The sequence below is a fragment of the Heloderma suspectum genome, chromosome 1, assembly GCF_057233095.1.
Source record: "Heloderma suspectum isolate Gila_16-S chromosome 1, 16-S_ref, whole genome shotgun sequence".
NCBI classification, from domain to species: Eukaryota; Metazoa; Chordata; class Lepidosauria; order Squamata; family Helodermatidae; genus Heloderma; species Heloderma suspectum.
This window is the reverse complement of record NC_139458.1, coordinates 325,488,544-326,065,259: the sequence shown is the minus strand read 5'-3', so window position 1 is coordinate 326,065,259 and position 576,716 is coordinate 325,488,544. Positions and strand designations below refer to the sequence as shown.

The window sequence follows — 576,716 nt, the reverse complement described above, 5'->3', positions numbered from 1 at the left end:
ACCCCTATACAAAGGGAGCTGCAGTTGTTTTGTTATATTGTGTTTTTATTATTATTTTTTTTTACCTTAGCACAGTTTCCTTTATATATTGTAGGGCCAGGCTTCTTGCCCAGAGAGAGAGCATCGCTAGTAAGAGACGGAGCAAACGCGTTCTCGCTGCTAACTATGATCGGAGTCCCACATTCTACTCATATCATTGTTAAGTCTTATTTTTTAAAGCTTAAAGTCTACCCTTGCAATGCCAAAGACAAAGAGGTGAAACTGCAGTTTTAATGACGATCTCCAAAAGGAATTCAAATTTATTAAAACGGACAAACTGTAATGATGGAACAAAAGTGGTATGCCAGTATTGTAATGTCCATTTTTCCATTGCTCATGGAGGTTGAAGTGACATCAACCAACATCTAAGTAGCCAGAAACATAAGGATGCTGAAAAGACTCTGGCTTCAGTTAAAAACATCAGTTCGTTTATGAGACATGATGGTGACAGTGAAAGTGATAAAATTGCAGCAAGTGAAGCTCTTTTTGCTTATCATACTGTGCGTCATGGCCAAAGTTTTTGCGCAAATGATTGCTTGTTGATGACATTGATAAAGAAAATTTATGCACCAAAATTTTCTTCAGCACGTACCAAATCAGAAGCAATAATTGTTGTTCAGTCATTAAGTCGTGTCCGACTCTTCGTGACGCCATGGACCATAGCACATCAGGCCTTCCTGTCCTCCGCTGTCTCCTGGAGTGTGCTCAAATTCATATTCATTGCATCGGTGATGCTATTTAGCCATCTCATCCTCTGCTGTCCCCTTCTCCTTTTGCCTTCAATCTTTCCCAGCATCAGGGTCTTTTCCAGTGACTTTTCTCTTCACATTAGGTGGCCAAAATATTTCAGTTTCAGTATCTGAACGTTTTATCACCATACATATTGGGCAAAGTAACAGAGGATTTGAATGAAACAAAAAGCATTACAGTCAGTTTAGATGCATCAAACAAAAAAGACATCAAACTTTTTCCAATCGTTGTGTGGTACTTTTTGCCAAATTGTGGTGTTCAAGACAAAATTATAGACTTTGTTTCCTTACCTGGTGAAACATCCGATCTACAGTGTGCTATGTTGAAGGAAATAATTGACAAATTTGCTTTACAAAACAAGATTGTTGCTTTGTGTGCAGATAACACGAACACCAATTTTGGTGGTTGCAAAAGACTTGGCAAAAATAATGTGTGGCGAAAACTTGAAACTGAACTGAAGAGGCCGATTATCGGTATTGGTTGCGGGGCAGACATTATACACAATTGTCTCCAGCGTGCTGTCGACTGTTTACCAATTGATATTGAATGTTTTGCAGGGGAAGTATACAAATACTTCCATATATACACAGTTAGAGTTGAAAAACTGAAAAACTTTTGTGACTTTGTAGGAAACAATTACGCTACATTGTTAGAGCATGGAAATACAAGATTTTTGTCCTTGGGTCCATCAATTGACAGAATTTTAAGCATGTTTGATGGGCTTAGTTCTTATTTTCTTTCTCAAGAAAAATGCCATGTTATGTTGCAAGACTGGTTTGAAAATCCCTGTTTGAAATTGTGGTTGTCATTTGCAAGAGATCAAGTGTCTACATCCCAAACTCACATTAGTTTAATTGAAAAAGATAGTATTTCAGCTACAGAAGTAGTCATAAACATTGAAAATCTTGTAAACAATTTAGAGTCCAGAAAAAGTGAAGTGTTTGTAACTACTGATGTCAAAAAACAACTGAAAATGTTAGTAGATTCAGGAGAAATTAATGAGGCTATGTTTTTTGAAGTAGTTGAGAATTTCTATGAAACCAGCTTAGAATATATCAACAAGTGGAAGTGCAGTGTAGGAAACACTGAGAAATTCAAGTGAGTGCTACTAAGGAAGACACCTGAAAGGAAAGAAATGCAGGACAGCCTGAATGAGGAACTCATCACACACACAGAAACAGAAGAAACTCATGTATTCGATCAGTGGACTCTCATAAAATCTACAATTGTGAGGCAGTTGGATACATGGAATAAAGAAAACATTTCTGTATCTGATAAATGGGTAAAGATTTTTTCTGAAATGAGTGAAAAACGCCTAGACTTTCAAGACTTTTGTAATATTGTAGGGTTTATTCTTTGTCTTCCAAGAAGTACAGCACCTGTCAAGAGAATATTTTCTGTTATGAACAGAATGTGGTCAAAGGAGAAATCTAGATTAAGTGTTGAGACAATGAGAGCTATGTTAGTTGTAAAACAAAATTGTCTCATGGAGTGTGAGAAGTTTTATGATAAGGTGTTGAAAGACCGAAATTAGCTGCATAGGATTACTTCATCGGAGAAATATTCATGGTACGATCGTGGTGAAATACAGTCCCCCTCTACGTCTACCTAAATTTTTGTATGAGTTCTGTCACTGAAGAATAATTGTTAGCTCAATATATTCATGTAATAAAACTTTTGTTATCTTCTAACTTTTTCATGAATATGGAATATTACATAACCCCATCCCGTTGTTGTCATCCCAATATGCCGTTTTTGTCTCAAGGAAATATGGTCAGCCTAATACATGCAGACCTCTTCACTGAAGAACTCATGAACAGGGGTTATCCAAAACATGTCATCGCATCATTCTAGATCAAGAACGAACATGATCAGTAGATCGTCTTTGTTTGAGGCCTGCACTAGAGCAAGGACGAACAGATTGATTTGGTATCTAGAATTTAATCATCTTTCACAGCAAATCAAATCTATTATTTACCAACATTGGCATTTGGACCAGGATATACCGGGACGTAATAGCCTTCCACTTGTGGGTTTTCATAGGACCTCAGATTTGGGTGACAGACTGATCCACACAGACACTTCTCACAGCATTTTCCGCTCTCACGGTGTCAGTGGCTATTGTAAGTGTGGACACTGAATGTGCTGTCCACAATCTCTGCAGATCAAGGAGTTGTGCAATCCAGTGGGCAATGAGAAATACCATTTAAGAACATGTACTAATTGCAGTTCAGAGCACGTCATTTATGTCATCATGTGTCCTTGCCCTAAGTTCTATGTGGGTCAAATTTCTAGACCTCTCAGGCTACAGATGACTGAGCATAAAAGCAAAATACACAGAATGTGGAAGCTTCATTGACCACTCACTTCATGCAACCAAGTCATCCACCTGATTTGTTTAAAAAAAAAAAATTGCTTCGGACAACATACAGCAGATTCCTTTTAGACATACTGTGTGGGCAGAGACACTGGCTAAGAGGGAAACCTTCTGGATATATAAATTAAATTCTATGGCCCCAATGGGCTAAATTACAAGTTAGATCTGTCTGTTTTTCTGGGATTGAGCGTCTTCTTCACCTTTTCCCCAGCCATTATGTTTCTGTGTTTCCCTCATATGAATTGGACCTCATTTCACAGATATAGCTAAGACTGTATCTTAAACAGCAACTGGTCTCTTTAATTACTTTTCTCACGTCACTGCAGCTGCCTCTGATTACACCATATATACACTCACTTGAGGGTGTTTTCTTTTGCACAAGCCACAAATACCCTCCCACATGCTCAGTGTAACTGTTCGTGTTCAGGAACATGAAAGAGGATGGAGGAGTTATACTGTGTGTGTGTGTGTGTGTGTGTGTGTGTGTGTGTGTGTGGGGATAATGTTGATTCCCTGATGTATACCACCAGGCTCCACCTGCCAATATAAAGGTTATGTAGTGGAATGTACCAAAAGACAGAAAAGGAACATAGAGATGGTAATGGTATCCCACGAAGATAAAAGAAGAAGTACCAGATTACAAAGCCTCATCTACAACGAGACTAGGATCCTAAATATGCTTATTAGGAAGTAAGTTTTTCCAGACTAAACAGGCACAGGGATCAGGCTACAAGAATTCCAAAATAGTCTGCAGCTACTTTAAAACTTGAATTCTTTCTCAGAGAGACATGCTACTATTAAGGGTCAAAACAAATGCCGTGGTGGTATAGTCATGTATCATTATTCCATCACCAAAAATTCCCTGTAAAGTGGATTATAAAGTATAGCAGCTGGGGAAATTATTTTTCCTCAGCCGCTTTTCTCCCTGTGTGGACTCCATGACAAGAAGTAATTGCCCGCAAGGAAAAAAATTGCTGGACAGCAGCTGCTTGCCTGCTTCAAGGAGAAAAGTGTAGGGATGGGAAGATCCCCATGCTTTAAGTTTTCCCCACTCTGCTTTGAAGGGATTTTGCACAACTCTCTGGCTTGGGTAGTTCTGCTATCATACCTAGTTGCTCCCTCAGATGCTGACAGACAGCTGGTGCCTATGGAAATTGTGGTGCCACCAAGCACAGGAGCTGAGAAACTTCTTCCCCTTTCCAGGACAGAAGCTTTTAAATATAATATGACATTGGAATCCCATGCCCTCACATAGCCACATAGAAACATTTGTTTGACCGTTTCCAGTTAGCAATGCCTAATGATACATATGGGCATGGCAAGAGGCGACAGAAGTAAATCTGGGTTAATTAGTACAATTAGGCTACAAGATGTGCATTCTTACTTCAAAATAAGTTCCTTCCAAATGAACATGGCTGTCTTAGACTATGCAGCCCTAATCCTATTGTGAAATGCGGCTTTCAATTTACCCAGGACCACTCAGTTGATCAGGCTGAGAGGTTTGGGATCTTATGACGTGGAGAAGAACATGCACACAACCAATGTAGATGAAAGAAAAGGAGATTTATTGAAATAAAAGAAATAAGCAAAAGTAGAACCTCCCCAGAGAGTTGCACGCTCTCTGAGGCTGAAGAGGTTACATGCCTCTCAGGTACAAACTTAGTTACAAAGACTTGTCTTGGGTCTGTTGTATTGTCTATAGTATTAGACAATACAACACTATGCATGGTTATCTAGGTAAGCTTAATTGAACAAAGTTGGATTTCAGGGCACACATGCATAGGATCCTGCCCCAAGGATATTTGCATGCCTTTCAGGATAATCATACCTGATCAAAGAAAGAAGCCAATAGATCTCTCAGACCAGCTTAGTAGGGAAACATTTAGTTCAGTTGGCTGGAGCTTTGCTTTGAGATTAGTATCTTATATTTATCTATCTATATGGAAACAGTATCTATCTATATGGAAACAGTATCTATCTATATGGAAACAGCATGGGAAATGCTTTCTGGTAATATCCGGATTTTCATGAAATCGCTTTGGTCCATCAGGGGCACATGAAGCAAGAAAAGCAGAATATACACTATCTAAAAACCCACTTTCATGGGTCACACAGCACTTGAAACCCCCATACTTTGGGGGTTTCATGGGCAGAGTAGAACTGAACATCATCAACCTCGTAAGTGCTGCTCAGCAAATGAGAAAGGCTTGTTCCCCACCCCTGTCCACACTCCCTTCTCAGGGAAGTTTACTAGAAGCACTGAATTAAGCCCCTGTGGTTTACCCCACACCTCTCCCCTCTCATCCACCATTGGGATATTGTGAAAGATTAAAAGATAATGTGCTATTGTGAATGGAAAAAACAGACTACATAATCTGAATGGGTGAAGCAGCTACTGCGCTATTGTGAAAGCTTGAAACAGCGCTACCGTGCTATTATGAATGGGAAATACAGGCTACAAACTGTAAATGGATAAAGCAGCTAGTCTGCTTTTGTGAATGCCTGAAATAGCACAACTGCACTATTCTGAATAGGAAATACAGGCTACATTCTGTGAATGGGGAAAGCAGCCACTCCGCTATAGTGAATGCCCGAAACAGTACAACTGCAATACTGTGTACTGTGAAAGGGAAAAAGAGGCTAGATATTGTGAATAGGAAAGCAGCCCTATGGCAAATGGAGGGAAAGAGGGAATGGGGGGAAAGGGAGGTCACAGCCAGGTCACAGAGGCACGCCCAGGATTTAATGTGAGGGGACAGGGCACACTGCAGCGGAACCACACGCATTTAAGGAAAAAAGTCGCACTAAAAGGACTTTCCAAAAATGCACTTTTTCCAGAGGGAAGCTGCAGGGTGGCTGTGGATTGGCAACAGCGTCATCTGTGGCGAACGACCCTGATGTGCTCTCGCTCCTCACTAAACTGGCCATGCAGATTGGGCCCAGGCCATACAATCAGATTTATATATGTCTGACATAATTAGACTTTTAAAATTTTCTGCTCTTGCTTGCCTTGGCTTCTTGCAGTGAGAGCAGCTATTAGGCATGTGATTTGCAACCTTTGTTGTCTAATGGATCAGTTACTGATCTGAGCCAGGTTGTTCTCTTATGCAGGCTTGAGTTCTTGCCAGACACATTTCCCTTTGAAGGTTTGAAGCATAGAGTAGGAGGAGCATCAGCAAAGCAAATGCAGGAGGTGTAGCACACAGAGCTCATTTACAGTCAGAGAGTGGCACTGGCAAGGAAACTTCAGCCACGATAAAGGAAGACATGCAGTAACTGAATGAGAAAATGCTGCCTGAAGGAGAAAGGATATAAACAGAGAATAATATAACCTGCCACTGTCCTAGAAAAATGTCACGGCCAGCAAACAGAAGATCAGAGAACCCCAAAATAGTAAGCCTTTAAATATGTAAAATGCTATTAAATATAAAGTTATTCTTGGTATTTTAAATTGATGCACTGCTCTGTTTGGTATACAGTATAAATCTATCTTACAAGCCAGAACATATAGCAAAGAATTTAATGTCAACATTTTGGGGTATATGGATGGCAGTTTCATATATTATTTTGGAACAATGCCTCATCACCCAACAGTGAGCATTTCTGGCTCAAGTATCAGTGCTTGTGGTAGCTGCTGTGATGATTTCCCACAAAACAGATCTTTAGAAAACCCATCAAACCAGTGGCCATTAAGGGGCTCTGATTGTGGCATAAAATGCTGACATATCACACCTTCACCGTCTGTGTCCAGAACACTTTCCTCCTTGCTCCCCACATATTGGCAGTAAGGTAGCATCTGTCTGTCTGTCTGTCTGTCCGTCCATCCATCCATCCATCCATCCTGTCTTGTCTTGTCTTGTCTTTTCTCTAAGGCAGTGGTTTTCAACCTTTTTTTTTATCTGGTTGAGAAGCCCCTATAACATGTCATGGTATCTCGAGAAAACCCATCTCCTCTCCCTGACCCCATACACAAACTGTGACATCATTTCACACACTTTGTGTACATACACATGCACACACTGAGTAAACATTACTAATAATTTATTTTTAAATTACAAAATTTAAGCCAGACAGCTTTGACTATTGAGTGGTATAGAAATGTAAAAAATAAATAAAATAAAAATGCAATTTGAACATTCAAGAGGGAAGTGAGATGGGAGGTTGTACAATTCACCAGGTATAAACTTCCATAATACCTAGGTGGAAAATAACTGCTTTTAGTGATAAGGGGAAGTATATATTGGGTACTCTTATTTTATTCTCACAGTAACCCTGTGAGGGAATGTTAGGCTGAGAAAGAGTGCTTGTCCAAGGACATCCAATACACTTTCTTCATGGCTGAGTAGGGATTAGAACCAAGACCATATAGCCATAAATATATTTTCTCAAAGGTTATTAAACTATGATAACAATGAGGATGACACACAGTATTTAGCATCGCCAGAAGGAAATAACAAGCCAAGCATTTTGCTGTTCTATGTTTTTATTTTTATTATTTATGCTGGCACTTGTTTGCATGCTTCTATTTCATTTAACTAATTCATACGCTGCTATATTACTGTACACTATATTAAGATAAATGAAAGTTTGAAAGTTACTGTATACTTCTCAAAAAGGCTAATGTGTTGAAAAGATTGGATACTGAAATTGTTCTGTGTCTATATTTGAAAGATTTGAGGAGAAGCTTTAATGGTTTTTTAAGCCACTCCAGTTTTACCAAAACCTTTCTCTTCACCTCACCAACCCATGCCCAAGTCATTTCCCACTCCCCAAATCCTGAACAGTTGTCAGCACAAGATGGCAGCACAGTTAATGCCAGTGCCACTAGCTTTTATGCAGAACTTAAACTTTGGCCATTTGTATCAATTTATCTTCCTAAGATTGAAGCAAACATTATACATGAACACTCACACTGTAATATATTCCCCCAAAGGCAAGTATGTGATTACGAGCTTTTCTACATGAGGCTGTTAACTGGATGATAATCTGCTGTATCTACCTTCAGTTTTGTAGAACTGAGATCCCAGCATTACAAGAGGAGTGTTACTTTTCCTGTTTTTTCTGCTACACAACCTCTAGGTGACACTGTGGTATAGCAGAATAGCACAAATACACAAGAGGAAATCACACACACTTTCTTTCCCTTTCACAATTAAAAGCCACATATTCCCCCTGCCCCCCCCAAAAAAAAAACTTGCCGAAAGAGCTGGTTAGCCACAGTGAGCATAACACACTTTAGACAACATCGTCTAAAGAACATGTAAACAACCATGCATAGGGAATGACAAGCACACCATAAACGCCTCATGTACAAAAGCCCTACTGTACAGTTGAGCAGTTCTTATATGACACCAAGAAGTGAAAATAATTGCTTCCAAACAGTTTCTATAAAACTCCAAGATGTTTCTAAGATTTTTTTTCTTTTTAAAGAAGTTGAGTGTATAGGAAATAGCACTGCTGACTCTAACATTGTAAGAGCGCAATCCTAAGGTCCCTAGTCAGCTCCCGGCTATTGGGTGGTATAGAAATGAAATAAAAAAATAAAAAAATATCCAGCATCTGGAGGGCCATAGGATACTTCAGATTCCTGGATCTGAGCTCAGAGACAGTGCTCTGACCTTGGACCCAGGAATCCGAACTCCTTGCCCTTCCCCCTGCCCCCTCACAGCTGGCATGGAGAGAACCACAGCAGCTGCCTCTCTGAGATTGCAAAGGAAACCTTGGAGAGGACAGAAAAGGGGCATGGCAGTGGGCAGGGAGGGGAGGGGCCTGGGGAAGCAGGGATCCAAGCTATCCCCAGCCTTCCCTAGACTCCTTCCCTCCCCATCCCTGATGCCTTAGCTAGAGTGGCAAAAATACCTGTCTAGCTAAAATGAAGTCCAGAGGGAGCGTGGACGCGAAGATTGCCTCCGTGCTCCTCCCACTCTACATGAGATCCCCATCAGCCTCCATGTTCAGAGGCTGATGGGAGTTCCGATAGGATTGTGCCCTAAGACATTATACAGAAGTATCTAAACCATAAATGTCTAAATGTGTCCTTAGCTTGTTCCACTCACTTCTGTGTAAATGTAAAACATCCCCTGATTATCTCTTACAAACCATATAAAATTTGAGACTAAGGCAGTAGTTTTCAACTGTGTCCCAGTTAATCCTGGATTTTGTCAGACGTTTATCAAGCAGCTAAAAGTGAAGCCCAGTGGGCTTGCCCAGAGTTCCATGTGAATGAGTGCTCTGCATGCTGTAGCATCTTTGGCCAGGCTGTCTCTCAGCAGACAAGTAAACATGGAAAAGGATCCTTCAGGGTAGGAAGCTTGAATACTTTAGAGCTAAAGAGACAGGAGAACTCACTAAGTATTTGTGCTCTCCCACACCCCCATGCGTTTCAATGGCACACGTACAGGAGCCATGTGTGAGTGCTTGGTTGATGATTTTTACAAAGGCTACAATCGTATGCACAATTACTTAGCCTAGGCTGGTTTGCATAGCTGCCATCCACATCCCACTGAAGTCAGTGGCAGAATTCTGGATTGTTTTGTTGCTGATGTGTGTTTGTTTTGTGAGTGTGAGGGGCACTGTAAGGCTGTGGCATGCACACTAGAGAGACCTGCATGGGCGCAGATCTCTCTCTCTCTCTCTCTCTCTCTCTCACACACACACACACACACACACACACTTTCATAGCAGTAGGTCTACCTTCCTGTTTTAAACTTGGTGGAGTTTCAAATGCGGTTATTCTTTCAGTGGAAGAGGAGGCCAGTGTGCTGCTGAAGGATTTTAAAAACTGCTGATTCAGCTTGTGAATCCTTCTGGTTATTAAACTGCTTTTTCATTTCATCACATTTTATTCCTTTTTTAAAAAAGCTTTCTAGCAAAGCAGTGTAAAGAAGTGTGTGACTGTATTCTCATGTCCCTGCCCCCTTTTACTTCTCTTTATGTTGCAGGACTGGCATTTGCCCGCCATTTCATCCTCTGCATCAGCACATCACATGGTATGCAGAATGACTGCTGCATCTGTGCTATATGTTTCTCCTGGGGTACTACGGGGCTGTTTGGGGGATTCATGCTGGGCTTGGCCAAGATGGTTCCAGTTTTTTGACAGTATGGGTAATTATGCAGCCCAGTGTTCATTGCCTTTTCATTACACAAGATTTTTACCCGAGAACTTGGGGATGGGGTGGAGAGTGTTTTTTTAACCTTCTGATTTGGTATGTTCCTAATCCATATCCTTTACACAGAATTTTCTGTAATTGGCAGAGCAGAGAGCTTTTTGTGCTCACCTATGGTGCCTTGGTTGCCCAGCTGTGTAAGGATTACGAAAAGGATGAAGATGTGAACAAATATTTAGACAGCATGTAAGTAGCAAGCATATATCCAAGCAGAGCTGGCGAGCACCCATGATTTGATCCAAAATGCATGAAATTGACTCATTAATCTGAGGAGAAATGGTTTTTTGAGATGGCTCCCCTGTCTTGTTTAATTGATTCATTTTGCTAATGCTTTAGCACATCTACTTGGGAATAAGGCCCATTGAATTCAATGGGCTCTACGTCTGATTTGAGATGCGTAGGATTGCACTGTTCATTTCTTATTCCCTCCTCCCTCGAATATGGGACCCTTGGGTCTGCTTTTGAATAGAACATCTTTGGGTTTTTGCAAGACATTCTTACTTATCCCCCCCCCCCAAAAAAAAATCCCAACCCATTTCGACGTGAAACAGTTCCAAAAATGATTTCAAGACAGCCCTTAAATGGAAATAATGTCCATTTAACTCTCTGATTTTCTCATACTCATATTGGTATGAAAAAGTCAAAATCCAATAGATAAGAATATATATGGTATGTAATTGTGGACATCATGTTTATGCTACAGCCAGACAGTTACTTTGTGTTTGTGAAAGCAGAGAACTGTCCCCTAGCAGAATAGCAGACCGGTTCAGCTGGTCTGTTCCTGGAAGTTCATGGACCCTTTTTGTCAGGGATGTTTATTTTATTTTTCAGTTGTATTCCTTTATGTGCCATTCTTCATCCTGTCAGGATTTCAAGGTGGTTTATATCACAGAACTAGCATATGGACCTAGCTTTGCATGGGCTGGAACAGCCCTTAGTTTGATACAGCTGCCAGAGTTGGACACATTATGTCTGCCCTGGTCCCTAGGCACAGCCCCTGCCATAGTGACCCCTGTAGCCCCTTCCATTGAAGTAGTACATCTTTAAAAAATTTAATTGCCCACCATCTTGTTTCAAGATGGCGGACTAAATTTTCACTCTGCCTAAAACCATTCCAGATAGAGGTACAGCAAATCCTAAAAGTTTAATAACAATCGGAGGTACAGTTTTTGAGTCAATCAAGGACATACGAACACTTTCTTTTATTTATTTAGAGAAGATAACAGCAGATAAAATCCTTAGCCATTTAAAAAGTTGACAATGAATTGAAATGCCTGGGTGAAGAACATTTCCCTGGCACTCAGAAGATTGCAATGTAGGTGCCAGGCAGGCCTCTTTGGAAAGGGCATTCCAAAACCAAGCTGCCAGTGCCAAGAAAGCCCTTGCCTTTGTTGTTGCATAACACACCTCTGATAAAGGAGGCACTTGGAGAAAGGCCTCAGCAGCATATCTTGAAGCACGAGCTGGTTGATACGGGAAGAGACGCTCCTTCTAGTTAGTGTACCCAGGTGTCCTCTTTTACAGAGAACAGTCCTCTATTTGAAAGCATCCTCTATATGAAGGCCTGTCCAGTCCAAAGCTGGTTTAAAGATAAAGAGCTGTATTAACTGTTGTCCATCAACAATTAGCACCTGGGGAGCAGACTGAACAGGCAGGCACACAGGACACCTGGTCACAGTCTTCCACTCAATGGTGAGTGGACTGTATTACTATTTAAATTATAATAATAATTTCTAAATTTGCAGCTGTATGTGTAAATTAGCATATGCAAATTTATGCAAATTAGTGTCCTCTTTTGTCTTCTTTTTTCTGATGCATTAGTGGCCACCCAATTTCTAGTATTTGGGATGTTCCTGAATGATTCTGATGGTGGTGATTCTTTTGAACCTGCTGTTCTAGCGTATAAGCGTGAACTGCAACAAAATGTTGCAGTGTGAAGTGCTACTGTTCCAGTCAGTCAGCCATGCCCTCTTTCATGATACCCCATTCCATTTCCCCTCTTATCCAGTTTTCTGTGCCCCCCCCCACTTCAACAATCTGTCAGTATTCTGTGGCTGCTGAGTGTGTTCAGTTCTCATTGGGATGTCTTTGGAGGGCCCCCCCCCCTTTTGGAGTCTTTTTTTCCCTACAGACTTTTTGTATTTTTGCAAACCTTGTGGTCACCTTGAATTGTTTCTGAAAGACAATAAGAATGTGGAATGCTGGTCGCATGGTCGATTGCCATGTTCTACACCAGCTGAAGCTTTCCAGCAGAGATCAAAGTCAGTCCCACATAATAGTACAAAGTAGCACATAGAGCATCTCTACACTATATTTAAAGCAGCTTGAAAGTGTTTTAATTGTCCCAGCTTCCTCTAAAGAAATCCATGCCTCTAAAGAGCAATAGTGACTGTAGCCTTTCAACAACACCGGTGAGCATTTTTCTAGGAAATCTTCAATCCCTCCATAGAAAGAAATATACTTGCCATGTTACCCAAACTGAAGAACATGTTCTCCCTTGAATCCATAATTGCTTTACTTTTTTATGAACATTAAAATAATGTGAGCATTTCTTTAGTGCTTGGAAGATGTACATATTTGAACATCTGCTGTTCAGATAACTCAGTGCTGCTGCTAATGCTGAAATTTGTTTTAACATTGTCTCAAATGAACAGCTATTGCCCCAACTTGATTCATTGCATAATGTTGCTTTGAAGCTTAGTCTGCAAGAAAGCTTTGCATTATATAAACACCGCAGCTATTATAATCTGTTTTGGCTTTGTGTCATATAGTCTGATCCCGTATTACTTAATGCTTTCCCATTAACAGCAGTTGCTTTTCCAGTCAAGTCCGTTGTGAATAGTGACCACAAAATATTAAGAGGGAGTGAATGTAATTGATTTTTTTTCTGGATCAATTTAAATCCTTTCAGTCTTGCAAATGTGCCACTTTGTTACATCTATTTTCTTTTTATGAAAGTCCCCTATACATTATTGGGAATTCCTTAGCAATCATTCTGCATTTAATATCCAATATCTTGCACACTTTTCAACTTGCACACTTTTCAACAAGTCCCACACACCCGCTTATAAGGAATCTTTAGACATTGGCAGATAGAGCATTTATGGCTAAGAAGGTGATTCCCACCCAAAGAGATCCACGCACAGTCTGTTGAAGAAAATAACACCACAATGGCACATTTATTGAGGTTCACAGAGATTCAAATGCACAAGCTGATTTGGGGGGAATTAACTGTGCAAATGGGTTTGTTAACACTTACACCAGTTGGAGATGCTCCAGCCTTCACCGAGAGTTAGGCCTTCATTGGGAAATTAGCTGTACTCTTGGCGAAGAGGCCTAAAAAGTAGGCTCCAGGCCTAAAAGTAGTTTTTGAGACCATGAGAAGGAGTCTCTCTGTGACTTGAAGCACACAGAGAGAGAGAGAGAGAGAAAGGGAAAAGAGCAGGTGGAAGCTACAATTTGTACCAAGAACCTCCAAGAGCAATATACATTTCCCTGGGCTGAAGCCCTTTTCTACAGTCAAGAACTAGCAACTGTTGCAACTCCTGGTCTCAGGTGAAGAGGAAGCAAAACAGGAAGCATTGACTATGGGAGGCAAGGTACCTAATGATGGCACCTTGCTCTGGCAAGCAAGGAGCCGAGTGATTTCAGTGGGAAAGAGGCTAGTTCTTCTGTGATTTCAGCATGGAGCCTTTCCTCTGGGATGAGAGACTCTGAGTGATTTCAGCAGCAGCATGGCACCTTACCCCTGAGGGGTGAGGCACCTAGTAATTTCAGCAGGATGGTCCCATGCCTCAAGGAAAAAGGAACCTCGCTGTCCCAAACCTGAGGATGTTTATATAGTTCAAAGAAAGGCTGTGATATCACCACTTTAACAAACCGGATAAAGGTCACAAGTAGTAGGAATGGTGATACTTGCTAAGGGACAAAGACTGAGCTGCCCCTTCATCCCTCATAACAAAAGAGGGTGCTTGGGGATGATTGCTGTTCTTACTGGAAACAAAAGACCCACTGGGTCCTTCCTGTTAACAAAAGATGACCTTTCACGCTAATGACTGTCTTCATGACTGGTGTCAAGGCTGGATTGCAACAATGGCAGCACAGTGCAGCTCCTTGACCAGGTAATTTACCAGATATGACTCTTGTATTCAGCACATTCTTGTTATGCACAATTTTTACCCCCACTTTTGCCTTTGAGGGATGCATTTTAGGAAGTTCATTAGAGGATCTAGTCTTACATGATTGCTCTCAACCCCGTTCCTGTGCTTTTCTCCACCTTAATAAAAGCTGGAGATGAAGACGCCTGGCTGTTTGCCTGTGTCTCAAAATGGAGTCAGTACTGTTCACTCAAAACACAGCCATTTCATAACAGTTTTCAACTTATGAACCAGATCCTTTTGCTCTTGTTATAGCAGCCATTTGATCTGCAACAATTAGCAGTGATAACAGCTATGGTTTTCCCAGTAGCAACGTATGGCTGTGAGAGCTCAACTATAAGGAAGGCTGAGTGCCGAAGAATCGATGCTTTCGAACTGTGGTGCTGGAGAAGACTCTTATGAGTCCCCTGGACTGCAAGGAGGTCAAATCAGTCAATCCTAAAGGAAATCAACCCTGAGTGCTCATTGGAAGGACAGATACTGAAGCTGAAGCTCAAATATTTTGGCCACCTAATGCGAAGAGAAAACTCTCTGGAAAAGACCCTGATGCTGGGCAAGATTGAAGGCAAAAGGAGAAGGGGACGGCAGAGGATGAGATGGCTAGATAGCATCACTGATGCAATGAATATGGACTTGAGCATGCTCTGGGAGAGAGCGCAGGACAGGAAGGCCTGACGTGCTATGGTCCATGGGGTCACGGAGAGTTGGACACGACTTAATGACTGAACAACAACAACATTTATTCGCCTTATCATGAAAAGCTTCAGCTGCTCATTCTTGCATATTATCAAGCTGCTTAAGGCCTAAGAACAGGCTAGGCTGGGGGGTTTCGGAGAGGTGTGTGTATCACATTTTTTTGGTCAGTTTGCAGCCCTAATTTCAGCCTATCAAATGCAGCGACAATAATGCAACTAGATACCTGTCAGAAAAGGAAAAGCTAGTAACATTCTGTACCTGTTCAGAATGTGAATTTCTTTTATGAAGAATATGAGAAAGATGTTCAGAATTTCTGTTCTAATTTTCACATATCCATAATTTTCATAACTTGGAGAGTTTTCTAGATAAATAGATGAAATTTGGCGGCTGCACATCAAATGTGGCTTACGGGATTTAAGAAGTGGAATGGAAAGATCAAAGAGAAAAGAAGGATTTTAAAAAATCATTAAATTTTTAAAATTAAAAATGGCCATGATGCTTGGGGATGATGGAATCTGTAGTCCCACACATATGGGGTGTGCCTGGCTGGGATAGGCTGCCCTATATCCTGAAATAAAAAAAACAGAAGAGGGAAGTAAATGGAAAATATGAATGGCTACAGCTGACTTCTGTTCTGTCTTTCTGTCAGGGGATACAGCATTGGCGTAAGGTTGGTTGAAGACTTTTTGGCTCGCTCTGCCGTGAAGAAGTGCCGGAGCTATTCGGAAACTGCAGACATAATTGCACAGGTACAGGAAGATGCTGACACTGCCTGGAGGTGGGAAAGGAAGCTCCGAGTTTATCTGGGGTCCTGCACTTAGTGTAATCATTACACCAGCTACTCTTCAAGCAAAAATGCAGTTTCCAGGCATATACTTGAAGGAAACACATGGCTATTTTCACAAATAACTATACACACCATGTGCATATATGTTGGAGCACTTCCAATCCAGCTCTTTTATAGTTCTGCCAGTAAGTGACAGTGTGGGAAGAAAAGTAAGTGTGGATACAAGATGGAGAATTGGCTAAGGATGGGGGAGAATGAAAGCGTAATTTCCCATCATTCTCAGCCAGCAGGGCCATTGGTTGGCACAGTATGTTTAGCCTGCCCTTACTTTCCAGCTCGAGCAGATGCTGAGTGAGAGCAATCTTCATAGGTGCCACTTCCAAATCATGGCTTACTCTCCCACTGCTGTCTCCCTTTCTCCTGTGGCCTGTGGCTATCCTGCATCCCGCAGTTTCACTGAGCTTGTGAAGACCAGCTACAGAGGAGACATGAATGTGGATGCTGCAGCATTTGAAATGGCATTCTGGGGCTCAAGCCCAAGATGGCTTGGGACCCAGTAGGGCTGGTCCTACCATTATATAGGGGTGTCATGAAAGGGCAGCAAATTCTTGTGTCATCATCATAATAATATTTTTACTCCCAGGGAGAAGATCTTATAGGATTTTCTGCCTCAAGTGACAAAACACCTTGGCCACCCTTGGATATTATGCATCTTGACTTGGGATGGGGGGGCGCTCATGTGCTGTTCCATCTCCTGCAGCAAACTATCTTGTGCTGGCCCAGTGGCTACCTGAATAGCCCCCTTCTATCATGGCAGCCTGCCTTAATTCTTTCTCTTGTGAATCCTGCCACTTTCTGAATTTAGACAGATGGTGACTGGGGAGAGGCCTGCCTTGTCATGGAACTCTGTATATGAAAGGGCTTGATGGTTTGGGACTAGGAGTGTACAGATTTGTTAAGTCCATTCTGTCTGTGTTTTGTGGATTGTCAGGCGTCCTTTCTTCCATCATCTGTTCATAGAGAGAATTAATTTTTTTAACCAGAATTTTGTTCTACTGCTAATTTGCAGTTGCACTAATGTGCACTTGCACTAATGTGCACTTGCACAAATGGACTAATCCACATTAGTTAATCTGCATTAAGGCTAACGTGAATGAATTAGCGCAAAGGCGCAAGCCCTGCTGCACACATGTGAATTAGCACAGTTCCCCACTCCCACCCCCTGCTGGTTGAAAAACCAGTCCACATGTCTGCAGAATCCACATGACTCAGATAAAGCTGGTCGGCTGCGGCATCCACAAGTCGAATTCAGAGAAATCCAAATTCATTTGAATCCATTGTGGATTTCTCCAACATCCCTGCTTAGGACCCAGTAGGGCTGATCCTATCATCCCAGAGAAGTGTTCCTGGTGCCATCCTCAATTAATTTTCACTGCCAGAATATATGGTAAATATTTCTATTGGTATTTTTGTTCTGTTAAATTAAACTGTTGTGGTTGTTACTTGTGTTACACTTTCTTTTATTGTATCTGTTTGGTTCCTTTAGAACCCCTCTTAGTAATTTTATACTGAAGTGTAGCTTATACATTTGTTAAACAAATAAATGTTGGTGACATGAAACTTTAGTACATGTGGGGTGGTCTACCTAGTTCACACATTCACACTACTCAAAATGCTACTGCTATTTAGAAAATATAGAATCATAGGGTTGGGAGGGGCCTACAAGACCATCTAGTCCAACCCGCTGCTCAGCGCAGAAAGCCTGATTTCCAGGTGGTCTCCCATCCAAGTACTAACCAGGGCTGACCCTGCTTAGCTTCTGAGATCATATCCTGTCAGTTTACACAAATATATGGCTTTTACGCACATATATATATATATTCTGGCAACAGGCCAGTTGTCAAAAAACAATAACTGCCATGGATGTTTCTTGGCAACCCCAGAGATTAGGAATATGGGACGTGTTGTACAAGTTTCCTATGTAACATTTAAAGTGTGGCATGGCTGTGCCACGTAAGGAGATTTTTCAGGGAGAATGAGGGGACGGAGTTTGGATTTCATTGCTTGGGTTGTTTTCTTTGTATTTTTGCATGACTAAATTTCCATACAATTTCAGAAAGCAAAAGATCCAGTCCACAAGTCTGCGTGACTATGAAAAAGCCAGTCCACTGAGGATTGGATTCATAGAAATCCAAACTGATTTGAATCAGTTGCAGATTTCTCTGACATCCCTAAGTGCTCCTATGAAGACATTGGCAACCATTCTCCATCCCACCATTCTCCATCCCTTCATTCTCCCTGAAAAATCTCCTTATGTGGCAGAGCTTGCTACTTGTGGATGCAAGCAAATGAGCTCTGTGCCATTGTTACTAATACATGTATCTATTTTGGGCAGCCAGCCCCAGTCTGGTGAAGGGACCATAACTCAGTGGTAGCGCACATGTTTTGCATGCAGAAGGTGCAGGTTCAATCCCTGGAATCTCCAAGCAGAGCTAGAAAAGAATCCTGCCTGAAACTCTGGACATCCTCTGCCAGTCAGTGTCGGCGATACTGAGCTAGATGGACCCAGGGTCTGACTCAGTATAAGGCAGTTTCCTATGTTCCTATATGGTGCCCTCCAGATGTGTTGACCTACAATTCCCATCATCCCATGTTGGCTGGCTGGGGATACTGGGAGTTGTAGTCTGACACATTTGGAGGTTGGAGGAGGCTTGTTTAGGGAAAAAGCCCAGGCTCCAGATTACCTGGGATCCTCTTTGCACCAACACCTGGGAGGCTGGATGAGGAGGAAGAGGCTGCTTTACATCTCGGGCTGCATGGCTGTCCAGTAGACAGGCTGTCTACTGGGATGTCTGGGATGTGGCATAGGGTCTCTGTGAGCAGGGAACTTTGAAGAAGCCAGTCAGCAATGGCTTCCCCTGAGAGGGGGATCAGAGAGAGGAAGTTCCTTCATTCCCTGGTCCTCTCTCAGGGAATAAAGGACAGGCATCTGCATAGGTCCACTCTCAGGGAATAAAAGTGATTTTGGACTTCCCTGACTCACCCTCCCCAAAATGATTGTATTTCCATGAGCTGTTGGTTAACCACTGGTTGATAGGGCTGGGGAGGAATTTTACCTGGGATGTACAACTGGCAACTGCCTCCCGCAACCCCAGGTTTTTGCCTTCCTCACTGCAATACATTGGCAAGATATTACAATGTCTTGCTTGTTTGTAGTTGTCTTGTTCCACTGTCACAACTGGTAAGATGGGATGTGGTAGGCATTGGGCTGGATCCAGTTTTTGGGACATGCTGGGGGTGGGCACTCCGTACCCCAATAAAAGGGGTGTCCCCATGTGGCGAACCAAAGGGGGGGGACAAGGCTACTGCCCACTTGGGGCTCTATGCTGCTCCCACTCGGGTGCAAAAAAAGAGGGTCATACGAATGGTCCACCCCATAGCGGGACCCCACTCTCCTGACTCCCACTAGGTTACCCAGCACATGGGCTGGAGAACAATTGGCAATCAGGTGAGCTGACTGATTACCTAGTCCGTGCCCTTTGCCATGCTAAGCTCCTTGAGCTGCAGCCAATAAAGTTGTGGCTGTATTTAGCCCATATAATTTGACTCAGTGTGGTTATTTTGCCTCCCTCACCGTCCACCACACAATAAGCGCTGTTGGAGCAAGTTGCTCCCTTATGCCGGTATGGAAATTCCTGTGCCCAGTCCTGCAGGCCACTGCCTACGCACTCTAGTCGGAGAACTGAGCTACAAGAGGACATTTCCTTTCTTGGCTTGGATCCCAAAATGCAAGTGTGCAGCTGTGGGTGGTACACACACTTCTCTGCTTCTGCCTGCCTATCAGTCAGATGGTCAGTGACAGCAGCTTTGACTGCGCCAACTACCTATTTAGACTGGAAGGAAAGGTCTAGATTCACTCCTGCAATCCTCTACCTTTTCCTTCGGCTGATTGACACTGGCTGGGTTTGGACAATCAGCAGGGAAAAGAAGCTACCGTGGCTGCTTTTCCCCACCCTGCACGTGCCACTCACATGCTCACCATTTCCCTAAGTACCCATGCCACAGTGTGGGTTGCTGTGTTGTCCGAACCCAGCAAGGTGCGTGGCAGGGGTGACTTCCAAACCACCCCACAACCCACAGCTTGTTCTAGGGTTTGTGAGGTGGTTTGGATGCCAACCCTGCCACACACCTCACTGGATTTGGATGACACGGCAACCCACGCTGTGGCACGGGTAATTTGGGAAATGGCAGATGTGCGAGTGGCATGCAGGGTGGCAGGGAAAAGAAGCCACGGTGGCTTCTTTTCCTCCACTGATCATCTGAACGTGGCCATTGTCAGAGCAGACAGTAATTTTTCTTATGGGAGCTAAATGTTTGTCCAGTAGCCAGAGCCAGATGTGCAGCCATGGGAGCTGGATGCATGAGAATGGGAATTATTTATACAGCCCCTGTGTGCACACACCATTCCTGATCCAGCAGGTGAACCACGTGCGGTGTAAAGTTAGAGGGTCAGGAGATCCAGATTCTAGTCCCTACATGGCCATGACGCTCACTGGGTGACTTTCGGCCAGTCACTGTCTAACCTACTTCACAGGGTTCTTGTGAGGATAAATAGAAAGGAGGAGGAGGACCGGGTAAGCCGCCTTGGGTTCCTCGCAAGAGAAAAAAAGCTGGAATATACATGTCATAATATTAAAAAACCTCTTTGTATGTGGATATTCCATGCTAGGACAAGAAAAACACCTTTTGCTAGTTTCCGTTTTTTTGTATATGATCCTTTTGGCAGTGGCAGGTAAGCAATACTACCAGATCCCACTTCTGCCACCTCTCCACCTACATCCAGCATGAGTGCAAATTCAATCTTCCTTCCTACTCCTCCTTCCCTCGTCTGTCACATGATCATCCTCTGCTGTACTGCATGACAGATACACCAGACCTCTTTCTCTCTCTCTCATTTTCTGTTACACCTAAACAAAAGCCATAAAACTTTAAAGACTCTTAACCTGCTATACAAGGCATGTTAATGCCTCATGAAGGTGCGGGTAACATATGCTATTGTCAACTTGAACGTCTTGTTTTGATACTACTTTCTGATATAATTTCCCCAGCTGGTGTGAATATGCTGGCCAGATGTGTCATGCATGCTTCAAAGTTATAATGCACAAAAGAAAATGTCAGATGAACCCCTTATAAGATTGCTCCAAGCAGAGAGAAGGCAACCTTTAATGAAATCTGATGAGATTATGAAAAAAAGGAACCAAAGGAAGGCACATATGTTTTTTAAACAAATATATCTACCCAAAAGGGCCCCCACAGCAATTTATTTATTTGTTTATTATTTACTATAAAGTCCCATACCCAAAAGTCTCTGGGCAGTTCACAAACCTAAAACCACAAAAATAAAAACATGATAAAACATAACATAAAAAGCTTGAAAAGTTTAGAAAAGCATACAACTTTAAAAATAAAACAATCACATTAAGAGCAGAGCAAGCTATCTTTAAAATATCCAGAGAGCAGAATAAGACTTTAAAATCCATCATTTATTTAAGAACATAAGAAGAGCCATGCTGGATCAGACCAAGGGTCCATCTATTCCAGCATTCTGTTTACATGGTGGCCAACCAGCTGTCGACCAGGAACACAAGCAGGACACAAGTGCAACAGCACCCTCCCATCCATGTTCCCCAGCAACCGGTGTACATAGGCTAACTGCCTCTGGTACTGGAGGTAGCACATAGCCATCAGGACTAGTAGCCATCGATAGATTTCTCAAGGAATTTCTCTAACCCCCTTTTAAAGCCATCCAAATTGGTGGCCATAACTACATCTTGTAGCAAATTCCATAGTTCAGCTATGCACTGTATGAAGAAGTACTTCCTTTTACCTGTCCTGAATCTCCCACCAATCAGCTTCATGATTGGTGGGAGATTCCCACCAATCAAGGCCCACGTTCTAGTATTATGAGGGAGAAAAATGTCTCCCTATCCACATTCTCCACACCATGTATAATTTTGTACACCTCTATCGTGTCTCCCCTTACCCTCCTTTTTTCCAAGCTAGACAATTCCAGCTGTTGTAATCTTCTCTCACAGGGGAGATGCTCCAGCCCCTCAGTCATTTTAGTTGCCTTTTTCTGCACTTTTTCCAGCTCTACAATATCTATTTTTAGGTGTGGTGACTAGAACTGTACTTAGTATTCTAAGTGTGGTTGCAGCATAAATGTGTATAAAGGCAGTGTGATATTGGCAGTTTTATTCTCAGTTCCTTTTCTAATTATGCCTAACAAGCAGTTTGCCTTTTTTACAGCGGATGCACACTAGGGATGTACGAAACACTTACCAGGGTTTCGTCCAGGGACATCCCAAGTGCTCCGTCCCTCCCCTCAAAATCCTCCCTGGCTGGCTCCGCTCCGCAGCAACTCCGTGGAGCAACTGGCCGGGGCCACCTGCAGCTGGACATCCGGCTGCTGCTGGGCTGCGCAAGGATGCAAATTGCGGCCACTGTAGCTGCCGCCATTTGCATCCCTGTCTTTTGCCATGATTTACGTAGCCTATTACAGCAAAAGGCAGGAACGCAAATGGCAGCCGCTACGCCATTTGTGCCCCTGTCTTTTGCCGTGATAGGCTACGTATATATTTACATAGCCTATCATGGCAAAAGACAGGGACACAAATGGTGTAGTGGCCGCCATTTGCGTTCCTGCCTATTGCTGTGATAGACTATGTATATATTTACCTAGCCTATCATTAGGGATGTACGAAAGGGACTTACCTTGTCCCTCAGCTTTTTTCACGGTGGGGGGGAGGCGCTTCGCTTCTCCCCCTGAAGTTCATGCGAGCGGGGGGTGTCTTCCCGCCTCGCCCGGCTGAAATTCAGGCTGGGGGGGAGGCTTCCTGCCTCGCCCCCGGCCGAAATTCAGGCCGGGGAGAAGCGCCCTGTCTCCCCGGCCGCGAACTTCAACAGAAAAGTTAAAAAAAAAAAAAACGCCCCCGTGATAGGCTACGTGACGATTAACGTAGCCTATCACGGCTAGATTTGCAAAGTCAGCCGTGATAGGCTACGTTAATTGTCACGTAGCCTATCACGGGTGACTTTAAAAAAAAAGCGCGTACGCAAATGGCGGCCCCCATAGGGAGCCACCATTCGCGTTCCTTATTTGGTCGCTGTAGTCTACGTAAAGATTTACGTAGACTACGGCGAAAATAAGGGCAACGCAAATAGCGTTGCCCTTATTTTCGCCGTAGTCTAAGTAATCTTTACGTAGACTACAGCGACCAAATAAGGAACACGAATGGTGGCTCCCTATGGGGGCCGCCATTAGCCGTACGTGCTTTTATTTTTTTTTTTTAAGTCACCCGTGATAGGCTACGTGACGATTTACGTAGCCTATCATGGCTGACTTTGCAAATCTAGCCGTGATAGGCTACATTAATCGTCACGTAGCCTATCACGGGGGCGTTTTTTTTTTTAAACTTTTCTTGGAATGGCGGCGGCAGCAGCCGGTTGAAAGACTGGCTGCCGACCTCGCCCCTGTCGAAGCCCTGCCGAACCACCGCTGCGACCCGCCACCGGGAGTGACATTCGGGAAAGGTAAGTCCCATCCCGGGGGGGGAGGCGGGGGGGAGAATTTCTCCCCGAAACTACTTCGGGGGGCCGAATACGTTGGCACTCAGCCCCCCGAAGTTTCGGCGAGAAATTCTCTGACACCCCTACCTATCATGGCCATTCGGGGAAGGCGAATGGCGGCTGCAGACGCAGCAGCCATTCGCAGAGCACTGGTTGGCCGCAAACAGGTAGGCTCTGTTCCGGGCCCATTTCGGGGGGTGGCGGGGGGGGTTGCTTCATTCTGCCATGGATTCCAGGGGGCTGAATGCACTGGAATTTGGCCTCCCTGGAATCCGTGGCGGAATTCTCCAACATCCATCTTGCACACTGGTTTTCTATCACAACCCCAAGATCTCTTTCTTGGTCGGTCACTGCTAGATCAGATCCCACCAGGTTATACTTGAAGTGGGGATTTTTGCCCCAACATGCATCACTTTACACTTGTTTACATTGAACTGCATTTGCCATTTGGATGCCCTTTCTCCCAGTTTGGAGAGATCCTCTTGGAGCTCTTCACAATCCCTTTTTGTTTTAACCACCGCAAATAGTTTGGGGTCATCAGCAAATTTGGCTACTTCACTGCTCACTCCTGATTCCAGATAATTTATGAACAAGTTGAAAAGCATTGGTCCTGATGGCTGATATAGATCCTGTGGGACCCCACTATTTACTTCCCTCCACTGGGACAATTTACAATTTATTCCTACTGTTTTCTGTTCTTTAACCAGTTACTGATCCATAAGACGACCTCTCCTCTTACTCCTTGACTGCTAAGTTTGCTCAGGAGTCTTTGGTGAGGGACTTTGTCAAAAGCCTTTTGGAAATCCAAGTAAACAATATCTACTGGATCACCCCTGTCTATATGTTTATTGACACTCTCAGAGAACTCTAAAAGGTTAGTGAGATAGGACTTATCTATATGAAAGCCATGTTGATTCTTTTTCAGCAGGACTTGTCCTTCTATATGCTTACTAATTTCATCTTTAATAATGGTTTCAACCAATTTACCCGGAACAGGTATTAAGCTAACCAGCCTGTAATTTCCTGGATCCCCCCTGGATCCCTTTTTAAAAATTGGTGTTACATTGGCCATCTTCCAGTCCTCTCGTACAGAGGCTGATCTTAGGGACATGTTGCATATTTTGGTTAGAAGATTAGGAATTTCATATTTGAGTTTTTTAAGAACTCCAGGATGAATACTATCTGGGCCCGGTGATTTATTTACTTTCAATTTGTCAATAAGGTTGAGAACTTCATCTTTTGTCACCACTATTTGACTTGGTTATGAACTTGAGCACACTCTGGGAGAGAGCGGAGGACAGGAAGGCCTGGCGTGCTATGGTCCATGGGGTCACGAAGAGTCGGATATGACTTAACAACTGAACAAATTTGACTTGGTTTCTCAGACTCCCTTCCTGAAAACATCAGTTCAGGCACAGGTACCTATCCTGTATCTTCAGCAGTGAAGACCAATGACAAGAATTTGTTCAGCTTCTCTGCAATCTCCTTGTCCTCCTTTAGTACTCCTTTAACTTCATTGTCATCTAACGGTCCAGCTGCCTCCCTAGCTGGTTTCCTGCTTCTGATATTTTTAAGGAATCCTTTCTTGTTGGCCTTGATACTGTTAGCAATATGCTCATCAAAATGCTTTTTTGCGTCTCTTATTGTCTACTTGCATTGCCTTTGTGCCTGCTTATGCTCCCTTTTGTTTTCCTCACTTGGGCAAGACTTCCATTTTCCGAAAAAAGCCTTCTTTTGTCTCAGCTTCCTTGACGTTGCTTGTTAACCATGCCGGTGACCTCTTGGACTTGGTGCTACTTTTCCTAACCTGTGGTATACATTTTAGCTGAGCTTCCATCATGTTTTGAGTAACCTTCAAATAATTTGAAGGAATTTAACCCTCTTGACTCCCCCTTTCATCTTCCTTGTCACCAGTTCCCTCATTTTAGCAAAGTTTCCTCTTTTGAAGTCAAATGTGATTGTGTTGGTCTTTCTGGGCAATTTTCCACTTAAATATATGTTCAATCTGATAGCACTGTGGTCACTGTTTCCAATTGGTTCACCCAAATTTACATCTTGTACTAGATCCTGGGCGACACCATTTAGGATTAAATCCAGGGTCACCTCCCCTCTCGTCGGTTCCATGACCAACGTTCTAGGGCATAGTCATTTAGGGCATCAAGAAATTTAACCCCTTTGTCATGAGTGGAACATGCATTTATCCAGTCAATATGGGGGTAATTGAAGTCACCCATTATTACAACACTTCCTCATTTGGAGGTCTCCCTGATTTTGCTTTCCATCTCAAGGTCTCCCTGAGCATTCTGGTCTGGGGAATGATAGCATGTTCCCAGCACTAAATTATTTATTTATTCATTCATTCATAAATATAAAACCCATGAAAAGCCAGTCTAAATAAAACAGACTTTATGGCCCACCAAAAGCTCAGCCAAAAGGAGGCAGTTCCATAATTGGGGAGCTGTCCCATGTGCTCAGCAACATAAGCTTGGTGGTGGGACATATAACAGGGCCTCTGAAGATCATAACTTATAGGCAAGTTCATATGGGAGGAGGCAGTCTTTCAGATATCCTGGCTGCAAACAGTTTAGGCTTTTATAGTTAAAGACCAGCATCTTATTTATATAAATAAATAAATAAATAAATAAATAAATAAATAAATAAATAAATAAATATCTTGACTGGAAACAAATCGGGAGTCAGTGGTATAAGACTGGTGTTATATAGTCTACAAAGTGCACACCAGCAGCAACTAATCTGGCTGCCACAGTTTGCACTAGCTGCAGTTTACAAATACTCTTCAAGGGCAGTCCTATATAAGGCACATTGCAGTAATCTTTGCTTAAGGATTCTTTGCTTAAGTACACATTTCTGTAAATGGCATTGCAGTTCAGGTGCAGTCAGGATTTATTTGCTTTTGTTAGTTCTCTTGCTTGTCCTTTTTAAACAGCAAATGTAACTATTTGCCAGGATTGATAGCAAAATGCACAGAGCCAAGACATGCATATGTTACATATTTGTGTTTATTTGAAATGATTTATAACTTTTCTGTTTTTAAAATTTGAATTTTTAAAATGGTGGGAAATTGACAAGTACTTCTATAGTGACATGTTATCCATATGTACTTAGATTTAAGGCTTTTGTTTCTGTTTTGGTCCAAGAGGGGATGGGGGTAGATGCTGGTGTCAGCTGTGGTGGGTCCTCCAGGGCCCCGATCATGTTGGACTACAATTCCTATCAACCCTTTACCATTGACCATGTGGCTGGGGCTGATGGGATTTGTAGTCCAACAACATCTGGGGACCCAAGGTTGGGAAAGGCTGCAAGCTGTTAGGAGCTCAAGCGAACAAATTCGCTCACCAACCCTTTTCTTTCTTTTCTTCGTTCTCAGCATTCTGTAGGTCTTGGAAACTACTGAACAGTCTTGGGCAAGCCATTGATGGGTTTCTACAATTACCTTTTTCCTTTAAATTCATAAACCAATGTACTTCTACATCTCTGGGGAGTCCCCCGAGTGTGTAGAAATTTTGGAGTGGCCCCATTATGTTGATAAACATTCAACCACCCATGTTACATATTCGAAGGATAGGGATGAGGATGATACAGATCTATTTCAATAAAAACCTGACCCCTTGCTGGCTTCTGTAATTTAGTCCAGTTGGATAAATTGAAGAAGTTGACAGGTCTTATCCATGACTTAGTAGCCTTTCACCCATTCATGCATGCATGCATGCATGCATGCATGCATTCATTCATTCATCATTCATTCATTCATCCAGTAGTACCCTACTGTAGATTGGAAGGCAAGTGTAGGACCATGGCATGCTTAGCCTTTTCCACATTAGTACGGTTATCAAAATGAGGTGAATGCTATCTGCTTGCACAAACATAGACATACTTGCACACAAAATTCATCTATCAGGTATCACAGAATGAGATAACAGATAATGAGATAACAGAGTCAGACTTGCAAAGAACCTCAGATTAGAATAGAGGAATAAGTATGGGGTGATGTTGTTAATGATGACCTGGGACACCAAGACCAGGGACACAAGATATCACAGCCCAACTTGAAAAGAGTAAAAGTCTGGACTTGGGACTCTGGCATAAGCAAATAAACCCTGCTGAATGTAATTCAGGCATATCTACTCTTCAGACTTAAATTTCACTCTCCCAATGAAGAGTGGGAATGGTAGTACTATGTTGGGGGCTTTCTAAACCTCTGACCAGTCTGCAAGTCCCAGGACCTTTTGGGAGAAGCCATTTCAGTAACTGGTATAAAACTGATAAAAATTTGCAGTGTCTCAAGCGGATGGAAAAGTGTAATGTTAACTACATGAATGCAAATGAGAAATCAGTAGCGGTGGAGACATACCCATAACAATGCAGCAGGTCAAATTTTACATTTGCTAAATTCATAAATTCATAAATATTCACATATTTACATCAGTGGTCTTCACTGTTTTTCAAGTGGGAGATGCCACTTTGAATATATATATTCAGTATGAGAGCCACATTACAAGAGGGTAACAGATCCGCTCGCCAGTCCTGCAGGGTGAGCTCTGCTAGGCTGAACAGTTCCATCCCCAGCATGGTGGCAACCACAGAAGGAAACAGAAAGCTCCGTTTGCAGTCAACATTTTCTAAATGTTCTTGGGGTTCATCACACGGAGCTTTTATCCTGCTATTGAGATGGCTCGCTCTTGAAAGTTTGCGGGCTCTTTACATGATGCATGTTAACGTCCAAGGCGCCTCCCGCAATTTTCCCCAGCCTATCTTGTGTTTTCCCCAAACGCAAAAAAAAATTATTTTTCCCAGCCCATGGAACAGGAGCGCCATAACCTCCCCGTGAAATTCTCCAATAGTGGAAGAAACCTCTGTGTCTGCCTGCTGTGGGGGTTTGTTTTCAGTTGCTGGGGGTGCAGTCAGGATGACGAAGGCATTCAGGATGGGAGCGCGGTTGCATGGAAGTAGACACGAGCAGATTTGACAGGCGTGAGGGCAAGAATCACCTGCCGATTGTGACTCCTGCCTCTGCATTTCTCAGTTGGAGGGAGAAGAGGGTAAAATGCCTCCCTGCAACAAAGGGAGACACATCTGATCCCCCACCACACCAAGCTCAGAAGCAGAGTTCTCTGTTTCAGAGCACTCTGTTAAGTTCAGTAGGGCTTACTCCCAAGTAAGTGTGCCGAGGGTTGCAGACTTACAGGGTGCTCTTATGTCTACTCAGAAGTAAATCCCATTGAGTGCAATGTGGCTTACTACTACATAAGTGTGCCAAGGGTTGCAAACTTACAGCACAATCTTACATTTTATGTCTACTCAGAAGTCAGAGGTTTCCTGGGGGCTGCGAGAAAACAGTACAGCAGAAGTTAAGCTATGAAAATGAGACTCCCCGCCCCCTTTGCACACATGCCAAGGAGGGAGGCAGGCACTCCCTCAGTTCAGACCACATGGCTGCCATGTAAAGAAGCCCTTCCTAACCCCGCAAAGAAACCGAAAGCAGGAAGCTCCAGAAAGGATGTGTTTTTTGGTGGGTTTCTTGCATAATGTAGAGTCACCCCTTATCGCTATAGAATATTAAAGAAACTTAGACAATAGCAAACAGAAACTATGAAATAGGGCTACAGCTTTGCCTGGAATGGATGCAAACACAGTCAAAGTAAAGTGATCACATTACTTTTTTTGGAGCTTCCCCCACCCCCCAATCCAGTAAGAAACCACCCCAGATTGTGCCTGGCTTGCTCATTCTTGACCTGAGTCCTTGTTGTCCTTGGTTGGTTGGTTGGTTGATTTTTAAAAATAAAGGACTGTGGATCCATGTTTTCCCTGTGTCAGCATAAAAAAGCATTGCATCTGTGATTTTCATGGTTCAATCTGTGGAAGCAGATGTAGGGATGGCGGAGAATTCCGCCACGGATTCCAGTGAGAACCCGTGGCGGAATGGCCTCCTGCCCCCCGACCCCTCGCGGAATTCCCCCTAGAACAGCACTTACCAGGGGCGGATTCGGCAGCGGCGGCAGTGGATTCGGCGGCGGCAGCAGCAGCTGATCTCCTGGCCAGCCGCAGCAGGGCTGCTGCCACCGCCATTGCCGTCCTTGCACCGTGATAGGCTACGTAAGAATTTACGTAGCCTATCACAGCTAATGTAAAAACAAACAAACCATGCAGCGTACGCAAATGGCGTACGTGGCCGATTTTTCGCCGACTTACCTTATGTAAATATTTACGTAAGATAAAACGGTGGGGAAAAAAGGGGAACGCAAATAGCATTTTGGACACTATTTGTGTTCCTTTATTTTTTGCTGTTCTAGCCTACATAAATATTTACGTAGGCCAGAACGGCGAAAAATAAAGGAACACAAATAGCGTCCACTACACTATTTGCGTTCCCCTTTTTTTTCGCCGTTTTATCTTACGTAAATATTCATGTAAGATAAGTTGCCGAAAAATAGGCCACGCAAATGGCGGCCGCCATAGCCGCCGCCATTTACGTCCGCTGCGTGGTTTGTTTGTTTTTTACGTTAGTCGTGATAGGCTACGTAAATCCTTATGTAGCCTATCACGGCTGTCTAGCTGGACGCAAATGGCGGCCACTACGGCGGCTGCCATTTGCGTCCGCACCAGGCTATCCGCAGCTGGAAATCCAGCTGCAGACGGCCCTGGCCGGCTGCTCTGCGGCCTGGCCGCGGAGCAGAGCCGGCCATCGAGGATTCCGGGGGAGAGGACCGGATCACCTCCCCCCCTGTCAAGGATTCCGCAAGGAGGGACGGAGCAAAGGTAAGTGAGTTTCGTACATCCCTAAAGATGTGCTCAGTAATTGGATGGTGGTTTGGGGGATTTTTCCTGGCAAAATGCAGAGGATCCATGAGGATCCATGTTTTAGAGTTGTGGTGGCACCAATGAGTATTGGATCTGTGAATTTCATGGTTCAGTCCATGGAGGCAGAAGTGCTCTGTGATTTGATAGTGGATTGGAGGATTTTGCCTGTAAAAATCATGAGGATCCATGCCTCAGATCCATGTTTTTGAGCTGTGGCAGAGCCAAAGAGTGGCGGAACCATGATTTTCCTTGTTCGGGCCATATAGGCAGATGTGCTCTGTGATATGATAGTTTGCGGGATTTTCTGTGAAAAATCATGAAGATCCAATCCATGCCTTGGATCCATGTTTTTACACCATGGAGGCGGTGTAAGCCACAGATCCACAATTTTGCACTGTGGTGGCACCAGCAAGTGGCATATCCATGATTTTCGTGGTTCAGTCCATAGGGGCAGATGTGTTGCTGGTTTGAGGAGTTTTCCATGTAAAAATCATGAGGATTTGTGCCTCGGATCCATGTTTTTATGCTCTGGAGATGCCCACTAGTGGTGGATCCGTGATTTTTCTGGTTAGTCCATGGAGGGAGATGAGCTGTGTGATTTGATTGTGGCTTAGGAGTGTTGTGTTCCCTTTAAAAAGCAGATGAACTCATGAGGATCTATGCCTCGGATCCATGTTTTTGTGCCATGGCAGCACCTACAACTGCCAGGTCTATGATTTTTATGGTTCAATCAGCGGAGGCAGATGTGCTCTGTGATTGGATTGTGGTTTGGAGGATTTCCCCTTTAAAAATCATTTGAAATCATGAGGATCCCTTTTTGATTTCATGGATATGGCTTTTACATTCTTCCAAGGACCGCTGCTGCTCTTCCTCCTGCGCTCTCTGTCTCTGGGGATCTCTACACCTCAAGTTTACTGTGCATTCACGGTTGCTCACTCACTGAATTGTGTGAGTCCATTACATGACGTCGTCGTTGTCCAGTCATTATTCCACTATTTCCTCCCTCCTATCCCAAGTTTTCCTCAAACGGAAAAAAAATGGGTATTTTTCCAGATATGCGCAAACAGAGCACCATGTCCTCCCCGCGTATTTCTCCCGTAGTGTGCATGAAGCACTGAGTACTGTTGTTGGGGGCGTGGTCATGATGTCAAAGGCGGTGACGAAGGTCTGATGGGAGTTCAGCCTTCCCGCGCCTGAGCCATTTTGGCTCCTCGCTATGTTCAGCCTGCTTGTCCAAAACAGAGCGGCAGAGCAGCACGGACTGGCCAAAAGTATGGAAGAGGGAGGCGGGGCCTGGGGAGATCAGTGGGGGGGCGGTGGCCACATGTCAGTCCCCACCCACCAGTAATGTGCAAGGGGAGGGAAAGGGGCAGGCACCCAGGAGCAAGTATTGTTGAACCTGGAGCGTGTGCAATGCCTCTTCAAGGAAACATAACGCTATGGGCCATCTGCAGAGAAGGAAGCGCCGCGTGTAAAGGGAATCAGTTGTGATCCTGCATTTAAAACGGAAGCGGAAAGCCCCGTTTTAAATGCAGGAATTTAGGCTGGTGTAGAAATCCCCTTTTTCTCCCTCTCTCTCTCCTCCCCCACTTCTTCTCTCTGCAAACAAAATCAGCTGCCGCTCTCCGGTGAAGTTTCTGATCCCCCCCCCCCCGGCTGGCTTCTCCCTGCCTGGGCAGCTTCCTCGTTGACCCAGTAGGTCGCCCAGGGCGCCCTACGGGAAATCAGCCAATTTTTAAGTGAAAAATCTGGACACGGCCGGTCAGCACGCAAGCGCGCTTTGCTCGCTGAAATCAGCCGCGCCGGCAAACAGACGGGCGACTCGTGAGAAAGCGCGGCAGTGGCCAGGGCAGCAGCGCGCCGCGCTGGAAAGCCCAGCAAGGGAGAGAGGAGGAAGGGGCGCAGCGCACGCCGTGGAAGCGGGGCCGGGGGTCTGGGGGCGCCCTGCCCGCTCTCTGAACAGATCTGTGCCTGAGCCAACAATCAGCTGCAGCGCCCACAAGGAGGGCGACTTTTAGCGGGGTCACGATAGGTGGCGGAATAGGCGGGGCGGTATAACCTTCCCTTCCCCCCTTCCCAGCTGTGATCCTGACAACATCCCCACCCCACACGCTGCAGTTAGTAGAGAAAAAGTTTCCTTCGGCACTTCTTTCCTAGGGCTAATGGCGGCAGGGGGTGAGTGATTGTTATCGGGATCGTGGCTGGGGAGGGAAGGGTTAAACCTCCCCGCACACTGCGGTCCTGATGGAAATTGCTTCCACATCCAGAATTAATCGAAATAAAGTAAAACTCCAGCGGTAGTTGCTAGCCACACGTTCAGCCTAACATTGATGCACGCTTACTTTCCCCCCTCATTTCCAGGTTGCCTTTAAGATGTATCTGGGTGTCACGGCCACTGTGACTTGCAGTAACACCAGGAGAAATGAGTTCTCCCTCATTCTGGGCAAGAATCCCTTAGTGGACTTCGTGGAGGAGCTGCCGACAGGTCGATCTTCACTGTGCTATTGCAGTCTCCTGTGTGGTGCCATTAGAGGCGCTCTGGAAATGGTGAGGAACTGTAGCCTGACGCTCCCTCCTCCGCACACACAGAGGATTCTGGCCTATGAGGCTGGCGTCTGGCTCTGTCCAGCTTCTTGGCTGCATTGCAAACACTGGTTGGCCCTTGCAAAAAGGAGTTGTGTGTGATTGTACTGGTTTTTTTGTGCCTTCCCACAAGTACTGTACAGAAGAGGGTGGAGCACACTATCTCCAAATAAGTATTTTTTTTTAAAAAAAATAACAATGTTCAAGGTTCACAAAATGGCAGAGCAGAAGGTACTGGTTTATGTCATCCATGATGAAGTGTAGATGTTACCCATGTTTGGGTCTTGCCCACCATCTGAGGAGGTCTTTGTATGTCTGTGGGAGCCCTGTACAGGTTAGAACCCTAAGCAATCCAGATTCTAAGGGTTAAACAAAACGTTCAGCTAATCACACGTAGTGGAGTTATGTGTGGTAGTTTTTCTTACTCTCCTGCAAGCGTGTGTGGCTCCAATTTGCATCAGGACCATGGTGCTCTGAGAAGGGGGTAAATCTTCCCCCCACCTGTTGTCCCCCCCCCCAAATTCCTGCCCAGTGAGAGTCAGTGGATCCTTTTTTTATTCTAACCCCTTTTTTATATTGTTGTTGTTGTTGTTGTTCAGTCGTTATTTTTTGCAAGGGGGGACAGAGGGAAGGTTTAAGTCCCCCCTCCTGGAGTGGTGTAATCCTGATCCAAATTGGGGCCACATGCACCTACATAAAGGTAAAGAAAATATCACCCACTGAGGGTTTAGTTTGGCCCTCTGTCTTGTGGGAAGCCTCCATGAGTAGAGCAGGCTACCTGCTGCAGTGGAAGGCTGTGCGACTGTCAAGAAGAACACAAACAGAGGAACAGGCCCAATGAGCACATCCCCACTGCCTCCCTTCGCTCAGTAAGGAATGCCCGGATATGCCGAAAGCCTACACTTCATCATGGATTATATCAACCATTTCCCCACTGCTCCACCATTTTGAGAACCTGTAAGGTCGTTTTTTGAAAACTTATTAGGAAGTGTTGGTTTTTTGTTTTCAACCTGTGTGGTTTTATTCTGTAAACTACCCTGCAACGTTTTGTTATAGGGCAGCCTTGCGGGGGAAATATACATACATCATGAATGTCAACACAGGGTTTAGAGTGTTTCTCTTGTACAAGGCTTTTAAAAAAGAAATGAAGAAGAATGATATGTTTTCTTTCACTCAGTTAGCAAACTTATTTCTTTTCAGTTACGCCTAGCTGTTGAAGTTACTTTCATTCAAGATGCTTTGAAGGGAGATGATGTCACAGAAATTGGAATTACATTCTTAAGGAAGATTGAAACGAAGAAACACAAAAGAAATAAGTGAAACCAGTATCTGAAGTAGCTATGTATGGATAGCTAATATTGTGACCCTTTGTTACCTGCCTAGAAAAAGAATCTTCCTGATCCAGAAAGCATGATCCACAAGGAACCAGGCTGTGGACAGTTCTCCTTCTGGATCATGCCCTGCATGCCCAGCTGTTTATTATGAGGAGCAAGAACTCTGCATCCACCACCCAAGATGGATATGAATGGTGCTCCCTGGTATATCAGCAGCAGCTGGATCCAGTTGTCGGAATTTCTGTGCCCTCAAGAATATCCCTGCATGCTTATGTCATGTGATATGGCTCTCTGCTCCACATGTTTCAGCCAGATAAAGTTAGGCAGATGGCTAAGAAGAGCGGGGCTTTATTAGTAGAGGTACCCCGTGGTGGAACTCCCTGCCTACGAAGGCTCTTTCCTAATTTTTAGAAGGCCTGACAAGACATTATTATTCTGTAAGGCCTCTGAAGGCATTGGCTAAGTATTGATCTATCTCTGCTGATGCTAGATATTCCTGGATTTCTGATTGCTATTTTGTTTTATTTATTCTTTGGGTTTTAATGTGTGGGGTTATTTTAAAGATAAACAGCAAAGATTCTTTTATAGGTATTTGAATTAAACTTTTATGTGAGCCACCCTTGGAGGATGGTAGAATATAAACTAAATAATTAAATGCATCAGAACCACCGGTATGCTATTATCTGAGAATGAGGGGAATGCTTCCTGACAATAGTAGCATGGGCAATCCCAGCCAATTAGGAATGATATAATGAACAGGATGATGTCACTAAAGGCAATGAAAATGAAGTCAATTCAGAGTGAGGGCAATTGCTTTCTGAATTGGTGAATACTTTTCTTAGCAATCACCATAAAATTGCTAAAAGGTGGTTGGCATTTTTCAGTGTCAAGCATCTCCCTAAGTAGGCTTAGTCTAACTTGGGATATTTGTTTTATTTTCTGTTTGTTTTCTTTCATATCAGAGAGTACTATAAGTGACTACTTTCATAGGATGTCAACACCCCATCAGGCCTGCACAGCTGAGCCCAACATGCCTCTGGTTTTATAGTCAGGGAAGGCAGGAGGCACTTTGGGGTTGCTTGAAAATCACCCAGTATGGCCATCCAGTATGGAAGTAATGGTCCCTCCCCTACCACTGAACTACCTGATAGTTCAGTGGTAGAGCATCTACCTTGCATGCAGAAGATCCCAGGTTCAATCCCCAGAATCTCCAGGTAGGGCTGGGAAAAAGCCCTTCCTGAAACTCTGGAGAGACGCTGCCAGTCAGTGTCAACAATGCTGGGCTAGATGAAGCAATGGTCTGACTCAGTATAAGGCAGGCTGCTATGTTCTTGTTGTGCAGAGGTATCCAAGACTTGATTGTCATCAGCAAATATCTACCCAGCCAAGAAGCAGTGGATGCTGGGCTCTAGCTTTACATGTATGACAATGGCAGTAGCTTTTTCCCTACATCCTAGGAAAAGGAAAGGAATGTTAAATACCCTAAGAGGGTGGGAAAAGGAGTATCTCACTAGCTTATACCGTTTGTGAAAAAATCTGCTATGAAATAACAGAGAGGATTTGGTTTACACCTATGAGGAGGAAAACAATGGGATAAGATAAGGATTTCCTAAGTAGGAACTTTCTGTGTTGCATGGGCTAATTTATCATGAACAGTGTAACTGTGATTCTTCTGATCTGTTCGAGATCATGTCAAACATTCAAAAGGCAAGTATTTTCTGCTTAATCAGAAAATGTCATTTCTGGTGAAAGTTTTATTGGCAGATTGGTCCGTGCACACTAACTCAGTTCAGATGTTGTGTTTCCAGTCCTCCAGACCATGATAGTATGGAAGCTGGAAATGTGCCAGGAGCTTCCACCTCCGTTCTCATATTCATGTCTCTCCACCTTCTCCTGGTTTGCATAACCATTGTTTGCTGTGACATGTGAATTGAGCAAACAGTGGCTAATGCCTACAAACCATGATTTTAAACCAGGGGGGTGCCTCCATGAGTGATTTACTCTGAGCTGGCTGTGTTTGGAGGTCATTAGGGATACATAATGTCGTGCCCATACAGCAGCCACCCTGGAGCTTATCAGGGATTATCAAGATTTCCTGAGACTGCTTAAAATAGGATTGTTTTACTTAAGTTGGGTTCTCCCTGGTATGGTTTCTATGTGCCCCAACCCCTGCATTTACCTTGGGTATGCTAGCCCTGCCCAGAGGGGGGCCTTGCACTGTGACCCTGGTCAAGGGGTGTTTCTTGTGTGTTTCCCGTCCCTGCACAAACCAATTAGGGTCTACTCAGAAGTAACTCCCAATGTGCTCAATGAGGCTTGTCCCCTGAATGTCCACATCAGAATTTATAAAGTTCCCCCTCAATTGAAATGGCACAGTTTAAAGCCCAATTCCCTAAGTGCTGTGAAGCGCAATCTTGAGGCGCCGATTCTCCATTGTTTGGCTTATTGCCTTAGTAACTACTTCACACCTTCATTATAGAGATCCTGGGCAGCATCAGGTTAGAAATGGGGCTAGTTTCCCAGCCTTGTGTGTCCCCCGCCTTTCCCAGCACAAGCATATGTGTGTTTACTCAGAAGTAACTCCCATTGTGCTCTATGAGGCTTGTCCCTTGAATGCCCACATAAGAATTTACAGAGATCCCGCTCAACTGAAATGGCACAGTTTAAAGCCCAGTTCCCTAAGTGCTGTAAAGCGTGATCTTGAGGGTCCAATTCTCCATTGTTTGGTTTATTGCCATAGGAAGTATCTACTTCAGCCCTTCATTATAGAGATCCTGCACAGCATCGGGTTACAATGGGGGCTGGTTCCCATCTTTGTGTTTACTGCTCTCTTTCCCACAACAAACCCATTAGTGTCTCCTCAGAAGTAACTCCCATTGTGCTGAATGAGGCTTGCCCTCTGAATGCCTACATTAGAATTTACAGAGATCGCCCTGAACTGAAGCTGAACTGATTCCCTGAAGCCTGTAAAACGCTTTACTGAACCTGCAGTTCTCCTTGGCTTGGTTTATTGCCTTAGGAAGTAACTACTTCATACCTTTGTTGTAGAGATCCTGTGGGTTAAAATGGGGGCTGGTTTCCCATCCTTGTGTCCCCACGCCCCCTTTCCCAGCACAAGCATATGTGTGTCTACTTGGAAGTAACTCCCATTGTGCTCACTGAGGCTTGCTCCTGAAATGCAGGTGTATCTGGACTCTCAAGGAGAGCAGACGGGGGTGGGGGGGAGCTTCTCTTGTTGGTTGACCAGTCCTTGCCAGTCAGATGATGTTCACTCCAACCCCCACCCCCACCCGGAAGTATGTTCTGTGAAGGGATCTTTATTGGTGTGGAGCACTCACTTGTGGAACCCTGCATTGACCAAAGCGCAGCAAAACTGATTCCTTTTAAAAAATCTGGTACTCCACCATTCACTTCTCCTTCCGTTGTCGTGGAGGCACGGTCCAGGGATCACCACAGTTTGCCCACTCAGATGTCATAACAAATGATCATAATGCAAACCAGGAAGGAATCCATGCACAAGAGAGAAAGGAGGAATGATAAACAAATCTGTGGCACATTCTCAACCCTCCAAACAGACATGTGGCATCTGAATAGACACTCTGTGTGCATGTCTGTAATTTTTTTGATAATGTGAAATACATTTTCTGGTTTTTTATTAACTTTTATTATTTTTGGTATTTATATACCGCTGTACATAATAAATCAGTGGTTCACAATATTAAAATGCAATATTAAAATACAACGTTAAAGCACAGCATTAAAAACACTACCAACCACAGTAAAAAAAATCAAGGAGTGGTAAAATGGAGTGGCATAATTAATACGCAGCCCAGGGAAAGCCTGAGTGAACAAGTGTGTTCTCAGGAGGCATTTAAAAGATGTCACATTTTCTGCCTCCTGAACTACACAAGGGTTTTCCAGAGGGTGAGTGCCGCTACAGAGACGGCCCGCTGTCTGGGTACTTTATGATGACATTCTGTTAGTTTTCTGATCAGTGTTATGTAGAAACTAAATAAAGTATTTTGTGGTTTAAATAATACCTTTTATTATAACTCTTTTTGTGATGGTGGCTTGTCAAATGTTTTCATTTGAGATAGCTGTTCCCTTCCTTTCCCCATGGAAACATACCTGGTTAATGATGGTGGCAGTGAGAAGGGCAACTACTGTGATTTCATCAAGCAGCATCAGCAGAAGTACTGTGGGTAATATCCAATGGTGTCGTTCCACAAACTCAAATAGCACTAGCAGAGCTCTGCTGACTCTTTCTGTTGTGCAAGCAGTTGCCCATTACTGGCAAGAATTATGCACAACTGGTTGCACAAGCACAATGAACAACCCCTTGCACTCCTGTGTAAACAAAACCTTAATTGGGGCCTTCTCTTGCGCATAGTTCAGAACCTAGTTTCCGCTAGTTCAACGTCATTTGTGCTAACAGAATGACACAGTTGGATACTGGCCTGTGAGTCACAAGGCTCCTGAAAAATGTAATTTCCTAGGGCTTCTGGGTCCTTAGTAAGTACTCATAAGCCCTAAGAAACTACAATTCCAGGGAATACAAATGCCCAGGCTGCTTCTCTAAGCATGCTCATCAGAAGCTTGGATTCTAGGATCCTTGAGAATTCCTAGGGATTATCACTAAGAGGTCCTTGGAAATTACAATTCCCAGCAATCCTGACTCCTGGTACATTGTTGCTGCAATATTCAATGGACTGAGTAAGACATCCAGTTATGCATGCATTACCCCAAGAGACACTAAGGGAGCAATCCTATGGCTGCTAGTCAGCGGCTAAGCGGCCATAGGATATGTGGTGTTCTGGGAGCCGACCTTGGAGCCCATGCTCTGAGGTCGGTTCCCAGACAACCGACCTTCTCGACCTTCCACGCTGCCTCTCATGCTGCGCAGAACAGCCCCGTGCTCCGCTCTCGGAAGAGGAGAGCGGAGCAGCCAAAACGGGGCATCCTGGGTGGGGAAGGCGGAAATGCCGGTACAACACATCCTGTCTGGCAGCCTCCTCCCCCGCTCTACCTTCCCATGGCTAGACAGCCAAAATTGGCTGTCTAGCTGCAAATGCAGCGCAGGAGAAGCACGGAGGGAACGATCTCCTCTGTGCTTCTCCTGCCCTGCTTTGGATAGGCAGTCACCTCCGAGTTCGGAGGTGGCTGCCTATCCCCGTAGGATTGCACCCTAAGGGGCTGTTTTAGGAAATCTATGATTTCAACTTCTAGGATTTGGATGTGCGCAGTGTTGCTGGGACATTTGTCAGTAAGACACTACTGTTCTTCTTGTTCATCAACAAGAGTAGGTGCAAATTTACAAGTGCCCACCCACAGGCTAGCAATATTTTCTCAATATGTGCTGGAGCATGTTTATTCTTCGGGATGGATTATACAGCGCAGCTGCTTTGAAGAACAGACAGCCTTTGGAAGGCTTTCAAGGAGCCTCCCATGCTTGGAAGCTTTCCCAATAAAATGTGCTAGCCTTCATGAAGCACAAATAAGCAGAATAGCAATCTACATTATTACAAAGTTTAAGGTATCTCTGATGCCTGGGGGTGGGGGTGAGGGCAAGTCTTTTGTGGAATGGGACTGGCCGTTCCGGGCCCATTCCTAGTCTGGGATCCAATACATTGTAGAGGAGGAAACCCCTCCTGAGTGCACTGACCAATGAGCTACTCTTGAAAAATGGGTTTCCTTGAAAGAAGAGTTCAGGAAACGTTGGGTCATACATGGAAGCCCCAGTACATCGTATGGATGTGGCCTATGAATCTGTCATTCCTATTATAGGCTCAACCTGCCAAACGGAAATTTGTCTTGAAAAGTCTCCTAACATTCATATAAGTAATGGTCTTATGAACTGACGATTATTTAAGAGCGCAACCAAATGCTTTAATGCTTGGATTTAAAAAAAAGGGAAAATAGCAATGCAAAGCCCAGATTCTGTCTGACACAATTACACAACCATGCTCGGTTAAAGATCTTCTTACCACATAGGCTGGCGTGCTAAAAAAATTTCATTACAACACTTGAGCCTCAGCACCTCCAGCAGCATCCACAAACATCAGACAAGTGGGAAATGTATCTCCTTCAGCAGATCTAATGCTGCCGCTTTTGGTTTTGCAGGCAACATACTTATGCATCATACTGTAGTAATGCTCTTCAGGATTAAAAGCAAACAGGGAGGAAACACCATGCCAGGCATTGGGGCTTGGAGTGTGAAACGGTTCCAGCTCCGCAGAGCCAAAGAAGCCATTGAGATTCCTCTCTGCCAGTTGAGCTGCATGTTCTTTGGCCTTGACCTCAAAAAGCTGCTGCTCTTTCTCCATGTACATTTTCCAGAATGCAAGCTGAAGAATACTGACGGGAGAACGGCAGCGGGAGATACAGGTGGCAACTAGGACCAATGTGAAGACACTGGTGATCAAAATCCATCCTGCCACCTTTGGGAAGAAGGAAGTATAAGAGTGATAAGAACAATGGTTGCCTCAAGGAACCTCAGACATTCATGTCTAGAACAGGGGTGGGCAGACTTCAAGCTTGTCTGGTCTACCATGTTTTTTACTAGAATCCCAAGATCCACCAATCAGAGCCAGGTACAAAAGACAGAACAGCTTTCCCCCACCTGGTGCCCTCCAGATGTGTTGGACTGGAACTCCCAGAATTCCCAGCTAGCATAGCTATTGCTGGCTAGGAATTATGGGAGTTGCAGTACAACACATTTGGAGAGTGTCAGCTTGGGGGAGGCTGATTTAGAATTACAGAACATGGTGCCTCAGAGCACATTCTGAGCTTAGGAAATTGTTTTCAATGCCAGAACTGAACTGTGCATATGCAAATTCCATTCCTGTTTATCCCCAGCTTTCTTCATTGCAGTAGTGGAATGTAGGTGGGAAAAATCATGTTGTTATTGCTATTATTGCACAGGTGGGAGTCTTCAGATCTATTGCAAATTACCCAGAAATTACTAGTAGATTCGGCCCTTTGCCCTATCTAGATACAAAATTAACTTGGGGTGGTGTTGTGCCTGTATTAGCTGTTTCCAAGACATGACAGGAACAGATGCAAGACACTGTCTCATAGCTTAACTTACCTGATATGGGTGGTTTATTTATTGATTTATAGTATTATAAATATTATATTTAATAAATTAAGAGCACAGCCCTGAGGCAGTGTGGAGGTGTTCCTCTGCTGGCATAGAAGATCTCTGCTGACAGAGGGAACAGCTGCCATGGAAGCTCCCAAAGACATCCACAGAAAGCTCTGCAGGTGTAGATCTACTGCCAGTAATGTTTCTGCCAGTGACAGGCCTGAAAACTGGGCATTCTGGGGCATGTTGGGGGCAGAGCATTCAGAGACAATCCTTGATCCACTGGATCCAAAGTCCCTTTGTTCCCCCAAGAAGTCCCAGAATCAGGCCCATCAACAACATCAGGGGTCCCCAACCTTTTAGGGCCCATGGGAGATCAACTACACTGGTGGAAGTGGACTTTCCCATCCCCTCCTTCCCACGGCAACCCCTCTAGACCCTTCAAAAATACTACACAGAGAGCTGTGTGTTGAATGGGGGAGCTGTGGTGTTAGGGGAGGGGGATCCCCAAATATTGGCTAAATAGACCTTATATGAGTGGATCCCTTCCTCTCACAAAATGCAGTTCCTAGATCCAACCTTTGGAGTTTTGAGAAAGTGCCATGGGCAGCATCACAAAATGGCTGGCATGGGATATGTGGCCAATCAGAAAATCTACTACTGCAACAAAACACCTATGTTATAGTAAGCCAAAACACAAAACCGCAGATTTATGCTCCAGCAGGACACCCAATTCATAAAAAGGCAAACTGCTGAGGCTAAAAGTCAAGTCCCCTGCCCAGGAACCTAAGCCCAAGGCAGAATGGGCTCTAACCTCCAAATACCATGCCACATCTTTGCCTGCAGAAAGCACAACAAAATACCCATTCCACAGAAGGGCAATGGGATAATCAGAGAAACAAGCACAGTCAAAAGAATGCATCTTTCCAACCCACAAACCCAGATCTCATGAAAAAAACAACAAACTTGAACACAAACATCCAGGCCAAACACACACTCTACCAACCACTTCAATACATACCCCACCAAAAAGGAACCCACAAGCACACAGAACTGCCCCCAAACCTCACAAAAACACAGGCAAAACACACACTCCCACCCCTCCAACTAATTAGGAATGTCTTGATGCTGTGGCAGATGACCCTCCCTAGGCAAGGAGTTCCAAACTCTGCTTGTGACAACACCTTGTCTCAACCAAACGTGGGCTTGGAACTGATACCTTAAAACAAATGCTTAAAACAGCAGTAAATTAGTAGAAACAACAGATGCAATTCAAAACAGCAGCATCAAATTAAACACTAAAAGCCTAGGCAAAAAGAAAGATCTTAGCCTAGTACTTGGAGTTCGTTAAATGGGGCATCAGGCAAGCAGCCCTAGCAAGAGCATTCCAGAACTGAGAAACCACCACCAAAAATATACCCTTTTCCCAGGCACCAAGCGCCTAACCACTGGCGGTGGGTGTATTTGCAGAAGCACATCTTGTGGTGATTTTTGCAAACAGGCAGTTTAGCGAGGGGCTCTCCCCCATCTCCAAATAAGCCCCCACCGGCAGCCTGCCCTTCAAACTGACAAGCCATAATTTAGTGAGGGTAACAGAACCTGGAACGCGCTATACCAACCTGAGACTGTGCTCGAAGACTTGTGAGCATATCGTACAGCTCCTGGGGAGAAGAAGCACTCTGACAGGGCGCTTGAAGCACAGCCTGAGCGCACTCTTCCCTTTTGCCTTTGCACATGTACCTCTGCAGTACTGAGCTCCCAGTAGCAGCGCATTCATAGAAGTTGCCTCCCAGTAAGGCCACAGCAATCCACGTGAAAGGAGCCACAGCAGCACCAACCATCACCAGCCACAGCACTTGCAAGGAGCGCCAGAGGCGACTGCCATGAGGGCGCTTACACAGCCGGCCAGGGGCACAGCATCCGGTGAGCACCTTCCAGGACCGGATGCTGAGCAGCAAGCCAAGCAGAAACAGGATTAGGGCTGGCACCAACAGGAAGACAGCGCCATAGAGCATATTCCAGGAGTTGCACGGGCATTCGAACACCACGACAGAAAAGATGCGCTCACTGCCAAGAGTCAGCAGAGACACCGCCCCATAGCCCAGAGCCTTCTGGTGACTCAGGCAGAAGTCCAGCACCGTGCGAAACTTTTCCATCCTTTGGCCTGGGGCACCAGCGTTGTTTCAGATGTGCCCTCTGATGTGTTTTCCCTCCTTCATGAGCAAGAAAAATCTGACTTTTGGGAAGTCCGTAAAGAGAAGAGGAAGAAGTACGTTGGAAGTTTAAAGCATCTGCTGAGGAGAATGAAAAAGGTTTCACTTCCCTTCTTTGAGTGTGAGAACAAGAGAAGAGAAGATATAGAGACTACTAAAAACAATCATGTTAATAGATCATTTCCTGGGTAAACCACGCCTCATATACCCAAGTAAAAACAGCAGAAGAAATCCTCCTGTAAACATAGTTTACAAAATCCTTTTTTCTATTTTATTGTTGTAACAGTAAGTTGGGAGATAGTGAATGAGCAAGACTTCCCAGTGCATTTAATGGATTTTCTGGGAAGACACTGCCAGTCAGTGTTGACAAGACTAGTTTAGATTGACTAATAGTTTGACTTGGTATAAGGCAACTTCCTTTGTTCCTGAACAGAGTGGCTGGGTGACCAGCCAGATGGGCGATTAATAAATTTAATAATAAATAAAAAAATAAAAAATAAAAAATAAGGCACACTCTGCAATAGAGATGCAAGGTCTGGATTTTTGTTTTGCTTACATGAATTATTTCACACTGCATTGAGTGCTTGATACAGGAAAGGGGTACAGCCAGAAATATGTGGCATGTGAAGCCTCTTCAAAGTAACATCTTGCTTTGCTCCGTAAAGAGGCCACATCGATGTGGTTTATTCTTTCTCCCATAGGGATTGCTGCTTCCATCCCCCCCGCCCCCCATTTCCTGTGGCATTTATCACAAAAATCCAACAGGTGAAACTCCCCCCATCTTTGCATTGCCATGTTGGGGGAGTTGCACCTGTTGAAGTACTGCCTGCCATGAAGCTGTTAAAAGCATAGGAAGGAACCCTTCTGGCAGAAAGCGCGAGTTCTGGGGGAGGGAGAAGTGACATCCATACTCCACCTTACAGCTCCTGAAAGCTGTCAAAATCTGGTACATAAGATAGTAAATTCTCTACAAAATATTGAGACAGCAGGCCCATAAATGCTTATGCAAACCTCCATCTTTAAAAAACAGGAACATTTTTGGCTTAAAAAAAAACCTGTTTATTTAAAGTTTTAAAACTCTTCAAGTACAAACACAAGCTGCCCCCCCCTCACCTGCCCTGAACCCCTTTCTTCTTACCCAGGGCAACTTCTGAGATAAGAAATAGTTAAATTCATACTTCTACTGTCTGCTGTGGTTGTAAAATTTTGAATGATCAACCAGGCTGGCCTGATGTTTAGCCACTAGGCGGCAACATACATAAATTTCATGTAGAAAGAAATCAGAATGTTTATAGGAAAGCAGACAAATCAGAACTAATGGAAGGATTTGATGTTAGACTTCCTGTTGTGGAAGGGAAGAATGACTAATAGGAAAAGTGGTGATTGTGGTTCAAACAACGAAACACTGGCATTTACAAAGCACACATAGTGCTCAAGAGCCCTGAAGAACTTTGTGATAATAATACAAACAAAAATTTTATATGCAAAGGTTGCTAAAAGTGTATGTGTGTGTGCGTTGCATGCTTGATAACAACTAACAGTGTTGGGTTTCTGATTGGCTTTTGCGTTCCACTAGGTGGCTCTGGTGTGCCATAAAAGTGTGTTTCAATCCACTTTCAAATGAACAGTGATGCCGGACTACATTTTATAAACTGTAGGTTTAACTGTGGCTGATATTTCTACGTTGTAAACTGCTTTGAAAGGGCTTTGCCATAGAAAGCGATATAAAAATATTTTAAATAATGTAAACCTCGGGAATGCTCAAATAAGATGAAAAATGTGCACTGGACATGTGGAAGCATAGGACGGAACTGGTGATGATACCAGGCAAATGCACTCTAAGCAGTGGGAACCAAGTACACAAAACAGAATTATATAACCTATACAGAACTGTGTAAAGATTTGGCTCATTTGTTTCACATATTTTTTTAACCCCTACATGATTTTAGGCTGTTTTCCCCAAGGATATGGAAGATTGCAACACTAGTAGGGACAAGATATCCCTTGGTGGGAAATTGCCAAAACTTTGGATTGATTCAGTTAAGGGATTAGACCTGATAGACAGACTGCCTGAGGAACTATGGATAGAGGTCCGTAACATTGTTCAGGAGGCAGCAACTAAATCCATCCCAAAGAAAAAGAAATGCAAGAAAGCCAAGTGGCTGTCTGATGAGGCTTTACAAGTAGCTCACGAAAGAAGGGAAGCGAAAAGCAAGGGAGAAAGGGGAAGATATATCCAACTGAATGCAGAGTTCCAGAGAAGAGCAAGGAGAGACAAGAAGGCCTTCTTAAATGAACAATGCAAAGAAATCGAGGAAAACAATAGAATGGGGAAGACTAGAGATCTTTTCAAGAAAATCGGAGATCTCAAGGGAACGTTTTGTGCAAAGATGGGCATGATAAAGGACAAAGAAGGCAGGGACCTAACAGAAGCAGATGAGATTAAGAAGAGGTGGCAAGAATACACAGAAGAACTATACAGGAAAGATCTGAATGTGCCTGACAGCCATGATAGTGCGGTCACTGAACTTGAGCTGGACATCCTAGAGAGTGAAATCAAGTGGGCCTTAGGAAGCATTACTAACAACAAAGCTAGCAGAGATGACAGTCTTCCAGCGGAGCTATTTAAAATCCTAAAAGATGCTGCTGCTGAAGTGCTGCACTCGATATGCCAACAAATTTGGAACACTCAACAGTGGCCACAAGACTGGAAAAGGTCAGTTTACATTCCAATTCCAAAGAAGGGCAACACCAAAGAGTGTTCAAACTACCGTACAATTGCGCTCATTTCACATGCCAGCAAGGTTATGCTCAAAATCCTACAAGCTAGGCTTCAGCAGCATGTGAACCGAAAACTACCGGAAGTACAAGCTGGGTTCCGAAGAGGCAGAGGAACTAGAGATCAAATCGCCAACATTCGCTGGATCATAGAGAAAGCAAGAGAATTCCAGAAAAACGTCTATTTCTGCTTCATTGACTACGCTAAAGCCTTTGATTGTGTGGATCACAACAAACTGTGGCAAATTCTTAAAGAGATGGGAGTACCAGACCACCTTACCTGTCTCCTGAGAAACCTGTACGAGGGTCAAGAAGCAACAGTAAGAACCAGACATGGAACAACTGATTGGTTCAAAATTGGGAAAGGAGTACGACAAGGCTGCATATTGTCGCCCTGCTTATTTAACTTATATGCAGAGTACATCATGAGAAACACCGGGTTGGATGAATCACAGGTCAGAATTAAGATTGCCGGGAGAATTATCAACAACCTCAGATACACAGACGATACCACCCTAATGGTAGAAAGGGAAAAGGATCTAAAGAGCCTCTTGTTGAGGGTGAAAGAGGAGAGTGCAAAAGCTGGTTTGAAACTCAATATTAAAAAAACGAAGATCATGGCATCTGGCCCCATCACTTCCTGGCATATAGAAGGGGAAGAAATGGAAGCAGTGACAGGTTTTATTTTCTTGGGCTCCAAGATCACCGCAGACGGTGACTGTAGCCCTGAAATTAAAAGATGCTTGCTCCTTGGGAGGAAAGCTATGGCAAACCTAGACAGCATAGTAAGAAGCAGAGACATCACCTTCCTGACAAAGATTCATATAATCAAAGCTATGGTTTTCCCAGTAGCAATGTATGGCTGTGAGAGCTGGACTACAAGGAAGGCTGAGAATAAACAAGAATAAAAAATAATAAAATAATAATAACAAAAGAGCTGCAATTCCCTGTTGTAAAAATTAAAGCTCCTATTGTATATCCTATTTCCAGTAAATATTGTGGGCACTTAAACAATACATATGTTGTCAAAGAAGCCTCTTACACAGCAACAAAGTTAAATTCAAATGGGGGGAGAAAAAGATTGAAAAATTGTGAAGGCTTTGGCAAATAGTAAGGGAACAGACAATCAATCAAGTTTTTGAGCCAACACATCAAAAAATGCTACTGAAATGCAGCTGCTATTTTGATTTATAGAGAAGACTGTAGCCCAGCAAATTAATTTGTTCTTAGAAAAAATCTAAAAGCAAGGAAGTTTACCAAGCTGGAATACTTAAACTTTCACTGACCTTACATTGCCTTATACAAAAATTATTTAAGAGAGTTGGATCAGGAAATATTTTTGCTTTTCTATTAATCTTTTGGGCAACCAACTGTTTTAAATTAATATTAACTTGCAAGCACACCATGATTCTAGAGCAGGGTTGTCTGCGGTGTCTAACATTTAGGGAGAGGTTTGCTGGGTTCATGTTCATACCTCTAATTTGAATGCACAATATATGTTAGCTACAGTCTACAACAGTGCCAGTGGAGGTTTCTCTCCTGATGCAAATAACAGCTGGGTGGTGGTGGTGATGGGTTGTTTTAGGTGGGACCAGAGCAGGAGGGAAAGGCTTAAGTTCCTTATCCCCACCCCTTTCAATCTTGATGCTGCTCAGGGACCTCTGAGGCTACTTACATTTTTAAACACTGTACGCTAATGGCTTTCACGGAACTAACATCATATCTAGTTTGGCTTTGACTCAGTAGGACAGCTCCTGATGTCCCTAAGATTATCCTCAATCTTTTTAAAATGTCCATTTAAAGTGAGGTTCTGGCCTTTGCTGTGGATATTTGTTTGCCAATCCATAAGGAAGATTGTTGTTGTTTATTGGCTCAGTCGCTTCCGACTCTTCGTGACTTCATGGACCAGCCCACGCCAGAGCTTCCTGTTGGCCGTCGCCACCCCCAGCTCCCCCAAGGTCGAGTCCGTCACCTCCAGAATATCATCCATTCATCTTGCCCTTGGTCTTCCTAAGGAATCTTTGGTCTTCCTAAGGAAAATTGCCTGGCCCTAATTACTCTGATGATGTCCAAAGTGACAGTTAAACTCCTAAAGATGTGTTTCAAACCTGGGGAAAAAAGACTGCCTTTTACACAATAACAACAAGCTAAACTTAAAACAAAGTGAGCCTCCACAAGAGGTGAACTAAAACCCCACCCTCAGATTGGGAATTTGGGAGCCAATTTTGGGGTGGTGACTTTTGGCCAAAATACGTTGCTCCTGGGCCCCAACGTCACTAAGTCTGACATAGACCAAGACACCAGGCATTTGCACCGACTGCTGGCTTCCTACAGTGATTTCATTTGTGAACTGGTGTGTTGGACAAGATGGTACTGCCCAGCGAGTGTTGCTAGGTACTTACATTTTTAGAAACCCATGGGACACATATTTGCATTCAATCTGCATATGCCTTTCTTCTCCCTGCAATTTTTTGGTCTCCTCCTACTGACATATGTAATCTGAAAACTCTTTCTAAAACCAGCCATTTCCCAGTGGAGGCTGGTGGCACCGATTTCGGTGGGACTGTGAATCCATTCCGGGTTTCAGTCAGAACCAGACAGAGCTCATAAGGAGCTATCCGAAGTGCTGGACCCCGTGGTTCAGCATCTTGGATAGCTCCTTTACAGCTCTGGCTGGTTCTGACTGAAACCCGGAATGGCTGCACAGCCCCACTGAAATCAGAGCCACCAGCCTCCACTGCCAGTTTCCAAGTACAAACGCCTCCCTTTCTGCCTCCCGAAAACTTCTCCTTCCAGATCCACAACTCCAGACTTATTTCGGGGAGTGCCTCACAGATGAGTCCAGCACACATGCAATGCTTTCCCCTCCTATCTTCTCTCAGAGCTCTTCTCTCCCTGCTCAGATGGGAGAATCTAAGGGACGTTGTGAGAGAACCATGAAATGACTTGCAGGTGGGACAGCCCTCTCCAAGGAGCTCTGCCGCTGGCCAGCGGATGCACCATGGACGCCATGATGGGAAGGCAGACTCAAACGACGCTGGGAAATTAGTCGGTTTCCAGGGTTGTTGTGTGAAAAACAACAACCCGGGGTCGCTCTCTGCATCAATTTGCGCTGTGGTGCAGCACGGCACCTTCAGCCTCGCTCCCCCCTCCCCCTGCCTCGCAGCTTATTGGCAGGGCTGCACTGCTCTCTTGTCTTGCGTTTGGCTCCTGGAAGTGCCAGCCCACACCTGCCACTGACAGACCCAGCACATGGAGACATCCAGACTTTGTGCCATGAGTGTGCCCAGCACTATTATAAGGAGCCTCCCCAGTGAAGCTACCGCTAACAGAGAAACACCTTATTGGAGCCATCCTTGGAGGGCTGCCTGACACCACGTTTACTTCCCCACGCATTAAGATCTTCAATGGCTCCTGTGACTGGCTCCACCAACGGAAGAGAGGCAGGTGGTCTCCAGAGAAAACAGCTTCTCAGTGATGGCACACCAGTTGCAGTACCCTCTCTCCAGAGGCGTCCCTGGCGTCTATCAGGACTGGCGTCAAGGGGAGGTATGGTTGGGCACCTGCCAAGGGCTGGTACCCCAGTAGGGGCCCACTAACAAGAGTCCCCTGGAGCTGCTCCTCCTCTTCACCGTGACAACCTGCTTATTCACCTGCCAGTTGCTCTGGCCCATACAATGGTGGAGGGAGGAGGAACAGTAGAAGCCACAGCCTACTTGTTCACTGTCTGCCTGTCAAGCAAGCATGTGGTATCAACGATGAGAAAGAAGATGAGGAGCAGTAGCAGCTGGTGAGAAGGTAAGGCTCACTGAGGAAAGGGGGCTATTGCGGGTGTCTTGCCCAAGGGGCCTCAGAAACCTGGAGCTGGCACTGCATCTATTTATTGCTCTTTTCACAGCAAAGACCATCCTATTTTCCTCCTTTTTAGGTGCAATTTTAATCCTGCTGACAGTTTTGTTCTGCTTCAGTGATGTTGTGGCTTTTATTTTTTGTATTTACATTTTGTGTTATTATTTTTGTATTCCATCCTGGAAATGTGATTGAAGGGTAGTATAGAATACTTATCATACATAAATATAAAATAAATCAGGTGTGGGATAGTAGTGGCACATCGCTTAGCCTTTTTGCCATGTGTACTGATACTTAGTGGCCCAAGGTCCAATTTTCAGAGAACTGCTGTTTATCTGAAGCCTTTTTGGTTGGAGAGTAAGGGTCTGACTGACATGTTAAATATAACCATTCTATGTATACTATAACACTATGGGTGGGTCTGTGGGTGGAAATCTGAAAGTGTCTCCAATGCTATTTATAACATGAATGGAAAAGTCTCCACCCTGTCTTTGGAACTGCCCAATTGACCATAACAAATGAAGCATTCAGAACTGCCATTTTGTCAGTCACTCTTTCCTGACAAGCTTAGAGGATTTTGTATATGTAATGTTTATCTACACGAAAGAAGAGTGCCACCCGAGGCTTTCGGGGGGGGGGGATTGCACTTTTACCAACCAGAAGGAAATTAACAGCAGTTAATTGGTCCGTTCCAAAGGTAGCTGTCTTTTTCCAAAGTAAATTTTTAGGGAGAAGACAATTTAATCAGGAAGCTCCAGTTTGTCAAGGGAACTGATGGGTGACTAGACATTACTACAAACTTTTCAGCACACTTCACATAGGGTCGGCCTTACACATACCTATTACCTCACATTTCCATGTGTACAGAACAAAATCCTCCTCACTGGAATTGCTGGTGGTTATTTTTTTAGACTCAAGAAGGTGAACAGAATGTTCATGTGTGATGCCAGTGTCTCATTCAAAGCTGGATATTGTGGCCTTATTTCCACACATGAAACTAGAAACATTTCTCATATTTACTAGTCATGCTTTAATCTGGCATCAGTTCTGAGTAGAAAACAAAACCTCTGCACGTTGCATTTTAATGGGCAGCTTTCAGTGTTACATTTTCTCACGTTCTGAAAATATGTGGAGGGGAGTGGACACTAAATGGCTGCAGGCTCATCTCTCTCTCTATTGCACTAATGGCCAGACACAAATCTTATGAGTGTGAATGAGGGAGAGACCATCCTAGCCTTGATCAGACTTGCATTAATGCATTGCAAATGCACACTGCAATTTTGCATTTCTTCTCTGCCCGTGGACTGGCATCTCCTCTCTCTCACACACAGTGGCATTGGTCTCACAGGAAATATCCTTTAGGTCCCATTCATATGTTCTTATTTTAATGCTTTGTTTTGGAGCACTTTGAAACTGTAATGTTTCAAGCACAAGTCTTTCAGGATATGTCACGAACAGATTTGCTGGAGAAACCGGGCCAGTTGCTGCTCAGATGCACCTGTTTTTGTAGAGTAGACCAATGGCTGTGTATGTGTCCCCAAAACTGCAGTTTTAGTGGATACAGAACATATGTCTGCATTATGTGAAGCGATCTGAGAATCATTTCAGTACAGTCCTGTGTGAGAGGATTGTTTGGAGTTAAAAGCTGCTTTTCCTGTCCTGTCCCAGATTTCTCCCTTCCTCAGTGATTTCCATTGCTTGGGGTAACAATCCTAACACCAGAAATGGTGGGACTTTATTTCTTTATAGCATTTTGATCCCCTCTTCAGCCAAAAAGGCTCTGTGAGTGGCTTAAATGAAACAAAACAGTCCCTGCCCACAGGCTTACACTCTAAAACACATGACACAAAAGAAAAAAGAAAAGGTGAGAGAAAGGGAAAAGTAAACTCAGGCACTATTTCTTACATTACAAAGTTCTTTGTACAACCACCTTGAATGGAAACAGCTTGGGGAGGGGAACACCCAATGGAGCTGGTGTCTCTGCAGAGCTGATGGGGAGGCCCTGCAGTCCCATATCTTCCTCTGTTACAGCCTGATGGAAGGGCTGCTGCTAGATGACAGTTGAGGGAGGAGCCTGCTGGAGCTAGTCTCTTGGCAGAGCTGAGGGAATGTCCCTACAATCTCATCTCTCCCTCTGCTGCAGACTTCTGGTGACCATTGTTGATTTTTAAAAACAAAATACTGGTACTCATCCCTGAATGCACACTTAACACTAGTGCAGGAGGTCCAGCTATGCCTTATGCTGGCTTGTCTTATGTGCCAATATTATGCAACATGAAGGAGTTACCTGATCATGAGTCTCTATTTTGAAATCATTGTGTGATATCCAGATAAGTCACATATACTACTAAAGGATATACAATTACTGTCATCAGGTTATTACCAAAGTCAATTTCAAATGGACTGGATTGCTTATGTGTGTTTTTGTTGTTGTTCAGTCGTTCAGTTGTGTCCGACTCTTCGTGACCCCATGGACCATAGCACGCCAGGCCCTCCTGTCCTGCGCTCTCTCCCGGAGCGTGCTCAAGTTCATATTCATTGCATCGGTGATGCTATCTAGCCATCTCATCCTCTGCCGTCCCCTTCTCCTTTTGCCTTCAGTCTTTCCCAGCATCAGGGTCTTTTCCAGAGAGTTTTCTCTTCGCATTAGGTGGCCAAAATATTTGAGCTTCAGCTTCAGTATCTGTCCTTCCCATGAGCACTCAGGGTTGATTTCCTTTAGGATGGACTGATCTGACCTCCCTGCAGTCCAGAGGACTCATAAGAGTCTTCTCCAGCACCACAGTTCGAAAGCATCAATTCTTCGGCGCTCAGCCTTCCTTATAGTCCAGCTCTCACAGCCATACATTACTACTGGGAAAACCATAATTTTGATTATGTGTGTTTATTCTTGCTTTAATCACTTCAGTGACAAATCCATCTCCGACTTATTTTTCTCTCCAGTCAAAATGAGTGCTTGCTATGAAAAACCAACATATATTTTTGTCCATTCCTCACCAGAGTTTTATTAGCAAATATAGTATTAAACATCTTAGGAAAACAGAGCCTTAGAAAAGCATGTGATCAACAAATGTATTGTGCTAGAAAATGAAAGCATCACATTCCACACCCTGGTGTGTATATCCTTACGTTTCCTGTGTGGGCCCAAACACACTCTCCATTCTTTTTTCATAATGAAGTCAAATCAGATGTGATGGGAATATCTTCCACGTGGCTAACAGGCATTTCAGTAATAAGTTTATTCTGTGCTTAGGGCTGCCTTCCCCAAGGTGCCTTCCAGATGTGTTGGACTGCAACTCCCATGCTGGCTGGGAATTCTGAGAGTTGGCCATGCTGCCTGGGAATTATGGGAGTTGTAGTCCAATACATCTGGAGGGCACCAGGTGCAGGCAGCTGCCTTAGGGTGAGCCAAATAAAGGAAACATGTTAATTTCTACGATAAGACAGGGTGAGGTGGCCAACCTCAGTGGTAGAGTAGAGGTTGAGACACCTGTAAAGATAATCTCATTGTTCATAATTTACAGATTGTAAATTATGTAACAATTATGGAAGGTGGGGAGAGGCAGGCAGTGAAGTGAAGCCCTGTTAGCTTTCACCAACCTGGAAGGTGAACAGGGGGCAGTTTTATTTTCTATACTGCCCAATAGCCAAAGCTCTCTGGGCAGTTCCTGGAATTCTCTGGTAGGTCTTTTTGTTTTCCAATCCCCCCATCCTGTTAGTTTCAATGGGAAGGCAATTACCTGTGCTAGCTTGAGGCCCAATCCTGGGGCCTATTGAGAGAACTTTGGATACAGCAGATCCAAGGCTCTACCCAACCATTTCTCTGGAATGCTGTTTCAGGGCCTACTGCTAGGCGACATACCTGCCCCCCACCCCCGGTCTTCTTCTCTGCTGACAGAGGAGCACATGCACCCCATTCTCACCTCCTATCACCATGCCCCCATCTAATGTCATTTGGATTTCTTGCTTCAGGGACTACAAATTCTTGGACTCTGGTACAGCCCAGCCCATGCATTGTGACTTCAGGAACTATTACAATTTGGGGTCTGGTGCATATACACATCATGAATGCATCTAGCCGCTGGCTGGTATGAGTAGAATGTTACTGTATATTCTAAAAAGCTTTGACAGCATCAGGGTGAGTCTCTTAATGCAAAAATAAAAAATCAAGATACTTTTCTATGATAGTCATCATCTTGTGGAGCCAGGTTGTCTGAAGTTCTCACACAGCCATCAAACTTTCCACAAGCTACAGAAGGATAACAGCCACGAGGCCAATAGTAAGTTGGAGCCCTTCAACCTTAAGCCAAAGAACCACACTGAACAATGACCAAAGAATTCAGCATCATGATGTGGGTGGGTCAGATTATGGTCATGTGAATCATCCAATAGCTGGATGATAGCTACCCTGCCTGTATAAATGCACTTCCACACACGAGCATCTGTAGAAAATTAAAACAATACTGGTGATGAGGCATAAGGGAAAGATACTGTGGTGTTCCTGTTTGCTTTTGCACACTCCTTGTATTTCCCTTGGAAACTTTGGATTTCACTGCATTAACAGAATATTATTTTGAATTTTAAAAACATGTCTATCTTTATATACTTGAAACAAAGGTCTATTTCCAGGGAGGAGTATAGTGTAGTTTAATACAGTCAGGGCCAGGAATATTGGAATAAGGATATCTGTTTTGGCAGTTGGCCTCTGTATATCACCACATTGAAACTGAAAGGAAACACACCCAGATGGGAGCGAAGTCAGGACTTTCAGCTGTAACTCAAGGGGTTTGACAAAACTGGGGTACTAACCATTCAGGAAGTACAGCCAGCGGCATACACACACACACATCATTGGTGGCTCATAAGTAATGGAACAAACCAACACCATTTCAAACTTAAGGATCACCTTTAATACCTGGATGAAAATCCTTTGCAGTCAATGACTGCCTGAAGTCTGGAACCCATGGATATGACCTAATGCAGAGTCTCCTCCCTCGAGATGCCTTGCCATGCCTTGACTGCAGCTGCCTTCAGCTGCTGCTTGTTTGTGGGTCTTTCTGCCTTCAGTCTTGTCTTCAGTAAGTAAAAAGCATGCTCTATTGGGTTGAGATCAGGTGACTGACTTGGCCATTGAAGAACATCCCACTTCGTTGCCTTGAGAAACTCTTGGGTAGCTTTTGCTGTATGTTTTGGGTCATTATCCATCTGCAATATGAAGCGGCGTCTTATCAGTTTGGCAGCATTCAGCTGAATCTGAGCAGAAAGTATAGCCCTATACACTTCAGAATTCATGCTGCTGCTTTTCTCAGCAGTCAGGTCACCAATAAACACCAGTGACCCGGTTCCATTGGCAACCATACATGCCCATGCCATAACACTGTCTCCACCATGTTTGACAGATGATGTGGTATGCTTTGGATCATGAGCTGTTCCTGTCCTTCTCCATACTTTTCTCTTCCCATCATTCTGGTACAAGTTAATCTTGGTTTCATCAGTCCAAAGAGTCTTATTCCAGAACTGGGCAGGCCTTTTTAGGTGTTTGCTGGCAAAGGCTAATCTGGCCTTTCAGTTCTTGAGCGTTACCAGTGGTTTGCACCTCGTTGTGAAGCCTCTGTATTTACATTCATAAAGCCGTCTCTTGACTGTAGATGTTGCCAATGACATACCTACCTCTGCAAGAGCATTCTTGACCTGGCTAGATGTTGTGAAAGGGTTCCTCTTCATCATGAGCAGAATTCTGCGGTCATCCACTTTAGTTGTCTTCCATGGTCTTCCCGGCCTTTATCTGTTGCTGAGCTTGCCAGTTAATTCCTGCTTTTCCAGGATGTTCCAAACTGTTGTATTGGCCACTTCCACTGTTTTTGCTATCTCTCTGATGGGTTTATCTTGTTTCCTCAGCCTAATGATGGCCTCCTTCACTCGCATGGACACCTCTTTGGACCTTATGTTGGGAGTTCCAGTGAACAGCTACCAAATGCAAATATAACACTCAGAACCACCTCCAGGACTTTTATCTGCTTGATTGGTTATGGGATACCCAGGAAACAGGCCACACCTGGCCATGCAGCTGTTTGTCAGCCATTTGTTCCATTACTTATGAGCTACCAATGATGGGGGGGGTGTATGCCACTGGCTGTACTTCCTGAATGGTTAGTGCCCCACTTTTGTCACACCCCTTGAATTACAGCTGAAAGTCCTGACTTTGCTTCCATCTGGGTGTGTTTCCTTTCAACTTCAATGTGGTGGTGTACAGAGGCCAACTGCCAAAATAGTTAACCTTGTTCTGCTATTTCTGGCCCTGACTGTACATTTGAGATATGTCACAAAAAAATAGATCCAAGTGCTGGTAAATATATTCAAGGAAGTCAAATGGAAACCGATCCCCTTCCCGCTGTCACACCAGCAAAACCTGCATTCTAGTAACTAAAGATGCTGCTAGCGTTAGTACTGCCATTAATCTGTAACTCCAAACCTCCACAAACGTTCAAATGAAGCAGTACCTTATTTACTCACCTTTGTAACATATATGATTTGCATTTTCACATTTACAGGAGGGCGGAAACTTGAGGCTGAGGGATAGTGATATATCCAAACCTGTCCTATGATTAAAAGCTAAGATGTGAACCATGTTTTTCGTGCTGTACTTCAGAGATAGGGCAGTAACCAACGGAGTCATTCCACAAACTCAAACAGTGCTAGCGGAGCTCTGCCAAATCTTTATGTTGCACAAGAAGCTGCATGTTGTGCATAATGCACAACTGGTTGCACAAGTGTAATGCACAACTGTCTGCACAATCACACTTGCACAAATGTAACTTTAGCTGGATTTTCCTCTTGCGCATAATTCAGAACCTAGTTTCCACTAGTGCAACATCATTTGCTCTAGCAGAATGACACAGCTGGACACTGCCCATAGCCCCCTCCATTTTTGTGGAAATAGACACTAAAACTTCACCTGCTATGACGGCAGACTTGAACAGTATTGCCTAACTTGCCTTCTTTAAACCCCCTTTAATGTGTCTACATCTGCTTTACTGTTCTCCTTTTATAATGTATAGGAATAAACTGACCTCATAGTAATAATATGTATGGCTGTTCACCTGCTAAATCAATCACTAGCAGAAGTACTCATAATTGTCCTCTAGAGTTTTTAAGACATCCTTTAGTGGAAAATAACAGAAAACATAAATTGCACTCTAGCAGTCTGCACATTACCAACATACCAGTAGATTCAAGAAATGGCATTTAGATATATTGTTAAAACAATACTCTGGTAGACTGTTTTTCAGATCTTATTCATTGAGCAGGATATAGTCTATGCAAGGATTATTTTTACAAATGCCCACTTCTGTACCCATTAAGCAAATGTACATATATTCAATTATGTTTTTCATAGATTTGCATAGCACAATCCTATGCATGTCGTCTTGAGTTCAATGGGACTTCTTCATATGCATGTATGCATGGATACTATGCCCCTCTGGCCCTGCAGCCTCTACCAATCAACAGCTGATTGGAGATTAAGTGTTTCCCCCTGCTAAACTCTGAGAAAGGGAGACTTTTTAAAATTCTATGCAGGGGAAAGCACTTGTCTCTGATCAGCGATAAGAGCTTTTCCCTCCATGGCAGAGGTGGTGGGGCCAAGGGAAGAAGCCGCCAGGCCAGATGGGGAAGTGGAACCCTCACAGGCCTTATCAGGCTGGTGGGCTGGAGGTTCCAGATTGCGGAAAATACGAGACTGCAGTATCCAAGAACATTTTTTTTTTAATTTTTGCAACGACAAAAGTAACACAGCATGAAAAAGAGGGAAAAGCTGGAGAGCAGTAAGAAGCAGAGGATATGTAAACCCAGGGAAGAGAGAGCCATTGTGTTCATGGCAATCTACTTGATCATAGTGGGAAACTTGCTCACAGATATACAGATGTTTTTGCATAGTCATAAGCGATTTTTTAAAATCATTTTTTAATTATTTTAAAAATGTCAAAGTTGTGGGAGGTTTTTAAAAATATACTTCGTGAAGTCCATAGGAAAGGAAGCAGAAGATACAGGTTCCTCATTACATGGATACATAACAAAAGTAGAAAAATAATCAAGAGAAAGATTTGCATAACTGAGACATTTATAATCTGTTTATTTAGCAAAATGTATTTGAGACAATGCTTTTTATTTCTTCAAGGCATACAATAATAAACCAGTTCTTCAGCTGATTCTTATTTTCCAGGATTCCTAGGATTTAAAAATCAGCCCCATGATTGTTGCACGCAGGAGTGACACATTCAACTCTCGTAGAAGCAGTGTTATTTCTTGTTTCAGGAATTTCTAGGTATATATGGGGCTGATGTCCCACAACTGGCAGGGGCCTCATGTATCAACTATTCCCAGTTAGTCTCGCCTGAGACAGATATTCCTACCTAAAATCTCTTGAACAAACATGTACATCATCTCACACCCCCAGTACACAAACATACCTACAGCTTCCTCCGTTGTCTCATTTCTCTCAATCCTGAACAGCACTGTGGTGCTGATGAGGCGGAGTCTTATCCACCCTCCTAAGATGCAACCCTGGCTTTTTCAGACAAACTAAGATCTGGTTCACATATTTTAGCCTTCCTCAACCTGGTGCCCTCCAGATGTTTTGAACTACAATTCCCATCAGCTCCAGCCAGCATGGCCAATGGTCATGGATAATGGATGTTGTGGTCCAAAATATTTGGAGGGCACCAGTTTGGGGAAAGTTGACCTATTTGGTGACAGGCAGAAGATTGTGAGAACTGATTTGACTGAAAAGCACTTCAGGGGCCTACAAAAGTTCTATCTGTGGCGTTAGACTGGTGATGGCTTGTTCTATATGTTACAATATGCAAGTCATCACTGGATGCTGCAGCCATTTAAAGGATGACATGCATGTACAGCCCTTCATTGCCCCACTGGAGAATTTCTTTATGGGTGCAACTGGCTGTGCATGGTGCTGGCCAAGTAACATGGAGTCACTGCTGTTGCCCCCCAGCATAAATGGGAAAAAGAACAGGAGGCAAGGGGAATACCTGTGGAGGCTTATGATATTATCGTTCACCATTTAAGGATAAGCACACTTCCGCTCTTGATGCTCCAAGAGCTCTCAGGCAGTCCAAATTGGCTTTCTACCTTACAACATCACAATGGAAGGGAGAAGGATCCCACATACTACTGACGGAGGGTGGAGGCAAGGCAAGGCATCTCTTAGTGGTGACCGAGAGGAGACAATAGATAGCCAAAGTGACGGAAAGTGCTATTTATCGCACTACCAGTGTTTTAAGACAGACAAGCGGTGACATGAAACAAAGAATCTGCAGCCCTCATTGTCACACTCTCTTCATATAATAATTTCTGTCAAAAGGATAAAAACTATTGATCAAAATCGTAATTGTGTGTGTCAACAGCCAATTAAGACACTTGTTAAAACATTTCCATCCCAGTTGTGTATTTTTAAAAAAAAATAAATGAATTATGAAACAACTCAGTAAGAGAGATTTTTTCTTTTAAATAAGAAAATGCAATGCCACACATTTGAGTTCACAACTTGACATTCATTCATAGGACAAATCCAACTTGACCTGTATCTAGGTGGTACTTTTAGAAATGTTTCCAATGCCCCAATGCCCATTAATTTCACTGTCTCTGACTGCAAGAATTCAATAATTCCACAGCTGTTTCCTGGAATGTGTCAGAAGATAAACAAAACATACTCTGGCCCTATTAGGGTTAATGCTTTGCATAGACGTATCTAACCATAGAATGGTCAAGCAGCCCTCACGGTCTTTTTTGTTAGCATTGTGACTGGGAACAAGAAGAATACAGCCACAATAATACACAGCTGTCAATTAGTAAGATTGCATAAAGACATCTTTGGGCATGCAGGCTCTTAGCTTTCTGGAGCCAAGTGAGTTGCATTGCCAGCATGACAAAGAAAATAACTATGTTCAGAACGAGGAAGAGTCGGGTGTAAGATGCTGACTTGGAAGGAGCACTACTTCGAGCAGTTGCCAGCATTTGTGCCAGACCAGATCGGCCTTTGATGAACACACTGTTTTTGTGTTTCCCGTAGGTAATATCTGCAAAATCCAGGAGATCTTTCATTTCCTCATCTTCATCCACAGGCAATTCCTTTTGAGCCAAAGTCTGTGCCTTTTGCCGGACTTTTTTTTCATTAACTTCAATCTGTGCAAAAATGTCAGGGCCAGCATCAACGAACTTATAGCCTTTCACCACCTTTCGGTTCCTCTTTGCCCTGCCTTGTTGCTGCGAGATTGCAAATATCCTGTCGATGGCCTCCTCCGTCTGCCTTTTATCTGAAAACCGCAGCAGGCGCTCAGCTGTCTTTCTGAAGCTGTCTGTGTTCCGCACGTGGGAAAGGATCTGTTTCTCTAGCTGCTGGAAGACAGGCTTGAAAAGCTGAAGGTTCTTTTCTACTATCCCACTGTAGTCTCTGACTTCTGATACTGGGGCACTCCTGATGGCAGAGGCCCGGTCGAACAGAACTTTTTGGCGGTCTGCAATAACTTGTGCAAAGACAGAGTGACTTTTATCCTCACCAGTCCACAAATAGACAGCATAGGCGTGCTCGCCGGTGGTTATGAAAACATCCAATTGCTGGGAATCCCCATGGACACTGAAGCTCTGGACATCTATGGAAGGTCCAATGAAGAGGTACACAGCTCTGGTGATTGGGCTACGCAGGCGAGTAGTGACGTTCACATAGTTAGTTCCATTGTAAGGGTAACCTCTGGGATACATTCTTGAGGCAAGGACAGCTTTTTCACTGTAGCCAGTGTCATCCATCCAGTACATCTTGTACATCCCATCCCGTTGCCTAATAAAGGCCCCGTGGACATCATCAATAACAGTTTCTTCAAAAGGCACATCCACATTGTGGAAGAAGCTGGTTGCCATCTCCAATGGACTATCATTGTCAAGATGTATTTGGTCCACTAGCAAGAGAAGCTGGGGATGTATAAGGAATAGGTTTCTCTGCAGGCTTTTCAACTTTAGTTTGGGGTTATATGCACCCACTCCTTCACCCCTGATAAAGATGATTCCACTTCTTTCCATAGCAGCCACCACTCTCCCTTGGCAATCCGCAGCCAAGTCACGTTTATATTTCAACCACTTTGACGAGCAGTCTTCAGTAACTTGCCCTTCCCACGGGTAGAAGCAGCTCTTTGATGCAGCTGGAGAAAACATCAGCACATTGTTTAAAAATGTATATTTTGGTCCATACAGAGCTTCTGTTATGAAAGGTACACCATTGGGGGCAAAAGTGAAGGAGTTCTGATCTGGGTGTTCATGGCCGGCATTGAAGTTCCTCCAGCCTTTGATCCAGTCTCTGTACTTGTTCCGATGAACAATGTCATATATTGCACGTCCTCCCAGCTTTCCTGATTTGAAGGAGAGGAAAGGTCTGTTGATTTCAGCGGGCAGTGCACTTCCATATGTGACCACTCCCCAATCCTCAAAATAATGCAGCTTTGGAATACCATAGTCTGGTGGAGGTACAAAACCCAGGCTTGAGTCGTACCTTTCAAAAAAGAAAATGTTTTTATGTTACGACAATAGTTGGCCTTAATTATTCATCAGTTTTTATGATCTCAGAAGTCAGATCATTCTTAAGAGTTAAATATTCGTACAGAAGAATATCGTAGTCTTTAACAGCGATTAATTAAGCAAACTTTCTTGCTTATGCAATAGGCAGGGGGGGACTGCAGTACCTTGCACTACAGCAGGGGTGCAGAATCTCTTTCAACCTGAGGGCCAAATTCAATTTCAGAGAAGCTCTCGGGGGCCAATATTCCAGTGGTAGACAGGGCAAAAGGGGCAGGGCTAAAAATAGCGGCATGTTGCAGCTTGAAGCTCTTACTGCCCGTAACTAAGCCTTAGGAGAGTAATTTCACTCTTTTAGAATGGGTGGATGGGGGGAACTGTTCAAAAGCTGGAAACCACCAAACGATGGGGCTTGGAGGAAGGGGGGTGGAGCCGGGGGAAGGCAGTGGAGCCTTCTGAGAAACCCCAAGGGCTGGATTTGGGCCCTGAGCCTGATGTTCTGCAGTGGGTCAGGCTGAAAAGCTCCCCTCAAAAGTAACTAATCCTATACTCACTTACCTGGGAGCCATATTGGACTCAATGGTACTTACTTCTGGGTAGACATACATTGGACTACACCGTTAGGCTTCAATCGTATGTACCTTTTCCTGAGAGTGAGCCCACTGGACACAATGCATAGGATATCACTGCCAGGACCCATTTATACAGCACTATCAAGTTGTAAACCTTTTCCTAGGCTACTGTACTTAATTCCCATGTAAGATGAATGTGCACAGAAAACTAGCATTGCAGTGAGAAGAGTTCAGCCTAGCCTTTTCCTAACATGCTGTATTTCTAAATGCAGGGAAATTGTTCTTTTTTGTTTATATTGGGCTTAATGTGGCAAGATGCAAAAGAGGACAAAGCTCCTGCCCTTTTAATAGTTGGGTAGAAGAGGAAGAAAGTGTAGCTTGCATGACATGCTACACTTGCTGAAATTCTCTCTTCTGCATAGCTATCAAAAGTGCAGGACCTCTTTTGCATCCGGCTACCCTAGGATATTCCAGTTTCCCCATACCCCAATGGCATTTTGTTACTACTTGCAGATGGAAGTCTCTAATGCAGAGCTTCTACTATTATTGCATTTTAAAAATAAACAATATTGTTTTTCTTTTCAAACAGAAAATATATATTTTCCCTCATCTCCTCCTTTATTATTTATTTTATTTATACCTCACCTTTCCACCAAGAAAATGCTGCCCTACCAGTCTTAACCATGGATGCCTGGTAGAAATTTCACACTTTCAAGTGAATTATTTGCTAATTATTATTTGTACATAATTAAGACTTTAATCCTCTGCATGCTTTCCTTGGAGTAAGGCCTTTGAACTCAATAGGAGTTACTTCTGAATAGACTTGCATAGGATTGCACTGTTTAGTGGACTGAAACAGCAACGTGGCAGGAAGTTTTGAGTCCTGCACGAGTCGATATATATACTGGTCTCTGTGGTGGGCTCTCCTGAAGGTTCTGGGTCCCAGCTTGAGATGCTGAGAAATCCGAAACGGACTCAAATGAGTACGTATTTCTTGTAATCTGGTCTGCAAATTCCTTGCTGGAACATTGGTCAGGCAGATTCCGGGCACATGCGACTTTTTTCTTTAAATTTACAGAAGCAGCAACTTCCTTATAAACTCAGTAGCGTATTTGTGTGCTTGTTTTCAGTGAAAACCCTACTCTGATGTAATGTCTCCCATGTTGGTGCACTACCTGGAATTCCATTAAAGGACTCTAGTTCCTTTCATGGGCATTCCGGAAAAGTTGCTGGCTGGGAGGTTGTCTGCACAGAGGGAAAGCACTCATTGATAGCATTCTTGCCTTCAATCTTATACACACTTACCTGAGAGTAACTCTCATTGAAATCAACTGGGCTTACATTTGAGTAGACACGCACAGACTTGCGCTGTGAATTAGTTAACCATCCCTAAGGCTTCTCAGAGATCCCACTGAACACAGCAATGCTTACTTCTGAGTAAACACATTGGCTGTAAGCACATTGAGTAAATACACTGGCTGTCTGCGTGGATGAGGGAGTCTCCTTTTTCAGCCAAGCAGAAAGCCTTGAAAGTTAGGATTTCACTGGCTATTTAAAGTGCCTTTCCCCCCTCCCTGAATAAATTCATCATGAAGAGCTTGGCATGGTCATTTTTAAAAGGTCTTTTAGAGGAATTGCTTCAGATAAGACACTAATGCTTAGGTGGGGAAGGCAGTCTCCATCACCTGCAAATCAGAAAGAGACCTTGAAGGCAAGTTCCTTCAACAGGCTCTCCCTCCCTCTTTGAAAAAAAGCAGGCACAGGCAAACTCAGCTCCCAGGTTTGCGAATTGCGGACCTGAAAACATGGACTAGATTAAATACACTCCTAACATCCCTACCCCCTTCATGGATCACTGCCTTGTTGTGGCGAAGGGGCTTGCGTAACTCAGTGAAGCCATAAGCTATGCCGTGCAGGGCCACCCAAGACGGACAGGTCATGGCAGAGAGTTCTGACAAAATGTGGTCCACTGGAGAAGGAAATGGCAACCCACTCCAGTATTCTTGCCAAGAAAACCCCATGGAATGTATCACAAGGCTAAAAGAGATGACGCCGGAAGATGAGCCCCTCAGGTCGGAAGGTGTCCAATATGCTACTGGGGAAGAGCAGAGGGTATTTCCAAGTAGCGCCAGAAAGAGTGAAGCGGCTGGGCCAAACCCGAAAGGACACTCAGCTGTGGATGTGTCTGGTGGTGAAAAGAAAATCCGATGCTGTAAAGAACAATATTGTTTAGGAACCTGGAATGTCAGATCAATGAACCAAGGTAAGCTGGAGGTGGTCAAACATGAGATGGCAAGATTGAACATCGACATCTTGGGAATCAGCGAACTAAAATGGACAGGCATGGGCGAATTTAATTCAGGTGACCATCATATCTACTATTGTGGGCAAGAATCCCTTAGAAGAAATGGAGTAGCACTCATAGTCAACAAAAGGGTGGGAAAAGCAGTACTGGGGTACAATCTTAAAAATGATAGAATGATCTCAGTACGAATCCAAGGCAAACCATTCAACATCACAGTAATTCAAGTCTATGCCCCAACCACTGAGGCCGAAGAAGCTGAGGTTGATCGGTTCTATGAAGACCTACAACACCTTCTAGAACTAACACCAAAAAAAGATGTCCTCTTCATCATAGGGGATTGGAATGCTAAAGTAGGAAGTCAAGAAATCACTGGGATAACAGGCAGGCATGGCCTTGGTGTACAAAATGAAGCAGGACAAAAGCTAATAGAGTTTTGCCAAGAGAACATGCTGATCATAGCAAACACTCTTTTCCAACAGCACAAGAGGCGACTCTACACATGGACGTCACCAGATGGTCAATATCGAAATCAGATTGATGATGTCCTTTGCAGCCAAAGATGGAGAAGCTCCATACAGTCAGTAAAAACAAGACCTGGAGCTGACTGTGGCTCAGATCATGAGCTGCTTCTTGCAAAATTTCAGCTTAAATTGAAGAACGTCGGGAAAACCACTAAACCGTTCAGGTATGACCTAAATCATATCCCTGATGAATATACAGTGGAGGTGAGGAATAGATTTCAGGGATTAGACCTGATAGACAGAGTGCCTGAGGAACTATGGACGGAGGTCCATAACATTGTTCAGGAGGCAGCAACGAAATCCATCCCAAAGAAAAAGCAATGCAAGAAAGCCAAGTGGCTGTCTGATGAGGCTTTACAAGTAGCTCACGAAAGAAGGGAAGCGAAAAGCAAGGGAGAAAGGGGAAGATATACCCAACTGAATGCAGAGTTCCAGAGAATAGCAAGGAGAGACAAGAAGGCCTTCTTAAATGAACAATGCAAAGAAATCGAGGAAAACAACAGAATGGGAAAGACTAGAGATCTCTTCAAGAAAATCGGAGATCTCAAGGGAACGTTTTGTGCAAAGACAGGCATGATAAAGGACAAAGAAGGCAGGGACCTAACAGAAGCAGATGAGATTAAGAAGAGGTGGCAAGAATACACAGAAGAACTATACAGGAAAGATCTGAATGTCCCTGATAGCCATGATAGTGCGGTCACTGAACTTGAGCCAGACATCCTAGAGAGTGAAGTCAAGTGGGCCTTAGGAAGCATTAGTAACAACAAAGCTAGCGGAGATGACAGTATTCCAGCTGAGCTATTTAAAATCCTAAAAGATGATGCTGTTAAAGTGCTGCATTCAATATGCCAACAAATCTGGAACACTCAACAGTGGCCACAAGACTGGAAAAGGTCAGTTTACATTCCAATTCCAAAGAAGGGCAACGCCAAAGAGTGTTCAAACTACCGCACAATTGCACTCATTTCACATGCCAGCAAGGTGATGCTCAAAATCCTACAAGCTAGGCTTCAGCAGTATGTGAACCGAGAACTACCGGAAGCACAAGCTGGGTTTCGAAGAGGCAGAGGAACTAGAGATCAAATCGCCAACATTTGCTGCATCATGGAGTTATTCAAGGTTACCCTTGAAGACGGTTCGGAAACTGCAGCTGGTACAGAACGCGGCGGCTCGCCTGATTAAAGGCAGCCGCCGGCGAGATCACATCACTCCAGTGCTGAAGGAGTTGCACTGGTTACCAGTTGTTTTCCGGGCCAAATTCAAGGTGTTGGTTTTGACCTTTAAAACCCTATATGGTTCCGGCCCAGCCTATCTTAAGGAGCGCCTCCAGCAACACCAGACAGGCCGCTTAACAAGATCAGCCTCGGATGGCCTTCTCTCTGTCCCATCAGCCAGGACAGCTAGACTGGTGGGGACGAGGGAGAGGGCCTTCTCTGTGGTGGCCCCCACTCTGTGGAACTCCCTCCCTAGGGAACTCCGTCATGCCCCCTCTTTAATGAGCTTCCGTTGTGCATTAAAAACGTGGTTGTTCAGGCAGGCATTTGGGGTGGGTTAGGGTATTTTTTTAAAAAAAAATTTATGGTAAAATTTTATTGTTTTAAATTGTTTATGGTGGGTTGTACATCGCCCAGAGTGGCTGGGTGACCAGTCAGATGGGCGATTAATAAATTTAATAAATAAATAAATAAATAAATAAATAAATGGAGAAAGCAAGAGAATTCCAGAAAAACGTCTATTTCTGCTTCATTGACTACACTAAAGCCTTTGATTGTGTGGATCACAACAAACTGTGGCAAATTCTTAAAGTGATGGGAGTACCAGACCACCTTACCTGTCTCCTGAGAAACCTGTACGAGGGTCAAGAAGCAACAGTCAGAACCAGACATGGAACAACCGATTGGTTCAAAATTGGGAAAGGAGTACGACAAGGCTGCATATTGTCACCCTGCTTATTTAACTTATATGCAGAGTACATCATGAGAAATGCCGGGTTGGATGAATCAGAGGTCGGAATTAAGATTGCTGGGAGAATTATCAACAACCTCAGATATGCAGACGATACCACCCTAATGGCAGAAAGCGAAGAGGATCTCAAGAGCCTCTTGTTGAGGGTGAAAGAGGAGAGTGCAAAAGCTGGTTTGAAACTCAACATTAAAAAAACGAAGATCATGGCATCTGGCCCCATCACTTCCTGGCATATAGAAGGGGAAGAAATGGAAGCAGTGACAGATTTTACTTTCTTGGGCTCCAAGATCACCGCAGACGGTGACTGTAGCCCTGAAATTAAAAGACGCTTGCTCCTTGGGAGGAAAGCTATGGCCAACCTAGACAGCATAGTAAGAAGCAGAGACATCACCTTGCCGACAAAGGTCCGTCTAATCAAAGCTATGGTTTTCCCAGTAGTAATGTATGGCTGTGAGAGCTGGACTATAAGGAAGGCTGAGCGCCGAAGAATTGATGCTTTCGAACTGTGGTGCTGGAGAAGACTCTTACGAGTCCCCTGGACTGCAAGGAGGTCAAATCAGTCCATCCTAAAGGAAATCAACCCTGAGTGCTCATGGGAAGGACAGATAATGAAGCTGAAGCTCCAATATTTTGGCCACCTAATGCGAAGAGAAAACTCCCTGGAAAAGACCCTGATGCTGGGAAAGACTGAAGGCAAAAGGAGAAGGGGACGGCAGAGGATGAGATGGCTAGATAGCATCACGGATGCAATGAATATGAACTTGAGCACGCTCCGGGAGAGAGCACAGGACGGGAAGGCCTGGCGTGCTATGGTCCATGGGGTCACAAAGAGTCGGACACGACTGAACGACTGAACAACAACAAATGCGAAGAGAAAACTCCCTGGAAAAGACCCTGATGCTGGGAAAGACTGAAGGCAAAAGGAGAAGGGGACGGCAGAGGATGAGATGGCTAGATAGCATCACGGATGCAATGAATATGAACTTGAGCACGCTCCGGGAGAGAGCACAGGACGGGAAGGCCTGGCGTGCTATGGTCCATGGGGTCACAAAGAGTCGGACACGACTGAACGACTGAACAACAACAAATGCGAAGAGAAAACTCCCTGGAAAAGACCCTGATGCTGGGAAAGACTGAAGGCAAAAGGAGAAGGGGACGGCAGAGGATGAGATGGCTAGATAGCATCACGGATGCAATGAATATGAACTTGAGCACGCTCCGGGAGAGAGCGCAGGACAGGAAGGCCTGGCGTGCTATGGTCCATGGGGTCACGAAGAATCGGACACGACTGAACGACTGAACAACAACAACAACATCCCTACAGATGATGGAACAAAAGATGCCTGACAAGCCACAAAACACAGACGGAAGGGATTTAACAAAATCTGTACATCCCCGGTCCCAGCAAATGCCCCACAATGCCACCCTGTAATACCGAGGCTTTTTGTTGACTTCAGTGGATACTGCCTTCACAATTTCAAATTCTGTTCTTTAACATCAGGAAGAAATTTGAAGGTTGCTAGAAGTTTGCCTTTTAAAAACAACATCAAGACATTAATTCCATGCCAGAGCCAGATTTTGTCTGGTTCATAAATAAGAGTACAAATGCTCCTACATATATGGCAGAGGACTCTAAAAACACCTCTGTATAGGTCACTGATTAAGGCTTTGTTTGTCTCGTACCAGAGAAATTCAGTGTGAAGAGTGCACCAACGCTGTCCTTTGGATGGTGTCCCTGGGCCTTCGAGTACCCTGTTCCTTCTGATCTGGTCTGCCAACCAATTTCCGCTGCCATTGCGCATAACAAATTTGTCTAAGAACACCAATTGGCTCTCTGGGCCATAAAACCAGTTGTAGTTGGAATCTGCAATAGCAACCGTCCTTTGGAAGCCTAGGAGGAAAAGTTAAACACAAACATATATGTAATAAATAAATTACGTAACACTGTGTATTTAAGTCCAGTGATAGAATTGTCCACTAGAGTTAAGGGCAGTTATAATAAGGTTTTATCTAGCTATGTGCTAGACCCCTAATAAAACACAGGAGTTTGTTCTTGAACTCACAGCTAACATCTTGCTCAAGTATCAGGCCATGAAGTATCACTTTCCTGGTTAGATTTACACATTAGAACATCTGTAGAAGGATTTGTATTAAGAATAGCTATCTGGTTTAACAAATTACAGCCCAGGTGATAACTGTAGTAGGAAATGCACAATGTCCCTCTTTAGCATAAAGTAATAATAATACTATGGACTCAAAGCATTCTTCTTGAGCTGTCAACTAAAGTGCATTTTAATACATGAATCTTAAAAGGGGCCCTTGCTTCAATTGGTTTGTAATGCATGTGCAAAACATATATTTGCTGGAATGCTCATTCACATAACAAGTGGGTTTCCTTTACTTTTATTTCTACATAAACAAAGGGACAAAGGCAATTTACATTGCAGCTATAAACTACAGATCCACAAGGGTGTGTGTGTGTGTGGCCTGGTTCGTATATGCTGGGGGATGAGCATAATTACCCCCAGCAGCGAAGGTTGGCTTGTCATGAGAACCTGTTGCTGTGTATAACTTTTGAGCTATTGCAGAGTTCTTGGTGGCTTATTACCCAAGGCAACAAGCCACCAAGGCTGGGTTTGCATGACAAACTTTGCTTGTGAGGGTAATTATACTAATTTTCCAGCATGTGTCCAGTGGTTAACAAGCCAGCTTGGCTTATTAACCATCCTATCGTGTGAACTAGGTCTCTGTGTGTATGTGATTGGGTGGGGTGGAAGTACCCACTGCCAGCAGAGAGGAACTCTGCTAAGAAGTATGTGAGTGCATCTCCTGGAGACCCCAGTATGCCTACGGAAAACTCAGTGGGTATACATCTACTACTGGCAGTTTTTTCGCCAGTCGTAGGGGCACTCCAGGGGCATGTAAGGGGCAGATTTGAGTGAACTTGGATCCACTGTTCCAAAGCCCTTTCCTTTCCCTGACTTCAAATGATTCTTTAAAATGAAGGAAATGCTATCAACAGGTAAGACGAAGCTTGTCAGTTTTGTTTGTAATATGTATTTGGGGCTTTGGGGGTGACTTAGACCTGATCTGTGTAGGAGGGTAAGAAAGGGGGTCACTATAAATGTAGAGCTAGGCTGAGCATGTTATGGCAGTGGGAGGTATCAACATTGGGTGAGGGCAAGGCGACTAAAACATCTGTCCCCCCCAGCCTCAATAACTTTGGTGGCTTGCTGTAGTCCCCTCTAGTTTGTAAGTGCTGCTGAGGAATGCCAGGTTGGCTAATGGGAAGGGATATATTATGTTGCAGTGGTTGAAGAGACAAAGGAGACAAAGGAGACAGAGGCTAAGAGGTAAGTGGGCTGCAGGAAGCCCAGGGGGCTGCCCTTTATCCTTCTGAGAGGCTGTGAGCTCACCAGGTGCTTCTGAGAGCTCCAACTGAATTGGGTGTGTGTGGCCTGAGTACTCCCAGCAGCTGAGTGGGCGGGAAGCTTCAGTCTGTTTCCCGCCTCCTAGCTGAGCAGAGCAGAGCAGAGCAGAGCAAGCTGCTCCAGGGACTACAGAAGCAAGCAAGCTCCCAGAGAGCGAGCGGACAGGGGGAGCAGACAGGAGTTGGCCAGGGGAGTTCGGCAGGGGAGGTCAAGGGGGAGGCCCTAATATTTTTTTTTAAACTAACTTTTTCCCATTTATTTGTCTTGTAACACACACTTTCACACAAGTGGGACTCTGCTTTTAACCTCTACTGAGTAGAGGAGCAGGCACAGGCTAGTCTAGAACAATCACAAAGCTAGACACAAAAAGGGGAAAGAGGCTATGGAAGGACAAGACTCTCCAGTGGTGGTGACCTGCAAGGTGTGTGCAATGTTTGTTTTCTTGCCGGAGAACAACATGGCCTACACCTGCAACAAGTGCAAGTTGATCACGCTGCTGGAAGAAAAAGTAAGTGGACTGGAGCGGCGACTGTCAACCCTCCGGGGAATAAGAGAAAATGAAGAGTTCTTGGACAGAATGGGGGAACTACAGCAGCAAAGGGAAGACCAGAAGCTTGAAGAGCAACAGCAAGATGAGGCAGTGGGAAATGCTGAGGTGAAGAAAAATGGAGTAGAGGATACTCCTTGGAAAAGGGTGACAGTTAGGAGAAGAAGAACTAGACGCCACTCTGCACCAGTGGAAGCAGTGGAGCTGTGGAACCGATTCCAGGTACTTGCGGATGAGACTGGAGGACAGCCTGCAGAGGAAGAATCACAGGGGAACCTGCATGAGAGTGAGCAAGAGGCTGAAGGTCAGTCAAACAGAGGCGATGAAACCCAGGCCTACAACAACAAGAAAAGAGTGGTAGTAGTGGGAGCCTCCTTGCTGCGTGGGATCGAGACCCAAGTATGTCGTGAAGACCCGTGGACTCGCCAGGTATGTTGTCTCCCAGGAGGACGAATTAGAGACGTGACTGAAAGGTTGCCTGCACTCATAAAGCCCCCTGACAGGTATCCCTTTCTTCTCATCCATGTGGGAACAAATGATACCGCCAAGCGGAGCTACGAACAGATCACGTCAGATTTTGAAGCTTTGGGAAGGAAACTCAAGAACTTTGGGGCCCAGATAGTTTTCTCATCCATCCTTCCAGTAGTTAGAAGAGGGATAGAAAGGGAACGAAAAATACTCCGGGTGAATGACTGGCTACGAAGATGGTGCCTACGAGAGAGATTTGGATTCTGGGACCATGGGCTATACTTCCTGGAAGATGGGCTGTTGGCTAGGGACGGGTTGCACCTCACAAAGGATGGGAAGAATGTGTTTGGCCACAGCATGAAGAACTTCATCAGGAGGGCTTTAAACTGAATCCTATGGGGAAGGGAGATGTAATGTTGGGGGTAACAGTGGACGTAGGCGCATGCACTGCAGCTCTGATAGCGCCCAATAATAGTCTTCAGACACATGTAGGAAGAAAGCCAGACTATGAAGCACATGGTCTTCGATGTCTATATACTAATGCCCAGAATATGGGAAACAAACAGAACGAACTCGAACTCTTAATACAAGAGGGAAATTATGACCTGATAGGTATAACTGAGACTTGGTGGGATGACTCTCATGACTGGAATACAGCAATGGAAGGATATAACTTGTTCAAAAAGAACAGGAGGAACAGAAAGGGAGGTGGGGTTGCACTGTATCTGAAAAATACATATCTCTGCACAGAAATACAGGAGGAGGAGCTTGGTAGCCCCATCGAGAGCATCTGGGTTGAAATAAATGGAGCAAAGAATAAAAGGAACCTGGTGGTCGGAGTCTACTACCGGCCACCCAATCAAGGAGAAGACGAGGATGAAACTTTTGAAAAGCAAATAGCCAATGTTTTAAGGAAGCATGATGTAGTAGTAATGGGGGACTTCAATTTCCCCGATATTTGTTGGGAGACAAATTCTGCAAAACATGGCCCCTCCAGGAAATTCCTGACTTGTGTGGAGGATAACTTCCTCCTACAGAAAGTAGAGGAAGAAACTAGAGGATCGGCTATCCTTGACTTAATCCTAACCAACAGGGATGACTTAGTGGATAAAGTAGCAGTTACAGGAACTGAAAGCGACCATGTTGTACTTGAGGTCTTGGTTCTAAAGGAAGCAAAAGCTGAGTGTAGTCAAACGCGTACCCTGGATTTTGGGAAAGCTGATTTTAATAAACTCAGAACAAAGATCAGTAAGGTCCCATGGCAAGCGACGCTAATGAGAAAAGGAGTCCAAGATGGGTGGGAGCTTTTAAAAAAGGAAATTCTCAAGGCACAATCACAAACAATTCCAACAAGAAGAAAAGGTGGAAGACAACAGAAGAAGCCAATGTGGCTTCACAAAAAGCTTAGGGATGACCTGAAAACAAAAAAGGACACATATAGGAAGTGGAAAGAAGGCCAAGTAACAAAGGAAGAGTGCAGGCAGATAGCACAGAATTGCAGGCATGGTGTCAGGAAGGCTAAAGCTGAGAATGAGCTGAGGTTAGCAAGGGATGCTAAAAACAACAAAAAGGCTTTCTTCAGCTACGTGCATAGTAAAAGGCAGAGGAAAGAAATGGTGGTTCAGCTATTAAATAAGGATGGCAAAACGATAACAGATGACAAAGAAAAGGCAGAGGTGCTCAATTCCTACTTTGGCTCAGTCTTCTCCCAAAAGAGGGTCTATGACCCCCCTGGCAAAGGCGAAGTACAGGCTGAAGGGGTAGGATTGCAGCTTGAGATCGATAGGCATATGGTCAAGGAACACCTAATTCCTTTGAATGAGTTCAAATCTCCAGGGCCAGATGAACTGCATCCTAGAGTAATCAAGGAACTGGCAGAAGAACTCTCAGAACCGCTGTCTATTCCCTCTGAGAAATCATGGAGGACGGGGGAAGTGTCAGATGACTGGAGGAGGGCTAACGTTGTCCCTATCTTCAAAAAGGGTAAAAAGGAGGAACCTGGGAACTACAGACCAGTCAGTCTGACATCAATCCCTGGGAAAATTCTGGAGCAGATGATAACGGAATCCATCTGGAAGCACCTTGACAACAATGCCGTGATTACTCGAAACCAACATGGATTTGTCAAAAGCAAGTCCTGCCAGACAAATCTGATCTCATTTTTTGATCAAGTAACCTCCCTTGTAGACAATGGGAATGCTGTAGACATCATATGCCTCGACTTCAGCAAAGCTTTCAACAAAGTGCCCCATGATATCCTGATGAGCAAACTAGCTCAAAGTGGGCTAGATGAAACAATGATCCGGTGGATCCACAGTTGGCTACAGAATTGGACTCAAAGAGTGCTTATCAATGGGACCTTCTCAAACTGGGGAGAGGTAACGAGTGGGGTACCGCAGGGCTCAGTCCTGGGCCCAGTGCTCTTCAACATTTTTATTAATGACTTGGAGGAGGAGGTGCAGGGAATGCTGATCAAATTTTCAGATGACACCAAATTGGGCAGGATAGCTAATACTTTGGAAGACAGAAACAAAATTCAAAGTGATCTGGATAGACTGGAACGCTGGGCAGAAAACAACAGAATGACATTTCATAGGGATAAATGCCAAGTTCTGCACCTAGGAAAAAGAAACCGGGATATTGGTGTATTGGCTCAACCACACTACAAGCGAGAAGGATCTTGGAATTGTTGTCGATCACAAGCTGAATATGAGCCAACAATGTGATGTGGCTGCAAAAAAGGCATATGCTATTTTGGGCTGCATTCATAGAAGCATCGCTTCCAAATCCCGGGAAGTACTAGTTCCCCTCTACTCAGCACTGGTTAGGCCTCATCTGGAGTACTGTGTCCAGTTCTGGGCACCACACTTTAAGAAGGATTCAGACAAACTGGAGAGGGTTCAGAGGAGGGCAACAAAGATGATCAGGGGACTGGAAACAAAGCCCTATGAAGAAAGACTGAAAGAACTGGGCATGTTTAGCCTTGAGAAGAGAAGACTGAGGGGAGATACGATAGCAGTCTTCAAGTACTTGAAAGGTTGTCACAGAGAAGAAGGCCAGGATCTCTTCTTGATCATCCCAGAGTGTAGGACACGGAATAATGAGCTCAAGTTGCAGGAAGCCAGATTCCGGCTGAACATGAGGAAAAACTTCCTGACTGTAAGAGCAATACGACAATGGAACCAATTACCTGGGGAGGTGGTGGGCTCTCCCACACTGGAGGCCTTCAAGATGTGGCTGGACAGCCATTTGTCAGGGATGCTCTGACTTGGATTCCTGCATTGAGCAGGGGGTTGGACTTGATGGCCTTGTAGGCCCCTTCCAACCCTACTATTCTATGATTCTATGTATTTTACTTAAGGAATTTCTGTACCACCTTTCTGAAACACACCAAGCCAGTGTACAATTAAAACAACACCCGGTAATCAGAAAAACACGTCACAAAATAATAAAGAAATCTCTGACTTAGTTGTAGATGAACACACTGATCTGGCTTGTATCACCAACATTTGGCTGCACAAACAGGAAGGAGATAACCTCTCCCAAATGTGTTCACCAGGATTTCTTGTGCAACACCAGGCTCACCTACAAGGACATGGAAGGGGCGTCTATTGGTGTATAGGGGTGTCAACTCCCTGGTCAGGTACCCTATCCAACCATCATCCTGGTGTTGGGAACCTGAGACAGGACTGGATTTCTGTTGCTGTACCAACGACCCCACTGCCTAACAAGCTCCTTGCCTTAGCTGATGGCACTGGTCTTGAGTATGGTATTGAGGACCACAAGGTCTTGGGGACTTCAATATCTATACCAAGTCTAACTTGTTGTGTGTGGCTCAAAAATTCATGGCTGCCATGTAAGGCATGGGCCTGTCTCAATTAATATCTGGCCCAACACATGTGGCAGGACACTTTTTGGATCTGGTTTTCTGTATGGAATAATCTGTGGGTGGAGGAGCCTGTAGTGGCTCCATTGGTATGGACATATCATTTACCTAGAATCACAGAATAGTAGGGCTGGAAGGGGCCTATAAGACCATCGAGTCCAACCCCCTGCTCAGTGCTTCGGGCTGCCTGTAAACTTGGGGGACGGGGGACAGGACCAAATTTGATGGTCTGGCCCTGGAGGCTGATGAATCCAGGTGGTTTCCTGAGGTGTACTGGAGACTTTCGTGCTGGTTTAGCTGGTGGTCCTGCCAAGGCCCTGGTCTCCACTTGGAATGAAGGGATGACCCAGGTCATTGATAATGATCACTCCCAAATGTCCTCAACCCAGTCATTGAGCTATTGCAGCAGAAATGGTTGAAGATTTGTGACAATATGACTGAACAAAGATAAGAATCCATCTTGGAACTCATTCTGTAGTGGTGATGGCAAAGAGATCTTACCTCTCCACTGCTAATGTGTCTTCTCAGTGTCATACTGAAGAGATTTTTCAGGAGGTGGGCTCCTTGAAATAGGCTCATAGGCCCATTGTGACCAGTTTGCTGGACGTTTTGTGGATAAAATTGCTGACTTGAATGCCATTGTTTTGAGAGAGTCAAAGATGAATGGGGCTAATGCACTCTCTGGTCATATTATTAGGGATACTTTTCAGCATGTGCAATTTGAGGACATACACAACCTGCTTGGAGGATTGAAGCCTCCAAATGGAGGTGCTGTGGGTAGGGAAACTGTTCTGGATGGAGGTTTACAACAGAGATGAGGTTGCACTCCCCCTGCCTAGTGCAGGTTAGCTCTAACAGCACTTGACACTTGTGGGATACAGCCTGCTGTTGTATGTAATGATCTCACAACTGGGGCCCTTGTACTAAAGATAGTAGTAACTGACTCTGAAATAGAATGAACTGAGCTACTCACCTGGAAGAACTGTCCTATACATAAAAGCAAAATGTTGTTTAAGCCAAGGGTGTTTAAAGTGGTTGATGTCAAAGTGCCTTTGGACAAGAAACATGTACTGGAAAAGAGATCTGGTGGTATAGCTGCCATAAGCTACTCCTTCGTACAGGGATCCATCCGTCACTTCTTGCAGCAGAACTATAGACTTCTCCATGATGGTTAGGACTTGCTTAGTCCACAGGTATGCTTCCTGAAGATAACCTGGAAGAAGAAAGACAGGTATAATATTGTCAATAGAATCCCAAACAGCTATTTGATCCATAAAATATGACCTTTTAAAATATGGATGTAAACTTACATATCAGTTTATGGCTGGGATTGCAAGTACCCTATATCAAATCCAAACTGGTAGATGACAAATAATTCATTAAAGAATTCATTATCCTCTAAATTTGAGCTTTCATTAAGGGGACACCACCACCCCCCAATGTGAAACCAAATGCAAGGGCATGATCCGTCCTCCTATATATGTGTGCAAGTAACTTGTGCTCTGAGCAGGAGTTGCCTAGATGCAGCCATGGTGAAGAGCATGTAAATTGGATCTGAAGCATGCAAGGGCTTCTCATAACATTTAATGCCCAGGCTCCTGCCAAGTGATTCTGCCTGGCCAATAACCAGTGGCTGACAGTCACTGAGAGAGTTTGGGTTTATGGTGAATGGTATAATGAGAAGATTAATTCAGTGTGTAGCAGTGGTGAAAAAAGGTAAATTCCATGCTAGGAATTATTAGGGAAGGGAATGAAAATAAAACAGACAGTATTATAAAGGCTTTACACAAATCTTTGGTGTGGCTGGATTTGAAATACCGGGTAGGTTCTACATAACAAGAAGCCAGAGCGGGTGAATTTGCCCATGGGGCTTCTTGTTGTGGTGGCCACCGCCACTTCGAATAGTCAAGCCAAGGTGGGGCATGCAAATTTGTTACATGCAAACCTGGTGACAATGGCTTGTTGGGGTGGTTAACAAGCTATGGGCTTTCTTACTTCAGAAAACAGAGGCTAAGGGAGAATATAGCTTTTAATATTTTAACTGTTTTTATGTATTTTATTGCTGTAAGCCACCTTGGGAGGACTTCTGCCCTGAAAGGCAGCCAAGAAATATTTTAAATGTTCTGGCAGGCCTTTGGGGATAGATGGCCTGGACCTGTGAGAATATGATGGATTGGTACTATTGTTTATATTGCTGTTCTTAGAATTCTGATATTTTATACAATTTTAATATTATTGATGATTTAATTATATTTTTAACTTTTGTACATTTCTATTTATATGTTTTAACTGTATAAGTTTTAATGTTGTAAAGCCGCCTTGAGTCCCAGTATTGGGAAAAAGGTGGGATATAAATATAACAACAACAACAACAAAAGATAGTGGTTTATGCAGTTATGTGTGGTGTGGAGAACATGGAGAGAAAGATTTTTTCTCTTCCCCTCTCATGATACAAGAAATTGGCATTAATAATGAAATTGTTTCGCAGAAGATTCAGGACAGCAAAAGAAAGTACTTTTTCACATAATATGCAATTACCTTATGGAATTCCCTGCTATGAGATATGGTCATGGCCACTGCTTAGAGAGCTTTAAGAGATTACACAAATTCAGTGTCTATTAGCCATGATGACCAACATGGAGCCTCTGTCTTAGAGGCAGTATGTCTCTGAATATATGTCACTGGAGGACAGACAACAAGAGAGAGCTTGTGCCTTGATGCCGTTTGTAGGCTCCCTAGAAGCATCTGGCTGGTCACTGTTTGAAACAGGATGCTGGACTAGGTAGACCTATGGCAGCATTCCCCAAACAGGTGGCCTCCAGATGTGTTAGACCACAACTCCCATCATCCCCAGCCTTCCCCACCAGGTTGGGGAAGGTTGACCTATGGTCTGATTCAAAAGTGCTCTACTTATGCTTTTATGATAAAATTATCTCCCACTTTGTTTCACAAGTATCTAGAACAGGGGTCCCCGACCCCCGGGCTGCAGACTGGTACTGGTCCGTGGCCTGTTAGCAACCGGGCGGCAGTAGGGGTGAGTGAAATGGATTAGGACTGCTGAGCTTGTGCAGTGCTGTACCCAGCGTGGCATGTGGCTGATGAAACCAAGCGGTAGGGTGCTGTGCGCCTGCGCAGGGCAGCGATGGGCGGAGAGGAGGGCGTCCACCTGGCTAACGGTGGAGCCGCTCAGGGCATGTCTCCTTCTCTCTCTGCTCTCGCGGCCCCACGCTTTCACAGAGCTGGGTTGGAGCCGGCACCATGGCCGGCTACAGCGTGGAGGAGTGCAGCTGCCCCAACAGCCTGGACTACAGGCTTTACTTCAGTGGGGCCGGGCTGGCGAGAAGCAGGGCTGAAAAGCCTTCCCACCAAGGGCGGCCCCTGCACTCGTGTGAATGTGAGTATGAATGAAAGGGGCGGAGCAGTGTGCCTCTTCCTCAGGAGGCTGTTCATGGGGCAGCAAGCAGCCAGCCTGGGGAAGCTGCTGCCGCCGGGCTTCTCCATATGTGCCATGGCTGTGCCTGGAGCCTCCTTGTTTGAAGAAATGATAACAAGCCAGGATCATAAAAACGTAGCAGTGTCGAGCTTTGGCGTTATTGATGATGATGAAAGTTAAAGTAATTCCATAATAGTAATATGCAATCTTAAACGTGCTGGGGAGTTAAGCTGCATTGATCACAGTGGGATGTATTTGTGGGCAATAATAATAACTTTATGTTATTAATGTCAATTGTTATTTTATATTAATGTCAAAGGTCAGCCCTGGAAAGCTTTTATAATGCTGATTCATAATTATTTAATCGAGCAGGTTCTGGGGCATGGCCAGTAGTTGCTGTGGATGTTAGACTTTTATTTCTGGTGTTGGAACTGCTGTAGCTTAGTGACTGTGCAATCCTGTACATATCTACCCAGAAGTAAGTTGCACTGCTTTCAGTAGGGTTTCCTCCCAGGTAAGTGGGTATGGGATTGCAGCCCAAGAGACTTGCAGCATAGTCCTTTTGCATCCCTGTTCTTCAAGTAATAGGCTACGTAAATCTTTACATAGCTGATTACTGCAAAGAATAGGGATGCAAATGGCGTCCCAATGGCCGGAAGTCCACCAGTGAAATCCCCCCACCCCCCCGGTCTGTGGAAAAATTGTCTTCCACGAGACTGGTCCCTGGTGCTAAAAAGGTTGGGGACTGCTGATCTAGAATACATATTCTCTAGTGTAAATAAATGGTTTGCAGATGCATTTTGAGAATTAAAGGCTAACATTCATCTAGCAGCTAACTTATTCAATCACATTTCTAAGTTTAATGTACTGACAACCTAAATAGTGTACTGACCATCTAAACTAAATCAATGCAAGTGGAAGACAGCTGCATTATAGTTGGTGCCAGCCTCAATATACCCTTGTTTGCATTAGATCAGCTTTCCCCTCCAGATGTTTTGGACTACAACTTTCAGGATTCCTGGCCACTGGCCATTTTGGCTGCGGCTGGTAGGAGCTAAAGTCCAAAACTTCTGGAGAGTCCGAAGTTGGGAAAGGCCGCATTATATGTTGACTACTAACATGTATCAAGCATCTGTATCAGCTTCTGAAACTCTTTTTACAACTGGCAAATGCAAATGATTTAAATATGCTTTAAAAGGGACTCTCCAATTGTTTAGCACATACCTTGATTCATTAGAACCAGGCTTCCTGCCAACAGGGCCACACAGTTGGTAGGCTGATGGTTGTGTAGGTACTGGAAACCCCATCCACGCCTATATGATGCATCATACATATATCCTGAGGCGTTGGCAATTACTTCGAGAAATTTTTCCTGCTGAGACTTGCTAAGATAGTTGTACAAAAAATCATAAGCAGTGGCAAATCCAACCAGAGAATGGGCAAGAGGGACCTCGTCCCATGGTGCATCTTTTACTAACCTGTCAAAGAGAATAGAAGTGTCAACTCTATCCAATTTACCTGTATAGTAGATATCATATTAAAATAATTCTGTTCAACTTTGAAGATTTTAAAATAGAAAACTGAATTAATACACAGATAATACAGGAGGATAGTTGGAAGATATTCCAAGATCAGCATCTCAAGTTGACTGACAAATGGCTCTGAACCTCAGGGGAATGTCTTGGGTGACCTCAGTTGGAGAGATGAATTGGTGGAAAGAAAAAGTGCAACACATTCTTGATTGTGCTTCTGGAAGCCTTTGCACGTGCGTTTGTATTGCAGCCTACAACTCAACTGCACAAATGCCCTGACTCAGAATCCCGTATGCTCTCCAAAACATGCATTCAGCTCTTGTGCCTGCAAGCCGCCCAGTTCATTTTAATAGAAGCAGCATTTGTGGGCACAAACAAATCTACACACGGTTTTATTGCCTTCACTGAAATGAAAGAGGCAGCCCTTGTGTATTATCTGTGCTCCCATGCTCAGAAGCCCTGCCCCCCAACATATCAAGGTGCTTATATAGAGTTAGAGATGTGGGAGTCACCAGTGGCTCACATTGGATTGGATTGAGAATAAGGTGAGCCTTCCCCCACCCCCATGAGGAAATGGTCTGGCTCATTTCCAAGCAAATCCGTATTTTTACCTCCTACCCCAATTTGAGAGTCAGAGATTACTTGCAAGCCTCCCATATCCCTGCCTATCAAATGACAGATTTGCCTGGCCACGTGAGATCACTCCTGGTCACGTGAGATCACTCCTGGTCACGCAAAGCATTTGAGGTAAACAAGCTGCACCCATGAAAACTGTTGGTGTATGAATGTTCCTGGGGCAAGAGGGTCTTTGGGGGGGGGGGTCAGGTTTCACCTATGCAGCCTCTTTAAATCTCCCCCCCTTCAACTTAATGAAACCACATGACAATTTAAAGAAGCTGCACCCACAAAAACTGTTTGAGGAAAGTCCACGCCCCGCCGAGGATCCTCTTCACTCAAACATCCTCTGCAGGGGAAATACACATTCTCCCCCTGCCCTATTAGTGGTTCTCTCAGGTGCAGCTGTCAAAGCCAGGGAGGGAATGTGGGAGGTTTTTAAGCCTCCTCAATCCCTGGCTGCCTTTCACAACTTTGCAGGGCCAGGAGAGGTTCCCAGTGAGGCTTCTCCTGGCTGTACAAAGCTGTCATTTTGGTGCTTAGTGCTGGGAGGTAAGGCAGGAAATTGGATTTTAATCCAAACCCGAGAAGAATTTCAGGGTTTGCAAACTTTTCTGAGGTGAGCATTATGGATTCCATAAATTTGTATCCAGGCTCAAGCCCAGCAAGCTGTGCCCAAAATTTCTATATAGAATTCAACCTTCTGTTGAATATATAAACTACAGAGTTAGACAAATAGGGATTGGAACCTGAGAAATAATATGGTTAAAACGGTAGTAACTGTCTGTGGATTTTTAAAGTCATGCTGGATTGGACTTCCATGTTTTTAAAGTGATTAGGCATTTAGTACTACTAAGAGTATATAGAGACATGCAATGTCTTCTTTACCATTTTATAACTACAAAAATGTACACAATCCAGCTAAAGCACCTTTAAGTTTCATTGATTTCAATAGGTAAGATCTAAATCTCTTGCTTAACCCTCTAGGCACTGACACAGTGGATCTTAAAAGCTATTCATTCTGGCTAGATCATGCTTGGTACACAGAAAAAAGCATGCATGAAACAACCAGAAAAGAGGAAAATGCTATCCTGTGCCTCCATGAGTATGATAGAGAGACACTTAGATCATACATGGCCAACAGCAGTATCCCAGTGTAAGTAAAGTAAGTATGCAAGATGCAAAGAATTTATGCAAAATCCATTTCCAGGCAGGGAGAGGGGGGTATGGAATTAGAGCAAAAGCTATCCATAAACGAATGTACATTTCCAAGTTTCCTCTTCATAATAAGCAGGGTATTTTGAAACTAGGAGTTGTATTCAATTGTGCCCCTCCACTGACAAAAAGCGTGCAGAAGCTTCGAATGCAAAGGGGAGGGAAAGACGATTTTCACAACTTCACCCTTTATTCCTCAGCCCCCAGCAGCACCTCCCATGCTGTTCCGAAGGGTCCTGCAACTTTCTGGAGAAGATTTGGGAAGAAAGGGCAGAGATTGCAGAGGAAAAGGAAAATCAGTAAAAAAACAAACAAACCACCTTCTCCCCCTTTCAGTTCATGGACATCTCTTCAAAGAGCCTTCTGTTAACAGAAGGGACACAAACAGATACAACCCATAAATCCTTTACAGAAGTGAAAAGTAGAAATACCTATAAGCTTTCATTCTATTAATTTTCATATTAGCTATATAGTATGCTGGCACATAATAAAATGAAAAATTTTTTTTGCATAAATCTTTTTGAGACTCTAGCTCTTCACAAATACCAAAGTAAACCACTAATGATGCCATGATTAAAAGGAACTATGCATACATTCATATATTAAGACTGTGGAATCATTTATTTGCCTCCAGGACGTATTACTGGATCACTGGTGTCAAGCTCAAAGAAACAGTGCTAAGCACAGCCATACCAAAGCACTACATCTACTGAGAAAGCAGGGGGGGGGGGATTGGCCAAAACATTCTCTCTAGATGCACAAACTCGAATGAACTTAGTACGTTCTAGCTTGGATTAAACCTTGAGCAAATGAAATGGTCACTGAATCAGTTCATAACAATTATCTATCATCAGTCTCACTTTTATCCATCACTTCCATTCCCCTTCATATTAATTTCATTTTATAAAAGGCAGTATCACAAAAACTAGCCCTTGTTAGCTACTTCCAGCTAAATTTGGAACTGCTCCACATTTTTTATAAATGACTGCCCAGAGCCATTCCATGTTTATCAAGAAGCAAATATTTTAGACCTCACAAAGTTATCCGCAATAAGTTCAGCATTTGGTGAGGCATTAATTGCTTAGTTTCTGTACTTAAAACTGCAACCCCACACAGGCACAAAGTACTGATGAGGGATTGCTCAACACATGTGAGCTACTAGAGAGAATTTCACTCTCTGTTCAATCAATCTAGGACTCTGTTTGGCTGTGTGATAAGTCCCTTTACAAAGTGAGAAAGGACCTTTGGTCCCACCAAATGTGAAAAAAGCTTAAATAACATTTCTTTTAAGGAAAAAAAAGATGCTGGAAAATTCTAATCAGAATATTTGACTGGTGCCTATCATGCACTAACATGGGTGAATGGAAATGCTTACTTATTTTCCAGTGGTGTCACTATAACAAAACCAGAGCTGAGTGGACAGGTATGCAATGGCATGGTAAAGCTATCAATCTTTTGAGTTTATTGGGAAAAGATCCTTTTCAATATAAAAGTGCTTTCAACAAAATGTTCGGATGCTTATGCTCTGAAAAGCCCCTGAATCATTCCAATTTGCAGAGGTATTTTACTACCACCCTTCGAATTCTGCATCTTCACATAAGAACAGCTGTACTGGATCAGGCCAAGGGTCCATCTAGTCCAGCATTCTGTTCATACAGTGGCCAACCAGCTGCCCACAGGAAACTGACAAGCAGGACATGAGTGCAACAGCATCCACCCACCCATGTTCCCCAGGAACTGGTGCACATAGGCATACTGCCTCTGATACTGGAGGTACCATAGAGCCATCAGGACTAGTAGCCATTGATAGCCTTCTCTTCCATGAATTTGTCCAATCCCATTTTAAAGGCTTCTAAATTGGTGGCCATCACTACATCTTGTGGTTATGAATACCATAGTTTAATAATATGCTGTGTAAAGAAGTACTTTCTTTTATCTGTCCTGAAGTTCCCACTAATCAGCTTCATAAGATGACCCCAACCACTTTCTCTACACCATGCATAGTTCTATAAACCACTTTGACATCTCCCTTTAGTCACCTTTTTTCTAAGCTAAACAGTCCCAGATGTTGTAAGCTTTCCTCATAGGGAGTTGCTCCAGCCCCTTGATCACTTTAGTTGCCCTTTTCTGCACTTTTTCCAACTCTACAATATCCTTTTTTAGGTGCAGCAAACAGAACTGGTGTTTATAATAGTAGCAGCATTAGGATAAAGAGATGAGAAGGAAAGAGGCAGGCAGGAAAAGGGAACAAACCACATTTTAGAATTTTGTTACATGTTAAAGATCAGAGTGTATACACTTTTATCCCATAGCATGTGAGACAGCCAGTGATGCATGGCCTTTGATCCTTGGTGGATAACTCACGTGAAGCCACTTAGCATCCTCTGGAACAAAACAGAGATGGACTGCCTGTTTCTAGTTTTGTTTCCCTTTCTGTCAACACCCTTCCTTCACAAACAAGATCTCACTTCCTACTTTAGTATCAGTTGCTAAAATTATTTCTAAGGTTTTTTGGTGCCTTTTCCCCTCAGCCTATAACTATAGTATATACGTTCCCTCAGCCTATAGTGTATATATAGCCCATCTCATAGCATGCCTTTCTTTTCCATACCAAACCCCCAAAAGAGTAATCAAAAACATTACTGCTGGTTTCGAAACGATTTGGTTCTAAAGCCAGGTTTGCGCACATTTCTATCCAAGATCATCAATCCTATGCATATTTAGACAGAAAAACATCCTACAGCTCTCAGCATTCCCCAGCCAGCAATGCACCTTAAGACACTAAACATTACTGGATATTTATTACAAGTACCAAGCTCCCAGTTGGGCTGCTTCATACAAAAATTGTTTTCCTACACAGATGTCACTACATAAGGAAATCACACATACACCATGTATGAGAAAGATTAAGTCCTAGTCTTCTCCCTGAGAAGACTAACTGGAAGGTGGAGTGCTAAATGGGATCAATGGGTCATACCTCATAGGTTTCACTGTGAACTGTGCCACTAGAGAATTTTTGGCACGGGGAAGAACTGAAGCGCTCAATCCACCACCTACATTCTGCTGAAGTGGTGCAGTACTAGGACGGCTGTACCATGTGATTTTTCTGTATACAGCAGCTCAAAGATAGAGGTAGATAACACTGTTAAGAACTGTATCTATGCAGGTTTCATCTAAACAATTTTATGCAAAAGATGAACAAATCATTGTCTTTAATCTCAAGAGAAGGTATCAAGCACAAGATGACTCAAACGTAGGAAGACTGAACTGTTTAAAATTCTACCTTGTTGAAAACTAATAATTATTTTCATAGCACTTTTCCTGATGATCTCTACCAGAGAAATTAACCATCAATCTTGCAGAAGTCCATCTGGACACCCATTAAAAAAAGAAAAAGGGAAAAAAATTTAAAGCCTGCTGAATCATTTTGGCAAGATGGAACTTCCAAAATCTGTCAACCAGGTGCGCAGTTTCTTAAACGCTAGCTGGACTGACTATCCACTTTTGCCTGAAACATAACAAAGTAACACTCACTGCCAGTAGCCTGAAGCAAGGCATATAAATAATTGTAATAAATAATAAATATTTAGCACAGGCCAGGCATTTGTAGAGATTTACCTACAAAACAATATGTTTTATATCCTAAATATACAATATAACCACATATATCTTACTGTCCTGATGGTCATGGAATGTCCGCAGTGACTGGCATATAAAAAGATTTACAGAAGGGTAGTCACATTAGTCTGTTGCAGAAAAACAGCGAAGAGCCTTGTAGCACCTTAAAAACTAATAAATATATTAGGGCATAAGGTTTTGTGGACTACAGTGCGTGACATCAGATGCCTGAAGATACATCTAACGAAGCAGACTCTTAGTTCACAGAAGCCTTTGTCTTTAAGGTGCCACAAGGTGTTTTGGTATATTAAAGATCTATAGAAAGTCTGTATGATGAAGCCACAAAGTATACTACTTAGAGCAGGGGTGAGCAACTTATGGTCCTCCAGATATTAAACATAAGAACTTAAGAAGAGCCCTGCTGGATCAGACCAAGGGTCCATCTAGTCCAGCATACTGTTCACAAAGTGGCCAACCAGCTGCCCACAGGAAACCCACAAGCAGGACATGAGTCCTGCCCATGTTCCCTAGCAAATGGTCTATACAGGCATATTGCCTCTGATACTGGAAGTAGCATATGGAGGTAGCATATAGCCATATTGTTGGACTGCAACTCCCATCATGCTTCACCATTGGTTATACACCACTTGCTATGTAGGAAAACAGCTGGCTAGAGCAGATGAGACTTCCAATCCAACAACATCTGGAAGGTCACAAGTTGCCCATCCCCAACTTAGAGGGATTAAAATATTCATTTTACTTTATAAATGCCAGAACCATCCAGAGTTCTGGCAATGGTGTGGGAAAGAAATCTAAATGAGACAGATAAGGTCATAAAAAGGGAGTGAATGGAAGAAGTAAACTCGGGAAGTCAGTGCCTGCAAAAGTTAACTGATGAGGTCACTGAGTGACAATGCCGCCTTGTGGGTAGAGGATTAGTCTTAGTGGCACATTTCCCAGCCACTGCAATTGTGGAAATTGCCCCCAGGACATTTAGGCTGTGTATATGGATACTCTTGAGTCATACAGTATATTTTTCATACAGCTACATCCATAGAGTCAGGCTGAATGCAACTGTGGAGGTTCTTCTGGATTCTATGAACGAGCCCTAAGGGTGTATCTCATGGGTGAGTAACTGGTGGCCCCCAATGTTTTTGCCTACAACTCCCATCATCCCTGACCATTGGCTATGGTGTCTTGGGATGATGGGAATTATAAGCAAAAACATCTGGAGGGCCACAAGTTGCCCAACCCTGGACAGTGTCCAGACTGGCTTAAAAAAATACAGCCTTCCACCAATTGGGTGTGCCCAGATGTACAAAATTTAGTAGTGAGCCTGCTGTGGAAGCACATTCACTAGACTTTGCTCATATATACAAACGTCTCCCTCATATCAAGCTTAGAAGAAACCTATTCTACTAGTTTGCAGTGAAAGGGCTGTGCACAGTGTTAATTGGCTGGCCCTTTTGTCAATAACAAAGCCACCTCCCTGATTGGCTTTTCTAAAAATGATCATATAAATATGCAAGGTCCTTTGAAGATCCCTCACTCACGCATTGTTTAACCCTCATGAAACACAGAGAAAGAGCAAAGAAGAGGCAATCTGCATTTGTTGATGGACGAGAATCATTTGAAGAATATAGGGCTTCTTCACATGGAGCTTTTATCCTATTGAGATTGCTCGCTCATGGACGTTTGCGGGTCCTTCTCATGAAACTGTCTACCTCCAAGGCACATCCAGAGGTATTTCCTGGTAATTCCATGTTAAGAAGATCTGGAAAAAACGAGGTATCAAAAAAACTCAGATTGTTACGCTATTAAAACAGCCACTAGATGGTGCTGTTTCATTGAGTTCTATGGAACCTTGAAAGTTAAAAGCTTCCCCTCTCAGCTATCATGTGGTCGCCATCTGGAAACCCGTTGTAAACACGGAAAGGCTCCACAACAGTAGGACTGCAGATATTTTCTTTAATGTAAAGGTAGCCCTAAGCAGTGGGAAGCAGAGATCACCCAGTAGAAGAAAACCCCGCATCCAATCTTGTCTGACCCAGTACGTAGCCATTTTTACCATTGACCACTCCACTTGCTGGTAAAAATTTCTCAGATGAAAACTTGCTCTTTGTTAAAGAGGTAGCTCCCTTCCTGCGATTGTCTGGATGGAAGTCTTATTCTCTCCTTTCTCCCCCCTCTCCTCATTCATGATGATCAAATATGCACCATTGCACCTTATTAATTTTGTCTGCTACATGTTTCATGATCACCTCCTTTTTATGACACAATTTTGGACACATTGCATCTCTGACTCATTCCTTATCTTATATTGGCAGCATAGGTGCTGCTGCAGTGGCCTCCTTTCTAAACCAGCGGGTAAAGTGAGAAGGTGAAGACCTCATAGAGGAGTAGCCCATGATGTGGCTTTTCATCATGCTAGCATTTCTTAAGGTTGATATTGGTGTGGGGAGACACAGAATAAGCTCTTCCCATGCAGCCAAGGACTTCTCACATTACTCAGTGCAGGAATAAGCAATGCTGTTGCAACTCTTACATTGCAAGGAAATATATGAACTCTTTCTACTCTGCAAGAATATAATTCAATTATATAAATTCAGGATTACTTTAAAAAATACACTCCAAGGAACAACCTCCCCCAAATAAGTTTTGTTTTGAAATTCTAGGAAGAAGCTCAATTAAATAAAAAGTGTGTGAAGGTTAGTATAAGAGCATTAAAGTTTAACAATGAAAATTGAATGAAAAGTAACAGTATTGGCTTGGACATATCCTGAAACTGACCATCTAATACAGCCTTCTCCAACCTGGTGCCCTCCAGATGTGTTGGACTTCAACTCCCATGCTGCCTAGGGATGATGAGAGTTGTAGTCCAACAGATCTGGAGGGCACCAGATTGGGAAAAGCTCATACAACACCTTCCAAAAAGGTGCTGAATATGTCCAGCTTTTCAAAGAATGGCACAGAAGCCAAAGGTAAAACCAAGGATACAAGAAAGATATACTTGCACATTCATTCCTAAGTTTCCCAATGTGTTTCAAACACAGAAATTCTTCCATAGGGGAATTTACTCAACAATTCGGGGTGGGGGACAAATCAGTGTCCTCCAGCACAGATGAACTAATGCAAACAATTTTCACAATTGTAGGAAACAAACAAGAACAGGAATGAAATGGCATTCACATTTTGCTGGTTATAAAGAACCTGCTCTTCAAGCATAGCTAGGCGGGAGTTTGCATTAGATCTGAATATCGTTTGAAAATTGTTGAATAGTTTTCACTGAGGAAAATTTTGTGCTTGAAACACATTTGATTCTGTCTACTAGCACCTGTTCCGCCTAAACACAACTTCACCACCAGTTTGGAAATTGAAGTCTCTATTGTCTCTACTACTTTCTTCTGTTTATGAAAATAATATTGAAGTCATAAATAGGAACAGGTTTTTTTGAGCATCTATAGAAAACGTCTCTCTTTTCTATTATTCTGCTTTTGATGCAGCCCACCTTCTTCTGGTTGTTGCTTTTCAAAGTGATATTATACCTTGGCAACATAGTAGTTGGTAACTGTTCGGGTGTCACAATCCATGCCTTCAGCTGAGTATACCAACTGCCTTTGATAGATGAAGAAAGGAAGCTCTTGAAATTATTGTTGCTGCACCATGTATCACTATAATGTTAAGCTTTCCTTTAATCTTCTCAAAGGAAGGAGATTAAGACATTTTCTAGAGTACTTAATGGTGATGGGGATTAGATGAGAAAATATTCAAGCTCTGAAAACAAATCTAAATAATTGCTACTACAGAGGTGATAAAAGGTTATTCATCTACTTTCTGGTAACAATCCACAGACCCCGAACTCACTGATTCTGGTGCAATTTCACTGACTTTAAGATGAACCAGTCAAGCGAAAAAGGGGGTGGGTTGATGCACCTATAACATTTGAGCCAGAGATGGCGGCATGTGGCTAAGAGTGGTTGAGGTACATTCACTCTTCCAATTATGGTTGAGCATAGGTGGGTTACAGCTTCAGTCAAGTCAAGTCCTGCTGTGTATCCCATACTTTACAATAGACTTTCTCAACCCGGTGTCCTCTAGATGTGTTAGACTACAACTCCCATCCTCCCCAGCCAACAGGTTGGGGAAGGCTGCTTTAGCATAACCTCAATTGCTAAGTAATGAGAATTTTTAACTGTTAACCAGTTTTTAGATATGTGAAAATAGTAACAAAAACAGTTGACAAACCATTTTAGTAGATCATCCTTCAGCAACTGCATGGCTATTACTTTTTCCCTGTAGTGTCCCATTCCCACCATCCAGTTTTATATAATAAAATGTAGGTCGTGTTAGAAGCTGTGTTTATAGAGGTCAATAAAAATGATAGTCAAATATAATAAAGTTGATTTGTAAAGGCGGTAAGGAAAAAGGATACACATTAAGAGTTTGTCCTTTAAATGTATCTAAAGAAGAAAACTAGGAACGAGCAAGGATCCGTATCTGTAGTAACTTAATTGTTGTTGTTGTTGTTCAGTCGTTCAGTCGTGTCCGACTCTTCGTGACCCCACAGACCATAGCACGCCAGGCCCTCCTGTCCTGCGCTCTCTCCCGGAGCGTGCTCAAGTTCATATTCATTGCATCCGTGATGCTATCTAGCCATCTCATCCTCTGCCGTCCCCTTCTCCTTTTGCCTTCAGTCTTTCCCAGCATCAGGGTCTTTTCCAGGGAGTTTTCTCTTTGCATTAGGTGGCCAAAATATTGGAGCTTCAGCTTCAGTATCTGTCCTTCCAATGAGCAGTCAGGGTTGATTTCCTTTAGGATGGACTGATTTGACCTCCTTGCAGTCCAGGGGACTCGTAAGAGTCTTCTCCAGCACCACAGTTCGAAAGCATCAATTCTTCGGCGCTCAGCCTTCCTTATAGTCCAGCTCTCACAGCCATACATTACTACTGGGAAAACCATAGCTTTGATTAGACGGACCTTTGTCGGCAAGGTGATGTCTCTGCTTCTTACTATGCTGTCTAGGTTGGCCATAGCTTTCCTCCCAAGGAGCAAGCGTCTTTTAATTTCAGGGCTACAGTCACCGTCTGCGGTGATCTTGGAGCCCAAGAAAGTAAAATCTGTCACTGCTTCCATTTCTTCCCCTTCTATATGCCAGGAAGTGATGGGGCCAGATGCCATGATCTTCGTTTTTTTAATATTGAGTTTCAAACCAGCTTTTGCACTCTCCTCTTTCACCCTCAACAAGAGGCTCTTGAGATCCTCTTCGCTTTCTGCCATTAGGGTGGTATCGTCTGCATATCTGAGGTTGTTGATAATTCTCCCAGCAATCTTAATTCCGACCTCTGATTCATCCAACCCGGCATTTCTCATGATGTACTCTGCATATAAGTTAAATAAGCAGGGTGACAATATGCAGCCTTGTCGTACTCCTTTCCCAATTTTGAACCAATCGGTTGTTCCATGTCTGGTTCTGACTGTTGCTTCTTGACCCTCGTACAGGTTTCTCAGGAGACAGGTAAGGTGGTCTGGTACTCCCATCACTTTAAGAATTTGCCACAGTTTGTTGTGATCCACACAATCAAAGGCTTTAGCGTAGTCAATGAAGCAGAAATAGACGTTTTTCTGGAATTCTCTTGCTTTCTCCATGATGCAGCAAATGTTGGCGATTTGATCTCTAGTTCCTCTGCCTCTTCGAAACCCAGCTTGTGCTTCCGGTAGTTCTCGGTTCGCATACTGCTGAAGCCTAGCTTGTAGGATTTTGAGCATCACCTTGCTGGCATGTGAAATGAGCGCAATGGTGCGGTAGTTTGAACACTCTTTGGCGTTGCCCTTCTTTGGAATTGGAATGTAAACTGACCTTTTCCAGTCTTGTGGCCAATTCCTCACTGTAATTCTATCATAGCAAGGAACTGCTTGACTGACAACTTTAGGTAGGATTATGGGATTTCCAACGAGCAGGGATTGTTCAAAAACAGACAAAATAAAACTACAAAATATTATTTATCTTCTCTTTTCACTACCATGTTTTTAAAAAACGTTATTTAAAAATAAATTATTCTGAAGGAGATTGTTGCTCCTGATATTAATACCATATAGTCACAATGAGAGAAGCTACTCATTTTTTTCTGTAGTCCTTATGAATGAAGGCAAAAAGAATGTTTTTATCTTTCCATCTTGTCAATTTATTGCTGTAATAGCACTAGAAGAGCTAACCTGACTTGTATCTTTTTGCCATACATGTTCTATTAAAATATATTCCAACAAAGGAAAGAACATAATATAAATCAAACCCAAATCTGAGCAATTTCAAGGTGTTCACTGCATTGTTAAAGAGTTCATGTTTTAGGTTTCATATACAGCACGTTATATCTTTCTTTTTGCTCGAATATAATTGTATGCCATCACAAGCATCATACATAATTCACTGATGCAACAAAGGTTTTAAAATATAATTGTTTCAGATTTTGCTTCTTGTAGACCTGAATCTTAAAATTACTTGATACTTGAGATAATTTCTTTAGTGCCAAAATCATCTCAGTGGAATGTGAATCCAAACACACCGTTGACCCAATCAAACTCCCAATAAAGCTTTATGAGAAAGCCAGATGTGAAACCTTCCATCTCCTGAAATGAGGTGGAATGATACAGCTTTCAAAAAACAAAACAAAAATAGACCCTGCTTTCTTAGAACTTTAAAATCAGTGGGGTTATGCTAACACATTGATAAAAAGGCAACATTTTCTCCCACACCCAAGCAAGCAAGATGGACACTTTTCTAGAGAAGACACTTAACCTGTTGATCTACTAGGGCTGCACCAGGATCTCATAAAGCCAATATACTTGAGTAGGTGTTATGCTTGTATAACACAAGGTCTTCAGGCCAGTTGTGGCAACCTCTTTATTTGCATCCCCCTGGCAGGAACTTGAAATATCCAGTGTCTGTGGCCTTTTTGTGGGAAAGCCCATCAAAAGTGAGTGAGAATGCGAATGGGAGCATTCCACATTGTTCCTCCTTACCACACTGCTTCACTATTCCATTCAACTGCAAGGTTTGGAACTGTGTGACACACTTTATATCCTATGTCTTAACTTGTCAGGACATGGAAGGCAGTGCACATCCAGCTGATTTAAAGATGCCCACCAAGCAAAGGTTTTAATTTCATTTTTTTTAATGTTTTTGTCGTTGCTGTATCTCTGTCCCTTCAAATGTCTACTCAAAATCCACATTTTCCATGAAAATCTCTGGCTTCTTCTTCAATCCTCACCCCACTCTAAACAAACCCTCACAGTGCAATCCTATGCTTCTTTACCCAGAAGTAAGTCCCACTGTGTTTAATGGGGCTTATTCCCAAGTAAATGTGTTTAGGACTGCAGGTTTAGTACATCCATCCCTTGTTATCCTTCCATTTCCCTCTCTCCCACCCTCTCTCTCTCTCTCTCTCTCTCCTGTAGTTTGTAAACTGCTTTGGATTTTATGCTGCTATGTGATGACACTGTTGTTATTATTCTACAGTGATAATGATGCAACATGTACTGGTTCCCAAAAAATCATAAACTGTATGCGCGGGGGAATACAATAGCCTTTAACTGACAATATAAATCAGTCAGATATGCTCTGTTTCGAAAGAGGCAGCCAAAGAGGCACTTAGTGGAAAGGATATACCAAGCTCAACAACTAAAAAAATCAATTTCAAATGCAAGATACGCAAGCAGAAGATAGGATTTCAAGCTACATTCCAAGTGCGAGAAACAAAACATTATTTAAATCAATGAAACACTTTATAATACAAGTGATCCAGCCTAGATAAGGTTAAAGAAAACAAAGTTTACTTTCACACTTTACAATAATAGCATTCTAAAAGCCCGATAACTGGAACCAGGGCTGGGCAATTATTTTGTTACAGCTGAGTTCAGTAAGCATGGGAAAAGGTGAAAATCAGACATAACAGCAGTAGCTAGGTTCTATCTGCAAGCCTCACAGCAAAGTTTGAACACTATCATGGCCTAATTTTTCTTTCCTCCCACTCCATCTATCACCCAAATTTCAACATTTCCTGTTGCGCACTTGTTGAAAGACTTGCATAATTGGGTTGATCCAGTTTTGTAAATTTGATTAGTTTTTATATAAAGATATCTGTCAGGATCTAGTTACTTTACTAGAATTGTATGAAGGCCAAGGAAGGAATTAAAGCAGCATGACAAATGGAAACAAGAATATCGAACTATTTCTATCAGCCACTTCCAAAAGCTTTCAACACAGAAGGGCCACTCCATGCAAATATGGCAACGATGGCCATCTTTTTAATATTTCAGAAGTTGTTTTTTTTTTTAATTTCTTTTCCTGATTACACAGTTCAGTGGTGAAATATGCCTGAGGGGTAAGGGCTGTGGCTCAGTTGTAGAGCCCCCTGCTTAGCATGCAGAAAATCCCAGGTTCTATCCCCAGCATCTACAAGTTGGGCTGGAAAAATTCCTGCCTGGAACCCTGGAGAACTGCTGCCAGTCAGTGTCAACAATACTGGGCTAGATAGACCAAGGGTCTGGCGCAGTATAAGGCAGCTTCCTATATTCATATGTACCTACAATCAGCTGATGTGAAATAGCAGCCATTCTGAAATTAGCTACTCATAAACTATGTAACATTAACCACTGTATCAGTAATTTCAGTCTGGTTTCATGCCAGGATACAGCACTGAAATGGCCTTGGTTGCTCTGACTGACGACCTACTCCAGATGAAAGACAGGGGGAGTGCTGCCCTGTCAATCTTCTTGGATCTCTCAGTGGCTTTTGACACCACTGATCAAGGCATCTTACTGGATCGGCTCTGCGGGATGGGAGTTGGGGGCACTGCACTACAGTGGTTCCGCTCCTACCTGCAGGGCCGATTCCAGACAGTGGTATTGGAGGATTCCTGTTCTACCCCATGACTATTAAGCTGTGGGGTGCCACAGGCTTCTATCCCCCACGCTGTTCACCATCTATATGAAGCCATTGGGGGACATCATTAGGAGTTTTGGGATGGGGTGTCACCAGTATGCTGATGATACTCAGCTCTATTTCTCCCTGTCGTCAGTCAGCTGAGGCAGTGACGGTGCTGGATCAGTGCCTGGAGGCTGTGATGGGCTGGATGAGGGCCAATAAACTGAAGCTAAATCCTGACAAGACGGAAGCTCTGTGGATTGGTGGTTCCCAAGTCTGGGAATTGGGTAAGCGACCTGTTCTGGATGGGGTTGCACTCCCCCTGAAGGAGGAGGTACGTAGCTTGGGACTACTCCGAGATCCATCTCTGTCACTGGAGCCCTAGGTGGACTCTGTGGTACTTGGGGCCAGCTTCGGCTGATCCGCCAGCTCTATGGCCTTTCCTGAACAGGGATAACCTAGTCACAGTAGTACATGCACTGGTAACGTCCCGATTAGACTACTGCAATGCACTTTACATGGGGCTGCCCTTGAAGATGACTTGGAATTTGCAGCTAGTGCAAAATGCAGCAGCTAGGTTGCTGACTGGAACATCTTAATAAAAATCATATAACACCAGTTTTGAAGGGACTGCACTGGCTTCCAAAATGCTTCCGGTCAGAATTCAAGGTTTTGGTGATGACATTTAAAGCTCTAAGAGGCTTGGGACCTCAATATTTGAGGGAGCGCCTCTCCCTATATATACCTGCCCAAGAACTGAGATCTGTTGGAAGGGCCCTCCTCTGCGTCCCACCAATGTGAGACATACGCTATGGTGGAATGTGGGAGAGGGCCTTCTCTGCTGTGGCACCCTGGCTGTGGAATGCCCTCCCCTTGGAGGCCTGATTGGCACAGACATTGGTCTCATTTTGGCACCAAGTAAAAACATGGCTTTTTACCAAAGCCTTTGAGGGCAAAATGCATTCCCTGAAGTAGCACACTGTTTTATTGTTTTAGATTTTAATTGGTATTAGCTTTTTTAATGGTTTGATATGTTTTTAGTTGTTTATATTATTTATTGTTTTATACTGTTCAAATTGATTTTATCTGTACGCTGCCCTGAGATCTTAATGATATAGGGTGGGAAACAAATGTTATTTTTTTAAATAAATAAATAAATATATAAAAATAAAAAAATAAATAAGGGCTAGGAGTATGTTCCAGACTGGGTGCCCAAGGCGGCTTTTTCTCTGAAATAGAAATATCCAGCTTAAGCAAGTATAGTTTGGAAAAAGCTATAAGCATTTGTCATAGGTGTTTTGGGTATTGTCTCTGAAAAATGCGTGCCCATGAAAACAAAACTAGGAAAGGCGCCCAGAACTTTCTACCTATTTCCTTGCTAACTCTTCATATGAATTAGGTTTGAACCGATTTGTACAGTAAAAACAAAGACAAAAATCTACCAACTAGGCTGAGCTGCCATTCTTTCCATGTAATCTTTGGCCATGTTGATGGCTTCCATGTTCTCTGGATAAAGTATGCAGAACATCGCCAGGGCACCCAAGTTGTTGCCATAAATTTCATTCCATCGAGCACCGAAGTCTTTGGGATCCCAAGGAGGAAGGTACTCCAAAGGACTTGATAGCATTATCTGTACAGCCTCCATCAACCGAGCTGCGATGTGTTGGTGTGTAGTGGCTGCCCTGAATCGCAAATCCTGCATCTCTTCTCTGGAAAAGTAGAGCATCGGGTAGCTATTGTAGTTGGCATTGACGAAAGGAACCACAGTGCTTGGATTGTTGTCGGTGCTATGAACTAGTGCGAAGCAAACCATATGTATGAAAAACACACTAGGAGCCCCCCGTGTGTAAGTCCTCATTGTGGCATTAGAGCTCCAGGTCTCAATGGCAGCCGAACCATCTTTGAAGGAGCCTAGGCAGCAAAAACAAAAGTGAAAAGGTTATTAATCCCAAGTCAAAGGAACAATGGCTGGAACAACTGACATGGAAATCGATGGGATGTGTAGCGAATTCAAACCCTAACTCATGTCTTATTTGTAAATAGTTTTAGTATCTGAGCTTTCAAACATAGACAACACACTTACAGGTTGTTCTCACACACAGAAGTTTACACATCATACATATCTCACAATAAAAAGGACAATGTGTGTCTGTCTGTCAGCACCATAGCACCAAGACAGTGAAACCTAGACATCTGAAAGTTGGCATACATACTAAGGGCACCCTGGGGGTGTGCACCTCAGGGTTATTTTGTTTTTAAAATGCATTAATTAATTTAAATGTGTCTGCGTCTTTGAGGCTTGCAGTAACATCTTCAGTCACTAGGTGGCAGACTTTCCTAACCAGCACATAGCTTTGCAGTTGATACAGTTCGAAGCTACAGGAGAGTAGAAAGCCAAGGGACAGAGTTATATAGTTACCACCTCCTCTCCTGCTATGGGGCAGACCCCTTCAGGGGAATGAAGTGAGTAGAACCCCCCCTCAGGAGGCTACGGGGGTGCCAGAAGGCAGGCCTTCACTCAGACAGGGTAGGCACAATGTGTTGAACTCTGACAGCTGTATAAATTTGCTTAAAAGTTTTGCTAAGGGGGATTCCAGCCTGTATAAAGCTGGGTCCATTGCTAGTTTATCTCAGCTCCTTGCACTGCCTAATTTAGCACTTGATATCATTAAACAGAATCCTATGCACTACTTTTTGTGCTTACATGCTAATTGTTGAAGCCCCAATACATGCAGTTCTTAAAGCTCACACCCCTCCAGAAAAAAGAAATCTTAATAGGTAGGTGTGAGTGTGTGTATGTGTGTGTGGGGGGGGTGACATGCAGGCAGGGCAATTATACGGCATTGGTATGCTGGGCAGCTAGTCCACCAGGGCTAATGCTGGCATAATGCTGCCATGCTCAACCAGCAGCAGATGACACAATGGACCAGCAAAAGCTGTAGAAACAAAAGCAAATGTAGCACTGGAAGGCACCTACAACATCCCTCTAAACTATATCGACAATCATGATGCTACACACATAAAATGTACCCCCCGCCCCTGGCCACACCATCTATATATGAAAAGAACCAATCAATCCATTACACAGACACATATAATGTAACCAGGAAGCCAGAAAGATAACACAGAACCTCCCCATCAGGTGGTGATTCCTTGGCACTGTGGATAGAAGGCAGGCATAGAGAGCCAGACACAGCCAGGAACTATTGTTTCACCTTCACACAGACAAATACTACAACACTGTACAGCACTCTGTATTGCCCCCATCTGAGGGGAAGCAGCATTTGACAGGGGAGTGGGGGACATGAACATGGAAGAATGGAAGCTTACAGCAGGCAGCACTATAGGCTGCCTGGTAGTTCAGTAAGAAAGGGAACGGCAAAGGACACTGGAGTTGAGGGTCTGAGTATCACCCTGGGAGACCTGACTATGACTTCCATAAAAGTATTGGATACACTGGTAGTCTCTTGCCTGCCAGTGCATGGATATCTCTTTGCACTGAGTGGCATTGTGCTCTCACAGTGCAGTTTAAGAGCGATCCAATCCCACCCATTGTAGGTAACTAGGGCAGTTCTTACACAGAAATGTCTAATTAATTAAGCACAACTAAATACTTAAAAAAAGACATCTCAATGATCAAAATAATGAGGACTGCCTAATGTAAAACATTTCTTACCATACAGATTGCAAAAGGGAGAAGGGGAGAGAGGGAGGGAGAGAGAGATCAGTCAAGACTGTGAATGTTGAATTGGCTGATGTTCACAGCTGTGGAGTAAAGGATTTGGAATGTGGGAGGTTTGTGCAGGGGTCATTTAGAATAGCGTGTAACGCCTCCGGTTGTGACACGTCTTTATTAAAAGAAGAGGAAAAAAACTCAGCAGAATAGAATCCTGGAAATGTATTTGAAATAACTGGCCTTTGGGGCATGTGTGTTTTTTCTTATTAGGTTAAAAGAACCCTTCCATTTTGCATGTGGAGATTTACAGCCTGCCACTTAAAAAGCTAAATGTTAAATAAAAGTGTATATTTTCCTAACTGCATGCCTGTTTTAAAAGGGTTGAAAATGGCAAACTCTATATGAAAGTAAGAAAAAATAACTGTTTAAACAGTCATTAGTTCCCTCCCCACCCCCTTTCAAAATTACCAAGCATTTCAACCTAGGTCTCAGATAAAAAAAGGCTAGGATTTCTCAGAGGAAAGTCAGAGAATTCCTGAAATTCTCAAGAGGGGAAAGGTTAAAGAAAGCAAGACCAAGATAGATGGATTTATGTAAATAATGAACAGTAGTTTTCAATTATTAAAACCAGAAGTAGGCCGAGGGCAAAAAAATGACATCCAAAATCTACTATACCATCAAATTTTTCCTGAGGAAAAGCTGTTTCATAAGTTTCAGAAAGGGGGAAAAGCACATAAGAAGCTAAAATAAACAGAAACCACACACAGAGACCAGATTTTCCAGACTAGGGGACCAAAAATTAGACTAATAAATTAATGTCTGAGTACAGGAATAAGATTTCAAGCAAGAACCTTACGCACACAAGTAAATAGACTGCCTATGGTGTTACTGCATGGCTGTAGAGTGTTGAACAGAATCCTAAAAGCCTGACCTGGTGGAAACTGTATTATTGCTATACTATGTAGTTAATACATAGGATATGTGTAAGATTATTTCCTTTCATGAGGTAAGCATAAAAATGGGCAGAGATGTTCTTGTAGATATTATGAACAATCGTACACATGGTGCCATAATAAGTTCTGATTTTTTCTGGTCATTTTTAACATGGCTGCCGAACTGAATTCCTTCGAAAGAACAAAATTAATATCCCATCAATACGGAATATTAAGAAGTTGCTCTAGTGACATCTTGGCAACAGAAACTGTTTTTCTACTATTTGGACATGCATATCATGATTGGAACATGACTCAAAGATAGTGGCTTGATAGCAGTCCTACCTCACACAAGCCAAGACTGCATCACCTGTGATGGCCAATATTTTTGAAAGGTGTCCATATCAAAAGAATAAAGCTGAAGTTAAAAGTGTGCATCTTGAACATTTTGTTATATTATGAAGTATATCAAGTTGGCAATAAACCTGTTCAGTTCAATGAGTGGTACAAGATAAAAGCTTAGCAACATGTTCCATTTCAGTTTCAGATTTCTACACCACACCAAAGCTACTGTGGCTTTTGTATTTTAGTCACACTACAAGAGGGAGATTTCATATAATGTCAAGAAGCCTTTTCCAAAGTAACACCCTGGTTTTTCAGTCTTGACCATCAAAACTGCAGACATATAATTTACTTACATCAAATGCTTATATTGCCAAAACCAAACTGATCTGCTGCTGAGCAATCTGACCACAGAAATTTTGTTGTGCGTAAATTATAAAACCTGTTTTCAGCCACTGACATTGACCAAAAGCAAAATAATGCCCTTTTAAGTAACTGGATGATTGCAAGGCTATGTGAAGAATTTTAAGACATTGAAGAGAACTGTGCTAATAATGAAATAATTAGTGCACATTACAAGCAAACAAATGGCTGTCAGACATCATCTGTATTGTTTTAATACAATATACCTGCAGTAAAACTAGGGTAGATACTGTAAAACAGTGACATTCATGCCTAGATTGTACAAATTTTATGAATGAGCCGTTCTCTTGCATAGGATATTGTTCTGAATGTATGTATGTGCGTGTAATCCTGTCATTTTTGGTGCATAAAGTTTCAGAAGAATTACTCTTCTTGTGTCTATTGCAGCCATACTGAAAAATTACCAGTACTATTCAAAGATGGTGTTGGCTCTGCATTTCTGAGATTGTTTACAATCTACCAAGTTTCATCTTTGTGTTCCAACAAATATGAAACCTGATGAAAATGGGTGCATATCATCTCCACTAACTTTGATTTGATCTAAACTGGCTGTTAGATCAAAGGCTTTTTCTGATGTGATTTAAGTGATATGTTATGCTAGGGAAGTGGGCCAACCCCTATACAGTCACTGTTCCTGTTACCGCAGGCATACTATTGTATCGACACTGGAGTAGCAGTAGCACAGGTTGCAACAGTTCTTGCTGTCTTGCCTCACTCTCTGCCTCTGTCCCGAAGAATTGCCTTGTTTTACAATCAGCTGTGGAAAACGTGTTACTGTTGGGGCAGTGCTAGAACAACAGTGATGCCTCTGCATCCAACAGTGATGCCTCTGCATCCAAAAAAAGTCTGAATTTGGGTCAGTGCTAGAACAACAGGAATATTTTCCCTGTCCAGTTGTAATGGGTGGAACCTCTCTGCTGAATCCTGTGTGTCACTATTGTTTAATATACTCACTGGTGATCTGTACTTTGAGAAATCAAAGGATTGTGTTTTTATTATTTAGGGGTATTATTTTTAGCATGAACTCCAGAGACATCTCCAGAGAAGATGTCAACCCAGTGTGTGGCCTCTGTAAAAAAAGGCAAACTCCATGTTAGGCATAATTAGAAAAGGAATTGAGAATAAAACTGCCAATATCCTACTGCCCCTATACTAATCTATGGTGCAGCCACACTTGGAATACTGTGTACAGCTCTGGTCACCACACCTAAAATATATATATATTGTAGAACTGGAAAAAGTGCAGAAAAGGGCAACTGAAATGATCAAGGGCCTAGAGCATCTCCCCTATGAGAGAAAGTTACAACAGCTGGGATTGTTTAGCTTGGAAAAAAGGAGGGTAAGGGGAGACATGATAGAGGTCTACAAAATTATGTATGGTGTGGACAATGTGGATAGGGAGACATTTTTCTCTCTCAGTCAAAATACTAGAACCCGGGGTCATCCTATGAAGCTGACTGGTAGGAGATCCAGGACAGAAAACAGCGCATAGTTAAACTGTGGAATTCGCTACCACAGGATGTAGTGATGGCCACCAATTTGGATAGCTTTAAAAGGGGGTTGGACAAGTTCCTGGAGGAAAACGTTATCAATGGCTACTAGTCTTGATGGCTATGTGCTAGCTCCAGTACCAGAGGCAGTGAGCCTATGTATACCAGTTGCTGGGGAACATGGGTGGGAGGCTGCTGTTGCACTCATGCACTGCTTGTGGGTTCCCGGTCGATAGCTGGTTGGCTGCTGTGTGAACAGAATGCTGGACTAGATGGACACTTGGTCTGATCCAGCATGGCTCTTTTTATGTTCTTATGCCTAATTCCAGGCATTCAAGTTTGAAATGATTGGTCACTGTATACTCTTAACTCAATATACCTCCACATTTAAAGTAATACTGAATTACACAGTATAACCATCCTTCTACAGACAGCATACTCCTTCTTCCTAAGACAGAGAAACAAAAGGAGAAAAAACACAGGCACTGCTATTCTCTATCTCTAGTATTGCACAGATGGAAGAACAATTCAGCCACTGGCTGCTTAAGAAAGACTGTGCAAATCCCTTTATTGAAGGGTTTCCAGGAAATTCTGTTAGGCATCTATCTGAGATATTTTAGATATAGTATATTCTGTCACCAAGTACAATTATACGACTGTCTGATCTAACAAAGATTGTGAGGAAATCAGTGATGCAATTACTGACCCTTGCCACCCCTCCCGCTCCCCAATTTACAGAACTGTTAGATTACGGACTAGTTACAAAAAGTGAAACAAGGAATCTAATCGTCTCAAGGAAAAGAGTTAATGTCTAAGAAAGTAGTATTTAGAGTAAGACATTCACAGTGCTGAGCCAAAACCTTTTTCCATTGTCAAAACCATAACTTTTCACACGTTCTTTAACAAATTCTGTTAATCAAAAATGAAACAGAATGCAAATATACTCTCTCTCTACACACACACACACACACACACACACACATTCCCTCCAGGATCAACTTCTACATTTATTGTGACTGAAAAAAAACAAATCAAAGCTTTTCACTAAATACAAGAGGATTTTCTATACTCATAGAAAATTTGCACTTTCATAATGAACTAGGAATTTCTGGTAACTGTCCATTTCAAGAAGAGGGAAAAGTGCCAACTGATGAACTATCATGTCAACTTGACTGAAAAGAAAAACAACCCATTGTCAGTGCTCCAGCCTCTAATAAAAACTCCCAACACTGACTACACATGCAAAGAGTTTGAGAAAAAAACAACTCTAAAGAATAGATTGCTTCAAGAGAACATGCCATCATCCATGTCTCCAAATGCATGGTAGGACTTTAACTGTTGTAGTTAAACTGTTAACTGTTGCAGATCAAGGAAGCAGCCCAGGGAATGGGGCTGGAGCGGCAGAAGCTGGAGCACGACAGCCAGGGTTGAAGGAGACAGGAGCACCATGGAGGGCACCAGGGTCTTGAGAGAAGAGACTGGAGAGGTGGAAGATGGGGAGGGGAGGATGGAGAATGGCAGAAGGAACACTGGGTCCTGCAAAGTTCTGGGCTTTCAATTTCTCTGACTAGTCACATGTGCAATGACACAGGCTAGACAGGACTGTTGTTCTAGGCTTATGTGGTGGTGGAGTTGGGCCAAGCAAGGCAGAGAGTTAAGAGAGAAAAACAATATAGCAGTATGGATAAGAATAGCTGCTTAAAATAAATCCAAACAATTAGATTTTTAAAAGAATGGATTTTTTTCAACCCAGTTTCTAGCAAACCTTGCTTCGACCTATCAGTCATAAGCACATTGTTTTTGTTTGCCACTGTGTGTGTGTGTGTGTGTGTGAGGGCAAGGCTGGGCCAAAGTGAAACAGAGAGGAGAAACGCTGGAAAGAAAACGAGAAGACAGCATTGTCCAGTGTGCACCTTCCTGTGTTCTCATACTAAAGCTGCAATCCTATGCCCACTTATCTGGGAGTGTACCTCACTGAATTCAATGGAACTTATTTCTAAGGAGACATGTATAGGATTGTGCTGTTAACTTCAAACTGTCATGTCATAAGGAATATCTTATATGGAAGTATTTACACATTCCCTCCATAGGAATGTGTAAAATACTGGTTACCAGTTGTTTTCTGGGCCAAATTCAAGGTGTTGGTTTTGACCTTTAAAACCCTATATGGTTCCGGCCCAGCCTATCTTAAGGAGCACCTCCAGCAACACCAGACAGGCTGCTCAACAAGATCAGCCTCGGATGGCCTTCTCTCTGTCCCATCAGCCAGGACAGCTAGGCTGGTGAGGACGAGGGAGGGGGCCTTCTCTGTGGTGGCCCCACTCTGTGGAACTCCCTCCCTAGGGAACTCTGCCATGCCCCCTCTTTAATGAGCTTCCGCCACGCATTAAAAACGTGGTTGTTCAGGCAGGCATTTGGGGTGAGTTATGGTATTTTTAGAAATACGATGTTTTAATGTGGAATTTTATTGTTTTAAACTGTTGTATTATTGTACATCGCCCAGAGTGATTGGGTGACTGGCCAGCTGGGCAATTAAGAAATTTAAGAAATAAAATAAATATAGGTAAAAAAGAAAGCTTGCAAAATATATATAACAAGACGACGAGATGCAAAGTTTGCCTGTAAGAATGAAACTCTGTAAATAATATTCTATTTAGTTGTAAATTAACATGGTTTAGAGTCCTCAGATTTGCACCATTGTTCAGGAAATTCTGTTTGGATGTGTTATATGTCAAGGCAGAAACCACTTCATGCCATAAGGTTAATGAGGCAAAACTGAACTGCACTGTTTCCATCCCAGCTAGTTGTTGTGAAAACTCTGTAACTGGCTTCGGACAATCACAGCAAGGGAAGCAGCCATTGTGGCTGCTTCTCCTGCCCCATCATTTGCATTATTCCCCACACTGCAGCATGGGTTGGCGCGTAGTTCAACCCTGGTGCATGGTGCAGTGGGGGTTCTTCTGCCCTACAACCTCTACAGCGTGTTGTGAATGGTAGGGTGGGTACGATTCCCTTCCCCCCACATGCTGGGTTTGGACAACATGCCAACCCACACTACAGCATAGGGAATAATGCAAATAGTGGTCATGCGCATGGCATGCTTGGGGGTCAGGGGAGCAACCACTATGGTTGCTTCTCTTGCTGTAATGGTCTGAGCTTGCCTTGTAACTTTAAGAACTATTGTCTAAGCTTGCCTTTTCCCCTCTTCCATTCCAGTCCCCTGTTCCTTTGTCTTTCAGCTGAAAGCCTGAGGTCAGGGATTGTCTTGTTTTTTTTAACTGATCTGTTAGCCACTTTGGGAGCCTTTTGAAGAGGATAAAAATACTTTAAATGAAGAACAAACAAACGAACACTGGGCAACGCTGCTTGTATCATTCACATTTAGGTCAAGCGTGGTGACCAGCAAACTAAAACTAAAGAGAAGGCGTAGATGGACCTACATCAAACTATACAATCTGTAAAGGGTTAAAGCAGGGAAAAAAATATTGACGGGTAAGGAAGTTGTCTCTTTGGCCCTCATCATTATGTCATTGTCATAATGTTGTCATTTAGCCCTCGTCACCACAAGACATATGAGCTGGAGGAAGGCCTCTTTCCAGATCCTCTTTATTAAGGGCTAACTCACATTTTTGAAGACTCTTAATGATGATTGCTGAAAGCACATAATGTACCCTACCAAATAAAATCAGTATGCCAAATTATCCTATGGCTTATGAACAGGCACCCAGAAACTAAGTGCAGAGCATTGAGCAATACCACAAGTGGCCGCACAACGTAAGCCTAATTATTACGTATCTCCAAAACAATTACATTGTTTAGCTCTCCTTAACCAGCCTTTATAAAATGCATTAATAATTCTCAGCAAGCCTCTGTGTCAACGGATTTCCCACATTCTTTTCTTTGCTACAAAATTACATCCCTGATTGTCCAGAGAAAATCACGTAAGAATGCTTTATTACTTAAATTGTTAAAGACATTCCTTCGATCACACGGAACCATGACTCTTGCTTTTTCTTGAATAATGTCCCCTTGCACCAACTTCTGAAATTTCAAGGTCTCCATCAGACTGCTTTTAATGTAAATATGATTCCCCGCCACCCCCTAAAAGGTAAATACTTTTAGTAGTGAAAACTTCTGCTTTTCAAGTATAAAATAAATTCTTTCAGACCCCGCCCGCTAACCTTGCATTATCCTTTATATATGCATGTTATACAGCAAATACATAATAGTATACATCACTGAAAAAAAATGACAAAACATAAATGGCTAAAGCAAATACCCAGTCACTAAAAAAAGAGATTTACTAACTCTGAGAGATATATTCTGACAGAAGTGCTTTCTAGTTAGTTACCCGACATTAGATTGGGCCAAACTACACAGTGTTCACCAATGAAATAGAAAGGCATAAATAATAACCTTTTGTTTTGCTTATGTCACCTTAGAAAATTTTTATCCCCCACTCCCTAAAGTGCAACTATTTCATAGTAAGTTAAATGTTAAAAGCTTCCTCAATAGCTTGCTTTTGGATATTTGCCTGCCCTTTTCAACAATTTAAACAGATCTTTGTAGGCACATATTTTTCATCTTTTCTGTTTATGATTATGATAAAAACAGATGTAAATTCTCCACCTCTTGCTAAGTCACAAGCTCAGAAAGACCGCTCGCTTCTTATTGTTTTTCTAGAAAAGTGTCTACTGTAGATTTCAATCTGGAATTGTAATCAATATCATCGATCTTCGTCAAATGGCCTTTGACAACCAAAAAACAGAGTGACAGAGAAATTCTGTTCCTGGGTTACACCTGCTGGGTCACACGGGATTGGTCCTAAATCCTACTTGTGCCAGCGGAGCACAATGCTTCATAGCAAGGATGGGGAACCTCTTCCTGACTGAGAGCTGAATTCAATTTTGGCAAAATCCCTGGAGCATTCCAGTGATGGGTGAGACCGAAGGCAAAAGGGGCAAGGCTAGAATACCAAAAATAACAGCCTATTTTCACTTCAACATCTTACTGCCAGTAACTAAGCTTTAGGAGAGGTATTCTAGCCTTTTAGAATGGGAAAAGAACTGCAGAAAAGCTGGAAAACCACAACATGACTGGTGGTCAGGGGAAAGGAGGTGAGGCTAATGGAAGAAGGTGTGGCCAACTGAGAAACCCTGGAGGGGCAGATTTGGCCCGTGGGCATACAATTGCACACCCTGGCTTCATGGAAAAAAGTAATGCCAGAATAGCAATAAATGTATGCTGGCATTCCTGTAAGAGGCTACAACTGTCTTGACTAATATGCTGATGGAACTACAGAGAGTTGGGGCCATAGCAGGAGAGAAGCTGAAGTACAGAACCCTATGCTCACTTACGGGTCAGTCCCACTCCCCCAAATGGTGTAATACTACATGTGCAGAAGAATTGGCAATGAAAGAACGTAGGTGATGGTCATCTGTCCTCTGTCTCTGTGCCCCAGCTCCAGGGAGAATATCATCTGACCAACTCTACAGGCAATCACAGCACATCATCACAGATCTTATATGTATACCAAGCTGTGCCATATGGCACTGCACCACTCTGAATTTAATCTGTGTGGCCCTCCAGATGTTGTTGGACTGTATCCCTCACCATTGACCATGCTAGCTAGGGCTGATGGGAGTTGTAATTCACCAACTAATTGTAATTTCTAATTAACAGCCTCAGATCTTGTTCTTTTTTTTTCTCAGCTCGGCCTTGAGCTTTTTTGCTGTTTCCTCTCTCTATTCTGAATCCTTTTATTTATTTATTTTTAACATACATCCCAAGGGGGTGCAAGTCTTGCTTCCCCCAACTCCCATAGCCTCCCACTTAAGATGAGGATGGACACAAAGAGGGAAGGGGATTGGTCAGCGAGTAAGGGGTCTCACTGGCCGACACAAGAGGAATTTTTACACCATGCACTTCGCTACTAGCCTGGGCACCCGGACGATCAACGGTATGCGACAGGAACCGCAGTAGCCACTCACACAATTTTTCAACACTTCATTTATACGTTCCTGCCTCCCACTATCCCACTTTTTCCACTAGAGCCAAGCTGTTTCCTCAGCGCCTTGCTGAGTACTAGGGCTTGCTCGGGGAGTGATCAAGTCCCCCTTCCACCCCAACTGGGTTGGTTCCCCTTGTATACGTATACTTACAGTCGCCTTTCTCCTAATGGTGGGGTCCAATTCCACACTTGCCTTTCCCATGAAGGCAGGGCCCTATTTTTTCCTCATATGCTTGCCTATATCCCGTAGGCTGCAATATGGGCTTCAACTCAATTTCAACGTCAATGTGGGCTGGGCTCAAGTTCCTTCCTTCGCTGTCTGAGGTTCTGTTGACGCTCACAGCCGTTCAGGCAGTGCCGGCGCAGGCGGTCTCCCGTTCACCCGACAAAAAGGTCAGTGGCGCCAAGAAAGGGAGACATGCGCCGAGCTCTCCCTCCCGGCGCGGCAATTAAGAGCAGGCAACTGCCACCTCTCTGTCTCAGAGCCTCCCACATCCGAATCATGGCACCATTTATGTTGCAGAAATCAGAGTCAGAGAAACCACGGAGTGAAGGAAAAAGAGTTCTTCTTTATTAACGCGCGGGCTTTATGGCTGGGATAACTCCCAAAGTGCCAAAAGCCCTGAGGTACATCAGCAAATTGTTTTTATAGACATTATGACACATAGGAAAAAAACTCCCCCTCCCCTTTCTGTGTGGTTTTGCAGTATTCAGCATGTTCTCTTCTAGTGTGTTTATAGCACAGGAAATGAGTTATAGGGCATGATAAGCAGAGAACATGATAACTCTGACCTTAGCCTTGTTGACAAGATAAGAAATTCCTGCATCTCTTTAGCTTGCAAAATGTATTTGAGGGAGAAAGAGCTCAGCAAAAACATGAGGCATGAGGCTACTTAGTCTGACCCTCTACATTGCTAGTACAATTGGGAGGGCCACACATTCCCCAGACCTGCTCTAGAGAAGTAAGAGCACAAGGGGGGAATGATGTTGATCACTTTGGACAAATACACCCCTAATAACCATGGAAAAACAAAATAAACGAAAGGCTGATGAATATAACTCCTCTTCCCAGAATCGTATGGATACCCTGCCTCAGGACTCCAGATACTAACACCCACTTGCACCTTCACTCTACTGTCTAACAATCCTGGTAGGAGACACTGATAACAAGGTGTCTTGGGACAACTATCAGAAAATACTGGCAGTCAACCAAATGCAGATGGGGAGGGGGTAGATGGATGGCATGAAGGAGGCCAGGCTAAATAAGTCATCCTGAGGCATGAAAGAGTCACAAAATTATCTAAGTAAGACTACTGGTTCATTTGCCAATCATGGGGACTGGCTTGTACACTCTCAGACATATGTGTATCTTCTCAGCCCTTTCCTCTGAGAAATTTTAGCCAGGAATCAAACCCAGGACCTTATGTATGCTAGGCCACTGAGCTATGTCTCGACCGAAAAAGTCAGGTTGCTTACCTGTAACTGTAGTTCTTCGAGTGGTCATCTGTGCATTCACACATACGGGCTCTGCGCCTGCGTGGAGACTCATTCGAGAAACTTCCAAGCTGCACAGATTTTTGGCGGGAACCCCTCCCCCACCATCTCTGGCATATATAGTGTGGGTTCCTGCCTTCCCCTCAGTTCCTTGAGACTGCAAGTAGACCCAGACCGAGGAGGAGAACACCTCAGTACCAACAGTACAGTTGACACCGAAGTGTGTGTGTGTGGGGGGGTTGTGTGAATGCACAGATGACCACTCGAAGAACTACAGTTACAGGTAAGCAACCTGACTTTCTTCTTCGTGGTCTCCGTGCATCACACATATGGACGAGTAACACGCTAACTTACTGGAGGTGGGTCGGTGTCTCAATGTAGTACTGACAAAAGCACAGCCCTGCCAAAGGCACAATCCGCTCGAGCTCGGATGTCCGGTCTGTAGTGCTTAATAAAGGTAGAAGGCTTAGACCAGGTGGCCGCCTTAGACAAGTCTACGATGGGAACCCCTATTGCAAAGGCAGTGGAAGTCGACACTCCCCTTGTCGAGTGTGCTTGGATTCGAGTCGGTAGGGGTTTCCCAGCGACCTCGTACACCAGTCCAATGGTGAGTATGATCTAGGATGCCAGCTTCTGAGGGGAGACTGGTGAGCCCTTACTGGTTCCCCCATAGCATAGGAAGAGCCGTTGGGAGTTGCGGAAAGGCTCGGTCCATGACGTATAGAAGGCCAGTACTCTCTGGACATCTAGAGTGTGTAGCCGTCGTTCCAAATCAGAAGTCGGGGATGGAAAGAAGGCAGGGAGAACGATCAGTTGATTAAGATGGAAGTCCGTGACTACCTTCAGGAGGAATGCTAAGTTCGGCTGCAGGACCACCTTTTCCTTGTGAAATACAGTGTAAGGTAAGTCTATTCTCAATGCGGAGAGTTCACTCGCTCTCCTCGATTTCGTAACGGCTATCAGGAAGGCAACCTTCCAAGAGAGCAGCCTCAAGTCCACAGCAGCAAGTGGTCCCAACAGTACCGACGTGAGGGTGTTGAGTACCAGAGTTAAGTCCCACTGAGGAACAAAGTCTCTCAGTGGAGAAGCCAAGTTTCTGAGTTCTCGCAGAAATTGCTTGCATAAGGAGTGGCTGAATATGGAGCACCTGTAGGGATGTACAAAATACTCACCTCCAGGTCCGAGGGGGGGGGGGCAATCCGTCCCTCCCCCCGGAATCCTACCTGTCTGGATCCACTCCGTGGCGATTCAATTACGGCTGCATTTACCTTAATCTAAGACCTTTACGGTCACAAAGGGCGTACTGGATGCCATTTGCGTCCGAAGGCAGTCCCCCTCAGCCAGCGATACGGCAATGGTGGCCGTATTGCTGGTGCTCCGGAGCTGGCCAGCGGCTCCACAGGATCGCCATGAGGAAGATCTGGCTCTGGATGGGTCCTCAGGAAGGCGGAGGTGAGTATTTGAAGGCGGAGATTCCGCCATGGACTCCGGGGGGAGGGCGGATTCTTTAGAATCTGGTCACATTGGGGTCCGTGGCAGAATTCTTCGCCATCCCTAATCACCCATCAATGTTGCCCCTCATAGCAGAAATCACTGAAGCATACACCCTGATGGAGGAGTACTTCAGGCCTTTGCTGAACAGATGTTGGAGGAAAAACAATATGTCCACTAGACAACAATATGTCCACTAGTTGTCGGTCGTGAACCAAAGAAACACCCATTTTGCTGAGTAAGAGCGGTGCGTGGATGGTTTCCTCGCCACATCAAGTACAGCCTGCACTGTCGGTGGAATCAGTGGGGAAATGTATGTGGTGGGTATTCAGAGCCGTGAGGTTCAGAGTATGGAGATCAGGGTGAAGGATCTTGCCCTGGTCCCAGGAAAACAAGTTGTCTATCCGCGGTAGTGGTAGGAGGTGTCCATGCGCTAGGCACAACAGCATCGTGAAGCAGGGTTGTCTGGGCCACCAAGGGGCAATCGGGATGCAGTTCATGGCATCCTATCTGATTTTGGAGATCACCCTTGTGAGGAATGGGAATGGAGGGAAAGGCTAGAACAGGTGCGCCTTCCATACCAGGAAGAAAGCAGTGCCTAGCGAACCTTGTCCAACCCCAGCTGTGGAGCAGAATTGTCCACAAACTGTATTCTCCGGAGGCGTGAAGAGGTCAATCTGTGGTCAGCCCCACTGGATGAAAATTAGCTGTAGGACTGTCCTGGCCAGCTGCCATTCGTGAAAGGACCGGAGGCGGCGGCTGAGGGTTGTCCTGTCCTGCAATATGTAGAGCAGTCAGGCGAATGTCCTTGGCGATGATCCAGTTGTAAAGTGTAGAGTGAGAGAAAGGAGGCGGGAAGAGTGCGCTCCGCCTTGTTTATGTACTAGAGAACTGTGGTATTGTCTGTGAGGACCTGGATGTGTCAATGTTGGAGGCACGGTTTGAAGGCGCAGAGAGCTTTCCAAATCGCCAACAGCTCCAAGGAATTGATATGGCACCGTGTTTCCTTGGGGGACCAGAGACCTTGTGCTTGAAGGGGGCCGCAATGTGTTCCCCAACCTAGGAAAGAGGCGTCTGTGGTGAGAACCCTGGATGGAGGAGTGGGAAGGAATGGCATCCCTTGGGTCAGATGCCTGGAGTCCATCCACCAGTCCAGGCTGAGAGCAACGACCTCCGATATCGAGAGTGTGACAAAGAGAGGGTTGCGGGTCAAGTCGAAGTTCCGGATGAACCAGTGTTGAAGTGGTCTCATTCGTAGCCGAGCCCATTCCATGACCAATACCATGGCTGCCATGTGGCCAAGGAGGCATTGCACGTTGTGTGCCCTGATACGGCGGGCAGAGAATATTGACGTGGCTTGCATGACAAGGTTTGTGACACAAGTTGTTGGGAGGTATGCCCAGCCTGATTTGGAATCGAGGATGGCCCCTATAAATTGAACTGTTTGAGTGGGGGTTCTCCTTGTTGATTTGTAGTCCCAATGCCCGAAGATCCAAGACAATGACAATATCGTGCAATAGAGCTTCTCGGGAGGAGGCCACCAGTAGCTATTCTAGATATGGGTAGATTTCTACTCCCTGAAGATGGAGGTAAGTGCAGACCACAGCCATGCACTTGGTAAGACGTTGGCAAGACGCTGAACTGGAACAGTTCTGCTCCGATCGCAAAGCAAAGGAACTGTGTGAGAGTACTATGGCTACGTGGAAGTACGCCTCCTCGAGATCGATCGTGGCGAACCCAGAGTCCTTCTGTAGGAGTGGGGGAATTGTAGCTAAAGTTGTCATCCTGAACTTCTTGGGGGTGACAAACTTGTTCAGGTTGCGAAGGTCGACCTGAATGGGCTGAAGGCCTCCGTCCTGTTTCGGTACCGTGAAGTACCTGGAGAAGAACCCCTCCGTACCAACGTTTGGATGAATGTATTGAATGGCGCCCTTTCATAAGAGAGATTGAGTTTCTTTGTGGAGGACCTCCGAAGGCGGAGTGACATGGACTGAACCCAAAGGTGGGGGTGTGTTGAATTCTATTCTCTATTTGTGATGGACAATAACTAGTACCCAGTTGTGCGATGTCACTCTTGCTCACGCCAGTCAATATTGGCTCAGGAGGTCTCTGAAAGGTGGACTGTAATTGTCGGTATAGAGGGGGATGGAGCTGAAGTCAAAGACGACGTTTAGAGAATCCTTCATCCTTCGCCTTTTGTTGGAACCTGGGGAAGGAGTAGTTTTTACTCTACTGCTGCTGTTGTGGGAATCTGGATGTCTGGTCCACAGATTGTCAAGGTGGATAGGTCTGGTGTCAGTACCAGCAGCACTGATGGTACGGAGCATGCTGCTACTGTTATTGCTGGGCTTGACCGATGCCCATCTTACGAGCAGTCGTTCTGGCTTTCTGCATGGAGTTCATCTGGTCATCTGTGTTGGCGCTGAATAAACCCTTGCCTCCGAAGGGTAAGTTTTCTATCCGCGAACGGGTGTCAGGAGTTAGGCTCACAGAGCGGAGCCAGGCATGCTGCCTTAGGACAACGGATCCCATCATGCTCTTAGCACTGCAGTCTGCTTGATGACGGGCAGTGCTGATCCACATGAAACATTCTAGCTAAGTCGTGTTGATCCTCAGGGAGGTGTGCGATGAGGGAGTCCATTTTCTCCCAGAGGAAGAGCTGATACCTGGCCATCATCGCCTGGTAGTAGGAAATTCTAAGTCCCAATGCCGCTGAGGAGTAGAGATGATGTCTAATGTTATTAAGTTTGTGACCCTCCTTAGCCACAGGCAAGACATGTGCTTTTTGCGAGCAACCTTGGGCAGACTTCACAATTATGGAGTTTGGTTTCGGATGTGAAAAGAGGAAAGATGCGTCGGTCTCTTGTACCCTGTACATTGATTCCAGACTCTTTGACGTCAGGGTCAAGGACGAAGGTGCTTTCCATGACTCTTTGACTGCACTCTGCAGGGCAGGGAGAAAAGGAATGGTCACTGGTGTGGACAGGTCTGTCGCAACAGCTTCAAATACCAGATCAGGAATTTGTTGGGGAGGTTGTCGCACCTCGATGCCCAACGACTGCACCATTCTCAGAACTTGTTCGGAGAAGTGGCCCATGTCTTCAGAAGGCGAGGCTCTATCTTGTGTCCCGATGACATCGTCTGGTGATGAGGTAGATGTAGGGACCAAGGAATATGAGGAGGAGTTGGACTGGTAGTCCTCCCTGGATTCCTGTGATTGAGTAGGTTGTTGAACTACAGTGGAGGCATGAGATGGAACAGGAGGTGGAGGGGCTTGATGGTCCTGACTGGTTTGGTGTATTGCTAAGGTCGTCAAGCGCCTTGATACCGGAGGAGGAGGGCAGAAAACGTCCTGGGTGTTGAAGCCGGAGGATTGCCCAGACTGAAAGGGAGCATGCAATAGTGAAGTAGCTCCTAGGTAGCAGGAGCGATCAAGGAAGAGATCACGGTCCCTACGGAGCCTCCAATCCGCATCCAAATGCTGTTGGTGGGGGCGGGGGGGGGGAGACGATGAGGCTGAAAAATGGTCCCAATCTCGGGATGGAGAATGTGAGTGATCACGGTCGTATCATCCCGTCCAATGATCCTGACGGTATTGATCCGGAGAACAGTATTGAAAAGGCTGTCGAGGGGAAAGTGCGGGTCAATACCGAGGTGGCTGGGTGTCATAACGACATGGTGTTGGAGACCTGGATCTCCGTCCCGTGGCTGAGTTGGGCGGGGTGGTGGGGTTGGTGTATCCCTCAACTCACCCTCTGAGACCGTAGAGGCCAGTTCCAGAGTAGTTGCGTGTGTGGTGGGCACAACATGAATAGGAGAATCCAGTAAAGGATGAGGGGGTGGGAGACCCACTCCTTTTCCTGTTATTTGGAGGATTTCTTTTTCCTCTTCTTTTCTGGTGCATCTGTCGCCGGTTTAGGGCGTTTTGCCTGTTTTGAGAGCTTTTTTGCCTCCGAAATGGCTATGCTCCTTCTCAGAGTAGGTAGGTGTACTCGCACCAGCTCAGTGGTGAGCGGGAGACAGGGAAGACTGGGTCACAATGACTGCTTCTGTACTTGTAGAAGGGACTGCGGAGGGCTGGTCCCTGGGTGTTTGTGCCTTAGGCATGTTGACAGCCTGAAGGGCCCGTTGCCACAGGATTGCTTTTAGTCAATTGGACCTGTTCTTGCGAGCCTGTTTTGATAGCGATTGGCAGTGGTGGCACCTTGTGGGATTCCCCCAAGCAAAGAAGACATAAGGAGTGGCCGTCCGAAGAGGGCACCTTACTGCCACAGGCCATGCACCGTCTAAACAGAGGCTTTTGGGCCACAGGCCAAGGAAGAAAAAATGCGTCACCGCTGAGGTGAACGACACTCCCCAACACCACCAACCATCTCCGTCTCTCTCTTGTTGTCTCTCTTCACTGCTCTCTTTTTTGATTTGAAGATAAAGAAGAAAAAATAAGATGAAGGAAGAAATGAGGTTTAGATAAGATAGAAATGCAGCGTGACAGAATGTCGAAAGTACGAACTAAGGTGGTCGAAAAGGAACTGAGGGGAAGGCGGGAACCCACACTATATATGCAAAAAATGGTGGGGGAGGGGTTCCCACCAAAAAAATTATGCTGCTTGGAAGTTTCCCGAACGGGTCTCCATGCAGGCGCAGAGCCCATATGTTTGATGCACAGAGACCATGAAGAAGAACTTAATTCACTACTGATCTATGTGGCTAAATCCACATGGGGCTACGTGGGAGGAAAAAGGACATGTTTGGCCCCTGGGATATTACTAGGGTCCTAGCATTATTCTGTCTTCTCTCTGTTTCTGTGTGGCTAATCCCACTAGGACTCCCTTTTCCCGTCTACATTTATTGCTGCTGTCAGGATGCCAAAACTGTGCTCTGCCTTATGGAGACCACATGTGCATCTCCCCAGGATGGACTCAAACACTCATGTCCTGTCTCCTCTTGCATTTCCCTTTCCCACTGAGCTACCAGCCAGCCTTATGTGAAATACTTGTTGCCTTCTTTGAGTGTATGTCCCTCAAATGTTCCCTCAACAAAATACTGGTTCTCTTCACATAGATAGTAGTGCAAATACATTGTGTGCAGACTTACGGAATTTGTCTGCAAGGAGGAATTATTCCCCCAACAGGATTACATCCATCCTTCCAGAATAGCTCTGGGTTGTTCATGGAGGTTTCTTACTCAAGCATCATCGAGTCTTATGCAGCGGGAAGTGCTACGGTCTCTTTCTGGCTGACTGGTTGGGGATGGGATATTCATGTACCGTGTTGGGTGAAGTCCTAGGGTCATTCATCAATTACCATTTGCTAACTGGTGAGTTCCATGCATTGGGTAATGTGGAGGTTTCACTGGTGCATAACCTTGAGTGGAGACTCTTGGAAGTGTTACTAGGTTTGGAAATGTCTACTAGTGTTGCTAAACTAGTTTTTCTTTTCCACAGCTATTGTGCTGTTGAATCTGCTACTGAACATGAATAGAACTTTGATTATGCTACACTGGTGTCAGCCCTCGTAAAGTGCCTGCTTGCATAGTTGGACCATATAATTGTCCTGATCTTTTCAAGTTGATACATACAGAACTGTTCCTATTGCTTTGCGTCTATCTGCCTATGGACATTTGAGGGTAAAATTTGGTTTTAAAAAAAGTTAGAGAAGTATTGCACTATAAAAATTTCAGCATAAACAATAGAGGTATCACTAATACAGATGAAACACAGTATTTTGCATTCATTAAAGAATTCAAAGCAAGGAAACAAGCAAAATCCACAGGCACATAATTTTAATGTGTCAGTGCATCTACTGGACTTCTTCCAATATAACTCTTACCGATGTCAGAAAGATTGAGACTACATCTTAAGAATTGTACAAAATTACTACTTCCTATATCTAAAACCATCAAACATGACTTTAACCACTATGTGCTTATAGCACACGTATTGTGCTGTACCTTAAAAGCTTAGAGGTTACATGGAATATCAATAAAATTAAAATATAAAGTGTAAAAATCAATGCAGGTAAATATCTTCATATTGATTTTTATCTTTTGTATTTGAGTTGTACTGATATTAGGTTGCATCCAACAAAAGCCTCTGAGAAATGGAAGGGCTTTTGATCCATTTGGGTTTTTCTGCTGAACAGGGGAAGAGGCAATGTTGGCATTACCCAAAAAAATCTGCTCCAGAGGTAGCACTGGGGGCTACAAAGGGAGGGAGGAATCGGCAAAAAATGCCTTCCCCCACTTTTTACCAGTGAGAGCATTCTAAGCATAACTCAGCTCAGGGATGCTCCCACTGGTTGAATAAAAACTCTGGATCCAACACTTTCTATATAGTGGGGGACGGGGGAGTATACAGTCCAGAAAAACCTGTAAACCTATTCATGCTTGAAAGCAAGTCCCATTGAACTGGTGCTTTTGAGTAAACATGCATAGGATCCATTGGCATACCTCACTGCAACCAATAAGTACTTGCTGTGTGTTTAAGTATTTCCTCCTATCTGATATTGCTCAACACCACATGTTCTTAACTACAGTGTTATGATTTAGCATTTTTTCCTTTTCCGTATTTCTACCAATCCAGGAGATGCAATTACAGTTCTACACAACTGAACCGAGTGAGCCTAAATATAGATAAGGGGGAAGAGATGATAGCTGGGTCTGCAGAGAGACTCACCCATATCATACCTTTTCCCAAAAAGAACTATATGCACATACATTTTCTTACTCTTTACAAGACTGTTTACAAGACTGTTATCAGTATTATTACCCTACATGATAGGTGGGGAACTAAGAAAAGTAGATTCTTAGTACAGTCATAGCTGTCATATTTGCAGCTACCAGGATTACAGTTTCACTGTTTACAGCTTATTCCAGCCTTCTGCAAACTGGTGCACTTAGATGTATTGCACTACAATTCCCATCCAGTCAGCACAGCCATTCCTGGGAATGATGGGAATTTTAGTCCAAGATAACTGGCAGGCAGACTAGTTCATTCTCTTGAACATTAGGCTACACTCACTCAAGAAATTTCTTTGCCTCTTCTGCTGCAGACTGGCACCCTGGCTGTGCTTCTGGACCTGGCACTACTTTAGTTGATGTCTATGGCCAGGAATAACTTGAGCACGCTCTGGGAGAGAGCGGAGGACAGGAAGGCCTGGCGTGCTATGGTCCATGGGGTCACGAAGAGTCGGACATGACTTAACGACTGAACAACAATGGCCAGGAATGCTTTCTTTCAGTTACATCTTCTTCATATACAAGAGACAATAGGACTCCACATGTACTTAATTAAAGCAAGTCCAAATTATAGCTTCCATTATCAAACCAATGCTTTCACAGCATGCAGGCTGGAGCTTAATGCATGACATGGCATATTCTCAGCTAATAAAAAATTTAAGATTTTTTTGGGAGGGCTGTGGTAGCTAGAAATACAATAAAAAACCCAACACCTTTAAATTCATTTATTATGACTTCTTCCCTCAGCATATATTGTTTAAATCAGGAGTAGGCAACATGCAGCCCCTCGGGTGATTCTGCAGCTCCTACTGCCTCGCTGTTGTGCTGCCAAAATTCAGTGTCACAGTGGCAGGGTGGAGGTGGGAAGAACAGGGAGCCAATTTCTCTTTAAAACAAGGTGTGCGCTCCCTGCACCTTATTTTAAAGGGCACTTGGCAGGTTTTTCCCACCACCAAATTTCGGCAGCAAGGCAGGATAAATTTTTCTCCCTCATAGTACTAGAACCCGGGGTCATCACATGAAGCTGATTGGTGGGAGATTCAGGACAGTTAAAAGGAAGTACTTCTTCACACAGTGCATAGTTGAACTATGGAATTCACTGCCACAAGATAAGTGATGGCCACCAATTTGAATGGCTTTAAAAGGGGGTTAGACAAATTCCTGGAGGAGAAGGCTATCAATGGCTACTAGTCCCGATGGCTATGTGCTAGATCCACTACCAGAAGCAGTGAGCCTATGTACTCCAGTTGCTGGGGAACATGGGTAGGAGGGTACTGTTGCACTCATGCCCTGCTTGTGGGTTCCTGGTCGACAGTTGGTTGGCTACTGTGTGAACAGAATGCTGGACCAGATGGACCCTTGGTCTGATCCAGCAGGCAGGGCTCCCACTGGTTTCTGGGGGAGGGAATTTGGCCCCCAGAGCTGTGCAGGTTGGCCACCCCAGGTCTAAGTGGTTACAGTAGTCTGCATCACCCACAGTGATATAGGTACTCAAAATAATAAGCATAGTAAGCAACATTTCATAAACTTGCAATAATTATTTTTAATATCAGAATTCAATATCAAAGTCTATTTCCAATTTGATCATTGCTTTATTCTCACTTTTGCAGATCAGCAATATTGAAGCAAGATTTCAGGCAGGATGTGATATAAGCTTTTATACAACTTTTGAGGGTTTTAAACACAAATTGGGAAAATCTCGCTAGTGAATGCATGGTTATTACTTTTAATTTAAAATCAAGATGAAGTAAATAAATGAGTTTTTTTTCCCCTGTTCATAACTCTCAGATATGGTTACTCTGCTTTAAGAAATCAAGAGTAGGCTTTTAACTCCTCTAGTTATCTTCAAAGAGAAGGAGGTGCCTCTATCCTGTATTCCTAAACTGAGTGGAGAAGAGGTCTTGCCATTAAGAATGCTTGCCAGATGTAGCCCTAAGCTCCTTTCCCTAATGCAGCATGAAGGAGAAGAGTGTAGGTCTAGCTATTCCTCTACCCCAGGATTTCCAAGTGGAAGCCTTCAGTAATCCAACTGTTTGGTTTTTTCTTTGCGCACTGCCAGATCCAGCAGTTCTAAAGTGGGGTGAAGAGAACATGACAGATGGAATACCAAGAATAAATATTGGGAGTGGGGGAGTGAATTGGACAGATTAAGGATACAAATTTTGATACTCAAGCCTGGAACAAGATTTTTCCCTTAGGTAAAAATTCTGCTGGTAATCATTAGTATGGGAACATAGGATAGTTTAATTTACTGTGCCACTCAATTCTTATTCACTCTGCTAAGGCTGTCAGTAAGGTGGAAGCCTGGTAAGTGGAAGGTGTACCCCAGTGTGTGATGCAAGAAAGCCATAAAATATGTGTGAAAAAATGGCAGATAATGCTGATACTGCGTTCTCTTTCACAGTTGAATTGGATGGTGTTTGGTTTTTGCAGTGAAAGCATTAGGGCTTTGAGTGCTTTGATTTAGTGTGATGTTGGTTCACCTAATGATGTGAGGAGACTCTCTTGTGAAGTGGGTCTGAAATGTGAATATTTTCATCAGTGCAAAACAGTTTAGCAAAAGTTCCATCTGAAGAAAGTACAACATAGCACAGAGCAGCCCTGCTCAGAGCTCATTCGCTTAACAACTCTGCTGCAACAGGGCTGCAATCCTATGCACGCTTTACTGAGAAATACCTATGGAGGTAAGTGGGGCAGATTTCTGACTGAACCTGAACAGCATTGAGTATAAATGAGATATAAGCCTATCAAATCAAACACACATAATACAAGGAACTTATACTAATGTATTCATGTTCACACTATTCAATTTGTGCAGGGCTACTTCACAAAATATTGTTTTCCTGGATATATTCCCCCCAGCCCCCTCCGCAATACAATGTGCCAGGTAAAAACGGAAGGTCTTTGTTTCATGTGTTTTTTGCTATTTTCCAGAAACTTTTCATTTGAACGTACACCAAAAGAATGGCTCCTTGTCCATGGCGCTCTCATACTCACATGTGGAGCTCCCACACACATCTCTACACTCACAAAGTGTGTTCACAAGAGCACAAACAGAACGTTGTACTGCGATAATGAGAGCAATCCACAAGTCTCACCAAAAACAATGCTACGTATTCTCAGAGGTAATTCCCTCAGGGTTCAATGGGACTTTTTTCTAGTTAATATCCCTAAGATTGCCTTAACATCCCTTAAGCTGAATTTTCTCTGTACTGGCCCCAATTTCTGCAAACATAATAGGCAGAAAACAATCCACACATTTAAATGTTGCGATATTTCTGATAGCTTTAATACTCTCTCTACACATGCAGGCACTGAATTTTACCTATCCTCTTGTGAAGCAAAGAAGTTTAGTTATCCAGTACTAAAGGACAAAAAAAGACCCCAGAGAGGGGGAGGGAAAGAGAGATTAAGCTCCACCTACCTGTCAAGGGCCATACCGCAAGGCTTGAGATTGTTAGGAACAGATCCCAAATGATGAATGGCTGCCCTGTTTCTGCATGCCTTTATCACCAGGGTTCCCTTCCTCTCTGAACCCTTTCCTGTATGATTCAGTGCCAACCTGTTCAGTGCTAAGCAGCGCTCAAATCTTAAGATCTAAAATGGTTCTGCTCAGCTGTCACAAAATATTAATGATGTCAGGGGAGAAAAAAAACACTTACTACACTTCTTCCTCCACTCTTTCTATACACATGTGCTTTGTGTGATTTAACACTGACAAACACTGTGAAACGGAATGCTGAGCTTACAAGCTCAAATTGCTTGGCTAAGAATGCTTGCGAAGGTTTTGTATTTTAACAAGTGCAGAATAAATTCAGGGCATTACAAAATGATGCCTACATTCGAAGTCACTGTTATATGCAGCACAATCCTACACAGGTGTATCTGGAAGTAAATCCCATGGAGTTGATGGGCTTGGTCCCAGATTGCAGCCTCAATGTAGGAATGCTTGTACATCTTCCATTATGCAAAGCTGTCCTCAAAGTCTGGATGTATTTCATTATACTGCTACAGATGTGTTTTGATAATTGAAAAGAACCAGAGACCAAAACTCCCCCACTTTGGGCGCAATCCTATGGCCTCCAGTCAGCAACTAGACGGCCATAGGATGGGTTGGTTCCTGGGAACCAACCTTGGAGCCCATACTCCAAGGTCGGTTCCTGGAGAACCGACCTCCACCCCCTCCCGTGCCGCCTTGTAGGCAGCATGGATCGGCTCTGCACTCGTAACGGCAGTGCGGAGCAGCGAAAAAGGGGCGTTCCTGGGGGTGGGGTGATCAGAAATGCCAGTACGACACATCCTATGTGTCATCTGGCTGCTAGCCATGAAAGCAGGGCGGGGGGAGCAAGGAGATCCACTCTTCACCATTCCTCCCGCCCTGCACTGGATAGGTGGTTGCCCCCAGGGTCGGAAGCGACCATTGACCCACACAGGATTGCTCCCTCCCTTATAAATGTTTGCTTTGTTTTCAATCAGTTCTCATTTTGAAAGATAACAGAAGCAAGAGGTTGCCAGGATTGTGAATGACAATCAATACTTTTTAAAGAGTAGTTTGAGGGTGGAATCCTACACCCACTTACCTGCGAATAAGTACCATTGGATTAAATTATGCTTACTTCTGAGTAGACATGTGTACTTCAATAGAATTGCACTGTAAATTGCACACAATGACTGGGTTCATACAACACGATAACCCACATTCAGCAGTTGGGGTTGTTATTGAACCATGGGTTGTTATTGAACCATGGGTTAGCATGTGGTCTGAACCCAGTGCATTTTCCACAGGGTGGCTTGTTAACCACAAACAATCCTAATGCTAAAAACAACAAAATGCTAAAAACAACAAAAAGGCTTTCTTCAGCTACAAAAGGCAGAGGAAAGAAATGGTGGTTCAGCTATTAAATAAGGATGGCAAAACGATAACAGATGACAAAGAAAAGGCAGAGGTGCTCAATTCCTACTTTGGCTCAGTCTTCTCCCAAAAGAGGGTCTATGACCCCCCTGGCAAAGGCGAAGTACGGGCTGAAGGGGCAGGATTGCAGCTGGAGATCAATAGGCATATGGTCAAGGAACACCTAATTACTTTGAATGAGTTCAAATCTCCAGGGCCAGATGAACTGCATCCTCGAGTAATCAAGGAACTGGTAGAAGAACTCTCAGAACCGCTGTCTATTCTCTTTGAGAAATCATGGAGGACGGGGGAAGTGCCAGAGGACTGGAGGAGGGCTAATGTTGTCCCTATCTTCAAAAAGGGTAAAAAGGAGGAACCTGGGAACTACACACCAGTCAGTCTGACATCAATAGCAGGGAAAATTCTGGAGTGGATGATAAAGCAATCCATCTGGAAGCACCTTGACAACAATGCAGTGATTACGTGAAGCCAACATGGATTTGTCAAAAACAAGTCCTGCCAGACAAATCTGATCTCATTTTTTGATCAAGTAACCTTTCTTGTAGACCGTGGGAATGCTGTAGACATCATATACATCGACTTCAGCAAAGCTTTCGACAAAGTGCCCCATGATATCCTGATGAGCAAACTAGCTCAAAGTGGGCTAGATGAAACAACGATCCGGTGGATCCACAGTTGGCTACAGAATCGGACTCAAAGAGTGCTTATCAATGGGACCTTCTCAAACTGGGGAGAGGTAACGAATGGGGTACCGCAGGGCTCAGTCCTGGGCCCAGTGCTCTTCAACATTTGCATTAATAACTTGGAGGAAGAGGTGCAGGGAATGCTGATCAAATTTTCAGATGACACCAAATTGGGTGGGATAGCTAATACTTTGGAAGACAGAAACAAAATTCAAAGTGATCTGGATAGACTGGAGCACTGGGCAGAAAACAGAATGACATTTCATAGGGATAAATGCCAAGTTCTGCACCTAGGAAAAAGAAAACAAATGCACAGTTACAAGATGGGGGGATACGTGGCTCAACCACACTACAAGCGAGAAGGATCTTGGAATTGTTGTCGATCACAAGCTGAATATGAGCCAACAATGTGATGTGGCTGCAAAAAAGGCCAATGCTATTTTGGGCTGCATTCATAGAAGCATAGCTTCCAAATCCCGGGAAGTACTAGTTCCCCTTTATTCAGCACTGGTTAGGCCTCATCTGGAGTACTGTGTCCAGTTCTGGGCACCACACTTTAAGAAGGATGCAGACAAACTGGAGAGGGTTCAGAGGAGAGCAACAAAGATGATCAGGGGACTGGAAACAAAGCCCAATGAGGAGAGACTGAAAGAACTGGGCATGTTTAGCCTTGAGAAGAGAAGACTGAAGGGAGATATGACAGCGCTCTTCAAGTACTTGAAAGGTTGTCACAGAGAGGAAGGCCAGAATTTCTTCTCAATAATCCCAGAGTGCAGGACACGGAATAATGGGCTCAAGTTATAGGAAGCCAGATTCCGGCTGAACATCAGGAAAAACTTCCTGACTGTTAGAGTGATACGACAACGGAACCAATTCCCTAGGGAGGTGGTGGGCCCTCCCACACTGGAGGCATTCAAGACGAGGCTGGACAGCCATCTGTCAGGGATGCTCTGACTTGGATTCCTGCATTGAGCAGGGGGTTGGACTCGATGGCCTTGTAGGCCCCTTCCAACCCTACTATTCTATGATTCTGTGAATCCACAGTTAACAACTCAACAACAAACCATGGGTTCTCAAGGTGGCTCTTTCAAGAAAAATAAGCCACCCTGCAGAAAATGCACTGGGGTCAGAGATAACCCATGGTTCACCTACAACCCATGGTTCAACTACAACCCACACTCAACTTCTGAGTGTGAGTTATCGTGTTGTGCGAACCCAAGTTGGAAGCAGCTCAGTGTGGGAAAGCAAAGGCAGCACCAGGTGAGCATGTTAGCTTTTGCTACTATATTCCTTTATCCTTTGCTCTACTTGCAGTAGGCATTCTTTCCGCTCCTCAAGATCTCTGCAAATCTACTTGCAAATTCTATTACAATAGACTCCACTCTTAAAGGGTCAAAAGACACGGTAGTACATTTTTCTAACTTTTAGAATAGGACACTGACCTGTTAATAGTGACCAAAGAGATGCTTCTATAGAGGGAAGGAGGGGGAGGAAGGGAATGCTTTTCAGATAGAATACAGGCAACACAAAAATTGCAGGAAGATTAAAATGTGATTATAAATCCACCTCCCTGTGCTGCGACTGACTTCAAAATCAGATATATGTGCATTCAAAACAGAATTTTGAGGAATATATACCTTCCTTATTTATTGGAGGTAGTGGTGGTGTGTGTGGGGGTAGAACTCCTCTATTCCTGCCTTTCATTCATGTACACATCTCCCCAATGGCAGAGATGCTCATCAAAGGGGCTTTAAATGGCATATGGAAAATCTGAGACCTTGGAACATGTAGATTAAGGGTAGGCTCAAGTCCACTTAAGAAAGATTAAACTGTGCCATCCTATGTCTGGCTATTCAAAATAAAACCTATTAATTTCAATGGGTCTTACTCCCAGTTAAGTGTATATAGGATTGCAGCCTTAGTTTTCCCCCTCAGCATCACCCAGAGCTTTTCATTGGCCTTTGTTCATGCAGTCAGGCTTATTAGAGTCATAAATTATAGATTCTTCCTACCTTTTCAACGCAATAACTAGTTTATATTTGTGATTTTTACAAAATTAGAATGGCAGCTATTTCAGTTGAACAGAATACCGTTCTGAATAACAAAGGGTGAGCACACTAATACAGGAGACCTGCTGGGCCTTTCCACAACAGTTCATGTAAGTGGTCACATCAGCTCACAGATTTTTAAAGCCAAATGAAGCAAATTCTGACCTCTTACATGAACCTACAAATGCTGCAATCCCATCGGTACTTATTCCCAAGGATGCATGCATGGAATTGGGTTGCAAGGGTGTTCAAACTGCAAAACACCTAAATTGGCTAAATTCAGATTGTACATTTACAGGGCAATCTAATGCATGTCTACTCAGGAGTAAGTCCCATTGAATTCAATGGAACGTACCCCCAAGTAAGTGTTATACAACTGCAACCTTTATTTTTTGTGGTTTGTCCCACAACATTCACACATAGCACAAATGGGGCAAGAGGATCAAAATGTTTTTGCTTTTTAGCATCATGTGTGAAAATGGACTAAGACTGCAATCTGTGGCATACTTACCAGGGTGTAAGTCCCCTTCACCGCAACATGACTTACTCTGGAGTAGACATGCATAGGACTGTGCTATAAATACCTATGGAATGGCTGTAAATTACACCACAATCATCTTTGCGGAGGCCTCATTACAAAAACGAGAGCAAGGAGTTCTCTTGGTCTCTCAAAAAAAGTTCAAATTTCTAAACGCCACAGTAAGTTGCTAGTCCTTGCTCTTATTTTTGTTCTTGGCGCCTGGTAGGCAGACACGACTGAGTGCAAGAATCAAAGTGAACCAGTCAGCGCATCAGTCGCGCTGCCACACACACGCACGAACCAACTCCTTGCATTCTTTTCATAATCCCCGAGACTACTGGGATCAAGTGGTTGAATAACTGGACACTGCGCGGAAGCAGCGTGGATTTCCCTCTCATCTCCCAGGGCAAACTTTGCTCGGAGTTACAACCTCATCCCAGGCATGTGTGGAAATGGTCTAAGACTGCAATCTAAGGCAGTCTTACTTAGAATGAGTAACTCCCGTTCACCTCAATGCGACTTACTTCGGAACAGACATGCATAGGGCCTACTCATAAGTAAGTTCAACCGGGCTTTCGCTCAAGTCAAAATGCACAGGATTGCAGGTCTAGTTCTGACGTTCTTGCAGTTCCCTACTCCTCGCCAGGTGGGGCTGAACCCAGGGCGCAACCCCACTGCAGGGGTCATCATCTACCAAACCACTCCCTGTCAAGATAAAGTGTCTCTGGGCGTCTGCATAACGCGCTGACCTCGCTCCCGAAGATGCCCCGCTGTCCTCCACGCATCTGCAGCAGCACCCCTTCCTTTCTCCAACCCCGGCGATGCTCCCAAACCTCGACCTCTAAGCACAGGGCCAAGAAAAGTTTCCTGTCCGGCCGTCGGGACGTCCACGCCTGGGTGGAAAAAGAAGCTGCTGTCGTCGACCTCCTCCTCCCGCCCCCGCGCCCTCGTCCTTACCTCTCCCCCAGCTTGCTGTTGCGCAGACCTACTCACTCCATGGCGGCAGGAGATCGTGCCGCCGGAGTGAGGGAAGCCGCCGCCGCCGCGTCTCCTGCCGCCGCCCGCGGTCATGCACCCATTGTCGGCGGGCGAGGCTTTGGCCACTCGGCACCGATGGATGCTCGCTGGGATGGGTGGTGGACGGATGAAAAAGGCAGGGGCCGCGCGGAGCGCAGAAGGGCTTCTGCAGGCGCCGGAGCTCCGCCAGAGGGAGGAGACCACAACGTCACCGGGGAAGGGAACAGGGCGAGGAGCCCCTTAGTCCCACCTCCCTCCCTTTCGGCGTTGTGGTTCGCACAGGCTTCGCACACGTCTCAACGCTCCAAGTTCGACTCTCCTTTGAAACTGGGTTTCCCGCCAAAGGAGCAGAGCGCGAGACGTCTCCGGGTGTTTGCGGGGGCTTGGAGTGCTTTTTCCACGCACCCCCTCGAGGGACCGGGGGTTTCCTCCAGCCCCTTATCCGGGGGGAAAAAAAGAATTCACTTCACAACCTTTTATTGTAAATCTGGGTCGCCACCTCCACAGGCCTGTAGCTTACGCACCTCGTAAGGCTGGGGTCGTCAGCGGCTTGTTCGACAAGGACGTGATAGCTGGAAGAGGAAAACGCGGCAACCCCCCCCCCGACTCCCACATACCCCAAGTCAGGGCCCAACTACGTGTTACGTTAAGCATACTTTTGGAAAATAAACGAACAGCGGCATTTTTATTTTGGAGGGGAAAGCAGCAACCCACCAGCAGCTCTGCTTCTCGTGAGAACAGGCAGTAACAGTACATAGCAAGCTCTCCTCCCCATGTCCTGGAACTGGCTGGAAAAAGAGTGGGCGGAGGGGAAGACCAGGCCAGGAAGGAAAGTCCTCAGGACCCCTTCCTTGCAGCGCCTCTTCCTCTGAGCTGTGACACTTGTGGTAGTGTCTCAGGGAAGTCTACAAGCCAGAAATGGTCGCGGCTGTTGCTTCCTCTTTTCTTGCTCCCGCTCTCTCGCCACCAGGGCAGGATGGTGCTCCGTCTGGAAGAAATCTCAAAGGCAGCACTGTGGCCTAATCCATGACCAACACCGACCCCCTTAGGCCGCACCACCCAGAGAGAGATTGCATCCGACCTGCTCTGCTCCCCCTCCGTGAAGCAGCTTAGCCCAGGAGAAGAGGGGGTGGTAGGGCTTTTTTTGAAGGAATCTTCGTGATGGGTCTCTCTCCCCCCCCCCCCCGTTTTCCAGCCTCTGCTACAGCAGGAGGGAAAGGAGAAGATTGCTGGATTGCCTTATTAGCAACTGGCTACTATTTCTCCAAAATAAAAGCTGCAAGCATGCTTTTTATGTTTACATAAAGTGTAGGTTAACTTCAAGTCCCAAACTTCTCCGAACATATTTTCCTGCCCAAGGAGCAATCTTGGTGTTTGGGTGCGGTAGAGTGCTTTTTCCACTCAGCCCCTCCCGGGACTGGTTAACCGCCCGCTATAGAGAAAAGGGCTCCCTCACAACCACTTTTCGTTGGTAGGGGCAAGGGCGTGCAACTGCCTCCACCTCTGGATTCCAGTCATGACATCATTCTAAGAGCGGCAACAGCGGCCGCTCGTCCTGCGCCTCCCCTATCTATTTCTACTTTCAGTTTCCAGCTGTACAAGGCAAGGCACAGGACAGGAGGTCAGTAAATTAAACACAGGAGGGGGAATGCCCTCGAGTTTAACCAGTGCTGCGGGGTGGGGGTGGGACCTCATAAGGCAGCAGCACGACCGGGCTCCTTCGTGCCAGACTAGCTCCATTCTGAGAGCGGCAACAGCACCTCATGCTGCACATGCTTGCCACAACATAGGCAGGCGAGGCCCAGCCAGGGGAGGCCAGTAAAGTAAAATCTGGAATGGGGGTGGGATTCCATTGAGCTCAGTTGAGAGTGGCTGCAATGCAAATGGTGGAATGTGGACCTGGAAGGGGTAGTGAGGCCAGTTTTCTGGAGGCCCAGCCAGGCAACACCACGGCCTGTTAGGCCTTTTGGTTTTGTAGCCTGCAGGAGCTCGTTCCTCACTGACTGTGACTAGGGGAATCACTGACTTCCCATCCTGTTCCACCTGCCATTGGCCACTGGCTGAGTTCACCTTAAATTAACTAATGAGTTGTTTCCCGGCCCACAGGTGAGGTGGGGGAGAACACTGCATTGCTGCCCATCTAGGACGTGTGCGTGGGTGAGAGTTGCTTGTAAGGACAATCGCTGCCCGCTCTCAGAATCACAGTGGAAGATGCATTCCTTATGTACACTGGGTTTTTGTGGCACCTCCGCCCTACTGCTAAAGACACTCCCCACAGACTCCACTGCTACTCTCTAGGGCTACCTTCCCCAACCTGATGCCCTTCAGATGTTTTAGACTTCAACTCCCATCAGCCCCAGGCATCATGGCCAATGGTCTGGAATGCTGGATTGTGGTCCAAAACATCTGGAGGGCACCAGGTTGAGAAAGACTGTTCTAGAGAGTGTTCACCAATGTTTCCAAGACGAAGGAAAAAATTCTAGGATGAGTTATGTGAAATTGTTAATATTAAGATAAGGGCAGTGATGCAATAAAATAGACGATATGACATTCTTAAGACAGCTGTACTTTGGGTTTTTTCTGTTGTTCCTAGATTTTTTTTAATCCCACATTCCAAATAAACTTTGGTGGAGTTTATTATGCTTCTTAAATATAACACTCTTTTGCATTAGTCTATTCAATTCCCAGGACCTTCTACTACTCTGTGTAGACTTCTGAATATCATAGAATGTGAGGCTAAGCAAGAAAAAGCACTCACAAGGAAAATGCACAGGTGTGTTGTAGCAGCACGCCCTGTGCTCGTGAATTACAACTATAAACTGCTGTATAGGTCCCCACCCAAAAAAAATTCCAGCAGATGCCCATGTCTTATTTAACTGTGGTTTCCAACTCCATCGGCCTGTAGCTTAGCAGGGGGGAGGGCAGGGAGAGCTGCCCACCTTCTACAACCATAGTCACACTAAGTGTCTAGAAGGACCACTTTGACTAGCACAGCTAGCTCAAGACATTTTGCTGCCTGAGGAAACCGACAAGATGACGCCCCACCATCCCCAGTACAGAAGCCAATAGGGCTAGAAAATGAAACTTATGTCAGCGTTGGTGATGGGAAAATGTCCACTGCACCTGAGGGCAGCAGGCTGGCTTAGGAGATGTAGGACAAGGCACATGAAGAACATTGCCCTAACTACTCACCATCACTCTCCAGCATCCAGCTGTTGAGATGATCACCTAACTCTGCCTAATAGTAGGGCCATCTCTGTTGAGAAGGCCTCAACGCCCACGCCCAAGCTAGTCTGCAGTGAAGTCTTGTTCCCAGATATATAGCTTCTTCATATTGCTTCCACTACACCCATAACTTATCTCTGGATTGGCAACAGGGTTGGGGGTGGGAATAATTTTCATGGGCCAGAGTCTTCTAATTGTTAACACATCTTTTAAGATGTATTCCATGGATTCCACTTCCCAAGCCATATGAGCACAACCACAGAATGCTTACATTTCAATCGTATCCATGTTTACACAGAAGTAAGTCCCACTAAGTTCAGTGAGATTTCCTTACTAAATTTGTTCCATGGACAGTATTGCCAAGAGCTGCTGTGAGATCAAAGCTTCAGGCTCAAATTCTGAAGTGGAAGCAACCTTACAATGTAGATTAGCTGTGTGGAGGAGAGGTTTGAGTGTTTTGTGTTGGGCTGGGGAGGGATCCAATGATGGTCACTTGCCTAGGATCCCATAAAAAGCTAGCATAAAAAACTTTGAACAAATCAAAGTAATAAAGAATATATATGTTAAAGACAACTAAATGTAACCTAAGTCCAGGAGCAATCTACCGATGATGATAATGGATGTTTGTTGCTTTGTACACTTTCCTGAAGCATCTGAGTGACCACAGTTGCAACCAACACTCTTGATTAGATGGACTCTTAGGCTCTCTCTACATGAAGCTAAAATCCTGCAACTTTACCGAGGCTTCTGCTTCCGGGTTCCTTGCAAGATTATGATTGGCTCTTTTCCATGTTTTCCTTTTTTGTTCTTTCTGGACAAGTGCTTTATAATAAAACAAAATACTTGTTTTATTATAAAGCCACTAGATGGCGCTGTGCTACCGCTGTGATGGAGTGCCATTTGATCAGTACACCATAGATTTACCATGGTTCATAGTGGGAGGAGGGAAAATGCTGGACTTTCGTTGTCATGAAAAAAAATGTGATAAAGCTTGCAAAGAGTGGGACATACTCTGGAGGATGACAACATCGTATATAGGACCTGTGAACTTCCGTGAGTTACCAGTCATGAGTGTGTGATAACTGCCTCTTATGGCCTTAGTCTGATCTGGCAGAGCCGCTCTTAACCTTTCTACTGACCCTGGTGATAAGGCATATAGGTGAGGAAGTAAGCAGATTGATTTGTGCAGCATTTTCCCCTTCTCTCTGAATTCCTCTGTTTTGAATATATTTTAATACAATATAATTATATGGCATTTATAAATTATAGAAACAAACATAAATAAAAGAATGTGTCCTTAGAGGAGCAAAGCTAGGGAGAAACTGAGTTTGTCCCCAGAGGTCTGTATGTATTCTAAGATAACCTTGTCCTAGCCTGTTGATGCTAGTTAAAGGTTAAAACAAACACTTTGAATTGTGCTTGGAAATTAATTAGCAGCCAGTGTAGCTGCTAATTTCAACAACAACCTTATCAATTCACTTATGCTGGTAAGCATGCTGCAGATTTTTAAAGGTCTTATGGGGTTGGAGAGGGAGAATCATGAACATATTGAAGGGACAACCTCTCCCATCTTTTTCATGTTGATTTTTAAAAGTATGGAGCTCTTGGGGGCATTGACTTGGAAACAGATTACACATGACATTAATTATATAGTGTATAGCTGACCCTTCTCCTGCTTTCTTACTCAGAGTAAGTTTGCACAGTCCAGATCCAGATCAGGACTAGTGCAAACCAGGAGGGGAGGATAAAATCCCCCCCCAGCCATTTACTTCCCTAAAACCTCCCTCCCCCGTGTGGGGGTTTAAAAAAGAAAGAAGCCTCCATTGAAGCCAATTAAGTTTTTTTTTTTAACCCCCGTGCACATGGGAAGAATTTTGGGAGCATATGTCAGGGGGGAGGTTAATCCTTCTCTCCCAGTCAGTGTGCACTGGTCCCAGTCTGAATCAGGGGACCAGTCTGAATCATGCACACTTATTTTTGAGTAAGAAAGCAAGAGTGGGGTCAGCTACCTGCTACATAATTAGCATAATGTGTAGTTTGACCCTTGGTGCTGAGGGTGTTCCTGAGAAAGTGAGGGATGTTCATTCTGGTATGGGGAAAAATACTATTATGGGATATGAAAAGTTTAGATCTTCAAGCAAAGACAGATTAGTAGCATGAGAAAAATTCTAAAATGTTTTAAATGTAGAACAGATTCTGCTTATATTTAGGGGTTTTAACAGTTTGCGACTCTTTTCTAGATGTAAAATATTTGCATGAGAAAATGTTTCCCCCAGAATCATTTATTCTCTATTACTTCTTATTTCCCCATTCCTGTCTTTCTATTTTTAAGTCTGTGTCATACAGTTGGCAGTTGCCACAATCCTTATTACTTCTTATCAGTATTTCTTCTGTACTTATTTCCCTGTGCATCACTACAATCTGCTGTTGTGTATGAATGCAATTATACTGCATCTTTCCACTTACATGATGTTGTAGCATTCAGGCATACACAGCTACTTATGCTGGTACCAATCTGCATGGGTCAGGTAACAATCTCCACTGCAGCCCATTGCAATCCACTTCTGTCTCCTGACTCATCTTTTGCATGACATGATCACTCTAGTATAAATTATTTATTAAAATCTTTGCATTTGGGGGGGGGGGGCATCTTAAAGCCATTTTTCTACACCATCCTTATCTGAACTTCTTTCTCCCTTGTAGAACTGGCCTTTAGCCATGATCATCCTTACCTACTTAAGCTGTTTTAGAGCCAGTGTGGGGTAACGGATTAAGCATTGGATTGGGGGGGGGGGTAATAAAACAGCAAAATGCTAAAACCAACATAATAAAAAATGGTAACATCAATAAAATTTACAAACCTGGAGCCAGTTTTTTAAAAAACTCAAACCACAAGGAACAGATATCTTTAAAAGTTCAACTCAAGATGCTATTTAAATGCAAAGAATGGGGCAAACTTTGCATGGCACCTAAGAGATAACATAGGCATCAGGCCACCTCTTTACAAAGGAAACTCCATAATTTGGGAGCCATCACTGAAAAGGCCCTTCCTTCAGGTTCACCTGCCCAACTATAGAATGCAGGGCACTTGGAGAAGGGCTTCTGAGGAAGTTATTCCTTAGCAATCATGTTCATGAGTGAGAGCAATCATGTTCATGAGTGAGAGAGGTGATCCATCAGATATTCCTACTTAAGGTCATTTAAGGCTTTAAAGGTTAAGGCCTATATAATCACTGCCTTAATTTATAGAGCTATAACTGGAATTAACTTGCCCTCCCTAACACTTTCATATCTAATATCTCTGTTTCTAGTGTGTGATTCAAGTTCATCTAGTCATACGGTGGCACAGACTCTGAGATCTTGCCTACATTTTCACCAACACATACTCTTCATACTTTCATTATTCCCTGCAGCTTAGTTTATTCTGTCCTGCTGTAGAACAGAAATAGTGGTAAGTGCAAGAAAAGTCTGAAGCAGCTTTCCTTAAGGCCTCTTCTTGTGAAATTTAACCCAATGATTTACATTCCCCTCTGGGTTCTTCCCCCAGCCTTCTTCTTCTTCTTCTTCTTTTTTGGCTCTCTCCCCCAGCTCCTTCCTTTCCCACTCTGTCTCAGCAGAGTCTAAGCCGGAGGCCAACAGTCAGTCAGATGGAGCAAAATATCACAGCACATTTTTGCAGGCAAGAGTAAACTGCCACATCAGCAAGCTCAGTAAATGGAGGAAGGTGAAAACACTTAGTGAGCTCTGGCAAAATATCCAGCTCCATTTCCAAAGAATAATGTTTCAACAGCTGGCATGAAGACAGTCAACATAAAGTGCATACTGAAGCTTTGTTCCCTCATCGCTTCTTATTTCATGATATGAAATAGGAAACAGGCTCTAAGGCAACTTCTTGGTATCTCATGATCTCTGTTGTCATAAACCACTCCTATATTATTAGCCATTGGTAAGCTGAAGCGTATTGATAGGCCTGAACTGTCGCCCTGGATGACGACTCCTAAACTTGAGGACTGTTTCCATGACAACGGAAGGAGAAGCTGGAGGAGTACTGGATTTTTAAAAAGTTATCAGCTTTGCTGCGCTTTGGTCCATGTAGGGCTCCACGAGTGAGTGCTCTGCATCAGTAAAAATTGCTTCACAGAACATGCTTCCAGGTGGGGATAGGGGTTGGAGTGAACGTCATCTTACTGGCAGGGGCTGCTCAACCAATTAGAGAGGCTTCCCCCACCCACGCTCTCCCCGCCTTTCTCCTGTCCTCTGAAGCTCCAGATGCACCTGCATTTCAGCAGCAAGCCTCATTGACCACAATGGGAGTTACTTCTGAGTACACACACATATGCTTGTGCTGGGAAAGAGGGGCAGGAGAGAACACAGGGATGGGAAACCAGCCCCCTTTCTAACCCGATGCTGCACAGGATCTCTATAATGAAGGTGTGAAGTAGTTACTTCCTAAGACAATAAACCAAACAACAGGGAATCAGAGCCTCAAGATCACGCTTCACAGCATTTAGGGAATTTGTGCTTTGAACTGTCATTTCAGTTGAGGGGGATCTTAATAAATTCTGATGTGGGCATTCAGGGGACAAGCTTCATTGAGCACAATGGGAGTTACTTCCGAGTAGACACTAATTGGTTTGTGCAGGGGCAGGAAACACACAGGAAACTTCCCTTGACTGGGGTCGTGGTGAAAGGTACACCCCTGGGCAGGGCTAGCATACCCGAGGTAAATGCAGGGGTTGGGGCACACAGAAACTATACAGCAGAGAACCCGACTTAAGGAAAAGAATCGTATTTTAAGCAGTCTCAGGAAATCCGGTTTTTCCCTGATAAGGTCCGGGGTGACTGCTGGATAGCCACGACGTTATATATCCCTAATGACCTCCAAATGCAGCCAGCTTGATCGCTCATGGAGACATCCCCTTGGTTCTCCCACTCACGTTTCTATGCCACCCTCTGCAAGCAATGTTTGAAGGAAGAGAGGAATGTTTCAACCCCTTCTCATCTCTGGACCTCGCTTTATGAGGGGATGAGCAAAGCAAATTATAGGAGAAGCATGTATTTATTTGTATGTTTGTTTGTTTGTTTGTTTGTTTATGTAAAACACTTATATATAACCTTTTAACAATAATTTCAAGAAGCTTTTAAAAAATGAAAGCAAGTAAAACAAATTCATATAAAGCAACCAACAGATAGAAGTGTATGTGCTTAGAGTCAGAGGGGCTGTTCACATTACACGACAGACCACCATGGGTTATTTAAAATGTGTGGCCACCATTTTGAATATGCAACCCTGTTTAGGGGTTGTTGTGTCGTGCAAAGTGATCCGAGTGAACGCTGCCAGTCAAAACTCTGGCCTTTGCATTCTGCTCTAACCGAAGCTCCAAAACCGTTTTCAGAGGCAGCCCTGCATGTACCATTGCAGTAATCCACAAAGGAAGTTCCCGGAGTATGGATAACTGTGGTCGGAGTATGATTGACGGGGAAGGCAATGCATTATTGACGCACTGCCTCCCGCATTGTTCCCCCAAGCAGTTCCCTCGTTAATGTTTCTTTATCCTAGTGGTAAACCCGTGTCTAGGGTGCAGCACTTCAGACTGAAGGTTAGAGTCATACAACTGAATATGCTTCGGTATAACAACAGCGACAATAATAAAAATCCCTGCACTTAAAAAGCTGGCAAAGTGAGGGAAACATTTAAGGAAGAATTCTTCTCTCCATTGGGATTTTACCTTGGCTGCGTGGGCCTTGCCACCTGTGAACCAAAGTCTGCTTCAGCTTTTAGTAAGCATAATGTAGAATCCAGTACAGATGGCTGCCGTGGGAGCATATCTCTATTCAACTTCTCAGTTAATTACAGGCAAAAAGAGGTAAAATCTGAAAGAATAAGTATGCCTTATCAAACAGCTGCATTTCAACCATTAGCTGATTTCTGAGTTATTACTAAACAAATCTTTCAGGGGAAACAAGCTAGGGGGGAAGAGGACTGTTTAGGGGAATGGTTCAGCTCTCCGTGTCTGCCTAAGAAAGCAGAGCTGAAATGCCCTGGGTTGATGTGTTAATTATTTATGGGTTAGATTCATTTGTCAGAACTAAGTAATTCATACTGAGCTTAGTAACCATTTCCCTGTTTATAACCTGATACACTAGCGAAAAGGCTTTGCTCATGTCAACAATGTATTTTATTGCCTAGAACTCTTCTTCCACACATGCAATGGTCTTTCTTTGCTGAACACTTTCTGCCTGGTCTGTTCATACTTCCAGAGAATCTTGTAACCAGAAAACTCCAAACTGGCAACAACTAATGCTACAGAAGGAATTTGGGACTTCGTCTGGTTCCTTGCCAGGGAATAGCCGCTCTGTTTTTACAGCCTGTTACACTTTCTTCCTGGACTTTCCATCAATTGGACTAACGAAATTCTCTCTTTCCCCTGGACTCTTCATCCACTCTGGACCATTGTCTGTTGAACCTTGTATCAATAAAACTTGCAGTGGAATATAAGCCCGTCTCCTCATAAACCATGGATTATTGATTGCCATGAACTTTCGTCTTTGATTGCCCAGAAAGTCTGGATTAGTAGTGACTTTTAAGACTGTTGTTTTGCCTTGACACCTGTACATTAGAAATTTCCAATGCAGGCTGTGTTGTTGAACCTGATCTCTGCCTACGTGCATGTATTTCTAGCCTTCTCTGATTTTAGGCCTGTCTCCTAAACCAAGATCTGCCAGGACCCCTTTTCGGTAGAAGCTCTGAGGGGAAAACGTCTCTACTGCTCGGGACTCCTTTTTGTCTAGTTAATTCCTGAATCCCTGGATTTAGTTTGATTTGGACACCAGCAATGTGAGATCCTGAAATATGGCACATCTCTAATCAGCTGGGATTCTGCCTTGTCATGACTTATTCCTGTATAATCTGACTCAGTTTGGGGCTTCTGTGTGTGGAAATCCTGCATTTAGGACTGTTTCTGTCACCTAGGTCTCTTTGGCCTATTCTTGAATCCCTGCACTTAGTTTGGCTGGGAGTCCTGCCGTGTAGCAATCCTGTCAAAGGATCTCCTCCGACAGCAGGGACTCTGCATGGCTGCAGCTATCCTTGACGGTGAACCTGAGTTGTTTCAGGGTCCTGAGCATGGAGATCCTTGCTTCTGAGAAGTTTCCATTTTTGCCTGGGCTCTAGCTGTGACTCCTCTTGAATTGTGAACCATAGCCTGTTATTGAATCTTGTAACATGAAGCTGGATCTCTAAGTGCTTTGAACCCCTAATGTTGTTCTAAGGGTTAGATTTCTATGACTATGTATTTGCTTCTAGAGTGCTCCATCATCTAAGCCATGGGCCATTAGCTCTCTAGTTAACCGATTTGTAACTTCTAAGATTAAGTGCTGTGACTTCTGAAGTGTGATTTGTGTCATGTGATTCGCCTTTAAATAAAGCTAAGGGTGCAATCCTACGGGGATAGTCAGCTGCCTCCAAACTTGGAGGCAACTGACTGTCCAATGCAGGGCAGGCGGATCACAGAGGGGATCTTCTCCTCCGCACTCCAGCCACCCTGCATTTGTGGGTAGACAGCTGCTTTCAGCTGTCTAGCTGGAGTGGCTCGGAGTGTGCAGGGGAGGCCAAATGGCGCACAGGAAGTATACTGGTGCTTTCACCCTCCCCACCCCCGGGAATGCCCCCTTTCCCCCCACTCCATGCTGCTATTCTGAGCGCGGAGCTGGGGACAAACCAGTGGGGGACAGGGTGGGAAGTCAGTTTTCTGGGAACCAACCTCTCCGAGGTCGGTTCCCGAAAACTGAAAAATCCTATGACCGTCTAGCCGCTGTCTAGTGGCCATAGGATTGTGCACTAAGTCACTGAATCTGTGTCTCTGACATCCTGTCCTACAGTGAAGAAACTTGGCCCTCCTGACACTCTCTGACATCTAGAACTTTTCTGCACGAGGCATTTATTGTGCACTCATCACTCCCAACACATGGTTGTTTACAGGTTCTTTAGATGATATTGTAACTCTCCAGTTTTGCTTCTGTTTTTAAACAGCACTTTTGGTGAGTTCCTTTAGAGCAGGAAAAATGCAGTATTATTTGTGAAAGTGAATGAAAATGCTTTTTCTTGTTGTTTATTTGCGCTATTCCACTATAATACAGTGCCACCTAGAGATTATGTAGCAGAAAAGCAGGAAAAGAAATGTTTTCATGTAGTACTCGGATCTCAGTTCTGTGATGAAACTGAAAGTAGACACAGTGGATTAACAGCCTCGTGTAGAAACGTTCCTAGTTCTTTATGTGGCATTTTGTGTGTGTGTGGAAGGGCATTAACTCACACAAATCTCCTCTTGCAGTCTGAAGTGATACAGCCCAGATACAGGTGATATAGGAGATCCGTTACTGGCTCTCCTCATGCCTTTTTCTTTCCTTCAAAGCAGCTACGAGATGGCTGCTGCTGATTTGGTCAGGGAACCATTGGTGTGGCTAACAGCAGTTTCTGAGTTGGGAAGTTTTAAATAGGCAAGGGGGATGGAGGTTAACTCTCCTGTAGGGGGAAAGGGCTAAGTCTCCTAGAACTGCTTCTCTGCTCAAATTAGCATGAAGTGGAGAAAATGTTGTTGGGAAATCCGATTACGAATCTCCTGCTTTATGTGTAGTTTGGCCCTGAGAAATACGAGAACATAAGAACCCCACTGGATCAGAACAAAGGCCCATCTACTCTGGAATTCTATTTGTACAGCAGCCCAGCTGATGGCTATGGAAAGCCCACAGGCACGACATGCATGTAGTAGCACCTTCCCACTTGTGTTTCCCAGCAAAAGGTACCGAGAGGCATATTTCCTTTGATATTGGAGGCAACATATAGCCATCATGACTAGTAGCCATTGAAAACTTTGTCAGGACAACTCTGGAGCATGGCATAGATCTCCAGAATGGCTTTTGGGGGGTTGTTTTATCTAGGAACAATGCTGCAAGGTTGAAAGGAATTTCTTTTTCTCCCTTTTTTTAGTATCGCTCATTATCCATATCAGCACTTATCTGCTGCAATAGGATAACTACATTTCTGTGGAAATGATACACACTACATTTTGTAAGAGTACCCAGTTGAAATTGCATTGTAGCAATTTCTGTCACAGTTACAACACAGAAAAGCACATGCTGTGGCTCCACATAGAACATGTTCATATACATGCTCATCTTCGGAAGCAGCGTAACTTGCTTTGGTCTCTGATATTTTAGGCAATTAAAAGACTGAAGTGTGATGAAATAAAAGATTGTCAGGATAATTAGGGAGTCTTGTTTAATTTGAGCATGAATGTTCATGGAAATTGTAGCTGGCTGTTTTGGGTACACAGAAGTGAGTGGGGTGCACAACAGACTCTCTGTGACATGAGAATGACTCAAGGGAATAAGGAAGCACGTGGCTAAACAGCTTGAGATTCCCTAACCAAATTATCCTGCATGGAAAAACCACTCTGAATACAATCCTGATCTTTTTATATAAACTAGTACACACATTTACCAGGCAGCAGTCTTCAAGAATAGGGCAGAGGGAAACGGTGCACAAACAGTGCTCAAATTATGGGGAGCTCCCCACCATTTACTTTTTGTGACAGCCCTCTCAGCTGCTGTTTTAAGAAGGCTATAGGTGGATTGTAGGAGGAGTTAGGAGTGGGACGCATCGATTTCATTAAGCCCCTTGCCTTTCACTCCATAACTGAAGCACGGCGTACAAACCCTCTTGTGAAGAACATAAATTGGCTTGGTAACTGTATGAAGCATGCCTAAATTTCTGTTTTTAACATGGAATTTTATTTTGAAACAAAGTTAAAAGTACAGGCATCAAAAAAGAGCATACAACAATACAACAAGATCACTAATTAGGGCAGACAGAAAACTCACTGATTACAATCCTTAGTATATCATGGGTAAGTTTCTGGGATAGAATAAAGCAGTCTAAGGATAAGCACACTGTTGAGATAGTTTGGATGTATAATTTATGTAGCTAGATCATAGTATATATGTATGTATTATGTATGTGTGTGTGTGCGTGCGTGCGTGCGCATGCATGCGCTTGTGTGCCTGTACTTGATTGGAATGTCAACAGAACTTGTAGGCCTTCCATATAGGAGCCTAAACGGAAACCATGATGCTATAACATCTTTCTTTTTTAATGGAATTTCTTGCCTGTTGCCCATGCTAAATTTGTACATAATCATGGTCTCCAAAATTAATTTTATCAATTCATTGCTGTGCAGAAAGTTGCTTGGAAGACTTTTGATTATGTGCAATACACAATGTTGCTGCTGTATATAATTATTAAGGAAAGTCTTTATGCAGGCACCCAGGGTCATTAGGTTCCAAATGATGAGGAAGCATAACTTTAGGAGTTACTTGCAGTCTAATGTGGATAAATTCTTTGCAGTAATCAGTAACCATATTTCAGAAGACCTGCATTGTTGAACATTCTGTCCAAAGGTGACAGTATGAACCATTCTGTTCAACCTCACTTCCAGCAAAGCCAACTATAGTTGGGTGTATTAGGTGAAGCCTTAGAGGGGTAATGTACGAACAACAACTGAGAACTTTGTATTGTGCTTCCTTTATATTTGTGTTGCAAATAAAATTGCAAAAGAGGACCAGATATAACATCAAATATCTTCTTCCAAAGACTCACCTAAGATACATCTGTAATATGATTAGTTGTCATCCAAAAGTGGCATATGGATGATGTTATAGATGGTATCTTTAGCCAAAGGAGCAACAGCTTCTGTGTAGGATTCAGAAGAGGTGAGTGGGTACTTGGCTGTCTACTAGATGCGAGATTAGGTAAGAAAGTGACATTATTGCAGGTACTGATACCAAAGCAGTGGGCAGGTTCACACGTCACTTTAAGCCATGGTGGTTTATAAGCTGTTCACAGTAGTTTATTTTGAAAATAAGCTACTGTAATCCCTCACATGATCAGACAATTAAGCTACGCAGCTTGGTTTATTCCCCCCCCTCGCCCCTCCTCCCTCTATAGTCCTCCCACTTGACCAGGATGGTATCCCAGCTTCCTTTGCTCTGGTTGCCATATCCTGCCGAAGCTTGTGCTGAAGCTACGTCACAGTCCTCTCTCCGATTGGTTGGCTGCACGGCGGGGGGGGGGGGTCTTCTTGTGTCTTCTGTCTTGGCACCAAAAAGGGAGTGAGGGCTCTAACTCCTTAAACGTTTGCAGGAAGGGGTGAAATTTACTATGTGGTGTCTCCTCAAGGGGAGCCACCACATGTACTACTGGATAATGGTGCAACTTTGCTTTTTCACAGGGGGTATTCACACCCCCGAGCTAGCTGCGTGTTGAGGTCGTTAGGGATAGATGACGTTGTGGACATCCAGCAGCCACCCCAGAGCTTATCAGGAAAAAACTGGATTCCTGAGACTGCTTAAAGTCTGATTCTTTTCCTTAAGTCAGGTTCTCCCCACTATAGAGGCAGTGTGGTGTAGTGGCAAGAGTGTTGGACTAGGAGCTGGGAGATCCGGGTTCTAGTCCCCACTTGGCCATGGAAGCTCACTGGGAGTCTTTGGACCAGTCACACACTCTCAGCCCAACCCACCTCACAGGGTTGTTTTTGTGAGGATAAAATGGAGAGGAGGAGGATAATGTAAGCCACCTTGGGTTCCTTGCAAGAGGAAAAAAAGGCGGGGTATAAATGCAATAGATAGATAGATAGATAGATGGATGGATGGATGGATGGATGGATGGATAGATAGATAGATAGATGTCATATGCCCCAACCCCCACATTTAGCTCGGGTATGCTAGCCCTGCCCAGGGGTGTACCTTTCACCATGACCCCAGTCAAGGGGTGTTTCCTCCCATTGTGCTGAATGAGGCTTGCCCTCTGAATAATCACAGAAATTACAGAGAACCCCCTCAATTGACATGGCACATTTTAAAGCCCCATTCCTCAAGTGCGATTAAGCACAATCCTGAGGCTCTGATTTATTGCCTTAGGAAGTAACTACTTCACAGGTTTCTTATAGAGATCCTGTGTGTTAAAATGGGGGCTGATTTTGGTCTCTTTCCCACAACAAACCCATTAGTGTCTCCTCAGAAGTAACTCCCATCGTGGTCAATGAGGGCCTGTGGGTTAAAATGGGGGCTGGTTTCTGTCTTTGTGTTCTCCCCCGCCCTTTCCCAGCACAAGCATATGTGTGTCTACTCAGAAGTAACTCCCACTGTACTCAGTGAGGCTTGCTTCTGAAATGCAGGTGCATCTGGACTTTCAGGGGAAAGCAGAAAAAGGGGGGAGGGGGAAGCCTCTCTTATTGGTGGAGCAGCCCCTGCCAGTCAGATGATGGTCACTCCAACCTCCACCCCCACCAGGAAGTATGTTCTATGAAGCGATTTTTACTGGTCCAGAGAATCTGCTCATGGAGCCCTTCTCACAGCAAAGCTGATTCGTTAAAAAAAAAATCCGGTACTCCTCCATTAGCTTCTCCTTCCGTTGTCGTGGAAACACGGCCACAGAAAAGTGCTCTGAAACAAACTGTTTGCTCCCCTTCCCTTCCACCCCCTCTTCCCCTCCCCTCCCCTCCCCTCCCCTCCCTTCCCCACTTCTTATTCCTGTCCCGCAGCCCCAATGTCCAAGCCTTTCCCCCTCTGCCTGGCAGCAAACAAACAACACAGAAATAAAAGGAAACTGTTTATTGGCATACAAAGCAGCTTATTTGGCTTGCTTAAAACTAGGCTTGCTTTGAATCTACTAAGGCACTTTGCACCCCAAAGGAGGTAGCAGCGCTAAACGCTTGACAGTTTGCATCACTGGAGCCAAATTCCACACACAGGTGCCTGTCGTGGGGTTGCATCTGATCCACAACAAAAACCCTGCGCTGCTCTGTCTCTGCATCAAAATAGGGGTGGTGGCTCTAAACCCTTGAAAGTCTGCAGGACTGGGACAAAATTTCACACACAGGTTTCCATCGTGGGGAGGCACCTGAGGCAGAACTAAAATGCTGTGCAGCTATGCCTCTCTATGGGAAATGTGGGGGTTTGACACTTTGGAAGTTTGCAGAATGCACCGCTGAGGGGTGAGGGTGGAGATGAGCGGCGAGCACAAACTATTGCTAGGCAGATCTTGGACACAGATTGCCTGAGAGGAGCAGAGCGGCGGCAGCGGTTTTGACCACTCTTGTCAGGCAATTCTGTAGGTGATGTGCTTAAGCCACTTTGAAGCGCTAGATGATGCACTAAACCATGATGGCTAAAATAAACCTCACTGCAGACCGTGGCTTACCAGGGTGGCTTATTCTGGCTAAATAAAGCACCGTGGGTGGGAAAAACGTGCACAGACAACATGCTAAGCCATCATGGTTAATTCAGAAAAATAAACCATCATGGCTTACTTAACGTGTCATCTGAACACAGGCAGTGAGATTGGTTCAGCTTTGTTCAAGACAGCCTGCATAGGAGAATAATTGCTACAGGATTGTTTGATTTATTGGATAAATAAACTGGATACAGTATTGTTATTTACTATACTTTATAGTATTATTTATTTATAGTCTTACTTATTTCCAATTTATAGTATTATTATTGGATATAGTAGCTTTTATGTTACTGTCGAAGCATGAAAGCTTTAGGGATTGTTGTGTAGCATACATTAGTTTCCTGGGTCAAAAATATTTTAAAAATAATTAAATAAATAAAAATTCTCTTTAACTTGCTGGCAGAGTACACTTTGTTCAAGACTGCTTCTGACATACTTTGCTGCCACTGGTGCCTTTCCTATTTTATTGTAGATGGATCCCTCCCATAACTTGTTTTGTACAACTTGCTTGCTTATTTAAATTCCATTTTTAAAAAATTTACCTAAATGTCTCTATGAAAATAAAACTTGCCATTTTCCTAATAAACTAGGCAACCCTTCTTCTATTCTCCCAAACTGTAATTTTTGATTCAATGAAGTGTGTTGGACTGACTGGTAAAACTCAAAGGTTGACTGGCTTAATGCAGTTTTGAATCGTGAGATGACTTCTTAAAGTACCATGTTGGCTTTTAGATCTCATTTGTGCAGTGGTCATTTTGGGTGTTCTACCCTTTAATTTGGCCAAGCAACCTAAACCGTAAAAGTGTTTAGAAGTGGTTAGCCTGGTTTTCATCTCTCCAGCAACAACAAATATGCGAAATTCACTTGTTGGGAGACCTACGTTTGAACTTGGGATAGGGAAAGCAGGAAAGCCTTTAGCTTGATTCTGTTGAAAATGCTTTTGTTATAGCACTGACACAGCTTCAGATGTTTTCCTCTGTGAACAATAACATCTGTTCAGACTTTAAAACAACAACAACACCCCTCTGTGGTCTTGCACTGGAGCTTTCGTCAAAGGAACGCTATGAGGTGCCTATAACATTCTAACTAAATTTCAACAGCACCTTATCCATTGGAGGCATACTATACACAGAACTTCTTTAGTACTTTTTGAGCTGCTAGGGGAAGAATCAGTATTGTTTAACCATAAAGACATTACTCGAACTGTATACTGGGAAAGCTTTGTTTCACAATGATGGTACAAGAGACTCTCAGGCCTCTGACAGTTTATCTTATTTTTTGGGGCTGCTCTCTCATATTCTGTTTTTAATAACTTTTAATATTTTTTCTTACAAGTAGTGCAAAAATACAAAATAATACCATGTTTACACTGACTGTTCTGTGATCCACTTAGAGCTGAGATCTGCTTTCTGGTGTTCCACTGACTCACAAGTGTAATTTATTACCAGCAAAGAAATGGCTCAAGGGTTTGGAAATTTATAGTAGAAGCTTTCACCTTAGAGACCTTCCTCATGTGATGGTAGATGGGGTCTTAGTTCATTTTTTAAAACAAACAGGTGTCTTTATGACATGACCCATCAATTAACAATCGAAGTAGGCACTAAGAATGGGATGACATTATATATAACTACATAACCCTTCAAGGATTGAAACTTCAAAGTATTTCATTTCAGACCGTGGTAGCTTTTTTTCCTTTTTTTTTTTTTAATGCTCAGCATCATTTATTGACTTTTAAGTTGATCAACAATTTAAGCTATGGATTTTAAGCCACTTTGATCCAATGAAACCAACAAGATAAAATGTGGGTCAATCACAAATTGTAATGACTTATAGATTTTAAGTTCTGTCTGGCCAGGTTCAGACATCACAATAACACATGGTGGCTAATAAGCTACTTACAGTAGCTCATGTTTTAAATAGTTCACAATGTGCCACCACACAACCAGGGCAATAAGCTGCTGTGAGTAGCTTAATAAGCTACTGTGTATAATTGACATGCACGCACACAGCTGTCCTGCTGCAGTCCTCCCGCTGGAGCAGTGGCGCTGTTTCACCTCTAAAGCGCTGGAAGATTGCAGGATCCAGACAAAACTTCATACACAGCCTTCCCCAGTCAGGAGTCACCCGATCCACTATCAAAACCTTGTGTGATCACTCACCAAGCAGCAAAACCCCCAGGTGCAGCAAAAAGGGGGATGTCGTTATAGAACCTTGGGGGTTTGCAGGATCAGGACCAAACTTAACACACAGCCTCTCCTAGTTGGGAGGGACCCGATCCACCATCAGACTCCTGTGCAATTACCCCAGAGGAGGGAAAATCCCAAGTGCTGCAAAAAGAAGGTGCTGGCTATAACACCATGGGGGTTTGCCAGATTGGGACCAATCTCATAGCCAGCCTCTCCTACTCAGGAGGCACCTGATGCACCCTCAAAGCCAAGCAGCCTGACATCTGACAGCAGTGAAAATCCAAGGTGGCTATAAAACCTTGGAGGTTTGCAGGATCAGACCAAGCTTTGTAGAGTTGTAACACATTTGATAAAGCAGAATTCTTCCCATAGCCATTGCTGACAGAGGCTTTAACGACTTCCCAATACTGCAATTGTGGTTTTTGTGCTGCTGTCAGGGCACTGGGTTTTGATGATGCATTGGGTGCCTCCTGAGGAGGGGAGGCTGGCTATGAGGTTTGGTCCTGGTCCTGATCCTGCTCATCCACCCCCCCCCCCCATTTTCATTGCTGGCTTGGTCGCTTTAATGTGTTCCTAAGCACTATGTCAGCGAAGAGCAGAGCAGCAGCAGTTTTGACTGCTGTTCCACACAGCTCTGTAGCCAGCCAAAATAACCCACAGTGACCACCAGATGACATAATAACCCATGATAGGCTAAATAACTCACTCTGCAGACCGTGGGTTATTTTGGCTAAATAAACCATCGTGGGTTAAAAAAAAAAAAAAGTCCACGAGATGACACAATAACCAACAATGGGTTAATTAAGCCATTGTGGCTTAATTAACCCATCCTGGGCTATCATAAGGTCCAAACCTAGTCTCTCTTACATCTCATTTGCACACCGGCATGCTTATGCAAGTCACAGAGCCTCTCATGAATAAAGTAAAATAAAATATCTGGCAGCCTTGGTTGAATTTGATGTGCAATCTATGTACTGGAGTAGAAATTCACGTTGCTAGATTGCAACTCTGAGATTCTTGCTTTAAAATTTCAATCTGCTCTTTAATCGGGAGATGAAAACACAGATGTAACATCTGGCTGTGCCACATGGCAGGTAGGAGGAGTAGGTGGGCAAAACAGCCAGGGAAAAATGGGCAGCAGTAGGTGCAGGAGGGAATGTAATACTACACCCATATTCATCAGTTATGACCCAGCAACCCTGCTTCAGATGGCCAGGCATTTTTATGTTGTCTCTTACAGGGATTTCTGGTGGGACATCTGGTAAAAATGCCTGCATGCAAGAAAAAGTCTGGGCTTAGAGACATGCAATCAGTCAATGACTTCAGTACACACTAAAGCTCAAGGCAAACCACCACTCTGACCTTAACAGGACCTCAAAGTGGAGGAAATTAAGTCATTACTTTGAATTTTGCTCTTCTTCCTTTTGAGGACTGAGTAGTGAATTAGTGTAATTAGTGTTCATATTTGTCTCACTCCACAGGAGGGACAGATCTGCCAATTGTGGTTTCTTTCTCTTAGTTTCTCACTTTTCCAATCTTAAGTTCATTTCTTCCCATTTCCCATTTTACTTTAAACAAAAAAAAAGTCTGCATGATAAATCACATACATTTTCATGTGCAATTCTCCTAATATACATGTTTGTATGGAATTTTGCCTAATATACACATTTTTGGTTTCTCCTCATGCATTTTTGTACATTACTTCCAATAACTTGCACATTTTTGTATGCATTTTCCCCTAATATATGCATTTTTGTACACATTTTGATAGGAGAACTGCATAGCAAAATTCAGGGAAGTGCAAATATTGAAGTATAACTCCTAGTCCACAGTGAAGAATTTAACTTCTTGAGCATTTTAGGAGAAACTGTTTCATCATCCTTTTCTTCTGCAGAACTGTGAGTAACAGAATCCAGAGCTTCTCAGGAATAAATAGCCTTTATTTTAAACTTTGCACAGATGAGCATTGCCAAAGCAGATGGGAGTCTTTAGAAGTTTTGATCAGTTTATACAACCAGAACTTTGGACTGTAAGTATTATTACAACATATCACCCTTTCTGTGGGAGAAGTAGTCCACATGTAAGACAGGTTGTTTGCAATCTGGCATATCTTGGTTTCTTTAACTATGAAAACAGTGCACTGATGTATACATTGGCTCACTTACAGCCCAATCCTATGCATATGTACTCAGATGTGAGCACCATTAAGCTCAGGGGACTCACCCTGAAGTGCACATAATATTGCAGCCTTAAGTTGCAAACCTATAGCCAGTTAACTGGGAATAAATACCATTGACCTGAATGGGATTTAAATGCCAAGTACACGTGCATGCAATTGGGCTGTTAAGGATTTTGCATCCATATAGTAGTAGAAAGAGGTCCAATGCCAGCTTTTTAGCCACTTGTAAGACAACCAAAATCATTTCACAAACCCAGGATTCCTACTCTTCTAAACAATTATGCAGGTTTCCTTTTATGACAAGGACTGAGATATAAGGGAGGGAGTAGTCATACTGGGAGAAAATCTCACCAAGAGATGATGCAGGATTTATTTGAAGCAAACTGTCCAGGCTGTATTTATCAGAATACATACACCCAGTCTTGATGAGCAAGTTTTTCTAATTTGGTCTGGAACAAATTTTTGATGAAGTAGTAGAATTTATTTCTGATTTAATAGGACTTAACATCAAAGCATTAAAGTTTAATGTGAAATTATGGGCCAATTACTACTTAGCTGAGTCCATCCCCATTGTTGAAGAGTAGCTGTGTCCCCCCCACCCTGATCCTCAAATTCTGTGTTTCATTCATACATTTTCCCTCCCTTTTTGAGTGAGAAGAACCATGCAGATTGAACTATCTTGCAAGGAGGTGTGTGGTGGTGGTGAAGAGAGGCGTGTATATGATCTTGCACTATGGGAAAAGACATCATGGTGGCCATGTAATGTATGAACTGGATAAAGATGTCAAAGTGTTTATATAATGAACTTAAAACTCTGCAGCAAATTCCCAACAGGTAGAGAAGACATTCTAGACAAATACTTGGGACTCATGTATTACGGTCACTGGGGAAAATAGCTAGGGCCTATTTTGGAGGGGGAATCTTTTGCATTTAGGTAGCATTTCATTTGTATGTTTCCCAATTCACAAGTGATATATTCATTTCAATATATTCATTTCAATTTGGTCATGAACCGTAATAAACAGGTTTGATTTGATATATTCATTTAAGCAATATAAAGACATCTGGATTTTCTTTTCCTTAGAGATGATTTATTTGGCTGCCATTGGCTCACCACTTGATAATAAAGATCTTGGAGGTTTGGGATAGTAACCAGCAGTTATTGAGCTATTGGAAGAAAATCTGTTGAATCTGTAATCCAGAGGTAAATCTGAAAGAAACAAACATACCATGCCTTGATTAGGTATGCAGCTCACATCACATCTAAACAAACTCAGTAAGCTAGGAAGAGGAGCATTTTTCTTCTTTAAGCTCTTTATCTCTGTGCTTATTATTGTAAGAATTTAATCAGACCACATGATTACATGTGGCGTATAGGGTTTATGATTAAGTATAATACCAATACTTTGGCTTATCCTACTGGGGATGCCAAATGTTGTTTAAAATAGAACAAACGTGCCTCCAAGTTACTTGATTTAGAAGCAAATTACAAATGTATTTTGTTACATGTGTAAGTATAACATAAGCCACTACTTACCAATAATAAAGGCTATACATGCTAGCATATCAGAGCAAACAAGAAAAGAAAAAAGCTTTGTACTTTCACTTTACACATTCTACTTTGAATCCACCATTTAATGTGAATAAAAATAAGAACAGTGTTTCCTGTAATCATGCCATAGTCTTGTCCTTGTACTCTCTCTTTTCATCATAAAAATATGAAATAGCAGTGGCATAAAATAGTAATTTGAGATGCACAAGACTGTTGTTTTTGCTGCAACAGATTAACATGGCTACCCTTCTGGAAATGGAATGATGTGGGCAAAGAAACAAAGGTATTTCATTGTATAGTTCTGTTGATATTGTGGGAAACTTTCTGAACCATTTTATGATGTGCTATTGAGTCTCAAACAGTATGAGTGGCTACAGAACACCTAATGGTAAGTAGGACAGGGACAGATTTCAAATGTGATTGCATACGAATTGCGCTGCAGTTGTATACCCGAAGGCACAGAGATCCTGCATCAAATTCTCTTTCAGATAACTAATGTCAACATTAAAGAAGATAAGCCCAAACTTGCTTTCTTGCAGGAATAGCTACATATCACAACCAGCCGCATAATGGAAGAATGTATTATCCACTTTCTGATTCCAAGCCAACACCTACTACTTTCAAAGGAATACAAATGCTTTGTTGAATGTCAGGCATTGATAACTTCCTCTACCCATATGATTTAGTATTTAGTATTCTGACTGGACAGAGACACCTCTACTCCACCCACGCCGTCTTTGTTAGTTGGTAGGCATTATCTCTCTCTATATATCTACACCAGGGATGTACACCCCATGGCCCAGCAGCCTCATGTGCCTCCCCCCTCCCATGGGACTAGCGTTTTCTCCACCCCGTCCCCCAGAGTTCCTGATACCGATCTCTCTTTTTGTTGCCATTGCTACCAGCAAGGAAAGAGCGATCAGTATCAGGATTTCTGGGGATGGGGTACAAAAAAGCTCTCCACTCCCTCCCCCAGTGATCCTCAAAAGATTTACTCTTTCCCCACTCCTGCCATCAGGATTGGTGGGATAAATGTGTATGCACATACAGGCAGCCCACGAACGCTGAGACATGTGACCCTCTGAGCCAAAAAAGGGGTCCTGATACACACACACACACACACACACACACACACAACTCTGTAAGATTTTTTATGTGCATAGCACATATTATTCTGAAATTTCATTATTATAGCTAATACCATTAAAATTTAAATTTGGCCTGCCATGTTTTCTCTAATACTTTGACTTCCAGGCTTCAGAATAAATTGCTTGTTGATTCAGTTATTTTGCACCTCATTTCCTACTACTTTAACTCCCTGTGATGCTCGGATGATAAAATCTCACAAAGTAAGTGGTTACCATCATGGAGTCATCTCACGAAGTAAATGGTTACCATTATGGGGACTATGACTGTATTTGGACAATCATGGGAGCGAAAGAAGCCTCCTGTCCCTGCGTGTGACTGTGATCTCCATAATTACCTGTGATGCAGTGCAGGTTGCCATGTTGTCCAAACCCAGCATGGTACACAGCAAGGCTGGCTTCTTACCAATGCCACAGCCCCTACTACAAGCCATACGTTGTAGCCTGGGTATGATGCTACCCTTGCTGTGCACTGCGCCTGTTTTGGACAACAACCTACGCCACACTGTGGGTAACTTTGCAAATTGTGGTCACAGGGATGGAGAAGAAGCCATGATGGCTTCTTTTGCCCCCGCGATCATCCGAACCCGGTCTATGGGACATATCCATGATGTTATTTCAGAGTTCTGACTCTTCACAGTTTCCATCATTATGGTTCTCAGCTAGTACTGGTCCTGCAAACATCAGCACTGCAGTCAAGATGACAGTGGGAGCAACCTAGCTAGCACATGCTGCTCACCATCAAGAACAATGCCAGCCCACCATCAAGAACAATGCCAGCATAAGCATTTTCTCCTGGGACATTCTACAAGAACAACTGATAAAGCTCTATATTCTCCTGCTTCTGGTCATAATAAAATTTGACCAGAATTATATTATTATAATTAATTATAATAATTAATTATAATTATATTATAATTATTATATTATTTATATTATAAAATTTGACCAGAATTATATTATTATAATTATTATAATTATAACCAATAATTATATTAATATAATTATTATAATATTATAATTATAATTAATTATTATAATTAATTATAATTTAATTAATATTAAATTATAACCAAGTCATAAAAACTTGGTTGTTCAGGCAGGCATTTGGGGTGGGTTAGGGTATTTTAGAAATATTTTTATTGTAGAATTGTATTGTTTTAAACTGTTTTATTGTACGTTGTACATCGCCCAGAGTGGCTGGGTGACCAGCCAGATGGGCGATTAATAAATTTAATAATAATAAATAAATAAAATCCCTGCCCATATAGTTTCAGATACTGTCTTATAGTGTGTGTGTGTGTGTGTGTGTATACACGCACGTACACACACACACACACACACACACTTGTGCAAATGCACATTCCCAGCAAAGCATCAAGGTGTTTAAGGGCTCACAAAAACTGCTCTTGTGAAAGCACAATCCTGTTTTTTTCTTAAAACTATATGCAGTCGGCATACAACACACACATCCTGACCCGCACATAAGGACAAAGAAGTAGTAGTGGGAAGCCAAGTCAGTGAAAGAGAAATCAATACTTGGACATTTAAGAGTGTTATGGATGTTAAGGGAGATGCACTTGGCAAGGTTGAGAAATACATTAGTTCCTCTTTAAAAAACAACAATTTGCAAAAAAGGACATGGAAAAAAGCTGCTAACTGAGAATGGACATGCGATGCAGGCTAATCCTAGTAAGTGCAGCAACAAAATGCATGAAAAGAGGTGGAAAACACAGTCAGGGGCACTTTTTTCTTTGCATCCTTCCCCAACCTGGTGCCCTCCATCAGTCCCAGCCAGCATGGCCAATGGTCAGGGATGATGGCAGTGTTAGTACAAAACATCTGGAGAAAGGGAAGGCTGGCTTACTATCACAGAAACGATGCTAAAGCCCATCTCTGCCTGGTCATTTCTTTCATTAACATTTTAATAAACTTTAAAGCTCTTGATATGCATTTTACACTTTTTATCTTATTAGGAAAAAGCCACACTCTTTAAGTTTATCTTCCCTTCCTATCTTCCATCCCTGTTAGTTCTTCTTTTCTCTTTTTAGTATAGTAAGGGCATGCTGCCAGGGTTCATCACTTCCCCCACAGCACTGGGAAGGAATGTTCCATTCTTGCTGACGTTGGTGTTTCCGAAGTTTTGTTATGACATGAGAGACATCTGATCCGCAATTTGCAAGACCCAACACTGGAGGCCCACTGCTGGAAAAAAAATGCTGAGATCAAATCAACATGTTTCTGATCTTGCTTTTTATCATAATAAGCACCATGCTGCATGCCTGAACTCACAGAGGGGTTTGACAATTTGAATGCCACAGTTAAAGATCTTTTGTTCAGGAATGGGAAGGAGGGGGATTTACACTTCCACCGTGTGCATACATGTGTTCTGTACATAGCGAAACAGACAGCGAGCTAATGTTGTCAGGGCTGAATTCACCAATGAAGAAGGTAGTCCTGCATGGGGACACTGAATATTTTACTTAAACATTTACGAGCCACTCTTCAGCCATGGCTCTCAGAGCAGCTTACAAATTAAATAAACAAAATACAAAAACAAAACAATGATAAAAAACATATGCTACAACAGGCAGTTGACCACCTTGGAAAAACTTTTATTCTAAAGGCAGAATACAAATAAATAAAGAAAAATAAGGATTTAAAAGAATTTAAAATGTTGTTACCTGGAGCAAAAAAGAAAATAAAAGAAGGTGCAAGGTAAGGAAGTTCCATAAACAGGGTGCTTCAACTGAGAATAGCCATCTGCCTGCTATTCTGCCATTTATTAATGGTATAATTTAGGACTCCTTCACACTGAGCTTTTATCCTGCGATTGAGATTGCTCCTTCACCGAAGTCTGTGGGCTCTTTACATGATGCCGTGATCATTCAAGGTGTCTCCTGCACTAAATGCCCTTTGTTCCGTTTTTAAATAGATAGTAGATAATGAGCTATCAAATTACCCTGTTGTGTTCCACTTCAGTTTCCTCAGTGAAAAGAAGAAAAGTGGCAAGAAAAGGAGCAAGATCAATGAAAGATAATGGAAGACTCAGATGCAGGGGGCGGGGGCGGGGGCAGGGGGGGAGGGGAAGGAAGCAGGTGAAAGAGGGAGTCATGATCCTGCATTTAAAATGGAAGCAGAAAGCCCCATTTTAAATGTAGGATTTTAGGCTGGTGTAGAGATGCCCTTAGAATTCTTGCCATTTTGGTGGTGAAGAGATAAGCAAGGGCAGTTCTAGTTCATAACTAGGGAATATCAACTGTAATGGCATATTGGGAGAAGTAAGGAGGAAAGATGAGGAGCTTTGGCTCCATCCACACCGCAGAGCTTGTTAGAACTACCCCTAGCTGCTTTAAAGCAAATATAAGTATTTTCCAATCATAGTATCTCAAATCATAAACAAAGTAGAATCTCTGAAATCCTCGAGTAGCAAAGGAAAAGAAAGTGGTTTTCTTCCTTTATTTTCTATTCCTCTTTTCTCAAGAGACAAAGTGCTGCAAAAACTAGGAAAGATATAAATTTACAGCAGAAACCTAAACCCCAGATCCGCTGGCTGGAGGGGATTAGGGTAGGGTGTAGGTATGCCTCCTGCAGTGGGTACAGATTTACCACTGGTAGAGTCCCTGCCAGTGATAGGCCCCCGAATGGGGTGTTCTGGGACGGGTGCAACTTTGGAACCACTGGAAGCAAAGCCCATCTGCTCCCCTGAGAGGCTCTGGACTGAGCCTCCCAGTTGCGACAGCCTAGCTAATCCTCCCACCCAGCCCCAGTTTCAGAGAGAGAGAGAGAGAGAGAGAGAGAGAGAGAGAGATTTCCCCAAAATAAAGATCTACCCATCCTAGTCAGGGTGAGCTGCCAGTGCTTTCGTTAGCGGCAGACCATTTGGATTTACTTAGGATTGCACTTCCCGTTATTATTGGTCCATCTGCACAAGTAAACTGTTTGGACATTTTAGTAAAAGATTGTTTTTGTCTTGGCCGTTATTATCTGTGAAGAAACCCTTCCCATTTGAGGAGATTACACGGATTACTTTGTTTGATATTCTATAAAGCCCTGAGAATATCTCAGAAAGGATTTAGATATGTCTTCTGTTTGGATTAGATTATAATTATCTAAAATTATTTCCTGGAATGTTTGACTAACCACCAACTTGTTTCTGAGTATTACATTTTGATAAACAGCTTGTACCGCTAATCTGTTTTAATGTTTTTGCAACATCATCAGTCCACATAGAGAGACCAGCTCCAACCATCCATGCTTACTGAATATTCATTTTTTAAAAACATTTATTCATTAAAAAAAGCAGCTTGGATGTTTCTACAAACTGGTAGGAAAGAAAGTTCTTGTATAGTGGAGATCGAGGTACATCAAATTATGGGTGGTGTGGAGAAAGTGGACAGTTATGAACTACAGTTGCCCTTGCCTTTCTCTTCACCACCACAATATCAGAAGCTAGGGTCATACAATGAAGCTGAATGGCATAAGATTAATGGCAGAGAAAAGGAAGTACTTTTCACACACTGCATATCTAAACTATGGAATTTGTACTGCAACGTGTAGTGTGGTGAGAGCCAAGAGGTATCTCCACAACAATGGAAGGAGAAACTTAATGGTGGCTTACCCAGATTTTTTAAGGAGCGGGCTTTGGTCCACACAGGGGTCCACAAACGAGTACACTGCATCATTCTAAATCCCTTCACAGGAACATACCTCTGGGTGGGGTGGGGGGATTGGAGTGACTGGCAGGGACTGATCAACCATTGTGAGAGGCTTCCCCTATCCTTCCTTACAGCTGACAAAGCTGTGAACAATAGAAGCTTAAAGCTTCACACTAATTACTCCAAAGCAAACAATAAAGAAACACAGGTGCAGCCTTCTTTCTCCCCTGAAGCTCTCTACAATTGCTGCAAACAATCGAAGCTTTGAAGCTTCGCATTAATTACTCCCTTAGAGCTGAGAAAACAGCAGATCATAGTGCTTCACAGCCTTTAGGTGAGTTAACCCTCTGAATACTTGAATCATCCTGGCTCCTTTCTAATCCCCTTTCTCCTTTCTGCTGAAGCTCCTGATGCTGCAAAGGATTGAAGGTGAGAATTAATTACTTCTGAAAAGCAAGGAAGCAAACCTCAAAGATACGCACCTTTGACATTAAGGCTCCAAAATGTGTTATTATGATGCATGGGAATCTTGGTAACGTCTGGAGTGTGCATTTTGGGAACAGGCCTCATTGACCACAATGGGAGGTACTTCTGAGTAGACACACATATGTTTGTGCTGGGAAAGACAAGGACGGGAAACCAGCCCCCTTTCTAACCAGATACAGCACAGGGTTGAAGGTGCGAATTAGTTACTTCCGAATGGCAATAAACCGAACAATGGAGAATTGCAGCTTCAAGATAGCGCTTTACAGCCCTTATGGAAGTGGTGCTTTAAAATGTGCTGTTTCGATTGAGAGAGATCTCTGTAAATTCTGAAGTACACATTCAGGGGATTCACAATGAGAGTTACTTCTGAGTAGACACACATATGTTCGTGCTGGGAAAGACAGGGATGGGAAAGACAGGGACAGGAAACACCCCTTGACCGAGGTCACAATGAAAGGCACACCCCCTGGGCAAGGCTAGCATACTTGAGGTAAATATGAGGGTTGGGGCACACAACAACTATATTGCAGAGAACCCAATTTAAGGAAAAGAACTGGACTTAAAGTAGTCTCAGGAAATCTGGTTTTTCTGTGAAAAGCTCCAGGGTGGCTGTGGGATGACCATGACGTCATGTGCCCCAAATGACCTTGAAATGGAGCCAGCTCTCAGCAAATGGACTGTGGAGAGACCCCCCTCCCCCTGGTGTGTTGTAGTAGTTAGGGTGCTGTGTTGGGACTCAGAAGACCTGGGTTCTAGTCCCCACTCAAAGTCAGCCATGAAACTCACTGGATGACTTTAGGCCAATCACTGTCTCTCAGCTTAACCTACTTCACAGGGTTGTTGTGAGGATGAAATGGATGAAGAGGATCATATATGCCACCTTGGGCTCCTTGGAGGAAAGGCAGGCTAGAAATGTAACAAATTCTAAAAAACAGTGATGGCTACCAACTTGAATGATTTTAAAAGGGGATTAGACAAATTCTTGGAAGATAAGGCTATCAGTGGTTACTAGTCATGATGGCTTTATATTAGCTCCAGTATCAGAGGCAATATGCCACTGAATACCAGTTCATGAAGAATGTAAGTGGGAGGGTGGTATTGTATTCATGTTTTTTGTGGGCTTCCAAGGGCATCTGGTTGGCCACTGTGAGTGAGAATACAATAGGCCTTTGGTCTGATACAGCATATGTTCGTATATTCCCAGATGCAACCAAATATGAGGGAGAATAATCTCCCTTTCTGTGATCAACTTCAGAATCATCATTTTTTACTCGAGTTATCAGGAAGAGAATCAGGATTAATTGCATCAGAACCAGGACCAATTAGACAGTTGTAAATAAAAAAGACTCCCAGAATGCAGAGTAAAAATGTTCTTATGAAAGAGTAGTTATATTGATGGACAATATTGAATAAATATAGCATGAAAACTGTACCAAAATGATTGTACAATGGTATTATCTACCAGATAAGCTAGCCAAGATGAATGCCAACTGCTTTCATTTGTGCTGGAGCTGTGATAAATTGAAATAAAAGGGGATTTTCCTCCTCCTGCTGGTAGTTTTGTGAAGAAGCTAGAAAATGCTGTGTGTGTGTGTGTGTGTGTGTGTGGCAAAGTTTAGTAGCAATTGATAGTATCTTGACAGAAAGACTTTATCTAGACTGTAAAATGTTTTAACTAACTTTTCTAAAGGGCAAAGTGCCTAAAACGAAATAATACTGCTGTTCCACATGATAGTAGCAGCTAGACTATTATATGCTAACTATTGGAAGAATAAACAAACCCTAATAGTGGTATGTCAGACTGTGGGATATAGGAATCTTGAATAAACTAACTTGGTCCATTTGGATTAATCAAGGAGTATGTTGTACAAATAACTCCAGGACAGAACAGAATGCTAGACAAAATACAGTAATTGGTAATCATTTTTCAGATTCCATGTATATGATGTGTGTGTTCCTGTTATTTTTGTTGCTTCTTGTTGTTGTTCAGTCGTTAAGTCGTGTCCGACTCTTCGTGACCCCATGGAACATAGCACGCCAGGCCTTCCTGTCCTCCGCTGTCTCGCGGAGCGTGCTCAAGTTCATATTCATTGTATTGGTGATGCTATCTAGCCATCTCATCCTCTGCCGTCCTCTTCTCCTTTTGCCTTCAATCTTTCCCAGCATCAGGGTCTTTTCCAGGGAGTTTTCTCTTCGCATTAGGTGGCCAAAATATTTGAGCTTCAGCTTCAGTATCTGTCCTTCCAATGAGCAGTCAGGGTTGATTTCCTTTAGGATGGACTGATTTGACCTCCTTGCAGTCCAGGGGACTCGTAAGAGTCTTCTCCAGCACCACAGTTCGAAAGCATCAATTCTTCGGCGCTCAGCCTTCCTTATAGTCCAGCTCTCACAGCCATACATTACTACTGGGAAAACCATAGCTTTGATTAGACGGACCTTTGTCGGCAAGGTGATGTCTCTGCTTCTTACTATGCTGTCTAGGTTTCTCATAGCTTTCCTCCCAAGGAGCAAGCATCTTTTAATTTCATGGCTACAGTCACCGTCTGCGGTGATCTTGGAGCCCAAGAAAATAAAATCTGTCACTGCTTCCATTTCTTCCCCTTCTATATGCCAGGAAGTGATGGGGCAAGATGCTATGATCTTAGTTTTTTTAATGTTGAGTTTCAAACCAGCTTTTGCCCTCTCCTCTTTCACCCTCAACAAGAGGCTCTTTAGATCCTCTTCGCTTTCTGCCATTAGGGTGGTATCGTCTGCGTATCTGAGGTTGTTGATAATTCCCCCGGCAATCTTAATTCCGACCTGTGATTCATCCAACCTGGAGTTTCTCATGATGTACTCTGTATATAAACTAAATAAGCAGGGTGACAATATGCACCCTTGTCGTACTCCTTTCCCAATGTTGAACCAATCGGTTGTTCCATGTCTGGTTCTTACTGTTGCTTCTTGACCCTCATACAGGTTTCTCAGGAGACAGGTAAGGTGGTCTGGTACTCCCATCTCTTTAAGAATTTGCCACAGTTTGTTGTGATCCACACAATCAAAGGCTTTAGCGTAGTCAATGAAGCAGAAATAGACGTTTTTCTGGAATTCTCTTGCTTTCGCCATGATCCAGCGAATATTGGCAATTTGATCTCTAGTTCCTCTGCCTCTTCAAAACCCAGCTTGTATTTCTGGTAGTTCTCGGTTCACATACTGCTGAAGTCTAGCTTGTAGGATTTTGAGCATAACCTTGCTGGCATGTGAAATGAGTGCAATTGTATGGTAGTTTGAACACTCTTTGGCGTTGCCCTTCTTTGGAACTGGAATGTAAACTGACCTTTTCCAGTCTTGTGGCCACTGCTGAGTGTTCCAAATTTGTTGGCATATTGACTGCAGCACTTTAACAGCATCATCTTTTAGGATGTTAAATAGCTCAGCTGGAATACTGTCATCTTTGCTAGCTTTGTTGTTACTAATGCTTCCTAAGGCCCACTTCACTTCACTCTCGAGGATGTCCAGCTCAAGTTCAGTGACCGCACTATCATGGTTATCAGGGACATTCAGATCTTTCCTGTATAGTTCTTCTGTGTATTCTTTCCACCTCTTCTTAATCTCATCTGCTTCTGTTAGGTCCCTGCCTTCTTTGTCCTTTATCATGCCCGTCTTTGCACAAAATGTTCCCTTGAGTTCTCCGATTTTCTTGAAAAGATCTCTAGTCTTTCCCATTCTATTGTTTTCTTCGATTTCTTTGCATTATTCATTTAAGAAGGCCTTCTTGTCTCTCCTTGCTATTCTCTGGAACTCTGCATTCAGTTGGATATATCTTCCCCTTTCTCCCTTGCTTTTCGCTTCCCTTCTTTCGTGAGCTACTTGTAAAGCCTCGTCAGACAGCCACTTTGCTTTCTTGCATTTCTTTTTCTTTGGGATGGATTTAGTTGCTGCCTCCTGAACAATGTTACGGACCTCTGTCCATTCCTCAGGCACTCTGTCTATCAGGTCTAATCCCTTAAATCTATTCCTCACCTCCACTGTATATTCATAAGGGATATGATTTAGGTCATACCTGAATGGTTTAGTGGTTTTCCCTACGTTGTTCAATTTAAGCCAAAATTTTGCAAGAAGCAGCTCATGATCTGAGCCACAGTCAGCTCCAGGTCTTGTTTTTACTGACTGTATAGAGCTTCTCCATCTTTGGCTGCAAAGGACATAATCAATCTGATTTCGATATTGATACATGGTGATGTCCATGTGTAGAGTTGCCTCTCGTGCTGTTGGAAAAGAGTGTTTGCTATGATCAGCGTGTTCTCTTGGCAAGACTCTGTTAGCCTATGTCCTGCTTCATTTTGTACACCAAGGCCATGCTTGCCTGTTATCCTGGTGATTTCTTGACTTCCTACTTTGGCATTCCAATCCCCTATGATGAAAAGGACATCTTTTTTTGGTGTGAGTTCTAGAAGGTGTTGTAGGTCTTCATAGAACCGATCAACCTCAGCTTCTTCAGCCTCAGTGGTTGGGGCATAGACTTGAATTACTGTGATGTTGAATGGTTTGCCTTGGATTCGTACTGAGATCTTTCTAGCGTTTTTGAGATTGTACCCCAGTACTGCTTTTCCCACCCTTTTATTGACTATGAGTGCGACTCCATTTCTTCTAAGGGATTCTTGCCCACAGTAGTAGATATAATGGTCACCTGAATTAAATTTGCCCACGCTTGTCCATTTTAGTTCCCTGATTCCCAAGATGTCGATGTTCAATCTTGCCATGTCATGTTTGACCACCTCCAGCTTACCTTGATTCATTGATCTGACATTCCAGGTTCCTAAACAATATTGTTCCTTACAGCATCGGATTTTCTTTTCACTACCAGGCACATCCACAGCTGAGTGCCCTTTCGGCTTTGGCCCAGCCGCTTCACTCTTTCTGGCGCTACTTGGAAATACCCCCTGCTCTTCCCCAGTAGTATGGGACACCTTCCGACCTGAGGGGCTCATCTTCCGGCGACATCTCTTTTAGCCTTGTGATACGTTCCATGGGGTTTTCTTGGCAAGAATACTGGAGTGGGTTGCCATTTCCTTCTCCAGTGGACCACATTTTGTCAGAACTCTCTGCCATGACCTGTCCACCTTGGATGGCCCTGCACGGCATAGCTTATGGCTTCATTGAGTTACGCAAGCCCCTTTGCCACAACAAGGCAGTGATCCATGAAGGGGATTTTTGTTGCTACTATTCTTGTATTCAGCCATGTTTGTTTTCTACTGAAAGCTTAACAATTTCAAATAATACTTATTAAAAATGAAAAAAATCAGTGGGCAGAAATGACATATCAGGGATTTCTTTATACTCAAAAACTGTTGTGTTTTCTGGACTCAGGGGACCTCAGCCCACTTCCACTCTTTCTCCCCTGCCATGACATCATTGCCTGTGTCTGACTGAGGAATGGAACTTTTAGACTTCCCTTCTTAGCCATGTAGTGTGTGGGGAGCATCCAAAACAAGGGCCTGTGGGACAAAATAATTTAATGGATATGAAATCAAAGCTTTCACTGAAGAAATACCATCAAAAAGGCAATGGCAATGACCATGCTGGACTAACGCGCTGCTTGTGAGTTGGCCCCTTAAGTCTATGAAATGTGGTGAAATTTGACATTTCAAGGAGCCATTGAAAAAAGCGGAAGGAACACTTTTGTTAGTCACTGATAAGAATATAATACCTTGGTCTCTACTTGATTTGGCACAGCCACTACACTTCTATCCTGCTCCTTTACCCAGATTCAAAGTGTCAGTAGAGGAACCTTTCCTTCTCTCACGTGAACTGTCATCTGTTGGGATTTACAATATAATCCTATACATATTTACTCAGAAGTAAGCCAGTGGGAAGCCAGTCAACTATAGTTCAAGACTGGGATAATATTTTGAATTCTGGATATCTGTATTAAACTTAACGCATCTAAATTGATTAATATTAACTGTTCAGGATTTTTCATAGATTGACTCAAGATAATTCATTCTTACCTGCTATTGCTTCAATACTTGGGATTGTGATGGTGCTGTAAGCACTAACACATTTGCAGGGCCATGTATTTACTAAGGTTTCATCTGTGCCTTTCTTTCCTGAAATGGTATCCACAAAGAAAGAACCCCATTGTTTAGAAACAGAATGAAGAGCTTTTGGATGATGTCCCTGAAATACAAATAAATATGAATATAAATACAAGTGCCACATGTGTTCTAATAAATGCATGGAATTCTGTATGAATGAGGTCTTCATTGATTTCACACATCTTCACAAATACAGTGGGAATTATTGACCAATGACAAATGCCCCGTGTCCCAATACCAAAGTCAGTGAAGAAGCCCTTGAGTTCTCTCTCCCATGCACTGAGGGCGTAACCAGTTCCAAATTCTGTTGTTCTTAGTGGAACCAAAGGAGCTGTAATGGAATTAATAAATCTTGACCAAAACCATTCTTTGGTTCTTAGAATACCCAAATGTTATGTAACCACAATTAACCTATGGATAATTTACTTCGTTCTGTTTGTTTTTGTTTTCGCCAAGCTTGCAGGACAATTTACAATCCAGGCTATACCACTAAATATCACATTTCACTTTAGAGATCAGAGTGGGGGAAGATCCTCATTAGAGCTGAGTGGTATTTGAAAGCTTGCAGAAGATTTTTAAACCACTAGAAATGTTCTCATAAAATGATTATGGACATAACTCAGCACCAACCCACTCCTTCCACGCAGCTCTCTTCTGTAAAGGGAAGTGATTCATGCTCTTGAGTTTTTTCACAGAAGAGGAAAGAGAAGTTTTCTGCACATGAGGAACTCAATACACTTATCAGAGCCCTCATGTGTCTGTGCTGGAACTTCCACATAGTAGTTAATACAGTTACCCATTTCATGTATTTTCAGGTTAGGTAGTTCTGAGGGGAGCAGGCTTTAAATAGAAATAGTGGCATAGAATCTATCCGAGTATGTATCGAAGTGAGAGTATAAACTTCAAGGGCCACAGAGTCCTATAAACCGTAAGGTCTATAAGGCACAGGCAGATCTAGGCTATATCATATAACACACTGTGTCTTATTGTATATCATACAATAAGACACATACAGATTAGGTTGTATCATACAATGGCATCCGGAGCATTGTAATGAAATGTGACACTAGTTGACTCTGCCTGACATTCACACTGGCTGATTTTTTGCTAGTCCATGGGGTGGGGTGGGGGGATGTCCTTTCTTCACTCTTAATCTCATAAGATTAAACCAGGGAGGCTGATGGGATAATTTTAAAATAACCTATAACTCTGTATAGGAGTCAGAAGAAAATCCTTTTGCAACAGTTTTACAAATTGGTTTATTCAGTTGTAGGGATGTAGCAATTATGGGCTGTTCTGCTGTGAAAAGGAACATAATGAACTAACTTCTCTGACCTAGCATAGCCCCACTCAGTTCAGAATCTTTTGATCAAGCCAATTGTCTTCTCCTCTGCTTGCTTCCTGTCACTGGTGGTGGATATAGCAACTAGATGCAAGCCTCTTGCAGAAGTACAGAAGATGGCTGGGATGAACGAAAGTTCTTTAAGCATACACCATGTGCTTCCAGTAAGAGATCAGAGGGCAACATCCAGGACATCATAATACCTCCCTTAAAATGCATGAAGGATCTACCAAAACTACCATTTCCTGTGCTGGTTCTGCTGTGCACACCAACAATGAAAGCACAGGGAGGAAAAAGTTGTATATTTCAGAGCTTGCATGTGTCCTGTATAGTCGCTAGTTTTCTGAAAACTATAAATATATATTGGGTTTTAAATCAGTTCATTTGTCTGAACTACACAAAGAACCATTTCTGTGTGTGTGTGTGTGTGTGTTTGGAATAAGAATAATAAGAGCGTGTTTGTCTTCTTTCCTGTCTTTTCAAAACACAGGAAGGAAACCACAGTTGACCACACTTGATCTGTCTTCTGACTTTGATGTACTATTCTAAGCTTCAAGAAAAAAAAAAGGGGGGGGGAATTATAATAACACAAAATGCAAATAATACCTTAGTATTATTCCTATTAATCATTATCTATTAACACTTCAGTGTGTAAAGTGCTTGACAATCTTTTATTTATTCTACCATTTTGTGAGGTCATAAGTATCCCTAATTTATAGATAAAGAATTGAGACTGAGGGATAGTCTAGGCCACTCAGTGAAATTAAAGGATGAGTAGAGATTGGAATGCAGATCTCCTAAACCCAAGTGGACCACACTGATTCTTAATTTATTCATCACGTTCAGTTGAGCCATTCTCTTGTACCATATCAAAAGCATCAAGTCTATTTTAAAGAAAAAGTTCCCTTTGAATTTTACGGTCAGAAAATAGGAGCATACAAATGGCATTAGCACTTATTTATGCCCACAGGCAGGCACAACACAACATTCCTTACCCCAGGAGAATAAATGTTAGTGCAAAACATCATATTGCTACACACGCTTATATGGAAAATTAATCATGGCAAGTTCCTGGCAATCTACCAGGAAATTCTTTGGTCCAAATTCCATTCAAACAAAACTATAATGCTGTTGCATTGCTTCCAATAATTGCAGTGGGGCTTGTGAATATATGTATATATATGTGTCATGCCCCGACTGGAATAGGCCTCCTCAGAGGCGGAACTAGAGGCCCCAGAAGCCCAGGATACCCCGGATCAGGGACTGCCACCAAACCCACAGCAGCCCGTACCCTCGGGGAAGTGGCTGCAGAGCCATCCTTGTCAGGAGAGAGGGACTCTGCCTCTGAGGCAGAGGGTGGGCCACCCCCGATCCCTGGGAGCGCCGTTGCCTCAAGTGACAGGCTAGCAGGGCTCCTGTGCGAAGAAGTGCTCACCTCCAGAAAAGGTGTCCTCTGGAGAAAGGGACTCAGGAGTAGGCTCTGGAAAGGGAGCTCTGATTGCTACAGCTGAGCTCTGGGTGGGTCTGGCTGGCTTTGAGCTTAAAAGCCTTCACTAGAAACCCAGCCAGTGTTGGAACAACTTGGTCCTTCCAGCCTCTGCTGTGTACCTTGCCACCTGAATTATGCCCTGTATCTGATGCTCTGTTTCCTGACCTTTTGACCCTGCTTCTGGACTGTGTAGCATACCTGACTATTTTACTGTGTTTCACCACTTGCTTGTGATCTTGACTATTCCTGCTGCCGCCTGATCCTTGTTGCCTGCCTGACTGCTGGTGTTCTGACCTCTGCCTGGATTTTGGTTGCTCCCGCCTTAGCTTAAATCTCCTTGGACTGAAACCTGTGTGCTTGACCATTTGCTTGCCACCTTGACTACTCTATTGCCTCGGTCCCTTATGTGCTTGCAAAGAGCCAAGACTGGCTCTACAGCAGGACAGTATGTGGATGAATAATGGAGATGGGGCAACTGAAGGTCTATCTGTGTTGTGTTGCTTTCAATAAGATGTGCTTTTGAATACACATTTCCACCCACATTCTGACACAACTAGTCATATGTAAATATCCTTCAAAGTGCAATTGGGATGAAAATGTTAATATTATCGCCTAATTTCGGTGTGCACATTATGTATGTATAGATCAGAAAGCAATGACATGTTCCATCTCTTGTAGGTGGAGATGGGGTTCCATCAGACCTGGGTATTCAGTATCCTTACCTCATACTTTCCTTTCTTCTCTAAGGGCTCAAACGCCATCTCTGTAGGCATCATAACATAGTCCCCTCTAAGCTCCTCTAAGATGAGGACAGTCTCCCAGTTATTATAGTGGTGGGCTGAGAAAATATCCGAGTGCATGCTGTCACCAAAATAAACAACCTGGAAGTGAATCAGCAATATAGTTGAATTCTGAATACAAGAATAAGTGTAGCTGTATTTGAGCATTCAAGCCTCACACAATTAGAATTGCTTGAGGAAGAGGAGGGCAGGCCACATTCATTGGCCCCACCAACTGCATATCTGTTGCTGGCCCTGCTGCCCTCCACACATTGGAGGAGAAGAAGGCCTGAAGCAGGGAGACTGGGTTCGATGCATAGGCTCCCAGCATGATTTAGTACCTTGCATAATCAGGTCTCTGGGTTGCGTGGAGAGCCAAGCAACCTACTTTGGACCTTCTCCTCCAACACATGAAGGAAGGTGGGGCTATGCAACGGGGACACAGCCAACTAGTACAAGCTCAATCTCCACCTTATGTGATTCTCATCACATGAGCTTTGATTGCTGAAGAGAGCCCATCACAACAACCCAAGGTTTTTTTTAAAGAGGCAAAGCAGCCAATTAAAAGGCATTTAATTTTATTATATCTCCCCCCCCCATTCCCACCCTAAAGCCATAGTATATTATCACGAGGTAGCTTGTACACAGGACAGAAAAGTCTGGAAATGCCAGTTGGCATTCCTAGTATATTAGGCAGAGGGAAATTAATAGCTAAGCTAAGTGAGGCTTACAGGTAAAACTTTAATGGAAAAACAAGTTTCTATTAATGTAGAGTTTTCCTTTTTACATGCCCAGACTTTCCATACACTGTATATGCAGAACAGTTTACTTACATCCATGTATGCAATTAATCTATATCTACACATTGCATGAACTTTAATATGAAAAGTACAAAACAGAAGTAGAGTTAAGAACAAACATATATCATACAATCTGTATAACAAAATATGTATTTTAAAGAAATGGTAGTGCTACGAATTGATCTTGCAGATGGTCAGCTAGTAGCCTGCAAAGCAATTTTATTTGGCCCACCAGATTTTAATCAAGATGTTATTTAAAATATTGCCCATAGTTTTACTTATAAGAAAAAGCAACCTTATTTTCAGAAGTTGTGCAAGTTCAATATTGCACATCTCTTTGGGTTATGTTTGTAATATCCAGCCATGTAATCCATACTGCTGTACTGGTAGGTAGCACCACCTTTATAATAAAGCCTGACCAGCTGTGATGGGAGGTCAGGTCACATGGTAAAATACTCTTCCTGCCTTTGGAGCTGGGTTGGGCAATCTAGCCCACCAAAAGTTGATGAACTATTACTCCCATCCTTCCTCACCAGGCTGGCTAAGGCTGATGGGATTTGTAGTCCAGCAACACTTGGAGACACAGGTTCCCCAGCCCTGGTCTGGATAATACAGTAGCTTCTGAGTATACAGATGCCACGGTGGCTTAGTGGTTAAGACGCTGAACTGCAGACTGGAAGGTCGGCAGGTCAGCAGTTCGAGACCCGAGTGCCGCGTGACGGAGTGAGCTCCCGTCTTCAGTCCCAGCTCCTGCCAACCTAGCAGTTCGAAAGCAAGAAATTGCAAGTAGATAAATAGGTACTGCCTCGGCGGGAAAGGTAACAGCGTTCCGTGCACCTCGGTGTTCAGTCATGCCGGCCACATGACCACGGAAGCGTCTTCGGACAGCGCTGGCTCTTCGGCTTAGAAACGGGGATGAGCACCGCACCCTAGAGTCGGACACGACTGGTTGGGGACACCTTTACCTTTACCTTTTAACACTTGGAGACACAGGTTCCCCAGCCCTGGTCTGGATAATACAGTAGCTTCTGAGTATACAGATGCTGAATATTCCTCATATAGATTATTCTAAAAGACCATTATTTTATCTCTAAACTAGAATTTTTGGCATGTTGGATCCACAGTGATTGAAGAAATACTATATTTAAATAACTTTAAAAACCATGGTGACAATAACTATGGCAGCAATCTAATGCACAATGACTTGAGGGTAAGCTCCAATGAACACAGTTGGATTTCTTTCCAAGTAAATTTTATACGATTGGGCTGTCAACATCTTGAAACAAACTGAAAGAAAATGTGTCACATAGGTTGCTTATCTACATTGTTCATGGGCCAATTCACATCTAATATTGCTACCACTGGTTTACACTATTGAGTCTGCTTCCTCTGAAAAATTAGCCAGCTGCACTAATATGTTCATGCTGATGTTGAGAAAGCAGCTCCATGAGGTCCTGCTATTATACTTTATCTTTTTCTAAATACCTTTGGTTCTACTTTTCCAGTCATCTTCTTCAGCAACTCATACAAATGGGTTGAGTTACCTTGGGAGTACCAGCCAGGTTTGTCCAAGGCTAGGAGGACCTCTTGTTCCTCGTCATTCTCTGAAGAAATAAAGCAAATTCGCCTACTTTAGTGACAACCCAAAGAAACCAACCACCCTGGAACAACTGGTACAAAGACAACTAGGAGGATGTTACTGAGCATCCTTGTCAAGGCACTGGAGTTTGCCCCAGTGCCTCCCATCTTCTTTGGAGACACCGGCAACTTCAACAATGTATTTCAGAAAGCTCTAATGAAAGTCTCCCAAATGACAAACACAGTCTCGGTCTGTTTGTGCAGTTGGCCTGGAAGAGACCTTCATTCTACTTTTGCCATAGTATTCATTTTTTATTTCTTGGAAAATACCATCTCACAAATATCCTTGGACAATATTCCATCAGACACTAGTGCTAATGTAAATTACGTTGTGCAAGTGTAAAAAGGATCTCTAGCACAACGCCAGTAGCATTACCTGGTGTAATGGGTTTTCCATGACTTCCCAAGGGCTTGATACCTCCACTCTCTGGTTGCATAACAAGCCCAATTAGTTTTAGTTGCATCTGTTGGCTTTCACTCCTCCACTAAAATTGCTCTAAACCACAGAAGGCTGGTGTTCTGCCTGGTAGCTTTGCTACCAACTTCATCCAGATCGTCCATGTCTCCTCATCGAACCCCCCCCCCCTTCAGCAGAAGTGGTGGCCCGCCACTAGCCTTGCCCAAAGTCTTTGCTCTCTTTTGCCACAATATCAGGAGTTTCACCACCCCATCTCCATTTCCAGGAAATATCTATCTTTAAGCCCCTTTTTAATCTCCTGGAAGTCTTTCCATCACCAAATTGTAGCCTTTACCTCTGTACTCTCTTTTCTATTGTGTGTTTGTGCAAGTGTGTAGCAATTTGGTTTACTAGATAACTTGAAGAGGAAGCTATAGGAAGTGAGTTGGACACAAGGCACTGGACATCATGTGAATATGTTTTAATATCGCTACCCAATTCTTTCTGTCGTTTTCTCTTGAATTAGCCTTGATGCATCACCCAGGGTCAGAGACAAATCTCCAAAAAGTCTTTTCTTCTGCACGCCCCCCTCCCTTCCCAGGCCTCTTTCCTCTTTCTCTCCCAGTTAGCTTTATGGTTCCCGATGTGCATAGATCTAACCATTGCAACTTCTCAGAAGCACAGACCAACCCCTTAAAACCTGGACTCTGCATGCATGTTCATGGCCAATCCAAAGCAGGGTCCTGCACGCTTACACTAAAATAAAAAAAAATGTTAGGAGCAGCTGCACAGTATTCACATAACATAGCATGTAGTTTAGCCCTTGGGCTGCAATCCTATACACAGTTACGTGGAGTAAGTCCTATGGGACTTATCAAGTAAACACGGTCAGGACTGCACTATGAATCTATGGGTAGTATCCAATGTTAGTCCTATATAAGGCAGAACCATTTCAATAAATGAGTGTTAAGTTAGTCCTAACTTAGGACTTTTAGTAGGACTAACACTGGTTGCTACCCTTTGTATTTATTTATTTTTAGGCAACCTTTCAAGGTGGAACCCTCGCAAGGAGCAGGAACATTCTCAAGGTGGTGATCAAGTGTTGAAATGAAAGCACAAATGATGGAGGAATCATGTTCTCGACCTCTCAAAGCATATCCTGCACAGAAGCCATTCCACAAGGCTATTGAGGGTGATCTTCCTGCCTGATAACCAGCTCCTCACCAATGGCCTAGCAAGCTCTTTCACAAGGGGCATCTGTGCATATATTAATGCTGTCTAGTGTCTACAAGGAAGAACAAATAAAATTGTTCTAGTTCCCCTTAGGGACCTGCCAAACTGCCAACAGGTGATCTGTGTTAATGCTTTCACAAGGCTAGCCAAAGGTGGGCTCAAACATGAATGTATAGTAGCATTTTTTTATTTATGAAAAAAGGTTTACTTCTAGACAAAATAGCTATATATTAGGGATGCTCTATAAAGTGGACAAAAAGAAAGGAAACCCCAAATAAAAAACAAACTCTGTAGTCCTTCATCGATGCAGAAATGCTGTTTTCCTTCCACGATCTTTTGCATACGCAAACAATCAGTAATACAGACAAAGTAAGAGTGTTATTAATTTACTATTTCTGGGTTTATTTTTCAGATTCGTTCAAAAACATCAAGTTCCTCTGATTGTTCTTCTTGGTTTTGTAAATATCCTTCCTATGTTAAGACACTTTGTTGTTGGAAGCTTTGAAAACGTTTCAATAAGAAATACAATTTTAGGTTCCTGCCTGACACCCATTTCCAAATAGAATAGCAAACAGGTAAATCTCATATTCCAGATGCACAGCATGTCCAGAAAAACAGGAAGTTATTCTATGCAGTTTTCAAAGGCTTATTAAGGAAGAAAAGCAATTCCTAAAAATACTGGAGACGCAATTCATCATTGTGTACCGGCCCTCTTGACTTCAGGTGCTCCAAGCGTGAGTAGCCTATGCATGCAGCCCTGTGGTTAAGCAGTGTTGCTAGATCTACATAGGGGAGGTACATATGGGCCTTTCCTGGCAGATAATAGCCAGTACAGGTATGTCCTTATCTGCCTGCCAACAGCGTGGCAGGGGAGGGTGGTCCATGGTGTCCTATGAAGATTGCCTTAGTTCATGTGGATAATGCTTCATATTTGCGTAGAAACACAACAAACAATTTTAGGAAATTACAGTAGTTAAAAATCACAAATCTATCAGCATTGTTTTAATTACATTGGATATATTCAGCTCTTTATATTGTGTCTGTATTTAAAAGCCAGTTCTGTGTCTCTGTCATGATCTGGCATGACCACAAAACAGAATCCAGGGCTGTACAGGGCAGGGCAATGCAGATAAAGTAAAGCAGGACAATGCAGATAAAGGAGATGAAGCTATGTGTGTTGATTTTCTTGTTGCCGTTGAATTTATGGGACAAAGTAAACAGGATTCAAGAATCTTTGGCGCCCTTGTGCTTGATAAAACCTGCTCCCTTCCCCAGATGTTGTACCAACATGGCCTGGGGCAGGATGGAGGCTCTCTTCCAACCATGTCCCCAAGTACCTGCCATTCATTCTTGGGGGGTGGCAGGATCTGATTTTAATATTTCTCCCTCCCACTGACTTGGAAACAAGAGACCTAGCAAGGGAGCTTTGCAAAGTGATTTAAATGTGCACCTCAATTTCTCCATCTGTGAAGACAGTATTTATTATTTCAGTGGAAGACAACATTGCCAAAAATAATACATAGCTATACAAAATCCTTGGATTTATGCTCCTGTTCTGAGAAATTATTATAAACATTCTTTCCATCAGGATGACAATGGGGATAATGAGCATGGACCTGCAGATAATGTTCATACAGACAGTACTCTGAAATGATAATTACTTATCTACTGATGGATGGTGGTCACATCCACAGACAACTTTGAAGATACATATACCTTGGCTTGGAGCCCAAAGGACCCTGTGGGGATATCTTGCAGTACTCTTTCCTACTACAGTACTCTTTCCTTTACTGGGGCTTCTGGTTCCAGATTCTTTGCAGGATTAAGATCGGCTCCTTCACACACATTTCCTCTCCCCCCCCCCCATTGCCTTTATCTACAAGTTCTATATGTTTCATTATAAAGCTACTAGATGGCACTACTATTATAGCACAACTCTGTCATTACATGTTGAAATTCAAATCAATTCAAACTGCCATTTTTTAAATAGCTTATTATCCCCAGTACAAATAAAGCTGCAGAAATAGTCACAAAGCATGGGTGAGGCCTTGGACGTTGACAATGTCATGTAAAAGATCTGCAAACTTCCGTGAGTAACCAATCTTGATCACAGGATAAAAGCCCCATGTGGAGAAGCCCCAAGTGTTGCTTCCAAAACTCAGGGGAGCTTCTGAGATGGAACACATGAAGCGATCATCAGAACAGCAAAAGGGAGACGTTCCAACATGTGCTTGGGTGTGTGCTTAAGTCAAGAGCCATTGTGCCCACACAGGATACATTGTTATCAGGGCAAAGCCTTAGTCCCAGAATGGATTCTGAATACTAGAGCTCTATTCTGAAACTTCTCTATTCTGAGATAACAACAACTCTCTATAAACAAGGGCAAAACACTCAACACTGAGTAACTGCAGCCTCACACACCATTGTGACTGGGAAACAGATCATTGTATGGTCCCAAGGCCTGCTTGAACCCTTGAAAAAACTAATAATTAAGAAGTTTCATCACAATATGCCAGTAAGTTAAGAAGAAATTAACAGTATTATACATAAAAATGACCTTTCTTGGTGCCTCTCAACCTCCAGTAACTCCAAACTTACTCCTTCCTTCGTCTCATTTGCACGTGCAATGATGTGACAATAGTCCTATGTATGTGCTTTTTTTAAAACAAAAACAAAAAACCAGGGGAGTGGACAATGAGTGATAACACAAGGGGAATGGAAGGTGAGTGCCTATTAAGGGGAGATTAGGTCAGTTGAGCCCTTCTGGGAGGTAGGAATCTGACCTCCTTTGAACTTGCCTAAATTAGCACTTTCTTAAACCTACATCCTGTTTTGTTTTTTTTAACTGAACTAAAATCTGAAAGTAAGTGCCTATGTTTCTTTGTGGGATTTCAGTGATTCCTGTTATTTGGCAGTTTCTGAAGTTTGTACTTTTTCCCTGTGGTTCTGTGTAACAGCCTGTACTTCCTGTTCACAAGGGATTGTCTTTTTCATGGTCAGGGACAGTCCAAGGAAATAACATGGAAAGAATTTGGCCATGACTGCTGCATGTACAAATGAATAATTATAAATAAAGTAATGGAAAAGATGAAACTCTACAAATGTGAAGGGGGATAAATGTATCCAACCCTGGCCATCCACCAACAGAACAGAAACCATTGGCAGAATGGATCTCCCTGCTACAGCACCCCACATGACCCCTAAATCTGGTCCAGAGAGTTGGAGGACTAAATATGTTTCAGAGGGTTGGGGGATATTCTGGAGCCGATTTGCAGGGGCATGGAAGGCTCAGAGGGGAGAAGACCAAGCAGAAGTCTCACTGTGTGAGCAGGAGTCTGCTCGCATAACAGTGAATTTAACCCAATGGGCATAATGTTCTTGGTGATTCGTACAGAGCACGGGAAGCCTCTTTGATTACTCTAATGTTTCTCTGAGATTCCTTGATGAAGGCAACAAAATGTGCTGCAGCAAGGATCATGATTCCTAACATCTTTTTTTAATGACACATTCTTAATGTGTGACAATACATCCCCCCACCCACAAGACTACTAGAGGCACAGAGTTTTTGTTGACATTTACTACAGGTTAATGACTTTTTCATAAAAGTGGGAAGTTGGCTTGCAGGGTTGAATGACATTTGACAGACTGCAGTGCCTTAGGAGGAATGGGAACTGAATTCTGTCTCTCTATTTTTCTTTTGACATGATGAAATATTATAATCAGGGTAGGCTTGAGAAACAACCCTAACATGTTGGCTTTATTTCTCCCAAGAAAGGCCCTTAACCAGCAAAGCTTCTTTTCATATTTAAAGGAGTGCTACCCTTGAGATCACCTTTCACAGGGTACATTTTTTTTAGGTGTAAACCTAAGATGCTTTAACAGTGCAATCCTTTACACACTGACTAAGAAGTAAAGATGGGGGAGAAATTAGTTTGGTTTGTATTTTAATATGAAGTTACCTAATTTGTACTACCCGAACTAAAACACAGTTATAGTTCAATATTTGCACTTTTCTGAATTTTGCGATGCAGTTCTCGAGTTAAAAAACGCGTTAACATTCCTTGAGAATTGCTTGCAAAAATGCATATATTAGTGAAAATTGTATACATAAATATATAAGGACATCTTTAAAATTTCTTTGGGGTAAGCTGATGTGGAAACAGGTCAAAACGTGCTTATGTCTTGAAAATGTAAGGTTAGTTTTAACCTTTAACACCCTAAATAGCTTAGACCTGGCTGTGTAAGGGAGTGCTTGTCTTGTTATGAGCCTGTCTGGTTATTAAGATCTGCAAGAGAGGCTGTTCTGAGGATACTGCCACTTGCAGAGGTCAGCTTGAGGGCACACGAGGGGGCTTTCTCCTGTGTTACTCCGAAATTGTGGAATACACTCTCCTCGGAGCTACAACTGGCCCACTTTCACTGCTTTTAGAAAAGGTGTCATGACACATCTTTTTAACTTGGCATCAGGACAACTCTTTTTAACTTGGTGTTTTAAATTGCTCTTTTTAATGATGTTTCATTGTGAGTTTTAACATTTTTATGACGTTTTTATTATTATCTCTTTGTTGTACACTGCCTTGGTGGATCTTATGGAAAGGGAGTATTAAATACTAAAACTAACTAACTAAATAATAAAATGAGAAACTGAGTGAAACCGAAATGAACAGCTTTGTCCATCCCTACTAAAAAGTAAACCTCATTGTATTCAATGGAACTTACTCCAATGTAAGTGTGTATAGGGCTGCAGCCTACTTGTAACATCATTATCATCTGCCTTTTTTCCCAATACAGGCACTCAAGGCGGCTTTACAACATTAAAACTTGTATAGTTAAAACATATAAATAGAAATATACAAAAGTTAAAAATGTAATTACATCATCAATAATATTAAAATTGTATAAATATCAGGAACGTTTTGCAAATACATGTATCATATGGGTGCACTAATCGGAGAGCTTTGACTGTTTGCAGCTCATTGTTTATGGGCTCCCCATGGCAAATCGGTATTTGCTTCTGTGTAATGTGTAAAATTGCCATGATGTTATAGGTCTTCAGATCTGTGAAGCAGTGTAAAATGAGGATTAGGATGAATTTATCATTTTATATTAACCTATGCTATATTTAAGTACAGGTATCAGTAAATTAACTACAAGAACAAAGAACAACACACACACTCTGGGAAAAAAAAATCAAAAGCACAGCTATCAAAGGTGATTTACTGGTGATGGAAAGCAGTGTTACAGCTAATTCAGTTAAAAGTCTTCCATTGGTACTTGATTTCCATGTAGATGAATAACTGATAAGCAGATACTGACAACTAAAAGGCTATTGACCCTCCTACAAGAGTGCTAAATTCCTGAACTGATTACTCTGCAAAGGAATATTCCACTGTTTGGTGCAGGATTGGGTCAGCATGTGTCTTGTAAGGGGATAAATCAAGTTTTTTATTTGTATTTACTGAATGCTGTATTTCCCAGATGCATTTAGACTACATACTGCAGGTTGGTTATGGGGTAAGTCAAATTCAACTCAGCACTGATCCTCAGTAGACTAGTAGAGGAGGCAGCCACTGTGAGTTATGGGCAGGAGTTTAACACTTCCTAATCTCTACACTCAGATTGTTGCCAAAATATGATGCTCCCTCTGGCCGTGTTTCCACGACAACGGAAGAAGAAGCTAATGGAGAACTACCAGATTTTTTTAAAGGAATTGGATTTGCTGCGAGCAGGGTTCCATGAGCAGATTCTCTGGACCAGTAAAAATCGCTTCACAGAGCATACTTCCAGGTGGGGGTGGGGGTTGGAGTGAACGTCATCTGACTGGCAGGGGCTGCTCCACCAATAAGAAAGGCTTCCCCCCTTCCCGCTTTCCCCTGAAAGTCCAGATGCACCCGCATTTGAGGAGCAAGCCTCACTGAGCACAATGGGAGTTACTTCTGAGTACACACACATATGCTTGTGCTGCAAAAGAGGGGAGGGAAAGAACACAAAGATGGAAACCAGCCCCCATTTTAACCCACAGGACCTCATTGACCACAGGAGTTCCTTCTGAGGAGACACTAATGGGTTTTTTTTTGTGGGAAAGAGACCAAAACCAGCCCCCATTTTAACGCACAGGATCTCTATAAGGAAGCTGGGAAGGAGTTGTGTCTAAGGCAATGGATTGGGGCCTCGAGATCACGTTTAATAGCATTTAAGGAATTGGGCTTTGATATGTGCTGTGTCAATGGAGGGGCATCTCTGTTATTTCTGTGGTCATTCAGAGGGCAAGTCTCATTCAGCACAATGCGAGGAAACACCCCTTCATCATGGTGCAAGGCACACCCCTGGGCAGGGCTAGCATACCCGAGCTAAATGCAGGGGTTGGGTACAATAACTATACCAGGGAGAACCCGACTTAAGGAAAAGAATCGGACTTTAACCAGTCTCAGGAAATCCAGTTTTTCCCTGATAAGCTCCGGGGTGCTGCTGGATGGCCACGACATCATGTATCCCTAACGACCTCAACACGCTGCCAGATTGGAGTAAATCATTGGTAGAAACACCCCCTCTGTCTTGCAGGTTACATTCCTTACCAGAAAGTCTTAGAACTAATTATAATATGCTTAAAATAACTGACTTGATATTAATGGTAATAAAAAGAAGAATGTGTTTCCTATGAAAAATAGTTTATCTTAAGGACTAACCCTAGCTAAAAAAAAAAAAAGAAGTGGGGTTTTTTTTGGAGCACACACAAATGAACAGTGAAGCTTTTAATGAGAACCAGCACACACAGATGCATGGAAACTATGTCTAAAGGAAGCTTTTTGGCAGTTGCTGCCAAACTTGAATCTGTAAGGAATGTAGTATGCAAAACCTTTCATTTTAGTTCTCTCATTAATAGTTTCAAGTCCCAGTTTGCAAATCCCACTACTAGCTAGCTGTAAAAGTGATGTAATTGTGTTTTAGGAGCTTTGACACATCATCTAACATTTACAGTAAATTACAATAATACGTAAAGGGGGAAAAAAGATATGAGTCTTTAATAAGTTCACAAATGCGATGTCTATCACATTTTCTTCTTTGTAGTTTTTCTTATGAAAGTATGTGTCTGTATCCCCACCCCCCATACAATATTTTCCATGCACATTACATTAAAAAATATATCTTGTTTTCTGCTGTACTTTTATAATAACCAGTTTGAGTTGGCTATCAATTCTTTGTGTGTATTTGTTTTATAAAAACCAGTTGTTCATTAAATCCATTAAACTTTTGACAGAACATTCCTATTACTGCTCCTCCCTCCCCCCAGTGGCAAGGAGATGATGTCATTGGTTACCTTTCCTGCACATTGTATTGCCCTGGCTGTGGGCTGCTAAGGTTTGGAGGTGCCGAGATAATGATAAGGCAGACCCAGGTTTGCTTACAAGGAGCCTTTATTGAGTACTTACAGCACACAGGCATACCCAATGGTTGGATCAGACAGTTTCTCTGAACCCAGAGCCATGGGGTAAAATGGGTTTTATACCATACATATCAGCAGTGAGGCAGCATGACAGAAGCACACGTTAATTAGCGTTCATTTGCAACCTTCCCAGCATAGGCTAACAGTGCTTGTGCAGAGGGAAAACAATCAGAACTTTCCCAGCACAGCCACCTGTAACTGGGCATAAACATAGCCTCACTTCTCAGGCACATCCTAGGCCCTGATAAGACACTAGCCTTCATTAGCATGGAATGTGCTGAGGCCTCGCTATCGACCTTTGACTCATCTCACATGCTCAGAGGCCCTCTAGCAAGGGAATTGCACTTATAATGAACCTAAGCCAAGCATTATGGGTCTCTAGGCCCCTCTAAAACTACAGGGGACTTGGTTACACTCCTGGGGCCATTACACACATACACCCTACCTATATTTTAGGGCTGTGCACTGTTTTGGCCCAAACCCCAAAGCAGGTTGGGGTGATTTGGGCCAAAGCGGTCTGGTTCCAGAGTGGGTTGGGAGCAGACTGAAGCGGGTTTGACCATTCCCAAAGTGCTCTGGGACACTCTGGGCAGCTGCTCGCCCAGATGCATAAGCCCCCTGACCCATGGGGAGTGCCCGCACCTATGGCCATCTTGGAAGGAATCGCCATGGTGACTCTTCTTCCGGTAAGTAAGTATTACAGGCATAAATGTGCCATTTGCACCTGTAATATTGCATAGATGGTTCCTTTACAGCCGCAAACTATATACCATTTGCTTACTGGAAGAAGAGTTGCCATTTTAAAAGAAAATGGCAATTCCCTGCAAGATGGCAGCAGCTGCGGGCGCTCCCCATAGGTTCAGGTAAGAAGGAGCAGAGGGTTCGTGCGGGTGGCCAGGGGCTGTCTGTGGGGTCGTGCAGCTAGGCAGGGGTGGGCAGGCAGGCATGGGGCTTGTGCAGCTGGGTGGGGGGGTGGCACTATGGCTGTCTGGATCATGCTTTGGATCTGGAGGCTGAAGCAGGTTGGCCTGGCTCTGGATTGGCCCGAGGCAGGTCGGGGGTGATTTGGAATCTCCAAATCGGCCTCCAGAGTTGATGCCCCCCCCCCCCCCCGCACAGCCCTACTATATTTGTTAATGATAATTTCACGCATTGCATAGCAACAAACCTAGGTTTACTCCATATATACACTCAGGACCACATTATGTTAAATGTGTGATTGCATTTAAAATGTGTCCTTAAAAAAAGGCAGCTGTAGAGATCAGGACTGCAGTGTGTGGAGTATGGGGTCAACTCTTTCTACATCCCATGATCCTGACAAAGACTGCACACCTGAAGCTGCTATCTGCCACGGGACAGGTGGGAGTAAGTTATTCATCAGAACCATAGTGGTAACTCCCCTCCCCACAATCCTAATACTCCCTCCCATGACCGCTATTTAAAAAACACCCCCCCTTACGTATATGTTAAATATGATCACACATTTTGTTATTTATTTATTTCATTTCTATACCACCCAATAGCCGAAGCTCTCTGGGCGGTTCACAAAAATTAAAACCAAACAACACACAATAAAACAATTTAAAATATATAGAACATTAAAACCACAATATAACAATAAAACCACAATAAAACCTAGCAGCAGTGCAGGAGTTTAAAATACAGATTTAAAACAGCAAAGCTAAAAATTTAGAAAGCTAAAATGCTAAAATGCCTGGGAAAATAAAGGTCTTCACCTGGCGCCGAAAGGAATACAATGTAGGTGCCAGGCGAACCTCACTAGGGAGCTCATTCCAGAACCGGGGTGCCATAGCAGAAAAAGCCCTCCTCCTAGTAGCCACCCGCCTCACTTCCTTTGGCAGAGGCTCACGGAGAAGGGCCGCTGACGATGATCTTAAGGTCTGGGCAGGCACATATGGGAGGAGGCGATCCTTCAGGTAACCTGGCCCCAAGCCGTTAAGGGCTTTGAATGTTAACACCAGCACTTTGAGTTGGACCCAGAAATGGACTGGCAGCCAGTGCAGCTGGAAAAGTACTGGTGTAATATGAGCTCACTGGCCAGTCCCTGTTAACAATCTTGCTGCCCTATTTTGGACCAGCTGAAGTTTCCGGACCGTTTTCAAAGGCAGCCCCACGTATAACGCATTGCAGTAATCCAGATGAGAGGTTATCAGAGCATGGATAACTGTAGCTAGGCTATCTCTGTCCAGATAAGGGCGTAGTTGGTATACCAGCCTAAGCTGATAAAAAGTGCTCCGTGCCACTGAGTTCACCTGTGCCTCAAGTGACAGTTCTGGATCCAAGAGCACCCCCAAACTACAAACCTGATCCTTTAGGGGGGTGCAACCCCCTCCAGAACAGGTTGAATATCACCTAGCCGGGCAGACGAACCACCCACTAACAGTACCTCCGTCTTGTCTGGATTGAGTTTCAGTTTATTGGCCCTCATCCAGTCCATTACCGTGCCCAGGCACTGATTCAGAACAGCCACTGCCTCACCTGGTTTTGATGAGAAAGAGAGGTACAGCTGGGTGTCATCTGCATATTGATGGCACCTCAGCCCACACCTCCGGATAACCTCCCCCAGCGGTTTCATGTAGATGTTAAACAGCATGGGGGATAAAATAGAGCCCTGTGGAACCCCATGGCACAATTGCCATGGCACAGAGCAATAATCCCCAAGCACCACCTTCTGGAATCGGCCATCCAAGTAGGAGCGGAACCACTGTAGTGCAGTGCCTCCAACTCCCAACCCAGACAACCTATCCAGAAGGATACCATGGTCGATGGTATCGAAAGCCGCTGAGAGGTCCAGGAGAATCAACAGGGTTGCACTCCCCCTGTCCCTCTCCCGGCAAAGGTCATCCCACAGGGCGACCAAGGCAGTTTCCGTTCCAAAACCAGACCTGAAGCCCGATTGAAATGGATCTAGATAATCCGTTTCATTCAAGAGTGCCTCGAGCTGTCCTACAACCACCCGCTCAAGCACCTTGCCCAGGAAGGGGATGTTGGCCACTGGCCTATAATTGTTAACATCCTCTGGGTCCAGGTTAGGCTTTTTCAGGAGTGGTCTAATTACCGCCTCTTTTAAAGCAGCAGGCACCACTCCCTCTCTCAAGGAGGAATTTACAACCTCCTGGACCCAGCCAGACATCCCCTCCTTGTTTGATGTAATAAGCCATGAAGGGCAAGGGTCAAGCACACAAGTGGTCGATCAGACTTGGCCAAGCACCTTGTCCGCATCCTCAGGCCTCAGTAACTGAAACTCATCCAATAAAACTGGACCAGATGGTTCTCTGAATGCCTCTACCAATGGAGCTGCATTAATGGTGGTGTACAATTCATGACGAATCTGAGCGACTTTATCTTCAAAGTGCCGTGCAAACTTGTCACAGCGTGCTACCAAGGGTTCCACCGTCTCTCTCCCTGGCCCAGAATGTAACAGGCTGCGAACCACTCAGAAAATCTCTGCTGGACGACATTGAGAAGATGCAATGCTGGTGTAAAAGAACTGTCTCTTTTCCACCCTCACCGCCACAGAGTAGGCTCGATAGTGGGCTCTTACCTGTGTTCGGTCAGACTCAGCACGGGTTTTCCTCCACCTGCGTTCTAGCCGTTCTACCCTCTTGCTTCATTGCCCTCAGCTCAGGTGTATACAAAGGAACTGGCCGGGCTCTGCTCAGAGGGAGAGGGCGCTTGGGCGCGATCGTGTCAACCGCCCGCGTCATCTCTGCATTCCACTGAGCGACCTGGGCTTCGACAGGAGCACCAGCCATACCAGCAGGAAAATCCCCCAGAGCCCTCTGGAATCCATTAGAATCCATTAATCTCCGGGGGCGGACCATTTTAATAGGTCTCCCACCCTTGCAGAGGGGGAAGGCTGCCAGGAGTCTAAACCTCAGCAGGAAGTGATCTGTCCATGACAAAAGGACAGATGTTAATTCCTCCACTTTCAGATCACCATCCTCCTGCCCAGTCGAGAAAACCAGGTCAAGCGTTTGTCCTTTTATATGCGTTGGGCCGATAACATGTTGGGACAGCCCCATGGTTGTCATGATGGCCATGAAGTCCCGAGCCGCCCCGGATACAGCGGCCTTGGCATGGAAGTTGAGATCCCCCAGGACCATCATCCTAGGGGTCCTCAACACCAAGTCCGAGACCACCTCCATCAGCTCAGGCAGGGAGTCTGATGGGCAATGGGGTGGGCGGTTCACCAACAGAATCCCTAATCTGTCCCGGGTACCCAACACAAGGTACAAACATTCAAGATCTGCACTCGAATGAGCAGGAAGCCTGGAGAGGGAGATTGAATTCCTATAGACCACGGCAACCCCCCCCCCCCGACCCTCAAGTCGGTGTTGGTGCTGCACCGAGTACCCAGGAGGGCACAGCTGGGAGAGAGTGACCCCTCCCAGTTCCCCCGCCCAGGTCTCAGTAATACATACCAGGTCAGCCCCCTCATCCACAATCAAATCATGGATGAGGGAGATTTTATTTTGGGCCGACCTGGCATTCAGCAGCAGCACCACCAGACCTGAGGGCAGACTGGTAAGGCTGCCAGGAACCATCAGGTTGGGGGAAGAACCAGAAGAGGGGACAGCTGTAAGGTGTCTAGCCCCTCTTCTCCTCAGCAGGCCTGTTAATCCCCCAACGCCATACCTCCCCCTGCCCGTGACCACAGTTATGGTGGCACCTCCCCGACCCCCTGAGTTGCCCAATAGTCCTCCCAGGCACATATTAAAATGTTAGGGTATAAAATGTTCAACAGTGTAAAAGAATATAAAAGATAAAAGAGATAAAAGAGAACAGCAGCTAAGAAGGAGCAGATAAAGTGCACAATTGCCCCTTTCTCCCTCATCTTTAAAGCTGCTGCCCTCTGCTGCTGCTATTTGCTGCTGGTATCTGTGGCTGCTGGTGTCTCTGGAGAGGCAGGTGGGTGGGTCTTCAGGTCCTGTTCTACGCGACTCCAAGTGCGACGCTAAGTGCTCCTTCCCGAGCAGCCTCTGGCAGCCCCGTCTTAAGTACCTGTTTGGGGGGGGGGGGAAGAAGCAGGCTCAGGATTCACCTGGTGCAGCTGCTGGCTGGTCCTCCTTCCCCAAGGCTCCTTCCTTCCACACATTTAACATAGTTTGGCCTGGGGATTTAATATTGGCTCTCTAAAGAATGTACTTATACGATACATGTCACATCCAGACTTTCCATTTTTAGGTGTGTATTTGAAAACTATTAGGTTGCTCTAGATAATAGAAGAAGTAAAAGGAAGAGTTGTGTATATGTGGTAGAAGCAAAGAATGGTTGCTGAATAATGCACATTTCTTTGCTAACACACTAAACGTGGTTACTACCATTAATGTAATCCAAATTCTAAATAAACCCAGATGTTTATTATAATGAGGATTTGATATTGTAGCATCTTCAATGGAGTCAGACATTATTTCCAGAGTGGAACATTTATTTTAGGTGCATTTGGCCGGATAAGCTAGAAACCTTTTCAATCTTCAACAGAAGGAATATTGTGTCCGTCTAGTCTCTAGAGGAAGCAGCACTGGGGCTTTCTTGGAAATGGATTTTGCATAGCTCCCATATCACTTTAATGCCAAATGTAGCATTTAATATCAAAGTGAAGCACAGGCTCCCTATGTCTTTGTTGTGGAAGCCTTGTACTTGCACTGCTGGAGATCTTAGAGGAAGAATATGATACAAAAAATGAAAAACACTTCAATATAATGCATTGGACCTAGAGTTCCTGAGTGAAAATCTGACCATGGGAGGCTCTCACTGGAGGAAGGGGGAGAAGAGGACATTTTTGCCAATTCCTCTTTGCCACTGAGGCCCCCTTAAAAGTGGTTCCGGAAGGCTGGGGGATCCTAGAATTGTGGGGTGCTACAAGGGGGATCAGTGAAAATTGCCCCCTCTTAATACTAATGATACTAAACAGTCTGCACTTTCCCTGCATACCATGAATGGGTATGCCTTCCAAGTCCATCAGCCTTGCAAATCCCAAAAATATCCGGAGAGCCTCTGCTACATCTCAATCCCTTCCACAAATGGAAGGAACCTTTCCATTCACAGAAGGGACACTCTGGATCCAAGCGATAGTTATTTGACTTTTAGTTCTACAGAACGAGAACCAGTGACCCATCTATGGGTTAGTTTCTCATATGACTTTGTAATCTGACAAACCAATCAGTGCTCGCCAATACTACACTGTTTCTCATTGATTAAAAAAATTGTTGCTAAACATAGCAACTTACATCTTCAACATTTGCTTTTTAAAAATAAAAATAAATGAAAAGAACCAAACCAAACCAAAAAAAAGTTCAGTCTGCAACAGAATATGCAGAGTTGGCAAAGGATTAGAGTAGATTTCTCAGCTTCCACAGAGAATTGCTAGAACAGAGACCAGGAAAGTTCGATCTTAAAACTACACCATCAATTTCATTTGATACTAAACATTCTGCATTTTTCCTGCACACCATGATGGAGTACGCCTTCCAAGCCCATCAGCCCTGCAAATCTCAAAAATATCTGGGCACTGGAGAAAGCTCAGCTTACTGCTGTGAGGGGTGGGAGCAGGCACAGCAGCAGTGGGGTGCCAAAGCCCTACTGCATCCCTATTCCCTATCTGAGGGTCGAACTTAATAACACATTGAATGCAGGTATGCATTTACATATCTAATATTTGTTCTTTAAGATAGTAGTCAGAGGGAGCAATCAGGACTGGGAGGTGTTTGGGGAGGTGAGTCTAAACATTTTCCTCCACTTTGCAGTGCAGATGAAAACTGCCCTCCTGGCACTGCTATTAAGCTCCTGAGAGGTAAGCTTCTATTTACCCCTATGGCAGTTTTCCTCCCAGAATGAACAGCAGCTTGGGGGAGGGGCAGTTTTATTGGGGTTGCTGAACAGGGGGAGAGGATTAAACCCTACTTCCCATATGCTGTGGTCCAGATCTTGACTGGGTCTTACGATAGCTGCTTAGATAACAAAAAACAGATGTGTTAAATACATTTAAAGCGCAATCTTGTGCATGTTTAGACAGAAAGAAATCCTATACTCCCACCATTCCCAAGCCAGCATAGCTTTTTTTTCTGTCTGAACATGCTTAGGATTGCACCTTCAATGCATTTATTTAGCATATTTATACCCTGCCTTTCTTCCATCATAGCACTTAAGACAGCATGCATAGGATTCCCAGGTGTTTCCCATCCAGGCACTGACCGGACCCAAATAGGTTTAGGGTGCAATCCTATGCATGTTTAGACAGAGAAAAGGCCTACAACTCCCAGCATTCCCCTTTTCTCTGTCTAAACATGCATAGGTTTGCGCCCTTAGCTCCTGAAGTCATAGCAATGATGTTACTTGTTGAGTAGGAACTGGGTTGGGCAGTGCTGGTAATGCCTGAGGTTGGTCTGGGCTGGGCTCACATTCCTGAATTTCCTCTACAGATGCCTCCATGCTGGAAATGTCCATGTATTCTGAATGTACCCTGCCATGTATGCATGCCTGATTCTTCTGTGGGAACCCACTGACAACTGGGACTTTCCATTTAATATATATGCAATTTTGGGGTGGCAGCCTGGAGATAAGCTGAAAAGCAGGCAGGCAGGAATCGGATGTCTGGGCGTTCAGTCTATGCCTAAATGACAGGCTGATGGCTGAGGAGCCCCGTCAGATGCAGCAGCTCTGTGTTTGCCCCTTGTATTACTTGATCCCTGTTGTGCTGACAGCAGCTATTGTGGCCATCTACCTCGCTAAAAAGGAGGAGGCAACAGACTGGCATAAAATTTGCATGTGCTAATTTATATGGCACTGAAGTATACTAGACAGCAGATCAGTACCTCCCTCTTCTGGCAAGTAACCATGGTAGAGAATAACTTTTGTTTTCGTGTTTGTATGCTACTTCTGGTGACTCATAACAATGATGAATCAATCAGGATTAAACATGCCTGCTTTCATCATATGTGAGAGCGTACAAGTACAAGTAGACATACAAGTTCCTATATAGTCTTGATATCCATGTAGGAAATTCACCACATGGAAGATTTTGTAAATTAGGATGGCAGTATCTCACTTTTCCATAACCCTAGAAACATACCCAATAGTTAACTTAGGGAGAAAAAATATGGTACTTTGAGATAAAAGCACAAGGTCAAGTGCATCAAAATTACACTAACCCTATACTGGTTGCCAATCCTGCCGGGAAAAACCAATGAGCCAAGTGTCAAACAGGTTACACTAACCATGAGATATACATATTTTCATGGGTACACACAAGAAACAAACATAGTTTTGTACAAAAGAGACAAGATTTTCCAGCCTGAACCAAAACAAAAGCAAAATAATAAATTTGAGGCATCTTTTGAGAGTACTGGCCCCGTGTGTCAGACAAAATGGATTTCAGCTATGGTTCTAATTCTGACCTTCAGTTACCTAGCAAAAGGTCAGTACTTGAAATGGTCATGCATTATCGAGGTCAGTTCCCAAACATTTTTCAACAACTTGTAAGTTTAACCAAATATTTGTTGGGAATGAATAGTGAGCTCCCTATGGCTTGTGTCAGGTTGGTTTGTAAATAAGATCACTGCCTTGTTGTGGCGAAGGGGCTTGCGTAACTCAGTGAAGTCATAAGCTATGCCGTGCAGGGCCACCCAAGATGGACAGGTCATGGCAGAGAGTTCTGACAAAATGTGGTCCTCTGGAGAAGGAAATGGCAACCCACTCCAGTATTCTTGCCAAGAAAACCCCATGGAACGTATCACAAGGCTAAAAGAGATGACGCCGGAAGATGAGCCCCTCAGGTCGGAAGGTGTCCAATATACTACTGGGGAAGAGCAGAGGGTATTTCCAAGTAGCGCCAGAAAGAGTGAAGCGGCTGGGCCAAAGCCAAAAGGACACTCAGCTGTGGATGTGTCTGGTGGTGAAAAGAAAATCCGATGCTGTAAAGAACAATATTGTTTAGGAACCTGGAATGTCAGATCAATGAATCAAGGTAAGCTGGAGGTGGTCAAACATGACATGGCAAGATTGAAAATTGACATCTTGGGAATCAGGGAACTAAAATGGACAAGCGTGGGCAAATTTAATTCAGGTGACCATTATATCTACTACTGTGGGCAAGAATCCCTTAGAAGAAATGGAGTCGCACTCATAGTCAATAAAAGGGTGGGAAAAGCAGTACTGGGGTACAATCTCAAAAACGCTAGAAAGATCTCAGTACGAATCCAAGGCAAACCATTCAACATCACAGTAATTCAAGTCTATGCCCCAACCACTGAGGCCGAAGAAGCTGAGGTTGATCGGTTCTATGAAGACCTACAACACCTTCTAGAACTCACACCAAAAAAAGATGTCCTCTTCATCATAGGGGATTGGAATGCTAAAGCAGGAAGTCAAGAAATCACCAGGATAACAGGCAGGCATGGCCTTGGTGTACAAAATGAAGCAGGACAAAAGCTAATAGAGTTTTGCCAAGAGAACACGCTGATCATAGCAAACACTCTTTTCCAACAGCACAAGAGACGACTCTACACATGGACATCACCAGATGGTCAATATCGAAATCAGATTGATTATGTCCTTTGCAGCCAAAGATGGAGACGCTCTATACAGTAAGTAAAAACAAGACCTGGAGCTGACTGTGGCTCAGATCATGAGCTGCTTCTTGCAAAATTTCGGCTTAAATTGAAGAACGTCGGGAAAACTACTGAAACCATTCAGGTATGACCTAAATCATATCCCTTATGAATATCCAGTGGAGGTGAGGAATAGATTTAAGGGATTAGACCTGATAGGGTGCCTGAGGAACTATGGACGGAGGTCCGTAACATTGTTTAGGAGGCAGCAACGAAATCCATCCCAAAGAAAAAGAAATGCAAGAAAGCCAAGTGGCTGTCTGATGAGGCTTTACAAGTAGCTGAGGAAAGAAGGGGAGCGAAAAGCAAGGGAGAAAGGGGAAGATATATCCAACGGAATGCAGAGTTCCAGAGAATAGCAAGGAGAGACAAGAAGGCCTTCTTAAATGAACAATGCAAAGAAATCGAGGAAAACAACAGAATGGGAAAGATTAGAGATCTCTTCAAGAAAATTGGAGGTATCAAGGGAACGTTTTGTGCAAAGATGGGCATGATAAAGGACAAAGAAGGCAGGGACCTAACAGAAGCAGATGAGATTAAGAAGAGGTGGAAAGAATACACAGAAGAACTATACAGGAAAGATCTGAATGTCCCTGATAGCCATGATAGTGAGGTCACTGAACTTGAGCCGGACATCCTCGAGAGTGAAGTGAAGTGGGCCTTAGGAAGCATTAGTAACAACAAAGCTAGCAGAGATGACAGTATTCCAGCTGAGCTATTTAAAATCCTAAAAGATGATGCTGTTAAAGTGCTGCACTCAATATGCCAACAAATTTGGAACCCTCAACAGTGGCCACAAGACTGGAAAAGGTCAGTTTACATTCCAGTTCCAAAGAAGGGCAACGCCAAAGAGTGTTCAAACTACTGCACAATTGCGCTCATTTCACATGCCAGCAAGGTGATGCTCAAAATCCTACAAGCTAGACTTCAGCAGTATGCGAACTGAGAACTACCGGAAGTACAAGCTGGGTTTCGAGGAGGCAGAGGAACTAGAGATCAAATCGCCAACATTTGCTGGATCATGGAGAAAGCAAGAGAATTCCAGAAAAACGTCTATTTCTGCTTCATTGACTACGCTAAAGCCTTTGATTGTGTGGATCACAACAAACTCTGGCAAATTCTTAAAGTGATGGGAGTACCAGACCACCTTACCTGTCTCCTGAGAAACCTGTACGAGGGTCTAGAAGCAACAGTAAGAACCAGACATGGAACAACCGATTGGTTCAAAATTGGGAAAGGGGTACGACAAGGGTGCATATTGTCACCCTGCTTATTTAACTTATATGCAGAGTACATCATCAGAAACGCTGGTTTGGATGAATCACAGGTCGGAATTAAGATTGCCTGGAGAATTATCAACAACCTCAGATACGCAGACAATACCACCCTAATGGCAGAAAGCGAAGAGGATCTAAAGAGCCTCTTGTTGAGGGTGAAAGTGGAGAGTGCAAAAGCTGGTTTGAAACTCAACATTAAAAAAATGAAGATCATGGCATCTGGCCGCATCACTTCCTGGCATATAGAAGGGGAAGAAATGGAAGCAGTGACAGATTTTATTTTCTTGGGCTCCAAGATCACCGCAGACGGTGACTGTAGCCATGAAATTAAAAGACACTTGCTCCTTGGGAGGAAAGCTATGGCAAACCTAGACAGCATAGTAAGAAGCAGAGACATCACCTTGCCGACAAAGGTCCGTTTAATCAAAGCTATGGTTTTCCCAGTAGTAATGTATGGCTGTGAGAGCTGGACTATCAGGAAGGCTGAGCGCCGAAGAATTGATGCTTTCGAACTGTGGTGCTGGAGAAGACTCTTACGAGTCCCCTGGACTGCAAGGAGGTCAAATCAGTCCATCCTAAAGGAAATCAACCCTGACTGCTCATTGGAAGGACAGATGCTGAAGCTCAAATATTTTGGCCACCTAATGCAAAGAGAAAACTCTTTGGAAAAGACCCTGATGCTGGGAAAGACTGAAGGCAAAAGGAGAAGGGGATGGCAGAGGATGAGATGGCTAGATAGCATCACCGATGCAATGAATATGAACTTGAGCACGCTCCGGGAGAGAGCGCAGGACAGGAAGGCCTGGCGTGCTATGGTCCATGGGGTCACGAAGAGTCGGACACGACTTAACGACTGAACAACAACAACTTCCTCAAAAACTGGGAAGACAACTGGAATTGCCCTTCCCACCCCCTTGAGCTCCCTAATTCTGATAGAAAACATCTTTCAGAGAGCCACAGTGCCAATAACACCAAGCTCTATTTTACATTTATAACAGATCCAGGTACAAGGGTACAGGTATTGATCTACTGTCTTTGGACCATATGGAATGGATAAGAACTAAGAAACTGAATCAGGCCAAGATAAATAGTTTTATTTTATGAATTTATATCCTTCACTACAATGTAAAAACATTTCTAGGATGGCTAACACACATTAAAAATTAGAGTAGAGTATAATGGTAGGATGAAGGGCAGCAGTTTAGGTTTGTAATTTTCTTATTGTTGTGTTGTTAGGTTTTCAATGTATGTATGGTAATTTAAATCTACTTATATTGCTTTACATGGTCTTCCATGGATATTTTGTAAGCGACTTTGGATTTCCTCTTTTTTTGGAAGGCAAAATGATGGTTACATATTTTTAAATGTGTCTCTTCTGGATTTCAGCCTTTGTAATTATTACTCAAAGACACCGTCAGTCACTATGAACCAGAAGGCAGTACCTTATAAGTGTCATTCTAAAGTTTACAGGAGAAATCTGCTATTATAGTGCTAACAATCAATTGTTTGTGACTGATTGCCCTACTCATTTTCAAGAAACAAAAGAAGCTCTGTTCATGGCTGAAGGACATTACTCAGGCAATTCTGCTTCAACTCTTCAGTATCCATGAAAGCTTGGGCCAGAATAAATTTGTTAGAGTTTACAGTGCGACAAGACTCTTTGTTGTTTTGTTGCAACAGAATAACTCACCAACCCCTCTGGAAATTGAGCTAGTTAATTTTCTGTTCTACTTTTTACTTTGTCTCAGGCTTGCACAACTTTTAACTACTAAACCAAATGCAGCCCACAAATTATATATGACAATTCTACAGGAGTTTAGTAAATCCAGTTTTGCATCCTGCCTAGATCTGCAGAAACAGGGAAGTTTGTTAAGCACCTAGCAGCTACAAAGTATGAGGAATGGATCAGTAGTTGCGGAGGCCTGCCCAAATTCCATCCTGCACTTTACAAGCCCTTAGATACACAGAATGTTTACAATTGCACAGCGTGGGTCAAATGAGCTGGTGATCAAAGAGATATGTAGGTTGCTTGCCTGTAACTGTAGTTCTTCGAGTGGTCATCTGCGCATTCACACATAAGGGCTCTGCACCTGTGCAGAGCCTCACTCAGGAACATTCTCTAGCTGAGGAAACTATTTTTGGGAGGAACCCTCCCCCACCATCTACTGCGCACATGCAGTGGGTTCCTGCCCATTCCCTCAGTTCCTTGAGACCAACTAATGGCCTCGTTACCAAGGAAACTACCTCACTTCGACATCAACAACAATACTGACATCGACATCGAAGTGGGGATGGTGGGTGGGTTGTGTGAATGCACAGATGACCACTCGAAGAACTACAGTTACAGGTAAGCAACCTCCATTTCTTCTTCATGGACTCTGTACATCACACATATGGGCGACTGACAAGCTTACTTACTGGAGGAGAGTAGAACATTGTCATGTCCTATTGGAGGATCAGTGACAGGACTACATGACCAAAACTGCAGTCCTCTCTTGCCCAAACATCCAGTCTATAGTGCGAGATGAAAGTTGAGGGCTTCAGCTATGTCACAGCCCTACACAAGTCCGGTATCGACACTCCTTGACTGTATGCTGTGGAAGTGGACGCACTTCTAGTAGAATGAGCTTTGACGTCACCGTCAAGGTCCAGACCCGCAAATTCATAAGCTAACCTTATGGCATGAACAATCCAAGAGGCCAATCCCTGAGGAGAAACCTGCAAACCTTTTTTAAGATCCCCATAGCAAACAAAGAGCCTTTGGGATTTGTGAAAGGGTTCCGTTCTAGATTTATAGAAAGCCAGCACTCGACATACATCCAAAGTATGGAGCGTTGTTTTCAACTGAGAGGATGGCACTGGAAAGAAAGTGGGAAGAACAATATCTTGATTTACATGGAAATCGGACACAACCTTCGGGAAGAAGGAGGGGTCAGTTCTTAACACCACTTTGTCCTTATGGAAAATGAGGTATGGCTTGTCGATATGAAGGGCACACAACTCACTCGCCCTGCATGCAGTAGTTACAGCTACTAGGAATGCCACTTTCCAAGACAGAAGTCGAAGACTGATCATCGCTAGTGGCTCAAACGTTTTAGAAGTCAGGATCTTCCACACTACAGATAAGCTCCATTCCAGAACAAGAGGTCAAGAAGGAGGGGCCGAGTTCTTTAATCCTTGCAAAAACTGTCACGTGGTTGGATGTGAAAATATAGTGAAGCCATCTATAGGAATGTGTGATGTTGCGATAGCAGCTAAATAAACCCTAATTGAAGCGAGTTTCAATCCCCCTTTGAAGAGATCACGGAGAAAGGTAAGTATATGTGGTAACGGTACCAAATAAGGATCAAGTCCTCACACAGAAGCGAATGTGGAGAAACTGTTCCATTTACTATCATACGCTCATCTTGTAGATGGTTTGAGAGCCGCATCCAGCACCATTTGAACCTTCACAGACAAGCTTGTCAGACTGGCCAAAGTCTCCATACCATGAGGCGGAGGGTGTCGAGGTCAGGATGGCAGATTCGACCGTGATCCTTGGTTAACAACATCGGAATCGATGGCAGCCTAAGAACTCCATGCTTGAACGATTGAGCAGTGGGGTAAACCACGGTTGCCTCAGCCACCATGGTGTTATTAGGATGCAGTCCATGTTGTCCATCCCAATTTTTTGCAGGACTTTGGGTACCATGGGAAATGGTGGTAACATGCAGAAGAGACCATTCAACCAAAGAACCTGGAAGGTGTCTCCTAGTGATCTCTCGCCCAGACCCCCTCTGGAACAAAAATTGTTGCATACTATGTTCTGGACCATAGCAAAAAGATCCATCCGTGGCTGTCCCCACATCCTGAAGAGCGATCTGAGGATGGGACATGACAGTCGCCACTCATGCAACATCCAATAAGTTCTGCTTAGACAGTCTGCCAGATCGTTGTCCCTCCCAGGTATGTGAACGGCTGTGAGCATGATCCCCCTCTCGATTGCCCACTGGAGAAGTTGACTGTCACATTCATCAGGGTTGGATAGTGAGTTCCCCCATGCTTGTTCAAGTACCACGATACCGTGGTGTTGTCTGTTAATACTTGGACATGCCTGTGAGAGAGGTGAGACTCGAACGCTTGGAGTGCTTTTCTTACTGCCAAGAGTTCCAGTGTGTTGATATGTAGCACCCTGTCTTGTTCATGCCAAAGACCCTGAATCTGAAGAGATCTGCAATGGGCTCCCCAATCCAGGCGAGACTCATCGATCACGACGGTTCGAGATGGTTGCATCAGTACACCCGTGGAGAGATTGCATGGTTGCATCCACCAAGTTAAGCTGTGGGCTACCTCTTCTGGCAGTACCAAGTGCACTTTACTGGCATTGTCCTCGGGATTGAAGGAGTTCAGAAACCACTGCTGTAGGCACCTCATATGGAGTCTCGCCCATGCTACAACATAAACTGTAGAGGCCATGAGACCCAGAAGCCTCTGGACCTGAAACGCTATTGTTCTGCAGTAGTGAAAGATCTTGGAAGCTAATCCCATTAAAGCTTGACATCTGTCTCAGGGTAAGTAACCTCTCGCAGTTGTCACATCCAGGAATGCACCAATGAAGTGGATCACCTGAGTGGTTCCAGTTGGGATTTCTCCTCGTTTATTAACAATTCCAATGAAGTCAATAGGTTTCGGATAAGCAGAACTGCTTGAGTAAGAAGAGATTTTGACGGTGCCACTATTAACCAGTAGTCTAAGTACAGGTATATCTAGATGCCTCAAGTGAGAATGTAAGCACACACCACTGCCATACATTTGGTGAAGATTCACAGAGTGGTCGCCAGACCAAAAGGAAGAATGGTGAACTGGAACATTTGATCTCTGATGACAAAATGAAGGTACTTCTGGTAGTCTTCCCTGATGGCTATTCGGAAGTAGGCATCTTTGAGGTCTATCGACGCAAACCATACACTCTGATGAAGAAGAAGGATAACAGTGGCTAAAGTAGTCATTTGTAATTTTCTTGTCCAGAGGAATACATTGAGGTTTCTGAGATCCAGAATGGGGTGAAGTCCTCCATCCCACTTTGGTACCATAAAGTAACGGGAAAAAATTCCGTTCCTTGTTTGGTATGGGATAATCTTTCTGATAGCTCCCTTCTCTAAAAGTATGGTTGTCTCCAGTTGGAGCGCATCCGAAGGCAGTGTAACATGAACGGTACTGAGTGGAGGGAGGGCTTCAAACTCCAAACAGTATCCAGCGTAAATGATGTTGAGGACCCATTTGTCTGATGTTATTGCCCTCCAATTTTCGTGGAAATGAGATAGGAGGAAGCCAAAAATGGGACAAAAAAAAGGCTGTGATGGATCTGGCATTTGGTGGAGTCAAAGCTGCTGCTTAGAGGAATTGTCCGCTTTGGAGCGTGGCTGGTGAAAACGATGAGCAGGGAGTTGCTTTCTCTATGATTGTTGCTGATAGAACCAGGGGGTCCTATCTTGATATGCGCACGGTTGCTGGAACCGCTGTTGTCGATACCATCTCCTCTGTCTGAATGGTTGTTGAGGATACTGCTGCGAAATTCCTATTTTCTTTGCAGTGCTCTTCGCCTTTTGAATGGCATCCATTGCCTCATCGGTCTTGGAATTAAAGAGGCCCTTTCCATCAAATGGAAGATCCTCTATGCATGACCCTACCTCTGGCATTAAGCCTGCCGATCTGAGCCAGGCATGCCTGTGAAAGGCTAAAGGCCCCACCATCACCTTTCCATCACAATCGCCTCAGTGGCGAGTGGTGTTGATCTGTTGCACAGACAACTTTACCACCTCCGATTGGAAAAGTTGAGCAAGTTCTCTCTGGTCTTTCGGGAGATAGTTGTCAGGGTGGAAACTGAGCCCAGAGAGCCTCAGAGCAGTTCGGATTCTGAGGAGGAACAGCAATCCATGGGACAGGAGCCAGCTCATCCCTCACAGGCTCAGCACCTGGCAGAGATTCCTCCTGCCAGCATTCCTAAGATAGATAGTGACCCTGGCAGTGAGGGAGTGCAGGAGGGGGGCTTCTTAGATGCTCGACACAGACGCAAAGAGCGATGAGCGATGGAGGGCACGGAAAGGAGGCGTAGCGCCCATTTGGCGCGCAAGCAACGGCCGCCTCCCATGGACCCAAGAGAAAGAGGGAGGATCTCTCCCTAGCCCATAAGTTCTGGGTCTTCAAGTGACTCTCTTTCAAATGGGGATCAACTGCCTACTTGAAGCTTAGGCCTCTCTGCTGTTCCTTGCTTTAGTCGCTGGTGATTAGCATCTGAAAGAGTCATTAAGTTGTAAAAGGATTAAAGCTTTGAAAAGAAATCCTTTCGTCTGTGTCTTGAGTTGGCTATTGGAATCTACTGAGAGAGGCCGCCAAGGCACTCCTGACAATAGTCACATAAAGACCCAATTTTTCCCCATAAGAAAAGTTGATACCTCAACATTGTTGCTTGGTAATTCGCCACACAGAGCCCAGTGTAGAGGATGAATAGATTCTTCTGCCCAATAAATCCAATTGCCGCCCCTCCTTATTGGCTGGCGAAGCATGAATCCTCTGAGATTTGCCCTGAGATGATTCTACTATAATAGAATTAGGGTGAGGGTGAGTGAATAAAAACCCTGCATCCTTCTCTCCCAATGTAGAGGGATTCCAGTCTTTTCAACGTGGGTGCCATTGAAGAAGGGGCTTTCCAGCATCCCATAATGGTCTGGAGTAAAGTTGGAAGGAAGGGAATGGAAACTGGAGAGGAAGCCTCTGTGTAGACCACATTGAAGACTGGGTCCTGCAACTTTTCAGTTTGTTGTTGGGTTTTGATGCCCAAAGATTGTGCCATCCGTAATATTTGTTTGGTAAAGTTGCAAAGATCCTCAGAAGGGGAAACTCCCTCTCTTGTACCCACCATATCATCTGGGGAAGAGACTGAAGATGGTACCAAGGATACAGATGTCGAATTTGACAAATAATCTTCAATAGATGGGGGGACATTGCTTCTGCTTGATCCCGATCTTTGTTTTTCTCCTTCTGTGCTGAGGTGGGTGAAGGTGGAAGTGGACGAGAGGCAAATGAAGTTGACAGCCCCCTCAGAGAAGTTGAACGTGGTGGAACCAGAGGAGGATGCAAAAAGGGCTCCTCTCTAGGTGTTCTCGCAACCGAGACTGAAGGCGCCGACCGATATCGAAGGGATGTCGCCCCCAGATACCTCATTCGATCATGGGGAACGTCGTGATGATAATGCCAATCATTGTATTGACAGCATGCTGTAGGCAGAAAAGACCAGTCACCGTATCTGTCCCAATCATGCATCGGTGAATGGGACCTATAGCCAACATCTCTCTCATAGGGATCACGTGGCATGCCAGATCTCCCAGAATGGAATGAGTCAGGTGAAGTATCTCTATGTAGGTGGTCTCTCGCTATCGGCGGAGGAAGCGACTGTTCTTGAGAGGAATCCTGCAAAACTATTGGTGGCGACACTTCCCTGATTGTTCCTTCGGATGTCAAAGCCATGTGTAATGGTTCAGGCAACAGTACCAAGGAAATTCTCAGTACTGATGACGGAACTGAAGGGGCTCTCTGTATCAGAGACTCCAAAAGTGGCAGAGGTGGTGGGATCGGCAATTGGTGCTGATCAACAGAATGAGAAAGGTCAGAACTGTGATCCTTCTTTCTCTTTTTCTTAGGGATCTCAGTCACCCCCTTAGAAGCCCTCAGTGCCTTCGCTTTCTCAGATGGCTTCTTTGCTGTGGAGATTGTCAAAGATCTGCCTGGGGTGGGAGGATCAGTGTGACCCAAGGTCAGAGTTGGAGTCCTGGCCCAATCCATAGATGGTGATTGGAATTTCTCTGCTATTTGAGATGTGGAAGGCTTTGTTGAATCAATGGCTTCCAAGGCTTTCTTCCACAAGATAGCTTTTAAGAAATTTGAACAGTGGCACTTAGTTTGCTTCGTAAAGCGCATACAATGTCTGCGGGTCAGGATGGGTGGATTCCCTACCATTTGTCCTGGCCAGGAATCAGCCCGTGGGGGGAGGCGATCCGTCCCTCCCCCCGGAACCCTCAGGAGCCGGCTCTGCTTCACGGCAATTCTGCAGAGCCGGACTCCGGCTCCGTATCGTTGGCAATACGGGCACCATTCTGTGCCGTATCGCTGGCTGATGGATGACTCTGGATGCAAATGGCATGGTGGACACCATTTGTGGCCGTAAAGCTCTTAGATTAACCTAAATGCAGCCGTAAATGGCTGCAATTAGGTTAAACTAAGGGCATTATGGCTGCAAATGGCGTCCACTACGCCATTTGTGTCTGTGTTTTTTCCTGCGATAGGCTAGCTAGGACTCTAACCATGGTCGCATTGATCCTCCCACCCCAGGCAGATCTTTGACAATCTCCACAGCATGCATCGCCAAACGGCAATCAAAGATTGCAAAAAATAAAAGAAGTAACTAGCTAACCATATATATATATATATATATATATATATATATATCTCAAGAGAGAGCAAAAGAAGAAAGAAGAGCTTCTAACTACCTCAGTGTTTGTTATAACAAGAGAGAAGTCCTAACGAGGCATCCTTACAGCAAGGCGGTTGAAAGAGAAGTGAGGGAACGGGCAGGAACCCGCTGCATATGTGCAGTAGACGGTGGGGGAGGGTTCCCGCCAAAAATATTTTCCTCAGCTAGAGAATGTTCCTGAGAGAGGCTCCACGCAGGCGCAGAGCCCATATGTGTGATGCACAGAGACCCCGAGGAAGAACTAAATATTTAGAACGTTAGGTAGTGGGAAGAAAATATATAATAAAGGGCACACTTGTTGCCTGTGGTGACACAGTGTGATTTTATTTTTCCTATTTTTTTTCAGGTTGTCTTTCTAATGTCTCCTCATATCCACTTATATTTCCCTTATATCTTATATTATCACTTTTATTAATTTCTCTTATTTCTTAAATCCACCTTTACTTGATTTTTGTCAATAAAGATGGCTTCTCTCTATAACTTCTCTCCTTGCTTATAGTAGATAATCTTGTAGACTTCTGGTGCCTGATGTACTCTTATTTTCTTCTGCAATGTAACAAATGTGGTGTGGAAAGAAATAGAATGCAGAGTTTGACCCTGAATACAAGCCTGAATTGTAAACATCCTGAGATGTAATCTGTATCTGAGTGTTAATTAAAACACTATGAAATGTGAAAAGGTCAACATTCTAAACCAGGCCATGTCAGGTGAATAGCCCAGATCAGGAAGTGGAGGTGTGAATGGAGAATGAATGGTTTTATTGCAGGAGGGCCAGATGAGGGTGCTCTGATATGTGCTGAAGATTGCCAAAGTATCAGTTACAGGAGATGGACATGGGCCAATAAAAGAGGGGTATCTGCAGATGTTCTGATAGCAAGGATGGCACTTTATGATCATAGAGATGTTGGGGAGTCAGAAGAAGGTGCCTGGCTGTCTACAACAAATGTCAATCTTGGGAATTGGGAACATGATGTATTATCAACAAAGAACATACTGAACTCCTCTTTGATCTCATGAGCCCCAATGAGGGAAAAAGGGTATAAAACCCCTGAATCTGCCATTGTTCAGGAGGGGCGTGGTTGCATCTCGATCGTTGTATGTGCACATACCAACAGTACCCTCGATCCACGGGACACGTATTGAGTGCTCTGGCCAAGTACTTGATAGTGTTGTGGTATGTGTTGCGTAAAATTCAGGGAAAGGATTTTACTGTCCAGGGCTTAGATAGGGCGCAGCTATCTTTGTTCTGTCATACTCACTGTTGGTTTGGATATAAGACAGCAGGCTTGGGCATGGGCCTGGCTGACACTTTATCTCCATTGTCTCTCAGTGGGCCATTGGCAGCGTTGGGCTGATCTGGAGCTGAGCAACAAACAGGGGCTAACTGTATATTTAGTCATTTAATGCACCACATTTGGGTAACTAAGTTTCTGCCTTAAGAGGCGTGCAACCTCTTGAGATTCAGAAGGTTTGGAACTCTTTGAGATTTTTTTGTAACTAAGTTTGTACCTAAGAGGCGTGTAACCTCTTCAGTCTTGAGCTTCAGACAGCCTGAAACTCTCTGAGATTAGTTTGTAAACACGTTTGCACCTGAGAGGTGTGTGACCTCTTCAGCCTCAGAGAGCGTGCAACTCTCTGGGGAGGTTCTACTTTTGCTTATTTATTTTTATTTCAATACATCTCCTTTTCTTTCATCTACACTGATTGTGTGCGTGTTCTCCTCCTCCTCCTCCTCCTAAGATCCCAAACCTCTCAGCCTGATCAATTGAGTGGTCCTGGGTAAATTGAAATCCATATTTCACAGTGGCTACAACTAATGAACCAGTTCGTGCATGTGCTCACACGTGCGCAAGTACACACAACTTGTGCAACATGTGGCTCCCTGAATTCATTTGTGGTTATATCTGCTCTACAGGCATCATGGTACATCTCGTGTGCTTTTGTGCTCTCCTTGTAGCACTTTGTGATTTAGGTTATATGAATTTTTCAGTGGGAGTTGCTGTGTAGAAAATTTTACCTGGACGAAATGATGGACAACTTTTTTACCCTTCCAAAGTTTCTGGTTTCCTGCTTGGCAAGACCCAGGCTGTCAGCTTGTGACAGAAGCTCTCTGTGTTTGGCAATGGGAACTCGGAGTTATCCTAGTAACTATCAGCGTTCTTCAGAGTCGTACTCTCTGCCTAATGTTCTCAGCTGCCACACTTCAGAACTGGGCCATGTTTCCAGCCAAGGCTCTGTAGTGGCCAACATAAGGTACCCTTATGGGTAGTCTGGTAGGCATTTGCATATATCCACAGTTCCATGGGCCCAACTCCCTTTAATTTAATCAGTGAAGGATGCACATAGACAATTAGATTCTAGCCCCTCTGCAACCCTCCAGGCTCTTCTCATTCCTGGCAGCCTCCAATCCTGTGCTTTGCTGTCTTTCCAAAATAAAATGGATTCCTTAGCCAAGGTTATAGGGTATTGCCAACAAAAGTACAAACCACAAGCTTGTACAGAGAGCTGGCATGTCTGAACTCTTCTCTAACCCACCCATATCACATCTGGATTGATCCCCACAACAAAGCAAATACCAATTTGAGGCGGGTGAATCAGATCTAGGATTCATACTCCCAGATTCCTAAAGTCAAATGCAGGTTAAGTGAAGGTAAGGTCAGGCCAGTAACATCAGCTTCTTGTAACAAATAAAATATGCCAGGCTGATGTTAAACACAGATCCATATGACTCCTTCACCAGCCCCTAAATCCCACAGAAGCTGGATCCTTGCCCTTTGTACACAGCTTTAGTAAAAAGCAGTTTTTCAAAGCCTAGTGACATATCAGATTTCAGTCTTGAGACATTTTTCAGTGTCTTCATTCTTGGAACATTGTGGTTTTCTGCATACCTATTGTTTTACAAGAACCATTAAAATGTTATAAGAAGGCAGGAATTCTAAGAGAGAAACAGAGCAGAGGAAAATGTTCACTGGTAGACTGTAAAGCAAAGTGTGGAATCTCAGGCTTGGGGGCCAAATCTGGCCCTCTGGGGCACCTAGCCTGGCCCTCCAGGATTCCCCAGAAAGCCCCACTCCCTTCCACAGGCCCCACCCCATTCCCCCAATTGTTTGATGGTTTTCTAACTTTTGTGCAGTTCTTTCGCCACTCTAAAAGGTTGAAGTGCCTCTCCTAGGGCTTAGTTACTGGCAGGAAGAGCTTCAAGCTGCAATTGGCTGGCATTTGGGGGGACTGTGGCCCCGCCCCTTTCACATTCAGTCCCACCCACCATAAAATGCAGCCCCCAACAGCTTCTCCAAAATTGAATCCAGCCCTCAGACTGAAAGAGGTTCTGCACTCCTGCTGCAAAGAAATATGACACTGATTGAGAATGACCAGAGGATGGCCAGTTCAACACATGTAAATACATCCCAATAAAGACTGCTTGGTCAAAAGGTAGAACAGCTTGCCTGATTTAGAAATACATAATTTCTAAAAAAAATTAGAAATAATTTCTAAATAATCAACGTGAGGCCATCAGCTTAGCTTTATGAAACATCTGGGTTGGTTTCCATCCAGATAGGTCTAGTTGTGTACTCAGATAATTTCAACCATATTAGCAAAATGCTTCTTTTGTGGGTGATATTCCTGCCTTGATTAAAATTGCCTGAATCACAAGGGGAGCATCTTCATCAAAATAGCTTCCTAAGTGGTTTATATTTCCGTGGGTTCTTCTTACATTATGTGTGAAATCAAGCCAGCAGAACGGACTCCACTGGCCAAACCATTTCCTCCTTGCTCCTACAGTCCCCACCCCTGCGTGCCCCCAAAGCTGCTCCAGAGAGTTGGGGGACCCTCTGGAGCAGATTTAGGGGGTGCATGGCAGGCAAGGAGAGCGAGGGGTAGTCCTGTTGTGCTAATGGACACATTGGGTGTTGGTCTACCTTTTTTGGAATGTACATCTTAAGATTTTTTTTTTTAAGTGTGCACCTAAGAATACTAAGGGTAAATGTGACAAACATTTGTTTGCAAGCACATATCATACAGGTATACTAATTAGAGAATTGTGATGGGCTGCATCTCCTTGTTGAAAGTACAATCACCTGAGTTTGTTTCTCTGTGTAATGTGTGAAGTGGGCTATAGTGCAGCAACTCTATTCTGTTCGTAATATCACAAGACTCATACCAAGATCTGGAACAGTCCCCCAAAGGAGGTCCACCTGGACCCTGCAGTGCTCGCTGTTAGATGGGTTGTAACAACTCTTTTATTACCATGAGTGTTGTAGGTTACCATTCTAAAAATATGACTGAGTTCACTGTTGTGAAATTCTCTGTTTCAGTTCCCCCAGAACAATAACTCATGCCTTAACATCTTCGTTTTTTACATTCTACAGTCTCAATGCTTTTCCTTCCTTTTCTAGAGAATTGACTATGTTTAAATCTTTACCTAAATCTTTACCACTTTACCACTCCTATTATCACAGGCTACTGTATCTTCCAATACCTTTAAAAAGATGTTTGCCCTGGCTTTGTAAGGTGGCTTAAATAATTAAAAATGATTCCAGCTTACCGAGTGTTCGAAAAGGTCTTCGATTTGGTGTCTGAGAGAAGAAACCTGGTTTCAGGGCATTTGTGATTACAATGTCAAAAAGGTCTGCAAAATCATTCCTACAACAATAACAAAAATGCATTTTAAGGCATTAAATAGATATTTTCTACAGCACAAATGACATTTCAAAATTTGTTTACAGGTGTCTAGAACTTTTATGAGTTGTTAGAACATAACACCCTGATCCAGCTAGGGCCTATATGGGCATAGAAACATCCAAACTATGTAAGAAATCACAACCCTAAATAAAGTGCTTTGCATGCAGTTTACAACCCAGTCCAACAGTGGGAAGCTGAAATCCTACCAAACTGTTTTTTGGGGAAAGGTGAGCTAGATTCAGCCCTCCCCTCCAGTTTCCTCTCCCCATGTAAGGGGTGATAGTGGCTCTTAGTGACTTCAGTTGCTGTGCTGACGCACTGATGGATCATACAGAATGAGAAGCTAGAATGCAAGGTTTGGTCAGGATCAGGAAAGCCAGGGCAACCAGGGGACAGGCAAGTTGAAAAGAGATTAACAAAAGGGACAAGACAAGTTAAAGAGGAAAATACATAAACAACAGGTGTCTATGGAGTATGGACCAGCAAGTCGTTTCTTAGCCTATCTGCAGTTCCTTCTTGTTTCCTTTTAAAGGGAAAGGCTTTAGAGCCAATGAGAGTAATTCAGGTGGCCTCAGCTGTACATTCAGTTCATTGCATCAGGGAAGGGCTGACTCCTGACAATCATATTCCTACTTTGGGGGAAAAGGAGGGATGGGGAATTAGACAAAAGTCAATGTCCAGTGAATTCTCTCTGCCAATGACATATCTATCTACCTATTTATCTATCATTCATTAACTGCATTTGTTCCTGACCTTGTTTGGAACTAATAGCTTGGCTACAGTGATCCATGCTCCGGTAACCTCTTGACTGGATTACTGGAATGCATTACACATGGGGCTGCCCTTGAACATGACTCGGAAACTTCAGTTAGTCCAGAATTAGCCTGTAAGAATTCCAACTGGTTTAGCTAGGTGGAGCCATATTACCCCCATTCTTAAAAAAATTGTATTGGCTGCCTATTCATTTTCAAGCAAAATTCAAGGTGCTGGTGCTTCAGCTAGTGAAGTAGGTTATGTCTGTACAAAGGAGAGGGCCTTTTCTTGGTGGTGATATGACTTTGGAATATCCTCCTTAATGAAGTTCATCTGTGGAGGGGCCATGGCTTGACTGCAGTCGATGTAGGATGCTGGGTGAGACAGCTCCTCTGCCCACAGTAACACTCTGGCCCCAAAACCTTATTTTTTGGAGCATAAGTTATAGGCTAACGAGCTGAACAAGCACAGCAAACTGGCGAGAACCCTCAGAAGCAGAAATACCAGCATACCAGACTTCTTTAAGCCTTTGGAAAGGATGGCTGTCTCTTCAGCTCCGGACGCTATGAGTACAGATAAGATGGCAATAAGATATTACAAACGGAGGAGGCAGGTCAGATAAGAGGGGACTTAGCAAAACAACTACAGACATTAAAGAAAGAGTTGATGGTGGGGATGGCTGATTTATTAGACAAGAAACTGTCGGAGCTGGGGTCCTGAATAGAAGCAATTGAAACCATTGCTTCTGGGGCTTTTGATATGGCAGCTGGAAATAAAGTACTGACAGGTTAAGAAGAGAGACTTTGCATATTAAATGTAAGTTGGAGGAGGCGGAGGACCATTCCAGATGCCAGAATATTTGCGTACGTGGGATTTTTGAAGATGCGGAAAGAGGAGATTTGAAAGCATTTTTATCTCAATGGTTTGCAATGTTACTTCCGGATTTCCCGGTACTGGTGGAAGATTTTGAGAGAGCTCATAGAGCATTAGGGCCTTGACGTGTGGGAGGAACGGGTGTCAGAGGCATAGTTATCTGTTTTGCTCGTTTTACTTTGAAGGAGGAATTATTGAGACGTTTGAGGGGACTGAAGGAAATTAAGTATAATACCAATCCAGTGATGGTGCTACAAGACCTGGCCCCTGAAACATTGCATAGACAAAGGGAGCGATGCCCCTTTACATTGAAATTGCAAGAGAAGGGGATTCAATATCGTTGGGCCTTCCCTTTTAGACTGACGGTTACCTGTGAAGGTGGGTCATATACAGTTTCCTCACTCAAAGAAATGGCAGAATTGTTTATAGCTCTTAAAATGGAATTCCCATTGGGATATGCAGCAGCGGATTTACTTAAGGAGGATGATGAGGAAGATATGGAAGAACAAGGAGGTTGGGAGAAAGTGAAAGAAAAAGGAAAAAGGACCGCCAGGAAAAGGAAAGGCCATTCTACTCCAGAGGGCACATCACTTCCACAGAGAACACTCTGCCCGCTTACTAGTAGACAACACTGAGATAACTTCTCCGGAAAATATAGGACTTATAAATAAGTGTAACTTTTGGCTAAGCTTGGAAAAAGGTTAAATGATAGTGTAAAGTATAAGATATTAAGTTGGGCTTCAGATATATTGAATAAAGGGTGTTTGAGGTATACCCCACAATAATGAAGGAGGAGGTGTAATCTACCCTGAATCCTGCATTTCAGGTGTAACATTTGGGGAGATGTAACTAGGTCCGTCAGCCCCATGTTGCAATAGGCAACTGATTACTGCGGGGGAATACTGATTTGCATATCCTTAGGCTCTTCTTTGGAATAGCTTGAGGAGGGGACTCTCTGATATGGGAGGGGGTCTCTGGAAGGGCAACCCTCACTGGGAAATGTATGGAATAATATTGGAATGTGTAAGCAATCCGGACATGGGGGGAGGGTTTGGGCATGAGAAAAGCTAAAGCTACATATTTTGTTATGGCGAATGGACATAGAACTGGAAAGGCATGGTAATTCTTTAATTAGTTTTAATTTATCTAAATTATGGCTCCTCAGATAAAAATCGCTTCTCTACATATAAAATGGGCAGGGTGCCCTATCAAGAGAGCGAGACTTTGAAATTTAGTGAAGGAACTGGATTCCTCTATTTTATTACTCCAAGAAACTCATAAAATCACTGGAAAGGATGTTCTTATACCAGGTAGAGAATGGTCTCATAAATATGTGGCCCCCAGATCTAATAAAGCAAGGGGGAGTAGCAATAGTGTTTCGTGATGATGTATTGTTACACAAAAGATTTTGAGGGACCAGCAAGGCCATTTTCTTTTTTTTAGAGGGACTCTACAATCAATCACAATTATTAACTATAGCTACTATATATGCCCCAAATGAAGGACAAATTGGGTTCATTCACAGAGTGTTTAAAAAACTTAAAAAGTCTGGGACTATCCCAGTAATTTTAGGTGGAGACTTTAATTGGAACCACCAGGGGGTGGTTCTAGAAGACCTTGAAGGAACCACAATTTTAGGAGAAGGTGATAACGTCTCTCTCAGAAAATATCGACAGGCAAGCAAAATGTTTGAAGTCTTCAAAACCTATCAGCTACAGGATGCATGGGTGGAGTTACATCCGCGATATTTTAGCTTTTCATTTTATTCACGCCGACAAGGATTTCTTTTTCTAGGATTGATACGGTTTTATTGTCAGTAGAATTATTACAAGAGCTGCAAAGAGCGGACTTAGGGATTATAAAAGTTACAGACCATGCAGCCCTTTCATTACATCTGACCCTCACACCCGGGATAAAAGGTTCTCCAGTATGGAGATTTAATCCTCTACTGTTAACGGCTAATCAGAGTAAGAAAAAAATACAAGGAAGTTTAGAGCACTACTTTGAAGAGAATTCCATAGATACAACAAGCTCTACTTTGAGATGGGAAACTATGAAGGCTGTAATATGGAGAGTATGTATTAAACAATTAAGCACAATGAAAAAACAAAATAGAGCACATACTTCACTATTAGAGAGGGAAATTAGATCCTTAACAGAGGAATATAGGAGTATGGGAACAACTAGGATTAGGCGACTATTGGATAACAAATGTGCAGAACTACAGAACTTAGATATTAATAAAACAATGGTGGGGATGCTGTATACTAGACAGCGATTTTATGAATTTGATGGCAAGGGTCATGGTTATTAGCTAACAGACTGAAGCAGTATAGGGCAAGAAATAGAATCATTGCAATTGAAGATAATCATGGGGTTAAGCATTTGGATCCTGGAAAAATTGTTGATTCATTTGCTGAACATTTTGAACAAATCTATGCAAACGCAGACAGGAATCTAGAATTAACAGAGGAATATCAGGTGATTCCTTTGGTGGATGAAGTGAGGACATGGCTTGATAGACCCATTACGTTGGAAGAGATAGAGGAGGCACTGTCTTGCCTTAAGTCAAATAAATCCCCAGGCCTGGATGGGTTTACTGGGGAATTCTATAAACACTTTAAAGACATATTACTTCCACATCTTCAATCTGTTTTCAATGGAATTTTGGAGGGTGCCCAACTTCGTGAGATCTGGACATGCTCCAAAATTGTAGTGTTATTAAAACCAGGAAAGAACCCACTGAAGATGGACTCTTACAGACCAATTCTGTTATTAAATAATGACTACAAACATTTTACTCTGGTATTGACAAACCAACTGAAAAGGCACGTGGGGCAACTTGTTCATGCAGACCAGTATGGTTTTCTTCCAGGAAGATTTATAGCAGATCCTGTTCAGAGGTTATTCAGTTTGATACATTTTTGTAAGGAGCATAAATCTCTGACAGCAATTTTGGCCTTGGATTTGTATAAGGCCTTTGATCGTGTAAATTGGGGGGTTTTTTGTTTGTTTTTTTAAAAAGCTCTACGACATTATCAATTTGGCCCTAAATTTTTTAATGCAGTCCAAGCTATTTACTCTCCAACTTTGGCACAGATTCGTATTAATAATTTAGACTCCCATAATATAAATTTATATAGTGGTACCAAACAAGGCTGCCCACCGTCACCTATTTTGTTTACCCTAGTAATCGAATTTTTGGCAAATTGACTTTGAGCTCACTCACAAATAAGTGGAATTACAGTGGGTAATACAGAACATTGGATTAGTTTGTATGCCAACGACATGATATTGGCACTGAGTAATCCATTATATGCAATTCAGGCTCTACAAGAAGAATTACATACATTTAAGGATACAGCGGGCCTGAGGGTTAATTTTAAGAAATTGGACCTTTTCTGTTTAAACTTTCCTCCAGGTAAGCAACTAAGAGCTTCACAAAGACTAGGGATTCCATTAGTAAATAATGTTTTTCACCATTTAGGGATTTATCTATCTAGGAATATATGAAAACTCTTTAAAATAAATTATGGGCAGCTATGGAAAAATATTTTGAAGGTTATAAGTAAATGGGAGAAACTTAATCTTTCACTTTTCAGTCAAACAGCAACTATTAAGATGATGGTCCTTCCTAAGTTAACGTATTTGTTTTATGTATTACCCCTAGAACTTCAATATAAGACACTGCAAATTTAGCAGAGTAGATTAGAGCAATTTATATTTAAAAGTCAGAAACCATGTACAGCCAAAGTTCTTAGATATAGGCAACGTACAGCAGGAAAATGGGGTATCCCTAATCTAATATTATATTATGAATCATAACAGTTATGTCACCTCCTGTCTTGGTTATCAGTAGATATTAATAATCATTGGGTACAGATGGAGAGAATGATGTTACCATCACAGATAGTGGATTCATTTTTATATATTAAAAATGAACTTAAGAGAATATGTGTGAGTGAAATCTCTACATCGAGAGCAATTTTACAGGTATGGAAAGGGAGGAAAGAAAAATTACTACCAGGGATATCCCCTATGACTCCTTTACATTGTCATCTGGCCTTCCACTCTGAGGACCGACCCATGGATATACTAGCCTTCAAACAGAAGCGGCTTTATAGGTTGAAAGAATTTTATTTAAATGCCCTGCCCCTCCCCAGAGAGTTCTGGAGCACTCATTTGAAGGAGGTTGGAATAACTTGGTTAGCATGGTATCAAGCAGGCACGTTCATCAGAAGAGACGATATCAGGCTCTAAGAAATTTAACACCATTTGAATCTATACTCAGAATCCTAGGCAAGGGAGAGAAAGGCCTGGTATCACTTATTTACAGAGTGCTAATTGATTTAGATATGGGTTCAACTAACACTTTAAAATGAATGTGGGAACAAGATTGGGAAATAGAAATATAGGATGATATATGGAGAGCCAGTGTGGTGTAGTGGCTAGAGTGTTGGACTGGGAGCTGGGAGATCCGGGTTCTAGTCCCCACTCGGCCATGGAAGCTCACTGGGTGACTTTGGGCCGGTCACAGACTCTCAGCCCAACTTACCTCACAGGGTTGTTGTTGTGAGGATAAAATGGAGAGGAGGAGGATTATGTACACCGGCTTGTGTTTCTTAAAGAGGAAAAATGGTGGGATATAAATGTAATAAACAATAAATAAATAAATATATGGAATACAATGTTGGAAAAATTCCCATTTAAATCAGTATCTATCAATATGAGAGAATAAGCTTTGAAGGTTCTTCAAAAATGTTGTATGACTTCTGTTTTTTTAGCTCATATTCATCAGGAACTGTCAAGATTGTGCTGGAGGGGATGCAAGGAACCAGGATCAACCCAGCATATGTGGTGATCCTGTGTAAAAGTGGCAAAGTTTTGGACTGCCTTTGGTGACATTGATAAGATACTTGGATAGAAATTGGCGAGAACACCAGAGTTGGCACTCAGGAGTGTTTTTGGGAAATAATAGAAATTGTTCCTTTAAGCCATTGGCTGGATTTTTGTTGATGGCAAGTAGACTGGTTATTGCTCAGTTTGGAAGGACTTAAGAAGAGTCTCCCCCTTCATGGATCACTGCCTTGTTGTGGCGAAGGGGCTTGCGTAACTCAGTGAAGCCATAAGCTGTGCCGTGCAGGGCCACCCAAGACGGACAGGTCATGGCAGAGAGTTCTGACAAAATGTGGTCCACTGGAGAAGGAAATGGCAACGCACTCCAGTATCCTTGCCAAGAAAACCCCATGGAACGTATCACAAGGCTAAAAGATATGACGCCGGAAGATGAGCCCCTCAGGTCGGAAGGTATCCAATATACTACTGGGGAAGAGCAGAGGGTATTTCCAAGTAGCACCAGAAAGAGTGAAGTAACTGGGCCAAAGCCGAAAGGACACTCAGCTGTGGATGTGTCTGGTGGTGAAAAGAAAATCCGATGCTGTAAAGAACAATATTGTTTAGGAACCTGGAATGTCAGATCAATGAATCAAGGTAAGCTAGAGGTGGTCAAACATGACATGGCAAGATTGAACATGGACATCTTGGGAATCAGGGAACTAAAATGGACAGGCATGGGCGAATTTAATTCAGGTGACCATCGTATCTACTACTGTGGGCAAGAATCCCTTAGAAGAAATGGAGTAGCACTCATAGTCAATAAAAGGATGGGAAAAGCAGTACTGGGGTACAATCTTAAAAACGATAGAATGATCTCAGTACGAATCCAAGGCAAACCATTCAACATCACAGTAATTCAAGTCTATGCCCCAAACACTGATGCCGAAGAAGCTGAGGTTGATCGGTTCTATGAAGAGCTACAACACCTTCTAGAACTCACACCAAAAAAAGATGTCCTTTTCATCATAGGGGATTGGAATGCTAAAGTAGGAAGTCAAGAAATCACCGGGATAACAGGCAAGCATGGCCTTGGTGCACAAAATGAAGCAGGACAAAAGCTAATAGAGTTTTGCCAGGAGAACACGCTGATCATAGCAAACACTCTTTTCCAACAGCACAAGAGGCGACTCTACACATGGACATCACCAGATGGTCAATATCGAAATCAGATTGATTATGTCCTTTGCAGTCAAAGATGGAGAAGTTCTATACAGTCAGTAAAAACAAGACCTGGAGCTGACTGTGGTTCAGATCATGAACTTCTTGTTGCAAAATTTCAGCTTAAATTGAAGAACGTAGGGAAAACCACTAAACCATTCAGGTATGACCTAAATCATATCCCTTATGAATATACAGTGGAGGTGAGGAATAGATTTAAGGGATTAGACCTGATAGACAGAGTGCCTGAGGAACTATGGACAGAGGTCCGTAACACTGTTCAGGAGGCAGCAACTCAATCCATCCCAAAGAAAAAGAAATGGGGAAGGAGCCTGGGGAAGGAGGACCAGCCAGCAGCTGCACCAGGTGGATCCTGAGCCTGAACCTGCTTCTGCCCCCGCCCACAGGTACTTAAGGCGGGGCTGCCAGAGGCTGCTCGGGAAGGAGCCTGGGGAAGGAGGACCAGCCAGCAGCTGCACCGGGCGGATCCTTAGCCTGAGCCTGCTTCTGCCCCCGCCAAACAGGTACTTAAGACGGGGCTGCCAGAGGCTGCTCGGGAAGGAGCACTTAGCGTCGCACTTGGAGTCGCGTAGGATCTGAAGACCCACCCACCTGCCTCTCCAGAGACACCAGCAGCCACAGTACCAGAAGCAAATAGCAGCAGCAGAGGGCAGCAGCTTTAAAGACAAGGGGGAAGGGGCAAAAGTGGACTTTATCTGCTCCTTCTTAGCTGCTGTTCTCTTTTATCTGTTTTATCTTTTATATTCTTTTACACTGTTGAACATTTTATACCCTAACATTTTAATATGTGCCTGGGAGGACTATTGGGCAACTCAGGGGGTGGGGGAGGTGCCACCATAACTGTGGTCACAGGCAGGGGGAGGTATGGTGTTGGGGGATTAACAGGCCAGCTGAGGAGAAGAGGGGCTAGACACCTTACAGCTGTCCCTCTTCTGGTTCTTCCCCCAACCTGATGGTTCCTGGCAGCCTTACCAGTCTGCCCTCGGGTCTGGTGCTGCTGCTGCTGAATGCCAGGTCGGCCCAAAATAAAATCTCCCTCATCCATGACTTGATTGTGGATGAGGGGGCTGACCTGGTATGTATTACTGAGACCTGGGTGGGGGAACTGGGAGGGGTCACTCTCTCCCAGCTGTGCCCTCCTGGGTACTCGGTGCAGCACCAACACCGACTTGAGGGTCGGGGAGGGGTGGTTGCCGTGGTCTATAGGTATTCAATCTCCCTCTCCAGGCTTCCTGCTCATTCGAGTGCAGATCTTGAGTGTTTGTACCTTGTGTTGGGTACCCGGGACAGATTAGGGATTCTGTTGGTGTACCGCCCACCCCCACTGCCCATCAGACTCCCTGCATGAGCTGACGGAGGTGGTCTCGGACTTGGTGTTGAGGACCCCAGGATGATGGTCCTGGGGTACCTCAACTTCCATGCCGAGGCCGCTGTATCCGGGGCGGCTCAGGACTTCATGGCCACCATGACAACCATGGGGCTGTCCCAACATGTCATCGACCCAACGCATATAAAAGGACACACACTTGATCTGGTTTTCTTGACTGGGCAGGAGGATGGTGATCTGAAAGTGGAGGAATTAACATCTGTCCTTTTGTCATGGACAGATCACTTCCTGCTGAGGTTTAGACTCCTGGTGGCCTTTCGCCTCTGCAAGGGTGGGGGACCTATTAAAATGGTCCGCCCCCCGGAAAGTAATGGATTCCGATGGATTCCAGAGGGCTCTGGGGGATTTTCCTGCTGGCATAGCTGGTGCTCCTGTCGAAGCCCAGGTCGCTCTGTGGAATGCAGAGATGACGCGGGCGGTTGACACGATCGCGCCCAAGCGCCCTCTCCCTCTGAGCAGAGCCCGGCCAGCTCCTTGGTATACACCTGGGCTGAGGACAATGAAGCAAGAGGGGAGACGGCTAGAACGCAGGTGGAGGAAAACTCATGCTGAGTCTGACCGAACACAGATAAGAGCCCACTATCGAGCCTACTCTGTGGCAGTGAGGGTGGAAAAGAGACAGTTCTTTTCCACCAGCATTGCATCTTCTCAGTGTCGTCCAACGGAGCTTTTCCGAGTGGTTCGCGGCCTGTTACATTCTGGGCCAGGGAGAGAGACGGTGGAACCCTTGGTAGCACGCTGTGTCAAGTTTGCACGGCACTTTGAGGATAAAGTCGCTCAGATTCGTCATGAATTGGACACCACCATTAATGAAGTTCCATTGGTAGAGGCGTTCAGAGCACCGCCTGGTCCAGTTTTATTGGATCAGTTTCAGTTACTGAGGCCTGAGGATGTGGACAAGGTGCTTGGCCAAGTCCGATCGACCACTTGTATGCTTGACCCTTGCCCTTCATGGCTTATTAAATCAAACAAGGAGGGGTTGTCCGGCTGGGTCCAGGAGGTTGTAAATTCCTCCTTAAGAGAGGGAGTGGTGCCTGCCACTTTAAAAGAGGCAGTAATTAGAACACTCCTGAAAAAGCCTAACCTGGACCCAGAGGATGTTAACAATTATAGGCCAGTGGCCAACATCCCCTTCCTGGGCAAGGTGCTTGAGCGGGTGGTTGTAGGACAGCTCCAGGCACTCTTGAATGAAACGGATTATCTAGATCCATTTCAATCGGGCTTCAGGCCTGGTTTTGGAACGGAAACTGCCTTGGTCGCCCTGTGGGATGACCTTTGCCGGGAGAGGGACAGGGGGAGTGCGACCCTGTTGATTCTCCTGGACCTCTCAGCGGCTTTCGATACCATCGACCATGGTATCCTTCTGGATAGGTTGTCTGGGTTAGGAGTTGGAGGCACTGCACTACAGTGGTTCCGCTCTTACTTGGATGGCCGATTCCAGAAGGTGGTGCTGGGGGATTATTGCTCTGTGCCATGGCAATTGTGCCATGGGGTTCCACAGGGCTCTATTTTATCCCCCATGTTGTTTAACATCTACATGAAACCGCTGGGGGAGGTTATCCGGAGGTGTGGAATGAGGTGCCATCAATATGCAGATGACACCCAGCTGTACCTCTCTTTCTCATCAAAACCAGGTGAGGCAGTGGCTGTTCTGAATCAGTGCCTGGGCACGGTAATGGACTGGATGAGGGCTAATAAACTGAAACTCAATCCAGACAAGACGGAGGTACTGTTAGTGGGTGGTTCGTCTGCCCGGCTAGGTGATATTCAACCTGTTCTGGAGGGGGTTGCACTCCCCCTAAAGGATCAGGTTCGTAGTTTGGGGGTGCTCTTGGATCCAGAACTGTCACTTGAGGCACAGGTGAACTCAGTGGCACGGAGCACTTTTTATCAGCTTAGGCTGGTATACCAACTACGCCCTTATCTGGACAGAGATAGCCTAGCTACAGTTATCCATGCTCTGATAACTTCTCATCTGGATTACTGCAATGCGTTATATGTGGGGCTGCCTTTGAAAACGGTCCGGAAACTTCAGCTGGTCCAAAATAGGGCAGCAAGATTGTTAACAGGGACTAGCCAGTGAGCTCATATTACACCAGTACTTTTCCAGCTGCACTGGCTGCCAGTCCATTTCCGGGCCCGATTCAAAGTGCTGGTGTTAACATTCAAAGCCCTTAACGGCTTGGGGCCAGGTTACCTGAAGGATCGCCTCCTCCCATATGTGCCTGCCCGGACCTTAAGATCATCATCAGCGGCCCTTCTCCGTGAGCCCCTGCCAAAGGAAGTGAGGTGGGTGGCGACTAGGAGGAGGGGTTTTTCTGCTGTGGCACCCTGGCTCTGGAATGAGCTCCCTAGTGAGGTTCGCCTGGCGCCTACATTGTATTCCTTTTGGCGCCAGGTGAAGACCTTTTTATTTTCCCAGGCATTTTTTGCATTTTAGCTTTCTAAACTTTTAGCTTTGCTGTTTTAAATCTGTATTTTAAACTCTTGCACTGCTGCTAGGTTTTATTTTGGTTGTATTGTTATATTGTGGTTTTAATGTTCTATATATTTTAAATTGTTTTATTGTGTGTTGTTTGGTTTTAATTTTTGTGAACCGCCCAGAGAGCTTCGGCTATTGGGCGGTATAGAAATGAAATAAATAAATAAATAAATAAATAAATGCAAGAAAGCCAAGTGGCTGTCTGATGAGGCTTTACAAGTAGCTGAGGAAAGAAGGGAAGCGAAAAGCAAGGGAGAAAGGGGAAGATATATCCAACTGAATGCAGAGTTCCAGAGAATAGCAAGGAGAGACAAGAAGGCCTTCTTAAATGAACAATGCAAAGAAATCGAGGAAAACAACAGAATGGGAAAGACTAGAGATCTCTTCAAGAAAATTGGAGATCTCAAGGGAATGTTTTGTGCAAAGACGGGCATGATAAAGGACAAAGAAGGCAGGGACCTCACAGAAGCAGATGAGATTAAGAAGAGGTGGCAAGAATACACAGAAGAACTATACAGGAAAGATCTGAATGTCCCTGATAGCCATGATAGTGCGGTCACTGAACTTGAGCCGGATATCCTTGAGAGTGAAGTCAAGTGGGCCTTAGGAAGCATTACTAACAACAAAGCTAGCGTAGATGACAGTATTCCAGCTGAGCTATTTAAAATCCTAAAAGATGATGCTGTTAAAGTGCTGCACTCAATATGCCAACAAATTTGGAACCCTCAACAGTGGCCACAAGACTGGAAAAGGTCAGTTTACATTCCAGTTCCAAAGAAGGGCAATGCCAAAGAGTATTCAAAGTACCGCACAATTGCACTCATTTCACATGCCAGCAAGGTGATGCTCAAAATCCTACAAGCTAGGCTTCAGCAGTATGCGAACTGAGAACTACCGGAAGTACAAGCTGGGTTTCGAAGAGGCAGAGGAACTAGAGATCAAATCGCCAACGTTTGCTGCATCATGGAGAAAGCAAGAGAATTCCAGAAAAACGTCTATTTCTGCTTCATTGACTACACTAAAGCCTTTGATTGTGTGGATCACAACAAACTCTGGCAAATTCTTAAAGTGATGGGAGTACCAGACCACCTTACCCGTCTCCTGAGAAATCTGTACGAGGGTCAAGAAGCAACAGTCAGAACCAGACATGGAACAACCGAGTGGTTCAAAATTGGGAAAGGAGTACGACAAGGCTGCATATTGTCACCCTGCTTATTTAACTTATATGCAGAGTACATCATAAGAAATGCCGGGTTGGATGAATCAGAGGTCGGAATTAAGATTGCCTGGAGAATTATCAACAACCTCCGATATGCAGATGATACCACCCTAATGGAAGAAAGCGAAGAGGATCTCAAGAGCCTCTTGTTGAGGGTGAAAGAGGAGAGTGCAAAAGCTGGCTTGAAACTCAACATTAAAAAAACTAAGATCATGGCATCTGGCCCCATCACTTCCTGGTATATGGAAGGGGAAGAAATGGAAGCAGTGACAGATTTTACTTTCTTGGACTCCAAGATCACCGCAGACGGTGACTGTAGCCATGAAATTAAAAGACGCTTGCTCCTTGGGAGGAAAGCTATGGCAAACCTAGACAGCATAGTAAGAAGCAGAGACATCACCTTGCCGACAAAGGTCCATCTAATCAAAGCTATGGTTTTCCCAGTAGTAATGTATGGCTGTGAGAGCTGGACTATCAGGAAGGCTGAGCGCCGAAGAATCGATGCTTTTGAACTGTGGTGCTGGAGAAGACTCTTACGAGTCCCCTGGACTGCAAGGAGGTCACATCAGTTCATCCTAAAGGAAATCAACCCTGAGTGCTCATTGGAAGGACAGATACTGAAGCTGAAGCTGAAATATTTTGGCCACCTAATGCGAAGAGAAAACTCTCTGGAAAAGACCCTGATGCTGAGAAAGACTGAAGGCAAAAGGAGAAGGGGACGACAGAGGATGAGATGGCTAGATAGCATCACCGATGCAATGAATATGAACTTGAGCACATTCCGGGAGAGAGTGCAGGACAGGAAGGCCTGGCGTGCTATGGTCCATGGGGTCACGAAGAGTCGGACACAACTGAACGACTGAACAACAACAACAAAGAAGAGTCTCATTGGACGCTTAGTGGGCCCGGGTTTGGAAAACTGCCTTAACAGAAAAGCTAACAAATAAGTTATGAATGGCGAAAGGAAGTAGGAAACAAGATACATTTGCTATGGATTGGTATCAATTTACTATGTATGTTGGCAATACTCAGCTTCATCACACTCTGCCTGTATCATATCGGTCGGCCTCTCTGGTTTATATGAACAATGTATTCTATAATGTTCTGCCTTAATTTATTATAATTTTTCATATGCCTGGACTATCACATGTAAGTGGGTAGGGAAATAAATAAATATTTTTTTAAAAAAGAAGACGTTTATCTGTCACCGACATTACAATCTTTCCAGTGCCAGGTCAAGATCAGGAACCAGGTTCTGTTGTCCCTGTCTGGGGTGTTATGGTTTTGCTGCCTCCCACTTTCATGAAGGATGATGCTATGTTGTTTTTATTCTATGGTATTTTAATTACTGTACATTGCTATGGAATCTTTTAGGATAAAGGACAGTCTAGAACTGAAAAACAAAAACAAAAAACAAAGAAGCAAATAAATCCAGGGTGGCATTAGCTACTGAGAACCAGCACCTGTCTGGCCTTCTAGCTGTCATGACTGACCAGGCCTGGTGTTTTATGTTCATCTACAAACACTACAAAATATTTTCCTGCCAGAAATCTGCAGTGGCTGTTAAATTCTGGAAAAAACACATGCAGTCACAGAACAGCAAACTGCATAATATTTTATACACTCAGGTTATATAATTAGGGTTTTAGAATTATTTGTTTAGAAATCATTTCTAATTGCTCCTTGTACAAAAATATCACTTCCATAAGAAATCTGTGAAGTGCACTCTTACTGCAAAGCTAAATCAAGTTGCTGTGTTCCTGAAAATCCAACATGGGTTTGATTGCTAATGAAACATGCAGGTAATATAAGTAGACAAATGGGTTTTACAGGCATCAAAAATGCCTGAAGTTCTTACCGGACTAAAAATAAATAATTTAATCCATAAAATTAACTCCATCTGTGAAATGCTTATGATACATGATACGTACAGTCAGGTAATCTAATCTGAAAAAAAATATTGAGTGCTGAAGTGGGCAAATACCTGGCAATAAATTATACTTTATTAATATGAGGTAAGCAAATGGTACCATTTATATACCTTGGGCACAATCCAGGGAAAGTTATACTAACTTAAATCCCATACTGAAATCAGTGGGATCTAAAACACTCTAAATAGAACATACATGTAACTGTTAGATTCTCTAGACTGCATTCAGTGACTACATTCCAGTGGAGAGTTAAAGATACTTATATCCTACTAGTATTAATGAAGAAATGCTAAAATAAAACATTTTAAAAAGCTTTTGCAAGGCCGAATTCTCAGCAGAGATATCTGAAGATAAATGTTTATTACTGACTAGATTGCAAAATATTATGTACAAGGCTCTCTACAAACTAGACTTACATTCCAACAGCAATTGGACATATGCTTCCAAAGAGTTAGATGTGTTTGTTGGCTAAGGGGAAGTATGTGAAAAGCAATTGCAAAGAGTGCAGAAATTTCCTTATGTTGATGTTAAAACTCACAATGCAATCTTATGCAGATCTACTCTGAATTAAACAGTACTGAAGTCACTAGGGCTTACTTCCTGGTGGTCTGTACAGGATTGCAGCCTCAATCTTTTCTATTTTCTAGATTTCTCCATGGCAATATGACAATATAGTACAATATGAATATGATATATAAATACTTACACTCAAGTAATTCAGATGCACCTAGGTGGCAAGCCCTACCATTACCATTATAGGTGGCAAGCCGTACCATTACAACCCTATTCGCTCCCCACACATTCAATGTAAGTACACATAGAATGTGTACATACATACAGTGTACACACAGTGAATGTCTGCAAAGGACTGGAGAAGAGAAGCATCTGGAAATAATATTAGGGAGTACCAGTATTCTGAGTGCAAAAAATCGTGAGTAAAGGAGAAAGGAAGCATGTTCAATGTGGATCGATTTAATGTATTAAAGGCAAAAGCAAAGAAAGCACTGACCTTCTGCCTCCCCTTCTTCTTTCCAGATTGACATTTTTTCGTTGAATCTGCTCATGAATTTAACTGGAAGTTGCAACGAAAGCCAGCAAACCAGTTCAATATATCCAGTATTCCAACAATACATATAGCTCATTGTGATTCATACTTGATACTCATTGTTAGGTTTCAGTTTTATGCATGCTACTTGAGAGGTCCAGGGGAACCAACAAAGTCACACTGATTGGAACACAGGAAGCTGCCTCATACAGAATTAGACCCTTGGTCCATCTAGCTCAGTATTGGTGACACTGACTGGGAGCAGCTCTCCAGGGTTTCAGGCAGGGTTTCCCATTTCTCTAGAGGAGCATTGAAAAGGGGTTCAGTGCTCCTCTAGAGCAACGGGAACCACATCTTCCCTTGGATCACCTCTGAGGTCCAAACTGATAATCCTAATTTTGCTGTTTTTAATAGCGAGGAAGGAGAAGGATCCAGAGGGAGGTAATAGGCCTCAAGCCTCCAAGCAACTTGTCAACATCCTCAGGCTGCACAAACTGAAAACTTGAACCATATCAACCTGATCAGATGGCACTCAGGCTAACTACATCCATTTCTGACTCTGATGTAATTGTGGAGTCTGTCTGAGAGGATACAAACAATTTTATCTGCTAAACGTAATAGAAACCCGTTACAGGAGTCGTTTCAGAGTTCCAACGGTTGGTCCTCTGGGCCTGTTTGAAACTGGCCTCTAACCACTTGAAAGAGCTCTGTCAGCTGACACCAAGCACATACAATAGTGATCTGTCCCTGACAATAGAGTCATAGCAGGCTTCATCAACCAAAATCAAACTTGGGATCCTGAGCAACAACCCCAGGACCAGCTCTGACAGCGCAGGCAGGGAGATTCTTAGACAACAGGGTGGCAGTACACTAACAGAATCCCAATCCTGCCTCAAGAGCCCTACACTAGCTACAGACACTTTACATTGGTAGATTGTTAAGTATTTCTCCCACCCTTTCTCTTTCCTCTTTCTTCCCTTCTTGAATCTTTTCACTCATTGCCTTCATGTTCCAGAGTCTCCCCTTCTCCCATACTCTTTCTTGTGGCTCCCTTTCGCCTCCTGCTTCGCCTTCACCTTCCTTTCCACCCGTCATTCTCCAACATTCTCCCTTTTCAATGTCTTCAGCATCAGGTGACCACATTCCTCCGCCTCTGCACACCTCCAGCTGAATCTTGTCTAGACAGTCGTATTGGCCCTTGGACACACAATGACTCTCCAGTTTATCCTGTTTACAGCACTGTGGAAGCTTGGTAGGAGGCTGCAAGCCCCAAAGGTTTCTTACACCAGGATTCTGTTATACATGCCAGGTCAGCATGTTCTTCTTGGATTAAATCGCAGATAGCTGTTGTTGTTCCATTAAAAGACACGATGTCAAAAAGCAGCATTTCTGGGCTTAGTGTATCCACAGAGTGCCCACCAGAGTTATTGACAGTGGAGGACAAAATAAAAAGTAGTGGAAACATGTGTCCACTACCCCTTACTACTCTAATGGTAGCTGCTCCTCCTTCTGGACATTCACCTGAATGCTTATAGTGCCCTAAACACATCTCCAAGTTGTTACAATTTCAGTATCCAAACAGATCCAAGATCATCCTATCTCTCAGGATGAGACCACTATAAAAACTATCAGTAAAAGTTAGCAAACAGTTAACATATAGTAATCACAGAAAGATTAAAAGGGCAAAATATATAAAACCAGGACCTCTCTGACAGAATACTGCTACTGGAACAGAGCTGCAATAAAACCAATAAAAGTAATGCTAGGTGGAACACAAGTTAATGTGTTCTAATAGAATCCAAATTATACTAAAACCTATAAAAGGCTCACAGTTATACAAGTCATAAAGACACAATCACAGTCAGAGAACCTATGGAAGCCCCTAGCAAAGAACCCTTAGGCTCTTGCCCTTTGGCCTGTGCCAAAGGCTCATGCCTCTAGCAATTGTGGCAGGTCTTGTAGGTTCGAGGAAGGGAGTGGCCAGCAGACAAATAAATAGTTCAGACTGCCTCGCATGGAAAAGTTCAGACTGCCTCACATGGAAAAGCTCACTCTTCTTCCTCTCCGCTGCTTCAGGCAATGGTGATTTTGATGCTCTGGAGTTTGTTGGTGATGATGACAATAAGCTGGATTTTCGTATGTTTCTATATGCCCCTAGTTTTCTCATTCTGTTGTCTTGGAGGCCATCCTCAAGCCTATAAGTACCTGGCATTCAGGATGGATGAGGGAAGATCACCAGTTCATCAGAGACAACGCACTGATAGCGAGTCCATAGTGTAAGCCAGAGGGGAAGTCATTCATTCACTGCATGAAAAGACACTGTGAAGTTCTGAAGCTCATCACCAATGGAGGAAAGTCACAGGAAGTCAGATATCAGGAACTCAGCTTGGCCAAGTAGGATGTGTGGCTTTGGGGGTTCAAAGGCGAAAAGAGTAGCATGATACTTAGGATACAGATAGGTACCTGGTGTTTCCACAAAGAGTGGAGGAACTCTGAGAATTTAGAAGGCCTTGGGCACTGGACTAAGGTGACTTTTGAGGCATGGATAGGTGGGCCAAAGAAAAGGTGTACCTTTTTGGCATACAGCCAATAAAAGCCCATAAAAGGGTGAATTTTGAGGTACCTGGCCTTGAAAGGTGAGGGGTGGCTTTGGAGTGAATTACTTTCCATCAGCTAATATTTGCCCACATTTTCTTACTTTTAATACACAGCATAAGTAGTCTCCCAGCATTTTTTTTCTTCCCGGAACTGCATCTTTGTGCCAAAACAGTCATTACTTTAAATCCATATCTAGAAGCTACATCTTTCTTTTTCATTTTTCTCTAGAGTAGGTGCAGGGCCCCCAATTTGGGTATTGAAAGCCCCCCTGTCCCCTATACATGGGTCCCAATCTGGGTCTATTCCCTACACCTACTCTAGAGTAAAAAAGAAAAAGAAAAGACATAATTGCTAGAAATGGGTTTAAATTAATGTTTGTTTTGGCCCTATGAAAGGCCAGAAACTTGATTAAAGCAGTGTGCGCGTGCAAGCACACACTGTGTATTGCTGTATTTTTTTCCTCTGTGGGCAGAAAAGCCCTGGATTTTGAAGAACAAATGGCCCATGAAGAAAGGGCTAAACATCATTTTTACTCTTGCTCTAATTCAAATTCACAGCATTCCATAGCTGCATTTTAATAGCACAATACAATACGCTATGACTCCTATTGTGTGATCACTCAAACATCTTCTGCATCTCGTCGCATTTGGCTCTCATTAAAAGTGTAGTGTGTAAACTGACCCCATATTAGCTTTTCATTTGCAGATACGTGCGTGCATTCCCTGAAGTCTTCAGCTGTCCATTTCTAACTGTAATTACTATTAGTGCCATCTAGAAGGTAAAGTCTAAAATAAAACAACATACCCTAAGGTGTGCTCGCATAAGAGTCTGCAGTAGTCACTATGAGAGCTAGTAATGAGTAGTAGAATCTTCCCGCTCTCCTTCAGTCTTCTTAGCCACTTTTTAACAGAGTCAGGACAACGTTGTATATATTTCTCTGGATTGTTTTTCACTTCTGGAAAGTATGTCCCAAGATTTTCTGAAAAATAAAAGATACGTTTATGCAGAGTATGGTACCCATATGCACCATCTGCATACTCAGTGGCCTGTTTTAACTTCTGTCTCACCAGCCCTCATCTCCCAGCCAACGTACACAACGTAAAATGCTTTTAAAAATGCTGAGATTTTTGCTTTTTTGTAAGTAGATTGTGGGATTCTATTGGGTATGGTGTTGAGAAGCAGCTGTCATAAAAAATCTGGTGGGCCATGGACTTTGCCTAGCTGAGCACTCCTATGGGTTAGGGTTTATTAAGAAGTGTCATAGAGAAGTAGGAGTGAGAAACTTCAGCGTACAGTTTACACTGGTAAGAACTGCATCATCAGTCACAAGCCTTATTTACAGATCTGGGATGGGCAACTTCTGGAGGTGTAGGGGCCATTTTCACACACACACACCCCGGACTGCTGTTGCGGGTTGTTGTCCATGGGGTACCACGCAATCCGTAGGGGACTCTCCCAAAGGTCCAAAATCGCCAGTTTTCTGCTGAAATGTGGCAGCATACTCTTCTGTAGCACTACAATTGTTAAATTTAGCTAATTTCCAAGATGAATTTAACCACAGAGGCTATGGATGTCATTTAAAAAAAATAAATAAATTGGGGGGCACTGGGGGCTGATTGTAGACCATGGCTTTCATGTTGCCCACCCCTGTTACAGATAAACTCACTTCACTAACTCATTCATGGATCATTAAAGTTATAAACTTATTTCCCTTAGAAAGCTGAATCTGGCACAGGCCCATGGCATCTGAAAAGTCTGAAAAAAGGATAATTCAACAAGTCTTCCTCAAAACAGAGAACTGAAAATGGACAGTCATGGTATTTCGAAATACTCAGAAACTGAAAATGTAGTAAACGTAATTACTAAGCATTATGATGAACGATGAAGTCACAAAAGGAGATGATTGTACATCTTTTCCTCAAGAGGGAGGGCATGAAGTACATCCACATCAACCAGAAAGCTGAAGTTCGATCCATAGATAGCCAAAGACACACAGGAATGTTTCTAGCAGCCAAAACATATGGAATGAACTTTACTTCATAACAGAAGACAACACTTCAGCGAACAGCAAGCAAAAGCACACATGGGATGGAATGTTGGACTATGGGAGTTCTATTGCTTCACGTGCTTGAATGAGAAATGGGCAGAATTTCCAGGGGCTGCCAGGAACATGCAGCCCCGCTTGCTTGCATGCAAGTTAAATTTGTGACTGTTTCTATACACATTTTCCTCTCCTGCTAAATATCTGTGGTCAGCTTCACTGAACAATTTAACAAGTCCTAGACATTACTTTTCTTTGTGGAATGTGCACAGCGCTCTTCCTCAGAACAAAACAAAAACAAAGATTTAAGCCTCTTAGCCTTCAACTATTTCATGAGAAGGCGCAGAAGGATATTTGAAACTGCAATATCTGCAGGGAATGAAATAGTCTCGGCAGTTGATTCAAAGCCAGTTGCTCCAAAGCACCACTTGGATTTAAGCCAATATATAACCACCGATTTCAATGGGATAAAAACAGCTTATGCTCCAAGTTTTAACTGGCCTGTGAATCTAGCTTCCAAAGTAATAACTGAAATATTTTGTAACTGCTGCACTGTAAATGCATCTACAGCAACTGAATGAAAAGGATAATAGCTTTATTATATTGTGGCATAACAGGAATATCTATCTATCTATCTATCTATCTATCTATCCATCCATCCATCCATCCATCCATCCATCCCCAAAGGTAAATTTGGGGATAGAGCCAGTGTGGTGTAGTGGCAAGAGTGTTGGACTAGGAGCTGGGAGATCCGGGTTCTAGTCCCCACTCGGCCATGGAAGCTCACTGGGTGACTTTGGGCCAGTCATAGACTCTCAGCCCAACCCACCTTACAGGGTTGTTGTTGTGAGAATAAAATGGAGAGAAGGAGGATAATGTAAGCCGCCTTGGGTTCCTTGCAAGAGGAAAAAAGGCGGGGTATAAATGCAATAAATAAAATAATAAGTTATAAATTATTCCAGTAAGAAAATGGTGGTTTCTCTCTGCTATATATGAAATGCCATGATATGATGATGCAACATCATAACGTGATGTGACACTAATAGGTCTTAAACGCAAAGAAAACAAAGACAAAATTCCTTTGGCTGGTTCTTTATGTAGAGTGTGGAAACCTCCTCATTAAGAAATTACTTATTGTCTTGGAAGGGGTCATAACTAAGTGCAATCTTAATCCCCCCAATGTTGATGCCTGGAGGGCGCTATGATAGCATGAGGGTCCCTCTCCAGGGGCCCCCATTGGCAGAGACAGCGCCAACACTGGAGTGGTGTGTGTGTGTGTTCTGTTGCAGTGGAGGCCCCTGCTGTGCCTGGTGGGTGGACAGATACCACTGGTGCTTCTCATGCCCATGGAAAGCCCTGAAATGGCTTTCTGCTCTAAAGGGTCCAGCGCTGGGGCAGCAGTCTGCATCACTTTCTCTCTCAGGGCTTCCACCACCTCTAACGCTTTTTTCCCATGAATGGCTCGGAGCCTATCTGACCTGTTCTGGCGGGCCTGCTTGGTAAAGGCCTGGCAGTGGGGACAGGTTTCTACAATGTGGCTCTCCCCCAAACAAAACAGACACAGAGTTGGTGGGAGTTTGCTGCCACACCTGATGCACTTTCGGAAAGGCACCTTCAAGGCCATACGCCCTGGGGTGTTTACGATCCCGAGATGAAAGTAAAATAACAGTAAAACAAAGTAAAATAACAGTAAAACAAAGTATAACGAAATAGAAAAAGAGGGGGACATGACAGTGAAGAAAAAGCAAGACTAAAACCTCAGCAAGTCCTAAGCAGCCAAAATAGACGAGCGCGTTCCCTTTGATAAAGGCTGCCAAAATGGCGGTTAAAGAAGATGTGAGGGAGTAAGCAGAAACCCACTAGGGACATGCACACCGGGAGGGCAGGGGAGAGGTTCCCACCAAAAGTCCTCAGCTATAGAAAGGTCCCGAATCGAGGCTCTGTGCAGGCGCAGAGTCCAGATGTGTGATGCACTGAGACCACAAAGAAGAATGGGAAGAAATTGCCACCCTGACTTCCCATCCTGGCTGGTGAGAACTACTTCCTGCCCTAGCTGGTGAGAACTGGCAGGGCTCTGGGTGAGGTGGTGAATCCACCTTGTTGCTCCTCCATGTCCCACTTAAGCTTGCTGTGTCCTTGAAATAGCAGATGAAATAGCACACTAGATGCGGGGGGACATACTTGTATGATGGAATGTTCCTGCATGCATCCCCCCCTCCCCCCATACACACAGAAAACTGGATGTCAGAAAGAAGCTTTCTAGATATCCTAGCTCAGCCTTCTCCCTAACATGCCCATTTATTATGTGTAGGGAGAAGATTTCATCAGGTGAACCCCTCAAACGCAGTCTGAAGTTGAGACACAGCTTTTCCACTTCATCTGCAGCTTTGTGAACTAAGCCTATGTAACCACATTGTTTTTGCAACAGAAAGCATAATAAATATATATCTGGGAATGAGATTATATTCCCGTAATCTGTGTTATAAATCTCTCCAACGTTTATTTTGAGAACTAGCCAAAACCTGGGGTTTCTTGGTGAAACAAATATTTACCTAAGTATATCCTGTGTTGTTGTTTTTTAACTTCTCTCAGCATTAATGTATTTGGGGATTTTTGTAGCTGTTTCGGAAGATAAAGCAATATTTTTTTTTCTTGAGGCTGTATTTTTTGCACCTTTCCTTAATTTGCTGCTTTTAAAGCTCAGTGCATTGAAGCCTAGAGAATGAGCACAAGCATACAATACGATTCTATTGTTGAAAATGAGCTGGCTTGGCCCGGTAAACTGAATGGATGGTTTACTACCTTGAAACCCTACGCTGAGGTCCCCATAGAAAGAGTAGCGGTATCAGTGTAATAAATACATTAAAAATAAAAGAAGCAAGCAAACAATGCAGTAGGCCTGTAAATGAGCAGGCCAAACTGAGGTGGATAATTGGCAGCAAGTAACCTGGCTGGCAGCAGCGTGTGGAGCATACTTGTCTGAACATGGAGTTTCCCTTACACAGGGTTTCCTCATTAACTTTAGCAGAGGGAACAGCTTTGTGTGCTCAACAGTATGTATACATACAACTGCCCCCTTCAGTGAAGAGAACCCCACTCATGTACACCAGAAAACTAGACTGGGAGTTTTGTGTTGAGAACAGGCAGTGATGCAGCCTTCCCCAATCTGGTGCCCTCCAGACATGTTGGACTACAACCAGGACTGGCCCTCCCATGAAGTGGGGTGAATTCCCCCGCCTCAGGCTATGGATCTGGAAGGGCGGTGGGTCCCCCATGTCCTGCCGCCAGAAGGACTGTGGGTCCTGCTGCCGCTGCTGCCCCATGCCTCTCAAAGTAAGGTTTAGGGCAGGTGGCCGCTTGAGCGAGCCCTTTTGGGCACTCTCCTACTGCGTCCAACGCTGCAGCAGGAAAGCATCTGTTACAGCTCTCCAGAGCAACTGCCGCCTTCTCTGCCCATCCTATGCCTCACTCTAAGTAAGGGGAAGGCAGGTGGCCGCTCTGGAAAGCTGTACAGGCCATTCCCCTGCTGAGGCAAAAGATAGCCGGAGCACTGCCCAGCAATGCCTTGCACAGAGTGAGGCACAGGGTGGGTGGAGGGATCCTTCGTGGGAGGGAGGCACTGGTGAGGAAGTGGCACTGGAGATCAACTGTGCTGCCGCGCCACAAGTGATCTCCAGGGCCATCTCCCTGCCAATGCCTTGCTCTCACGATGGACCCCTCAGAGAGAGGTATTGAGGGGAAGGCAGGCGGAGGGTGGCAGCAGTGATGGCTCATGCTCCTCTTTCTCGTGTGGCAGCAGCAGCACCTTGTAGTCCTTTCCCCCCTTTCCTGAGTGATGGCAGTTCATGCTCCTTCACTCCTAGGTGCAGTGGTGGCAGCAGTGGCGGCAGCAGCGGCTCCTGTTCCTCCTCTCCGCCCCCGGCCACACAGCAGCAGCTTGTGCTTCTTCCCTCCCTCTGCCCCGGTGGCAGTATTCCTGCTCCTTCTCCCTCTCCACATGGCTCTCACTTCTCCCCCCACCCACTCTCCTCCTCTCTCTCCTCCACCACCAGCAGCAACTCACATTTCTTCCCTCCCCCCACATGGCAGCAGTATGCACTCTTTCCCCCCTCTGTGCAGCTCTCACTCCTCCCCCCGCATGCCACAGCAGCCCTCCTCCTCTTGAACCCCCCCCCCTGCACTGCAGTGGCGTGTGCTCCTCTCACCCCCAGTAGCAGTGGGGGGGGGTCTTGCACCAGCACTTAGTACAACTCAGTATGGGATGTACAGGATTTTGTTAAATCCATTCCATCCATGTTTTGCAGATTGTCAGGTGTCTTTTATTCTGTTGACCGCTCACTGATGAAATCAGATTTTTTTTTACCAGAATGTTGTTCGACTTGCGCTAATGAGCATTAATGCATTTGCACAAGTGCACAAATGCACTTGCGCAAATGAACTCAGCACAAGTGCAAATTGGTGCACTTCTCCCCCAAAGTGAAAAACCAGTCTACAGAATCTACGTGACTTAGGAAAAGCCTGTCTGTTGCAGAATCCACAGGTCAGATTCATAGAATTCCAAGCTCATTTGAATTCATTGCGGATTTCTCTGACATCCCTAGCCGGGAGTTGTAGTCCAACCTATCTGGAGGACAGCAGACTGGAGAAGGCTGCAATGAAGTCTGAAAAGGTAGCCAGCAATTGTCTAGACAGCACATTTATTGTGCTTTCTAATTTCTAATTCCTTTTCAAGATTTTGAAATGACATGATTTCAGTTTTAACATTGAACAGCAGTAGATCTGCTGGTCTCCACAGCTGTCAAGACATGTTGCCTTGTGGCAACTGCATAAAACATAAAGTTTGTGTCCCCCCCCATTATGATCTCTTATAAACCTTTTAGTGCTTTGTTTTTCAATGGTGATTATCATTACTAACATAGGATCCAGCACTCCTTTCCTATATCACTCCGATCTCTTTGAAAAAATTTGCCTCATGTCTGAAGGCATCACAAACTTCATGGATGCATGCAAGTAGCCTGGCTGTCCCAACAGAAGGAGGCAGCAGCAGAAGCAAATGGATGATACAGAGCCAAGAGCTCTAGGCAGCACTGGCTGCAACAGCCATTCCCATTGCCCAGAGCTCTGCCACAGGGAATATGGACCATCTGGCGGAGGCTTCAATTGTAACAATTGTGGCAGGAATGAGTAAGCACTTGGAAGCACTAAGGCTGCTCGGTACAGAGTTGTCCAAAGATTTCCTGCACTCTGGCATCTCAGTGCTGTCAACTGATGGGGAGGGGCTTGTACCATTTTTATTCTATGCCTGTCAACACCTCTGATGTATTACAAACTTTTCAATGGTAGCACAAAAACGCCTCTATGGATCTGCATTTCTTTTCACACTTGCAATGTCTCTGCTATTTATAGACGCTGGTAGTTAAAAAAAAAAGAATGAAAGAAGAAACAGGGGCACACTGACACTTCAAAACAGACAAAACATTCTGCCTGAAAATTCTGTTAAACCTGTTACACAAAATGGAACACAACCCCAGTGAGTCATGGTTGGCTTCTGATACTTCAGAAAGACACTCAGAATTCTCTGGAACCAAGACAGAGGCATCATCTTTGTAAATACACTGTTCCAATAAATGAATGTTTCCAGCCTACCTTATCATGGGGATTTCACAGAAGAAGAAGAAGAGGAAGAGGAAGAAGAAGAAGGTTGCAAGAACTCATGGCTTAGAACCTTCAGGATTGTACACTTGAAAACAATCCTAGCATCAGGTGAAACCTGGATCCTGCAGGCCATTTGATTAGACAGGAATGGGGCACATAAACTCAAATTACAGGGTGAACCTATGCAGCGATTGTGTGGATGGTGAGGATATGATGGTGGAGTTAGGGCTAGGGGGATGCAAACAGGCTTAGGATTTCCTTGAATGTGCTTTGGTGAAGCCTGCTGAAATCTCCGAACAATAACCTTCATATCTATGTAAGGAGAAAAAATCCTCCAACATGTGCCTCTGTTCTCTGACCACAAGTTCAAAGTGCTTTTCCCTGCAACACTCCTTCACTTTTTTGCCAAGGTGAAAAAGGGCCAAACTATTTATATATTTAAAATATTTTTATGCCACCTTTACAAGGTAAAATTAATAATCTCAAGGCAGTTTACAAAATAAAACATGAAATACAAGACAATATGAGAAATGTGTGAAATTCTGAATCTAGTTCACAGTACCTTGGTTGTTGTTGTTGTTGATGATGATGATAGTGATGATTTTAAAAAGCAGCATGGGATGAGAGTTAATGTTTCTGTAGTGCTGATGACACTATAGTCCTGATGACGCCCTCTCCTCAGCTGCTTTTTGCCCTGGGAGGGAAGCTGCCACTGGCATCAATGGCAGCTGCCTTCCCAGCTTGAATAGCAGCTTGGGTGGGAGAGAAATTTCACCCAGGGCTTCTTCACAGGCTTTTATCCTGATATTGAGATTGTTCACTCATGGAAGTTTGTGGGACCTTTAGATGACGCCATGTATTGCCCCAGCTGTAGGCTTCGAACTCTTAATTTAGAGGTGCCAGGATAGTGATAAATCAGACCCAGGTTTACTTACAAGGAGTACTTTATTGAGTAACTTACAGCACACAGGCGTACCCAATGGTTGGATCACACAGCTTCTCTGAACCCAGAGCCATGGGGTACAATGGGTTTTATACCATACATGTTAGCAATGAGGCAGCAGGACAGCAGCAAGCGCCACCTGGCGTTCATTCCCAGCACAGACTAGAAGTGTTTGGCTCTCAGCACAGCCACTTGCAGCTTTAATACAAACAAACTTTGCTTCCCAGGCACATCTTGATACCGGCCTTTGAGGGTATCTCAAACATGTCATCTCAACATGCTCAGAGGCCTACTAGCAAGGGAATTGAACCAATAATGAACTTAAGCAAGCATTATAGATCTCTAGGCCCCTCTAATGCTACAGGTGACTTGGTTACGCTCCTGGGGCCAATACACGCTGTTAACCTCCAGGGCGTCTCCTGCACCAAATGACCTTTATTCCTTTTTAAAATAGATTGGAAATAATGAGCTATCAAATTACCCTGCTTGTGTTCTGCTTGAGTTCCCTCCATGAAAAAGGAAAAGCCACCAGAAGAGGAGCTATACCAATGAAATATATGGAAGACTCAGATAACAGGGAGAAGGGGGGGGGAAGGGGATGGGGGAAAGGAAGCACTAGTAAAGGGAGTCCATTGTGATCCTGCATTTAAAACAGAAGCAGAAAGCCCCATTTTAAATGTAGGATTATAGGCTGGTGTAGAGATGTTCCCAGTTTGTAGCACAGGGGGGAGGTTAACCTTATCTCCATGCATTACGGTCCTGAATGGGGCTGCCACCTCCCCACAGCTGTTATTGTAAAACTTAGAATCACAAAGTTGGAAGGCACCTTGATCATTCTAGTGCAACCCCCTGCTCAGTTCAGGTTCTGCAATGCAGGATGTGGTTACAGCAGCCTTCCCCAGTCTGGTGCCTTGCATATGCTCATGCTGGCTGAGAATTATGGGAATTGAACTCCAACACATCTGCACACCACCAGGTTGGGGAAGGCTGAGCCACATCATCTCTGACAGCCACCAGCCACTGCTTAAATACCTCCAGCAAAGGAGACCTGACCACTCCTGAGGCAATCTGCTCCAGTGCTGAACAGCTCTCACTGTTAGGAAATTGCTCCTAATATTTAGCTGAAAGCTGCTTCTCCACAGTGTCCACCTCCTGGTTCTGGTCCTGCCCTCTGCAGCAGCAGAGAACTTTGCTCTATCCTCTGTATGACAGCCTTTCGGATATCTGAAGAAGGTTGTAACAGGACACATTAAATGCATACCCACATCAACCGGTTGGCCCACAGATACCCAGTAATGTAGTGGCAAATTCAGAAGTGCAGGGTCCCTTCATGATAGTCACAGCCACACACCCCCTCCCCGCGCCACGCCGCCTTCTAAGATTATACAACTTTGTAAAATTATACAATAAAAATGAGCTTTCAATCATTTTGGAGTTCTGTTGAGCGATGAATGCAGGACGAGGGCATGTCTTTTTGAGATTCAGCCAGAAGGAGGCAATAGTAGCTTCCAGAAGTTCCAATTGATCACCCACAGTGCCAGAAACACATCTTGTTATATTCTCCCTAGAGCAGTAGTTTGGATTGTTGATCACTGTTTTGGTTTCTTCCAACATTCTGTGGCCTCTGTGACCACTGACTTCATAGGGTTGTTTTTTTTTCATGAGTTCAGAATCCATAGTTCAGTCATCTCTTACGGTGTTTTAGTTGGATCCAGACTTAGTCATGCTTAGAGTAGACTCACAGAAATCAGAGACCTTGAGATAGTCGTAAGTCGTGACTAACTTTTCCCACTGATTTCAGTGAGTCTGATCTAGGCAAGACTAAGTCTGGATCCAACCCTTTATGTGGCCTTCTGAGCAATGTCTCAGCCTTGGGCAAATCACAGTGCACAAAAGTACTCCTCTGGACCCACATTCTCTTGTTCGAGAAACAACGGTTACTGCCATTGCTAAGGATGATATCCTCAAAGCCACACAGCAGGGGCAAGCTCAAGATGGGCCCCAGAGTAGCTGTCCCTAGTGAGCCTCCTACTCTGCCCCCAGTACTGAATTCACACTCAACATACACACACACACACACACACACACAGTCAACGATGTACAATAATAATGCAAAAACATTTTTCACTACATACTTCAGCGGAAATCATCGTCCATGCTTTCCTGGAAGCAAAAGACTTGCATCTCTTCCATGGTAGAAAACTCAAATACAAACACAAGCTTCTCCTTTTATAAAATACAGTGCACAGATACAGAAAACATAAACACCCATTGATGCACTCTCTCATACGCACACACGCGTGCTCCAGAAAGAGGCATAAACTGACTCACTGCCTCCTTCAGATGCAACAGCCAAGCAGGCTGTTTTGTTATTATAAAGAAATCAAAGCGGCCTGTCAGGAATCCATGAGTGTATATATCCCATTAACTTCCAGGGGCCTGCACCTGCCCTTTTTGAATGTAACCTCCTCAAGACCATGCACTGTGCAGTGGCACAACACACAAGACTCCACCTTCCCCAGCACCCTCCCACTAAGCACACACAGAAAAGCAGAAGGAAAAACAGAGAAAGGCTGCAGGAGCTTTCTCAGATCCAGCCCCCTCTTCCCTCTCTCCCCCCACCCGCTTTCTTCCTCCTCCTGGCTGGAGCTTTTGTTTTTCTTCCCAGCTCTCTATTTCCATGGGGCAGGCGGGGGGGGGGGGTGGAGAGAGAGAGAGAGAAAGGCAGGATCAAGAGGAGGGCAAGGAAGGGAACGGAGGAAGGGGAGCGTATGAAGCCGGGTGCCCTCTCCATGCAGACAGCCAAGGAGGGAAACATACCACACAACCCCCAATTTCCTTTCTCCTTCCCGCAGTGACAACAGTTCCCTTGCCTTGTAGCCTTCTGCTAACCTGGCGCCCACGGCCACAGGGAGCTGCTCCGGCTGCCGTCACCAGCAGCAGCAGCACCCGCTCACAACAGCATTTCAGACTCTTCCAGCCGCCTGCCCCACAGTGGGAGGCTGGGAGTGGGAGGGACTCAGCTGAGACCTGGCTCCAAAAAAAGTCCCAGGTTTTTGTCCTGGTGAGACCCCCCCCCCCACTGCACCCCTGCAGATAATGATCTCTGAAACAGGATGGAAACAATAACACCTACTTATTGTTAAGATGAATGGCTTAATGCATCTTGTAAAGTCACGTGCAAACTAAGAGCACCATAGGAATAAGTATAACCCTGTACCAGCCCCTCCCCAATGTAGTGCCCGTGAGGGCCTCCATGGTACCCATGAAGCTCTCCCTTCCCTGCCCCCTTAAAAAAATCGTTTTAATAAAAATCTTGGGAAATGTTAAGGCAGACTTCTTTCTCTCCCTTTCTAGCCTCTAGTCTTGCTCTTTCTCTTCCCTCTACTTTGCTCTTTCCTCAGCCCCCCCAGCTCCTAGCCTTGCTCTTTCTCTCCCCCCTCCACCATGTCTTCAGTCCACTTCTGACTAGTCAGGGCCCCCATGACTAGCCACATCGACAGTGGGGGCCATTTTGTGGTGGCTCCTGCAGCAGTTTCTCAAATTCCCAGATGTGCACATGGGTCCAAAAAGGTTGGGGACCGCTGCCCTCTATCCTGCATTTCACAGCACTAGTCTTCAGGTTTATCCTGGTGAAGGGGTACAAGTTATTTCAGCAAGCTAACTTTTGTGAAACAGATTCCTTGTTTACCAAGACTGTAGGTCATGACAGTATCAGAAACCAGTACATTAAAAGTATATGAGTTCTGCAAGAAGCTACAGCATGAATGAACAAACAAGCATGAACATGTTATCTTAGGCTCCCCTCCCACAGACAAATGGGGATCACATTTCCCATCTCTATGGGATTTAGGCAGATATGCATTTCAGACATGCACTCATGGCTGTTTGCAAAAGACTCAAACCATCAAAACCACATCAAACATTTTAAAAAACAGTAGCTTAATATCAGCCTAAAATAACTAAATGCTTTGCCAATCCTCCACAAATAAAACAAGATGAAACAAGTAAGTTGCAACAATCATCCTGAACTAATGAAAAGTAGGAGCCAGGTAGTTCTCTTCTGGCACAAAATTTCAGACAAGTGGCGCTATTACAAAAAACTTTCCAATCCAAGCCCTAGCCAACCTTAACTCCCAAACTGGGGGTGGAGCGGGCACTGATGTCTAGAACTATACAATCTTTATAAAAATTAGAAGAGCTTAAACAGTGATTATATTGGTTTGTCAGCTGCATCAATAGTTTAGGAGCTTTTCTACACAAAACTGTTAATCCACTGCATCTACTTTCAGTTTCGTCGTAGAACTGAGATCCAAGCACTACACAGGGAAGCATTTCCTTCTCTGTTTTTCTGCTACATAACCTCTAGGTGGCCCTGTGGTGCAGCAGAATAGCACAAATACACAAGTGGAAAAAGTATTTGCTTTCGCTTTCACAAATAATACTCCATTTTCCCTTGCTCTAAAAAAACTTCTAGAAAGTTGAAAGTGCTGTTTACAAACAGAAGCAACACTGGAAGGTCATGATGTCACCTAAAGAACCCATAAACAACCATCAGTAGGGAATGAATGCCTCATGTATAAAAGTTCCAGAAAAGCTGTTAAAATGTTTAAAACTTTTTAAAATGTTGTGTCTTCTAGACACACTTTCAGCTCAGGGTACAGAATCAGCCTGTTATTTCTTCAGCAAGAATTAGATACTTTGGTGAATATAAAGGAATGCGCCAACTGTTTATATGGTTTGGCTAAAGGGCAAAGGATTAAAATGAAGAATTCAGCTAGAATTTAAGCAAATGCTACAAACCAATAGCTGAAAATTTACAGCCAAGATTTGGTGAATGGGACATGTTTTCTTAAGCATAAAGTAATTCTGGACTTATGCTGATTAGCTATATACTTAAGGTACAGCTCCCATACATATGCTATGCTGAAATGTGAAAGAAGCTTTTCTGTGTTCATTTGAAATCATTATATCAAGCATTATGATATAATTAAGATATAAGCCTGGAGAGGACACCAACTGGGAACTCCATGTATGCTGCTTTGAGTTCTATGATGGTAGAAAGGTGGAATATGCTACAGCCTTCCCCATTCTGGTGTCCTCCAGAGGTTTTGGACTACAATTCCCATGATTCCTGACCATTGGCCATGCCGGCTGGAGCGGATGGGAGCTGCAGTCCAAAACATCTGGAGGGCACCAGGTTGCAGGAAGAATGATGCACTAGATAGATAAAATTATTCTGAAGTTTATGAATATCTCTCTGCTATGTTGTTGGTAAGAGATATCCTTCTGTAAATTACCTAAGCCCACCAGCCAGCTGCATAAAGAGCTTCGGAGCTTTAAATGCTCCACCCCCCAAAAAATTCTGAAGGTAACTCATACGTTCAGGTGCTATTTGGGGAACGAATCCCAGTATCTCATCCCTGCTAGAAAAAGTAGCGTATTTCTGCTCAGAAATACAACATTTCTGTTGGCATGGGTGGCATGGTCATTTGTGGTATGATAAAACAAAAGTGAATGTAGATTTTAATAATCATTATATAAAAAGGGCTGTATTAAGAATTTGGAATAAATATAAATTAAGGTTTTATCAAAAAACACCACGTTGGATATCATCACAAGAAGCAATACATAGAAGAGAATTTGATAGCAAGCATAAATGGATAAGATATAATGATTTACTGGAATTGTCACAAGGGGAATATAAGTTAAAATCAAGGGAAACCTTATGGGAAGAAGGTCATGTCTGCCAATGGTTTTCATATTTGCAAATTAAAGAAAGATTTAGAATAGATGAGAAAAATGGTGGATTTGAACAAACAGAATCTGAGTTTGAAACAGCACTGTGTACAAATGATGAACATGTTATTGTTAAACTGTATAAATTACTGTTATGGTATGAGACAGAGGATGAACAAGTAAAAGATTGTATGATAAAATGGGCACAAACTGTTGGTCATAATATATCAATGGAAGAGTGGGAAAGTATGTGGGGAAAAGATCTAAAATTTACTTTATGTACAAATCTTAAAGAGAATTTTTATAAGATGATGTGTAGATGGTATATGTCACCGTTTAAACTGTCTAAAATGTATAAGGGTGTTTCTGGAAAATGTTGGAAATGTGAAGATCAGGATGGAACATTTTATCATTTATGGTGGACTTGTAAAAAAGCTAAAATATTTTGGAAACGAATACAGTCTTTAGCTCAAAGAATATTAAAGACTACTATAGAGTCGGAAACCTTTTTATTGGGTCTAACAGATAAACACATAAAAGAGAATGGGGGAACCCCCTTTCTCTGCATGACAACGGCTGCAAGGTTATTGTATGCACAAAAGTGGAAGAATGAAACAATACCAACTGAGTGAGTGGATCATGAAAATGATGGAGCTGGCAGAGATGGCAAAACTTACTATTATAATTAAAGAAGGATCAACAACTAAATTTATGTTAGATTGGAAACCTTTTATAGACTTTGTACAAGAAATAGAGAAAAATGATATCTATGTATGTGGATTTTGAACTTTGAGATGGTTAGTTCTCCTTTTTTGTTTTGATGTTGTTGTTGTTAAAAATTAGGAGAGAAATGAAATAATGTCTGTGAACTCAATGTATGATATACAACTAAGATAAGAAGTACAGAATAATAATAAGCATTTGTTGTGTAAGGGGAGCCAAATGTAGATATCTTACAATCTTAAGAGATATTTTAGTGTATGTGTATTGTATGTTTATGTTGTTGTTTTCTTTTAAAAAAAATATTATATCAAGAAATACAACATACATTTGGCCTCTCTAGGATCAGCCTCTCTTGCCTCTTGTGTGGGAATACATCTATTGTTCAGCCTGTCCATGGTTTATAGAAGAAACAGAGCACAAGTCACAGAGAGATAGTAAGGAACAGCATTTCAGAATACTTGTGTGCTTAACAGAAATATGGGCTATGCTGATGAAAACACAAGGACTTTCTAACAATGAATAGTGTTTTGTTTATTAAACTGTATCTCACACTTAAGAGAAATTATATCATTCTTTCAGTATCCTCAAAAAAGGTATGTACGAATGCATGTATGTATGTATACAAATGGTAGATTTTTCTAAGCATAAAGAAAAAAATCCCCTCTTTAGTTGTGACAACCTTATTGGGACCAAAAAAGATGAACTGATATTTCTCCATTAAGAACCTCTTTCTCAATTAAAAAAAAAAAAAAGCTACAGTTTTGTAAAAGCTTGAAAATGTTTCCTTATTGACACATTTGGTTTATCTCATAGCCATTAATGAAAATTAAGAAACCAGATATTGTCTTTGATTAGGAAAGAGTTATTCATCTCTTTCTTCTCTGGCCTTTTCCCACAAAACGTTCATTATCTTTTTCTCCACTCACTCATATCCTCCACCTTCTGATCCTCCACACCTCTTTCCTTTTCTTTGTCTTTCAACACATTCTATATTTCACACCTTTCCTATTCTTTCTTCTAAAACTGCATAGCCTGTTGCAGGCATTCACTAGGAGCAAAATGCCAAAAGCCAAGGTATGTGTGTGTGGCACTGTGGTGGCAAGTTCCTCCCCACCTGTGTGTTCAGTAGAATGTAGAACTCTCCCACGGATACAACTGAATGTGGAGATGGCTCATTCCACATGATTAGGAACCCTAGAAAACCAGTTTCCCAGTCAAATGGAAAGGTTCCTATCCATCTACAAGAGTTTGTAGGTGGTATAGGTTGAGGGAACAACTATTTCCCCTACATGCATTCATTTTACCCTTATTGAGCATCTGTAAGGAACTTATATTAATGAGAGAATCCTGGAGTCTCCTTGGAGTCATCCATGGATGATTCCTATGCCACCTCTGCAAGATGATTGTATAAGAGTGATATGCTAGGCAAAGTATATTCTAGGTTTTGTTCTTCAACCCAATACGTTGATCTTGATTGCCACAAGAATGTGGCCTTTATTCTATATTCAAATATTTTAATAAATCACTACCATAAGGAGTTAACACATCTGTCCCCCTGCTCCTTACGACTAGCACTTGAAAATATCTCCTTAGACAAATATGTAAGTTTAAATCCAGATGCCTTAAGACACCTGTTTCACACCAGTTGGTTGTTCAACAAACTATCCTGCAATTCCCTATTAATTTCTCCCCTCATGCAATTCACAGTATTGTACAGCTCATTTTACAGGCCCTTGTCAATCCATTCACGGCCTTAATCTTTCATCTTTTTCACTGAAAGTTGCTATTGATAATCTGGGGTTACTTCTGTATACCTTTTCATAGTTATACTGTCTCCTTCCTTAAACAAAGTGACCAAAACATGTTACTAGGAATTTGTGAGTTTGAATTTATGCAATAGGATTTTTTTTTCTATTTTAAACTTCTTATTTTATTGCATGTTCAGTTTTATAGAAAATTCACATCTGAGCAGTACAGGCAATAGAAAAAGAAACAATAAAAGTTCAATCTGTTGAAAAGAAAGGATATCAGTATTATATCACCTGAAAGAAAAAGTAATAGTATGATACAGGACTAGAAATCCCTAAGGTGAAAAGACTATACACTCAGTAGATATAAACATGTATATTGACTTGAAGGCTATTATTGGAAACATGACATCCTCAATTAAGAACGAAAGTAGAAACTACTTTTCCCAAGCATGTTCTATGTGAGTTCATCCTGGGATGGCCTGGTCTGTGAAGTGATTTCAACCATAAGTAACAATTTCCAAATGCTTTCAAGTATCATTGAATAATTTTGCCCCTTTTCCATTGCATAGCTAATGGAAACCTTGCTGCAGTCAACAAAGTAGAAATTATTTCCATCTTCACCAGAGAATATCTGTTCTAACCATATAATTTAATACAATTTCATTTCATCTAAGGATAGCTTGTGTTTAGTGATACAGCTTTTGTATGATAAATAACTCCAGCCCAGTACCCCTGGACCTTAGGGTAGATTTACCAGACATGACATAATGTACCAGACTGACTGCACTCTCATACGCCAAGATCTGTTTTTGTTCATCTGTTAATTTAAGGATCTGTTAACTTAAACTTATTAGGTGTGAGGTGCACAATATTTTATACATATGTTCTTTAATATTAATACATTGGAAAGTTAAGGGTGACTCCATATTTTGTTCCAAATATTGCTATTTGATCCCCTAAATTTTGCTCCTGTAGCTTTATATAATTTACTTTTATTACTGCAGTAGACGGAACCCAGATGTTCATATAAGAATTCCCTGAAGATCCTTTGTTCAGTTACAACCTAATCCTATCCATCCTTTGTTGTTGTTGTTCAGTCGTTCAGTCGTGTCCGACTCTTCGTGACCCCATGGAACATAGCACGCCAGGCCTTCCTGTCCTGAGCACTCTCCCGGAGCGTGCTCAAGTTCATATTCATTGCATCGGTGATGCTATCTAGCCATCTCATCCTCTGCCGTCCCCTTCTCCTTTTGCCTTCAGTCTTTCCCAGCATCAGGGTCTTTTCCAGAGAGTTTTCTCTTCGCATTAGGTGGCCAAAGTATTTGAGCTTCAGCTTCACTATCTGTCCTTCCAATGAGCACTCAGGGTTGATTTCCTTTAGGATGGACTGATTTGACCTCCTGGCAGTCCAGGGGACGTGTAAGAGTCTTCTCCAGCACCACAGTTCGAAAGCATCAATTCTTCGGCGCTCAGCCTTCCTTATAGTCCAGCTCTCACAGCCATACATTACTACTGGGAAAACCATAGCTTTGATTAGACGGACCTTTGTTGGCAAGGTGATGTCTCTGCTTCTTACTATGCTGTCTAGGTTTGCCAGAGCTTTCCCCCCAAGGAGCAAGCGTCTTTTAATTTCATGGCTACAGTCACCGTCTGCGGTGATCTTGGAGCCCAAGAAAGTAAAATCTGGCACTGCTTCCATTTCTTCCCCTTCTATATGCCAGGAAGTGATGGGGCCAGATGCCATGATCTTCGTTTTTTGAATGTTGAGTTTCAAACCAGCTTTTGCACTCTCCTCTTTCACCCTCAACAAGAGGCTCTTGAGATCCTCTTCGCTTTCTGCCATTAGGGTGGTATCGTCTGCATATCGGAGGTTGTTGATAATTCTCCCAGCAATCTTAATTCCGACCTCTGATTCATCCAACCCGGCATTTCTCATGATGTACTCTGCATATAAGTTAAATAAGCAGGGTGACAATATGCAGCCTTGTCGTACTCCTTTCCCAATTTTGAACCACTTGGTTGTTCCATGTCTGGTTCTTACTGTTGCTTCTAGATCCTTGTACAGGTTTCTCAGGAGACAGGTAAGGTGGTCTGGTACTCCCATCACTTTCAGAATTTGCCACAGTTTGTTGTGATCCACACAATCAAAGGCTTTAGCGTAGTCAATGAAGCAGAAATAGACGTTTTTCTGGAATTCTCTTGCTTTCGCCATGATGCAGCAAATGTTGGTGATTTGATCTCTACTTCCTCTGCCTCTTCGAAACCCAGCTTGTACTTCCGGTAGTTCTTGGTTCGCATACTGCTGAAGCCTAGCTTGTAGGATTTTGAGCATCACCTTGCTGGCATGTGAAATGAGAGCAATTGTGCGGTAGTTTGAATACTCTTTGGCATTGCCCTTCTTTGGAACTGGAATGTAAACTGACCTTTTCCAGTCTTGTGGCCACTGTTGAGGGTTCCAAATTTGTTGGCATATTGAGTGCAGCACTTTAACAGCATCATCTTTTAGGATTTTAAATAGCTCAGCTGGAATACTGTCATCTCCGCTAGCTTTGTTGTTACCAAAGCTTCCTAAGGCCCACTTGACTTCACTCTCGAGGACGTCCGGCTCAAGTTCAGTGACCGCACTATCATGGCTATCAAGGACATTACTATCATGGCTATCAAGGACATTAAGATCTTTCCTGTATAGTTCTTCTGTGTATTCTTTCCACCTCTTCTTAATCTCATCTGCTTCTGTGAGGTCCCTGCCTTCTTTGTCCTTTATCATGCCCGTCTTTGCACAAAACGTTCTCTTGAGATCTCCAGTTTTCTTGAAGAGATCTCTAGTCTTTCCCATTCTGTTGTTTTCCTCGATTTCCTTGCATTGTTCATTTAAGAAGGCCTTCTTGTCTCTCCTTGCTATTCTCTGGAACTCTGCATTCAGTTGGATATATCTTCCCCTTTCTCCCTTGCTTTTCGCTTCCCTTCTTTCCTCAGCTACTTGTAAAGCCTCATCAGACAGCCACTTGGCTTTCTTGCATTTCTTTTTCTTTGGGATGGATTTCGTTGCTGCCTCCTGAACAATGTTACGGACCTCCATCCATAGTTCCTCAGGCACTCTGTCTATCAGGTCTAATCCCTGAAATCTATTCCTCACCTCCACTGGATATTTATAAGGGATATGATTTAGGTCATACCTGAATGATTTAGTGGTTTTCCCTACGTTCTTCAATTTATGCCAAAATTTTGCAAGAAGCAGCTCATGATCTGAGCCACAGTCAGCTCCAGGTCTTGTTTTTACTGACTGTATGGAGCTTCTCCATCTTTGGCTGCAAAGGACATAATCAATCTGATTTCGATATTGACCATCTGGTGATGTCCACGTGTAGAGTCGCCTCTTGTGCTGTTGGATAATAGTGTTTGCTATGATCAGCATGTTCTCTTGGCAAAACTCTATTAGCTTTTGTCCTGCTTCATTTTGTACACCAAGGCCATGCTTGCCTGTTATCCCGGTGATTTCTTGACTTCCTACTTTAGCATTCCAGTCCCCTATGATGAAGCGGCCATCTTTTTTTGGTGTTAGTTCTAGAAGGTGTTGTAGGTCTTCATAGAACCGATCAACCTCAGCTTCTTCGGCATCAGTGGTTGGGGCATAGACTTGAATTACTGTGGTGTTGAATGGTTTGCCTTGGATTCGTACTGAGATCATTCTATCATTTTTAAGATTGTACCCCAGTACTGCTTTTCCCACCCTTTTGTTGACTATGAGTGCTACTCCATTTCTTCTAAGGGATTCTTGGCCACAATTGTAGATATGATGGTCACCTGAATTAAATTCGCCCATGCTTGTCCATTTTAGTTCGCTGATTCCCAAGATGTCGATGTTCAATCTTGCCATCTCATGTTTGACCACCTCCAGCTTACCTTGATTCATTGATCTGACACTCCAGGTTCCTAAACAATATTGTTCTTTACAGCATCGGATTTTCTTTTCACCACCAGACACATTCACAGCTGAGTGTCCTTTCGGCTTTGGCCCAGCCGCTTCACTCTTTCTGGCGCTACTTGGAAATACCCTCTGCTCTTCCCCAGTAGTATATTGGACACCTTCCGACCTGAGGGGCTTATCTTCCGGCGTCATCTCTTTTAGCCTTGTGATACGTTCCATGGGGTTTTCTTGGCAAGAATACTGGAGTGGGTTGCCATTTCCTTCTCCAGTGGACCACATTTTGTCAGAACTCTCTGCCATGACCTGTCCGTCTTGGGTGGCCCTGCACGGCATAGCTTATGGCTTCACTGAGTTACGCAAGCCCCTTCGCCACAACAAGGCAGTGATCCATCCTTGCTCAGGAGTAAGTCCCACCAGGTTCTAGCAGGGCTTACTTCCATCTAATTTTATATAGAATCATATCCTTAAAGGGCAATCCTATACCTGTCTACTCAAAAGTAAGTCCCACTGATTTAATTGGGGCTTACTTCTAAGTAAGTGGCTAGTAAACTAATTCTGGTTTGCATAAAAAACAAGTTTCCAGTATTCAAATAGAATATGAATCTTTGGTTTGTTCTGAACTTGCAAATTAGTGTTTCAAGTTTCCTTGCCTCGCATGAAAACTGGAATATGGGATGGGGAACAGATGGGCGCAAAGTATGTCAAATTAATGTTTCATAACAACAAGCCATGGCTTCTTGTAGCATCTGAATATAGTCTTTAAATTCACTAGATTGACTGTACAAGATACCTTTAAGATAGCTGGTCTCCAAATAATGCCTAATACAAGAAGAGCTAAATCTCTCTTTATCTTTTGAACGCTACAAAATGTTGGACCTAGTTCTAAACTACTTATTTGCCCTAATGAAATGCTTGATTATATCATGCTATAATAGTTTTGGATGCATATCAACAGGGCAAGTCTAAAACGGATATCACAGTTTAGGACGGATTATCATTTTAACTGCAATAATCCCTATTCAGCAGTGACAAATTCAGAGAATACCACTATTCCATGTCTTTCCTAATGCTAGTGATCACTTTTGTATGGTTTTCTTTCTAATTCTAGGGTTCTGCCCCTAGATGTTTCCAGTGGGATATTAGAAATTGGTGAGGAAACAACTGGTTTAAAAAATTATTTGCATTAAGAAGGAAGAAGCCTCATCCTCCGCGCTCGCAAGAGGAGTGCAGAGCGGCTGAAACAGGGCATGCCAGGGGGCGTTCCGGGATGGGTAGAGCAGAAATGCCGGTACGACACATCCAATGTGTTGTCCGGCAGCCTCCTCCCCCGCTCGGCCCTCCCATGGCTAGATGGCTGAAATTGGCTGACTAGCCAAAAATGCAGGGCAGGAGGAGCGTGGAGGGAACAATCCCCTCTATGCTTCTCCTGCCCTGCATTGGATAGGTGGTCACTTCCGAGTTCGAAGGTGACGACCTATCTGCATAGGATTGCACCCTAATTGATATAATTTTCCATCCTCATAATTTATTTTAAATCCTGAAGCTCTACTGCAGGCTTCTATCTCCAGTTGCTGCCTTCCCCAATCTGATTCCCTCCAGATGTGTTGGACTGCAACTCCCATAACTGGCTGGAGGATTCTGAGAACTGAAGTCCAAGCACTTCTCCAAATGGGGCTTTTATCCTGCAAGTGAGATTGGTTACTCAGAGAAGCTTGTATGTCCTTTACATGACATTTTCGTCCTCCAGGGCCTCTCCTGCTCTTTGTAACCATTACCATGGTTTTTTCAAGATGAGGAAAGTCTGGTATTTTTCCTCTATCCTGCTATATCCCACCATAGAAGTCTCATGAAAATGCGTAATTCTGCTATACCACAGTGCCATCCAGTTGAACTTGCCAAGGAACTTGCCAAGGAAGAACCCCCCCCCCAAACATAATATGTCAGTCTGTGTAAAAGAGCCGATCTTAATCCAGCAAAGAATCTGGAGGCAGAGGTCCCAGTAAGGGTACAGGATTGTTATGAAGTAGCTCTTTTTTGAGTGAACAGTACTGACTCCATTTTGAGACACAGCCAAAAAGCCAGGCATCTTCATTCCCAGTCTCAGCAAAGGTGGGAGGAAGGCACAGAAATGGGGCTGAGAGCAACATGCAAAACTAGATCAAGCAATAAATATGCCATTGTGGTGTTATCTCCAATAGTGTCTGAGTGTGAATCTCTTCGGGTGGGAATCGCCTTCTTAGCCATAGACACTCTATTGCTGATGTCTAACGATGCCTTATAATCGAGTGTGTGAGTCTTGTCAGAACGTGCAAGTTTGTACATGGGTCTAACTAGAGCACATCATGTAACAGGATTTTACCGTCATGCAGAGATGGCCCAAAACATCTGGAGGGCACCAGTTTGGGGAAGGCTTTCCTGTTGTATATGTGTGAAAAAGATTCTTGGGAGGTTAGAAAGTACCAGATCATCACTGAAAAGCTGATTACAGTAACTTTTTGTTTAGTTCTTCGAAGTTAATATTATTTCTAATGATCAAACTAGCCTTAATATAGGAGCTCTGTCACTGGAGTCCCCAAGCACAGAAAGACGGACCATAATTCAGTTATAAAGGACATGCTTTGTGTGAAGAAAGTCCCAGGTTCAATGCCAGCATCACCAATTAAAAGCTCCAGTAGCAGACCAGCAAAAAGAAGTGCTTGACACAACCCCTTTGTTTAATTTTATTTTTTAAAATTTATATTTTCTACGTAACTATTAGTTTATCCAATTTTTGCTTAATGGTTTTACTTATAGACAAGGCCAGCAAAGAGATGTGCTTGACACAACTCTTTTAACATGAAACCTTTACTCTTTAAATACAGGGCGGCATGAAAAAGGTAGGGGGAAATCTAAAAGGGAGGGAATGGGGGCAGGAACGGGGAGGGTTTACTGTTTGTATTATATTGGAAAATAAAAAAAAATCTAATAAATTGTTAACAACAGCAACAACAACTATGTTCCAGTAGCAACAGACAATGTGTAAAACCTTTTCCTGTACATCTAGAGGGCCACTGCTACTCACAGGAGATAATCCTAGGCTAGATGGACAGGTAGCCTGAACTTGTACAAAGCAGCTTCCTATGTCTGTCTTTCTCCAAAAGCAAAGGTAGGGAGCCCAATTTGGATTGGGGTGGCAGTGTGGTGGGAAGGTTTTTTTTAAAAAAAGCTCTTTACTCCATGACTTACTTTCTGAAGCTGCTGTAAGCAATAGGACTTGCTTCTGAGTGACATGCAATCTCTTACACCCATACTTTCTTTCCCCTCTATACAGCTAATGGCAGCTTTAGGGTGGGGTAGATTTGAAAATTTGAGCTGCTGATTAGGGGCAGAGCTAACCCCCCCCCCCCGGTGCACCACTGCCTCGATCCAAAGCCCACCACCCACAGTAGCTGATCTATGAGAACAAAAAAAGACATCTGATGTCACATCTACTTGACCCTAGTTGCTTTTGTAATCAGTTCTAGAAAGTGGGTAAATAAAATGGGAGACAAGGGAACCTCTGGTGAGATCCCCTCTGAACGAGAAAGTCTGTAGATCTAAAACTGTTGGTCTCAAATAGAAAAGCAAGTGAGAGAATAGTAGGTGGAATTTACTAAGTTTTATAGATGAGACATGTTTTAAGGTCCATCGAAAGTCACCTGTAATTTGCCAAGCTGATATAAATTCCGTTTGGTCATAGGGCTAGCTCAAAATGACAACAATAATTATAAAGCCATTTCACTCACATTGAAAAGGGTTGTTTCAATGTGTCCATTTTCTGGTGAACTGTCAAACTAAACAAAAATGTCTTGAAAAAACCCAAAGATCTTTTATTTGAAAGCAGACCTAAAGATTTTAAAAGATGTCCCATGCTGTGTTTTGGGGGGATGGAGGAGGGAATCAGAGATTAACCACACAATCCTATGCATGTCTAATCAGAAGCGCAGTGGACCTTACTCTTAAGTAAACATGCTGATGCATCAGCAAAATGAATCAGCAAAGCGACGCTGGGTGGGTGGGGAGCATTTCACAAAACTGTTCCTCCTTGAATTACTAGGTCAGTCACATGAGCTCTGACCAAATCTCTGTTTCTTGACACCTCTCATCACGGTTGATATAATTTTAAATAAAACGATCATCTTATTGGCTGGCAAAGAAGTGAAGATCTTAGTGTCCTAGTTTGCTAGAGAAACAGGACAGTAGGACATGCACACCATGGGGTTCCTGCCTGGCGTTGGGAATACTACAATTCTTGCCTCTTGCCATGTCTCTCAAATCTTACCGTATTCTAATATTGCATTAAAAGAGCTTCATCAAGATGGCCTGGGGGCATATCCAGAAAATGTCTCTTAGTGGGGCCCAAGAAATTCTGTTGGGGAAGACTGCTCTTGGTATGTAATTGAAATGTGCACGCCCAGCGCATGCCACTATAACATGCACATTGTCCTTGTAAGTGTGCACACATGCTTTGTTGCTTGGAGCTGCATTGCATGACATTTAGAGGCCTGCACAGAGTGGCAGAAAATGCTCAGAACTGGAAGTCTGGCAGCACTAATGGCGAAGAATATATTCAAGCTTCACACAGGAGCAGTGGTGTAGTGGAGCCAGGGCTCCCAAGTGCCGGCACTTTTTCATTAGCAGGGATGATGATGTCATCTGCCACCCCCCTCAGAATCCCGTGTTCCCTCTGACCTCAGCTACAATTCTCACAGTAGCTGGGTGGCAAATGAATTTCCCAGCAACAATATATTGTTCCCTGTTGCAACGTCAAGAATTTTGAGGTAGCCTGATCTTGAATGGACAACTAAGACCCATTAGCTTTACAAATGACCTGCTCCTGGTGGAGATGAAAACTCCTAGAATTGGTTTGCTGACATGAATCAACTCTGCTGCCTGCATTTTTGAACTCTGCATGGCTATGGGGAATGTCATGATGAAAAACTGCACTTCGAATTTCATTTATTTATTTAATTATTACATTTATATCCCACCCTTTTTCCTCTGCAAGGAACTCAAGGCGGTGTGCCTAATCCCCCTCCTCTCTATTTCATCCTCACAACAACAACCCTGTGAGGTAGGTTGGGTGGAGAGTCTGTGACTGGCCCAAAGTCACCCAGTGAGCTTCCATGGCTGAATGGTGAGTAGAACCCAGATCTCCCGACTCCCAGTCCAGCACTCTAGCCACTACACCACACCGGCTCTCTATATCACAATACCGCTGCACAGAAGGCAACATGAACTTCAACAAAACTGTATTTGGAGTGTGGGTACCCAACACATTCCCCTTGTTACACAGCACCTCTGTAAGGCTTTCAGTAAATGCAGACTTGTTCCCAACACATTATTTTTGTTATGCATCACCTGACCTCTGCTTCTGTTCTTCAAATGCCCACATTGCTACAGTGTGAAACTTGGATAAGCAATGCATAGAAAATCCTTGTTTGGTCTCTAGAGCAGTCTTCCAGTTATTAAAATCACTGACAAGGAGTGGTGGTTTCTAGTTCTTCCTCCTGTGTATATATCCTGCAAGGGTAGCAGAAACCTTGTCACTAAAAAAGAGTGTTCTAACCAGGGCGCCCCTTGTACTAATTATTATCAAAGCAATGCTCTCTATCTCCAACTCTGGATTTTGGATAGTTGGGGAAACGCTGTTGTGCCAACTGTGAGCTACCTAGGTCTTCAGGGTACTTTGGAACATTTTTCCTATGAACTTGGTCTGTGGATGCATCATCCACCACCACTGTACTGGCTTTGGACTGTGCCACAGATCGAGAAGGTACTTGTAGAGAACCAAGTTTTATCAAAAGCCTGGCCATGAGAGAAAACCCGAAGGGGAAAGGGTAATTTTCAAACATTATTCCAGTAATGAAAAGCTGCCTAGACAAAGTGTCCACGAATGGCGTGGCTACAATATACCCCAAACTGAGAGAATAGAGCAGAGCCACCCAAAACCCGAAAGCCCCCCTCCCCAAAGGGAAAAAGAAATTGAAAAATATCCAAGTAATTAATAAAATACAATTTGACCTGAACAATGTGTAAAATAAAAACTCCATCTAGTCTTTAAAATTAAAGTAAATACTCTATGCCCCAAACTGAAAGAGAAAGCCCAAAGGGTGACTGCCTGCTGAGCAGAGGTGCCAAAAATATATAACTTTGTCTAACTGTGCCTCTGTCAAAAAGAAACAACCCCCAAACCAGCCCATAGAGCAAATAAAAACAACTTTACTGAATTAAATGTGTATGATAAGACCTGCCGCTTCCCTTCCATCTTTGAATTCTGCCTGCCTGGTGCTGGCCTAAAATCAGAAGCTCCAAAAATATGTAATGCAGACCTAACCCCCTCATCCCCCTCTCTCCCATGCTCTATGTTTCATGGCAATGAGAATATTGTTTTACAGTTTACTAACTGAGACCCTCTCGTGACCATCCTTGTGTGAGGGCAGAACTCCTCCCTAGGAAGAGACATGCACTGGTTGAGGCTGGGTGATGGGCAGCTCAGCCAGCCAGCATTTCCCTGCTTCTTCCCATGCCCTCGCTCAGGCTGCCACACCATTCACAGGCTCACCACTCATGAGCTTGCTCGCCAAGGCTGATTCCTCCAGTCCTCCTTCCCACGACTAGGGGCGCTTTTGCCACTGCATGGCACCGCCCACTCCAATGTCAACCCTCCTCCAGGCTCCAGCATGACTGCTTGGATCACTCACAGAGGCATGACTGCCGAGGGCCAAGAGCAATGCAGCCTTTCTGCCTGCCGCTTGCAGGAAATGCAGCCGGCTAGGATGCTGCACTTCAGTTGGTCCTCGCCATAACGCCGCAGCAATGCCCCAAACAGTCACGCTGAAACCTGCAGGTTGTAGTTGTAGAGTGGCAGTGCCACAGAGTCCCTCTCCACACTTCCCAACGGGCCCAGAGTCTCCATTCCTGGGGGCAGAGCCCTGCTGGCCCCAAGCTATATACATCTCTAAGGTGGCCAATAATTTCTCGCAGTATCTCTTGAAAACCACACAGCGATATATTTAAAAAATCTGTATGTTTTCAGTATGTTTCTCTATTGAAAGACCTGACCTATCTTTCCCAAATTAAAAGGTTTATAATAAACTTGTAATAGAGGGGCATAAGAGGGGAAGCAGGGCTATTCCATCCGCCCAGCTGAAAGACCTCCCCCATGAAGGCTCTTCCTCCCTCAACTGTCACCACCACCAGCCATTCCAGCAGGCTGAGCTGAGGGAGAGCAAGGTCATTCCACCAGCCCTGCTCAAATAATTTATTTCCCTCCTCTTCCTTTTTTCCTTGTGTCTTTTTAGATTGTAAGCCTGCAGACAGAGACCGTCCTCTTTTACTAATTGCATGTAAGACACTCGGGGAGCCTTTTTGGCTGATAAAAATACTTTAAATAAATAAAATAATAATTTATTAGCTAAAGCAGAAATTAAAGTAGGAACTGTGATGACAATTTTCATGACATTTCTTCATCATGAAAGAATTTGGGGAAAGACAGCTTCTGCAACCAGCTGAACCACTGAGGGTGAGCTGTAGTGTCTTGGTGAAGAGCAGTAAATATAAATGGATATGAAAATGCTAAAGCAGTGCAACTCACTGAATTCCGGGATACTGTAAAATAAACCCAAGATATTGGAAATGCACAATTGCTGCTGTTTCAAACAGAAATCATATGAAATGTTTATCATCTGAAACAAGAAAAAAGTTTTCTTTTTGCAACAGAGATCTGCATTACAAACTTCCTGGGGTTTTTAAAAAATTCATTGTTGGGTATCAAGGACTAGTGCAGCAAGTTGTCAGAGACAAAGTTCTTACTCACAGAACAGGTGAATGTATAAATATTGACACTGACAATTGAAATAATCTGCATTTCTGTTCACCTATCTTATAGATGCTTCAAGTGGAAAGTTAACCTAATTAGCAAAACAGAGTATGTGCCACGCAAGCTTTTAAAACTTTTAGAACATGATTTTCCTCTACCTGTCAGGACTGATGCTGAGCGCAGGGAGATAGTTAGCAGCTCGGATTCAGAAGAGGAGCAGCCAGAACTGGGGGAGGTTTTTTCACAGGCCAGTTCAGATATGGATAGGCGAGCTTCTCAGGTTACCAGCTCCCAGATGGCCGGGCATGAAGCGTCATCCTCACCCGCCTCTGTGAGAAGCAGCGAGCAGGAGGAGGAGGGGCGTGAGGTCTGTGACGTAAGAGATGCGAGGCGGCAGTGCAGAGCTAAGAGGGAAACGTCAGGGGCGGAGCTTAGACGTTCAAACCGGTTAGCGAGCCGTGAGAGGCTACGCAGGGGAGCAGCAGGCGAGGGGCAGAACCTCCCTCTCTAAGTTAGCCTAGTCAGCCAGCCCCCCTTTCAAACTGCGGGCAACCCTCCTTTATTCCCACTTGAATCCCCTGGAGGCATTCCTTTGTAGCCAGAGAGTCTTCGAGGATTTGCATCTGTAATGAACCTGTGAGTAATGAATTAAAGGCGTGAGCCTGAAGCCTCTCTTTTTGTGGGTTTGTGAGGGCTTGCGGAAAGAGGGAGCCAAGGGAAGCTTGACACTACCCCATTTTAGATAGGGTTGACACTATTTTTAGGTAAGGTTGACATGATTACTTTTTGTTTGGGTTTCTGGCCCTTAATACCTACATTGCAGGTGGGAGCTTTCAACAGCTAAAGCTTTCTTTCCAGCATGAATATGTGGTGCTGAAAGGGCAGGACCTATTGAATTTTTGCTTGTCATCCAGTTTTCTATGACATGAAGCCCTGCCAGGGAAAGGTCGCAATCCTGTTTTGAGGTGAGAAAAGGATCACTTCAAAATCATTAGAAAAGTAGTGAATTCCTTTTAAAATGACAATCACTTTCATTAAACTATATAGTTACTGCCACCTAGTGACATTGCACTGGAGTTACCAAATATTTTGAGGCATGTTTAGACCAAGGATGCTTCCAGATAGATAGCTACTAGAGCTATATGTCATTGCTGTAAGCTACAAGTGGAACTGCAATTGACTTTCCATGCTATTGGGGACATTGCACTTTTTCTGTATGCTTATCCTGCTATGTTCCATCCACACCAGTGGGTGTGACATAGATGCTGGTGGGGAAAATATTTGGAAATAAAAATCATTTAAGTGTGAGTGCCCATTACTACCAATGAAATGTCAAAAAACCCAAAGGAATTAGTGTTCGTTTTGGATTGCAAATGTAGATTAAGCACTTTTAATTTTAAGAAAGCTTCGGCTGATGGGGAGTATAGAAATGGAATGAATGAATGAATGAATGATAGAAAGAAAGAAAGAAAGAAAGAACGAACGAACATGTTGCCAAAATGGCGGTGATCAGAAGGGTTTTTTTTTCTTTATTTTTTAAAAAGAAGCAACATGGCATAATTGTGCTATAATGCTTAGTATTTTGCTAATATTTGAATTCAAAAAATATATAGCCAGAAAAGCATTAAAAGTTACAAAAAAAAGTAACAAAAATGGGGTTATAAAATGGTGCCTACCACAAAGGTTCAGTTATAGTGAAATGTCACTCCCCAGGTCAAAACCACACCCCTTGGAAAAGACAAAAGAGTAGCACTAAGGCCATCTGCACATGTGGTGACTGTGCTACTCTTCAGTTCTTTTTTTTTTTAAGTTGTTATTTCTGGGTAAGAAAAAACAGCACTGAGAATACAGAGGAAGATTAAAAATGGTTCACCAACGTTGCATGAACCTCCCATAAAATGTAATGAGACATGGCAATTCCAAACTAAACACCTAGTGTGGAAGCAGCCCAGTTTTGTTGTGTTTTGAACATTTAATTTTCATGAAGACTTTGCACTGTGACTTGTCTGCTATGGAAGCCCTGAGTGTTTGTCATAGAATATGTGCCCCTTGCAGAAAATTCTGAGCCATGTTGTAGGATGCACCTTCTGTTTCTCTGGGGAATGGCTACGTCTCTTGGGCCGCATCTACATGGCACCAATTTCATTGTTCGCTCCGTAGGAGCTGTGTAGTATTAGCGCCGTGAATTAACAACTAGGGTGGTAGATGGGAGGGTTAATGTGAACTTCCCAAGCTGGAAACCATTGCTTGGCTGTCCTTGGGAACATGCTCAATGAAGCAGGGCTTGCTTACAAGTAGACGTTCCTAACAAACCCTGCATACACATTTCTATGGCAGGCAGCAAGAAGGCAGCCGCTGCCTCCAGAGATTGAGCAGGCGCTGAGAACATGAAGTGCTTCTGAGTACATGTTTATGAAACTCATCTGCCCCGACACCCACCCTTTCTCAGTTTCACAGCTTCGAATCAACAGGCATCCACCATTTCTCATTTGTTTTCCTTTGTAGCTGCATGTCTCCACTCTCAAGCTCGACTACATAAAGTGAGAGGCAGCGACGTGGAACTGAAGGCAATGAGTTACTTCCCGGAAGACATGTTTACCCCTCTGCTCTCCTCCTGCCCCCACCCCTGGCTATTTTCTCTTCCACCAATCAGCGTGGCTTCCACCAGCTCACTTCTTCATGCCTCTGTAACTGCGGAGCTGCGAAGGAGGAATGGGGAGTGGTGAAAAGGCATCACGTAGTGACGCAATCACTAATGATGGTGCAATTTCAATCCGAGGAAAGGACAGACAGCCCCAGCCCCCGCAGTGAACCCAAAGCAAGTGAAAAAATCACAGCAATTGGACTCTGAGAAAATCCGGATTTCTCCATGAAAACCATGATTGGGCTGCGAAGTGGCGACTGCATCATCTGTCACAAGATCTTCCCTTTGAAGCAGCACCGGGGCAAATGGCTCATGTAGATGTACATGAATTGGGAATGAGTCCTAGACCCAACAAGCTCCTGCATTTGTACATTGCTGAAGAAGAACAGAAGTACTGAATAGGCTGTTTTGGGGGGAAGTTTGACTGATCTCACTGAGGAACTCCTAATAAGCTTCAAAGAAATCAGAGTTTCCCAGAAAACAGTTAGAAAATCACTGTTTTACAGTAAAGAAAGGGCGATCACAAGACACACTTGACTTCTGGCCATTTGAGAGCTTTAAAGCTAGGGTGCACACCCGTTTCAGACTTCAGGATTGCATCCAGGGTCAGATGCGGGGCCAGGAGCTGAACATGGGTACATGTGCATACATAAATACACCCCTTTCTTCTCACACATCCCTTTTCTCCTTTCCAAGTCCCCAGTAACCTGCTTCAGAAATTGTTGTTTTTGACTTCTGGTTGGAACCGATGCCGCTCTGGCAGCTTCCCATGGGTTCTCCCGTGGGAACTTTCTCAAACAGCTTTTAAAAGGTTGAAAAACCTTTTCATCTCCCCGCTGGAATTAAAGGAGGGGCAAGGCGGCATCTGGACAACATCTTGGAGAAAAGTACCCCCCTCGAGATAGTGGGGGGGCTGGATTCCAGGATTATCTCCCAGAGCTTTACCAACACAAAAAGCTGTGATGAGACTCCTTTTTCATAGGAGAAAACAGGGCTGACGTGTTCCATAATATATGCTTCAAGAAATATCAACAACTCCTGTGGGATGATTTAAGAAATATTAACAACATCTGAGAACATCTGAGGACCTGTAAGATCTGTTTGAGAGAAACATGAATGCACCGAGAAGAAAGGGGATGGCTTCACCGCCAACTCCCCCTGTACCTCCTGTGTCAAAAGTTTCAAAAACAGAAGATATAGGGGAATTAGTTACTCTGATAAAGACTTTATCTTCGCAATTTATGGAGCAAGCCAAAAGGCTGGATTTAATGCAAAATTCCATCACCGCCTTGCAAGGAGCCGTCGATTTAATTAATGCATCATGACAAAAAATGGAGACAAGAATTAACGAGCTAGAAGACCGAGTAGCAGGGAATGAAACTTCGACACAAATTTGTTTTAAAAATACCTCTGACAGAATTTCTCAACTGGAGGCCTTCACGAGAAGATCCAATGTACATATTATTGGGATTAAAAATCTGTCTAATGATGTAAAATTGCTTATTTTTGTGGATAAACTTTTGCATGAAATACTCCCTATCCAATCTGATTATTTACTTGATACTGAGCAGGCATTTCATGTGCCAAATGTGAAAGGGACTGACTATACCATCATAGTCCAATTTGCAAAAGTCTCCACAAAGAATTATATCCTGCGTTTGGCAGGATAACCCCATGAACTGGAATCTTTAAACAAGCTTTGTTAACTGTTTGTGTTTAGTCTACATGATCCAGGCTAGGTCAGAAGATAAATGATTATATATATATTTGTTTATTCTCTTTCATCTTTTGTTTTTTCTTGCTTTTCTTTATATTTTTTATTTCAAAATAGATATGGTATGCTGTATTTAAATTAATTGTTTGGGGGTATAATGTGTACATTATATACATTATATTATTTTATATAATATATAAAATATATATTATATATATTTTATACTTGTATATCTAGAATAAAATATAAAATATATTACTGACTGTTGAAGGTTTATTTTAAGTTTTATTATTATATAACAGTATATTCCTTTTTAAAAATTATTATTATTATTAATAATAATCTAGGCTACTGGGAATGAAATGTAGACCTGTTTCTTGGATATAAGATTGATGATATGATATTGAAATGTAAGGTTGTTTATTAAACTGTAAGATTGTTAAGGTTATAGATATAGTTTGTAAAATAGAATGGCATCGGAGGCTGGGGGGTATTGGAGTTTAAATTTAATTCTTTAAGGGGGAGGGAGAAGGAGGGGGGAAGGGGAAAGAATCTTCTTCCTTTTTCTTCACCTCCTTTCCTCCTCCCTTTGCCTTTTTTCCTTTCTTTCTTTCTTTCTTTCTTTTTCCTTCTCTTTTTGTTATTATGGTGTCCTCATCAGAATATTGTATTGTGGGAAATTCTAGTATTGATCAGGTTGTTGGTATGTTTGGTATTGTATATTTCATTTACAAAGATAAAATAAATAAAAATATATTTAAAAAAGAAAAAAGAAATTGTTGTTTTCCTGCCACTATTAGTGGCAGATAAACAGAGATTTCCACGGAGATCGCTGTTTCTCTGCCACCAATAGTAGTGGGAAAACAGACATATTGGAAGCAGGGTGGCTGGGGCTTGGGAAAGGCTTTTACCTCTCCCAGCCCTGACTGATCCCCAGCTAATAGCAACACCAGAACAGAGTCCCCCCCACCCCCCTCCTAAAGTCCAGCTGTGGGGAAAGTGGGCAGGGTTCTACTAGCTTCATGGACCAAACCAGGAGTGGCCAAGGCCCACTTGAGGCCCACAGGTTTTGCACCGTTCAGTAGATGCCATTTTGTAACATTGCTACAGGAGAGGTGGTAAAACCATGGAAACTATGAAAACCTAGCTCTTAAAGAGAAAAATATGAATATGAACTTGAGCACGCTCCGGGAGAGAGCGCAGGACAGGAAGGCCTGGCGTGCTATGGTCCATGGGGTCACGAAGAGTCGGACACGACTGAACGACTGAACAACAACAACAACAACAAAGAGAAAAATGCTGTATCTTTTTTGAATATGATCACCTTCGGTCCTATTGCTTAGGAAATGATACTTAGATAACAGCTACTGCCAGAAGACATGTGTACACCTTTAATTGCTCTGTGAGTCATCAAATGATATCTCACTTGATTCTGCCTTTGGTCTTTTTGCCATTTTGCCCTTGGTCTTTTGCCAATATTTTGCTACTGCCAACAGTAGCCAGAAAGATTAATTTTGCCCTACGGTAGGCAGGGGCAGAATACAACTGTGTTTGCTTATATGTACATATACATACAGACATACAAGCAGGCATACACCCCTCTGCCACTACCCCCACCCACCACAGTGGCCTTTCACAACACTACAGTTTACAGTCCCAAGAGAGCTTCTGCAAGTAAATTCTTGCAATTAAAGTTGAAATGCGGAAAACATTTTACATGAACATATTAACAAATCTAGTTCAGGAAAACCAAGCTACTGACTTTCAAGTAGTAAACAGTCACATTTTAGCACTCTTGTCTTTGAATATACCCGTTGCTGGGGAACACGAGCAGGAGGTTGCTATCGCACACATGTCCTGCTTCGGCGTTTCCCACAGACAGCTGGTCGGCCACTGTGTGAACAGAAAGGAGGACTAGATAAACCTTGGTCTGATCCAGCAGGGCTCTTCTTATGTTCTTAATAACTGTAATATAGGATATGAGACTTTCCTTATTGGAGTAGGACCTGGATTATCAAAATATTTGGAATTTTGTACTATATAAATATATAAACAAAATAAAAACATTAAGCTTCTTTTCTTATAGAGCATCAAACCAGCACTGATATTTATCAGAGACAAAAGATATTAATGTATCACAAAATTAAGAACTCTTTGTTTAGACAACGGAGGAATGTAAAGCTGTGTTGTCAGCATTACAAGCTATATCAGATTTTGTGATTTAAAAATGTCTTTGAACAACTTTTTTCATATCTTGTCAACACCCATTTTCAGTAATAACAGCCATTAACTTGAACGTTCAGTTTTGTAGCTAACTAAGAATAGCGTTAGAGCCAATTTTACTTCTGTGTATTTCATACAACAGCAATCAGGAATGCAGTTTCAGTTTTATATGTGTGTGTTTTAACTTAAATTATATTTCAGAAAGTTCTACCCCAATTTTGTTATGTCTGATTTTTTTTTTAAATTGTACATTGCCAGCTTTGATCCATTTTCATATGGAAACTAGTTCAACTCTGTCATCTTCTGACGAACTTTTTAGAAGAGCAACACAAACAGAAGCCTCTAATGACCGCAAATCAGCATCAAGAGTCAAAAATACATAATTAGATTCCAGTTACGTTGGATTGCAATTCAGCTGGCCATCTCGCCTCTTTTAGAATACCATTATACCAAAGCACTTGGCATTCAGTAAGCTACTTTAAAAATCTTGATATTTTAAAAATCAATAGAAATATGGTCAGATAGGAATGGCAGTGTAGAAGCAGCATAATACTGCATCATATGAATGTCCTTTTTCATATTGCATTTACAACTTGTCAAAATCTGCAATTTAATTTAATAAGAATATAAACCTTGACAAGAATACCTTTAAAAACACAGAACAAAAAATTTAAAAAATTTTCAACCCCAAGGTAAGCCATACCATGCTTCCTCATGTACAACTACCATTGACAGGAGAAAACCCACACCATATAGCTATAATTATCTCTTCTCATGGTACCCTGAAGCAAATACTTTCAAAAACAACAACATGAAAATGCAATTCTGAGGATAGCTATTTAAAATCATGGAGGATGCAAACTTAAGCAAACACTGGGAAGCAAGTCCCACTGAACTCAAATGCAACTTACTTCTAAGTAAACATACGTAGGTTGGCACTGTGAGTGTCTCTTAGGGTTAATCACCATCATTCTCTCTAATATGAACCTTAGGTGGTCACAGGCCTATAATTTTTGAAGTGAAATAGGCCACCCAAAAATAAGGAAATGGTTTTTGCATACTAAGAGGACTTTCCAGATATAAAGCTATAACGTATATTAGTTTGCGAATTAGAAGGAGAGATAGATAGATAGACAGATAGATAGATACCCACACATCCACATATATTGACTCCAAAATGGCCTGATAAGGACATATGACCAATGATTTTTAGGCAGTTGAGCAACTGAATGTCAGTTAAAGGCTAACAGTTAGAAAAGGGGGAAAAGAGAAAGAAGGAAAATGGAGGAGAATGGGACCTGACCTTCTTGAGTCCCTAACAGTTTATAGCAGGGGTAGGCAACCTGGTATCCTCCAGATTATTGTACTACAACTCCCAGCTAGCATAACCAATGGTGTGAGTTTATGTGAGTTAGAGAGCAATCCTATGGCCACTAGACACTGTCTAGAGGGCCTAGGATATGCTCATTTCCGGGAACCGACCTCAGAGCCCATGCTCCGAGGTCGGTTCCCGGAAAACTGACAGCCCTCTCGTCCACGCTTCCTTGGAGGCAGCGTGGAGAATCTTTGTTCTCTGCGCTCGCAAGAGGAGTGTGGAGCGACTGAAAAGGGGTGGAACTGGGGGGCGTTCCAGGGCGGGAGAGTAGAGCTGCGTGTACGACAAATCCAATGTGTTGTATGGCAGCTTCCTCTCCTGGTCGCCCCACCCCCCTCGCTGCTAGACATCCGAAAATGGCTGTCTAGCAAAAACTAGCAAGGCAGGAGAGGCGCAGAGGGAACAATCTCCCTGTTCCTTTCTTGCCTTGCTTTGGATAGGCAGTCGCCTCCGAGTTCGGAGGCGGCCGCCTATCTAGTTAGGAGTGTGCCCTTATAGTCTAAACCATCTGGAGGGCACCAGGTTGCCTACTGCTGATTTATAGTATCCTGTTCAAGGAGCTATGTGAGCTGTTACAAATAAATAAAACTTAGAGTATACCTTACCAGTCAGCTAATCCTGTTGACTAATTTATCAGGTCATTTTGGATATGTTGGCCAAAAGTGAGAATTTTAAGAAAAATGACTGGAATGTAGATTTCCCTTTTGTCATGATGGCATATCAGAGCACTATTTAGGCTTCTGAAGGTTTTGCTCACTTCCGTGTTACGTTTGGAAGAGAGATGATGTTACTTGGTATGTATCCTTTCATATGATGCAGAGCAAGTGGGGATTCAACTGACTGTAGAGAAATATAGGGAGATATGCCGTTTAAAGCTATGTTTTGAGGCAATTGTGGGCAAACTGTAAAAGCATAAAGTACAGCTGCTGTGCTATAGCAGAAGTGAATAGGCTGCTATTCCTTGTCAACAGTTCCTCCCACTAACACTTGGAAGTATTTTTTGGCTTACCATCCCCTAACATTTTCAGTTTGTTACAGAGCACATTAGCCACAAAGCAGGGCGGTTGTTCTGTGCTTGAAGCTGTATTTACTCACTTAGAGTGAGACAGTAGCAGAAAGCTTAGGATCATTTAAAAGTCACTCTCCATATTTACATGCTAGGATGACAGACTATTGCTGTTGATCTCCTGAACTACAGAAAAGTTTTCAAGGCGTTTCTCAGACATTACAGAAACTGTCAGACTAGACCAAGTGGACTAAAACCTTATACTGGGCAAGAGTTCACCTAAAAATACAATAAATAACACTGATACAAATACTTCATGTCAGACAGACACTGGAAGAAGAAATTAAGGATGACAATGTCCCCTATGCATCTCAGGAAGTTGTCCTGTAGATAATTCCAAAGGTGGCATGATTGACGGTGTGACTGATTCAGAGACAACATGGGGAGTAAACCTATGGACTGGGACACCATCAACCTGGCACAAAGATTTTGTACTTTCATAGATATTACTAAGGTATGGCTATCAGTTTTATGAAACGTCCGTTTCTTCTATGTAAAAGTCATGAGGTCATGTCTTCTAATAAGGAGGGAAGCATGTAAAAATAAGCTGGAGTGTGGGCCTTATACACCTACAGAAACATCCACAAGGGGGAGATTTCTCTGTGAGAAGCTATCCCTGAAGCCAGAGGGAGTTGAAGCTCAAATGGTGTGTGTGTGTATATACGTGTGTTCAGATGAGAGAGGGGGAGAGAGATTACCTGGAAACAGGACTGTGATAATAGTTACAAATGTAGAGTAGCCTTTTACCCCTGGTTAACAAATAAGCTTGTTCTTCCAGTTCGCAAACATGGGGCACTATCCAGTGCTCTTGCTCTGCTTAAGCAAGTGATGTCGCACTAGTGTAGGAGACCTCTAACGCAATGGCAATAGTGTATGCTAAGTGGCGTGGCTGTAGCAGCCATATCGGGGATCAGACTAAGTAGCCTCATGCAGTCTCATGCTTCATGTTCTTGCTGAGCTCTTTCTCCCTTGAATATATTGTAAGCTGACGAGACACAGCAATTCCTTATCTTGTCAAAGGTCATACAATTGTATATCTTGTTCTCTGCTGTTCTCTTCTGTTCTCTCCTTATCATGGCTACCCTATAACCCAGTTCTTGTATTATAAACAATGGTGCTAGGAGGAAAAATGTTGAGGATTGCAACCCCATGCGGGAGGGGGAGGAGGAGCCGTTTCATATGTGTCACAATGTCTATAAAACCAATGTGGTAATGTAAATCGGGGCTTCTGGCTCTTTGGAAACGATTCCAGCCTTAAGCCCGCGCGTTAAATAAAGAATCTCTTTTTCCTTCACTCCGTGGTCTCTCTGACTCTGGGTTCTGCAACATAAATGGTGCCGTGACTCGGATGTGGCAGGCTCTGAGCCAGACAGGTGGCAGTTGCCTGCTCTTGATCGCCGCACCGGGAAGACGAGCTCGGCGCATGCCTCCCTTTCTTGGCGCCACCGACCTTTTTGTCGAGTGAATGGGAGAAAGCCTGCACCAGGATCGCCCAAACGGCAGCGAGCAGCAAGAGAACCTTGGGAAGTGGAGGAAGGAACTTGAGCCCTGCCTGTATCGCAGCTGCAATTGAGTTGAAACCCACATTGGAAGCCTTCAGGAGAAAGGCAAGTATATGGGAAAAAGAGGGCCCCGCCTTTAGGGAGAAAGGCCACTGGGCAGAAAAAAAGAGGGCCCCGCCTTATGAAGAAGGTCAGTGTTGGTGGTATACGTATACAAAAGAACCTACTCCTTGCGGGTAGAAGGGGGGCCTGATCACACCCCCGAGTGGGCGCCAGTACCTAGCACGCCAGTACTCAGTAGGAAGCTGAGGAAGCTGGGGAAGCCGTTTTCCGCTCTGGCAAAAAGTGGGAAAAGTGGGTGGCAGGGACATATGGATGTAGTGGAGAGATTGATGATTGTGTGAGTGGCTACTGCGGTTTCTGACGCATACCGTTGACCGTCCGGGTGCCCAGGCCAGTAGCAAAGTGCGTGGTGTGAAAAATCCTCTTGTGTCGGCCAGTGAGACCCCTTACTCACTGACCAATTCCCATTCCCTAATTGTGTCTGTCTTCAATTTAGGAGGGAGGCTATGGGTGGTGGGGGAAGCAAACCTTGCACCCCCTTGAGATGTATGTCAAACAAAGAAGGAAAAAGGTTTTTTTAAAAAAAGATTCAGAATAGAGGGAGAAAACAGCAAAAAGCTCAAGGTCGAGCTGAGAGGAAAAAAAACAAGATCTGAGGCTGTTAATTAGAAAAATGTTGCAGGACAGTCTGGCTTTTAACAAAGCGTGGGAGCGTGAGAGTGTAAGGCCGAAGAAGTAGCTGTTAGCCTAGCGCGCCGAGAGAGGGGGGGCAGGAAAATTGCCCACAACGTTCTGAGTTGTGCAACATCATCACCTCGCCTAATTGAGATGAAATCCCTAAGAAATGGAAACTGAAAATGAAGACCCAGAAGATGAAGGCAAAATAGAAAATAAAGGTGAAGAATCAGCCCCCAGAGCACAGGCTAGACCCCTCTTCGAGTGAAAAGTGTGCCATAAGACTGTCCCAAAGCAGAATGAAGCAGAAAGACCATGTTGAAGATCTCTGTCAAGGTAACCATGTTTAGCTTTGAACTGTGTTAAAATTGCATAGAGCCTGTAGCTACTGACCATCAGCTATATGATTTCTGAAGAGCGTAACCATTAAGCTTTTGCCGTGGGATTCCCTGCAATGAAGAAATCTCACTGATTTGAGTATCCAGTGTTACACTGCCTAAGTGTGTGTGCTAAAGAGACCGAGAAACCAGACAGCATGTTCCTGGCCAAGCCAAAATCACGCTACTGCCATGCTCCTGAAAGCTGCAATAAACTGTGTAAGCTGAAAGACCCAACCTGATTGAGAAGAAAATATTGGAGCAACTGTCTTAAAAAACAATGAGATCTGTGTAGCTGGCTGGCTGACGCTGTCAGTGATGTTACAACTTTAAATTAAGACTGTTTTCCTGTTTGAGACCCCAGCGAAGAAAGCTAACCCGAGTTATTTGTTGCCCGTGCCAAAGCAAGAATTTGGTGGCCCTGTACCTCATCGTGTCCTGTTCTGAGCTTGGGATTTACAAATACAAACAAACTGAGAAGCTTGCCTTTGAAGTCCTGCAAATCACCCCACCGCCTCCCCGAAGATTAATGGCTGCCTGAAAAATGCAAGTATAAAGCGATGCCCATCACCCCCCAGCGTCCTGAGTTTCGGCACTCAGTGTTTCAGTGCTTTCGTGTACCAGGTTAGAAGAAAAAAAAAAAGAGTAAGTTTTTAAAATGTCTGTGAGAGAACCTGACAGAAGTAAAATAAAATTTACAGAGGAGTTGCCCAAGTTAAAGCATCATGGCTAGAGAGCTGAGCTGTGCCGCTCTGTTTAAACAGAAGCCTTGCTAAAAAGTTAAAGGCCCTTGTCTGTCAGAAGGGGTGTAGGGCCACACTTCCCCTTTTTAAACTGATGCAAAAGTAGAGAGCCTTTGCTGGAAACATCACATCTTCATTGCCCAGAGCCGTCTCTGTTTGCTTCCATCAATGTCTGGGCTTTTTAGAGACACTCTGCACATGAACTAAAATTTTAAATTGTCACAAACTTGCCATGGACAGTGCTATGAAGCTTTTGATAAACTTGAACTCTCATCGCTGTGGACCGTGTGTCTATGTTTGTAGTCAGCTCAGTGTACAGCAGGCTGAGTTTGATCTATAACTTTTAGATTTCCTTCTGCCAGAACTCATGCAGCATAGAGTTGCCGATGCAAAAATGGTGACCTAGAACTCTGCGTGTGTGGGTATGCCCGTCCCTTGATTTTAATGAGCCCTGAGCTTTCAGCCAGAAGACCAGTATGATTGCTGGATCTGCTCCATCATGCCTTACCATGCAAGAAGTGTTTTCCATTCATTGTGTTAAATTGCAGAAAAAGTTTGTTGTATATATTTTATGATTTCTTAGATATCATAAAGTATATGTGATATTTGCAGATTAGTGTTAGTTGCAACTCCAAATGATACTAAGTGTGGTTCCCAATGGATGACGAAGAGAAAAGACAAAAGCAAGTAGAAAAGAAGGAATAGAGAAAGTAGAAGACAGATAGAGAAGAGAGAAAAAGAAAAGGCAAAAGGCAAAGAAAAAACATTTGTAAAAAAGAAGCGTGGCCATAGTTGCCCCCAGGGTAAATTAAAAGCAGCTGATTGTGCCTGGAGCTTATTACCTGGGGTAAAGTAGCCACAATAATGTAATAGTTCTTTAAAATGAAGAAAATGTAACTAGAAGGAGAAGAAGAGCCTATCCCAAATGTGTGTCAGTGGGACTAGTGTAAGGCAGAAAAGTTTAAGTAAGTTCAACTTGAAAAAGACAAATAAAGAGACAAGGCTGGTGCATGGAGCAGAAAGTTTTATATAAAAAGTTTGAAACATGATCTGCAATACAGGCAGATCAGCAAAGAAAAAGAAAGCAAAAGAAAGAGAAAAAATTTGTCTTCCCATACTAATAAATAAAAAGTGTTATCAAGCACTTTGGGAAGCGAAGTTGTTTACAGGAAGCTGTGCCTGAGAACCAAACACTTCTAGCCTATGCTGAAAATGCTTGCTAGTGTTATGGGTAACATGTATAGTATAAAAACCCATTTAGCGCAATAGCTCATGGTTCAGAGAAGCTGTCTGATCCAAAAATTAAGTACGCCTGTGTGCTGTAAGTTACCCAATAAAGTCTCCTTGTAAGTAACCCCCCCCTGCTGGAATCCCAAAACACAAGTTGGGCTAGAGCGCCTCACCCAGTATCAAACCCTGCTGTTAGAAGCCATGAAAGGCAGGTATAAAGAAGTCAATTAATATGACCAAAGTGTCTAAAGTGCTGCAAGGTGCCACCGAGGCCCCAGAGCGTACTTGGAGCATCTTTCAAATGCCTATCGCCAGTACACCCCCCTCGACCCAGAGGCCCAAGAAGACGTAAACGAAAAAAGAAAAGAAGAAGACCCGGCAGAGGCAGAAGATTCTTAAAAAAAGAACCAGTGTGCCCAGTGTGGACAAGATGGACATTAGTGGCATGAATGCCCAAATAAAATAAATCAAATACACAAAGGAGAAAACCAAAGGGGCCAGAATGGGCGAAGAGGGAGACAGCTTGAGAGGGGCCGTGACATTGACTGTGAGGGGCAGTGACATTGACTTCATGATTGACACTGGAGTGGCATCAAGAGCAAGCAAACGTTAGCCTTAAACAAGAAGTCCAAACACTGAGCAAAGGTCTTCAAGCCCAGCGTCGCTTTGTCTTAAAAAAATAAGCCATTCCCATCACAGAAGTTCATCCTTTCCAACCAAGAGTTAAAGTATGAGTTAAAGAGGGAAAAATAACCCTTTGACTCCCAGATGGAAAGAACTCAGAACTGTCATACTTTCCACCCCCGCAGCTATGAAAGCAGCTAGAGTTAAACCCTAGATACATTGGACACGAGTCAAGAGAGCGAGAGGGGGAGAGTAGACTGTAAACAGAAATCCTGAAAATCCTTTAAAAATCATTCTGAAAGAGCAGTAAGAAGACTCAGGCTAGACCTTACTGTGGACACACCGGGAGACTGTCCCCCTGCGTACGGTCAGACCTGCAACTGGAGAATTGAAGACGGGGACTAGACCCTACTGCAGCTTGCCAGGTGAATAGCTGCCCAGCGTACGGTCAGATCCCAAAGAAGATCAAACATGCGTGTTGTAGTGTTAGTAGTGTTGCATTGTGTTTCCTTAATAAGGTGCAAAAAGGGGGGTCTGCCCCTGGAAAAAGAAGTTTGTCCCAGTGATTTGCTGATAATTACTGGCTTCACCTGGCTAACATCACGAGAGTAAAACATTTTTGTTTGCCAAGAGGTATACCTGCAAACAGGCTTATTAGCTCTTGCCTAATACCTGTCTGTAGACATCCTGGGAAAATTCAAAAAGATACCATGTTAAGAGTTTATGGTGTAAGTTTAACTTATTCCCAAAATGCTAATTGGGGCGTGGTTGCAAAGATCCTACCCCCTACAGAGTTCACTCTACGCACCCCCATCATTGCTGAAACAAATGCTACGTGTGCACAAATGCTTAATTGTCAAAAAATTTTCCAGAAAATACAAAGCTATCCCTGGCCCCCTTCCACTGTAATAAAATTCAAAACATATCTTTTAATGATGCCCACATACTTTTGCCTCATGGATGGTTTTAGACATGTAATTCCTGCACTTGGTCATTTATTCCTGCCAACTTGTCTGATAACCACCCATGTTGCCTCAGCCGCCAATTGAACTGGTGCCAATTCTTCCCCTGTAGCCTGAGAAAATCCGTCAACGGCAGCCTCGAGCACTCCAACTAACTAAAAATTTTAATAGTCATGTGCAGTTATATTCTGACTCAGAAAAATTGGCCTTAGCAATGTCACTGGTTAAGGTTCCAGGTTTAGCCTTGGCTGATGGTCTGGAAATCAACCGGTTAGCTTGCAGCTTAGCCAAAAGCATAAATGCCACCTCATGAGCATTGTCATTGTTAAATAAAAAGCTGCGTGATCTAAAAGGTGCAGTTCTAGAAAACAGAGCTGGTATAGATTACCTCTTCCTTCTTCATCATTTAAGTTGTGAGACACACCAAAAGCTCTGTTGTTTTAACTTAACTGATAATGGCAATGCTGTAGATGAACAGATCAACAAGCTGCACAATATAGTAGCTAACAAAACAATAAGACGAAACAATTAGCTCAATTAGTTAACCCCTTGGCTTCCAGATCTTAGCTAGCTTAAAAGCATTGTTCATCCTAATTCTACCAGTATTGTTCATAAAAGTTCTGTTATGTCTCTGCGTTCCTTGTCTTATGCGCTGTTTAACCAATCTGTTTTATGTCTCAGCTAGTAAAACTGCTGCCCTCTATGCTCTAATAGCCCAACAAGAGGCTAAGTAATATGTATGTCACAAAAAGCTTTGTATAGTTATCAGAAATGCTATAATTGTAATGAAATTATGCATTTAAGGGGGGAATGTAGCAGCCATATCGGGGATCAGACTAAGTAGCCTCATGCAGTCTCATGCTTCATGTTCTTGCTGAGCTCTTTCTCCCTTGAATATATTGTAAGCTGACGAGACACAGCAATTCCTTATCTTGTCAAAGGTCATACAATTGTATATCTTGTTCTCTGCTGTTCTCTTCTGTTCTCTCCTTATCATGGCTACCCTATAACCCAGTTCTTGTATTATAAACAATGGTGCTAGGAGGAAAAATGTTGAGGATTGCAACCCCATGTGGGAGGGGGAGGAGGAGCCGTTTCATATGTGTCACAATGTCTATAAAACCAATGTGCTAATGTAAATCGGGGCTTCTGGCTCTTTGGAAACGATTCCAGCCTTAAGCCCGCGCATTAAATAAAGAATCTCTTTTTCCTTCACTCCGTGGTCTCTCTGACTCTGGGTTCTGCAACATGGCGGCATTGAATATTGCCCCTAGTCATGATAACGGCCGAAGAAATCATCTGCCTAGCTGAAGTGCTGGAGTATGCTATGAAAACAACACAGCAAATATTTTCACCAAGAAACGGACCAGAACGTGTATCATATGCGTGTTGTGTGTGTGTGCGTGTGTGCTATATGTACAAGAGAAAAGTAGCTCAAAGAAGTTGTACCCAAATAGCACAGAGTCTTCGTACTACCTGTTCTGGTTTCACGCTATGGTAACTACACCCCTTGTGCAGATCCTTTGGCATGGGGGTCTAGAAAGCCCTGTATGGATTGTGGGTTTCCTATTTATTTAAAATATTTAGATCCTGTCTTTCCCCGTGAATTATTTTATTTATTTATTTATTTATTGCATTTATACCCCGCCTTTCTCCCTCTCGCAAGGAACTCAAGGCGGCTTACATTATCCTCCTCCTCACCGTTGTATCCTCACAACAACAACCCTGTGAGGTGGGTTGGGCTGAGAGTCTGTGACTGGCCCAAAGTCACCCAGTGAGCTTCCATGGCCAAGCGGGGACTAGAACCCGGATCTCCCGGCTCCCAGTCCGTCACTCTCACCACTACACTACACTCACCCACGGTAGTTTACAATAATAATGAAATAAAAACAGGAATTCTTTTTTTAAAAATGATTCAGTACCCCAATTACTTGTGATTGTTATTATTAATAATCATTATTATTTTTGCCATTTTCAAATAAAATTAATGTCCGGTGCCTCCGTTTGGTGGTATCAACTGAACTGGAATTATTATTTATGAACTTAATTGGATATAAGAAAATAATTAAAACCTGAATTCGTAGGCTAATGAAAGTAGCTCTTTCCATAACTCTCTTATTTTAGAACAGTCTTATTGAGCATGGAAGATTTTATAACAGTGTTTTCATTATACAGTCTATATTTTAATTCATTTGATTTGTCGCAGCAGCCATATAACCTTACAATCTTAACAAACACACAGAACAGATGTACTGTATCACCTAACCACAGCATTCTTCAGCCAGGTTGTGCTTCAATTCCATATAAAATATATTAATTTAACACCCTTGTTTATGTCCATTGTAAATGGCTTGCAGACAGCCTTTAAAAAAATACAGATTCTTATGAACCACCAGAGGGAGCAAGCTTCATTATTGAGAGCTTGTATGGAAAGCACACATTTCTAACAGAATTATAGTCATTCTTCTCCACGCCCAAAGGCCTACCCAGATTTAGGGATACATACAGAACAGGAAACCATTTCTGCAATCTGTTACTTACATGTGGATGTTGCAGAATCCATGCCCTATCCCATAATGGGATTCCACCCCCAACCCCCCGAGGTATTTACCTCATTACAAAGGTACAAACTTTAAGGTAAGTGGACTGGAGAGAACATTTGTTCTGTCCTTATTCCCAGCTGTTATCGAAGCCTTTAAAAAGAATACAAAATAGAATTTGTGTCACAACACCCATGTCTTCATTCACTCAACTTCTTTTAACAGAAGTTATACTTGGCTGCTTCACTACTGTCAGCCAACACAGCCAAGCAGGCAACTGTTGCACCCTGAGAGCTATTGGGCTGGAGCAGCAGCTTCCCCACCGGCTTCCTGCCTGCTGGTTCCCATCTGCCCTGTTTTCTTCTTCCTCACAATGATCATTTCAGCCCTCCCTTTGTCTTCAAAGCGACTATGCTGGGGAAAATGGTTAGGCTCAGAAAAAAGAGTAATTCCCATAGGTCCTTATGGATTCTCACGTATACATAGATTTCATCCCCTTTCTTGAACGTAGCCTCTGCATTGCCTGGTAATCTGTTTTTGAAACTCATGGGTAAGCTTGAGCGAGGTGATGGCAAAAAGAGAACATCATGTGGCACTTAAAAGACTTATTGTGGCATAAGCTTTCATGGATTCTAAGCCACAATAAATCTGTGAGCCTTTAAGGTGCCAAACGACCATTTTTGCATTTGATGTAACAAATTAATATGGCTATCTGTTCTGGAACTTGGGCAAGCTACTATCTCTAAGAGTAATCTATTTCTCTGAGTTGTTCTGAGGACAAATTAAAGTCAGAATTTCAGGAACAATTGTGAATAGGAGCTTGTACTCTGTCTGACCTCAGCAGGTGAACCTATTAAATAACCTCAAATTGCTGTTTCAGAACTCTAAAACTGGCTCTCCTCATTCAGCTTGTATCCAGTGGTGCCATTCCAACTCCTCCCGAGTGAACAATTCTTCCCAGCAGTTTCATATATCACACAGGTCTAATAGTTCAAGGAACAATCAAATATATTTGTGTGAAGGCATTGGTGACTGAACTATTTCACTGTTCTTGGGATACATTCTCTCTCTCTTGCCTTTTTAAAAGATTAAAAAAAAACAACGCTCTTGAACAGGACTAGCACCAGGTTTGACAGAGCCCTGCGCAAGATGCACTCCAACCCCAACTCCCATGCCACCTTGGAGAGCCCCCTACCCATGGTAATAGAGCTCCAGCTATTGGGCAGTATAGAAATGTAATAAATAAATAAATCACATTGTATGCTTACCAGCCAGCAGGCAAAGTCTCCCCCTTCCCCCAAGTCTGTGTGTGTTTTACATGTTTACTAGTGTCATGGGTATACTGCAAAGAAAAGCGCTGCCCAAAGCTGCAGCTACCTGCTGCCATCTTTTCTCCCAGAATGCCTCCCCAGATACAAGCCAAGAGACATTCTGGGGAAAAGCACTGCAGCTGCAGTCTCAGCTGGTAATTCGCCGTGTTCCCACTGTACTAGGAAAGAAAGAAAGAAAGAAAGAAAGAAAGAAAGAAAGAAAGAAAGGAAGGAAGGAAGGAAGAAAGAAAGAAAGAAAGAAAGAAAGAAAGAAAGAAAGAAAGAAAATGAAGCAACTAGTATCAGCTGCAGTAATCCCTCTGGGACATTTGCCTATCTTTGACATTTGCCTATCCAGGCCAGGTCTGATATCAGGTCTGCTTTTGATAATCTTTAGCTGTTCATAAACCCTCCATAATAGGAACAATGATGCGGTTTATAAGTTTTCTTTTTACATTTTGGATGAGAAAACCAAATGTATTTTCACTTCTCATTCTTCAAAAGGATTCGGTAGATTTCATAGTTTATTTCAGGCTTATAAACAACCAGTCATCTGAGATAAAAAATGACTCCTGGCCAAGTCACAATAAACTTTCCTTTAAAATATGTATTTATATCATTTTCACAGTACAGTGTACAAGGTGGCTAACATAAATACTTAAAAATACAATCCAGCTTAAAAAAAACTCCTCTAAAACAAATTAAAAGAACTAGCTCTAAATAAAAAACCAGCAAATATAAATAGAAGCCAAAGGTCCCTCAAGTCATTTTGTCACTATAAGCTCCCTCAAATAAAACAGCTCCAAAATGACTTAAGAGCAGTTGCCAAGCAAATGTCTGAATGCTATGCTACATCCTGGGTGACACAGCTAGGAAGACCCTGACCCTGGTAACCACCACTGAACTGATACGTTGGGCACACCCAGGCCCTTGCAGGATTACTTCAGTAAATGGGCAGGCAAAAAAGGAGAAGACAGATCCACTGGCCATTTACAAAAGTTGCTTTTTTCTTCTTTTATGCCACAAATAAATAACATAGGCATGGATGGACAGCTGAGCTTGTATGGGCTTTTGAGACACTTTTAAGGTCTACCACTTTTCATGGTAGTTGTATTTTTTTATTTCTGATTTAAAAAAAAATAAAAATCCTGCATTGAGGGTCTCTCAACACAGCAAACAAACTTAAGACTATAATAAAACAGAATAAATACAATATGAAGGCAGAATACAAACCAGATATTTAAATGTAAAAACAGATTATCTTTCACAGGAGCAGAGGCAAGATAATATCAACTGATAATCAAAGAGACACCTGCCCTGATACTAACCTGCTTGTGGACTGAAGTCATCTCTGGAGGCTCTGCTCAAGATAGCCCCAACTGAGATAAGGCAGGTGGAAATCAGAGAAAGAGTCTGGGTTCAGACGATCAGTGGGGGAAACAATGCAGCATCGGTTGTTTCCCCCACCCCCACAGTTGCTGGTTGCGCAACCAGGGTTACCCTAATTACCCGCACTGCGTTGTGGGTTGCTGTGTTGTCCGACCCTGCTGCGCAGTGCGGCATAGTGCATGTAGTGTGGGTGAAAATGCACTACACCTGTGCTGGGTTCAGATGACATGGCAACCTGCAACGTGGCGTGGATAATTAGGGTAATTCCAGTTGTGCAACCAGCACGTGCAGGGGCAGGAGAAACAACCGATGCTGCACTATTTTCCCCGCTGATCTCCTGAACAATCCCAGACCCTTCTTGGTGGAATTCCCTTCCCAGGTAAGCCTACCAGGCACCAACATTATTAGTCCTTTGATGCTAGGCAAAGATGTTTCTATTCTCCCAAGATTTTTAATGCATTCTTTTAACATGCCATAACTTATTGTATTTTATTCTAATTTCTGTATTTTATCATGTTTTTGAAAACCACCCTGGAAGTCTTTTAAATAAGTAAATAAAATGTGCATACCCACAGTGCTAATGTGATACAAATGTAACTTCTTTTTCCATAGTGGCTCTCAATTTCACCATGTTGTGATCTGTTCATAAGTAATAATGAAAATGTTACAGGATGTAATGACATTTCCACATTAAAAATTTATCACAGAAACTATGAGTATAATCCATTAATTTCACTGTACATAACTATAGGCCAGGGATGCCCTTACGTGAACTGTACTGTACCCAGGTGGTGGTGATGGTGAAAGAACCGGATTGTTCCATATATTGGGTTAAATCCAATGTCATACTAATGGAGGTCCATTAGTACGCCAGGACTTTCTCCTTCTCTCCACTCCTTTGCAGCTCTCCACGCCACCATAAAATCTGCTCTAGAGAGTTTCCCAGACTTTTGGAGCAGATTTTGAGGGTGGAAATCACCACACTCTTGGATCTGTTTACGGAACTGCTTCTGTTAGCAGAACAACAGTGTTGGATCCAACCCATAAAACTATAAACAATAAGTTCTATAGACAACATTGGAGGTGTTTTGCTCTTGGACTTTTAAAAATCAAATTTTGAATTCGTTAGAAAGTTTTTATATAGCTTTATTGTCATTTATTTATTTGTCACATTTATATCCTATCCTGCCACCAAGGACCTCAAGGTGATGAACATGAAGCTATTTCATTTTATCATCACAACAACCCTGTGGGTTAGATTAGTCTGAGAGATGGTAATTTGTCAAGGCCAATTTGTAAGCTTCATAGCCTTGTGGCGATTTGAATCCTAGTCTCTCTGGTCTAATTTTGTTTAACAAAGTTCCACCTCTCCACCGTATAAAGTTCCACTGCCATTTAAGGAAATCAATTTCTAGAAAGACACTGACCCTTTTACAAACTGTGATACCCAGGTTTTTCATAGATTATTCTGGGAAAATTCCTTCATACTTCTCTTTGATAGATCTAACTAATCAATATAGAGAACGTAAAGCAAATTAATTGGAATCAAATAAAGACCAAATTTATTGTGGGCATCATTTTATTGCATAAATACATGCCTATTATATCACCTACACTGAAGATAATATTTTTGGAAGCTATACAGAAGACTTTGGGTTATCACAAATTACACATGTCATTTCTATTGGGGTGGGGGAAGCAAAATCAGGTTAAGAAGCTACTAAAAAAGGTGTCCCCAACCAGTCGTGTCCGACTCTAGGGTGTGGTGCTTATCTCCATTTCTAAGCCGAAGAACCAGCACTGTCCGAAGACGCTTCCGTGGTCATGTGGCCGGCATGACTGAACACCGAGGTGCACGGAACGCTGTTACCTTTCCCACCGAAGCGGTACCTATTTATCTACTTGCAATTTCTTGCTTTCGAACTGCTAGGTTGGCAGGAGCTGGGACTGAAGACGGGAGCTCACTCCGTCATGCGGCACTTGGGTCTCGAACTGCTGTCCTGCCAACCTTCCGGTCTGCAGTTCAGCGTCTTAACCACTAAGCCACCACGGCCCTCTAAGAAGCTACTACTGTTGTTTTTTAGTTAAGGATGTTAATTTAATCAACTATTTATCCAGTGATATTATATTAATAAAAATGTTATGAAACTTCTCTACATTAAAAATGTGATGCTTCTTTTAATAGTGTACATTGTATTTTTTAACAGCTTTTAAATAGCTGCTGTTGAAAAAGTTATTATAATGACATATGGCTGGAGCAATGCATCTATTACTAGTATCTCTCAAGTACAATAAAATGATGTTTTTCTTTTGTTCAGTTTGTTGAGATGAATTATTATTATTTTTTTTATTACAGTGCAATTTTATACATGTCTATTCAGAAGTAAGCTGAGTTCTATGGGACTTACTCCCAGGCAAGTGGAACTGCACCCTTATAAATTAACATTTTCCCAAGAGGTCTTTCTCCTTGCAGAAAGGGAGGGGGCATATTATTATTAATTATTATTATTATTATTACTAATAATAATAATAACCCTCTTTTTCTTCAATCCTGGGACTCAAGGCAGCTTTACAACATTAAAACCTTATACAGTTAAAAATATAATTTTTTCCAGCTACTTTTATATTACTGCTTAAATACTGAAGGTTGAACTCATAATTGAAATACCAAGGAAGGACTGCATTTATGGTTAGAACACTATACTTGATTTTTTTGCAATTTAACATGACAAAAATAAAGCCAGCTTCACAAGCATTCTTCTTGTTGGTGTTGTCCTTATTTAGATTTGGAGACAAAGTTAGTTTCAAGCCAAGATTAAACTCACAAGCTTCAAATAACCTAAAGTAGATGCCAGATTGTTATGTACCATGTCCAATTTAAATACTTTCCTTCATAATTTAAAAATTCCTGACTATGAATAACGAGGGCATTTTAATTACTCTCTGTAGGGCATTTGACCTCATTAGTGCAAATTCAGTTTATATCATTTAGAATTATAGTAGCATTTTGTATCTGTTACATTATGACTTTTTAAAATGTTATATATTCATGTTAGTGGTTTTGTAATTGAGTGTGACACATTACTGGCTCCAGAAGAAATGCTGAAATACAGGACTTCTGAACTGACTCCAGGTTTGTGAATGCATGTGGTGACCAGGGGAGAGGTACTATGTAGCAGACACGTCAACCAGGGACCTGGTTGTGAACCCAGTGAGCAAGTTGGGTAGCCAATCAATGCAAGTTTGATGGCCACGTATTTGGGAATTAATGTCATTCTGAGGTAGAAGTGGACAGTGTCAAAAAGTGAGATTATGATGGTGTGCGCTAACTGAGGCAGAAAGAATTAAAACGGTTTGGGATAGAACAGTGAGCACTTTCTAAGGCTGATTATAAGAGGAACTCCCATTTGTAAAGTGGTAGAGAGGTGATTGTAAATAGTGCTTAAGGGTGCACCACACTCAGCTCTGACTGAGGACCCTGGGCTACAGGAGGCCATCAAGGTATATCACCCACACCAGAGCCCAAGCAAGGTCAGTTTTGCCACTCCTGTATGTAGCACACATAGCCGCACACAGGACTGGTCACTGATAATCACAGGGTCCATAAGAAATCTACATGTCTGAGACATGTTTTTAGTATAGATCCAATGGAACTGAAGAAAGTGACTGATTTATTATTATGAATTATGGTGACATATACACGACCATCGCTGTACTTTACAGAGAAACAGTACCTTACAGAGAAACATGAAGGGAGATCCCTGTCCTGAAGAGTTTACAATCTAAAATTTGACACAATCTAAAATTTTAAAGCTAAAATTTGACACAGGAGGAAGCGACAGACGGAGAGAGAACAACAGGAAAAGGCTAGGCATTCAGTTCAGTTGCATTTACTTAGGCTTAGTTTGAAGCTCTTTTTAGAATGTTTGCACTCAGGAGCGGGAACTCTGGAGGGACAGTAACAGGTTTCAGAAAACCACTCACCTTTTTTGCTGCCGCCACATGGTTTGTCTGTGCAATAGCAGCAATTGCACTGCTGGTTGCTGTTGAATGCTAATCCTCCCCACCCCCATTGCCCAAGAAAGTGCTAAAGCTAGAACAGGAATGCTTAGCCTCGCTTTGGAAGCTGGGTGGTGGGAAATATGCCTGCCACCAACAAGGGAAGAGTTACTGCTGCTGGTAAGTTCAGCCCATATTTCACTTCTGTTCACACACCCACTCCAATAATTTCTAAAATGCCCCCCCTTGCATTAACAGAGTGGTGAAATGGGGGGGGGCATCTTGGCTTGGCCCTGCATATACAGGGTAAGATAATCATGCATTATTTTTTGCAAGGAATAATAATAATAAAGCAAGGATTCTTGTTCTAAACTTGGCATTTAGGCTAGCTCTTTGCAAAGTATTGGTTTTGTTTCAACATGTTAGAAGAGACCACCTGGGGAGGGGATATATTTTGATCAAAGATTAACAGTAAGCCAATGTTACCAATGTTTAGTTATAATCTAAGTATATTACACAGGCAAAGGAATGCATTTAACTGTGAGAACTGATATCTTCTACAGGAGGTTTTTTTTTTTTACTTAACACATTTTCCTGGAATCAAGGAATGTAAGCAGTTTGAGTTGTATATGTACTGTTAACTTAAGTAAAGTTAAGTTCTGGAACCAGAAGTTGCAGTTTTGAATAATTAAAGTTATTATTAAGGAACAATTACTTAATAGAGGAAATTAAAGATGGGATGTTCTACTGCAAACCAAAAGATTGCTGTGTATGGTTTGGGGGCTGTTATCCGAAGATATTAACATATTTGTAATTTCTGATTCGCCTTCATGGATCACTGCCCTGTTGTGGCGAAGGGGCTTGCGTAACTCAGTGAAGCCATAAGCTATGCCGTGCAGGGCCACCCAAGACGGACAGGTCATGGCAGAGAGTTCTGACAAAATGTGGTCCACTGGAGAAGGAAATGGCAACCCACTCCAGTATTGTTGCCAAGAAAACCCCATGTAACGTATCACAAGGCTAAAAGAGATGACGCCGGAAGATGAGCCCCTCAGGTCGGAAGGTGTCCAATATGCTACTGGGGAAGAGCAGAGGGTATTTCCAAGTAGCGCCAGAAAGAATGAAGCGGCTGGGCCAAACCCGAAAGGACACTCAGCTGTGGATGTGTCTGGTGGTGAAAAGAAAATCCGATGCTGTAAAGAACAGTATTGTTTAGGAACCTGGAATGTCAGATCAATGAATCAAGGTAAGCTGGAGGTGGTCAAGCATGAGATGGCAAGATTGAACATCGACATCTTGGGAATCAGCGAACTAAAATGGACAGGCATGGGTGAATTTAATTCAGGTGACCATCATATCTACTATTGTGGGCAAGAATCCCTTAGAAGAAATGGAGTAGCACTCATAGTCAACAAAAGGGTGGGAAAAGCAGTACTGGGGTACAATCTTAAAAATGACAGAATGATCTCAGTACGAATCCAAGGCAAACCATTCAACATCACAGTAATTCAAGTCTATGCCCCAACCACTGATGCCGAAGAAGCTGAGGTTGATCGGTTCTATGAAGACCTACAACACCTTCTAGAACTAACACCAAAAAAAGATGTCCTCTTCATCATAGGGGATTGGAATGCTAAAGTAGGAAGTCAAGAAATCACCGGGATAACAGGCAAGCATGGCCTTGGTGTACAAAACGAAGCAGGACAAAAGCTAATAGAGTTTTGCCAAGAGAACATGCTGATCATAGCAAACACTCTTTTCCAACAGCACAAGAGGCGACTCTACACATGGACATCACCAGATGGTCAATATCGAAATCAGATTGATTATGTCCTTTGCAGCCAAAGATGGAGAAGCTCCATACAGTCAGTAAAAACAAGACCTGGAGCTGACTGTGGCTCAGATCATGAGCTGCTTCTTGCAAAATTTCGGCTTAAATTGAAGAACGTCGGGAAAACCACTAAACCGTTCAGGTATGACCTAAATCATATCCCTTATGAATATACAGTGGAGGTGAGGAATAGATTTCAGGGATTAGACCTGATAGACAGAGTGCCTGAGGAACTATGGACGGAGGTCCATAACATTGTTCAGGAGGCAGCAACGAAATCCATCCCAAAGAAAAAGAAATGCAAGAAAGCAAAGTGGCTGTCTGATGAGGCTTTACAAGTAGCTCATGAAAGAAGGGCAGCGAAAAGCAAGGGAGAAAGGGGAAGATATACCCAACTGAATGCAGAGTTCCAGAGAATAGCAAGGAGAGACAAGAAGGCCTTCTTAAATGAACAATGCAAAGAAATCGAGGAAAACAACAGAATGGGAAAGACTAGAGATCTCTTCAAGAAAATTGGAGATCTCAAGGGAACGTTTTGTGCAAAGACGGGCATGATAAAGGACAAAGAAGGCAGGGACCTCACAGAAGCAGATGAGATTAAGAAGAGGTGGAAAGAATACACAGAAGAACTATACAGGAAAGATCTGAATGTCCCTGATAGCCATGATAGTGCGGTCACTGAACTTGAGCCGGACATCCTAGAGAGTGAAGTCAAGTGGGCCTTAGGAAGCATTAGTAACAACAAAGCTAGCGGAGATGACAGTATTCCAGCTGAGCTATTTAAAATCCTAAAAGATGATGCTGTTAAAGTGCTGCATTCAATATGCCAACAAATCTGGAACACTCAACAGTGGCCACAAGACTGGAAAAGGTCAGTTTACATTCCAATTCCAAAGAAGGGCAACGCCAAAGAGTGTTCAAACTACCGCACAATTGCTCTCATTTCACATGCCAGCAAGGTGATGCTCAAAATCCTACAAGCTAGGCTTCAGCAGTATGTGAACCGAGAACTACCGGAAGTACAAGCTGGGTTTCGAAGAGGCAGAGGAACTAGAGATCAAATCGCCAACATTCGCTGCATCATGGAGAAAGCAAGAGAATTCCAGAAAAACGTCTATTTCTGCTTCATTGACTACGCTAAAGCCTTTGATTGTGTGGATCACAACAAACTGTGGCAAATTCTGAAAGTGATGGGAGTACCAGACCACCTTACCTGTCTCCTGAGAAACCTGTACGAGGGTCAAGAAGCAACAGTAACAACCAGACATGGAACAACCAAGTGGTTCAAAATTGGGAAAGGAGTACGACAAGGCTGCATATTGTCACCCTGCTTATTTAACTTATATGCAGAGTACATCATGAGAAATGCCGGGTTGGATGAATCAGAGGTCGGAATTAAGATTGCTGGGAGAATTATCAACAACCTCCGATATGCAGATGATACCACCCTAATGGCAGAAAGCGAAGAGGATCTCAAGAGCCTCTTGTTGAGGGTGAAAGAGGAGAGTGCAAAAGCTGGTTTGAAACTCAACATTCAGAAAACGAAGATCATGGCATCTGGCCCTGTCACTTCCTGGCATATAGAAGGGGAAGAAATGGAAGCAGTGACAGATTTTACTTTCTTGGGCTCCAAGATCACCGCAGACGGTGACTGTAGCCATGAAATTAAAAGACGCTTGCTCCTTGGGAGGAAAGCTATGGCAAACCTAGACAGCATAGTAAGAAGCAGAGACATCACCTTGCCAACAAAGGTCCATCTAATCAAAGCTATGGTTTTCCCAGTAGTAATGTATGGCTGTGAGAGCTGGACTATCAGGAAGGCTGAGCGCCGAAGAATTGATGCTTTCGAACTGTGGTGCTGGAGAAGACTCTTACGAGTCCCCTGGACTGCAAGGAGGTCAAATCAGTCCATCCTAAAGGAAATCAACCCTGACTGCTCATTGGAAGGACAGATCCTGAAGCTGAAGCTCCAATATTTTGGCCACCTAATGCGAAGAGAAAACTCCCTGGAAAAGACCCTGATGCTGGGAAAGACTGAAGGCAAAAGGAGAAGGGGACGGCAGAGGATGAGATGGCTAGATAGCATCACTGATGCAATGAATATGAACTTGACCATGCTCCGGGAGAGAGCACAGGACAGGAAGGCCTGGCGTGCTATGGTCCATGGGGTCACGAAGAGTCGGACACAACTGAACGACTGAAGAACAACAAATTTCTGATTTTCAAATAACCAGAGGCTTCACACTTTCTTTGTAAGGGAAAGGAATACTTCAAAGAAGGTGTAGCACAATTCTTTGCCATGGTGTTTGCTGAACTAGGTTGGAAAATATTTCTGGGTGATCAATTGCATTTTGATCTGTAATAGTCAGATCATCATCCTTATTCTTACAAATACTAGACAACTGAGGTGGGACCCAAATAGCCATTAGCATGCCCAAGGCACATATATGGAGGGGGCGTTGATGTTGTCTTCCAACAGCAACCCCTCATGCTGCGTCAGGTGCTGCCCTGGATGGTGCCCCAAAATTCAGAAGTGGCTTTTTGGTTGTGTGCAAGGAACTGCAGTGAAAAGGAGGAACCTTAGAAATCGTTGGTGTGCATATGAATCCAAGCACAGAAGAAAGAAGCAGCCTTTGTTAAGTTAAAAATAATCCAAATATTTACATGCTGCATTTGGTGTCTACGGATTAATCTGCCTATTCACTGATAATTTGGGATGCCTTTTCCCTCATAGGACTTGTCCACTTGAGTGAGCAACAAAATATGCAATTTTGTAATTCAGAGTTCTTGGCTATGGAAACTTCTGCAATGTCCAAAGTACCTTTCAGAGCTTTAGAAATTGCAAACTACCTAGACAAAACTGACACTTCACTCAGATATATACTCTGTAAGGCAGAATGGAAAGGAAGAGGTAAAGGGCAGCAGTTGGGGATGGGGGGAGAGGACTGCAGCTTAAATCAGTTTTTCTCTCACACCATTGGCTACCCAGCCATTCTCTTTGATAAATAATTCTGTGAAATTCAAAAGCTTACATAGGCCTGTAGCAAGATACCCCAATAAACTATTTTGTATTTCCCCCTTTCATTTTAAGGTAGTTTATGCTCACTGCAGGCTACAGATTTAGTTATAATTGTATTTGGCTAAAGTTTTTGAAAAGTAGTTATTTATCCTTAGAGCACAGCTTGGAACGTTTCAACTTTACTTAAAATCAAATTGTTTCTAGTTATTCTGACAGGAAAATGTGTTAGTCAGCCAAATGTAATACAAACAGAGGATTTCAAGAGCCATCAGAGTCTAAAGGAAACTTTTAACGAGGTTTTACCACAGAAGTCTAACATACTTAACTAGATGTCACACTCAGACATCATTCATTCAAATCTGCAAGTGCTTTCTATGCAAAGGTAATGTTGATTGCCTGGGGAGACTAATGCACGTGCCCTTAATGTTGTGATATGGAAGCAGTAACATGACAAGCGGTATATAAATATTGACAATGAACAAACAAATGAATTAATGAATATATTCCATGTGAGATGATAATAATAATAATAATAACAACAACAACAACTCCTTTTAAAGGAAAGAAAGTTAAAGATCTCTATGCAAAATTTTAATGTAGTATTCAAAGCATTCGACCAACATGGGCTCAGCATAGGACCAATGTGCCTTGCAGGTATTTGATATGATGAAAAAGAAAACCCTATCATTCAAAAGCCTTGTGTAGCTGTGTATAGGTGTTACATTTAAACAATCTTGCTGATGAGAAGACTCTTACGAGTCCCCTGGACTGCAAGGAGGTCAAATCAGTCCATCCTAAAGGAAATTAACCCTGAGTGCTCATTGGAAGGACAGATACTGAAGCTGAAGCTCAAATATTTTGGCCACCTAATGCGAAAACTCTCTGGAAAAGCCCCTGATGCTGGGAAAGACTGAAGGCAAAAGGAGAAGGGGATGACAGAGGATGAGATGGCTAGATAGCATCACCGATGCAATGAATATGAACTTAAGCACACTCCAGGAGAGAGTGCAGGACAGGAAGGTCTGGTGTGCTATGGTCCATGGGGTCACGAAGAGTCAGACACGACTGAACGACTGAACAACAACAATCCTGTAGAAACCCATAGAAAAAGAATTCCCTCACATATCTGTGTCACAAAGCTGACAGGCAGATTGTGATCTAGGCAGCTATTCAGCTCCAAGGAATAATTGCTCACCTTGGGCAGGCGACTTATCTGCAAGGCTGCATTTAACTAAGAAACTCTCATATTGCAATCAGACAGCTGTTGGGTATGTGAGCTAAGCCCAACATCCAAACAAACTTGAAATTTGATTCTGTAATGTGAACAGTTTATCACATAGTAAATTTTTACCATCTCCCCCACTCCACCCCGTACATATAATGCACATATACACTTGGGATTCAAAGAATGAAGAAAGTGTTTGCTTAGCCAAGGTAATCTTATTCCATTGTCAACAGGGATGCGAAATGGAATCAGATGTAAACGAATCCCCAAATCCTTTACCACTCCTCTTACGGAGTCACTGGCTGCTTGGAAGCAGCAGCAACAAAAAATATTCCCTTCTGGAATTGACTCAGAAGGCAGACCCATCATTCGGTATCCAGCATATGATTCAACTTAGCTTTATGGGAAAAAATCTGAAACCTAAGGAAAAAAAGGTCCTTTGGAGGAAACGGACTGCTTCATTTTAGCCTTCCTTAAATGCCTCTTGAAAGCCTTTGTGAATCAAGACTATTGAAAGGAGAGCCCTGAGAAAAGAAAAGTGGGGTTTGTTAGCAAGTGACACTCCCTCTACCTGTGGACATCTTCCACACAACTAAAAGGTAGGACAAGAGAAAATGCATGGAGATATACACTTAAGATGCAAACTCTATAATTAAGGATTCACTAAACCTTTTATAGTTCTTATTTACAAAGTTAATGCAAATTAGAGCAGCCCATTAAAAAAAGCCAAGCCTAGAAGAGTGAATCTAGAAGCCTAGAAGAGTATCACAGCATATTATATATGCCATGACTGAGATATGCTGTTTTATAATTTTTAGAAAGAAAGCACCAAATTAAAAAAATACAACATGAGTGCAAGTAGGAAAAAGTACATTCCATTCTTAAAAAAAATATATTCCAGAAGCGCCTCTCGCAAATACACTGAGTATTCTGTTCCACTTGTTTGAAATTTAATATCTGGATAGTAAAGCTTTCACACTTCGTGCACTGTAGCTGTTAAAAATAAAACAGAAATAGAAAACAAAAACAAAACTTCTGTTCTTATCCACATATGTTTCCACTGGGATAGATTTCAGCTAAGAACGGGCTATGCCCCAGTTACCACTTCTATTCAAAATTCCATTACTGTTCCTTCAAATTAATTGTGATAATTTGGTAAATAAAGGCACTATTGAAAATAAATTCTTACAAATAGAATGACACACACCTTCAGACATTACACTGTTACATAAAATGCCTTTGTCCAGTGTTCTTAACCACAAAATATAAATTCATATGGCAATCCAGAAAGTGAAATCTTTTAGTAAGGCCCCCTTTAAAAAAAACCCTCTGTCAACCTGTTTTATTTAATACATAGCAATGCTAACATTCTAAAAGGTATACAATGGAAGAGCGGAAATGCTTTGAAAAAGCTGCAGTACCACCGGTCACAGGCATGAAAAAATTAAGCTGGGTCAACACATTTATAATAAATTTCCTAATATATAAGTCTCTTAATACTGCTTTGAAGTGAAAGCCTCCTATTTTTTCTCTTTTCAACATTTCTTCTTAAATCGGTTTGGCTGCTTTGTATTAGAATATATCAAAAGGAAGGGCTGAAGAGGAACTATTTGTGATCTAAATGATTTCTTTCTTATTTTTGTATCATGGTCTACTGAAAAGAGCTCATTCCAAATAATAATAATAATAATAATAATTTTATGTGCACTTAATCTAACTTTGGATTGGAGCTGGACAGCATTTGATTCTCTTACTTTTATCTGGTTGGGGGGGATTTATATCTAGCTGCCTGTTGACCTTTTAAAATTTGAGAATTGCCTCTTCAGCAGACAAAATAAGATTCCAGGAACACCTTCCTAATACCACAAGCAACCCTTCCATTATGAAATATAACAACAACAACCCATAACATTTCTGGGAGGCACAATGTTGACTAAGAGAAAAATGCATTTTATCCGTGACTTTTGCCCAACTTTCACCAGGAAGCAGATGACACTACTTCTTCTTCTTCTTCTTCTTCTTCTTCTTCTTCTTCTTCTTATTATTATTATTATTATTATTATTAAATTTATTAATCGCCCATCTGGCTGGTCACCCAGCTACTCTGGGCGATGTACAGTGTATAATAAAACAGTTTAAAACAATAAAATTCTACAATAAAAACTTTTTCTAAAATACCTTAACCCACCCCAAATGCCTGCCTGAACAACCACGTTTTTAATTCACGGCGGAAGCTCATTAAAGAGGGGGCATGGCGGAGTTCCCTAGGGAGGGAGTTCCACAGAGTGGGGGCCACCACAGAAAAGGCCCTCTCCCTCGTCCCCACCAGTCTAGCTGTCCTGGCTGATGGGACAGAGAGAAGGCCATCCGAGGCTGATCTTGTTAAGCGGCCTGTCTGGTGTTGCTGGAGGCGCTCCTTAAGATAGGCTGGGCCGGAACCATATAGAGTTTTAAAGGTCAAAACTAACACCTTGAATTTGGCCCGGAAAACAACTGGTAACCAGTGCAACTGCTTCAGCACTGGAGTGATGTGATCTCGCTGGCGGCTGCCTTTAATCAGGCGAGCCGCCGCGTTCTGTACCAGCTGCAGCTTGCGAACCGTCTTCAAGGGTAACCCCACGTAGAGCGCATTACAGTAGTCTAAACGAGAGGAGACTAGGGCATGTACTACCGATGGGAGCAGATGGTCGGGAAGGAAGGGGCGCAGCCGCCGTATCAGATGGAGTTGATACAGCGCTGTCTGGCTCACAGCTGACACCTGAGCCTCCATGGACAGCTGGGATTCTACGGCCAACCTTGGTGGAGATTTGAATGAGAGGTAGAGCTGCGTATCATCCGCATATTGATGACACCGCACCCCAAACCTCCTGATGATAGCCCCCAGCGGCTTCACATAGATGTTAAATAGCATCGGGGAGAAGATGGAACCCTGTGGCACCGCACAAGTGAGTGGCCACGGGTCTGAACCTCCTCTCCCAGTGCTACCCTCTGGTACCTGCCGGAGAGGAAGGACCGGAACCACCGCAATACGGTGTCTCCAATGCCCAACCCCTCCAGGTGGTCCAGGAGGATACCGTGGTCAACGGTATCAGAAGCCGCTGAGAGGTCGAGGAGAACAAGGAAGGAGCATTCACCCCTATCCAGAGCCCTCCTCATATCATCTACCAAGGCGACCAAGGCCATTTCTGTCCCATGCCCAAGTCTGAAGCCCGACTGAAATGGGTCTAGATAATCAGTTTCTTCCAAGTGTGTCTTCAACTGCATCGCCACCACCTGCTCAATCACCTTGCCCCAAAATGGCAGATTTGAGACTGGGCGAAAGTTGTTCAGAACTTGAGGATCCAAGGAGGGCTTCTTTAAGAGCGGTCTTATCACTGCCTCCTTGAGGGCTGATGGCATCACTCCCTCCTCAAGGGAGGCGTTCACCACCACCCTGATCCCCTCACCCAGTCTCTCTCTGCAGCCCATAATGAGCCAAGATGGGCAAGGATCCAGTAAGCAGGTGGTCGGCCTTACAGATGGAAGCACCTTGTCCACTTCATCAGGAGGAAGAAGCTGAAACCGATCCCACTTGGTAACTTGGAGTCCTAGATTATTTTTATTTAATGAAATAGAACTGTGCTTGATCCCAAAGAGGTATGTGGGACAACTAAATATTAATAGTAAAAGAATAAAGTTGTGTATCCTGCATTATATACAGTCATTGGCTGTGTTTGGATATCACAATAAACCATAGTTTATTGTGATATCCAAACAGCCAAGGACTGTATATAATAGTTTATTGTGTTTATTATGACATCCAAATGTTGTGAATGAGCCCGGGGGAAGGCTAGGCCCGTTCATGTAGTGCTAAGCTAGGAGTTGAGAACATGTGGGTCTTCAGATGTTATTGAGACTGCAGCTCCCATCAGCCCTAGTCAGCATAGCCAATGGTGAAGGATGATGGGAGTTACAATCCAACAACATCTGGAGGGCTATATGTTCCCCATCCATGTGCTATACCATGGTTTAGTATTAATGTCCAAACCTAGCCATTCTCTCACCTCAAATAGTCTATTCCTGCAAAGGTTTTAAGAACTTTCAGTTATAGTTTATAACTTTTCAGAAACATTCTGGCTTTTTTTTGTTCACAGAAATGAACATAGTTTGCAATCAGGATAGCTGCCCCTCCACAGGTTATGACTTGAGATCTTTCATGACTGGCTAAGAACTCCAACTGAATGAATTCATAATTTCTTTTTTACACTGATGTAACTGAATACAAAATCCAAACTAACACAATATATGCCATTGAATTTTTTTCCTTACGTGCAGCCACATAGGGTGATCAGAGCTCCCAACATAGTTTATGACTTGTCAATGACCAGGGATTGCTCTCCATCACCCAACATGCTCGTCACCCTCTAAAATAATATGGGATGACTTTTAAATTTACAAGTGAGACTAGGCAACCAGATTTAATGGAGGAACCAAACCAACCCCATCCCCACACAGTTTTTGGGGGGCGGGGGATATAAAGGCAGATAAAGATTCTTGGGCATCTAAAACAGTCAGTAGTACAGCTAACATTGATGGATGTGCATCTTATTTAATTCAGGTGGTTTTCCAAGCCTTCCATAGAAAGTAACAAGAGAAAAGTGTTTTAGTTTAAGGGATTTATGACATGCAAAAGATCTGAATAATAAAACTGTTAAATAATTAAACAGATTTAGGGAAACAGAATATATACTCAAGGATACCAATAAAATGAAATTAAAATAGTATCACTGCCTGTATTCGTATGAACATAGAGGGTTCTACCCTTAAAGGTGGCCTAAAATAATCTTAATTTTTTAAAAAAATTACATTTATACCTGCCTTTTTCCTTTTGCAAGGAACCCAAGGTGGCTTACACGGTCCTCCTCTCCATTTTGTCCTCACAACAGCCCTGTGAGGTAGGTCAGGCTAAGAGTCACTGACAGGCCCAAAGTCACCCAGTGAGTTTCAGGGCCGAATGGAGGCTAGAATTTGAGTCTACCAAGTCCCAGTCCAACATTCATTCTAACCACAGCACCACACTGGCTCCCAAGTAAAGTGAACATGTCATATGGGCCCAAATGAGGAGTAGGGAGGCAACGTATTTATTTATTTATTTATTGCATTTATACCCCGCCTTTCTCCCTCTCGCAAGGAACTCAAGGCGGCTTACATTATCCTCCTCCTCACCGTTGTATCCTCACAACAACAACCCTGTGAGGTAGGTTGGGCTGAGAGTCTGTGACTGGCCCAAAGTCACCCAGTGAGCTTCCATGGCCAAGTGGGGACTAGAACCCGGATCTCCCGGCTCCCAGTCCGTCACTCTCACCACTACACTACACTGGCACATAGGATGGTAAAGACTCCTGACCATGCAGAATAATGATGGATGAGCCGGAGAACCCGCTTCTACCACTGAAAATTGTTGATACCAATGGTGCCACTGAAATTGGTCCCTTAAGTCAAGGGTGGGAATACAGCAGACTTGTAGGATCTACTTTGTTTTTTTCTAGAGCCCCGAGATCTACCAAATGGAGCCAGGTGCAAAAGACAGAATTAAAGAATTCTTAGCCCAGGAATTTGTTTTTGCCTTCCTGAGCTGAATGGAGCTAAAAGTCCTTCCACACAATAATCCGTTCCTGGTTACTCATTTCAGGAGTATAATTCAGGATGGGTGGGAGTAATTTTGTTGGTGTTATTGTTAAACTATTAGGAATAAGAAATCCTTTCTGATGTACTTCAGTTCACCCAGAAATCTACCTGCAGATCGTAATCCACCTTCTGCCCATCCTATACACTATAATGGGGACTTCCTTTGCTGCTTTAAGGCTTGGGGGGGGGGAGGATTGGAAACTGAGGCTAAAAGTCCTTTAAGATGAATTTCTTCCTTTCCATATGAAATTTCATGGGTTCTTACTTGTTCTAACTTACTGAGCTGGATGTTTTACAGGAAAGTTTTGGCATTCAATGAAGCAGTACAGAATAAGTACAAATTACTTCATGCAGGAAAAAAGGGCTCATAGTTTAAATTCTCAACTTCTTAATGTTATCATTTTTAAAAATGAAGACAATTAATGTACAGTACAGGCATACCTACACTTATGTTAAAAGCTTGTATGAGAGAGAGAGAGAGAGAGAGAGAGAGAGAGAGAGAGAGAGATGGTCTTCCTTACTTCCCTCTAAACAAAACAAGAAAACCTGTTTTCATTAGGGTAACAAATTTCACAGGCAGACCTTAAATGTTTTAGGTTTCTTTTTATAACTCCAACTCTTTCCCTTCAGTTTTTCAAGTAATGACAGCATTTTGCTCAGATCATTCTTAACCATCAGTGAAAAGTACGCACAATTTTATGTTAAAACATTTATGGAAAAAAATGTGGGTCATGAGAAAGTCACCTGTGTTATTTCAATCTACTATGAAAATATTGGCAAACAAGTATAGTCATACGTAGATACAAAACTATTTCCAAGATCACATACTATAAAACTTGGTGATATACCCTAATGGCATTTCTTCATATTCACCAAATTCAAACAAAGTATCTTCTTGGGCTTTTTTTCTCCATCTGACTAATATTTGCAGCATTTGTCATTCTCTCATAATGAAAATATAGTTTTAAGTGACACACAAATGTGGTACTTCCCTGTTTATTCATAGAAATGCTTTTCTAATTCTGCTGAGAATAAGCTGTTGTATTTCAATTCCCTATTCCCTCGGTTCAAGGGAGCATGGGCTTGGGACAGAGCCATTTGCCTGTTTCACAGTCTCTTGGCCCTCAACATTATTTACCCTGAACTATTTTCTCCACCTAATAAAGATACATATTTTGAAACAAGTGTTAATGATGCCCTCCGGATACCTCTATATAACCTTCCCTGCCCCAAAAGAAAACAACGACAGTCTGACAATGTAATCCTATGTATGCCCACTCAGAAGGAAGACCCACTGAGTTCAGTGGGCTTACTCTGAGATATGTGTGTGTAGGATTGCAGCCTGAATCATACATGGGTCAGCACCACTGTGCTTGGCAAACTGAATTTTTGATACTTGGAAGATGCATGAGTGAGAGCTATTAGACAATCCATTGTCACATAGATCTCAGGCATGAGAGGAAGAAAAAACATACCTCGTGGTGGAAGAAAAGGGTAATCCAAAACCATATTCAGTGCCCTCTTCCCTACTCCCTAGAGTTTCTGGTTCCATTCTGCTACTGACAGCATAACATGCTGGCTTTGCTCTGCCATCCCTCTTTCAATTTTGGACCAAGTCTTGTGAGCTCCTGACATCATAATTACTTCTATGGCTAAAAAAATTAAAGCAGAGTATCACGGGTGCACACGCAAGAAAAATCACCTGTCCAAGAAAGATATTTGGGGAATCCTCTGACTTATTCAAAGAGTTACTTGTTTTCTAAGACCCAAACTACAGGTTAACTTTCCTGAGGACGTCTGACCTTGTATGAAGAGCTTTGTTTTAAACAAATTGCCAGTGCAGGGCTACCGATCTAGATTCGGACCCTAGAACTAGAAGTAGGTAGGCTCTACTCCTTTCCATCCCTCACAGTCTCATGTAGCCATCTCACCTCCTGTTTCAGAGTTCGTAACTCCGGATTGAACCATGGTGCAATTCAAACCCTGTTCAGGGGGAGAGGGTGTTTCAGAGCCACCTGATCGAATGCCCCAGTGATTGTGGCATTCCACCCACCCACCAGGGTCTCAACCGAGTGGCCGTTTGCATGCACCAGAGAATCCCCAAGCGTGTTCAGGAATCAATTTGGATCCATAAGACTCCTGGGGTGGACCATTTTAATGGGTCCTCCACCCCTGCGGAGGGGTTGTGGAACCGAGAAGTCCAATGTCACCAGATAGTATTCTGACCATGACAAGGGGGTGGTGGATATACCCCCGAATTTCAGATAACTCCCCGCTTCTCCAAAAACAAACACAAGGTCTAGCGCATGACTGGGTAGGCCCAGTTGGAATAGGGTACAGCTCCCAGGAAGCCATGGTCTCCATGAAGTCCCAAGGTGCCCCCGTGAGGACAGCCTCTGAATGTACATTGAAGTCCCTCAACACCAATAAGTTAGGGGACTGTACACGCACATCAGAGACCACCTCAAGCACCTCGGCCAGGGAGTCAGTCATGCAGCAGGGTGGGCGGTACACGAGCAGAATCCCCAGACTGCCCTTTGGGCCCAACCTCTAGTACATGCACTCAGCAACCTTGGTCTCCCAGAAAGGGGGTCTGGTGAAGACCAAAAACTCCTGGTAGATAACAGCCACTCCCCCTCCCCAATCCCCAGCCCTTGGCTGCTGTGCATACAAAAATCCAGCTGGGCACATGGTTGCAAGAGTTGGAGCAGTGGCCTCAGCCAGCCAGGTCTCCATAATACATGCCAGGGCTGCACCCTCATCCTGGATCATGTCATGGATGACAGATGTTTTCTGGGTAACAGACCTGGCATTGCAGAGCAGCAAATAAAGGCCAGAAGGTGGAGTCACGCCTCCCCCAGCCATCCTTTGGCTCTGGACAGGCCCAGAACAGGGGATAGATATTACGCATCTGTCCCTTTTTCCCCTGACCTGGCAGGGCCTGACCCTAGCGCTCTGCAAGCCTGCTGCCCAGTCTCTGTATATTCTGGCCCCCAACACTCCCCCCACTGCCTCCGTCAGGTGGACACATGCCCCCTCGCTCCTGCCTATCAGGCAGGCTACCCACCCCTAAAAACACAACAGAATCCCCCCCCAACAATTAAACAAAAATCAACAAAAAAAAATAGCTTTAACTCCCTCCCCATATTGTACTCAAATGTAAATTGCAATGCCCAAGAAAATCCTTACACCTGCTTTCCCTTTCTACGTGATGAGTGAAGGAAACACGGGAACTGGGGCCCATGTGCTGATTTTCTGAAGGCAGAAATAAAGTGTGAAGCCCTGTTCCTTCTCTGTTTTAACATGTACTCATCAGTTCACATAAGTTTGTATGTGTTCATTCAACCCAGGTTCAACTGCAAACATCATCTGTACCCTTGATTAAGTAGGATTGCAGTACCTGTGTACAATTCAAGTATGAAGGCATGTAGACAGATTCCCACATCCATCTGAATGTGTGTACATACAGTATGAATGGATGCTCAATGTAATGTGCATTAGATCCTTTATCTAATGATGTAAAATAGCCTTCCCTAACTTGGTGCCCTCCAGATGTTTTGGACTATAACTCCCAGGAATCCTGACCATTGGCCATGCTGGCTGAAGGTGACGGAAGTTGACGTACAAAATGTCTGGAGGGCACCAGGTTGGGGAAGGCTGATGTAAAATGCAGCCCCCTGAAGGATGCCTATAGCACAACTCTTTTTGGTCCTATGAACACATCTTTCCTATCGGCTTGAAGATAAACAGGGAGAGGATGAGAAAGGTGGGACAGAAATGCAATATTAGAAGAATTAGGAGTAAAATGTGTGTGTACTTGGCATACATGCTTGTATCCCCTGCTTATCGTTACTTGTTCATAATTATTTAAGTTTAGCATTCCTCAGAGTTCTGACAGGGAGCTGGTAAAACCAGAATATGCGTACATAACATGAGAGGCAATGAACTGAACATGTTTACGTGCTGGCTTCCTTCTTTGGTATTTTAAACAAACCATCATATTAATTATACTGGCATAGGAGTTTCCACATTGTAAAAATTAACGTATTTTGCCAAGGTCTAGGTGTTCAGGAGAGTAGAGAGCTGGGAATGGTTGGATAACTGAGTTTTCTGAGTAGCTATTAAATAGGCTAAATTTCCTGAGATTAGCTCAGTGGTTGATTGGTTTTAATTAGGTGTTAAGGAGCCATTCAAGTTAATGGAAACTTCCAATCATATACAGTAGGTCAAACACGCCCAGTGCTCCTGTAAGCATTCTGACCGTGAGAAAGGGGTAGAGGAAACTGTCAACTGAGATAAGAGTGATGTAATTTTGGAGGCTGAGGGGATCACTCTGCCTGACATACAGATTACCAATGAAGAGGAGATAGACAGGGAAAGGAAAAGGATATACTGGAATCCTGCACAGGCTTACTCAGAAGCCTTTTTGAACATAGACATATCTATTCATTTATACACATGTACCCAGCTAATGATGTGTGTATGCATTTCAGAATCATTCTGTAAGCTGAAAATACTGTAGGGCTATTGTATCAGTATTGTGCCAGTGCTAATACTTGTAAGCATCTATGGTAAAGTGCATGAAACAGACTCTTGTAAATGAAGACTTAATATTCGTAGGAGTGGCCATCTGCCTCTTCACAGCAGTGTGGGAAGAAGAACCCTTTGTTGATTGTAACTGTTAAGATATCTGATTGTAGGCAAGAGGCTCGAGGTTGCCCCTGTTTTATACTTAAATAAGTAAGTATAATTAAGTCTTAGTTAATGCCTATGACACTGTGTCTGTTTTGAGTGGAAGCCAGGGAACACTTCTAGATCTCCATTTCTTCAGGATCCTGAGCACCAACAGTGACATGAGAGAGATGTGTAAACATGGAAGGAAAAGCTTGCTTTTTCTTTTAGTCTGAGTCCCATTCCACCTTATCTATGCTTCTCAAGGAAGGGGTGGGAGGGATGGAACTCTACCTGCTGAGCTTCTGCCTGGTTATATGCTGGTACATGCCACACCCCCTTTGTGCCAGTATATTACACTGGCATATATATATATATATATATATATATCGTGAGACAGAAAATCAGACAATGTTACATAGCCAGAGAGATGGCAAATAGCATCTGCTGACCTTGTGTCTGACAGACACAGCACTGGAGAAAGGAGAGGGGAAAGGAAGCTAAAGTGTTGATGTAAGGTGTACTCAGAGCTAAGTCCCATGCCTTTGGAAATAGGGATAGGAGGCTGGAATTGCAGCTGCTATAAACTATAATCCTATGCAAATTATTCAGAAGTAAGCCCTATTGACAGGGCTGGACAAGTTCCTGGGGCCACCCCCACCCCATATTTTAGATATTATGGATGCCAAGTTTCAACTTGTTTGCTCAACAGGTGTCATTTTTACAAGCAATAGCATTTTGAGATTTATAATGGTGGAACCTTGTTTTGGCAACTCACCTTAACTAAAGGGACACTCCTGTGCCCCTTTAATATGGCAAAACACTGTAAGAGATGGTGTCTTTGAGCCTCCTGGGGCAAAGAGTTCCACAAGTTAGGTTCAGACACAGAGAAAGCCTTTTCTCTCATCCCAATCAACCACTCCTGCATCATAGCTGAGACACAGTTTAGGGCCTCTCCATCAGATGCTAGGGTGCAGGCAGGCTGGTATCAGAAGAGACAATCCCTAAGGTATCCTGGACCTAAGCCATTTAGAATTATAAATGTCATCACCAACACTTTGAATTGTTCCCAGAAACAAATTGGTAACCAGTGCAGCGCTTTCAGAACAGCTGTAATATGATCCCATAAGTAAGCAGCCACCAGCATTCTTGTTGCTGTGTTCAGGAACAACTGCAGTTTCCAAACACTCTTCAAATGTAGCTCTGTGTAGAGTGCATTGCAACAATCTAATCTAGATGTAACTAAAGCATGCATCACTTCAACCAGATCTGACTTTGTCAGGAACAGACACACTCGGCACACAAGTGTTCATCTTTTCATTTAGATAAAAAACAGAATGTAAGTCTAAAATGTGACCCAGACCCTTAAATTCCCAGGGGAGCTCAAACAGCACTCTTTCCTTAATCTTAACCCATTGTTTATTGGGTTTATTTCCTTAACCCATTGTTTATTGCCCCTCCAACTACCCATTGACTATTGACCTCTTCATGATTAGAAATCTCCGTTTCCAGGGGGCTAAATGATCTAGATTTCCACCACTGGAAGCTAGTACAGACGAGCACATCCCTCCTTGCTTTTTAAATGAGGTCCTTTAACCTGGCTGGTTGCAGCAGCCGTTGGGGCAAGCTAGCTAGAGCTATATAGGGAGACAGGCTCACAAGGAAGCCCAGCTCACTGAGCGTAAGGAGCCCCAATGACAAAATATCTCAGGCCCAGTGATGAAACATCAAGGTAAAAAGAAGGTTTTTTTTTTTTTAAGCACATAAATGAGTTAAGTACCCATGTGAGTTTAGCAACAGGGCGTGGAGGTAAGAGCCATTGCCTCTTTCTCACCTTCTCCTAGTAAATAACTTAGTTTTCCAGATAAACAAACCAATAATAACAATAAAAAGCGGTTATGAAGGTAGAAAGCTAGCAGGAGTGTGGGGACTATCCACCGTTTTGCACCGAGTGCCACATGTATGACAGAAGTCGTGGGTGTGTGCTTGATGTAATGAACTCCTTGCTCTCAGGGAATACGTTTGTTCTGCTGAAGTCAAGGTTAGTGACCTGGAGAAGCTGAGAGAGGTAGAGAGGTTGGAAGACAGCTCCTCTACTGTCATGCAGAATGCGGGTCTCAGGAAAGGGAAGCATTATTCTGAGGAAGAGGAAAATAATCCTTTGGAAGGAACCCATTCCATGGAAGATGAACAAATATCATCTCATGCCAAGGAAGTGCCTGCAGGGGGCTTGTGGTAGTGGGAGATTCAATCATTAGATACATAATCAGCTGGGTTTGTGACAGGCAGGTAGACTGCATGATAAATTGACTGCCTGGTGTGAAGGCTGCAGATATTACGTGCCTTCAAGATAGCTTTGTAGATAGTGCTGGGATGGAGTCTGTGGTCATGGCCCATGTTAGTACCAGTGATGTGTGGAAATGTAGTTGGGAGGTCCTGGAAGCAAAATTTAGGATGCCAGGTAGGAGGTCGAAATCCACGACTAACACGGTGATTTTCTGTGAAATGCTACCTGTTCCATGCCCAAGACCAGCTAGGCAAGCAAAGCTCAGGAATCTCAATGGGTGGATGAGACGGTGGTGTAGGGAGAGATGTTCAGGTTTGTTAGGCACTGGGGAACGTTTTGGGACAAGCTGGGCCGTCAAGGGATGGGCTCCTCTTGAACCAGAATGGAACCAGACTGTTGGCACTTAATATAAAAAAGCTGGCAGAGCAGCTTTTAAACTGAACTCTGGGGAAAGCTGACAGGAGCTGGAACGCACCCAGTTCAGGCTGAATCATCACGAGGGGATGAAGATGAAAATGACTGATTGTCCAAATGGGGACAGGGAAGGAAAATTTGATTATTCCCATTAAACCCTTCTGAGGGCACATATCGCTAAGAACATCAAGGCCCAACAATAAAGAATTGTGTGTGTGTGTGTGTGTGTGTGAAGAACGGAACCAGCTGGGAGGTAGTTGGAATTTGGATGACAACAGAGTTACAGGAATTCTAAAAGAGGATAAAGGAATTGCAGATAATGTATACTTTTCATCTGTCTTCACCGCAGAAGAAGATGTAGGACTGATATTTCCAGGAAGGGAATCTGAGAAACTGAGGCAAATAGTGGTGACAAAAGATGACGTTCTTGAACTTATTGCCAAACTGAAAGCTAATAAATCACCAGACTCAGGAGGAACCCATCCAAGAGTTCTTAAAGAAATGTGAATTTGCTGATCTTCTAACAAAAATATGTAATACGTCTCTAAGATCAGCCTCTCTATCAGAGGACTGGAGAATGGCCAAGTGTAATGCCAGTTTTAAAAAGGGATCCAGGGGGGATCCAGGAAATTACAAGCCAGTTACCTTACTGGGTAAATTGGTTGAAAGGAGTATTAAAGATAAAATCAGTAAGCATACAGACAGACAAGCCCTGTTGAAAAAAATCAACACGGGTTCTGCAAAGGCAGGTCTTTCTCACTAACCTTTGAGAGTTCTTTGAGAGTGACAATGAACATGAAGACCAGGATTTTGACAAAGTCAAAAGACTCCTGAGCAAGCACAGCAGTCATGGAATAAGAGGAGAGGTCCTCGTATTGGATCAGTAACGGGTGAAAGAATAGAAAGCAGAGAGTAGAAATAAATGGTAAATTCTCCCGACGGAAGGATGTAAACAGTAGGGTCCCACAAGAATCTGTATTGGGACCAACGCTTTTCAATTTGTTCATAAATGATCTGGAATTAGGAGTGAGCAGTGAGGCGGCCAAGTTTGCTGATGACAATGATTTAAGGTGGTTAAAACAAAAAGGGATTGTGAAGAGCGTCAAAAGGATCTCTCCAAACTGGGAGGATGGGAATCAAAATGGCAAATGCAGTTCAATGTAAACAAGTGTAAAGTGATGCCCATGGTGGGGCAAAAAATCCCAGCTTTACATATATGCTGATGGGATCTGAGCTGACAGTGACTGATCAAGAGGGGGTTGCGGTGGACAACTCACTGTCAACCCAGTGTGTGGCTGCTGTGAAAAAGTCAAATTCCATGTTAGGCATAATTAGGAAAGGAATAAAAAATAAAACTGCAGATATTATACTGCCCTTATACAAATCCATGGTGTGACCACAGTTGGAATAGTGTGTACAGTTCTGGTCCCCTCACTTAAAAAGGGTATTGTAGACTTGGAAGAAGTGCAGAAAAGGACAACTAAAACAATCAAGGGGCTGGAGCAATTCCCTTATGAGAAAAGGTTACAATGTCTGAAACTGTTTAGCTTAGAAAAAAGACAACGAATGGGAGTCATGATAGAGGTGTACAAAATTATGCATGGTGTGGAGAATGTGGATAGGGAGACATTTTTCTCCCTCTCTCATAATACTAGAACCCGGCATCATCCCAGGAAGCTGATTGGTGGGAGATTCAGGACAGATAAAAGGAAGTACTTCTTCACAAAGTGCATAGTTAAACTATGGAATTTGCTATCAGAAAACATAGTGATGGCCACCAATTTGGACTGCTTTAAAAGGGAATTAGACAAATTTATGGAGGATATGGCTCTAGACTACTTCCAGTATCAGAGGCAGTAGGCTTATGTACACCAGTTGCTGGGGAACATGACTAGGGGGGTGCTGTTGCCCTCATGTCCTGCTTGTGTGTTTCCCGTGAGCAGCTGGTTGGCCACTGTGTGAACAGAATGCTGGACTAGATGGACCCTTGGTCTGATCCAGCAGGGCTCTTCTTATGTTCCTAGCCAAAGCTACTCCTGACTATAGTTGCCACCTGAGTGTCCAAGTGTAAAGCAAAGTCCAGAAGCACACCGAAACTGTGAACCTGATTCTTCAATGGGAACACTACCCCATCCCAAACATTCCCCATGACCCCTACATTCCCTGGAGACATCACATACCCGTGGACTTCTGTGAAGCCTGAGGCTCCCTATCAGGAATCAGCCCCACTTCCTTATCCTTTCAAGAAATAATGCAAAATGAGGTTTGGTAGAGAGAGGCCAATTCCCTACATGAAGGCTGGAACAGAATCTGGAAATGCAGCAATTATGTCATCAGTTGTGTTAACAGCATGCACCAGACACATTTTAATGTCAGAAGCAGCTTTAAGAGACAGACTAGAGAGAGGAAAATCCATTAGCCCAACCCTATTCCCCAGCGCTTCATCACACAAGGCTAAAAATCCTGCAATTTACTGGGGCTTCTGCTTCCAGAATCTTTGTGGGATTAGATCAGGTCCTTTCCACGTGGCTTTAAAAACAAAAACTAAACTTTTATGTGTTTCATTACAAAGCCACTAGGCGAAGCTGTTGTTTTATTTACAATAAAAGCAACTTTAAACAGTATATCCCCATTTATATCAACTCCATGGTGGGAGGAGGGAAAATGCTGGACTTTCCTCATCAAGGAAAACAACTCAATAGAGCTCACAAAGAGCGGGAGGTTCCCTGGAGGAGGGCGGCATCACGTACAGGACTCACAAACTTCTGTAAGCAATCTCCATAGCAGGATAAAAGCCTGGTGTGAAGGAGCCCTCAGATGTACTTAGACAAGAGGCTAGGAACGAGGAGGCAGATGCAGAACATAAGTCCACTGCTTTAAATGATGCGCAAACATCTCCATCATGTGATCCTGCGGGGAACACTGTTAGCAGTTGAAAGGGAGTTTAATATTTACAAAAACGTGGCAAACATACATCAGCCAGTCATGTGAACTGGCTATCCCGGGAAACAGGGACACTTGTGGGTCGGATAGCACCCTGTATCAACTAAAAAGCTCTGATGAATTAATGTGTGGCTGGTAACTATCAGCAATCACAATGGAAGCTTCTGCAAATAAGAGTGTCCACAGCAATATACATTAAAAGAAAAATAATATGTGTGATGTGTGTGTGGGGGGAAGTATCAAAACAGTAAGAAAAAAAGACAGACATGATACTTACCCTTACTTATTTCATGTTACAAATGTTGAAAACATAAAATCTTGGAGAAAAGGTTAGGTGAAGCCATGTGTGTTTTAAAATAAAGAACAGATGTTAAGTTTGAATAAATAAAGAGCAGACCCTTATAATGCATGTAAAACTCTTTTTGGAACTCCCCTCAGTTTCAAAAGAGGTGTGCCACGTGGCACAAAGAGTTGATGTTCTACACACAAGTCCAAAGCTCCCTTGGGCACATGGAATTACTTGTACGATTCTTTGGATCTTAGCCAGATTTTCTTGGCATTACAATGTCAGCTACTTTCTACAAAACCGTTTCCTAACATGCTACTGTTCTGTTTGTTGTTGCATTTCTCAGCCAAGTGCTGGCAAATGAAGACAGAGGAGGAAGTGTGCTGTTAACTGCAAAACAAATGCTAATAGTAAAAGTTACGTTGAAAAGTTGCATTATTTGGATTTCAACTGTGCTGCAAAATAGGGGATGGCGACTTCAAGATCTACTTTGTTTTTTCTAGAGTCTTGAGATCCACTGAACGGTGCAAAAGACATGCACTTAAAATTACCCTGGACCCAGGAATTTGTTTTTGAGTACCAGAAGTGAATGGAGCTCATAGTCCTTCTACACTATAATCCATTTCTGGTCACCCCAAGCTTTATACATTTCAACAGTATAATTTTGGGTGGGTAGGATTCATTTTGTTGGCACTATCGTTAAACAATTGGGAGTAAGAAATCCTAGCTGATCTACTACAGATCATCCAGAGTCTACCTGTCGACCCCAATCTACCTTCTCCTATGCTTGGCTTAAAATCATGGTTAGTAAACTGACATTAAACCACAATTCCCGATTTCAAACATGGCAGTTAATTGTCCTTTAAATAAGCCAGGCTGTAAGCCCCAAGGAAGGAAAGAGGTGAGAAAGGAGCATGTGGGTCCTGTTGCTCATTCCCAGCTGCTACACAAATGCTGAGCAAGCCAGAAATTCACCTTCCAAACTTGCCTAGGCTAGAAAAGACCACTTCATGGATCACTGCCTTGTTGTGGCGAAGGGGCTTCCATAACTCAGTGAAGCCATAAGCTATGCCGTGCAGGGCCACCCAAGATGGACAGGTCATGGCAGAGAGTTCTGACAAAATGTGGTCCACTGGAGAAGGAAATGGCAACCCACTCCAGTATTCTTGCCAAGAAAACCCCATGGAACTTATCACAAGGCTAAAAGATATGACGCCGGAAGATGAGCCCCTCAGGTCGGAAGGTGTCCAATATACTACTGGGAAGAGCAGAGGGAATTTCCAAGTAGTGCCAGAAAGAGTGACATGGCTGGGCCAAAGGACACTCAGCTGTGGATGTGTCTGGTGGTGAAAAGAAAATCCGATGCTGTAAAGAACAATATTGTTTAGGAACCTGGAATGTCAGATCAATGAAACAAGGTAAGCTGGAGGTGGTCAAACATGAGATGGCAAGATTGAACATTGACATCTTGGGAATCAGCGAACTAAAATGGACAAGCATGGGTGAATTTAATTCAGGTGACCATTATATCTACTACTGTGGGCAAGAATCCCTTAGAAGAAATGGAGTAGCACTCATAGTCAATAAAAGGGTGGGAAAAGCAGTACTGGGGTACGATCTCAAAAACGACAGAATGATCTCAGTATGAATCCAAGGCAAATCATAGAATCATAGAATAGTAGGGTTGGAAGGGGCCTACAAGGCCATCGAGTCCAACCCCCTGCTCAATGCAGGAATCCAAGTCAGAGCATCCCTGACAGATGGCTGTCCAGCCTCGTCTTGAAGGCCTCCAGTGTGGGAGAGCCCACCACCTCCCCAGGTAATTGGTTCCATTGTCATATTGCTCTTAGAGTCAGGAAGTTTTTCCTGATGTTCAGCTGGAATCTGGCTTCCTGTAACTTGAGCCCATTATTCCGTGTCCTGCACTCTGGGATGATCAAGAAGAGCTCCTGGCCTTCTTCTCTGTGACAACCTTTCAAGTACTTGAAGAGTGCTATCATATCTCCCCTCAGTCTTCTCTTCTCAAGGCTAAACATGCCCAGTTCTTTCAGTCTTTCTTCATAGGGCTTTGTTTCCAGTCCCCTGATCATCTTTGTTGCCCTCCTCTGAACCCTCTCATTTAACATCACAGTAGTTCAAGTCTATGCCCCAACCACTGAGGCCGAAGAAGCTGAGGTTGATCGGTTCTATGAAGACCTACAGCACCTTCTAGAACTCACACCAAAAAAGGATGTCCTTTTCATCATAGGGGATTAGAATGCTAAAGTAGGAAGTCAAGAAATCACCGGGATAACAGGCAAGCATTGCCTTGGTGTACAAAATGAAGTAGGACAAAGGCTAATAGAGTTTTGCCAAGAGAACACGCTGATCATATCAAACACTCTTTTCCAACAGCACAAGAAGCGACTCTACACATGGACATCAACAGGAGATCAATATCGAAATCAGATTGATTATGTCCTTTGCAGCCAAAGATGAAGAAGCTCTATACAGTCTGTAAAAACAAGACCTGGAGCTGACTGCAAAGAAATCAAGGAAAACAATAGAATGGGAAAGACTAGAGATCTTTTCAAGAAAATCGGAGATCTCAAGGGAACATTTTGTGCAAAGACGGGCATAATAAAGGACAAAGAAGGCAGGGACCTAACAGAAGCAGATGAGATTAAGAAGAGGTGGAAAGAATACACAGAAGAACTATACAGGAAAGATCTGAATGTCCCTGATAGCCATGATAGTGCGGTCACTGAACTTGAGCCGGAAATCCTCGAGAGTGAAGTCAAGTGGGCCTTAGGAAGCATTACTAACAACAAAGCTAGTGGAGATGACAGTATTCCAGCAGAGCTATTTAAAATCCTAAAAGATGATGCTGTTAAAGTGCTGCAGTCAATATGCCAACAAATTTGGAACACTCAACAGTGGCCACAAGACTGGAAAAGGTCAGTTTACATTCCAATTCCAAAGAAGGGCAATGCCAAAGAGTGTTCAAACTACTGTACAATTGTGCTCATTTCACATGCCAGCAAGGTTATGCTCAAAATCCTACAAGCTAGGCTTCAGCAGTATGTGAACCAAGAACTACCGGAAGTACAAGCTGGGTTTCGAAGAGGCAGAGGAACGAGAGATCAAATCGCCAACATTCGCTGGATCATGGAGAAAGCAAGAGAATTCCAGAAAAACGTCTATTTCTGCTTCATTAACTACGCTAAAGCCTTTGATTGTGTGGATCACAACAAACTCTGGCAAATTCTTAAAGAGTTGGGAGTACCAGACCACCTTACCTGTCTCCTGAGAAACCTGTACGAGAGTCAAGAAGCAACAGTAAGAACCAGACATGGAACAACCGATTGGTTCCAAATTGGGAAAGAAGTACGACAAGGGTGCATATTGTCGCCCTGCTTATTTAACTTATATGCAGAGTACATCATGAGAAACACCGGGTTGGATGAATCACAGGTCGGAATTAAGATTGCCGGGAGAATTATCAACAACCTCAGATACGCAGACGATACCACCCTAATGGCAGAAAGCGAAGAGGATCTAAAGAGCCTCTTGTTGAGAGTGAAAGTGGAGAGTGCAAACGCTGGTTTGAAACTCAACATTAAAAAAAACTAAGATCATGGCATCTGGCCCATCACTTCTATAGAAGGGGAAGAAATGGAAGCAGTGACAGATTTTATTTTCTTGGGCTCCAAGATCACTGCAGATGGTGACTGTAGCCATGAAAATAAAAGACGCTTGCTCTTTGAGAGGAAAGCTATGGTAAACCTAGACAGTATAGTAAGAAGCACAGACATCACCTTGCCGACAAAAGTCCACATAATCAGTAGTTTTCCCAGTAGTAACGTATGGCTGTGAGAGCTGGACTATAAGGAAGGCTGAGTGCCGAAGAATCGATGCTTTTGAACTGTGGTGCTGGAGAAGACTCTTACGAGTCCCCTGGACTGCAAGGAGGTCAAATCAGTCCATCCTAAAGGAAATCAACCCCAACTGCTCATGGGAAGGACAGATACTGAAGCTGAAGCTCAAATATTTTGGCTACCAAATGCGAAGAGAAAACTCCCTGGAAAAGACCCTGATGCTGGGAAGGATCGAAGGCAAAAGGAGAAGGGGACGGCAGAGGATGAGATGGCTAGACAGCATCACCGATGCAATGAATATGAACTTGAGCACACTCTGGGAGAGAGTGGAGGACAGGAAGTCCTGGTGTGCTATGGTCCATGGGGTCACGATTAGTCGGACACGACTTAACGACTGAACAACAACAAGAAAAGTAGAGAGAAATAGCATGCAAGCCTTCAGTACCCTCATCCTCATCAAGAAAAATGCTAAAGCAAAGGTGAGGAACCTGTGGCCCTCCAGATCTTGTTGGACTACAACTCCCATCATCCTTTACCATTGGCCATGATGGCTGGATGTGTCTGCATTATTCAATAACACATCCTTTCTGGGGCTTTCTGCTTTCACTTTCTTTGTGGGATCAGGATGGGCTTCTTTACACAACAGACATGTGGTCTGCGTAGAGGAAGCACCTCCCTCCCTCCCTGGCATGTGTGCAAAGGAGCGGGGCAGGGTAGGGGTCTTGCTTTCCTCACTTAACTTGCACTGTATTGTTTCCTCACAGCCCTAGGCACACTTACTTGGGAGTCATTGGGACTTACTTCTGAGTAGACATAAGATCACACTGAAAGTTTGCACCCCTCGCCATACTTACTTGGGAGTAAACCCCACTGAACTTAATGGGGTGCTCTGAATCAATAGAGGACACTGATTCTGAGCATGGTGGGGTGAGGGATTAGATCTGTCTCCCTTTGTTGCAGGGAGGCATTTTATTCTCTTCTCCCTCTGATCTGCGACTGAGAGACACGTGGTCTGAATTGAGGAAAGTCCTTCCTTGGCAAGTTCATGGCACTAAGCCAGCATTACACACTGCCCATATGGCACCATTAACTTTTATTAGTAAATTATCTTCAGTCTTTTTGAAAGTGAAATAAAGGGGGAAATGTGCGTGAGCTGTCCTGGAGGTTGACGACATCACGTAGAGGACTTGCAAAATTTCATGAGCGAGCATGCAATAAATCGCTCATGTACAGACACCCTTAAAATCCATATCTAGCAGCTACGTCTTTTTTCATGTTTACTCTAGAGAAGGCGCTGGGAGCCCAATCCAGTCCTTAAAAGCCCCCTGATGGGTCATGCTTTAGATCAGGCCACTGTGACTACTCTAGATAGAGTAAACTTGAAAAAAAAAACCTGTAGCTGCTAGATATGGATTTAAAATAATGTCTGTTTTGACCCTGTGCTAAGAATGAGTGGAACCATCCAACACAACTGTATTACCTCAGAGTCTAATATTTGACTGCAATATCTGGTTGCTGCCTGTGTGAATAAGTTAAAAAGAGATGATCCACATAGCAGGATAGACTTGCCATGCAAAGGATGCTACTGTAGCAATGTGTATGATCGTGGTGACATGTATGATCAGGCAAAAGGCTACTATCCTACTAACCTCTGTATCTACTCATATTTTACATGCATGGACAGAACTACTGCCATCAATGAGGATATTTAGAAATACAGAAGCATCAACAGAATCATATAAAAGGGAACAATTAAAAAAAATCAGGAATGTAAAAAAAATGATCCATTTTGAAAGCATTATGAATTTAATTGGGTAGCAACAAATACTACTGTGTGCATGGTAACATAGGTTGCAGGTGGGCCAACAGCCAGCCTCCAAATGCCAAAATGACAAGAAAGTAGCAAGATTCTGGGTGCTACCTGTGTAATATTTCTTTTTTATATATTATATCATCCTATAATGCCATGTGCAAAGTGTGGGTTTGTCACATGTACACTGGATGGAGTGGACGCACCTCTCTTTATATAACTTTTTAAGGATAAAACACGAAATGTGGCAAGCTCTGATTTAAAACCAAAATGGGGGGTAAAGAGACACTGACGTTGCTTTTCTATCATAAAAAATAGGTACAGTGTTTTATTTAAAGGTTTCAGCATTTAACCCTCTAAAATACTAAGTCCTTATAAAGCAGCTGAAACAAAATAAAAATACTTTATTTCTTAAGCAAAGGTCAGCTCGAAAGAGAAATTTAAAGTTTTATTAAATACAAATTTTAAACATAACTATATTGGTAATGGGAACATATTTATAATACCTTATTATTCAAAAGCTGCAGGGTTGTGCCTATTTTTAAACTGAGAACTACTTTTAGAAGCTGGGCAAAATGTGAACATTGGGTGTAAGGATTTCAATATAACTTCAGTTATTAGAATGAATCAAAAATAGCAAATTAAAATAATGGCCTTATTTCCACAACCATTTCAGCTAAATTAGTTTTTATACTAAATACTGCTTCCTTTTGTACACATATAGAGTAGGATTAATATTTATACCATATTTAATTATCTGGTTTTGAACAACTTATAAAAGTGAGTTTAATAGCTATAAAGGTATGAAATAAAGCAGCGGTCATCCGTTAGTCTTATGTTGTGGCAACTGTATTAAACCAGCATGAAAAGTATTCATGATTGTATACAATTGTGTGGCAAAAGCTTCTTTGATCCAGCAGATTTCCCCCAATCCCCTCTTTTCTTCTGCATCCCCTGCACCACCTCCCACACTGTTTCAAAGGATCCCTCACCCACCTGGAGCAACGTTGGGGGAAGGGGCAGCGGTGCAGGGGACTACACAGGCAAGGGAGAATCGGCAAAAATCGCCTCTCTTTCTGCTGGTTCAAAGAGCTTTCTGTCAGCAGAGGGAATACAAATGGATACAACCATCAATAATTCTTCATACGTACCGATACAGTGATTTATTTATTTTTTAAAATCAAATATAAAGAACAGTAGCAGACTGGTCCTAAGAATAGTTGCCTCTACACAGAGTTATTGAAGATGGGGTATAAAGATCTTCTAGGCGCTGCACTTTCAGAAGGATATAGACAAATTGGAACTGATTTGGAGGAGGTCAACTCAGATGGTCAAGAGTAAGGACAACAACTGACCGGAACAGGCACTGCGATCATATTATGCCAATCGTGTACCATCTTCAGTGGCTCCCAGTTAATTTCTGAGCCCAATTCAAACTGTGGGTAGTAACCTATAAAACTCTTCATGGCTTGGGACCATAGTAACTGAAGGATCACGTCTTCCCATATATTCCTACGTGAGCCCTGAGATCATCGTCAGAAGTCCTGCTCTGAGGTGGCCACATGAGAGTAAAGCCCCTAGTGATGGAAGGCCTCCATAGAAAGTCCACCTGCAGCCTACCTTGTCCTTTCGATTCCAGGCAAAGATCTTTCTTATTTTCACAAGCTTTTAAAGAATTTTTCTTACAATTTTGTTGCTATGTTGTGTTAAAGTAGTTTTTAATTCTGTGGTATTTTTTTTAACCTTTCTGAGTAGTTGATGCTGGTTTTATTTTAGTCTCTCTGCTCTGTTTTATTGTGCACTTTTTCTTTTCTTGTTGTATATAGATTTTAGATCTTGTTTTATTGTATGTTGCCCTGACAGCTATTTGCCATAAGGTGACTAACAAATGTTACAAATAATAAATAAATAAGTCCTATGAGTAAAGGTTGACAGAACTGAATATGTTCAGCCTAGAGAAGACTGAGGGAGGACACACCATTAAGTCTGTCACATAAACCTGGTTTGCACTGTGGCTTATTTCCTCTTCCTGCGCATGCTGGTGAGGATTAGCATAATCACCCCTAGCAGTGTGGCTTGTAGTGTTGTGTGAACCCAGGCAGGGTGGCTTGTTGCCTACAGCAGGCAGTGGGTTCTGGGTGACTTGTCACCTCATAAATTGTAACAAAATCTGTTATTAAACTATCTGTTTCCTTTGCTTATATCGTTATAAGATAGCATCAGAAATGTATATCTGTGTATATAGATGATAACTGTTTTGATAATTAATGCCTTTGATTTGATGTCATTTTATAGAAAACAAATTGTGTAGATTATTTATGGTGGTGTTGTTTTATGGGTTAAAACGTTATTATTTATAAACCTTTGGATTAGACAAATAAACTCCCTCTGACCTTTGACATTATCAGGACAATGCCATGATGTTATCAAGTTGTCATAATGCTAAGCCACACAAGAATAGTCTTGTACGGATCCCACAGCTCTGCAGCAGTGCATTAATTTCTTATGTGGCTCGGGACCTGGTTTCTCAAAGGACCGCCTGTTCACATATCAACCTGAACGTATATTGAGATCATCAAATGAGGTCCTACTCTGGGTGTTTCTGTCATCTGAACTGAGGCGGGGAGCAACTGCAGAGGGTGGTGACACTCCATTTGTGGAATTCTTTACCCAGAGAGAGTTGTCTGCTACCCAACTTGCTAGGTGTTAACATGAGGCATTTTCAATTTTGAATTCTACCTCTTTTATTCCACCGCTTTTAATCTGTTGGCTTTGTTTGTTGCAAATTGATCTGTTTTGATTTTATTATTTTATTGTGAACTGCACTGCGAGCTGCTATTTGAAGGGCAGTACAGAAATGCTGAAGGCAGGAAGGAAGGCTGGCTTTCCTTTCTTAATTGGTTGGCTACGTATTTACAGCTGTGTGGGCTGGAGACAGCCAACAACTGTGATGCTACTTGGAAGTCAAGCTCATTGCATTCAGTGTTACAGTCTCTCTGAAGGAAGCCTTTTTAAAGTCTTTTAAGAATCATGCAAGAAGTTAAGGTTCACAACCTACTGCTGTAGAGGCCAAGGAAAGTTTTGAAATATGAGCCTTTGTTGGCCCCAAATTCACTTCAGGATCTGACCGTGTTGCCGTCTGAAGCAATCTACCCATGTCAAATCTGCCGCATTAATACGTAACAGTGCCACAAGCTTTTTCTCCTTCTAGGCTGCAGTAATAGTCTTCTTGTGTTGAAAAATCTCATGTTTGTGCCGGAAGGGTTCTGGAATATTTCTGAAAAGTTGAATGAGGTTATAAGGAGGGACAGGGAGGGATGGGTATATTTGCATTTACAAATAGATCTGGCATCCTGAGTTTGTTTCTGTACCTGGCTGGCAGTTTCACAGGAGATGTTTTATTTTCCATTTTTGAAATACTGTTTTGTTGATGCTGGTGATAATTTTTTTTTTTTTTTAGACTATGAATGGTAGCTCTGTGTGACATTTAATGTAGGTCAAATTTTAGGCTTGCTATTTCTTGGGGCACCTCTTTAATGAGTCATTCCATCACCACAGTCAGATTTCTCCCATAGACTTTACTATGTGGATTTGTTGTCTATCCTGAAGCCTACACTTGGGGGCACAGCTTATTTACTCCAATGAGAAGCCTTTGATTTTGGGAGGGCTTTGTGTCAATATAGGGAAAGCCAGGGAATGGTTGCATTGACCCAGCTCTGAAAAACAGAGGCTAGTCTAGACATCAGTGATGGAAAGCACATAATTTCCTGACATGTGTAAGAACATGACATTTCTAAATTGCAATTGGAAACTTTCAGCCTTGTTAAATTCTTTATCTGATTAATTTTGTGAGTTAACATGTTCTAAACCAGGGGTGGGCAACTTTGGGGGGCCGCTTTCCATTCCTGGGCTGCCTATGAGCTGCACTCTTGCCTCTGCTAAAAAAACGAGTTTGGCAGCAAACTCCTACAGAAGCTTTAAACGGACCAATTTAGCTTGTTTTCAAGCTAAATTTGTCCTTTTAAAGCCTCCATTGCAGTTCGCTGCTGAATTTCAGTAGCAAACTGCTGATATATCTTTTTTGCCACTCCTGTGTGGCTTAATTTTGGCTGCAGGGGCCACACCAGAGGACGGTGGGGCTGCATGTGGCCTGTGAGCTGTGTGTTGCCTACCCTGGTTGAGAACATAGAACATGTTGAATGTGCTAAAAACTGTTTTCTGTTTTTAAATTCAAAAGCAAGTATATAATTAACACAAGATGTACTGCCAGGGAAGATGTATTTTGAGAACACTTGTTCAGCTGTGGTGACTCTCAAGTATTACTTACTTGTCTTAATTGGGGGGGGGGGAAGGAACCCCTATAAAATATTTGAAAATCCAAAATCCTAAAGTACTTCTCTAGAAAGTAAAACACAGAAGGTACTGTTCTCATGTAAATATATGGGGCTACCTTCTGTTGTTTCACCAGACCAAATTAAGTGAATCTATTTCAGTTTTCAGAAATACCAGTCTTATTCCACGTTTACAGTGCAATTCTATATGTGTTTACTCAGAAGTAAATTGCGCTGAGTTCATTGGGGCTTACTCCCAGGTAAGTGGGTAAAGGATTGTAGCCTTAGTGGTTTAGCAGTCAAAGCCTACAATCGCACAGCAAGATTCTGTTCTTCTTGTCCTACTCATTATCATGAAGAAGAATTCTAGAGAACTCAAGAGCTTTCACACTATTTTACGACATTTTTGTTGGCCTAATACACTCATTTGGCCTAATACACTCATTTTGTTGGCCTAATACACTATTGCACTCATACTGATTTTGGCATTTTTCTTATGGCCAACACAGTTGTTACCTTTGCTTTTTGGCCTACTTACATTTTATGTACGTTAATGGCATATATTTTGTTTTATGTTTTAAAAAAAACTGTAGGGTCAATTGAAGTCCACATGCCATTCTTGTAAGTTAGGGGTGAGGAACCATTTTCTGCCCAAGGGCAACTTCGTTGGGGGCTATATGCCAGCAGTGGGTAGGGCCACCCCAAAAGCTAGCATGTTGCCCCTAACATGCTTTCCTTGACCCCATTCACACACAATCACATGATTCACACAAACACAAACCATTCATACACCATTCACACCCACATACACCACCTCCACACATACACGCACCTTGCTCATACAGCTGATTTGCTTGCATGGGCGCACACACACTGCTTTGCTTGCCTATCACCTTTTCCAATTGGAAAGCAGACTGAGCTGCTGACTCAAGGAACGAATCCTTTTCGAGCCAGCAACTCAGCTAGGAGCCAGCATCTCTCCCCCTTCGCCTTTCCATACCGGGAAAGGTGAGCGAGGAGTAGAGTAGACTGTGCTGCCGGCTTGGGGAGCATTCCTCGATCTGGAAGCTCAGCCAGGAGCCACTCTCCTACCCTCTTCCCCCTTCTCCGAGGGAGTGAGGGTTCCAGGGAGGCAGGCAGGGCCTCACTGGGGCCTTTGTGAGCCAGATGGGGAGGCCTGGTAAGCCGAATTCACCTCATGGGCTGGAGGCTTCCCAACCGTTTCCCAACCGTTTCATTTATTTCATTTCATTTATTACATTTCTATACCGCCCAACAGCCGAAGCTGTTGTAGGCATAATGTACTTTACGTTGCACAGTATCACTGATCTCAACTTTGTAACTATATATTAAGGCAATATTCTCAATAAAAGGCATACTTCTGTTAGCTTGCAACTGGTGTTAGACTTGGTACGCCAGCGTAAGCGGCATCCCTCTAGGGGTCAGTAATGCCCCTAGGTGCTTGCACAGGAGGAACCTTTCCTTTCCTTGTATTTCATATTTGTATAGTATTTTTTTTCTATTGACTGAGGATTAAAGCTACTGTTTTAAAGATCTGCATAAGACAGGAAAGTCCAGTCATCCCTACAGCCCTCACTCCAAGGATATTCAGATAACTGTGGCATGGTGATTGCCTATAAACCTGCTCTGTGGTGACTGAAACTATATGGAGAGTCCATTGCCTGTAGAATCTAGCCATGTGACAAGATGAATTTCATATGCCTCCAGATCCCACACACCCAACTGATTTTAGGGGAAATCAATAATGTAACATACATGATCTCTGTGAACAGCTTCAACTGACTGTAAGATAGACCAGCAACATTCTTGTTCATGTAACTCAAGGTAGCACATGGGGTGGTCTCCATCCAGGAAGGTCCAGGTCTGCTTAGCTTGAGGACAGTTGCTGAACCACATGTCACCAGACCATACTCTGAACCCCTATACTAAGACACTATTCTGGAGACCAAGAGAACAATGTTTTTCCTTAGGCTATTAAATTTGTGTCTGACGTGACTTCTGAGCTCACAAAACACACTTTTAGACCACCTCACTACACCAGCAGCACCCTTGGATAGTAACTAAAATTCAGGAAGTAAGTCTGTTAGCTTCTTCCATATTTTCGTGGAATACAAACTAGTAATATATAGAATTTGGGCATACACCTGAACTCGGCTCCGAACCTAGATGCCCATTTACACAGCTTAAGCTAGTTCACCAACTGTGCTCGTTCCTAGAGCTGTCTGATGTGGCCACAGTCATGTATGCCTTAGTTACATCCCAGTTAAACTACCGTAACATGCTCTATATGGGACTGCCTTTGAAAACTGTTCAGAAACTTCAGAATATTGTGGCCAGACTGCTGACAGAGGTCAGTTACTGGGAGCACATGACTCCTTTGTTACAACACCTTCACTGGCTACTGGTCTGTTTCCAGGCACAATTCAAAGTGCTGGTTATGACCTACAAAGCCCTATAAAGCTTGGGATCACACTTCCTGAAAGACCACCTTCTCCCACATGAACCTACCTGCGTTATCTTCAGGAAAGGCTCTTCTTTCGGTATTGTGCATTTGGTAGCGATGTGAGAGAGAGCCTTATTGGTGACTGGTTCTAGGCTGTGGAACTCCCTGCCAAGGGAGGTTAGGCTGGCTCCCTCTCTGCTGTCCTTTGGCTGGCAGGCCTTATTCAAGCAGGCCTTTTGCATATAAGTGGGTCTGTTGGGTTGGTTGCTGTTTTTATTCTGTTACTGTTGTGTTTTAAATTGTGTATTTGTTTTATTATTGTTTTATCAAGTTTTTATGTATCTATTATTGCAAGCTGCCTTGAGTGCCATTTTCTTGGTAGAAAAGTGGAGTACAAATAATATAAATAAAAATAATAAATCCTTTCTCCATTACTAGAATTTGAAATACAACTATAGCATAAGACTGGAAAAAACAAAATAATAAGAGTTCAACTCAAACACTGCTTTGTGCCTTGGGTACAGACTATTCCATTGCTTCTTCTCCCTTCCCACAGAAACTGGCAGCTGGATGTGTTAGTCCTTACTGAAGCATTGACAACGTTTGAATACAAATATTGTTTATTTCCCTACTGGTGGCACTAGTCTGTTTATTGATGCACAAACTTTGGATGACCGCTCTGGTCTCTCTCACACACTGAGAAACATAGAGATGTACACTTCCAGTAAGCACTTACCTGAGGTTATTCAGGCACATTTTACATATTTCTGTCAGTATAGCCATTAGCTATAATATTCAGGTTTCCTGAATTCCCTATTGAGTGAGCACAACAGCACACCACTGATTACCCCCTCTACTGAGAAGCCACTCTTGCAACACCAAAAACTGTCAAAATAATTTAAGCTAAGGGTAGACCTGAATTCTGGCAAAAACAGATGGAAAACCAGCTGATGGTATGCCAGTGTTGACACTTTTTGTTTGTAGCCAATAACTTTGTTTTGTTTGTCGCCAAAGAAACTTACTTCCTTTGTAAATGAGCAAATTCTGCTAAACAACAGGTTCTCTTCACACAGAAAACCATCTTGGGATGCTCCAAAAAAGACAAGTCAATTTACTGTAGAATACCATATTCAAGAAATATGACAATATTTAATGAGTCAAGCATAAACAAATGTGTCACCAGAAATAAAATCTAACAAAAACTGATGTTCAAATACCAGCAAAATGATAATAGTACAACCAGCTTTCATAGGGTTTTTAGAAGGCATGCCAGTGCCAGGGAGTTGCAGTTAACATGTGGGTAAGTAGAGTGCAGCATGGACATTTTGGCTGCTCTTCTAGAATCCCTTGGCAGCTGAGTAAGTGCAGGCCAACCACTGTGGTGAGGAAGCCAGCCTCTGGCTACAACAGCTGAAAAGGAATGCTAGTCTCGGGCCTCACACATCGGCCACCTCTTTCCACTTTGGATGGACAACGTAGGAACAGAACAGAGAGAGGGAAGCTGGTGAAATCTAGGGGAACTGAGAATAAACACAAGGTGTCTGGCAGCAAGGACTTGGCTGCTACAAAGCTGAACCAACTCAAAACATTGTGCAGCACATCTAAGGTAGAACATACAGCATGGGAAAAATATATTAATCGCATTAGTCTAAACACAGCTTCCCTTCATATCATTCCACTATTTGTAGTATAATCGCAACACAAAGAATTGTTCTTAACATGCACTAAGGGCTCCTTCACACTGAGCTTTTATCCTGCGACTGAGGTTGCTCCTTCATGGAAGTTTGCGGGCTCTTTACATGATGCTGTGATCATTCAAGGCGTTTCCTGCACTAAATGCCCTTTGTTCCGTTTCTAAATAGATCGCAGATAATGAGCTATCAAATTACCCTGTTGTGTTCCGCTTGAGTTTCCTCAGTGAAAAGAGTAGAAGCGGCAAGAAGAGGAGCGAGACCAATGAAAGATAATGGAAGGCTCAGGTCAAACCAGTATTACAAGGGCATCTCTACACCAGCCTAAAATCCTGCATTTAAAATGGGGCTTTCTGCTTCTGTTTTAAATGCAGGATCACAATTACTCCCTTTTTCACCTGCTTCCTTCTCCCCCTCCCCTTTCCCCCTCCTTCTCCCCGTATCTGAGTCTTCCATGATCTTTCATTGATCTCGCTCCTCTTCTTGCCGCTTTCCCTCTTTTCATGGCGGGAACTGTAGCAGAACACAACGGGGTAATTTGAAAGCTCATTATCTGCAATCTATTTAAAAATGGAACAAAGAGCATTTAGTGCAGGAGACGCCTTGGAGGTTCACAGCATCATGTAAAGAGCCGGCAAACTGCTGTGAAAGAGCAATCTAAATTGCAGGATAAAACTCAGTGTGAAGAAAGCCAAAATGTGATAAATAAATAATCTAATAATAAAGGCCAATTTTCCCCATGAGTAGATGTGAGAACTGAAAATACTGTAGAAATGATTTATACACTTTTAAAAATTACTGTATTGCTATGTTTTAACAATCTATTTGTAAATGGCACTGGAAACCAAGGTTGTAATTTTGACATGAACTGTAGGTGAGATTCTATAATCCTGATATTTATGAAGTTGTAAAAGTACTATTTATTCATACCTCCCACTCTATATAAAATGATACGATCATTTTCTATGGGTTCTAGAAACCTTTTGCATGTTTCATGCAAACTTTTATTACTAGCAAAATGTCATTTACACTTCCATTGGTGGAAGCCCAGTCATCCAGTGACAGACATAACAGGCAGGTTTTGACCTTGCCACAATGGTGACTTCACTTTTCCACACAGGAATTGCAGGCATTCACTTATAATGGAGAAAGTAAAGGAGTATGTCTCAGGGATTACCTCAGCCCAGTGTCTGGGGCAGGTTTCTCACCTGTGTCAAAAATAAGGCTCATTTGCTTTGTCCCATGGAACTCAGTGGGAGACACAACTGAACATGAATCTTCCCCTATCTGAGTCAGACCATAAGCCTATATATACCAGTCTAGACACACTAGTAATGGATCTCCAAGGCAGAGGAGGCACAGTGGCTCAGTGGCAGAGCACCTGCTTTGCATGCAGAATGCCCCAGGTTCGATCCCTGGCATCTCCAGGTAGGGCTGGAAAAATTCCTACCTGAACCCCTGGAGAGCCACTGCCAGTCAGTGTTGACAATACTGGGCTAGATGGACCAATGGTATAAGGCAGCTTCCTATGTTCTTATGTCTTTCCCAACCTTGATACTTGAAATTCTTTTAACTGGAGTTAACAGGGACCTTCTGCAAGCAAAGTGTATGCACTGAGCTATGCTCTCCATATATTGGCAGAACTCCAGTCTGAATTCCTTTTCTTGGTAACATTAGTCTGACAAAACCAGGAACTGGCTCTGGAAAAAAGGGGGGAGATAAAATCTCAATTGTGCACAAAAATGAAGATTTTATTGGCCCAATTCATTTCAAAATATATTTCTTCTTCAGAGGCTTTTAAAAAGCACTCCACTATTTTCTCTACTCTGCTCAGAAATCTAATTTGGTAACAGAGCACATTTGGAACATAGTGTGTGCTTTTAAGTGCTACTGAAGAAGAAATGTATTTTGAAATACGTTGGGCCAGTAACATTCATTTTTGTGCTCCCTTAAGATTTCATGTCCTCCTTTTCTCCTTGTTATTCATGCCTTCCCTCCCCTGGTTTCCCAGAAACTGGCTTTAAACAGTTAGTAAAAGTAGTTAAAATACAATAAAAGAATTGAATTATTTCCTACTTCCAACAAGTATTAACGTTTTGAGCAGCAATTCTAATCTGCATAAGAGATGTCTACCCATATTTTGGCACACTGTCTATTAATGGATGGCTTTCATCATGGTAACTCAGCAACTCTACCATTTCACATTCATTCCTTTATAAGTTCCTTATAAAGTTCCAGAAGGTGCCATACTTTTCTATTATACTGATAGCTATATTACTATTTTCAAAGTAAACTCCTGTATTATTTACATTGTTTTATATTTTAACATTTGCCATCACATCATATCTGTGCCACATATTTACCATTTCTGAAAATCCACAATAAGTATGTTAGAAAGAAAAGGCTCACATTAAATAGAGGTTAAAACAGAGACAGCTTCTTAGGACAAAGATGAAAGAATTTTTACAATAGCATAACATTGTTCAAACTGTGCTAAAATGCCATCCCTATAAACCACACAGAGATAGCAACAGTGATTCAAAAATGCAGGCACACCAATCAATTAAGTTATTTGCAACATTGCTGGAAGCCCTGTGATTTCTACACCCATCTCTTTTCTTTTTTGCCAATCTATAGGGTTATAAGGTGGACAAGGTGTCAGGACAGGGCTACCACTTGTCTACTCAAATTTTGCCCATCCTGGCTAATTAAATCAACCAGGTTAGGACTGGCCACATGGCTAAGGGAATTAATGCCTCCTTGTGGATGGGGAATGTTCCCAGTAGCTTGAAGGAGGAAGTAATAAGAACTTTATTAAAGAAACCTTCCCTTGATCAAATAGATTTCAGACGTTATAGGCCAGTCTCAAATATTCCATTCTTAGAATCATAGAATCATAGAATAGTAGGGTTGGAAGGGGCCTACAAGGCCATCGAGTCCAACCCCCTGCTCAATGCAGGAATCCAAGTCAGAGCATCCCCGACAAATGGCTGTCCAGCCTCGTCTTAAAGGCCTCCAGTGTGGGAGAGCCCACCACCTCCCCAGGTAATTGGTTCCATTGCCGTATTGCTCTGACACTCAGGAAGTTTTTCCTGATGTTCAGCCGGAATCTGGCTTCCTGTAACTTGAGCCCATTATTCCGTGTCCTGCACTCTGGGATGATCAAGAAGAGATCCTGGCCTTCTTCTCTGTGACAACCTTTCAAGTACTTGAAGAGTGCTATCATATCTCCCCTCAGTCTTCTCTTCTCAAGGCTAAACATGCCCAGTTCTTTCAGTCTCTCTTCATAGGGCTTTGTTTCCAGTCCCCTGATCATCTTTGTTGCCCTCCTTTGAACCCTCTCCAGTTTGTCTGCATCCTTCTTAAAGTGTGGTGCCCAGAACTGGACACAGTACTCCAGATGAGGCCTAACCAGTGCTGAGTAGAGGGGAACTAGTACTTCCCGGGATTTGGAAGCGATGCTTCTATGAATGCAGCCCAAAATAGCATTTGCCCTTTTTGCAGCCACATCACATTGTTGGCTCATATTCAGCTTGTGATCGACGACAATTCCAAGATCCTTCTCGCTCGTAGTGTGGTTGAGCCACGTATCCCCCATCTTGTAACTGTGCATTTGGTTTCTTTTTCCTAGGTGCAGAACTTGGCATTTGTCCCTATTAAATGCCATTCTGTTGTTTTCTGCCCAGCACTCCAGTCTATCCAGATCACTTTGAATTTTGTTTCTGTCTTCCAAAGTATTAGCTATCCCTCCCAATTTTGTGTCATCTGCAAATTTGATCAGCATTCCCTGCACCTCCTCCTCCAAGTCATTAATAAAAATGTTGAAGAGCACTGGGCCCAGGACTGAGCCCTGCGGTACCCCACTCGTTACCTCTCCCCAGCTTGAGAAGGTCCCATTGATAAGCACTCTTTGAGTCCGATTCTGTAGCCAACTGTGGATCCACATGATCGTTGTTTCATCTAGCCCACTTCGAGCAAGTTTGCTCATCAGGATATCATGGGGCACTTTGTCGAAAGCTTTGCTGAAGTCGAGGTATATGATGTCTACAGCATTCCCACGGTCTACAAGGGAGGTGACTTGATCAAAAAATGAGATCAGATTTGTCTGGCAGGACTTGTTTTTGACAAATCCATGTTGGCTTCGAGTAATCACGGCATTGTTGTCAAGGTGCTTCCAGATGGATTGCTTTATGATCTGCTCCAGAATTTTCCCAGGGATTGATGTCAGACTGACTGGTCTGTAGTTCCCAGGTTCCTCCTTTTTACCCTTTTTGAAGATAGGGACAACGTTAGCCCTCCTCCAGTCATCTGGCACTTCCCCGGTCCTCCATGATTTCTCAAAGAGAATAGACAGCGGTTCTGAGAGTTCTTCTGCCAGTTCCTTTATTACTCTAGGATGCAGTTCATCTGGCCCTGGAGATTTGAACTCATTCAAAGGAATTAGGTGTTCCTTGACCATATGCCTGTCGATCTCAAGCTGCAATCCTGCCCCTTCAGCCTGTACTTCGCCTTTGCCAGGGGGGTCATAGACCCTCTTTTGGGAGAAGACTGAGCCAAAGTAGGAATTGAGCACCTCTGCCTTTTCTTTGTCATCTGTTATCATTTTGCCATCCTTATTTAATAGCTGAACAACCATTTCTTTCCTCTGCCTTTTACTATGCACGTAGCTGAAGAAAGCCTTTTTGTTGTTTTTAGCATCCCTCGCTAACCTCACCTCATTCTCCGCTTTAGCCTTCCTGATGCCATCCCTGCAATTCTGTGCTACCTGCCTGTACTCTTCCTTTGTTACTTGGCCTTCTTTCCACTTCCTATATGTGTCCTTTTTTGTTTTCAGGTCATCCCTAAGCTTTTTGTGAAGCCACATTGGCTTCTTCTGTTGTCTTCCACCTTTTCTTCTTGTTGGAATTGTTTGTGATTGTGCCTTGAGAATTTCCTTTTTTAAAAGTTCCCACCCATCTTGGACTCCTTTTCTCGCTAGCATTGTTTGCCATGGGACCTTACTGATCATTGTTCTGAGTTTATTAAAATCAGCTTTCCTAAAATCCAGGGTACGCGTTTGAGTACACTCGGCTTTTGCTTCCCTTAGAACCAAGAACTCAAGTACAACATGGTCGCTTTCCCCCAGAGTTCCTGTAACTGCTACTTTATCCACTAAGTCATCTCTGTTGGTTAGGATCAAGTCAAGGATAGCCGATCCTCTAGTTCCTTCCTCTACTTTCTGTAGGAGGAAGTTATCCGCCACACAAGTCAGGAATTTCCTGGAGGGGCCATGTTTTGCAGAAATACCTTGTCTTGGACAAGGTATTTGAGGTTTGAGAATCTGGAATGCAACTCCAGATGCATTTGGATGATACTGATTATCTGGATCCTTTTCAATTGGGTTTTTGACCAGGATATGGGACCAGGACTGCTTTGGTCAGCTTGGTGGATGACCTACGCCAGGAACTGGAGAGGGCGGGGAGTTCAATCTTACTAGTTCTTCTAGACCTCTCAGTGGCTTTGGATACCATTGACCGTGGCATCCTTCTGGACCACCTGATGGGGCTGGGCCTTGTGGACACTGAATTGCAGTGGTTCCAGTCCTTCCTGTTAGGTCATGTCCAGAAGTTGGTGTTGGGAGACTAGTGTTCAGCACTGCAGCTGTTCTGTTTTGTACCCTATGTTATTTAACATCTAGATGAAAATGCCAGGAGAAGTCATCTTAAGCTTTGGAGTGAGATGCCATCAATATGCTGATGATATACTTATGGAGGTGGTGGGCTCTCCCACACTGGAGGCATTCAAGATGAAGCTGGACAGCCACTTGTCAGGGATGCTTTGACTTGGATTCCTGCATTGAGCAGGGGTTGGACTCGATGGTCTTGTAGGCCCCTTCCAACCCAACAATTCTATGATTCTATGACACTCAGCTCTATTGCTTCTTTTTTCCTTATTCCAAGGAAGCAGTTGACACCCTTGAATGTTGCCTGAGTTTCATAATGGGCTGGATGAGGGCAAACAAGCTGAGATTAAATTCAGAAAAGACAGAGGTGCTTTTGGTCAGTAGAACATCTGGCTCTAGGACTAGGATTCAACCTGTTCTGGTTGGGGTCATGCTCCCCAAAAGTTCAGGGCTGCAGCTTGGAAGTGCTCCTGGATCCTGTGCTCTCTTTGGATCTTCAGGTGGTAGTGGTGGTGAAGAGTATATTTGCACAACTGCATCTAGTGTACCAGCTGCAATCGTTCCTGAATCAATCTGATAATAGTTATCCATGTCTTGATTACATCACAGTTAGACTACTGCAATGCACTCTACATGGCGCTACCCTTGAAAGCATCCAGAAGCTTTAACTGGTGCAAAATGTAGCAGCTAGGTTGCTAACCAGTGCACAATATTGTGATCACGCCACCCCAGTACTGGAAGATCTGCATTGGCTACCAATTGTTTTCCAGGCTGAATTCAAGGCGTTGGTTTTAACCTTCAAAGCTTTAAATGACGTAGGGCTGGCTACCTGAGGTACCTCCTATCTTGGTATGAACATGCTTGATTAAGATCAGCAGGACAGGCCCTTTTGAAGATACCCTCACTTGCAGAGGCCTGTTCGTTGTGCACGTAGGAATGGGCTTTCTCCTGTGTTGCTCCTGTGAACTACTCCTTTTGGATTTTATTTATTTATTTATTTACAATATTTATATACTGCTCCTCATCAGAAGATTTTGGAGTGGTGAACAACGTGATAAGAATAAAACAATGGTTAAAAGAGTTTTAAACGTTAAAACATTTTTAAAAAGACAAATCCCAACGAGTGGAATTCAACAAACCATGGCTGGTCATGCAAGGAAGGCCTCTTGAAAGAACAATGTCTTCAGAAGGTGCCAGAAAGAACACAATGTTGGCGCCTGCCTGATCTCTAAAGGCAGGGAATTCCACAGGAAGGGAGCCACCACACTGAAGGCTCTTCTCCTGGTGGACTCCAACCGGGCCATAGGTCCATAGGTCACCAGGAACATGCCCTCTGATGACCTCAGTGACCGGGCAGGTTGGTAGGGAAGGAGGCGCTCTCTCAGGTATCCTGGTCCCAAGTTGTTTAGGGCTTTGTACACTAGTACTAATGCCTTAAACCTGGTCCGGTAGTGAATAGGCAGCCAGTGCAGTTCCCTCAGCAAAGGAGTTACACGCTGAAAAGGGGCAGCTCCCGACAACAGCTGAGCTGCTGCGTTCTGCACTAGCTCCAGCTTCCGGACCAGCCTTAAGGGCAGCCTCACATAGAGTGCATTGCAGTAATCCAGTCTTGAGGTTACTAATGCCTGTACCACCGTGGTCAAGCTATCCCTGTCCAGGAGAGGCCGTAGCTGGTGAACCAGCTGAAGCTGGTAAAAGGTACTTCGAGCTGCCGCAACCACTTGGGCCTCCAGTGACAATGATGGATCTAGGAGTACCCCCAGACTACGGACCTGATCTTTCAGAGGGAGTGCAACCCCATCCAGAACAGGCAATGAGCCTATCTCCCAGACCCGGGAACCACTCACCCACAGGGCTTCCGTCTTGCCAGGATTCAGCTTCAGTTTATTGGCCCTCATCCAGCCCATCACTGAGCCTAGGCACTGATTCAGGACTTGCACAGCCTCTCTTGATTCAGATGTCACAGGGAGATAGAGCTGTGTGTCATCAGCATACTGATGGCATTTAGCTCCAAATCCCCTAATGACTGCTCCCAGCGGCTTCATATAGATGTTAAACAACACTGGGGAAAGGATGGTACCCTGCGGCACCCCATAGCTCAATTGCCAAGGAATAGTCACCCAATGTTACTCTGGATTTGCGACTGATCCCCATTGTCTCTGTGTTCAGAAAGGGGGCTAAGATGCATCTTTTAAACTTGGGCTTTTATATTGTAGTTATGAGGCTGGTTGTAATGTTTTACTTTCTGAACTTTTTCTAAACTAACTGGGTTGGCTTCAGAAAGGCAGCATAGAAATACAATAAATAAAATGAGTAAGTAACTGCAACTCAGGATGTCCAGCCTTTGGGCATCTTCTTCCATGAATAAGAATGAACTATAGCAGCATCTCATTAAGTTATTTAAAGAGATGAGGGTGCAGTCACTCCCTTGAATGTGTCCCTTAATGTGTGTGTTATGTGGCAGCTTGGGAGAAGTCAGGGTGTTGCAAAGAAGCCCATGTTAAAAGTGGAAATGCCACTTTTAAAAGTGTCAAAGGTCCTTAGTATTTCATTGATGATGATGTTAGCATAAGCTAGAGTGTAGAAATAGAAAAGGATGTTTCAGTATTTTGAGAATGCAGCCTTCTTTGCCCCCACCCTAAAAAGAATCCTAAGCATACAGCTGAGGGCTAGCTCAGTTCAGTTTTTAAGTGGACAAAGACTGCTTGGAAGAGATGGATGTTTCAACCAGAGCTTGGCGGTCACATGTTCATCTTCCTGGTTGGCATTACATATGACCCTGTAAAGCATACTCCAAAGACTGCTTTCTTGGTTGGGCTAGGTGCTCCTCCACAACTAAATCCTCTAGTTCCAACACTTCTCTGGCAATGAAGTTCTTTAGGGAGTACAATGGGCATTCAGATCTACCTCCAACATCTTCATGTGGGCTATCACTGCTGTAGCTGTGGTTATCAGGGCCCATAGAATCATAGAATCATAGAATAGTAGGGTTGGAAGGGGCCTACAAGGCCATCGAGTCCAACCCCATGCTCAATGCAGGAATCCAAGTCAACGCATCCCTGACAGATGGCTGTCCAGCCTCGTCTTGAACGCCTCCAATGTGGGAGAGCCTACTACCTCCCTAGGTAATTGGTTCCATTGTTGTATTGCTCTTACAGTCAGGAAGTTTTTCCTGATGTTCAGCCGGAATCTGGCTTCCTGTAACTTGAGCCCATTATTCCGTGTCCTGCACTCTGGGATGATCAAGAAGAGATCCTGGCCTTCTTCTCTGTGACAACCTTTCAAGTACTTGAAGAGTGCTATCATATCTCCCCTCAGTCTTCTCTTCTCAAGGCTAAACATGCCCAGTTCTTTCAGTCTCTCTTCATAGGGCTTTGTTTCCAGTCCCCTGATCATCTTTGTTGCCCTCCTCTGAACCCTCTCCAGTTTGTCTGCATCCTTCTTAAAGTGTGGTGCCCAGAACTGGACACAGTACTCCAGATGAGGCCTAACCAGTGCTGAGTAAAGGGGAACTAGTACTTCCCAGGATTTGGAAGCGATGCTTCTATTAATGCAGCCCAAAAGAGCATTTGCCTTTTTTGCAGCCACATCACATGGTTGGCTCATATTCAGCTTGTGATCGACAACAATTCCAAGATCCTTCTCGCTTGTAGTGTTGTTGAGCCACGTATCCCCCATCTTGTAACTGTGCATTTGGTTTCTTTTTCCTAGGTGCAGAACTTGGCATTTATCCCTATGAAATGTCATTCTGTTGTTTTCTGCCCAGTGCTCCAGTCTATCCAGATCACTTTGAATTTTGTTTCTGTCTTCCAAAGTATTAGCTATCCTGCCCAATTTTGTGTCATCTGCAAATTTGATCAGCGTTCCCTGCACCTCCTCCTCCAAGACATTAATAAAAATGTTGAACACCACTGGGCCCAGGACTGAGCCCTGCGGTACCCCACTCGTTACCTCTCCCCAGTTTGAGAAGGTCCCATTGATAAGCACTCTTTGAGTCCGATTCTGTAGCCAACTGTGGATCCACCGGATCGTTGTTTCATCTAGCCCACTTTGAGCTAGTTTGCTCATAAGGATATCATGGGGCACTTTGTCGAAAGCTTTGCTGAAGTTGAGGTATATGATGTCTACAGCATTCCCACGGTCTACAAGGGAGGTTACTTGATCAAAAAATGAGATCAGATTTGTCTGGCAGGACTTGTTTTTGACAAATCCAAAACCCATTAGCTGATTTATGGTAATATAGAAGCCTCAGTTTCACTTTGAGATCTGTGCTGTATCCTGAGAGTCCCACCAGGCACTTTTCTTAGATGATCTAGTCAGGATTCAGTGAATGGCACAATGTCACAGGGTACAAATGTAACACAAAGATAAATGCTACCAGCTCATCAGATAGAAGACCTTGTACTTTAATAACTGCTTCTGAAGTCAAACCAATTGCTTACAATGTTATTCCCACATCTGCAGATAGGGCAAAGTGTATATCCACATCTTTTGAAGTCTAACAGGAGAAATGCATTTTAAAGTACAACTGAGGTCCTGATGCATGAGGAAAGGAGAAGATGGGAAGGTGGATATAGAACATAAACAACCACAAAGTTCTAAAACACCATTTTAGTAAAATAACCCTAAATCAAAATCCATCCTACTTTCAAAAACATGCTCAGACACTTATTTGTTCTGATACAAAAGAAAAGACCCAACATACTTTTTACCTGAGCACCTGTTTACACATGGGGAGTTCTCCTGCATGAATCAGATGTTTGCCTGGGGCCAGGTAGCAAGCAAATGAATGCTTGTATTCATGAATGCCTGCTACCTGCTGAGGAAAGTACACTGCTGAGCTGCTATGGAAGATTCCTCTAATTATGTGGTTTTTGAGGCAATATCTTGAACCTTTTTACCTCTGAGGGGACTGGGTTTAGCTCTCCTCCTACAGTGCCCATTCAGGATCTCATTGGAGGATTGAAGGAAAGCAAGAACTAGCTAAGAAACCAGGAGGAGAATGCAAACGGGTGAAACACTATTTCTTGTGGAGCACAGAACTTATAACCTCAAATAATGCAACACTTCCCTTGCCATGTGGATATACATAAGAAGAACTGAGACAGTAATGTTTAAATGCAGTGGAAAAGTTAACATTCACCAACTGCTAGAACTTGAACATACAAAAAGAAGGTCGACTTCACTATGTGTTCCTGAAGGGGCAGACTCCTTCCCATATTAACTATTATGCGCACTAGAAGAAAAGCCTCGTGTGGCGCAGAGTGGTAGGTGGCAGTATTGCAACCAAAACTCTCCCCACGACCTGAGTTCGATCCCAGAGGAAGCCGGGTCCCAGGTAGCCGGCTCAGGTCGACTCAGCCCTCCATCCTCCCGAGTCGGTAAAATGAGTACCCAGCTTGCTGGGGGAAAGGTAGTAATGACTGGGGAAGGCAATGGCAAACCACCCTGCTATAGTCTGCCAAGAAAACGCCAGAGAAAGCAGCATCCCTCTACAAGTCAGCAATGACTCGGTGCTTGCACAGGCGGAACCTTTCCTTTCCTTTTCTACACTAGAAGAAGCAACATCAACAAGTTCTACCTCCCATTCAGCTGCTCTGTCTCCATTTGCTGCAAAACAAAGGAATTTTGACAGATGATGCTATCCTTCAGTCTCAGTTAATGCATGGGTGTAGACAGGACCACAACAGAAAATGCAGTAGCATGAATTCTTGGAGGTAAACTGACTTATTTTGTTGTGCTTGTGGGCCTGAATGACTCCTCCAATGTGTTAACCTTGCTGCTGTCGAGTAAAGGTTGATCCTTTCTTCGAATACCAGAAAAGAGAAGCTCTTCCAATTCCAAAAACTCCATCTGACAAATGGCAAATAGACCCTGGAATTGCTGATATGATTAATGTGCAAGATAACAGTAAAGTGGAGGTAGCTGATGAGAATAATGTTTACAGCGTGGTTGTCTCTTACATCGAGATCTATAATAACTACATATATTACCTAGGGAGGTGGTGGGCTCTCCCACACTGGAGGCATTCAAGATGAGGCTGGACAGCCACCTGTCAGGGATGCTCTGACTTGGATTCCTGCATTGAGCAGGAGGTTGGACTTGATGGCCTTGTAGGCCCCTTCCAACCCTACTATTCTATGATTCTATGACCTTTTGGAAGAAGCTCCCTTTGATCCCACCAAACCAAAGCTTCCCCAATCCAAAATTCTCTGTGTGGATCAGAATCACAATATGTATGTTGCGGGATGTAAAGAAGTGGAAGTCAATTCCACAGAGGAAGCTGTTGAAGTCTTCTGGAGAGGCCAAAAGAAGAGAGGCATTGCAAATACTCAGCTGAATCGTGAATCCAGCCGTTCGCATAGTGTATTTCTAATGAAACTGGCCCAGGCACCACTGGATGCAGATGGAGATAATGCTCTGCAGGAGAGAGAGCTAATATCCTTGAACCAGTTATCTTTGGTTGACCTGGCAGGAAGTGAGAGAACAGACAGAACCAAAGCAGAAGAGAGCAGACTACATGAAGCAGGTAATATTGATCAATCATTAATGACACTAAGAAACTGTATTGAAGCTCTGCGGGAGAACCAAACTTACCGGACCAACAAGATGGTCCCTTATCAAGCCTCCAAACTGACCCACCTTTTCAAGAACTACTTTGATGGAGAAGGAAAAGTGCATATGATTGTCTGTGTGAACTCCAAGGCTGAAGACTACGATGCGCGTTTGCAAGTGATGCGATTTGCAGAAATCATGCAAGAAGAAGAGGTTGCAAGACCTGCCGATAAGCCACTGTGAGGATTAACCCCTGGTTGACGGTTTAAGAACCAGGCCTTTAGGGAGGAGCTCTCACAGCAGCTGGAAATTCGAGGTGGACCGATCAATGGAGATCGGGAGCAGTCTGTCACAGAAATTCTTCTGCAGAGTTTCCCCCCAATGCCTTTTTGTGAACTCCTGGACATCAACGATGACCAGATACTTCCTTGGCTGACTGTGGTACTTGAAAAATGGCATCAATCCAGCAGATGCTGTTGGAAGAGTTTGCCAAAAATGTGCTTCCTGTGAAGAGTATGCTGCAAGAACTTGATGCCAGTATAGTCTCCAAAGAGAACTATGCACAAGTGAAAATGGCCAAAAGAGACAAAGTAGATAAGAGCACCTGGCAATGAAAGCAAAGATACTGGAATACAAGACTGACATCTTGGAGAAAACAGCAGCAATTTATGAAGAGGAGAGGTGCAACTTGCACCAAGAACTAAGAACAAGAGCTAGAAGTTGCAGCGTCAAGCTTCTGACAAGTGTACACTAGAGGCACAGTTACAGGGCATGGTGACAGAGACAACGATGAAATGGGAGAAGGAATGCGACTGGTGGGTGGTAGCTAAGCAGCTTGAGATGCAGAACAAGCTCTGGGTGAAAGATGAGAAACTAAAGCAACTAAAAGCCCTTGTCACAGAACCAAAGAGCAGCAAACCAGAGAGGCCTTTTTGGGAGAAGGACAGGGAGAAGGCCATGCAGAGATCACTGTCACCTCACCAGTCCCTAATGCTCCTCCAGTTCATCTCAGGCACAGGTGTTCTCACTCAGTTGGGGAGAGATGGGTGGACCATAAGTCCCTCCAATGTGCAGACTGAAACTGGCATGCACGTACCCCATGCCATCACAGTGGCAGCTGCAAATGAAAAGGCATTGGCTAAATGTGACAAGTACATGCTGACCCACCAGGAGCTGGCTTCTGACAGGGAAATTGAGACAAAACTGATTAAGGGTGATGTTTACAAGACCAGAGGGGATGGACAAGCAGTCCAGTTCACCAAGACTGAGACCCTGAAACAAGAATCTCCAACGGGTCTCAAGCGAAGATCCTTGCCCTCAAGCCCTCTGCCACCAGATGAGGCTACAGAGTCAGAATGGACTGATGTAGAAACAAGATGTTCTGTCGCAGTGGAGATGAAGGTAGGATCTCATCTTGGACCTGGATATCAACATCATGCTCAGACCAAATGCAGAAAACCATGTAGCATTTGGATTTCTGTTGGGTATACTTTGTCAGGCTATGCCAGACAGTAGATAAAGAGTCAAATATATAATAAAGTACGTCTTTTGGCCCTGCTCTACATCATGGCATTGAGGAAGATGGCCTTATTTTATTCTGTTACCTCTTGACTGTCTTTCTGTAAGGCTGCCCCTCTTGCACATCACCCAACTCTGTCGTCTTGCTCTCCCTTTTTCCATGCGTATTTTTGAAAAAATACTGTATTAAAAATGTGCTGCTATTTATTTAGCTGTCCTAATGCACTTTAGAATATATTGGTGCCAGTTCTGAGTTGTAGTCCTGATACAGCAATAGTGCTCTGTCCTCACCCCACAGCTGTCAGTTCAAGACGGTGCTGTCTTTGCACTGGGGGCATTCCTGTACCTGCAAATAAGTGTGAGGATGGCCTTGTCTCCTGCTATGCATTCTGAGAAGCAGGAAGGAGTGAACGGTCCGGGCTGGTGACCTTCTCTATTCCTATGTCTGCTATGCATGATTTTAACATATTGGGATGCTTACACAGCTGTGTAGTGAGAGGATTATATCCATGTGTGAGCTTAGATCGTATTTGCAAATAAAAACTTAATTTACCAAAAACACACACAAAAAAAACCACACCTTGCTGCTGTCAGTTGTTGTTAATCTATTAGTGTATTGCTTTGTTTTATTAACTGGTTTGGGCTTGTTTTAACTTGGTATATTAGCTAGCGTGGGGATACTCTTTTGGGAGTGAAAGGCAGGATATATATAAATACAATTCAACTGTGCATGAGCTGCTCCGAAAAGGTGGTGTCTATGCACATACAGACATAAGCCCTCTGTAGTGTCCTGATATCTAGATACAGTCCACACATGGATGGCAGAGTAGTCCCTGCCCTTCACATTTTGATCATAACTTATGCTCAGAGCCTGTGTGTGTAGAATCTGTCTGCATTATGTGTATCCTCACAAATGCAGGGTAAATATTGGCAAAGAGAATCTAAACACATACAGCTGGAATGTGTAGGCTCTGTGCACATGGCATGATCAATACTTGGAGCCAGCCATGCCAGTTCCACTCCCCACCCCCACCCCATTTTGACAGTACCTAGATTATCTTCGTGGAGGTTTCATTAGAGGCACAATGGCGAAAAACAGGGACTAAAAAACAAAAAGGAATGTATCCTTATAGTCATACAATACATGATCCTTTTCACTGAAGCAAGAGAGTACAGTGGGGTGTTAAAACTCCATTGATATTGGCAGGATCCAGTCACAACCAAGCCTTAACCTGAAAAGTAGAAGCATGGGCCCCATCTACATGGCACTGCTGTCACCCTTCACTCCATCGCAACTGTGCAGTATTGCAGCTCTGAAGTAGCTTCTGCTGGGATACACTCGTGATTTACTGAGCTTTTCCCTGACAGATTCTGCTGTGCCATTTTTTTTGCCATTATACTTAAGTGCACAGCTAGGCAGTCCCATGAGTGTGGGGGTGCAACACTTCAGTGGCTGTTTTGTATTTAAGGGCTCTGCTGTGTCTTTCCATCCCTCATTAGGTAAAAAGTGAGTGTCTTGAGCTCCTTCATTTCCACGCCATCTGTTCATCAGTTCCCCAGCCTGAGACTCTTGCGATGGTTCTCACTCACAAACGTGAGCGGTACCTGCTTACCCATCGCTCCGAAATGGTGGCCAGAGCGATGTTCATCCTTCTCCAAGACCCCCCTGGCCCTTGGGCACTGAGTCAAAGGCAACCATTGTGAAGATACGAAGCTGCAAAAATGTGCAAAAGTGTGATTAAATACATGAAAACGCCTCTCTGTGCCTCTGTAACTGCACAGCTGCGAAGGGATGGGGGGAGTAAAGGGGCGTCACAGAGCAACACAAGCACTATGCACGCCTACAACACGCCCACCGCAAAATATGAAGTCGGTTTGGGGAAGGGAAAGATGGCTCGCCGCTGCAGGAAACCCGCAGCAACCCAAAAACATCGCAGCAAAATGCCTCCTTGGAAATCCGCATTTTCTGGGAGAAAACCATGGATGGCTGCATAGTGGTGACTGCGTGGTCTAATCAAAAGGACCTCGATTCGCACCCACCCCGGAGTAAAAGGATCATGTAGATGGCTCCATGGATGCAGTACTATGGTTGGAATATCGCATGGGGAACAAAACAATGACTTATTGTAGCGGCATAACCATTCATCATCCTCAGCACCACAAGCCGTAGTCAACTTGCAGTTGAGTTGAAGCCCTATGGCAGGAATGGGCAGATTTCAGGCTTGCAGGATCTATTTTGCTTTTTACTAGAACCCTACGATCCCCCAGCCAGAGCCTGGTGCAAAAGGCATACACTTAGAATGGAAGAATCCTCAGACCAGGGATTTGTTCTGAATGCCAGAAATGAAAGGAGTTCACAGTCCTTCTGGTCATCCTGAGCTTTCTCAATTTCAGCAGCATAATTTAGGGCAGTTGGGGGAAGTCAGTCATGTTGTTGCTGGTACTGTTAAATACTTGGGAGTCAGAAATCCTTGCTGATCTGCTGCAAATTATCCAGAGATCTACCAGTAGACCCAGATCTAATTTCTGCCCACCTCTGCACTATGGCAATTAACTCTAGTCTAATCAGAGGTAAGAGATCACACAAAATAAATGGCAACTGCTCAAAACTCCCACATAGCAAGTAATTCTTCTATTAAATAGTCCTAGGGTCAGCACCAGGGGGTTGGCACTGTTGGACATCTTCCAAGGGCCACCCCCAGGAAGGGACTCACTGCTGATCCTCGGAGCCCCTGGCCCTGTCTCTGTGCCTCTTTACTGTTGGTGCCTGTTCACCTGCCTTCTCTGTGCACATATGAAGTGATGAGAGTGATGGCATGGAGAAGCATCTTCCACTTGCCTTGGACTCTCTCCCTGAGCAGTTGTGTCTCCCAGAGGGAGACAGCAAGCAAATGGTCAGCAGTGACAGTGGCAGGAAGTGGGCCCACTTAAGGAGCGGGCCTACTGAGGTAACTTGACCAAGGGAGCCGGTACTGAGTACTTCCTATTTCAGAGTGCAGCCACCATCACAGGAAGAGCTGACACCTGGAAGAACCCTGTCTACCCCATGTGTAAATAACCACCAGCTTCCCTATTCATGGAAGCCCAAATAAATATATTTCAATAGGGCAACTCAGTGCATATTTAAAGAGCTCAGCAAACTCAGGTCACCACATTACATTTTTGTAGGATTATAATGTGCCCATTATTTTAGCTAGAGCCGCAAGCATGACAATTGAGTGCAGGTAATCTGACAGCAGAAATACAGCTATACTTTTGGGACTTGGTTGGATCAAATAAAAAATGTATTATTGTACTAAATAAGGTGTTACAGTCAAGACTCACCCTAAATGACTGCTCAAGGTATGCATCAAATGCCAAAATAAACAAGTCACTCTTTCACTGGATAATGCATTCAGGAAAGATTTACAAGAAAATGCTACTATTCTATGTATTCCCAAAATGAAAGATGTGACCGTAAAAAAATGATAAACACTAAAACAAGTACAAATAGTACAGTGCAATCTTAAGCAACCCTACTCAGCAGTAAGTCCTATTTAGCTCATGGGAACTTACTCCTCCTACTAAGTGCGCTTAGTTTTACAACATTGCAGAGCAATCCTGTAGGTTAGTCAAGATGGTGGTAACCACTGTGCTACAGGTTACACCAATGAAAGCTCTATGCTTCCCAACAATAGCATAACATAATAATTACAGCAGGAGAAAGAGGTTAACATATCTACAGTCTTTCTTATTGAATCCCCTGCGACTACACTTTCACTCCCCCAGTTATAATGTTGCTTGTTACCGACAAGCCCAGGAAGAGCATAGCAAGGGGATTTGTGTCAAAGCCTCTCACTCCAGAAAGCAACGTCATAATCACACCACCACACAGGAGTCAATGAAAGGAAGACGCATGACTAGGCCTTTGTTGTTTCCAAGGAACTTAGTCCATGACATGCCTCCTTCCCTCTCCCCAGGACATTCACGGATCCAGGGGTGCCTGCCATATATTATGGCATATAAATGTAATAAATAACAGGAAACAATAGGCAAATATAGACCAGCACCAAAAAGGCCCTGCACTAAAGCGTAGCTGAGCAGTGAACAACACAAGTTTTAGCATAGAAGAGGTCCCAGGTTCAATCACTACTAGACACTCCTACCACTGAGACACTGTATTGCTATAGATCAGGGATGGGGAATCTCCGGACCACAGAGGTTCCCAATCCAGCACAGAAAATCTTGTGCTCCTTTTGTGGGCTCCACCCTCTCCACTCTCCAAGCCCCAGGGGCTTGTGGAGGAGATGGGGAGAAGAATCCCTATTATCTTTGATCAAAGATCAGAGATAACAGTGGGGATTCCTCTTACTGAGCGCACCGCAGCTTACTAAGTGCTTCCCTGCTGAAGGTGCTGGGCAAAGGAGCACATTTTTGCCTTCTGCTTTGGCCAGGGAGGCTTTGGTGTGCATGTGCTTTCCCCAGCAGGGGAAAACACGTTCTCACCAAAGCTGGGTACGAAGGGCATTGTTTCGCTCCACTGGGAAAAGCCCAGGTGGGGAGAATCCTAGCTGGCTCAGTCCCCTTCACTCCTGTGAAGGAGTCTAAACCAGCTTGGCTTTGCATACGCTGGGCAGTATCCAATTGGGTCCTTCCACTTGTGGCCAGCTCCGCCGGTTCTGGTCCATGTGTGGAAGGCCCCGGAAGCAGCCCCTACCACTTGCACGGCATGATATCGTGCTTCTGGGGGCAAGCTCTGAAATGAGCAGAAATGCTCATTTCTGGAAGGGGAAGGGTTCTGGTGACCTCCCCCTTTCCAGAAATGAGTGTTTCTGCTCATTTGGGGGTTTGCCCCTGGAAACACGATATCATGTCATGCAAGCAGTAGGGACTGCTTGTGGATTGGGACCAGTGGGGCCTTCCGCATGCAGACTAGAACTGGCGGGGCTGGCCGCATGCGTAAGGATCCAATTGGATACTGCCCCTTGTGTCCTCCCCAACAGGAAGGTGTCTATATACTATAGATAATTGCAGTGACTGGCATATGGGCCAGTGGCCTCATTATGGTGTCTGCTGGTACCCACTGCCTACTTCCCGTCGTGTGTCCCATCATAAAGATCACTTAGTTGAGTAAGAAGGATCAGTTAATCATTATGAGGACAACGTCATCACTTTTATTGAACAGAAGTGAGTTCTGACAGCATTGCACACGAAAAGGGTTTATATCCTTTTGTTCTTGATAGAACTTTGGTGCCCCTGAAAGCTGCATGACACACAGAAGCGTAACTGGTACAGCTTTCCCTATCACGGCATTTTCATGCTGGGTAAAGTTGTATCTGTTACATTTCTGTCCACCACACGGCTTTCAAATGCACAGGAACCCTACAAGAAAAGTGGCAACCCCTCAGAGGAATAGTTGACTCCCTACTGGTCACTGTGTGGTATGTTTTTCTGAGTCTCTCAACTGATTCCTATGGTTGTGTATTTAGTTACAGCAGCTATTTTGCTGTTGTGATTTTGTGCTGGCAGAGAGCACAGAACCTAGTGCTGAAGAACTCAGGATCTGGACTAAGACGATGGTTCTTTTGTTCCTCCCACACCACACTTTCACCCCTTTCCCTCCTTATGCTATCAGTTACAATGGTGTAGTAGTTACACAGACTTAGACTGGGCTAGTGAAACAATGTCAATATGCTGTCATAATATCACTACACAGGCATAACTTGGTTGTGCTGGTATAAAAGATTTAGTCGTAATTCTATTTTCAAACAGCCAGTATAACTGAAGTAGGCGGGCTGTTCACACAACATGCTAACCCACGCTCAGTGGTTAAGTGTGGGTTGTTTTGAACCGTGGGTTGTTTGCTGAACCATGGGTTCGTGTGTTGTCTGAACGCAGCATGTTTTCTGCAGGGTGAGTTATCGTGTTTTTTTAACGTAGCCAGGGTGGCTTGTTAACCATGCAGTATGGCTTGTTAACCACCTTGAACAACCCAACAACAAACCATGGGTTCTCAAGGTGGCTTGTTCAATAAAATAAGACACACTGCATGGTTAACAAGCCACTCTGGCTGTGTTGAGACAACATGCTAACCCATGGTTCAACAAACAACCCATGGTTCAAAACAACCCACATTCATCCAGTGTAGGTTAGAATGTTGTGTGAACAGCCCCATAGTGTTGTATTGTTAGTCTCATAGATTTTTCAGAAGAGGTTACGTATTACAGCGTGAATATTTCAATAGTGAAATATTGTTCTTTAAAAATTACTTGTTAAAGAAAAGTGGCTATTTCAGAAACCTGCAAAAAGGTAGTGTGAATTTAGATATATTTTAAGTCTTTTTATTCTGAAATAAGTAGCCTAATGAGTTTCCCTCATGGTTGCTATTTGTAAGTGACTAGACTGTATTTTAAATTATATAGTATTACAAACTCAAAGTAAAAAAGAGATGCTAAAGTGTATTTGTCCTGTATATATATCTCCACAAGTATTTTATATTATATGCCAAATAATTCATCTAACCAACCTCTGCCAATTTTTGCAACTTACACTTAGGGTAATGGATATTTTTAAAAGCTTTCTAGCAATTTTAAACATAAACCACTTTGCAAACCCTAGCGTCTGCGGGGAAAATATTTATATTTGACTTTTATACATGTACACATACCCAGAGTATATTGACAGTCTAGAATCATTCATTAAAAAAAAAAAAATCAAGTGGGAAGGAGGGGATGAAGACCTCCCTTAGGCAAGAAGACTAAGGGCACAATCCTATGCCTGTTTAGACAGAAGAAAGTCCTACAACTCCCAGCATTCCCCAGCCAACATGCCTAGGTGGCATGTATAACAATCTTAGTCTCCATCCACCCCAAATACATAGCATGAAATTTAACACGTCTCGCTACAAAGTGAGGCAAACAAGCTCCTCATTCTCACTCTTTCCTCTCCCAAGTCTTTTTAAGTACACTGAAAACCCTTAATCTCATATTTCACAATAAAGAAATCATGATAGGGCCTTTTCTGTTGTGGCACCCCAGTTTTGAAACTTACTACGCAGGAAAGCTTTCCAGGTGTCCTCTCCATGATCTTTCGGCACCAAGTGAAAGATTTTTTTTTTTTGTTCACCCAGGCTTTATATATTTAGTTTGATTGATGCGTTCATCTGACGTTTTAAATGCTCACAATATTCTTCTGTTGCATTGTACAATTATTTATTGCTACTGTATCATCTCAAAATTATGCAAACTGCTTTGGGAGACTGCACACCTGAATGATGTTATACAAGTCCTTTAAATAAATAAAAACAAAAATACCAAAGAAAATGATTATTGTGCTCCGAGCAAACGTTAGTCCTACTTAGAGTAGACCAACTGAAACAAATGGGACTTAAGTCAGACTAACATTAGATACAACCCAATGGTTACACCTGTGTACATAGCTAGGAGCAAAAGGGTCTTAGGCTGCCCAGTGGCAATAGGGAAAATTCCAGCCCCAGGTAATTGTGACCCTCCTGGTCCCATATGGATCAGCAAAGCTCATTTGTTCATATATCAAGAACAAAACTACTTTCCCTAGTTTTGGAAGGCTTTGCTTCAATCGAATCCTTCTCCTATCTCTGGATGAGAGACAGCACCATAGGCCTAGACTTCTAACGGAACCTGGAAGATGCAGTGCAACTACAAGGGTTAGGCTTGGATACCTAGACATGCTAGACAGGTGGTTTCAAGCAGTGTTCCAGGGCAAGTTTGGGGGTTTCTCCAGTGAGAAGCTCTGTGAGGGAAGACAGGCTTCCCTGAATGACAGCTTACACAGGGGACTCTTGTGGGTGTGTGATGTATGAGTGTCCTCTCAGTTTGTGTGGGGTGGCATGAGGCCTAGTCAGACCAGGCAGTGCTATGCATGCGTATTCTGTGCTAGAGTATTCCCCGTAATCCTGTGCAACATGCAGGTGTTCTGTGTGGCAGATACACATAGATTCCTCTGTGGACAAGCAAATATTGATGGGTTCCCAGAAGGTATCAAATGTTCTAGGCAAAATAAAATGGTTCTTACCATCTTTTATCTGCAGCACTAGGTCCTGGATCTCTTGAGCTTGGAGCACCCTTCTCCTCGATCACTGTTAAGCTGTGACTGCTCAGATCCTAGCTTTGCCTGCTCCATAGCCAACGACTCTGCTAGCCAACTCCCTCTCTATAGGTCCCTCTATAGGCAGCCTCTGGATAGGCTGCCACTGTTCACCTCTGTGTGTGTCACACCTGTCCACAGACCAATGAACTAAGGAGACCCTTCCAGGAGCCACTATAACCTGCTGCTACAGCACAACTCGAGAGAAGGTTCGGGGTGCAACAGGTTTTTTGTTTTATTTAAGAAGTCTATCTTATACTCAAAACACACCTTATGAAGTTGTTCGGAATAATTAAAAAAAGAAGCAAAACTCAAATTTTAAACCAGGTTAATACTGCCATTGATATCAGCAATGTAAAGACAGTTGTAGAAACAGCAGCAACTTTTTGTTTACTGGATCAGTCTCCCAAAGTGCCTGGCGGAAGTTTTTACCAACCTTCTGAAAAGCTGAATGGAACTGGACCTGTCACATTCCCTTTGGAAGGGGATTTTTTGAGATTGGCACCACTAGAAAAGGCCCCGTTTGCAGTCCAGTATTCCCCCACCCCGATGTCTGGTGGCTGAACTTGGTTGATGCTCAGAAACTGGGGTCAAAAAGAAATCTTACCCCAACTATTGGAGAATAAGGCTATGGCTACTAGTCATGATGGCTATACCAGATGCTGGAGAACACAAGCAGGAGGGTGCTATTGTGTTCATGCCCTGCTTGTAGGCTTCCCATAGGCATCTGGTTGGCCACCGTGGGAACAGAATGCTAGACTAGATAGGCATTTGGTGTAATCAGCACAGTCCTTCTCATGTTCTTACATTTAATCAGATTGACTAAGAATGCCAGGAGGCTTGCTCTGTACTGTGGGACTCTGCATGCTTGTTTGAGTTACCTGAAGTTATTTGTTTCTCAGTCACATGGTTTGTGGCACACTGTGGTCCAGAATGCATGTGCTAAAAGTGTATAGATTGTTTTGGACCTAAGCGTTCCTTCCACAAAGCCCTGCCTAGGATGGGCAGTGGTAAGACTAGCCTTGGCAACAGAATCACAGTTATAAACTAAAAGAGTAGCTAAGAGTAGAATCTTGCCCTCCCTTACTAACTCTAGCTTAGGATTTATTTAAAAATACAGTCAGATATTCAAATAAAACAGGTGCATTTTTTTAAAAAGCAAGCAGTTGCTACAAATAGCAGTGAAGCTATACAAATAATCCCACGATTCATATACAAGCCTACAATAGAAATACATTTATGTCAGACACCAAGATTCCTTCCAGGATAGGGCGTGGGATAAATGAAGTCAACATGGTTTTGTGTACTTTCTTCTTGACCAAACACCTGTATGACCACACAGAGGCTATTCAATTTCTTTGCTGTGAGAAAACTATAAGAAACTATGAGGTATACAATACCAGTGCTTTGTCTCTTCAACTTACTGGCACTAACAGCAAATCACTTCAGCTTCTGTGCAGTAGATGACAGTCTTCCCCAACCAGGTGCCCTCCAGACGTTTTGGACTTCAACTCCCATCAGCCTCTCCAGCATGGTCAATGGCCAGGAATGCTGGGGTTGTAGTCCAAAACATCTGAAGGGTGCCACGTTGGGGAAGGCTGAACTAGGCTATGCGTGGCAACTCAAGGGTATACCTTTTTGCCTTTCTGTGACCCAGATATGTGCCTTGTGCTGTGGAGCTGCAGTTACTGGTAGCTGCACAGTGCCAAGTAAACGAAAGACGGATTGGTGCAACCAGCCCGGACACCTCGGTGTACCTGACATCCATGTATTGGACATCACATTTGGACATGAGCCTAGACCCCAATGGACATTGGCTCCAATCATGCAATCTGTAACCGCATAATTGGGGTGGAGTGTTAAGATCACACAGTCTGAGTCTATGCCCATAGGTTTCTTTGCAAATGTGGCATCGAATCCATGGATGCCAAGGGGTGGTGCCAGCTGAGGCAATCATGTTCTCACGCATAGATCAGAATGTCTGCATAAGTTGTGCTGTTACAGTCCAGAAAAAGCTGACTTTGTGGGGAACTAAATCTCTGGTACGGAAGGGGTCAGATAATTCAGAACTGAATAACCAATGCATACGATGCCCTTTGCACATGAGATGGGATCATCCATAACCAACAGCTGTTGAATAGGGCTGCACATATCTTGAAATAAGGGAACTGAAATGATGCCATCATGATTATATATTCCGTTTGGAACCTAAGCCTTATGGTATTTTAATGTGCACATGGACCTCTTGGGGTATAGCACACCCCATTCAGTAAAAGAAATCCATAAATGCAAAGAAACAGGAACATGGAACTGCTTCTCTATTAAAATGAAAGGGAAGTGCTTCCAAGCTGGGGAGCTCCATGGATGCACTAGAGCTCAGACACCTATAAGAAATAATCTAGTGGTTTAAATTATGTGCAGCTGCACACATTTGCTTAAGTTTACCTTGCTTCCATAAATCCTGCTTCAATAGGTGTTTTTAATGGAATATTATTGTAACTAAAAACTTGGGAGGCTGGGAAGACATACTCTGGTGTAGTGATTAGGTGTCAGGAGCGCCCTTGCTGCCTTCTGAAATCCTCAAGTAGACAGAATCAACACACAGAGATAGGGCTCTTTTCCAAGGTTTTATTTCCATTCAACCTAATGGTGACCAGCCAGATGGGCGATTAATACATTTAATAATAATAAATAAATAAATAATGATGCTTACAGATGCTAATTGCATGAGCCTAATGAGGGAAACTTAAGAGAGCTGACTACTTGGGGTTTCTAGCCTTAGTGAATCGGCTGATCTCCAGTTGGAGGTAAAGGCGGGAAGCCTCTGAACTTAAGGGCTAGGAGGAAAAAGTCCATCCCTTTCCCATGGGGCATCGGGGCGCAGCTGTTGACATCGTGTCAAGCAGACTGAGTGCCTCCTCTCAGCGCCCTCCATCTCCCAGTTGTCCCTACGCCAATGCCTGGCGTCCCGAAGCGCCAGTTGTCCCTCCCCCTGCCTGCCAGCGTTGCTACCACTCTCAGGAATGTGATCAGGGAGGGGCTCTCCCTCCGGCAGCGCCCTTCAACAGCGAGCGGGTTCCTCTCCCACGGTTTCTATCTCTTCCTCAGAATCAGAACTGCTTTGGGGCTCTATGGGCTCCGATCCAACCCTGGCATTAAGGTGTTGGGCTGGAACCCGTAAGATCCGGGTTCTAGTCCCCACTTGGCCATAAAACTCACTGGGTGACTCTGGGCCAATCACTGACTCTCAGCCTTACCTACCTCACAGGGCTGTTGTGAGGATAAAATGGAGAGGGGGAGGACCGTGTAAGTCGCATTAGGTTCCTTGCTAGAGGAAAAAAGGTGGGATATAAATATAATAATAAAGTAATAAAAGGCCATGTAAATATTTTTTTAAAGAAATTATTTGCAACCATGTAAGACAGAAACTGGCTCTGTTCAAAATGAAAACTGAGGTGCTTAAGACAATGAATCCTGTGACAGAGGAGATTCTGTACGTGCCCTAGTACGATGCCAAATGTTTGTGATATTCAGTTTTCAATATGAAAATTGCTCTTTTCATGGGTCAAAATATTGTAGTGTATGTGTGTAAAACAGGACATGGGCTTTGTTTCTGGTGAAAGCAAACGTGAAAATGGGAGAGAAACTCTGGCTCATCCCTAATTTGCACCGCAAACCTATCAACATACAGAACATATATTCTGCAGCCCTTGCACATTGTTGAAGGTTTATTAGCACTTACTTAGTAAGACTGCCCGCTAAAACAACCAGCTGAAGAAATCCAGTGGTTTGCCCACTTCTTTGGAAATTCAATCAAAACACAGCTTACACTTTTTCTATTCTTTTTAAAAATTCAGGTATTATCTGATGGTGAGTTATCCAGTCTTGGTTCTAGTACAATGAAAGTAAATTCATGAATGGGGAATGTCATCCAAAATAATAGTAATAAAAATCCAACCTGACACACCATGTCTGGCCAAAAAACTTTCCACCATAATTAGCATTTTTCTGGTTTGAAGGCGGGGCTACAGCAGAGTGCAACTTCATGTCAGAAGGCACAAACAGTATAAATAGCTCAGGATGATGCTTGAAATAACAGCTTCTGCTCTGCACACCTGTGGCAGGACACATGAGCCAAGACTGAAGTCTGCTCTACTGCACATTTGTAATCCTACATGCCGGTATGCTGCAATTCCATACGGCTTGTCTTCCAAATACATTTAAGTGGGACAGAGGTTTTCAGGTGCTCATTAATGGCACTTGAGGGTATTCTAGTTACAGTTGCTGCAGAAGGCTTGCTTGTTGCGATATATAGGTTTCTAAAGGCTACTGCTTCTGGAACAAGAGAATCCAGATCCTTCTTTTGGAAATGTTAATGGGTTTCTATAGGCATATAATATTGCAGCACCCAGCAGCTTTATTTCCTTCAGCCCTTTTATTTCTGAAAATGTTTGTAAACCATTGCCAAAGGCTGCAGTGAAGGTTGAACATGCAATAAAATGTGATTAGGTTTCTGATACCTATAATGGCTTGTGCTTCTACTTTAAAAAAAAGAACATTTAAAAACTGTGCGGAAGCAGAAGACTATAGATGAGATGCATATGTTTTTAACTCTTTGGGGGTAGAAAAAACTCCACTCTCTGTAATTTTACAACACACCTATTTCTTCTTCTTCTTCTTCAATGCAGAGTGGATTTAGGAATATGAAGGTACAAATATCCTTCCTGCTGATGCTATTTTCCATGAACATTGTCCGTGGTGGTGAAGGCTTTTATCCTGAACGGTATCAGCAACAATCCAGTGTCCCACTGAAAGGGCCACCTTTCCTGCCTTTCAGTGTAAAAAGCCATGGTAAGTAATGTTTTCTTTTTTAAAATATGGACCACCTATAGTTTTGTTGAGTATGTTGATTATGGTGCAGTGTAAACCACGGTGCTTATTATTTTGTAACTGTTGTCTGGAGGTACAAAAGAACTGGTTTTGTAAGCAGGTAAGCTACAGATTTTCTTTCAGGTATTTACTAAAATTATCACTGTAGAACTAACTGCCTACAGAAGAATAATAGTAGGGACATAACAAGTGCACCTGCTTTTTAAAATCAGTAAGAGCAATTCCTTACTGACGAAGAAGCGCACAGTGGGATTGTACCACTTCAGGACACACGTGGGGAATTGCATATTTGAATGCTCTCCATGTAACAGGTTTCCAGCCCAGTACATATAAAACTAGAATGTTACGGAGAACCTCCTAGATATTCTGGCTTTCCATTGGAAGATTTCTTTTACAAGAGCAAAATGTTCGAACATAAAACTTTCCACTTCCATTTTAAAGTGGTTCATCCCAGGAAGGTGGACCATGTTCTTTTTCTGAACAGACATATCAGCTTTACATTCTCAGGTGAACATGGATGCAAAGCAGTTATGAATGGCTGTAAGACAACCACAGTCCACAACCCACATTCAAGGGTATTTCATCTGAGATTTTAAGCAGGGATACTCTAGATTATACATGTTGCAAGCTAGCTTTATATATTTAATTTAAAACATTTATATTCTACCTTTCAAACAACTCAATATTCACTAGTAAAAAGAGATAAAGTAAATAGTCCAGTCATGTGAGCCACTGTCCTAGTAAATGAATGCTTACTGACTGGTTCATTTAGATTTCTGTCCCACTCAGTCCAGAGGGCTTGGACTCCTGACCATTTAAGAATTGATGCTGCAAGAAATTCACATTATTAGGACCTTAAATAAAAACTGAAATTGTTAAATGTTTTGATTTCAAATGATTAAGGGCGCAATCCTACGCATGTTTAGACAAGAAAAAGTCCTACAACTCCCAGCATTCCCCAGTAATGGCTGGCTGAGGAATGCTGGGAGTTATAAGACTTTTTCCTGTCTAAACATGCATAGGTTTGTGCCCTAATTCAGCTTTATACAAACATAATGCATTGAATGACAGGGTATGACAATGCTAAAGTACCTACATTATGATAACAGGTATTTTAAATCTGAAGGCAATGTGTGCTTTCAATTACCTTTCTTATTCTTCCTGAGAGAGTTCTGACTAGCAATGTTAGCAGTTGTGCCGATTGGTGCTTTAACGCAGAACTCAATTCTTAGTGAGATTTGCTCGTGCTGAAAATCACACATTTTGAAATGTCCTAGTGAAATATCTGTACTAGAGATTTAAACTGATCGAATGGTATTCCCCTCTACTCTAAAAGGAACTACTCTGAAAACTGTAGTTCTGTGAGGAGTGGGGTAGGGGATCTCTAAAAGAGAAGTTTCAGCATCCTGCTCATTAAATTACAAGTTCTAGAATTCTTTTGCAGTATGCCATGACAGTTAAACTGGTAAAAAAAACCCACTGCATATATTTAAGTGTAGACACCCCCACACACACACACAAAGGAAGGAGAGTCTTGTTTATTTGGCTCAGGAATTATATTCACTAGAATACACAGCACAATCTAATTCTGAGTGAAAATGCAGCCTAATATGTAGACAAGAATGACAAGGGTTAAAGGTGTCTTTTTGTTGGTTTTACAGAAGTGGGATCCCCCCCTCACACATGTTCAGCTTGCAATTCCAAGCTTACGTATGGCTGCTTCACAAATTATTTTCTCTGCTTAGAATAATTGCTAATTTAAGGGAACTGTAATGTTTAAACGTGTGGACGTTAACATCCAAATGGTAAGGCAAGTGTCTATTCTACAATGTACACATTTATTTGTTACATTTCTATACTGCCCAATAGCCGAAGCTCTCTGGACGGAGAAGCGGATGTATAACCCTTGTGTCAGAAATGTAGGCTAGTGCGCGCATCACCTGGGTAGCATGGGAGCTGCAGCAACATGGCTCTCTCCTATATTGCCAGGGTAATATGAGAAGCGCTGGGACACAGGAGAGAAGCCCACATGGTGGTTCCTCTCTCACCCCAGCATCAACCTTCAGGTTAAACTGGCTTAACACTGGCATGGGAGGAGACTCAGGGCAGGCTCCTCTCAGATGGTCTATGTTTCTCACCTGGTGGCAAAAAACAAGGCAAAAATTGGTTCTCTGCTGCCCCAGAGGGTAGAAGTATATCTAATGGGCTTAAGTTACAGGAAGGTAGATTTCTGTTGAACATCGGAAGAAACGTCTTCATGGCAAGGGCAACTGAACAACTGGTACCAATTACCTAGAGTAGTGGTGGGCTCTCCCTCACTGGAGGTCTTCAAGCAGAGGCTAGAGGGCTACCTGTTGGGGATACTCTAGCTCTAGTTTTCCTGTATCAAATAGGGGGTTGGACTAGACTGCAGCTCCATGATTCGATTACACAGGAAGAATCAGTGCTCCTGCATCTCTCATACAGCTAAGATCATGTAAGAACCTAGCACAGGAGTGGGCACCTTGTGGCCCTCCAATGTTTTGGCCTACAACTCCCATCATCCCTCACCACTAGCTAGGGCTGATGGAAAATATAGGTCAAAACATCTGGAGGACCACAAATGGCTCACCCTTGTTGTTGTTGTTCAGTCATTAAGTCGTGTCCGACTCTTCATGACCCCATGGACCATAGCACGCCAGGCCTTCCTGTCCTCAGCTCTCTCCCAGAGTGTGCTCAAGTTCATATTCATTGCATCGGTGATGCTATCCAGCCATCTCATCCTCTGCCGTCCCCTTCTCCTTTTGCCTTCAGTCTTTCCCAGCACCAGGGTCTTTTCCAGGGAGTTTTCTCTTCACATTAGGTGGCCAAAATACTGGAGCTTCAGCTTCAGTATCTGTCCTTCCCATGAGCAGTCAGGATTGATTTCCTTTAGGATGGACTGATTTGACCTCCTTGCAGTCCAGGGGACTCGTAAGAGTCTTCTCCAGCACCACAGTTCGAAAGCATCAATTCTTCGGCGCTCAGCCTTCCTTATAGTCCAGCTCTCACAGCCATACATTACTACTGGGAAAACCATAGCTTTGATTAGACGGACCTTTGTCGGCAAGGTGATGTGTATGCTTCTTACTATGCTGTCTAGGTTTGCCATAGCTTTCCTCCCAAGGAGCAAGCGTCTTTTAATTACATGGCTACAGTCACCGTCTGCGGTGATCTTGGAGCCAAAGAAAGTAAAATCTGTCACTGATTCCATTTCTTCCCCCAGCCTAAATGTGTGATGTGCCCCTTACCTGGAAAAACACCCAAATGAAATTAGGCAACATTCACTTCCTAATAAACATGTTCAGCATAAGAATATTAAGGTTTATCTTCCTTAAAATATTGTTGTGAATCAACAGGGTTTCTTATCTGTGTCATTAAATGTTAATATGAAGTGTATATGTGATGGTAAAAGACTCCATTTCATTAGTTCACAGCTCATCAGTCTGTGAACTAATGAAACTATTTAGTCAGGTAAGAGGAAAGGTGGAATCTATATTCCTTTACCCTGTAGTACCCCCATTAATTTTTTTAAAAAACAAAACCTTAAGTGAGACATTTCCAGTCTAAGCAGCCCTTCAATTCCACTGTTTAATTCCAAAAGGACATACCTATTTAAAGCATGAAAATTTTGCTTTTAAACATAATTGATATTCAGGAATTGTTTCCCTGAGACAACAACTTTGGCATAACTATTCCCTCTATAAGGAATTCCACAGTTTTAGCTACGTGCCTTGGATTATTCAAGGTCACTATGTTTCTCTATAGAAATGTGAACTTAATTTATCAGAAGTAACAACCCCACTTTTATTCCCATAATCACTTATCCCAGGCTAATAAATAGCTAAAGTAGGTATCTGTACATTTGCCAAGACTCTAAGGGTGCAATCCTATGCAGGTTTAGACAGAAAAAAGTCCTAGAACTTCCAGCATTCCCCAGCCAGGCATGCTGGCTGGGGGACGCTGAGAGTTCTAGGACTTTTTCCTTTCTAAACCTGCATAGGATTGCATCCTTACAGCATGTAAAGCAAGTAAGAGAGAAGTTGAAATCAGATGAGAGTCTCTTCACAGTCTGGCTGGTGCATTTCTAGAAAGCTTAATGGCCTTTAGGTATTTTCACAAGTGATGAGTTACACCAGCCTTCATGGTGCCTTCCAGGTGTGCTGGACTATAACTCGCATCACCCCCAGGCAGGGGACAGGGAAAGTTGAATTACACTCCTTACATAAAAATAACCAGGCTCTGACAGCTGAGAAGTCTGAAAGTGTACTACAGATCACTGACACTCAAGAAGAGCTCAGAGGTTTTTGCCAACGTCATGCTGAGAGTTGATGCTGCTAGCCCATGAGCTTTTTCACTCACTATCTTACTCAGCAACAGTCCCCTGCCTCTCAACTGCTAGAGGAGATAAGCTGAGCACAATAATGAGAGACCACCGCCCATCAGCTTGGAGAGATTTCTTCTCTCTCAGCATACTAGCAAGGCAAATGCCTCCAAGCTTTTCTAAAGTGTCAACTGCCCAAAGACAGTTTTGCCTCCAGAATTCTCAACAGTCAAGTTTGCAATTCTGCAAACTGTAGCATTTGAGTCCATTACAATGTGTGTAAAGTCTAGCCAGGCTCTAAGCATTCTTTTCAGCCTCTGTCTAACTTTTGAAAATTTAGGGCACAATCCTATGCATGTTTCGACACAGAAAAGGCCTACAACTCCCAGCTGGGGAATGCTGGAAGTTGTAGGCCTTTTCTCTGTCGAAACATGCATAGGATTGCACCCTTACAGCCACAAGGAATGCACCTATTTAAGCATCATTTGTGAGAACAGCATTACAGAGACATCAGTCAAAGCTAGACAGTCTGGACTTGGTGAAGTTTTTGGATTATCTTACTGACACTCTTGACCATAAAGCTGCTCCACAGTGCTCCTTGCTCTAGGCACAGCAGGAAGCATCACATGCATATTTTAGCCTTAACGGTCCAGCAATCAGCACTTTGCTGGAGCAAACTGTTTAGAGGCTTTCTGGCTTCCTACTCACCAAAACCCATGTAGCCTCTTTGAGGCTCACTCTTGCCAGTGAAGTAGCTCAGCAGCTTTACTCCCTCAGCCTCGTTGAACAGTTTTTGTATTTTCTGCTACTTCTGCCTGCATTTCCCTATTTTTCCCTTCTCAGTAATGACCATGTCTGTACTATGTTTTTAACTATCAGCTAAACCAGTAACTTTCCTCTATTTCAAAACATTCACAGCCTGCTTGCACCTCCTGCTCAGAATGAGCAACCTGACCATGTTTCACAAAGCTCTATGACGTTTTGGATAATTAAGCATGCCTTTGCTGGTGTAAGGACTTCATTGGGGAATCACAATCAGCTCAGAGCATCAGAAATAAAGGCTTATAAACTGACTGGTGTAACACAGAGAATAACAGCACAATCCTAAGCATGTTAACTCAGAAGTAACCCCGCTCCCCTTTCTGGGGCTTACTCACTAGGAATGCAGCCTAAGAGTGTGAGCTCAGATATCTCTGGTTCAAAAGTTCCCCTCAGCCATGAACCCATTAGGGATCTGCTCTTATCTCAGCCTCAGTCTCTCACCTGCAATATATATATAATAATATTGATGTTGTAAGGATTTCTCAGATGTTCAAGTCCACTGAAAATTTGAAATGCACTATATAAACATGTATCATCATTAAATAGGTAAACATTTTCCCTTCTAAGTAAAATAATACATGCTTTAGGTGGGTCACTTTAGCATGCCTTATTAGTGGCCAAGATCTGAGTGGAGTACCCCACCTCCACATCAATTCCTAATTCTGAGAATAAAAACTGGGTCTTTCAAAGTCCAGGAATTGAACAGTATTATTCATCCCTCACACCAGCAGCTCCGGGCTGAGTTTCATTAAAGGTCAATTTCTAAGTTACATTTTTCAGACACAGGAGGACAACTTGCTTAGCGCCTAATTATCAGGTGGACTCAAACCTCCACAAGCGTCTCACTGAATTCATAGGTCTGTAGTGGAGCTAAATGCATGCAAAAATGGTTTTCACAAGGCATATTCAGATGTAGGCTGACATGACAGCAACCAGGTTTGCAAACTGTAGTATGAAAAGAAATCCTACCTCATTAAAGGCATATAGACAAGGCATGGCAATGGTTAAATTGCCCTTCCCTGACACCCAACAACCAAAACTTTAGGAAGATGCTCATATGCATCATATGCATATTGCTTTGCTACTTTAATTTGTTTGATTATTTATTTATTTGAAGTATTTCTATGCTGCTCCTTAGCCATAAAGCCTCCAGAGTGGCTTACACATAATCAATTAACAAGCTAGTTCCTACCCACAGGCTTAGAATCCAAAAACATATGACGCAGAAGAAAAAAGTAATGGGAAGGGAAGCAGGGAAAAATTAATTCTTTCAGCAGGGCTGGCAGAATGGCCCTGCTCTCCTTCTCAGCTCAGCCTGCTGGCATGGCTACCAGGGAAGTAATGACTGCATCGAACATTTGTCAGGAGAATTCAACATGGTTGTTGTGCAGTTGTGCTCTTCTAGACAAATAAAGCATACATGATTGTACAAATGCCTAACAATTCTGTGTATTTTTAAAGGGTAGTGTTACACCTATTTGGCATACTAGCATTAGTAAAAGATACTGGTCCCAGGGCTACTGTGGGGTTAGATTTGCCAAACACAGATCTAGTCCTCCTGAGACCCCTGGCAAAAAGGCTTCCTGCAGCATCCTGTTCCACGGTATTCCAACAGCCACCTTTATTAGTTAATCTTTTTAAAATTTTGAACTCAGTATCCTCTGCTATTACTTGCAAGTGTGCACAACAAAATATAATTTAACTTCTGCAAACTGTAGCATTTGAAAGATTCAGGCTGCAATCCTATACTCCCTTACCAAGGAGTAAGTCCCACTGAACTCAATTGGGCTTGCTTCTGAGTAGACATACATAGGATTGCACTTTAAGCCTTCTAATCTATTTTTGTCCTAAATACATTTTTAAAAATCATGTTCATGTTTATATATTTAACCATCTATAGTCCAACAAGATTCTGTATTCCCATAAAAGAAAGGGAAAGGCGTATCTGAGAAATTTAGTTGTTCTTAAAGAATCTTTGATTTTAGCTCACACATGGTTGAATGGCTCCATCTGCTGGTTTATAAAAAGCACCATGCAACCATCTAAGCAGTAGATACTTACACATACAATGTTGCAGCTCTGGTTCTAAAACCACTCTAAAAGAGTCTTACTATAGTCAACTGAACTTTGGTTGTCCGTTTTTTTCACCCCAATAACATTAATTATTTAGTGAAGATTAAATTAAAATGTAAGGATCATGTTTAGCTCAGTGGGGCTTACTTCCACATAATGCTGCACTCCTATGCACACTTACCTGGGAGTAAGCTCCAATGGGCACAGAAGGACTCACTTCTGAGTAACATGCATAGTTAAGTTCTGCATAGTACTTAATTCATCTGTTCTTGCTGGCCTTGGATCGCTACCCTTTAACCTCACAAATTATGGAGATCCTGGTGATTCACTGCATCAGCAGGGCATGACAAGGAACTTGTAGGAACTGCCTTCTTTCTTTATACCAGTGAAATGTATAAGGACTCCTAGGAATGGCAGAGTCAACCTTGCATTTTTCCTGCATCTTTTCTTCTTTGTATACATTTGTCCCTGTGCAAAGAGAAATTTCCCAAGGAACATTATTCTTATGAGAGATATGTATGTATGTATGTATGTATATATATATATATATTCATATTCTACCCTTCCTCACAAGGAACCCAGGGTGGCTGATAGTAGTGTAGGTTGTATCATACCAATAGAAAATGCATTATTTAATGCAGTCTATCAAAATTCTGAAATTTACTGTCTTCCTTTGAGATTTTGTTTCTTATAAGAAAATATGAATATGTTCCATCCATAACAGATATTCTACATTTTATGGGCAAAGCTTCCAAAATATGAAAGGTCCATAAAAATCATGAACAGCTGGCAACCCTAGGGCTATCAATGTTTGCCAAAACCAAACATTTAAAACTTAATTCCATGTACGCTGAAGCCACTGGGATGCTTACAGTTTATTTTCATGTAGTCTTAATGAACCCTACATTATTTAGCCTTTTCACTATCTTCCCATCCAACTTTGCTTGCTTTTGTTTCTCAGGATCAGCAAATGAGAATTTTATAAAACAAATGTAAACAAGCTGTTTGTGTGTATATGTGTGGGAAAGTAGAGTCAACTCATTAAAAATGACTTTGAATAAAATGAAAACTATCTATTACATTGTTATAAGAAATAATTCTAACTGTATTATATATGATGTGGCACTGGGTTGTTTTTAATACATTGTTAAGACATTTTTAAATGCTGACTGCTATTTCAACTTGCTGTTCCTGAGCCACTTAATTCCTACAACGCACTAATTATTTTAATTTATTCTAGTTTTACCGGCAAGGGCAGAACAAGGCCCTCCTGGCCCAGCAGGGCCTCCCGGCCTAAGAGGACTACCAGGCCCTTCCGGGGCGCCAGGAAAACCAGGATATGGAATCCAGGGGCCTCAAGGGCCACAAGGACCCCCAGGACCCCCAGGACTTTCAGCCGTTGGAAAGCCGGGTCTGCCAGGCTTGCAAGGAAAGCCAGGTGACACAGGGCTAACTGGTGAAAAAGGAGACATGGGGCCTGCAGGTCTCCCAGGGCCAAGGGGTTCCCCAGGGGCCCCTGGAACTCCTGGTCCAGCGGGGATTTCTGTTGCTGGGAAAACAGGACTGCCAGGGGCACAAGGGCCAAGGGGTGTCCCTGGGGAAAAGGGTGAGCCAGGTATTCCTGGTATAAATGGACAGAAGGGAGAAAATGGATATGGGGTGCCAGGTCGCCCAGGTGAGAGAGGTCTGCCAGGGCCACAGGGGCCTTCAGGAGCCCCGGGACTTGCAGGGATAGGAAGGCCTGGGGAAAAGGGATTTCCAGGTCAGCCAGGTGTTAAAGGGGACCGGGGTTTACCAGGCACCCCAGGACCACTCGGCACCCCAGGCCCTCAAGGCCCTCCTGGGGAACCTGGACAACCAGGAATAGGAAAACCCGGACCAAGTGGGCCAGCAGGATTGCCAGGAATTCCTGGACCAAAAGGCCTTCCAGGTCCCTCAGGCTTGCCTGGGCCCTCTGGTCTCCCTGGATTTGGAAAACCTGGATTGCCAGGCATGAAGGGAAATAGAGGACCGGAAGGCCTTGCTGGTGTCCCAGGAGCAAAGGGAGAACAAGGCCCAGCTGGTGCTCCAGGGGAACCAGGGCCAGTTGGACCAGCTGGGAATGTAGGCCCTCAAGGGCTCAGAGGTGCAGCTGGTGAAAATGGCATACCTGGGCTGAAAGGTGAAAGAGGCCCCGCAGGTCCAGCCGGGTTCCAGGGCATTAAAGGAGAGAGAGGTATACCAGGTTTAGATGGGAAATCAGGGCTTCCGGGGGAACCAGGACTTTCTGGCCTGAAAGGACATCCAGGTTTGCCAGGTCCTAAAGGGGATGCAGGCCATGCTGGGTCACCTGGCTTACCTGGACCAATGGGTTCATCAGGACCTAAAGGAGTGGCAGGCATCAATGGTGAGCAAGGCCCAAGAGGTCCACCTGGAATACCAGGTACAAGGGGACCAGTTGGTCCTCCAGGTATCCCAGGATTCCCTGGCAGTAAAGGGGATACAGGAGCACCAGGATTACCGGGTCCAGCTGGCATTGCTACAAAGGGTTTAGATGGACCTATGGGACCCCCTGGACTTCCAGGCGCCAAAGGCCACAATGGAGAGCCTGGATTGCCAGGCCCTCCGGGTCCACCTGGTCCTCCTGGACAAGCAATACTCCCACAAGGCCAGGCCCTGGCAGGACTGCCTGTTATGAAAGCTGGTGCGGTCCAAGGGCTAACCGGCATGCCAGTATCAGCTTTCACTGTCATTCTTTCCAAAGCTTACCCTGCAGCAGCTGCCCCTATCAAGTTTGATAAAGTTTTGTACAACAGACAACAGCACTATGACCCCAGGTCAGGCATCTTTACTTGCAGGATACCAGGGCTTTATTACTTTGCTTACCATGTTCATGTGAAAGGAACACATGTTTGGGTTGGCCTGTACAAAAATGGTTCACCCATCATGTACACATTTGATGAGTACAAGAAAGGATACCTTGACCAGGCTTCTGGCAGTGCTGTTGTTGACCTAATGGAAAATGACCAGGTCTGGTTACAGCTGCCCAACAACGAATCAAATGGCTTGTTCTCTTCAGAGTATGTTCATTCCTCCTTCTCAGGTTTCTTATTCGCACAAATATAACATACCATTTTTTTTTAAAAAAAGGGATATCTTAGCATGTGTGTTTGTACTTCTAGATGTCCAGCAGAGATTAGCTAAAGAAAATCTGAACATAAAATTAAACTTCTAAGAAAAATGCTGCATGGTGCATATCTTAGGTGCTCTTTTTAAAAGACATTTTAAAGGGTAATTTAATTATTCACAAAGTATAATCCTATTTTAATGCAACACACAGAAATGTATTTTACTTGCCCAATACTGAGATGTGAATGATAATTGCCAAGATTAGGTATTAGGAAAGGGTGTCATTACTTTGTCTTATATAAAACTCCTCATTCATAGGCATGTGTAGAAAGGAAGTATTTTAATGTTGCCATCCTCATGCTTGAATAATAACACTGGTAACTACTTTAGATCAAATGGCTGTAGGAATACGGTCTAATATAAGCCACTTGCTTGCTTTCAAAAAATATCATCATTGTCAAAAGAGGTTGAAACACCCAGGAAGACACAATGACTACAAAGTTCTGTCTTTTAAAATCAATGGGGCTCACAGAAGAGTGCTTAGAACAGGAGTGTAATAACAAATTCACATACAATGTCTTTCATATGATAACTGCAATTAGCACTTGCTGATCTAATGTAAAACTCCTAGAACTATTCATTATAAATGATGATCTTTTTCATATTGGGTACTTCAGCTGACAATGCATTAAAATTTATATAATAAAGGTAAATATAAGGTGCTACAGACTAACTGGAATGTTCTAAATAAAATTAGCTTAGTATGGTTGTGTCAGCAGTCTCTACTAAAAGAAAATATAAATTAAAGTACTTTTTAAAAGCCTCCTCTCCCTTAAATACATTAGGATAACCTTGTAATAACACCATTTCCTGGATGCTAAGGAATGTTCTGTCATAAGCTGTATCTTTACTAACAACCTGACTCAGAGAAGACAAGGAATGCTAGCAGCAGCATGCTCTAAAATCAAGTCATCAGTCACCTAACAGATCAGAATATTGGCCCAGTCCAGATCTAATCATGCACAATTATCTAGGCAGAAAAGCTAGTCGCACTGGTGGGGATGTACAACTGCGTCTTGCACTGCAAGATGCGTCTAGTCAAGTTCAGTGTGACCCAGATGAGCATTGCAGTGTGGGTGGGAATGGTCATCCAGATGTGCAGCTGCACCCACATCAGCTGCATGCAGGGAAGGCTGTTTATGTATATCAGTCTTTCTTGCTGGCTAGTACTGGGTGATCACATCTACTGTGTGTCCGTATTTCATGGTAAATTGATGGAATACTCACTCCCTTGCATGGGTACCGTTTGGGGTGACTGATTATTTAACTCAACTGACCTCACAAAATATTTTATATTGTTACCCTCTAAAGAAAGTTGTCTTTTTATGGGAGATAATGATATGCATCGGCTACATAAACTAGAAAAAATGTCTTATTTATGTTAGTTTTACACTATGGTGCTTGTACAATCATTCACTTATTGTACCAATATAAGACCAGTTATAATGTTGTTATATTTCAGCCCACATAACTTTTTGTTGTGAAACCAAAATAAATGTTCTTTATGATATTCATCTGAACTAGCATTTTATACTTTGTTCTGTTAATGTCTAGATGTGTTGGTCAAACTTGATTTTAAAAAACTGTGTGAATAAAAAAGTGAAATGTACCTTTCAGTTTTGTCTACTATGATTTAGTTCTTTTAAAATCATTTCTTGGATTTGGGTGTAGCGTGAGTTATTGCTATTTTCCCATATGACTAGACTGACAAAGACTTGTACATAATATATAGATTAAAAATTGATTTCACTTTTGAATACATTCTGTTAAAACAATACCCAGTTGTGGCTTTTAGCTGTAAGTTACAAAGCTGCACTGAAAGCAAAATAAAGCCAGTTCTATCACAAGGTACACATGTATTGCAAGAGAAATCTTGAAGTTAAAGGTACTACTTCCCACCTTCATGTGGGCTAAGTTATTAAGTCCATCCCCTTGAGAACTGCAAATAGAAAGAGAGGGCCTGGCTAAGGAGAGATAGGCCCTTACATACAAGCATATGTATAACTTTCTGCACAGAAATGCAGGTATCATTCATATCAGCAGTATAGGAGGCTTCAGGGCCAAAGTCTGGATATGGTTTTATCATATTTGGACATTGTATTATAAGCTACCCTGGAAATTTCTGAAGGGCAAGGTAAATATGTCTATAATAAATAGAAATAGCCTAGGCTGCAGTTTTCCCCTCTCCTTGTGTGGCACTAAGGTAAAAGTTTGGGAAAGTTGCGTTATGTTACAGCTCCCATGCGCATCAGCATTCTTCTGGAAAATTTTCCACTTGCATTGACCCATAACACATACATCTTACAATAAGACATGGTGTTGCCATGAGTTGAGTACCCTCACTTCCACTCCACATCAGTGGCACTTGAAGGCGTAAGATCTGAGCGTTGTGGGATCCCTTGCAACCTTGAAGGACATTTTTGAAGGATACAATACCTCTCTCAGACCACATGCAGGCATTACAAAAACAGACTTCCTACCCCTTTCATTGTGTTGCTCTTCGTTGCTACCTGCATTGCTGTGCAGTCAGCTTAACTCTGGATGGAGCTTAGGCTGGAAGTAGAGATTCAGAGGCAAACACAGGAACATCCACCCCGCAACATGCAAAGTGAGGGCAGGAGACAGGCATTTGCAAGGAAGGAAAAAAAATGGACAGGGAGGGAGATGCTTAACCCTTCCCTGACAACCAGCTTTCCTTGGTGCCTGACCCCCACCCCCCGGCTCCTGTTCTCTCAGCCTCCCTCTGAAACTGGGTTTCCCAGTCAAGTGAGGAAAAGCAGCAGGCAAAGGAAAGGTTAAGCAGCCTTATGTTCTCTGCTTCCCTTTTACAAATGCCCCCTCCTATACCTTTCAGAAAAACACAGGACTGGGAATCCCAAGCTTGCTGCCGAACATAATTTTTTCAGTGACTTAGACCAAGTAAGTAGTGTTCCAGCTAAAAAAAATATTGATGGCCACCACTTTGGATAGCTTCAAAAGAGGACTGGACAAATTCCTGGAGGAGAAGGCTATCAATGGCTACTAGTCCTGATGGCTCTATGCTACCTCCAGTATCAGAAGCAGTGAGCCTATGTACACCAGTTGCTGGGGAACATGTGTGGGAGGGTGCTGTTGCGCTTGTGTCCTGCTTGTGAGTTCCTGGTCAACAGCTGGTTGGCTGCTGTGTGAACAGAATGCTGTACTAGATGGACCCTTGGTCTGATCCAGCATGGCTCTTCTTATGTTCTTATGTTCTCACCCTAATTTTATCTCACTTACAGTGCAATCCTATACACGTGAGAAGTCTGGAGTTCAATGGGACTTACTTAGTCCCAGCTAAGTGTGCATAGGATTGCAGACTTAATTACACATCAATAACTCAAATAACTTTCATCCCCTGCAGACGTTTCAGTCAGTACTAAAAATTCAGAAACCAGTACAATGGTTACAGTTTGGTTGGCATAACAATATTTCCAGTTTTGAATGCATGTGTGCAAGGTTCAGTCTCCCGCCTACCATGAAGTATCAGCTATGTTATGACAAATGCATAAACAATAGCTTTAAAAAAATGTAGCCAATATATGACATGGAATCCACTTACCTTTAAAAGCTGAAGTTTTATAATTATGCTGTATGGCAGCGACCATATCCTTCCAGAAGTCATACTTTTGCCTCGGACTGTGCTATAAGCATAAAAAGAAACCCTGTGAGCTTCTTCAGTATAAGTGGCTTAAAATGTTAGAAGAACATGCACTGTGAATTTCACAAGCTAATGATCAGCAGTGGGATCTGCAACAAAATGTTGCCATGTGGAATACTCCTGTTCAAGATGCCAGCCAGGCAGCCGTGCCCCTTTCTGGGATATTCCATTCCATTGCTCTCCGCTCACGCCAGTCAGCCAGCATTTCTTGTGTTTGGCCATCACTGAGATGTTTTGGAGTGTTTCTCTGCCACCCCTAATGCTGTTGTATTTCTACAAACCTTGGCATTCTTCCAGGCCTGCTGATACCTCCCCCTTGTATGGGAATGGTACTGTTTTACAGAGGTACCCGTATTTGGAGAATGAGTCAAAAGACAGAACTTTGTAGTCATTGTGTCTTCCTGGGTGTTTCATCCTCTTTGGACTATGATGGTATTTTTTAAAAGCAAGCAAGGGGCTTATATTAGACTGTATTCCTACACCCAATTTAGATAGGATCTGAGGCTGGGTCTACACATGTGGCAAAATGAGATGGAAGAATGTACCGCTCCACTTCAGACTGTAAGTGCAGTGTTTGGATGTTTAAAAAAAAACTCCCTTCAAATAGAAAACTAGCAAATCAGAAAGGAAGGTTCTAGTCCAGCACCTTGCCTGCTATGCTGGTTTTCCACTTGCAGGGAGCTTGTTATATATGGAGCTTCAAAAATGCAATTCCTCCACCTGCAGTCTGAAATAGTATAGTCTATTCTACCACCTCACTCTGTTGTGTGTACAGACCAGGCCTGAGAAAGGGGAAAGGATAGGGATTCAGACAGGCAGCGTCAAGGGTACGCAAGGTTGGGCACCTGCCAAGGGCCCACACTCCAACAGGGGTCCACTGATGAGAGCCCCCTGGTCTTGCTGGTCCTCTTTAGCATTGCAACCTGCTTGTTCACCTGCCTCCTGCAGGCGGCAAGGAGGAAGAAGTATGAAGGTAGTGGTGAGGAGAAGGAGGTGCTGCAGATGCCATTGCCTGCTTGCTCACTGGCTCTCTGCCTGCCAAGCAAGTGGCAAACGATGAAGAGAAGGAGGATGAGGAGCTGGTGACAATGGCGGTGAGAAGGTAGATTCACTGAGCTAGGGGGCCCATTGAGGGTGTCTTGCCCAACAGCCCTCCGAAACCTGGAGCCAGCACAGCAGAACAGGAGTAAGGATTCCGCTGAGGTATTAATTAGCACAGGAAAAACGATGTCTTGTTTTCCTATTAATTAACAGCCTACCATGAAGAAAAATATAATAGTTGATCTTGAGATACTGAAATATACGGATCATTCTGCATCACTGATTTTGCTGCTATGTTTGAAAGAACTAAAACATTTTACCACAAAATTTGCAACTAAACTGTCAAGCTGATGTTATTTACAAAACAGATTAATCACCAACATCACTGAGACATGCAAGTGCTTCGGTTTTTGCTTTTCATCTTAACGAATCTGTCTGTTTGCAGCTGTTTGCATTTACCATGTTCTGGTAAATGTTCTCCTTACTGACATGCTGAAAATTGTGATCAAAAATTCGATTTTATAGCATGGGGCTACGGAGATGGCAAAATTAGAAAGACGGTATCAAAGAGCGGTTCACACAACTCCTTATATGGAAGTGGTGTAGTCTGCAGTGGGAGTGGGATGGGTCAGGGCAGTGGGAGAACTGGCCTGCACATACAACATTCTGCAGGCCCAGCGGATTTGAATCAACCTTATTTCCTCCTTTAGAAATTAACCAGCTGAAATATGGCAAGTCCGCCTGCCTCAGAAAAGAGGTGCACTCATACACAGAGTTCACTCAGTACACATGGATGGAGTAGTTCTAGCTAATTTGAACAACATTAAAGGAAGACTGAGAGCCCAACGGCGCGTGCCCACTTACATCAACCTACAGCCAAACAAGCTGTGATGTTAAATGTGTTTTTGCACTGAATGTGCATGCCTTTTTTTCTTCCCAAAAATGAAAATAGCAGTGGGGGGGGGGGGGAGAGCGATCATTATCAGGATTGCAGCAGGCACAGTGTGATTTTTGCCAGGACCAAAGCGGGGGAGAAGAGGGTTAAGCTCCCCCACACGGTCTTCTCCAATCTTGATCATTAACAGCCCCCTTCCCCTCCTAGAGCTGTTACATGCATTTTAAAAAAAACATCACGTCCAAGGCCCTAAGTATTGGGGCCTCAGACCACCACTTGGACATCTACCGAGTTCACAAGTGTATAAATTCTACAACAGCGACACTCCTATGATTACCATGGCACAACATTTTTGTTGATGTACAACAGGTATATAAAGTCCACTCCAGGAATAAAGTCCATTTCGCAGCACAACTGTTATGCAAGCTATTACATAACACAGGAGCAGGGTGAGGAACAAAGGAAGCAGCAATGCAATAAAGATTGTCTGAACTTGTTAAGGATGTAGTTTTCATTGGGCTATAAAGCAGGTTAACACTTACTTTGTTTAAACCATCCACAATCCGTGCACAAAGAAGCGCCCCTGGCAGATCAAAATAATTGTCATAGGCATAATATTTAGCTGCAAAGAAAAAGAAAATAATTTGAATTATGCATTAGGTATTTTGTTGGGAAACTACAGATTTCATCTTCCTTGGGGAAAATCCACATTTCAGAAGTTCTTACTGCATCTTTGGAAAGGTGTTTATTTTTATTCCCCCCCCCCCTAAAAACTGGTGACAAGAGCCCTGTTGGACTGTCAGTCTTTCCCCCCTTTTTCCCAGCTTATGCTCTTGCGCCTTTAACAGTAAATTGATCTTCAGACATTAGCATGTCATAGAATCACAGAGTTGTAGGGTATCTTGTAGGTCATTTAGGCCCACGCCCTGCTTCATGAAGGAAATCCAGAGCTGGAATAACCCTCCATTGAGGGAGATCCCACCACCCCTCTGGGTACTTGGTTCCATTGTTGAACTGTTTTTAGCATCAAGTGTTTCCTAATGCTCAACCAAAATCTGCCTTCCTGTAACTTAACCCCATTAGATCTAGTCCTGCTCTCTGGGACAGCAGAGAGCAAGTCACTGCCCTCTTCTGTGTGACAGCTCTTCAGATGTGTGAAGTGTATTGTCATGCCTCTGCTATGTGATCCTGGGCCAGTCACTCTCTCAGCCAAGTCATCGTCACCAGGCCAATGCATCGATAAAAGGGGAGAATGGACTATGTAGCTCCATGTACCATATCCTGAGATATTTTGTGGGGGGAGAGGCAGGATAAAAATAAGAGAAATAAACTTTGGCAGATCAAGCTACTGTTCAAGATACAGGAGCAGTTCAGTCTCACCCCCTCTTTTTTATTAAGTTGGCAACAGTGGTGCTGGAAGCCTCATCTAACATATGATGGTCCCCATCTACAGCACAGACATGAAGTAGGCAGTTTATGGAAATCAGGTGCAAGGAAACAGTGCATCATAAAAAACAAACAGCCATTACAACTTAATCCAAACGAAGTATATACAAGAAAGAAGTCTCATTTCCACAGAGCTTACAATCAAGTAAATTTGTATGGGATTGCAGCATTAAGGATTTAATCCTAAATTTACTTATTTGAAAGTAAATTCAGTGGTATGTATTTTCCATTAAGTGTGATTGGGATTGTTTAAGGAACATTGAATGAGAAACACTTAAAAAAAAAGACAATATATACTGAACATACATTGTACAGAGACTCTCATGTAAACCAAGCTTGCCTTCTGCAAACTCCTTCATGCTTCTAGCCGCTACTGGAATTTTTGTCACCCAAATCATTATCTGTTTTGAAGTGTGTGTGAAGAGGCAATAAAACTCTTACAGTCCCACATTCTGTGCCACATGTAATTTGGTTTGCTCCGCGCTGGAATGTTGGCCTCTGTTATGAAGCAAACTTCGTGTCCCATGTTTTGACTGTTGGATGTAAAAACATCCACTTTACAAGCAATTAGTGTTTCTTGAGGATGTACATATTAAATTTCAGGTTGGGGGAATGCCACGGGGCGGTATGCTACCTGCCTGGCATTTCTAGGGAGTCACTTGCAACTGTCTCCATTCAGGCACTTCTAAACATCAGAATATCCTAGACTGTGTCTGAGTCAAACTCCAGCTTTCTGAATGGCCTGTAAGTACCTTATTCATTTGGGAGTACACTTTCAACTTCCAATTTTGGGGAAGTTTTTAAGTAATTCAGGATGTTTTGGACTATGTCTGTTCCTAGTTTCAGCCTTGTAGCTAATGTGGAAGTAAGCTTAAAAAAACTGAGGTACATTCATAATCCCCTCTTTGGGAGAGAAATGTAAAATTCCAGTGTTCAGATTTCGACACCCCCATCAGTGAAGAACAAACTAGACGTGAGGTGAAAATCCTTCACTGCCTCTTCCAATATCTTCCTTGCATCCCCACTTTAGTTAAAAGCAGCCATTGTTGGCCAATTTTGATCAGTGCTGCAGTAATGTATTGGGGGGGGGGGCAGTAAAACTTTTTCCCACATACTACTTCTGTGACAAATACAACTCTCCCCCCCCCCCCCCCCGGCTTGGTTTACTTCCCCTCTCATGTATCTCGATGGAACCGCTGTCTATTCTCTTTGAGAAATCATGGAGGACGGGGGAAGTGCCAGATGACTGGAGGAGGGCTAACGTTGTCCCTATCTTCAAAAAGGGTAAAAAGGAGGAACCTGGGAACTACAGACCAGTCAGTCTGACATCAATCCCTGGGAAAATTCTGGAGCAGATCATAAAGCAATCCATCTGGAAGCACCTTGACAACAATGCCGTGATTACTCGAAGCCAACATGGATTTGTCAAAAACAAGTCCTGCCAGACAAATCTGATCTCATTTTTTGATCAAGTCACCTCCATTGTAGACCATGGGAATGCTGTAGACATCATATACCTCGACTTCAGCAAAGCTTTTGACAAAGTGCCCCATGATATCCTGATGAGCAAACTAGCTCAAAGTGGGCTAGATGAAACAACGATCCGGTGGATCCACAGTTGGCTACAGAATCGGACTCAAAGAGTGCTTATCAATGGGACCTTCTCAAACTGGGGAGAGGTAACGAGTGGGGTACCGCAGGGCTCGGTCCTGGGCCCAGTGCTCTTCAACATTTTTATGAATGACTTGGAGGAGGAGGTGCAGGGAATGCTGATCAAATTTGCAGATGACACAAAATTGGGAGGGATAGCTAATACTTTGGAAGACAGAAACAAAATTCAAAGTGATCTGGATAGACTGGAGCGCTGGGCAGAAAACAACAGAATGGCATTTAATAGGGACAAATGCCAAGTTCTGCACCTAGGAAAAAGAAACCAAATGCACAGTTACAAGATGGGGGATACGTGGCTCAACAACACTACAAGTGAGAAGGATCTTGGAATTGTTGTCAATCACAAGCTGAATATGAGCCAACCATGTGATGTGGCTGCAAAAAAGGCATATGCTATTCATAGGCTGCATTCATAGAAGCATCGCTTCCAAATCCCGGGAAGTACTAGTTCCCCTCTACTCAGCACTGGTTAGGCCTCATCTGGAGTACTGTGTCCAGTTCTGGGCACCACACTTTAAGAAGGATGCAGACAAACTGGAGAGGGTTCAGAGGAGGGCAACAAAGATGATCAGAGGACTGGAAACAAAGCCCTATGAAGAGAGACTGAAAGAACTGGGCATGTTTAGCCTTCAGAAGAGAAGACTGAGGGGAGATATGATAGCACTCTTCCAGTACTTGAAAGGTTGTCACAGAGAAGAAGGCCAGGATCTCTTCTTGATCATCCCAGAGTACAGGACATGGAATAATGGGCTCAAGTTACAGGAAGCCAGATTCCGGCTGAACATCAGGAAAAACGTCCTGACTGTAAGAGCAATACGACAGTGGAACCAATTACCTGGGGAGGTGGTGGGCTCTCCCACACTGGAGGCCTTCAAGACGAGGCTGGACAGCCATTTGTCAGGGATGCTCTGACTTGGATTCCTGCATTGAGCAGGGGGTTGGACTCGATGGCCTTGTAGGCCCCTTCCAACCCTACTATTCTATGATTCTATGGAACAGTGTCCATGAATACAGCTGGCTCCCCCTTCAGACCTTCTCTGAAAGTGGCATGCTCGCAGGAAGAAGCCAGGCTAGGGGGCATAATACTAAGGGCAGGGGCAGCAGCACTACCCTGCTATCCTTTAATCACCTGGGGTCCCTTCACATACAACAACATGCGAAGGGAGGTAAAGATGTCAGGAAAGCTAATCAATGATCTCCCCTTCATGTCTAGTTTGAGCCCACGTTAGATAGTGAGGCCAAAACAACATTCTATTTATCTAATACCTGAGCGGGAAACCATTCCACTCATTGTCTTGAAGTGTCTCCATTCCCTCCTTCCGTATTTCTCCAGGATCTCTTCAGGGGTCATATGTTTCGTACCATGACTTGCCCTGTGTGATACATGCATGTGTCAAGAATTAAAGACATGAATTTTATCCAAAATTTTGAACTTTTCCCTCCCCACAATTACAATATGGTAACTCTAAACAACACCCAACAAGATCTAACAACCACCAGATAATAGTTATACATTTCTTCAAGAAAAAATCCTAAAGATTTCTGGGATTCAGATTTGCTGTTATAGCCTCTACAGTTTATCCTTATCTAGTCTCTGAATTCCATACAACTTGGATCAGACAGGCAGATCATTCCATTTGTCAGGTCCTATCAAAAATTGTTGATATTTTTAGAGTCTTGACAAAAGATTGATTTTACTTTGCTTTATTCTGTACCTTTTTTAGGTCTTATGTTATGTTATTATCTTATGTTATATGTTCTTACATTTTATGGTTTTAAGCTCTATTTTGTGAACTGCCTACAGAGCTTTGGCTTGACTTGTATCTATCTTTTGAATACATCTTTAGTTAACTAACTGGAAGGACTGCTTTGTTAAGTTACTCTGAAGAGACTTAAGTTGGTCACTTTATTGAAGAATGTAATTCTGTTTATTTAAAGTATTAATAACATTAACTCTGTTAATCACACCAGATTCAAACACATAGACTCTGATAATTAGACTGATAGACAATAGTGAATCCACAGAACACAAAGACCATTTATTAGTTTAGCCACATATTGGTTTATTATGCTAAAGAGTTGAAGGAAGGATTTGTGGAGGACAGAGAGCAAGTTGTGGAACTGATGGTTCCTTTGTTCAAATTCTGCTTTCACAATAGTGTCTGTGTGGCAGCTGCAGAACCAATGCCTTTTGCTCCTGGAATGTTTGTGGCCCAGAATATCTCTCCCAAATGTGGCATTTTATCTAGTCCTGTTCAGGCACAAAGCCCAGAGAGGGTGTGTAAAGCCATGTGAAAGACACCGGGGCCCCACATTCTGGCTTTGCCACGCCCCCAACATTCCTGTGTGCGCCCACTCCCCCAGTCCCCACCATACTTGGTTGAATGGCAAGGTCTCAAGAGAGAATCTATTCACATTCCCTTGAACATGACAAGGTATCTCCGCACAATCAAGGCTGGACGAATGCGAGTAGAAATCCTTTTCAGATCTTGCCACTTGACCCTTTGTCATTCCAACTTAGCCCAACCATAGATGGCACATTAAGAGTCAAGCAAAAGTTCCTTCTTAAGGATTGTGGCTGGGGAAAAAAACAGAACCCAAGCTTTTTAAGGTATTATACTGCAAACTTGAATAGAGTTTAGGATGCAAGTGGAGGATCTCCATTACAAGAAGTAATTTTTATTTAGAATTATTACAATCAGATTACTAAGGGAGCAATCCTATGGCTGCTAGTCCGTGGCTAGATGGCCATAGGATATGTGGGTTTCTGGGAACCAAACTCAGAGCCCATGCTCTGAGGTCAGTTCCTGGAGAACCGATCTCCCCCCCCTCCCCCTCCACACTGCCTCACAGGCAGCACTGAATGGCCCCGTGCTCCGCGCTCACAAAAGGAGCATGGAGTGGCCAAAACAGGGCATTCCGGGGCGGGGAAGACACATCCTATGTGCTGTCTTCCACCCCCGCTCTGCTTTCCCACAGCTAGACAGCCGAAATCGGCTGTCTAGCCGCAAATGCAGGGCAGGAGAAGCACGGAGGGGACAATCCCTTCTGTGCTTCTCCTGCCCTGCATTGGATAGGCGGTTGCCTCCGAGTTTGGAGGCGGCCATCTATCCCCATAGGATTGCACCCTAAGTAACTTGTCTGGGCATACACACATTCGAGTACAGAATGCAGGGGGCATGACTATGGTCTGAAAACAGAAAATTGTCATACAATTCACAAATTATAGGGACTGAAGTGTAAAACCTTTATGAGAAATTTAAGTGTTACCTCAAAACAGTTCCATCCTCTGCAAGTTTAAGGAAGTTCCCATCTTCCATATCCAGCACCAGGCCTTTACAGCTACATGTGTTCGGTTTCACCAATGGGGAGGACAAAGATGTATATAGTAAAGAACCTTGTATTCAAAATATACACAAGTGATATGAAGTGTGGTACAGACTGTGGTCTTAAGGACACTTAGGGCACAATTCTATGGACTGCCCCCTCACTGAGTGGAAGCTCCCGAACTCGGAGGCTTCCAAGATTCCTATGCCCTGCTCGGCTGAAGCCAGCAGGGTGGGAGAAATGGCAGAGGTGAATTTGCCTTCCTGTCTTCCTATATTTTCTCTTTTCAGCCTGATTAGTGAGGGTGCTTTGGAGGAGGAGGGAAGAAGCCTGGAGAAGGCTCAAGATAAATCATATCCTGGCCTCTCCAGTCTCCTCCCCTTCCCACCCACCAGATCACCCCCCTTTCCCCCTCTCCAAGGTCAATTTTCTGACGTTGGAGAGGCAGCCAGTGTGGTTCTTTTCACACTGGCTTCAAGGGGGTAGGGGGCAGATCTCCAATTCCCCCTTCTGAGACTGGAGCATTGTCTCCAAGCTTAGAAAGGATTTTCGGAGTCATCCTATAGTCTCTGGGATGCTCGCTCAGGGACCACAGGATTGCTCTCTTAGGGAAACAGAGATACTCAATGTATGGGGGATGGATGACATCTGCATAAGACCTGGGAGTTTAGCACAACCTGTATGCTGGGGCAGTGGGGAGACCTGTCATCAGCCCACCTATGCCTTCCAACCAACACAACTGAGTAACTGCATATATTGTAAGACTTATAGCCAGGCCAGTATCTAGAGAGGCTGCAGAGCTATAAAAGACTGGAGTCCAGAATATGGCTTGCATGTTCATTCTTAGGTAGGTAATGTCTAGAGAAAAAATACAGCCACCCAGCCTAATGATAAGGATGAGAAACCCAACGTTCTGTCACCCACTAATAGTTTGATGGATTCTGCAGTCTCATTCAACCAAGTGAACCAAGGCACCACCAAACCAAGGAGGTTAGGATGAGTACCTGCCCAGCAGGGAGTAGGACAGAGCCATTCTTAAAGATATGTATGTTCTTTTCCCATATGCGATTAATGGACATACTTACTATTTTTAAATAGAATCACTTACCAGAAATCCCAGCTTTCAGGGGCTACATTTAACAGTTCTTTATCATAACCTTTCTCTTTTACCATGTACTGAGCAAAGCTTTCATATATAAGCTGCAAATTAAGAGAGAGAGAGAGAGAGAGAGAGAGAGTGAGCAATGTAACACTACATAAAATTAAATATACTGAGACACTCCAAGACTCTGTCACTTCACACTCGAGGGTCTACCTTATTAGCAGAAGAATATAAAAATGACAATGGTTTAGTTTAATACTTGTTAGATTCTTTACCAAAATGTTCAGAAATTTCACTTTTCCATGCCTCCAGTTTTTGATATGGCTCATAGTTACTTTTGAAAACATGAGTACTACACATTTAGCAAACTAGCTGAAGTAAGCAAGCGAGATGGGGGTGACTGAGGACACCTACTGTCCACAGCATTTGCTGTAATATTTATAGGGCATGGATCTTGGAGAAAGGTATATTTTCAATAAAATATTGCTATTTTTGAACAAGAAATGTGCAATCTCTTCCCCCATCATTGAATACAATCCTGTCCTGTCCAGTAAGCGTTGTTTGAATGCAAGCGCACATAGTGGCCTATCAGTACAATCCTATACATATCTTCTCAGAAGTAAGTGCCAGTGACTTAAATGGTACTTACTCCCCGGTGAGTATAGGACTGTAGTCTTAACTGCACAATCTTATTCATGTCTACTCAGAAGTATGCTCCACAGAGCTCAATTGCAACCTTAGGGCAATAGTGTCATTCCAATAGTGTCACTCCACAAACTCCAATAGCGTTAATGGAGCTCTTCTGAATGCAGTTGCCCATTATGCTTGCACAACTGGTTGTGCAAGCAGTTGCGCAACGGGCTACACAAGAGTTATGCTCAACTGGTTGTACAAGCACAATTCACAACCTCTTGTGTAACCACGCTTGCACAAACGTAACTTTAGTTGGATTCTTCTCTTGTGCATAGTTTAGAACCTAGTTTCCACTAGCACAACATCATTTGTGCTAACAGAATGACACAGTTGGATACTGCCCAAAGGGTTTAAATTGGTTTTAGAATTATTATTTTACCACAGGGAGCCTTATGAACTATAGTTTGGAAGTGGGGAGGCAGATAAAGGTATGTAAATAGGAAATGTTTAGCAGTATCTTCAAATTACAGGTCCTAAGACTCTTAGTGGGAATCCATGACACTTAAATTGTATAAAATAAGTACACCACCAGGATCCACAGTTGAAAGTGAGATTTTACACTGGTTATAGAAATAATAGATATCATGTAATAGTTACTTAGCATAATTGTGCCTGGCCCATGAGCAGAAACCAGTATCTTGCCCATACAGATTTTCAGCATATGTGCTCTTCAACCTCTATGATTCACTTCAGTGGGGCTTGCACAAAGGGTCCCTGTGGATATCGTTGTTCAGGAGTGGGAAATCTGTGGCCCTCCAGATGTTTTATCCTACACCTCCCATCATCCCTCACCAGTGGCTATGCTGGCAAAGGCTGATGGGAGTTGTAGGCCAAGACATCTGGAGGGCCACAAGCAGCCCACCCCGGCTACAGATATAAACGGGGGAGGAGCCAAGAGTACATAATTCTGTTTGTGTTCAAGTTTGTGTCCTTACTTGGTTTCAAAATAAGATGTGTCTTTTCCCCCAGCAAAATAAAAACTTGCTTTTTTCGAGATCATACACACAGAAAACATATTGTACTGCTTATGTAATATTTTTTAAACACATCTTTCAATTTGTATTGTAAGCAGTCTTATGGTAGTTCTCCCCCCCCCCCCCCAAGTATAAATCGAAAGGGTGCTGTTCTCATTTCTTAAACAGAAAACTTAAAAATGCAGAAATATAAGATTTCAAATCAGGATATCCATACTCGGAAAACAGACTGGACACACAGAAGTGGGTTGGCGGGATACCTCTCCTGAGCTCAAAGGCTGCAATCCAATGCATACTTACCTATGAGTAAGTATGCATTGAACCCGGTGGAAGTCACTTCTGGGGAAACATGTGCGTTTTCGACACAATCCTATCTACTTAGAAATACGTCCCAGTGAGTTCCACGGGCGATTCTCCCTCCGATCTAAGCGTATGCAGGATTCCAGCCTCACAGCACAATCGGATACGGGTTTGTTCAGAAGTTCAGCCCCGCTGCACGCAATGGGACTTATCCCCTCTAGCGGGTGTCTCTTCGCAGGAACACTGCCTAGGAACTTCGGGGCAGGACCTCTCGATCTAACCCGCAGGCCCGCTGGAAGGGCTGCTTGGGCGGGCCCCAAGCGCGCACCGCCTCTTTCCGCTTCCTCCAAAATCCACCGACCCGTCCCCGTCCTCCGCCGCCTGGGCTCGTTTCAGCCGCGCGAAGACGTGAGAGCGCCCTTGGGGCCGGCGTGACCCGCGCGGGGAACAGGCAGCGACACGCTCATGGCGCCCCACGCGCCGCCACCCCCTCCCCGGGAAAAGCCGCCCACCGAACCCCAGGATTCGGCTCGCGGAGCTTGCAAGCCGGTCGGCCGCCGCAGAAACTCCCTCCGCCCACGTTGCTGCTTTGCAACAACGCTGCCGCAGCCGGCGGGGCCGCGAGCGGAGAGGCGCCGCCCAGCCCGCCGCCCGGTCTGCCAGCTTGGCCGCTCACCCGCGCGCTCTCCACCAGGCTGTAGCGACACAGCGTGTGGTCCAGATCGAAACCGATCACTTCACAGTCGGCCAGAGAGAAGCAGCGGGCCATGGCGGCGGCCGCGCCTTCCTTTCCCTGCGCCACCAAGAGCAGCTGCTGCGCGTGTGGCGGCGGCTTCCTGCAGTAGCTGGCCCTACTCCGCCAGCTGCCGGTGCCCCGCGGCTCGGAGATCTCCTGCGCCCGCCTCTCCTCTTCCCTCGCGCGCTTCTGCCTGCGCCGTGCTGGCAGCGTCACGTGTGTCCCCTGGACGGAGGGGCACCAAAGTCATCCTTCTCCCCCCCCCCAATGCTCTCCTTTGCCTAGCATTGCCCAGTCGGGCCCTAGAGTAGGTGACAGGGGCCACGTGTGCCATGAAAGGCCATTTGAACCCAGGATCATCCCAGAGGTGCCATGTCCTGGAACATGGGCTGTATTAAAGGGTGTCTCTGAGAATGTGCAGAGAGCATTCTCAGACACCTTCCCTATCCACTAACAGATGAAACAGCCTTATTGTATAATTAAGGTGAGGTTCATCTGCAGACTGATTTGAGTCTTGTTGTCACTGTACTTCAGGCGGGTTAAGATATTAATTATGGATTTAAACCATTCCAGAGCTTTTATTTGTGTGGAACGCTGTGGGCGTGCTAGCTGCACTAGCACGCCTACCGGGCCTTGAGACCCCCTGGATCTGTCCAGTTTTGCATTTCCAACAGCAACCAGCCAGATGGATCTGGGAAGGTCACAAGCCGCCCTTCCTTACTCTTTGACAGTAACAACAGGCGTTCAGAAGTGTACTTGGCTCTCTGAACATAAGAGTGCTTCCAGAAGAGGATTTAATCGCCCTTTTGCCCTGCCTCGTTCTTGGAATTTTGCCCTTTCATTTTGGAAAAGCAGCTGCAGCCCTGATCCAAATCCCGCAGAGTTATTATTAGCCATGAAGGGAGATAGGGTGAGTGCCAGGTGTCCTCTGGAGGGGGCCTGGGGCAAAATGTGCCCTGGAGGAGCCCTTGTGCCATCTTCGTGCCTCCTCCCATTGATAAGCTTACCAGGCTGTAGTAGGGCAAGGGGTCCCTCTTTGTTTCCTTCCTTATGTTTTTACTAGGGCAGTGGGTGTGTTGTGAAGTGCTGTCCAAGGCGGCAACCATCCATCTTTTCCCCAGAATGCTTGTTTGTGCCCTGATGAGGCATTCTGGAAAATGAGGGGATGCTGGCAACATAGTCCCAGAATTTGCCCTACCATGCTCAGTGGTAACACCAGGCCTGGAGGTATAAATTTACAGGCTACAAGTTTTTAAGCCTACAATTTTTAAGCTTCCCAGTTTTTCTATCACTATTAGCACTCTCAGGAGGTGGGAGCACAATCTGTATTGAGCATGCAGGGGGAAAGAATGAGCCCCCCTCGTGGCTGAAATCTGAATTTGGGATTTCTTGGCCTACATAATCCACAATCTTAGCCACTACATTAAACAAGCTTTCCATAGGAGGGGATTGATATATTCAAAACCTAAAATAATCCAGATAACAGTGAAATGTTCAAATAAATGTTGCAGGAAATTCTTGCAGTAAAAAACCAGGCCAAAATATTTCCTTTTATAATAAAGTAGTTTTTCTTTGTAGCATACAGAAAACTAAAAGCTAAGAGCCCAGCCACAAGATTGAGTGTTCTAGCAGATTAAGTGTTTAGGATGGGCAGCCTCTAGTTACAAACCATGCTGCTACAGGCACTTAGTGCAACTTTTTTTAAAATAGAGGATGTTGCTGTAATTTTTCCATTGGGAACTAATGCTGCAAACCACAGGCAGGCTACAAAGTCTCACTGATTTCAGGGGGAGTTCATATCTCTGGCTGTTTATTTTTATACAATGTCTAGTGTCAGCATACTAATCCCCCCTTTTTTTGTTTTGTTTTTAAAGAGCAGTGCAGCAACCTTTCATTCTGCTACTGTAGAATATAACTTGCCTCCAAATTCCAGCTGGTTAGATCTGTTGAATGAAGAGGACATAAAAACCTTTCAACATGTATATGTTTTCCCAAATGTGATGCAGGCTGTGACAGATTTGTCCTTGTCTAGGAATTTTATGTGATAGGATTTTTGTATTTAGCTTGATCCTGGATCAGTGTCCTGCTACGGCTGGATCAAGCTTAGGTTAAACTAAGGGGCAATCCAAAAGCAAGGCAATAAGCAGGTAAAGGTTAAAGCAGAGGCAAGCAGTCAGATAGATACATGGGGTCAGGCTAAGGCAGGAGTGGTCAAGATAGTAGACAGAGGTCAAAACACAGGCAGTCAGATACATTACACTCCAGAAGCAGAGGCAAGGGAGGAGTCCAAGGGTCACTAGCATGGAGCATCAATCACAGGGCACAGTCAAGAGACAAGGAAGATGACACTAGAGCTGAAAGAACATCCTTGTTTCCAGCATTGACTAGACAAGTGAAATCTTTTACGACCAGAGCCCTGAGCTCACTCAGGGCTCAGATGCAGTACATTTGAGCTCTCTGGCCAGAACCCTACTCATGAGAAGTTACTGTCCCCTGAAGAGTCCTTCTTTGCAAGTGAGTGTTCCTTCTCACAGGAGCCCTACCTCTTGAGGCAATGATGTTCCTGGGGCCAGAAGGTTGCTTTGCCTCCAAGGCAGAGTCCCCTCTCCTTGACAGTGATAGACCTGCAGGCATCTCCTCTGAGGGCCCAGGCTCCTCCTGGTCTGGAGGCAGTGACTGATCTGGGTTGCCCTTGGTTTCTGGGAGCTCTAGCTCTTCCTCTGAGGAGGATTCCTCCAGTGGGGGTGTGACAATCAGGAGGTAATATATCCCATGCCATTTTCCAAGAGCAAAGTGCCACCACGGAATGTAGGTTCATCTCTGGTATAGGCTTCCAGAATTAATTAACAGGACTGGAATCAGACATGTCTTTTTATCGTTTACTTAAGAGTGCAATCCTATGCATGTTTAGACAGAGAGAAGGCCTACAACTACCAGCATTCCCCAGCCAGAAGGACTGGCTGGGGAATGCTGGGAGTTGTAGGCCTTTTCTCTGTCTAAACATGCATAGGATTTCATCCTTAAAAGCTTAAGCAGTTTTTACATGATGAAGATATAAGAGCATTTGAACAGGGACAAAAATATAAACCTGTTACAAGAAAAACACATTTTGAAAAGCTTCATAAATCTAATTTTAGGTTTGAGTTTCAGAAGCATGCTGAGAATAAAGAGATTAAAGCTTGATCTTGCCCAAATAACATTTCTGGCCTTAAAGGAAAAAGGAGTGTATAGAAATTAAGATGAAGAAAAATATTCTCTCCTAAAGTTCCTCTGTTTCGCTTCTCATATTTATTTGGTTTCTTATGTGCTCCTTACATGTGTTTTATGAAGAACAGAATTCAGCTCATAACATTTTCCAACATTCCCAGCTGAGGGAATGTAGTGCTGAGCTATACATTTCCTTACCATCCCATAACAGGATACCATCTGCTTTGCAGGTATGGTTTTGCTATTTTAAATCTGAGGTATTTTTCAGTTCTGTTTACTTCTCACAATATTTCATGTCATATTTCTCTTAAGCAGAACGTATGGATAATACATGTAAGCAGACATCCTTCCTTTGTATCTAAAGCACATTTTTCCTGACTTTACATGACAAAATGGTTCTACCTTGCTTTTCTCATGTTACTTAACAATAGCAAGCTCAGAGGTCAGCAAAAATTTCAGTCAAAGATCACAGCATGTCAGCAGGAATGCTTCCGCTTGAATCAAACTGATTCAATTTTAATCTGGAAAGATATTGGGGGGGAGCGATCCTATGGTCTTTGGAGAGCATCCCAGGGACCACAGGATTCTTCAGACCCGGCCCTTTGAGGCCATAGGCACTGCTACCTCAGAAGGAGGACTCCAGAATCTGATCCCTTCCCTGCCCCCCTGCAGCTACCACGGAAAGAGCCACAGTACCTGCATTGTGAGGTGGCAAAAGCAGCCTCAGAGGACCTCAGAGAGGTCTGAAAGTGGGCATTGCAGGGGGAGGAGAGAGGAGAGGCCAGGTTACAAGAAATCCTATGCCCTCTCCAGGAAAAACAGCAAAGAAGGATGGAGAGGTGAAAATTGCCTCTTTACTCCTCCAGCCCTGTTGGCAGCAGCCTGACAAGGCACTGGATACTCGGAAGCTTCCGAGATCAGAGGCGATGAGGGTGCAACCCATAGGATGGCACCCTAAATATTTCTTTTTTTTCTTTACGACAGCTACAGGAGAGACGTGAAAGACCAATATCTCCTTTAGGTTGAATATTGGCAAGGTAGCCTTTTATGCAGTTGGTGCAGGAGAAGTCTTTGAAAGACTTCTGGGGCAAATAGTTGTCACAAGACAGGATATACATTATGGGGAAAAACTTATTAAGGTGTTAAGAAATGGCTAAGTCTGGAACCCAGTGCTGCAATGAGCAAAGGTAGAAACAATTGTATTGGCCTTCCAGGTTCCAGCATAGCTCTAGCTGCTTATCCCATGTGTTGCTTCTGAGTTTGCCTGCATATAAATGATTTCAGCTCAAGCCTGGGTCAGTGTGCAGTAGCCAGATTCTGACCTTGTGCATATGCTCTCTAAATACCTTTTAAATACCTTTCACTTCTAGCCTTTCCTATCTCTTCCCCAGTCTCTCTCTGTGTGTCTTGTCTCAACATCCTGCCAAGCTCCAGTTCCATTCCACTAGGATTCATTGCTAGCTAGACACTGGAAAGATAAATATGTAGATTGGGGGTGGTGGTGGCTTAAAATGGAATACTTTGATCCAGGCAAATTGATTTGATTTAGATGCACATGTACACTGAGTTAACTGATTTGTAGCACAGGTTATAATTCATTTTTTAAATGTGTGTAGGTGTTTTGAATAACATCTTGTAGAAGTGAACTTGATGTTAATTGTTCCTTAACCTATGTGTACAAGGATATTTCAGGAAGTAATAGCAATTTCCAACATACAGCATAGGAAGCCATTTTGTTAATACTTTCCAAAACACCATGGTAAAGGATGGTGCCAATTAATTTATAAATAATAAGTATTATGTATTCCGGAAACACAAATGTTCCAGTTATATTACAGCTGTGATTTAATTACCCAGTAAAGAGAAAACAATAAAATAGTAAAGAGAAAACATAAAATAATATTGCAGTCATGGTTTCTCCTGCATTAAACTAACTCCTGATTTGTTTATAAAATTATTATCCCTTGCTTAGCCAAGAAAAGCATGTTTTACAGCTGTGTTTAATCATTACAATTATTTTGTGTAAGTAAACAAGACCTAAGCTGATATTAAATTAAATGGAATAGGATTTAATGGGATTAGAGGTAAAGGCAGGCTTTTATCAGGGAAAATGTTATTTTTAAAGGATGTACATCAGTAGACCACAAGCTGCGCATTTAAAAAAACTTTAAAATGTTATAATTTCCAAAAGTTGTATGTATATAAATGCTAACGGGCAGCGGGCTGTTGAACAATTGAACCATTAAGAGTTTATACATTTCTGTACAAACGTGCCAGACACTTCCTGTGAAGAGTAGCAGTCAGTCATAGCAACTCTTACGCTTGAGGTGAACCTACCCATCTTCAGCCCTGGCCAAGAGTGGAAGGCAAATGATGAAACTTTACATATAAATATGCACACAACATTGTTATATCAGGGGTATCAAATGAGTTGGAGGGCCAACTGTTCCAGCACAAGCAAAATAACCCAGCACCAGCACCATCCTCGATTCTCAGCTCTTCTCTCCCACTCAAGGTGTGAACACCCATAATCTACTTGCAACTCACAAGTTTCCATTTTCTAGATAATGTTCTCAGATGTTACTTCTAGTCCTCCAAACGTCTTTGGCAAAACACCTGTCTCCCCCCCCCTCAATTTGTCCTGCTAGTCTAAATTTCTTTGTCATCTAAAAGTGCAATCCTATGCATGTGTTGACAGAAAAAAGGCCTACAGCTCCCAGCATTCCCCAGCCAGCATAGGATTGCACCCTAAGTCTTCTTTTCCACTAACCAGAGGCTACTTATTCTACACCATTTCCCATTAACTGTAAATACTGGCATTTGCATTGCTAAGTTAAGTAGCATTTTAACTTAAGCAGCCTCTGCACTGGTATATATTTATTGATAAACCCACCCCTTTCCCAAACGGAGATACTATTTTGTATTCCTAACCCTGAAGATGGTCCAACAATTTGTGTAGAGTTGTGATGGAGGCCACAATAGCCTTTGAAAAGACCTCCCCAGGTTTTATGGTTGACAGCCTTGAGTTATACTCTCCGAACATTCTGCATCACTGTAGCATGATTCTGTGTCCATACAGATGGCTAAACTACCTTGAGATGAGCTCTCTCACCCTGGCAGAGTTTTGATCTCAATCATCCTGCAAAGGAGTATTTTATCACACGTCAGGGGCTTATATGGGATAATATGTGTGGCTGCCTGTGTGGTCTTCTGTGTGTGCCCTAAGAAATAAGATTTAGGGGGAAAAGGTACCCCAGCCCATCTGCTGGGGTGTGCAGATGAAGGGATAGAGTTTAGCTGATAGGAGCTGATGTATTGCTTGGGACTGGATAGTGTATGTAGGAAACTTAATCCAGATGAATTGGAAGTACTGTTGGTCAGGGGAACATGTTGATATAGGGGAGTCTTCCCCAACCTGGTGCCTTCCAAAAGTGTTGGATGCAATGTCCATCATTCCTGAGCTGCAGTCCAACACAAGGCATGAGGCTGGGGAAGGCTGATCCTGGGATAAGTGTACAGCATGCCTTGGATGGAATTGTACTCCCCCTTAAGATGCACATCAATAGCTTGGGGGTATTTCTTGATCCAGAACTGCTTCTGGATGCCCAGGTAGCGGTAGAAGCTAGGATTACTTTATTATCATCATCATCACCACCACCAGTTTTGCTGACATACCATCTGGCCATTGTCATTCATGCTTTAGACTGGACTACTAGAATGTGTTTTACATGGGCATGTGAAAAGCATCCAGAAATGTTCATTGGTCCTGAATGCTGCCAGTAGACAATTGTCTGTGGCTGGCTGAACAGAGCAGAGTACTCTGGCCCTCTGTGATCTCCATTGATTACGACTTCTGGACTCAATTTGGGGTTCTTACCTCTAAAGCCCTAAATGACTTCAGACCTGAAAGCCACAACACTCAGTTGGCCATCCTGAACTGAGGCTTCCCCAGAATGCTAGAGATTCTCCCTTGCTGTGGCAACTACTCTACCTCTTCTGAAAAGGAGTGGGGCGAGATGCTGAATGCAGACTATAAGTATGTCTCTGTGAGAATAGGGATGTACGAAAGTCACCTTTTTGAAGGGTGACATTCGCGGTGGGGGGGAGGCACTCCATCCTTCCCCCCCGAAATTCTGTCTGTCCGGCTCCGCTCCGCAGAGATTCCATGGAGCCACCGGCCGGGGCCGCCCACAGCTGGACATCCGGCCGCTGGGCAGCCTGCAGGGACGCAAATGGCGGCTGCCGTAGCTGCCGCCATTTGCGTCCCTGTATTTTGCCGTGATAGGCTACGTAAATATTTACGTAGCCTATCACGGCAAAAAAACAACAACAGGGAACGCAAATGGCGGTGGCTACAGCGGCCGTCATTTGCGTTCCCTTTTTTTTTGTTGCCGTGATAGGTTACGTAAATATTTACGTAGCCTATTATGGCGGGAAAAAAAGGGAACGCAAATGGCGGCCACTTTGCCATTTGTGCCCCTCTTTTGCCGTAATAACTTATGTAAATATTTACATAGGCTATCACGGCAAAAAAAAGGGAACGCAAATGGTGGCCGCCATAGCCGCTGCCATTTGCATTCCCTTTTTTTTGCCGTGATAGGCTACGTAAATACTTATGCAGCCTATCACGGCTTCTGTAGGGACGCAAATGGCATCCCTGCGTTAGCTGTGATAGGCTACATAAGTATGTAGCCTATCATGGCTATAGTGATGAAGCGAATGGCGGCTGTGGCCGTGGCCACTATTCGCAAGTCAGCGCGAACGGCAGCAGGTAAGTGTCCAGTTTCACGCGCCTTTTGCGGGGTGGGGGGCTTCATTCCGCCACGGCTTTCAGGGGGCTGAATGCACTGGCATTCGGCCCCCTGAAATCCATGGTGGAATTCTCTGACATCCCTATGTGAGAAATGTGTCTGAATTGCTATTGAGCACACAGCTCTGCTGTGGTAATTGGTTATGTTTGAAATGTAGATAGACTGGGAGAACTCCTTCCCAGTTTCCTTCAGGGTTACTACCTGATTACTGTTTCACTAACCCAAGTCAGCAAAATTCCACTTGATTCTTAAGGACAGAGTTAGCTGAAGAAAATAAAAACATGACCTGAATGCAGAGCCCTCCTCTCCTAGGACTGTGCTTACCTAAGAGAAAGATGCTTGAGAGAGAAAGAGGATTCAAGGAGGTACATTGGGTATGGGAAGGGTTGTACTCTCCTTACCCACATTCCTCTTTTGTGATGGAAGGATGGGCTTGGGTCTGTTTTTACATGATTTGGGTCCACCAGCTAGTTTGACTCTGTATTGAGTTGTTTTTTTAAAGGTAAGAGCCACGTGGAATGGTACAGCAAAGCATTTGGCCTCTAAAACTCAGAACCAGGGCTGGCCCTACCAGTAGGCAGACTGCGGTGGATTCCTCAGGCAGCAGATTTTGGGTGTCATGAAAGGGCAGGATATTGGTAGTTATTTAATGTATATGTAGTATTGTATATTTTTACTGCTGAGGTGGGGTGGGGTGGGGGAGGAGATGCTGCTTGTAGGATTTTTTGCTTCAGGCACCAATATAATTTGGCTGACTTTAAGTACTATGCACCTTGACCTGGTGAGTGATTTACAACTTCACCTCAGGCAGCAAAATGTCTTAGGCCAGCCTTCCTCAGAAACTAACATTTAAAACCTTTTTAAGGCTGTCAAAATAGAAGGGCCATGCCAGAGACAGGTGTGTATCAATGAACACCATTCACCACTACGTGTCCAGGATAATAACAACAACACAGTACTGGCATCCAAAGTGTCAGTGTAAGGTAGAATGGGTGACAGTAGAAATAATTATCCTTGACAGGATGTTGTCATGTTTTATTGTAGAGAAAATGACATTTCTTTTACAAGAGACTATTGGGGCAAGACTTTTTGATTCTTTGGAAATGGTGACTGAATGGTGACATTTGTTTGCGTAATAAAATATTAATCTGGGAAGGTCTTCAAAGAAGAGGAGAGGATTCCTCTGTGTGTGTGTGTGTGTGTGAGAGAGAGAGAGAGAGAGAGAGAAATTGAACTTGGAAAAGGCAAACCAGGAAGTACATGCAAAAAATAGTTTGTCCACATTTCAGCATATTAAAAGCAACAGGGCAGTCGGGTTAGTTATTCATTACCAAGAGCTAGAAAGCTTGCGGAGTCTCACTGCTATAGTACGTTTGAAGAGAATAAAGGGAATGCGAAGGAGGGGGAAAGGACGGAAGATTCTGGTGGAAGGTTTCTGTACTGTTTCTGTTTACCTGCTCCTTTGCGTCTAGATTTTTTGGCCCCTGACACAATGGTTTAGGTCTTTCTCTCTGATCAGAAGAGGAAGTGAAAAATTCCCCTGACACGAACAATTGCACGTCAGTGCTCAGATTTCAGTCCTGAGCGTGGAGCTGGAAGGCACGGAGGAAACTCTTGGTGAAGACTTTGGAGGGTGGGTGGGAGGTAGAGAAGAAGGAATTTTCTGGCTACAGCAAGATTTATTTATTTATTTGCCTTTTGTACCCTAAAAAAGGGGGGAATTCTGGAACATATGTTGAAATGACACTTGATGAAAAAAATGTTTGAAGTATTTGTGAATGCCTAGGGATAGGCAAAAGGAAGCTGAAGGAATACAAGCCACAGAGAAGGAGGGAGCAGCATGGGAAACTGCTGTCAGAAGAGTTGTGCTTGCTTAGAACCCTACATACCTTGGCTTTTCGAAGCATGTGACTGTGGATCAGGGGATAAGCCTGGCCAAACCATCTGCAACACTACTGTGATAGAGAGAGACTCCCAAATCCACTCCTCCTCTGTAGGAGATTCCAGCAAACCTGAACTGGTCCGAACCAAAGAAAAAGACCTGCCTCCTCTTCCTCCATCGGAGCAGACTCGCAAATTTGTGGCCCTGTTTGATTACCAAGCCCGTACAGAGGAAGACCTGAGCTTCCGAACTGGCGATAAGCTCGAAGTGCTGGACGCGTCTCAAGGGAGTTGGTGGATTGCAAAGCTGCTTGTGGAAAATGGCTTTGCCAAGCCTGGACAGAAGCGGCAAGGCTACATCCCAGCCAACTATGTTGCCCCTGACCAGAGTATTGAAGCCGAACCGTAAGTTCTGTTATGCCTAATGTCATGTGGACAACCATCATGTGGACAAATGGTCTTAGGCAGATCTAGGCCGCGAGCTACATTTGGAGGGCTGCAGCATTATTTTGGTAATCAGGAAATTTGAAACAAAGACAGATAGGCTGCCTTGCATACAAATAAGGATGGATAATTTATTCATTCCTATTTATTTATGCGACAGGGCAAGATAGTAAGAGGGTACTGCTGGTGTTATACTAGTAGCCTAGAAAATCGACATGAATTCTTCATAAATAATATTTAATTCGCTTTGAGAGAGGTAATGGTTATCTAGTCCTTAACGGATATAATATGTCGAAGTTCAAACTACCTAGGTGTTATATATAATCCCATAAAGTTCATTCCCTGTCCCATATACTCTCCCAGACAGTTGATTGCTGTTTGGAAGAAGCAGATCACAAGGTCTCTGCTTTAATTTGTGAAGTACAATGTAAAATGTGGGGGAAATTCCATTCTAAGCCTTTGGTTTCCCTATGATCACAGCATTGACAGTACTTGTTGGGGTCCCTAGATAAGAATGAAAGGCTTCCCCTCCTTGAAAACAAATGCTTTTTAGTATTTTGCTTTCAGTGAACCTGCTCTGGAACTTCCAAGACTCACCTGTTTCAGTGAGTTGAGAAGGGGTCATTTTGACCACTCTCCGTCACCCACAGCCATAGTAGGAAAAAAGTGCCTATTTAGGTCTGACTTGGAGGCATCTGATTGAAGAGGGGGAGAGTGCATGGTTCAGTGTGCAGATTCACCTATGCTTTCCCGACCTATTGAACTATAGGATTGTTACTTTAGTTATTTAAATATTTAGAAAACTATACAATCAAACTGTATATTATTGCACCAAAGACTGCTGAGATGTAATTGTCACTTTTATTGTACCTTGTTTACATTCCAGCAAAGACAGTGTGTGATTTGTATTTGCATGAAAGATAGGTGCTGCAGGAGCTTCCTCAATGTCACTCGCATTCATAGTTGGACTTGGGAATATGTGCTGAAAAAATATGGCTTCATATCCCAAGTGATTGTGGTTCCGTGGCACCTGTCTGCTGTGTTTTTACGGACATGTGCTTCCCATTTATATCATTATATTTCATTTAGAAAGCACCTAAAAATTAAGATATTGGCTGCCATGCAAAAAGTAGTTAAACATCACAGGGCCCTGCCCTCTGGCTTACAGTCTAAAATACAGACTCACACCAGTGAAAAAGAGGGGGATATTTCATATGTGCTGAAGGGGATATGAGCACTAATACATATAATGGGGTATAGCGAGAAATGGCCAGATACATGAATGTATTCGTGATGCAGGGCACCATACATTTATCCATAGAGTTGCTTTTTTAGCGTGGTGGTAGTGTTAAGACCACAGTGATACCCAGTGGAGGCAGTGGGTATCACTGAGGTGGTGAATCTGCTCTGGGTTTCAGCCAGAACTCTGAAGGAGCTATCCAAGGTGGATCGCTCCTTTAGAGTTCTGACTGGTTCTGACTGAAACCTGGAGTGGGTTCACTGGCTCACTGAAACTGGAGCCACCAGCCTCAACTCATGCCGCCAAAAATTACCCTTCAGATATCTGGTTGCATACATAGTATCAAATGCGTCATATCTCAAACCTCGCACATTTCACATACTTTTAACATAGTGGGTTAATGTGTGAAAGAAGTGATGTTAAGGCTGCAATCCTGTACCGATTTACCTGGGAGTAAGCCCCATTGAACTCAATGGGACTTACTCCTGAATGGACATGTATAGGATGGCACTGTAAAACAAATTAAAAAGTTGCACCCTGTATTCTGGGCTTTGAAGGCTGCAGTTGTGCTTGATATGCACTGCTAGACCTTTCATTTCTGTATGAAAAATAGCAAACTTGGCCTTGCTAAACAGTATAAAGTTAGATCATTTCTCCAGAATCTTCTTTATTAATCTTCATGCCTCATCTATGACTTCAGCTTCGTAATCTAATGCGTGCAAATTCCAGTGGCTGATTTCTAAAAAGAGAGCATGCTGGAAACCATGTCTTTTGATCTCAAATGTGTTGGGGTTGGTTCTGGGTACTGTTTCTGGAAACTCAGAGGCACAGCCTCATAGGAAGTCTCTTCTCTAGTTAATTATTTTGGATTCAATCTGAAAATTAAGACATTCTAAAACTTTGGTGAATCTACTCTCACATTAAGTACTGGGAAATTGGCACAAAGGTCATCAGAAGCAGTAACTTGAATATGGGTGTGCTTGTTCTTTTTCTAGGAATTAATAACATCTCTCTCTCTCAGAAGAGAGAAATTGCATCAGTTTCTTTATGCAAAATTTGAATTGTGATTTTTTGTGATTAACACATTTATTGTGGCATAATACCACACCAGAACCCACTTTGCATTTATTGCAACTGACAAAGTGGGTTCCTGTCATGAAAGCTTATGCCACGATATCCTGTGTGTGCTTCCTCAGAAGCAAATTCCACTGAGTTCAGTGGGACTTGCACCCAAATAAGGGTGCTTAGAGTTTAATCCTGTATCTAGTTTCCTGGCAGTACACCCCATTGAAGTCAATGCAAGACACAGAGGGTGCTTCCAGACAAAGCTTTTATTGTGCAATCGTCTTTCTTTGCTGCATGCCAGGGTTTTCAACAGCAAGTGATTTCCATGCACCTGGAAAGACATTATACCATAACTGCTGGTGAGTGACAAGTTGGCATACAGACCTGATCTACATATACGTTTTGCACATTTTCTGGGGAACATGGGTGGGAGGGTGCTGTTGCACTCATGTCCTACCTGTGGGTTTCCCATTGACAGCTGGTTGGCCACTGTGTGAACAGAATGTTGGACTAGATGGTGCCTTGGTCTGATCCAGCAGGGCTCTTCTTATAGTCTTATATTCTTAAATGTACTTCCTCCAAACTACTATTTGCTCCTTGGACAAGAGATTTGCATATATATTTGTATCATTCTCCCATCAAGATAAAAGGCAGTTCAAGAAGGATAAGCTTTTTATAGTTTGATTCTATGATCCTGTATAAAGTTTTGTTGTTCTACTAGGCTTACCTGGTGCAGACCTGTGTGAAGCAATATATTTTCCCCCTTTGGAGAATACTTTGAAGGGTTTGGTCATCATATAAGATTTATGATGAAAATATCTGGAGGGCTTATTCTGGCACTAGGTGGAGTATGTTTTAATGCTGTTGTTAATATGGGATCGTTTCCTTCTTTACAAACCAGAGTAATAATGGCTTCATTCCATATTTTGGGCTAATTTGAGGTACATTGACAAACATTAAAAAGATGCAATAGAGGTTCTAGGAATTTATTCAAAAAGATCTTGTAAAATTCAGCCAGAAATCCATAAGGACCTGACACGATGTTTCATTGTCTTTATTAGTTACTGAACACTGAGACTAAATGGTACATTTAACATATATTCATCAGCCTTAGTCAATCTAGGTATTTCATTATCTTTAAAAATGCTGCTGTTTTCTCCTGTTCTGGCTCCTTTGCTTTGTATATATATTTATAATAATTTTGAAATTCAGCTATTATATCCTCAAGTTGATTGGATATTCTTGTAAAAATACTCATGGAACAATATTCCATGATTGGTATCCCATGTGGTGCTATAAAGTTTATCTGCTTTCTTCCCCTTCTCAAATCCTTTTTGTTTGCTAAACAGAACAGATCTTTCTGCTTCATAAATGTTTTTCTAACATCTTCCTGTTTTATTCTAATTACTCAAATATTTATCTGTCTAAAATTTGTTTATGCTTCTCTTCCAAGGTAACAAGGAAACGGATCAGGGGCATGGATCCAAAAGATCCGAAGCCCTCCCAGCCTCCAACGATGCCACTTAAATGGGAAAATTTATACCAGCCCTGGAGCTGGTGTAAAAAATTTCCTTACCATTGCCTGAAATGGGATCAATCCCACCACCTTCCCCGGAACTGGAAGAGAGGCGCACGCTGCTCCTTCACTTCTGCCCTGCCAGCAACAGCCCAGTAGGCCTTTGTATATGTCAGAGTCTCTGACATCGGACTACTCCAACTCTTCAGATAGGGCTGCGGTGCCCAGAGTCTGTATGTCTGAGGGCTTCTTCACATGGAGCTTTTATCCTGCTATTGAGATTGCTCACTCAAGGAGGTCTGTGATCCTTTAGATGACGTTGTCAACCTCCAGGGCGTCTCCTGCACTAAACGACCATTATTCCATTTTTAAATAGATTGGAGATAATGAGCTGTCAAATTACCCTGCTTGTGTTCAGCTCGAGTTCCCTCCGTGAAAAAAGAAAAGCTGCAATAAGAGGAGCTATACCAATGAAACATATGGAAGACTCAGATAAGGGGGAAACGGAGGGGGAAAGGGGGAGGGGGAAAGGAAGCACATGTAAAGGTAGCCTGTTGTGATCCTGCATTTAAAGCGGAAGCGGAAAGCCCTGTTTTAAATGTGGGATTTTAGGCTGGTATAGAGATGCTCCAAGATACAAGGAAGCTGTATAAAATGTATTGATTGCTATGAAAAATGGAGAGATGGTTCCCCTTTGAAAAGGTGGATAGCAAAAATTTGGCAGATTGCATAGATGGTGAAATTGACTATATCAAAATAATAGAGAAAAGGGTAAAGGGATTTTTAAAAGTGAAAGTTGGGCTCCTTTTATAAAGTATATGAATATTAAGTGAAACTTGAAAGTCAATAGATTTAATTCATTTGATACTGAGTAATACACATCCAGAATAGTAGATACCTTATAGGAATTATATGGATGCAAGATAGATACGTGGAGGGAGCAATCCTATGGCCGCTAGACAGCGGCTAGACGGTCATAGGATATGCTGTTTTCCAGGAACTGACCTTGGAGCCCAAACTCCGAGGTCAGTTCCTGGAAAACTGACCTCCTCCCATTTCCGTACTGTCTTGGAGGCAGTGCAGAGAAGCCCCATCCTCCGTGCTCGGAAGAGGAGTGTGGAGCAGCTGAAAAGGGGCGGGACTGGGGCTATTCCGGGGCAGGGAGAGCAGAACTACGTGTATGACACATCCTGTGTGTCATACAGCAGTCTCCTCTCCCGCTCGGCCCCCCCATGGCTAGACAGCCGCAATCAGCTGTCTAGCAGAAAAAGCAGGGTAGGAGAGGTGCAGAGGAAACGATCCCCCTGTGCTTCTCTTGCCTTGCTTTGGATAGGCAGTTGCCTCTGATTTCAGAGGCGGCCATCTATCTAGATAGGATTGTGCCTTTAGGCTGCAACCCTCTAAACACTTACCTGGGAGTAAGTCCCATTGAACTCCTTGGGACTTACTTCCCAGTAGAAGTGCAAAGGATTGCACTGTCAATGTAGAATATGTGTGGTACACATAGCATATGTTGGATATTTATAGTTGTTGATTTATTTACTTGTTTTTGTATGTTGATTAAATAATGCTTTCTTTCATTAAAATAGCATAATTTGTAGTGTAATCCTATACATGTCTACTCAGAAGTAAGGCCTAATGAACTTAATGGGCCTGACTTCTAGGTAAGTGCATATAGAATTGCTGCCTCAGTTGTATAATGGTTTTGCTGATATTTAGTTGGTTCTAGAAAGATATATAGGTATGTGATATACAGTGCACTATCTATACTATTTATCTTTAATCTATTTTATATAAAAATAAAAAGTATTAAAATAATTTACTTTTTAATTACCTGAATTGTATTAGTTTCCAGCTCCATAAATAAATGCAACTTCAATTCATAAATAAATTGCAGGAAAGGAAAGAAATTTTAACTCTCCAGTAGTACATTTATTTTACACTGACCATAACAAAATTTGAACTTTGAGAACATCTTTATATTACTAATGAAAAGTATGATCTGCCATTTTCTCTCTCACTCTTTCTCTTTGTTCTTGCCTTGTTTTGGATTATATTCTACACAGCAAACAGAAACCATGGAAACCAACAAATCACCTGCCCTTTCTTTATTAGCACCAATTGTTTTATCTAAACACAAAAATGACCCTCTGCCAATGTATTATGGACAACAAATGCTGCCCAGCTGGACTGTTAATTTTAATAACCCCCACTAAGTAGAGATAACACTGGCTGAAAACAAATCCCGCTTTGTTTCCTAAAATGACCAAAAAAACCCCAAAACTGAGTTTCCCTTCATGCTTACTTTTTCTTTTAAGTGTGCTAATAAAGGCCTCTTTCACTGTTTATCAGTCATTGAAATATCAGTTGAAGTATCAGTTAAATGCAGCATGTCAGTGACAGGGTAGCACAGTGCATATGCCAAAAGAATTAAGCCTACAAGCTTAGTTCTGCTTACTTGGGAGTAAGCCCCATGAACTTGATAGAACGTATATCTGGGTACACATGTACATGTCTGCACTGTAAATCTAAGAAAACACATAGTTTCCATAGCTTGATATAATGTACAGATATAAAAAAGGCATTCTGAGTTAAAGAAATCATTTTGTTATGATAAATCCCAAGGTACCTTTAGGCTGCAGTTCTATAAACCTGGGAGTAAGTTCCATTGAACTCCAGAGGACTTATTTCTGAGTAGATACACATAGGATTGCACTGCTAGTGTACAGCATGCTCTATCCCATTGGTTTTCACATCACTGTTGTGAAAATCTTTGGGAGGGATTACAATGATATAATGGTTAGGAAGAGTTTGGAATGGATAGGGCATTGGGAGTTGTCTCGATTTACAAGAGTGCTGGGAATTAGAGTGTAGGAATTATTTAAGTGTGTAAAGAGTGTGACAGGTAGCATGGGTTCCAAACTGGGGGAGTCTATACTCAGAAGTTCCCATTTCCAAATTCTTCTGAACCAATAATTTAAAAAGGAAAACTTCATCTTAGAATAGGATGTTTATTAAGACTATGGGTATATATAAGAACAGGCTGAATATAGTGAAACCATCAATAGCACCAAAAATCTATGATTTTCAATTATTCCTCATGAAAATATTAGTTACTTGGATATAGAATAAACATAGACTTGTATCTACATTTGGTTAAGTTAAGGCAGTTCACAGTTCCTATCTCATCTCCCTATCCCCACCTCTGAAATCACCTGTGACCACCAAAAAGATTCCTTGGCGACATCAAGGGCTCTCCTGAACAATGTGGGTAGGTTGTGGGGGATGCTGGGGGTAGGGAATTTCTCCAAATTGGATGGGGTTCTTCCCAATTTTGGCTGATTCTCCCATGCCCCAGCTTCCCCCTCCTACATCTCACATTGTTCAGGAGGGGCCTGATCCTCTAGAGAGGCTTTTGGTGGGAGGAGGTGGCTGCAGGGAGGATGAAGAAGGAAACTTCCATGAACTTGGCGCAATCCTATGCATGTTTATGCAGAAAAAGGTCTTACAACTTCCAGGATCCTTCCAGCCAGCCATGCTGGGAATTGCCATCTAAACTTGCATAGGATCACACCCTAAGGGCATTTCTATACCAGCCTAAAATCCTGCATTTAAAATAGGGCTTTCTGCTTCCGTTTTAAATGCAGGATCACAACTGGCTCCCTTTCCCCCTCCCCTTCCCCCCTCCTTCTCCCTGGTATCTGAGTCGTCCATTATCTTTCACTGATGTCGTTCCTCTTCTTCCCGCTTTAACTCTTTCGATGGAGGAAACTGAAGTGGAACACAATGGTAATTTGATAGCTCATTATCTGCAATCTATTTAAAAATGGAACAAAGGGCATTTAGGCCTGGAGGGTCATGGTAGGATCACTGCGTCATGTAAAGAGCCCGCAAACTTCCATGAAGGAGCAATCTCAATCCCAGGATAAAAGCCCGGTGTAAAGGAGCCCTAAATTAACTTATCTTAGGATCCAAGCCATAACCTTTATAGCTATGCTTAAGAGCTAGTTAAATACTTATGAGAGTGTTAAAAATGAAATGGGAAATAAAAACCATTTTGGCTGGCATATCTGGAGATAAAAAGTTAAACACAGAAATTACAAGAATGAAAAATTCCAGTTTAAAGAATTGACGTGTGTGTTTTTTAAATGAATAAATAAATCTGATGCTAACAAAAATCTAGCATTGAAAATTAATCAAGTATTGTTGAAGTATCACTGCAAGACAGGAGTGAAAAAAATCATGATAACCTGGATGCAAAATTTAAGCTATTCTTAAATTTTGGTGTTTAATAAAATAATACCTGTAAATAATATCTGGAAACAGTATCAGTTTCTCACTTTATATTTTACTGCTCCTTGTTTTTTTTTACTGTAGCTGGTAGTGTTTTTGATGTTGTGTTTTAATGCTGTGTTTTAATGTTGTGTTTTTAATATTGCATTTTAATATTATGAACTGCTGAGAGATTTTATTAGATTCAGCGGTATATAAATACCACAAATAAATAAATAACCCAAGAGCTTAGTTATGACTAGATGGAATCAAAATTTGTACAGATTTACAGGTAGTATAGCCTTCTATGCTCTGAACCAGGGATAGGCATGATGCCCTCCAGATGTTTTGAAATACAAGTCCCATAATGCCTGGCCATTGGCCATGCTGGCTGGGGCTTCTGGGAGTTGTAGTCCAAAACATCTGGAGGGCAGTAGGTTACCTACTGCTCCAAACTGTAAAAGAGAATCAGAAACTTTTTTTCGTCTGGTAGCCTTTTCCACATTTCATTACTGGAATAGAAATACTCCTTGGCCCTCTATTACATCCTTTCCTATCCTGGTGCCCTGCAGATGTTTTGGACTACAACCCCCCCTTGGTCCCAAGCCAGCCTGGCCAATGGTCAGGGATGATGGAGTTGAAAATATCCAGATCTGGCACTGGTGTTGGGGAAGGCTGCTGTGTTATTTCTGGTGATGTATAGCAAAAAAATGCACCGAGGATTGCCACGCTACATAATAACAGCTGTTAAATTCTCTGCGCTAAGCCCTAGAAAGAGTGGGAGACAATGGGAAACGAATATGCAATTATGGCTAAATGAACAGAGCTTGAAAGATGGCGGGAAAGATACAATATTTTTTAATGAAAATTGATATATCTTTATTGATTAAAAACACATTCACCAGTTAATGTTAATCATAGATTTCATTTATTATAAATCAATATTGACAGAATAGCTTTTATATATGTATACATATCACACCCCTTCATGGATCACTGCCTTGTTGTGGCGAAGGGGCTTGCATAACTCAGTGGAGCCATAAGCTATGCCGTGCAGGGCCACCCAAGACGGACAGGTCATGGCAGAGAGTTCTGACAAAATGTGGTCCACTGGAGAAGGAAATGGCAACCCACTCCAGTATTCTTGCCAAGACAACCCCATGGAACGTATCACAAGGCTAAAAGAGATGACGCCGGAAGATGAGCCCCTCAGGTCGGAAGGTGTCCAGTATACTACTGGGGAAGAGCAGAGGGTATTTCCAAGTAGCACCAGAAAGAGTGAAGCGGCTGGGCCAAAGCCGAAAGGACACTCAGCTGTGGATGTGTTTGGTGGTGAAAAGAAAATCCGATGCTGTAAAGAACAACACTGTTTAGGAACCTGGAATGTCAGATCAATGAATCAAGGTAACCTGGAGGTGGTCAAACATGAGATGGCAAGATTGAACATCGACATCTTGAGAATCAGTGAACTAAAATGGACAGGCATGGGCAAATTTAATTCAGGTGACCATTATATCTACTCCTGTGGGCAAGAATCCCTTAGAAGAAATGGAGTAACACTCATAGTCAATAAAAGGGTGGGAAAAGCATTACTGGGGTACAATCTCAAAAACGATAGAATGATCTCACTACGAATCCAAGGCAAATGATTCAACATCACAATAATTCAAGTCGATGCCCCAACCACTGAGGCTGAAGAAGCTGAGGTTGATCGGTTCTATGAAGACCTACAACACCTTCTAGAACTAACACCAAAAAAAGATGTCCTCTTCATCATAGGGGATTGGAATGCTAAAGTAGGAAGTCAAGAAATCACCGGGATAACAGGCAAGCATGGCCTTGGTGTACAAAATGAAGCAGGACAAAGGCTAATAGAATTTTGCCAAGAGAACACGCTGATCATAGCAAACACTCTTTTCCAGCAGCACAAGAGGCGACTCTACACATGGACATCACCAGATGGTCAATATCGAAATCAGATTGATTATGTCCTTTGCACCCAAAAATGGAGAAGCTCTATACAGTCAGTAAAAACAAGACCTGGAGCTGACTGTGGCTCAGATCATGAGCTTCTTATTGCAAAATTTCGGCTTAAATTGAAGAACATAGGAAAAATCACTAAATAATTCAGGTATGACCTAAATCATATCCCTTATGAATATACAATGGAGGTGAGGAATAGATTTAAAGGATTATACCTGATAGACAGAGTGCCTGAGGAACTATGGACGGAGGTCCGTAACATTGTTCTGGAGTCAGCAACTAAATCCATCCCAAATAAAAAGAAATGCAAGAAAGCCAAGTGGCTGTCTGATGAGGCTTTACAAGTAGCTGAGGAAGGGAAGTGAAAAGCAAGGGAGAAAGGGGAAGATATATGCAACTGAATGCAGAGTTCCAGAGAATAGCAAGGAGAGACAAGAAGGCCTTCTTAAATGAACAATGCAAAGAAATCGAGGAAAACAACAGAATGGGAAAGACTAGAGATCTCTTCAAGAAAATCAGAGATCTCAAGGGAACATTTTGTGCAAAGACGGGCATGATAAAGGACAAAGAAGGCAGGGACCTAACAGAAGCAGATGAGATTAAGAGGAGGTGGAAAGAATACACAGAAGAACTATACAGGAAAGATCTTAATGTCCCTGATAGCCATGATAGTGTGGTCACTGAATCCTAGAGAGCGAAGTCAAGTGGGCCTTAGGAAGCATTACTAACAACAAAGCTAGCGGAGATGACAGTATTCCAGCTGAGCTATTTCAAATCTATTTCAAGTGCTGCACTCAATATGCCGACAAATTTGGAACACTCAGCAGTGGCCACAAGACTGGAAAAGATCAGTTTACATTCCAATTCCAAAGAAGGGCAACGCCAAAGAGTGTTCAAACTACCGCACAATTGCACTCATTTCACATGCCAGCAAGGTTATGCTCAAAATCCTACAAGTTAGGCTTCAGCAGTATGCGAACCGAGAACTACGGGAAGTACAAGCTGGGTTTCGAAGGGGCAGAGGAACTAGAGATCAAATCGCCAACTTTCGCTGGATCATGGAGAAAGCAAGAGAATTCCAGAAAAACGTCTATTTCTGCTTCATTGACTACGTTAAAGCCTTTGATTGCGTGGATCACAACAAACTGTGGCAAATTCTGAAAGAGATGGGGGTACCAGACCACCTTACCTGTCTCCTGAGAACCCTGTACGATGGTCAAGAAGCAACAGTAAGAACCAGACATGAAACAACCGATTGGTTCGAAATTGGGAAAGGAGTACGACAAGGCTGCATATTGTCGCCCTGCTTATTTAACTTATATGCAGAGTACATCATGAGAAACGCCGGGTTGGATGAATCACAGGTCAGAATTAAGATTGACGGGAGAATTATCAACAACCTCAGATACACAGATGATACCACCCTAATGGCAGAAAGCGAAGAGGATCTAAAGAGCCTCTTGCTGAGGGTGAAAGAGCAGAGTGCAAAAGCTGGTTTGAAACTCAACATTAAAAAAACTAAGATCATGGCATCTGGCCCCATCACTTCCTGGCATATGTAAGGGGAAAAAATGGAAGCAGTGACAGATTTTATTTTCTTGGGCTCCAAGATCACCACAGATGGTGACTGTAGCCATGAAATTAAAAGACGCTTGCTCCTTGGGAGGAAAGCTATGGCAAACCTAGACAGCATAGTAAGATGCAGAGACATCACCTTGCCGACAAAGGCCTGCATAATCAAACTATGGTTTTCCCAGTATTAACGTATGGCTGTTAGAGCTGGACTATAAGGAAGGCTGAGCGCCGAAGAATTGATGCTTTTGAACTGTGATGCTGGAGAAAACTCTTACAAGTCCCCTGGACTGCAAGGAGATCAAATCAGTCAATCCTAAAGGAAATCAACCCTGAGTGCTCATGGGAAGGACAGATACTGAAGCTGAAGCTCAAATATTTTGGCCACCTAATGCGAAGAGAAAACTCTCTGGAAAAGACCCTGATGCTGGGAAAGACTGAAGGCAAAAGGAGAAGGGGACGGCAGAGGATGAGATGGCTAGATAGCATCACTGATGCAATGAACATGGACTTGAGCATGCTCCGGGAGAGACACCGGACAGGAAGGCCTGGCGTGCTATGGTCCATGGGGTCACGAAGATTAGGACACGACTTAACAACTGAACAACAACTCAATATGCCAACAAATTTGGAACACTCAACAGTGGCCACAAGACTGGAAAAGGTCAGTTTACATTCCAATTCCAAAGAAGGGCAGTGCCACAGAGTGTTCAAACTACCGTACAGTTGTGCTCATTTCACATGACAGCAAGGTTATGCTCAAAATCCTACAAGCTAGGCTTCAGCAGCATGTGAACCGAGAACTACTGGAAGTTCAAGCTAGGTTTCGAAGAGGCAGAGGAACGAGAGATCAAATCGCCAACTTTCGCTGGATCATGGAGAAAGCAAGAGAATTCCAGAAAAACGTCTATTTCTGCTTCATTGACTACGCTAAAGCCTTTGATTGTGTGGATCACAACAAACTCTGGCAAATTCTGAAAGAGATGGGAGTATCAGACCACCTTACCTGTCTCCTGAGAAACCTGTACAAGGGCCAAGAAGCAACAGTAAGTACCTGTCAGGGTGGACACTGAGCCCATAGAATCCCAGAGTAGTTCTGATTCTGAGGAAGAGCAGTCGCTCCTAGGAGAGGAGCGCGCTCCTCTTTCCCAGGACCAACAGCTGATGGAGATTCCTCCCACCAGCATTCCTAGTTTAGTTAGCAGTCCAGGGAGTGACCAGACACAGATAGCAGACTTGGTGGATGCGTGACGCAGACGCAGAGAGCGGCGCCAGATGGAGGGCGCGGAAAGGAGGCGTAATGCCAGGTTGGCGCGCAAACAACGGCTGCGCCCAGAGGATCCAAGGGAAAAGGGGAGGGACTCTCCCTAGTCCTTAAGTTCAGGGGTCTGCCAGTAATTCCCTTTCAAACGGGGACCAACTGTTCCAACTTAGGGCATAGGTACTCTGCTGCTCAGATCTAGTTGCAATCGGTATAGTTGTTAAGTTGTAAAAGAAGAATAAAGCTTTGAAAAAAATTCCTTTGTCTGTGTATGGACTTGGCTACTGTATTAGATTGAGAGAGGCCTCCAAGGAGCCCTTGACAGTACCAGACATGGAACAACCGATTGGTTCAAAATTGGGAAAGGAGCATGACAAGGCTGCATATTGTCGCCCTGCTTATTTAACTTATATGCAGAATACATCATGAGAAACGCCGGGTTGGATGATTCACAGGTCGGAATTAAGATTGCCAGGAGAATTATCAACAACCTCAGATATGCAGACGATACCACCCTAATGGCAGAAAGCGAACAAGATCTAAAGAGCCTTTTGTTGAGGGTGAAAGTGGAGAGTGCAAAAGCAGGTTTGAAACTCAACATTAAAAAAAACTAAGATCATGGCATCTGGCCCCATCACTTCCTGGCATATAGAAGGGGAAGAAATGGAAGCAGTGACAGATTTTATTTTCTTGGGCTTCAAGATCACCGCAGACGGTGACTGTAGCCATGAAATTAAAAGACACTTGCTCCTTGGGAGGAAAGGTATGGCAAACCTAGACAGCATAGTAAGAAGCAGAGACATCACCTTGCCGACAAAGGTCCGTATAATCAAAGCTATGGTTTTCCCAGTAGTAACGTATAGCTGTGAGAGCTGGACTACAAGGAAGGCTGAGCGCTGAAGAATTGATGCTTTCGAACTGTGGTGCTGGAGAAGACTCTTACGAGTCCCCTGGACTGCAAGGAGATCAAATCAGTCAATCCTAAAGGAAATCAATCCTGACTGCTCATTGGAAGGACAGATACTGAAGCTGAAGCTCCAGTATTTTGGCCACCTAATGCAAAGAGAAAACTCCCTGGAAAAGACCCTGATGCTGGGAAAGACTGAAGGCAAAAGGAGATGGGGACAGCAGAGGATGAGATGGCTGGATAGCATCACCGATGAAATGAATATGAACTTGAGCACACTCCAGGAGAGAGCAGAGGACAGGAAGGCCTGGCGTGCTATGGTCCATGGGGTCACGAAGAGTCGGACACAACTTAATGACTGAACAACAACAACAACACGTATCATGTATATGCACCTATGTATAGATTACTCTGTAATGACAAAGACAAAACGAAGGCTGATGTTTGCATATCTGAGTGGCAATAACTGTTAGTTCTAGCTTAACCTAGAGGCGATACCAGTAATGTATCCAAACATAATTTACTGGGTTTTTTTTTAAATCATCCATATATTTCTTTTTAGGGGCCTGAAAGCATTTAAATCAAATGAAATCACATGAGAAATTACTCTCTGAAAGAATGCAAGTTGTTAAATCTGATTATTCAGATGATTGCAAGCGGGTATTAAGAATGTGATTGATTGATGAAGGAGAGCAACATATTAACTCAAATGAATGTAATGAGACCTGCTATAATACTTTTGTGAAGGAATTCAGACTTCACAATGCACTGTTTGATCACAGTAGGCCAGAGCAGAGTTCCTAAAAGAGATCTTCCTAAGGTCTAGAGTAAATCTGTAAATGTGGACCTCTGTATGTCTACAATACGGTTGTATCCAAGGTTAGTCCTAATTAAAGTAGACCGATTAAAATGAATGTGACAAGCTAGACTAACAGTCTAGATCCAGCCCCTAGTCTAGAACTCCTTAGGTGCTGTTGTTGTTAATAATTATGTATCTATCCATCCATCCAAACAAACTATTTCTAATTATTAAGGACGAGTGAACACTAAAGCCCTCACCTTGAAAATCATTTGCACCCCTGAGCATTACTGATGAATGTTCAGAAACCCTTGCAGGGCTCTCCGAAGTATTCAACAGTAATGCTCATCAGGTGCAAGTCACTGGGCAGCCCGCCCTGCCTATCACCCTTCCCTTTCCCCAAGGAAAAAAGGGCCTCCTTTGGAGAAGGGGACAGTAGACAGCGGAGGGCTCTGATTAACAGAAGAGAGGCCCAACAGGATTTTTATTGGGTCAAAATGTCTCCCTGGGCATTTTTTCCTGCCATTAGAATGGCTCACTAGGCAGAATAACTTAAGAAGGGCTATCTTGGATCAAACCAAAGGTCCATCTAGTCCAGCATTCTATTAACACAGTAGCTAACTAGCTGCCTGTGAGAAACCCACAAGCAGGACATGAGTCCAATAGCGCCCTCCCAGTTGTGTTCCCCAGCAACTGATAACCTTATCCTCCATGGATTTATCTTAACCCCCTTTAAAGCCATCCAAATTGGTGGCCATCACTACATCTTGTGGTAGCAAATTCCATAGTTTACCTGTGTGAAGTAGTACTTCCTTTTGTCTGTCCTATATATCCCACCAATCAGCTTCATGGGGTGACCCCTTTAGGTTCTAGTATTATGAGAGAGGGAGAAAAATGGCTCCCTGTCTCCACACCAAGCATCATTTTGCACACCTCTATCATGTTTCCCCTCATTCACCTTTTCTCTAAGATAAACAGTCCCAAACATCTCTCCTCACAGGGGAGTTGCTCCAGGCCCTTGATAATTTTGGTTGCCCTTTGTTGCATCTCCTCTGTTCTCCTCCTCTGAGGGTATCTCCTCTGGTCACTGAAGTGCTCTGCACCAGCTGCCCCCTTCTCCAAGGTAAGGTACTTTTTCCCTTGATAGATAATAGGAGTCAGGGAGCAGGGAAGGGTACAAGCAGAATTGAGATAGGGGGCCTGGTCAAGGCCCCATTTTGATTCTCCTATCCCTTCCCTACGCATCAAAATCAGGAGTAGGAATGTATAGGTCAAATTCTGTACGCAACTTACACATTTTTATTAACTCAAGAGGGATGCATTATTATGTTACCACAGAGAAGTGTTTTTAGTCCAATTTTAATTTTTTATTTTCTTAACCCAACCTCACCTTTTTTTTTTCTCTGAAAGCTATCTTGTATGAAACCTGCACCATTTCAGAGCCTGTATCCTCATCTGTTACCCCTCTATTTCTAGTATCACAAGGCTAAAAGATATGATGCCGGAAAATGAGCCCCTCAGGTCGGAAGGTGTCCAATATACTACTGGGGAAGAGCAGAGGGTATTTCCAAGTAGCGCCAGAAAGAGTGAAGCGGCTGGGCCAAAGCTGAAAGGACACTCAGCTGTGGATGTGTCTGGAGGTGAAAAGAAAATCCGATGCTGTAAAGAACAATATTGTTTAGGAACCTGGAATGTCAGATCAATGAATCAAGGTAACCTGGAGGTGGTCAAACATGAGATGGCAAGATTGAACATCGACATCTTGGGAATCAGCGAACTAAAATGGACAGGCATGGACGAATTTAATTCAGGTGACCATTATATCTACTCCTGTGGGCAAGAATCCCTTAGAAGCATTGGAGTAGCACTCATAGTCAACAAAAGGGTGGGAAAAGCAGTACTGGGGTACGATCTCAAAAACGACAGAATGATCTCAGTATGAATCCAAGGCAAATCATAGAATAGTAGGGTTGGAAGGGGCCTACAAGGCCATCGAGTCCAACCCCCTGCTCAATGCAGGAATCCAAGTCAGAGCATCCCTGACAAATGGCTGTCCAGCCTCGTCTTGAAGGCCTCCAGTGTGGGAGAGCCCACCACCTCCCCAGGTAATTGGTTCCATTGTCGTATTGCGCTTACAGTCAGGAAGTTTTTCCTGATGTTCAGCCGGAATCTGGCTTCCTGTAACTTGAGCCCATTATTCCGTGTCCTGCACTCTGGGATGATAGAGAAGAGCTCCTGGCCTTCTTCTCTGTGACAACCTTTCAAGTACTGGAAGAGTGCTATCATATCTCCCCTCAGTCTTCTCAAGGCTAAACATGCCCAGTTCTTTCAGTCTCTCTTCATAGGGCTTTGTTTCCAGTCCCCTGATCATCTTTGTTGCCCTTCTCTGAACCCTCTCATTTAACATCACAGTAATTCAAGTCTATGCCCCAACCACTGAGGCCGAAGAAGCTGAGGTTGATCGGTTTTATGAAGACCTACAGCACCTTCTAGAACTCACACCAAAAAAAATGCCTTTTCATCATAGGGGTCCTTTTCATCACTCTTTTCCAACAGCACAAGAAGCGACTCTACACATGGACATCAACAGGAGATCAATATCGAGATCAGATTGATTATGTACTTTGCAGCCAAAGATGGAGAAGCTCTATACAGACTGTAAAAACAAAACCTGGAGCTGACTGTGGCTCAGATCACGAGCTGCTTCTTGCAAAATTTCGGTTTAAATTGAAGAACGTAGGGAAAACCACTAAACCATTCAGGTATGACCTAAATCATATCCCTTATGAATATACAGTGGAGGTGAGGAATAGATTTAAGGGATTAGACCTGATAGACAGAGTGCCTGAGGAACTATGGACAGAGGTCCATAACATTGTTCAATAGGCAGCAACTCAATCCATCCCAAAGAAAAAGAAATGCAAGAAAGCCAAGTGGCTTTCTGATGAGGCTTTACAAGTAGCTGAAGAAAGAAGGGAAGTGAAAAGCAAGGGAGAAAGGGGAAGATATATGCAACTGAATGCAGAGTTCCAGAGAATAGCAAGGAGAGACAAGAAGGCCTTCTTAAATGAACAATGCAAAGAAATCGAGGAAAACAACAGAATGGGAAAGACTAGAGATCTCTTCAAGAAAATCGGAGATCTCAAGGGAACGTTTTGTGCAAAGACGGGCATGATAAAGGACAAAGAAGGCAGGGACCTAACAGAAGCAGATGAGATTAAGAAGAGGTGGCAAGAATACACAGAAGAACTATACAGGAAAGATCTGAATGTCCCTGATAGCCATGATAGTGCGGTCACTGAACTTGAGCCGGACATCCTCGAGAGTGAAGTCAAGTGGGCCTTAGGAAGCATTACTAACAACAAAGCTAGCGGAGATGACAGTATTCCAGCTGAGCTATTTAAAATCCTAAAAGATGATGCTGTTAAAGTGCTGCACTCAATATGCCAACAAATTTGGAACACTCAACAATGGCCGTAGGACTGGAAAAGTTCAGTTTACATTCCAATTCCAAAGAAGGGCAACGCCAAAGAGTGTTCAAACTACCGCACAATTGCGCTCATTTCACATGTCAGCAAGGTGGTGCTTAAAATTCTACAAGCTAGGCTTCAGCAGTATGCGAACCGAGAACTACGGGAAGTACAAGCTGGGTTTCGAAGAGGCAGAGGAACTAGAGATCAAATTGCCAACATTCGCTGCATCATGGAGAAAGCAAGAGAATTCCAGAAAAACATCTATTTCTGCTTCATTGACTACGTTAAAGCCTTTGATTGTGTGGATCACAACAAACTGTGGCAAATTCTTAAAGAGATGGGAGTACCAGACCACCTTACCTGTCTCCTGAGAAACCTGTACGAGGGTCAAGAAGCAACAGTAAGAACCAGACATGGAACAACCAAGTGGTTCAAAATTGGGAAAGGAGTACGACAAGGCTGCATATTGTCACCCTGCTTATTTAACTTATATGCAGAGTACATCATGAGAAACGCCAGGTTGGATGAATGACAGGTCAGAATTAAGATTGCTGGGAGAATTACCAACAACCTCCGATATGCAGACGATACCACCCTAATGGCAGAAAGCGAAGAGGATCTAAAGAGCCTCTTGTTGAGGGTGGAAGAGGAGAGTGCAAATGGAAATGGAAGCAATGACAGATTTTACTTTCTTGGGCTCCAAGATCACCGCAGACGGTGACTGTAGCCATGAAATTAAAAGACGCTTGCTCCTTGGGAGGAAAGCTATGGCCAACCTAGACAGCATAGTAAGAAGCAGAGACATCACCTTGCCGACAAAGGTCCGTCTAATCAAAGCTATGGTTTTCCCAGTAGTAATGTATGGCTGTGAGAGCTGGACTATAAGGAAGGCTGAGTGCCGAAGAATTAATGCTTTCGAACTGTGGTGCTGGAGAAGACTCTTACGAGTCCCCTGGACTGCAAGGAGGTCAAATCAGTCAATCCTAAAGGAAATCAACCCTAACTGCTCATTGGAAGGACAGATACTGAAGCTGAAGCTCAACTATTTTGGCCACCTAATGCGAAGAGAAAACTCTCTGGAAAAGACCCTGATGCTGGGAAAGACTGAAGGCAAAAGGAGAAGGGGACGGCAGAAGATGAGATGGCTAGATAGCATCACCGATGCAATGAATATGAACTTGAGCACACTCCGGGAGAGAGCGCAGGACAGGAAGGCCTGGCATGCTATGGTCCATGGGGTCACGAAGAGTCGGACACGACTGAATGACTGAACAACAACAACAAATCTATAGGCCTCTTTTCAAACCGAGCTGTTACCTTCTTTCCGCATCCCCAAACAAGTCTTACAGCTGTTCCCACAAAGAAGAGAGAAAGAGCCATTAGATATTTGGAATTCCCTCAGAATTCCAAATATCCACATATAACTGCACATATAACTAGGGATGTGGTTGCAATCAGTCCACAGACCTTACGTTGTACGAGCCTGATCTAGCATAACAAGACAAAAAACCAGGATAAGATAATGTAGATGAAGAGACAGGGTTATTCCAGTAGGAGCAAGCTTGGTGCTGAGTGGCTGAAGCCACCAAATTAAGGTGGCAGGTTCAACCCCACCCACATCCACTCATTTAATTGAATTATTGCTGTTCAGTCTAAAGAAGAAAAGTGAAGTCCTGCTCTATTAGACCTATTGCAGTGAGAGCAAAAATGTACTGTATGAATATCTGCACAGAGGCATACTGTGTCTTCAGGAGTTCTTGCAAAATGCCTGCCTTTTATTCACATACATCCCATGTTATAATGAACACCAGTGCTTGAAACAAAACAACATCAACTATTATTAATAACAACAAATAAACAAGTGGGACTTGCAACAAAGTGTTGCAATGTGTGGAGTGTTCCTACTCAGGGTTCCATCCAGTCATGCGCTCTTCCGGAATACTCCATTCCATTCTTCTCCCCCTGCCCTAGTTTCCATTCCCCCTCCAACAGACACTCTGACAACGGAGCATGGTCAGTCCTCAATGAGCTGTTTGCCCCCCTCCCGCACCTTAGAGTTTGTTTGTTTTTAAATAAAGTTTTGTTTGTTTGTTTTTCTGCAAACCTTGGAGTTCCCCTAAGCCTTCTGATACTTCCTTCCTGTACATAGGTGATACCTTTTTGTGTACATAAGGACCCGCACCTGGAGAGTGGGTTTGCTATTAATATATGGAATGGCATTTTATTGCATTTTCAGGCTGAGACCATAATCACCCTTACTAGAGAGTAAGCCCCGCTGAACATGGTGGGACTCACTTCTGAGTATTATTTATTTATTTATTTATTTCATTTATATCCTACCTTTTTTCCTCTTGCAAGGGACCCAAGGTGGCTTACATTATCCTCCTCCTCTCCGTATTATCCTCACAACAACAACCCTGTGAGGTAGTTTGGGCTGAGAGTCTGTGACTGGCCCAAAGTCACCCAGTGAGCTTCTGTGGCCAAGTGGGGACTAAACCCCAGATCTCCCAACTCCCAGTCCATCACTCTCACCACTACACTACACTGGCTCTCACAGCCAGTGTAAACACAGAGCAGTATTAGTGTTCAGGGTGCTTAAGGTCTAATCCTCCCAACAACCCTGGAGGTACCTGAGAGATCATATTTTTCCAAGAATGCCCTGTTAAGTCAGTGACTGCATTCCAAGATGAAACCTTGAGAGAGGGAGTGGTGTCGGCCACTTTAAAAGAGGCGGTAATCAGACCACTCCTAAAAAGGCCTAACTTGGACCCGGAGGATGTTAACAATTATAGGCCAGTGGCCAACATCCCCTTCCTGGGCAAGTGCTTGACTAGGTGGTTGCAGGACAGCTCCAGGCACTGTTGAATGAAACGGATTATCTAGATCCATTTCAATAGGCCATCAGGCCTGGTTTTGGAACGGAAGCTGCCTTGGTCGCCCTGTGGGATGACCTCTGCCAGGAGAGGGACAGGGGGAGTGCGACCCTGTTGATTCTCCTGGACCTCTCAGCGGCTTTCGATACCATCGACCATGGTATCCTTCTGGATAGGTTGTCTGGGTTAGGAGTTGGAGGCACTGCACTGCAGTGGTTCCATTCCTACTTGGATGGCCAATTCCAGAAGGTGGTGCTGGGGGATTATTGCTCTGTGCCTTGGCAATTGTACCATGGGGTTCCACAGGGCTCTATTTTATCCCCCATGCTGTTTAACATCTACATGAAACCGCTGGGGGAGGTTATCCAGAGGTGTGGAATGAGGTGCCATCAATATGCAGATGACACCAGCTCTACCTCTCTTTCTCATCAAACCCAGGTGAGGCAGTGGCTGTTCTGAATCAGTGCTTGGGAACGGTACTGGACTGGATGAGTGCCAATAAACTGAAACTCAATCCAGACAAGAAGGAGGTACTGTTAGTGGGTGGGTGGTCTGCCTGGCTAGGTGATATTCAGCCTGTTCTGGAGGGGGTTGCACTCGCCCTAAAGGATCAGGTTCGTAGTTTGGGGGTGCTCTTGGACTCAGAACTGTCACTTGAGGCACAGGTGAACTCGGTGGCACGGAGCACTTTTTATCAGCTTAGGCTGGTATACCAACTACGCCCTTATCTGGACAGAGATAGCCTAGCTACAGTTACCCATGCTCTGATACCTTCTCGTCTGGATTACTGCAATGCGTTATACGTGGGGCTGCCTTTGAAAACAGTCTGGAAACTTCAGCTGGTCCAAAATAGGGCAGCAAGATTGTTAACAAGGACTGGCCAGTGAGCTCATATTATGCCAGTACTTTTTCAGTTGCACTGGCTGCCAGTCCATTTCCGGGCCCGATTCAAAGTGCTGGTGTTAACAGCCCTTAACAGCTTGAGGCTAGGTTACCTGAAGGATCGCCTCCTCCCATATGTGCCTGCCCAGACCTTAAGATCATCTTCAGCAGCCCTTGTCTGTGAGCCCCTGCCAAAGGAAGTGAGGCAGGTTGCTACTAGGAGGAGGGCTTTTTCTGCTGTGGCACCCCGGCTGTGGAATGAGCTCCCTACTGCGGTTTGCCTGGCACCTACATTGTATTCCTTCCTGCACCAGGTGAATACCTTTTTATTTTCCCAGGCATTTTAGCTTTCTAGACTTTTAGCTTTGCTGTTTTAAATCTGTATTTTAAATTCCTGTACTGCTGCTAGGTTTTATTGTGGTTGCATTGTTATATTGTGGTTTTAATGTTCTGTGTATTTTATATTGTTTTATTGTGTGCCATTTGGTTTTAATTTTTGAGAACTGCCCAGACAGCTTCGGTTATTGGGCGGTATAGAAATGAAATAAATAAATAAAATAAATAAAAACTGGTTCACTCAGGTCTTGGTTCTCCATTCTAGCCACTGGGCTGCATTGGTGTTTGAAAGAGAAATAAAAGCTTTGTGATGGAGAAGGCGGGATGAAATACTGATGCCTCTGCATTTTTCAGTGACTGGTGTTGCCTCTTTCTGGATGTGCTCACTATTTCTCCTTTCGTTTCTGTCTTCACTGACTTTGCGACCAAAATAACTCTCCTTTATTAAGAAGCTTATGTGGGTGGTAGTGATTAATAGGCTCTAGATGCTATTCTTTGGATGCACAGATACTTCTTTCTTTGTTGTTATAATAATTAGGTTATTCAACTGCATGAATTGGATCAACAAGCATGATTCATAACCTTACGTATCAAGTGCGTACAAAGAAGGCTAAATTATGATGACCAAAATAGCTATCTCTAAAAACCTGAAAGGCTGGTTCTCAGTAGATGAAAAAATAAATTGCTTATGATTATGAGGGATAAGTGATAAAAAAGGAGCATGTGACCCGTTTGTGTGGTTTAAAGCTAACTCTTTCTTTAATGGGTCTCCATTCTAGGTTTTTCCTTATCCTCTGGCAATACTAAATGGAAGAGGTTTTAATATATTTCCTGAAATAGCAAATGGCATTGCTTAATTTTTTTTCTTCCCCTCCCCTAAACTATGGAGAGCACTGATTGCTGTGGTTCATGCTTGCTATCAGCGATGACGCTACAGCCTGTTGAGGAACCAAGTTCACAAATAAATGGGTGTAAATTAGCTAGAAATAGAGATAATAAGTTAGGGTAGTGCAAAAGTATACAGACAAGAATAATAGCATAAGATAAGAAAAAAAGGGCAAGGATTACCACGGTGCTCCGTAGAACTGTTCACTTTAGAAAGTTTCCCTAATAACTTTAACTGTTTGTGGAATCATTCTGATATTGAGGAACAATCAAATCTAGGTGTGGGACAAATAGTTGAGAGCCCAAATCAAATAGATAAACTATTTTGGACTGTTGAACTCAGCCCAGGACTCCAGTCAATGTGAAATCTGGAACATGTCCTGACGAGGGCTGGGGTGGTCTGAAGCTTCCCAGCTTCTCGTCCCTCAAATCTGAGATGCCTGGATTCACCCTGTGATTAGTTGAGAATGCCCTCTTGATGATATCATCTGTGTATCAAGTTGATGCATAAAAGGTCATGTAAAAAGGAAAGGATGAGATGGGGTTTTAGCACACCTATTTTTGTCTGAATTATACAGGTTATTTCCTGCCCTCAACCTTAGCATCAAATTTTGGCAAATGCAACCTGTAGTTTTGGTCATGTGTATCCATAGGATCAAGTCTCAAGTCAATGCTGAGGGCTCGATATGGCTTACACAGTCAGGGTTAACAGATGTGGCATAATGCCAGAGCTGTTCAGTCAACCAAATTTGATGGATAATGAATGCATGTATGTGCGCAGTGGGTTGGGGGTTGGGATCGCAGTACTTGTCATATCCCCAATGTCTTGCCTGTGCAATCATCAGACCTTCTGTACAGTGTCTATATGCACTTAAGGTGTATGTACATAACTTCTGTATATGGGGTCACTAGCATCCTGCATTTTTGAAAGGTACGTGAATACATGGAAGGCAGGCATGTTGCCAGGAGGCACTATTCCAACCCGTTTCAACATATGGATTATCTCTGGAATTTGGTTGACTGAGCAGGGCTAAAGAAGACAAGAGCTCGGTGACCCAAAATCAGCAACTTAAATCTGAGGGTCAAGGGCAAATGGCAAGGAGGAATGAGCCTGACCACACTGATCAACAAGAGAGGCCCTTCTCATTTGCCTACCTGTGAGAGCACTTAGGTGGGTGACCACATGAGAGGGCCTTTTCCACAGTGGCCCCAGAACTCTGGAATAAGTTGCCATTGGAGGTCTGCCAGGCCCCATCATGGCAGGCTTTTAAGAGGGCGCTGAAAACATACTGTTTTCCTTTGGCCTTCCCCTGATATGTTCACAGTTGTTGCTGTTTTTATTGTTCTTTTTATTATGTTTTTGCCATTTTTATTGCTTTTTAAGACCCTATCAGTTTTTATTATGTGTTTTATTGTATGCCATCTTGGGAGAGCTCCTGCCCTGAAAAGTGGCCAAGAAATATTTTAAATAAAAATAAATAAGTAATAATAATGAGGCACAGGATGGGAATTGTGGTAGATACAGGAGGTCGAGAGCTGCAAGAATGGAAAGCAGATGCAGGATTTTAAGCAGGGAAGCTTCATTGTCTAAGAACCATGCAAAAGTAACTTGTTGAAGCAAGGCATATATGTCCAAACAGGGAGTCAGGTGCACTTGTCTAGATGAAACCATTCATAGTGGCAATGTTATTGTATAAGAGCAATTTTGCTGCATCAGTCTTGTAACTGTGGCAACAAGTCCCCTGCTTGAAATCCTGTAACCTTTTACACTTGGAACAAGGTGGGCTATACACATAGATGTAGATGTACTTGCCATGTGTCCCTTTTATATTCACAGCTACCAAGCGTACCTCATCAAACATATTAGGGCAGCCATTCCTGATCTTGCCACTTCTTAGGAAGCAGTATCTGGTCACATTTTGGTTAGTGTTGCTTGCCGCTAAAGAAGCAAACCATTCTATACATACGTAGTCACCAGTTAAAAATTCAGCTGAACCCATCAAGAAAGAGCTGTGGTGTGAGTCAGAACAATGCCCTTAAATAAAAAAGCAAAGGGCATAGCATTGAAAACAATCCTTTATTGGTGGACTCTTATTCAAAGGCTTATTTTGGAAAATATTCATCTGGTGTTTACGTATTAACAAAAATTATGGCGGTATGTGTGTCGGGACAGACTATAGTAGTGGCATGTTCTTTCACCATCTAAGAATATTCACACTGAGCAATTATTTCGACATGTAGGTAACTGCGGAGGAAATGCTGACTTCTGCACTTGGGAATACAAAGGGTTTTTTTCTCTCCCACCCCATTTCTGTTCACCCATTAGACTTTAAAATGCTCTGTTTTTTCTGGTCATAGAAGATAAAAGTAAAGCTGTAATGAAAATGACTTTTTTCTTTTTTCGTTTTGAGTAAACTTTAGTGATCCAATTTTAGCCTTCAATTACAATTTATCTGAAGGCAGCCCTATCATTAGTTGACCAAAATATTTGCTGTGCAGAGCAAACAATTGCTGTATTGTGAATACAGTTCAGACAGTGGCTTTAGGTTCCTGGTCATCCCTTGTCCAAGTATGTGAAACTGATTTCCAATTAGTTTAAAATAATTTTAAAATACTACGAGTGCGCTTTGGGTTTGACCAAATCTCGAACCATATTGACTGATTTGGACAGATTTGGGAGATGTCCAAATCAAAGTGGGACTCTTCTGAAGCGGACCAAATCTGAATGTAAACTATTGTGAAGATTCAGTGGGACACAGAGACACAGACAGTGTGTCTCCAAAAACGGATCAATTTCTTCCCAAGTTCCCCATATAAGGAAAACACTGGGGTGGAGAGAAGGGTGGGTATAGTTCTGTGACTGGCAGCTGTAGCTTCTAATCACAGGAAATGACACCACACTAAGAAGGATTCAGTTAAACTGAAACAAATTCAGATAAGGGCAACAAAGGGAACTAGCAAATAAGTCCTATGAGGAAAGATTGAAGGAACTGGCTATGTTTAGCCTTGAAAAGAGAAGACTGAAGGGGGATATGACAGCACTTTTCAAGTACATAATGGGTTGTCACACAGAAGAGGGCTGCAACCAAGACTGTATCACTATCATCCAAGACTATGGGACATAAAATACCAGGCTTAAGTTACATGACGACAGATTTCAGTTGAACATGAGGAAAAACTTGCTAATATTCAGTAGTCAGACAATGGAACCAACTGCCTAAGGAGGTGGAGGGTTCTCTGTCACTGGAGGTATACTTTAACCTCGATTCCTGCACTGAGCAGAGGGTTGGACTCAGTGGCGTAAGTGGACCCTTCCAACTCTATGAATCTATGAAATGTCATTCAATTCTGCCAAGAAATGAAAAAGTAAGTGGAAATGCCCTTTTTCAAACAAACTTTAAAGGTGTCTAAGACAACTCCTTCAATCACCTACTTGTAGGGATGGTATGGGCACCTGATCCCGTCTGGGAATCCAGCGGACTCTGCACCTCTGAGTTGGGCTCGCTGAGCCCCTGCCCCACATGCCCTCTGTCCACAAACACCAAGCCATTTGCACTTACCTGGGAGGGCTCGTCGAACTCCGCAGTCTCCCTTTTTGAAAAATTAAATGGCGATCACAAAATGTGTGTATTTGCATATGCATGAATATGCACATTTTCACAAACATGCATCTTTGCACATACGCAAATATGTGCATTTTCAGGATCGCCATTTTACTTTTCAAAAGATGGTGATCGTGGAGCTCGACAAGGCTGCCCAGGTGAGTGCGGGCAGCTTGGCAAGTGGCACAGAGCTCAAGCGCAGGTCCAGGTGTATGTGAGCGGGGGCAAGGGCTGGGTGGGCTCCTGGAGAACCCAGACTTGGGGGGGGGCGCCCATCTCTACCTACTTGTATGAAATTTGGCAGATTTATCTCTTCACATGGGACTAGTATGCCTCCAAATTTCATCCAGTTCTTTCCAACAACAACAATGGTTTGGTTTATTGATTCCAATTATAGGCAGTGTGAGATTTGTATCTAGCCCAACTCAAATTGGGTAGCCTCTAAATTGGCCAGAGGTGAATCGGGCTGTTTTCTGAACTGCCAAATTGAGCTCTGAACTTAATTTTGTGGTCAGTGGCACCTCATTCTTGGGTTCTCACATTCTCATTGGAAAATGGAATACCATAGCTCTCTTCAGTCATTCAGGACCTGTGGATAACAAAAATATGTAGTGGCTTCCAAGAACAACACAGGCTAGTTCCATCCCAAGATCCTGGTGCATGCATCAGCTATGCCCAATAGCTTACACGCAACTAGTGACAGGCTGAAGGGGGCTGCAGACACATATGGATTTATGTGTATAAGGCTCCCACTATGGGGATAGGAACCCTGATAGAGCAGGAAGTGCTCTTCAATGCTGTGGAAGGAGCTCTACATATGTATGGATGTGGGTCTCCTTTCAGACTGACACCGATTGTGTGTCTAACGGTTGGGGCTAGCTGGCCTGTTCTCTGAAGCCCCTTAGTGCAATTGTTAGCAAATGTCCATTGGAGGCTAGTGTGATGTCTGTAAGTTAAAATGACTGAAAACATAAAGCATGCTGGGAATTGCTATGGAAAAATTATATCAAATGGTTTAAAACCAAGTGTCCTTTTAAAAAACAATTTAGCTCCTGATTTGATGCACACTTTCACCCTTTGAAAATGAAAATTTTGATATGGAATTTGAACCCCTCCCCCAACCCCCATTTTTTGTTGGGGAGGGGACAATCTTATTTCCAGTATGTATTTGTTCTCTCTGCCCGCGCCACAAGCTCCATTTCAGTTAAAAGTGTGAAAGGTGTGATATCGCTTTACTTATGTAAATTGTTAGTTTTGTAATATTATGAAGAAAACAAGAAGGTATTTAATGTAAATTACAGTCTTGTATGTGTCAGCGCAAACTGGATCTGTGGATCATAATGTCATAGGAGGTGGGAAATTGAAAGCTCTCTGACTGCATCAAGTAAAACATTTGTTTTTTACTCATAAGGGTGAATACGCACTTATATTTAAGCCAACATTCTTCTGTCTTCACTAAACCCGTTACTATTTCCTCATTCCTCATGCTAGCAACATTACTCACAATCTAATGCTTGATTAAGGAAACAAATCACTGTTGTTTCAAAGGCTTCACTGTGGAATCTAGTTTAAGTTCATACTTCCTGCTAGAGTCTAATTTGTTGATGCATCCTTGAACTTTTCATCGGTACCTCTCAGGGTGGTTGACAGCATAGCATTAACATTCTCACCCTCGTTAGTTACATTATTTACATCTATACATATGTCTATGGTGCCAGAAGTACATCATGGTTTGTGATGTTGTGCTGCTCTGATCCCTAGTAGGCCATTTATATTGGGACTGGACATATAGACCACATTCCAGCAAGAATTCAGTGGGACTTAATTGCAACTAATATTTGCTGGGAATGTACTTTTTTCCTAATTTATTGCAAGGACTTTTGTTGCCTGCCCATGATAAGCCCATAAATTGTAAAGTCTGGTTTCCATCACAACATCTCATATTCCCAATAAATTCAGCTTTATTTTTAGAACAGAAAGTGGGCCTAGCCCATGTGTGTGTGTGTGTGTGTGTGTGTGTGAGAGAGAGAGAGAGAGAGAGAGAGAGAGAGCTTTAAATGGAAAAACAAACAAACTAGGCCAGTAGAGCGGACCTGGGATTGATCTCTTGTGCCTGTGATGGGAGATCTTTCTTCGTAGCTTTCTAACCTTCCTCAGCTTCCCAACTCCCTATGTAGAACAATATCTGACAGTTCCATTCTGTCTACTTTATTTTTAGCATTATGGTTCCTTGCTGTGAATATGTTGGGAAAACTACATTTACAGTGTAGACCTGTACAAGGTGTACCTTTTAATAGTTTATTTTTAAGAGAAGCATTAAGGTGCTTATAGATTTAGTCATGCACCAGAAAGCATGGAAACTGCAACTTAAGGCACTCCACCTTAACTTCGAATTAAATGGTAGAATCAGATTTCTGTATGGATGTTTGCTGCATTTCTGGCACTGCTTCTTAAACTTGCCTTAGATCCTGGAACTGCTATTCCAGGTTAAAACATGAAGCCCAAAACAGACGGCTTGCATTAATAGATGGCAGTGTAACTTTGTGATAAATCATCATTCTATCATTCTACATCATAATACCTCTATGGTATTAATCCACACAAGGCTCAGATGATCTCTGTTCATGTGTAGTTGGAGCCAAGGTGATATAGTGGTTAGAAAGTCAGATTAGGACTATGTAGATGCAGGTTTAAATCTGAATTCAGGGTGTGGGGAGAATCATATATACCGCCCTGAGCTCCTTGGATGAAGGATGATGATGATATAGCAACAGCATAGAGACGGAATGACCTGCCACTAGTTTCCAGTAAGCCTCTGTTCTTATTCCACCACTGAATTCTGCTTTAAACAGAACTTGGCAGCATCTCTAATTAGAATCCAGTTCTTTTAAAGTATAGTGCCCATGTTAAATACCAGTGGAGGCTGGTGGCTCTGATGTTAGTGGGGCGGTGAATCCACTCTGGATTATCTAGCTCCTTTAGAGTTCAGACTGGTTCTGATTGAAACCTGGAGCAGATCCACTGCCCCACTGACATTGGAGCCACCAGCCTCTGCTGCAAAATGCTTATTGCAGGAGAGGAAAACAGCCAAAGCGAGCTGCTAGGTTCATCACCACAATCTGCTGCTCCTGTCACAAGCAGGGGCTAGGCCTCTCTCCCTCACAATTGCCATTTGGTAGCCAGTTGTCCTGTGAGCAAGGAAAAGTGACAAGTAAACCATAACCCCTGGCCACCACCATCACTGTTTGTTGCTTGCTTCTCTTACCTCTTGGGGCTGGTTCTCTCCATCTCAAAGCAGTGTAAGGACTAGATGTACCAGCCATTCAAAAGTCATGTGTTTATTGGGGACTCACAGACATGTTTTTATTTTTACCTCTCATTGTTTGTGTTCTAAAGTTGGGGGGAAGTTAAATGGAAGAACTTTTGAACTGTATCAAAAGTGTGTGTGTGTGTGTGTGTGTGTGTGTGAAGGCAAGGAAAGGTGAATATGTGAAATGTAATGCTTTCCATCCACATTATTACCTGTTTTATTTTAAATAATGCTTATTTTCACATTTATTTTTATAATTGTGGTTAGTCATCCCTTGCTTCCTCTACCCCTTTATATGCATTACTTAGATTGTGTACCCTTTGGCAAGACTGATTTAATTTGAGGTGAAACAGCTACACTCATAGGATAGGATGGAGTATTTTTGTTGTTGTTTATTTGGTCAGTCGCTTCCGACTCTTCGTGACTTCATGGACCAGCCCACACCAGAGCTTCCTGTCGGCCGTCCCGCAAGGTCAAGTCTGTCACCTCCAGAATATCATCCAGCCATCTTGCCCTTGGTTGGCCCCTCTTCCTTTTGCCTTCCACTTTCCCTAGCATCAGCATCCTCTCCAGGCTATCCTGTCTTCTCATGTGGTGGTCAAAGTACTTCAGTTTTGCCTTTAAGATCATTCCCTCAAGTGAGCAGTCTGGCTTTATTTCCTGGAGTATGGACTGGTTTGATCTTCTTGCAGTCCAAGGCACTCTCAGAATTTTCCTCCAGCACCACAGTTCAAAAGCATCTATCTTCCTTCACTCAGCCTTCCTTATGGTCCAGCTCTCGCAGCCATAGGTTACTACGGGGAATACCATTGCTTTAACTATGCGGACCTTTGTTGTCAGTGTGATGTCTCTGCTCTTAACTATTTTATCAAGATTCGTCATTGCTGTCCTCCCAAGAAGTAAACGTCTTCTGATTTCCTGGCTGCAGTCAGCGTCTGCAGTAATCTTTGCACCTAGAAAGACAAAGTCTGTCACTGCCTCCACGTTTTCTTCCTCTATTTGCCAGTTATCAATCAAGCTGATTGCCATAATCTTGGTTTTTTTGAGGTTTAACTGCAACCCAGCATTTGCACTTTCTTCTTTCACCTTCATCATGAGGTTCCTCAGCTCCTCCTCACTTTCAGCCATCAAAGTGGTATCATCTGCATATCTAAGATAGTTAATGTTTCTTCCAGTGATTTTAACTCCAGCCTTGGCTTCATCAAGCCCAGCACGTCCATGATGTGTTCTGCGTACAGGTTGTATAGGTAGGGTGAGAGTATACAACCCTGCTGTACTGTAATGCATTTCCCAACATTCCTGAATTACAGTTATGTTAAAAGCAGTATATTATATAGTTAAGACAGATTTAGTATCCTTGATCTGTAAAACCCCCAGTACATTTATTTGTCATAAGCCCAGTTTGCAGTAAGGAAAGACCTCATGCTTGTACCATAAAACTAGTTGTTGCAATGCCATGTTTAGTGGCAAGTAACATCTAATGAAGTCATGCAGTTTGTATCAAACTGATTTTTCACAGTTATCACATGTATCAAATTTGTTTTATCACATGCTTAGCAGTGGAAGTTTAGCTTTGCTCAATAATTAGTTCTACATACTTCTTTCTATTTTAGGTGGTTTTTTGGTGCTATGAAACGAGCAGATGCTGAGAAACAACTGCTGTACCCTGATAACCAGGCGGGAGCTTTCCTAATCAGAGACAGTGAAAGTCAAAAAGGCGTATTCTCACTTTCAGGTATCACTACTTTCCCCCCTTTGTCCTAGCAAATATATGAAAGTTTTGATTTAATTTCTCCTGGATGTGTTCATGTAAAGTCTATGATTGCTTCTTCCACAAAGATACATGAATGTGAATTGGCAACAACTGCTAGCTACCTAATGCCCCTCTTATCTGTTATCTGTCTTATGTTTAATTGCTGTTTGTTTATAAATGCGTACATACATGCGTAAACCAGCCCTACTAATAAGTATCTTTGAGAAGCAGTGGAAAACTTCATTCAGGCAGGCATTTAGTGGCAGGGAATGAGCTCTTAGGTTCTTCTAATGCACAGCTGGGGAACCTGTGTCCTTCCAGAAGTTGTTGGACTCCGACTCCCATTAGCCCCAACCAGCATGACCAGTCATCAGGGATAATGGCAGTTGAAGCCCTACAATGTCTGGAGAGCGACAGGTTCTCCAGCCCTCTTCTAATGGAAGACTTATCTTTATCCTTAACTTTTAAGTGTTGTTTCCTACTTTGAGTCCTTTGGGACAGGGTGAGCATATAAAATTATTTGTCCCTCCTGTGATATGTGTTATGTCTTGCCTATGGTCATGGGCACGATTGACTGGGACAGAGAAAGGTGAATACCTTGTCCCACAAGGTTGATTTGCCCAGCCCCTTCTATTGATGCTTTCCTTTGTTTGATAATAACTTTCCTGTTCCAACAAGCTTTAGTCATGTTGGGTGGATGAGCTTGTATATGGTGAACCCTGTCTACGGCTTTTTATCTGCTGGAATTGTTTTTATATTATGTTATTTTGATTGTTGTAAGCCACTCTGAGAAGTGTGAATGCATTAGAAGGGCACGATATACGTCTTTGAATAAATAAATGATTTAATTATATTTTTAACTTTTGTTCCATTTATATGTTTAAACTGTACAAGTTTTTAGTTTTGTAAAGCTGCCTTGAGTCCCAGTATTGGGGAAAAGGCGGGATGATGGTGATGATGATGATAATAATAAATGAAATAAAACAATAAAATCAATAAAATCAGTGAATAATAAATACATTTCTTTTTTAATTTTTTTTAATTGTACTTTGCCATTATAACAAAACAAAACAAAAAAGGGAGGAAGAAAACTACAAACAACACCAATAGGAGGGACATAACAAAGAAGACATATTCACTAACTATGTTAAGGAACTATTCACAACACCATTGGTTAGAAAAACACAAAGATATATGTTAATAGAAGTAGACTATCTATCTAAATAAGCATCCAGACAAAATTGTTGACAGTAAGTTACATGTTCAAATTCAGCAAAAGCAGTAAGATCTTCAAACCATTGAATAAGAGGTGGTGGGTGTTTATCCTTCCAGGCTTGGTGTGTAAGTTTTGTTGCAACTGTTAGGGCTCTCAGAATCCACTTTTGTTGTCCATTTGTTGATCTCCATATCACAGGAATATAATTTAAAAGCACATGAGCATCCACAATTATCACAGTTTTCTCAAGAACAAAATGTATAACTTCCAGCTAGAAAGAAGCCACCGCAGGGGATGCCCACATCATATGCCTCAGTGATGCACTGTACGCATTACATCGCCAGTATCTAGCCAGCTTTTTCTTAACCAGCCTCTGTGATGTGCAATATACACGAAACATCATTTTTGTTGTTGAATCAGCCTCAATTTTAAAGCTACAGAAATAGTACATATAGAAGCTAAGGCAACTTTCCATTGATTAGGCTGTATAGAGCATTCCAATTCCCTATTTCATTCCTCTCTAACATTCTGAACACCCAGTTGAATAATACATTTCTGTTGTCACCATCTACATCTCCCTTTAACAATAGCCTCACTATACAGTAGTAACAATCATTGCCATGATATTAGGAATATAATCAGGTTTGGGGAGTGGATCAAAGTGTATCTCTCTATAGGTTCTTCCCCACAAATCCATGAATCCTCTCATTCCACCATGTGTGTTGTATGGATAAGATGATATGTTGATCATTCATTGCTGTTCATTTGATTCCTGGAAAGATTTCATACCTAAGATATGTAGCCCTGCATTTGACTTCGCTCACATGTATATGTAATGTAACATGTAACTGGGAATCCTGGCCTGACCATGGTTCGCAATTGCATGTATTGGACCTCCATGGACACAACCCTTGACTACATTCTGCGTCATGCACTGAGATTGTGGGGCAGGGCCACTGGCATGATTCTGTCCCCCCCACACCTGGATTGAATGTGTGGGAACTGGGCTTAGAGGTGCCACCCTAATCCAGGATTTCTGTTCAGTGTCATATTATACTCCAGACCCACGATCAGGCAAGTCATTTTAAGTGCCCCCAAGGTCTTGTTTGTGCCAAGCAATCAGTTTGCTTCTTCCCCACCTTCCGCCTTGGAACATCAGCCTTCCAAGCCCTTATCACAAAGTGCCCCAGCCAGAACCACTCAGCTGCTCCTGTTTGGCAAAATTAAGAACATAAGAAGAGCTTTGCTGAATGAGACTAGAGGCCTATCTAGTCCGGCATTCTGTTTACACAGTAGCAAACCATATGCCTATGGGAAGCTCACAAGTAAAACATGAGTTTGGTCGCTTCCTCCTGCTCATGTTCACCAGCATCTGGCATACAGAGGCCTGCTGCCTCCAATACTATAGCCAGCATGACTTGAAGCCACTGATAGCCTTATGATCCACTGTAAATTATGCTATAGTGAGGACAGCTAGTAGCTCTTAATACAGGAACACCTTTGCCTTCCATGGGGCTGGAAGAGGTACTCGCATGGGTGCAAAGAAAGGGATGGCTTGTTGCCTCATGCAATCTGTAGGACTTCCACCTGTGATTGTATAATAAGCCACTGAGGACAGCTGATCATAGGGTTGAGCCATTGGGTACTCAACTCGGAGGACAGTGTCCTGGTTGGATACTTGACCATATAAGATCCTTGTGTGTGTAATTTGTATACATATAGAAAGCAACTCATGATACCTTCCTTTTTATTTTCCTAGTGCTGGATGAAAAAACTGTGAAGCACTACCGAATCAAACGGATGGACAATGGCGGCTTTTTTGTGACCAAAAGGAAACCTTTTCAAAACTTGAATGCTTTAGTCAGACACTACAGTACTTCCAGTGATGGGCTGTGTGTGAAGCTTGGGAAGCCATGTATAAAGGTAGAGCTAATTCAGGGTATTTTTCTGTCAAAATATACTGAACCTTTTGGTTATTGAATGGATAAGCGCTTAACCCTCCAACTAGCTATTGTGATTACTTTAGGAAATCATACATAAATGCACCATTTCATTCTCAGAGGTGGCATATCAATAAAAAAAAATGTCATGCCATTTTTGACAAATAATTGTGTGGCTGCAGGAGCGAAAAAAGCATGGCACTTCATGATTTATGAAGTCACAGTATAAACCTATATTGAGATGAAATTACCAAGCTCATAACTCTAGCTGTCTATAAGTACTGACTGAAAACAGCAACCTAAAACCTCATCAGGTTCTTTCCTATACGCAATATTTCATTGTTCTAAAAGCTTGCCTAGTTGTTTTTCTAAACTAGGGATATTTGAATCTTTCAGATCCTAAAAGAAACACTTGAACAGATTCACATAACTATTAGTCAGGCCTTTCAAGCTTTCCCTGTAACATCAGTCATTTCAGGAGCAATAGCATCTGTGTACACATTTACACTTCTGATTCACTGAAAGGTTCCATTTTTATCAAATACATATTGTGTGGAAATCATTAACTCATTCCCTTGTAACTCATAGAATCACAGAATTGAAGGGGGCCTTGCAAACCATCACACCCAGCTTTCTCTTCAGTGTAGGTAATAAAAATCTAGAGCATCCCGGGAAGCTGCCTGTCCAACCAAATCTTCCCTTCTGTAACTTAATTCCATTAGATTTAGTCCTGCCCTGTGGGGCAGCCCTCTTCTACTTTTTATTTATTTTAGACTACCCAAACCAAAGTTGTCTGGATGATGTACAGATGGATTAAAAAAAAAATACACAGTGACAATAAAACAACGTATAAAAATCCAAGATAAAACCAGTAGCAAGGGATAAAAATAATGCAGCGCTTAATAAAAACCAGAAGTAAGAACCAGCAGCCAGAATAAAACTGTGCAAGGATCTAAAAGCACACAAATAATTCTTAACACGCCTGGGAAAATAAAAAGACCTTCACCTGGTGCTGAAAAGACTATGGTGTAGGTGCTAGGCAAACCTCTCTGGGGATAACATCCCATAGAAAGGGGCTCTTGTGACCACCCTCCTTGTCTCCTTTGGTGCTTTGGGTGATGACCTTAGAGTCCCAGTAACTAGATGTTCCTTTATGGAACCTGCCCCCAAGTTGCTTAGGTCTTTTAAGTTAAAATCATCACTTTGAATTGGGCCTGGAAATGGACTGGCAGCCAGTGTGGATGGAAAACTACTGGCATAATTTGACTGTATTGGTCAGTCCCATTTAACAGACTGGCTGCCCTGTTTTGGACTAACTGAAGATTCTGGATTGTTTTCAAAGGCAGCCCCACATACAGCAAATTGCAATAATCCAGAAGGTAGGTTATTAGAGTGTGTATAACCATCATGAAGCTATCTCTGTCGAGGCAGGGTCGTAGTTGACATATCAGCTGAAGGTGATAAAAGGAACTCTGAGCATCAGAGGCCACCTGTGCCTCTAGTGACAATAATGGATCCAAAAACATCCCTAAACTGTGCACCTGGTCCTGTACAGGGGGTGGACTCCCCTCAGGAACAGGGTAAACACCATTCAGCTGCCAGGCCCACACAGTATTTCCAACTCTTCTGGACTGAGTCTATTTATTGACCCTCAACTAGTCAATTACCCTACCCAAGCACAGGTTCAGAACCTCAACTGCCTCACCTGAAAAGGAGACATAGAACTGGGTGACATCCACATATTGAAGATTATCTGGCAGATTGCCTTCTTGATATAGACCTGTGCGATTGCTGAGATCATCAGAGAAGGCCTTGCTGGTTGCACCGTGACCTGCAGATTGCCATTTGGTAGCAACCTTGAAGCAGGTCTTCTCCGTGGTGGCGCCCACCTTATGGAATGCCTCTGCCCTCCAACGGTGGCCTGTTTTAGGCACCTGTTTTAGGCATCTCTTTACGCAAGCCTTCCCTGAATGATTGTGCTGCCCAGTTAGTTTGCTCATTAAGTGTTGTGCTTTTAGCTTTGCTTTAAAATATTGTAAACATTTTAACTGATGAGTTTTTGTATTTATTATGATATATTTTAATCTCTAATTCTTTAAACTGCGTAGAGATTTTTTTTGGATATGGTAAGCAGTATATAAAATAATAAATTATAATAATACTTTAGCCCACATCCCAGATAACCTCTCCCAGTGGTTCTCTGTGACAGCCCTTCAGGTAACCAGTTCCTTCAACCTTTCCTCATAGGACTTGTTTTCCATACTGCTGACCATCTTCATTGCCCTCCTCTGAATCCCTCACAAACTGAAACCTTCAGTTTGACTACAAACCAAGAACAGCAATACCCAAATCCCCAAACCCCTTGCATAAGTCAAATGAAGACAAAGCATACGGTCGTATCGAGAGTTTATGTATAGATATGGGGCAGATGTACCTTTCTGTAGAAAACCATTTACAAGTTTTGTTATTTCTTGGACAGTTTTTACCCTTGAGAAAGGATAACGTCATCTGAAAAACATGGGATTTTATACAAGTAGAATAAAGAAAATAAAGATTGTGTACACTAGAACTTTGGTGACTACCCCAATTTCTGTGGAGGGTATTGCACGCTACACTAGTGTTAACTGTTTCTATTTTTGATAGATCAGTGCATATCTGGATTCTTATATCAACTTAGTGGCATGGGACACTGCTTCTACATCTGCTGCTGGTGCAATCTGAGAAGTCCCTGATACCATGCAGGTGGAGTCCTTGCTGTTTTCCACAACAGCATCAACCCTTTGCAAATGGCTTAATGTTGGTATCAGGAGGAGCCAGAATGTAACAGTCATTCAGGGCTTCTCACATTACCGAGAGATACAGGAAAGAGTAATGATTCTGTGGCTTCCATGTTGGTTTCAAGAACCATAACCTTTCACAGTAAATAGTGAATATTCAGCCCTTGTTTCCTGTTTCTGTCAGTCCAAACAGCAAGGGGACGCGTGTTAGAATAACAAGCAATGCTAGTCATATTTTTTTTAAAAAATCAAACAAATTATCAAAGCGATGGTTCCCTGCTTTGGACTGGAGCACTTTCTTTCTTGATTTCTTGCTTTTGTTCTTTTAAATATCACATAAAGATGGAGACTGGCAACAGGAAAGCAGAACTTCCCTCTGGAATCTAGTGTCTGAGGCAACTCCTTCAGTAAAATGGGACCTTGCTATCTTCATGGGACCTACCATGAAGATAGCAAGGTATCATGCTATCTTCATGGTAGGAAGCATTCAGTGAGCCCCATATATCTATCAATCTGTAGAGAAGAACTGATTTGTTTACTGCCCACAGTTTCTATTTAGCACACTGTCCCCTCACTGATAGATACAGTAGTTTTAAAAACATCACAGAGTTTAAGTATGTTGTTGCTTTATTCCCATGTAGACAGAAGTCCCAGTTCCTTTTGATTTGTCGTACCAAACCGTAGATCAGTGGGAGATAGACCGAAATTCTCTGCAGCTCTTGAAAAGATTGGGTTCTGGCCAGTTTGGCGAGGTCTGGGAAGGATTATGGAATAATACCACACCAGTGGCAATTAAAACACTAAAACCAGGTATGTTGAACACCCCTCTGAGTATTTCTTATTCCAGATATTGTGTTACTGTAAGTGGGCTTTTCTGCAAATTAATGCATTCAGGTATTCTAAAATAAAAATGTACAACAGCGCTTCTTTAAAATGGATGTTGTTATCATTTCAGATCTTTTACAATATCAACTACAGCCCCTTCTGCCTCCAGCCATTGCTGCCCTGGCAAAATTTATGGTGGCAGCAAAAATACCCAGCAGTTTGCTGCCAGTTGTTTTGCTACCACACTGCAAAATTCAGCAGTGTGGTAGAGACGGGAGTGCAGCTCGAGGGGGTGGGTGGGGAATGACCCCAGACCCCTCAAAGTTTCCCTCTTTTATATAGAAGTATTTAGTCTGGTTCTTCCTTGCTAGTTTTTGCACCAGGGTACCCCCCCTTTTTTTTGCACTTGCTATGTTTTTTTCACATCCCCCGGGCATGTGACATACAAAGCAGTGGGCCAGAGAAGCTCCTCCCCTGAGTGATTAGCAACTGGTACTCCCTGATTTTCCACAGCATTATCATCATCTGTGGCCCCCACTCTTTTTCTTACTTGCTGCAGTGTAGCAGCCACAATGTAGAATTATAGCCCCAAAGGCTCCATTTTACAGGAAGTGATAGTAGAGTGAGAAGACAGGCATGTGGAATACAAAAGAGATAAAAGCCCTCTTCATGGGAGGAAGCATTTGGTGAACCCCATACAAAGAGCTCTCTACTTGTGAGAAGTACTGCTTCCTTTACTGCTGAGGGCTTCCGTTTAGCACACTGTCCCTTAATTAAAGCATGAGAAAAGCCCTCTTCAGGCATTTTATGCTGAGGCAGAGTTCTTGATCTCATGGAGCTCTATAACCATACTCAGCCAAACGCTGTCACAGTGCCATTGCAGACTTTCCCTGTCCACCCTGGTTGCAGGGAGAGGGGCCAGAGCATGTGTCCCTATCGCCCTCCATGCTTACAAAATTGAACACCTGAAGAGGACTCGACATGTGAAGTTGATTGTTCAGGAACCTCATTTCCACTCACAAACATTAAAACTGACTATTCATTCTGAAACACTGATGGTCCTCTTGGAGGTTTCCCACCACATTTGTATTTTTCAGATACCTGGATGGCTAGTTTCCAGGTTATTCTGTTTATATTTTTGTATTTCTGTTTTCTGTTTGGTTTATTTGACTCAAGATTACAATTAGGTTATTTCATGTTCTCTTAGTTTAGTCTCCAGCTAAATCTTCGTTTATCAGCTTATTGCTTAACCAATATATTCTTTAGTATAAAGAGAAGCCGGTGAAGTGGGAGTGTTTACAAGGTGGGGTAGCCCACGAAGCTCCATTTACAACAGGTCTGGGCAATTCTGGGGGCCGGGGGACCATTTTTGCACTCCTGCAGGCTTGCACCCCCTCTGGAAAAGAATCCAAAATTTGGCAGCAAAGTTTTTTGGGGCGGGGAGGCATCTGTAATGCTACATGTACCCATTTCCTATCCTAAAACACTTTTCTTTTTGCCACCGTTTGATGGGAGCGGGGCAGGGAATCTATGGGGGCTGCATGTTGCCCACCCCTGATTTACAAGAACTGACAGTAGAGGGAGAGGGTATGTGTGCGTGTGGAATACAGAAGAGATAAAGCCCTCTTCAAGAGGCTCATTTTTGTAAGTGTGATAAGGCATGTTTTCCGATCTTGGAGAGTCCCTCTGCCTTTAGCAACAGCTTTCAGCCGGTGGTGGGGAGTAAGGGCCTGCCGCTGTCTGAACTCGGAATGGAAATCCGGTTGCATGGATGGAACTCTGGCTATGGTTCTTTCGATCCAAGCCAAGGTATGTGTAGGATAAGAGCATGACTATGTATTATAGATGCTTCAAAATATTTTCACAACAGTTATATTTATCAGCAGAGAGATGGAGTCCCAAAATGCTCTACAGTGAAGATTCCAGTCAAGGGTTAAAAAAAAAAGGCCAATAAATACTGACTAAGTTCTATTTTAACCAAAAATCTACTAGTTTATGATCCAGCAATCCTCTTTTACACACATTTACGATTATGCACACATTGGATCTGTTTTTGTTTTCATGTTCATGCCCACAGCTGTATTAGCAAGATTTAAATGTCCCCATGTCTAAAATGTGATTTGGAGTGGGACTGGTAACTGTGGAAATGAAAGCATGCTAATGTGCGTAGATCTCTGGATCACAGCCATAGAATGCTGTGGGTAAAATCCAACTAAAGTCCTACTTAGAGTAAACCAGTACTAATTTAAGTCCCATTCATTTCTGTTCTAAGTAAGTCTCTTCTAAGTAAGACTTTAGTCAGATTCTACCCTGTGTGTTCCGATGGAATTCACAGCAATTATGGCAGGTCAGACAGTATGTAGATTCTCTGGTGACGTGGGTTGTAGGTATGATACACAGAGTCCAGAACTGAATTCGAACGTTGAAGTTCAGCTCATTCGTTATCATCTGTATGGAGGAAGGGAAAGAGGATGCACTGCTTCGCCACCAGGTGAAGACCTGATGTAATTACATACAAGAATAGGATCTTGTAATCTTAAGAAGCTGTAGGAGATGAATTCTGTGCTGAATTTTAACTAAACTTTTAATGATGCAATATTGGACCAATATTTATACAATGCACAATTCAGATTAGGAAATGTTTATATAATTTCACATCAGCAGTCAACATCAGTTTACAGTTAGATCTACAAACTATTTTAGATTAAGTATGCAGATTTAAGCTAATTTAGTCATACTGAAGTAACTTGATACTTCACAGCCCTAAACTGTCCTATACAGTTTACTGCACTTAAAACCTAAACCTATTATTTGGGTTTCAATAAGGTTAATTTCAATATGTGTGGCTGGGAACACTGACTAATATGGGTAAATTGAAATTGTGCTTAGGGATCACAGAATCATAGGGTTGGAAGGGGCCTACAAGACCATCAAGTCCAACCCCCTGCTCAATGCAGGAAGTCTGATTCCAAGGCGGTCTCCCATCCAAGTTCTCACCAGGGCTGACCCTGCTTAGCTTCCAAGATCAGATGAGATCAGGCACATCCAGCCCTTTGCTTCATAGCCTTAATGTTGGATTTGATTAGGCAGCAACTTCTGCTACCAAATCATAGTTTGTTTTGGGTGCAATAAGATTTTCCAGAAGCAAGAACTAAAGACGACAGAGTCGCTTTTTGTCTATATGGAGTAGATGGTGAAAATAAAACTGATAAATCTCCTGGTCATGGAAAATACCATCTTAAATACATACTGTAGTTTTCCTTTTGTATATTCTTGATAATGCTTCTTCAGCCATAGCTATTTATTGTTATGATTAATTACCACTAGTGTATTTCAACCATTCTGTTTGAAGATCTTATATACAAGATCAGTTCTTTATCCAAATAGTAGTTTTCCCTCCTCACCTTACCTTGTATTGTAAGTGGCTTTTTAAACTTGGGGGAATTTAAAAAAAACACTGTGTGCGTGCATGCATTGTCCCATATGTGACTTTGGTTCAGCGTTAGGGAATTTCTTTGCAGGTCCTGGAGGGAAAGCACATTTTGGTTCTTTTGATCAGGTTTATGTAGTTGTTTCATATGGCACAATTTGTGGTTTTGCTAATAGTTTTGCCATGCACTGAACAAGAAGCTTGAACAAGTCACTTTCCCAGTCTGTGAAATAAAAATATACCGCACATAGTTATTATTAGGCTAAACGAGACAAGGATTCAAATACCAAATGTCTTCTGTTACCAGGACTAACGTTAGCATTATGCAATGGAGCAGCAAAATCAACACATAATACCCATAGGAACAAATACTAATGTAGCCATAGCATCCCTAAAACTCCACCTACTAATCAGGACAGGGTAGTGTTGATGTTCCCACATTACCTATGCAGGAAAGGCACTGATAAACACCTGGCGATGGCCACAGCACTGATTATTCACCCTACCATGTCTGCATCCCATTATATACACAATATGCAAGCAGGCTGCCAGGGAGAGCCCACAGCAACTCCCCATCAGACAGCACCTGCGCCCTAGCAGTTAAATTAGATACCAACAGACACCTGCTGTCAGAAGCTTCAAGGCTCCCCTAAGACAGGAGTGTGAATCCCCTGGCGGTCCAAGCCCAGCCAACGGCAGCCAGCAAACAAAACTCTTTTAACAGGGGGAAAACTCAGGGCCGCCGAGGGATGGAAAAAGGCTGCCATTTCACTTGGAGCCATCAGACAACATCACCATAATCCAGTAGTTGGGAGGAGCCTCCATGTAGAATCCAAAGCCTGACCGGCAATTCTGCGGGAAAGAGAACGTAGCAGGAAATAAGGAATGTGGTTCAGGTCCCACGTTCACCCTGGCGAAATCCAAATGTTGTCTCCACAATGAAGTGCCTTACTTTTGGGCATCATGCCAGCAATTAATTGAGCCCCAGTCCCCCAGGGGATTTAGCCCAAGGCATAACCACATTCCCTCCCCACCAGGGAAGGAAAAGGCGCTGTTCTTTCTCACTCATTCTTCTTCCTAGTGTTCCAGTGGCAAGGCTATGAACAACAATCCTAGAAACTGACTACCAGTCACCTTGTGAATCCCTGATTGTGAAGTCACCTGAGGTGTAGGACAGAAGTCAGAGGTTCCTTATCTGCTTGCAGAACATTGTCATAGCTGAACATCACACCTTTTATTAAACATACTAGTGGTGGGGTAAATTCTCAGAGCATCACAGAGGAATGGCATTGCCATTTTTTTTTCAGGGCCATGAACCTGCGTATGCTGCAGTAGGGTAACATGTGCAGGTTTCCCCATTACTGGATATCCATGCTGGGTACTGCTGACCTGTTACATTGCTGTCTGTCATGCATAGGAGTGCAGGGAGGGCAGTGTTGGCTTCCCTGCTATTTTGTTATGGGGACAATCTTTGCTTCTTTGCCAGCTGAACGGATGCCAGGCAGCATGTGAAAAGACAAGAGAAACATTGGAATAGCGATGAATAATGGGTGGAAGCTTAAGCAGATAGTTCGTGTGATTAGATGTTTATTTTTGATTGTCACAGTCATCCCAAGACATTTTGCAGCCTGGGATGAAACAGTAAATGGGAGTTAAAAGACAATAATAATAAATTAAATAACTAACAATTTGCTGTCCTTTCATAATGCCTTAAATCAGCTCCCTGGGGCAGCTGCCTCATTCTGCCCAATGTAGGGCCGGCCTTGTTGAGCTTGAGGCTTGCCTCTGATCATGACAGGAAACTTCTTATCTCTGCCCCTTATGAGAAGAGGAAGGGAAAAGTTGCGGAGAGAAGGATGTATAAGCCTGAGCTTGTGCCCACTCATGTTCATTTTAGCAACCATGGTTTTCCATCTGATGAAGGCACCCAGTGTTCTCAGATTCCATTATTGGGCTCCAGTTCCTCTCAGTCCGAAATCCTCTTAAATCAGCCTGTAGAGCTAAAATTACTGGCATGACATTTTGGGTACATTAATGGTGTTGACTGAAGCTAGTGGCCATGGGATTGAATTCCAGTTTTATTAAGATGAAAAGAACATAGCCAATGTCCTTTAAAAAAAATCACCTGGGTGCTGTTAAGATTTACTTAAATTCTCCTGGCACTATATGATAAATAGTGAATTTGAATGTCATATCAAATGTATTTGTTCAAACCATGAATATCAGCCTTCCCCAACCTGGAGCCCTCCAGATGTGTCAGACTACAACACCCATAATCTCCAACCATCACAGCCGGTGACTGTGCTGGCTGGGGATAATGGGACCTGCAGTATATTTATTTATTTATTTATTTATTTATTTCATTTCTATACCGCCCAATAGCAGCTCTCTGGGCGGTTCACAAAAACTAAAACCAAACAACACACAATAAAACAATTTAAAATATATAGAACATTAAAACCACAATATAACAATACAACCACAATAAAACCTAGCAGCAGTACAGGAATTTAAAATACAGATTTAAAACAGCAAAGATAAATATTTAGAAAGCTAAAATGCCTGGGAAAATAAAAAGGTCTTCACCTGGCGCCGAAAGGAGTACAATGTAGGCGCCAGGCGAACCTCACTAGGGAGCTCATTCCAGAGCCGGGGTGCCACAACAGAAAAAGCCCTCCTCCTAATAGCCACCCGCCTTACTTCCTTCGGCAGGGGCTCACGGAGAAGGGCCGCTGATTATGATCTTAAGGTCCGGGCAGGCACATATGGGAGGAGGCGATCCTTCAGGTAACCTGGCCCCAAGCCGTTAAGGGCTTTGAATGTTAACACCAGCACTTTGAATCGGGCCCGGAAATGGACTGGCAGCCAGTGCAGCTGGAAAAGTACTGGCGTAATATGAGCTCGCAGGCCAGTCCCTGTTAACAATCTTGCTGCCCTATTTTGGACCAGCTGAAGTTTCCGGACCGTTTTCAAAGGCAGCCCCACGTATAACGCATTGCAGTAATCCAGACGAGAAGTTATCAGAGCATGGATAACTGTAGCTAGGCTATCTCTGTCCAGATAAGGGCGTAGTTGGTATACCAGCCTAAGCTGATAAAAAGTGCTCCGTGCCACTGAGTTCACCTGTGCCTCAAGTGACAGTTCTGGATCCAAGAGCACCCCCAAACTACGAACCTGATCCTTTAGGGGGAGTGCAACCCCCTCCAGAACAGGTTGAATATCACCTAGCTGGGCAGACAAACCACCCACTAACAGTACCTCCGTCTTGTCTGGATTGAGTTTCAGTTTATTAGCCCTCATCCAGTCCATTACCGTGCCCAGGCACTGGTTCAGAACAGCCACTGCCTCACCTGGTTTTGATGAGAAAGAGAGGTAGAGCTGGGTGTCATCCGCATATTGATGGCACCTCAGCCCACACCTCCGGATAACCTCCCCCAGCGGTTTCATGTAGATGTTAAACAGCATGGGGGATAGAATAGAGCCCTGTGGAACCCCATGGCACAATTGCCATGGCACAGAGCAATAATCCCCCAGCACCACCTTCTGGAATCGGCCATCCAAGTAGGAGCGGAACCACTGTAGTGCAGTGCCTCCAACTCCCAACCCAGACAACCTATCCAGAAGGATACCATGGTCGATGGTATCGAAAGCCGCTGAGAGGTCCAGGAGAATCAATAGGGTCGCACTCCCCCTGTCCCTCTCCCGGCAGAGGTCATCCCACAGGGCGACCAAGGCAGTTTCCGTTCCAAAACCAGGCCTGAAGCCCGATTGAAATGGATCTAGATAATCCGTTTCATTCAAGAGTGCCTGGAGCTGTCCTACAACCACCCGCTCAAGCACCTTGCCGAGGAAGGGGATGTTGGCCACTGGCCTATAATTGTTAACATCCTCTGGGTCCAGGTTAGGCTTTTTCAGGAGTGGTCTAATTACTGCCTCTTTTAAAGCAGCAGGCACCACTCCCTCTCTCAAGGAGGAATTTACAACCTCCTGGACCCAGCCGGACAACCCCTCCTTGTTTGATTTAATAAGCCATGAAGGGCAAGGGTCAAGCACACAAGTGGTCGATCGGACTTGGCCAAGCACCTTGTCCGCATCCTCAGGCCTCAGTAACTGAAACTCATCCAATAAAACTGGACCAGGCGGTGCTCTGAACGCCTCTACCAATGGAACTGCATTAATGGTTGTGTCCAATTCATGACGAATCTGAGCGACTTTATCCTCAAAGTGCCTCACAAACTCGTCACAGCGTGCTACCAAGGGTTCCACCATCTCTCTCCCTGGCCCAGAATGTAACAGGCCGCGAACCACTCGGAAAAGCTCCGCCGGACGACACTGAGAAGATGCAATGCTGGTGGAAAAGAACTGCCTCTTTGCCACCCTCACCGCCACAGAGTAGGCTCGATAGTGGGCTCTTACCTGTGTTCGGTCAGACTCAGCACAAGTTTTCCTCCACCTGCGTTCTAGCCGTCTCCCCTCTTGCTTCATTGCCCTCATATAACACATCTGGAGGGCACCAGGTTGGGGAATGTTTGCCATTTTGATTTTCTGTTTGTTTCCTGATGGCCGCTGGTTATGTTTTACTTATATTGTATGGTTATATTTTTAAATTATGGGTTTAATCTCATATACTGCATGAATATGTTTTACATGACAGGCATATAAAAATGTTTTTAAATACTTAAATAAAATTTATTAACTGCCCAGGACAAAATAGATCTATTAATTTTAATTTAACTCATACTATTTTATTTTTACATGTCTTTGAGACACTTAGAACCTTTTATGGACAACCAATCATGAATCGTATTTTTTATTTTCATGTTGGTTGTTGATTGGACTTATCAAAGACTTGCTGAAATATGCCCTGTAGCATACAAAATATTGGTCTGTTTTTAAAGTGTACTAGAATATTATTGTGAGGTGGGGAAAGAAACAATTTATCCATTTAATAAAAGATATTGTAGGGACAATAATTCTAGGGACATTGAAGGATGCAAGGAGTTTCACAAAATAAATCCACATTTACTCCAAACGATTTTCTCCCGGTCTGGCTAGAAACTGATCTTTGATCCTGCAAATGCTGGACTGAAAATCCAAATTATTAGTCTACAGCCTTTAAAAGGCCTTCAATTAACCTCACAGAGAGAGGCACAAGATTCCTAATTAAACTGGCAGCAATCTTCATAAAAGCAGTGCAGTCCCATGAAGCATCTATAGGATCTTTGATTAATACATCTGTGTTGGGTGGGGTAGGGGTGGATTTGTTTTAATGGTGTCAGCTGCATTTATAAGACTAGCAAACCCATCATGTTATTACAGTTTTCATTTTATGTACTCTTGCACTAGTTCTGCTGTTGGATTTTGTAGCTGCTGAATATTGTCCATATGCCCTTTAATTTGCTGACTTGTAAGAAAGGGGGAATGACAAAAAAAGATGCCTCACAAGACTAGAATGTATCACACAGTGACAACCTAGTGATTATTTGGGAAGAGCTATAAATAAATACACAGCTGAAGACAACGTGAACAACACCAGTGAGCCTAGGAGACATGGATGTGTGTGACATTCCCCCATGTAACACTGGTTTTAAGAGGGACTGCCAGAGGAAGGTTACATGCATCTGTATGTAATGTCTAATTTGGCTCTAATGTATCACAGAAAGGCTCAACATTTATTTATTTATTTATTTACTTACTTACTTACTTACTTATTTGACATGTATCCTGCCTTTCCACACAAAAATGGTACTCAAGGTGGCTGACAATAATAAGACTAAGACTCAAACAAAAATTAAAATCATAGTAAAAACAAATAAATTAATAGCACAATTAAAAACAGAACAATAAAAGAAATAAAATGCTCCAAAACAATAAAAAAAACTTCAGCAACAGGCCAGCTTACATGCCAAAGGCACGCCTGAATAAAAACATCTTTGTTATGGTTTTTGAAAATGTTATTAAAGTTGTTCACACTTGCAGAGCCAAAGGCAGTGGCCACAACTGAACATGTATGGCTTCATGCACTGGCAATCTTTCAGGGCCAAAACAAACATTACTTTCAATCCGTATCTAGCAGCTAGGTCTTCTTCTTTTTTCATTTTTACCTAAGAGTAGGTGCAGGGCCCCCCAGTTCAGACTGGGACACTAGAATGGGTGGTAGGGGCCTTTTAAGATCTGGATTGAGCCCCTGGATTGTGTTTACTGTAGAATAAACATGAGAAAAAAGACATAGCTGCTAGATACAGATTTAAAGTAAAGTCGGTTATGTCCCTCAGTCAGGGGAGAATGATTACTAATGTTTGTGGCTCCCCTCAGACTTCACATGACAAAGTGTCCCAGTAAAAACTGTCCTAATTATAGTAAGATAATACGCGTCTGTATCCTGGGCACTGCTAGCACATAAACAATTTATAGGACAAGAGCCTCTTGTTGAGGGTGAAAGAGGAGAGTGCAAAAGCTGGTTTGAAACTCAACATTAAAAAAACGAAGATCATGTCATCTGGCCCTATCACTTCCTGGCATATAGAAGGGGAAGAAATGGAAGCAGTGACAGATTTTACTTTCTTGGGCTCCAAGATCACCGCAGACGGTGACTGTAGCCATGAAATTAAAAGACGCTTGCTCCTTGGGAGGAAAGCTATGGCAAACCTAGACAGCATAGTAAGAAGCAGAGACATCACCTTGCCGACAAAGGTCCGTCTAATCAAAGCTATGGTTTTCCCAGTAGTAATGTATGGCTGTGAGAGCTGGACTATAAGGAAGGCTGAGCGCCGAAGAATTGATGCTTTCAAACTGTGGTGCTGGAGAAGACTCTTACGAGTCCCCTGGACTGCAAGGAGGTCAAATCAGTCCATCCTAAAGGAAATCAACCCTGAGTGCTCATTGGAAGGACAGATACTGAAGCTGAAGCTCCAATATTTTGGCCACCTAATGCGAAGAGAAAACTCCCTGGAAAAGACCCTGATGCTGGGAAAGACTGAAGGCAAAAGGAGAAGGGGACGGCAGAGGATGAGATGGCTAGATAGCATCACGGATGCAATGAATATGAACTTGAGCACGCTCCGGGAGAGAGCGCAGGACAGGAAGGCCTGGCGTGCTATGGTCCATGGGGTCACGAAGAGTCGGACACGACTGAATGACTGAACAACAACAAATTAATCTATTCCCCTGCCACCCCCATCATGGTGACACTTATACAGGAACGTAGGACATGGCCTTATACTGAGTCCGACCATTGGTCCATCTAGCCCAGTATTGTTGACACTGACTGCATGGCAGGGTCAACCATAGCTCACAAAGAAAATATTGAAAATCTTTTTCTAATTTGCAGCCGTTTTTGTCCATTGAAGACATATTTCCATGTATTTTCCAGTGACTCTCGATATACCTGGACTACCTTTTGTAAGGTTTTGTGAAGTCTGACTTTCTCCAGGCATTTGGCAAGCTTACTGCATGAGAGGTGCAGCAGAACATTGTCTCTCACTCCTTGGCTGGGAAGACTGCAATAAAATTCTAAGCCATAAATGTGTTCTATTCCAAGGCATAATGAGCTGCAGCAATGTAGCTTGGAGGTGATGAAGAAGCAAATCTTTATTGCTTGGGTCTGTAGCTAAAGGGACTGATGCAGACAACTAAGATGTTGAAAATTACTGCACTGTTTCTAATCCTGGTTCCATTTCTAGTATCCAGGAGCAGTAGGGAAACCAATAAAACTTCACAACTACAGCGTTAGTCATAAAATGACCAACAGCCTTTATGTTGGGGAGAAAAATGGAACTACAGTTACTATCGTTATTTTTTTATTATTAAACTTGAGAAAAGTAGTAATATTCTACCTGTGTTCTCCTTTGCCATTTCACTTCCATGAATTCCTTACGTGAATAACTTTAGAGGGTTTGTGAATTAATGTTCATACTAGTTTACAAAGAGAAAGAAAGCCTCTCTCTCTAGTCATTTCCACAAGACTGTGGGGCAGACAAGAATGTCCCTTAATAACATGGGCTAATTTTCTTTTGTTACTGTTCTCATTTCAGGGTCAATGGATCCAAAGGACTTCCTGAGGGAAGCACAGATAATGAAGAATCTGAGACACCCGAAGCTTATACAGCTGTATGCTGTTTGCACTTTAGAGGATCCAATTTATATTATTACAGAACTGATGAGACATGGGAGTCTGCTAGAATACCTCCAAAGTTAGTAGGAAACATTTCATTTGGGAATGTTGTGTGCAGATGAGCAGCTCAATAAACTCTGATTGGTTATGAAAGCTGTATTGAGTGATTGATGAGGAAGACAACAACCTACAGTCATCAACTGTAGATAGCAAGAGCTATCCTTATTTCTTATGTATGGAACCTGCACTAAGAATGTATAAATGCATTGTGAAGAGGATGCAATGTTTTGCTTGCCCTGTCTTTTACAGTACGTGGATATTCTATCACAGAAGGTCTGTAAAGTGCATAGAGGTTTAAGCAGTATTGATTGACTGATTAATGTGCAGCAGATTTAAAATAATTAACAGGAAAGGATCTGTGGGAAAACCAATGGCCAATTTGGTATTTGCATTTTATATCCTGTCTATATTTTTGTCTTCCTTCCTTCCTCCATTCTGTCATAGCAATAACCCTGTGTGGTAGTCTAGGTTGAGAGCTTCTGGCTGGCCCAAGGTCATCCAGTAAGTTTCCTGGCTAAGCAGGGATTTGAACCCAGGTCTTCTTGGCCTATGTCCAGTTCTCACATGATTGCTCACATGTTAACTCTATTAACACTTGAAAATGTCCCTGTCATCACATCAAGCAGTCAATACATGAAAAGAGGTGATGTCAGTGAAGCCCTTTCTTTGTGCTATGTACAAAGGTCTTTCACTGGTACGTCCTTGTGAATGGTATGGCTTGGAGGTTTGTTAAACAGTCCTGCGAGAATCACTATAGTACTGTGTGCCCTTACCTTACCACTGAGTAAGCATAACCAGCCACTACAAATGTAAGATTAGGAAGAAGCACCTCCAAAGTATAGGGTTAGCCCTTAGGGAGGCCTTGCCTTGGCCGCTCTTATTTTACATATGAAGGAGTTACTTTCTCATCTGTTTTATCAGAGGTGTGCATTGTCTTCATAAAACAGGCATGAGAGATGGCCTTGCAAATTACAGAAGAGTATTTGTGCTAGCAAAAAAATGAAAATGAAAACAAAATGTCTATGAGTAAGGATGTTTAGGAGTAGGTGTCAGCATAGTCCTATGCATGTCTTCTCAGAAGTAAGTCCCACTGAGTTCAGTGAGATTTACTCCCAGGGAAGTGTGTGTAGGATTGACACTAGATGAGAGCTGGGGAATCTGTGGATCTCCAAATGTTGTTGGACTCCACTTCCCATCAGCCCCAGCCAGACTGGCCAATGGTGAGGAATGATGAGAGTAGTAGTTCATAAACATTTGGAAGGCCACAGTTTCCACAGATCTGAACTAGATTAATTATAAATATTGAAAATCAAAATCCACACTTTAGGATAAAATACATTTAGGGTGCAATCCTATCGGGATAGGCAACCTCCTCCAAACTCAGAGGCGACCGCCTATCCAATGCAGGGTAGGAGCAGCACAGAGGGGATCTTCCCCTCCATGCTTCAGCCGCCCTACATTCATGGCTAGACAGCCGATTTCAGCTGTCTAGCCATGGGAAGTTGGAGTGTGTGTGTGGGGGGGGATGCCAGATGACACATAGGAAGTGTCAGAAAGGCACATCCGCCCGCCCCGCCCCCAGGAATGCCCCATTTTCGCTGCTCCACGCTCATCTTAGGAGTGCGGAGTGCGGGGCTGATCTGCACTGCCTCGAGGCAGCACAGGAGTGGGTGGAGGTCGCTTTTCAGGAAACCGACCTTGGAGTGCAGGCTCCGAGGTTGGTTCCTGGGAACCAACCTATCCTATGGCCATCTAGCCGCCGACTAGGGGCCATAGGATTGTGCTCTTAAAAAGGTGTATTTTAGTGTAAAATGCATTAATGCAAATTTTCACGTGGTTAAAAAATAATTTGCAGATTGATGGGGAAACAGGATGGAAAGGACTTATGAATAAATACATGGAAAACTGACATGGAGCAGAAATAGACTGATCTATCCATCTTTAACAGAACCCCAGACAGAATTTTAAATAGTGGACTTGTCCAGGACAAAAATAGGAAATCTGGCCAGCCTATTTTTGAAGGGGGACATTTGCATTCCAACACCCTCATTCAAAGCTAGCCCCATCTTTATTGAGGGCAGCTTGAGAATCTCCAAACAGAAAAAATCAGAATTAAATACACTTTTCATTTATGTTTTCACATGTGAATCCGTTTAAAAACAAAAGTGAAATAATATAGTGAAGCTGCTAGAAAGTCATGCTGGTATATGGGTTCGAGGGAAATTTAACATTCATGTTTGTAGACAATGAATGTCACAGCAGTGCACACACATCCTGCAACCCCACAGAAAAGCCCATGAAATCGCATTAGCAATGCTATGAAATACATGAATTTACTCATGTGCTTTATAGTCTGGGCACCCCCCAAACACCCTTATTTTGTGGTTATGAAGAAATTATTCATGAGAAAGCAGAGGAGGAACAAGTATTTTGGATGGCGGTGGCCCATGGAGGTTTATCATCCTTCCAGGAGTTACCTCCGCTGGGTATAATGGATCAAACTCCATCATATTTTTTTGCTTAACAAATAATAATTTGCATTTCTGGGTGAAACAAATTGCCATAGAAAAGATATAGTAGTAGATGTAAAGTTGCAGGTTGTTCTAATAACAAAATATTAGAACAAATACTCTGAATTAGATAATAGGTGTCAAGGTGGTCTTATGCAGGTTTCAGACGGTGGTGGAGTTCTTGCCTTACATCATAGAGCATGTGGAATACAAACCTTAACAGTCGATGTGCAGCCCAATCTTATCCATATTTATTCATAAGCAAGTCCCAAGGAAGTGTGCATATTGTTAATAGCATTCCTAAGTGATGCTAAGATTGTTTTAGGCTACAATCCTATATACAGTTACCTGGGCTGATGCCAGTGAACTTAATGAGACTTAATTCTGAGTAGACATATGATTGTGCTGTTATAGTCTTACCATTTTGGCTTGAGATCTGTCACTTGTAAAGCCAGACAGAAAGTATGAAAGAGGCATTCTTCAAATGGGCATTCTAGTTAATGTAACTTTTTAAATTTTACCGACAGATACAGAAAATACAGAACCAGATTTAGCATCGCTTGTTAAAATAGGTCCAGACTGATTATCATAATTAGTCATTCTTTATTTGTGTCCCTGTTTCCACCAGATTGTGCTGGGTGCAGCTTGCATAGTAAATGAATAACAGCAATAAATGTAACAGTTCAAAACAGAGTGTAAACAATTGCAAATATGACAGGTTGGATGTTTGTCATTTAGGGAAACTATGGGTCTGCAAGTGACCATCCTATATTGGCTGCTGTTTATCAGTTGTTTAATCAGTACTAATCTTTTAGTTTGTGATTTTAATCCTTGACTTGGTTTTCTGAAATCACACTGCCATCTTTATCAATGAGCTCTCTCAAGGCTAGGAGAGTCTCTCTCCCCCAGCCACCCCCATTTCTACAAGTTATGTTTGTTCTTTACAGATGATGGTGGTTTGAGGATCCACTTGCCCCAACAGGTGGACATGGCAGCTCAAGTTGCCTCAGGAATGGCTTATCTTGAGTCTCAGAACTACATCCATCGTGATTTGGCAGCCAGAAATGTCCTTGTTGGTGAACACAACGTTTACAAAGTGGCAGATTTTGGACTTGCACGGGTTTTTAAGGTAGTCTGGAGTAGTATATTTCTCAAAATTATTGTCTTAAGATATTTAGATATATTAAGAATATGTTTGGGATCCATAATCGTCATGCAAGGATATACAGAGTTAAGTTATGGAAATTCATGCCCTTGGGTGTAGTGAAGTCTACTAGGCACAGTACCTGAGAATATTCAGAGGCAGTACTCATATTCAATGCCCATATTTAGAGGCAATATACCTCTTGTTACCTAATTCTGGGAACAAACAGCAGTGGCTGCCCATCACCGTTAACCTTGGTTGTGATGTTTCCAGGGGCTGCTTGCTGGCTGTCGCTGGAGGCATGGCTTCAACAAAGTGTATTGAAAGAATCAAGGAGTATTGAAGGAGAGCTGTATATTCTGTAAAGCAGTATGGAACTTTTATTTTTATCCAGGGATGAACATATATTCTATGTTGCAAACTCAAAATTTTAGAAAGTTAATAGATTTGTTTCAAAATTGGTCTGTAAAATTAAGGAAATAAAATAACTATATGAATTTTGCACCAGCATCTACAGGTGTCATTTAAAAACTTATGCACATCATACAGTAGCCCCAAGGATTAGAGGTAGGTGCAATAAAAATCTGAGGAAATGAGTCTTATGGAGGAAGCAGACTAACCTCAGCAAACCTCAATTACAAGTAAATAATTCTCCATTTATTATCCAGTATCTGTCAGCTTACTCTGCCTAAATTAATTGGTACCACTTTGAACCAATATATTAATTTAAATCTCTGGGAGTCTGCATTTTTTAGCCCTGGAACTGTTTAACTGATGATTATCAAAGTCAATGGCCCTTTGGTATGAGCAATTAATCACAAAACAAAGGTTCCTGAATGCATTAGCTCTTGCTGTCACTTTGTCTTCTTACTGAAGGCCAGACATGAGTCCTGTGCCTCTGGTGCCAACAGGAGGCTTGCACTGCTGTCATTTCCAAATTCAGGATGCACAGTGATAGGCCGCAATTAATCATAGGCATTTCAATATTGCATGTACACTTGGCAAAACAAGGCTTAGGGATGAATGAACAGAACTTCTATCTGCCTGGCACTGATTGTCAAAGAACATCTCTAAAATCCCATTGATTTAAAGGTTTACAATGAACAAGCAATTTCAATATGTTGGTATTAGGTTTATAACCTGCATTATCCACCTCCCTTCTCAAAAAGCAGGCAACAGCTTTGTAAAAATAGTAAAAAAGCTTGTGACTTGGATCTTATACCCACTTAAATGGGAGTGAGCCACTGAACTCAACAGGACTTACATATGAGTAGATATGTATAGGATTCTGCTGTAAAGAAAGTTTGTGTAAGGAGAATTAACCATCTTCTCCTTCTCCCAACATTCATGTATACCACATCCCACATTTTTGAGAGGGGCCAACCTTCCAGAGCCTTTGAGGAGGGGGTGGGTAGCAGGTGGCTGAAGTGGAGAGGAAGGGATGGGAAACTTCCCTCTGTGAACTTCCTAAAATTAAGTTAACTTAGGATCCAATTTATTTTATTTTATTAAATTTATTAATTGCCCATCTGGCTAGTCACCCAGCCACTCTGGGCGATGTACAAAGCATATAATAAAACAGTTTAAAACAATGAAATTCTACAATAAAAACATTTTCTAAAATTCCCTAACCCACCCCAAATGCCTGCCTGAACAACCGCGTTTTTAATGCACGACGGAAGATCATTAAAGAGGGGGCATGGCAGAGTTCCCTAGGGAGGGAGTTCCACAGAGTGGGGGCCACCACAGAAAAGGCCCTCTCCCTCATCCCCACCAGTCTAGCTGTCCTGGCTGATGGGACAGAGAGAAGGCCATCCGAGGCTGATCTTGTTAAGCGGCCTGTCTGGTGTTGCTGGATGCGCTTCTTAAGATAGGCTGGGCCGGAACCATATAGGGTTTTAAAGGTCAAAACCAACACCTTGAATTTGGCCTGGAAAACAACTGGTAACCAGTGCAACTCCTTCAGCACTGGAGTGATGTGATCTCGCTGGCAGCTGCCTTTAATCAGGCGAGCTGTGGTGTTCTTTACCAGCTGCAGCTTCCGAACCACCTTCAAGGGTAACCACACGTAGAGCGCATTACAGTAGTCTAAACGAGAGGAGACCAGGGCATGTACTACCGATGGGAGCAGATGGTCGGGAAGGTAGGGGCGCAGCTGTCGTTATCAGATGGAGTTGATACAGCGCTGTCCGGCTCACAGCTGCCACCTGAGCCTCCATGGAGAGCTGGGACTCCAAAATGACCCCCAGGCTGCGGACCTGGTCTTTCAAGGGTAGCTGTACCCCTCTTGACACCAGTTCAACATCCCCCAGCCTCCTCTTGTCTCCCACCAAAAGTACCTTGGTCTTGTCAGGGTTCAGCTTCAGCTTATTCCTCCCCATCCAGCCACTCACCATCTCCAGACATTTGGACAGGGATTCTAAGGCCAACCTTGGTAAAGATTTGAACAAGAGGTAGAGCTGCCTGTCATCCGCATATTGATGACACCACACCCCAAACCTCCTGATGATAGCCCCCAGCGGCTTCACATAGATGTTAAATAGCATCGGGGAGAGGATGGAACCCTGTGGCACCCCACAAGTGAGTGACCACGGGTCTGACACCACCTCTCCCAGTGCTACCCTCTGGTACCTGCCGGAGAGGAAGGACCGGAACCACCACAATACGGTGTCGCCAATGCCCAACCCCTCCAGGCAGTCCAGGAGGATACCATGGTCAACGGTATCAAAAGCTGCTGAGAGGTCAAGGAGAACAAGGAAGGAGCATTCACCCCTATCCAGAGGCCTCCTCATATCATCGACCAAGGCGACCAAGGCCGTTTCTGTCCCATGCCCAAGCCTGAAGCCCGACTGAAATGGGGGCCCCCCTCAAGGGGGGCGTTCACCACCACCCTGATCCCCTCACCCAGCCTCTCTCCACAGCTCATAATGAGCCAAGATAGGCAAGGATGAAGTAAGAAGGTGGTCGGCTTTACAGATGAAAGCACCTTGTCCACTTCATCAGAAGGAAGAAGCTGGAACCGATCCCACAGAACTGGTTTGCCACAAGCCGCCTCTCGCTCACTAACTGTATCCACAGCACACGGAATAACACTCCTAATCCAAGTCATAGTCTCCTTAAGAATATATTGCAAATATGTCCCAAAACTTCTTTATTACCGCCTTGTATTACTACCTATTACCATCCTCACATACCTTATTATCAAAGGTGATATTGGGCCTATTGTGCTATAATGCAGTTTTTGCCTCAGTGAGTACATCCATCAAATGTTTTGCTTTGATGATAGCTTCGGTTGTCTGAGACATCGGAGTGACAAACATTAGAAGTCCCTCCCTGACATTCTTGTGCCATTTTGAGTGCTTCTCTTTCCAACCCCTTTCCTGATTTTCCTTTTCTGAGGTCATGCTACTGCTTTCCTTATGCGGCAGTAGGAATATAGCACAACTTTAGTATGAGCAAAAGCACTAGTTCTTTGAGTAATAGTGCTTTAGGGCTAATTCTTAGAAGTCACGATGCAACCAAGGGGAAGATATAGTCTTTTAATTAGGAAGTTGAAAAATGTTTTAAAATGCATTTCAAATTCTAACAGGGAAAGCAATCCTGTGGCCCCTAGACAGGGTCTGGGGGGGCACAGGATAGTTCAGATTGCTGGATCTGAGGTTGGAGACAGTGCTCCGACCTTGGACCAGGAGTCCGAGCTCCCCTCCCCCTTGTAGCCGGCATGGAGAGAACCGCGCCAGCTGCCTCTCCAAGCTCATAAAGGTGACCTTGGAGAGGACAGAAAGAGGGCAATTCTGTGGGTGGGGAGGGGAGAGGACTGGGGAAGTGGGGATCCGAGCTCTCCCCAGCCTTCCCCCCACCTTCTTCCCTCCTGCTCCACAGAGCCCTAGCTAGATGGGTAAAAACGCCCATTTAGCAAAAATGCAGAGCAGGAGAAGCGCAGAGATGACAACTGTGCATAGGATGCCCACCAGCCTCTGAGTTCGGATACTGATGGACATCTAGATAGGAATGTGGCCTAAGACAGTTAAGTAAGATAATTTATGCTTAAGCTAAAAAACTATCATAGATATGACACTGCACATTCCCCTTCCCCCAAATCTACCTGATAGATAGGCAGCTCTTGAAGGAATGCAATTCTATAAATTCAGGCCTTATATTATGACATTGGGTTTTTTTTGGTTTTTTTTGTATGCAATAGCTAGAAAATGAAAATGTATATGAAGCCAAACATGAAACAAAGCTACCTGTGAAGTGGACAGCTCCCGAAGCCATCCGCTCGAATAAGTTTAGCATTAAATCTGATGTCTGGTCATTTGGAATACTCCTTTTTGAAATAATCACATATGGAAAGATGCCTTATGCAGGTGAGTACTTTGATTGAAAATAATATCTTCAATACATTTCTTTGATGGGCCTTGCTAGTCTTTTTTTCAGCTGGTTGGAAGGTCTGGTAACAATTTGAAATTCAGTGTGTGGAATAAACACTTTTGTATGACCCACATTTTGTGGCTTGGTACGTAATGCACAGCAAGTGAATGAGATGGCCACCTCAGGCAGCAGATACTGAGGGGTGGGGAGTGGCAATGAGGTATTGGAAGACAGAGCTGTCTGTGCTACATGGGTCCCCTAAATTTGCCATCAGGTACAGTGGAGAACCCTGTCTTGTCTCTTGGTGTTTGAAGGGTCAGCTGCCAGTCTAGCTGGCAACTTACGTGGAATGGATGGTGGGTGGGCATCCTGTCTTTCGCTTCACATAGCAAAATGTCTTGGGCTGGCCTTTATAGAAGCCTATTGAGTTGAGAAGCCTCTAAAGCCAATTGACTCCAGTCTTCCATAATTGCTTAGCTGGATCCATTTCAGTTTTTCTGCTGTTTCTTAGCCAATTAGCCATACTCCTAGGCTAATAATATTCTCTACTAGAAAGGCAGTAAGAGAGTTCAAGAAGTTGATTCCCTGTCAACACAAATATATTAGAAAGAATGAAGTGGAAGCTTCTACAAGAGAATACATCACTGAAGGATGATGTTTGTAGAATCACTACTTACTTACTTACTTATTTATTTAAAGTATGGATTATCACTTTGCAAGTGCTTCATTGTCAGACTTTTAAAACTATATTACAGGTTTGATGGGCTTTCAAGTACTCCAGAAACTGGATCAAGGATATAGAATCCCCCAACCAGCTAACTGTCCTCAAGAGCTGTATAACATCATGCTACAATGCTGGAATGTTGAACCCAAAGATCGACCAACCTTTGAAACATTGCATTGGAGTCTGGAAGATTATTATGACATGGATTCTGCATCCTATGCAGATGCAAACACTTTCATACAATGAACAACAACATTTTCCTACTGTTAATTTCACTGAAAATGACCCTCCCCCCCAAAACACTATCCCTTTAACAAATATGTTCCTTTATCTTTAAGTGTCACCCAGTAAAATATATATTCTCTCTCTCTCTCTCTCTCTCACACACACACACACACACGACTCATCTGTGTATATAAGTCCAACATCTTCAGTCCACTTCATGCATTAGGAACATTGGAAGCTGCCCTGTACTGAGTCAGACAGACCATTGCTCCATCTAACCCAGTATTGTCAACACTGACTGGCACTCCAGGATTTCAGGTTGGATTCTTTTCTAGCCCTACCTTGGGATACCTGGGATTGAATCTGGGACCTTCTACAGGCAAAGCAGGTGCTCTACCCCTGAGTTATGGCCCTTGTTTGAAGCAGACTCTTGTCTATGAGAGCAATATGTTTCTTAGGTTGCCACCAGCTACATCTGTCTAGGACTGTGACTTCTCTGCAGTTTTCACCCAAGTAATTGTAAGATCAATTTAACCTCAAAACAGACAAATGAGGAGGTTAAAATAGTGATGAATCTTAAGGAATGCATGCTTATCAAAATATGTGACAATACACCAAGATCTTGATGGCAGTAGTTTGTCTTGTAAGATTAAGCAAACTGAAACCGGCAGAATTTTTATCTTTTTGCTGTACGATGATGTTACTCTTCTATTTATTATTTAAACAGGAGATGGCAAAGAACACAAATCATAAACAGATCGATGCTGCACAATAGGCATTGCAACACTGCACTTTTTATATATAGGACTGGGTTATTTGTTACTCTCCAGATTCCACTGCTTATCTGCTAAATCCCATCAGTTGGTTATTATGGAGGAATTTGATTGCTGTTGTGCACAGCAGGACCTGTGCAAAAATATTTTTTCTTTCCTGTTCTTTCTCTAAATACCCCGTGGCTACAATTTTGGCAACACTGCACTAAAGGTCTTTGTTATACATGGAGTGGATGGATATTTGCTTCAGAGAAAAATGATGGTACATGTTGAAAAAAATATTCGCATTCTGTAGAAATAAAGTGATTCTTAAAAGAGGGTCTGTATTGTGTTCAGATGATGAGCTAAAGCTGATAATGCAAAGGGTAACAAACATTTGTTTTTGCTATTCACATATTATAAAACTGTAGATGTGGCCCTGCCATGTACCCCTGCAGTACAACCTCTCTTCATGTTAGAAGGACATGAGAGGGGTTCTATTTTGTGTTCCTTTTGAGCAGTGATTTGCAACACTACAAATGAAGTACAACTCTACCCATCGATTCCTCAGATATGGATTTCTGCTTTAATTTGTCTGAAAATGGAATGTGTTTTATCCCTATGTGGAGTTGCTATTGACTACAGCAATCCAACAGAGCGGCTACTCTCTGCACCAGCTTTGCCTGCATTTTGGCCAGTCATCTCAGTCTCCTGGTTTATGAAGTGGCTCTTTAAAGTAGTTAGGTTGTACATGGGGGGGAGGAGTATAAAATACTGATATTCTCCATGACACCTGTTTTGTCCTGCTATAGCTGCTGTTTGGTTAGACTTTTTGCCTATTCATTATTAGATTTATTTATAGACCACTTGCACATAGCACTGACACACTCATTTATTTATATGCAGGGACTGTTTTTACAAGGAGGACAGTTCAAACATCTGATACTCATCCGAGTTATGAAGTGGTGCAGTCCCAGGATGGCTATACTACATTCTCTCTCTCCCCGCCCCCATTTCAATGTGCAGCTTGGTTTTAATCTAATAGATTATATTGCATAACAGATCATTTCCAAGCATACAAGTTTTTTTTGCTGGGAGTTGTGGAAAGGTGAGAGAAAGAAAAAAGGAATTACAACAAAAGTTCACCACATCATTCACCCAGTTGAAATGTATCTCAGTCATACTCTTAAGTTTGGAGGAGGAACTTGGATCTGTCCTAAATTCTGTAATGACTTTGATAATGGCAAATTCCTTTGTTCTAATTTATTTAGGAATGGAGAAAGCAATATAAACACCATTGTTTAATCTCTACATTTTAAAAGCTTATATTCATATTTAGATATTATATACTACTATTTAGCCAAGGACATTCTTGCTTCTGTGTGCATAAACCTGGAGCGATGAGAAACATGCCTGCAGAATGGGTTCGACATGGTTCCTGGGGTTCCATCCCACATTGTGGAGGTGATGGTTGCTTGTGCAATGAGAATTCTTCATTTTTATTAATGACTTGGATGAGGAGGTGCAGGGAATGCTTATCAGATTTGCAGATGACATAAAATTGGTCAGGATAGGTAATACCCTGGAAGACAGAAACAAAATTCAAAGTGATCTTGATAGGCTAGAGCGCTGGGCAGAAAACAACAGAATGAAATTTAATAGGGATAAATGCCAAGTTCTGCACCTAGGAAAAAGAAACCAAATGCACAGTTACAACATGGGGGATACTTGGCTCAGCAATACTACAAAAGCAAGAAGGATCTTGGAATTGTTGTTGATCACAAGCTGAATATGAACAAACAGTGTGATGTGGGTGCAAAAAAGGCAAATGCTCTTTTGGGCTGCATTAATAGTATAGCTTTCAAATCACATGAAGTACTAGTTCCCCTCTACTCAGCACTGGTTAGGCCTCATCTGGAGTACTGTGTCCAGTTCTGGGCACCATACTTTAAGAAGAATGCAGACAAACTGGAGAGGGTTCAGAGGAGGGCAATGAAGATAATCATGGGACAGGAAAGAAAGCACTGTGAGGAGAGACTGAAAGAACTGGGCATGTTTAGCCTTGAGAAGACTGAGGGGAGATATGATAGCGCTCTTCAAGTACTTGAAAGGTTGTCACAGAGAGGAAGGCCAGGATCTCTTCTCGATCATTCCAGAGTGCAGGACACGGAATAATGGGCTCAAGGTACAGGAAGCCAGATTCCGGCTGAACATCAGGAGAAAGTTCCTGACTGTTAGAGCGATACGACAATGGAACCAATTACCTAGGGAGGTAGTGGGATCTCCCACACTGGAGGCATTCAAGACGAGGCTGGACAGCCACTTGTCAGGGATGGTGTGACTTGGATTCCTGCATTGAGCAGGGGGTTGGACTCGATGCTCTTGAAGGCCCCTTCCAACACTACTATTCTATGGTTCTATGAGAATTCTCTTCCTCTTCTCCCACCTGCAAATATGCTCTGGAGAGTCTCCCAACTCTGTGGGGCAGATTGGGGGGCAGCTGCAGGGGTGGAGCTCTATTCTGCAGCAGCATCCATTACCCTGGCAGATAGACACTTTTGGATACAACCCCAAGCCTGATCCAGGGCACAAAGATCCCTGGGCTGAAAACCTGCAATAGAGCTAATAAGCAATATAGGACGAGGAGCAGTGGAACGGATTTTGAAAATGCCCAGGCTAAAGTAAAGGTATGGGGAGGGGGAGCACATTAGCCCCATCCCCTCCCTTGTTTCATTCAGTGCCCTCTACTTTTGGAGGGCAACTATCTTAAGAGGAGCGCTTCCTGTGTCTATGGAGGGTCTTGTGACTGAGAACACAGACTTTCCAGCTTTCCTAATTACATGGAGAGCTTCCTCAGATACAGGAGGCTCTCCACCTCAGAACACCACCTTCCATGAGTACAGGGTGATGGAAACATTCAAGGAAGGACGCAGGGTTGGCGTGCTCCTTCTCATGTGTTTAACATACGCAGAATCAGAATGCCTGAATAGGGCCAGAGAATGTCTCAGTTGCAAGCATAGAAAATTCAAGAACCAAAAAGATAGCTCTACAAGTTGGTTGAGTTCCCAAAGCATTTCAAGGAAAGTTTTATCAAGAGAAATGAAACAATACAAAATTACACACCCCAAAAAGACAACACCCAATGTAATAAACTGTATTAAACAGATACCACAGCATCTAACCATAACACGCACATTGCATACATATTTAACATTTTATATTTAAACATTTCATATATTTAACAGCCATTACAATGAACTATATGTATAAAGCCTAAAGCCCCTTAGTATTCAAAGTAGCACAATAACAGAAATTGTTAGGAAAAAAGCACAATCTCCTTATAACCTAATACATTCAAACCTATATTGGCAATAAGTAATTCTTAATAAAAGTTTTCTGCTGCAGCTCAGTTAAGCAGAGAAAAATGCAGTCAACCCAACACAGTATGTCAGGTTATCCCCTAAATCAAGTCTCCCTAACTAAATTAAAATGTAAGTATTTTATCAAGGAACATTAAAGTTTGAGATAAGAGAATCAACATTTTCTTCATCTCAGTCCAGTACAGTGGAGGCAGCCATTTTAAAACCCACAATGCCTCTGAAATGATGCTACATAGCAGCATTCCAGAGGCATTGTGGGAAAACATGGCAGCTGAGTTCAATCAAGAGTGGGACAATTTCTTAAAGACAAAAGCCACTCTCTGCCAATAGCCATCACTTGTCAAGGTATTTTCCTGGCACCAAACATTTTAAGAATTTCTTCTGCCCCTGAAAACTTCACCAAAAGTACTGCCCCACTTTTCCAAGGCTGTATTTTCAGCACAGTTTTAGTCAGGGCTGGCATCATTGGAGACCTGATGAGGTTCACACACCTGCAGGGGCCCCACTGTCAACCCCTGCAAATCTGCTCCAGAGGGATGGGGGAATGGGGGGCTCTAAGGGAGGGGGGAATCTGCCAAATCTGAGAGCAAGGGTGGTGTAGTTGTTAGAGTGTTGGATTGGGGAGACAGGGTTCAAGCCCCTTGGCCCTGAAGTTCACTAGGTAACTTTGGCCCAGTCAATGATTCTCAGCTTAACCTACCTCACAGGGTTGTTGTGAGGATAAAATGAAGACGAGGAGGATCATGTATGCTGCCTTGGGCTCCTTCGAGGAAAAGGTGGGATATAAATGTAACTAACAAACATAATTGTCATCATCTCCCTGCCCCCCCCCCCCGGCAGAATCCTCCACTGGATCTCTGTCTCATCCCCTTTCCATTCGTAGAATCCCAGTTAGGGCCAAAATGTATATCCCCATGGCACCTTTCATTCAGTTACTGTGCAGATATCGAAAGTTCAGTTTTAAAAAGAGCATTTTACTTTAGATGTTCTATGTCCTTTCTACCCCAAAGGATCTTGTAGCAAAAAGAAAAGAAAGATGTACTGATGAAGCCTAGTCATCAGTACATCTTACTCTTACAGTAAGTACATCAGTACATCTTATCTTACAGTACAGTACATCTAAGGGTGACAATTTTTTGTCAGGACAGTAAAGGTCAATACTTGAAGCACAGGATCAAGTACACGGAGCACTAGAACCTGCCTCACAAAGGAGACCTAGAAGTGGAGATTCAGAATTTGTGAACTGGGAATCAAAACCAATACTATTTTCTTAGCATTGCACTGGAACTGGAATTGCAGAAAAACTAAGCACAAAGAGTTGGATCCAGTTTCTTTTCCACTGGTGGGAACATTCCCTGAGCAGAGTTCAACTCAGCATGCTCTTGCTAGTAGAAAGGTTATCTTTGCTGAGTCCCACTTCCTCTGCGGCCTCCAGCAAAACCTCCCTCACTGTTCCTGACGGTCCCTCAACCCTCCAGACCCGACTTTTTGGAGGAGTGGGGGACACATAGGCGACTACAGGGGGAGGGGGATATTGATGAAGACTGCCACCTCCATTCCACTGGCAGGATTCTTCCACTAGATCAGAAGCCTCTTGCAGATGGAATCTGGTTCCCTTATATCTGTGGGAGCCAGATTCTGGATCCAACCAGAATTTTTGCTGTGGGTGCAATCCAGCAAAAGTTGCTCATGACTAAATCCCATTGAAAACAATGGAGTGGGACTTTGTTGTGATTAATTTCTGTTCCATTGATCTAAACGTGATGACTGTAACACTATTTTGCTTGATTGTGCCCAAACCACAAAAAGATGGGTGGCCCTGCATCCTTTCAGATCAATGGGGCTGATTGTCATGTAAACATTTTTTTCTATTGGTTTGAAAGAAGATAAATGGATTCAACAGACCAACCCTGATAAGTGTCATTCACCAGCCTATATGGTCCAGAAAGAGAATCCAATTAGGCTGCAACTCCTATGCATATTTAGAAAGAAAAAGCCCTACAACTCCCACCATTGCTTCCAGACAGGATTTTCTCTCTCTTTCTCTAAACACGCATAAGATTGAACCCTTATTTATTTTGGCTTTTTCACAGCACAAACCTTAACTCAGTTTAATAGAAGTAAACCTGAAGTGCTACTGAAGTCCTATTAGCAATTCTTAAACTCCCCAGTAGGTGGAGGTACAGATTGCTGCCTCAGTTCACTTTCAAAGATAACTAAACAACTAAAGGGAATCCAGGTATGGTTCATTTAGTAGGCACCATATTGATGTGTCTGCCCACTTATGATCTCAAAACTGACTACTGGAGAAGGAATACTTACTAATTCATGATGAATAGCATGCAGACTTTGTCTTTGAGCCCCAATGCTTAAATATTAAAGAAGATGTATCGCTAGTAGCTCCCAATTCCTATGCAAAATCATATGCCAGCCAGTAGTCAATCAAGGGCTTTTGCCATACACCAGCAAGGCAGATCCAGAAGCAGAAGCAGAATTGCATGCAGGTGCAATTGTAACGAAGCCCAAGAAGTGTTTCTGAAAGGATTAAAGGCTCTGTGTTCACATTTCACGTTTTCATTCTAAGGGTATGAAACCACGTGCTTATGAGTGCTCCTATTTCTGAGGGTAAATAAATATGGAAAGCTATGGATTTTAAGGATTTGCAGTGCTAATTTTTCTTGGTCTTATTGATTGATTGATTGATTGATTAAATTTTGAACCTGCTGTTCAGGGCATGCCACCCTCACAAGTTGGCTTATACTACTCTAAAACACATGAAACTATGATTACAGCTTCAACATTTAAACTACACACACCCACACACACCCAACACACACACACACAACCCTCCCCCCCAACCCCCCCCAAGAAGGTGCTCCTCTTAAAGGTGGCCTAAAAATAATTTTAAATAAAAACTAAAAACCGCAATAGCAGTGAAAGATTTTTATAGGTACAGTACAATTCAGTCAAGTGTGTTCTGGAATAAATGTATCTTCAGAGGTGTGTGTGTGTGTGTGTTTGTCTTGCCACACACCAGCAGGGCCATCACTGCTGAGGAGGAGGCTCTAAAGATGCCGGGACACTATTGAGAAAGCCTGGTCCCTAGCACCCACCACTCCAATGGCTCTTGCTGATGGCTGGAGAGCAGGGCTGCTGGTGCTGATCTTAATGTTTGGTCACTAAGGTGTAGATTCAGGCGGTCCTTCAGTTAACATGGTCCCAAACCACTTAGAGAGTTTTACAGGCCCAGTCTATTAACTTAAATTGGGCCCAGAAACAAATTAAGACGCTGAACTGCAGACTGGAAGGTTGGCAGGTCAGCAGTTCGAGACCCGAGTGCTGCGTGACGGAGTGAGCTCCTGTCTTCAGTCCCAGCTTCTGCCAACCTAGCAGTTTGAAAGCAAGAAATTGCAAGTAGATAAATAGGTACCGCCTCGGCGGGAAAGGTAACAGTGTTCCGTGCACCTCGGTGTTCAGTCATGCCGGCCACATGACCACGGAAGCGTCTTCGGACAGCGCTGGCTCTTCGGCTTAGAAACGGGGATGAGCACCGCACCCTAGAGTTGGACACGACTGGTTGGGGACACCTTTACCTTTTTATAACCAATATAGTATAGGTGCAATATGATCTGAAGCTCCCGCCAGTGTTGTGGCTGCTGCATTCTGTACCAGTTGTAGTTTCCAAACCGTCTTCAAGGGCAGCCCCACACAGAGCACATTGCAGCAACCAAAGCTCTTTAAAACATTAATACCAGAAAAAAATAGCTCATTTTAACTTGAGTTTTGTATTTGTATGTTATCCTTTGAGAGTTTCTTCGGTTGGAAGGCAGCATAGAAATAAAGGATAGCATAACTTGCATTTCACTGCTCATTTAAATCTCCATCATGATGCTCCTCTGAATCCCACTAAAATGGTTGGAGGTGCCTTTGGATGCAAAGGGGGAAGCACGTGGACATCCCAATCCAAGGCCACTGGTGGTTGTCTGGAAAAAATCGCACACGATCTGGATCAGGCCCATTGCATTTTATATGAATTCTCCTATGGCATGAAATGTATCCAAAGGGCACAAATGAAATGAAGGGCAGGGGGAATGCTCAAAAGATATAAATTGTTTATTGCTTAGGCCCTTTCTTAGTATTGTATGAGGAGTCAGGGGCTTTTTTTACTATTAAAAATTTAATGTACTTTTCAGCACTGTAATTTAAATACAGTAGTACAAGCATCAAATATTGATTTTGAGTTAACTTATGACTGAGATCTAAATCATAATGATAGTATTTCCTAAAGCTAAGCATGGCTGACCTCCATGCTTTATTGTCTTTTATATTTTATGAGTAAAATTAAACCGCTGTCTCAGAATCAAGGTGCGTAGTTATATGCTGTGATTATAAATGCATTTCTCCCAATATGAAAAGTCATTAGAACATTTCCCCTCCACCCTAGTGAGAGTTCCCCCCACTTTTCGTAACTCCGAAAAGTTCTCTGTTTTCTTCTCGGGAATATTTTGCTTCACACGCAGTGCAATCCTGTGCAGGTTTCCTTGGAAGTACGTCCCACTGTGCTCAGTGTGCCTTATTCCCTAGTAAGTGTGTTTAAGGAGGTTTTATCTGAGACTGAGATACTCAGCATCCACAGTGTCCACAATTTTGGTCCCAAATGGCAGAACCGTGGAACTTTAATAATCAATTTTGCGATAGGAACATCTATATCTATCCATCTATCTATGGACTTGTCTGTGGTCACAATGATGGGATCAAGAAAAGAGAGTTTGATGCTTGGAAGGCTGCTTGATCTAGACTCCAGATTCTAGAGCAGAGGTGTTGAATCTCTTTCAGCCCAAGGGCCAAATTGCTCTTGGGGGCTGCATTCCAGTGGTAGCCTGGGCCAAAGGGAAAAGGGGCAGAGCCAAAATGCTAACATATTTTAGCTTGAAGAAATTACTGAGGAGAGGCATTTCAGCCTTTTAGAATGGCGGAAAAGTACACAAAAGTGAGGAAACCATCAAACAATTGGTGGTTATGGGAAAGGAAGTGTAGCCATCTAGAAAACCTCAGAAGGCCAGACTAGGACCCCAGGAGGACCAGACATGGCCCTCAAGCCTGAAATTCTGCATCCCTATTCTAGAGAGTCAGCCCCCAGAAGCCGTTCTATGTTTGCCAAGCTTATGAGTGGTATCACCCTAGGGTTCCAGGACCTTGTCATGGACAGAAGTGGGCACTTTGCTTCTTCAGTCTGCCTTCAAAACATGGGTGGACACACTTCAGGCTTGCAGGATAGGAACCAAAATAGTGGATGGGAGCAGAACCAGATGCAAAATGGGGTGACCTGAATATACAAATACAAATCTACATCCACATTACTACATATCAAGGATTCTTTCTAACACAAGATTGTAAAATTGGCCAGTAGAGCTGCACAAAGACCTGGTCAAAGGCAACCAATTCATTCTCATATTTTACAGATGAAGAAAACTGAGGCTGAGAGATGAATGACTGTTCCATGGCCAGCCATGGCAAAGAATTGGTTTTGGTTCTACTTGCAGGTTTACTCATCATTGTTCAACTATTGGGAGTTAGAAGATCTTGCAGATCTACTGTAAATAACTCAAGTATCTACCAGTAGTTCCCAATCCACCTAACAAGCTGTTGTCTTTTGCTTCTTTACAGTGACTTTCAAACTGCTTGCTCCCATAGGACTTTTCCAGAGTAAGTAATATGCCTACTGCAGCATTACAAAGCAACCCTAAGTGTGGAGATCAGTCTGTGACAAGATTGCTGCAAGTTACCCTAGGGGAAAATCCATTGCATTGACCCCCCCCCCATGATTTGGATAGGGGGGATTGTACTGAGAATAGAAAAGTGATGCAAGGGAAATAAAAGACATACCTTCAGCAACCATGGTAATTGTGCTACCAGCAAATAACCAGGAGCAACCAGCCACAACACACCAATGGTCTGCCTAGGTGCACAACTGGTCAATGTGAGACTACAAGTCAACACACACACACACACACACACACACACACACACCATCCACCCCAACAAGTTGCCCAAAGAGAGGACAAAGGATCTGGGAGTTTGACAGAAAGCCAGGTCCTGTGGTAGTGCAGCCTACCTAGTGCAGCAACATACAAGAAGAGGCATTGCTAGCTTGACTTGCACAGGGAGCCTGGGTATTTGTTTTGGTCGCCCCACCCCACCACAAATCAGATCTTAGCCATGCACATGCACACACACACAGCTACAATGCCCCTCAGCACAAAACCTGCCAGTGTAAGAGATGAATTGTTTACTGCAAAGCTTGCAACACCCTCTTGGAATACAAAACCAGTGCAGGACAGGAAACCAAAGACTCCCTCAATGACATCTTCCAGGCATAGTTCCCTAGCCAGTGGTGAAAATGGAGTAAGCCAATGCCAAGGGCATGCAGTGGCCACTATGTGAAGAGAAGGAGGAGTGCTGCTGAACGGAGAGAAGGATGAAGGGACCTAGCAGAACGAGTGAGTAACCACTGGTTGGACAGTACAGCCAGGAAGCCCATCTCAATGAGAAGGCCATATGTCATGTACCTGAGTGTTCCTGTCACCGACCTTGTCAGGAAAGCAAAGCAGACATTTGTCGCAGGCTTGGCAGGATCAGGGCTGGCTTTGCAGGCGGCACCCCAGGTAATGGCCTGGGTGGAGATAGGAGGGCCAGCTGTGCCAACTCAGTGACAGGACCATCCATCATACACAGGGCCCACTGCATGCAGGAGCTGGTTGCTATTGCCCTGGGAGATCTGAAAGCGGATGTGTTCATCTGCAGCCCCTTAGGGCAGTGGAAATGGCACGCACCTGCTCTGTCAGAGACCCCAGCCCATCCTGGATGGTGTCAAGGGCCAGCTATGAGCCAGCAGCCAAATACAGAGAAATGGACAATGCTTCCTTCGCACTGGCAGAAGAGCAAGCAGTGACCCCAAGAGTACACCTGTAAGAAGGTAAGAAGCATCCCCTGAGTGCTCCCATCTTTCTGTCCCAATGAAGAGAGATTATTTATTTATTTATTTACTTCATTTCATTTCTATACCGCCCAATAGCCAAAGTTCTCTGGGCGGTTCAGAAAAATTAAAACCAAACAGCACACAATAAAACAATTTAAAACATATAGAACATTAAAACCACAATATAACAATACAACCACAATAAAACCTAGCAGCAGTGTGGGAGTTTAAAACACAGATTTAAAACAGCAAAGCTAAAAGTCTAGAAAGCTAAAATGCCTGGGAAAATAAAAAGATCTTCACCTGGCACCAAAAGGAATACAATGTAGGTGCCAGGCGAACCTCACTAGGGAGCTCGTTCCACAGCTGGGGTGCCACAGCAGAAAAGGTCCTCCTCCTAGTAGCCACCCGCCTCACTTCCTTTGGCAGGGGCTCACGGAGAAGCGCCGCTGATGATGATCTTAAGGTCTGGGCAGGCACATATGGGAGGAGGCGATCCTTCAGGTAACCTGGCCCCAAGCCGTTAAGGGCTTTAAATGTTAATACCAGCACTTTGAATCGGGTCCGGAAATGGACTGGCAGCCAGTGCAGCTGAAAAAGAATTGGCATAATATGAGCTTGCTGGCCAGTCCCTATTAACAATCTTGCTGCCCTATTTTGGACCAGCTGAAGTTTCCGGACCGTTTTCAAAGGCAGCCCCACATATAACACATTGCAGTAATCCAGACGAGAAGTTATCAGAGCACGGATAACTGTAGTTAGGCTATCTCTGTCCAGATAAGGGCGTAGTTGGTAAATCAGCCTAAGCTGATAAAAAGTGCTCCGTGCCACTGAGTTCACCTGTGCCTCAAGTCACAGTTCTGGTTCCAAGAGCGTCCCCAAACTACGAACGTGATCCTTTAGGGCGAGTGCAACCCCCTCCAGAACAGGTTGAATATCACCTAGCCGGGCAGACCACCCACCCACTAACTGTACCTCCGTCTTGTCTGGATTGAGTTTCAGTTTATTGGCCCTCATCCAGTCCATTACCATGCCCAGGCACTGATTCAGAACACCCACTGCTTCACCTGGTTTTGATGAGAAAGAGAGGTAGAGCTGGTGTCATCCGCATATTGATGGCACTTCTGCCTACAAGCGGTTTCATGTAGATGTTAAACAGCATAGGGGATAAAATAGAGCCCTGTGGAACCGCATGGCACAATTGCCATGGCACAGAGCAATAATCCCCCAGCACCACCTTCTGGAATCGGCCATCCAAGTAGGAGCAGAACCACTGCAGTGCAGTGCCTCCAACTCCCAACCCAGACTACCTATCCAGAAGGATACCATGGTTGATAGTATCGAAAGCCGCTGAGAGGTCCAGGAGAATCAACAGGGTCGCACTCCCCCTGTCCCTCTCCCTCTCCAAGAATAATGTCCAAGGGCATGCTGGCTAGATAAAACAGGTGACCTGAGGATTGTCACTTCTCACTGCCAAGACAAGAAGCAGGACAGAGGACAATGGATGCCCAGAGGTGCCATGGAGAAGAGATGCCAGGTAAGACACAGAGCTCCTCCTCCCCCCCCTTAGCACATCCTTGAGCCAGAAGATGTGTGTAAGAAGGGCTACAGGGCCTCCACAGGCCCACGGTGGGTGATGGTGCATTCTGCTTCTCTTGCCATGCACACATCTGTGAACGTCCCAGTAAGTGTGTCAGCCAGGATGTAGGGCCTTGGGGTTCTGAGAGATGTGGGAGGAAGAGGCTCTCTCACTTGACGGAACTCACCCAACCTCACATAAGGAGCAGGATGGATGGCAGGAGAGGGCAGGCTGAGGGGCCTTCCATCAACAGCCACATCCTGTGTACAACAGCCTCCCTTGGTGACAAGCCCTTTCTCTCCCAAGGCCACCAGCACCAAGAGAGGCAGCTCTGGTCAGCCAGTCTTGTCACAGGAAGCATAGGAAGTCTTATACCAAGTCAGACCATTCCTGGGTAGCAGCTCTCCAGGGTTTTCAGGCAGGGGTTTTTCCAGCCCTACCTGGAGTTGCTAGGAATTGAACCTGGGACCTTTTGCATGCAAAGCAGGGGCTCTGCCACTGAGCTACGACCCTCCCTGTCCCCCTCCTTCCGAAACAGATAGAGCAGCACATGCCATTGTTGGAAGCTCATCCTGGATGGGCAAGAGTGGTGTGACACCATCTCATCTAATCCTACTGCTATACTGTGGTTCTGCTATATGGATAGCCCAATCCATGTATTTTTTACTCATGCATGCACTTTGCCATGCTCTTTGACACTCCACATCCCTCTCCACCTACCTCATACCCAATCACCCTCTTGTTTCCCCATGCCTTCTGCTCGTTGCTGTCTTCCTCATGGGGTACCCTCCCCTTACTGGACTATCATTGGACTTCTGGCCCTTTAGAAACTACCCCTGCCTGTACATCACCCTGCCAGTTCATCCCATTTTCCCCTTTGATCCCATTCACACCTTCCTGCCTATATCTGGGGCAGCATTCCCCATCCAGTCTCCCTTCAGATGGTTTGGATTCATACTTCTTGGTACCTGGACCTGACACTGCTAGCTACAGTCCTGGGGATGTTGACCTATAAAGCTTCTGAGAGGTGTTAGCAGTGTAGTGTGAAGTGTTGTTGTTGTTGTTGTTTCATTGGCAAAGTCCTCTTTTGGGTGTACTGTGTTCCCTTGCACTATTCAAAGTATCCTTTCTCCATAGCTTTCCATAACCAAAGTACCACGTCATGAGCCCAAAGTGTGCATGACATGAGGCCACAGAGAGATCCAAGTTATGGTCTGCCAGGGTGGAGTTTTTGTACTGGCAGGGGTGTGCTGTGATAACACCACATCTAGATAACATCACATCAGTGTGGACATAGCAGGACTGGGGGGCAGGTCTTTTTGTGTGCCTACCATTACAGTCGATTCTCTTTGTTACACTAGAGTGGGTATGGCTGTGGTGTGTAGGGGGTTTGGGTGGGGTGAAAATGTGTTCCTACTTGCCCCACCCACATCATGCACCCCTTTTGGGTCTTCTGCTGACTTCTTAGCCCCAGCACAGAGGATCTGCTTGCTGAGCAACGGGGCTGCCGAGGGATGGAAATCTGCTGAAGAAAACTGGATTCAGCCCAACTGAGAAGGCTTCCCGCTTGCGGGAGGAGGAGCGGAGGCTCTGCCTCATCCTCACCAGTGGAGGCTGGTAGCTCTAGTTACAGTGGGGCTGTGAATCTACTCTAGGTTTCAGTCAGAACCAGCCAGAACTCTAATGGAGCTATCCAAGGTGCTGAACTTAGTTTAGGGACATGGTTCAGCACCTTGGATAGCTCCTTTAGAGTTCTGGCTGGTTCTGACTCAAATCTGGAGTGGATTCACAGCCCCACCGAAAGCGGAGCCACCAGCCTCCACTGATCCTAACCCCTTCCAGCTGGAATAAAATCAGTTTGGGATTGCACTGTCAGTCCTCCTGATTTCAAACATACTGCTGTTCTTTGATCTGGGCTCTCTGATGAACTTTTAGAAACATTTTTTTCTGTTAATTTCTTTAGATGAGAACTGGATGAAGAGAGGAGCAAAGGTGTGCAGGCTCACAAATCACCATTTGAATCTCCCCCAGGACCCTGGTTGCAGCCTAAAGGGGCCTGGAAAAAAGTAGAGCAGAAACATACTGCTGTAAATTATTCAAGGGATTCTGTCATTTTTGGAAGCAGGCAGGATGGTGTGCCCATAAAACATTAACATGACATTTCCAAGTAGTGACAGGTGGTTTGGGAGAAGGTGTCAGGATTCCCTTTGCCCACTGATCTCCAAATGCCGAATCAAACACAGACAAGAGGCTTCAATTTGCAGCTTTTAATTCCATTACCACAAAGGGTCATCCAGATGCAAATTCTCAGTGACTCTCAGTCTGTAAGGACATGCCTTCAGGGGGTACAAAAGGTAGCTATGAAAGGTGCCCACCGTTTGAAAGAAAGGCAGGCTCGCTAGCCTAACTTAAGGGGTTGAGGGAGCTCTCTCTCTCTCTCTCTCTCTCTCTCTCTCTTTCTCTCTCATGAGGCTTCTAAGTGCTGCTGTTCACGCAGGGCCAATTGGGAGGACCTCCTGAATTCTGCCCCGGCCATCTCCCTCTTGGCTCTGCGTCTGCACCTTGCATCTATTAATTCAGACTCGCTAAACACTGCCTCTCCCTGTTCGCTATCTCTAATGGTGGTGGTGGTGGTGGTGAAAAGGGACCTTCCTCCAGCTGCACCTTTGAAACCTGAGGAGCCTGCCTCGCCACGTCTGGACTAGCCTGGGAACATTCCTCCCCCATGTCTGGCGGCTCCTCTTCAGACTCTGAACTGCTCTCGCACTCCCAGCACTCAGAAGCACCCGTGACAAAAGGCCTGTGAATGAAAAGAGCAGTGCTTTGTGGGCACAGAAATGTGCTCAGCTAGGGGTGTACGAAATCAACTTACCTTTCCGATCTGGGGCATCCACGGGGTGGGGGGAGGGAGGCAATCTGTCCCTCCCCCTGGAATCTTCCCTGGCTGGCTCCACTCTGTGGTGAGTCCGTGGAGCCACTGGCCGGGCCCGTCCGCAGCCGGACTTCCATCCGCTGCCAGGCTGTGGCCACAGATGGTGTCCGGCGTAGGGGACGCCATTTGCGTCCCTGCTTTAGCCATGATAGGCTACGTAAATCTTTACGTAGCCTATCACGAAAACAGCAGGGACGCAAATGGCGTAACGGTCGCCATTTGTGTCCCCTGCTCTTTGACGTGATAGGCTACGTAAATCTATACGTAGCCTATTGCGCAAAGGAACAGGGACGCATGGCGTATTTGTGTCCCTGTTCCTTCGTGTGATAGGCTACATAAAGATTTACATAGCCAGCACATCAAAGAGCAGGGGACGCAAATGGCCGCCATTTGCATCCGCAGTCGTCAGTTCATCCAGCGATATGGCAATGGTGGCTGTATCGCTGGGGCTTCGGAGCCAGAGGCAGGCAGGACCCACTGGCGAGGACTTCGTGACAGAGGAGGAGGTAGGGGATCCGATCCTCCACGGACTTTGAGGGGCCGGATTCAATAGAATCTGGCCTCATTGGGGTCCGTGGAGGATTTCTCCAACATCCCTATGTTCAGCTGTAAACAAACGTACACCCTGTTGCTTATGTCCACACAAACACCCTGTTGAATTTTGAATACGGGCACACGAACATTAATACCATTTTGCACAGAACTTAAAAGAGATTTGTTTAGCGCAGCTTTGAGTTCTGATTAAAAGTGGGACAGAGTTTGTATTTTGCGATCCATTCCTCACCTTTAGAAAGATGAGCTGTCTGTTCTGTTTCACAACTGAAACATCCTAAAGAGTGTTAACTAGTTCTGACTGAAAATATGGGGCCTTGGTTCACTTATACTTGCCCTTGTTTCCCTAGTGCTGGTTGAAAAGAAGAGATGCAAGAAAAGATATGACTAGTTTTTTAACCTCGACAGACAGTAGAGGGTTGCCCAGTTCCCCGGGCTGATAATCACATTTTTCAAGAGGGCAGCCTCACGGCAATGTCAAATGCCCTTCCATTTAATGACGCTCCAGCTTCTTAGAATGAAAATATTACATCAGACATTCTGGAGATAGACTCCCAGTCATGCAGAAACTCTCAGAGCCCTAGCAATACCAATGAAATCTGCTCTCTGTAGAGACTTGTGGAGTCAAAGGTTTCATAGATCATTTAAACTTCGTCAGAATGAACTTCTTCTATTCCCCACATCACCATTTACTATAATTTTAATATTTTCATTGCATTCTGCATTTGTGGAAGACCAATGGAAACACTTGAAAAGGTTGTGGGGTGCAGGGGAAGAGATGTCATAAGTACTTCTGGAAGGATGCTCTTTACTCACTGATGCCCTGCTGGGCCTGTACAAACTCAAAAACTGACCTCTGGCAACTTGGGTTGGGCAAATCTGTCAGGATCCCCCCCCCCCCCCGCCCGGTGCTTTCAGTTTTTTAAAATGTCAAGTTCTTTCTGTTTTGGATAATTTTGGTAAATTCTTATGAAAAATGAACTGAAATGAAATTCTCACCCATCTGCATCAGCAAAAATCAGTTGGTGCAGCCATTCCTAACATGGAGGGGACCATGACGTACCTGCCTGACATATAGCTGTTAAGGATGAGGAGCCTGTCAGTAAAAAGAAAATGAAAAGGGAAAAAGTGGCAAACCTAACAGGGTTGAATACACAGGGATTCAAACCCAGACTTTCAAGAGCAAAGCACTCAAAGCCCTGGGCCTGGATGGACGAAGCTGTCAGTTTCATTTTGTCCCAGATATGAATTTTTTAAATCTCAGGTTTAAGTTTCTCTTGAGTATGGAGAACTTTGTGAATTTTGATGAATCCTTATCAAAGCTGAACTGAAACAATTTTTTCAGCCATCCCTACTGGTAACAGGTCTATTAAAGCTAACCACCCTCCCCACCACATTTATGTGTCCTTCCACCACATTAGGAAAAATAATAAGATACTTCTGGAGCAGTTTGTGTCCATCAGAGATAATTGTCATGCCCCAGCTAGAGGATTCCTCCTTAGACGAGGACCTGGGGGCCTCAGTAACTGGCAATGCTCAGGATCTACCCACACCAGCTGTTCAGGAAGATCCTGGCCCTCAGAGAAGACTGCTGAGCCCCCCCCCCCAAGAAGGGAGCTTCACTCCAGAGGCAAAGGTGGAACGACCACTGAACCCCAGGAGTAACGATGCCTGAAGAGGGAGGCTAGAGTCCTAATGCTCAGGAGAAGTGCAGTATTACAGCAAAGGACTCCTCATGAGTAAAGGGCTCCTCATGTGTGAAGAAGGACTGGGTTCAGAAGGTTCTAATGAGCCACAGCTGAACTTTGGGTGGAGTTCTGGCCAGTGGTGGCTTATGGCCAATGTGAATGGTAGGGTGCATCAGCAGAGGCAGAGCCAAGGGGGTCAGCAGAACTGGAACCAACTAGTGTTTTTTGTGTGTGGGTGTAGTAGAGCAAGGAAAAATACACATACACTTTAAGCAGCAGGAATTAAGCAAGAAATACATGTCCTAGGACATTAATTTGCCCAACACAAAGGAAAAAGTGGTTTTTAAACTCACATGTTCATACTATCCAGTCTGAAATGCATTAGTTAAGAAACAAAAGATGGAGAACAAACACAGGCCAAAACTGACATACAGTTTCCACCACCCCCTTCCTTAAACATGGGTACATAGACTTGAATCCAACCCCTCAAAACTCAGAGGGATTTTTTTTTTTTTTAAACACACAATCTTTTGGCCTAATCTAAGCCAACCAGCCAGGGAGCCCATAGAGGGGAAAGGCCACATAAAACATTTAGCCCATGCAAGGAAACAAGGAGGCCCAGAAAGAATGCTAGCACATGGAGCTCAGCATTTGGCTCACACTAGCAGCCCCTAAAAGAAGTCCTTTGTTAGAAGCACACAGAGCTCAGCATTTGGCCCCCACACAAGCCAACATGCAGCTCTGAAAGACATCAAAGCCCAGGGAACATTTGGTCCATGAAAGCAAATAAATGTTGCCAATGTTACATAACAGCAGCAGCAGCAGCAGCAGCATGACCATCATCTTAAATTACTGCAGCCATAAATTGAAAAGGATTTCTATTTAAGATACAATCTCCCCACACAAAATACCATAATAATTAAAGTCAAGGAAGAATTCATAATTTTTCAGCCAAGGAATCTGAAATAAAATCAACACACATTTTAAATCAAGGAAGAATTCAACTTTTTGGGGAAATTCAAATTAATGTCTCCCCAACACACCAAGCCCCAATGCAGTTTCACACAACATGGGGCCACAGACTCAAATGCAGCCCTCCTCCTTAATTTTTCCAGTCACAACCCAGAGAGGGAAAATGTTTTACAGTACAATCTTATACATGTCTACTCATAAGTAAGTCCTATTGAGTTCAATGGAGTTTACCCCCAGGTAAGTGGGTATAGGATTAATTTTGCCTGATTTAAGCCAACCAACCACATATCCCAGAGGAGAAAGGAATTTAAAAGTAATTAATTGAGGTCCATAGAGGGGGAAATTATTTTTTACACCCACCTCACTCATGGAAATGTTTTTTTAAAAAATTAGTTTGTTTATTAAGGCCTGCACAGGGATCTGCCTGCCCCCCCCCCCCGCGGCCCCATAAACAATTACATTAAATAAACATAAATTCATCCAAACTCGAAATTAAATTAAATAAATTAAATACAAGTTGGGGGATTGGACTCGATGGTCTTGTAGGCCCCTTCCATTTGGACCATTTGTCCCCATTTAAGCCCAGGCCCCCGTTAACTGTTGTTGTGAACCTCCCAGAGCGCTTTGGCTATTGGGCAGTATAGTAATGAAATAAATAAAAGAAATAAAACTGTGAATCAGAAAGCCCCCCCCATTTGAATCTTGCCGTTGACATAAACTCACTAGGGAGCCTTAGACAAGCCCTCTCTCTCAAACTTGGTCTGCCTTTCTGCAATATGGGGAATAATAAAACTGACTTAGCTTATACGGTTGTTGTAAGGTTTGCAACTAATTAATTACAATGCATGTGTGGTGCTACTTGAAAGCACTATATAAATTTTACATATCTTTATTATGAACTCTCTATAAGCCTTTAACTGGAGAGACTGGGATCTGAAACTGTGACCTTAAAATGCACAAAGCCTATGATCTGTTGCAGAGCTATGAGCCATTGACCTACAGACAACACCACCACCACCAGTCTGATTTTAATAACCTTTTGGAAAGCAAAATCTGGATAGAAGAGCATACTTTGGCATAGTTGGCAAATGTAGCATATAAACTCACTGGAGTTATTGACACTATGAAAACCATCTGCTCAAAAGGAATATTGAAGATCTTAAAAACCAGAGGCCCCTGTAGTTTATTGCTTAATATTTTAACGTTCATTAAAACGTACCTAAGTTCCTTAGTCGTCCCTCTGCCACAGTGTATGTCTCCCCCTCCTCGCTCTGCAACCAGTTAGGCACTGGTGTCTGCTGCCGCTGGTCTACATAGGCAGGTGATAGTCAAGAGAAGACTTAGCAGGCTTCTCTGGCTGCACATTGTGCAGGTTTCACAGCCAGGTGCCAGCATAGCATTGCCAGAGCACTCCAGCTGTTGGCTCTCCATTTTTATCTTGGCTCATGGATTTACCACCTTTCTGCCATGTCTTCTACCTCCAGAGGTAACAACTTGGTTTTGACCATGATTGCAAAGTGCAAGCCAACTCCTGCATTCATGCCAGCTATGTAATAAGCTTGAGCAATTACATTTATTTAGCGTGGCTCTCTCCTACACACTAAGTCAGTGTTCCAATATTTATTTTCGTTACCATTCCATTAAAAAAAGAATCACACTGCCTTTATTTGAATGGAACTGAATGAGTTTTTAAAAATAATAATCTCACGCACCCCCCCCCCTCACTCTTGAATTAATATAGAACTTACTTATCAAAGATGCCAAGCTGTAATGAGCAAGATTACATTTATAATGAGGGCTACCGTTATTAGATGCATCAAAGCATGTTCACATGCACACATGAAGAAACACTATCCTGATACTTGTTAACAGGAGCCTTCGGTATCTCATGGGGAAACCACAAGTTTGTTCATCCTTTTTTTTCTTTCCCACAAGAGAATGGGCATAGGAAGGCCATAACGTGCTGAATTGTTGGCATGAGTGAGTTGGCGAAAGCAGTGAATGGTTCTTCATTCCCAGCTGCTGGTTGATTGATGGAACTGAATTGGTAATAACTCTGGAGGGAGCAGTTTGTCGTGTCTTCCATCTGGAGCTGCTGTGTTGTGACTCATGAAGATGGCTACCGATCAGGCCAATTTGGCAGTGCTTCCCTGCCAAGCCGGGTTTGGATGTTGGGGAATAAGCAAGTTGTCAGGAGGGAGGGATCTGAAATGAAGAGAGTTTTGATGCATCTAATGGTGGTATCTCTCGTTAAAAAGAAATGAAGTGCTTGGAAACAGCAAAGAGGAAGTAAACAAAGAATCATTTGTAGTTTGCAACACCAATGGAGAACTTTATGTACCATGTTTCTTCCTTTCCGTATTCATTGCTTCTTAATGGGCCAAGTTCTGACCTTAGATTTGCACCATACACTGTCATAATGGGTGTCAATTAAACATATGAGGAACCAACAGCTGCCACCGTGTTTAAATTGCCATCAGACATTTCTCTACCATATGCTAAAACTCAGGTCCAAATGGTCTCTACAGTAGCTCCCCAATGAGTTGTTTGTAATGGAAAGTTTTTAAGTGGATTTCTGCTACTATCTAAAACAAAGGAGTCTGGTAACAATTGCGAGAAAATATATTTCAGTTGACCTTTGAATTCCTAATGTGACTTTCTAAGTTTTGTTGTGGCTGTTGACAGGAAGAAGTTATTCCAATATTTTATCAAGGGGACCCAAGATATGTAAAAACACATTAACGAATAACATAAAGTGTAGAAAATTAAAATAATCTTAATGTCAAATAAGTATAAAATAGTACTGATGGCTCTACTTTTTTTGTCAAAATCATGGTCTTATAATTTCTTGATATGGTGGTAACAATACCACGCAGACAGAAAATCCATAATTTACTTTTTAATTATCTGTGACTGGAAAACTTAATTGGGGCAATTGGAATATGTACTTGAGCTGTGCTCACAGGCATTAGCTGAAATCCTTGAAAAGCCTGGGAAGCTAATATTGCCATACACCATCAGTTATTTTCCAGTTTGATAAGCGAACGTCATACACATCTTTCCACATTAATATCAACACATACCACACTGGCATACCTGTGATGGCCTATCAGCAACCTATGCAAAACGCAATATGTGCACCACTTAAGGGAACATTTTTCAGGTTGTGTATGGATTTTCCAAATATTGACTCTGCTTGTCTGTTTTGTTTTTAATGAGACTGGATGAGTATCTATTTAAGTTTGGTTCAAATCTAGAGAATCCTGCAAATGCTTTAAATGATCCATGAATCTTCTGATGTGATATTATGGTTGGATTCAGAAGTGATGATAACAATACACTTTTGATTCTACCAACCCAGGCCATGCAGCAAAGCGATCAGTTAGTGAAGAGCAGCAGGCACTGAGGCAGTAGCATCCAGATTGGGGTGTGTGTGTGTGCATGTGTATACATGAGAAAGTGCATCATATATTGTTTTTATGTGTATGTGTGTGTATGGGAGAAGAATGTGAAATAGTAAGCATTCCTTAGTTCTTTAACCATAAAGTGAATATTGTGACTCAATCTATAGGCCTTGGCTAAGGCTGTCAACTTCTTGAGTGATCTGCTGCGTATCAGATTTGAGTTATCTGCAAAAGAGTCACTCGATTTGTAGTTTGTGGTTTGGCTCACTTCCTTGAGTCGTCTGCTATGTATTCTTTGACTGGATCCTTACATAGCCAAAAGAGCATTACACATCAACAAGAGAGAAATATCAGAAGACCTAGGGGAGCCCCAAGGTTTTCAGAAGCATATATGTATACAAAAAAATTAGAATGGAGGGGCTCCAAAACAGCAGCGTGAGGAGTACTCATACTCCGTGTCCATGGAATAGTGAGGGGGAAAACAGAAAATTGTGTGGGCAGAGAATGGAATGGAGTATCTTGGAAGAAGACATAGCTGGCACCCTGCACATGAGCATGCCACACTGTTGCTTACGAATTTGTTTGCATTGATCTTAATGCACTGTATTCAAGGGTCACTTCATAAGAGCTGAAGCTGGAACGTGGAAAAGAAAATGATTGCTGCCTCTTTACTTGTCTCTCTGGCACTGTCATCTTTCCTCAGCAATGTTGTGTGTCCTTGCAGTACACAAATAACTTCTCATCTAATGCAGATATTAGTTTTCTAAGATGATATATTTATCCAGGTAAGTTTTGTTTGTCTCCTCAAGGTCAGTGTGCTCTTGAGAGGAAATCTTCTACTTGATGTCTTCCTGCTTGCTCTTTTTCGGAGTAATTGCGGGGATGTTCATAACATCAATCATAGCAAATCTTGAGTCTCATTTCCTCCCCAGTGCTATGTGCATCATTTCTCCTGAATAAAATGAGTCAGTGTAGCCTGTGGTTCTCTGCATCATGGAAGATTGGTCCTCCCACTAGTCATCTCCAGGCAGCTGCCAGGGACAGTTCTTCGCAAGGCAGCACTTTGGATTCAAGAGCAGACGGGACAGACTTTCACTTAGGAGAAGTGCTTTTGTTGCTCAGGAACAGTAGGGGCTGGCACCACTCCAGAGTTCAAGATGGGCAATTGTCAGGGGATCCCACAGAGGAGTTGCAAAGAAGACAAAATCGATACAGACTTGTCCACTGGGCTAACGTTGCTAGTAATTTTGCAGGAACAGGGCACTGGGTGGATGGAGGGAATATGTCATGTGCTTCTGGGAACATAAGAAGAGCCATGCTGGATCGGACCAAGCAGGGCCAGCCCTGCCAGTAGGAAGGGTGAGGCAGTCACCTCAGGCAGCAGATCCTAGGAGGCAGCAGCAAGTGTTCAAGGAGACAACTGTGTGCCTTGCAGCCTACTCCCTTAAGTTAGCCTGCTGCCTTCAAGTTCAGTGGAGAACATTGTCCCATCATTAGTGCTGAAGATTCATCTGTCAGTCTAGTCAGCTTTTGTACATGGTGGAATAGGAGGGGGTGCCATCTTGCCCTTCACCTCAGGCAGCAAAATGCCTTGGGCCGGCCCTGAGACCAAGGGCCCACCTAGTCTAGCATTCTGTTCACACAGTGGCCAACCAGCTGCCACAAGCAGGACATGAGTGCAACAGCACCCTCGTTGTCCACCAACTGGTGTACATATTGCCTATGATACTGGAGCTATCAGAACTAGTAGCCATCGATAGTCTCAGTACTCCAGGAATTTGTCCAATCCCCTTTTAGAGCCATCTAGGGATGTCAGAGAATTCCACGACGGATCTCGGTGAGGCCAAATGCCAGTGCATTTGGCCCCCCGAAATCCATCGCGGAATGGCCTGCCACCCCCCTGTCCCCCACGGATCCCCCCCGGGATGAGACTTACCTGGGGTGGATGTTTCGGATAGCGGAGGCTTTGGCGGCGGCGGCTGGTCTTCCGACCGGCTGCCGCCGCTGCCATTTGCAGTCTTACGTAGCCTATCACGTCTATGGGGGGGGGGGAAACAAAAACGCGTATGCAAATGGCAGCGGCTACGGCCACCGCCATTTGCATTCCTTATTTTTCACCGTCTTAGTCTACGTAAATATTTACGTAGACTAAGACAAAGACAAGAAAGGGGAATGCAAATAGCGCCCAGTACGCTATTTGCATTCCCCTTTCTTTTCGTCTTAGTCTACGTAAATATTTACGTAGACTAAGATGGCGAAAAATAAGGAACGCAAATGGCGGCGGCTGTAGCCGCCGCCATTTGCATTCACTTTTTTTTTTTTTTAAATTTACCCAGAGCCCTCCGAGGCTGGAAATCCAGCTGCGGACGGCCCTGGCCTGGGCCTGGCCAGCTGCTCTGCATAGCCACCGCAGACCACAGCCAGCCATTGAGGATTCCAGCGGGGAGGACCGGATCGCCTCCCCCCCATCGAGGATTCCGGGGGGAGGGACGGAACGCCTCCCCCCCCACCATGAACAGAATCCGCGAAAAGGTAAGTGACTTTCGTACATCCCTAGAGCTATCCAAAGTGGTGGCCATCACTACCTGAAGTAGTAAGGAAGTTGTAGACTGGCACAAAAGGGTGGACCGTGTATGCTTGTAGCCCTCATCAGGCATTCTGAAAAAAAGAGCACATGGAGGACAGATGGGGATGGGCATTCCGGCTCCACCCCATTCATCCCTGACCTCCCTGTGTTGACAGCAAAGGTCTGTAGAGAGGCTTCACTGCATTTGGCTGAACGCAGTTACGTTCACCATGGGATTGGGAACTGCATTACAGCCTCACTACAGACCTTCCCCATCAACTCAGGGAGGACAGGGGTAATGAGGGTGGAGCTGATGTGCACATCCCTGCCTCCTCTCCACGCATTGTGCTTCAGAAGGCCTACGAAGGTGTCTTTGCTGTTTGAGCAGTGTCTTCCCTGTCAGCCTCCAGCCATTGCACAAGGCCATTCTGGAGGCACTGTCTCAACATATTTTGTTCTTCCTTTTGCTGACATGGCTTTCCTGGAATAGGGGAGTCAGGGGGACGTTGGGGGTGAGGAGAAGCATCAGAGGACAACAAAGGCCTTGTCATTTTGTTCTGAAGCAGGGGTGCAGAACCTCAGGCCTGAGTACCAAATCTAGCCCACCTGGGGTCCCAATCTGCCCTTTGGGGTCCCCAGATGACCACACCCCCTTTAGAATCTAGAGAAATGACACAACCAAGCCAATGCTCAACACATTTAACCTCCATTGATTGAAGATTGTAGGTGTGTGGGGGGGTTCTCCTGGAACTATCAGTCACTTGAGGCTCAGGTGGCCTCAGCGGCATGGAGTGCCTTCTACCAGCTTCAGTTAGTGGCCCAGTTATGCCCCTATCTTGACAGGGATAAGCTGGCTTCAGTTGTCTATACTCTGGTAACCTCCAAGTTAGAGGCCATGCACTTTGTGTTGGGCTGCCTTTGAAGATGGTTCAGAAGCTGCAGCTCATGCCAAATGCAGTGGCCATATGACAACTGGGACTAGAAGGTCTGCACATATAAGACCGACTCTGGCCTGTTTGCGCTGCTTGCTTGTGTGTTTCCAAGCCCAATTCAAAGTGCTGGTTTTGACCTTTAAAGCCTTACCTGATTCGGGACCACAATACCTGATGGAGCGCCTCTCCTGGCATGAACCTATGCATACAGTACGTTCATCGTCTAAACCCTCCTTTAGGCGCCTCCTCCGACAGAGGCTTGGAAGGCAGCAACAAGGGATAGGGCTTTGCAAGTGGTGGCCCCCATATTATGCAATGATCTCCCTGATGAGGCCCACCTCGTGCTGACATTGTTATCTTTTCAGCGCCAGGTTAAGATCTTCCTCTTCTTTCAGGCATTTAGCAGCATATGATGAGGCTTTAATCAGGTCCTGGATTTGTTTTATTGTTGATGGTTTAAAATTGCTCCAGATGTATCTCTGTGTGTGTGCTGTCTGCTTATATGTTTGCACATAAATGGTTTTTATAAGGTATTGTTAAGGTTTTAATCTTTGTCAACCGCTCAGAGAGCTTTGGCTATTAGGCGGTATAGAAATGTAACGAATGAATGAAGTGGGGAAGATCTCAGCACACATACTACATTGTCTCATCAAACTCAATGAGGCATCAGGTTGAATATATGGAGCCAGCTACGTATGCCGAGTCAGACGGTTGGTCCAGCTGTCTTCTCCAGTGATGCTGCATGGTCTTTCCTTGCTGTACTCCCTGAGATTTTTTCATTCAGAGGTGCCAAGGACTGAAAGTGGAAATCTTGGTGCTCTGCCCACTAAGCTATAGCCCAGACCACTCCTCTAAGCTTCTCTGCTGGGCTGTATGCACTAGGGGAAGGGTCATTGTTCAGTGGTAGAGAACATGCTTTGCAAGGAGTAGACCCCTGGTCAATCCTTGGCATCTCTCATTACGGCTGGAAAAGACTCCTGCCTGAAACCCCAGAGAGCTGCTGTCAGTCACTGTCAGCAGTACTGGGCTAGATGGACCAAGGGCCTGACTCAGTATGAAGCAGCTTCCTATATTTTTTATACATATATAATAATTTTTTAAAAGAAAAACAAAACACAACAACAACATAAACAAACAATACACATACACTAAAATATCTCTTAAGATTGTAAGATATCTACCTTTGGCTCCCCTTACACAACAAATGCTTATACAACTAAGATAAGAAGTAGAGAATAATATCATACATTGAGTTCACAGACATTATCTCATTTCTCTCCTAATTTTAACAACAACAAAAAGAGAATTAACCATCTCAAAGTTCAAAATCCACATACATAGATATCATTTTTCTCTATTTCTTCTACAAATTCTATAAAAGGTTTCCAATCTAACATAAATTTAGTTGTTGATCCTTCTTTAATTATAATAGTAAGTTTTGCCATCTCTGCCAGCTCCATCATTTTCATGATCCACTCGCTCACAGTTGGTATTATTTCATTCTTCCACTTTTGTGCATACAATAACCTTGCAGCTGTTGTCACGTAGAGAAAGAGGGTTCCCCCCTTCTCTTTTACGTTTATCTGTTAGTCCCAATAAAAAAGTTTCTGGCTTTAATTCTATAGTAGTCTTTAATATTCTTTGAGCTAAAGACTGTATTCGTTTCCAAAATATTTTAGCTTTTTTTACAAGTCCACCATAAATTATAAAACATTCCCTCTTGATCTTCACATTTCTAACATTTTCCAGAAACACCTTTATACATTTTAGACAATTTAAACAGTGACATATACCATCTATACATCTTATAAAAATTCTCTTTAGGACTTGCACATAAAGTAAATTTTAAATCTTTCCCCCACATACTTTCCCACTCTTCCATTGATATATTATGACCAACATTTTGTGCCCATTTTATCATACAGTCTTTTACTTGTTCATCCTCTGTCTCATACCTTAACAGTAATTTATACAGTTTAGCAATAATATGTTCATCATTTGTACACAGTGCTGTTTCAAACTCAGATTGTTTGTTCAAGTCCACCATTTTTCTCATCTGTTTTAAGCCTTTCTTTAATTTGCAAATGCAGCTTCCGATATTTCTGTGAAACTGTTGACTGATTGTTAATCTCATTTTTTTAATAACTGGTAGGCAGAAACTGGTAGACAACTAATCATCTGTGATTTTCATATTAAAAGTTCCCTAGTAGCTCTAGTACCCACCCCCTACTAGTGAAATTGTACTTTACCTTAGAGCAGTCTTCCTCAACCTGATGCCATCAAGATGTTTTGGACTATTATCACAGCTGTTATATTATTATTATTATTATTATTAACCATTGGCCATTCTGGTTGGGGCTGATAGGAGTTGAAGTCCAAAACATCTGGAGGGCACCAGGTTGAAGAAGGCTGCCTTAGATTATCAAAGACAAAACATATTATTGGAGAATCGGTATTGATCAATTTGGGACATTATTTGGGAAAATCAAAACTCACATAGGAAGCTTGTCAGGCCATTTCTCCATCTAGCCCAGCATTGTCAACACTGACTGGCAGCAGCTCTCCAGGGTTTTTGGCAGAGTTTTTTCCTGCCATACCGGGAGATGCCAGGGATTGAACCTGGGCCCTTCTGCCTGCAAAGCAGGGGCTCTGCCACTGAGCCACAGCCTCACCTACATCCCTGTAAGAAAGGCGTAGCTGTGCTAATGCCAGCAGCATAGCGCATTGAAATGCAGAAAAAGTTTGTTCGGAGATAAACCTTGAAACTGGAGCATGAGCAATGGGAATGCATGTAATTGGGGCAGGTGGGGAGTGTAGTAAAGGTAATTGCAGCCTCATTGCCTCACACATGTAAAATTTATATAGGATAATATCAGATTATTCCTATTTATGCATTCCTTTCGACTCGCATTAGGCGACGACATGCCAATTACCAACATTGAAATCACTTAGCGCTCCAATTACTGTGTACTCCAAAGTGTGTGTCTTTGATTTATGTGGCTAGATCACAAGACCCCCATAGGAACAATGTTTGATTCAAAGCCAATGACAAAGTTTCTTTTTCCCTCCACTCCTAATTCTCTCTGTGCTTCCTGTAGTTCTTGATTGATGAATATTTAGGATGTTTAAGTTGGGAAAGGGTAAAGACAATACTACAATGACATGACAGTTTATAGATTGCCTTCTGAGCCCTTCTCTGTGCTGATTGGAAAATGATACATTGCTAGATGTTAAAGTGTGAATAAGCAGGATTCTCATCAGGAAGGAACACTATCAGAACAAAAGGCCATTGTCCTTTAGAATATAGAGGGAGGATATACATTGGTGACTTCCTAATTGGCACATCCAAGATAGAGCCACATCCCAGTCTCTAAAAAGCATTTGAGGACATTTTGTATTCATGTACAGATACCCAAGTAGAAAACCCTGCATATTGTATCCACTCTGAATGACCATTTTGGTCTCCAAGATACACTGAAGAAGTCTGTTCCTTTCCAAATTTCTTTATCCTTTATGTGTTAGGCCAAGAAAATCAGATGCCATTCATAACTGATACATAGCAGGTGAGCCCTTAGTGATGTTATCTTCTTGAATGGATGAAAAGCTTCCTTAATTGTGGAATTCCTTTCTCTTGGAGATCATCAAAGCTCGAACTTGAACAACTTTCAGGAACATTTAAGAGCCCCCATCCCCAGTCTGGGCACATTTTAGAAGTAAGGGTTGAGGCATTAGGAGGCGAGGGACAATGTTTACATGTACAAATAACCAAGAAACCCAGGCCATACATTTAGTGCAAACGAGCTGGCAGTGGTGGTGGCAACGAGTGCTGCAATGACAAGCTCTCAAGTCACAAAGAGCTATTTCAGTCACAGGTATTCAAAATAAACATTTTGAAAAGCGTTGTAGTTTGTTTTGTGCTGTGCATGTTGTCTAAATTACAGGCTTTTTGTTAATGCCCATCATTCCCAGCAGACAGGTACATTTGAAATGCATCATTTAGGGACCCCGAATTATTGCAGAAATGTAAGAATTTGCCAGACTCAAAAGGGGGTTTCTTCGTTTTATTTCTTTAAAATATTTCTTGGCCACCTTTCAGCGCAGAAGCCCTCCCAAGGTGGCATACAGCAACAAAATAGATAAAACCGGTATGACATTAAGAGCGATAAAAACACAATAAAAACAGTAGGAACACAATAAAGACAAGAATAAAAACTGCAATAAAACCAGAAAAGTTATTAGTCTGAGTCCTTTCTATCCATAGGAAAGTTCTATTCATGAAAATGACCCAATTCAAGCTTCCTCAGTGACATCTCCCATTGGGATAGGTTGGCCTGTATATACTTCCCTTTCATTTTTGCCAGAGCAATGGAGTCTTATTCTTGCTGACTCCATGGAAATGACCTCTGGTAAGTTGGTGGGCTCAGAAGTAGGTATGTATGAGGAATTTGGTCCTGTTCATTTTTTTGCGGAACTTACCCAATTTGCACCTCCTGGACCCAAATGTGAATGCAACCTGCAGTTGAAATCTGTACATTTCTGAGCATGCAATGTGATTTGAAAACCTCAAAAAATGTATTTGACAACATGCCTATGTTCAGAAAATGCACATAAAAATTTGTACTTTTAAAAAAATGCACACAAACATGCTTTAATCAATGGGAGGTAAATGTGTACATTAACTATTATTATTGTTGTTACTTATTTCGATACTGCCCCATAGCCAAAGCTCTCTGGGTAGTTTACAGAAGTTAAAACATTAAATACAATGTACAAAGTTTAAAAGCCATTTACATAAAAGCACACAGACAATATACACAAACAACATAAATATAAACGACTTTGAACTATCAGTCATAACTAAAGACACATCCAGGACCGATTAAAACTCATTATGTGCTGCCAAATGCCCGGGAAAAGAGATAGGTCTTAACCTGGCACCAAAAAGATAATAATGCTGGCGTCAGGCAGACCGCATCAGGGAGCTTGTTCCAGAGATGGGGGGCCACCACTGAGAAGGCCCTCTCCCTCATTTAAAAAATGCACACAATTGATGTGTATATTTAGAAAAAGGCACACCAAAATAGCATGAATTTTCAAGTGGACAGAAAACCCCCCAAAGCTTGCCGTCTGATATGGATATTAGTTGGAATGTGATTCGATGAAAGATTTGGAGAACCTCAGGAAGCTCAAGTCTCTACTGAGAATGTGGCTCCTGTTTCTGATTTGTGTCCCTGACTTCTTCCACCTAGAGTTACCAGGTTTGTAGTGTATCGATGGGACTTTCATTGCTTCTAAGTTGTCAAAAGATTATGTAATTCTCTCTGTGTGTGATATCTATCTGTCTGTCTGTCTGTCTGTCTATCTATCTATCTATCTATCTATCTATCTAATAGCCACTTAAAATATAACTTGCAATTGCCTTGTTTCATAAGAGAGACATGTTTGCATGTATAAAGTTAACTTTCCTGAAGGAAATCCCTAAAATGTCTTTGCCTTGCAGTGCTCTTTGGCAGACACTTGATGGAGCCAACTAGTTCCCAACTGTTTGTTTAGTTCTGTACAACAGCTGTCAGTGGCTGCAAAGCAGTACAGGATGACTCCTCAAAGGAACAGCCTTTTGGTTTGGTGGTGATGAGCAGCATCGGTAGTCACTGCTTTAAAGTCAAAACCAGGGCCTCTTCACACAGCCATCTGGATGTGCAGTGCTTGTGGGGAAAATCTGCATGTGAAATCCTCCAGCCTGTGGCAAGGTATTTAGTTACCTGCTGAACACACAATTATGCAGAGGCTTTCAACATGATCAAATGCCCCAGTATTTCAGTAGTTCTGGGGTTTACAGTATGTGCTGAAAGCCTAAGCTTGTTTATGGTGTATAACTGGTCTACCATTGGCTGTGAGCCACCATAGCTTGAATCATCCATGCGCTTTCCCCATGGTAACCAGTATCCAATGCCGTGTAAATAATAGATTTCAGACCACAGGACAACAAAAGCACTGGAGAACCTTCTACTGATTGCCCATTTCTACACCTAAAATTTCACATTTTCAGTGGAATTTTTGGTTCACAAAAAACAAAGCAGCAAAAAAATGCAGTTTTCCTAAACTTACTGGGAGAGCTGTGTCACTGATCCAGTTTTATGTGTCAGTATATTTCAATACTTACATCATACGCATGTTCACCAATTACACTCTGAATCTCTGATCAGGACTGTTGGTGTTCTAGTATCTAAAGTCCTACTGAAATAGGCCTGTTTTGTCCTATGTAGAATAAGGTACAGCATTGCTGGCAAATGATGGCATGCATCACATTGGAAGATGAGCAGGTGTATCCTTGATGCTGCAGATTCTGACCCTGTGTCTGCTCTAGAAACAGGGCATCAGTGGTTCATAACGTGTTCATAAGAACACACGAAGAGCCATGCTAGATCATAGAATCATAGAACAGTAGAATTGGAAGGGGCCTATAAGATCAAGGGTCCATCTAGTCCAGCATTCTGTTCACACAGCAGCCAACCAGCTGTCGACCAGGAATCCACAAGCAGGACATGAGTGCAACAGCACCCTCCCACCCATGTTCCCCAGCAACTGGTGTACATAGGCTCATTGCCTCTGGTACTGGAGGTAGCACATAAACATCAGGACTAGTAGCCATTGATAGACAAATTCCTGGAGGAAAAGGCTAACACCCTTTTAAGCCTCAAATTGGTGGCCATCACTACATCCTGTGGTAGTGCTGTGTGAAGAAGTACTTCCTTTTATCTGTCCTGAATGTCCTAGCAATCACCTTCATGGGATGACCCCAGGTTCTAGTATTTTGAGAGAGGGAGAAAAATGTCTCCCTATCCACATTCTCCACACCATGCATATTTTTGTACACCTCTATCATGTATCCCCTTACCCTCTTTTTTTCCATGCTAATCATCTTCCAACAAGATATATGCCATCAGTAGCAATGTCCTACGTAGAATGCAGTTGGGCAAAGAGGCCAGTCTCTATGCAAAAGAATAAATGGACACAGAACTGATATCAGAAATGGCAGTATATTCAACATAAAATAAACAGTCATACCATACACAAGTCGCAACTCAAATGTGTTATGCATCATTTATCATCTCAATGGGTGGAGACAAGGGATGGTTGGGCAGTGGGGGTGGAGGCAGTGGAAGGGAAGCGATGTACTGAAATGTTTTGTTTTTTTAAAACAACCAAGAAAGCATCAACTGAGACATAGCTAAGGACTGGTCCTTTAATTTAAAATTATATATTGTTTTTGCACACCTTCAAAAGCTAAGTAGTTGGGCATGAAAAATAGGGTCTTTTCAGTGGTGGCACTGCAGTTGCAAAACTCTCTTCTGAGGGAGGCCTTCTGTTAAGTCACTGCTCACCTTTTGGACAAAACTTTGGTGTTTTGGAAGGCCTTTGAGGTGAGGTAATATCAGCTGTTTGTCACAGACATAGCATTGTGTGGTACATTCCTTCTGTTGCTGCTAGTATGTTGCGCTCTGTGATATTTAAAATATTTTATATTGTTTTTAAAGATCTTTTGTAATTCATGGGGAGGGGGGATGTCCTTTTTGGGACTGAGAGTGACAAGGAATAACAAACAAATAGAAGCAAAGAGAGTGATGGTTCTTTGTGGCTTAAATAGTATTTATACTATGGGTTTTTAGCCTTGTGATACGTTAAAAACCCATAATATTAATACTATTTATGCCAAAGAACCATCAGTCTCTTTGCTTCTATTTGTTTAAGTTATTCCTTTTCACTCTCAGTCCCAAAAAGGACATCCCCCCTCCCCATGAATTACAAAAGATCTTTAAAAATATAAAATAATATTTTATATTAAAATATTTTAATATTTTATATTAAAAGTAACTGGAAAAGACCCTGATGCTGGGAAAGATTGAAGGCAAAAGGAGAAGGGGATGGCAGAGGATAAGATGGCTAGATAGCATCACCAATGCAATGAATATGGACTTGAGTACACTCTGGGAGAGAGCGGAGGACAGGAAGGCCTGGCGTGCTATGGTCCATGGGGTCACGAAGAGTCGGACACGACTTAACGACTGAACAACAATACTTTGGGTTCCATCAAGGTTCAGTCTTCTCCCCTATGCTTTTTAACAGTTTCACAAAACCACTGAGTAAGGCTCAGATCATGAGCTGCTTCTTGCAAAATTTCGGCTTAAATTGAAGAACGTCGGGAAAACCACTAAACCATTCAGGTATGACCTAAATCATATCCCTGATGAATATACAGTGGAGGTGAGGAATAGATTTCAGGGATTAGACCTGATAGACAGAGTGCCTGAGGAACTATGGACGGAGGTCCGTAACATTGTTCAGGAGGCAGCAACGAAATCCGTCCCAAAGAAAAAGAAATGCAAGAAAGCCAAGTGGCTGTCTGATGAGGCTTTACAAGTAGCTCACGAAAGAAGGGAAGCGAAAAGCAAAGGAGAAAGGGGAAGATATACGCAACTGAATGCAGAGTTCCAGAGAATAGCAAGGAGAGACAAGAAGGCCTTCTTAAATGAACAATGCAAAGAAATCGAGGAAAACAACAGAATGGGAAAGACTAGAGATCTCTTCAAGAAAATTGGAGATCTCAAGGGAACGTTTTGTGCAAAGACGGGCATGATAAAGGACAAAGAAGGCAGGGACCTAACAGAAGCAGATGAGATTAAGAAGAGGTGGAAAGAATACACAGAAGAACTATACAGGAAAGATCTGAATGTCCCTGATATCCATGATAGTGCGGTCACTGAACTTGAGCCGGACATCCTCGAGAGTGAAGTCAAGTGGGCCTTAGGAAGCATTAGTAACAACAAAGCTAGCGGAGATGACAGTATTCCAGCCGAGCTATTTAAAATCCTAAAAGATGATGCTGTTAAAGTGCTGCATTCAATATGCCAACAAATCTGGAACACTCAACAGTGGCCACAAGACTGGAAAAGGTCAGTTCACATTCCAATTCCAAAGAAGGGCAACGCCAAAGAGTGTTCAAACTACCGCACCATTGCGCTCATTTCACATGCCAGCAAGGTGATGCTCAAAATCCTACAAGCTAGGCTTCAGCAGTATGCGAACCGAGAACTACGGGAAGTACAAGCTGGGTTTAGAAGAGGCAGAGGAACTAGAGATCAAATCGCCAACATTCGCTGCATCATGGAGAAAGCAAGAGAATTCCAGAAAAATGTCTATTTCTGCTTCATTGACTACGCTAAAGCCTTTGATTGTGTGGATCACAACAAACTGTGGCAAATTCTTAAAGTGATGGGAGTACCAGACCACCTTACCTGTCTCCTGAGAAACCTGTACGAGGGTCAAGAAGCAACAGTCAGAACCAGACATGGAACAACCAAGTGGTTCAAAATTGGGAAAGGAGTACGACAAGGCTGCATATTGTCACCCTGCTTATTTAACTTATATGCAGAGTACATCATGAGAAATGCCGGGTTGGATGAATCAGAGGTCGGAATTAAGATTGCCGGGAGAATTATCAACAACCTCCGATATGCAGACGATACCACCCTAATGGCAGAAAGCGAAGAGGATCTCAAGAGCCTCTTGTTGAGGGTGAAAGAGGAGAGTGCAAAAGCTGGTTTGAAACTCAACATTCAAAAAACGAAGATCATGGCATCTGGCCCTATCACTTCCTGGCATATAGAAGGGGAAGAAATGGAAGCAGTGACAGATTTTACTTTCTTGGGCTCCAAGATCACCGCAGACGGTGACTGTAGCCATGAAATTAAAAGACGCTTGCTCCTTGGGACGAAAGCTATGGCAAACCTAGACAGCATAGTAAGAAGCAGAGACATCACCTTGCCGACAAAGGTCCGTCTAATCAAAGCTATGGTTTTCCCAGTAGTAATGTATGGCTGTGAGAGCTGGACTATCAGGAAGGCTGAGCGCCGAAGAATTGATGCTTTCGAACTGTGGTGCTGGAGAAGACTCTTACGAGTCCCCTGGACTGCAAGGAGGTCAAATCAGTCCATCCTAAAGGAAATCAACCCTGAGTGCTCATTGGAAGGACAGATAATGAAGCTGAAGTTCCAATATTTTGGCCACCTAATGTGAAGAGAAAACTCCCTGGAAAAGACCCTGATGCTGGGAAAGACTGAAGGCAAAAGGAGAAGGGGACGGCAGAGGATGAGATGGCTAGATAGCATCACGGATGCAATGAATATGAACTTGAGCACGCTCCGGGAGAAAGCGCAGGACAGGAAGGCCTGGCGTGCTATGGTCCATGGGGTCACGAAGAGTCGGACACGACTGAACGACTGAACAACAACAACAAGGCCATCCATAGATTTGGGGTGAGGTGCCATCAATATGCAGATGTGTGTCTATTTTTTATCCAATTCAGGTGAGGCAATGGAGGTGGTAAACCAGTGCTTGAGTCCAGTAATGGATTGGATGTGTACCAAGAAACAGGGGCTCAGTCCAGATAAAACAGAGGTGCAGTTCATGGGTGATTAATCATCCTCTTTTTCCTGGGGTGGTGGTCTGAAGCAACAGGTTTACACTTTGGAGGGGATCGTGGAACCATCTCTGTCACTGGAGGTCCAGACTTTTCAGTAGTGGCATCCTGGCTTTGGAATGCTCTCCCCAAAGTGGCTTTTGGGATTTACCAGTTGAAGGGCTTTTCTGTTTTCTCAGGCTTTTCAACATAGCTGTTTTATTCTGATTATTTTGATATTAGTTTTGTGCTTCTTTTATAGATTTGCTTTTTATGCATCAGTTGTTATTGCATTTTTAAATATTTTATTTTAAGCTGTCCTGAGAATGTGCTTGAAGGGTGAGTATAAATCTTACTGTTGCTACAAGTACAACTGCAAATGAAAGTTGCAGTATGGGGGGCTTATGTCCAGGATTCCAGCCACTCCACTGCATTCCCCTCCCACTCTCGCTCCCCTCGAATTGTGTGACAACTGGGCATCCTCAGTACTGAGGTTTTTTGGGGGGGGGAATCCCCCGCCCCCCTGAGAGTTTGTTTTCCTTAAGTTATTTTTGTACTTCAGCAAATCATGGGGTTCCCGAGCTTGCTGATACCTCCCTTGTGAGTGTGGTTAGTGCCATTTTGGCTATGTAAGCTCAGAGCCTGAAAATCAGAAATACAGCAAATGATATATCTACCCACCACATAAGTCTTTAGCTTCTATACGCTGAGGGCTACAACTCATCACTACATGTGATTGGATATACTGTGATCCTTCCAACCTTGAAAAAAAACAAAAAAGTAGCCTGGACAAAGGGACATTGACATTGTGGGGAGGCTACTGAACTCTTTCCCTTTCTGCTGTTTGTCCATTCAAAATTGCCCTCAAGTTGCTTTCTCACTCAGAGGAGACCTGCACCTTTTCTCCGATAAGACTGGGGATACCACTGGGGGTACCATTCTGAGTGGATAAATAGCAGGAAGGAAAAGCATTAAGCAAGCAGTCCCCTACCCCCTTTCTTCTCTCTCACCAGTTACTTGCTACTGATTTCATCTTTATGAAACAATCACTTTTCATCTAAAAGGAGGAGAAATGTTTGTGAAGAAGCATGAAAGCGTCCATCCTAAGTAATTTGGCCCTCAGTAAATGCACATGTAGCACACATGGCTGGGTTCACACAACACACTAACCCACACTCAGTGGCTGAGTGTGGGCTGTTTGTTGAACCCTGGGTTCATATGTTGGCCGAACCCAGGGCATTTTCTGCAGGATGGCTTATTAACCATGCAGCATGGGTTATTTTTCCTCAAACAAGTCACTTTGACTATCCATGGTTTGTTGTTGGGTTGTTCTAGGGATGTCAGAGAATTCCACCACAGATCCCAGGGAGGCTGAATTCCAGTCAATTCGGCCCCCCGGAATCCATGGCGGAACAGAGCAACCCGCCCCACCACCCTGCGGAAGCCCCCCGAACGGAGCCTACCTGGCTGTGGCTCTGGTGGTGGTGGCCACTGCCGGGCTACACCGCTACACTAGCCGCCATTTGCGTCCCCGCTCTTTGCTGTGATAGGCTACGTAAATATTTACGTAGCCTATCATGGCAAAGAGCGGGGACAGAAATTTGCATCTGCAGACCTGCTGCAGCCAGATGTCCGGCTGCGGATGCACCTGGCCAGTGGCCCCGCAGAGTCGCCGCGGAGCGAAGCCAGCCAGGGAGGATTCCAGAGGGAGGGACAGAGCATCCCTCCCCCACCGCGGATGCCACTTACAAAACAGGTAAGTGATTTCGTACATCCCTAGGTTGTTCAGGGTAGTTAACAAACCACCCAGTTTTCAAAGTCACCACCAAAAAGAGAAAATAGGATCAAGTGAACATATCACAAGATTCCAGAAAATACAGACTGTCTCTATGGTTCACTGCTGCTGGAAAGTATGCAGTAAATTTCTACACTTAGCAGCATGAGAACAAATGTGGTACTGCAACACCTAGAAACTCACGATGCCATCAAGGATGGTTTTCTTCTTTCGTTTTTTAAATTTTTATATAAACATTTGACACCTCAAAGGTGTCCCTGACTTTGCAAACTGAAAAGTCTGAATTAACTCTCCATCTGTTCAGTGCATTTGTAATCTTCTGCTGACTTTAGTGTAAAAAAAGGAAAGGTTTCACTTTTGCTAGTGATGCTATGACCCAAAGAGGAAAGAACTGAAAAATAGGTTTAAAAATCTTAATCTTTTGGGGTGGGTTACTATTAGAGCAATAGCTCTAATAGTAAGAGCTCCTTCATTCTTCAGGACTGTCATAAAATGGGGACATTGACCCAGACTTTAAAAATAAAGTTGTCCAGGCATTGCAGATTTCAGTGCCTGAATTAAAGTAAGGCCACATCATGCAGGAGGAGTTTTATTCATGAAATAGGAATTTCCTCTCCTCCCTCTGCACCACCCCTCCCTCCCCCAATCTGCTCTAGAGATCTGCCCTCCTCCAATCTGCCCAACCCTCTGGAGCAGCTTTTGAACTTGTACAGGGGCCTGCAAGTGGAATGGGAATTGCCTCCCTCCAATGTATGTTGACAGAAGCCATTTTGCCAGCTGGAGAGGTCAATTAGATGCCATCCAGAATGAGAAGGTAGAGAGGGTTATTAAAAAAAATGGCAGGTACCAAGATCTTCATCATGAGGATGTAGGCTTAGGTGTCCCATTCATAAGATTATATGATTAAGAGAGCTTCAGCTATTGGGTGGTATAGAACTGAAATAAATAAATAAAATACATGTATGTGCTGAAGTGAAAGGCTCCCTCATGTTGTAAAAATAATTTTTTATTTCATTCAGAGACTCTTTACTTCCCCCGCCACACACAATGGGATATTCTATATAAACAGTGCCATGCAAGATCAGAGCTGGGAGTGCAATTTATGAGGACAGTGGGAAGGGCTAAATTGGGGTCTGGGAGAGAATCAGGCAGGAGGTGGGATATACGGATTTCATTCAGCTCCCCCACACTCTCCCACATAATTCTCAGCTAAAGCTGATTTTATATGATAGAATAGGTCAATTAGATTTTAATGGATTTATGGCCCCTGTTTCTAGTTTAATGTTTTGACTCTGCCTGAAATACATAAAAACAAAAAAGTAAATTTATTTCTGTACTGCATTTTCCACAATACACTGTGCCCAAAGCAGTTTGCAAGCAAACAAAAACAAATTATAATACATTAAAACCCAAAGCTAAAATAGCTATAGTTTATTTAACCATATCACAAGTTAAATCGCAAAACACACCAGTAGGTCAGTCATCATATCAAGAACCAATAACATTAAATAATTCACAAAACAGTTCATGTGAAGAGACTTAACAATAAGACACCTCAGCCATATCAAACTCACTGCAAAGAAGGCTCCCTCCCAAAGAAGGCCCCCTCAATCTCCCCCCAGCCCGAGCACCCCAAGCAGCTCACCCTCAAGCAGCAGCAGTAGACAATCCTTTCACCAGAGTCCCATATCCCAACTAAAGAAAAGGCCTCATCCCCCTGGCAACACCCACTATGGTTGTCTCTTGGCAGCAGAGCACCAGGGGAGACAAGACAGAGATAGCCTCTCCCTGGGCAAATGCCCCTAAGCTATCCGGGAGACAGCACAGACATCCCCCCCCCCAGCAATTTCCTTATAAAGGCTCCTAGGGCTGCATGTGCAGCAAGGCAGGTGGAAACAACCAAGCCCTGATGGCAAACAGTGTCCTGCTATAGCTGGGTTGGGCTTAGCCCTGGGGCAAACCCATTTAAGTAAAGTCAGGAAGCAAGCAAACAAATAGTCCAAACAGAGTAGTACCATTTGAGGAGAAAAGGGCAGTCTAAGAGCAGGGTCATATCAGGAATCCAGGTGGTGGTGGTAGCAGCAGCATGAGAGATCAGTCCAAGGAGAAGCAAAGAGCTGCTCTTTGCTCATGGGATCCTATTTCTGCACATGGAAGAGATCTCTGGACCACAGTTGCGTTCATTGATCAATATATAAAACTGGCATCATTTTGCACATGGTGGAAGTGCCAACTGAGTGAAAGTCTTATCCTAGCATTCCTATTGGAAGGAAATGCAAATTTATGACAGGCATATTATTGTTGCCCCCTGGATGCCCCCTCCCCACAGGCTGCCTGCAGGTAGCAAGAACAGGAGGGAATAAAAAATAAAAATAAATAAAAACAAAATGGCATCTGGAGTTTGCAAACAACCTAATTTTACCCCTCTGGCACTCCATAGTAGCTCAGGACACCATTTTGTTTGATTTTTTTTTTTTAATTGGGTGGGTCCCCCTGAATTTTGGGGCTGGTGGGGGCTGCATGCATGTTACCCACCCCTGCTCTAATGACTACACTGCACTGGCTTTCATAGAGAAACCTCATAATAATATGGAAATTATCTGAGTCTTCCATATCATTTAGTAGTTTTTATAAATAATCCACACATAATGAAAGAAATAGAAAATTATGGATTTTCTCTCCTGAAAATCATACCATGTTATGACTTCCCATCCACACCCACACACAAGGAGATGTTGTGATGGCTATGGTTGTGTGAATTACATGTCAGGCCTTTCAGCTGGGCTAATTTTGTAGGACAGCATTAAGCTAGGAGAGGTCTGAAGGTTTATAGCCATTATTCTTTTAGCTGAAGATTAACAGGCTATATATATATATAATTCCCCCACCCCCACCCATAGCTACCCATGCTGATCTTTCAGGATGGCATAAGCTATAAATTCAAACAAACAAACAAACAAACAAATACAACTACTAAATTAATAAAATGCTTCACCATAATATTTGCTCTGAAATGTATTTACTCATCCATTCATTCATTTACGAATGTTGTTCATGGGCCGGTAATTTCCTATTACAATTTATTTTCTGTCTGCTGTGCTGCACTTGGTATAAAAGTTGTCAAAAGGTAGTGAATATTGGTTGTTATGTTTGTCTTGTAAACAGTGTTTAATGTATACAATTTGAGCTGCTTCCCATTATATTATATTATCAAAAGACGGAGCATAATTGGTTCTTTGGAGTACCATTTTCATTTTCACTTCCTTAATTAACTTCTGGAACAAAAGATTAGACAAGGAAGAATGGAAATGTGTAGGTCTTTTCTAATGGAATCCAACTTCTACTTTTTTTTTTTTTTTTAAAGCACAGAAAGGCTTGAATTTCTAGTATAAGAAATGTGCCTGTTTACCAGACAAAACAGCAGTATAGCATTGATTTAGAATGTAGAATATGGCTTACATTCCTGGTTAGATTTCGTGCGGGCAGCATATGAAGGATGAGTTGATGTGAAGGTTTACGTGAGAATTGCCGTCAGAAGGGTAGATGCTATTGTCTTCATAAGTTGCCAGTTTTGTAAATTCATGTGCAGTATTATTGCTAGGATATGACATCCTAGTGAGCAATGTGCAAGACTCCCCTCTAACAGAGCAGTCCTATACATGTCTACTCAGAAGTAAGTGCCATTGAGTTCAATGGAACTTAATCCCAAGTAAACATTATAGGATTACAGCCTAAAGAAATTGGCTGGTCTTATTGAAACTTGTTTGGGAGGCTTTCCTCACTGTTTCTCAGATGTTTTGCCTGAGAAAGACCCACATATTTGCTTTGAATTTCAATTTAGTTGAACATCTGATAGGAACTCTAAAATTACCAGAAGATTCTTATAGGCATCTGGATGCCCACTGTGAGAACAAAATGCTGTATTAGATAGGCCTTTTGTCTGACCCAGCAGGGCTCGACTTATATCCTTTATCATTTTTATGTGTGGCACTAAATATTCAAAGCAAGCAGGGCCTTTTTTTTTAAAAAGAAACTCACTTAGATAGGAGTGTTTTATAGATAATATTAATAACAACAAGAACAACATTTGAGACTCTTGCATGCTAGAATATTTCTTATGTGGATGTTGTTAACATAGGCTAGAATGTGAAAGAGAATTCAAATGTACAATCTACCCAAGGAACACTTTCACATTCGAGATTGTACACAAACCAATTTAAGCTGTAGAAGACATGAAAAAGCTCTAAGAGATAAAGTGCGACTTTGAATTCTAGCAAATGGAAGGTTTTAATGGAAGAGCAGGTGCCATATAAACTGCTCTCAAACACGTTGGAGTTGGGTAGTTCAAACTCCTGGTTACTGGCAATAGATTTTGTTTTGACATCGGGTTGTGTCTTCAGGGTCTCAGTGCGGAGAGTAGCAAGCAGAGCTGTCCAATAGAAGTCCATAGAACTTTTCCTGCCCTTTTGGTCCAGAGCCACACTGCAGGACATACAACTTGGCCAAGAGATTCATTCCAAGATGGCTGGCCTATCTGTACCTACCTCCAAGCATGTACATAACACTTGCTGCACCTGTAATTTGAAGGAAATCCTACACTGAATGTGTATCCAGTTTAAAAAAGACCTTTTCCCACTTCCTCATAAATAACACTCACACATGCACAAGTGTGACAGTTTTTTTTTTTTTAATTGTGTGTGATTGAAAATATCTGTACCATTATGGTAGATGACAGATTACCACATATACATGGAGTAGCATTTGGGATTGCCTGATGCTCTAGTATTGTTGAAGCTAAGGATGTGAATCTGATTGGTTCCTGGATAGGATGCCCATGAAAGTTACTTTGAGCAGGAAGAGGTGTTTGAAAATTAAATGTTTTTTAAAACATTTTAAAAAATGTAGCGTGTTTGATACATGGTGACAGTATTGATTGATTGATTGATTTGATTTATTAGCTGCCCATCTGCCAGCTACCCGGCCACTCTAGATGGCGTATAATACTAATAACATGAAATACAACGAATTTACATAAACAACTGAACAAAACAACTTTGGTCTAAACAATCTTAACCCACCCCAAATGCCTACCTGAGCTGCCAAGTTTTTAAAGCCCGGTGGAAGCTCATCAAAGAGGGAGTATGGTGGAGGTCACTAGGGATGAAATTCCACAGAGTGGGGGCCACCACAGTAAAAGCCCTCTTCCTAGTCCTCACTAGCTGTCCTGGCTGATGGGACAGATAGAAGGCCTATTGAAGCTGATCTTGTTGAGTGGCATCCCTGGTGTTGTTGGAGGCACTCTTTAACTGCATGGGAGCAAAATGTCTGGTAAGTTCTTCTGTTTGTCCAGGAAACAAAGTTATGATAAAGATCTCCAGGGTTTGGTATATTATTGCTGTTGTTGTTGTTTGAGTGAGATCTGCTTGGGGTTTCCAGCACTTCTCAAATCTCTCCAGGTTATACCTACTAGTGGCACATGATCAGATTTTTGCAACTCAAGAAAAACTGTTCTATAGTAAACAAAGCCACAGATGATAAATGGAGTTGAAGTGCTTCCAAAAATTCTTCTCTTCTGTGAATGTTGATGGTGAATCTTCCCTGAATAGTTCAGTATTTGACCACGCCTTTTATATGCTGATAATTTCATAACATAGATTTGCTAATATTTGACAATTGATGTTTATTTATTATTTATTCATTTGACTTGTTCTTTGTATCCGTCTATTCAGCTCACAATAAAAACAAAAGATACCAACAATCAAACACATTTGAACATACAACAAGTAAAAATAGATAAAACACAGCAGCAAAACATAATTTAATAATTTAAACTGTAGAAATCACTAATAAAATGCCTTTCAGAATAAAAACGGTTTTCAGCACCTGCCTAGAACAGGAAGAGAGGACTCTTTTCTCCAGGAGATAATTTTCTCCAGGAGAGAATTCCACAAGTGTGATGCTACCACCAAAAAGGCCTTGTTCGTAGTAAACATCAACGGGAACTTTGCTACTAACAGGCCAGATAGCAGGGTTTCTGACACTGCTCTCAAAGGTCAAGCAGGTTCATATGGGTGAACTTGAAGCCATCATTTCACCATATCTGATGAAAGCAGTTAAGTATTTTGATAGTGTATGATAAGTAGCAGTGAAATTGACAGTCAAAATACAACACTCAACATTTTACCTGAAATTGTCAGTACTCAACTATTTTTGACAGCTGACAGGCAACAGATGTCAATGTATAACAACACCAAATAGGCATCAAGCAACATTTGACAGCAGCTGACAAAGGATACGCAACGGCCACCAATACTTTACTGTATCTGACAACATGCTTGCAACAGAACGTAGTGAATTGTATGTTAACTTTATTCAACTGGGCAAATTTTGATGTCAAATTTCAATTTTGGCATTTGAATGGTGAATTGCAAAGGCAGAGTTCAGCGGCAATATGCAAATTTTGAAAATTTCAGTATTTAGCAAAACATTGGTTCAGTACTGGTGCACTGCTTGCTCATAACCGAAGAGATCTGGAGCGAGTGAAGCAGCTATAGCTGGAAAGGAATGAATGAATTACGGGCATATGACTCAGAGGACAATAAATTCTATGCCAGGGTTCAGTTAAATCCCTTACAAAGGAAAACATCAATCTCCCAGGACAACCAGAATCTTGCAGTCCTGTGCTAATGCAAGCTCTATTACAATAAGTAGGGGTGGTAAACTTAATTTCTTTTTTCTTTGAATTTTATTTTGAAGTGTGTTTTACTATGATTACCATTGGCCTGAGGTTTATTGCTCTCCCATAGACCCCGTGACTTATTACTGCTCTGTTGAATTTATGTTGTTGTTGTTGTTCAGTCGTTAAGTCATGTTCGACTCTTCGTGACCCCATGGACCATAGCACGCCAGGCCTTCCTGTCCTCCACTCTCTCCCGGAGTGTGCTCAAATTCATATTCATTGCATCGGTGATGCTATCTAGCCATCTCATCCTCTGCCGTCCCCTTCTCCTTTTGCCTTCAATCTTTCCCAACATCAGGGTCTTTTCCAGTGACTTTTCTCTTCGCATTAGGTGGCCAAAATATTTGAGCTTCAGCTTCAGTATCTGTCCTTCCAATGAGCAGTCAGGGATGATTTCCTTTAGGATGGACTGATTTGACCTCCTTGCAGTCCAGGGGACTCGTAAGAGTCTTCTCCAGCACCACAGTTCGAAGGCATCAATTCTTTGGCGCTCAGCCTTCCTTATAGTCCAGCTCTCACAGCCACACGTTGCTACTGGGAAAACCATAGCTTTGATTACACGAATCTTTGTTGGCAAGGTGATGTCTCTGCTTCTTACTATGCTGTCTAGGTTTGCCATAGCTTTCGTCCCAAGGAGCAAGCATCTTTTAATTTCATGGCTACAGTCACCGTCTGTGGTGATCTTGGAGTCCAAGAAAATAAAATCTGTCACTGCTTCCTTTTCTTCCCCTTCCATATGCCAGGAAGTGATAGGGCCAGATGCCATGATCTTAGTTTTTTTTTAATGTTGAGTTTCAAACCAGCTTTTGCACTCTCCAATTTCACCCTCAACAAGAGGATCTTTAGATCCTCTTCGCTTTCTGCCATTAGGGTGGTATCGTCTGCGTATCGGAGGTTGTTGATAGTTCTCCCGGCAATCTTAATTCTGACCTGTGATTCATCCAACCCGGTGTTTCTCATGATGTACTCTGCATATAAATTAAATAAGCAGGGCGACAATTGAATTTATACCATTGCACATTAATGGAGATATTTTAATTAACTTTGTATTGTCTTTTAATCATATTTTACTATTGTGTGGCGCCCTCTGAGGCTTTGGACAAAGGTGCTTTATATGTGGGGAAAATATGTTATCATGGAGGCTACATTCCACCCTGTCCTTCCAGAGTGGAATGTAGCCTCCATGATAACATATTTTCCGCACATATAAAGCACCTTTGTCCAAAGCCTCAAAGGGCGCCACACAATAGTAAAATATGATTAAAAGACAATACAAAGTTAATTAAAATATCTCCATTAATGTGCAATGGTATAAATTCAATTGTCGCCCTGACAGATAATGAAGCTGAAGCTCCAATATTTTGGCCACCTAATGCGAAGAGAAAACTCCCTGGAAAAGACCCTGATGCTGGGAAAGACTGAAGGCAAAAGGAGAAGGGGACGGCAGAGGATGAGATGGCTAGATAGCATCACGGATGCTATGAATATGAACTTGAGCACGCTCCGGGAGAGAGCGCAGGACAGGAAGGCCTGGCGTGCTATGGTCCATGGGGTCACGAAGAGTCGGACACGACTGAACGACTGAACAACAACAACAACAACAACAACACATTCCACTCCCTGTAAGTGCTGTTGAATCGATTGGCCTTGGGGGTAAAATGGTGATGGGATTGCAGCAGTGACATGCAGTCACTGATTTATTCATTTGCAGTTTATTTACAAGATTTATATACTGCTCTACATAAAATATCTGAGCAGTGAACAATAAAAAAGGGAAATGATGATGATGATGATGATGATAATGAATTAAAACATTTAAAATCAGGTTGTGCCAATAAAACAGTGGTTGGTTAATCAGGGAGAGCTTGTTTAAATAAAAATATATTCAGCAGGTGCCAAAAAAGAAAGAAAGTTGGTGCCTGTCTGACATCATCAGGGAGGGAGTTCCATAGAGAGGAAGCTGATATGCTAAAAGCTCTACTCCAAGTGGACTCCAGGTCCATGAGGAATCACCAGGAGTGCCTCATCTCTTGACCTCAGTGACCGGGCAGACTGGAAAGGGAGAAGGCACTCTCTCAGATATCCTGATCCCAAGTTGTTTAGGGCCTTATACATCACCAACAAAATCTTAAACCTGGCTTGGTAGCAAATGAGAAATGCTGGGTTGGATGAATCAGAGGTCGGAATTAAGATTGCTGGGAGAATTATCAACAACCTCCGATATGCAGACGATACCACCCTAATGGCAGAAAGCGAAGAGGATCTAAAGAGCCTCTTGCTGAGGGTGAAAGAGCAGAGTGCAAAAGCTGGTTTAAAACTCAACATTAAAAAAACGAAGATCATGGCATCTGGCCCCATCACTTCCTGGCATATAGAAGGGGAAGAAATGGAAGCAGTGACAGATTTTACTTTCTTGGGCTCCAAGATCACCGCAGATGGTTACTGTAGCCATGAAATCTTGCTGCGTGGGATCGAGACCCAAGTATGTTGCGAAGACCCATGGACTCGCCAGGTATGTTGTCTCCCGGGAGGACAGATTAGAGATGTGACTGAAAGGTTGCCTGCACTCATAAAGCCCACTGGCAGGTATCCCTTTCTTCTCATCCATGTGGGAACAAATGATACCGCCAAGCGGAGCTACGAAGAGATCACGTCAGACTTTGAAGCTTTGGGAAGGAAACTCAAGAACTTTGGGGCCCAGATAGTTTTCTCATCCATCCTTCCTGTAGTTAGAAGAGGGATAGAAAGGGAACGAAAAATACTCCGGGTGAATGACTGGCTACGAAGGTGGTGCCGATGAGAGAGATTTGGATTCTGGGACCACGGGCTGTACTTCCTGGAAGATGGGCTGTTGGCTAGGGATGGGTTGCACCTCACAAAGGATGGGAAGAATGTGTTTGGCCACAGCATGAAGAACTTCATCAGGAGGGCTTTAAACTGAATCCTACGGGGAAGGGAGATGTAATGTTGGGGGTAACAATGGACATAGGCGCATGCACTGCCATGGAGAGAACAGCTCTGATAGCACCCAATAATAGTCTTCAGACACATGTAGGTAGAAAGCCAGACTATGAAGCACATGGTCTTCGATGTCTATATACTAATGCCCAGAGTATGGGAAACAAACAGAACGAACTTGAACTCTTAATACAAGAGGGAAATTATGACCTGATAGGTATAACTGAGATTTGGTGGGATGACTCTCATGACTGGAATACAGCAATTGAAGGATATAACTTGTTCAAAAAGAACAGGAGGAACAGAAAGGGAGGTGGGGTTGCACTGTATGTGAAAAATACATATCTCTGCACAGAAATACAGGAGGAGGAGCTTGGTAGCCCCATCGAGAGCATCTGGGTTGAAATAAATGGAGCAAAGAATAAAAGGAACCTGGTGGTCGGAGTTTACTACTGGCCACCCAATCAAGGAGAAGACAAGGATGAAACTTTTGAAAAGCAAATAGCCAATGTTTTAAGGAAGCATGATGTAGTAGTAATGGGGGACTTCAATTTCCCCGATATTTGTTGGGAGACAAATTCTGCAAAACATGGCCCCTCCAGGAAATTCCTGACTTGTGTGGCGGATAACTTCCTCCTACAGAAAGTAGAGGAAGGAACTAGAGGATCGGCTATCCTTGACTTGATCCTAACCAACAGAGATGACTTAGTGGATAAAGTAGCAGTTACAGGAACTCTGGGGGAAAGCGACCATGTTGTACTTGAGTTCTTGGTTCTAAGGGAAGCAAAAGCCGAGTGTACTCAAACGCGTACCCTGGATTTTAGGAAAGCTGATTTTAATAAACTCAGAACAATGATCAGTAAGGTCCCATGGCAAACAATGCTAGCGAGAAAAGGAGTCCAAGATGGGTGGGAACTTTTAAAAAAGGAAATTCTCAAGGCACAATCACAAACAATTCCAACAAGAAGAAAAGGTGGAAGACAACAGAAGAAGCCAATGTGGCTTCACAAAAAGCTTAGGGATGACCTGAAAACAAAAAAGGACACATATAGGAAGTGGAAAGAAGGCCAAGTAACAAAGGAAGAGTACAGGCAGGTAGCACAGAATTGCAGGGATGGCGTCAGGAAGGCTAAAGCGGAGAACGAGGTGAGGTTAGCGAGGGATGCTAAAAACAACAAAAAGGCTTTCTTCAGCTACGTGCATAGTAAAAGGCAGAGGAAAGAAATGGTGGTTCAGCTATTAAATAAGGATGGCAAAACGATAACAGATGACAAAGAAAAGGCAGAGGTGCTTAATTCCTACTTTGGCTCAGTCTTCTCCCAAAAGAGGGTCTATGACCCCCCTGGCAAAGGCGAAGTACAGGCTGAAGGGGCAGGATTGCAGCTTGAGATCGACAGGCATATGGTCAAGGAACACCTCATTACTTTGAATGAGTTCAAATCTCCAGGGCCAGATGAACTGCATCCTAGAGTCATAAAGGAACTGGCAGAAGAACTCTCAGAACTGCTGTCTATTCTCTTTGAGAAATCATGGAGGACGGGGGAAGTGCCAGATGACTGGAGGAGGGCTAATGTTGTCCCTATCTTCAAAAAGGGTAAAAAGGAGGAACCTGGGAACTACAGACCAGTCAGTCTGACATCAATCCCTGGGAAAATTCTGGAGCAGATCATAAAGCAATCCATCTGGAAGCACCTTGACAACAATGCCGTGATTACTCGAAGCCAACATGGATTTGTCAAAAACAAGTCCTGCCAGACAAATCTGATCTCATTTTTTGATCAAGTAACCTCCCTTGTAGACCGTGGGAATGCTGTAGACATCATATACCTCGACTTCAGCAAAGCTTTCGACAAAGTGCCCCATGATATCCTGATGAGCAAACTTGCTCGAAGTGGGCTAGATGAAACAACGATCCGGTGGATCCACAGTTGGCTACAGAATCGGACTCAAAGAGTGCTTATCAATGGGAACTTCTCAAACTGGGGAGAGGTAACGAGTGGGGTACCGCAGGGCTCAGTCCTGGGCCCAGTGCTCTTCAACATTTTTATGAATGACTTGGAGAAGGAGGTGCAGGGAATGCTGATCAAATTTGCAGATGACACCAAATTGGGCGGGATAGCTAATACTTTGGAAGACAGAAACAAAATTCAAAGTGATCTGGATAGACTGGAGTGCTGGGCAGAAAACAACAGAATGACATTTAATAGGGACAAATGCCAAGTTCTGCACCTAGGAAAAAAGAAACTAAATGCACAGTTACAAGATGGGGGATACGTGGCTCAACCTCATTACAAGCAAGAAGGATCTTGGAATTGTTGTCGATCACAAGCTGAATGTGAGCCAACAATGTGATGTGGCTGCAAAAAAGGCATATGCTATTTTGGGCTGCATTCATAGAAGCATCGCTTCCAAATCCCGGGAAGTACTAGTTCCCCTCTACTCAGCACTGGTTAGGCCTCATCTGGAGTACTGTGTCCAGTTCTGGGCACCACACTTTAAGAAGGATGCAGACAAACTGGAGAGGGTTGAGAGGAGGGCAACAAAGATGATCAGGGGACTGGAAACAAAGCCCTATGAAGAGAGACTGAAAGAACTGGGCATGTTTAGCCTTGAGAAGAGAAGACTGAGGGGAGATATGATAGCACTCTTCAAGTACTTGAAAGGTTGTCACAGAGAAGAAGGCCAGGATCTCTTCTTGATCATCCCAGAGTGCAGGACACGGAATAATGGGCTCAAGTTACAGGAAGCCAGATTCCGGCTGAACATCAGGAAAAACGTCCTGACTGTAAGAGCAATACGACAATGGAACCAATTACCTAGGGAGGTGGTGGGCTCTCCCACACTGGAGGCCTTCAAGACGAGGCTGGACAGCCATTTATCAGGGATGCTCTGACTTGGATTCCTGCATTGAGCAGGGGGTTGGACTTGATGGCCTTGTAGGCCCCTTCCAACCCTACTATTCTATGATTCTATGATTCTATGATTCTATGATTCTATGATTCTATAAATTAAAAGACGCTTGCTCCTTGGGAGGAAAGCTATGACAAACCTAGACAGCATAGTAAGAAGCAGAGACATCACCCTGCCGACAAAGGTCCATCTAATCAAAGCTATGGTTTTCCCAGTAGTAATGTATGGCTGTGAGAGCTGGACTATGAGGAAGGCTGAGCGCCGAAAAAATGATGCTTTCGAACTGTGGTGCTGGAGAAGACTCTTACAAGTCCCCTGGACTGCAAGGAGCTCAAATCAGTCAATCCTAAAGGAAATCAACCCTGAGTGCTCATTGGAAGGACAGATAATGAAGCTGAAGCTCCAATATTTTGGCGACCTAATGCGAAGAGAAAACTCCCTGGAAAAGACCCTGATGCTGGGAAAGACTGAAGGCAAAAGGAGAAGGGGACGGCAGAGGATGAGATGGCTAGATAGCATCACCGATGCAATGAATATGGACTTGAGCACGCTCCGGGAGAGAGCGCAGGACAGGAAGGCCTGGCGTGCTGTGGTTCATGGGGTCACGAAGAGTCGGACACGACTGAATGACTGAACAACAACAATAGTTTTGTCAGTAGAGGTGTTACATGCTGAAAAGGGGCAGGTCCTGACAACATTTGAATTGCTGCAGCTTTCAGACCAGCCACATAGAGCACATTGCAGCAATCTAGTCTTGAGGATGCTCGCACCTGTATCACTGTACTGCTCATGCTTATGCTTTCTTGATTCCAATAGGACAATTCAATAGTTTGTGATGTTTTGTATACGGTTATGCGGTTATATATCCAATAAAGCAATTTCTGACCTGGTTGCACTGATTTGGACTTTGTTGCTACTTGATATATTTCCTCAAGCAGTTTGTCATTTTAAACTTTATTATAATGGTGTAAAGGATGGTATAATGGTATAAATTATATAAATTTCTCTCTATCTGTATTTGGCATCTAAGTGAGCAGTCCTATGAGGATAGGCAGCCACCTTCCAACTTGGAGGCAACTGTCTATCCAATGCAGGGCAGGAGAAGCACAGAGGGGATCATTCCCTCCGCGTTTCTCCTGCCCTGCATTTGCAGCTAGACGGCTGATTTTGGCTGTCTAGCTGCAGGAAGGTGGAGCAGGGGAGGAGGCTGCCACATGACACACAGGATGTGTCGTACCGGCATTTCCACCATCCCCGCCCCAGGATGTCCCCTGGAATGGCCTGTTTTGGCCGCTCCACACTCCTCTTCTGAGTGCGGGGCTGTTCTGCGCTGCCTGTGAGGCAGCACAGAAGTGAAGGAAGGTTGGATCCTGGAAAACCACATATCCAATGGCTGTCTAGCCACTGACTAGCAGCCATAGCCACTACCAAATCTAGTAATGACAAACTCCTTCCCCTATGCCAGTTTTCTGGAAGTACACAAAGTCACCAGAGGAAACAAGCTGGAACACATGGAGGAGGTCAGTTCACATTTTGGCAGGTAAAAAAAAGGGTAATTATTTTGTAAGAAAAAGAAAAGCTCATACCAATTGATTGGAGGCTAGTAGGAAAAAACTGTGATAAAAGTGCAAAAGTAAGAGAGGTGGTTATGATGTCAGGAAGGGGGTGTCCACCTTAGGAAGCTTGTGGGGGGCAGATTGGGGACCCTGGTGGGCCAGATCAGTCCCATGTGCCAAAGGTTCAACACTCCTGCACTATGGAAACCTTCCATGGTCTCATAAAGAAATACTAGGTGGGTATTCCCTACAGTTCAAAGATACCTTGATCACTATTGGGATTTCCCCATGGCTTACATTGTAGGAATCCTGTCTAGTGCTGGCAAGGATGAGTCTATGGTGGAATGCAGAGGAAGCAGGTCAGACAGGGGTTTGAAGTAGGTAACAGGAGCAGGGGATAGACAAGTGGCAAGCTCAGGTTAAATCAAAGGTCACAGATCAGAAAGCAAGAATTGTCAGAGACAAGACAAAAGCGGCCGCCGGTGTGATCACATCACTCCAGTGCTGGAGGAGTTGCACTGGCTACCAGTTGTTTTCTGGGCCAAATTCAAGGTGTTGGTTTTGACCTTTAAAACCCTATACGGTTCCAGCCCAGCCTTTCTCAAGGAGCGCCTCCAGCAACACCAGACAGGCCGCTCAACAAGATCAGCCTCGGATGGCCTTCTCTCTGTCCCATCAGCCAGGACAGCTAGGCTGGTGAGGACGAGGGAGAGGGCCTTCTCTGTGGTGGCCCCCACTCTGTGGAACTCCCTCCCTAGGGAACTCCTCCATGCTCCCTCTTTAATGAGCTTCTGCCACACATTGAAAACGTGGTTGTTCAGGCAGGCATTTGGGGTAGATTAGGGTATTTTTAGATGATGTTTTAATGTGTAATTGTCAGGGTGGAAACTGAGCCGATAGAACCCCAGAGCAGTTCTGATTCTGAAGAGGAACAGCAATCCGTGGGAGAGGAGCTCGCTCATCTCTCACAGGCGCAGCAGCTGGCAGAGATTCCTCCTGTCAGCATTCCTGGGATAAATAGTGACCCTGGCAGCGAGAGAGTGCTGGAGGGGGCTTGCTGGACACTCAATGCCGATGCAGGGAGCGATGACAGATGGAGGGCATGGAAAGGAGGCGTAGCACTCGTTTGGCGCACAAGCAACGGTCGCGTCCTGAGGACCCAAGGGAAAGAGGGAGGATCTCTCCCTAGCCCATAAGTTCAGGGTCTTCCCGTGATTCTCCTTCAAACGGGGACCAACTACCTAACCTGGAGCATAGGCTACTCTGCTATCTTTCCCCAGTGCTGTTCCTTGCTTAGTCACTGGTGATTAGCATTTGAAAGTCATTAAGTTGTAAAAGGATTAAAGCCTTGAAAAGAATCCTTTTGTCTGTGTCTTGAGTTGGCTATTGGAGTAGACTGTAAGAGCCAGCTAGGGCGCTCCTGACAGCTTGGTCCCCGTTCCTCTTTTTTTTCTCTCTCTCTCTGCTCCTACTGCCTCTGGAGGTTGCCATGGACCCAGAGGTGCAAGCTCTAGCGTGAGAGAACCAGGCTCTTTGGGATCAAGTGGATCAACCGACGACTGCCGTACAGAATCTGCAAGCTGCGGTTCAACCGCCACCACCTCCGATTCCCCCCCGCCGCAAGTGCCCGGTGGCTCTGCCAGAGAAGTTTTCTGGTGAGAAAGGACTCTTTCAGATTTTCCGGGCCCAATCAGAGCTGTACATGCGCCTACGACCTGAGGAGTTCCTGACAGAACAGGTTCGCGTGTGCTTCATCATTAACCTACTTTCAGGTGTGGCAGCCTAATGGGCTTCAATACTTCTTCTCGCTAATGACCCCCGGCTCGGGGACTATCAAAGTTTCATGACAGCGATGGCCTGTTTTTTCGGTGACCCCCTGCACACGCAGACGGCTTCTTGGGAGATTCGCCACCTCAGGCAGGGCAAGGACTCAGTTTCCAGCTACGCGACAACTTTTCGCTTGCTGATGCAAGATTTACAGTGGAATGATGCCGCGCTGGTGGCTCAGTTTTTGGACAGTTTGAATGACGAGATCTTGGATGAATCGGCACGTATGCCCAGCCTGTCTACTTTGGAGGACCTCATCCAGACCTGCCTCCAGATAGACAGTCGGCTGGAGGGGCGCTGGCAGACCCGGCGGGGTGCCAGGGGCCGAGATTTCCCTCCTCCCATTTCCCCACATTTCCTGCCCCTCCCCCACCCCCCGCCCCTGCGATGGGGGCGGAAGAGTCCCCGATGCAGCTGGGAGCTACCCGAGCCCTGCTGCCGCTGGAGGAGCTAGAGCGGCGGTGCACAGAGCGCCAATGCTTTTGGTGTGGAAAGCTGGGACATTTTGTCAAAACCTGCCGTGCTAGACCTGCAGCCCCACTGCCTCCCCCTCCTCTCCTTCCTCCTCCTCCTCCTCCTCATCCCCAGGCCTGACTAGGCTGCCCCCCAAGCCTGTTGAGGGTCTCCAGTGTGGGGGTCAGTTCCCCACCAGGTGGGTGCCTTCCGCAACCCCCCCACCCTCCCATCTGCTGTTGCATGTTCACCTCCGCTCCTTCCAGTGGGGTGGGGTGGAGGCCCTAGCTTTAGTGGACTCTGGGGCTACAACCAGTTTCATGGATGAAACGTTCGCTCTCTTTCATAAGATCCCTACCCTGCCTCTTCCTGCCCCCTTGGCAGTGGAGACCATCGATGGGCATCCTCTTTCTTCAGGCGCAGTGACCCAGATTACAGCTCCGCTCACTCTGCGTGCCCAGTCCCACGTTGAGCAGATTCAGTTTCACTTGGCCAAGGTTCCCCAATACCCTATCGTGCTGGGTGTTTCCTGGCTCTCTAAGCATAATCCTCAGATTTCCTGGGGGCTTCAGCAAGTGGAGTTTGCGTCTCCCTACTGCCAGGAGCATTGCCTCCCGACTGAGGCGCCAGTCCCAGTCCAGGCCTTCACCCTTTCCTCCGCCTTCTCGTCTGCTTCTGGCAGTTCTTCAGCTACCGTGATCCTCCCAGATAAGTATGTGGCTTTTCAGGATGTTTTCGACAAGAAGGAGGCCGACCAGCTTCCCGCCCACCGCCCTTTTGACTGTGCCATTAACCTCATTCCTGGGGCGACCATCCCTGCTGGCTGGCTGTATTCGATGTCAGAGCCAGAACTTTGAGCTCTGCGGGAGTTTTTGGACACAAATCTCAGACGTGGCTTCATTCGCCCCCCCCTCCCCCGTCTGCGCCCCTACCATGTTTGTGTCCAAAAAATTGGGGGAACTCTGCCCGGTGCACAATTTCAGAGCATTGAATTAGATCTCGATCCCCAACAAGTACCCCCTCCCCCTCATACCGGAGATGCTGGAGCGCCTGGGGCGAGCCAAGATTTTCACAAAGTTGGACCTGCATGGCGCCTACAATCTGATTCGCATCCGGGAGGGGGATGAGTGGAAGACCTGTTTCGGCACCCAGTACAGAGCGTATGAATAACTACTGATGCTGTTTGGGCTCGCCTGTGGAGCCCCCCCCCCACGTTTTCATGTTTTATGAATGCCATCTTCCGGGACTATTTGGACACTTTCCTCATTGTGTATCTCAATGATTTACTTATATTTTCTGAGGACCCATCAGCACCATGTCTCCGCTGTCCTCCAGCGCCTCCGAGTCCGATCTCCCAGGAAACAGTTTAGGATGTCTTCACAAATGATAGATGGATCAGTTATTTCTGGTCAATGTCACAACAATTTCATGTGTTCACATCCATAAATCCATTCACATTAATCTGCCTTTTTTAAAATGTATGTTTAAATAACTACTTAAATATGCATATGTGGAATGAGCTCCCTAGTGAGGTTCGCCTGGCATCTACATTGTATTCCTTCTGGCGCCAGGTGACAACCTTTTTATTTTCCCAGGCATTTTAGCATTTTAGCTTTCTAGACCTGGGAGGTGCTGATCAGGTCCATATTAGAATTTGCAAAGAACAAATTCCTCAAGCTTCCCTAGTTTCCACTCAAAAAAGTGTGGATAGGGACTTTTCATGCTGTTCGTAGGTGAGATGAGTTTGTAATCTGGAGACTCTAATGGTACAGCAGCATATCTAATCCTTAATGACCCTGAAGACCTCTTTTTGGGTGCAGTTCTACAAATTTAAGGAAATGAACTAACCTATCTTCGTGTCTACAAACTCATCCATGGATACATTCAGTGCATGCATGGGTTGAATTCTGCAAATGAAGAATTAATAAATAGACATAAATGCCAGCAGTTTTGATAGTAAAACTTAGGAAAATTGATGGGTGGCATAGCAAGCCTGTCAAGGCAAGTCAGGTGAACAAGCTTTAATTAAAACAAAACAAAACATTGTGCCTATTGGGGAGGTGATGGCACATGAAGTCGTTATCTTCATTTTCCCTTTCAGATACCAATATCTAATACAGGCAGAAGGACCTGTATTAATGGAGCTTCAGAACTAACCTCCCTGTGCTATACCCCATAATACCCCATAATACCCACACTATGTGTACTTGTGTAAATAGAATATTACAGCAACACAGCAAACGTCCATTGGATATTTGTCCATCCCAAAGATACTGGCCGTGTTAAGGCTGTCCTGAATTTCCCATTGCTCAGGAAGGGGGACATTCATTAACTCTAGATGGAGTTGAATAATAATTTACTTGAAGGCATAATGATTTTTTTTTTTTTAAAAAAATCAAGCTTTATTAGTGCAAGATGTATTTATTACTTTTCATTTATTTCAATATCTGGTCAGCATTTATCCCCAAAACAAATACTCAGCAGATAAAGATGGTTTATATTCTAATCAAACAATAACATGATCAGAAGAATATAGGGAGGTGTGCAAATTAGGCTGAAATCCTGTATGTGGAATCAGTAAAATTGTGATCATGTTCCTGTCAGGCTGTAAAACGTTAGATGGAAATAGGAGTGATGAGCATTCCATGGCATGTCAGGGATACATTGTCCTGTTTGGCTCAAGATGGTGATTGGACAGAGGGGCACCATTAGGGTCAGATAATGGGACATAGGTCTGGGGCCCCATGGTCTGGGTGGGGGCATGGTTTGGGAGGGTTCCCCAAACAAACCCCCAACAGGCAGCAATGCTGTGCTGCCTGTGAAGTAAAGTGTGCTGGCACTCGTGGTCAGCTGGTTGAGGCTCAGCCTGCAGCGACATGCATTTTAAATTATTTTCCCAAGTCTGAATAGCAGTGGGTTGAACCACTCAGATGCTGCCTCTGGGTGTGGATGGCCAATGAGGGCACTGGAGTGGTGACAAGACAGCCCCTTGCTGCTCCAGTTTCTCACTGGCTGGCTGTGCACCAGTGATGTGAAGCTACTGCTCTGAGAAGGCTGCTGCAACCACTGCACTTTCCTTTGCCAGCAGCTTGGGAGAAGAGGAGGAATGGTTGCTGCCACAATAACTGCAAGGTTTTGTTTTTTGTTTTAAATATGGGCTGGTGTGGAAAGTGGCTAGAGGGAACCCCTGCCCCCAAAAGTACCTTTCCTGATTCCCCCCCCCCCGCCACACCTAGCAGCACTTCTGACTGTATATTTAAATGTATCCTTTGATGCCTTAATGACTTTTTTGGTAGCTTGGAAGAATAAGTAGCGCTATACAAAAGGATATGGTGAGACAATGCCAGTGATTTGCAAATAGTGGGCTGGTTTACACTAGTGGGCCATGGTGAGAGTGTGGCGTCTGAAAATGGATGCATGTGTGGCATAGTAGATTTTATGGGTTTGCTCTGGATCCACTGAGGATCAGATCTAGACTCCCCTCTCCCCTCCTGACATCAGGGCCAATCTTAAATAGATAATAATATAAGACCTCAAAGCTTATCTAGTTGAGCCTGCCAGATGCCTATCAGAAACCCACAGGCAGGCAGTGGGGCAGCTAAGGCTGGACCATGGGGCCAAAGTCCGGGGCTCTGCAGCTCAAGCCCCCCCCCCCCCCGCAACACCTGTGAAGGGTTGAGGACTACAGAGGCAAGGTAAAAAGGTCAGGCCTGGAAGCCTGGAGATTGTTTTGTTGGAAGGGGGTATCCCTGAGAAGAGCAGAAGAGAGCCAGTATCTGCAGGAGAAGCCACCACCCAGGGAAGAGGGCGTGCCTGCTGCTGCCACCACCACCATCACCACTGCTCTCTCTGTGGACTTCTGCCTGGCAGTATTTGTCAGGGGGATGTATTTTTTTGGTTTTTGTTTAATTGTTGGTGGGGGGTGGGTTTTGGGGGGATTCTGTTGTGTTTTTAGGGGTGGTTAGCCTGCCTGATAGGCGGAAGCAAGGGGGCATGTGTACACCTGATGGAGGCAGTGGGGGGAGTGTTGGGGGCCAGAACATACTGAGGCTGGGCGGCAGGCGCTGGCAGAGCGCTAGGGGCAGGCCCTGCCAGGTAAGGGGAACAAGGGAGAGATGTGTAGTATCTGTCCCCTGCTCTGGGCCTGTCCAGAGCCAAAGGATGGCTGGGGGAGGTGTGACTCCACCTTCCGGCCTTCGTTTGCTGCTCTGCAATGCCAGGTTTGTTACCCAGAAAACATCTGTCATCCATGACATGATCCAGGATGAGGGTGCAGCCCTGGCATGTATTACGTAGACCTGGCTGGCTGAGGCCGCTGCTCCAACTCTTGTGGCCATGTGCCCAGCCGGATTTTCATATGCACAGCAGCTGAGGGCTGGGGATTGGGGAGGGGGAGTGGCTGTTATCCACCGGGAGTCCTTGGTCTTCACCAGACCCCCTCTCCACCAGACCAAGGTTGCTGAGTTCATGTACTGGAGGCTGGGCTGAAGGGCAGTCTGGGGATTCTGCTCATGTACCGCCCACCCTGCTGCATGACCGACTCCCTGGCCGAGGTGCTTGAAGTGGTCTCTGATGTGTGTGTGCAGTCCCCTAATGTATTGGTGTTGGGGGACTTCAGTGTACATTCAGAGGCCATCCTCATGGGGGCACCTTGGAACTTCATGGAGACCATGACTTCCTGGGAGCTGTACCCTATTCTAACTGGGCCCACCCATGTAGCCAGTCATGCACTAGACCTTGTATTTGTTTCTAGAGAAGCAGGGAATGATCTGGAAGACGGGGGTATATCCACCACCCCCCTGTCATGATCAGATCACTATCTGGTGACGTTGGACTTCTCTGTTCCACCACCCCTCCGGAGGGGTGGGGGACCCATTAAAATGGTCCACCCCAGGCATCTTATGGGTCTGAATGGATTCCTGAATGCACTTCGGGATTCTCTGGAGCACGCAAATGGCCACTTGGTCGAGGCCCTGGTGGGTGGCTGGAATGCTGCAATCACTGGGGCATTAAATTGGGTGGCTCCGAAACGCCCTCTCTCCCTGAACAGGGTTCAAACTTAGGGATGTCAGAGAATTTCGCCACGAATCTCGGGGAGGCCGAATGCCAGCGCATTCGGCCCTCCGAAATCGGTGGCGAAACGGTCTGCCCCCCCTGCCCCCCCCGGGACGGGACTTACCTTGGGTGAAATTTCCTGGCGGTGGCAGCAGCTGCAGCTGCGGTTTGGTGGCGCTTCGGTGGTGGCGGCGGCGGCAGCCGGTCTTCTGACTGGCTGCCGCCGCCGCCATTTCCAGTAAAAAACAAACAAACAAACAACGTGATAGGCTATGTAAAGATTTACGTAGCCTATCACGGCTAGATTTTTAAAAAATACCGTGATAGGCTACGTAAATGTTTACGTAGCCTATCACGGCTGACTAAAAAAAAATACAAAAAAAGCCGCGCGTAGTAGACGCTACGCTATTTGCATTCCCCTTATAGAGACGCTACGCTATTTGCTATTTGTAGATGCTATGCTATTTGCATTCCCCTTATTTTCGCCGTAGTCTACGTAAATGTTTACGTAGACTAGACGTGCCAAAATAAGGAACGCAAATGGCGGCGCCCATGGGCGCTGCCATTTGCGTACACGTGGGTTTTTTTTTTGTTTTTTTTACTCAGCCGTAATAGGCTACGTAAACATTTACGTAGCCTATCATGGTATTTTTTTAAAATTTAGCCGTGATAGGCTACGTAAATCTTTATGTAGCCTATCACTTTTTTTTTTTTTTTACTGGAAATGGCAGCGGCAGCCGGTCAGAAGACCGGCAGCCGCCATTGCCAAACCGCCGCCGAACCGCCGCCGGAGCTGCTGCCGCCAGGGACATTCGCACAAGGTAAGTCCCATCCCGGGGGGGCGGGGGGGCAGACCGTTTCGCCACCGATTTCGGGGGGCCGAATGCGCTGGCATTCGGCCTCCCCGAGATTCGTGGCAAAATTCTCTGTCATCCCTAGGCATGGGACAGGAATGGCCTTGGTCACTTGGTGGATGATATGAGGAGGGCTTTGGATAGGGGTGAATGCTCCTTCCTTGTTCTCCTCGACCTCTCAGCAGCTTTTGATACTGTTCACCACAGTATCATCCTGGACCACCTGGAGGGGTTGGGCATTGGTGACACCGTATTCAGTGGTTCTGGTCCTTCCTCTCCGGCAGGTACCAGAGGGTAGCACTGGGAGAGGAGGTTTTGGACCTGTGGCTGCTCACTTGTGGGGTGCCACAGGGTTCCATCCTCTCCCTGATGCTATTTAACACCTACTTGAAGCCACTGGAGGCTATCATCAGGAGGTTTGGGGTGCGGTGTCATCAATATGCGGATGATACGCAGCTCTACCTCTCATTCAAATCTTTACCAAGGTTGGCCGTAGAATCCCTGTCCAAATGTCTGGAGATGGTGAGTGGCTGGATGGGGAGGAATAAGCTGAAGCTGAACCCTGACAAGACCGAGGTACTTTTGGTGGGAGACAAGAGGAGGCTGGGGGATGTTGACCTGGTGTTGAATGGGGTACAGCTACCCTTGAAAGACCAGGTCCGCAGCCTGGGGGTCATTTTGGAGTCCCAGCTGTCCATGGAGGCTCAGGTGTCAGCTGTGAGCCGGACAACCCTGTATCAACTCCATCTGATACAGCGGCTGCGCCCCTTCCTTCCCAACCATCTGCTCCCATCGGTAGTACATGCCCTGGTCTCTTCTCATCTAGACTACTGTAATGCGTTCTACATGGGGTTATCCTTGAAGACGGTTCAGAAGCTGCAGCTAGTACAGAATGCGGCGGCTAGGGATGGCGGAGAATTCCGCCATGGATTTCAGTGAGGCCGATGTCAGGGTGGACACTGAGCCCATAGAACCTCAGAGCAGTTCTGATTCTGAGGAGGAACAGCCGTCCGTGGGAGAGAAGCGCGCTCATCCCTCCCAGGCCCTGCAGCTGGCAGAGATTTCTCCTCCCAGCATTCCAGACATAGATAGCACTCCTGGGAGTGAAGGAGCGTGAAAGGAGGGCTGGCTGGATGCTCGACGAAGATGCAAATAGCGATGAGCTATGGAGGGCACGGAAAGGAGGCGTAGCGCCCGTTTGACGTGCAAGCAACGGTCGCGTCCAGAGGACCCAAGAGAAAAGGGGAGGGACTCTCCCTAGCCCATAAGTTCAGGGTCTGCAATTCTCGTTCAAATGGGGACCAACTGTTTCCAACCCAGGGGCATAGGTTACTCTGCTGTTCATAGCTTAGTTGCTGGTGATAGAGTTATTAAGTTGTAAAAGGAATAAAGCCTTAAAAAGAATCCTTTGTCTGTGTCTGGAGTTGTCTACTGGAGTAGACTGAAAGAGGCCGGCTAGGGCCCCCTGACAGCCGAATGCACTGGCATTCGCCCCCCCCCGAAATCCGTGGCGGAATGGCCTGCTACCCCCCACACCCCTGCGGATTCCCCCCGGGATGAAGCTTACCTGGGGCGGATGTTCCGGACGGCGGCAGCTCCGGTGGCAGCTCTGGTGGCAGTGGCTGGTCTTTCCACCGGCTGCTGCGGCCGCCATTTCCATCCTGGTCTTTGCCGTGATAGGCTACATAAATATTTACATAGCCTATCACGGCAAGCCAAGAAAAAAAACAACAAAACGGTGTACGCAAATGGCGGCGGTTACAGCGGCTGCCATTTGCGTTCCCTATTTTTAGCCGTTTTAGCCTATGTAAATATTTACGTAGGCTATTACGGTGAAAAAAAAGGGGAACGCAAATAGCGTAGTGGGCGCTATTTGTGTTCCTTTTCCCCCCGCCGTTTTAGCCTACGTAAATATTTAAAATGGCGAAAAATAGGCGAAAAATGGTGAAAAATAGGGAACGCAGATGGCAGCCGCCGTAGCCGCTGCCATTTGCGTACGCTGTTTTTTGTTTTTGTTTTGCCCAGCCGTGACAGGCTACGTAAATACTTACGTAGCCTATCACGGCAGCCTGGCTGGACGCAAAGTGCGGCCACAACGGCGGCCACCATTTGCGTCCACAGCAGCCCGTCCGTGGCTGGAAGTCTGGAGCTGCCGCGGAGCGCAGCTGGCTGGGCAGGATTCTGGGGGGGAGGACCAGATTGCCTCCCCCCCGTCGAGGATTGTGAAGGGAGGTACGGATCGCCTCTCCCTGCACCGCGAATCAATTCCGTGAAAAGGTGACTTTCGTACATCCCTAGTGGCGGCTCACCTGATTAAAGGCAGCCGCTGGCTTGATCACATCACTCCGGTGCTGAAGGAGTTGCACTGGCTACCAGTTGTTTTCCGGGCCAAATTTAAGGTGTTGGTTTTGACCTTTAAAAACCTATATGGTTCCGGCCCAGCCTATCTTAAGGAGCGCTTCCAGCAACACAAGACAGGCCATTCAACAAGATCAGCCTCGGATGGCCTTCTCTCTGTCCCATCAGCCGGGACAGCTAGACTGGTGAGGCCGAGGGAGAGGGCCTTCTCTGTGGTGGCCCCCACTCTGTGGAACTCCCTCCCTAGGGAATTCCGATGCCCCCTCTTTAATGAGCTTCCGCCACGCATTGAAAACGTGGTTGTGCAGGCAGACATTTGGGGTGCGTTAGGGTAATTTTAGAAATATGATGTTTTAATGTGTACTTTTACTGTTTTAAACTGTTGTATTATTGTACATCGCCCAGAGTGACTGGGTGACCAGCCAGATGGGCAATTAAGAAATTTAATACATACATAAATAAAATAGATAGTTTCATTTCCCCGGTAAGTTTCGTTTTCCTGAGTTAGGTTTCATTTCTCCATGTTTGAAACAGTACTTTCAGTTTTGAGGAAGGAGGGCATGAGAGAGAGAGAGAGAGAGAAGGAGGAAGACCAGGGAGTCAGAGAGACCGGAGCCTGAACCACCCACAGAGTGGCAGGTGATGAGGGCATCAGGGCATCAGAAGCAAACTGTTTTATTCCCTTAACTGTGACAGTACTGTGATTTAAGTGAGTTTAAAATACAAAATTGCACATGCTCAGAGTTTTTTTTTTAATCAGGCAGACAATTTTGTTGTTAGTGTAACATATAAGGAATGTAGACACAGTTGTAAAGCATGGGAAGCCTGCTGGGTGGGTGGGGCGGGGAAGGAAATATTAGTTGTGTGCTTCACAACTGAAATAATACACAAGGCCATCCAAAGGAGTCCCCCATAGGATCATTAAGTCCAGGGCCTAAAGTCACCTTGCTACACCACTGCAGGCAGAACATATAAGGGTGATGGCCCTTTCTTCCCCAGAGACATGCTTCCTCTGATCCTAGAGGTCATATATAGCTATCATGACTAGTAACCACTGAATTTGTCTAATGCCGATACATTTGTGTGATGTTCCTTTAAAGCTGTCTAAGTTGGTGGTCATCACCACATCTCGTAGATGCAAATTGTTTCCTTGTGTCTGTCCTGGGAGTTAGGCTGGTCTGCATGATGACCTCTCATCACAGAAAATATATCTTCAATTACACCCAGCTCTTCATTCATTCATTCATTCATTCATTCATTACATTTATACCCCACCTTCCTTACACTGTGGAAATCAAGGTGGCTACATGTGGTTCCCAGGTGGTCTCCCCTCCAAGCACTGACCAGACCCAGACCTGCTTAGCTAGCTTCAGCAAGGTGGCTGCCTCATGTGTCTTCAGACTATGACCCGGGACCAGCTCTTTGGCTGATTGGGCACCAAACTCCTTCTTGCATCTCCTACCATTTTCAGCTAGGGATGCTGTGGGAGTCTGAAGAGGGGGTGGCGTCTGACAGACTTCCCCTGTCTGGCCTCCCGGACCCTGCTCGCTGAGCCCTGGGGCACTGATGGTCCTGGTGAGCGGCTGAAGGACAGTGAGTAGCTGGGAGTGCCGCAGTGCGCTAGCACTCTCGCCCTGAGCACTGGGAGCTGGCCACACTAGAACTTGTCCTGCCTCCTCCATCTGTCAAGGAAGCCCTTGACAGCTGGCAAGGAGAGGAATGGCCTCCACGGCACTCCAGCACTCTCACCCTGGCCTACTTGGGAGGAGGTCGGGGCCAGTGTGCTGAGGGGGGGTGTGTCATGCTGAGGACTCTGGCATTCAAGCCCTTGTGCACATAAAGCACAAGGGCTTGATGTCTGGAGTCCTTGGCGCAGAGAGGAGGGGTGGCTCATGCAGACTGGCAGGTGGATGGGGTGAGCAGGGAGGGTCTCCAAGGGGGAGGGAGCTCATCAAACTCCCCCATGCCCCAGACGGAGATGGGTCCGTCCATCCCTATTTTCAGCTCTATGATATGCCTTGATTATAATGATTATTGCCCAAGATCCTGCTTCATGCACTGCTGGGTTAGAGGCTAAAAACCTTCACTGAAAATGAAACTGCCTAGGAAAAAAAAAAGGGAAAGTTGGGAAATAATTTTCCAAGGTTTTCTGGGAGGGTTATGATGGTAATGGACCATAGATAATGCCAGAAAAATCCATTTGCTTTTAAGTCAGACAAGTAGTCAGTAGCAGGGCTTTCAGCGAAAGCCACATCTGAGGTCCATAATTGTGCCAACCCTTGGCAACCCTGCCCCTGGATGAAATCTTATTTATTTATTTATTTATTTATTTATTGCATTTATACCCCGCCTTTCTCCCTCTCGCAAGGAACTCAAGGCGGCTTACATTATCCTCCTCCTCACCGTTGTATCCTCACAACAACAACCCTGTGAGGTAGGTTGGGCTGAGAGTCTGTGACTGGCCCAAAGTCACCCAGTGAGCTTCCATGGCCAAGTGGGGACTAGAACCCGGATCTCCTGGCTCCCAGTCCGTCACTCTCACCACTACACTACACTGGCTAATGCAATCAATGTATCAGAAAATGAGCAATCTGAAGTATTGTGTTAAGAGTGAGCAAGGATGCTATGAGATAACTCCGAAACATAACAAGGACTAGACATGCAATATTTTTTTTTAGCTAAAAAGAAAGGAAAGAAAGATTACAAATGAAATGCCCCGAACTGCATCCAAGTATTTGTGCTGTTAACAACAGCAAGAACATCTCAGCATCTACTTCTACTACTTCTACTTTTAATTGGCTCTGTACTGGATGTTTACGAATGGCTCATAGTATCCTTTGGACCACAGGTAGCCATAATTTGTGAAAGACAGAGAGAGCAAAGCAAGCTAAAAAGCAATGCTGCTTTATCAGCATTGAAACTTGCTATCAATTTCAAGTATTGGATCACTGCCTTGTTGTGGCGAAGGGGCTTGCGTAACTCAGTGAAGCCATAAGCTATGCCGTGCAGGGCCACCCAAGACGGACAGGTCATGGCAGAGAGTTCTGACAAAATGTGGTCCACTGGAGAAGGAAATGGCAACCCACTCCAGTATTCTTGCCAAGAAAACCCCATGGAACGTATCACAAGGCTAAAAGATATGACGCCGGAAGATGAGCCCCTCAGGTCGGAAGGTGTCCAATATGCTACTGGGGAAGAGCAGAGGGTATTTCCAAGTAGCGCCAGAAAGAGTGAAGCGGCTGGGCCAAAGCCGAAAGGACACTCAGCTGTGGATGTGTCTGGTGGTGAAAAGAAAATCCGATGCTGTAAAGAACAATATTATTTAGGAACCTGGAATGTCAGATCAATGTATCAAGGTAAGCTGGAGGTGGTCAAACATGAGATGGCAAGATTGAACATCGACATCTTGGGAATCAGCGAACTAAAATGGACAGGCATGGGTGAATTTAATTCAGGTGACCATCATATCTACTATTGTGGGCAAGAATCCCTTAGAAGAAATGGAGTAGCACTCATAGTCAACAAAAGGGTGGGAAAAGCAGTACTGGGGTACAATCTTAAAAATGATAGAATGATCTCAGTACGAATCCAAGGCAAACCATTCAACATCACAGTAATTCAAGTCTATGCCCCAACCACTGAGGCCGAAGAAGCTGAGGTTGATCGGTTCTATGAAGACCTACAACACCTTCTAGAACTAACACCAAAAAAAGATGTCCTCTTCATCATAGGGGATTGGAATGCTAAAGTAGGAAGTCAAGAAATCACCGGGATAACAGGCAGGCATGGCCTTGGTGTACAAAATGAAGCAGGACAAAAGCTAATAGAGTTTTGCCAAGAGAACATGCTGATCATAGCAAACACTCTTTTCCAACAGCACAAGAGGCGACTCTACACATGGATGTCACCAGATGGTCAATATCGAAATCAGATTGATTATGTCCTTTGCAGCCAAAGATGGAGAAGCTCCATACAGTCAGTAAAAACAAGACCTGGAGCTGACTGTGGCTCAGATCATGAGCTGCTTCTTGCAAAATTTCGGCTTAAATTGAAGAACGTCGGGAAAACCACTAAACCGTTCAGGTATGACCTAAATCATATCCCTGATGAATATACAGTGGAGGTGAGGAATAGATTTCAGGGATTAGACCTGATAGACAGAGTGCCTGAGGAACTATGGACGGAGGTCCGTAACATTGTTCAGGAGGCAGCAACGAAATCCATCCCAAAGAAAAAGAAATGCAAGAAAGCCAAGTGGCTGTCTGATGAGGCTTTACAAGTAGCTCACGAAAGAAGGGCAGCGAAAAGCAAGGGAGAAAGGGGAAGATATACGCAACTGAATGCAGAGTTCCAGAGAATAGCAAGGAGAGACAAGAAGGCCTTCTTAAATGAACAATGCAAAGAAATCGAGGAAAACAACAGAATGGGAAAGACTAGAGATCTCTTCAAGAAAATTGGAGATCTCAAGGGAACGTTTTGTGCAAAGACGGGCATGATAAAGGACAAAGAAGGCAGGGACCTAACAGAAGCAGATGAGATTAAGAAGAGGTGGCAAGAATACACAGAAGAACTATACAGGAAAGATCTGAATGTCCCTGATAGCCATGATAGTGCGGTCACTGAACTTGAGCCAGACATCCTCGAGAGTGAAGTCAAGTGGGCCTTAGGAAGCATTAGTAACAACAAAGCTAGCGGAGATGACAGTATTCCAGCCGAGCTATTTAAAATCCTAAAAGATGATGCTGTTAAAGTGCTGCATTCAATATGCCAACAAATCTGGAACACTCAACAGTGGCCACAAGACTGGAAAAGGTCAGTTTACATTCCAATTCCAAAGAAGGGCAACGCCAAAGAGTGTTCAAACTACCGCACCATTGCGCTCATTTCACATGCCAGCAAGGTGATGCTCAAAATCCTACAAGCTAGGCTTCAGCAGTATGCGAACCGAGAACTACGGGAAGTACAAGCTGGGTTTAGAAGAGGCAGAGGAACTAGAGATCAAATCGCCAACATTCGCTGCATCATGGAGAAAGCAAGAGAATTCCAGAAAAATGTCTATTTCTGCTTCATTGACTACGCTAAAGCCTTTGATTGTGTGGATCACAACAAACTGTGGCAAATTCTTAAAGTGATGGGAGTACCAGACCACCTTACCTGTCTCCTGAGAAACCTGTACGAGGGTCAAGAAGCAACAGTAAGAACCAGAGATGGAACAACCGATTGGTTCCAAATTGGGAAAGGAGTACGACAAGGCTGCATATTGTCACCCTGCTTATTTAACTTATATGCAGAGTACATCATGAGAAATGCCGGGTTGGATGAATCACAGGTCGGAATTAAGATTGCCGGGAGAATTATCAACAACCTCCGATACGCAGACGATACCACCCTAATGGCAGAAAGCGAAGAGGATCTAAAGAGCCTCTTGTTGAGGGTGAAAGAGGAGAGTGCAAAAGCTGGTTTGAAACTCAACATTAAAAAAACGAAGATCATGGCATCTGGCCCCATCACTTCCTGGCATATAGAAGGGGAAGAAATGGAAGCAGTGACAGATTTTACTTTCTTGGGCTCCAAGATCACCGCAGACGGTGACTGTAGCCATGAAATTAAAAGACGCTTGCTCCTTGGGAGGAAAGCTATGGCCAACCTAGACAGCATAGTAAGAAGCAGAGACATCACCTTGCCGACAAAGGTCCGTCTAATCAAAGCTATGGTTTTCCCAGTAGTAATGTATGGCTGTGAGAGCTGGACTATAAGGAAGGCTGAGTGCCGAAGAATTGATGCTTTTGAACTGTGGTGCTGGAGAAGACTCTTACGAGTGCCCTGGACTGCAAGGAGGTCAAATCAGTCCATCCTAAAGGAAATCAACCCTGAGTGCTCATTGGAAGGACAGATAATGAAGCTGAAGCTCCAATATTTTGGCCACCTAATGCGAAGAGAAAACTCCCTAGAAAAGACCCTGATGCTGGGAAAGACTGAAGGCAAAAGGAGAAGGGGACGGCAGAGGATGAGTTGGCTAGATAGTATCACTGATGCAATGAATATGAACTTGAGCACGCTCCGGGAGAGAGCGCAGGACAGGAAGGCCTGGCGTGCTATGGTCCATGGGGTCACGAAGAGTCGGACACGACTGAACGACTGAACAACAACAACAATCAATTTCAAGTATAGCTCTAAAAACATATAAAACATGCCATGGGAGTTGCTGTGCTTAAAAGTATCGTCCTGTTCTCCCCCCACCCCCCACTTCTAAGCTCTTTAAAGAGTTAAGTATTTCATTTTAATGTCTCTGTTGCTTACCATAAGATTGGGTATGAAATGCTGACCTTAACTGGAATGATTTCTTTAATGTTGTTTTTTGTCATTCTTTTATGGTATTAAATACATGATGCATACACTGGTACTTATTATTATTGAGATGTCTCAAAAAGGATACTTTTTGACTTGTTTGTGGCTTGTTCATTTTTTTCTTCCACAGATAGAAATTATGGGTGAGGAAGAAATATTTCTTAAAAACACACACTGTGGGGCATAGGAGGGAGTCTTGGTCTCTTGAATGCCCTATAACAGTAGAACATCATGTGTAAGTTGGGCTGTATGCATAGGAGAGAGGCCACAGCAAAGTGGTCAAGCAGATATTCAGTATCCTTGGCTTCTCCAGCTAGGACCGTGAAAGACTGCTGTCTGAGGCTCTGGAGTTCCACTGCAAATCTGTGTAGACCAGAGTTGGGTAACTTGTGGTCCTCCAGGTGTTTTGGCCTACAACTCCTGTTAGCAGTAGCCCACATAGCCAATGGTCTAGGATCATGGGAGTTGTAGGCCAACACATCTGGAGAGTCACAAGTTGCCCATCCCTGGTTTAGACAATACTGCACTACATGGACCAATGGCCTGACGCTGTATAAGCCAACTTCCTGTGTTATTCTTGTACACACATGTATCTTGCCCTCATCACTCATCTACAAGTTTTTGTAATGAACAGTGTTGTGACAACTCTGGAGTCCTGTTTACAGACAATAAATGTGTGTGGGATCAGGCTGTGCCATTAATCTGTACAGTGTGATCTTCATTCATTGTCAGGAGGCTCTGGGAATAATACTCGTTAATAAACGAGAAATGTAATGAAACAGCACTGTTATACCACTCCTTAAACCAATCACTTATCAAACATAGTGTGATGCTGAGTCTGTACGTATATGCTCATTACTTGATATACCACAAATATATCGTATCATCACAGATCAAAATACACAGACAGGGCTTTCGTAGTGCCTGAATCTCAGTTGTTTCCAAGGGAAGCCGTTAACAGGTTCAGCTGCAAGATATTGACTGGTAAGTGACTGAATGAGAAACATCCAAGTGTAGATCAGACTTTAATTATTAATATGTAGGGAAAGGAATGTGTTGCTTTGGATGAGATCCAAAGCATGGTGGGATTAAGTGGGTGTTTATACTCACACATTCCCATCACATGGGATGGGGACAGGAGAGCTCTGTTTGCTGGAACCACCCCCTCTATCACAGCGGAGGCTGGTTTCTCCAGTTTTGGTAGGGCGGTGAATCCATTCTGGGTTTCAGTCAGAACTAGCCAGAACTCTAAGGGAGGTATCCTCCTTTAGAGTAACTGAAACCTATCCCTCCCAAAGGAGCGTTATCCTTTAGAGTAACTGAGTATCCTTTAGAGTAACTGAACCCTATCCCTCCCAAAGGAGCTTCCTTTAGAGGTGCTTAACCATATCCCCCAAATAGATTCAGCACCTTGGATAGCTCCTTTACTGTTCTGGCTGGCTCTGACTGAAACCCAGAATGGATTCACAGTCCCACCGAAATCGGAGCCACCAGTTTCCACTGCTCTATCATGTCCTGGCTGGCTCCACCCCTGCCACCCACAGTTCTAAATAGCAAGCAGGATTCTAAACCATGTGCGGAGCCCAGAAATGTAGAGGGAGCTTCCCACTTCAAGCTTTTCCTCTATAACATGTGCAAGGCGATGGGGACAGGAATGTGACAGAGGAAGCAGGATCAGAAAGTGCAGCCATGCTGCCCACCCCACCAATGGGAAAGACATGGGTATGAACACCCAAATAGGGCTCATGTCACTTCTACATTACTTTGCATCTGAAGCTCCCCCTTGTCTATATTACAATTATCTTCCAACGGGAACTTGTGGAACTATAGTACCAAAGCTAGTGTGTGGTTAGAGGTGCATGTAACCACCAGTCATCCAGATGGCAAAGCCATTGCTGCATACATATGTAAGCCCTAAACTCTCTATGTGCATTACAAGGTTTTATTTTATTTCAAATAACTTCAGATTTCTCACATTAGAAATGTGGTGCAGGGATTTCCAATTCCCTGGAGTAACTGTTAGCAGCTGGCTTCCCATGCAGAATTAAAAGCAATTGAAGGGGGGGGGGAGAAGGCAGGACTTCTAGACCATAGATAGTTTCTTCGATAATTGATGGTTTGCTGTAGTTTCTCCAGATGTGTTGGTTGTTTCACTGTTGCACTGTGTCGGTTGACCCAATAAACTAATTGAGCATTTGGATCACCGTGGCCCTTTGGCTGTGTACAGTAGAGGGCATCTCACTGTTTTATTCCAAACCCATCTGCAATTTTCAAATAACCCAAATGGGAATTTTAAGGCTGCTCTAAGTCTTTTCATCTGTGACCCTCTTTATAGATTTTGGGCATTTGTGATACTTGCCCTGGGGAAAATGGTGCACTTTTCAAACCCTGTCCTATAAGCAAAAGCAAAAGGGCATCCATTACTCTCTTCCTCCCTCTCTCAGGTTAATGACTTTATTAAATATTTAACGGGCTCTGTCTCTAGAGTGCCTACATAAGTGATTTTACATTATCTCATCCACTCCTGTCTCTGATTTCTTATAAAGTGTGTTGCCCCTGCCTGGCATAACTCAGAGAAAAATCATGATTGATTTGACAGCCATTAAGACAATGTTTAATATTAACCTTCAACTTCAGGGAGGGAGGATGATGTTGAAGCTAGGAGGTTGTGGGGGAGAGAAAAAGGCAGGATACAAAGCAAATTTTCTGGTAGTGAAAAAATAGATTCCCTTGGGAAAAGGAAATGTACACAGGCACACAAAGGGAGTTCTTTCCCACTGGCATTGCATCCTCTCAGTGTCATCCAGTCGAGCTTTTCCGAGTGGTCCATGGCCTTTTGCAGTCTGGGTCAGGAATGGTGTAAACCTCAGTAGCACACTGTGACAAGTGTCCATGATACTTTGAAGATAACGTTGTTCACATTCATCATGACTTGGGCTAGATCTACATGAGTGTTTTTTATCTGGATTGAAGTGCACTGATAACTGTTGGGGCGTATTATACATTTCATATACCACTTCTCTAATATTATTTCCTGCTTTTATTCCGTATTATCCAAAATACCACAACAGATGTCACTGTGTGTGCTACCAGGTATACATGCGCAGGGAGGATATAGCATTACCATGATGGGATCGCATTGATATGACACAAAGTATAGATCTGGCCTTAATATCACAGTTAATGCAGTTGCATTAGTACAGGTGTCTAGGGGGCTGTCTTCATGAGTGATTTAGTGCGAAGTTAGAGCAGTCTGAGTTCCTTTGCGACAGATGATGTTGTCACCAGTCTGCTGCCAACCAGCTGCTTCCCTCTTGAAAAGCCGCATATTCTGAAACTCCTTTACCCCAACTTTTTTACTGAAAGCAGCTCCCTGGCGGTTTTACCATGGTGTGCCATGTCTTCCCCACATTAAATCCTGGGCATGACTCTGTGACTTGGCAGTGACATGGTTAAGGGGGCAAGAAGCCCCATTCCCTCTTGTTTCCCCAATGGAAGTAGTTTTTCCCATTGAGAAAATCCCCAGGACCACAACAGCAACCCCTCACAATAGTGGGGACACTCATTCAACTTAGGTAGCCTGCTTTTAATCTTTAAAATACTCCCCCTTCTGTGCATGTTAGAAGTAAGAAATAAATCTCACCTCCTTGCAGTGAAAGGGTTAATGGCTAATTTAGTAACTTGTCCTAAAGCGTTCTTTTGCTTCTCCAATGTTCTCTTAAATTGCTATTGTGATGCTGTGCTTCTTTGATGTTCTGTAGTTTCTTTGATGTAAAGTCATTTCTCTGTTGTTATGTAAAGTCCCTTCTCCACGCTTTATTGTAGTAATGATCTTTTGGGTTTATGGGAGCTTCTCATTGAGAGCAGGGAGAAGGAGTAAGGGAGAAAGTGGGGGCAATAGGCAAAAGTGCGAACATCGGGAAAAATGGGGTGGGAGCAATAACTGTGGCAGATTGCTGGAATTGGGTGAAATTGGGGTGGGAGCTCTCAGGCTCTCAAGGGGAGTCTTCAGATGCTGCACTCAAGAATTGGGCATTTTGGCTTCTTCAGGGAAATCTGCACACATGGGGAAAATTAGTTGCTCTCCATTCATAATAATGTAGTGCAAGGGGGAGCTGGACAGGGGAGGGAAACAAGCCTCTCTCATTAGTTGAGCAGCCCCTGCCAGTCTGATGTTCAGTTCTACTCCCCCCACCTCCCCCCACCCAGAAGTATGTTCCTTTCAAGTGCTGTGTGTCTCTTGAAAACCAGATTTGGTATGATACACTCAGTTTATCTTACTTCATGTGTCCCTGACAGACCAAAGCCAATTCCATGAAAATCTGGGTAATACTCCAACGTGCCTCTCATTCAGTTGTTGTGAAGATTCCCCCCCCCAACACCATGTGGTTCAGTTTTATTGGATGATTTTTAGTTGTTGAGGTCAGAGGATGTGGACAAGGTGCTTTGCTAAGTCCAATTGACCACCTGTGTGCTTGACCGTTGCCCATCATGGCTTATTACATCTAATAGGATGGGGCTGTCTGGCTGGTTCCAGGCGGTTGTCAACTCCTACTTGAGAGGGAGTGGTGCCACTGCCAGCCACTTTAAAGGAGGCAGTTATCAGGCCACTCCTAGAAAAGCCTAACTTGGACCTAGAAGTTGTTAACAGCTATAGGCCGGTTGCTAATATCCCCTTCCTGGAGACCTGAAGGATTGTCTCCTACCATATACACCTCCCGAACCCTAAGAGCGGTCCTTATCCAGGAGCCCCCACCAAAGGAAGTGAAGTGGGTGGCTACTAAGAAAAGAATATTTTCTGTTGTGGCACCCTGGTTGTGGAATGAGCTTTTCAGAGAGAATTGCATGGTGCTTACATTGTGCTCTTTTCGGTGCCAGGTGAAGACCTTATTTTCCCAGGCATTTTAGTTTCTCAGTTTCTGTTTTAAATCTGGTACTGTATTATACTCTTTTCACTGCATCTAGGTTCTATTTGATTATTATTTTAGTTTTATATTATTATTTTAGTTTTATACTGTAATTCAAACTATTAAACTCTTATATTGTATTTTATCATGGCCACTTACTTGTGGCCACTTACTTGTGGGATGCCACAGGGTTCCATCCTCTCCTTAACATCTATGTGAAGCCGCTGGGGGCTATCATCAGGAGGTTTGGGGTGCAGTGTAATCAATATGCGGATGACACGCAGCTCTACCTCTCATTCAAATCTTCACCAAGGTTGGCCGTAGAATCCCTGTCCAAATGTCTGGAGACGGTGAGTGGCTGGATGGGGAGGAATAAGCTGAAGCTGAACCCTGACAAGACCGAGGTACTTTTGGTGGGAGACAAGAGGAGGCTGGGGGATGTTGAACTGGTGTTGAATGGGGTACGGCTACCCTTGAAAGACCAGGTCCGCAGCCTGGGGGTCATTTTGGAGTCCCAGCTGTCCATGGAGGCTCAGGTGTCAGCCGTGAGCCGGACAGCGCTGTATCAACTCCATCTGATACGGTGGCTGTGCCCCTTCCTTCCCGACCATCTGCTCCCATCGGTAGTACATGCCCTGGTCTCCTCTTGTTTAGACTACTGTAATGCACTCTACGTGGGGTTACCCTTGAAGACGGTTCGGAAACTGCAGCTGGTACAGAACGCGGCGGCTCGCCTGATTAAAGGCAGCCGCCAGCGAGATCACATCACTCCAGTGCTGAAGGAGTTGCACTGGTTACCAGTTGTTTTCCAGGCCAAATTCAAGGTGTTGGTTTTGACCTTTAAAACCCTATATGGTTCCGGCCCAGCCTATCTTAAGGAGCGCCTCCAGCAGCACCAGACAGGCCGCTTAACAAGATCAGCCTCGGATGGCCTTCTCTCTGTCCCATCAGCCAGGACAGCTAGACTGGTGGGGACGAGGGAGAGGGCCTTTTCTGTGGTGGCCCCCACTCTGTGGAACTCCCTCCCTAGGGAACTCCGTAATGCCCCCTCTTTAATGAGCTTCCGTTATGCATTAAAAACATGGTTGTTCAGGCAGGCATTTGGGGAGGGTTAGGGTATTTTAGAAAATGTTTTTATTGTAGAATTTTATTGTTTTGAACTGTTTTATTGTATGTTGTACATCGCCCAGAGTGGCTGGGTGACCAGCCAGATGGGCGATTAATAAATTTAATAATAAATAAATAATAAATTGTATTTTATCATGTTGTATTTTATGGTTTTAATTGTTGTGAAGCACCCAGACAGCGTAGGTTACTGGATTGTATAGAAATGTAATAAATAAATAAATAAATAAATAAATAAAGGCCCATCTAATGTGGGCACTACATACTGTCTTTTCCTTCTCCCCTGTTTCCTCTTGATTGTAAAAAATCAACCAAGAGTTCTCTTAGGATTAAGCAAGCACAAGACTATTTAAATCTGCATTAGTATGGAGCATTTGCTGTCGGGTATTTAATCTTGTTAGTTTCAGGGTACAATCAAATGAGCAGGATCATGAAGTAGCCACCTAGAAGCTCAAGTATTCAGAAAAATAGACCTCCTGTTATCCAAAATATCTGTTCACCAGACTCTAGGTATGTTGCTGACCTTTACTCTATACTAGGGATGGGTGAGAATTTCATTTCAGTTTAGTTTTAGTAATTTACCAAAATGCATAAAAGATGAGATGGGAACATGAATGTGGGACAAACCAAAACAGTCAGATTTGACTGTGGGCATCCTGATTATCTGACACTGTGCATGTGTGTTGGGGGAGCAAGGACCATTGATAATATGTTGGTTGAGTATTTATTTACTTCTGATACGAAAGGAGCAATCCTATGGCCGCGAGTCAGTGGCTAGATGGCCATAGGATATGTGGTTTTCTGGGAACTGACCTCAGAGCCTGCACTTAAGTAATGCATAAATATTGCATTACTTGACCAGAAAATCCAACACTGTCAGCTGCCCTAGATATACCTATAACATGCATATGGACGCCAGCATTGCACAAGTTACCAGCCTCATGGCATTTAGCAGGAAGCAGCAATGGAAAACTTCAGTTATCAACCCAGAGTGGAATCAGTGATTTTAGCCATGGGAGTTGCTGCTTGTCCGTTTTAGCAGAAATGGTGGCAGGGCCCCAATTCAACTCTGTGAAAGTCACTTCCTTAGCAAATCTAGCTGCTGGCTAGGAGCCTACAGCATTTTTAAGCCTGCAGTCAATTATCCACTTACCTGAGAGTCAGCCTGATTGAACTTAATGGGCCTTACTTCTTAAGCAGACATGTTCAGTTTATACTGTAAGGGAGCAATCCCATGGCTGCTAGTCAGTGGCTAGACAGCCATAGGATATGTCTATAGAATATGTTCCAGGAACCAACCTTGGAGCCTGCGCTCCCAGAGAACTGACCTCCCCCTTCTCCTGTGCTGCCTTGCAGGCAGCATGGAACAGCCCTGCGCCGCATTCAGAAGAGGAGCATGAAGCAAAACGGGGCATTCCGGGGGGGTGTTCCGGGGCAGGGAAGGCGGAAATGCCTGTATGACACATCCTATGTGTCGTCTGGTAGCCTCCTCCCCTGCTCTGCCTTCCCACGGCTAGACAGCCGAAATCGGCTGTCTAGCTGCAAATGCAGGGCAGGAGAAGCATGGAGGGCAGGAGAAGTGTGGATCCCCTCTGTGCTTCTCCTGCCCTACATTACATAGGTGCTTGCCTGAGTTCGGAGGTGGCCACCTATCCGCATAGGATTGCACCCTTATATGCTGTCCCATAACAAAATGTTCTCAGGGTGGCTCACACAATAAAAAAAGGTTTGAAACAGGTTAAAAATGACAAATACAATAATAAAAATATAAAAATATAAAATGCCTAGGAAAAGAGACATTTCTTCACTTGGAGCCAAAAAGATAACAGTGTGGGCAAGCCTTCTTGGGGAGGCCTTCTGTCTTATAGCACCCACATAACTCCACCAGGTGGAGGACAGGCCTCCAAAGATGACCTAAGGGTCCAGGCAGGTACATATGAGAGGAAACATTCTTTTTGAATGGGAGAGCTAATCCATCCTGATCAGCTGTATGATAGCTTTGCCTCTAGACCGTTCAGTTCAGTTTTAGAACCCAGATGGCAGTGCTATCACAGGACTCAGAACAAGTATCACATTGGCAGATGTGGGAAGCAAGGGAAGCACTGGGATGGGCAGTGTGGAGCAGAGAGGTTTACCTCTTCTGCTGTTGGGGAGGTCATCATTTGGTGTGGTCGCTGAGAATTCTGCTGTTGATCATTAACTTCCCCATTCCAGATATTCAGTTGCAGGGGCAGCTAAAGAATGGAAGTGACTGTTCACTAATTTAAGTCTGTCATGTAGACACGGCCTCATGTTCCTATTGTCCTGTTCCTTTCTCCACTTGCTTACTTTATTCAAATGGACTGTGAAGAGTGTTTTACGCAGTGCCCTCTTGTGCAGCCTCAGCTCTCTCATGTGTCCTGAGTTTGCAATAAGTCCTGCCCTAAGTTTTTTTAAATGCCTTCAGTCAGATAGCTGCAGAGAGTCATTGTTAATTGAGCCTCTTAATGTCATTTCTCCACTTTTACTACTGCTCATCTATTCTTAAATATGTTCTCTTCAAAGAGAGCAGGTTATCTTAGAGCTGAATGAGCGTAAGGTCCATAAATGTCTCCTGACACATTTGACCGTAGACTGGAAGCTTCAGCTCATGACAGAGAAACTGGAAGAGAAACTGACTAAAGGATGTTACGTAGTTTGATGTCTCACTGGATTCAGCTCACTAAAAATAATAATAAAAAAATAACAGGGAAAGGAAAGTTCGGTTTCAACTTTTACTTGTACGTCCCATTGAGTCCTTGAAAATGTTAGATAAATTGGGTGTTTATATTTTTCTATATGGATACATCCGTAATCACAGATGTAGCTTTTGACAGCCAAGTATAATGTTCACGTGTTCATCCTTATTTTAATAATTGAGATTTAGACAGAAAAAAATCCTACAACTCCCAGCATTCTCCAGCCAGTCATGCTGGCTGGGAAAAGCTGGGAGTTGTAGGAATTTTCTATCTAAACATGCATAGGATTGCGCCTTGAGAAGGTTAGCTTTTATTTTTTTCAAACTAATTGGGAAGCACCTAGATCAGGGGTGGGTAACTTGTGGCCCTCCAGATGTTTTAGCCTACAACCAGGGCTGGCCCTGGATGAGCTCTCACGAGAGCCCTGCAGCTGCTTCTTCTGGCCATGCAGCAATCTGTAGAACTGACGTGGCTGCAATGGTAAAGAGAAGGGAGGTGTGTGACAGGGGAAGGGGTACGTGATGTGGTGGCAGGAAGGGGCGCAACATGGCAGCAGCATGTGTGTGCTCTCCTGCCTCAGGCAGTGAGAGCGCCTGTGCTGAGGCTGCCCACAACTCCCACCTAGCCAGCATTAGCCAGTGGTGAGGACTGACAGGAGTTGTGGGCCAAAATGTGTGGAGTGCCACAAGTTGCCCACTCCTGACCTGAGTCACAGCACTCCATTTCTGTGTTGTTGCAAGCTGTATCCATGACAGGAAGAAGATTCTAGGTGCACACATTGTATCATCCTTCCCTAACTGGTGCCCTCCAGATGTTTTGGACATCAACTCCCATCAGCCTTAGACAGCAGAGCCAATGGACAGGAATGCTGGAAGTTATAGTCCAACATATTTGGAGGGCATCAGAATGGGAATGGCCCTGGTACATCTTGAGGTTCATGAACCCAGACTTGGATGTCAGGGGTTGTGGGACAATGGAACTTGCACTCCCCTGAGTTCCTCAAGAGGTGGTAGATTCACTGTGACTGAGGCTGTTTTTTTTTTTAAACCCTCATCTGTCCAGGTCTTCTTACATTGCAACCCAAAATGAGAAGTCTATATTGCATATGCTGTAGTAAATTTGCTAGGCACTTTGAGGGGAAAGTCACTTGCATTCACTCAGAACTTGATGCCACAGTTATCGTAGAGACTGGGGAGGTGTCCAGTGCTCCATCTGGTTGCGTTTCTTGGGATCCATTTCAATTGTTGCAGCCTGGTGATGTGGACAAGACGCTTGAACCACATGTAAGCTTGACCCTTGCCCGTCTTGACTTATACGATCCAGCAGGGGTGGATTGGCTGGGTGGGTCCAGGAAGTGGTAAATGCTTTGCTCTGTCAGGGGGTGGTTCCTGCTGCCTTGAAAGAGGATGTAGTGCACCCTCTCCTGAAGAGGCCCTCCTGGAACCAGAGGTGTATGAGTACTATTGCCCCATTGTCCATATCCCCCATTTGGGCAAGGTGCTTGAGCATGTGGTGGCTGAGCAGCTTCAGACGTTCTTGGAGGAAACTGATTATCTGGACCTATTTCAGTCTGGTTTCAGGCTAAGATACAGCGCTGAAATAGGCTTGGTTGCTCTGACTGACGACCTACTCGGGTGAAAAATGGGGGAGTGCTACCCTCTTGATCTTCCTGGATCTCTCAGTGGCATTTGACAGCATCGATCATGGTGTCTTACTGGATTGGCTCTGCAGGATGGGAGTTGGGGGCACTGTGCTACAGTGGTTCCACTCCTACCTGAGGGCCGATTCCAGAGAGTGGTATTGGGGGATTCCTGTTCTACCCTATGGCTATTAAGCTGTGGGGTGCCACAGGGTTCTATTCTATCCCCCATGCTGTTCAACATGTATATGAAGCCATTGGGGGAGGTCATTAGGAGTTTTGAGGTGGGGTGTCACCAGTACATTGATGATACTCAGCTCTATTTCTCCTTGTTGTCGGAGTTGGCTCAGGTGGTGAAGGTGCTGGACCAGTGCCTGGAGGCTATAATGGGCTGGATGAGGGCCAATATACTGAAGCTAAATCCCGACAAGATGGAAGCTCTGTGAACTGGTGGTTCCTGAGTCCAGGAATTGGGTAACTGACCTGTCCTGGATGGGGTTGCACTCCCCCTGGAGGAGCAGATGCGTAGCTTGGGAGTACTCCAAGGTCCATCCCTGTCACTGGAGCCCCAGGTGGACTCTGTGGCCCGGAGTACTTGGGGCCAGCTTCGGCTGATCCGCCAGCTATAGCCTTTCCTGGACAGGGAAAGCCTAGCCACAGTAGTACATGTGCTGGTAACTTCCCGATTAGACTATTGCAATGCACTTTACGTGGGGCTGCCCTTGAAGACGACTCAGAAGTTGCAGCTAGTGCAAAATGCAGCAGCTAGACTGCTGAGCAGAACACCTCAAAAAAAACATATAACACCGGTTTTAAAGGAATTGCACTGGATGCCAATACGCTTTTGGTCAGAATTCAAGGTTTTGGACATGCCATTTAAAGCCCTAAATGGCTTGGGGCCTCGAAATTTGAGGGAGCGCCTCTCCCTATATGCCTGCCTGAGAACTGAGGTCTGTTGGAGGGGTCCTCCTCTGCATCCCACCAGTACGAGACATACACTATGGTGGGATGTGGGAGAGAGCCTTCTCTGCTGTGGCACCCTGGTTGTGGAATGCCCTCCCCTTGGAGGCCCAATTGGCACAGACATTGGTCTTGTTTCAGCACCAAGTAAAAACGTGGCTTTTTACCAAAGCCTTTGAGGGCTAAATGCATTTCCTAGCACATTGTTTTAACTGTTTGAGATTTTAACTGGTTTTAACTTGTTTAATAGTTTAATATGTTTTTAGGTCTCCAGCCAAGGAGATTGTTACTTTGTCATGGTGCTGGAGCTTGAGCACCTCGATGATGCAAGGAGCTGAACCATGAAGGGACACCCAAGATGGGAAGGTCATGGCAGAGAGGTCAGACTAAATACGATCTCTGGGGAAGGTAACGGCAACCCACCCCAGTATTCTTGCCATGAAAACTAAATGGATCAGTACAACCAGAGATATGTTGGTATACCATCAGAAGATGGGACTCCCAGGTCAGAAGATGGTCAAAATGATGCTACTGGGGAGGAACAGAGGATAAGTTCAGCTAGCCCTAGATATGATGCAGCTAGCTCAAAGCTGAAAGGATGGCTAGCGGCCAACACACCATAGGAACCTGGAATGTAGGATCTATGAGCCAGGGCAAATTGGATGTGGTTATTGGGGAGATGTCAAGATTAAATATAGACATTTTGGGTGTCAGTGAACTGAAATGGACTGGAATGGGCCACTTCACATCAAATGACCACCAGATCTACTACTGTGGACAAGAGGACCACAGAAGAAATGGAGTAGCCTTCATAATTAATAATAACGTGGCTAAAGCAGTGCTTGGATTCAATCAAAAAAAGATAGAATGATCTCAATTCGAATTCAGGGTAAGCCATTTAACATCACAGTGATCCAAATATACGCCCCAACCACAGATGCTGAAGAAGCAGAAGTAGATCAGTTCTATAAGGATCTGCAGCACCTACTGGATAGTACGCCAAAAAAAGATGTTATTTTCATTACAGGAGACTGGAATGCTAAGGTGGGTAGTCAAACAACACCTGGAATTACAGGCAAGCATGGTTTGGGAGAACAAAATGAAGCAGGACATAGGCTGATAGAATTTTGCCAAGTCAACTCACTGTGCATAACAAACACTCTCTTCCAACAACCTAAGAGACGACTTTATACATGGACTTCACCAGACGGTCGACACCGAAATCAGATTGACTTCATCCTTGGTAGCCAAAGGTGGCGGACGTCTATGCAGTCGGTAAAAACAAGACCTGGAGCTGACTGTAGTTCAGATCACGAACTTCTTATTGCACAATTTAGAATCAGACTAACAAGAATAGGGAAGACCCACAGATCAGTTAGATATGACCTCACAAAAAATGTCACAAAGAAAAAGAAAACCAAGAAGGCAAGATGGCTGTCTGCTGAGACAGTGGAAGTAGCTCAAGAAAGAAGGAAACCAAAAGGCAACAGTGATAGGGGGAGATATGCCCAATTAAATGCAAAATTCCAGAGGTTAGCCAGAAGAGATAAGGAATTATTTTTAAACAAGCAATGAGCGGAAGTGGAAGAAGATAATAGAATAGAAGGACAAGAGACCTCTTCCAGAAAATTAGAAACATTGGAGGTAAATTCCAGGCAAAAATGGGTATGATCAAAACCAAAGATGGCAAAGACCTAACAGAAGCAGAAGAGATTAAGAAAAGGTGGCAAGAATATACGGAAGATCTGTATAGGAAGGATAATAATATCGGGGATAGATTTGACGGTGTGGTCAGTGAGTTAGAGCCAGACATCCTGAAGAGTGAGGTCGAATGGGCCTTAAGAAGCATTGCTAATAACAAGGCAGCAGGAGACGATGGTATCCCAGATGAACTGTTTAAAATCTTGCAAGATGATGCTGTCAAGGTGATGCATGCCATATGCCAGCAAATTTGGAAAACACAAGAATGGCCACCAGATTGGAAAAAATCAACATATATCCCCATACCAAAAAAGGGAAACACTAAAGAAAGTTCAAACTATCAAACAGTGGCACTTATTTCACATGCCAGTAAGGTAATGCTCAAGATCTTGCAAGGTAGACTCCAGCAATCCATGGAACGAGAATTACCAGATGTACAAGCTGGGTTTAGAAAAGGCAGAGGAACTAGAGACCAAATTGCCAATATCCGCTGGATAATGGAGAAAGCCAGGGAGTTTCAGGAAACCATCTACTTCTGTTTTATTGACTATTCTAAAGCCTTTGACTGTGTGGATCATAACAAACTGTGGCAAGTTCTTGGTGGTATGGGGATACCAAGTCATCTTGTCAGCCTCCTGAAGAATCTGTATAACAACCAAGTAGCAACGGTAAGAACAGACCACGGAACAACGGACTGGATTAAGATAAGGAAAGGAGTACTGCAGGGTTGTATACTCTCACCCTACCTATTCAACTTGTATGCAGAACACATCATGTGACGTGCTGGGCTTGATGAAGCCAAAGCTGGAGTTAAAACTGCTGGAAGAAACATTAGCAATCTCAGATATGCAGATGATACCACTTTGATGGCTGAAAGCGAGGAGTTGCTGAGGAACCTTATGACGAAGGTGAAAGAAGAAAGTGCAACAGCTGGGTTGCAGTTAAACCTAAAAAACCCCAAGATTATGGCAACCAGCTTGATTGATAACTGGCAAATAGAGGGAGAAAATGTGGAGGCAGTGACAGACTTTGTATTTCTAGGTGCAAAGATTACTGCAGACGCTGACTGCAGCCAGGAAATCAGAAGACGTTTAGTTCTTGGGAGGACAGCAATGACAAATCTTGATAAAATAGTTAAGAGCAGAGACATCACACTGACAACAAAGGTCCGCATAGTTAAAGCAATGGTATTCCCCATAGTAACCTATGGCTGCGAGAGCTGGACCATAAGGAAGGCTGAGTGAAGGAAGATAGATGCTTTTGAACTGTGGTGTTGGAGGAAAATTCTGAGAGTGCCTTGGACTGCAAGAAGATCAAACCAGTCCGTACTCCAGGAAATAAAGCCAGACTGATCACTTGAGGGAATGATATTAAAGGCAAAACTGAAGTACTTTGGCCACATAATGAGAAGACAGGATACCCTGGCGAAGATGCTGACGCTAGGGAAAGTGGAAGGCTAAAGGAAGAGGGGCCGATGGATGGATGATATTCTGGAGGTGACAGACTCGACCTTGGGGGAGCTGAGGGTGGCGACGGCCAACAGGAAGCTCTGGCATGGGCTGGTCCATGCAGTCACGAAGAGTCAGAAGTGACTGAACGAATCAACAACAACATGTTTTTAGGTGTTTAAGTTATTTATTGTTTTATACTGTTTAAATTGATTTTATCTGTACACTGCCCTGAGATCTTAATGATATAGGGTGGGTTAGAAATGTTTTAAATAAAATAATAAAAATAAAACAAATAAATATAGCCACTCGTGTGCTCTCCTTATAGTGAAACAAACATGCAGACTTGGCAGGCTTGCCTGGTTGCAACTCAGAGCTTATCTCCATAACAGCTCCACAAAACAACAGCATAAATAATGCAGCTAGTTCATGTTATCAGAATGGCTAGTTGGGAGTAGGGATGTGCAAATCCACAAAACTCAAGCTTGTTGGGGTTCTCCAAATTCCCGCTCAAAATTCATTCCCTAATTGACCAGCCACGGTTTTGTTGATATAATCAGAATTTAAGCATTTTAATTCTGTATTTGGCTCTTTTTTCCCTTTCTTCTATTGTTCACCTCTCAGGAATCTTGTTAGATACAGAGTAGTATATCAATCTTGTTGATAATAATGGTAATGATGATGATGAGTGGAGAAAGACGTGCATCAGCAACAGCTCCATGCATTGTTTCACTTTTACATTTGTTGTATGAGTTCTTCAGATGTGCAAGAAGTATCCTTTGAATTAAAAAGTATCCTTTCCAGGGGACTTTCCCAGTCACATCCTGAGTTTGCCATGATGGCATGTCTAACGCTAGTCCCACAGCCTAGATGTTGGTATACGTCAGCCTTCCCCAACCTGGTGCCCTCCACATATTTTGGAAACTCACAGCATTCCAGAGCATTGGCCATACTGGCTGGGGCTGATGGGAGCTGAGGTCCAACATTTCTGCTGCACCATGTTGAGGAAGGCTGGTATATATGTATTGCAGTATTGCTGATGCACAAACAGACTTTTATAAAACCATTGTGAGGACATGTCCTTTGACTCCTCTGGGAGTCCACTGTAGCTAATGGTTTGATTAGCACAGGCAATTCTCATTGACAGGCACTGGGGATCTTTAGCTGAAATGTTTCTTCTGAAAATGGGGACATATGTTCAAATCAGCCTAATTCTCAAAGCACTTATGCTGGCAGGCATCCTGTTCATTTTTATGATGCTCCTGCTGACACAACATTCTGAAGATTGGTCTGTAAGTCATCTAGGAATTTCTGAAATCTTCTACTTCTGTCACTGTTCTTGATATAGTATTTGTGGCTATTCCTTTTAAGTACATAATTCTAGTTATATTATCATGAAAATGTCAAAAGGGAATAATTCAAAAACTGATTTAAAAGATGAAATCTTAGTTGGGTCACTTAGCGTATTATAAAATGCAGAGAAGTGTCTTCATGGTGTCCTTTAGCGCCAATTTAAAAGCATTATTCTTCATCATCCCTTTTGTCATTACTGTCACCAAACACCCACAAATCATGAGCAATTACCATTGATGTAAACCGTTGAGATAACATTTACCATTTACTGGTCATTATTCTTTGGCTGATACGTTGGAAGTTACAAGCAAATGGTCAAATGGGCTAGAAAATTAGGATTTAATGATGAGAAATAAATAAATAAATAAAAGCCAGTCAACTACAAGGTACTGGCAACATAGTGTGTGTGTGTGTGTGTAAATGTTCCTGTGCTAGACTGGTACAAGGAAGGTATCGTTCAATATTTATCTTCATTTGTTGCTAACAGGAACAGGCTGTGAAAAGCACAAAGGACACGCTCCGTCGATATGAATTTAAGGAGTCATTTTTCCCCCTTAATACTTAAACACCAGTTAAGAAGAGGAAGCTCAAGCTGGACGTAATTAGCATTTGCCCACACTGATATTAACAATTATTAAAAGGGGTGGGGGTTACATATCACTTCCTGGCATATAGAAGGGGAAGAAATGGAAGCAGTGACAGATTTTATTTTCTTGGGCTCCAAGATCACCGCAGATGGTGAATGTAGCCAAGCCATGAAATTAAAAGACGCTTGCTCCTTGGGAGGAAAGCTATGGCAAACCTAGACAGCATAATAAGAAGCAGAGACATCATCTTGCCGACAAAGGTTCGTATAATCAAAGCTATGGTTTTCCCAGTAGCAACGTATGGCTGTGAGAGCTGGACTATAAGGAAGGCTGAGCGCCGAAGAATCGATGCTTTCGAACTGTGGTGCTGGTGAAGACTCTTACAAGTCCCCTGGACTGCAAGGAGGTCAAATCGGTCAGTCCTAAAGGAAATCAACCCTGAATGCTCATTGGAAGGACAGATACTGAAGCTGGAGCTCAAATATTTTGGCCACCTAATGCAAAGAGAAAGCTCCCTGGAAAAGACCCTGATGCTGGGAAAGACTGAAGGCAAAAGGAGAAGGGATGGCTAGATAGCATCACCGATGCAATGAATATGGACTTGAGCACACTCCGGGAGAGAGCGCAGGACAGGAAGGCCTGGCGTGCTATGGTCCATGGGGTCACGAAGAGTCAGACACGACTGAACGACTGAACAACAACAGCAAACCTATGTAACCCCCAGCCCTTTTACAATTGGAATCAATTGGAAAAGCCAGTTACAGCCTATGTAACTGGCTTTTCCAATTGATTCCCAAAATAAACATTAACCAGCATTTGGAAGAAGAAGTGTGTGTGTTTGTGTGCATGCAGGTGTGTGTGTATTTATGTACACACACACACGTGTGTGTGTGTCTGTCTATACACACACACACAATAAATTTGTTTATCTAAATGAAATTAATTCTCATTAGCAATGAGTCAGGATTTGGATTCCCCCCCCCCTTCATTTCTATGGGTAGGTTTTCAAAATTTACTGGCTACTACAGGAAGGCCTGGCATGTTATGGTCCATGGAGTCACGAAGAGTCGGACACAATTTAACGACTGAACAACAATTAACATTAACAACCCATTTCCATAAGGACTAAAGTATGATAAAGATGACAGATCTTTACTATTCTTTAGTTAAGTAAGATGCCAACTGGTCATTGGTTTGATCAGTATATATATGTAGCAGCCTTCCTAAACCTGGTGCCCTCCAGATGTCTTGGACTTCAGCTCCCATCAACCCCAGCCAGCATGGCCAATAGCCAGGAGTGCTGGGAGTTGTCATCCAAAACATCTGGAGGACACCAAGTTGGGGAAGGCTGCTATGTAGTTTTGCCAACTTCTGATCTCTGAGGAAGCTCCTGTACCTTTTCTCATCACAGTTAGGGATGCAAAAACATCTATGTGTTCACCTGAAAGGGGACTCTGAGTAAAATGTTTGTGGGCCCTCACAAGTAATTCAGGGCAGGAGTAGGTAGACATGGCAGTGGCAAAAGTGACTCCATCTCCTACATGGACCTTCCTGTCTCACCAAGTAGCTCACTGGGGCTACATGTCCCAGCACCCCTGGTGGGAAATTGCAGCAAATAGCCTCACTTTCCCTCTGGAGACATTGGAATGATTATTCCCAGTGTGGTCTTCAGCAGAAAAAGAAGCTGTCTCTGCTGTCTTTGAAGCCACTGTTCTGTGTAAGTTGAAAAGGCCCTTCAGGGGCCAAGAGAAGGTGCAGATGGAAGCTGTAGAGTTAGTGGAGGATGCTCAAGGTGCGGTTCAAGTGGGGGTCCTTCTTGGATCCTGCTCACACCAGGCTACAAGCACCCTGCCCCCTCAACCGGCACCTCCTTGTGGGTATTTGAACAGGGGATCTTGCTTTTATGAGCTCCCCTTCACAATTACTCATAACACCCTTCATGGTGGAGTCCGTTAGTGATACAGGGAAGGATCCAATGGTACCCATGAGCTAGTGCTATTGACGCAAGATTAGTGGAAGCCAATGCTTGCGCAACATAAATAGTGCTTGCTAGCGCAGCAGGTTTTCCAGGAAATCCATCACATTAGCCAGCGCTATTGGTATTGTGCAAACATTGGTTTCTGCTAGCACAGTGTCAATAGCGCTAATGCACTGGCGCGATTGGATCCTTCCCACAGTTTGGGGAAGAGCAACACCTACTTCAAGTGCTACAGTTTTGGGAAGAGCTACGGAATTTCCCCTCCTATGTAAGACCCGATTTCTGCTGGGCATTAAAAAATGTCACATTGCAGAGCCCTCTTAGGATGGGGCCTTTTCATAATGCATGTTGGGGTCAGCTACTGTACGGTGGAAAGCTGTTCTGTCTAAAAAACCCCCCTGCTATCACACAAAATCTACCAGGTCAAGAAGAATATGTTATTTATTTACTTACAATTATTGATATAGCCCTGTTCATAACATGTATCATAGCCATTGACACATTTACAATTCAACAATAAAGACAATAATGCAACACTTTATTAAAACCAGCCAAAACCCCCAACAAAACCAACCAACCAACAAAACAACCAAGACAGCAAAGTTGCAGCAAAAGGGCCTAACAGGGGAAGGCAGTTGGTGGCAGGGAATCCTATGGGTGGAGCATGCACCTAAGCCTCCCCTCAGTACCCCCTTGGATGCGCAAAGGTCTGAAGAGGGCTGTGTAATGTGTTTAGCTGAACATGCTTACAGAGTTCCTGTGGTTGCCAACCCTGTCTTATCAGAGCTTCAGTGGGAACTCTGTAAGTGCATTCAGCTGAATGCATTTACATGTCCTCTTCAGACCTTCATGCAGGGACACTGGGGGCAGGGCTTATGTGCATGCCCATGTCCTCCTACACACTTTTTCCTTATACGCGAGCAGGCGAACGCTTGCATAGGGCTACAGTCCTAGGACAGATGTGCTACATGATATTTCTGAATGTTCACTTTCCTTCTAGTTTAGTATAAATGCCTTTCAGGCTCCAGTCCTGCCAAGGCTAACTGCAAGTGATCTGCATGTGTCTAAATATGTGAACAAAGCAGATAACCCGTGCCAAGTGGGGAATTTGTTGTCCACCTTCTACTGTTCTGTGACCCCAAAACTCTCCTTACCAACCTCAGTATCCACATTATTTAGTATTACAAAATATGATTTTGTTTATTTCTTATTTAAAGATTTTGAAATGTAACAGCTAAGGGAAGCACATGTTTATTCAAGTAAGGTCAGGTTACAGGAAATATCATTCACAAGAAACCCTTAACAATAGGTTGAATCCAAACGTTCTATGGGACTTCGCCTCCTGGAGCTAATAGCTAGGTGGGAGTGGGATTTTCGATGAGACAGCAGCAGATTAGGAAAGGATTAACCCCCCTCCCAGCAAAAATCACTGCCTTGGTGGGTATTAACAATAATAGTAATTAAAAGAAAACAACCACTGCACTTCAAGTGACCTGTAACTTCTGGTTTGGCCCAAAGCTAGAGAAGAAAGTGCACAGGCTGACAAATGCGTTCTTCTGATTTTATTTGAAGAATTAATTTTGTAAAATGGAACATCAAAACTTACTACTTTACTTTGGCCTTCCCCTAATTATGTTTTATCAGGTTGGGATTTAGCTGCAATTGGGTATTGTTTCATGCTGGTGTGTTGTTGTTGTTGTTGTTGTTGTTGTTTTTTTTAGTATGCTTGTTGTTTTTATTATTGCATCAGTTTTTATTATGTTAATTTGACTGTTGTATGCTGCCTTGGGAGGGCTCCTGCCCTGAAAGGTGGCCGAGAAATATTTTAAAGAAATAAATAAACAAACATTTGAATATGTAGATATGGCGGAAAGCACGTAGGTGAAAACAGAGGTCATATTGCAAATGACAGAACATTGCAGATGCCTCATTTTTAAGAAAATCATATAAATGCAATGACTATGATGCAATGGCTCCAGTGTATATGCACACACACAAGCTGTAAATATACACCTGAAGTATCATGCACTTTTATGTCTTGGAATACACTAGGCATACCTTGCCATTACCAGTCCTTTGTTATAAATGGGCTTTTTTTTTTTTTTAAAGGTCGATGCATTATTTCACTTTTGATCAGGTTTCAAGGGCCAGATTAATTGGTGGGGTTTTTGCGTGTGTATGTGCTGCCCAGCATTATTTCAGTAATTGTACTATGCACTTCGATTGCTTGGTTAGGATGATGCGTTGCATTAGTGTTCCTGGCACCCCTCTCCCAAGTGTTTTACCTGGAAATGTGTCCCATTGATTTTGGAGATATTATGAGAACATGACAGGTGAAATGCCCATATCTGAGCCTTCTGCACTCTGCCCTGCCGTGAAGGATAGTAGACACGCCACTCTAAGCTACAGCTGCCTTGCAATATGATCGGAAGTTTTAGCGTGAGAATTTTTCATGGAAACCACTAATGGTACTTATTAGCTGCAGAGATTCTTTGCAGTCCATTTACTGTTGAATTTTTGTTCTTCTTCTTTTGGTCACTGTTTAATTTTAAAAAAACATTTGCTGTTGTTTTTCCTTAAGAGTTCTGCATGATGACTTCAAGTTGTGATCGCCAGTCAAGATTGTGATTCCCAGTTAAAGGGAAATGTGCACAGACACCATAACACTGTCTTGGGCCATTCATACTTAAGAAGGCTGCCTCTTTTTTCATACTCCCCATCACATTCATTAAGATCAACCAATTTTTAACTATGCACAATCACTATAGCTGAGGTGGACAACCTGTGGCCCTCCAGATGTTTTGACCTACAACTCCCATCATCCGTCCTGCACTATTGATTATGCTGGTTAGGGTTGATGGGAGTTGTAGGCCAAAACATCTGGAGGGCCCATAGAACCTTTGCCCACTTCTGTACTATAGGTTGAATTCAATGGTATACTTCTGCCAGAGGAATTGACACCATTGGTGGATCAAATTTTCCCTCCCCTCTGCAGCCCCCCCCATGTGCCCCAAATCTGCTCCAGTGCCCTGAGGAAGATTGGGGGGGGGAATGTGCAGGGGTTGCAGGAGGGAGGGCAAAAGGGAAACTCCTGTTGCATGAGCAGATATCCACTTGCATAATATTGGATTCAGCCCTATTTTACTTGGTTTCCTATTGCTTGATTGCTGAATAGTCAACTCGCAGTTGAATGTGCAGACGGGATCATTTGAAAAGCATTGTATTTGCAGGGATGTAAGGTGCATATGGTGTTTGATCTGTGGTCTCTTATCCATATATACAATTTACTACTTGATATGCCAGGATGAACAAGCCCATGGAGATTTCTGATGCATATTTAGGGATGGCAGAGAATTCCGCCATGGATCTTGGTGAGGCTGAATGCCAGTTCGGCCCCCCGAACTCCGTGGCGGAATGGCCTGCCACCCCCCCGCCCCCCTGCGGATCCCCCCAGGACAAGATTTACCTGGGGTGGATCTTCCAGGTGGCTGTGGTGGTGGCTGCAGCAGCAGCGGCGGCAGCGGCGGCGGCTGGTCTTCTGACTGGCCACCGCCGCCATTTCCAGTCTTGTTAAAAAAAAAAAAAAAAGACATGATAGGCTATGTAAAGATTTATGTAGCCTATCATGGCTGGGTGGGTTTAAAAAACAAAACAAAACCGTGTATGCAAATGGCGGTGGCTACGGCCACCGCCATTTGCGTTCCTTATTTTTGACCATCTTAGTCTACGTAAATATTTACGTAAACTATGACGGCAAAAATAAAGGTGAATGCAAATAGTGTAGCGGGTGCTATTTGCATCCCTTTTTGATTCGCCGTTTTAGCCTACGTAAAGATTTATGTAGGCTAAACCGGTGAATCAAAAAGGGACGCAAATAGCGCCCGCTACGCTATTTGCGTTCCCCTTTATTTTCGCCGTCATAGTCTATGTAAATATTTACGTAGATTCAGATGGCCAAAAATAAGGAACACAAATGGTGGCAGCCGTAGCCGCCACCATTTGCATACGCGGTTTGTTTGTTTTTTTCCCCCAGAGCCCTCCGTGGCCGGAAATCCAGCTGCGGACGGCTCTGGGCTGGCCTGGGCCTGGCCGGCTGCTCCGCGAAGCTGCCGCGGAGCACAGCCGGCCATCGAGGATTCCAGGGGGAGGGACGGAACACATCCCCCCCCCATCAACATAATCCACGAAAGGTAAGTCACTTTCGTACGTTCCTATTATTTGAACTAGCCCATAGTGATACATTCTTGGTGGTAATCCTAAAATACTCATGAATGTTTGCTGCATGTGTGTTGCAGGAGTTCATCTGACAACCCAATATTCTTGCTTGCTCTTGCAAACTGGAATCCAGTTTTCTCTCCTCACAGGAAGGTGAGATACTGTGAGTAAGGTGAATGGCTAAATGACACAGTTTTATCATAGTTATTGTGGTAGTAGCAGCAGAAGTAGTAGTAAAGCAGTTGGTACATTGCAGTTATATTGATCTTGATTTACTCCTGCCAGTGATAGCATTTTCTGCACTTTATTATTTTATTTATTTTATTTATTAGATTATTAACCGCCCATCTGGCCAGCTACCCGGCCACTCTAGGCGGTGTACAATATGAATAACAACACAAAATACAACATAATCAACTGAACAAAACATTGCTCTAAAAAACCCCTAACCCACCCCAAATGCCCACCTGAACAGCCAGGTTTCAAAGCCTGGTGGAAGCTCATCAAAGAGGGGGCATGGTGGAGGTCACTAGGGAGGGAATTCCACAGAGTGGGGGCCACCAGAGAAAAGGCCCTCTCCCTAGTCCTCACCAGCCTAGCCGTCCTGGCTGCTGGGACAGACAGAAGGCCTACCAAGGCCAATCTCATTGAGCGGTGTTGGAGGCACTCCTGAAGATAGACTGGGCCAGAACCATATAGGGTTTTAAAGGTCAATACAAACAGCTTGAGTTGGGCCCGGGAAACAACTGGTAACCAGTGCAACTCCTTCAGCACTGGAGTGATGTGAGCTCACCAACAGCTGCCTTTAATCAAGCAGGCCACTGCATTCTGCACCAGATGCAATTTCCAAACCATCTTCAAGGGTAACCCCACATAGAGTGCATTACAATAGTCTAGGCGAGACGCGAGAGGAGACGAGGGCATGAACTACTGAGGGGAGCAGATGGTTAGGGAGGTAGGGGTGCAGCCACTATATCAGATGGAGTTGGTACAGTGCCGCCCGGCTCACAGCTGACACCTGAGCCTCCATGGACAGCAGGGAGTCTAAAATGACCCCCAGGCTGCAGACTGGGCCTTCAGGGGCAGCTGCACCCCATTCAACGCTAGGTCAATATCCTCCAACCTCTCTTTGTCTCCCACCAAAAGTACTTCGGTTTTGTACTTTCGGTTCAGTTTCAGCTTATTCCTTCCCATCCTGCCATTCACCGACTCCAGACACTTGGACAGGGTTTCTACAGCCACCCTTGACAAGGATTTAAATGAGAGGTAGAGTTGCATGTCATCCGCATATTGGTGACACTGCACCCAAATCTCCTGATGATAGCCCCAAGCGGCTTCACGTAGATGTTAAATAACATTGGGGCATTATGCTGCTTGGTTGGCTTTTGTCTTGTGTGGTTAACCACCAGCCAGCATGGCCAATTGATCAGGAATGCTGGGAGCTGTAGTCCAAAACATCTGGAGGGCACTAGGTTGGGGAAGCCTATTTTATATCCTCTGTATTTGTTGTCATGCCTCCAACCCCGGAGGGACCCTCATCAAATGATGATCTAGAGCTCCCTGACCTGAACATCCCTGGTACGGAAAACCCCAGGGGGATCAGGGGGATCTTATGTCCTTGGGAGTGACATTAGTATATCCATCTCCTCAGGATACAGGAAACTCCCTCCTGATTGGAGTGGAAGCCAAACCCTGCCTAGTCCTAGGGAACGCAGGTGCCGGAGGGTGCAGGCTCAGTTGCCTGTCAGGTGAAGATGTGCCCTTCTATGAATAATAACTCCTCTTGAGTAAATATGCACAAGCAAGGCTCTCCTCATGAGTAAGAACTTCCCAAGGCATCTCTGATTACCTGCAGCTGAGCCCTGGGTAGGGCTCTTAAGAGTTCTAGCTTAAAAGCCCACTGTTCTAGGCAGATGGTTGCAGGAGCAAGATGTGTTGTCCAGGTCCTAGTTTTAGATTTAGTGGTCCCTTGCAACCTAGGTCCTGTTGGACCTTGTGTGCTTTGATCTTTGTTTCTTTTTTCAACCTTGCCTTTGGGGAGATGCCCAAGCCAGATCCCCTTGCTGGCTCCTAGCTTCACAGTCATAGTTCAGTGGTAAAGCACATGCTTTGGGCGCAGAAGGTCCCAGATTCAATCCACAGATTTTCCATGGAGGGCTGGAAAAATTCGTGCCTGAAACCCTGGAGAGCCACTACCACTTAGTGTTGACAATACAGGGATAGATGGACCAAGGATTCCTATGTTCCTATTGTAAATTCAGTCCTGTTTAACTTCAGAACCTGCACTAAATGGGTCTGAAGCACCCCGGTGGGTAATGATTACTTAAAAGAATTGCAGTCTCCAAAGCTGGTATTATAATTTGGCTAATAAGATAACAGCTTGAGCATCTAACATTGTTATGACTCCTCCTTCCAGCTTTGTCATGTTTACTACTTGCAGTTTAAAGCTAAACTAAAACTAAACTAAATTTAACTAGAACAAAAGTGTTAACTCTCCCATTACTTCCTCTTGTACCTTTCTTGAATATCTTTAAAAGCTACGCTAAAGCATTACAAAGTTCCTCTAGGCATGTGAAGAACAGAAGTACAAGTTGGAGTGAAAGGGAAAACCCAAGTCTTGGAAATAATTCTAAGTCCCATCTTCAAAAATAACCCCCAAGTCTCAAGCTCAGAAATAACTTTTAAGGTCCAACCTCAGAAATAATTCTAAGTTTTATTTTCAGAAAAATACTCTTAAGTCCTAAATTCAGAAAATACCTTAAGTTCCAAAGTCTAAGATTCCAAAGAGGTCCATAGTTACCCAAATCCTTGGGTCTGGTGGCGAGGCAGAAAGAGCGAAGTGAAGTAGCAGCAGCAGCAGCAATAATGAGACAACCATATTCCAATCAAAATGGGTGCGTGTGGTTAGACCACTAAGTCACTAATCCGCAGTAAGATGTCTCATCTATCTCCTACAATCTCATGTGTTTGGGGAACATATCTGGCATGACTACAAACGGGTTACTTTGAAATGACCTAAAACGTGGCCCAAAATCTACCATCTGGGCATGTTGTCTTGACTGACATATTTCTCCCTGGTACAGCTTCTTTGAACTCATGGATATCTTTGGCCATCTTTGGTCATATCCGCCCGAACACCTCCTCCCAGTTGTCACTTGTGCTCAGGGCTACAGCTTTCCCCGCCCAACTAGCATCGAGTAAGGACATTCTCTTATCAGCAGGTGTACACCATGAGATGTCAAAACAGTACTTTTCCTCCTCTCAGTAGGCATCTGAGCATGCTCAGTTCTTCTGTTCATCTCACTCATATACTCTGCCAGCACGTCGTGGCCTTGAACAAGCTCTGTGAAGCCGCTTGTAAAGACAGCTGCATTTTTTCCCTTTCTTCCAAGACAGTCCTGCAAAATCTTAGAGTCTCAGATAGTGAAATTACATCAATCATCATAGAATCAAGACTTCAAGGTCTTCTTGCCCAGGGGGTCAAGCGTCTGGAATATAAAACTGATTCTTAAATATGAATCTGGGGTCTTTTAGGGGCTCTTCTTGTAGGTCTCCCCAAAACCCTCACTCAGGTCATTCAACCATTCCAGATCAAATTAGCCATTGTCACTCTTTGTTAACAACATTATTTAACCCTTTTAGTCCCAGATGTGCTGTATCACTGTAGCCTGAAACATTCAGACAGCAGCACCAAAGACTGGACACAGCTTCACTTAAAGCGGAACATATGTGTTTGGGAAGCCAGGTCGATGGGTAAAGCACCTCAGCTTCCCAAGCACCAGGCTTCCCAAGCACATATACAGCATCTGATATTTCTTTATTTAGTTCTGTAGGTTTGGTGGACAGTACTCACTGTGTGAGAGATGCGCTTCTAACTTGCCTGCCCTAAGGCCAAGCAGCTTCAGGAGTCAGGGTAACGTCAAGAACTAGGGCTGTGCATGGCCCCCCTGATCTGACTTGGAAGCTGCTTAGGGGCTTCTGAGGCGGGCCCAATTTGGCTTGGGCTGATTTGCCTCCTGCCTCACCTTGGCCTATGAAGCCGAGGCAGGATTCGGACATCTGAATCCCACTTCGGGACCCCTACGTGCTGCCCATCCCCCAGTTCCTTACTTGGGCCCTTGTTCCATGGGAGGGGATGCCACCACCAGGCAGCCGCCGTTGCCACTGCTGCTGGTGTTGCCGGGGAAGCCGTTGCTGGCACTGCCGAGGAAGGTGCTGCCAGGGAAAATGCTGCTGGGGAAAATGCTACCCATTGCAGCCCACCAACCACCAGCAGGCATGAGGGCAGGAGCCGTCTTCCAACTGCACTCTTACCCTTCCTTGGAAGGAGGGGAGGGCACCCGGCTGGAGGACGACTCCTGCCTCTTGTCAAGCCTTCATGGATTCCTTGCTGGCAAGGAGCCCGTGGAGGCTTGAGTCAGGTGGCAGAGGCAGTCGCCCTCCAACGGCGCTCTCTCCCTTCCTTGACTCCTGCCAATGAGGGTGGGCTGCTGCTGCTGCTGCCACGAGCTCCTAGGCCCTCTGGATGTGTGCCAGCAGCTGTCTTGTTCTGGGAAATGGGGGAGAGCCATTTCCCCCTGTTTTTGCACCGTGGCTGTGCCCGTGAGTGGCAGATCTGTGATTTTTTCTGGTTCAGTCCATGGAGGCAGATGTGCTCTGTGACTGGATGGTGGTTTGGGGGTCTCCCCTTTAAAAATAATATGAAATCATGAGGATCCCTTTTTGATTTTATGAGTGCTCATTGTGCCCAGTGCCCATCGCAAGCTGTTTCTTCTCGGCTTCATTCTGCCAAAGGAGAGTGGGAAGGGTAAAGGCTTCCTCTGCCGTGCCTGGCAGAGACTAGCACAGTTGCTTCTGGTGGCTGTGGCAGAGGCAGGGCAGGACTGGAGTGGATAGAGAAATGCCACGGAGTAGGGGTGTCGCAAGCGCAGTTTGGGGTTCAGGAATTTGTCAAGCAACCCCTGCTTGCGACCCCCAAAGCGCGCCAGCCGTGATGCTGTCCTTATTCTCCCCCTGCTAGTGCCCTAGGGGTGTACAAAACCCCCTTACCTGGACTCCGCAGGGGTCCACTGGGGGGGGGGGGGAGACGATCCATCCCTCCCCTTCAGAATCCTTGCTGGCTGGCTCTGCTCTGCTGGCAAGTCCGCGGAGCCACCAGCTGGCTCCGAAGTGTCAGCAATATGGCCACCATTGCTGTATCTCTGGTGGGCTGGATTGACTGCAGCTTCGAAGTTAAGAAGTCTTAACACTTCTTGGCAAAAAATGGAGGTGAAAGTTATTGAGCTGCAAGATAGGCTGACAATGAATGAAACTACGACACAAGTTTTTTTAAAAAAATTCTCTGCCAGAATTTCCCAACTGGAGGCCTTCACACACAGATCCAATGTATGTATTATTGGTATTAAAAATCTGCCTAGAGATGTAACTTTGCCTACCTTTGTAGACAAGGTTTTGCATGAGATACTCCCTGTGCCATCTGATTATTTATTTGATATGAGCAGGCATTTTGTGTGCCAAATACTAAAGGGACTGGCTATACGATTATAGTCCAATTTGCAAGAATCTCCACAAAGAATTATATCCTGCATTTGACAAGAGAGGGTGGAAATCTTTTTTGGAAACAAGATAAAGTTATGTTATTTCCAGATTACATCAAAGAGGTGGCTGATAAAAGAAGGCAATTCATCAAGGCGGAAAATATGGGAAAACAAATGAACTTACAATATCACTTAAAGTATCCTGCTACATTTTGCATTGTTTATGAAGGTCAGATGAAGAAGTTCTTAAATCATGAAATGGCGGAGGCATGGCTGAATGTAAAAATGTGTGAGACTTCTGTTCCAGCCCCATGAACTGGAATCTTTAAACAAGTTTTGTTAATTGTTTATGTTTAGTCTGCATGATTCAGGCTAGGTCAGAGATAACTGATTATACATACATTCATTTGCTCTCTTTCATTCTTCTTTTATTTTTCTTTAAATTCTCATTATGATATGCTGTTTATATTGTTTATATTGTTTGAGGGTGTATTGTGCACATTCATTTATATACCTAGTATAAAATATATTACTGACTGTTGTAAGGTTGCTTTCAGGCTTTATTATTATATAACATTATAATTTCATCTCTCTTTCTTGCTGTTGTTGTTATTATTACTATTATCATTACTATAAGACTACTAAGTAAGATTTTTGGTTGTTTAAACTGTTAAGCTTTATTATTACTATTATATTCTAACTTAAGGACAATATATGGTTGCTGGGAATGAACTGTAGGTCTGCTTCCTTCCTAGAAGACTGATGATATGATATTGAAATGTAAGGTTGATTATCAAATTGTAATATTGCTAATGTTACAATAAATTGTTAAATTTGTTAACATAAATTAGAATGGAATCTGAAGCCCGTATGTATTGTAGTTTAAATTTAACCCTTTAAAAAAGAAGGGGGAAAACATTCTTTTCTTTTTCCCCCTTTCCCCCCCCTTCCTTTCTTCTTCTTTTTGGTATTGTTGTGTCCTCCTAAGAATATTGTATTGTTAGGAAGTTGTAGTTATTGATCAAGTTGTTGGTATTGTTTATTTCATTTATAAAAACAAAAATAAATTAGAAGTATTCTCAAAAAGAAAAAAAAGAAACGTATTTCGCTCATTTGTAGCTTTTAAAGGACACACACACACACAAACACACACACATTTTGTCATATGTGTTCTTTTATATCAGTATAACATTTTAACACCGCAGTTTTTTGGTTTTACAATTCTGTTTTTATTTTATATATTGTGACACATACGTTTTGGATACAATGTTTTTAATAATTGTACTTTTAAACATTAAATCATTTTAATTCTGTATATTTTTGTACCTTAACTTTGTTTTTTCTCAATGGTAGATAGCGTTACAGACTATTGGTGCTTTGTTGTCATCGCGTCAGTGTGGTATAGACAGACAGCCAAAGTGGTTTAGTGGATAACCCAGCCTTCCCCAACTTGGTACCATCTAGATGTATTGGATTGCAATTCCTATCATCCCTAGAGCCTGCTGTGATGCTGGTTGTGAAGATGGGAGTTATAGTCCAACACATCTGAAGGGACACAGGTTGGGGAAGGCTACACAGACTGTTAGTCTTGCTTTAAACATGATGTGAGGGGTGTAAGAAAAACACGGGTGTGTGGCATTCACAGATGTGACAACTCTTCTAGATAGATAGGTTGACTTTTCTGCGCGTGCAGCACTAGCATTCAAGAGATCCATACCCCCTGGTGCTGTGCTTATGTTCTAACACTCTACATGGAGCAACTGAGGACTTGGCTTAAGTGCACCAGGAGCTGAGGACCTGAACACATAGAACATGGGTACATTTTTGCTACATACCCAACATCACTTTCAAAGCTGGCCCTTAGACTTGAACGAGAAAGATTCGAGTTCAAATCCAAGCTCAGCTTGCTGGGTGACATGGCGCCTGTTACTGTCTCTTGGCTGATCCTACCTCAAACCTCACAGGATTGTTGCAAGGATCATATGGGTAGAGATAACCCACATGTACACTTCTCTGAGCTCTTTGGAGCTAGATCTACACTAGTGGTTTTTATCAGTACTGAAGTGCCGTGATAACTGTTGGGGCACCTTAAGCATTCCATATACCACATCTGTAGTGTTATTTCCAACTTTTTATTCTGTATTATCCAAAATACTGCAAAAGATGTTATTGTGCGTGCTATGAGGTAGAAATTCACAAGAGGGATATAGCTTCACCATGATGGGATTGTATCAATATGACACGAAGTGTAGATCTGGCCTAGGATACAAATGCGCCAAGAAGGAAAACTGTTAATCCCCTTGCATTGTGGCCCAAGTTAGGATGATATAGTGCTTGCACAAGAACTTATGTCAGTTCTATTGCCCTGCCAACAGAGTGAGTGAAAGTGGAATGGGCAGACGCAGAACTCAAGATATGACTTATGACTGTTCTATTTGGTCACTATGAATGAAGTCATTGATTCAGTGCTGCTTTTCTGGATCTGATTGGCTACAATGGGCTTTCAGGACAGACCTGCCTCCCAAAGGATGCTGTTGTAGCTACATCAGGTGGTGCTAGTCACAACATCAATTGACAGAGCCTAGAGACTCTAGGTAGCTTTATCTGTTCAACAAGTAATCTCTTCCCAATAGCTCTGGCACCAACCTAAATATTTACATGTATGTAGGGCCAATAAAACTGTTGTCTTCTTTCAAAAATAATTATGTTGTATGTGGAATCCTCTTTGCAAACAATTCATTTTGAACCAGGAAAATAACACAAAGCATAATGGCTGCCACATGCAGCACTAGGCTATGAATACATTACAATTCTCAGTGGTATTTAAACCACTGGCCTGAACAGTGACCAAGATGAATAGGCAGTATAATGTTAATCTTCAAAAAGTACTTGCTCCTCGTGTCATCAAAAATTCCTTTTCGTGAGTGATAGAGTTTACCCTGTAAATTAAATCTCTCAACTAATGGAAGAAATAACCCATGACACTGGTGGGGGAAATTAAATTAGAGTCACTAACAGCGGGTCAGCGCAGTCTGAGTAGTGGTAATAGAAGTGACCACATGAATGATAAGCAGGCTTCCGCGAGGCTGTGACAACTGTCTCCCAGCGATGGTGATGAACATTCATCTATGTGGCAAGCAATTCACAATCTAGACACTAACATGTTTATAGTGTAGCCTGACACTCCAGCCGAGCCAAAGAACGTCCGTCAGTCCCAGCAGAACGCTCTACTTCTGTAATGAAGGAAATCTTTGATCCTGTTCCCTTGTGCAATCAATTTGTCACTGCTCAGAACCCCATTTTGCATTGCAAAAACTTGCCGAACCAGCCCCACTAAACCGATCAGGATTTTATAATTTTATCCATTGCAGCAAATATGTTTCAAAGCTCTAACTGAAGAAGAGTTGGTGATGTAGAACGTTCTAGCTCTGGCTTGTATGTTCCTAAATGTATGGCAGTGGCTATTGGCAAGACCATATAGTGTAGATAAGTGGGTCCTGCAACAAAATGTTGCAGTGTATGGTGTTCCTGTTCCATCCAGTCAGCCATGCCTTTTCCAGAATAAAAGGTAAAAGGTAAAGGTGTCCCCAACCAGTCGTGTCCGACTCTAGGGTGAGGTGCTCATCTCCATTTCTAAGCCGAAGAACCAGCACTGTCCAAAGACGCTTCCGTGGTCATGTGGCCGGCATGACTGAACACTGAGGTGCATGGAACGCTGTTACCTTTCCCGCCGAAGCGGTACCTATTTATCTACTTGCAATTTCTTGCTTTCGAACTGCTAGGTTGGCAGAACTTTTCCAGAATACTCCTTTCCATTCTCCACCCAGTTCTTGGTTTGTTTCCCCCCCCCCCAACAGACATTCAGTACTCTGTGGCCATTGAACATGCTCCATCTACATTCCTTGGTTTTGGACCACACCTCACACCCCACTCCTTAGAGATTTTTTCTTAAATATTTTTAGGAATACTTTTCTCAATACATCACTTTGGCTACATACATAGCCTTCATAACTCAGCAGCTGAGTTCACTCAGAGGTGGCAGCTCAGTGGTAGGACACATGCTATGCATGCAGAAGGTCCCAGTCATCACCAGGTAGGGCCAGAAAAACATCTGCCTGAAGCCATGGAGAGCCACAGCCTGTCAATGTTGACAATACTGGGCTCGTTGGACCAATGGCTGGACTCAATATAGGTCAGTTTTCTATGTGCCTGTTTTCTCAGTATATATGATGGTTGAGTAAAAAAGGAATTTTGTGCTTCACTCCAATGACCTCTGAAACGCAGGACATTATTTCTCTTAACACCCTACAATGATCAGTGAACCTCTTGTTTCTGAAAGATAATAAGGTGATAATATAACAAGTGGATATGAAAAATAGAAATCTCTGTAAAATTAGAGGGCAGAGGATTTTAGGACCATAACCTTAAAATAAACCAAATATGATTGATTGCTGCCTCTGTAACGTAAGCATAGCCTTATTTGGCTTTGAAATTAGGACTGCTTTACCGGTCATAGAGTATTTTCATGAATAATGTGGAGACCACTGAAATGAATAATGATATTGTTAGGAAATGCTACTTTAAAATGTCTCTGGTGCACAAACGTCTGTTTAGGTAATTAAAATATGGAGAAAAGAAATGTGTGTTTACATTATCCACAGGATATATGTGATTTTAACCTTTTAGTCATATTGTTAAAACAAACAGTACATTAAAATGGAAATTTCTCCAGAGTTACTGATTTGCGAAGTGAAATAATGAACATCATATCCCTCATTTATTCATTCTACTTGTTTCCATTTAAATGATCATTTAATGATCATTTGGTAATATTATGTGCTTTCAAACACAAAAAGCACAGCTGCAGGGATTATACCACAACTAATACCTGTCTTCTCAATGAAGTTACTTACCATCAAACTAATGCCACGGGACAAAACAGAACCCTATTTCAGTACCCCAGGTTGTCATGGAGCCTGCTTGTTACATGTATGAAGCATTCATGTTGGTTCTCTTGGGCTGTGTCAACAAAGCAGTTCATAGTGTTGCACTCATGTCCTGCTTGTGGGTTTCCCATCAACAGCTGGTTGGCCACTGTGTGAACAGAAAGCTGGGCTAGATGGACCCTTGGTCTGATACAGCAGGGCTCTTCTTATGTTCTTATACTCATCTCTCCACCCACCTAAATAGCTGCAATTGGATCCTTGCCCAAAATCCAGTTAAGGAAATGGCATTCCTATTATATATCTCCAATGTATGTTTTGGACTGGGGAAATAGAGGCCGATTTAATCACTACATAAACCTCAGAGATTCTTGCTTAGGAGTGGGCATCAGCTCACCCAACTCACCACTATTTATTTATTTATTTATTTATTTATTTATTACATTTCTATACCACCCAATAGCCAAAGCAATCTGGGCAGTTCACAAAAATTAAAACCACAAGTACAGCATAAAACAATATAAAATGTTTATATCAACTATTTCCTTAGGAGAGTGGACTATCTTTTTTCAAGAAAAGACTGTACCAGCATTTGTCAAGGAAGCTTTAGGCATTCAGCTAGTCTAGAGGTCCCCTGGACTAGCTGGATGGTGGGGACATTTGGAATTAGAGACTGTTGAGGGCACTCTCCCCCTTCATGGATCACTGCCTTGTTGTGGCGAAGGGGCTTGCGTAACTCAATGAAGCCATAAGCTATGCCGTGAAGGGCCACCCAAGATGGACAGGTCATGGCAGAGAGTTCTGACAAAATGTGGTCCACTGGAGAAGGAAATGGCAACCCACTCCAGTATTCTTGCCAAGAAAACCCCATGGAATGTATCACAAGGCTAAAAGATATGACGCCGGAAGATGAGCCCCTCAGGTCGGAAGGTGTCCAATATGCTACTGGGGAAGAGCAGAGGGTATTTCCAAGTAGCACCAGAAAGAGTGAAGCGGCTGGGCCAAAGCCGAAAGGACACTCAGCTGTGGATGTGTCTGGTGGTGAAAAGAAAATCCGATGCTGTAAAGAACAATATTGTTTCGGAACCTGGAATGTCAGATCAATGAATCAAGGTAAGCTGGAGGTGGTCAAACATGAGATGGCAAGATTGAACATCGACATCTTGGGAATCAGCGAACTAAAATGGACAGGCATGGGCGAATTTAATTCAGGTGACTATCATATCTACTATTTTGGGCAAGAATCCCTTAGAAGAAATGGAGTAGCACTCCTAGTCAACAAAAGGGTGGGAAAAGCAGTACTGGGGTACAATCTTAAAAATGATAGAATGATCTCAGTACGAATCCAAGGCAAACCATTCAACATCACAGTAATTCAAGTCTATGCCCCAACCACTGAGGCCGAAGAAGCTGAGGTTGATCGGTTCTATGAAGACCTACAACACCTTCTAGAACTAACACCAAAAAAAGATGTCCTCTTCATCATAGGGGATTGGAATGCTAAAGTAGGTAGTCAAGAAATCACCGGGATAACAGGCAGGCATGGCCTTGGTGTACAAAATGAAGCAGGACAAAAGCTAATAGAGTTTTGCCAAGAGAACATGCTGATCATAGCAAACACTCTTTTCCAACAGCACAAGAGGCGACTCTACACATGGACATCACCAGATGGTCAATATCGAAATCAGATTGATTATGTCCTTTGCAGCCAAAGATGGAGAAGCTCCATACAGTCAGTAAAAACAAGACCTGGAGCTGACTGTGGCTCAGATCATGAGCTGCTTCTTGCAAAATTTCGGCTTAAATTGAAGAACGTCGGGAAAACCACTAAACCGTTCAGGTATGACCTAAATCATATCCCTGATGAATATACAGTGGAGGTGAGGAATAGATTTCAGGGATTAGACCTGATAGACAGAGTGCCTGAGGAACTATGGATGGAGGTCCGTAACATTGTTCAGGAGGCAGCAACGAAATCCATCCCAAAGAAAAAGAAATGCAAGAAAGCAAAGTGGCTGTCTGATGAGGCTTTACAAGTAGCTCACGAAAGAAGGGAAGCGAAAAGCAAGGGAGAAAGGGGAAGATATACCCAACTGAATGCAGAGTTCCAGAGAATAGCAAGGAGAGACAAGAAGGCCTTCTTAAATGAACAATGCAAAGAAATCGAGGAAAACAACAGAATGGGAAAGACTAGAGATCTCTTCAAGAAAATTGGAGATCTCAAGGGAACGTTTTGTGCAAAGACGGGCATGATCAGGGACAAAGAAGGCAGGGACCTAACAGAAGCAGATGAGATTAAGAAGAGGTGGCAAGAATACACAGAAGAACTATACAGGAAAGATCTGAATGTCCCTGATAGCCATGATAGTGCGGTCACTGAACTTGAGCCGGACATCCTCGAGAGTGAAGTCAAGTGGGCCTTAGGAAGCATTAGTAACAACAAAGCTAGCGGAGATGACAGTATTCCAGCCGAGCTATTTAAAATCCTAAAAGATGATGCTGTTAAAGTGCTGCATTCAATATGCCAACAAATCTGGAACACTCAACAGTGGCCACAAGACTGGAAAAGGTCAGTTTACATTCCAATTCCAAAGAAGGGCAACGCCAAAGAGTGTTCAAACTACCGCACCATTGTGCTCATTTCACATGCCAGCAAGGTGATGCTCAAAATCCTACAAGCTAGGCTTCAGCAGTATGCGAACCGAGAACTACGGGAAGTACAAGCTGGGTTTCGAAGAGGCAGAGGAACTAGAGATCAAATCGCCAACATTCGCTGGATCATGGAGAAAGCAAGAGAATTCCAGAAAAACGTCTATTTCTGCTTCATTGACTACGCTAAAGCCTTTGATTGTGTGGATCACAACAAACTGTGGCAAATTCTGAAAGTGATGGGAGTACCAGACCACCTTACCTGTCTCCTGAGAAACCTGTACGAGGGTCAAGAAGCAACAGTAACAACCAGAGATGGAACAACCGATTGGTTTCAAATTGGGAAAGGAGTACGACAAGGCTGCATATTGTCACCCTGCTTATTTAACTTATATGCAGAGTACATCATGAGAAATGCCGGGTTGGATGAATCACAGGTCGGAATTAAGATTGCCGGGAGAATTATCAACAACCTCTGATATGCAGACGATACCACCCTAATGGCAGAAAGCGAAGAGGATCTCAAGAGCCTCTTGTTGAGGGTGAAAGAGGAGAGTGCAAAAGCTGGTTTGAAACTCAACATTAAAAAAACGAAGATCATGGCATCTGGCCCCATCACTTCCTGGTGTATAGAAGGGGAAGAAATGGAAGCAGTGACAGATTTTACTTTCTTGGGCTCCAAGATCACCGCAGACGGTGACTGTAGCCATGAAATTAAAAGACGCTTGCTCCTTGGGAGGAAAGCTATGGCCAACCTAGACAGCATATTAAGAAGCAGAGACATCACCTTGCCGACAAAGGTCCGTCTAATCAAAGCTATGGTTTTCCCAGTAGTAATGTATGGCTGTGAGAGCTGGACTATCAGGAAGGCTGAGCGCCGAAGAATTGATGCTTTCAAACTGTGGTGCTGGAGAAGACTCTTACGAGTGCCCTGGACTGCAAGGAGGTCAGATCAGTCCATCCTAAAGGAAATCAACCCTGAGTGCTCATTGGAAGGACAGATAATGAAGGTGAAGCTCCAATATTTTGGCCACCTAATGCGAAGAGAAAACTCCCTGGAAAAGACCCTGATGCTGGGAAAGACTGAAGGCAAAAGGAGAAGGGGACGGCAGAGGATGAGATGGCTAGATAGCATCACGGATGCAATGAATATGAACTTGAGTACGCTCCAGGAGAGAGCGCAGGACAGGAAGGCCTGGCGTGCTATGGTCCATGGGGTCACGAAGAGTCGGACACGACTGAATGACTGAACAACAACAACTGAACAACGAGGGCACTCTCATGAAATGGCTGTCATGGGTGAAAATCCCATTCTTAAAATAGTGGGAATGGTTGGTCAAATGCGCACACACACACTCCCCAAAAGGAAAACTGGTGAGACTAAGAGAAAAGAAACTGGCCCAAGAACCTAAGTACAAGGTAGAGGTGAAGTCTGAGCTCCAAAATACAAAACCACTCTTTTGAATCCAAATCAAGATGGTGCTGGAGGGCAGTACTTTGTTTTGCAGCATGGCAGCATCCCAATTAAAAATATATATTTTAAAAAAATCTTAAGAAATCACGTAAAAATCATGAGGGGGCAGAGGCATGGTGTGCCAAGAGAGGTACACTGGTCCCCACAGGCACCATGCTGGTGACCACAGAGCTAGCCAATTGTATTAGATTATTTGCAGGTTTCATTCCTCCCTCCTAAAAACTAATGTTTTGATAATATATAAATATATTTAAGATGCAGCTATATCACTTGATTTCTCATCACGTGATTACCCAAACTAGATCCATGTTCAGATGGCATATGTGGAGAAAGTATCAGTGCATGGTCAGGAGGACAGGGTCATAAGTGCTGCTCCTCATCTATATGTACATACAAAGCCCTAAGCAGAGCCCTAAGCAGAGCCTACAGACATACAGCTTGTACAGGCATAAGTTTCATACATGGATTTGGACTTTGGAGACCTTGCAAAATGACCTGTTCACACGGAATACGGCTCGGACCAGGAGATGCAATCCACACCTTCCCAGCTGTGCCTTGAAATCTGCATTTACATGGCCTGGATAGGGTTTAGATAGTTCTCCAATGAATGTGTTAACTGATTCAGGGATCGGTTTGAATGTTTGAGGGATTTAAAAGTTCTGTATTTTCTCAGGGGATTGCAGGAGCTTAACCAGCCTGGTGCAGAGATGAATTCCCTGAGTTCTTAAAAGTCCAGCTCAAAGGAGAGGCAGACTTCTAAGAGCCCCCCTCCCAAACCTTTTTCCAGCATAAGTCAAAATTTGTACCAGAGAAGAGCCCCACCCCATCTTTGTAAACTGCCCACCAAGCTTTAGCTGTTGGGCAGTATTGAAATGTAATAAATGGCCAAGGGGAGAGGAGCTGACCTGGATAATGGCAGATGTCTAATCCGAGGGCTCCACACCTAAACGCCTGAAAAACTTCTGAAAATGCAAACTTTATAGCAACAGGCAGCAAAAAAATCAACTGTGAAGAAGGGAAATCTCTCAAGGACTTCAGATAACAAAGTAAAATATTTTTTTCAAACAAACCAAATACATAAGATCAATATGTTCACTGATGATGTGGCAAGCAATATTAACTACAAATCCAAAAGAAGCTTTGCCAGAATTAATGAGAGAAATTTATGAGTACGGAGCAGTGGCGGGACTTTGCTTCAATTATAAAAAATCTGGAGTACTATATACAAATATTAAACCTGAAGTACAATATGAAATTCAAAATTATATGGGCATTCCAGCATTCCATAAATCATTAAATTTCTGGAAGTAACTATTTCGAAAAATTTAAACAAACTTCAGCAGTTGAACTTCCATCCAGTGATCAGACAAATAAAAAAAAGATATCAAAAGGTGGCCTCAGATGCATTTAACAATTACGGGCACAACTAGCACTAAAAAAATGGCAGGACCACCAAAATTAAATTATCTTTTTCAAACACTCCGTATTGATTCAAAAGATTTGGCACAATGGCAAAAAATATTTACAAATTTTATCCATCAAGGTAAAAGACCAAGGCTAGCCAAAAACCTGAGGCAAAAAAGTTTAGATCAAGGGGGATGGGGAGAGCCAAGTAGACACAAATATAATGAAGCAAATCAATTAAGAACCATAGTATCATATTTAGAGGGAACCTCAAAGAAACTAAGGGTTGGTATGGAAGCAAGAAGGAAAAACGTGCAATTAATTGAAAAAAATATATTCGGTGGGGAAAAAATAATAGATTTAGAATGGATAGATAATCCCTTTTTACATGTTACTTTAAAATTTGGGAAAAATGGAAAAAAATAAATTAATCCCAAATATTTCCCCGTTGCTTCCGTTCATGTTATATCCTGGCTTCTCATATTTAGATAAAGCAGAGCAATATGCCAAATGGAGACAAAAAGGATTATATAGAATGCAAGATTTTTATGAAAATGAAACCCCTCTTACTGTAGCAAAATTAAAAGAAAAACTTCAGGGACTACAAATAAATTGTATTCTTTTTCATCAATTACATTATCTTATTATGAATTCTACAGTAAGGCACTAGAAATATGACTAAATTTGAACGCATTATATTGGCTGTGGAACAAAGATGGTGACCCGGACCAGCCACCGTCAGGTAGGTTCCATCCTGGGGGGGATTTTGGGGGGTGGCTGGGGGGTAGTCTGTTCCGCCACAGACTCCGGGGGGGGGGAGGATTCCAAAGAATCCAGCCTTATTGGAGTCCGTGGTGGATTTCTCCGCCATCCCTAGTGTCTAGCAAGGATAAATAATACAAATATTACAAAATGTTGGAGAGATTGCAATCAGCAAGGTTTATATATTCATATGTGGTGGTCATGTCCTGTTGTGTTACAGTTCTGGAAAAGGGTATTTACAGAAATGGCAAACATCACGCATCAAGTTATCCATGCCACACCAGCATTAGCTTTATTAACAATTTGGGAGGAACAAAATGGAAAAGTGACATCTAAGGGACTGATAGTCTTTATGCTGATGGCAGCTTGCAGGGTAATAGCAAAATGCTGGAAAAATGCAGAATTCTTAACATTAAACTCTTGGTATTCAAAGCTGTGGCAAATAGCCATAGCAGAAAAATTGACACACCAACTTAGATTAGGTAAAGGAAAAGTATCTGATTTTTATAAAGTGTGGCATGATTTTATTTCATATGCAGACCAGCAAGGTATTCAACATCCATCAAGGTCCTTCCTCAGATTATGGAAAAGAGAAGAAGAATTATATAAATAATCTCCAAGCCTTTTACGAATTTAGTTCACATTTGTGATTGTAATGTAAAAGTGGAAAATGTGTTAAATATATTGCCCTCTGCCAACAGAATTCAACTTTATGTATTTTTTTCTTTTTTTGTCCACTTGTGTGTGTTTTTATTGTATTTGGAAAATTAATAAAATTATTATTTTTTTAAAAAAAGAAATGTAATAAATGACATCCCCAAAGAAGGGTCCCTATTCCATCCCCTTTTGGGTTCCTGGGTCCCCATGGGGGGCACCCTCCTTTTTTCTGTGCAATGCCCCCGTGAACAACACTAACTCATCAGGTAGCCTCATTCCCAAGGGCATTAGAGGCTCAATTTCAAAGTTCCTGGCTGCCAAACTACAGCTTGTCTTGGAAAATTAAGTTTTTAAAAAGAGCAAAAACCACCTCAAAAACCAGCCACCTCATAATATTACCCCCCCCACACACACACACACAAACCAAAAAGGGCTGCACCATTCATGATCCCAAAGTCACAGAAATGCTGTGGAGTTATTCAGCTCAGCAGCAGTTTTAATTTGTATTGGCGCATTCACACATTGTTGATGACTGCAGAATTGCTTGATGACTGCAGAATCAAGAGAAAATGTACATATGCAAAGCAGTTCTTAATTCTCTATCATCAGAGGTCATTCATTTGTATAACACACCATTGACCCTCACAAAGCAGATGTATGTGGCATGTTTTCATCATCCTGATTTTCACAACTGCTGAACAGCCACTATTTTCTTTGCATTAGGAATTCCAACTCTCGGTGTCTGTAAAGGCAGAATGCAGACCTCACCAGCAAGCATTGTATGTCTGCTAATGTCTCTCATCCGACAGGAAAGCAGCAAGAAAACAACTTATCAGCAAAATTCTGACATGCGTCAAAATGATGATGGGTAAAGTACTCCGGAAGACCTTTCAGAAGATAAATATTCTAACGAATGTATTGATTTTAGCTTTGCACAGCCCTGTTGAAACGCTATGAGACTTAACTGGAAACTGAAAAATGATGCTGAAAAACAGCAAAAGTCATTTCAGACAACTGGAAAAGTTTCCCACATTTTTTCTTCTTCTTCAAACAGCTAATTTTTCATTATATATACTTGCCTTTCCATTTTTATTTCCCCTCCAGAAAGCAATTCTAATTCAACAGGTGGCAATGAACCTTATATTCCAACCCCCTCTCCTATAGAACTAGCTAGAACACAGCAACAAAATTGAATAGTTACATTTAATTCAGGGAAGCAAGGTGGGGGGCAGATTAAGAAGCAGTTTGAGGTTTCTCATCTTTTCCTAGGAAATCTTTCGGGGGAGCAGGGGAATCAGGTGAGTGAAAAGATACGAATGGTTGCCAGTGCATTTCTGGGCCCAATTTAAAGTGCTGGCTTTAACCTTTAAAGCCTTAAAAGGTTTGGGTCCATGTTACAGCCTTCACCTGTATCAGCCTGCCCACAATCTGAGGTCATCAGCAGAGGTCTTTCTCATTGACCTACCCCCAAGGTTGGTTAGGCTGGTGAATACAAGGAAGAGAGCCTTTTTGGTAGTGGCCCCACACCTCTGGAATGAGTTCCCGTCAGGTGTTCATCATGCCCATTCTTGGCAGGTCTTCAGAAAAGACCTGTTTCTGCTGACCTTTTTCAAATTTTTGGCTGCTGATCCTATTTTTTTGCCTAATGTATTCTGTTTCTCGGAGGGCAAAAGGACTATTTATGTCATTGAACACCCAGGTCAAATATTTTCCACACCTTTCAGCTGCTTTTGTACAGGCTAGAAACTTTCATTGAATGTTCTTGTTTTGTTTTGTTTGTTCCTGCCTTGGGAGGGTTCCGACCTTAAAGGCATCCTAAATATAATTTTAAGTAGATAAAATAAGTAAAACTCTTGCACAGACATCATCCTCTGAACAAACAAGCTGCACTAAAGAACAATATACAGTACATTGTCACATAGAAAACTTGTGTCAGAAGTATTTGTTAGGATAGGTCTTGTGGTTAAATGCTTACCTCAGCCTTTGCAAACTCTACATTTAAAAAAAAAATCAAAAGTAAAACCATAAAAATTACCATGCTAGATGATTGGACCAAGGTTCATCAAATCCTGCGTTATGGTTCCAACAGTAGCCAGCCTGATGTCTCTGGGAATCTTTCAAGTAAGGCATGAAGGTGATGTCTCCCTGTTTATCCTAGCACCAACCAACAGCAGTCAAATTGTGTACCAAGACAAGTTGGATTTACAAATACTTGCTGATTTTTCCAAATGTATTCTGTTTCTCCTGGGAAGGCTAAAGGGCTATGCATGCCATGGAAAACCCAGGTCAACTGGAAATCTTCACTGATATCCAGCATTGTGCAAATGGAAGGCAGATGGGATCTTCTTTTCCTTCTTCTTGCCCTCCTTCCCCCACTGCCTCCTGTACTCCCCAAAAAGCCTCCCCAGAAGCTTGTGGTGGGGTATACTAAACATTGTGGTCTGTGTCTTATGGGTCTGCAGTGGAAAGGGATATTGGACAAAATTAGGTAGAAGACTTTTGTACTGCTCATGCATGGTTAACATAAGAACATAAGAAGAGCCCTGCTGGATCAGACCAAGGGTCCAACCAGCTGCCGACCAGAAACCCACAAGCAGGGCATGAGTGCAACAGCAGCCGCCCGCCCATATTCCCCAGCAATTGCCTCTGGTACTGGCATAGCAGATAGCTATCAGGACTAGTAGCTATTGATAGTCCTCTCATCCAGGTATGTTTCTAACTCCCTTTTAAAGCCATCCAAATTGGTGGCCATCACTACATCTTGAGGTAGTGAATTCCATAGTTTATGCACTGTGTGAAGAAGTACTTCCTTTTATCTGTCCTGAATCTCCCACCAATCAGCATTGTAGGATGACCCCAGTATTTTGATTGAGGGAGAAAAATGTGTCCCTATCCACATACTTCACACCATGCATAATTTTGAGCAGCTCTATCATGTCTCCCCTTACCCTCCTTTTTTCCAAGCTAAACATGCCCAGCTGTTGTAACCTTCCCTCAAAGGGAAGATGCTCCAGCCTCTTTATGATTCTAGTTGCCCCCCTCTGCACCTTCTCCAGCTCAAAATATCCTTTTTTAGCTATGGTGACCAGAACTGTACACAGTATGTGGTTGCACCATAGATTTGTATAAAGGCAGCATGATATTGGCAGTTTTATTCTCAATTCTTTTACTAATTATGCACAACATGGAGTTTGCCTTTTTTATAGAGGCTGCACACACTGGGTCAACATTTTCATCGAGCTCTCCACCACAACCCCAAGATCTCTTTCTTGGTTGGTCACTACTAGCTCAGATCCCATCAGGTTATACTTGAAGCTGGGTTTTTTTGCCCCAACATGCATCCTTCCCACTGCAGCCCTGTAAGCTACAGCCCACAATGTTTGGTAGGTCCCCTGACACCTCTGGAAGATTTTCTGGAGGGTACAGGGGACTACATGGGGGAAAGAGGAAGTGAAAGATCCACTGCATGAGTTTGCTTTCTTCTTGTGCAGCATTGAATATCACCCCCTTTTCAGTCTCTGTGTTCAGCTTCTGAAATTGCACTAAATGTTTTCCACTCTTTTCAAGTGTTTCTTATGGGCTAGGAACAATAAAATGATTAAATAAATAACTCCTCATGGGGCAGTATCCAGTGCTGTAATCCACCAACACCAAAAATATTGTGCTAGCAGGAACACCCACTAGCACTTGCTAGCGCAACTTGGAAAACTAGCCAAAACTACCATTTCTGGAACTGGACAAGTTAACAGAGCTCCCTCCCACAAGCTCTGCTGACTTGTCCCATTCTTGAAGCAGTAATTTTGGCTAGTTTCTGGTTGCACTAGCTACTGTTACTGCTAGTGCAGCAGCAGCATTAGATACTGCCCATGTACTGAATTCTGCTTCTAGTACACTCTGTGGTGCAATTTTGGAATATATGCAGCCCTGTTCCTAGCCATAAAAGCTAAATTTTAAGCCAACCATCCTAAGATTCAGAGTTTCATAAAGGAGCAAGAAAGCCTCATTCTCCACTCTATGTCAGTGTTTATTATTTGATTTTATTATTAAATTAATTGCAATCATTTAAAAATCTTTTAATAATGTATATGAACTGCTATTTAAAATAATTCACAGAAGAAAAATAAACAAACCATTCCTCATAGCCATATGCCGCATACATGCTTCTAGAAATAATTCCGATAATGTATGTAATCCCTCTTACAAATGAATAACAAACAACTAATCTTTATTATGCTAGCTAATGGTTTATATCTGACAAGAGTCAGAATGAAAGCAACAGATCAGCAAAGTTTTGACATGAGTCAAATGGTTATTAGGTAGGTAATGGATTACAAATGGCCAAAAGACACTTAAAACCCCAATGTTAATCACATTTATTTGTAAGCTAGTCAAATTGATTATGCCCACATAAACATACTTAGGCTGCCCTGCAATCCTATACATACTTACTTAGGAGTAAGCTGCACTGTCTATAGCAGGGCTTACAGTAAACGTATTGGCCTATACATATTGTAACTTAAGCCTAAGGTTATAATTTTGTTCATAGTTCATATGTGCAAGTCCCATTGATCTGAACAGAATTCAACTCCAAGTAGCAATGGGCTGGAATGCAGAAAAATGGCACACTTCTATAGACCCAATGTGCAGAGCAAGCAATTCCTAAGCACCAGAGTCAAGCCTGGGATACCTCAAACCTTTGGGCCGGTAGTAGAACTACACATGGATACATCTGTCAGTTTTTCAATTCTTAAATTCATTGTAGCCCATTTCCATATCAGTCTGTAATTTTTTTAAGTCTTTGCAAAAATTCATATGCATTTTCATCCCCATTTCTCCTAATATATGTATTTTTGTACACATTTTGCCTGAAATACACATTTTTGCAAGCAATTTCCCCCATATATGTGTTTGTATACATTACTTTCATTGATATATGCATTTTGTGCACATTTCCCCCCAATATATTCATCTTTTCTTTACACTTTTCAGTTGGAGAACTGTATTACAAAATTCGGAAAAATACGAATATCAAAGCATAACTTGCATTTTGGTTCACATATGAGCGCAGGAAGTGTCAGTTAAGTATGTAAACATTGAAATGTGAAGTCAACTAATGTCCACCCCCCATATCTAGCTAGAACTCAATTCCAAGCATGTATAGGGCCCTGTTCAAACAGGCATATTCATTTGAAGTAATAAATAAATTGAATTAAAATACGGTGTTTGAGGTAGCAGGGATGTTCATTCCCATCCTCCTGTCCAAAACATGGAGGAGGGAAAAGCCCTACCCAAAACATTGCATGCTCAGCTGGCCCTGAACCACTGACATTCATGCTTTCAGTACGATGTTATAAAGTGGGTCCCATGCAATCAGGTTCCCCCATTGTGTGGAGAGACTTAACGTGTACAGCTGCATGCACAAAACCTCCATTTCAAATATCACAGCAGTCCTATTCACTCAACCTGGCTTGCGTGTTCTTTCAATCCCTATTACCTCAAACGCTACACATGAGAGGGGAGCAAGTAGAGCTATACATGTGAAGTCTCCTTCCCTGACGTCCAGGGGTGGGGAACTAAATTTGGATGGGGGCTGGATGGCCCCCTTCCAGTCATCCTTGGGCCAAATGATGTCAGGGATTAGGGCCATAGGGTCATGTCATCATTTGATCATTTGACATTATTTGATCCCCGGCTGACACACCGGATGACCCATCCAGTGGCAGCAGAACCACCTCAACCAATGTGCTGAAGGGAAAGTACTCACCCTAGTTTTGCTTGTCCTTCCCTGAGTGAGCAGCCACCGTGCTCCCAGGGGAATCCCACTGTTAGCTCTGATCACAGAGATAACAACGGGATTCCTCTCCCCACCTCCTCCTAAGCCACTGGTAGCCACCAGGCCAGAGACGGGAAAGGGCCCGTGGAGAGACCCCAAGCTTCTGAGGCCGGATAAGGAATCTCCATGGGCCAGAAGTTCCCAACCCCTGCTGTAGACAGCTGTGCTGCAAACATGGACACCAGGGGGTGGGGTTAGTCAGAGCATGCATCTGTGGGGCTGGGTGGCATGGCCCCACTCCCCTCTGAGGTGTTGATAGAATGTGTGAGCTGGGTCAAATGAATAGGGCTCCTGGAAACATGGATTCCAGTGGCTGGTGCCAGCTGGGTGAACAATGCCAAGTGTGAGGCAAAGAGTCTCAGTCCCGCTGTGCCCTCTGCACATTGGCTGGATGCATAGAGGGGGTCAAGTGAACATCCTTATTAATGCAAGCACAATATATACCTGGGGAGCTCAAGGTGGAGCACACCAGAATCTGCAGTGTTCTCCCTTGCAGGCACGGACTGCACCTAGACCTGCTTAGCTTCAGCAAGGTCATTGCTTCATGTGCTTTGCAGAGTGTGGCCTGGTTTCCAGATAATCAATACTTTTCAATGGAGCCAGATTACACATTTAGCTGTAATTCATTAAGAGCTGTGTAACTGAGTTATGGGAGATCAAGAGAGGAGCATTCGAGTGTGAACCAACTAACAGATCTGGAAAGGATGGTGTGTGTCTGTTACATCTTAGCAATAGGCATATGGTAAAGCCTCTTTTTGGTGTTGGTCTTGTGCGAAAATTATTGTGCATTACCTAACATAAAAACAGAAGTGTACCTTAATTTCCCAGTAGTAAAGGAAGTTATAAAAAGGGAGTATCTTGGCCACTGGCAAGCATATTCATGATAATTATACAGCATTTGCATATTAGTAACATTTATTCCTTACCAAGTGCAATTAGGCATATGAACTTCATAGCTGCACAATTCTAACATATTAGTTTAGGGAAATATCCAAAAGTCAGGGAATTTACAGATGTATTTTAAAAACATCTGTTCCTCACTCCTAAGAGTATTAATAATAGAGGGAGATACTGCAGCATCTGCAGAATATTTGTTTGTTTGCTCGTTTGCTGGGAAGAGCTTTTATCCCGTGTTTCTATCAGTGATCGTCAAAGCGGCTTCTTACAAATTGCAATAAAATAACATTCAAGATGCTGCTGCTTACCTTTAAAGCCCTTCAGGGACTGGGTCCCACAAATGTCTGGGAATGCCTCTCCTGATATTGTCCCCAGTGGTGTAGTGGTACATTTGGAAGTGCAGGCACTCATCATGACAGCCCCCATAGCCACGCCTTCGGGGAGAGGCCAAAAATGCCGGCAATTTTGTTGATCCCTATCAACAAACCAGTTCTAGCAGTTTTCACCTCCACCAGAAGCAGGCCTCTTCTAAAACTAATAGGTCCTAATTGCCCATTCAAGACCAAGTCTCCCAAAAATACTTTGCATTGCAACAGGGAACACTATACTGTTGTTAGGAACTTTCATCCCCCCACCCAGCTACTGCGACGATCGCAGTTAAATTCAGAGGCAACAGGGAAATCCAAGGGAGTGGCGGGGGGTGTCATTGTCCCTGGTAATCCAAATGTCACAGCGCTTCGATCCTGTGAGCCCTGGTTCCACTGCAACACTGATGGTCTCCCACAGCAGCTTGGATCATTTTGATAGGCCCTGCTTTGAGTTCCACCTCTACATTAAGTAAGACCTGTTGTGGCAAGAAGCAGAGCCTTTACATTGGTTGCCACATGGTTGTGGAATTAACTCCTCTCCATGCCAAGAGGTTTCAATTCTCCTTCTCTATTTACATGTCTCTTCCATCTGGTCTTTGGTTTGGCAGGCTAGCTTGCTTTGTTTTGTGCTGATGCTGTTTTTCTGCCTTTGTGGGGTGAAGTAGCTGGATTTGTTTTTGTTATGATTTTAAAAAAACTATACAGGAATTTGCCCTATACCAGGTCAGGCAAGTGGGGGCTGGGGGCTCAGTTTTGGTGAGCCTGTAAATCCATTCTGGGTTGCAGCCAGAACCAGTCAGAACTCTAAAGGAGCTATCTAAGGTGCTGAGCCCCTTGGACAGCTCCTTTAGAGTTCCGGCTGATTCTGTCTGAAACCCAGAATGGATTCACAATGCCTCCAGAATCATTGCCACCAGCCTCCACGGGGTCAGGCCATTTGTCCATCTAGGCCAGCGTTATCTACCTGGACTGGTAACAACTCCCCAGGGTCTCAGACAGGGGTCTTGATCAACACCTGCTCGTTTAAAGATGGGAGATGGGAGGGATTGAACCTTCCACATGCAAAATATGTGTTCTACTCTGAGCTGAAAGAGGTTCTGCACCCCTGTCCTAGAGGCACAGACTCTGTATTTCAACCACTAACCACCAATATATCCCAGTATATTGAAAACTAAGGTGTTGTCACGCAACAATCGGCCATTAAGTGAGGGGAGGACAAAAGGAAGACAGCAATGTACCATGAGGGCAGTTCTTTTTGTTTTTGTTGTCACCATTAGCTCCTTTGTTATTGTTTTATCGGTAGTGGAATTGGAAGTTGTCAAATCTTCTGGGGGGGAAAGCATTGTGCAAAACATAGGGAGAGTCCATGTGAAAGCTGTTGATACTACTTTTAATAAGGAAATCAGGCCCTCCTAGTTTAAACATATGGCATTTTCCACTTCTCTGAAAACACCTTATGGCTTTGCTGATTAGGAGACTTCAAGATTTCCAGTCTTAAGCACAGAATGGTGTAGGAAACCAATACATGTAGCTGTAAAAGGGAGAGGCTATTTGCCCAGCTGTTAGTTGCTCAGAGCTGCTGGTAGACTTAATTGCATTTGGAAACATCACACTGAATCTTAGAGTGAGATGTTACTGTTCTTTCAGAGAAAGGGTTGCCAACTTTTGATTTCAAAATGGCAGAGGCCAGGGCAAAACTAGATAGGTACGGGTGGAGCCCGGTGAAATCTGAAGTTTACTGACTTTTCAGACCTCAGACCTGGTTATTATCTGACAAAACATGATTTTTCTGATTAGACCAGTAAAATAGTGGCCAATTGACAACATTTTTCTAGGAAGAGTCAATTGAACCAAAGATCAAAATCTACTTTGGCCTAACTGAAAATGATGCCTTTAGAATTCCAACATTTTAAACCAAAAATGTTTGGATTGTTGGAAAGTCATGGAAACTAACCATCTAGGAAGTTTCATTACAGCTAGTCATGTATTTTTTGAGAGACTGAAGTGGGTTTTCCCCCCGCTTTATGCAGCTTTTGCTGCTCAGATGCTATTGCGCCTGAGTAATCACTTTGCAGTGTTTCCAAATGGTTTGCACCCAGTAATGTTATCATTTAGACTAAATCTTGGTTTGGAACTCATTTGTGCCATTTCTCTGAAGCAGTTGGATCCCTGCCTGTAGCATTGCCTTTGTCCCATGCTTCTCTGGGCACAATGATAGGAAACAAACACCAGCTGGGCAAATAAGCCTGTACCAGCAGACTCTGAGCTACCAGCAGCTGGGCAAATAGCCTCTGCCTTTTACTTTATGCCTGCTTGGTTTTCTTTCTACATCATTTTGCACTTAGGTCTGGAAATCATGAAGCATCCTAATTAGAGTGCACAGCTCTTTCACAAAGCCACACATAAAAGTACTGACAGATCCTCTGTCTCACCCTAGATGGGTTATCCATACTGATAATTTTGGAAACTGCAGCAGAGCATATGGCCTTTGCAGATTACTCCAGAATAATTTAGCATCCCCCACTCCACCTTGGGGGGGAGGTGAGGTTTTCTCTATGATCCACTTAAAACTGGTTAGGGGATATTAGTGTCAGGAGCGCCCTAGCTGCCTCTTGCAGTCCCCACCAATAGTCAACTCAGGACACAGACGACGAGGAATTCTTTCCAAGACTTTATTCCTTTATTACTTTGTGACTCTTTCAGATACTAATCACTAGTGACAAAGCAAGGAACAGCACTGGGGAAAGAATTTAGGGATGTACGAAAGTCACTTACCTGTTCGCGGATTATGCTGATGCTGGGGGGGAGGCGCTCTGTCCCCCCCCCCGAATCCTGGCTGGCCGGCTCCGCTCCGCAGGGATTCTGCGGAGCCGCTAGGGATGTACGAAAGTCCCTTACCTTTCACGAAACTTGATTCACGGTGGGGGGGAGGTGCCCCATCCCTCCCCCCGAAATTCTGGCCGGGGGGAGGCGCCCTGTCCCTCCCGCCGTGAATCCTTACCGGCCGGGACACAAATAGCGGCGGCCATAGCCGACGCCGTTTGCATCCCTGCAGTCAGCCGTGACAGGTTACATAAATGTTTACGTAGCCTATCACAGCTAAGTGAAAAATAAAAACAAAAACCGCGCGTACGCAAATGGCGGCGCCCATGGGTGCCACCATTTGCATTCCTTATTTTGGCACGTGTAGTCTAGGAGTGTACGAAAGTCACTTACCTGGTCTCGCAGCTTGCTTCGTGGTGGGGGGGAGGCGCTTCGCTGCTCCCCCCGAAGTTCAGGCCAGGGGGGGAGGCTTCCTGCCTCGCCCGGCCAAAATTCAGGCTGGGGAGGAGGCGCCTCGCCTCGCCCGGCCGTGAAATAAAAAGTAAAAAAAAAACCAAAAACGCTTCCGTGATAGGCTACGTGACGATTAACGTAGCCTATCACGGCTAGATCTGCAAAGTCAGCCGTGATAGGCTACGTTAATCGTCACGTAGCCTATCATGGGTGACTTAAAAAAAAAAAAACACGTACGCAAATGGCGGCCCCCATAGGGAGCCGCCATTCGCGTTCCTTATTTGGTCGCTGTAGTCTACGTAAATCTTTACACAGACTACGGCGAAAATAAGGGCAACGCAAATAGCGTTGCCCTTATTTTCACCGTAGTCTACGTAATCTTTATGTAGACTACAGCGACCAAATAAGGAACACGAATGGTGGCTCCCTATGGGGGCCGCCATTAGCCGTACGCGCTTTTTTTTTTTTTTTAAGTCACCCGTGATAGGCTACGTGACGATTTACATAGCCTATCACTGCTGGCTTTGCAAATCTAGCCATGATAGGCTACATTAATCGTCACGTAGCCTATCATGGGGGCGTTTGTTTGTTTTTTTACTTTTCTTGGAATGGCGGCGGCTGCAGCCGGTCAAAAGACCGGCTGCCGCCCCTGCCGAAGCCCTGCCGAACCGCCGCTGCGACCCGCCACCGGTAGATAAGTCCCATCCCGGGGGGGGGGATGGGGTGTGTGGAGAATTTCTCCCTGAAACTACTTTGGGGGGCCGAATACGTTGGCCCTCGGCCCCCCGAAGTTTCGGCGAGAAATTCTCTGACACCCCTAGTGTAGTCTACGTAAACATTTACGTAGACTATGGCAAAAATAAGGGGAACGCTATTTGTGTTCCCCTTATTTTCGCCGTAGTCTACGTAAATGTTTACATAGACTACACGTGCCAAAATAAGGAACACAAATGGCGGCGCCCATGGGCGCTGCCATTTGCGTATGCACAGTTTTTGTTTTTGTTTTTTTCACTCAGCCATGATAGGCTATGTAAACATTTACGTAGCCTATCACGGTATTTTTTTAAAATCTAGCTGTGATAGGCTATATAAATGTTTACGTTTAAAAAATGTTTATCACTTTTTTTGTTTTTTGTTTTTTTTAACTGGGAAATGGCAGCGGCGGCTATTTGTGTTCCCCTTATTTTTGCCGTAGTCTACGTAAATGTTTACGTAGACTACACGTGCCAAAATAAGGAACGCAAATGGCGGCGCCCATGGGCGCCACCATTTGTGCACGCGTGGTTATTTGCGTTGCCCTTATTTTCGCCATAGTCTACGTAAACATTGACGTAGACTACAGCAACTAAATAAGGAACGCGAATGGCGGCTCCCTATGGGGGTCGCCATTTGCGTACGTGCTTTTTTTTTTTTTTTTAAAGTCACCCGTGATAGGCTACGTGACGATTCACGTAGCCTATCACGGCTGACTTTCCAGATCTAGCCGTGATAGGCTACGTGAATCGTCACGTAGCCTATCAGGGGACTTTTTTTTTTTTTTTTTTTACTTTCGTGTTCGCGGCCGGGCGAGGCGGGAAGCCTCCTCCCTGGCCTGAATTTCGGCCGGGCGAGGCGGGAAGCCTCCCCCCCCGGCCTGAACTTCGCGGGGGGAGCAGCGAAGCGCTCCACCCCACCGCGAAAAAGCTGCGAGAAAAGGTAAGTGACTTTCGTTCACCCCTAGTCCCTGCTCTTTGCCATGATAGGCTATGTAAATACTTACATAGCCTATCACGGCTGCAAGGATGCAAATGGCGGCCGCAGCAGCCCTGCTGCGGCTGGCCGGGAGACCAGCCACCACTGCCAGAGCTGCTGCCACCACTGCTGCCACCCGAGCCATCGCTGCCACCGCCGCATCCGCCCCAGGTAAGTTCCATTGCGGGGGGATTTCGTGGGGTGCCGGGGTGCGGGAGGCCATTCCGCCACGCATTCCGGGGGGCCGGATTCTAATGAATCCGGCCTCATTGGAATCGGTGGCTGAATTCTCTGACATCCCTAAATGGGACTACTCCCAGGTAACTGAGTATATAGGATTGCAGCCTAAGTTTGCTGACACTTCCAGACACTACACCACACTGCCTCTCTCAATATGAACTAGACCAGGGGTGGGGAACGTCAGCCCCGGGGGGCATATCCAGCACTCCTGGGGTACAAATCCAGCCTTCCAGGGCTACCTAGATGTTCATGTCCCTTTCCCCTGGCTCCTCCCCTTTCCCACAAACAAGAAATCCTTTGGTGGTTTCCCTGATTTGGGGCATCCCCCTCCCCCTTCTAAAAGGTTGAAATGCCTCTCCCGAGGCTCAGATAGTGGGAGCAAGAGCTTGAAGCTGCAATGTGCTTGTATTTTTGGCCCCACCCTTTTTGCCTTTGGTCATGTCCACCACTGGAATGGGCCCCCCATAAGCTTCTCCAACACTGAATTTGTTCACTCAGTCTGAAAGAGGCCCCACACCCTGAATTAGACACTTATTTGGTTGTGCAGTGGCTTATAGAAGTGGGTCATTAGTTAATTAACTGTGTTACTGAAGCTGATGAATTTTAATCAGTTAAAAGCTCGATGCTACAGAATGTCATTATAGCCCCTGGGACTTCTTTTCACAGACTTTTCACACAGCAGGAAACATATTGTCTCCTCCTCCCCCTCCTCCTCCTTTTCTTATACCTATAGGGAAACTGTAATTATACAGTAACGATAGATCTCCTCATGTAATCCCAGCACAAAGTGTCCATAACAAACTCTAGAGTCAAATAGTTCTGCTCATTCCTGCTTTACTATGCAAGAAAAATCTAGCAAGATTCAGAAAACAGGGCAAACTGGGAATACTTAGACCCTGATGTGTACATTCCAAGTCATCACTTGTAAAAAATAAAATAAAAATGCATTCATCTCTAAAATGGAAATATTTCCACTTTTTCCATAAACGGAAAATATCACCATCAGAAGTTACACTAATGAACCCAACAGAAAATAATGCTACACTCCAGCAGGAGTGATTAGGCAAGGGGCCAACCATTCAATATAATTGAATTTGTCAAGGAGGGGTATGTCCTTGGGGTGATTTCAGACTAGTGATTTAGTACATTGAACTGATGCTACACTCAACCTTCCTTAAAAGAGAGCCATCATTTCTTAAATGCACCATACCATCAATGCTCTGACAGGGTGCTATAGAACCTTAAAAACTATGGGGCAAGGATAGGGAACCCGTGGATCTCCAGATGCTGCTAGATACAATTCCCATCATCCCCAGCCAGCATGGTCAGCAACATCTGGAACATGTTATGCTATGCTGTGAGAAGGGGAGGGGCAATATAGGCTGCAAAAGCTCATCAGAATAAATCTAGTAGTCTTCAACGTGATAGAGGACTCTTTATTGTTTTTGCTATGATAGAATAATATGGTCACTTTTACTCAGTCTTCCCTAACTTGGTGCCCTCCAGGTGTGTTGGACTCCATGCTGCCTGGGGATAATGGGAGTTTACAAACACATCTGGGCCAAACACATCTGGACAATTTATGGAAGGCTGCATCTGACTCAATGTCCAGATAGAACCTTCTATCAATGAAGCTTCAAATTCAAAGAAATAACTGTTTTGCTACAACTCTTTCAAGAACTGATTTGGAAATACAGAAATTGGAGTCATTTTACAGGAATCACCTTTGTAAGTCTGCTTATCCATCATACCAATATCCTCTCAATCTCAGGCACAGATCAGATGTGGACGGGGCGAGTAATGGACTACATGTAGTATGAGCATAGTGCTAGGCTTCAGGAATAGGTCTGCGCTTAATGTTCACGTTTTTTTTTCTTTCTATTTTACGGGCAGAAAATGTGTCTTTAAAAAACTTTACATGTACAACAAATGTTTGCATTTCTTTCGCTGCCGTTGTTTCTTCTATCTGCTGCTGCTTTTGCACATGGAAAAAAAACCCTTTAAATTATTTATTTATTGAAAACTTGAAACTGCGCAACTACTTTCACTAACAGTGGTTGCATCTTGTGAAAACCTGATAAGTAAACTGACAAAAGAGGTATTAAGGATGCTTCAACTTGCAAGCTGACAAATCATTCTTCATCACCTCAGTGTGCATTTCCATTTTTGACCATAAGACAATGGAAGTCTCCATTCAGAGTTACTTTCATTTATTTTTTGAAAATTGTTTTTAAAGTATTTAACTGCTTTTTAGTTTTAGGGTGAAGCCCTCACAGAGTGACATACAAGAGGAATAGGACAGATACAATAGAAATTATATTATATTATATATATATATATACACACGCACACACACACACACACTTAAAAAGCATTACTAGACTAGATATGCAATCTAATTGTGGTCTCTTTTAAAGGTAGCATTGAAAAGGAACGTTTTCAAGGCTCACCTAACTGCAAGCACTGAAGGGGCTAGGCAGAAGTTCATTAGAAAGGAGTTCTACAGTGTTGAGCCATCACTGAGAAGGCCTGTCTCTCAGGCATGCCATCCTAACTGATCTTAATGCTGGGCACTTGAGAAGTGCCCCTGAGGAAGTCCTTATTGTATGGGCAAAATGGTGTGGGTGGAGACAGTTCTTCAGCTAACCTGGTTTCAAGCCAGTTAAGCACTTTAAAGGCCAAGACCAGCACTTTGAATTGAGCCTGGAAACTACAGGTAGCCTATGCAGCTCTTGCAAAATTGGAGTTATGTGTTCTGACTGTCTGGCCCTCAACAAGATCCGAGCAGCCCCAAGTTGCACCAGCAGTAGCTTCTGAACCGTCTTCAGATACAGGCAAACGTAAAGTACATTGCAGTAGTTCTTGGGTGGGAAAGAGAGGTAGAGAAGTGTATTGGTGATGTTGAAGCCCAAACCTCTGGATGGCCAGGCTGGGCAACTTTGGGGGATCCAGGCGCCATTTTTGCTCCATGGAACTTCCCGTGGGTGGCACTCCAAGGAGTGCTGCACACTCTGCAGGGTGCAAGGAAAAAAAATGGTGCGCTAAAAGGGTCAAATGTAGCTTGTTTTTGAGCTGAATTTGACCAGCTTATGGCATGTGGTGGCTCTGGAGTGCTAAAAGAGTCAGATTTAGGTTGAGAACAAATTGAATTTGACCTTCTATGGCTCTGTGGAACTCAAACTGCCACCCCCACCCCACTAAATTCAGCAGCACTGGGGTGGCACAGGCTGTACCAGGGATGAGGGTGGTAGGGGCCACATGTTCGCTACCCCTGATATAGATGCTGAAGAGCCTAGTGGACAGGAAGGAACTTTGAGGCAAGCCAAGGATTGGAACAGAGCTCACCTGGCACCATCTTCCAATCCTGGCCATCCAGGAAGAGGTAGAACCACTGTAACATCATGACTCCTAGGCCCAGGACAGACAGTTGGGACAGAAGGATACCATGGTAAATGTGTCAAATGCCACCGAGAGGCACAGTAGGATCAAGAAGGTTGCTCTCCCACCATCCGGTCCCTGGTGTAAGTCACACACCAGGGCGAGTAAGGTCATTTCCATCCAGGTTGGAATGCAGTCTGGAATGGATCTAAGTAATCAAACTGTTGCATTCAGAGATATCACTCCTGGATTGCTATGGCTGTACCTGTGGATGGTCAAGAGGCCTCATAAGTCAGAGAATGTCTGTGTAAACTGGCTGTTAGTCATAATGTCCCAGATTAGAAGTGAAAGGTTTTTAGCTGATAATGCTGATATGGCAGCACAGAAGAATGCTGACTACATCTAGCCTCTCAGTGCCTCAGGCACAATGCTCGCTCTCTTGACAAGGTACACATATTAAATCTGATATACAGGATGAACCCTGTATTGCAGTGAGCAACATCATGTCAGTTTCCAGACCATAAAATCCAAAGGTATCCATGTCCGTATTTAAGGATTCCGAGTCCAGAGGAGCTCCTGAGGAACTCCCCATCATCCCTTCTTGCCTCCAAATCTGTAGTCCATTTCCCTGCCTTACTAGCTGTTTGCCTTGGAGCAGAGGTCAAATAGCTGAGGAGGAATACTGGAATGATAGGGTTGGCAGGGACCACCCCACCCCATGGTCAATGCCGGATGTCCAGAGGTAGAGCATCCCCAAGAGATGGCAGCCTAGCCATCTGCTTGAAAAGCTCCAGTGAAGGGGAGCCCATGATCCCTCAAGGTAATAATTTCCATTCTTGAACTGCTTGTAGTGTCAAGACATTTCTCCCAATGTTCAAGTGAAATCTACCCTCCTGTAACTTAAGCCCACTAGATTCCTGCACTGAAAAGGGGCTTGGACTCGATGGTCTTATAGGCCCCTTCCAACCCTACTATTCTACGATTCTATGATTTAATTCTGGGGCAGTGGAGAAGAAGTATTTGTCCTCTTAAAATGTAACTTTTGCAATAGAGCAAAATGGGATATATTTAGGTTAGACCCTTCTATGACTCTAGAGTAGAGATACAATGAAACCTGGTGATCAGGAGAACCTGCTTATTAAGCTTTCATTAATATGGGTTCTTTTCATATATGTATCAAATTCTCAATTCTAAGGTCTCCAGGTAGGTTATGTTATTGCACAGTAAGAATGGAGTGTCTTGTTTTAAGGGATGATGATAATGATGATGATATATAGTCACCCATTTCATTTTCCCTGTTAAGAATGAGTCATAACAGGGAAAGAGTATCCTTTGCCAGAGCTAAAGGAGACCCTTTCCCTGTTATGACCCTGTCTTCCCTATCAGCTCAGCCATTTCTAAAAATCTCATCTCCACCAATACATTGTTAAAAATAACAAACATAATCAAACTTAGTTTCATACATTCCATTCCCCATGGTTTTCAGTGGTTGCCAATCTTGGGTCCCCAGGAGTTGTTGAACTACAACCCCTGTCATCACATATTTGTTGTCTTGGGATGATGGGAATTGTAATCCAATCTCTGGGGCCCAAGAGGGAATGTACATTGGAATGTACAATCTACACTAAAAAAGAGTTTTAAATCACATATTTTCAATATAATCAATAAGTATTTAGAAAATATTACAGCTTTTTTCAATTTGCAAAACACATATATTACTAGGGATGGCGGAGAATTCCACCACGGATTTCAGTGAGGCCGAATGCACTGGCATTCGGCCCCCCAAAATTCATGGCAGAACGGCCCGTCCCCCCCACGGATTCCCCCCGGGACGAGGCTTATCTGGGGCAGATGTTCTGGGCGGTGGTGGGTCCGGCGGCGGCAGAGGCTGGTCTTTCGACTGGCTGCCGTGGCTGCCATTTTACATCCTGGTCTTTGCCATGATAGGCTATGTAAGTCTTTACGTAGCCTATCACAGCAAGCCATCAAAAACCCCCAACAAAAAACAGTGTATGCAAATGGCAGCGGCTACGGCGGCTGCCATTTGTGTTCCTTATTTTTCGCCGTTTTAGTCTACGTAAATATTCACGTAGGCTAAAACAGCGAATAAAAAAGGAACGCAAATGGCGTCCACTACGCTATTTGAGCTCCCCTTGTTTTTTCACTGTAATAGTCTACGTAAATATTTACGTAGACTAAAATGGTGAAAAATAAGGAACGCAAATGGCGGCTGCCGTAGCCGCCGCCATTTGCGTATGCCGTTTTTGTTTGTTTTTTTGCCCAGCCGTGATAGGCTATGTAAAGACTTATGTAGCCTATCACGGCTGCCTGGCTGGACGCAAATGGCTGCTGCTACGGCAGCTGCCATTTGCGTCTGCACCAGCCAGTCTGCGGCCGGAAATCCACCTGCAGACAGTCCTGGCCAGCTGCTCTGCTGAGCCGCCATGGAGCAGAGCCGGCCGGGCAGAAATCCGGGGGGGAGGACCAGATCACCTCCCCCCCTGTTGAGGATTCCGGGGGGAGGGACAGAGCACCTCCCCCCCCGTGAACAGAGTCCACAAACAGGTAAGTCACTTTCGTAATCCCTATATAAGAAATCCAATTACACTTAACAGGAATCACAGGAGTTTCAATATATCCACAGAAGTTCATCTGCTTCGAGTACAGTCAGCTCAAACCCCCCTCATAATACATTTTTCAGCATGCTAGAGCCAACTCCTGTCCTTGAACCTATTCCTTTCTTGATGTCTATGGCATACCATAGACTGGTGATTTTTCCAACTACTCCCCTCCCCTGATAATCACCAAACAGTGTTCCACTTAAAGTTATGAAGGTCCCCAGCACAAGGTGGGAACACAGCATGTAGTTAAACTATGGAATTATAGCGATGGAAGATGTAGCGGTGATGGCCACCAATTAGGATGGCTTTAAAGCGGGGGGTTAGACAAATTCCTGGAGAAGGCTATCAATGGCTACTAGGCCTGATGGCTATGTGCTACATCCTGTATCAGATGCTGTGAGCGTATATACACCAGTTGCTGGGGAACATGGGTGGGAGGCTGCTGTTGTGCTCATGCCCTGCTTGTGGGTTTCCTGTGGGCAGCTAGTTGGCCACTGTGTGAACAGAATGTGGACTAGATGGACCCTTGGTCTGACCCAGCAGGTCTCTTCTTATGTTCTTATGTTCACTTAAACAATCCCAAATGTTAACCATTAGGCTTGATTGTCAGTGAGACTTACTACAGAGCCTAGTTCCCTATCCCACACTGATCAACTGCTTCCAGGCATGGGATGGTGGTGTGTGTGTGTGTGTATACTGATAAATGGTTAATATACTCAGCAGATAAGTTTGGTCACTGCCTAGGAGCCCCATGTAAACTACTCTGAGTTTCATAAAGGTAGAGTGAGATATAAGTGAAATAAAATAAAATGAAGTATTCCCCAGCATTTCCCTGCAGTTTGACAGCATTTGTTATTAGAGTTGTTCATCTTGTGTTCTCAATGCATTTCAGCACAAAACAAATTAGAGGTTATAGTACACTCTGCAGTTGCCTCTTTGAATGGTAAAAAAAAAGGGGGGGGGAGTCTGAATATTGATTTGATGCGTCAGCCAAACAAACCAGCAAGCACAGTTAGAGAGGGAAAGCTGTATTGTTTTGTTTTACAAGTTCAGGACTGCTCATTAGCATTCTGGTTTTTTTCTTCCTAAGATCTAAGAAGGCAGAAGCATGCAATTTTTCTTTCTTTTGATGCGTAATTTAGCTTTTATACAGGAAAGGCCTGGACAACCTGCATCCCACCAGCCATGTATGTAGCAAACCAAAAGCTTGATAACTTCCACTGCTTGCTTTGTGAGTTGTTCAAGCCTGATGAAACAATTTGGCATATTTCACCAATGGTTCAACTTTGAATGAGATTGCTCCTTCCACACAAATTCATAATTTTAACAACAACAACAACAACAACAACAACATCTCACTTCCCCCCCTTCTTACAGGGAACCCAAGGTAGCTTAGATGGTCCCCCTCTCCAGTTTTATCCTCACCACAACAACCCTGTGAGGTAGGTTGAGCTGAGAGTCAGTGACTGGCCCAGAGTCACCCAGTGAGCTTTATGGCTGAGTGGGGACTGGTACGGTACCTGGATCTCCCTACTGCCATTCCAACACTCTAACTACTACACTACACTAGCTCTCTACTTATCCTTTTAATGAGGTGACATTGAATCTCCTCTAGCAGGGGAGCTTTTGATATGTTGGTCTGTATTGAGTAAGCTGGGTAACAGTGTGGGTTATTTCTAAACCCAGAAGATAGAGGGAGTGGTTCATGCCTGAGTTGGGACCTTTCACTCTGACCAGTGACATCTTTTTAGATTATAAAACAGGGGTGGGCAACCTGCACCCCTTGGCCTAATTTTGAAACCCCTCTGCAAGCCAGTGTCAGGCTTGGAGCCAGGAGATCCGGGTTCTAGTCCCCACTCGGCCATGGAAGCTCACTGGGTGACTTTGGGCCAGTCACAGACTCTCAGCTCAACCTACCTCACAGGGTTGTTGTTGTGAGGATAAAACAGAGAGGAGGAGGATAATGTAAGCCGCCTTGAGTTCCTTAAGGAGGAAAAAAGGTGGGACAGAAGTGTAATAAATAAATAAATAAGTAAGTAAGTAAGTAAGTAAATAAATAAATGATCATTTCAGACTTCTGGCAAGAGTGCTCTGTCCCTCTGTCATCCACAGGATATTGAGGCAGAGGGAGACTGAGAGAGAAGGTGGTGAAAGAAAGAGAGAGAGAGAGAGAGAGAGAGAGAGGGAGGGAGGAAAGGGGGTGGCTGAAAAAGAGAAAGAAAATGGAAGGAAATCTTGTTCCAGAACTGACCAGGGCAGCAAATCCTCTTTCTCCTCCTCCACGAACAGTTGTAGAAACTACAATATTCAACCTGATATTCCTATATTTTTATTCTCCCCCTTCCTTATTTGGGTTGTATATCCCATTCCCATTCCACCTAATCTAAGAAAAGAGTGAGAGAATGGCTAGAGAGATGGCTGTCAACAAAACTCACTTTCTAATATAGCCATTACTTTGATGGTCAACTGGAAACGAATTCAAGAATATTTTTTTAACCTTTGACTAGTCTGATGAATATGTAGCTGGGCAAGTGAGAAAACTGCGATCATACAAAAAAGCTGCTGGCTAGGGCGTTTGCTTCCTAAACATCCCTTTATAAGTTTCAATATCCACTTTAGTTCTTATTCATGAAAATCAGTTTTTACAGCAAATTGTTTTCTTTTTCTTTTTTGTAAATTCAGTTTGAATTTCATACAGGAGAGGGGCTAAAGAACAATCTTGTAGAAGAAATTCATGATGGTTTGTATGAACAATACAACCAGATATTGTTTGAATGATTGAATCATAATAGAAACTATTGGATTACCATCTGCAAAGCCATAAATAAGAGAAATACATAAATAAAGCAATATGGACTAAATCCTATTTCTTAAGCAACTTTTCAGGTTCTGTATCAGGAGCAAGTACAATTCTATTAACAAATATTCCATATTATTTGTTATTGGACAAAATAGGCCTGCAGGTGCTAACTATATGTTCACTATATGTTCTGCTGGGTAGGGTCCAGACCTGCTTCTCCAGAAATGGAGAGGCTAGTTTCATTTGTCCAAGAACCCAGTAACCACTGGAAGCTTGCCACTGGAGGAAGGGGATGGGGTGTCAATTTCTCCCTTTCTCCTGCAGTCCACAGTGCCACTTGCGACATGGGGGTGGCATTGAGGGCTTCCGGGGGAAGAGAGAATTAGAAAAAAGAAGCTATTCCACCCCCTTCCTCTAGCATTAGTGGAACTTCACTGAGCACATGACTGGATCCAACCCACTATTTCTTCCCGAGTTCTAAGAATAAGTATGTCTTATTGTTTTGACATCCTACCCTCCAATTTTGTTTTTAAAAACAAAGCAAACAGATCACCCTTACTGTTTAACTGAATAAGATACACAGCGCAAGAAAACTTCAAGGGTTATGCTGTGCCATGAAACCAGCGCTTGATCTTTCATCTGCTGTAAAAAGGGACCATTAAAAAACAGACTGTTTGATAACCTTTATTTGTCAAACCTCAAAATCTTGCAGTGACTTTCTCTGGCTGTGTAAAAAGGGACCATATTACCGCCCCCCCACCCCCCACACATATAACCCCCCCTTGCCACAACCCCATATTTTGTAGGAGCCCTCCAAACACCCAGAGAGGCTTTTCAGAGGGTTGCAACTGGCTGCATGCAGAGTAGGTGATGGGAAACTTCCTTCCATGAATTGCTTTAAGTTAACCTACCAGGGACAGCAATCCAACTGGTGATACTAGAGAGAACTGAAGGTGGAAAAACCACCTTAACCAAAACCCAGTATTTTTTTCCCCTTCCTTTGCTCCTGTTCCATTTTTTTTAATGATTTCTCTCCCATGGAACCAATGAGAAAGAAACTACACATGACAGCTCCAGGGGCGCTGATCCAAAGCCTCCGTGCTATTCTATGGCCCCTGGGACATTTCCCAGGGTCCATAGGAGTGGCGCATCGGGATCCAAGCCAGTGTCTCATGTTTCACAGGATACTGTAGTGCTTCCATGACCAATATTGGCCATTCTCTTTCTTCCTCTTGTAGCCACTCTTGTCTTGAGTCCATTCTTCTTGCTGTGTTACAGATATGGGACTCAGGCTGAAAGCCAATCACTTGATCACCAAGCAAGCCCTTGGCAGAGCAATGGCTGGAATCCAGATCTCAAATATCAAAATTGTAACAGCCTATCTGCTTCCAGGGGGATAGCTGCATTAAGTCTGTTGCAGCAAAGTAAGATCTTGTAGCAGCTTAAAGTATGGGGTGGGGAGGTTCAGGCCCATGGGCCAAATCTGGCCCTCCTGGGGCCTCAATCTGGCCCTCTGAAGTTCCCCAGATGGTCACGCCCCATTCCCTTGGCCCCATCCTCTTTCATCTGACTGCCAATTTTTTGGTGGTTTCTCATCTTTTGTGCAACTTCCTTCCATTCTAAAAGGTTGAAATGCCTCTCCTAAGGCTTAGTCACTGGCAGCAAAAGCTTTAGTTTGGGTGGTTTTAGCCCCACCCCTTTTGCCTTTGCCCCTCCCCTTTTCTTAAGCCCCTCCCACCACTGGAATGCAGCCCCCAAGAGCTTCTCCATAATTGAATTTCTTCTTTGGACCGAAAGGGGTTCCCCACCCTTGCCTTAAAGACTAACTAACAGTACAACACATTTGTAAGGGCTTTTGTGGACCATCCTTGGGACAATAGAAGCTTTTGCTCATTTGCTGGGAGGATAATTTAATACTCACTGAGTAACTAATTAAACTCCAGTCTATTTCATATAATCAAAGCACAAATATGGCAAGTCTGAATTTGGGGTGGAGGGAGTGGAATCACAGCAGCAGGCCTCAACGTAGGCATGTTTAATTGAAGATCAGAACTAACCCTTTATGTTTCATGTTGTATAAATGTAGACCCTCTTCTGACCTGCTTATGGGTCTTGGGCAGGACAACTCTGGCTCCCTGCCATGTGTGTTTGGTATATGTGATTTTTGGGAAAAGAGCCATTGAATAAATGGTCCCTAAATTTCCAAGGCTCCAAAATCCAAATCTAAGCAGAAGACATAATATTGGAAATGGGCCATCTTTATTTCATTAAATGAAGGCTAGCAAGAATACTAATGGAATTCATACACCCCAATCTACCCTAAAAAGTTAAGAGACTTTTAAAAGATACACTCTTCTGGGCTCATATTTAGAAGCAATTTTCTATAAGATCATGATGCTAGGTAGCTTTTACGATGCTCATTATTAAATCTTGATATCAGGAAAGAGCCAACACTGTAATCACGATTTGCAATTAAGTGAGAATATCATTTATAAAGCTGATTGTAATTGCAGGGTTTTTAAAATCCTTTTTCAGATACCAGGGTTTGCAACAGTAAGCAGAATGGAAGGATATGGAATGGAATCCAGCATGTCTTAGCACACAGCTTGTGAGTCAGTTATTAAATGCTGTTTAATGAATTTGAAATACACAGTAGGATTTACAAATGTTTCTCAACTGATAAAAATATGTATGTTAATCTGATATAAATGGAAGGTTTAGGATAATTTGCTAAGCATAAACTGTAAATGATGAAATAATAATCTAAATTAAGTCAACCCAGTTAAATGTTGTCAAGGCAAACCTTCAACCTTCACCTTCACTGGCACAAGAAAGAATAGTTTCCATTTTGGCTTTGTTTTTAACATTGTGTCTTTTGTTATCAATAGACGTTTTATTTGTTTCAACTTCAATCTGTTTTATCTGAAAACGAGATTGGTGAGCCTCTGGAGCCCTTGAATTCTCATTCTGTATTAAACCTAGGAATCCTTGAGTCCAGCCAAATTTATAAAGCACACAAGCAGTAGTTTATCTATGAGCCCGAAAAGCTGTGTTCGCTAAGCTATTTGCCACCCAAACCAGAACATCTCAGATGGTTTGCAAGTTCCGGCAGTTCCAGAAGGTCAAGGACATCTTTCTGGTCCACAGTCCAAACAGGACATCAAAATCAGGTATTTGGGCAGAATGTTTTGACATCCATTTGTCCTCATACGTTTCTGCAGACTGAGAAACCTATCTAGGCCACCACTTGAATGGGGATGTGGGAGGGTAGAGATCTGTGTTTTGGATGCTAACACAGTATTATCATCTTGACACCCCTAACTGTCAGCAAATCTATATCCAGGATATTACAAGTACTGTGCTACTTTCCATTTGTGACAAGCATCTGATTCTAATGGAGGCCAAAACTTCTGAAACAAAATGCCTGTAAGCCATCCTGAACTCATGAAATGGAGTGGGATGTAAATAGGTAAGCAAGTAAGCACATGAATAAAATGCCCTAGCTGTGGAGTGTATGTTGAAGTCCCCAAACACACTTACGGTTGATGATTTCACAACAATCTGCTGAACAGCTGGATGAATTGTAAATGATGTCCTAAGCTTCCGACATGGGGAATATAGATTCTAAGTTGCTGAACAATGATCACATTCTTTAGGCATCTTTACAGATTACTACCACTTTTTGTAAACAGATGCTGCTGCTCCCATCTTTTATTAATATTTTGGAGAGTTCAATGAGTCTCTCTGGCCTACCCAAACACAGCCAGGTGCCTTGTTTGGCCAGGTTTTGTAGTACACATATTAGCAACCTTATCCTACATTAAATTGTCAGGTGTAGATGTGTTATTAATTTCTAACCTTCCATTACAGAGCAATAGTGAAAATAAAATTTTCTGCAGAAGCCTTATGTATATGAACTCCATCCAAACCAACCAAGCTTGCCAGTTAAAATGCTGTTCACTAGAACATTCGGACAAAGTGTCTAATATGCACATTAGCTTTGAGTCTGATGGATCTGACTGATCTCTTTAGCAAATTAGATTCTAATAGCTCCCTCGATGCTCTGGCATATCATTCGTTCCAAGACTATAGTATTTCAAACATATTTAATTCATGGATTATAGGGCCAGCAGACTAAATCAGTGCTATTGAGTTATTATGACCCATGAGATGTAGCAAATTTAATAAGATCCCATCTGCTGCAATATCTTGCCAGAGTTGTCACTGTTTCTAAATGTTGGATGTTACAATGGCATAAATTAGAAATGGTTCTCTTAAAAACATGAGATAATGCAAGTTATAAAACTGCAGCTTTCAGAATATTTAGGTCTGATATTTATCACAGTCACAGACTATCATTCTGCACAGAAGAGGACCAGAAGAGGTCAGCTTCCTGCAGTTGCAGGTTGACAGGCTTCCAGGGTAATGACATTCTACCAGGCCCCAGAATCAGCTTCAACTACTCAAGGAGCCCATTGGTTCTCCTTGGTAGGACTATTAAATTTACCAGAGTAGACTTTGCCTGGACACCAGTCTTGTCCATCAAGTTGCTATACCTGGTCCTTGTGTACATGAATGCTTGCTGCGCTCTCTGCCTGTTAGATTCCTTGCAGGCCCTAGTGCCAAGGGTTGTGCCTCCTGCTTTCCCAGCTCTCTAGGTTGCCTATGGACCAGTATACCAACAGGAAACTCTTGACCACTGTCCCCATGTAGTGAAGCGAATAACACAGCCTTGAAGTGTCAGGAACTGCATGTGACTGCCCCATGTGGTGGATCATTGAACTGCAGGTGGCAGTACTGTACAGAGCTGGACTGATTCTGCCCACCAAAGGTGGCTATTGCATCTTTCTGGCAGGAAGGAGTATAAAAAGCTTCCTGTTGCAGCTCAGCCTTGTTTGTGCAAAAAGATCTTCCTGAGCTCTAGTGTGTTCCTTGGTTATTCTTTGGCCCCACCTTCTGGTTTATCCTAGTCTTGATTTGCTCTTTGGTTCTAACTTGCTCTTTGACCCTGATATCTGGTTTTCCCTCTGGTCCTGGCTGGTTCTTCAGTCCTGACTACTGGAGTGTCCCATGGCTTTTGGTTCCTGGCTCTTGGCTCACTTCACTCTGCTGCCCATGACCGAGCCCTCATGAAAACGGAAAATTATAGAGTTCAGAATTCAGATTGCTAAAAGGAAAACACACAGGCTGAAGTATGTTTGCTATTGGCAATATAATGGATCTTTTAGTGAAACCATAAAACAGCTTGATGAGGGCTTTGAAGGATATTTAAAGGAATAATCACATAATCCCATTGCACATTTGCCTACAAATGGATGCAAAAGAAGAAAAATGAGTCACTGGGGAAAAAAATATTGTCTATCGGTCTTGAGATGGAATGACAGCTGTATATCTTTATTGCTATTGTTGATGCTGCAAAAAGGACATTGTGGGGATTCTGCAAAGTTTAACAGTTCTAAAGGACTAGGGCTCCATACGAACTTCGCAGTCTTTGGCAAAATTCCTCATCAGGCACAAGGCAATCTTCATGCATTGCTCTCTTAATTTATTTGGACTTAATTGTTTCAGTCGTTGAAAAAAGGTTGTTTTCCCCCCATTCTACACTGACTATTTTTAAGGCAGCTGGACCATCATCTGAAATTGCTTGTGGCAAATCTGACAGCGCGTTGTGGCGATGAGGCCTCACAGTTCCTATAATGGAGCATCTTTGTTAGCACTTTCCTAATCCCTCTGGGCTGCACCTCTATGTGCTCTGCTCAGGAACCAGCAAAACACTGCCGTTTCAACACCAAGCACATGGAAAAGAAAGATGACGGCTGAGCTGGTAAAAGTGCTTACCAAGTCAATATTGAAATGTGATAAATGACAGAGTGCTCTAACAGGGGAAAGGTTTGGAAGCAACATGTTTCTATTTCAGTGTGTCATTTAATATTAATAGAGCCATCTGGGGAGGGTGGGGGATTGACGGCTGTTGTTTAGAAGAGAAACAGAGCAGCACAAATTAAACTCTGGCCAAGCTCTCTTAATGAGGTAAACAAGTACTACAGCGACTCTAAGCAACAACAGCTGCCTTCATTCTGAATACTTGTCATGGCACCATGAAAAATCCCACTGGAGGCATCCGACGGGGTTACTCCATGCTTGCAATGACCCAGAGCCTAGTCAGTCTGACTGAGGTGAGGTAGGGCTGCTGGAGACCTGCGTACAGAAAGCTCAGATAACCTGTCACACCTTGAGCTTGGTGGGAGAATGAATGTAATACGTTAGTCAGCAGGGGAAGCCAAAAGCAAACAGTTCTGTGTGCTTTCTACATTCCCATTACTCATAGCAAGAGCTTTTGAACAACCGCCCCCCCACCCCCCGGCTTCATGGAATTTGGAATTTACCAGCAAGCTTTGTAGATGGCACTGAGTTTATAATGAGGGGAAGCAAGGGCTCAGCTCTGAACACCTCTGAACTTTCAGGCGCTCAGATTTTGTTCTGACTATCCTTGAAAGTACCACCTGTATAGCTTACCCACTTCTGCAATTTATTATTTATACTCAAAGTTTTTTTTTTGTCTTTGTGCTCTTCTTTGTGGTACTGTTTATCCAAAGGCAGATGCCCCCTGCCCCCCCCCACACTCCCAAGAAGCTGCACAATTCTTATATGTATACCCCATACATGTCAACATTTCCATTTGTGTGGCTTTACTGTCCATTTTAATGGGCTGCTTGGTGTTACATTTATTCCCATAATGAGGCTTTCATTCAGGTGAAATGAATCCAAGACTATTAATAAAAGAGATCCTACTAGATTAGATACAGTAGGCAAAAGTCTGATTTCTCAGTTCTGGCGCCTCTAGGGTTTCCCCCCACAGTCTGTGAATTTTGACAGGAAAGGGAGCGGGGTGGTTTGTCAGTGGCAGTGCTTAGCTAATGCCCACACCAAACATTCTCTACCATCAATGTGGGTAGGAGTCACCTACTGCTGCTGTGGGATAATTGAGGATGGAAGAGAAAGCACATCTTTATGAGCAAGTGTTGGCAGGCATGAGTGGAGGTGGGGGCAACCCGGTTTATGCCATGCAAGTGTGTAGCTATTGATTGGCTACCAGCCCCCAGTCAGGGTGTGGGCTGCTGACAATAGCAGAAGTTGCTAGCTAATCAGCAGCCAGGTAGTTGAGCGATGGTGACAGGGCTGCCCCTGCCTCTGCCATCGCCTCGTATTGATTGCTGGTAAAGCAATCAATACTTTGATTGCAGCAGTAGAGAGTGATTCCTGTAAGCATACCAGGTCACCAGCTGCTCCTGAATGCCACTCGTCCAAGGTTCTGTAACGCTATATTTTTTATTTACTTCTTTAGAAAAGTTTACCCCACTTTTATTCATAAACCAAACCCAAGAGGTTTTTTTTTAAAAAAAATGTGGTTAAAAACACAAAACACAACAAATAAAATAATCCAAATGACTAAACTCAATTTCATACAATAGAACTAAGGATAAAAGAGTTCAGCCTAAAAGCAGCGAGACAAACGTTTTGCCCACACACATTGAAAACACAATGGTATAAAAGGTCTTCGTAGCTCTGTTGAAGTTCAAAAGAGAGGGAGCCAACCAAACACCTTTAAGAAGGGAGTTTCTCAGCTTGGGTGCTGCAACAGGAAAGGCCCTGTCTTGCATCCCAACCAGTCGTGCTTCTGAAAGTGGAGAAATGCATAGCTGGGCCTCTTATGTTGAGCACAGTGGATAAGCAGGATTTTTGGGAGGAGGCGATCCCTTTAACATTCTGGACCCAAATCATTTAGGGTTTTGTAGGTAAGAACCAGCCCTTTCAGTTGCACCCAGAACTGGAAGAGAGTGCAGAAGGAACCAAGCTGGGGTAATATGGGAGCCAGTGTAATGTAGCTGTTAGTGCTGGACTGGGACTCAGGAGATCTGGGCTCTAGTCCCGACTTGGCTATGAAGCTCACGGTCACTGGGTGAATTTGTACCAGTCAGTGACTCACCCTAACCTACCTCACAGGGTTGAGGATCATATAAACTTCCTTGGATTTCCTGCAAGAGGAAAAATACAGGATATAAATGTAACACATAAATAAATAAGATCAGGAAAGCAGGCTCCATAAATCAATCTGGACACCACATTTGACACAGCTGAAGGTTCCAAATGCTTTTCATGATCAGGACCAAGTAGAGGGGTGGCAAAGTACTTTTGGGTGGGGGGCTGAATGACACCCCCGCAGCTCTCCGAGAGCTGGCTGATGTCAGGGACATCATGGCCATGCTCCCTGATGTTATCTGGTTTTGTAGAAGTTATCTGGTTCTGGGGCTGCTTCATCCACCACACATCCTCCCCAGTGGGAAGGTGCAGTGCAGGCAAAGCTGCCCCAACTGAGGCAGTGGCTGGAGCACTCCAGATGCCACCTCAGCTGGGGTCTAGTTTCAGTGTGTGTGTGATTTCCCTGGCTGATCCTGCACTCTGTACCTTGGTCAGATGCCTTCACCTGCCCTGTGCCTTCACCCATGGGGGGGGGGGCAAAGCACTTAGGGGATTTCCCCTGTTATCTCTGATCAATGACCAGAGATAACAGGGGATTTCCCTTCCTGCCCCTTCCCCAAACCCCCAGCAGTTCAGTTCGGTTTATTGCTCATAGCCAATCAGGCTTTTGCATATGCATCAAACTAAACACAGACATAGAAAAAGTGCAGAATGTCAACATACAAGCAATTCAAACTAGGCATAATGATAAGAAAATAAGAAATAATTTAACCAACCATTAACAACTAATCTGTATACTAAAATTATTATATTAGTTATAATAGCTCAATGAGTTGTGTCATCATCTGTCAAAAAACAAAACAAAACCCTCTTCCCTAGAGCTAACTTTACAAATTTAACAATGCAATATGTGAGAATATAATCTGTCCAAGACAATAAAAATAAGATTTTGTTTAAAGGGGAATTATCTCTAATACCACCAGCAAGGCGATCAAGGTTCTGAATCCTCAAACCTAAATACAAAACAAAGTGAGTCAAATCCTTTACCTTGTGGCATCCAAAATGACAATGCCTATCTGCCCTATGTTGGCCACTATGGCATCCCCTAACTTCCATTAACTGCAGGATTTGCATTTAGTAAAGAGCCACCTAAAACCATATGGGCAGATAAAAAAAAACAAATATGGGGGCAATTTCCGGGGAAGGCTGCAAAATCTTTATAGACCATGTTGGAGCAGCACTTGGCTACTACTACAGTAGTAGTCAACATCAGTCAGACCAGGGCCAGCATCAAGGGTAGGCACGGTTGGGCACCTGCCTGATCCCAGCAGTGTCCCACTGACAAGAGCCCCCTGGACTTCCTCCTCCTCTTCATCATTGCAGCCTGTATAGTCACCTTCTCTCGCCCAGACAACAGTGGTGGTGAGAAGAAGGAGCAGTAGATGCCAGGGCCTATTTGCTCACTGGCTCTCTGCCTGTCAAGCAAGCAAGTGGGAGTGAGGAGGAGAAAGAGTAGAAGGAACAATTGCAGCTGGTGACAATGGCGGCGAGAAGGTAGACTCACTGAGGGAGACGGCCCATTGAGGGTGCTTGCCTCCAATACTTGGAGCCAGCACTGAGTCAGACATCTTCAGACTTCCAGATAGGCACTATCTTAATCCGTTGCAATTAAATAGCCCATAGAAAAGCCCAGTTGAGAAATTTCACTCATTTTGGTGCCCCATGATTTCATATGTTAGTCAGACAAAAAGAGAGAAAAAGTAGTTTAAGCCAAACATAGATAGCTGCTTTCTGAACTAAAATTCCTACTAAACAACACCCTGTTTCCCTTTGGTCACTTGCCAAAGGGAGTGGATTCTAGCCACAGTGAGGGGAGGGCTCTGTAAAAAAATGTAGGGCTGTGCACAGACCCCCGACCTGCTTCGGATGCCACTTTGGATCCTCTGAAGCGACCCTTATCTGCCTCAGATTGATTTGGACCCCCTGCGCTTTGACTCAGTTCTGAATCCGAAGCGAGATTCCCATTGACTTCCATGGGAAACACAAATGTCATAACCTTTTTAGTTTTTATGATACAGGCATGAAATTTGGGGACCCCTCCAGCCCCCTGGAGAGGAGGCCACCTGCAAAAATTTCAGACAGTTTGAACCAGTGGTTTTTGTGCTAGGTGGAGTTAAAATCTGATGTTTTTCACAGAAACTCTCAAAGGGAAGAGCTATAACTTCTCCCTGTTTTCATGCATGCACATGACACCTTGGCCCCTCCCAGTCCCCCTTGAGGGCATCACACCCTCCAAAGTCCAGGCAGTTGGCCCACTGGCTTGTGTGCAGGGCGCAGGTGAAATGTGAGTTTTTCCAGGAAAACTCCCGAAGCAAAGAACTGTAACTTCTCCCCACCTCTGCCCCTGCCAACACCCCAAAGATGCTTCATATTGCACTGGATTGTTTTGACACAGAGTGGAGTGTTATTTGAATAAGAAGTTAATATAAATAGTGTGTGTGTAGTGCTTTTTGGACGTATTGCATTGGAGGAACACCACACAAGCACACACACACACACGGACACAGACACACAAGAGCAAAAGAAAAGCAGAACTACCCAAGCAAATAAAGATTTTTTTAAAGAAAAATTATTGTTTTATATTTAATTTTCATTTAGGGAAGGCAGGTAAAGTTCAAGAAACACAGGAGGACAGTGGAGGCGATAAGATAAGAGCCGAGACCAAGCAAACAAGGAACCCGTCTTTAATTTCTGTTTGGGGAGGAACAAGACAGAAAAAATCAGAAAGATCACTTCAGAACATAGGCTGCTCTAGTGTGCCTTTATTTAAGAATTTAGAAAGCAATAAAAAAATAAATGGTTGAATATTACTTTGGGGTAGTGTGTGTGTGTGTGTGTGTGTGAGGAACATGCCCAGAAGTCAATGTTTGTTTTTAAAAATCAAAATAAGACTGGATTTTTAAAAAGCTAGAAAACAGAGTTGAAAGACGAAAAGGACACGGAACCAGAAGCTGTGAGGGTCTAATTAACAGGAAACTTTGCAGATTCCCCAGCCAGGTACCACATACAATGATGGAAAGGCGGGGAGGGGAGAGCGTAGCAATGAGTGAAGAAAAGCTATGTTTGTATGAAAAGATATTGAAAAGAGAGATGAATACACACAACAGAACAGTAGGAGGATGACAGAAACAGAAGGCAGCTGCAACGTGTGCCCAGGCAGAAAGAAAACAAACACTCCAAATGGGAAGCTTGTGCATGGAGCGAAGGAACGATCCCAGGAGAAATGTAGCTGTTTTGCTTTTAGAAACCTAGGAAAGCCTGGCTGATAGCAATCGAGAATGAAGGAATAGAAGGAGGAGGAACTACAAGGACTGCACACATGCACACACACACACACGAACACCCCCCCCCCAGATCAGCTAACCATATGCCAGCCCTCTCTCCAAGACACAGCTTGTGCAATAAACGAACACAGCCATTCACCAAACTATATATACCCCCCTCCTCCACCATCCTCTCTGATTGGAGGCTGCTAGCATAGGTTCCGCCCAAGAATTCCCATTCACCAAGGCAAACTCCTTTCTCCTCCTGCGCTCGCCTCCTTGCCTCCCCCCGCCTTCCCGTGTCCGCTTGCCTTCCCCCACCCTCCCTCCTCCTCCTCCTCCCCCTCCTCCTCCCCCTCCGCATGAGCATTCTGAAGTTGATACATTTTGGATACAGGCTTTGACTGCTCAGGCTTTCAGAAGAGCTCCGAATATACGAGGTGGAGGAGGCGCTTTGTGGGGAGGCGCCTCGCCTTGTGGAGCCTTGGTTCTGCTCTGATCCGCTTTGTATCACGAGGCGGGTCTTCCCAATCAGCCCGCTTCGCTGCTTTATTTGGGCTTCATAATGAGGTGGTGCAAAGCCCTAGGGGGAACCCCCTCTGGCTTACTCCAAACATTTAGACTTGTGGAATGTTCCAGTTGCATGCTTGAAAAGACTTGATGGATTCCTCAAATATGTTAATGCAAACACTCAAAATGCCCTATTACTCCACCTTCCCTGCTACTCCTTCTCAAAGCCAAAAGTAAGAATGAATTTGGGGAAACAGTGGAAAACTATATCTAATCTGAGAAAGGAAAAGTAGATCAAGGGAGGTGACTACTACTGCTAAATTGAAAGCATAAAAATCCATTTAACAAATGGAGACAGAAACAGTATTAATTTTAAGAAAGTTTGGGTGTGCAGTGCTTAAGAACGATGAACACTGGGTAACACTGAACTAAACAGGGTGTGTTATATATACAATGAATGGGATCCAAGGTAACCATTCCTGTTGTGGAAGGAATATATGTTCATGGATGAAGGAAGGGCCTCTTCTGTGAGTGAAACTCTTCTCTGTGAATAGAGGCACCTTCTGTTCATGGAGCAACTGTGCCAATATTTTTGAAGCATTAATACTTTTTCTGGGCTACACCCAATAGCACACGAGTGGACCTCCCCTTCCCTGCCTCCCCCTACAGCCCCAGGCCCCCAAATCTGTGATAGATGGTCCCCCATCCCCATGGAGCAGATTTTAGGGGGATATGAGAGGCTACAGGAAGATGGGAATCTGTGCCACTAAGAGATGCCATTCCATTGGCAAATGGACAACATTGGATACAATCTCTATTCATATGTTTATTTCTTTGAGGTACACTCAACTGTGGCTTTGATGAGTCCATAGGTTGACATATATAACAATGCATCTGCTAGTGCTACTGCGTGACAGTACTGTCCCAACATGATCCCACGCATCTTAAAGAAAGGTGGAGAATAAATGCCTTCCATTGTTATGTCTGACTTCTTAATTACGGTTCTTTGCAATATTGATTCCCTGAAGGGATTCCAATTACCTCTCCTTGCTCAGTTGGAGAACTAAATGGCATGACTGAGACTCACTCTGTATGCTCTCTGTTCACCAAAGTCACCGGTGTGTCTGAAGAGTTGCCACCTTCTTCCTACCTCTGGATTTACCAAATCTATAATAAGGATAGTGATGTCAAGCAAATTCAGAATACTAGTTGATTGGGTTTGTAGTGCTCAGCTACCATCCGAGTACCATTTGAGTACTATTTCCTCCATAAATCTTTCTTCAGCCCAGAATGTTTAGGGAGATTCTGAACCTACATAACCACCTGTCAGTAGACCAAGGGCCTGACTTTTTCATAGTAGAAGCTGAGAAGCTATGAGAAGCACTGTGAGAAGCTGAGTAGGACTGCTCGTCAACAGTGCTTTCTGAGAGAACTGTTTTAGAATAAACCTGTTGAGTCTTGCTGGGCTCCCTCCATCATACTTCTGAGGCCTCAGAGCCCATTTATGCTCAACTGCATGCTGCCACCAATTCCCTCCCCATGATGAGTGATCCTTCCTCTGCTAGGGCATTTGTCACAGGGATCTCCAGCACCACGCTGTAAGGCTTCTCACTCTGCTGCTGTCAGCCACCAGGCATCCTCATCACTCATTGCTTCACAGAGAACCTCCCCTGATACTCACACAGTCTCTCAGTCCATATGGCAATCACAGTAGCTCTCTGGGGGAAGGACCACGTTTTCCAACGTACCAAATATTACTCTTTGAGTGCTTCAAAATGTGATCTGTTGTATTTCCTAGAGAGTGCAACTTTCAACTAAGACATGAAGACTGTGAGCAAGCAATAAGTAGCAAACACGCATTTATTTTTGAACACACACACGCCTGATCATGCAAAAAGGTCCCAAGAAGCGATGACTAAAGTAGGGCATATTTTATGTACAGTTAATTAAAAAGAAATAAATTAGAAAGAACATTGATTACAGTTTTTAACCTGCACTGTGCTGTTGTGTTATCATTGTTTTAGGGTGCAATCCTATCAGGATAGGTGGCGGCCTCCAAACTTGGAGGTGACCAACTATCCAATGCAGGGTGGGCAGAGCGCAGAGGGGATCTTTTCCTCCATGCTCCAGCCACCCTACATTACCAGCTAGACAGCTGATTTCGACTGTCTAGCTAGAGTGGTTCAGTGTGTGTGCGTGCATGTGGGGAGGCTGGATGGCACATAGGAAGCGTTGTAACGATGCTTCTGCTCTCCCTGCCCCTCCCTACCCCCAGGAATGCCCCCCTTTCCCCACTCTGTGCTGGTCTTCTGAGCGAGGAGCTGGGGATGATCCATGCCACCTATGAGGTGGTTGGGGAGGGGCAAGGAGGCGGTTTTCTGGAAACCCATCTCAGAGTATGGGCTCCCTGGTCAGTTCCTAGAAAACCAAAAAATCCTATGGCCATCTAGCTGCTGTCTAGTGGCCATAGGATTGCGCCCTTAGTTGTTTTGCTGATATATATCTATATCTATATCTATATCTATATCTATGTCTATGTCTATGTCTATGTCTATGTCTATGTCTATATCTATATCTATATATCAGCATATGGATAATATCCAATGTTAGTCCTATGTAGAGTAGACCCATTGACAGGAATGAAACTTAAGCTAGTCATGACTAATTTAAATCCCATTCATTTCAATGGGTTAATTCTATGTAGGACTAGATTGGATACTATATAAAACACTTTCATAAACTGCTGTAGGAGTGCTGATTGGCCACTGAAAGGTGGGATATATCTTTCAGAAACAAATAAATAAATAAGAGACCAGGCTATGGTATTTCCAGTAAGGAGCAGAGTAAATGTAATCCTCCAGGTAGATTCTTGCAACTGGGGCATCCCTAAAACCAGTTCTGCACTGCTGTTAGGGATGTGTTGGACAAAGATGTCTAAAAAGCCTTGCACCCATTAGTGCCATCATCCAACAACTGCTTACGAACATGAGAGTATGGCTGATATATCCATGGTGTTGTCTCACTTGCAAGCACTTCATATGGAGAAGTAGGGATGGCAGAGAATTCCGCCATGGATCTCGGGGAGGCCGAATGCCAGTGCATTCTCCCCCCCAAAATCTGTGGTGGGACAGCCTGCCCCCCCTGTCCCCCCGTGGATCCCCCCGGGATGAGACTTACCTGGGGCAGATCTCCCGGGTGGTGGCAGCTCCAGCGGTGGCTCCAGCAGCTTCGGCGGCAGTGGCTGCGGCGGTTGGTCTTCTGACCGGCTGCCGCTGCCGCCATTTGCAGGTTTTTGTTTTTTTACAAAACGCCGCCATTTGCGTACGCCTTTTTTTTTTTTAACCCAAAAGTTTTAGGCTATGTAAAAACTTACGTAGCCTAAAACGACTGGGTTAAAAAAAAAAAAAGGCGTACGCAAATGGCGGCGGCTACGGCTATGGCCACCACCATTTACATTCCTTATTTTGGGTCGTCTTAGTCTACATAAATAATTATGTAGACTAAGAAGGTGAAAATAAGGGGAACGCAAATAGCGTCCACTACGCTATTTGCGTTCCCCTTATTTTCGCCATCTTAGTCTGCATAAATATTTACGTAGATTAAGACATCAAAAATAAGGAACGCAAATGGTGGTGGCCGTAGCCGCTGCCATTTGCATACGCAGGTTTTTTTTTT

At 43.6% G+C, this 576,716-nt stretch overlaps 6 protein-coding genes and 1 pseudogene across 11 annotated transcripts; 4 read left to right on the top strand and 3 right to left on the bottom strand.

Annotated features, from left to right (window-relative positions):
* Window positions 1–6,517: 6,517 nt before the first annotated feature.
* Window positions 6,518–35,006, top strand: TRAPPC3L (trafficking protein particle complex subunit 3L). 2 transcript variants are annotated; one of them, XM_084827354.1, is made up of 6 exons: window positions 6,518–6,559; window positions 10,108–10,155; window positions 10,421–10,518; window positions 15,835–15,934; window positions 32,782–32,967; window positions 34,204–35,006. In XM_084827354.1, exons 1-6 carry the CDS (start codon window positions 6,518–6,520, stop codon window positions 34,321–34,323), a joined length of 594 nt encoding a protein of 197 aa, XP_084683480.1. In that variant the 3' UTR covers window positions 34,324–35,006. The 2 variants fall into 2 exon arrangements, with proteins under 2 accessions (XP_084683480.1, XP_084683481.1); XM_084827355.1 differs by lacking the exon at window positions 10,108–10,155.
* Window positions 35,007–35,791: 785 nt separating this feature from the next.
* CALHM6 (calcium homeostasis modulator family member 6) lies at window positions 35,792–43,726 on the bottom strand. The gene is made up of 2 exons (XM_084827353.1): window positions 43,041–43,726; window positions 35,792–40,774 (listed from the first exon to the last, which is right to left on the bottom strand). Exons 1-2 carry the CDS (start codon window positions 43,575–43,577, stop codon window positions 40,352–40,354), a joined length of 960 nt encoding a protein of 319 aa, XP_084683479.1. The 5' UTR covers window positions 43,578–43,726; the 3' UTR covers window positions 35,792–40,351.
* A 14,241-nt stretch (window positions 43,727–57,967) lies between these two features.
* DSE (dermatan sulfate epimerase) lies at window positions 57,968–126,837 on the bottom strand. 4 transcript variants are annotated; one of them, XR_014786659.1, is made up of 7 exons: window positions 126,580–126,837; window positions 96,309–96,777; window positions 80,191–80,444; window positions 76,507–76,746; window positions 68,885–69,092; window positions 59,014–61,815; window positions 57,968–58,885 (listed from the first exon to the last, which is right to left on the bottom strand). XR_014786659.1 is itself a non-coding variant. In XM_084827350.1 (6 exons), the coding sequence occupies exons 2-6, from the start codon at window positions 96,722–96,724 to the stop codon at window positions 60,066–60,068; spliced, it is 2,868 nt and encodes a 955-aa protein (XP_084683476.1). In that variant the 5' UTR covers window positions 96,725–96,777; window positions 126,580–126,837; the 3' UTR covers window positions 57,968–60,065. The 4 variants fall into 4 exon arrangements, 3 of the variants coding, with proteins under 3 accessions (XP_084683476.1, XP_084683478.1, XP_084683477.1); XM_084827350.1 differs by having other exon boundaries at window positions 57,968–61,815; XM_084827352.1 differs by having other exon boundaries at window positions 57,968–61,815; window positions 96,313–96,777; window positions 126,580–126,835.
* Window positions 126,838–147,262: 20,425 nt separating this feature from the next.
* NT5DC1 (5'-nucleotidase domain containing 1) lies at window positions 147,263–361,818 on the bottom strand. 2 transcript variants are annotated; one of them, XM_084827382.1, is made up of 12 exons: window positions 361,514–361,818; window positions 358,877–358,968; window positions 357,712–357,783; window positions 355,708–355,814; window positions 351,867–351,946; window positions 349,290–349,371; window positions 219,829–220,003; window positions 200,525–200,622; window positions 167,334–167,452; window positions 164,992–165,150; window positions 161,352–161,520; window positions 147,263–148,730 (listed from the first exon to the last, which is right to left on the bottom strand). In XM_084827382.1, the coding sequence occupies exons 1-12, from the start codon at window positions 361,604–361,606 to the stop codon at window positions 148,612–148,614; spliced, it is 1,365 nt and encodes a 454-aa protein (XP_084683508.1). In that variant the 5' UTR covers window positions 361,607–361,818; the 3' UTR covers window positions 147,263–148,611. The 2 variants fall into 2 exon arrangements, with proteins under 2 accessions (XP_084683508.1, XP_084683507.1); XM_084827381.1 differs by lacking the exon at window positions 361,514–361,818 and adding an exon at window positions 360,838–361,357.
* Window positions 318,577–322,308, top strand: LOC146359442 (kinesin-like protein KIF23 pseudogene; annotated as a pseudogene).
* COL10A1 (collagen type X alpha 1 chain) lies at window positions 335,097–347,317 on the top strand. Its single transcript, XM_084827380.1, has 2 exons — window positions 335,097–335,265; window positions 343,782–347,317. Exons 1-2 carry the CDS (start codon window positions 335,097–335,099, stop codon window positions 345,644–345,646), a joined length of 2,034 nt encoding a protein of 677 aa, XP_084683506.1. The 3' UTR covers window positions 345,647–347,317.
* Window positions 361,819–371,167: 9,349 nt separating the features above from the next.
* FRK (fyn related Src family tyrosine kinase) lies at window positions 371,168–432,075 on the top strand. The gene is made up of 8 exons (XM_084827349.1): window positions 371,168–371,877; window positions 403,506–403,627; window positions 406,621–406,784; window positions 410,220–410,388; window positions 421,867–422,025; window positions 425,464–425,645; window positions 429,862–430,027; window positions 430,787–432,075. Exons 1-8 carry the CDS (start codon window positions 371,432–371,434, stop codon window positions 430,999–431,001), a joined length of 1,623 nt encoding a protein of 540 aa, XP_084683475.1. The 5' UTR covers window positions 371,168–371,431; the 3' UTR covers window positions 431,002–432,075.
* The last annotated feature ends 144,641 nt before the right edge of the window (window positions 432,076–576,716 follow it).

Bases quoted from the DNA above. Each gene is read 5' to 3' on its own strand.
- CALHM6 (XM_084827353.1), bottom strand. From the start codon at position 43,577: ATGGAAAAGTTTCGCACGGTGCTGGACTTCTGCCTGAGTCACCAGAAG. The intron at 40,775-43,040 runs GTTGGTATAGCG...TTCTTCCCAAAG, and splicing joins GTCTTCGAGCACAGTCTCAG to GTGGCAGGATGGATTTTGAT.
- TRAPPC3L (XM_084827354.1), top strand. From the start codon at position 6,518: ATGTCACGGCCAGCAAACAGAAGATCAGAGAACCCCAAAATA. The intron at 10,519-15,834 runs GTAAGTAGCAAG...TCTTTCTGTCAG, and splicing joins AACAAATATTTAGACAGCAT to GGGATACAGCATTGGCGTAA. The intron at 15,935-32,781 runs GTACAGGAAGAT...CCTCATTTCCAG, and splicing joins CTGCAGACATAATTGCACAG to GTTGCCTTTAAGATGTATCT.
- NT5DC1 (XM_084827382.1), bottom strand. From the start codon at position 361,606: ATGGCCCGCTGCTTCTCTCTGGCCGACTGTGAAGTGATCGGTTTCGAT. The intron at 220,004-349,289 runs GTAAGTGGATTC...TTTATTTTTCAG, and splicing joins TAAAACTTCAGCTTTTAAAG to AAAATCTTGGGACATACTTT. The intron at 148,731-161,351 runs GTAAGAATGAAT...TGTTTCTTTCAG, and splicing joins AAGTATTGAAGCAATAGCAG to ATTTACCTCTGGATTACAGA.
- COL10A1 (XM_084827380.1), top strand. From the start codon at position 335,097: ATGCAGAGTGGATTTAGGAATATGAAGGTACAAATATCCTTCCTGCTG. The intron at 335,266-343,781 runs GTAAGTAATGTT...AATTTATTCTAG, and splicing joins TTTCAGTGTAAAAAGCCATG to TTTTACCGGCAAGGGCAGAA.
- FRK (XM_084827349.1), top strand. From the start codon at position 371,432: ATGGGAAACTGCTGTCAGAAGAGTTGTGCTTGCTTAGAACCCTACATA. The intron at 403,628-406,620 runs GTATCACTACTT...TTATTTTCCTAG, and splicing joins AGGCGTATTCTCACTTTCAG to TGCTGGATGAAAAAACTGTG. The intron at 422,026-425,463 runs GTTAGTAGGAAA...TGTTCTTTACAG, and splicing joins TCTGCTAGAATACCTCCAAA to ATGATGGTGGTTTGAGGATC.
- DSE (XM_084827350.1), bottom strand. From the start codon at position 96,724: ATGAGGACTTACACACGGGGGGCTCCTAGTGTGTTTTTCATACATATG. The intron at 80,445-96,308 runs GTAGATTTTTGT...TCTCTTTGACAG, and splicing joins ATGGCAGCTCAGCCTAGTTG to GTTAGTAAAAGATGCACCAT. The intron at 76,747-80,190 runs GTATGTGCTAAA...TTCTTCTTCCAG, and splicing joins CCTGGTTCTAATGAATCAAG to GTTATCTTCAGGAAGCATAC.